Genomic DNA, 576,716 nt, shown 5'->3' on the forward strand with positions numbered 1-576,716 from the left:
AATGATAAATGTATACATATAAAAGAATTAAAAGCCATAATATTGAAACAGAAAAACTAAATCTTCTTTTTCAGAAATGACATGCTAGAACACTCTGAACTTCCTTGGATGGTTAATTTTTCTGTGCTTCAGGTTTCACTTGGTGCAGCCTTTTTCCTTGCTGGTCTACTGATATCTCCGGTGGTTCAAGCCTAGGCTTCTACCTCATCATGCTGTTCATCTCTCCTGTTGAACAGGGCAGCACGGCCATGACTGTGCTGTTTCAAGAGGGACTTCCTCGAGCAACATCCATCACTGTGGAAGATCAAGCAGAACAGGAGAGGAGGGGATGGCAGTGTCCCAGGGACCTGCCCCAAAGGATATATCTTCCTGCTGGTGTATGCCCGGTGGGTAGATGCTCTCCTCCAGCCCCAGCATGAAGGAGAAAAGGAGGAGCAGGCATGGTGAAGGTCAAGACACAGACCCACTGACCATTACCTTGGGCAGAGGATCACAGGTGCTGCATAGGCACCCTGCCCCTCCCATGGATCAGAAGGAGAAATTCTCCCCTTCAGCACTGGGGGAAAGCCCTGGGGCTAACAGAATGCCCCACAACCCTGCCATGATGGGGGTCTTGCAAGTGTAATCCACCATCTGTATCTGAATACAGACAGGTGGAATGATTTTCCCCAATCACACAGGTAATGGCCACGAGAGCTGGGCTTAAAACTTTGTCCATCAACTTCCAGTATGAAGCAACAAAACCCACATTCTTCCTAGTGCAGGCTATGAGGCAGTGCCCATGGTGTGGCACTCTATAGGTAACACCCATTGTGCTGAAAGACATATACTGTATAGCTTGCATAAACCCAACCAATTAGTTTGGAGGCCTTGCCTTTCTTTGCCTGCGATGCCAGCAGGATAAGATGCTGAAATGTTGCTGGCTGGCTGGCAGTCCTGCAAACCAAGCTTTTGAGGAGAAAGTCTGCGAAGCTTTACAGAAAAGCACCTTAAGCTTCAGGTGCAGCAGCACTAGCAGCCAGGGCTGTGACACACCAGGTTGTGCTCTGCGTGTATGTGCTGGTGGGCTAACACCAGCATGAAGCAAATGTCTTTTGAATGAGTTGGTGCCAGAGGGGACATGCACAGCATCCCGAGGCAGTCTCAGCAAGACATCCGACTGATTAGATATTGAGGTCAGGCGCTGAGATACCAAGGTCGTGCCATGTCCTGCTTTCCTCATCCAGCTGGGCCCTGATAAAACAGCAGCTGGAAAGACCACCAATCAGATAAGGTGGCAATTTTCGACAGTCTCAAATTATTGTTGCAGCAAGGGAGGTCCAGATAAGATCAATCAGACACTGGAACGATTTAGCCATTCCTGATTTTTTTATTCCTTTTTTTCCTCTTTTTTCTTTCTGAAGACATAGCCTGTCTTGTGAATGTGAATGCAGGGAGCACTTGCGGAGTCCCTCACCGTCCTCGGAACAAAATGCGAGTGTTGATTTATGGGCTGGATTACTGGGAAATGGTAATTCTTTGCTCTTTATGATGTTTTGTCGGAAGGTGCAGCACCTTCCAGTCAGAGCAGCGGGACTGCAACGAGGATTTTACAAAAGGGGCTAGAGAAGGGGGGGTTGGTGAGTACGGCAGCTCCTCTAACACAGCAGTTAATAAGACACCAGCACATTAATCATGTGACAGGTATTGAATATAACAGGGCAAGGCAATAGTTTTTAAAAACAGCGAGTTAAGTTACTACCTGGTAGAAAAAGGCTGACTGAACGCCACTGGTTTTATGCCACTATTTGCAATTAAAGTTATTTTTTATCCCCCTTTTTTTTTCCTGTTTGAGAGTTTTTAAATCCCTTTGTGTACCTGTAAGAAAATCAGAGGCAAACCATGCAGGGCTGTAACAGAAGGCTGCGCAGTCCCTTTCCTCTTGACCCACAATGCTCCAGCCTGTACCTCAGGCGTTTGCACAGGACCTCACTGTGGTCCCTCTCCTGTGCCATGATCCCAAACACTAGACGCAGCTGAATGACTCCTGAGGGTCATGGCACAGAAGAGAGACTCCGATGCTGTGATACAGCCAGGATATATTGCTGATCAGAGACCTGATTCTCAGCTGTAGCCTAGGGATGTGGCTTCCCTCTTTCATGTGACTCTCCGGGCAGCTTTATCATACCAGAACATGTACACCTCTGCCTTTTTTTTCACCACCCACCTGATTAGAAGTGGCAAAGTCAAAGGGGAGGAAAAGTTGGGGTAATCCTGATGCCCAGCTACAGATGAGCCCATACCTCCTTGGTGTCCTTTATTTAAAAGAGCTCCATTCACTTTAATCCTGCAGTTACTGATGTTATAGTGCAACTTTTTTTTCATTGCTGAAACCTGTTCATTATCAGAAACAGTATAAAACAAAGGAAGAGAACATTACTAAATGATCCATTCCCACAATTTCACAGGCTTCCTGCATGTGCACATGCCCTTCATTTTGAGCCTTTGTCAAACACCACTTGCCATGACAAGCTGAAAGCATTGGGCAAGACCAAAGCAGGCAGAGTAGTCATGTATGACTAGGTAAAGTTTTGTCTTGCTTCCCATATGATCAATAAAGATTTCCAGGACCATGTCTCTTGGCCATTGCTGTATGATGAAACAGGCCCTTAAAGTAGGATGAAGTCACCATTGAAAAAGAATCATAAGAATTACCTTCCCAGAGGACATCAAAAGTCCATCTTGCTCATTAATTGGTCCCTGACAATGATCAAAGCCTGATGTTTCAAGGGAAGACATAAAAAATAATTGTAATAAACAGAGAAAAAAATGCACCTTGCTCTGATGTGGTGCTATGAGAAAAAAAATGTTGTCTTGACTCTGGACTAATCATCAGCAAATGCCAAGCAACAAAAGGTGAACAGCGTAATTACGTCGCTCTGCTGCTGAGAATCATAAAATGGAGTTTCATGGCTGATGTTGACAGTGACTACAGTAAGTACAGCTTCAGGGGGTGGCTATGTTTGCAAGGTGCAGCCCATAAATCTGGGGGTAGATCATACAGTTAAAACACCTGACTTGCCTGATAATCCCCAGTTCCAAGGGGGCTTGTGGTCTGGTCTGAGGAGCTTCTTTTATTCCAGTGGATATGATGACTGTGGCAACTCAGTACAGCCTTTTCTGAGCTGATGTATGTGAGCATTGCTCCACTGCAGGCAAGGAAAACAATAGTGATTCTCAGCAGCTGAAGACCTGACCCACACTTTTCAGATGTTGTTCAGTTTTGTTTTGCCTTTTAAAGGTTGCATGTTGCATTTGGAGGTCTTTGTGTTTGGTTTTATGGACTCAAGAATACATTTGACAATAGCAGTGCTGAATAATGGCTGCATGGATTTCACGATGCTAATGAGATTAATTTTTTTTAATTCCTTTTTTTGGTTTTTTTTTTGCTTTTTATGTATTTTTTGTGTTAAAGGGTTGAGCTAAGACCAGGAAACATGTGCCTGGGAAATAATTTCTCTAGCAAGTTCTGATATATTTTTCTAAAAAATAATTTTAAATTTATTTTTATGTTCTCCCAGCTGTTTCCTCTCTGCAGCTTCCCTTCACATCATGGCATCAGAATATACTGCAGTTTACAAGGTAACTGAGGGACATGCCTGAGCTAGTTTTAACTGAGTGGTAGTTTGAAATAACACTGCTGCAGATATATTTCTTCTGGTATCTAAGCCAGTTTAAAGCAGTTGGCTATCTCCACTTCACACTGCTGCCTGGGATGTAGATATACGCTTCCAAACCTTAGTCAATTAACAGAAAATATTGACAAACACTCTCACACTTTAATATTTGTTTCTCAGTGAAAAATCTTTCCCTAAGTACATCATGGTGTAATTCCACTTGTAGCCGACTAAATGCAAATATAACACTTGCAGTCATTTTTCTGCCACCCACCTCTGTCTCTGCAGATCTCTATGGGCAAATCCAGGGACACTCCAGTTCACTAGAGCAGTGGGGTCGGCTGAAGCTCCTGTTGCTGCTGCTGCTGGCCTGGCCACCCATTCCTAGCCAAAGGAAAATCTTGGCCCCATTGAACTCACTGACAAAACTCTTGTTGATTATTTGTGGGATGAAAATATGTATTGCAGCAGTGACTCAGAGCACACAAAGAATGAGACTGCCTGTTTTCTCTCCCAGAAACAACCAGACTTGGCAGCCGGACTGTCACTTTGAGTGTTAGTGTTAAACACATCACCTCTTTCTGTCACCTTCTCACTCTTGCCTAACATCGCTCTTTTTCTCACTGTGTTGTTCTGATCATATGATATAATTATCGACATTAAGAAAGGTTTTGTTTCTTTTTTCCACACTCGGCATTTGGATTATATTTGCTTTTGGGTGTTTTTTTCCCAGCACAATACAGAAACACAAGGAAGCATGAAGATATCTTATAATTGCCAGAGCACAGATAACTTGTGAAGGGTTTAAGTCCACCTAACTCCCACCCAGACTGGCTCCATCTCACCTAGAAGCCCTGTTGGCAGTCCAGCCCACTGACTTCCCAGGAGTCCTTTCCCTGCAGACACTTGCAAGTGTTAGATAATTTTCTAATTAGCCTGAATGCGCTCCGATAGCTCTGTTTTAGTTGCATCTCCATGCTTGAAAGTAGATGCGCTGGTGCCACAGGCACTTTTCTCTGAGCCAGATCTGTGGTGCGGTAGAAGCAGAGGTGGACAGGCAGCTCACCTCCACCTCCTCCCTCAAGGGTGTCTGCGAAGTTTCCTGAGGGACCGTGCTGTGACACCATGTAGGAAGGACGAGACCCACTGCTTCAGGACTGATCCAAAGGGCAGCAGGCACATAACAACTCCTACTCTTTCAGTCTCTTCTCTGTGGCAGAGGAATATCTGTGGCTTAAACATCAGGAATATCTAGAGCCCTATATGGTCAGTGAAGGCTGAAGGGTGATTACGTTATACGGGTAGATCATGCTTGGGAGACCTGTGAAGGTGACTACTTATTTGCACTTTCTAGAAAATGTAGAAATCATCTGGCGCCAGAAACCTAAAATTTTCTGAGGCAGCACCTAAACAGGACACACAAAAGTAGATTGACTGGGTTCCACTTCTGGTTAGCAGGCTAAAAAATGGTCTATAAAGAAATCTAAAAAATAAAATAAAATAAAATTTAAAGAAAAACAAAAGGAGAAAATGAAATCTTTCAAGAACAAAGCCACTTTGTCTTTTGTCATTCTCAGCTCTTTGAAAATAGCTCGAACTTTCTTTTGGTAATTGCTATGCAAACATTTTTGATGTCTGTGCAAAAACATCTGGAAGCTAACAGTGGCATCTGGACGTAAATATTAAAAGATCAACAAAAACCTGATGTGAATTAGCCATGTGGATAGCCATAAAAACCACACCACAAAAACCTGCTCCAAGTCTTTGGCTGCAAAAGTGGATGCCTTCTCACTTGTTTTTAGCGTGTTTATGAACTGACATACAAAAAGTGAGCCATCATGACTCATGGTTGGGTTTTCTTTAATTTTGACCACTCTGAATTGGAATTTAAATTCCCTGGTGTGACTGAATGGGTAGGAAAAGTCCCCCACTCCCTCCTAAGCCCTCTGACAACATTTTGGTGTTTTATGTGAAAGTTTTGGTTCTGGTTGTGAAACGGGTGCTGGCAAGGCTCCTTCTTCTGCTGGACACAAGCTGGACTCCCACTGAATACATACTGTGGGAATGCATTGCTGTGGGCAGAGCTACCTGAGAGTAATTGCCCTGGATAGTCACTGTCCTGTGTTATGAGTACAGTGGTTTTGGTGTGCTCAGGGCTTGCTCTAAGAATCCTGCTAGGGAGATGTGCTGTGGGAAAGAAACGTGACTCTAAGGTCCATCTCACACAGGGCAGCTGAAGGAAACAGCTACCCCCATCCAACTCTCACAATGTCAAAAAGCCAGATAAAATGGTAATTCCATTACTATTTTTCAGCTTATGGAGTTTAGTCTCATGACTTTTGAGCCCCTCAGGTTGGCACTGTTGCAAGTCGCTTATTCAAAAGTGGAAAGGACATGAAGACACCTAAATCTCTTTGCTTTTTAATGAGTCTGCGGTGCAGATAATCAAAGGTTTTAGAAGCTGACAGGAGTCAGGCGTGTAAATGGGTTTGATAACCCAGGTCTTATTACCTTGCTTTTCTCTTGGTAAAAACAGAAATAATAGCTTTTCCTCTCCAGAACTGAATACATGAAAGATTTAGCACTGTTAATATAACAGAGATCCTTTACATTTTCCAAAGAGGACTGGAAAATGCCAAGTTCAGTGGATATGGATCTACTAAGCAATGCTGGATCTTCTCAGTGCCATCGCTCGCTCTTATTTCATCTTTTTCTCATTCTTACTGTTTTCTTCCAGGTCTTTTAGCTTTGTTTGTTCTTTCACTGCAGGCTTCAGTGCTATTCACCTCGTTCTCAGGAGAGGTCAACTGCAAGTCACATATATCCCACTACCTGAGCTGGACTGCTTATGAAGTGGACTTGTTTTTATAAAGGTATTTCTGTTTCTTTATTTTCTGAAGACATACATTGTATTTCAGGATGGAAACAGAAACACTGTAGCTGGCCATTGCCCTCTGCAGTTGCTAACCCACTGGGATATTCTGGATAGGACCAACTGCAAGGAGAACAAATTGCTCTAAAAGACTCTTAAGAATGGAAACACACAGATGTTTGTATTTGATTTCTGACCTAATGTTTGGTGAGGACTCTATAATTTAAATAAAAGAGCTCATTTTTTCCCCAATTTAATGTCTTTTTAACAGTGTGGGAGTTATAAAACATTATAATAATTTTACCACTTTCATATTTAAAAATATGCCCTCTAAGCATTTACATTCAAGATTTGTTTTTCTTCAGATGTGTAAATAACGCATAGCAATTTGCATCTCATGCATAAATCTTTCTCCTGTTGAATGCAAATTAAAGAGTAATAATAATCCAGCCCCCAACCCCTTTCATTTGCCTTTTTTCCCACCTCCTCATATTTATTGCAAGTTAGCTGGCTAATTCTTCCATGGAGAATTTTGGGGGTTTGTGTGTGTTTAAAAAATTATCTGACTGAAATTTTCTTCCACTGAGTAATAAGAAGCCTAGAGCTGATTAATAGTGTTTCCTTTTCCAGTCCTAATGAACGTTTTTCAGGTTTTATGCATCCCAGATGAACCTATTTTAAATACTGTGTGTATATGAGTGCATAGCTGTGGCTCTTCCTTGGGATTTATCCAAAATGAATTTAGTTTCTCGGTACCTTGTAGGACAGTATTGATACTGGTTTAATCAATTTCAATTTGCTGTTAAACCAGAAACAAAGCATTTATCAGGACGAGCCATGAAGGGCTGAATGGACATTTTATGTTGCTGAGGATTTTTGTGAAATTTGCTCCAGGAAGTTGCTCGAGCTCTGAATTTACAAGAAGCTCTTCTCTGACTTGCACTTACCACCTTGTCTGGATATACCCTTAGGGTGGTTTTACTGTACAGGTTTCCTGCAGTGGCAGTTTCTGTGCCTACTGATCGGTACCGCAGGTCCCAGCCCACTGAAAATACCTTCTCTGGAGTCTTGCTGCCTTCATAAAAATGCAACCAAAATATCTCATTGAATCATCTTCCTCAACTCAGACCAGCTCTGCTATTTATGTCTGTAGAGTCACTTCTGCCTCCCTGGCTGCTTCACACTGAGAGCCGGAGCCCGGCCTGGCAGACGTGCCATGGTGCCAGCAGCAGCAGGAGCTCTCCGGGCGGGTGAGAGCCTTCTGCTTGCGTGGCGAGCCCCAGCCCCGGGTGCTGCAAACTCCCCAGCTCCTGGAGGCAAGTGGTGTTTTAGAGATCAGCTCTAGATGCTGTGGCAAGCAGTGGGTGAGCATTTCCTCCGCTGCCGGCTGATCACAGTGATGCTAATTTTAAAGCAGTGAGGAAGAGCAGGGAGGTGATAGCAGGATGGTCCCAGCTGTTCATCCCAGGGAGGCGAGCGGCACTTTTATTCTGAGAAGGAAGGCAGGGACTCCTGTTCCACTGCGCAGGCTGGGGGAGTGGGTATAGGAAAGGAAAACTTTCCCTAGATTCTTGTTTCATTTCAGAAAAGTGTTTTCAAAGATTCATCATCTCTTCCCCTCCTGCAGGTTATATTTAGTTTTAAGCTCTCTTGGCTGATGCATTGATAGCTCCTTACCATTTTCACTGCAATTAATCAGAGCAGAGTTGATTATGCTTTTGTCTCTGATTGTGTAAATCAGGATCCTTCTGTCTAAAATGAGTAGACCTTTGCTGCCTGGGCACCCTACTACTCGGCCCATCCCATCCAATCCCAGCCCATCCCATCCCTCTAGCACAGCCAGGCATGGCCAGATTCACGTGGGGGCCATCGCTCCTGAGCTGAAATCATGCGGAGGATGGCTGAGGCGAAGGACAAGGCAAGCATTGTGGCTTTGGTGTAAGAGCTTGTGAGATGGATTTTAGAGAGCCTGTTTCCTGCTTTCGCACTGTGGTATGAGGGCGCAGAAGAGAGGGGCTGGAGGGCTCTGCCTTGCCTGCTCTGCAGCCACTCTCATCACTTTCAGTACACTTCTTCAAAAGCTGCTTGAACACAGCATATGGTAGCACTCATGCAATATGAACTGAGAAGAAAGGGTAGTTTTAGCTAGAAAAAAATATTTATGGTAAAGAAGTGAGAGTCCCAATGCAGCCCAGGTCCCAGCAGCCGCTTCTAACAGCCCACGGGCTGCTTTCATCCCCATTTCACAAGGAGCAGCAAGCATGGGAGCTTGGGGAGAAATTATAAGGGCTTTGTCCCTTGCCTTGGGCCTGTCTGGGTCACCCTGAGACAGCCAGGCTCTCACTGAGATCAGTGGTCATTTTGGGAGAGCATGAACACAGGAACAGCTGCGAGGATGGATGACACCTTCTGTGTATTTAGAGAGGTTAATCTAAAGAACAAACTGTAATTGCAAGAGTCCCCAGCATGGCCAGGCTATAGGTATTAGCTTTGCTGGCTCTTCAGCACTTGCTTTTTTCCTTGATACTTCACAGCCTGTGAATCTGTCTAGAAGATATCTGCCATTTTGGAGTAAGGTGTGCCTGTGAATCTCTAAGCTCTTTAAAAATACGTATTTAAACTCAGCACTCATGTAGGAGTGACTGCTTCACAGGTTTGTAGTCTGAGGAGCAGAGAGGTTAAAGTTATTTGCCCAAAGACTTAAGATGCAGAGCTAAGCAGGCAGCAGGGTTGAGGCGTTGCAGTCCTTAATACACCACTCTAAGCACTTGTCCATAATCCCTCCTTTTCAGTTAGCAGCAAATGATAATTTATAACATTGCCTCTTAGAAAAGCAAGTGCAGTATTGCTCTCCAAAGCAACCCAGGTCAGAAATCTTCCAGTTAAACTAGCTAAACCTGCAGAAAATATTTCTGAAGGACAGACACACTGTGCATCTTTTTCTTCCACCTGCCTAAACACTGGGCTGTGTGATTATGTCCTGGTTTTAAACAGGACTGATGAGTTGCAACTCCAATTCAGCTTGCAGGGTGTAACATTTAATTTTGCTGTACCTTTGGTTAGAAGATCACATTCTTAATAACCCTTACTTGTCAAGCAACAGCTCTGTAGGCAGAGATGAAAGTAGCTGGAGAGAACACGTTTCCTTTACTCATATAAGAAAAGATGACAGGTAACATGATCTTGACCTCTGAAAGTCAGGGATAGCTCTGAGGGTGGGTGACTTGAGACTTATGCTGATCATATAATAACAACACATGCTGGTGCCGTAACACAGACATGGATTAACTCTTCGGAGGGAGACATGTTTTCCCAGTTGGCACTAAACTGCACGGGGTTCTAACCCCTGCAAAGCTAGAATTAACTGGATAAGGGTATCCTGTACTGTCTGTCATTTTAACTAGTTTTTTTAATAGGAAAAAAAGCAAGCTGATTCTTAGTATGTTGCATCGCTAAATTTTTTGGTGGAGAAAAAGCAATTCCTTGAGTGAATTACATCTTCAGACGATGTCACAAGGACCATCACTTCAGGGTTTTACTGCTCTCTAAGTAATGTACTGTCTGCCCTTTCCCAAGAATCTAGCTTTATACGCAGGGGAGCAAAAAAATATCATCTGCAGAACATGATAAACTCACACAAGTAAATGTGGCCATAAACTAGAAGTTAGCTAGTGCATTTGCAGATGTCCATTCTAATCCAGATGCAGATACTGTACCTCAGAGGTCTCGCAGACATAGCGCAGAAGCTGCTTTGCCATATTGTATGGAGAATTGACGAAGTCACATAGTGCTGTTTTTTCCATCTTTTTTTTTCCCCAGCTGCTAAATTACATTATAACGCACTAAACAGACACTCAATATTTTCCTTATATAAATTTATCATGTAGCAATTACTGCAGTTAAACTCGGTGCGGGTATGTGATCGTAAATGGGAGGTGGCAATCAGCGTAATTAGAAATGGAAAAGATGTGCCTGCAAAACAACCTCTGCATTACAATATTGCCCACACTATAAACACCCTACCACGTGGTGTGTCCCTTCTCAGTTACACAGTGTAAGTCCTGTGTTGATTCAGGCTTGAATTACACAGTAAATCTTGTTTGTGGATTTATAGACTGTCCCTTTGAAGGCAGAATTGTGCCAGCCTATTTATTTAAAGTCCTTTTTTTCATTGCAGCAGCATGCTTTTGAGATGTAATACTTTATGCGCAAAACCCCTGAGTGACAGCAGCTCTGCAAGTTTGTGATACTTATAATACATTACATATTATCAATAAAATGTTGCAAGACATGTCATAGATCTTATTAACATAACTTTAAATTATGGGTACAAGTTTGACCTATCTGTTGATGGATTAGAAGCAAAGCTTGGATTGTTAAACAGAAGTAAAAGGCTCAGGGCATCATTAAACAAACTGTTTCAAGTAAAATGTCTGTATTTCACCGTTAAAAAGTCAAAGCATACCTGAAAAGTTAGCTCTCCCCAAGGCAACTTATAAAGCTTAAAGAAAACCAGAAATAGCTTTCAAGTCTTTTTTTTTTTAATTACATTTGCCATTGCCTTGATATTAATTATTATCCAAATTCCTCCCAGAGACCTTGACTCCCCTAAAATAGTTTGCTCTGTGACTCTCCCCATCTCCCAAAGCAAACTGGGGAGAATAAGCTCTGAACTGCCAGGAGATCTAGACAGCAACCAAACCTTTGGTACTGGTGATACACAGATTGCCTGCCCGTTGTGTCCCATTTCTGAGTTGAGACTCATTTTGTCAAGACCAGAGAGTGCAGTGAAAAGAGGGGTCCAAACAGAGATTTAGAAGTGACTCCTCAGACATGTAAGAGCCTGTGCTGGCAGGTTCATCTGCAGAATTTGGACATTAGGTCACAAACGGCTCTGTAACAGATTTTCTGAGAAATTTCTAGGATGTTTGTGCATGCTTATGTAGCTTTACCAGTTTTAATTTATGGAGTGGCTTTTGGTTTTTTAATTGTAAATCCTTTGCCACCTCTCTCTGTGTTGTTCTCTTTGTTTTGGTGCTGTTGCTCTCACTTTGGCAACAGGGTAAAATTTAAGGCAAGTCATTTGATTGATGTGCCTGAAATTATGTAGAAGGAGGAGGATAGGGCCGAGAGCGGCTCACAGAAGTCCTGTTTCCTAGCCCTCCACTCTGACCTAGAAATATTCTTTTTCTTCTGAGTGTTGTTAGGAGTGGTCTTCTATAGGAGGATAAATAAAGCTCTTTCCCCCCCATGCTTAAACTGCTTAAAACACTGGATTTTATTTTTAGGATGTGAACTTCTGGCTTGGGGGGGGTGAGTGGGTCGTGTTTCCTTAGTCTGGAAACGATGGGTGCTGGAAGGCAAGAAGCCCAGAAATGACTGCATTTTTGCATTATGTCTATAATATCATTTCTGGATCGAATACAAAACCATGACTGAGAGAGACCTCTTCCATTGGCTTGGGAGGGAATGGAGAGAGACATTTAAAAGAAACGTGTCCAGCTGGTGAGTAAGCTGGCACGCACCACTGAGTCGTTAGTAATGTTTATTCTATTAGAATGGACAGTCTTTTGCTGTTGAAGAAAAAGCTAACTCAGTCCATTACACATTAAATTAGGAGAACATACACATGCACCGTAATCACAACTCTCTCTCCCTAAGCACTGATCAGTAATAATTACCTTTCGGGTAGGGGGCGGAAGGAGATAACCTAAATACTTTCAGGTTAATTATTACTCTCCTGTGCTTAGAAAAATCCTAGCATTTTAACAACAGCAACCTTTCTGTGCCTGAGGTCCTTTGAGACCTGAAATTGGCAACAACAAAAGAGCATATATATTTGGACAACAGCACTATAAGTCATTCTGCTGCTTTGGTGTGTTTGGTTTTTTATCTTAATCTCTCTCAGAGTGATGTAGAAAGTTTTGTTTGACAAGTGTAAAAATGTTAGTTTTCACTCCTACAGTTTCCTATACTGAATAAATAAAGGCACAAATAAGAGCAGCTTGATCTCTGCACTGGACTTCCCTGTCTCTTTCTGTTAACCTTAAAGTTCACTGTGCTGAAAACTAATAGTGTCTAGTTGTCAAGAAGCCAGAATAATGACATTTTGTGCCATTATTCTAATGTGGTTTTCACTGTGCATTTTCTTTAATTATTTGCATGAGTAATATCATTATGCATTCATGCCAATACAATTCTGATAATTAATTTACATGATGGCAATTTCTTAATGATTTTGATGTCAAAGTTAATAGCAACATCTGATAGTTGATCTGTTGGTGCTGACATAAATTTAACTTTTAATGTATTAATGCCAAAACCAACAGCAGCATCAAATTACATTGGAGAAAAATAAACATCCACTGCGTACAAACTTCAGTAGAAGAGTCTTGATCCTTACCCGAGATTTATAGGTTCAAAATAAAACCAAGGCCCCTAGACATGATACATGTCAGACTTTTACTTTATCTTGCTTTATTTATTTATTTACAACTGTAATATTCTTGATGTTGGATATTTAAGAGAACAAGTTATATGATATCATATAAAAGATGATGTTCCCTTGCCTCCAGCTTGGTGCATATATTCCGTATTTTAAAAAGAAAAAAAACACATTAATTAAACCTTTATCTTTCTGGTTCTTTAAGCATGAACTCTAAACTGTTCTGCAGTGGGGGAATTTAGGACTGGTGTCTGAACGTGGATTTGTATCTTGGTTTGTGATTTCAGTTTGTACTGTGTCGTATTCATATCAGCAAAATAAACTTTATGGGAGGCAAATATTGTTAATATCAACAAAACAAGAAACAGAGCAATGCATTATAAGTTTTGAGATAATTATTTTTAGTACATTTTTACTATATGGAACTGATGCATAGATGAAGAGATAATCGCATGTGCAACTGTATATATGTACCTATCTTTTTATATAGACTCATGTAAGTGTTACAAGACAATTAACATAGAATAAAACCACATTCTTCAGTCTGTGTCCTGGTGCTCTGAAGATCTCTTTAGACATTTGTAGGCATTTTTATTTACTAGTTACATATTTTAGTACACCTCAGCATTGAAAAAATGTATATGAAACAAATTACGATAACCGTAAAATGGTGATGGTTGTTTTCCCTTTAATTTTTAATCAAAAGCAAAGCCTCATTCCACGGCACAGTTGCTAACATAATATTTATTTCCACCTGCTTCCGCCAGTTAAAGGTATAGATAAAATATTAAACACCATTACAAATAAAATTGATCCTGCCATGTATTTCAACCTTTTCCCCAATTGGCTTTTACTCAATGATATCCACTGAGGGAGTGCAAATTTCATTTTAGATCATGAGGAGATAATTATACAGCCTTAATTAGACCTTCTATTGCTGGACTATAAAGATCTGATAGCGCAGACCCAGATCATTTGCCTCCAAAATGCACTGCCTTTCCTTCTTCAGTGTTCACAAGCAGGCTGTCTGTCCCTACCTGCTGAACAAGAAGCCTGTTTGTCTGATTGCTTTTAGCTGGTCTTATCCCTGCTCTCAAAAACACAAGGACATGTACACGTTTGAAGCCAACCCCCAAAACTCAGATCTATCAGTGCGGACCTTTTGCTGTGCCCATCCTAGAGAGATGAATGTTGCTCCATCTGGAGGCAACTTTTGTTGAACGATTTTAAGAGTTCCGCTGGCAACAGTGAAGGTGCAAAGAGATGGCAGAAGGAGGCTGAGGTAGGTGGTTTGCTTTTTAAATAGCTGCTTAAAACAGCTTACAATGAAAGGCTAACTTTGGCCCTAATGCACAGCCGTCCCAAGGCATGTAAAGCATGCAGCTGCATGGAAGACCTTTGACATAAGCACAGCTCAACTCTGTGAGCTGGTGGCACCATAGCTGCTGCTCCTCTCTTCCTGCACCGCTTCCTGCCTGCCCCTGCAAACCAGTGCCCAAAAGGCAATGCCTGACATCTGGCACAGAGAAGGACCCGATGGCAGTGGCTTAGGTCCTAAGGAGGTGGGAAAGGGAAGGAATAGGAGAGGAGGCAGGCAAGGGCAGATGTGGAAGCAGGAGGTGCCTCTGTTAGGAAGAAATTAGTCCATGTGAGAGGCTGTCCAGTAATAAGAGCAGATAGTCTACTGGGAGGGTGACATGAGCAAATCCAAGTGGCTATGTGTGCTACTTGCACCTTTGCAAGCATACAGGAGATCTTTGCCCATGCATGTGCCATCTGTGGATGCACACCGTCTGTACACCCATGGGCCTTGTGCTGAAGTCCTCCCTTCCTCCTCTTCTGCCCTTTGCTTCTGAAGAGCGTGCTGGGAGGTAATAGTCTGGTGCTTGATTCCTAACATGTATTTCTGGGGAACTGTACTTTTGAAGAAGCCTGTGGGATGAGAAGAACTTTGCTCAGAATTTTAAGCTGTCCCATGCAATATACTCCGAATATAGGTGCAAACTCCGGCAAATGCAGTGCTCTGGTGGGGTACAGAAGACAATGGATGAGAAGAGATGTCTGAGAGCTCTTTCACTCCAAGCAGCCTTTGTTAGGACACACATATCCTGTAGCACATCCAGGTGTTTCTACATAAGCTGAGCCCACCTTAAACTTCTGTTCTTAAAAGGGCATTGGTCTGAAGCAGATACTAGACATACAAGTAAGGACAGTGAGAGAGAAGGCTGGAAAAGAGTCTGATATACAGAATGAAGATTTTTTTGTTGCATAGCTTTTGTCAAGTGCACTTCCTCCTCACACATTTGTCAGTGGTGAAGATCTGGAGATGTTCTCCACTACCAGAATAATTTCATTTCAGAGCCTTTCTTTTGGGGTGGAGAAAAGAAAAGGGAGATTTCTTTCTGTGTAAATTTACCCTGTATTGGTTAAAGAATATTTTAATAATAGATTTTTTAAATAATAGCATTTCACATTATGAGACTTTGAGAAATGGGTGGAATACTAATTGACTGTCCTTTTCCTTGGTCTGCAGAAGGCAAGGTTTTTCGGTGCTCAAGTTTCCTTTGGAAGCAGGTTGGTCAAGACTTGGTTTTAATAGCTGCTTGTGCTGGTTTTGGCTGAGGTAGAGATCATTTTCTTCACAGTAGCTAGCATGGGGCTATGGTTTGCATTTGTGATGAAAACAGTGTTGATAATGCAGGAATGCTTTCATTACTGCTGAGCAGTGCTTACGCAGAGTCAAGGCCTTTTCTGCTTCTCACCTCACGCCACCAGCAAGTGGCTGGGGGTGCACACAAAGCTGGGAGGGGACACAGCTGGGACAGCTGACCCCAACTGACCAAAGGGATATTCCACACCATAGGACATCTGGCTCAGCATATAAAGCTGAGGGAAGAAGAAAGGAGGGATGTTCAGAGTTACAGCATTTGTCTTCCCAAGTAACCATTACGCGTGATGGAGCCCTGCTTTCCTGGAGATGGCTGAACACCTGCCTGCCCATGGGCAGCAGTGAATGAATTCCTTGTTTTGCTTTTCTTGCGTGTGTGGTTTTGGCTTTACCTATTAAACTGTATTTATCTCAACCCATGAGTTTTCTCACCTTTACCCTTCCGATTCTCTCCGTTGTCCCACTAGTGGGGAGTGAGCAAGCAGTTGAGTGGCGCTTAGTTTCTGGCTGGCGTTAAACTGTGACACCGCTCAAAAAGGAACGCCAGTGTAAACGTTATCTTTATTCCAGGTGAGTAAAAAATCTCTTAAAACCATTTCTGAGAAGGGTTAGCTTTGTGGGATGATTGTTGGAAGGTGTAAGAAATATGACTGTGATTGTGGTTTGCTGAGAGTCACTGAGTGACTCTCCCCCACAACCCAAATGGCTTTCTTGTGTATGGCATTTCAGAAAACTCTTTTTTTTTTGCCTCTGAGCATGTGGAATGCCTGTGCAGAAAATATTGTTTTGGTGCAGGGCTTGTCATGAATTGGACATAACATGTCTGAAATGTAGTGTAGGAGTTCAAAAGGGAAGTTTAAAAAATTCAGAGCTGTCTGATAACTGGGAACATTACTAATGAAAACATGCTTGAGATTAATGTTGAAACTAAATGTCCCATATAAGAGAATGATATTAATTTCTTCCCTCCCCAAAATTCATATTGAAGTTTCCATAGCCTTAAATCTGGCCCAGATAACTTAACCTTTGAGTCAAAAACTTCTCCCTCTGCCTCACATAAACACCCACACTCAGGAAACTCGTATTATCTTCCATTTCTTCAGTCCTTTAATTATTTGCTACACCCAGTTATTGTGGGCTATCTTAAACTGGCTCCCCAGTGACTCAAACATTTGTTAACTGCTCAGGTGCTGGGAGTTTGGCATGTGCACAAACATCTGGGGCCTGGGACACTGCAATAGAAGTTGTTCAGGACACAGATGGTGGTCTTTCTGCACCCTGAAGGATGGCAGAGGCAGCAGGGATACCACCTGTGGACTGGGGTGTGGTTGGGATGTCCCTGCCACGCCGAGGTCTCTGGCTGCTTTGGCCATGGGACTATTGGCAGCTGCTCTAACATGGGCCTGGCACCTAGGTGATTTTGGGACAATGAGTCCCACTGAAGACAGCAGATTCCTTGTCCATCTCCTCCTGGCCATGTCAGCCAGCTGTGTCTCCCAAAGCAGGGGGCCCTCCACCTGTCCCCACCACCATGGAGATGTGAAGTGCTCCACAAGAGGGTGGGACGCATCTTGTTGTCTTTTGAGTCATGAAGCCTGAGGGAGATAGCAGCAACAGTCCACTATTCACTTTCTTTAATCAGTTGCGAGCTCAGAGGTGTGACTATGGATATGATCTAACTGCTTTGGTCCTTAGCACAGAATTTGATTTCTGCAAAGGCAGTAATTAGTCTGTAGGCAGCCTAGCTACTAAGCACAATGTTCATTGTTTCTCTCCTTGACAGCTAGCTCAGGCTGGTTATTAACACAAAAAGAAAGCTTTCACTTTGAAAGTCTTTTTGTTCCCTCCATCCTGCACCCTCCACCACTACATTCCATTTGCAGAAACCACGCTGAACCGCATTACACTGTGCCTGGGGTTGAAGAGCCTCTTTAAGGTGCCATTTGATATACTGGTCTGGAAGTCTCAGACTGGACTAAGACCAGAAGAAGCAAGCAGCGTTTTTTGGTGGAGGTAGCTTCTCAGTTCCCATTGCATGCACTGCTGCAGAGTGAGCTGGGAAAAAGTTTTGCAGGAGAAGCTCCACATCATGTTATTTGGCAGCTTTGTAACAACAGGAAAATTATTTCCTCTGGTACTTGTTGAACTGGGATTGATTATGCTGACTGAATTCTGTAACCATTTGGACGTCTTAAGTCTGCAGTCCTCAGAGGGATTTCACTGTAACTGGACAGTCACTAATGTCTATGTATTCCACTGTCTTTGTCACCCAAAGCTTTCAGTCATACAGTTTACTGACTAGTTGTACCAAGCAATGTGTTTTTAATGCAATGTGTTTTTACAGTCTGTAGTACTGGAATACATAAAGCCTTAAAAATATGCTATGTTTGACTCCTAAATCATATGATTTTACAAGGGGTTGTGTATATTTTTGCATACACTTTAGACTTACACACATACAGTATTTCCAATTGTTTACATATGTTAGAATCTCTTGCATTTAAATAGCTCATTATGCAAATATTTACAAAATACATGGATATTTATCTTTACTGTACCCTCTATTCAATCGCTGAGATGAGATTTAATGTCTAAACATTGTCTGCAGAGTCGCATGTACAGTAATGAATTATGAGTAATTATGTACTGTATACAATTATACAACAAAAATTACAGATTCAAAAAATATTAACATTGCAAAGCCAAGCACTTAAGTTTATGAAGCATCAGAGGTAAGGTGCAATCCTAATTCAACCCCCAATTATGCATGAGTGCCTTATAACATGGCCTTTACTAGCCACACTCTGGTTGTCCCCTGTCATCAGCTGTGATTGGTGCGTGACCGTGTTGCAGGCCAAGGCTCCATGCTCCGGCCAAGCCTTGGGATCAGACCAAGGCCAAATTCACAATGTTTCCCAGTCAAGAACTTTTCCCTGGACTTGGTCACCTAAGCAACTGACCTGGCTCAGCAAGTATGTTTCTGATTTTCCCACCACAAGAGCTTGCAGCAAGAGAACGCCCTGCACTAATTCACCTCTCAATCTAGAGCTATGCACTGAGCAGGACTAATTTTGCATTTGAGACATTTGAAAGAGCACTGTGTTCTCGTATAATCAAAGACTGAGCCTGGAGTACATTTTGTTGAAAGGTTTTTTTGACCAGAATATCTTCCACCAGGAAATGTTGCTTTGTCAGAACTGAAATGTTTCATAGGAACATTTTGTTTGTGATGATATTTTTGACACTGAAATATGTGAGCAATTCAAAATCTGAAGAAGGTGTTTCTCACTGCCAGTTTTTTCACTGTAGGCCTGATTTCTTTTCTTTTGGTTTCAGAGCGTATATTACTTATATTTACTATTCAAGCATTAAATATTATCAAATTACCTGCACAATGGCCTTGAAATGTTTCAACCCTATTAATTCTGACATTGTCCAATTCTATTATTAGAAGAATTCAGAAATTTGGGGTTTTATTAAGTATGTTTTAATGGCCTTTGTGCATGTAAGCTTTCCTATATTTTAAGTAAGCAAGCAAATCCCAGAAACTTAATGTCAGCAGAACTTATAACTGCTATCAGGATGACACCCAATCTAAGAAAAAAAATAGTTCAAGTGGATAAAGTTTGCCCAAGTTATAAGCAGCCAAAATAAATTTACAGAATAAGTTGAGTGATCTCAATAATAGATAGCATCCTTAGTTCCACCTATTACATTACAAACAATTTGTCCTTGCAATCTTTTTTTCTCTGAAAACAGTTACTGTATTTAATTTTTAAAATAAAATAAATTATAGAGAATTTGTAACGCAAAAAGGGGGTATTTGAAGCCAGTTTTTTTAGTGTTAGCTGAATCAGTGATGAGTATGATGTACACGACTGTCTACAGGCAAGAATTATTTCTTAAGTGAATTTACAGCAATATGCTTAACCTGGGTAGTAAGAAATCCACCTCCATATAGGACACTGCAACAAGGACTTGTTTGGCTGTAGGCTTGACTGCTTTTTCTGTGAAATATTAATTGAATGGGTAAAAGAGATCACCCTGGCTTTCCACGGACCCTTAGCCTGAGGTGGCCATAACCCCTTCCAAGCTTTTTTACAGTCACTTCTCTACTAGCTGCTTGTTGTGGATCGTAATGAGAGATCAGTTTCTGATCTTCCAAGGACTGAGATTCTTAAACAACTTTCCTACAGACATATTGAGGGGGAAGAAAGCCAAGAGCAATTATGAGGTGAATCTCAATATATTTATGAAAGGGACCATAGACCAGTTATCTCTGCAATAGCAGCCAACTGTGGTTGGTGGTTCAGGAGATTCCTTTGCTTGCCCAAACAGACTTGTCCAATCTCAAAAGGACTAATGTCTTTTTGAAAGATTCAGGTTCTTTCTGGAGGCCAGCAAAACCTAGCTGAGACAAGGGTTCTTGCTGCTAAGGTGCAGGCCCAGAGGTCAGACATGCCAGACTTCACTCAAACATCCTTGGGGTCCTGTGTCTTGCTGGTTTCTTCTCCTATCCTACCTCAGTCTCAGAGTGTGATCTTGGGAGAGTCAAGCCATGTACACATCACATTTTCTTATCTAAAACAATGGGAGAAGCATTCCATAAAGCACTGTTACAAAGACAGTGATGGAAAATGACTCCAAGATGCTTGAATAAAGTGTGGTAGATGTGCAAATCATTATTCCAGTAAGCCTGCAACACAGAGTCCAGCACTTAGAAGGATCAACCCAAGCATTTCTGCAGCCTCAGCTTGCTCTGCTCTAAACTTAAGACTCCCATTCTGCTCCCCTGGCCCCCTCTCCCATCACTGCCCCACACAATCTCTGTTTCAGGTGGGAAGCAGAATGCTTTTTAAAACAAAGAGAAAAAAAGAAGGCAAAAGGAAAGACACACCTGTGCATTTCACATGTGATTTCCACCTACCCCTGCCATACAGCTACAAAAATGTTGTGTTTATTTATATATAAATAAATACACTTTTTTATCACTGCAACTTGCAAATAGGAAATGAAGTCACAATCCTCGAAATTATAATGGCAGGCACACAAAGACACAGTTGCTGGCACGGAATTCAATTAACAGATAGCAATCACCCTTGGGTGACTGTGTGAGGTGGAAATATACAGGCATGCTAATAAGTAATATCTTAAAGCCAAGGCGTTTATCAGCCAGCAGCCAGACATGGGCATAAGTGTGGGCAGACAGCACTGCTCTGGGATATTTAATAAAACCGGCTCTCTTCATTTGAGGATTTGTGTTTAATCATTTGGTAACATTTTAGAAACATCCAGGCTGGGAAGCTTCTCAAATAGAACTGCTTAGGTCAGAAAACGTAGAGAGTTATTTACTGATACTAAAATAGCCAAAGGAACAGAATGGATTCTAGGTAATATTAACAAAATTCTTTGTTGCCATCTTTTTGACCTTTTCAGTTTCTGGGGTATGCCTGCTACGTGAATCACAACCTTATCTAGGGAAACATGCAGAAGGCGTTCATTAATACTGGGAAAGCAAATGATTGAACTGCTGTTTAAAATAAAATTTTTAACTCTTTTTCTCTTGGTTGAAAGCCTAAAGCTAAAGTAGTTTTCTTCTAGGCTCCTTGAACTTTAATTTGCATTGCATTTTGGGCTTTCAAAGGCTTCAGGCAGGCCAAGATTTGTCATCCACTGAAAGATGTTCAATTCAAACTTTCTCAACAGGGCTCTCTTTGTGCTACAGCAGTCGGGTGAATTTGCAGGACCGTTTTGCATGTCTAAATTCCACTGCTTGGAGGAAAGGCAAATCCAGAAGCAAAGTCATGGGTTTCTTTAAAGGAAAGCAGTTCAACTTAGCAAGATATTTGTTAGGAGCTTCATGCAGAAGAAATGTAAAGCATGGTGTTAGTACGTTCTTGGGTAACTCTCTAGGGTTAAAGCATTCATCAAAAGAAGGCAGGAGAAATGGAGGCCAGCCAGCCTAGTCATGGGACATGCAGGAAGCAGCATATGTCAGCCATTATCAAGGAAGGCTGGAGGCTTTTGGCTAGGAAGCAGATGGTGTTGCCAGGAGATGCTCTTACTGCTTTTGGTTTTGCCTCTGCTCTGAGTAAGCAGTCCTGCCTTTTGTGGTCATCAGCTCTGCTGGTGGCAGCGGGAAGTCTGCAGTGCTTGCACTCCTGCCCTGAGAACGGGCACCACCCCTCTGAGCAGGCTGCCTTGGGATACCAGATTGTCCCTCTCATTGGCATGGCTGTCTGCTTTGGTTCGAACATTTCTGATGTCCATACAAACTCCAGTAGACACCAGTAACTATATAGCAGCTAACATGGTGGGGTGATTGCCCGATTTGCAGTCTTGGCAAATTTCCTTTGTCAAAGGAATTGTCAAAGACACAGGTGGGCTGAAACAAATGTTAAAGATGGGCTGTGAACACGCTAAAAGCACCCTCTAGCAAGTAATCTCAGTACATGCTCCTTTTCCTGGGGGATTCATGTGATCTACAAATCAGTGGCCAGAGCCTCCTTTGCCAGCCATTTCCCACACTGCTGGCATGTATCCCAGCCTGGGCTGTGCTCAGGAAGCTGTAAAGTGGCTCTGAATAGCTGCTGTGAAGCTGTCCCTGTGCTGCTCCTGTCACAAAGAGTTTTCAGTACCCGCCTTGCTAATGGATGGGTTTCTCCTATACAGAGTGCTGAACAATGTGGTGATACATTCCAGTTTTATTAGTGTGAGTTTAGTGTGGCCGCATTATTCATAATGGCAACACCACAAGAGAACTGCACAGTTCATCCCAAATGGGAGACCGTAAATCCTGTAAACCACGCAGCACCATCACATAGTGTGTTTTTACCACTTATTTTGCAGGAAAGCTATTTGTATTCTCTCTGTATGTAAACCCAAGCTGTCTTAATATTGCAAGCCCAAACTGTGTTGGAGGAGGTAATAACAACAAAAAATTGCAACCAGTACATTTCAGAAAAGTCAGTCATAACTCCATGATACCACGGCTTGGTACCCGTTGCCAAGTAAGAGGGGAGCGAGGGCTGTGGCAGTGTGGCACGTCCGCTCCTGCGCACTGCTGGAGGGGCTCAGCCCTTGCCCATCTGCGAGTTATGGCAGTGGAGCCCTGCAGTTGCTTCAGGACCCAACACTGATCTCCTTTGCTGTGAGGCATGCATGTGCGGAACTGCGTATGCGTGGGACAAGGAGAGACTTTGTGTTTCTGCTTGCTTGGTATCCTTTCAGAGACAGCAGCTGCAATAGCTGGGTGTGTGAAGTATGCTCAGTGGAGATATGTTAGTGGGCAGAGTGTAGGTAAGTTGGTCAGAAGTTCAAGACAATTGTAATTTACTGTGAGGAGGACACATCACCTGCCTGACATAAATCAGGCTTTGCAGGTGTCAGGAAGCAGTTGAAGCTCTATGTCGATTTGCTGCCATGCTTTCCTGTGGAGACTGTCACCAAGGGAGCCAGGCTGGGTTGCAATGAGAGCAAGCAGCTGCTCCGAAGGAGCTGGGCTAAAGCAACTGCCTCACTTCACGTAGGCACCAGGTGACTGCTACAGAGAGGAAGCTGACTTCTGCGTGCTTCTGCACTCGACCTAGTGACCCAGAAATGAAGAGCTACACAAGCTATTACCAGCTACTGCCTCTTGTAAAACTCCTGTCCCTGCTCCAGCAGACTCTGCAGGGCCTGGAAGCCGGGCAGTGGCTACCCCATCATCACCCACAGCCTGAGCCCATTTTCTGTGATACTGCACAGCACTCATTAAAGGAAATGTTCATTAGAAGAAGTATGTACATTCTAGCTAGTGTTATTAGTTAACTCTGACCCAATGGCTCAGGGGAATCGCAGAGAGGCCTCTTTCAACTTTTTCTGAATTGGTGGAGACACCCCCTCCCCCCGTGCCTTTCTCTCCTGCATCCACACCCTTTTGGGTATGGTCATTAAAGTAATTAACTCTGGACTGAGAGAGGAACTTCTGATTTCCCAGGTCTTACAGCTGAAGCAAACTCCCTGCGCTCCTCCAGTTACTTCGTTTGCTGTTGGTATTGACGCTGGAAACGCTGACAGCAGCTACTAAAGGTTAAGCACGTTTGTAGAAAATCAATAGCATGATGCCCCCTTCTCTCTCTCCCCATAGCTTCTGAGAGGGAAAATGGCCCCTAGGTACATGAAGAATATAAGTTAATATTTCTCCAACTCAGAACACACGCATTTATGCAAGAATCTTAAAGGATATCTTTTACGATCCTAGTACAGCAATGCTCCTCTTCGTTCAGTGCTTGCAAGAGCGACTGAGCTTCTGCAGCATTGGTTATTATGCAGGGCATGTGTTTTAAAACGTTAAGTACCTTGACTGTCTCTCACATAGCTAGTGCTGTCAGCAGTTTGCACAGTGCTTTTATGTGTCTTTTTCCTCCCTGAGATACCTGTGTTCAGTTCAGAACTTATTCTGCTTCTGAAGCAATTCATTAAACGTCTTCAGTGCACCACTTCTGTGAAGAGGTCAATTTGTTCCTTCTGCCTAGCGATGCAAAACTCTGGGCTTTGGTTGGTAAATACAAGTATTAGATGCATTTCTCGCTGTTTAACTTATGCTTTCCTTCAATCTATCCTCTCTAGTGATCCCTTCCTTTAACATAGGCATTTATTATTCATGAAGTGTGGAGACTGATGCTACCGTATCAGTCTAGGTCGGGTGCAGGTGGGCAGTCTGGCATGCACACACTCCTCTGTTCACTGTCTTCTGGAGGAGACATTTTTCAAAGGAGAGAAAGTATCTGTTTCTTTGTCTTATGTTCTTTTGCCTTTCTTACAAGGTGCCAATGTGGACATGGGTTGGTACACACTCATGTGGTAAAGTTCCTGGAGTACAACTAGGCTGAAGGTGATTCTTAATGTAGCTCATGCACAGGCTGCTGGATACCTTTGGGGGGTCTCTGGATTTTAGTCTTTGCTGAGGTGGCCTCTCTGATGGATAAAAACAGAACTCTGCGAAGGAGTCCTGTCCCCCAAACCAATATTGTAAGGTTTTTGCCTTGCCTTACCAAGTCTTCAGGGAGGTCTTATCTATAAATCCGCATCCTCCCACCCTCCCAAGTCCAAATGACTCTCTGTGTCCAATACAATAGCTGTTGCTGGGATTTTGTTTTGTTTTTTAATCTGGATATTTCTAGTATGTTAATTGATCACATCTGCACATACTAGATACAATAAGGTTATTATTAAAAAACAATTTTTAGGATGGATGGAGGGGAACCAAAATTAAACTTTGGCTTGATCTTGCAAGGCTCCTAGATAAACAGGGTTTTCCCCTTTTTTTCTACAATTCTTACCATTTTTTTGGGGTTACATTTATTTTGCCATTGCAGCTAGGAATATGGCTCATGGAATATAGCCCACTGGTTCTGGAGGGAGGACATTTGCTGAAATAAAAATGGGTACTTCATAGTTATCGAGAGAACCTTGGTCAATATTCAATGAGTAGGCCTAGGACAGCAGATTCTGCACTAAATGGAATCATTCCTATTGGAATATCAAATATATCCATTAAACTATCATCCAAAGGCAAGTATAGACATATGGAGTTTGCATTTTCTCTGAATGCTGATTTCTTTGGTTAAATTCTTATATTGCTTATTGCAGTAGTTACAGCTTTTTTGACAAGATTTTTATTTAATGTAAGTGAATTCAAGTAATTGAATATAATTTTCTGGGCTGTATTTTGCATAAGACATCATTTCTGTTAGGAAAACTGTGGGGGGTTTTTTACTTTTTTTCCTCTTTTAATTTTTTTTTTTAGACAAAGTCAGACTGTGAGTTTAAGAAGAAAAACTGATTACAGAAAGTACCTGGATAGCATAAATTAGTGGGTGCTTCAGAAATAACAGACTCTTAGAGCTACTAGCTTATGAAAACTGCATTTATATTCCTCCTAATATAATAGTATTTTTCTTCTTCCTTTCTTCCTTTCTTCCTTCCTTTCTTTCTTTCTTTCTTTCTTTCTTTCTTTCTTTCTTTCTTTCTTTCTTTCTTTCTTTCTTTCTTTCTTTCTTTCTTTCTTTCTTTCTTTCTTTCTTTCTTTCTTTCTTTCTTTCTTTCTTTCTTCCTTTCTTTCTTTCTTTCTTCCTTTCTTTCTTTCTTTCTTTCTTCCTTTCTTCCTTTCTTTCTTCCTTCCTTTCTTCCTTCCTTTCTTCCTTCCTTTCTTTCTTTCTTCCTTTCTTTCTTCCTTTCTTCCTTTCTTTCTTTCTTTCTTTCTTCCTTTCTTTCTTTCTTTCTTTCTTTCTTTCTTCCTTCCTTCCTTTCTTCCTTCCTTCCTTCCTTTCTCCCTTTCTTCCTTCCTTCCTTCCTTCCTTCCTTCCTTCCTTCCTTCCTTCCTTCCTTCCTTCCTTCCTTCCTTCCTTCCTTCCTTCCTTCCTTCCTTCCTTCCTTCCTTCCTTCCTTCCTTCCTTTCTTTCTTCCTTCCTTCCTTCCTTCCTTCCTTCCTTCCTTCCTTTCTTCCTTTCTTCCTTCCTTTCTTCCTTTCTTCCTTTTTCCCTTTCTTCCTTTCTTCCTTCCTTTCTTCCTTCCTTTCTTTATCCCTTTCTGTCTTTCTGTCTTTCTGTCTATCTTTCTCCCTTTCTGTCTTCCTTTCTGTCTTTCTTTCTGTCTTTCTGTCTTTCTTTCTCCCTTTCTCTCTTTCTCTCTTTCTCTCTCTCTCTCGTTCTCTCTCTCTTTCTCTCTTTCTTTCCTGTTGGAAAAGATTTCAAAAGCTCGTAAAATGTCTCCAGCCCATACAATATATCATGTCATATTAATTTATGGTAGTCAATGAACAGTCGGAAATGGTGGAGGAGAGAGATGGAGAGCCTATAATATTGTGCTTTATTCAGAACTGTATATCAGAGGCCTTTTTTTTTTCCTTTACACACAACTCAGGCACAGCATCTCCTCTTCCTTGCTTCAGGAGAAAAAAGAAAGAAAGAAAAAAATCCACATATTTGTATTATATTATGTTCTCCAAGTAGCAAATTCCCTCTGCCAACTATCTGTGGGTGTGCAGCCCTTCCTAGGGAACATGCTGTATCTTCTGTGTTCCTGTGTTTGCGATATCACAGTGTTCTTGCTCTGCAAAGCCTTGAATGGGGCCATTATGAGGGGCTGCTAGATAATTAAGATTCTGAGAGGGGTAGGCTGCTAAAAGCGTGTTTAGTGAGGAAATTACAAGGCCAATAAAAAAATGTCTTTGCAAGTTCCGATTGTATTCTTTTCTTCTGTGGGTCTAATTTTTCAAGGTCTGGCTGGATCATGTTGAGGTTTTCTTTCATCCCTTTTTTTTCTCTCCACAACAGGAGCTGAGGCTGGAATCTAAGTCCAAGTTAATGAAGCTGCCTCAAAGTTGAGGAGGGAGAGAATAAACCACAGCTCTGAGGCACAGACCACTGGAGATTCCTCTTTCAAACCCTGCCTCTGCCGCTCACTGGAGTTATTTGATTTGGGAACAAGATAAGAATTCACAACATCTGATTTGTAGAAATAACCTGGAGGAAGGAAAAACAGTCAGAAATACTAATTTCAGATACCATTTTCATCTCTCAGTTTCCTAATAGTCTTCCGCAGCTCTAATAGCATTAACCAAGTATAAAGCACAGACTTTGGGGAAGTTGTGCACTGACTGACAAATGCATCTCCAAACAGCCCGCAGTTCAGCACTTCTTATTCTGTCAATACTCCGTGACCAGGGAAGGTTTGGAGCATAATTCTCTCCCAGTTATTCATCTGCTCCCTTTCTTGTTTTTTTCTTCTTTCCCCTCCCCCCCCGCCCCCAATAAGAAATACACCTGGCAATTCATTGCTGATTTCCCAGGAGTGTTATTCATGTCAGTTTATTTATGTATTTATTATTCATGTGCAAGCTATTGAAGTTCCTGTGGTAACCTGCAAATCAAACGGATAGAGGCAGAGGGCTGGCTGTCACACCAAGTGCTGCAGAGCAGGCATTGTGGCTGCTATTGCATCAAAGTGCAGGGGTGTGAGGAACAATTCAGCCTGCCTGATGCTGGGGACCACCCACGCCTTGGCTAGAGTTCGTTGAGAGTAGTCAGAATCCTGAAATGAAGCAAATCTTTGCTCTAAATGCTTAACTGTGGCAGTGGAGCAGCTTCCACTATTGACGGCACAGGTGTCTTCTTTCCTCAGTGTTGGTAATGTATCATTGGCAGGCAACAGGAGTAAATTTATGGCTAACTCTTTCACGTGCTCAAAATTTGGCCTTCAGATTTGTCTTGATTAAAGTCAGGGTGGTATGTGGGATGTTGGGCCACTGTGCCATTTATCAATTGCTTCCCACTGGGGGCAGTGGTACAACCAGGGGTTTCGGTGCAGCCCTTGATGGAGATCCTCTGCGGCTGAGGGGGACCAGGAGGCAGTGGCTCTCAGCACCAGACAATGCAAGGAAGGTTTGTGGGGTGGGTATGTGTCCTGTGGGTAACAGCGTGGTGGGAGGCGGTGGCTTCCCAAACCAGACACATTATGGGTATTATCTATAGGCACTGTACTCACGCTCTTTCTCTGAAACACAAGACACCGTTACCCCCAATGCACGTGCTGCCTGTTGCCAGACAGTCAAAATTTGGGCTTCAAATTTTGTGCTGATTACAGTTATTTATTAGGATTGCATTTTAATAATTTTCTCCAGAATCTCGTTCTGCATGCCTTTGCAAGAATTTAATTGTCTTCAACAGGCCATTTAATACAACTGTGTTTTAGCATGTTAGCGTAATAATTTATTACATTAAAGTGTCAGAACTGCAGCTAGGAGAAATCTATATTAAGGCTGATATTAAAAGGACAAATTCAACTTAGAATGTGGTCATCATCTCTAATATAGCACTTGTTTCTAAGCTCCCTTCTTCCTATTCCTGACATTTTCACCAGTATTTCTGATAATTTATGCACATCCATGTTACACAGTCTTTTGTTACTGTGTGAAAAAACTACACAAATAAGGTTCATTGATTACACAGAGGAAGAAGAAAAATTCCTGTGAAATGCTTAAAGAAATCAAATCAAGAGAGGTGTCATTTTTCTTTATTGACATAGTTTTGTTCCTTTTCATAACAAAGGATAAAATTCAAAATGTGATTTTGAAATTATTGTATTCCTTTGCATCGTATATTTGTTTCCATACGGTAGGAATCTCACTGGGAATATGCTGATTTACACTAGCAGAAGTCCTAGTTGCTTATTTGAATGCCATCTTGCTACGTTATCTTGGTAGAGACATAATGTTCCTGTGTTTTTCATGTAACCTTGTCTCATCTGCAAAGCTCAAATGTCATTGCTACTCCAGGAAAGGTTACTGGTTTGAGCTTTAAATGGATTCTTGATTTTGAATAGGACCCATTTTTTCATGTGTGGAAAACAGGGCTTAGTTCCAAACACCTCTGAAACTTGAGAAGATTCAAACTTGGATCTAGACTGAATTGTGCAACTTAAATCTATTCCTAATGTATAGACAACTCAGTGTGCAAAAAGTGCATGTGCACAGGCACATGTGTGTATGCACACACATAGACACAACATGTATAGTGGTACATACCCAGACAAATATATGTGTCTTGCTTCAGGGTTGTACTTGGAAATAATAAGTGGCTTATTTATCTTCCACCGGAATTCCATCAGTACTGACTATATCTCCTAAAAAAGAATTCAGGTTAGAAAAGTTTTAAAATAATTTCTTGAGTAGCTAAAAAATGTACTGATGAAAAAAAAAATCAAATAAATCAATTGAGTTTTTTTTGGGGAAATATCTCTCATTGCCCATAAGCTAGATTGTAGACATGTCTAAACTGCTTCTATATAACTAGGGTATTTTTAAATATACATTAGTTCCTTATCATTGTTCTGTACTGATGTCAATATAGGACATTGATTTGAGGACAACCATAATAAAAAGAAGGACCCTTTTTATGTGGTTAATGCAACGTAAATAATTTAAATGTTGGAAGTGTAAGCAGTGATTGTCAGGAGGAGGGAAAGGATGTAATGTGGGCTGGATGGCAGAGCAGGGAATCAAAATGTGGAAATGAAGTAGACGTAGAAACATTCTGGTTGTTTTGGAGAAAATCACTGTCTGATTTTTGGTTTTGCAGAAACAAAGACAGGGTGGCCTGGATTTGAATCCTGTTTTACCAGCAAATCCAGCGTTCAGGATCGTTTGCATAACCAATTCCAGCTTTGGCTCACGTCTGTTCTGAATAAGCAGTTAAGCAGTTTGGGTATTTTTCAGTTCCCTGTGGGCTGGCAGAGAAAAGATATGCAGCACAGAGGACTGAAGGAGATAATTTGTTTAACTTCTGCTAGACTGTATGGATGCATCTCCCTGAAGGTAGCAATGTTCAGCCACCCGCATTCCCAGTACTGACTGGTGTGCCAGGCAGAAAGTGCTGCTCTCTCAGAGGGAAGATGTTCAGCTTTCAGTGCTTTGAACACCTATTTACAAAGTTTTTAAGTAACTTAGGAACAGATTAGAGCTGTCTTCTAAAATCTGGGAGCACTCTGCACGTGGTGCAGGTTCCAGCTTGGTGAGGGGGCTTCCAGCCGACACAGGAGAAACAGTGAAACCGGGAAAGCAGCCAAGCATTATATGCCTCCCCAAACCCTCATCTATGAGCTGGCACTAAACCTCTGCTGTACTGCAGAGTCTTCCTATGAGAGTACCCAAACATATAGTTAGCACCCAAAATCACAGGAGCTAGTGCAAGTGATTTTCATCAGCAGATTTGTGGCTGTAGGGGCTTTTTAGATTTTTTTTTCCAGTCTGGATGTAACATTAGAGCAGGACACAAGCCTTTAAAATGGAGAAAAGCTACCTTCAAATTAATTTTCTCTCACCCCCACAGACACATGCAAGCTTAAAAGAAAATTGACTGTGCTGTTGAGGAAGTGCAAGGCATAGTGTTCATAGTTTTAAAAAGGCAGATATTTGGTTAACTCCAGCACTCCAAAGACCCAGACAAGACTGCATCCCCCTGGTGCATAGTGCCCTGCAAACACAAGGTATGAGACAGCTTCTGCCCCCAGGAATTTGCCTTCGCCGTTCAAAACCTGCACAGAGGGAGGATATTGTGCCCAAGGCAATGCAAGACGATAACTGGAAAGCTGAGAGCAGAACCCAGACCTCTGGCCCGGCGCCTTGCATGATGAGCTTCGCTCTGGATTGCTTGCTGTTTTCCCACAGCAGCACTCTGCTGCACTAATTGGGATTAGGTCCCCATTGCACTTAATGTTTCCTGAGCACAGAGGAGGAAGCAAACCCAGTCATAAAATGCTCAACAGTTATAGCTGCTTAATTGGTGGGGTTATTTTAAATCCAGTCAGATAAATTGCTGCGGACACCCTTTATTATAGCCTAGGCAATTTTATTTCAAGTCAGCTTTAATCAATTAGGAATTGATTTTAGCTAAGTCGGTATAAGAACATCTCATCTGGTTTAACAAAATTGGTTTTAGAGCAGTGATATGGGTGCAGATTGAACATGGGCCCAAGGAAGGCTTTCTCTTTTTTTGTCCCAGTGATCAGGTAGAGGATGTCCTACTAAAATCCTAGATCCTGTGCAGCCAAAGCAGATCCTATCCTAATCTTAAGCCCTGCTGAAATAAAATATACAGAAAGGGTGATAAGAGAGGTTACCTGAATGAAGGAGTCTCTCCCCAGCAACTTGTACACATACTCACAAGCACACGCTCACCGCTGCACTGGTCAGTGGAGGACTTTTGGGAACTGCAAGCTAAGAGTTTGCTAACTCTGCCCTGCCCAGGCTGCAGCTCCCCAGGCCTCCTGGGAGACCTCCCCAGGCAGCAAAACATCTTGGTCTTACTCCATGTGTTTTTAATGCATTTGTTTTCTGCCAGGTTAGTGTTTTAAAGAGGTTTGCAAAGATGGCTGAGTGGAGGGTATGGCAAGGAAAGTGGCTGGGAGTTTTGCTGGGAGTAGGGTGGGGTAGAAGGAGGAAGCAGGAGCTCCACTTCTTGGCAGAGGTGAGGCACTATCCTGTGAAAATGGAAACGCCAGGAGAACTGAGAATTATCAATGGAGAATTTTGAGATGTGACCGATTTCTAATGCTGCCTCACCTCAGGACTATGAAATATTTGCAAGGTTATATTATTCTTTTGATGCTTTTCCCCCAAAAGATTATTCTGATATTTTAACCATACTGTAAAAATTGGTACTATGTTTAAAAAAAAAATCCATCCTGTTATCCTCAACTTGCTGCTGTTGTTTTTATCATGATCATTATGAGTTCTCATATGGGAACTCTTTATCACAGAATGTTGAAATCTTTCATTTCTGTTCTCATAAATAGTAAGAACAAAGCTACTGCAATCAAGGACCCACTAATTCTGGTACTATCAGAAGAAAAAAGCGGGATTTCTACCTAGGACTTGTTTACTTTATGCCAGAGCTGTTCCCAAGCTGGATTTCTTCTTTAGGTACAAGTAGTGTTAATGAGGTGTTAATGTGTATGTAAGCCATACAGTCATAGAGTTGCCTTTGATCAGTAGCTGTTATTTCCTTTTTTTTTCTTCCTTTTTTTTTTTTTTTTTTTAACCTCGAAAAGCTGTTTGCACCATGAGAGCCTGTTGACTTAACAGAAATTTCTCCAGGAGCTGAAAGAACTTCTGAGAACAATGCGCAGTAAAGCTCCCACTGACTGCAGTGGGGTCAGTATTGTTCCTTTGATTACAATTGTTTGAAGAGTAAAAACATATTCCCAAGGGCTTGCCTACATGCAGTTTTTGTACTGCTTTAAATATAGGCTTGAAACTACTATACTGAAAAGAGTATATAGACCTTAGTACAATGCAGTTGTGTTATTATCAGGACGTTTGTGCCAATCTTGAATGATCCCACAAATGCAGAGGAGCTCATAGTGCCTCCCTCTCTGTGTCAATACCATAACTTCAATGTTTTCTTAAAAATGCACCCTTAAGGAGTTAACTTGGCGGAGAGACTGGGTGTATTAGGCTTGAGTTTCTTGGCTTATAATTATTAACACGCATGAAAAATGAAAGCAAGGCATTTAAAGGGGGAAAGCTCCAGAAAGTAGAAACCCCATGCTTTCATCTTATTGATGTGGGCTTCCTTATCCTGTCACCTTTGTTATCGCTTTTATTCACTCTTGCTGACTTAAAGCATCATTGCCTTGTGTTTATCTGAGTCTCATGTGTTTATCTGAGTGTCATGAAAAAACAAAAAAACTGGTGGGAGTGTGTGTGCATGTGTGTGGGACTTTCATAAACTGAACATATAAAGTATTCATAATGTGGAGTTGAAAAGGTGTTCAGTTCAGGGCTCATGTCTCCTTCCCCAGACTCAGGCATCTTCTTAAGACTCTGATGCCTGGAACAATCATGTTTTTGAATGGACGATTGTGTGGGTTTCTGTGTGTGCTGCTCTCAGGGGATCCTGTTAGCTACAGTCATGCCTTACAAACTGACAAGAACAGGCTCCACCATCCCAGGCGCTGCACAACCAAGCCAGTAGACAGGTCCTGCCCTTTGTACCATAGCCTGTGCCCTGTGTCTGCCCTGGCCACATGGCAGCAGGGAGATGCACAGCGGGAGGCAACGGTGCCATCGCAGCAGCCAGTGTGCTGGTGCTGAGGCTTGGGGGGGGGCTGGACGTGGGAGGTTTCCTGAGAAGTGAAGCTGAAATGGAAAAGGGGGGAAAATGAAGTGAGAAAGAGAAGCCAGGAAAGATGGATGCTCAGAAGAAAACAGTGCAGGAAGGCTGGAGGAAGCAGCCCACCAGCTCACATTGACAACTCAGACCAAACTTTATAAAAAGCTCCAGGAGCAGCTGGAGGGTCCCAGTGCTGATGGCTTTGTAGCTTTCTCTCCTGGCTGGGGTCTTGTTCTCAGTGCAGTTTTTCTCCATAAGCTACATGGCAGGACGAGGAATCAGGCTTGAATCACAGAGAAGTGATTTAAATGAGCCAAGTTGGGCTCCTGTTCCAAATCCTACTTTAGATGATGCCTGTCTCTCCTTAGTAACTATAGAAAGCCCTGGATAGATTATCCTTGCCAGACTTAAATCAATCTTTGGAAGTACTCCTCTTCCTCCTCTCTCCTAATACACCCGAGAATGAGGTGGGAGGGAAGAAGAGGTGGCTCATTGCATAAAGTTATGTCCAAGGGTTGTGGAGATGTAGAACAGCTGGGACACTGGGTCCCAGTCTACCCAGCTCCACGGGTCCAGAGTTTCTGCCTTATCTGCGTCTCATTATTCCAGTTCTGCCTGTTTCTTTTTGTGTTTGGAAGAACACACAAACTCCCAAAATAGGAGAGGGAAAGTTTAAACTTCCAAAGAAGAGGCATAGCAAACTATAACCTCTGTGTATAATTCTTGTTTATAAACCTGAGCAGAGTGTCTGGGTTTGCTAACCATGCCTGAGCAAGCCTGCTGCAGCAGAGGCGGATGTCTCACAAGGTAAAATGGGTGGCCCTGGAAGCATTTGCTGTTTGCAGTGAGCCGCTCTGGCAACAGTTACTATAAATTTCCTCATCGTCTATTTCTTCCTCCCTGATCCCAGGTTTATGTTTTGTTGTTCCAGTTGGGGTTTAATGTGCTTTCCAGTTTCCTTTATTTTTCTCTTTCAGCGTGTTTTGATTTTTTCATATTGAAGTCACTGCTGACAAAAGGTGCCAGCCTATTTAACAGCTGCCTGGAGATAAGTGCTCAGTGGATGCAGACGGCAGGCGCAGCATGGGTGGCAGTGTCGGAGGCCAGATGAGACATCGCTTGGGCAGGCAGCACCGTGTCTCCTCGGCCTCCGTGTTCATTTGCCTTTTCAGCTGGCGTGCTGAGAGCACGTCATGGACGATGCTGATTTTTGGAATGGGGGCTTAGTGCTTTGGATGTGAAAGCAAACCTCATGTTTTCACACCTGAAAGCTTTTCAAGGAGATATCCGAGATGTTTCCTTTTATGCGCATGCATTGAACTTTCTTTGCCTGGCTTCAGACTTTTTTTTTTTAACACATATGGTGATTGCTTCCAAAGTGTGCTTATAGAAACGACAGACATTTGCATTCCTAGTTTAGGAGAAGACAGGGACTTGACAGATATTTGATTTGAGTTGGCTTGTTATTTCTAGTTCTGGCTTATTGCAACCACAGTGCCTACTGCTGTATCTCTATTGATTGCAGACAGACATCCTGAGGGATAACTCTGTCTTCCCTTTCATTTAAAAAGGAAAAAAAGGCATGTCTCCAGCCTTGCTACTTGTGAAGACAGATACAAATATGTAATGCAGACTGTTTGGTGAGATTGAAAGGGTGTCACTGTGAGCTCTAAAAAGTCATCATTCATTCACCCCGTCTTCTCTATCCTTCTCTGAGGTGCTCTTGGCGACCCTCAGCACTGGTGCTCAGAGCTGTGCTGGGAGGGCTGTGAAAAATAAGTGCTTGACATTGCTTGGGTTAGACTAGTGAGAAAGTGCTGAAGTGAAACCATGAAGGATAACTGATCTGAATTCAAAGCTTTGCCAATTCCAAACTGCGCCCAACACCCCGCCCCCTTCCCACCGTCTTATTTGTGTCCAGCCAGGCAAACTCTACCTGAGCCCTGGTTTTAATATGTTTAGGGAAGTTTCCTTAGGCCTTTGCAAGAGGGGAAATGGCTTGGAGGGTTGGTTTACATTTGCATCTCTAGAGTACCAGAGGCCCTGAGAGTTTCTCCGGCAGCCCAAATGTTGTTCCTAGCAGAGAAAGGCCCTGATCATGTCCATTGTCTGAGTAGAGCAGGGGGAAAGGACAAATATGAATATCCACTGGTACTGAAGAGTTTGTCTCTGTCATTACAAAAACTGAACTGAAGACTCCAGTTCTTCAGCATTGCTTTCTCTTGACTGACATACTTGGGCTGCTGTTCTGACTTTTCTTTAAGACTCTGCAGGGTCTTACTGCCCTGAAAATGAAGGCAGCTTGTACAGGTAAAAGTGGGCTAAATTAAAATCCTCTAGCATGGGTACCAGTGGCGGTGCAACTCCTGTAGCAGAACACTGAGCACAGGTTAGTAGCCCAGTTTAGCTCTGGCTTCTCTATCGCACATTGCCTGAGTGCCTGTGGGGTCTCTGCTAGCAATACCCATGGCTCCTCATTTAAAGCCAGCTTGGCCAAGTTCTCAAAATCATTGAGGATTCCCACAAATGCAGGTCTTTGCCTCGTAGGATGAGAAGACAGTAAGTCTTTAGCTTTGTACCTCATTTCTGCAGCTCCAAGAAGTGAAAATTGAAGGTAGGAGAGATGGGAAACATCATGCTTCAAGCCTGAAAAATCTGCAGTTGCCAGAGTACAAATCTCTTTGAAGCAACATGCTTACTATGTTTCATTTAGTGAATTGATCTGATGGCTTATGTTTCTGTGAAGCCACTGCCTCACTTGCTCATTTAGTTTTCCTTCCTCCCTCCAAGCCCCAGAACATAGACTTTTCTAAGCAAACTACATCATCTTTTGGAAGGAGACCTCTGGCCATTCCTGCCAAATGAGAGAAAATCAAAATCCTTGCTAAGCAGCAGTAAAAGAGCAATGTTGCTGCCTGGAATTGCATCAGGAGCTCTTTGCTTATTAGGCTCTGTAACTGCTACAGCAGGGAAACAAGTAGCTGAGCCTGTTTAAAAGCCTATGGATTCTTTCTTGCATTAAGTTAATTAGTGAGAAATGAAACAAGCAGCTAATGTGAAAGAAAAGGATTAGGTATCTTGTATCTTAGTAGCTCAGTGGAATTGCAAGGAAAAGGGATCCTACTTGTCACTGATAAGAAATAAGTATTTTATCCTTGCTTCAATTTTGAGCAAAATTCATTGTGAGTTTTACCTGCTGATGGACAGAGAACATTCAGCTGCTGAGGCAAATGTGATAACAGCTAATCCAGAGAAACTTGTGTGACCCGTTAGTGCTTGGACATAGTCCTATCTGAATCACTTATTTCTGGCTGAGAAGCACCGTCTCCCAATTCCCTTCTGTGCTCATTTCAGTGGGATGCTACAGGGAGTAGGAAACTCACAAATGAACACGCTCCTCCCCAGCATTTAGCAGCACCAGGAAAATAAGGCAAACAGATGGGAGCCAATGTGTCATCCAAATGAAATCTCACCCTTTGTGAAAATGTCCCAGCTGAAGAGGAGATAGGATTCTTATTGGTGTCCTTTGCCATAGATAGCAAATGTGACTTTTTTGGCTCAAAGGTAGCTAACAAGTGCTTTGCTTCTTTCTTCCTTTGGGTGCTTGTCATCTTGGCCAGGTGGTGTCTGAAGCTTGGGATGTGCAGAAGTATGAGACTTTCCAAAGAAAGCTCCAGATGCCCTTGGCAAACTTTTGTTTCCCCAAAATCCTCCTTTCCTGCTGTGTCTGTGGATGGGGCTGAATTTTTCCCAGAAAGATTAGCAGTTACCTAACAGGCTCTTGAGCTGTATTTGACACGGATTTCCATCTGGAGTTGCAGTGGCAGGTTTTCCTTGCCTTGCTGACAGCTTCATGTTGTCATGACCAAAACTTGCTTTTAATGGGTATTGGGATGCCTCTCCCTTTCATGTGTTTCAATTGTGACACTTGGAAATATTACTCAGGAAATCTCTCACCATCTGGGCCTCCAGAAGCCTCAACACGCTCTCTTGACTCTCTCAGCAGTGAGACCATCTCTTTCCCTGCAGCTGTCCCCTTCAGACTCTCTTCCTCGGCCTGTCAGCAGCTTCTCCGACAGCAACCAGCTTGTGAATCCTGGCCAGCCCTTTTTCCCAGCCTATAAACATGGCAGAAGCTTTCTCCACCTGCAGTCAATATTCTGTTTCCATCCCTTACCATGAAGGGAAGACTGCTCCTGAAGCATTTGAGTAGGTACAGATTTACCTGGTTATCACCACAGCCTGCTTCTTGGTAACAAGCCATCACTTATCTGCAAAAATTGCAAGCCAAGCACTTCTTCAGCCTGAGTTTTGAAGGGTAGCTTAGGGTTGCCTCCTTCCCTTCTCAGCTACAGTGCAGGTTCACTGAGCCCATGCAGAAGGCTCTTACTCTCAGCTTCAGTATCACCTCTGCTTTGCCGTGCGTCTCCATCAGCAGTACACAGCCCGTTGAATAGCCCTCTTCCTCTGCTTCATGCTCCGTGGGGTTAAGAGCAAGTAAGGGTGACTAGGAGGAGGTTTGCCTACCAGCTCTGAAAGTGCAAGGTTGTTCTCTACACATGGCTGGTGGTGGAGCTGTGGCCATCCCACAAGGTACATGTACACACTCATGCACTACTGTTAGCCTCAGCAGGCTGCTAGGACCTTCACTCATTGTGGTAGCTCCCTGGTCTAGCTAAGCTCTGATGGGCTTGTTATCCACTGCTAAATAAAGCTGGGGGTTGTCTGGCAGCCTTTATCCTGGGCTCCTGAGATCTGGACCCAAGGTCCAAAGCAGAGCAAGCTAAGAGACTAAAAGTGGGTAGTTGGGTATGTGCAATTTTAAGTTTTATGCATACTTATATATACAATACTTTAAATATATATATGTATAGTTACTGAGGAGAAATGTGAGTATATCATGCAGAAGTCATCCAAATTATAACACCACAGTAGAAAGCTGGATCAGCTCTACTGAAGCCAATGGAAAAAGGAATCAGATTAATGTCCCATTTTACTTTGGTAAAGAAGGATATTTACACAAAGAAAAGCATTTCAAAATGGTCAAGATTTCTTTTAAGTCTGTGAAATGTTGCTGTTTAAATATACGTGATGAAAAATTTCCTTTTCTAGCTGACAAGAAACACTGCTAGAGAGCTTAGTAGCATGAGTGGCCTTTTCCAAATTAATTTTATACTTTATCTAGAGTAAGTACTGTACTACTCGAAGACAGAGAGAATATGGAATGAACATTGAGTTCTTCTCTCTAAGTTTCACAGTTAAGTATCATACAGTGAATGAGTGGACAAACTGGGAGTCCTAAATACTGCTAGCAATTCCATCTAGCTAGTCAGTTTATGTAAAATCATTGACCTTGATCCGAGGATAGACCTCTTTAACACAATCAATACAGGTGCAATCAGATAAGAACATTCTACTGTTTTATTAAAGTGCATCTAATTCAAAACTCAATAACTCTCACAAATCCTTAATCAGAGAAGACATCCTGGGAGGTATTTAGGTGAGTGATCTTATAACTCTTGCTCCCTCCTTGTTAGGATGGCATTTTACAAATAGACATGTCTGTTTCCTCTTTACGCTCCCTGCCATAATTCTTTCACTGTACAGTTGTGTTGATTATCATGCATTTATCAAGCCTTTTTTTCCCTTCATTTATTTAGAGAGATTGAGTCAAATGACAGCTTCTGCCTGCCTGGTCCCCCAGCATCACTGTGGCCAAGCATATGAATGTAAATGTGGCTCCCTTGCTGATACACTGGGTCCTCCGTTCTAGTCCATGGCTTAGATGTTTTACTCTATAGGAGGTGCAGTGTTAATGCATGCTGTCTAACTCAGGGTGGCCTGGGATAATGAACAAAAACAGTCCATGTGAAGCATTATGTGAAAGCTTAAGTAGAATGAAAGCCAAAGGCGATGACTGTATTTTTAGAAATGATTTTAAATCAAAATGATACATACTGAATAAGACAAAATAAGCACATGGTAGAGAGCTCTGAGAGTACTGCTTACAGCGAGGTAATTATTATTCTTTCCAGGTGATCCTCAGCACGTTCCTCAATAATGTAAAATAAATTGTAATTTGGAGCAGTTGAGCTGAAGGCTGATTTTTTTTAGTCATTTAAGTTCAAATATGGCAGACTAAAGGCATTAGGACTTTAGCGTAAGTACGAATGGCTGCACATGCTTAGCTAGACCCCTGGTTCCTTGTATTATACAAAACAGCACTTAGCCAGTCTATATAATAAAATAATAAAAAATCAGCTGGGCTTGTGACTACATACAGCAGGTTATATATACATGTATATATTATACATATATATATGTAACCATATACAGACAGTCTCAAGCGGCTGCAGTACTGCAACAGTCTCCTTAACATATGTGTCCACTGACAAGAGAGGAGGTCTGGATAGCGACTTCTCACAGGCAGGAGTCTTCCAGTTGTGATTCTGCTCCTCTTACTCCCTCAGACTTAAACCTAGTTATTTGGAAGTTTCATAATTTCTTAAATTATGAAAAATTATTGTGCAAATATTTTGGATCTTCCTCAACCTTTTTTCTTGCTCTGTTTCAATGAAGGTAATGCCTACAAACGACATGATCTATCATGTTCCAATTCCCACATGCACAAAATCACCAACATCTGAGGTAACTTCTCAGATGACCTGCAAAGTACTTTCCAGGAGCTGAATTCTGGGTCTCCTATACCAAGAGGGCCTATCCACTGGACACAGTAATATCTCCACTGTTAGAAACAGGACTGTATGTTTTCTGTGAAGGGTGGTGAGCTGTGATCAGCTAAAGAAGTCTCATGTCTCAGTTCTGTGCATCCTGAGCTCCATCCAGGATGCTGGACTGGGAGCTGTTGCGTTTGGCAGCTAAGCTATTTCTTTATGGTGCGGCCAAGCCTGTAGCAAGCACATTGAGTCAAAGCCAATGTGTTCAGAGACAGCAGTGCTGCACTGTCCACCACACAGCACACTTCTGAATCCATCTAACCTTTAAAGCATCTGATACAGTTTCAGACACAGAATTCATGAGGGCTGTGAGCACAACCTGTGTGCAGGAAACACAAGGTGGACCAGAGGAAAAGAAGCACCTGTGCTACACTGAAGTGAAAAGATGAGCGTGTGGCCAAAACCTGACTAATGAAATCATTGGTTCTTAGTAAGATTGTGAAGCAACTTTTAAAAATGGGATTATTTTCAAGAAAAAAGACAAGATGCTTCAAGGAAAAAAGAAATCACATAAACTGGATGTAACAGTGAGAATGAGTAATAACCACTGAGCCAGATTTGAAGAAATATGGTGCTTTGTCATCCAGACCAGCCCTGGCTACATCTCTCTAGAGGGGAGATAAATATGTGATACTTCAGTCAAGCAGAGACTGTTGACCTCAACAGAAGGGTTACTGCTTGAAAGTTGATGGACTGAGCTAGTTAGTTGTGGTGTGCTGCTCAAGGTTTCCTGTCTGGGAAAACCTCAGCTATCAGGTCTCTCTAACAGCAAGTGTGGCCTCGGCCTGCTTCTTCCATTGTAAGGAGACAGGTTGAGGGCAAGAGTGGGGAAGGACAGAGGGCCAGGGAACCCTCCTGAAACCAGTTGGGTGATGCTCCTACAGCTACTGAGGGAAGCAGAAGAAAAGGGTTGATCCTTCTTGCCCAGCCAACACCGCAGTAGTTGCCATCATAGATATTCTGGTCTTCCTTTCTATTCACACCAAGAGCCTGAATTTCCAGGGCTCTGCTGTAGGCAAAGCAGGGCTCACAGCTACTTTGCTGTTTCTGGCTGCCTGCTAACCTAGATGGCTGCTTGTTTAGCTTGTGCCTCATCTCTGCAATCTCCATTGTTCTCCATGCAGTGAAGATGATGCAGCTATTCCTGAGGCACTGCAACCCCTCCCTGACACAGCATGATGCTGTGTTGTCTTAGCTTGGGTCCTGAGGTCAGTGAAGTATTAGCACTGTGCTGTTCAAGACTTAGCCACTCTATCATTAACGTATCTTCTCCAAAAGGCCAAGCTGATTTATCAGATTCCACATGATGACTGGAATTAAAGGGCTGACGAAAGTGTTATTTCTTTAGTTTTGTGGGGTTTTTTTGAGCTTGTGTTTTTGATTTGATTTTTTTTTTTTAATAACCGAGCAGAATTGATTAAACTCAAATATCTCTTCAAAACACATTTTCAAAAGAAGATGTGCTGGATAGTGGAATGGCTAAATGTAAAGGCATGCTAAGTACCTTGGCTTTTGCCACAAAAGGCATTGCTGATTCAAGCCATTACATAAAAGCAAGGACTTTCACTGCTTCTGCAGCACTGCAATCTCTCAGTAGTTACTATATCTGGCCTTTTCACTCTTTTTCTGCAAGGCAAAATAATACCCTCTTTTTATTTTGTCATCAGAAGTGATATCCTTTCATCTCTGAAAGGTGTTTCTTGTATTTTTCCGCTTTGATAAATGCAGCCCCCATCATCAGTGGAACAGAAATAAAATAAAAATTATCTCTGCAGACCTCTGTGTGCTGGGTCCACAGTTCAAATGCAGCCTCGTTATGGGGGGCTGGGGAGGGGGAGAAGCTGATGTACGGATGTACAAAACACTTCAGATTAAGACTTTAAAAGGAAAATATTATTTCTTAATGTGAACAGGAGAAAGAGCAGTGAAAGAGAGGGAAAAACAGTCCAGATGCTCCATTATGTCCACAATGACATGTAACAATTCCATATTAATCAAATAAAGCCATGGACTGTGAGTAAGTTTTGTGCTTTTGCCAGATGGGTTTGGCTCTGAAGGATTCCCACACCCAGTGGAAAATAAGGATACAAGAGATCTAATTAAAAATGGGAGCTTGAGATGCACAACAAGACTTTAAACTCTTCTTGTATTTAATAGAATTTGTTGTGGTGCTAAAATAGTATTCCCCCCTGTCATTCTGATATGAAAAACATTAGTGAATATTTGATTTTACTGTGGTACAAGTTATGGTAATAATGAGTCTTTGAGAGAATAAAACCTGCTCAAACTGGTAGAGTCTTATTTAAAACATGCATGTTAAAAATAAAGCAGATACACAAAATGTTGTCTGCTACTTCATCAACAGACTGTTATTTTATGAGATGCTTGCCCTTCCAGTGCAGTTCTTGTCACTTAACATTTGCCTGTCTCAACCCCACTCTTACTGCAAACTTCATTCTTTATGTCATTTGGTCATTGGGAATGTATGAACAGCCAGGTTTCAGCTTCTACTCAGCAATTCAAAACTTCAAGGTCAGATGTCAGTGGGCAGAAAATCCTCTCTATCTTTGCAACTGATTTTCAGAATTAGACATTATGGCGCAAATGACTGATCATGCCCAGACAAATGATGTGAATAGCCAAGCAACCATTTGTGTTGGATTTGTTAAATTTATTTATTTTAATTTGCACTTAATTTCACAATTATGGTTGAAATCCAGGCAAGAACGCAAGGAAGACACCTCAGAGATGGATGGACCAAGAAGGATTTTTTTTTTTTTAATAATTAGCTTAGCAATACACCCATTGCTGAAGTGGATGGTGTCACCATACAGACGCCTCCTGCTACCTTTTGCTTTTAGCGTTGCACTGATTTTAGAAAAGTTGATGAGAAAACAGCTTCAGCTTGCTAATTGAGGATGAGAAGAAGAGTGACTAGCTTCCAAAATCCAGCTTTGGCAAGGAAACTCTCCATGACCTTGACCAAATATCCTTCAACTCCTCTTTCACTTCTTTCTTGGTAAAATGAAAAGATCTCTGGGCTTGCAAGATTTATTAACAAGGAAGTTTCAATGAAGATAGGAGGCACTTCGGTGTACACTGAGATCAGTAGAAAGACTTTCAGTCATTCTAGTAGATCAGGTCACATTGTCAGTGAGAGAAGGTGTAAAATAAGTTTCCTTGTCCGAACAAGCCTGGTGGATTACTTGGGAGATTCTCTGGGAAGGCAGAGAGATGGTTGTCCTGTCACATCTTCTAAGCAGCAATGGCTTTGCAGCTTTCGTGAGAAGAGGCTGTAGGAGGAATGTACCAAATAGGTATGCTTTAGTCCTGCCTTGGCACTCTCTTTTCATCAGACATTGCCCACTTTCCAGATTATGTCTGTAATTATGACTTGAGGGAGGTGTATGTGGCAGGGGTTGGGGGAGAGCTACTTTTTGCCCTCATCAAGTCCTCTTCATCATAATTCCCACTGTGATAGACTTTATCAGAGGACACCTTGAGAAAACTCCAGGGTGAACTTGGCTCAGCCTTTGCAAATTTCTGAGTGCACCTCCAGCATTACCTCTATTTGTCTTTTGCTGGTTATGAATGAAGATTCCCTGGAGGTTGTAGCTCAAAAAAAAAAAAAAAAGGGTGATCCATGTGTTTTTCATCAGCAGGAGAGGATGATTTCAGTTTTCTGTCTTTAAAAATCAGAAGAGTGTGTGTGTCTTCTACGGCTTGGGTCACGTTGTTAAACAGAAATGTAAGTATTACAGCAGGGATACAATTTTCCTGCAGATGTTATTAAGATGAATTTTACTCTATTTTGTGAGCCAGTGACTGTTCTCAATATTTGTGAGTTAATGACAAATGAATGTGAATGATGAATGTCAGATGAAGCATCTTTTTGTTATAGCTGGGTTGGCTTAGTTTTATAAAAGCATCTAAAAAATAAAAATCAAGCATGGTATACGTATGCATTTCTTTCCTAGGGATGCATCATATAAGCCCTTTGCACTCTATGAGTGATTAAATGAAAAAGGGTTGGGCCAGGGAAGATGTGAAATGGATTTTTGTCACTGAACAAGCCTATTAATATCACACTGTTTCACAAAGCCAGCAGTGTGATGTTTAAACAGAATTTGTTTGGGAGCATGTTTCACTGTGGGTCAGGCTTGACCACATATGCAGCACATAAACATAGCCTAAAGAAAATAATAAATGTGAACTGTCAGGAGATCTTATGAAGAATTTGCAGAAGATCTAGTTGTTAAATAGGATGGAGAAAGGAAATATCTCGCAATCAAAGGTTCCACTATCTTCATGGTTAGCCGCTGTCCCAGCCAAAAATGTAGGTCACATTTAATATAATCTCACTGTATAATGTAATCAGACTGTCTGAGGGATATCTTATGCTACTCTGATAGTCAACAATCAAGTGTGGTCAAGGACAGTCAAATTGTTTTATTGCACGTAACTTGGCAAAGGATAAGGAAAAACGTGTATGAATTTAATGGCCCAAGGCTTTTATTACTTACCCAATAGGTGATTTTTAAAATGTACTTCCTTGCCTTCATGTCAAATGCAAAGTGAAATGGATGGCTTTAAAAATCATTAGTTGGAGAGAGGGAGACAAAGAACAGCATTCCTCTGATGTCTAAATTGGTCTAAAGAGGACCTGAAGGCCAGCAGAGAAGGCCCTAGAAGACTCAGGAGAGCTGTAAAGGGTGACACTACAGGACACATGACAATTCATGTACAACAGTCCTGAGATTAGAGGACAGGCCCATGGAAGGGTTAGTAACCACACAACTGGAGCACAGACTCCTGCCCTGCAACACTGTGCTGTTTAATGGGACTTCAAGATGAAACCTGCTTAGATAACCATGACATAGAGGTAATTTAGATATGCTGCCCATCTCATTTAATCTTCCTTCAATGGAGATAAATCCACAGGAATAAGCCTGGGAAACAGGGGATTTGCATGATTGATGAATGAGAATGAGAACAAATGTTTGATTTGGGAGAGAAATAACAGATTTGGGGAAATGCATTCCCATTTTATGGAATGGAAGTTTTTTCCAAAATTATCACCAGATTATCAAAAAGGATGCAAGAAGCAAGTCAGAATTAATTTTCCTTTCAATTACAAAGCCCAGGATACAATGTTAGTAAAGTGAAACTTTAATAAGTGATTTAATCTTTATTAGAGTTCTGCTAGCACAATAGAAATAATGTTGAGATTAGATAGAATGTAGAATTATTATATATTGACCAATATCCTGCACTTTGAAAGCATTTATAAATGTTCTACTTCATGTATGTGAGGTAGCCATGCTGGGAGTGGCTAGAACAATCCTTTTGACAACCCACAGCAACGTTGACAGGTTGGAGATTATTTTGTTGATTTGAGATGGTAAGAAGTGTGAATGGCCGGAGTAGAGCCACCCAAAGTATGATTTAAACAGGAGGTCATACCTGGTATGATACAACTCATTCATTAGTGCCACACAGTCTCTGTCAACTGTGAACAACCAAAACTTGATTTTAATTTCTACTGCAAAAAGCCACAGAGCTGATGCCCAGCTTCAGACAAGATTTGCCATTGACTCAGTGTTGGTTGAAAAGGCAGAGATCCACCAGCTGGAACAAGAACTGCAGACACAACCTGGCTTTTCCAAAAACAGTATGGCCTAACACAAACTCCAACCCTATGCATCCTGTAAAACTTCACAAAATCATGTTGAAGAGCAGAAAGGCTTTAATGCAGGTTTTTGTGGAAGTGACCACTGACTTCAGAATGTACATAGACATACAAGGTAGGTTGGCTGACTTCTGGCAGGAGATCCGCCCTGAAGGCATGCTGGAGATATTTGGCTGGAAACAGACAGGAACACTGAACACTAATTTGTACTCCAATTATTTTTTTTCTGGATTATCTCTGACTTTTATCATGAGCTTGACATCTTTCATATGGTATTCATAAATTTACACTGCATAGTTAAAAGTTCTTTGAGGAGTTTAAGTTTAAAGCAGGATTGAAATATTTTAAAGGACTTTATAACGACACATTAGAAGCATAGCAAATCCCTTGATAGCCTAAATGGATGGAAACATTCTAGAGTACAAATGAGTTAGAGATTAATTCATGGCACCTTGTACAGGCATGGGGAATTCTGTGTTGGAAACGGCCCTGAAAGCACAAGCAATCTGCTGGATGAGAGGAACATTCTCTCTCAGCCTCTCCTCACTCCCCAGAATGAATGTTTAGAGAAGGGAATCTTTCCTGTTTCACTGTCCTCCCCATTGCAGCCTCGTTACTGTCAAAGAGGTTGCAGAAGGTGAAGGACACCCCTCTGTGTGCTGCAAGCTTTGGAGAATGTATCATGTGTCATAAAAAGAGCTCAGAACGCAGGAAAGAGACAGGTTCACATTTAAAAGATTTTAGAGTAAAATGCAACTGGCCATAGAAAGAGGGTTTAGGACTCCTGTTGCTGCTCCTCAAGCAGTGCCGAGGGCAGGAGGGCAGTTATGGTCAGAACCTAGAGGTTTAGTGATTTCTCTCTCCTGCTCTTTCACTCTTACGCTTTTTCCATGCTTTGATGTGGACTTTCCTCGCAGGATGCCATCTTTCAAGAAATATCTGCTCCTTTGTGGGCTCTCTATGGGCTGCAGTTCCTTCAGGAATATCTGCTCCACCCTGGAGCTCCTCCTCTGACCTTGGTGTCCCTCTGCTCTTTCTCATTCCTTTTTGTTCCCCCATCCTCTCTCTCTGGTGCTCGCTCTCTATGATACCTTATTTAAGAGACACCACCTGATGGGCCCATCTGTGTCCTGCAGTGGGTCTTTTGGAGCCAGTTGGTGTTGGCTGTGTCTGGCACAGCTCCTGGTCTTTTCTCCCAGAATACACCCCTGTAGCCTTGCCGCTGCCAACAACTTGCTGTGGGCGCCCAGTACAACTCTGCCATTAGTAAAATGAGGTGAACCTTTGTCTGTGGTTTGACCAGCAAGCTTTGGAAAAATGGACATTTTTGCTCACTGCGCTGTGACTATTCAAGCCTTCTTTATGATAAATTGGAGAGGTTTTAGGTACTATTAACTATGTCTACCTTTTTTTTACTGTCCTGAACAATTCAAAGCATGCAGCGACTCATCCATTCTGCACCCTGGATCCACTTGTGTTCCAGGAGAGCTTTTGTTTGTCCTAGAGCTATTGGGATTTGGTCAGAGGGCACCGAACTGGACTTCTTGACACTCCTATCTGAAAGCACTCTCTGCTTTTCCTACTAAAAAAAGTACAGAGCTTGTTCTTGAAAACAGTGTTGCACAAGTACCCTTGGGTGAATGTTACAGCTTCTTCATGAATATCACCTTCTGAGCGTTAACTACCTACCTAGACTGCACTGGTCCCATGCTAATGGTGGGAGAACAACCAGCAGGCAGCTAGTGAAAGAGATGCTGTGAGGTGAGCATAGGAGCTCCTGCCTTAGCATTTTCATATTAATTAAAGATGCAAGATTAAAGATGCAAGTGTGTCAATCATCTTCTCCATAAAGGTCTGAAAAGGCTGTCAGAGTTAAGTATTTTTAGCTCTTTAGCAGTTTATCTCTTTCATTTTTAGGGGTAACACTAGTTACAAAAGCCTCACTAGGGAATTTCAAATTGGGAATTTCAAATTGGGAATTTCAAATGAACTCAGTAAGGCATTGAGGAGATATTTTTCCATAGGAACCTGAAAAGTTGCTTAAAGGATGTTGTTGAAAACAAGGGAAAGCCTCTTGCTTAAATGTATCTTTGTTAATGATATACAAATATAAGTGGTCTTGGCCTGCCACGAAGCAGCTTGGGAGTGAGCTCTACCCCAGTCAGCATGGCAGCAGCCCCTCTCTGCTGGGGACAGAGATGATTTCAGAGATGACAGCATTTCAGAGATGGAGGATTAGAAGAGCCAGGTGTTCCTGTGGAATCCTCTGCTTATGGAGAGGTTGAGTTAAAGGGCCACACTGCAAGGCCTTAGTCTTCCTGGGCAGGCCATCCCTTACCAAGGGCTCACGCAACTTGGACAGAGATCTTACAGGGTGTCCCAAGACAAGCCAGGATGCCATTGGCCTTCTTGGCCACCTGTGCACACTGCTGTCTCATGTTCAGCTGGCTGTCAACTAACACACCCAGGTCCTTTTCTGCTGGGCAGCTCTCCAGCCACTCCTCCCCAAGCCTGTAGCGTTGCATGGGGCTGCTGTGGCGCAAGTGCAGGACTCGGCACTTGGCCTTGTTGAACGTCATACAGTTAACCTTGGCCCATCGATCCAGCCTGTCCAGATCCCTCTGCAGAGCCTTCTACCCTTGAGCAGATCAACAGTCCTGCCCAACTCGGTGTCATCTGCAAACTTACCAAGGGTACAATCAATCCCCTCATCCAGATCATTGGTAAAGATATTAAACAAGACTGGCCCCAGCATTGAGCCCTGGGGAACACCACATGTGACTGGCTGCCAACTGGATTTAGCTTCATTCACCACAACAATCTGGGCTTGGCCATCCAGCCAGTTTTTTACCCAGTGAAGGGTACACCTCTCTAAGCCATGAGTGTTGAAGCTATACTTACAATGAAGCTCATTATTGTTGCATGATGATCATGCAGCAGACCCTGAGTGTACCAGTGAACCAAGTGCTCCAAGTCAGAGCACTTGGGACAGAGAGGACCCAGCACCCTGGATTCCACTCAGGGTCACTGCATTCCTATGTGGCACTTTGCCCTATTTCTTCCTGTACTTCCTGTCAGGGGAATGCTTTTTGCAGGGCTCCATCTGCTTCCTTTCCATCACTGAGTTACTGCTGAAATTTTCTTCTTTTACACTTTCTGTAAATGTGCAAAAGAGAAACAAAGGAAGGATGAAAAGGTATATTGAAATTATAGTGAGCACATTTCTTTTGAAACTCTATAAAAATGAGTACATATAATTTTGCAATTATATGTGAAATAAATGCATTAGTTAAGAAGTTAGGCTTTCAAGAGTGCTAATTACTAAACAAATGCATTTTACAGTGTTTTAATGAGCACTTTTTCATATCATATTAATATCCATTAGCTATATTCATACTAGTAATGCTAATAATGTGCAAAGCCATTAGTTGGCTACAATGTCAATAACGGATGATACTGATTCCAAGCCTTCACTGGTGTAAAAGGGTCATACTTTTTTTTGGTAAAGTGGGAAAGTTAACCTGAATTTTCCTCTGGCTGTTGTGAATGAAGATGTTTGCAATGGTTCCACAGATGAATGTGGGGTCAGTTATTGAGGGTTTATGAACCAAAACAGGCATACTGCTCCACCTCTGTCTTCCAGAACACAGAACTTGTCTTCAAAGCCAATTACCCTGCCTCCTGAGGAGGGTTCTGCTCATTTCTGTTCATGGACTCCATCTTAGCTGCCTTGTAGACTCCTTCATTAGTAGTTTCTCATTAACAAGTTTCAGCAACAGTTCTTAACCAAGATGTTTTTAAAAGTTAATTCTGGAATATTTATTTTGGTGTGTTATCTGAATGGATTTTCAGACAGATTGTCCTGTTATTCCTCCTTTGAAAACATTCTGTTTTCATGTTAATTTTGCCAAATACATCTATAAGATGTAATCGTTGTTTGGGTGGTGAATTGAACCAGGAATGGTTATGTGGAGAAATTCTACTTGAAGTTGCACTACATTTGCAGCCACATTTTACTGCTTGCTTTAGGAAAACATCTATACGCTTATTTGCAAGTAAAATATTTTATTATACTAATATCAGGAATATTTTATGCTACTAGTAAAATGTGTGCATTGTTTTAGAGACTGTTCCTGGAGTGTAAAACTAACCATATATCTTGTAAATCAACAGAGAGAAGCAGCCTTAGTGGTTGTCTCAGATATTAAGCATACAGATTTTAATAATAGTGTGTTCCTGTTTAATTTTTAATTTATTTAACCACAACATCTATTCTAACTTAAGGCCTACAAAGTGCAAATATTGAAAACTTCTTTAATACAGAATACATGCATTTGACTCCCTGCTTAGTATCTTTCAACTGCTTTACTTTCTTTTGCAGGGTGTTAACTTTTGGGAATAAACTGCTCTAAAAATAAACTCTTAATACATGTGTTCATGAAATGGATCGAGCTCATTGTGGGGCTGATTGACTTTAATTGGATGCAAGGTTGATGCATCCAGAAGAAATTGTTCCATGTAAACTCATCTGTCTCTGGTACTACCTCTTTAATCTCTTTACCAGATTTGATTTTTCCCTAACAAACCAACATATACCTATTGAACAGGTAAGATTATTCTTTCAGTGAAAGATCCAGATGGGAAGAGCAGAGTGAATGTGGACAGGACAGATTAAAATCTCTCAACTCAGTGTGAGCACCAGCAGGAATGGGTTTGGGGCAAAAGTCCTGTGTCTTCTTATTCCTACAACAGGGGAAAGTCACAGCCAACAAGAAAATGGAGTGGAAGATAACAGCCCATGCTGCATCCCCTTCCCATGATCCTGGTGCTCCTTCTCTTTGTCCCCCTTCAGGCTGTGACAGGAGGACTGACTGACGGTGGGACTTTCACTGAGAGGGAGGATTTGGGGCCAGAAGGGCCGTTAAGGAAGATAAAAGCATTATGCAGCACAGTTAGGGAGTTGAAGCTCACTACAGCTCTGTGGAGACTCAAGGCATGATTCCTTGCCAAAGTGAACTAAATCAGAAGTAACTCCATTAAAGTAGGCAAATTAAAACCTGTGTGAAGGAGATCAGAAGTGGGACCCATGTGGGAAAACACAAAGCACTTCAGATAATTGTGTGGAGAGCAGGGAGCAGAAAAAAGTAATATCCCATCTGACAGAAATCTTGATAATGTGGAAAAATAGGTGAAAGCCAGGAATGTAAACATCCTGTCTTGAAAAAAAGTCAATCTCTTGACATTTATGAAAGACTCAATCTAATGAAATTAAATACTAAAGAAAACCTAACATTTCTGAACAGTGCTTGTGGGGACTTCCCGGGGAAGGAAGAGGACTCATAAAAGCGACCCTCCCCGTGGTGCTGGGAGGGAAGGGACTGCAGGCTTGGGAAGCTAAACTGGAGGAATCAGATATAAGGACAATAATAACCTTTTATTTTGCCCTGTGATGTCAGTGACTTGGACTCAGAGGAAGGAATTTATTTCCAAAAATTTTTCCTACAGATAAAGGAACATGGGTATTAATCTCCTGCAGATCAAGGGAACACTTTGGAAACAGAAGGCAAGTCTCCTGGAGTTCAGATTCTAGAAACAAATTCTTCTTTTGAAATAAAGACCCTCAAGCTGGGCCTAATCCATGGTACTGACATTTGGGGACCAACTGTAATCTGTTTAGGCCCATATCCTGTGTTTGCAAGTACCAGAATCAAATGCTGACAGTACTCAGTAGTGCATAATTAAATTCTCACTCCCCATTGAAGTAATTGGCAAAACTTCCACTGACTTCAGTAGTGCTGGATTAAGCTTTCACTGAACGTCATGAGAATTTGAAAAGCAAAATTGATCCAGATTTTGCAAATGGTCCCTTGTCTTTATTGTGGATCAAACCAAAACCATAACCTAAAAAAAAAAAAAAGAAGGCAAAAAAAGCTTTAACATGAATGAAATAAAGATAAGGTTTCACATTGTGTGCCTTGAATACTTTTCCAGAAGATACATAAAACTGAGTCTGTTGGGGGACTACAGCAATAATAAGAATTGTGTAAATACCATGTAACAAAAAATATTCCTTGGTTAATCTTTTTTTTTTTTTTTTGGCACAGTCTTTCTGGCAGAAACGTATACATTTGTTTTGTTGTTGTAGCTCAAGAGCTCCCAGTGAGTAATTCCTGCTCTGCAGATGGTATATGATGTAGATGATTCTATAAGTCAAATTTCAAGCTGTAGCACTGTGGTTTTGCTGTAGTCTGATGGCAGGAATTCTGAGAAGCCAGTTTTCAGTGTTAATTTTCAAACAAATCTAGTTGTTTTTTAGGCATATCCCTCACTATTAATTCACAATTCGAAAACAGCAAGAAACAAGAGTTCCTGACTGTAGAGGAAGTTCTTATCTTCCAAGCCCCATCTACACCATGTGGGACAAGGTTGCAGAAGTCTGTGAAACTGGTTGCATTGCAGATATTTATTTTTTTGGTGGGGGAAGGGGGGAGGGGGGGATGCAAAAAAAGTATCATTTTATCTTACTATAAATAACATACGAAAACAAAATCACTGGAACAGACTACCCTTATGTAGAAATAGCAAACATATTCAGGCCATTAATACACCACAGCTAGAGATGTGAGGAATGGAAGGTGACCTGAGTTTCCCTCGATGGTTTAGGGGATTATTCTGGTGCTCACTGGATGGATGTTTGTCAATAACTGCTATTCTCAAACCTCACTGCTTTTTCATAGCAGTGACCTCTTGTCCTTGCTGCAGTTCCCTTAGGATCAGAAGGAAATTCCCTTCTTCCTACTCGGAAAGGTGCTTCTCTTCAGAGAAGCAACAGCTAGGAGAAACAGTTCACCCAACTGACAGAAGTCGCTCTTGCTCTGGTGTTGTACTGCCCTGTGAGGGGATTAGGGTTTTCACTCTTACCAGTTGAACTATATTGGTAACACTCCAACCTTCGGTCTGGTCTTTGAGTTGTCAACATTTTTCTTTGGCTTTACTAGTGACATAATGGGCTAAGTAGGGCTCAAGCAGATACTGCATTTCTACAGGGGCACCAGAATAGGACTGCAACTGCTGTTATCACTCACTAGCATGCCAGACCTGGACTGCCCTTCTCTGGCTATACGCTTTCTCTCCTGTCCCCCGCTGCCCCAGTATTCCCAGCTGCCCTTCCCTTGGACAAAAGGAGTTGTCTGATTCTGTTTCAGCTACGCCTTAGTCTCCTTTTGCCTTCTGCCCCTACATGCCATGGTCCAAGGGTTCCCGGTACACAACTACAGTGTGTGAATATGATTATGCTTTTCTGACACTTCTCATAAAACAATATCAGCTGTATGTTGTTTCTCAGTGATTTTTGATTACACCTGAAGATTTGAAAACATGTATGCAGTCAAAATGTTTTTACTTTGTGTGTTTTGCTTTCTGAGACATTTTAGCCTTGCTTTTATTCCTATCACATTTCCACAGTTTTCTGACAGGTCTTTTTTCTTTTCAAAGAGTGTGGGAATTTTACCTATCAGAATGCACAGGAGAAGAAAACCTATCTTTTCAAATATTTATGGGAATAAAATAATAATGCTATTATCTACACTCTTGATTACCAGGATTATCTCATTGTATATATACAGATCCTCCAGATAGGCAGATTATGTGATCAGAAGGTTCTTAGTGGGCCCCAGGCTCAGAGCGCACATTAAAGCGGATCAAGCCTGCTTTAATTCATGTGCTGCTTTGCTAATGCTCCTGTTCTTTCTCAGGAGAATTTCTGAAATATGTTATTGATTTGGGGCCCAGTGCAGTCCCTGCTGAGGTGGATGGACAGCCATTGACTTTGATGGACAATAAAATGGGGTTGGCTTGAAGCAACAAGGTGTAAAGAAACCACATATTTCACTCTTCCAGGGCTAGAGGCATCTCAGTGTCACATATGCTGATGGACCTTGAGTATCTCGCTCTTATTTTTCTAACATTGTTAACAAATGCCTCTAGAGTCTAGTAAGCATGTCTTTTTCTAGCTATACACAAATCTGAGGTGTTAAAGGGAGCACAGGAGAGGGCCAGCTGTGTCCCTTAGAGAATACAAAGGAAGTGGAATGGATGCTTTGGCTGACTGGCTGAACAGTTTTCAGGCAGGCAATGGGGCTTGCTTATAAAGTGGGTTTCCAAGAGACTGACGTCTCTTCATGGCTCAGCTAGCATGTAGTAGTTTGAGCAGTGAATAGAGGAAGCCACTTTCCAAATATGCTTTGGCCATCAGCATTTTTTTTAAGAGACATGATTGCTTTTTGACTAGGATATGTGCTCTGAATGGCTTAAACATTTTGAGAAACTTCCTTTATAGAGTTTGAAAACACAATAATTACAGAGATGAAAGACTCCTTTGGAATTAATGATGGGGACAGAACTGAAGTGACACCCAAGCTGAAATGCCACTATCTTAAAATTTTATTTTCTACATACTGTGTTTCTGAATATGCCTGCTGCTCCCAGTCTTTGGTCACGCTGGCAAATAACAGAGCTAGAAGATGCCAAGAAATATGGAGTTCAGCAGTAGAGAAAGTTATGGGGTACACATGAGACATTGAGTCTGAGAAAAGTAAAGGTAGGAGAGAAGTGGAAAGGTCTTTTTACTTAAGAATATAAAGGAATATGAAAATCGCAGGCGACAAAAGAGAGGTAGATTAGAATAGGTGAATAGATAAGGTACCTCAGAAGAAGCAATGGGGGTAGATGCAACACTTGAAGAAATGAGGTCCTGTGGGAGGGGGAAAAAATTTGCTGCACATCATAAACAGAGGTAAAAGACTTGAGTTTAAAATTCAAGGAAATAGTTGAAAAAGGGCTTTAGAAAGTCGTGGCATCCAGGAATAAATTACAGTCGGGTGAGTTCAGTAGCAGCATTTTGAAAAGACTGGGCCTTAGTGATTTCATTGGATAATATTCCTTTCCTTGCTCCTCTTGTTTCACAGGGAGAAGTGTAATCTATCATTTATTTATATTTAAGATGTAACTATCCCACGTGTGAGATGAAAATCAGAGCTGATCATGTTTGGCTCTGGAGTCCACCACAGGTATAGTGTCCCGTGAGTCATCCTCCACTTGTCAGGCCTCTAATATTATACTCTGACAACATTATGCCATGGCAGTCTAATCTTCCCTGGGACACAGCAACCTGCCTCGTTGTGATGCCAAGCGGCCCAGATTAATTTGATCTTCCCTGAACACTAGCATTCAGTGTAGGGACAGTGCTATGAAGCAGAGGTGCACCTGTGTGACTACATCCACAGAGCAAAAACAGAGCCTTCCAAAATAGCTTGCATATGTCCTTTTGGTAGTCTGCTTAATGTCCTGGCCCAAATAAAAGGAATGTACCTTCCAAAAATATTGTCTTGGAGGCAGATAGTAGTGTGGTCTCCCAAGGGCAAAGCTGAGAAGCAAAAGAGAGTACTGTTGAGCAAGGCCCTTCTTTTTGTTTTTAATTTAAGGAAAGCCATTTTTGTTAAACTTGGACTGCATGGCTTTCAAATGCAAATCCTCTAGGCTACTTTAGGCGAACTTGATATCATCTTTGAGTCGGACTAGTCTCTTAAAATGCAGCAGGACCAAAAAAGGACTTGTGATTAAGGAGACTGCACATCCTTGGTGTCTTGGAAGTGTGCCAGGGTATGAGATGATATTTCAGTCCTTTGCATTCCTAAGAATGTCCTTTTGTCCCATGAAAGGCTGACATCTTCCTGTGTCATAACGAAATGATGATCCAGGGAGGGAGGTGTCTGTCTAATGAATCAGTCTAGAGACCAACAAACAGGCTCCTGGTAGGCTGATTGACCGTTGCTTTTCTGGGCTCTGAAATGAAGGAGTGTCAGGCTCTGATGCTAATTTCTGTCCTCTGGCTGCCCCCTGTTGGCTGATCCACCAAGTCTGCAACGGACCTGACGTCTCCCATGTCTTACAGCACTTGCAAGGGTTGGACACAAAGGAAAAAGGTGTTCAAGGAAAGTCACCACTAAATGACAAAATTGTCTTTTTCTCTCTCCCTTAATGTGAAACAAAGTGTCGGGTTTTTTTTTCCTCTTGCCAAACTCTGTATGATTTAAGTTTAAAAGAGTAATGGCCACACAGTTAAACTTCTGGGATGCTGTCCTGGAAGCTGGCAGCTACTTTCATTTCTGGTTAGATTTACTTTCATTTCTTGTTCGTATTTTCTTTGAGTGGCTTTCTTGCACACAAAACCTCCTGTGCCAAAATCATTGCTAACTTTATAAACTGAAAATGTCTACATCTGCTAAAAATCACCCTTGTATGAAGCAACCACATCCAAAATTCCAGACAGGCAAACTATTCTGAGTTTAGGTTAAGCATGTAGAAATATGAATGCCAGAAGGGCTGCCCTCAGCTATTCAAGTACAAGTTGCATTGCAGCGGGTGGGAACTCCAGCTACCTTACTGAAGGCAGAATTGAAGCATTTCTGCTGTACAGCCATTGGGAAAGATATGTCATATTTCTGCCACAGTAACTTACCTCTCCATAGATCCTGCTTTAGAAGGACATAAGAACTCTTCTCCTAGACTAGAGGGCCATCTAGCTCAATATACTCAGGCTGACAGGGTTACTAGAAGACGCTTAGGAAAAGTATATAAGCACAGGGCACATACAGCATGATCTTTCCTTTGGTGCATCCTTTTACCACCCAGAAGCCATTTTTGAGACTTGTTATGCAGAGGTTGCATAAGGGCTGTCACATTTATAGCCACTGATGGACTAATTCATTGTCTAAAAGTTGCTGTGTTACTAATGCATATTCATATGTAGCCCTGCTAAGTTTGTGAAGTCCGTGCAGCTGTAGATGCTTGTCTCTACCATTTTTTGACTAATACATCATAAGCAATGCAGTGAACTGATTTTCTATTCTGGAGCAATTTCCAGTTCTGTTTTCACAACTAGGATCCTCACGTGCTCCCCCTCTTCCTCAGCATGGTGTGTGGGCAATTCACACCCAGAAAATGCTGGCTGATGTACCTCTCAAGGCAGCTGTGTGCAGCTGTCTTTTTCAAGAGATGCTGGGTGGTCAGTCAATTGACAGGCTGTCCAGAAAGTTTCTAGCTGTTGTGGTTTAACCCCAGCCAGCAACTACGCCCCAACCAGCCACTTGCTTACTCCCCCCTCAGTGGGAAGGGGAAGAGAATCAGAAGAGTAAAAGTGAGAAAACTAGTGGGTTGACATTTTAATAGGTAAAGCAAAAGCTGTACATGCAAGCAAAGCAAAACAAGGAATTCATTCACTGCTGCCCATGGGCAGGCAGGTGTTCAGCCATCTCCAGGAAAGCAGGGCTCCATCACACGTAACGGTTACTTGGGAAGACAAATGCTGTCACTCTGAACATCCCTCCTTTCTTCTTCCCTCAGCTTTATATGCTGAGCCAGATGTCATATGGTGTGAAATATCCCTTTGGTCAGTTGGGGTCAGCTGTCCCAGCTGTGTCCCCTCCCAGCTTTGTGTGCACCCCCAGCCACTTGCTGGTGGGGTGAGGTGAGAAGCAGAAAAGGCCTTGACTCTGCATAAGCACTGCTCAGCAGTAACAAAAACATCTCCGTATCATCAACACTGTTTCCAGCGCAAATCTAAACCATAGCCCCATACTAGCTACTATGAAGAAACTTTATCCCAGAGAAAACCAGCACACTAGCTATGGGCAGAAATAACATTCCACAAGTCTATGAAGCAGGGAAATACATGGAATGACTGTCCTGTTTTGGCCTTTCAAGCACTCAGCAGGGGCAGGAAGAACCCTCCTCATAGCTCCATGCTGCAGGATTACAGACATCAAGGTGGCTATAGCGATGACCACAGTAACACAGAAGTTAACCCTACCAGCCTTATCTTGTATGATCACATTACAAAGTCTGGAAGTTAGAACTATTTTTCAAGCTCACTTAGATTCCTGGGGACAGTAGCAATGCAAGTTGCAAAACTTCCCCAGGCCTCCAATTTAATGTGCTCATAAGGTAAAATGGAACTGAGAGTAAAAAAGTCCAGAGACAAGGCAACAGTGAGGGTGGAGGGTGCAGGGAGGTAAGAAGGAAAGTCGTGCTACACAGGGGGAAGAGCCAAGTAAAAACCTCCAGCTACTCAAGCTGTCAGAAAGAGCGTGTCCTTCCAACAGAAGATGTATAGGAAGCCAAGAGGAATGGGATAAGCCAACAGTGCTACATTTTCCTGTGGGAAGCACAGCTCTGCTTTGTAGGCATTCTAGGAGTCCCCTCTGTGGCTATGCCCATGCATTCTGCACTTCACCCCAAGACAGCTGAAGGCCAGATAATCTGATCTACTAATCAGTAGCGATGTGAGGACTTCTCAGCAACTGTTGACTGCAAAAGACAAAGATCATGGTGTAAGGCGGAATTACTGTTTTGAGACAGGGAATGGATAGAAATATGATTTGAGGTCTACGTCCAGCAAAATGGCAAAAATCATGCATGCTGTCTACAAGCATGGATTCTTTCTGTCCAACATGTGCCAGTTTGCTGCATTCGCAGATGGCGTATCAAGGGAGCCCCAATGGCCAGTTACAGCAATTCCTGCACTAATGTGAACAGAGCTTTTGATTTCATGGTTCGAAATAAAATGACCCAAATATAATTACACAAGCTTATTAATTTATTTGTTATGGGTCGGTAACCCTTCATAGTCTATAGCACCAGTTACAAGAAGGGCCAGGGGGATTAAAGCTTGAATTTAGCACAGATTCCTATATGGAAATTGGAAGAAACGAAGCACTAAATTGCATGTTTTATGATGATATCTTATTAAGAAACAATTAATGCCCAACTTTGAAAGCACCAAATTCATTCCAAATGGGAGCAATATAAAAAGAACAGCCTCATGAAGGTTTGAACTGAATGATGTATACACTGGTTATGCCCATCTCTCCAGTCCTGAAAACAAGGATAGATCTTGAAAGTTACCAGTGCAGGATAGTTATTTGTGGCCAATATGACACGGGCCTTCTTTCTGCACAGGGAATTTCTACAGTGGTGCTGGCAGCATTACTGGCAGATTTAGTAAAGACAGGGAACTGTATAAAGCCCATGTTCCTCCTGATGACATCTGATGGTTTGTCCTCAGGGCTCTGGGAGCATTTCAGATTTCAGTATACAGAGGTATTAAAATGATTCTTCCACAAACTTATAAAGAGGTTGTTAGATCAGACTTCTTCCATTCCCAATGCATTAGGCTGTTAGGATACATGAGGTGTGTACATTGAGTTAATGACTATGGTCTAAACACACTTCGCTGTATTTTGGGGCTTAAACAAAACAAAGAGGCTGTCCCACCCACCTTCAAAGAGAACACAGCTGAAGGGAGTTGGGCATTTGGTCTGTCTGATCAGGTGCTGCCGACACATGTGGAGTCTTTGTTGACACTCTCAGGGAAGTATTTCTGTGTGCCAGAGTGGAGAAGCCACTTGATCAATGCATTGATGTGACAGTATCCTCTTCTGCATGCAAAATGTGGCACTGTAGGCATTGGTCTAGCTATCAGTTAGACCTAGAGGTAGTGAGGACCTTCACATAGAGCACCTCACAAGAGGACAAATATTGACCATTGTGGACTTGATTTGAACCAGAGCAAGGGAACTTCACTCTGACTCAAACTCCTCGAACTATCTCTTATGGGCTTTTATCTTACATGGTGATGCAAAACATTTCCTTGTGTTTCTTCCTAGAAAACTGTCTTGATGTGTGTGATTCAAAATCAAGGGAAAAAATGTTCAACTGTTAAAAACTAAACCTCATTCATTTTTTTCCCCTGATATTTTTTCTACTCAGTTCATGAGGAGGATACATACAATGACTATGTCAACAGTGTTGACATTGGAGTTAATGACAGTGTTAATGGTGGAGTCCCTGCATACAGCTTCAGTTCAAAAGGCGCTTTATGCCTGAGTGACAGTCTGGTGGCCTCCATAACACAGGCCTGCTCATAAGCTTCATATGAGATAACAAGGCTAAATGCCTTTCTTCAGAAGTAGGAGCTATGAGGTTGAACCTTTTTAGGTGAAAAGGATCTCAACCTGGATCTCAACCTGGATCTCATTTCCTGGTTGTGTCCTAAGGTGATGGGAAGGGAATACGCCTGAGGTAGGACAATGTTTCAATTCCTTTTCCAGAGATTGTACTAGATTCTTTTGTTGAGGTACGTATAGCCAGTGGGAGATGGCAATTTTCAAACCACAGTGCGAACACAATTATTTGTAGAATTTTTCCTGCCATATGCTGTCATTAAGAAAAACCTGGATAGTGGTGATGTCCTTTGATGGAGAAAAGCCTTGCTGTTAAATTAAATGACTGTTCCTTTTTTTAGAGGATCTGGACTATTACACATGGCTGTAATGTTCTCTCTAAATTGGAGTAAAAATGGTGCATTTGTCTAGTGCAATAAAACTGAATCCTGCAGGTGATTATTTTATTGGAATTCATAGAAGCTGATTATAGAAATATAAGAAGCAATCAGGGCATCACTTCAGAAGGAAAAACTGACCCTAACCTTCTCTCAACACTGAAATGAAACCCCAAGTTATCTCACACAATTTTACAGAAGGAGTCTTATCAGGTCTCTACTCATGCTTGACATTTTGCCAAGTTCTTTCTATCCTGGTACTTTTCTCACAGGATACAATGAAATTTAGCCTTCCTATGTTGCAGGGAGCCTTCTCTAAAACCCCAACCTATGATTTCAGGACCTGTGCTCCTCATTCTGAAGATCCTGTTGCTGAATCCAGATCTTTCATCAGTCTCTAGCTGGGGTCTGCCTGCCATTGTATCCAAATTCCACCTTCCAGGGCAGCTAGGGTGCTGAGGATACTTCAGTATCACAAGACGCAGTGAGTAATAGGTTTGTTGAAGGTGGTGAAAAAAGCATCTAGAGAAATGTGAAGACTGGTTTAGACTTCAGTGAATTCTGTGTAATATAGAATCATAGAATAGAATATTTTAGGTTGGAAAAGGCCCTTAAGATCAAGTCCAACTCTAAGCCTGGCACTGCCAAGTCCACCACTAAACCATGTCCCTCAGAGGACATACAGCATTCATTAGTAGTCGTTTACCTTACTTGTGTAGGTAGCATAGATAAACTAGCTTTACACTACCGAGCTCAGGTGCTGCTCAGTGCAGCTGCAGCAAGACACAGCAAGGCTTGGATTGCTCCTTAGACTGGAGGTGCTGAAGTTGCTCACACTCTGTTCCATGCTATATCAGATTCAACCATTAGGGATAGATAAGCTGCCTGGTTTAAAGCTAGTTTAGCTCTGCCTGCATGATCTCTGCCTTCATTGCTGCCAGTCTGTTACATTAACACACCCAATGGCTGCAAAGAAAGAGTGGGAACAGGGACAGTAGTTGTCACTTAAGAGGAAGAGAGCCTTCAGGCTTTGGTTAAGCATTGAGCTAAGGAATTGACGTAGGCCAAGAGCTTTAATTTTCCCCTGACTCTTGAGATATTCAGTGGTATTGCTCAGCTTGTATGAAAGAAGCTGAAGGAAACCTCTTAGCAAAGAGTGAAAAAACTGACCCTGCTAGAGGCAGGGGTTGGGTTGGCAATGGTTAGGTCAAAACCTCACTTTCAGGACAACACTTAGGAGAAACCTACTCACCATGGCTGCACTACAAGGCTGGTCATTTAAAAAGTGAAGTTCTTATGTGATAGCCTTTCCACATTTTTTTCCCTGCAGTCTGCATTTGGCTGCCAAAGTACAGCTGATGTGCCAGTGCTGCTGATCCTACAGTGCCACAGTCGTAACCCTTCCTTCTATTGCATTACACAACTCCTCATCAAGACCTCATGGCTGTGGTGTCAGGACTGAATTGAAACATCATAAAGAAGTATTTGGGAAACTGGAGACAAGGTTATTCTGAATGCAATGCAGAATTGCAGGTGAAACATGCCTGTGACTACTTGTAGGTACCCAGGGCACAATTCAGGTGAAGAGAAAGACTAGCCAAGAGATCTAGGATCAGGCAGATGCTATACAGTAAGCTTGGTTTCTTTGAAATGTACGTAGGGGTGCAGATTTCGGGTATGCTTTTGTGAGTAGTATTGCTTGAATTCTACAAGAAAACAAAAACATGCTGCCAAAAAACCAGAGTGCTGAGCCCTGAGAAGTGGAAGAAGCAAAACCAGTCTACCTATTTCAAACCTTATTTGAAACACCTTAAAAGGTGTATGATGTCAGGTGAAGGTTATAAATAAAAGTTACTTCAAAAAATTCTAGGAAGATAGTTAGTGGCTAATTTAGTTTGTTTAATTTTGCTATAAAATACCAGAATACGAAGTGGAGCAGGACAAACAGCTGTCCACCTAATGGTTATCACTGCGCCTTCACCTAGAAAATTCCAGGGACTGAGTTTATTTCTGTCTCTGGTCCACTCCTGTTAAGCTGGGTATGTGGTGTCTCCTACACCTGTGTTTTTGTGTTTTATTCCTGAAACACTTGATTCAGCAGCAGATTACTTCCATTTCATGCTAGGGTAATTCCACTGATTTCAGATAAATACAGTGAAGTTATTCTGGAATGATAGGGCAGTGATTTCAAAAACTTATCTTGTAATAGTCCTTATGGCCCCTTTTTGATTTATAAGTGGTGCATTTCAGTGGTTATGGCTCTTAAGAATTAAGATGGCCAAATCAACAGATTGGCAACAATGCTTTTGTCACCCTTTTGCGTCTGTGCATGTGTATGTGTGAGAGAGGTGGTCCCTCCTGTTGCATTATCTTTTTCCAGCCTGTCTGGGTTCCAGCTGGTCCCACTGCTCACTAGTCCAGCAGCAGTGTTAGTTCACTGCACGTAAGATAAGCCATTTCATTCATGGCTTTGAGCCAGAGCTGCTGGCTGCCAAGGAAGGAAAGGACCTGACACTGCCTCCCATTGCTGCAAATGAGGATAACTCTATTGATTTTCGTGGCATTAGGCAGCTTCAGAGCCAGAGCGGAGCCTGGCCTGCCGGGATTGGTTCCTGTGTAGGGAAGGACAACTTTATTCTCCCGGCATCCCCTGAGCGTATAATGGAGTCACACAAAGAAATGCTGGAGAAAGGAGGAGGTGATGTGTCAGCATTAAAGAAGGGAAAGCACAGACATGGAGATATGGGAATTTCAGGGTATTGGAGAACTCATCAGGAGTGGTGATGCATTTTGAATTACATTTACTATCTTTTCCTTGATGTGCCTGAAAGGAAAAATAGAACAGTGTTTCCCTTCTACCCCAAACTAAGGCTCATGGCCAAGTTTTTAAACATGCGTATTAAAAGTAACCATTTAGGAAATCCGTAGCATAGGCCAGCCCGCCCTCACCAAACCAAATTTCCTCAAATAGAAAAAAAAAATAAATCTGTGGGGACAATATTTCATTTATTAGGTTCACAGGGAAAATAAGGAATAAGAACTGTAAGGATGAAGTTGGGAGCCAAGGCTGAGGCTAAATACATGAAAGAATCCCATCAATTCCAGAGGGAATGTGCAAATTCCTCTAATAGGCCTGTGTCATCATTACTGGAAGCTGTTTAACACAACCAACATTGTGAATGTTTGGCTGTACAACTGTGCCTCTGTTAGAGGTTAATAGTGGTTTCAGTGGGTCAAACGCTTGACATAATTGCTGCCTGGGTTCAGGGTGCTTTGGAGGGCTTTTTCAGATCCTTTATGCAACTTCTCCTATGCCACAGTGATGAGTGGCTACTTGACTTTCTCAACATTGCCAGTGCTTTGCTGCCACCAGCCTCTACTCCATTGAGCCTAAGGGATTTAAAGTGGAGTCTTTTCCAGATCTCTCCTAAATGCTTTTCTGCTCCTGCCACTTCTTAATAGACCATCACTGGTTTACCTGCCTCTCATAATACAAACCTCCCTTCCCAGTGCATAGATTCCTTGAGTCTCAGGCGAGCGCATGTTCTGACGCATTAAAATGCAAACCCCAGTATGGGACTCTTGAGGGTCGAGTGCCATCCTGCTGTCATTGCCTTCCTTGGGCTTTCACACTAATAACTATGACAGTTTTTCTGGTGCTGTAAGATGTAAATTTGGGCATACAACATTGTATTCACTGTTTGGATTTTGTTTTCTCCTCTCTCACCTGTGGCCTTTTTCCACAAGTTATTGTTTGTTATATAAGAGATTCTGCCTCATATTTTGCCTGATTACATTACTGTCCTAGTTAAGAGGCAATGTTAATTGTATTAAGATAGAGCTGCATTTTTTTCTTAATACTATACACATTGCTTAAGTGTATTTGGCTTGCCTCTAAGCAGAAGTTGGGTTTGTGTGTTCCTGAAGGAATAAATAAAAGTGGGGTTTTTTGGTTGGTTGGTTGATTCATTTGGGTTTTGTTTGTTTTTGTTTTTTTTTAAGTAAGGAGAAAGGAGAAAATGTCTTCTACATTGGGCAGGCTGGCTTGGAGAGTGTTAAGTTACCTGTACAAGCAATGTTTCTTTATTCAAATTCATAATTAATGCTACAGACAAGAGACATCCATCTGTCTTTCTTGTCCGTCTATCCATCTATTCTTTGCCACAATTATTTATATTGCACTGTTTGAGAATGTTACTATGAACATTTAAGTGCCATGATTTTTTCACTCTATTGACAGGGTTTGGCAGTCAAAGGGGGCTGGTAGTGTGAACTGCTGTGTAGAGCCTTTGCTGTGTAGAAACTTTGGGTCCTTTGCAGCACCCAGGAAGGTCCCAGACATCTGATATTTCATGGTACTGGTTACTGAAAACAGTTCCAAATTTACTTTCTGAGGTAATCTATTGATAATCTTTTCCCAGAGATTTTTGTTTCTGTGTGTTTTCGTGAATTTGCAGCTGTTTAGTATGCCAGAGAGTAAAAGATAATACCTGCCAGGTCTTCCCTCCCACCCTTCTGTCCCCCTCTTGGAATAGATTCTTTCCAGTCTCTACTTCTCCTGCTCCTTCTTGCTGTTTTTTGCAGGAGTAGAAAGGACATGGAGGGAAACAGAAGAGTGACTGTACTTTCTGAGAAAAGAGGGAACCTCCAGTTCTTAAATAGAACAATGGAATAAATTGGTTTCTCCTCTGCATATGTAAAGGGAGTTTTAGACCTCATACATCCCCCATGGAACTACTTTTTATGACCTCTGATTCTTTCTCTGGGAAGATGCCTTGAGGATAAATATGGTGCTGCCACAGGAGTAAGTTGGTTTTGTTTCTAAGCTTCATTTTCTGTTAGAGTCCAGCCTGGCACTTGAAACATAAACGATGCACGATGCAGAGGTGCTGATCGTCAAAAGCTCCTCCTGGCTTCATTTGCAGTTCTGATGCTCCAGGGACCAAACTCACCGAGACAGGCACCTAAGTAAATCCTGAAGTGTGTCACTGAAAGCACACACGTTTGAAACCTCAGCTCCTGGTGATTCCAAGTCCTCAGTAAACCTTCTCCACATAACCTAGAATTAAAGCAATTCCAATACTAGAAAATTAGGCCAAATGCTGTCTCTAGATGCTGCTAGACCACTGCTAGACCACTGCAAAAAATCCATTCTCAGCACTGAAACAAGAAGAAAGGGTTTGTCTCATATTCTTTAGTGTTTAAACTTTCTATTACTTTCATTAAAAAAAACCACGAAGGAATATGCAAATAAATAATGTTGAATGTTGGTACAAATTGAAATATAAAATGCTTCTATTATACAATAAAGCAGTGATAAAACTGACAAAATAACAATCAGATATCAAAGACAAAAAAAGAGCAAACATGAAAAATATAAAACTGGATTTGGTGAAATGTTATGGTAATCTCAAAATAAATAGTATCACAAATGTTACATTAACACATTGGATCACTTCTTCTGTTCTTATGTGAAATTATTACCCTTAGAATTCTGTTGACATCCTGCCAGAATTAACCATGTGTATAGGAGGCCAGAAATCTGATGTATGTTGTGAGAAGGGATTTTATAAAAGATGTCTCCAGCTGTAAAGTAAAAACAAAAACAGAGAAACAACCAAAGCAGCCAGCAGCTGAAATACTGTTACTTGCCCTCTATTAACTGATTCTGCATGAGGTTTTGACCATGCAGTTTCCACCTTTAGAGTATGTCTACTGGAACTTTTTTTTTTCGCAATGATTTCAGATTGGCCAGTCCAGTCCTGCTACTGTCTTGGGTGCCCCTGCACTGCGCTCCATTGTGTAGCACAGACTGCACCATGTGCTTGGTAGCTTGCTTCAACATCGAATTAGAGTAAGTTGCTCTTCTCAGTTTTCTCTTAGCTTAGGGTGAGTGTTGAAAAGAGAAATGAGCATTGGGTCCCCTGAGTGTTGTAAATTGCCTTCTGTGTGCAAGCTTCCCCAGGAAGAAAAGCCCTTGAAACCTGACTCTTCCAACCAAAAGTAGCTGTTGGGCCCATGCTTTGACATCTTCATGCCCTCATGAGGGACTGAAAGACCTGCTACGTTTCAGCTTGGGCTTCTTTTCTTAGGCCATTACATTGCAAACAAGGATTTCCTTTCCCTTAATCCCCACTCTTTCAGTGAGCTACCAAGTCAAGATCCTTCTTGCCTGTTCTTTTAATGAATCTTTATTTTTGAGCAAGGCTTTGAGTTTTAAGTAAGTAAATTAAGTTACATTCTGCACAGTGACACAACTTGAGATTGGGCAAGGATGGGCAGTGCTCCTCTCCTGCCCACATGGTTGAAGCTAGGCTAAAGCCTGGTGGTCAGGGAACTCTCCAGCAAAGTGCAGAGTGAAACCTCATCTTCCAGCCTCTCATCCAGCGTGCAAATGGTAGTTTTTACTGTTGGAGATGCTCTATTTCCAGATGAATTTAGTGTTGTCAGGGTTTCTAACAGACAGAGCATAAATAACTTACCACCCAGCTACAGTGCACCTGAGAAGTAGGCCCCTGGCTGTTCCTGTCTGCACACCCTGCCCTGGGCATGAGCAAGACCTCCAAAGTAGGGGCCCTGGGAGTCTGCTCCATGGAGTGACGGTGCTGACTGGTTAGGGTATTTCCAGAGTCAGAGAAGCAGCCTCACTCTGTGACACCCTGGAGCAAGGGAGGAAGTCTGGTGTTTGCTTTACTCCAAAGAAGAAGAAAAACCCTTGAAAAAGCAGAATTGACCTGGCTTCTCCCTGTCTATTCATATAATATGAAACTAGATATTGTCTGTCAGTACTTGTATTGTAGATCTCTCAAGCAGAGCCAGATACCTTTTGCATGCTAGGCAGACACTCTGAGTTTATGTGGATAAAAGCTCCCTAAGGGGGCTACCATGGCCCAGATCCGATAAAATATTCAGGTTTCTCACTTCCCACTTAAATCAATAATCAGCTATTAACTGCCACGCATTTCAGGAGTACTCCTAGTGCCGTGGAAAGATCAAAGAGGAGCAAGACCTTAACCTGACAGTGGGATATTTGTACAAGGAATGAGGTATTCCAGAGAGCAAGATATATACAAAGAAGCAAAATAGGCATACTGAAAGCAAAAATTCATAAACTAGATTTTGGAGTTAATGTAGGAATTCTGTGTATCCGCAATATTGTCTGAATGGACAATGGTTTGAAGAGGAACGAAAAGAGAAATCAGAAATACTAGTTCTGTTTTAGTTCTGTTATATCCTTCTTGCATGACCACAGACAAGCGATCTGAATATGGATTATCAAAAGAGTTCAACTCACATTTAAGCACCAGCACAGCAGCAGCAATGGTGGTAATAACAACAGTAAAATCTGCAGCTCAGGCTGCCTTGAGAAACAGCATAAAATACCATAAAAATGGATGTGGCTGGGATTACCCAAGTATACTTTGGAGAGGGAGGAAAGAAAGTGTTCTGAGGCAGGATCTTAGAGATGTGAAGTCTCTCAAAAATGAGAAGTTGCTAGAGAAAAAGAAGACTGAGGAGGTGAGAGACCTAAAAGCCAAGGGAGAATAAGATTTTAGCTATGTTGAAGACACCTGAGAGATCGAGAAGGGTGAAAACTTTGACAGTGATGAGATCACTAAGGTCCTTCATATTTTTTTTCTGTGGATTGCTAAGAGAGGTATTGGAAAAAGTCTAGGGTAGAAATGGAGGAAAGTACTTCAGGGGTTGACTGCAAGCAGCATATTCAATCAAGCTGAAGGTGAAAAGGAGGAGAAGCAGAGTCGAGATTATTATTTTTCTTTTTTTTTTTCTAAGATAAGACTTACTGTGAAAGAAGAGCCAGAGGACACTAACATGCTGAAGAGTAAGCTATAGGAAGATCATATAAAGGTTCATGTCATGAAACGAAGCTTCTGGGGCAGGTGGTGTGGTCAGAGAAGGAGAGGAGACAAGAAACATTTGCAGATGAAAGTTATGGGTGAGGAAGATGGAAGAGAAAGCCAATAAAGAGGAAGAAAAAATGCAAATGATACATTGATAATTTTCTTTAGAGAGCAACTGGCAAGATCAGGTATGGAGCTAGAAATGAAATCTGGGAGTGGAAAGGTAGCAAAATACCAGAGTCTTTTCCTTCCCTACTTTCCCTTGGTCCCAGTATGCCACTTGGCACATTGAATCCTCTTCTCCTGCTACTCATAAAATGTCTCCCGACTGTGGCAGTTGCTGTAGCAGCATGAAGTATTTGAGGAAGACCATGCTAGGCAATATGGAAATGACAACTACCAGTGGATCTTGAACACACTGGTCTCCATTTTGTAACACACTTGCACTGCTCCTGCAAACACATCAGAGTGTTTGGCTGAGCGCTGTATTTAGCTAGAGGAAGAAGAGTGAGTGGTCTTCCATGGGCAGGAGAAGTTACAAAGGAACTACGAGCGTAATCAAAACACGAGGAAACAACAAAGAAGCTGGAAATCAAGAAGGTTATCAATATTGAAGATGAAGTCTCAGATGAAAAAATGTGATGAAAAGAAGCAAGAGAATCCAGAGCTAAAATTAGAGAGGAAGGCTGATAGAGAGGAGCTGGAGGGGTAAGAAATGGCAACACGGACAGAGGGGAAAAGAAGTATCATCTACAGTACTGTGCAGAAGATAAAAAAATGGGAAAGGGAAGGAGAAAGGGCTTAGGGGAGAAGCCCAAATTTTCCTCCACAACCAAAGCCAGGAAGGAAAGGTGAGAGGAGGAAAGCCCTCTGTAGGTGAAGGCAGCTGCAGACAACAGAGACCTAGTCTTTGCGAGAGTGAGACCTTCACAGCTTCTGCTGGAAAACTGGAAAAGCCACTTCCTCAGCTCACAGAGGGCAAAGGAAGGGAGTGAGACAGGATAAACTTATCAGTGTCTGTGAGGACCTTAGATACAAGGTGATAGGAATGTTTTATAAGGAAAGAAGGTAGATTATATTCCTAAAGATTTTCTTTCCAGAATCTAATTAACCATATTCACAGCAAAGCTGTGAGAGATCGAAGCACAGAAGGGAAGGTTTCAGGAGAGACTACTTTAAAATATACCTGCCAGGAGCCAGCTCTTAGAAAATCATTTTAATTTCCCCTGATCTTGTCTGGATAGAGTTCAAAAGCCTTTAAATCTTGTTTTGGCCTTCTGCCTTCAGAGCTGTTTATTTCCTATGATTTTTATCCAACTCAAACTTTGGGGGCTATTTCACTGAGCTGGTTCAAATTCAGCTGATACATCCCTTCTTTCATAGAGTAATATCTTAAATGGCTGTAACTTCCTAATGGTATGAGCTTTTCTGTGGTAAGTGAAAGAAAACAGTGATGCTGGTTGCTTACTAAGAGCCTGGTGCCAGACAAGACAGTACAACCTTTAGACAATCTTCAAGCAGAGCTGAGAGAAGACAGGACTTTCTGTCCTGCAAGATTTTGTACCAGTTCCACATGTATTTTAATCTAAAATCAGGACTAAAAAAAAAAAAGACACTTAGCAGTAAGGTTCTTCAAAAATATAAAACATTTGTAGTAATTTGAATTTTCAAAATGTTTGCCTCTACTTAGTCACACATTTATCTTCACAACTGCTTGAATGCCCATGGAAGAGTTTTTTCTAGGTGTTGTGTTGGGGAGTTGTTGGTACATCATAGTAGTTATGATGAGGCCCAAGGCTATTCGAGCAGACAAGGGCTTGTTAAACACAGCAAAACATGTTTCTGTAGGGGTTTGTGGAAGCAACCTTTTTTTGTAGGGGATCTTTCCTGGGCAGCTTTAGCTCAGAGACATTTCTACCTAGGAAAGAGTACCCCTTCCCACACAGGCTCTCCTTGCTTCACCCAGTGCTGGATGGTGTAGGAGGGCCTTGCACTGGGGCATTTGGGGCTCTGCAGCGCTTGTGAGCACCTGACTGATTAGATTTGCTTAAAATCAGAATAGGAATTAGAGGTGACCAGGAAAATAGAGTTGTGCCCTTTTGGAGTCTTTTTTTGCAGTGTATAAAGAAACCCTTGAAAGTATTTTAACTTTTCAACTCTTTAGATTGACAAATCCTTCTTCTATTGGTCATTCACGCCTGTTGTGGGCAAGAAAAGAACTAACAAAATGGTGAAGTCAGAAGACCCAAGTTGAGGGAAGATGAGGAAAGAAAGCACCACAGGCAGGTAGTTTAAAATTCTGGTGTTTTTCTTAAACCTATTAATCTTCAGTGGATCAACAATTTAGTTTAATGGCACCAGTGTCAAGGAGTTACCATCTCAGTCCCTGCAGTTGTGGAGACACAGGGACCACAGACACTCTCAGTGGGCATGTCTACATGATCGATGATATTGAAACACCTATATCAATTATAAATCCTGCTGGTTTTATTTTGGCTGAAGTCTGTGTAAAGGAACTTTCCTGTTGACACTGTGCAAGTTTATTGAAGCCAGTGAATTGATTTATAATGAACTGCAACATTCATATTAACGTTATTCACACCAGCCTGCACTACTCGAGGAAGCAAAAAATGGCTAAGAGAGGGTTTCACAGTCAGCATAAGTTCATTGGAGGTTGTCCTGCAATCAGAAAACAGGCTTGCCCTCTGCAAGCAAGGGCACAACATGCGTCCAGGGCCTAGTGTCCCTTTGGTGGCAGCTTAATCTCAGACTGGCCTAAACCAGTCATGAAACCCCAGCCTTATATGCTTTCCTTGGTCTTTGGATTTTACTGCACGGGCAAGATCTGAGACCTGAGGTCCCTTGCTAAAGCCAAGCAGAACAAGATATGGTATTGCCAGTCTTTTGAAGAACGAGGAGGAAGAACTGCCTCAGGGAAATAAATGTCCCCTTGCTTTATCTCATATGACTGGTTAGAAATATCCTTAGTGGATTGTCTTTATGACAGGAACTTTCAGAAGCACCTCAGGAACACAGGTCTCCTCATCAGGTCGAAAAGTGAGTTTCATACCATGAGGCTGGCTGCAGGTGGTTCAGTGAGTGTCGACAGTTTTGAAGAAGGCAGGGTTTGTGTTTGCCCTCGTAAGCTCTGGCAAAAAGGTTTAGTTTGGTTTTGTTTTACCCAGATGACAACTAATGTGGTGAAGGTACCTCACTGCTAAATCCTGTCTGGAGACAGGGAGCCTGTGTTCAGTATGAGGTAGAAAGTGTCCTTTCCTTTTTAAGCATAAAAAGCTGTGTCTCTTACTGTATGCAAGAGTTATTCCACAATAAAAACACAGTGAAGACAAGGTTCTTAAGTTTTACCAGAGGAAAAACTCACTGAAGTTAGTCTCACATGGGGGCTGATCTCAGTGAATTAACCTTATGGCAAAACTGAAGTATATTGCCCGTGCTGTGTTTTCACCTCTGGCTACACAAGCATATTGCATGTCTGGGGGCAGGTAATAGAAAGCATCAATATAAAGACAGTTTAGGTGAAGCCAGCAGTCTCTCCTCACCTATTTTACGGCAGAATAAGGCTGTCTTGGTCTCTGCTGGTATTTTTTTCAGCAGGATTGCCAATTTGTGTTAATTATCCTTCAGCAAAAGCTACTTTTTTTGCCTATAAAGATAGTCTTGGTGAAACAGGGTTGCAGCTCAGGCAGAGGGAAGGAAATCCTCCGCGGGGGGTTGCTGCTAAGACACACTTGTGTGTGCAGTACCTACATTTACATTCTTAGACACATTAACGTCAAAAACCCCAGCACACTGGGAACTTAGTGTGGGCTAAGCTGTAATGCTCGCTCTCTGCGCAATGCTGTTATCCTATAATTTTGCCTCAGGCCAGGCTTAGCCAAGCCTGCATACATTTATCCATATGAATAGCAAGTATTTCATGGAAAGCAGGAAGCAAACCAGGTGGGCTTGCTGGCCAGGGGATTCATGGTTGTATTTACAAGGAGTGAGTGCATATCGAGTGCCTTGCTCCATATTCCCCTGTTACTTAGCCGTCCAGCTGTTTTATCTAAAGACAATTTCCAGTGCTTGTTGCTTGAAGCCTGCATGTTGCTGACATGGAGAGGCCTGGTGGGCCACACCAGTTCGGAGTATGTCAGCTTAGCTGTTGTTCGCCTGCCACCATGGGTAAATGCACTTAGCAACCTTCTCCCTCTTTCACCCCTCTGCTAATTTTTTTTTCCCTTTTTGGTCAAGGACAGAGGAGCCTTTGAAAGCTTTTGATAAACTTATGTAATTGGGTATGTTTTCCAAAGCACTGCTCTGTTCTTTCCGAGGGCTTAGCTAAGAACATTATTCCGATTCTTCTCTAGGCCTTCAAAAGTGCCGATCCTTTCAAACATGTGCAGTGTGAAGGATTACAAATTTGTTTTTCAAAGGACCCCAAATCCCTGCTGCTTTCATCAGTTCCCCTTCTTGTGCCCCCAGTTTTCCTTTCCCCCCGACAGCCTCGCAGCCCCAGGTCCAAGCTGCAGGATGCTGACACTCCTTCTGTCCCTCCACCTCTCACTTTTTCATGTTCTTTTCAGCGTCCCCCCATACCCCCCCCCCCCAATATTTTTTATATGCAAACAAAAGCGCAGAGGAACATTGCTATGGCAGCAATGACACGGCGGATCCTCCCCTCCGTGTGGATGCAAACTCTAAACTTTTAAAATGATGGTCTGAAAAGAACAGGAAGGGGACAGCTTGAGGCAGAGAAAGAGAGCAAGGGAGAGTGTAAAAGCAATGAAAAGTGGGACAAAACCATTGGAAATGCATTCAGGCTGACATCACCACCCTTTCCCACAGTGGTCATTCACTTAGGAGGCTCCAGTGTCCATTCACTGTCTTAAAGCTAGCTTTCTAGAGCCCTGGGAGACCATCTTTCCCGGCCTGAATGCCTTTTTTGTTGTGAAACAGTGAACTGTTTCTGAAACCCTGCATAAAGGGCTGAGTAATTCACTGCAGTTGCCAGGAAGTCTGAGCCACTTGTGAGCTAACAATAGTTAACTTTATCTGCCGGCCTGAGCCCCCCTTCCAGCTGTAGGTCCTGAATTCTAATAAGGGCTTTACTCATGCCTCTGAGGTTATGGTAATATTTTATACATCTTTTTTCATTAAGACACAGTCATAGCTACTGTTGAGGCACCGGAGGCAAGTGCTGTCGATTGACGAGGGCGGGTGGGGAAAGGGGGGAAAAGAAGGAAAATAGCTTTTTATATCAGGCAGACACTTTGGCCATTTTATACTAGAAATATAAATTTCATTTGGGGGAAACCAGGGAATGTAATTTTTAAAAAATCACATTAGAAACCCCACAGTCAAGCAAGACTTTATGATTGTTTTCCATGTGTGAAACAGCCTCAGCTTTTCATATTTTGGGGTGGTTGTTTTTTATTTTTTGCTCTCCTTCTCTGCCTCTGCACTGCAGGCATGATGGTGACAAGGAAGTGGGTGAATCATGAGGGAAATAGATGAATTTGTTTGGGCTTCCCTTTTAACCTGGATTTGGATGTTGATGCTCAGAAAAATTCTGCACAGTGACAGCACAGTTGTGTATAAGTGGTGACACAAAACAGTGATTCGTACTGTGGTCCTGCAACACTGATAACCACAGTGTGCTTTTGAATGATGTGCATCATCTATTTTTTTCTTTATCTTCTGAACTAGTTGCTTTCCTGAGAACTAATGAAATCAAGTTCAGTGCAAAAAAGTTCTAAATTATCCCTTTGGCCTCCAATGTTTCAGAAAAGAAAAAAAGATATTGCTTATTCTTCACTTTTAAGCAAATGATCACTCAGAGTGGTGTTTATTTCAAAGCATCACTGTGAACATTCCTCTTCAAGGTAAAAGACGGCACAGCTTGAACAACTCTTCCGTGTCTTTGGTGTACCTGTCTTGCTCCCTGTGCCTTGAGAAATAGCATTAGAAATGCCTGGATGAAAATAAAAGCACAGCTTTCAAAGTTCCACTCAATACTTTATTAATGTTTATAAAAAGTCATTGAAAGATGCATACAGGTTTTATAAAACTAAACCACAGAGATGTACTTGATGCATTCCCCTAGCACAGCGATATTGTTTTCTTGATCTGTACTCATGGCACCAACTGATGCCAGTGGGAGCTGCATATGTTGTGGATGAGGTCACTACAGGGTTGCTGCATAGTAAATAAGTTGCTTGGCTTTTTGGGTAAGTTCAAGTATTGAATTGCTTTCATATCTTCTCTCCAAGTGACCTTTACCAGGGGGGAATACCATGCTCTGATGGAGTGACAGATTTGAACTGGCCCTTTTCCTGTCTAACAGCAGTGACTTCTGAACTTCGCTGTGGGTTTGTCTTGACAAGAATGAAAAGCTGCTTTCAGTGGGTGGAAGCTCACAAGCTATGCATTGTGTGTGCACACACATGGGCGCACATACATCCCCCCTCCCCAAATACTTTCTTTTCTCCTAATCCAGATGAACTGTGAAAGCAGAGTCAGACATCAGATGGCAGAGCCCACAGGTAGCAGGCAGAGGGGGGACGTGGGAGAGATGTTTTACAAAAGACATTTATTAGTCATGAACTAAGTGTAAAGTCATCGAAGCTAGCCTGGTGGCCCTGACTGAAAGCTCTGATCTGCTGGTAGTGCGACTTTCAGAGCTCTCTCAGCATGGACCGCTGCTGCTCTTGAGCTGAAACTCGTGAGCTGAAGCTGACTGTGTTGTATTTTGACAATCCATTTAGATAGAATGAATTTATTTGCTAACCCTGTGGGGGGAGGGAGTATACGTAAGAGAGACTAAGAGCATACAATGGAGAGCAAAGGAATCTAGCTTTCTAATTTACAGTGACCTTCAGAGTTCACTGTAAAGCTTTACCACCCCCAAATGAACATTTCGTCTCATTCTGAAGATAAGTTTTTATGAATGTAAAAAACCTGACCACTTTTTACATGCCCATATGCAGACCAAGCTGTTTTGAAAGCCATGACCTGTGATGTGGACTTAAAATCTGTCCCTTATTATATTATTTCGCTACACGTGTCTGTATGATGTAACCAGTCTTTAACCATGTCCTCCCTCTCAGAGTACTGTAAATACTCCAAGCAACTGTATGCCTCAACTAGGTGGAATGTGATTTCATTCTCTTACTCCATTGGGCTGTCTACCCACTTAAATGTGCAATACTGAGGAATCGCCATCAAATTTAGGTGTGATAGGATGCCATACAAAAAAAAAAAAAAACCCCGAAAACAAACCTCAAACCCAAAGGGATAAAAAAATCCAGTAGCATTCCTGTATTTCAAACAGATAGGCAGGATTTATTCTGGAAAAAAGACAGTGACTGAGATTTTTTTCTTTTTTAGATGACCAGGTCAAACATTTTACACCCTGTGTTCTGAAACCTCAAAACCCCAGCTGTGGAGTTACCTGGGATGGAGACCCTCTCCATGGCTTTTATGTTTTATTTGTGCTTTCAACTGCCAGAAAGCAGTCTCTTTGATCTTAGTGGCCTACTCAGCTCATTTTGGCTCCTAATGCTTTGTCCTCTGCTTTTATTTACTTCCTTTTCTTCTGTTTCTAAACCTGGCCTCTCTTTCCTTCTGTTCTGGCAGACCTGACTCTCACTCCCTGAATTTTCAATATTTAGTGGGATTCTTTCTCCTCTTCTGCCACCTGGGCTGTGTCTCACTTGTTCACTCCCCCTTCAAAGGCTTCTTTGTTTCCAACCCTCTCCTGTTGGACTTAGCTTTCTTTTTTATTAGAAAGTTCTGGCTCAGAAAGCCTCAGCATCCTGTCAAGGACCATGTTAGCTCCTGGTAAGTGTGCCCTAAAGCCCTAGAGCTGCTCAGAGCTACCTTGGGATCCAAAACTCTGTGAAGAATAAATAGCTAACAGCACACAGCTTGCTCAGACAGTGCTCTGCTCATCTTCTGACAGCCTCTGTCCTGGAAGCAGCGAGGTAAGAGATGCTCCATATTCATAATGCAGGTTTGACTTGCCACGAGGCTCCTGAATGAGAAGATCCAACGGCTTTCCACCCACCTGTGTCACGGGGACAGCATGAAACCACAGAAGATGAGCTAAAAAAGCAGACTGTAACTTTGCTGGCCCAGTTCTTCCACTGGACAGGAATGGCTACCCAGGCTTTTTTGCATCTGGCTTGAGAGAGTTCTCTGCCAAACCAGAAATAACTGTGGACCCTTAGCAATCATATCTGGCACTGAGTGCCACAGCATTCCTCTTCGCTCTCTTCCTCAGGCAAGGGCTGAGGAAAGGCAAGTGTTTTGAAAGCTGTAGGAGAGTTGTGTATGTGTATAAAGGGATGTTTCATCCCTATGCCAGATCTCAGCTAGGATCTCTATTATAAGATAAAGCTGAGGCAGGAGAAAAGGCCTTTCCTCTTTTTAACATCTTTAGAGAGTAAATATTCTAAAATAAAACTCCAGAAGAGACAGCAAACCTAATGCAAGTCTCTCTTATACCCAGCATCAGCATACCAAAGTCAGCGGCATGAACCCAGTGTTTGGAGTTTGCCTGTTCATTAGCTGGATTGCTCCTTTTTGACGGTGCACTGGTTTAGCACTGATGTAACACCTTCACAGTCAAACTCTGTGAGCCCAGTTTGAAAGACTGTAAGCATTTCCTTCCGGTGGCCAGGCAAGCAAAGCGAAATGAAAGCTGCTGGTGGGTGAAAGGAATGAAAAAACAGGATAAGAGAGTGTGATATTTCTCAGACCCACACTGAGAACGCTGCAGGAATCCTAAAGAACACATCCAAGCTGAAAGGGGAGAGGAACGTTTTTTGGCTGGAGTTGGTGCGAACAGTTACTGTGCAAGCACCGAGGGTAGGCCTGCCTCTTTTCTTTAATGGCTCAGGGAGTGGATTTAGCTGCAGGGTAACAGGAGGCAACTACTTCTTCTATTTTTTAATGCTTGCCTGTCTCTGTAATACAACCAGAAAACTTCATTTCTGCACTGGGAAATGCCACTTAAGAATTGAGACATCAGTCCTTCATTCAGGAAACTGATGTCTGTCCAGATATTCTCTCAAGTCATCTTTGCCAGAGAAGTCTAATTTCAACTGCATCTGTGTCTTTATCTTTTCTGAAGCAGGAAATATTAATCACTAAATCTGATTGGTCTCACTGCTGCTTACCCCAGGGCAGCTTTTTTTAGCTTATGAAAACTGGTGTCAGTTGACATTGTCATCGACATGGCTTGATGAGGAAGAGCCAAAGCTGAGCTATTTCCATTTTAACTAGACAATAAAGCAGAGAAGCTGATAAACGCTGAGGTAGGGTAGATTTCAGCAGGGAAGTTTTATGAAATGCAGTTTTCTCATTGGCCTCATACCCATCCTATTACTGGAAATGAAGCTGCCTATGCTCATCCTTTTAATGTTTTTATTAAGAGATCTCATCAAAAGACCGGAGAAGACTGTGCAGCCAACTGAGAAAATTAAGGGGGAAAAGTCTTATTGTTATATAAATGTCCCTTCCTCCCACTTTTGTAGAGCTGTTCTTGATCTTTTCAAAGCAGTCTCCCTTCAAGAAAAGAAGATGCTGTTAGCTCGAATCATACAAAGGAGAAATTATAACAGTTAGTCTTTTATGTTAATATTTTAGTCCATTAATGCCATTATTATTTATCTAGCACAAACTGAATGCTAAGGGTTTTTCAGACAGCAAACTCCGTGTCCCAGTGTATGGTGTACGGGTGATCCATGTGAGAGAATGTGTGAGTTGGCATCTAATTACGTGCTGGCCTGCACCTGAGGAGATGGCACTGGGATCCCAGCTCTGCAGCACAGGGGTAAGCCAGACTAAACACACTTTTCAAAACTGCTTGGCTCTGAGCTTTGAGGTATGAGGCCTATCCCTCAGCACGTTACTTTTCCTGCTGGTAAAAGAGAAGCCACTATGCCTTGTTGTTGCTGTGTCTTTAGATTTCAGGTGTCAGGAAATGCAACTTCCCATGTACATAAGGATTACTGATAAGAACTACTTAGCATACTGTGACATGCTCTCATTAGAGGCCTCCATGCACTGCTACAGCATGATACCCCACTAGACGCATTTCTTCCTCTGCCAGAGCACTTTTTGATTTTCTGTGTTCAGTTCCACAAACAAGCAGTGAAGTTACACCTGTATTTTTAACAAGTTTGCTCTATACCTCCTTTTAAAGCTCCTTTTTTTTCCTTTGAAGGATGAATATTTTAAATTAAACAGAGAGAAAAGGCAGGGGGAAAACTGAAGGATAAGGGCATGGCTTACAATGCTTAGGAAGAAGTTTATTGTAATTTCTTCCAATTTTTTCCCCTCCTGTGCTTCCTTGGAGAAAAGTTTGAGTGGAATGTCAGGCAATGTTGATTCCTGATTTCTCTGGATACCACTGTAGAGGAAAATTCACTACATTTAATTGCCTAAGCAGGCAATACTTTCTGCTTTCAATAGATAGGATTTTCTAAGCTGATGCACTCACCTGCCCTCTAACAAAGTTTCTGAAAACTGGAGATAAGAGGTTGGTCTGGTCTAGATGGTCTCCTCCATTTTGGGTGGAAGGGCTGAGGTTACGCTCCTCTGTAGGGTCACTGCCACATGTCCATGCTTCAGAGAGACCACTCCGGTGAGGAAAAGAAGCAGCAGGTTAAAGGCAGGGTAGAAAGGGCAAAGTAGCTGTATTTCTTCTGATCCTCCCCACCTGTCCCCCTGCACATGCCAAAGCAAAGATGACACAGGCAGGGGAGAAGGGGGGACACTTTCATTTTGTAGGAGCATCAGGGCTGGTCTGAATGAGCTGGAAATAGCCCTTCCATGTGCCCTGGGGCCTCCCTCGGCTCCACAGACAGCAAAATGCTCAACAGCTATGTGCCTGAGTTTGGGTTTCATACAGCCATTTCTGAAACCACATGTCTGCATGACACTGTGCTTTAAAATACAACATTAAAGACCTTGAGACCCAAGGTCCTCTGTAGGGGGACCATGGGCAGTCATCTCTCACCCCCATGCCAACCCCCCTGGGATTAGTCGCTCACATACCAGCGGATATAGGGTTGGGGCTCAGTGGCCCTGGACATACCACCTCTATATGCATCTAGAGATATAGACATATAAACATATAGCCTCTGCCAGAGCTGAATGCCTCTGAAGCCCCTGGGTGTTTAGTGCCATTTAGAGTGTGGTTTAGCTCAAACAAAGAAAAGGTCCAGCAAAGATGTTTTGTTTGGGACCCCCGCCTGCAACTGTACCACATTATAGTTTTGGTCCAAGTATAACTCTACTATATCTCTGGCTGCAAACCTACTCCTCCTTTATACATAGGTTGAAGCCTGTGCTCACACACAGGCAAATGCAGAGAGGTCTCTGGGGAAGGCAGGCAGTCAAGTGGGGAATCCTGCACACTGGGAACCCACACTGAGCCCAGCTGATGAATAAATAAAGGAGTGCTGGCTTTTGACGGTGCCAATTTCTTAACCTTTGGGATCATTAATGACTTCTCCCTCCCACTGGAAAAAAAGCCAGCAGTTCCTGCAGTTTTTCTGAGACACAAGCAAAGCATTTAGCACCACAAATAAGCTCATAATTTGACAGGCAAAATGCCAGGAAAAGTGAAAGCAGATTTCTCCCTCCAAGGCCCTGAATATCCTAGTGATCTTTTACTTGTTTTTCAAACGCTATTTCCTTTTTGTTTAATCACAGGTTCGGGTCAAGACACTCTTCAAAATATCATGCCCTGTCCATGTGCATTTTCTTAACCTTATGGATGCTCACAGCTTCCTGCTTTGCCAGCCAAAGCAAACGCCACACAGAAATGCCTACGCACGTCCAGAACAGTCACTGGGCAGCTCTCATTTTTAATCTACCTACAGATGGATGTACCATCCATCTATGTATTTTTTTCCTTATGTACAAAGCCAGCATCCACAGAGTTGGCATAACAAGTATTCGAGAAGCTGTATTTGCTGTGAAACTCATCAAAAGGAATTAGCTACAGTATGTGAACAATAACTTTAGATGGCAGGGCTACAAAAATTGCTGAGGCTGATAAAGGCCATAGGCAGGCAGAATATTCAAGCTCCTTGAAAATGAAATAATGCTGTGTCTTCCCCAAGAGAGTTCCAGCCAAGGAGCCCAACGGGTTTTCACAAGGGCGGGGGAAGCCTGGTCTGCCTGGCCCGAGGTCCTTGTTGGAGAGGAGCCTTTGGATGCTCTCTTGGGACTGGTCTGAGAGGATGGACTGTTCTCCTTCCCTCACCTGCTCTCTGAAGGACCAGGCTTCCCCGTCACAGGTGGCCATCCAGCCCTGCAGAAACATCATTCCTCTGCACAGTGTGTGTTCCAGCACTCTCCTTATCTAGCGAGGTGGTTCAGGGAAGACAGTAACATAGCATGGGACTTTGCTGCTTTTCTCTGGGACTGCTGCTGCTTCAGAGGAAGGTGATAGTTGCAGCATTTGCACCAAGGAACATGAAGCTATATTCCTGAGTCACTGTGAGAGCGGTTCAAGCGCTGAAGCAGGTGCCCAGCAAGGTTGTGGACTCTTCATCCTTGGAGACAGCCAAAACTCAACCACACAGGCCTAAGCAACCTGCTCTAAGTTTAAAGTTAGCCATGCTTTGAGAGGGGGGTTGGATGGGAGACCTCCAGGAGCCTGTCCAGCCTAAAGTGTGCCACGATTCTATGACAGGGAAGGACAAGATGAGCCTCTTTGCCCTTCTCTTCCCAATATATACCTTTTGGATTGGCATTCAGCTGCTTTTCTGCTGGGAAGACAAGGTTTGAAGGTAACCCATCACACCATATACACACCCAATTTTGAGAAGCTCAAATCCCGGTGGCAATTTTATCCATCTTTTTAAAAATTAAATGACGTTGAAGATCGTGCAGTACAGTGGCAGCAGAGTATGACCATGCCCTGGTAGCCTGCACACTGATGTTTTATAGCCAGAGGACACGCTCTTCCCCAGTCCCCTTGAGGAAAGGAAAAGAACATTTCTGTGGGCAGTCTCTGTGAGGAACCTGTCACCACAGTGAAATGCCAGTTGTGATTATACTATGTAAACCTCCTGAAATCCACGTGTCAAGTGGCAAAAAATATTAACCCCTACTAATCACATTAAAGGGAGAAAAATGAATATTTAATTTTGCTTAGTACTCACCAGGGACAGAATGGACTCCAGCCTTGTTCATTAATATTTAATAAAAACTTTATTAATTTTCTTAAATAAAGGGTTTAATGTTGGATTTACACCTACTTCTTGGATGCCAGCGGAACTCATCTTCTTTGTTATCAGCTTTTGCATTTGCTCTTGAGATCTTTTTTGGAAAAAAAAAAAAAATATCTGTTTTTTCTTCCTCTTCTTGACAATGAATCCTAGAGAAGTTAGCCAGAGTGCAGGACAAAGACATCGCTACAGTCTAAATAGATCGCTGTGAGAGCCGTATGCTGGTCGAGTTGCAAATAGACACGGACCTGCTTCTCTCGCAGCCCACAGCAGGCTGCGAAGGGGTTCAGCCCCCCAGGAGCACCCCGAGCTGCCCCACTCAGTGCAGGGAGGGCGCTAGCAGCACCGCACCGTAATTAAGTCGTTAATCAGTCGTGCCGTGATGAGATGCCTGGCTGAGGCGGCTGCTGCAGGAGTGCTCTGGGGCTCCGGGAGCACACACAAAACCGAGCCCTGCCGCCAGGCGGGCAACGGCCTCACGAAGAGGGCACCCACCCCGCGGCGGAGCCAGGCCGCTTCGTGCACCCCGGGGGCCGACCTGGGGGCCTGGCTGCGCACCCCACCGCTCCCTACGCGGCGCCGAAGGGGAAGGGTGCGGGGACACCCCGCCACGGGCAGCGCCTCTGGCAGGCGTGAGGCGGCCCCAGCGCCTCCCCCGCCCCGGCCGCCGGCCCGCGGCGAGCCGCGCTTAGGCGAGGAGTGCGTTAATTTGCGGCCTGCGCTTAGTCCTCCACATGGCTTTTGCTTAATTTAATGGCAAACCGGATTTGTTTCCTGGCCGGTTCTCGGCATTTATTTACTCTGGTGCAGGAGCACCCGGACCGAAAGGGGAGGGGTCCTTGCCCCCCTCCCCCCCCATCCCGCCGGTGCTGCCCGCCGATCACCGGCGGCTGCGGGGTCTGTCCCAAACAGGACCGGTTTCCTGTCCCTCCAAAAGATTTTGCTGAAGTGAAAGAAAGGATCTCTTGGTGGGAGACCGAGGGTTGAGGGTAGGAGGGACATTTTTGGGGGATCGATGCAATTTTTGCATTGCAGAAAGAATTTGTAAACAGTCTCTTGCTGTTCTGGATTTCCTTTTCTCCCTTCCCTGAAGCTGTGAAATTTCCTGAGTTAAGGAAAACACAGGTCCTTACTCAGGTTTTTAGGTCAGCAAGAAATTCGAGATCATCTGAGGTGAAATTGCTGTGACTTTTCCCTGGTTTTGTTTGTGACACACACCACGTACGAGGGATGCATCGCATGCACCTTCGGAACGGAAAGATGAAGTCGAGGGAATGGTTCCGGATTTGTCTGCATGTGACAGTGGTTAATTTGGCCAAAAGCCTGTGGCAAGGGCAATCACAAATGATTTCCAAAGTTGATTGTATTATTCCATCACACAGAAAAAGGAAACTTTTCTTTCACAAGATATGATTAATTCCCATTGATTTAGTCACTGCTGGTGTGTGTGTCACGCGGGAACAGAGCAGCGGGAGGAGGGAAGACCCAATAGCAGAAAACCAAGCATTATCTCTAATCCTAAATTTTCCTCAGTGGAAGTCACTGAAAGGCCTCAGCTACAGGATAATGTTCATACACCTATTTTTTTCAGCCATAAACAGTGAAACATTTTATGAACAGAGTGGGGAATACAGATAGTCAAGTCAGGACTCCAAGATTACTTCACTGCTTACAGTAAAGCACTGCAAGCCTGGATTTCAGAGGTTGCTAGTGTCATGCTGCAGGGTCTCAACAAAGCAGACAAATCTCTGTGAAAATGGGAAACACCTTCCCTGTGACAGAAGTGCCACTGCCTACACAGCTATTGGCAGTTTGCAAAGCCTGTGTAATCGGTCATGGGGATAAAGGACTGAAATATTTCTAGATGCAGCATTTTTTTGCTGATTTCAGGATCACCCTGCAAAGCAATATGACCATTCTCACAAATTCAGCTCTTGTATGTTCCCTGTTTCTTCTTGAGAACTGCCTCTTTTCTCCAAGAAAGAACAGCGTCTGTCAAGGACACCTAATCCCTATGCCTTGCTTGCAGGAGGTTCGTTCATGTGACAAGAAAGACCACAGCTTAGCTGAGCAAAAGTGGGCTGATGTTCCAATTTTGTTCTTCTACTTTCCTTTTGTTTTACAATCTATTTAGGATTAGAAACTTCCTTAGGAGATGTAATTCTCCTGAAATGAAGTTTCTTCAAAAAAGCAGAGACAAGGGAAAATCCTAAAAAGTTTGAGGTTTCTTGTTTCAGCAGTCTTTAATGGAATAGCGCTTCAAGAAGGCCCACAAAAAACGTTTTGGTTTGACATTTTCCAAATGAAACTTTTTGACCTTTTGTTTCAAAACAGCATTTTTAATTTTAAAAGTGACCTAAACTAAAAAGAAACAAAGTTCAACGAGATAACTAAACACCTGGAGAATGAAGTGTACATTTCCTTTCGGGTTGAAAGGTTTAGTCTGAATTATCCCACGAAGAAATGCAAAATCATGACCTGCAATCAGAATGATAGTTCCCTGATTTGTCAACATAGGACAAGAATAACAAAAACATCTCTTACATGCCTTGGCTTTAAGCTGAACATGTGGTTGGACAAAGGGAACATCTTTTTATTTGATTTGCAGCAACAGCAAAACCTTGAATGACAAAAGAGCTGCCTAAGATGCTTCTAATTTCTCTGGTGAGTTGGAGTAGGTCAGCTGCAAAAACACAGCAACAGCATGCCCAGCCCCATGCTTTTTGGTGATGTGAGACCTACAGCTGCAGATAGTAAAGCAAATAGTGAAAAAAATTAGGTTGACAGTCAGCCCTGAAATGGGCCAGCTGCAACTAAATTTCAGAGCTGAGAGGCATGACCAGCTCCTTTGAACTGTTATAATCCCTCACCTAAACACAGCCCTGAGACCTTTAATTTTGTCCCTGAAGCCCCACAGCACTGACCTGACACCCCAAACAGCTTTCTTGGAGCTCTTAGCACATCCCCCTCGATGCTGTGGCCACTGCCCAAGTGCATCGAGCCTGGAGGCTAAAAATTACCCCCAGTTAAGAATGCTACCACATAGCAGGAGCATTTCTTTCTCCCTACGAAATCCCTCAGTCTGGATTGTGTTACCATCCCGCCTCAGCTAGCACATGCCGTCTGGGATTAACTGGCCTGTGAAACCGAGACCTGCCGGGGGCCAGTGCAAACCAGATTCTGCCCCCGCACCGGAGCCCCCCTTGAGGGCAGGTGAGAGACCCAGCTGTGCTTTTCTCAGGTGCCTCCTCATGGGTTTGCTCCCTCAGAGGGGTCAGCATCTGTTTTACTTTGCCTCTTCAGGGATAGTCCAGACTTGGCAAGAGGACCACCCCTTCCCAGTCCTCAGAGGGACTTTGCCTTTGTGCTCTGTTTTGAGCAAAGACACATTTGAGCTCTGTCGTAGTCCTCCTGCGTAGTGCTGTTGCTCAAACCCAACTTTCACGTGTGGGTTTTCATAATTCGTTGCATTGGGAAGCCTTTCAAATCTTTGAGGAGATGGGAAGGGGCTTGATGAGGCCCCTGCCAGCAGTACCTGGATAGAGCAGGGGACGAGTGTGTAACTCTATGTAGACTATACCATCAAGATACTTCAGCTGTCATTCCTTATGCTGTAAATCTAGTGGAATCTTACCAGCATGAGCAGAGCTTCTTTTTTTATCTGTGCATGAGGTCAACATTTGGCTTAAAGTCTGTGCTTGTCATTGTGTGTGTATATATATGTGTGTGTGTAAAAATAGCTATATAGATACATATAAATTAATGAAGTTCAGCAACTCTGTGAAATTAAGAATGCAAATGTTACTGTAGTGGCTTGAAAAAATAAGTGACACAATGCTTAGCCCTTTCGTGCTACCCTTTCGTGTTACAACAACTTCTGCAAATAGGGTGTCAGGAAGGGACTGCAAGACCAAGAAATTTGTCATGAGGCATGGAGCCCTTCACCCTTGGTTCTCTGGTTCAGATGTGACTCCATGCAACAGTGCCCAAAGCTTGTAGCCAGCAACAGCAGTTTGATATTTGTGTCGTTTCTGCCTCCGTTCCAGTGGGCAGAGACCTCTCAGAAACTGCTGGCCTCTCTGGTCTGAGCTGAGGTTCCCATTGGAAAAATGGCTGGGAATAGAACAGGTAAAAGACTATTTCTTTCATTGTCCTTGTTCAGGACCACAGTAGACTGGCATGGCACCAAGGGCGTAGCTGCACTTCCCCTGCCCTATGCAACGAGGGATTCGGGACCCTGGATAAACTTACAGGGTGTTTCATAGGCGCTATTGCTGGGTGTATAAAAGAGCAGTTTATTACAGCAGGAGCTCTGCTGATAGCATGGTGCCCGCAGCGCACGCAGAAGGATGGCTGGGTTATTAAGGGATGTAAAAAGAGCCTTTTAGAAGTGTCACTCCCACACACCAGGGTACAGCAGGGGGTGCACAGTGGCGGTCTGTGTGTCACTCACAGCGGGGATTGCTAGCACAATGGCTTCTGTTTTTGCTGCCTGTTCAGTATTATTTGTTTTATGTTGATACTGTCAATGCACTTAAAGAGATTATATATTTTTCCCATGGCATAAACAAAATGACTTGCATTTTGCAAGGAGAGTAATGGTAATGAGAAGTCAGGCTTCAAGGGGGAATGATGGTAAGGTTGACGGCAAGGAGAAATAAATCTCGTATGCTCAACTTGGTCTGAGCTGACTGCCGTTTCCTTAAATAAATTAATAAAGTCAAGTCCCTGCATTCTTACCTTATGAGGAGGGGGAGAAGAGGGAATGGGCTGCGACCTCACAGCATGCAGCGTTTTTAGTAGCTGATCTCTTACCATTAGCTCGAATCCAGCTTCAAACAAGACACGGGTTTGGTGATTCTACTCAGGCCGATGTCAAACCTTTGCCCTCCTTTTTCCATCCCCTGCCTTGAAGCAGCCCAGAGCTAGACATGATCACAGAGATGATGTAAGAACTCCTCTGAAGCCAGCTTGGCTTAAAAGGTCATTTTGGGAGCAGCTCTGGCCCTTCTCCTCCTATCCCATGTCACCCCTCCCACCCCCCGCTCAAGTGCATAGCCATGAACTAGATTGAAATGGAAAGGGGGAATCATGCTATTAATAACTCAGAATTGCTGCTCCCTGAAAGGTGCTGAGCATTCTTTTGTCCTTTGTTCCCAGGGGACAACTTACTGTACTTTACAGCCAGTTGTTGTTTGAGGTTGTTTTTTTCCCACCCAAATACAGAACAGTGGCAGCTGAGCTGCTGCATGAGAGTAACATTAAAATGTGTAATGCACCATAAATAAACAGAAATAGACAGCCAGGAAGCTGTGGTAATCACTGCTTTGATGTAGCATGAATTATGATGTGTATGTATATGTGAGTGAGTGTGAGTGGAGGGGGTTTAAGGGCTTCATGTTTCTGGCTGTGCTTGTTTTGACTCAGCTGCTGTTGCTCCGGGAAGAGAGCGAACCCAGCCTGCCGTTTACATATCTCCACCTTCACACTGACAGCTGTTGTCCCTTGACTTGGAGGAAAGGGATCTCAGCCTCCACCGCCTGTTCCCTTGGAATCCCTCCCTCCTCCTCCTCCTCCTGTCCCCTCTGCCCACATAGCAAGGCAGAAGGGGGAATCCTGGCCGTCTCCCAGGGACCTGGTCACTCCTCCTGCCACCTAGGGAGGATTCTGTAACAGCCTGGGCATTCACCATCGCCTTCCAGAAGTAGCTGGTTTATGTTTCTTGGGGCTGTTGGTATTTTAACTTGCTGACTTCCCACTGCTCCCAGGGTAGTGAAAGCAGCAATGGACATGTTAGAGTGGGCAGATGAGCTTATTAACAACTTGGCATCATGCTTCCCTCAAGGTACTAAACGCTAAAAAGGTGGCTGTTGAATCCTAGTGCTCTGAGATCAGTAAGATACCCACAATAGATGGAAAGAGAGGAAAGCCAGCAGAAAAAAACTGTAGCACAGGTGTCTCCTCGTTGATTATCTCCTATCAGCGTCCCAGGGACTCCTTTAGCTGGCACAGCAAGCTGCTTGTTTGGAATAATCTCCTGCCCATCCCTGCTACAGCAGCAAGACAGCTTATTAAAACAGCCTTGCTCTCTTTTTGTGCTCTTTGCATTATGTTTTACCTGGAGCCAATGTTCTCCCTCTGAAAAACTTGTTTGGTCTGAAGAGCCACAAATGAGTCTAACAGTGCTTAAGTGCTGCTTGGGTTCAATGAATTCTCTGACCTTATGATAATTTAGGTGTCACAGGGCACCAATAAATGCCAAATACTGTCTTGCAGCCTGTAAATAGCTGCATAGCCACTGCAGAGTGCTGCGGTGTTGAGCCTGCCTGCGGGGCCCATTAATGAACCACGAGCAGCAGGGTCCCTCCAGACCTGCATCCATACACGCCCTCTTGTGGGTCCCCATCCGGAGAGGGACCGCTGCCCTCAGCTGTGCATTCTCCCACCCGCCTGGTTCAGCTCCGGGCTCTGCTCTCAACCCCGGAGTGAAAACACCAACTAAAAGGTTCATTCTTCTCCTACAAGAAGTGCCATTTCCTAGCTGGGGGGAGGCAGAGAAAGCACAGGGCTTGGCTCTGCTGACAAGAAGTTGTCTCAAATGGGGAAAAGGTTTAAGAAACCAGAACTAGGAGCACTTAAGCATTTACAAAATTTTCAGTCAAGTCAGTCAAGTGTGACCAGCTTAGATAGTCATAATTAACTGCCGAGAATGGGTAGAGATTTCTTGAAACTATGATATATTGACACAACCAAAGGCCAAGCACAAACTGTGCAAGTGAAGGAGTGATTTTAGCTAGACAGTTTCAATGGGAATTTGGTGCCTAAATATCTCCGAGCATCTGGAGCTATATTTTTCTCATTGTTGGCAGTTAACACAGTTACTCTTTATTTCATTGTCATTTTAGCAAAGAGAGTAGGTTGTGTATTGAAGTCTTTCTACATATAGGGACTGCAATGCATAAAAGCAGCAGGCAGCCCTGCTATTTTTCTCCAAGGAATAAAAATGCACCTTGGTGGAGCTGAGTTAAGGCTGTAACAAATCTCTTCCCGACTCAGCAAGGTTCTAAGGATGTGCTTAACCTGATTCACAAGCTTTAAAAGTTTGTGAAACAGGCGAAGCCTTGCTGCTGCGCAGCATAGCTGCACACTAATGGATGCATTAGCAAACGCTGTCACAGTGCACATATATTGCCACACATGGTAATTACTCAAATTGCAAGACAATTATCATTCCAATACTAAAATTGCTGACTTGCACTTGCTTCACAAATGCTAGAAACACCTTCCCCATTCAGCCCTACCAGGCCTAATTCTGTATTATGTTGTAGCTCCATTGGCCTCCGGCAGCACAAAAGGCCTAAAGAGGCCAGGAATAGCCTCTGGGGAGCAATCTCCAGAATAAGATGTTCATCCCAGCCCATCTGTTGGCATACCACAGCGCCTCAACACTAGCTCACTCCAACTGTCTCATAATCCTCTGCCCAGGGCCCTTGTTGGGAAGGGGCCATGTGTTTGACATGTGCAAGCAGAAAGCACTGCCTAGCAGTTACTCAAAAGCAACTTATGGTCCTAGGGGCTAAATTAAACTCAGTTTAGGAGACAACAATAATTTGTGAAGTACCTCTTCCCTTCCCCACCTCCCAGCCCACAATACCATCTCTTCCTCCTCTCCTGCTTGCTGGCTAACCCCTGGCAGACCCTTGTTAGCCCTTCTTCCTGCAGAGGTTGAGCTGTAGCAGAGGGGACAGTACAAGACCTGGCAGGGAGGCAGCAATGGTGTATTTTGGAGTTGGTGATGAGCAGGAAAGGGAAGAAAAAAGCAGGCTGTGGCTACTTCATCTCAGTGAGCAGCTCCCTATGAGGAGTGGCAGCTCCCTGTGAAGAGTGGCAGAATAAACCCCAGGAAGCCCGTGGTGTGCCAGGCCCTGTTTCTGCAGAAAGCAAAATGATGTGGGATGACTCTGCCTTCATCCCAAGGTGCCAGCTCATGGTGAACAGGCAGAGGGTCTCAGGCAAGAGGTGGGACTCGTCTTGTGGAGCTACATCCTCTCCTTGCCTTTTGCTCGGAACAGAAATACTCTCTTATCTGCTTTTTCAAGGTCTCTGTGGCTCTGTCCTCCAGTGGGAATGAAGCTGATGGGTCTCCCTGTCACAGAGCCACAATGGTCCAGGGCTTTCTGATCCTGCCACCGAAGTGCAGAGCAGAAGGTTGCCCCACTGTTCACCTGCCAAGCACCAACAATTCAGATACTGGGCACCCTCTTCTTCACTTCCTTCATTTGGATGTTGCTCTCAGCATAAATCACATTCTGTTGCGCACAATACTTTCAAAACTGTTACACTACTGCAAAAATGGTATAAACATGAGAAACATCAACTGCCCTTGCTTGAGATTACCTTTTGCTCTTTGTAAAGACCAGACTTGATAAAATAACAATCAAAATGGCTTCTCCCAAGTCATGTCTCATTTTTTTTGTTAGCTTTGGAGTCTCAAGTCATCCAATAAGACCATGAGGGGTTTTAACACTCCTTCGTGATCAGAGGAAAAAATAAGTGTTAAACTTTTAATCTTCAAACGAACACAGGGTATTCTGCAATGCAAGAGTTGTTTGACAATGCAAGTCTGACTGTAACAATTTATTCTGCTAATTTCTGCAAGTATGTAAAGCATACTTACACCAGCCCAAATGTTGGTGGCCACACTTTTAAGAATTTTTTGTTTCCTTTGCATTGCAGAAAAAAAATATTTCATTTTAAATAAAATAATAAAAAATTACTGACACTTCAGTTCTCCCCAACTAAAGTTAACAGGTTTGTCATTGTCTTAAATGAAGTCAGAATCACATCATTGCAGTCCTGTTTAGTGTCAAAATTGTCAGGCTTCCAGTTTCCTCTAAGCTTGTTAATGGCTTTTTTATTATATTTAAAGCACATAAATTATTTGTATAGTTATTTATTCTACTTTGCAATTAATTTCATTGGAACATATTTTATCTTACACAGGGGTTTTGTTTTACATGCTGAGGCTATTACATTTTCATTTTTATAGTATTTGAGAGCTTTGCATTTGTCCAAAAGATGTGAATACGCTAGTGAATGACTGGATGAAAATTCAGTGTTCTGCTTTCAGACAGTTTATGGCATTGAGTCAGTGTCTTTATGAAGTAGAGGTTTACGTTTTAAGGGTGGTTTTTTTTTTTTTTGGTAAAGCTTCTGACACATTATTGCTAGGATTTCAGGTAAATCCCGTATTATAGCACTCCAAATTTTTAGTTCATATTTGCTTTTTCTTTTATTTTCAAGGAATAACAAGAATTAAATATGTATCTAAAACCATGGTACATCATAAAACACATCACATTTGCTCGAAGATACTACTAGCATGAAAATATTTGTAGCTATAAATCCAGCTCCAAGAAAAATGACTATGTTTCTCTGCATTCAACCAGCTGTTCATTAAATGGAAAGATACTTTCTCTAAACTGTCGAAGTTTTAAGGTCATGTATCTCCTTTTAATGGCTCAGACTCTGAAGGAGCATTCTTCCAGTTGTTAAACTGGCTCTCAGCATAAAGCCTTTTCTACTTTTTATGTGCATGAGGATGAAATTTGTATTCACATGGAGAGCTAAAACAAGACTTATATCCTTTTTACCCTGAAGATGTGTTCTCCTACCTTTAAGATTCGTATGCTCTTGAGGTGTGGAAGTGTGTGTGAGCTACCGAAATCACCAAAGCAACCAAAACTGCAGATTTTTGGTATCGCTCTATCCTTTGTATTTTACAGTCTTCATTGGACCTCGACAGAAGCTTGGCCATGTTTACTGTGAATACCTGAAATGGGAAAGCTCGAAAACATGGAAAATAAGATGTGCTACTATTTGAGTAACTGTAATATATGGACAGAAATAGAGCATCACAAGGAAGGTCAGTATGGGGGAGCTCTACTAGAGATCCCATGGGATGGAGGGATTGACCTTAGTATTACGCCAGTACCAATGGCATTGCACTCCTGTTCAAAGGCTCCGCTGTGCAAAGAGGTGTACTACCTCCACTTAATCAAAGACAGCTCACCTGCTAGAACTGAAAGTTGAAAGTGTGGATTTCTAAGCTTTCATTATTTGTGTCCCTTTTAAAATATCCTCACTTTCACTGATATCAGCCTGCTAAGAGTAAGCTTGCTTTCCCTTAGCCCTTATTTGTCACCCCTTAACAGGTAGCCACCTATGGATGTTCATGAGCCTGTAAAACATGGTCTGAAAGCCCAAGCCAAAACCAAAGTGGAGAGAGTACAAGACAGCAAAGTATGGACACGTGACCTGGTTTGATAAAGCCTCTGGAGAGTCTAGAAGACAGCTCAGAGCTGAAGCCAGATTTTTCAAGTGTCAGTCTATGGTTTCACGTTAAATCCAATTTTCCTCTCTGTTTCCAATAAATGTCTATGTAGATAGCAACACCTGGATACGTTGTTCAGGATCAGTGGAGGGATTTAGCAAACAGTAGTCAGCTTGAAAAGAAACCCTCCACAAAAACAAAGTTATGTGCAACTCAGGTGTGGACTAGTTTTGATAATTCCTATATACCTTTCACTCTCTGGTCAATGGACTAAAAATTAATGACATGCAGCAGGTCATGCTGAATTCTGTTAATCTGAGAGTAGTTATATGATCATGAAGAGATATCAACAGTGCCTAAAGCATTTATACTAATGCAGGTGACACAGGTGCGAAAACACTCCTAGTTCTGGCTGTCAGTGTCCTAGCTATAATCAATCTAGTGCCTGGGTTTAAATTTCATAAACTATGTGGGAGTTTTAATGATATTTTTATAACAAATATGATTCAGTGAAAATTTACCCCCAAAAGTGAGATTAGTGTTTATTCAGGAACACATTTCTATTTAGTAGGTTTTAAATGAACACATAAATTAATAGATAAGCTTATTAACAACTCTGAAATATAATTAGTTTGTTGATGTAAATTGTTACTCAGCAGGAAATTCAGGTCTGCGAAATAGCTGCACAGTTTTAGTTGCCAACAGTCACAGTGCCTTAAACAAGTTATTTCCACAAGTTCCATGAAGCTGCTTATAGATGCTTTTATCTAATTTCATTATTTTATATTACTCCAGTGGTAAAATTTGTTCTTCTTTCATAAAACATCTTCTCTCAGACACCAGATATCTGGGAAAATCTGAAAACAGAAACTCCTCAAAAGCACCCACTCATCAGCCCAGCATCATGGGGTTAAAATTCAGAGATGACGATAAACTTTGTTGAAAAATTCTTGACTCCAAGCTTTGGCAGACAGAAAGAGGAATTTCTATATAATATAGCAAGTTTAGCCATGTGACAGCAACCGATGTCTGAATTGTGTAGCAAATGGGTGCTCTCTGAGTTATAGAAATTAAAGGTCAGTCATTCAAACACTAGTTATTTTATTTGACTTACATGATTAGTGGCCATTACCACACATTTCACCTCACTGGTAAATGTTTATTTACTTTTGCTTCATGTCCCCAGAGCCGCACAAAACAGTCTCAACACGCTGATGTGTCTAGCAGCAAAAACCACCTACAATGTAATCAGAGGTGTCACTGCAGCAAGGGCAGAGACACTCTGGTGCTGTTAGCCTGGGTACCACTAGAAGGGTGCTCTGCAGTATGATCCTTAGTGCATAACAGCTGCCTCAGTGTGTACTCATCATTTCTAGGCAGATCTGTGCAATTTATCCTGAACTCCCAGTGCCATAGCATGCTGCTGCCGCTGCCCAAGCTGGTTTGCAAATATACCTGTTCCTGCTGAAATCATGACTCTTGCCTTTGTGAACATGCCCACGGAAACAGGGATGCACCAACCCTCCCTTTTTAAAATTCTCATGCAAGATTTGCAAAGTTGTGTGGTGGAGACTGCTGGTGAAGAAAGTTCTCTGTCAAAAACAAGAGCGAAAATAGATGCAGAAGCACAAGTGCAGGAACTGCAGCCTCACCTGTGCTCTGGGGAGCGCAGCAACTTCCCGGCTGTCCATGCTAGCTCGTTCTGTGACTCATCTACTGGCAGCATGGTTGTGCAGATCCTTGTTTGTGAAGACAGTTCAATTGCCTTAAATGAGACTGCTTGCATACAGGGTGGGATTTTCATGACATAGAGAACTAAACTTCAGGAATTGAACGGGATCTGAAGTTGTGTGACATAGATACAGTCAAATGTCCAATGGATAAAATGGTAGGAACTCAAGTGCTACACTTGGCTGGTGAGAACTTTCTATGAGGACAGAAGGGCAAGGCATGCAAATAGCTTGTTCTTTATAGCAACAATTATTTATTATTCATTCTTTTTATTTTATTCCCAGTAGAAGATAAGGTGAAATAAATGATTCAGCTCATCTTCCCTTATCACTGCAATCCTTTACTGGGCTCACTAGTGACATAATTTATGCTTGTTTCTCCATTTACTACAATTGCTCTGTATCAGAATTTAGGCCATACCTTGCCAACTAATTCTGATAGCTAGAAATAATACAAGGAGGATGCTTTTGAAGTAATTATTACAGGGAAAAGGAACAACTTCTATCACTGTGATGGTGTTTGCAAAGGGATCTAAATTTTCTTTCAAACAATACCCTAACTGCTTAAATCCTCTTGCCTCTGTGAATATTCATGGGTACAAGAATCAGGGTTACCTTTCCTGTCACCCCAAAAGACAAACATATTGATAAGGCAATATGAAATAGAAAATCAGTTTTGTCTTGAGAATTTCTCCCCTTAGTCAAACACATGCAGAGAAGCAGCTGTGAAAATAACTAATAATAAGCTTAATAAGCTTAACTTAATAAGCTTCAATGCCAGGGTTATATCTGTGTCTGGTATTAGAGGGATGGTGTTTGAGGGTGACAGGTGAACATGCCTGTCTCTTCTGGCCTTAAAAATCTATGAAATCAGGTCTCTCAGCTCTGGAAAAGTGCAGCTTTTAATTTTGAGGCAGCCAGAGCTACAGAAAAGCATGTCAGACTAAGTCCTTTCAGGGCAACTTGAAGGGCCTCAAGGGAACTGTGGTAACACCACAGTAGTTCAGTCAATGGCAGTATTGCTAACATGACACTTGCAGAGTTCAAAGTGGCCTGTGAAGGCAAACAAGGAGAAGCAATCCTAGGTATTTTGTGAAAATTTCCTTCCCTAAGCTGTGGGCAAGAGTCCTATGGACTGGTTAACTGGTCGGGCTGCAAAGCTTCAAGGTGAGCAGCTGCCCTTGGGCACATTTGTGTGTGATCTTAATTTGCATCTGAATTTGTTGCACAGAAAAATTTGGAGATGCATCCAAAGCTCAGCCTCCCAGCCCAAGCATGGCACCAAGGACACAACGAGGAGGGGGAGCGGCATGGGCGGTACGGCCAGCCACGCGGTGGGGAGGAGAGGCTGTGTGGCTCCTGTCCCAGGCTTTGCACTGACAGCAAGGACCTCCTGACAGAAGCGGTGTCTGGCCACCTCCTTCCTCCTGCAGGCCACAGATTGGCAGGCATTATCACCAAGCAACAGGAGATGGCCTGGGCCAGCTGAGATTTGGCCAGTTCAGGTGACACACCACTCCTCACCTGCAGAGCTCATTATCCTCACAGCTCTTTCTGGATCTAGGAAATAAACAAGAGTATTTGTTAAATGCATTGGCTTATGAAGGGTGACTTACCTACCTTTAAGAGTTAGCATACTTCATTTGTTGCCCATCACAGGTAATTGTAGATAAATAAGGATATGAGGTCTATCACTGTTCCAGATACTCGGTAATGCCACTATCCTTGTGTCTTAGCTTAATTTTTTTATATATTGGTGACTTCTGATTAACAGCAACCTACGAAATTTTTAACCCTTTTTTTTTTTTTTAGCAGCTGCATAGTCAAAGACACAGGAAAGCGATTTTATTTCCAGGGAAAGTACACAGCAAATTTCAAATCTTAATTCTCCTCCAGTAGCAGTAAGGTCTCTGGAGCCTGAGGTACAAATCCTGGAGTCAATAAAAAGCTAGTGCTTGGAGCAACTAATCCAAACCCCCCAAACGGAGAAAAAAAATTTCTATTTTCTAGTGAAGAAATGGATAGGTACAGTGTCAAGCTATAAATACTTACATAATCCAAGCAGGACTGAAAGCATGAAAAAAGTTAATGATGATCATTTTTAAGTTATAAAAATGGAAAAGTACATGAAAGTGAAGAGAAATAGCTAAAAGGGCTGGACAAAAGATTTAACTGCTTTGGAGTAGTATGCTTTATTAGAATCTGAGAGTCAGTATATCACACATATTTTAAAAATAAAGCCCCAAAAAGATTTTGGAAAAAGCCAGCATGTTTAAACAACAGAATAGAGAAGGCTATTAGAAGTAAAATACTCATCCATATCAATATGGAAATCCTGTCCAAATAAGGAAAATAAAAGACAAGTTAAACTCATCCTGTTGAATGTAGAACTCCAATGAGGCAAGACAAAAAAAAAAAGACTTTGAAGAGCAACTTCCCACAGGCATAAAAGTGACTAGTAAGAACTTTCTCAGAAACAGGAAGCCTGTTGGAAAGTCAATAGGTTGAGAGATGATTAAGGAGGAAATGGGATACTCCAGGAAGCTAGGGCCGTGGTGAGAAAGCGAAAAGAATGATTTGCATCAATGTTCTCTTCAGAAGAGGTCGTGGAGGTTTCCACACCTGAACCGTTCTTTACAGGGACAAGCCTGAAGAACAGCCTCAAATCGAACTGTCAACAGAAAAGATTTTCAGAGCAATTCAATAAAATGAACAGTAGCAAATCTCAAGGACCAGGTAGCATTCAACCAACCATTCTAAAGAAGCTAAAATATGAGACTGCTAAACTACTAATTTCTTAAATCAGTCTTGAAAGGAGAGCAATAGAAAGTGGTAAATGTGATGCTATTAAAAAAAAAAAGAGTTTAAAGAGCAGAGCTGAAAAACTACTGACCAGTAAAATTGATTTCTGTACCAGACAAATTGGTACAGATCATAGAAAATAGAATTGGTAAACACATCATTTTCTAGAGAGAAAACATGCCTCACAAATCCATTAGCATCCTTTGAAGGAGTTAATGAGAATCAGGCTAAGGGCATGCTGCCTGATATGTAGTGGACTTGGGTTTTAAAAAGCGATTCACATCACCAAAGAGTCTTAAAGAAATGAAACCGTCATGGGATAAAAGGGAGGTCCCCTCACATGGTTTAATACCTAGTAGAAGAAAAGAAACAAAGATTAGGGATAAACTCACGTCCTTACACAGTGGAGGAGTGGGGCCCGGTTGAATCCCACACAGCCCCTGCTGTGACCCATGCTGTTCTGAATTAGACTTGATACAGAAATGGAGATGGAGGCAGGCTATGCTCTAACTCCGTAGCTTTCAGCAGTTTTCTTTGATCAAGACAACAATTTCATTTGAGTACAAATTGAACAGCTCGGTGCCTAGGCCTTTATGACCAGGAGATCATTGCCCAGTTGAGATATTGTGGGTTGGCAAGTGGGCTTGCAAAGAAAGGAAGAAACTCTTTCTTTCTTAGGTTAGAAGCTGTAATAACAGCAGGCATCAGGGAATATGTCACGTATGCCTCAGACTTGACAGAGCTGGCAGATATTCCTCGTGTGTATGTCAAGCAAATTAAATGCTAATATTGACCCACCACCAGCAGAGACATTTATTGTCTGAGGATGAGAGAAAAGAAACGATCTGCCAATCTGTAGGCCAAGACGTCTGAATTATGGTATTACAACAAGGAGCAACTTTTTATCATTGAAACCTCAGATGTTCCCAAATTGTCACACTTAAGCAGTTTTATTATCCTCTTGTATGAGTCGAAGCTCTCTTCATGTTGAATTTGGCAATCCAAGAAATCTAGGTAACTTTTTACTGTAGGTATATGGAGATAATCTAGTGTCAAAAGCTAATAACATCTGGTCACAAGTAGAAATGGTTTTCTCTGGTTTTCTTAAAGAGTGAGCCTTTTCAGACACTCCAAACCTCAAACCATGAGAGTCTTAGGGCAAAGACAACCTTTTTATTGGCAGGTACCCATCTATGTTCTTTCCTTGATATTAAATATCTGTAACATTTCTCCTCTAGAGAAGTTATGGTCCCATTAAATGAGATGTTGTTTCAAAACATATCTTTCAATAAGCTGCACTATAACAGTTCCATACAATGATCATAACTCTGCACTAAGGATCGGTTCACAAAGTGTATTGATGATACTTAGGGTTACATTTCTAAGTCTTTTGCTTGGATAACAGCTGTTTTGGAGCATGGTAGTTAGCATGATTATGTAATTTTTACGTCCAAGTGGATATGTAACAGCCTAACAGCAAGTCTCTTGTGTAAGAAATGCCTGTATCTCACTTCCATTGGAGATGTGAGTAAAGAACAGGTAAATAAACCTTTGTATGATTTGGTATAGGTTGCATACATATATACTGTCATTCCTTCATACACACTGCTCATCTTGGGGGTGGGGTGGGGTGTAGAGTATATGGCAGGCACTGCATACCTGCATTGGGTAGTCTGCCTGGGAAAACTCCTGTATGGGGAAATAATGATTTACAGAAGTGAAGTTAGTGAAACTCCTAAGAAACCGCAGCACAAAACTGTCATAATAGCTATAAAAACTACTTTCCCACTCTTACCATGATGGTGAAGTTAACGAAGTTGATGAAATTAATGATTGTCCGGTTGTGCTGTTCAGCATTGCCTCGTGCTTTGTGTAGTAACAGGCACTGCCATCAAATTGCTCCAAACTCTGGTTAGAGCAAATCAGTTCACATCAGTTGACATGAACAGTACTATGACAGCTTACACCATCTGAAATGTGGAGTTAACATGCAAGGCAATGCCAATCTGATCTGACAGCGGTTTATAGTGACGGTGAGCAGCTGTCAACAAGGACACGAGCATGGAGACAGAAAGCCTGGAACATCCACCATGATTCTTCTTTTACTTATCATTATTTTTCACAGATTCAGTGAAATTGCTTGGATTTGCAAGGATACCAGGAGACAATTAGGTCAAGTGCTACAATTTTGTCCCAGAAGTACATCCATTGAAATCGATAGAATGATACCCACTTCTTTCAGGGCTAAATTAAGTCCATTTTTGTTTCTGATGCATTTTGCATAAAATGAATTAATCAGTTGATGGGTTCAGAACAGGAAGAGAAAGAAAGAAAAAAAAAATCTCTTTCATGATGTTCCTGAGTTGTAGCTTGCTTGAGGCCGAGAGAAACTACTGGGAAGCCCCTCTGTATCTTTGCCTGCTTCCTATAGTCTTCTGCAGGCACCTGTTGTCAGTCACTGTTGATAGCATAATGCTGGAGTAGCTGTACTTTGGGTTGTGCTGTTAAGGCCATTCCCATACGTATGATGAAAGGGCAACCCCCTCACTTTTCTGCATTGAAACTAGGGTACAAAACCCATGTAGTTCCATCCAATTCTGCATATATTTCAGGGAGATTAGGGAACTACAAAATTGACTAAAGCAGACAGCTGCCTGAATTGACATTGTATCACCGAGTTTTTCACCAGTCTTCTTCTCTTAATATATTTGTTAATTCCTGTCCCAGCAAGACTGCAAATGAAGCTCAGCCCACCAGTGGAAAATAAGAATGAACATTGACTTAGTAGAAGATAGACTGTATCTAGGGAACAGAACATTTCTTCTGCTTGGACAATGCCCTTACCATCTGTGGGATGAGGTGAAGAGATAATAAGTACAAATCTTTGTTAATGTAACCATAAAGTTTTACAGTTAAAATTGAAAAGGTCAAGCAGTGCAAAAATCAAGGTTTTTCTAGCAATCTTTAACTTGGCTGCATTCCACAGCTGGAATATTTTCTTTTCTTTTTTTCTTTGTTAAATGTGTCATGTAATATATTCCTCTTTGACGCTAAATGTGTATGATAAGCATACAGGGCATGAATTGTGGTAGAGATAACTGTTGCCATGGGAACTTTAACTTTCACATTTGCCAAGTTTGAATCTGTAACAGTGCAATCATAAGATTGCAATGGGGGGTGTCACATCCCTCTGACCCATCCCTTTGTAGGAATGCCTTCCTACATACCTCCATGCCAGCTCCATGCTCTCACCATCTGACCACCAGCAGGTCCCTACGCCTGGATGGGGAAACACTGGACAGTTCTACCAGGGTGATTTTTCAGAAAGGCCATTGAAGTCCCTCCTGACCCTTCACACTTCCATGTGAGCCTATATGGGCTTGCAGGCAGGATCAGATCTGTCCTGTGCTGCCTTGTTCAACAAGTTCCGTAAGACAAGTGTTTAGCAACCCTTACCAGTTCTTTGACAATTCCAGATGCATTTTCCCATAGTTACTCACAGCTGCAGAGCTGCAGAGCTACAAAGCATCATATTTTATGTTGTAAAGAGCCAAGATGTTTATTGTATGGTAACTTCTACTGGACCCAACCAGAACAAGGAACCCCACTCCAGGGGCATCAATAAAGTTTTTTGTTCTCTGAGCATTAACACCTGCAGTTTCCTAGAGGAATACACTGCACAGAAGCATTCTTCTTTAGGCCCTTTTCCTAACCTAGTCCTAAAATGGAAATTGCTGCCTTGCTGAAATCCTGATGTATTAGTGTTAGTTTACTCCCAAACAGACCTTAAAACCTGAAATATCAGAAGCACGAAATAGAACTGCAGAGTGAAACATCTGCTTGGAGATAACAAAACTGCTCATTTCATCAGCATCTGAAGAGTCTCATTACCTTGTGGGAATTTCACCTGGTACCCTGTATTTTTTACTTTCCTGTTGCCCAGAATCTTTGGCTGAAATATAGCTCCTGAGGGATCTCAGTTTGTGGTGGGGAGAAGCCCAAACTCAGTGTCCATTGCTTACTTCTGTAAGCCTTCTCTGAAGGAAGACCCAAGCAGAAGTGATATAGGAATACAGTTCACTGGGAAATGCTCAGCCACTGTTGAGACATTTTGATGTAGGCTGGTGAGGTAGCCTGGATGCCTCCACAACCTCTGTGGGTATAAACCCACTTTGTTCTCACCAGTTTTCTGTCCAGTGATTTTTCATAGCATTAAAATCAGAAGAAAGAAAGAGAGAAAGAAAGGAAGAGAGAAAGAAGGGGAGAGAGAAAGAAGGGGAGAAAGAAAGAAGGGGAGAAAGAAAGAGAGAAAGAGAGAGAGAAAGAAAGAGAGAAAGAGAGAGAAAGAGAGAGAGAAAGAGAGAGAGAAAGAGAGAAAAGAGAGAGAGAAAAGAGAGAGAAAGAGAAAAAAGAGAGAGAGAAAGAGAAAAAAGAGAGAGAGAAAGAGAAAAAAGAGAGAGAGAAAGAGAAGGAAGGAAGGAAGGAAGGAAGGAAGGAAGGAAGGAAGGAAGGAAGGAAGGAAGGAAGGAAGGAAGGAAGGAAGGAAGGAAGGAAGGAAGGAAGGAAGGAAGGAAGGAAGGAAGGAAGGAAGGAAGATTAGTTCTGTATCTCCTCCAAAGCACACACAATCCTAAAAGGAAAGTGACAGCAGGAGTTGAAAGGTAGCTCCCTAAGCAGCAACCTTGTGTGCTATCACTTGATGAACAAAGTGTTTATTCTTTCTCTTTCTTGGGATGATCACCCATGCCAAATATTCTGGCATGTTCCTGAGCCTGCTGTCCAAATGATATTCACTTACTAACAGGAATGTTTGTCTCTGGGTAATGCTGTAAGTTATACCACTGGGGTTTGCAGGGCATGAGAATTTTCAGTGCTGGAAAGTGCATAAAAGGCCACCTCCTTTCTCTGTGGGCAAACAGAGACTCTGCATTCTCTCCATGTAGGCTTTTCTTTGTCTTTAGTCCAGAGATTGTCTTAGATCCAAGTCAACCAAACAAAAGCTGATTATCTCACCTTTAAATAGAGGGATTACAGCAGAGAAGTTGAAGCTGAGTAACTGATCTCCCACTTGAGCAGCTGAGGGGGATAACCCTTCAGATGAAACAAATTTGAAGGAAGAAGGGGAAAAAAATTGCCTAGCTGAAGATTAATGCAAAGCCACAGCTCCAAGTGTCACAGCTGACATTTGACTCATCATTCATAGTTACTTGTATCTATATATAAAGGGAACACAAATAAATAGCAATTTTAATTCCCTCTGCAGTAGCAAACCAGCTTTTCCTCTAAAAAAGATCACCATAAGGGAAACTTTCTTGAGAAGAATTAAAAAGAAGAAAAATACTGGTGTCAGTACTGACATCTCTGTCTTTTCTCTTCCCACAGACTTACAACAAATTTTTTTTGTTTTCTGTTAGTGACATATATTTCTCTCCTACTTATGGTGGATACCTTGGAACTAAACAGGCTGCAATTTAATTCCTGGAAATACCCTCCCTAGAACAACTCTCTTCTAAGAATACTGTAGAACAGGTCCCAAATTAGTACAAAGAAATGCTCAGCAGGATTCAGATGTTACATGTGTGCAAGGACAATTTTAAGCAACCCTTTAATCTCCCCAGTCCCTGTCTGCTTATGCTGGTTCCCCTGGGACAAGCTAAAGTATCTTGAAAAATATCATTCCTCTTCACTCGTGAAGCACAAGGCAAGAGCACTGATGGCAGCCTGGGCTTGCTGAGGGAGATTTGGTGCCTCCTGGGACTCCCTGAGGGACAGGAACACATAGCCCTTCCCTCTATCTGACCACATCCTCCCCACAGCCTCTTCTGGGGGAGTTCACGAGTTATCTCAGCATTAATGCGCTCACGAAGGACTTTCCTATGCTAGTACAGTCTTCCTTAACCACTATGTTGCTTTGGGCTATCAGAGAGATGGCAGCTAGTCTTTTTCTTCAGAGTAGACTAACAGTGAAATCAGTTTCCTGGCATGACCACACTAGCACTGTTTTGACTCTGAAATGTATGTATTGGTAAAGTTCCTACAGATTAAGAGTCCTGGCAGTAAGAGAAACCAGACACTGCAGGAGCTTGTTTCTGTTCTCTATCTAACCCATAGTATTTAATGCTTGGAAATGTAACTGCTGAAGACAACATTTTCACCAGAGCAACACATGGGGAAATGGGCCTGATTCTGCTTTAAGCTGGCACAATTTCAAGGAGATAATCCTGATTTATACGCAGGTAACTGAGAGGAAAATCAGATCCATTATATCTGTAAGAGCACTTGTATTATAAAAGGGCTAGAGTTTTAAACTGTCATTTCAGCCAAGACAAATAGATTTTCTTGTCACCCGTCCTCACAGCCCATGACAGCTCAGAGCTCTTGTAGATGGATTTTTGAGCTGGAGGAGGGTAGGAACAAGCTATGAAAACACCACAGAGTGTCTTTTTGGCATTTTACTTTTTCCTCTGGTCTCCCTTATATCATCATAATCTAGATAAGAAACAGCAGTGCACAGTATGAGTAGCATTTTGATGTCATGCAGGCCACTGAAGAAGTGGAAGATACAGCTTAGTTCAAGTGCCAGACGTACATTGGCAAGATTAATTTACAGGAAAGTCAGAAGTCTGAGTAGCTTTGAATTATGCTTCTCCATAGTACAAAATAATAAAAAAAAAACCACACCAAAAAACCCCAAAAACCTGCACTATGAAAATTGATGTGGCATAGTGCAGAGGTGAAAGCAGCAACCAGTTTCATTTTACTTTAAGGATTTCATTGAAGTCTAGTATTAAGCCAAGCTAGAACGAATACCTAACACTGATGTTAGAAGAGAAAGATATTTATCTTCCCAAGTCAGGCCACATTCTCCTTTTCTTAATTGCTCTGGGGAAATACAGGTTTACACCTGAACCAATAAAAGCAGGATGAACGCCTTTTCAGCATGCAAGAAGAGAAGAGACACAGATCACTCTGCAAAGCAGAAGGAGAGATTGCAAAGTAATTTTCACCACCAAAACACATTTTCCCCTCCAGTATGAAGCAGTGGGGAACAGCAATCAAAATTGATTGTTCCAGTTAAAATTCTGCATCACGATGTTACCGAAAAAGTAGCATGATGAGCTCAGCTTTTCTGACAACGTGTCACAGTAAATATAGACAGGAGCCTGTTAAGATTAAAGAGTTCTTTAGCACATCATACATTTTCTTGATTCACTGTGCATCATTAAACTTTCTTTTTTTATGATGCTTTGTTTATTTCATGGACAAGCCATTAAATTCAAATTACATCTTGAAGGAAATTTACTTCATTTTGGTCCTACTGTGAAAACCTCTCATTATCTGTATTTGTATTTCTAACGTGGGTGAATGGGTCAGATCTTAATAGCAGGTCAGACAGGTGAGGTAGTCGTAGACATATCAATAGCACTACACTTTTTTGCTTTAGTGGTTCCACTTCTACCTTTTCTGTGCAGAACCTCCAAATATTTACATAGATATGTAAATCAGGGTGATAAAAATGATAGAAACCCATATTTTTTTCCCTCCAGCTCCTGAGCCATAATTTTAATGTTTTATAGCTGATTACGGTGATGTTAAATAGTCAGTAAAACAAGTATATCTGCATCCTACAGTGTATAAACAGCATTTCGGATTACTGTCTCGAATATTTAAAAGTTTCCAGTGGCATGTTATTTAAAATTTTACCCTCCTTAGAAATCCCTTTCCTTCTTTGGCTGCTCAATGGTAATGGATTTTATGAGTAAAGCACTAGAGCTGTGTAATCAAATTCATTATACTGAAGTAGAAAGGCTTTATTTGCCATTAATTTGCAAAGAAATTGTGTCACTAAGTCTCTCTCTTCCTTCATTGAAAGATAAGCATTTTGTAGCATTTAATAAAGTGCAAAGGTGAGCGCCCAACTGAGGGTCTTGTGCAATTCCTGAAAGTCTTCTAAACATGATCACAGTTTCTCTGATCAGTTTCTGACTTATGCACTCTGAGAATTCTCCTTCTTCCCCTTCTGCCCTTGGGTTAGGATTTGCCTTATGCAAATAGCACAGCAGATATGCCTAGCTCAGAAATGAAAGCAGTTAGTTTGTTTGTTTGTTTGTTGTTTTCTGTAGGTTTTTTTGTTTTGTTTTGTTTTTTTGACAATAGTGTTTCTAGCTGGAGCTTATTCAAACCCTTACTGGGTTTTGAGAAACCAGTGACAAAAATGCTTTCTAATTCATGGCCACCCTTTGCTACCTTCCAAAACATTTGTGCTTGTAAGCTGTGCTGTTGCTGGCTACATTACTGTTTACTACATACGGCTGCCATTATGGTAGGTGCTGATCTTCTTCAACATGGACAGAAGGAATCTGGCATCTTGGAAGAGGTGCACAGCACCTTGCAGGATCATATCTAAGCCCTAGGAACAGTCTTGCTCCTGCTTACGCACAGACCATTGATGCTAAGTGACCTTCATGATAATGCTAGGATTTCACTTTAACTTGCCTGTAATTTTTATTTATTTTAATGTTTTGCTGTTTGCTGAAAGCCCAGTGAGATTCTGCATTATAAAGATAAACGTGTCTCTGCCATTATACTGCATTATTGTGTCAGGAAGAAAGAGCAGAGCAAAGTTGCCTTCCAAGATACGCGAAACTGTTAAACAGGACTGCAGGTGGACTAATGGATGTCAACTCAGCTTCAGCAAGTCAGGGCCTCTGGGAGAGACCCAGGGTTGTCTGTACTTCTCATGCAAAGATGTTCTGGAGATCACCTGCAGGAGACCTACTAGTCATTCAGGAAGAAAAAGTAAACAGCATTCACTACCTTAACTAGTAGATTCTTCTAGAGGAATAGTGGAAATACATGAGTAACTGTCAGAAGCCCAGGAGGTTGATAAGCATAGTAGTTCTTGACATAGTTACTGATTTTCGTTCTGGTAAAGAAAGCCATGGATATATTCTAACCATCTTAAAACAATAGACATATTATAGTCACAGATGCCAGTTTCCCCCTTACCTATGGAACAGTACCTCTCCTTGGAATCGGTAGCATATTAACAGCAAGAGTACAATTATTGTCCTTGGCTTTAACCAGTATAAAAAGAGGATTCTGCACTGAATTTCAATCCTTCCCCTCACATTCCATTTATAAGAGATAATTTCAACCTGGGAGCTAATAGTAAGCCAGTCTTTCACACTACAGAAGGTCAAGAGCATATAGCCTGAGGAGCATGTCTCATACCTACTGCATGTAGGCCAAGACAACACTACAGAAAGGCATCTTAAATCTCTGCAGTTAGGCAGTTTCTCATTTTCCTATGTTCTGAGACTCCACCTACATGAATTATGAGATTCTTGCTCCATTGATTCAGTGAGATCTTCATCAGTGCCTTTCCTTGTAACATCCTCATCTGCTCCAGAGGCCAGCTCTTCCACATCTACTGACAGACCAGGATTCTCCCTTAACACAAGTTGAGGCATTTGCACCAACCCTGATGTGCTTGTAAGGAGCTTGACAGTGACATCCCCATCAGAACTAGATCCTGTAGAAACTATTCTTCTGACAGAGTTTCGCATGCCGGAAATCTTGTTATGTGGCCAATAAAGAAGAAGTTTGGTTCTGTTGGGCTTATCCTTGTAATAAATAAGCTACCTCAGTGGGATTCTTGCCTCCATTCAGCTTCCCAAACCACAGAGGCAAAATGATAACAAACCTGCAGATCTGTATAAGTTTTGTTCAACACTGACTAAGTAAGAGCTCTGGGCACTTCTCAGAACTGTGTAGGAAAAACATTTCTCATTTGGGGAAAGACAGATTTACAATATATATACAAAGATTGTTTTTCTCAGGACTCAGGAAGACTTTTCACTGTTGATCACAGTTGATAAATTGGAAGTGTTCATCTAAAACAATTCACTGGGAGGAAGATGGCGTTGTAGTGTTATGCTCCACTAAGTCTTCTGTGTAAAGGGCTGTCTATATTTTTCAGTGACCTGCCATAGCATCCTATAGGTCATTTGCATAGTACAACGTTTCCCTGAATGTTGTTACTTAAGCTATATTCAGCATCAACAGCGCACATACTTCTTCAGTAAAGAAACCAGGCCATACAAGGGTGTATTTTATGGTCACTGCATATACGCTGTCAGGCCTTGGAAGTACCTCCATTTCAGAACTTGTAGAAGATTCTCCTGAATAAAGCCTGCACAGTGTGCATTTACAGGCACTTTGACAACTACCTTCTGTGAAAATCAATGGGTTTGACATCTGAATGTCTTTAAAATTCTAATCCTTGACATCTACTGCTCTGAAGATATGAAATGTTCTTCAGGGAAGAAGAGTGGGCTCTACATCCTCCAGAGACATGACCATAACTTGTGAAGTTTGTCCAGTCCTTTGAGAGTCTTGGCAACTCCTCAGATGTAGCTCTGTGTCAAGGTAAGCATGTGCTCAGGCACACTTGGAAAGAGGGTCTGTGTTTTAGTGTTTTGATAATTTTAAATTATGGTGTTCTGAGTGAAGAACAGCTGAAACACAGGCAGAACAATAAACCTTATGGTAGTGTATTTGACTTCCTGGTAACAAGATCCTCTCTGGTCTGTTGGTATCTACACAATGCAGATAACCTCCAGGTACCTGGCAGTCTTCTTAGCAAATATGTTGTAATCAGTACTGAAGAATTAGATTAGTTTGTAAACCATGCAGTTATTTATTTCGTCTGTGTTTTAATAAGATTGCACCTGTTTCTTTATTCCCACCAGGTTTTATTTTTATCATTGCCACAATGAATTTCATACTGTAGTGCTGACTGGACAGTTAGTTCGGTATTGGCGTGTCAGTACCAGCTGGGCTGCTTTGCTGGTTGCATCTCATTCATCAGGCCTCATCCTTGTATCTGGTCAAGGACTAGTAGGGGACAGAGTGAATTCTAATGGAGACAGTCAGGGAATAGGCTTCTTGTTGTTCTCTCCAATAATTTAGCTGACCTCCAGTCTCAGTAATGGTATTACTTTCTTTCTTTTCTTCCTCTGCTTCTCCTCTATCACTAGCAGACCTGATTCCCCTCTCTGGCACATCAGGCGTGTTCCACCAGTTGCCACAAAGTGCCATGGGCACTGATGTGGGGTATTACATCAGTCAGCCCTCCTGTACCCCGTGAGATTCATTGGGCTGTTCCTTTTCTTCATAGAATCCTAATTTGTGTTCTTTCATAAAGCCACCTTATAACATACCCATTTCAGTAAAATCACCAGATCTCAAAGACTCAGAGAAGCTTGTTAGAAAAATCATCAGGGCTTGTTTCTTGCGGCTGGATTTTCCAAATATGCTTAATTTCCTTTTCCAGCACCCAGAAAGCACATCTTACTTTACTACTAACTGTTAGTCATAAATGAGCTTTGGTTAATTCATTGGGCTTTTTGCAAAATGTTATATTTATACTAGACTGTTTGATGATATTTATACTATAGCATAAATATTTTTGCAAGTGTACTATAAAACAGATTGCACCTCCCCCTCACTGTGACTTCAGAGAAAGTTTTCTGTATTTTTCTGAATGTAGTGGTGCCTTTCTATTGTTTCTGAGGCCACTGGTTCCAGACATAATTACTCATAGACATACACACATACTTGCAGACACAGTCATGTAGATAGATGATCATATATATAGACAGCTTTCGAAGAGTGCAGTCTGCATTTGGGAGCCTGGATTAAAGGGCCTTTCATGGAAGTTCAAAACCTAAACAAAACATAAGGATTAATTAATTAAACTAACAATGAATAGAAAACCCTCAGGAATTGGTGAAATTTCAGAAAAATGGTCCTTATCCAAGTCAAAATTAGAAATATATATGTTTTCTATTATGGAATGTCTCTCATTCAGAAAAAGAATACTGATGCAAATGTCATGATTTTGAAAGTATACATTTTGATTTAGAGTTACTAAAATTTTTTTAGAGAAAATTAGCCAAAAAGTCAACACTCTCCCAGAAATTATTCAAAACTGAAGAACACAATATTTCATTTAGTGAGGTTGAGACCTGACACTGGGGATGTGGTGCTACTTGCTGGTTTAGGTTTCTATGTTAGGAATTAGGATTTCCAGATGAAGGGAGACCAGAACAGGGATGCTGGTTCCTCACCACAGACTGGCACCTGCCTGTGATGGACATTGATGGCTTGATGAAAGTGCAGAAAGACTGTAAGGAGCACATGATGAAAGCTCTAGCTGACCCCATCTTAAAATGCCCTACCTGTGCCTTTTTCCCTCATGACTCATATTCTTGCTTGTGCTGGAATTCAGCCCAAGAGCGAGGACTTAGGATACCACCCTGCCTACCGTGTAAGGTCCACTCCCAACACACAGATTCAGTCTCACCCAGGCTCTTTTCCAGGGAGAAATCAAAGTCCTTCTCTTTTTCCGGTCATACTCTAGCTCTAGATTACATCATTGGTGCTGTGGTAAGAGCACGAATTACTCCAACCCTTGTAGTTTGTCAGGGACACACTGGCAGGGAGGTGTCTCTGCTGCCTCAACCTGGCCTGTAACAAACCTTTGAGACAGAAGCATCCCCCCATATGGGCACCTCAGAGCATGTAAAGGAAGTTAGACAGACCAGGAGCTTTCAGCTTAAGTTGCATCTAATGGTCTCAAGCGTCCACAATGTCAAAAAAGTCCTAGAAGCCCGTAAGACTGCATTCCTGTTTGCAGCCTCAGAGACTTTAGGTTCTACTGTCCACAGCAAGTAAGAGTTAAGCAGCCTGGAGCCCATCACTTATCTCAAAATTAATTCAGCTGGTTTGTTCATAAATACTGGCATGTGGTTGAAAACCTACTGAGGTATCTAGACAAGAGTAAGCAGTATTATGTGGAAGGGTCAGTCTGAAGGGAGATGACTAAAGCACAATAGCAGGAATGTTTTAGGGCAAATCTTACACCCTAATCCTCTAAAGAATTGGGCTGTAATTTATTACTCTCTTTTATGTGACAGTAGAGAGGATAAATGAAATGCATTAACAAAATTTGCAGGTGGAAATAAATTGAGAGGCACCAGAGAGGAGAGAAAAATACTACAGAAGGACTTAGAGACTAGAAACATGATCAGGAGACAAAAATCAGATTCATCTTATGAAAATATAAGCTAGTAGACATGAGCAAAATCAAGCAATGCACAGATACCGTAAAGCAAAGAGATAGCTGAAAGCTTTTCATTGGCCTTTGTTGCTTCTTCTGTAAAGCCTTAAAGTGTCTTTTTTTTTCCTTTTTCTAGGGGTTCTTGTCAAACCAGACCCAGATGTCCTGGCTGGCCTACTTAATACTGCTGCTAGAATAAGCATGTGCCCTAGGAATAACTTCCCATGCAATATCTATTTAAAAGGATGTGCCAGCCACACTAGATGGGCACATTTGATGGATGCAATTAGTGTGTCATTCTTTTACAGTGGTTTGAGGTATATAAATGGTTGTTAGGCATCAGAAAAAATATTCTCTGTTAAGGCAACTATGGAATGATAAAACTTTTTCAGAGTTTGATTCAAAGACAACCAAAGTCAACAGGACTTTCAGTGTTATTTGAGAGATTTGGATCTGACTCTCCAGGCTTTTCCCCTCTGTCTGTTTGGCCATGAATTAACAAAACTGTGTGTCATTTGCATTGGGAAGGCTATTCTCACAGCTAGAAATATTTTCTATTAAAAAAGATGGATCTTGGAAGAGGAGGAGAAGCTGGTCTAGAGGACAAAGCAAATTCTGCACTTTTTGTGGAGTTTTCAGCAGTACAGTGCTCATTTTCCTTTTGCTAGAGTGCCAAGTGTGTGGTCTATTACACAAAGCAGGACACAGCCTTTTGCTCTCCTTTCCCTGTACTATATGGTATTTCCTTATTTTCTTGGGAGACCTGATGGTATATGAAAAGCAAAGTCCAGACCATTTCTTTAGTGTACAAGGCAAGTGTGTGAGTAACCTGGCAGTGCTAGATTTGGAGATACCTGTGGAATGTCTTGAATTCATATGAAGGAGGATCAAGCTGAAGTGATCCAATGCTAATTGCTGTGATAGTAGGCAAGACTTACCTTGAAATTTCTCTGTAATGCCATTTTGTTCCATCAACCAAAATAAAGCTATCATGAACTCTTACAGCCATCTGTGGTATATTTTGTGATGACTGTGCAGCATTGGTATGTAGCCCCAGAATGTGAGAAGTATAATAATGAATAGGCCTGATTCCACACTACTGAAGTACCTAGGAGGATTTCCATCAGCTTTAATGAGAGCTGAAACGTGCCTTAGCTGAGCTATATAGGGAAAGAGAAGCTTTCTAAATTACATATTTCTTTAGCTTTGCAAAAGGTTCTTTGGTGGTCATTATCTGTTCTGGGTGGAATGCACATTTCCAGCCACAAACAAAAGGACTGCTCATCCCACCTGACAAAGCAAGTTGGCAAGATAAGGAGACAATAAAATAAACTCCAGCCTCTCCAGCTCTCAGGCTATTTGTTCTGTAAAAGCCAGAAAAAGACATGGTTTGTGATATGGCCAAAGGCTTAATAACTTAAAACTCCTGCAGTCCCAAAGACCTTGAATAAATGCCAAGCTCAGGGATGCCTACTCCTTCAGCAGTTCCCTGCTTTTATAGCAAAGGAGCTCCAGCCCAAAGGGATCAGTTAATCATAGCTGGGGGCACGGGATTCCTCAGGCTGTTGAAACCAGGGATAAAAGCAACGGTAGACTCCACAGCAGATTATCAGGCAGAATTATGGCAGCCATATCTCCAGACAACAGAGGTGCAGATAGTAATAGGAAAGTCTAACAGAAAAATGAAGAACTGTGTCTCCTCCTTACACAGAAACTAAAATAGATTTCTTGGGCAATGTCCAGGAGGAAAAGCCCAGACTCTCAACACACACCTAAATTCTCCATCTACCTCACCAACGGCAGTTGTACTCCCTCAGCAAGCAGCAGGGACGGAAACTCTGGCAGGACTTCCTGCCTCTTCTCAGCCCACCAAGGTTGCCTCTGTCTCTTCCAGACTCATTTGCAGATAGCCAGCTCCCCTGCAAGCCTCAAGTGTGTCTAGACATTGGCTAATCCTTTTCCTTGTGCCAACGGGGTGACATCAGCATACTGAATAAGTATCACTACAAATCTCTGCACGAGCCAGGTCTCCCGGCACGCATATCCTGTGCCTTTCCCATACTACTTTGCTAGAATCACTGCAGAGAGAGGAATGCTGCCAACGGCTGCTTGTTAGGGTCACTCTGGAGGATGAAGGTGACATCTTCAGAGAGCAACTCTGGGCATCAATGGTGGACTCTCCAAATAAGTAATCAAACCTCATGGTCATTGTTATCCTCCTGGAGGAGCCACTGTGAATTCTTTTTCTTTGTCTGTACTTAGCAGGAGTTCATCCAGCTGTTCCAAATGTATTTATATCACTGTATTAATTTCCTATTGAGGCCTATAACCTTTGGTCATGTTCAGGTAAACCTAAGGATTCAGGAAGCTGCTACTTGCCACAATGGTAACTTCAGTGATCTCCTGCCACCTGACTGATTGTTTACCACTGCACAAGGCTGTCAGCATCAAACAGTCGGTCTGCTGAGTGTTGGCTTCTTAAAAGCTATTCTAAGTTTAATGACATTCTTAGTCTCTATTATGTATAAAAGAAACAAGAGAGCTTGTCAGAATAAAGCCATTTAGTGCATACTCAGAAATACCTTTAATTGTTGCATGGCACTTAAATACTTACAAAATCTTGAGATCGATAGATTGATCTCACTGAGTCATCTGTCTCCCACCTATTCAAATGTTCATGCTTAGCGTTGTAATTATCTCAGCACCTTTAAATTGGCTCTTAGGAGTATCAGAATACCAAAATGATGGTGGCACTCCTTTTTCTAAAGGAGGCTGTTCTGGCCTTCTTTGCTGTGGCAGAGCACAGGAAGAATGCTGCAGAGGGGGAATATCTGGGGACAAGGCCATCAGCTTTCACAGGAATGGAGTGGCTTTCTGCCCTGTTGCTGAACTGATAAAAATCCCCTTATTTTCCAGGAGACAATGTTCATGCGTGACTTGCAGTACTTGTATGTTACACAAGAAAACAGAACTTGTCACTGTCTGCTCAGCGCATTGATCTGTCTAGCAGTCTAATATCCTGACTGCAAAAGTTGCCAATATTCAAATCTTCAGAAGATGAAAGATCCCCACATAGCACCTCACCTATTGTTCAGCGGTGCATAAGGGGAGAAAATCTCCTTGTTGATCACCTACCGTGATCAATTCATGCTTTGGTGCGTGAGATTTAATTGCCTTTAACATTGTCTTTAGTTTGAAAAGGTATTATTTGTAGAAATGATCTCTTAACTTTGACTTACTCCACAATGAGGGGTAGCAGATGCTACAACCAGAAACAACCTTTCAAGGACCAACCTCTGAGATGAGTTAGGTAGGTTTAAATCTATACAATTTTAGTCCAGTAAATAATAGCTGACTTTTAAATCCATATAATAATAAAACCAGATTTTTTTATCATCCTTTGCATTGTTATACCAATAAAAAGCCACCCATACAGATGACTGAACACTGCAGTTTTCAGTATTAACAAGTTTTTTCCCCCTTCTTTCTTCCTAGCAGGTTCTCAACCCTGATTATCAGAGACATCCAAAGCAATATATTTTAACAAACAAAATTAGGCAGATGTATCATCCACTGTGGGATTTGAACCCATTGTCCCTGGGGAGAAAGCTGCAATTTAATAGATGAAGATGTCAAACCATGTTATAGGAGCTTTTGCGACTGCATATTTATCACAGTGTCATAGGGGTCCCTGGCAAACTGAAAGATTTCACTGTTTATTCACAGTGAAGACACTTAATTAATGACTAGGCCTAATCAGCCTGTTTTATTATTTACAGGGATTCCAACATGGCTTAGCTCAACTGATATGCAAACAAACCATCCTCAGCCTGCTCTAATTAATAATTCTGAACCAGACTCACAGAGTGGCACTGTCAAGTAGCTTTTTGGTGATTTACAACACCTCCTCTGCTACTTTCACATTGCTTGCATGCAAATGAGCTGCCACCCCTACAAATCCTTCATTTTAAAATACAATGTGCTGTCTTGGTGACTACAGGAATGCCCTTATCTTTGCACATGACTTAATGGAGACAAATGTCTGACTTGGACAGGTTTGTGGAAACCTTCATGGACACACACCTACACAGGATGTCATTTCAGAAATGTTTAGGAGGTAGGGAAGAAAAATCCTCTATTGCCTCTGGCACAGTTGCTGCAGCTGAATTCTTTCACCAAGTTGTCAGCCCCAAGGTCTCCAAAAAGGGATGGACTACTCATTGTCTTGCACTTGCTAAATTCTTTTCCATTGTGGCTAAATAGATGAAAGGCAAGGAAAATGTGTCAGAATGAGTGGAAAGTTGTTATGAAATCAGTTGATTCCAACTTCACACATAGGCACTGGGTGATCTCACTGGGTGATTAGATGCCATACTAGTCTGAGGATGGAAAGAAGCAGATTTTCTTCTACAAAAGGTTAGGAATAAAATCACCATAAAAATATAAATAGGAATTAATGGGAATTATTTACATTATTTACATCTACAAACGGTTGAAGAATGTTTCACATTTTCAGGTGAATTTCATATTCACAGTAGAGAAACTGAGGAAAAGAGAAGATGATTGATTCAGTCAGGAAGACATGCTGCCAGCTGGGGATGGCACTGGTGAATTCACACCAGCAGACTTCATTTTCTCTGAAAGAGACTTCTGAATACAGAGGAAAAACATTATTAGCAGAGCAATATAAGCCGGATGAAAATAGCTCATGAGTGTGAGTCATCCCACTTGTGACTGCTTCTTATTCCATTGTGAGCCATGCTTAAGAAACGCTGTAAAGCAACACATCAGCAAGAGAAAACATCTCCCTCAAACCTATTAGCTTGAATGCAAAGCCAGTGCTACTTAGGTATCTACAGGAGCACCTGTCATGTTTGTTCAACTCAGGGAGCACCTGTGGTTTTGGGGATGAAAGGTGGAAGATCTGTACCAGAAAGCATCTATGCACATACACATGGTTAACAGTGTACAAGTTCCCAGGCAAAGCTGGCTTTAGCATAAGGTGAGGGGGGTTAAACTGCTAACACAAAATAAACTGTCTATTACACAGTATGCAGCTTCCCAGCCCTGGAAGGCAGGAAGCTCTGCATCTCATGGAGGGCAGATGTTCCTCCAGGTCCTGTATTGCACCAGGCACCTCATCCTTCACAAAGATGGTACTGAAAGGAACTAATTATTAAAGGCTTACTGTCAAATTGAACTGAAGCTCCCTATGCTGGTGCCACCAAGGTGTTTCCTATTCAGTAATCTCATTAATGAGATGGATAATGGAATGAATTGAATTTATTAAACATGGAGATGACACCAGCCTGGGAGAGGCTGCAACACTTTGGAATACAGGATGAAAGCTCAAGATTATCATGACAAATTGGAGAAGTGGTCTGAGGAAGAAAAAAAAATCAATTAATTCAGTAAAAGTAAGTGTGGAGTGCTAAATTTACAAGTATTGTACAGAAATAATGAACCACACAGATACAAGGTAGGAAACTAATTTATCTGCAGTCATTCTACAGAAGAGGATCTGGGCCTTATAGTAGACTGGAAACTGAATACGAGGCAACATAACTGAAAAGAAAAGAAAAAGGAAAGCATCATACTAGGAAGTAAAAGCTCAAGCACTGGAAGAAAAACCAATGAAGTAGATCTGTCATTTTAGTCGGTTCTGGTAAAACTTTAGCTTAGGTAATCTTTCTGTCTTCAGCACCACACTTTGACTGGTGAAAGTCTAAAGAAGACTAGTGATCTGGAAAGGAAGGTTCTTGAGGGAAGACTAGAAAAAAATATCCCAAACTAGGCTGCATAATTCTGAAAAGACTTGAAGAGACAGATCGTGGTTATCTCCAGAAGTTTACTGAAAGGGGTAGAAGAGTTTGTTTCTGTGTTCACTGGCAATAAAACAAAGAGCCATGGGTTTACTCCTAAGTGAAGCAAATTTTAAGCCAGGCATCAAAAAATCTTTTGACCTGGAGAGATAGTTTAACACTGGAGTGGATTTCCTGGAGAGGCTTGAAAAAGTATATAAGAAGGCACAGGGGCATAGTATCTATTACATATGGTTTAGGCCTAGGTAACCCTGCGGTGGGCCAAGGGAATGAAATAGTAGACATCGTGACATCCCTTGCTTCCTTGCATCTAGTACAGGTTATGACAGAAAGTGGATTATACAAGAAACAGAGAGCTATTGCCGACCATCATGTGAGCCCTTAGGGGTAAGGAGTCATAAAGACTTTCACAGGCAAGGCTGACCACAGCCAGCACATGTGAGAATTGCTATGGGTCCCTTAACCATGTGTCTTTCTTCAAGTGGATTTTGAGCTAAGAAAGTGTCCCAAAATCACAAATTACTTTTCAAGTGTAAAAAAAATCTATGTCTTAGATGACACTTGTTTTCTTATAAAAGAATTTGTTGATATTAAACATCTCCAAAAGCTCTTTTTCCATGTGTGATCAAGTACAGAACATGCACATTGTTTTTAGGAATACAATCTCAACTTCTTATTTTTTATGGTATGGCATAAGCTGTAGCATTAATGCAGAGAGGTTTCGGAAAGCTCTCTGAAATTGGGTCTGGTTTAATCCACTTTGAGTCATAACCTCTACTAGATGCAAAGAAAACAATGGACCAGATGAGGTGGATGCCCACCAACAGAGCAACTAGATTTATAGCTATAATTAGCAGCAGAGATATCAAAGGGAATAATAAACCGTTACAAGCCTGGGCACTAGAAACAAAAAAGAAGTCAAATTGCTAGGAAGAGGGATCTCAAGAGGTGTCTGCAAAGAGATGGTGGGCTGGGGTGGCCTAAGAAACGCAGAGACAGAGGAGGCAAATATGCAAGCTGCCTTCCAGGCCAGGCAAAGAGTGGTCCAGCTAGCTTAGCACAAACAAGCTGTCAGATTCAGAGGGAGATGATTGGTTAGGCTTTGTTTTGCCTTTCTAACCTGAAAGTACTAATGATTCCAGACCTTTTGTCCAGAAAATGAAGCTTTATTTTGGAAAGACAGTCATGTGTCACTGCAAACTTTTTTGTCTGGTACAGTAAGGGTGGTATTCTAGGACATCTGAGATTGACAGAAATACCCTACAAGAGCCAAGGAACAACAGTGAAAAATATTTGTAAGTTAAAGATACTGAATTATATACAAAAATTACAAGTCTGCAATGACATGAGAAAACAGAGCGAAGAAAAAAGACAAAGTATAAGGAAACTAACTATACACACAAAGTTATTTTTATTCAGTGGCTCAGCAACACCTGTTTTAATAGAGTGTGTGAAAAGGATTGGGTTCTCTGGGATTTTAAAGAGCTTTTTCTATCACAGTCAACTTATGGACAGTTTCCTCAGATTTAGAGAGGAACCAGGGCATTGCTGGATAAAGCAGACAGGCAAATGGACAATTTATCAAAATGTTATGCACTCAACTAGATAAAAATTATTAATTCGTAACCAGGCTATTAAGAACTGTCAAGCCTCAAGTCAGGTTGACATTGCTCAAGTTTGAGAATTCAATTTGTAGTCTGCAACATTAAATTAAAAAGTCACCCTTTGCGTCAGTCTTCACTAATGTTTGTAGATGTAACAGGGGCTTCTGACATCAGTGAGCCTGCTTCTCGGTTACTGCTTTCCTTGGCTTACAACAAGGTTGAGAAGGAAGCAGAAATACAAAGATGTCTCTTCTTGAGGTTTTTGGTATTCTGAGACACTGCAGAGGGCTGCCTAACTCCTGGTCAGACTTGGGGTCTGCCACACTCACAGCACGATCCCTGGGCACCACTCTGTTCCTCTGCTAAGACAAGCCCTGAGAGGGTGACATGGGCACTTCTCTGCTGCCAGGGATCTCCCATGGCCAGGATGGTAGAAATAAAAAGCCAAAATTTTCCTTCTGTTTGTTGTGAAGAGGTAAATAGCCACAGGTCCTTCTCCAAATCCAGTGACAAGAGACAGTTCCACAGATATGTACACTGGGTAAGGGGGAGCGTAAAGGGGGAAAGAGGGAGCTTTTCTCCTGTGTGCCTCCCCCAGACTGGTGAGTTGTCTTTAGTAAAGGTTTGGGTAGTTGATAGACTCATCAGCTCCTCTTGCATGGCAAACAACTGGTTTATCCATAAGTGTACAGAGTATGTGGAGGATTGCAATATCAACATCACTCTTGCATTTGTGAGATCTAGAATTTGGTTGTAAACATGTTTACGGTATTTGCTGGGTGTTAATGACAAGATTTACATAAAAAAAACCAACTTTTATTTTTGTATACAAAACCAACAAACAGGATGATAACAAACACTTATTTACACTGTGTAAAATGTGGCATGGAAGCTCCAGTTTGTGCTAGCTTTCACAGGGACTCTGGGAGCATTCAGTACTTCATGGAAAGGGAAAACTCTTCAGTGTGTGCAGGAATGACTCTTACCTTGTAAATAATGGGTCTATCCCCACCAGTACTTTATAAAACTTTCTGAAACCTTGTTTTACCATTCTGCCCTAATAGTGCTGTGTAGTAGCAGCACAAGTTATTAACTGTTACTTATTGCTTACTGCAACAAGATTCCATAGAGATTTTTTTTAAATGCTAAAAGGCATTAGAGTTTTCTTGTGTTTGCCCATGCTCTTGGTGGAAAACGTTATAACAACCTTTTCAAGGTAATTTTTCTGTTTTTCAATGTATAACAATTGAATATTTGTAACTTTTTAATATTATCTAAGTAATGAGCACCTCACATTTTTCTTGTTTTATACAGTAGTCTTGCCTTAAAGTTTCAGTGTCTTATATGCACAAGCATGTGTGCACATATACAGAAGCACATCTACTACAAAAATATTATGCTGAGAACTTCACCAGCTAAAAAGCATTTGAGCTGCCAGGGGTATGTGTGTTAAAGAGTTACACTCTCATCATAGATGCCAAGATGACTGTCTTGGAGACTGCCATCTCTTACTTACCTAAAGGACAGTAAGAGCAGTGGAGAGCAACACCTCTATACACAGGCTTCTCTGCAGCCCTGAAGGATTACTACTGCATTAACTAGGGCAGCTTGGTTTCCATGGCTCTTTTGATCTATTGTATCTTAGCTGAATTCACCCAGATGATGGCATCTGCCACAGCAGCTAGCCACTGTACTCCCAAATTTTCTCCGTGAAGACCGCATGAAAACTCTTGGAAAAAAACATAAATGCGTTTTTCACGGGATCCAGCATCTAAGGGTGAAAGAAAGAGGCCACAAGGAGTCACAGCCATCATTTGGCAGTTTGCAGGGATGGGGACAGTGTGAGTCCTTGGGGGCACAGCATTCAGGTGCTGCTACAAGGTCAGCCATGGTCACACTATTGCAGCTGGTGGGAGAGCATGCTGCAGTCTCTTAGCTGTGCCGTGCAGTCACTTATACCTCCTGGTAGCCCTGGGGCAATGATGCTTCGTGGGCTCCAGAGTGAAAAGTATGTTCTCCTACAGACAGCTTGCAGAGACCTTGATGATAACACTATATCAGCAACACACTGATTTAGAACTTACTGTATAATTTTACCCTTGAAAATCCAGCATCTGATTCCTGAATTCTTTTTCAGGTAAACCTTCCATTAATTTCTGTTAGACATTATTCTGAGTGATGTTCATGAGATACCTCACCCTTTCTGGAAACATCATATCTCTATTACATCTGGTGCCAAGAACTCTGTGAGGAAAGAAGCTTTAAGAGGTGGGTCCCCTGCTAGGGGACACTGGTGCGACTCCATTCATTTCAATAAAGCTCTTCCAGTTAGAACCAGCAGACTTGGTGCATGTTGGAGGAAGTAGTGAGGAAGAGGACAATTATTATTCCTAGTTCCTATATGGTTTCCTACATGCATATCCAAGATAAGAACAGCTCTGTGTCACAATGCCCTCCTAAAAAAAATTTAATTTAATATTTAAAATACCACCATCACTTTTTTCTACCAGGCTATTACATATCTGATATGATTTACAGATACATAAATGTATGCATATAGTAAATTAAAAAGGACAGTAGCCATTAAAAATGTATTATTTAGTTATGGACAAAGATAACTTCGATTACATCCAGGGCAAAATCATATTTAATATCATGTTAGTTAAAATATGTAATGCAGTTTCCCAAAATAAACAGACCCTCCAGCTACAGGAAATTCTGAATTCAGACTTTCTCTCAACCTTTAGAAATCAGTTTCTCTTTTATACATAAAATTCAATATTAGTATGAAAAGAAAAATTACATAGCAACCACAACTGAGACTGCATCAATCCTGTATTCTACTTTTATGTGCAATGCATGCTTATAGTTACATGATTACGCTTAATTCATTCCTGAAGAAATACAGTCTTAACAATTATAATTGTGTGTGAAATCACAAGACTAATTTCAGAATTCCTTTCATAAAGATTGAAAAACACAATGATAATTTACATTTGTTCTTTTAAATGTAATAAAAACTTTATTTTTGACAAGATGGATGATATTTTAAAAAACATTCCTCATCTATCCATAAAGAACTCTCTACCTCTGAGGCTCAGGATGGATATTATTATGAATTTAAACAGGAGCCAAATCATGGCAAGAAATTGCATCTTTGGAAATCCCAACCCCAAATAATCTTCTTGCTATGTTTTTTTTTGTTTGTTTGTTGTTTTTTTTTTTGTGAAACATCTGACAATGACAGTAAATAAATACTAAATACCTATTTCTGAATCGTATTCTATTGGGATTAAGTTATAAACCTTACACAGGCAACCTGGGTGATATACCTTTAGCAGATATCGCTCAATGTTTGACTGTCCTTTTGAGGGATTAGCTAAGGGATGGAAAGGACTGAGAAGCAAAGCTTGGGCAGGAGGCAGAAGCTCCGAGGAGCCATGCTTAGCTGTAGGGCAGCCTCTGCACAAATCAGTCCATCAGTAATGGTCTATGGGCCAGTAGCCAGATAAGTCCTTGTCTCCTCCCTGGAGTGAGAAATGGCTATCAGACCTGAGCAGCTACGATGGATGATTGGAAAAGTACTTAGCGAGATGCACTATTCATCAGAAAAACCACTGTCCAGGACTACTATATCCAGATATTGGGGGCACTACTACCTGCAGACTGGAAATTGCTTGAAGAATTAAGGGATCAACCAAGTGTAAGTTGGAGGGTGATCTGTCACATCAAACTGCAGCAATAAAACAGTTTTGGAGACTCTACGCTCTTAAACTAGGAATCAAATGGAAGCCAGTGTAGAAAAAAGAAAACCCACAAAAAGCTATACCTACTTTCAAACAGTTCTGGTTTCTTTTAATCCCTGTGAGAGAATCTATTCACCATTTTGCCCATATTGAATTGAATCATCAGCACATGGTAGGAAATGCAGAAAAATTTGTTATAAAACTCTGATTTCAAGCACATTCAGGCTCAGGAGTTATGACTGCTTCAGAAATAAAGGTTTAGAGAATGATGAAACATTTGGATATGTGTACAATCTATTGACAGAAGCAAAAATTAGCTTATTTTAACATTTTTTCCTGAGGACTGGAAATTGAAAGTAATATTTTATAGAAAGAACTTAATTAAATTAAAACAAACATGGAGTGGAGTAACAGGTAATTGTACAAAACCCAGGCTTTAACCATGCCCCTTATTGCTCATTTCCTCAAAAGGAGGGATAAGTACATTATTCCACATTAACTCATTATGTTTTCAACCTCCCTCTGTTCTTCTGCATGTGAGTGTCATTAGTTATGTTCTCTTATGCTGCTAGACACTGAAATACACTGCGGGTGGGGGTGCAGGCAGAAGGTTGTTAATTGCCTGCCTGATATTCTGGCTGTCCTGTTAGGAACTGAGAGTAAGTTGCTAGAAGGGAGCCAGTCACGGACACATAAAGAGAGGCTGTGGGTTTTTGTAAATCTCACCTGTGATAAGAATCCGTCAGAAGAGAGAGAGAGAAAGAGAGAGAGAGAGATCCTCCTCCCTTGGACAAGTGCCTTTTAGAAGTTGACTAAGGAGTTGAGAGGCCCATGATCTTCCCCCCATGAAAATGCTGCTATGTGGCATATATGACATGGGCTGTGCTTGTAGCACTCTGAAGCTGTTGCTTGCAGATTAGACTTAAACTGCTAGCCCCAAGGCAAAGAGCAGATGAAATGTTTTCACTGGTTGGCCTTGTATATAACTGAGCCTTTTCTTTTCCTTGGTTGTCAGAATGGCAATATTTCACATGATCTTGTTGAGACCTTGAAGTGCACAGGCGTATGAATCCCAGGTGGTAAAACACCTAAATATGGATACCATTTGGGCACCAGTCTAGTTTGCGATTTTAAGAGTTTTCTCCAAATAACCAAGAGAGAAATGTGATTTTGCCCCTCCTTTAATAAAGCCAAGAGAATAAGATGCAAGGTCATTTTTTTCCTTAGCAAAGAAAAAAAAAAAGATTAAAAAAGTGGGAAACTGTGAAAAATTACACAGTTGATGGTGAAATTGCTATTGTGCTGGCTCCCAGTCGAAGTAAGGTTCAGTGTTGGCTTTATCAAGATGAGCAAGATGAGTTCCCTGGAGAGTGGAAGAGAAATAATAGGCCAGGCCATCTATATATCTAGCTTTGGACATAACAGAAGAGCATCAGCAAATTCTGCTTACACAGATCTCATGGGAGTGCTTTGAGTTTAGGATTATTCCTTTTGGGACATGTCTTTAGAATATGACAGTTATGTCTCTTTGTCTGATGGAAAAAATAGGTTGACACTATAGAGAGCACTTGGCTGTGCATATTGCTGATGATGGCATTTTGAATACATCTTGAAGCATGGAGGGTGTACTCTGAGGCACATCTCCCTCCCTTTAAAAGACTGGATCAGGCACAGGCCTTACAGGGGGAAGACATATATCTGGGATATGATCTGGGGAAGAGCTTGATGGAGATTTTGGCTGAAGAAGAGCTGTTCCTACTACCAGAAACCATGGATAGTCCATGGATAGTCTAGACAGGACTAAAGGCTGAACAAGGCTAGGACGTGCCATCTGTGGGAGATGGGTATGATACCCAAAAACAGCCATGAAAAGGTGAGACCTAAGCTGAGGTGCTAGAGGTGGTTTTGAATGAGATTTGTTATCTACACTGGCATCAAAACAACATAGAACTAAATTTGAGGGTCATAGAGAAAACATGATGGAGTTAGTGAGTTGATAAAGGTGGAGGAGGAAAATACTGTGAAAGGAAAGATCTCATTTCTCCCTACAGAGCACCACTAGTTTTATTAAGTCTATGAATGTCAGCCATTATTTATTTATGCATATAATTTGCTAAAGGGTAAATCCAGACAAGGCAAGGACTTCATGTTACCATTAGTGGTATGTTAATTGAAATATTTTGTTTTGCTTCTGATTGCTGTCTGGATTATGTGACAGAGAGATGTATGCTTGTGCCGGGATGTTTGATGGGCTATTGAATTAGCTCAGCATTACAAGACAGCAGCATCCCAGCCTTCTTAAATCTTTCCCCCTCCTTCAGTACTTCCTGTTAAATTTGTCTGAATCTGCTCTTGCTCAAGGTATTGACACAGAAAATCAAGTTTTGCCAAGGTTATTTCCTTACACCTAATAAATTCTAAACACTCTAAAATTCTTGATCTTTAGGTGAATATTCTTCTGGTTTAAAGAGAAAGAAAGCATTTTAAGAGCAAGATATTTCCTCCTTGTTTTGTGTGTTATTTACTTCCTTGCCAGAGTAAATCTTTTCTCTACCAGCTCTCTTCCACATAGACATCATCAAAACTGTTGAAGACAATGAATCTTAAAGGACTCAGTACTTCCTGGTATATTTGGCATTTGCATGTATAAGTAGAGAGGTCTGGGAATTTCTCAAGGAAAGGAATTTTCTTTGAAAGTGCCCGTTCACAGGGAGAGGACACCCAAGTACTAGAAAGCGAGTCCTGCCTGCCCCAGAGTCATTACTACCATACCTGACCTCTTTGGGAAGGAGTTTGTTCCCATTTCAAGTCTCATCTTGCCCAGTTCAGTTGTAGCCCAGATGATTGTACGATGAGGTCAGTTAAGATATGGCAGGTCTCCAGTTTTGAGATCTTTGGCTGGCAAAACAAGAATTTTCATCCGGTCTAGATTACAGTCCAAATAAATGGGCCTTGAAACCTACCACTGCTCTGGGTGCTCAGCAAAAGTTGTTACAAGTTCTGCAACCTTCATCCACAGTCAACATCACACATTGGCATCCATGGTCCCTTTAATACTGATTTTTTTTCTCTACTTTCTTAAGGGATCACTGGAAAACACTTCTCTTCCTTCCACTCCCATTCCTGCAATCTTGCAAGATGACACTCTACTGAACAATCAGATGAGCTGCTGGTATAAGCATAGTCATATTCACCTTTAATAAAGTTATGATGATCCTACTGGGGATCTGACTTCCAAGTGCATTTGGATGCTAGCATTTTCTACTGGAAACAGGAACTTGTGTCAACCCTAACAGTTATTAGACTGTCCTTGACCTGGAGCTTGCTTTTTGGAAGTGACGGACTCTCAGGTCTCTCATCAGTACTCAAAATATTGGATTTTGCTGATGGGAAAACTGTGGTAAGAAAGGGAATTAGGTGTAGGGGGAGTGCACAGATAAAGACATGTGCCTGTGAGCAAGGCCTGAGGCATGTAGACACCTTGACTGATATCCTGCCTCAAATTAAATCAATGATAAAGCTAACTTTGTTTTCAGCAGGATATGGTTTTCATCTCTATGTGTTATATATAGTCCATCTCAGTCTTCACTACACATTTTATTGCTGGTTTTATACTGAGAGAATATGTGGCCAAGCTCTATATCCATGGTTTTCAGCCTAGCTGCACAGACTGTAGAAAAATATTTTTTGTAAAAATATCAAGGAATATGAGGAGTCAACATATCACAGGAAAGAGATGATAAAATTGCATATTTAATATTACAGTTTAGTTAGCCAATCAGATTAACATTTCTACCATGTTCTTACCTATAAAAGACCCCACACAACTCTGTTTAATACAGATCAAAAGATCATATTCTGCAACAAATATTAATGCATGCACTGGTATCAATGAATAGGATTATGAGAGGATTGTGATTCTGAAGATCCTGTGCATATCAGTGAGATTGTTTCTTCAGCAGTGAACATTGCCAGATGGAGTATGAGAAGATTTAGACACAGGGAATTTCAGAACTTCCTCAACACACTAAAAGCAACGATTAGAACTAGTTTTGGGTCTTGATCCCATACAGTTTAGTAAATCTTTGAGAGATACTGTTAACCCTGGGCCCTAAGACATTTCTTATGACATTTTCATTGTAAGCAATGAAGTGTTACAGAGTGTGACCAGCCACCCAGATCCAATGCTGCAGATCAAAGAACTGGGCTAAAGAAACTTGGGAAACAAGGAAGGACCCTACTTTTAAGGGAGCTCCTTTCTTTAAGTGCAGTGTTCATGGGCTGCTTGTTTTTATATTCCTGATGAGAAGTGTAAAGCACAGCAGAGAAGGCCATCGGTAGAGGAGTTGGCCCCTTCACAGTCAGCTGTGATTTTCCTCAAAAGGTCTTACCCAGCAGCTAGATTTGAACAGTTCAATGTCTACACAGGTCAGCAAGTGGTGGGTCTGGTTGGGGAAGGCAATAAGCAACAACATGTGTAAAGAAGGAAAATCTGAATTATTATTAATCTACTTTGGGTAGGAGGGAGTGGAACAGAGAGCAAAGGAATCTATCATAGGTAGATGACACTAGAAAACTCTGTGGTCTGGTAGGGTCCTCAGACTATCACCCACTATTGGTTCTTCATGTTGGCAGAGGAGTAGCAAAGAGAACTCCAAAGGCAATCAAAAGGGATTTCAGAGCCTTGGGGTGGTTGGTTGAAGGATCAGGTGCTCAGGTACTATTTTCTATGATCTTTTCAGTAGCAGAAAAAACATATTGAATGGAACAGGCAGACCCAGCTGATCAACACGTGGCTCCAACTTTGTGTGTTTTGATCATGGGATGGTCTGTTCATCACCAGATCTACTGATATTCGATGAGATGAACCTTTCTCATAAGGGGAAAGGGTTTTTGCTCAGGAGCTAGCAGGGCTGATTGATTGAGCTTTAAACTAGTTTGGAAAGGGGAAAGGGACAGTACCAGGTTAGTCAGAGACAAGCAATGGGATGGCATGCCAAACTTTAAGGACCTGCATGCTAGTGAGATTCTTCAGACAGCTGCATGTGGTGATGAGCACAATGAACTACACTTGAAGTGTTTCTACACAAATGAGTGCAGCATGAGGATCAAGCAAGAGGAGTTAGAAGCCTCGGCCAGTACCAGAGATAGCACATCACTGGCATAAGTGAAACCTGGTGGGGTGAGACTAGTGTGCCATGATGGAAGGTTACAGGCCCTTCAGGAGGGATAGGCAGGGCAGGTGAGGTGCGGGGGGTGGCATTGCACATAGTGTTGGAGCTGGAATACATGGAGCTTGCAGTTGGTGATGGCACAGTTGAGAGCCTCTGGGTAAGGATTAAGGGGCAGACAAATAAAATGGATGTTGTTGGGGGAGTCTAATATAGGCCACCCATCCAGGATGATGACACTGATGAGTTATTCTTAAGGAACTAAGGGATGCCTCTAAGTCACCTGCCCTTGTCCTTATGGGGGACTTCAACTCACCAGATGTCAACTGGGCATACCACACAGGTGGTACAAACAGGTCAGAAAGATTTCTAAACCATCTGGATAACTTCTTGGTACAGGTACTAAGGGAACCAACCAGGAAAGGTGCCTTTCTTGAATTGTTGCTTATTAACAGAGACCACAAAGCAGTAAAATTTAAAATCTATGGTAACAAGAGGAAAACTGCCAGGAGGACCTCAACTCTGGATATGAGGACACCCGACTCAACCCTGAGGTTGCTCAGGGAACTACTTAGTAAGGTCCCCTGGGGAAAAGCTTTTGAAGGTGCTGGGGTCCATCAGTGCTGGTCACTTTTTAAGAACCACCTCCTAAGAATACCGGAGCAGGCAATTTCAAAATGTAGGAAGTCAAGTAGGCAAGGTAGAAGACTGGCTTCAGTAAGCAGGGATCTTCTTCTAGAAATAGGGCAAATAAAAAAGTATATGGCCAGTGGAAGCAAGGTCAAGTGACATGGGAGGACTACAGAGATGCTGTTTGCCACTGTAGGGAGGAAATTCATGTGACCAAAGCTCAATTAGAGTTGAAGCTGGCCATTACTCTGAGGCACAACATAAAGGGCTTTTAAAAAATATGTTCATGGCAAAAGGCAGACCAGCAATAATATTACTTGATGAACATGGTCACCTCACAAACAGGCACATAGACAAGACAGAGATGTTTAATGCTTTCTTCATGAGGGCAATGTCCTGCTTAACAAACTTAATTTCTTTCTATGACAAGGTTACCCACCTAGATGACCAAGGGAAGCCAGTCTATGTAATCTTTTTGGATTTCAGTAAAGCTTTCAATACTGTCTCTCACAGTAGCCTCCTGGACAAAATGTCCAGCATACAGCTGGATAATCACATAATGCAATGGGTGAGCAATTGGCTGATGGGTTGGGCTCAAAGGGTCATAGTAAATGGGGTTACATCAGGCTGGTGTCCAGTCATTAGTGGGGTTCTGCAGGGTTCCATCTTAGGGCCAGTACTCTTTAATGTCTTCATAAATGACTTGGATGCAGGACTTGAAGGAGTACTAATTGAGTTTGCTGATGACACAAAACTGGGAGGAGCTGTTGACACTCTCGAGGGCAGAGAGGCCCTGCAGAGAGATCTAGACAAATTAGAGAGCTGGGCAATGACCAGCCATATGATGTTTAACAAGGTCAAGTGCCAGATTTTGCAGCTGAGGCATGGCAACCCTGGATGTACATACCGACTGGGGAATGAGATGCTGAAAAGCAGCCCTGTGGAGAGGGATCTGGGTTTTGGTCAACAGCAAGTTGAACCATGAGCCAAGAGTGTGCCCTGGCAGCCAAGAGGACCAACCATGTCCTGGTGTGCATCAAGTACTGCATTGCAGCTGGTCAAGGGAGGTGATTGTCCTGCTCTACTCTGTGCTGGTGAGGCCTCACCTCGAGTACTTTGTGCAATTTTGGGTGCCACAGTACATTAAGGATATAAAGCTACCAAAGAGTGTAGAGAGGAGGGCCAAGATATTGATGAAGGGTTTAGAGGGGAAACCATACAAGGAGCAGCTAAAGTCACTTGGTTTATTCAGCCCGGAGAAGAAGACACTGAGGGGAGACCTCATCGTGGTCTGCAAGAGGAGGAGGAGGGGTAGGCGCTGATCTTTTCTCTCTAGCGACCAGTGATAGGACCCGAGGGAACGGCAGGGAGATGTTCCAGAGGAGGTTTAGGTTGGATATTAGGAAAAGGTTCTTCACCCAGAGGGTGGTGGAGCACTGGAACAGGCTCCTCAAGGAGGCAGTCATGGCACCAAGCCTGATAGTATTCAAGAAGCACTTGGACAGTGCCCTCAGACACATGGTGTGAATTTTGGGGTTGTCCTATGCAGGGACAGGAGTCGGATTCGATGATCCTTGTGGGTCCCTTCCAACACAGGACATTCTATGATTCCATGGTTTCTCAATGTTGTTCTGTTTCTCTTCTCTTTTTTTGTTCTTTCCCAAACAATGTGCTGTTTGAATAAGCCTGTTTAATTCAGTGCCTATGAGCAGGGAATATATTGCTTGCTAACTGTTCTGACAGCTTGATTTGGTTTCTTTCTGGTTTTGGATGGTATCTCAAGATGATGTTAAAAGTGGATGCAGAATCTGGTTCTTGTTGCTGGCAGTTGAGGCTTGGCAAAAGGGTTACCCGATGAAGTAGTATACGTTAAATGAAGCTGTCTCTGATGTGCCCCAACCAGCTATACTGAATGTCCCATTAGAAATTAATCCAGTATCTTTAATTCTATGGAATCTGTTACAAACACATCCTAATACTCAGGAAAGCATTCACCTACTCTAACGAAGTCACCTCTGGGCTGAAACTAAAGAGCTGTAACCATTTGAAACTGCAGGAGGAGGTAACATAGCAGCAGTACACAGCTGATTCCTCTCATTTTCTACACAATACCATGCCAAAATTTCTACAGCTAAGCAAATAATATCAGTCAACATTGTATGGCATCTCCTTCACGTGGGTGGCAACAAGTAGCATAGCATAAGGGTTATTATAAATATTATGAATCTATTTTAAAAAGAAGTCTCTTGCATTAATGTTCTGAAGCATATCAAGTTAATACGACTATTACATTTTCAAATACCTTTCCAGCATTATGAAAAAGAACCAAGAAATTAATTTTTCTAATTTTGTAGCATTTATCATACACTGACGTCTGCAGGCAGTTTACTAGAAATAGCCCTGTAAATACTGACAGGTCTGAGTGAAGACTTTGTGGAAGTAGAGTTTGCAATTACAGCCCTGTGAAAACCCTGTGTTGGTTTCACACTCGTTTTCTAGAGTGGTCCCACTGGGCTCAGTTTGCAGGGGTTTGCATCTTCGTCTGCAGGCTTCAAGCAGCCTCAGTAAAAATCCATTTAAATAAATGCATGTTTTTCTTAACCTGCTATTGCTAACACATATCCCAAAAAGCCCAATTCTACATTTTACTTACAAGGACATCTTAGCTTTTATCCTAGAGGCCTTTTAATCCCTTCTCCCCAGCTCTTGTCACAGTTGAGATTTTCCCACAACTGACTGTCGGTCCCATCCCCGCTGTGGGTGGGAAGGACTGCTAGGCTTTACCTGCAGTCCCAGAGCTACCTCATTTGGTTCTCCTTTCTCTGTAGGAAAAGCAGGGGTGGATCCTGCTACAGAACTACCCAAGTTATCACTCTTTAAAATCTCCCTCTGAGGCGGGCATATTACTTGGGGGTATTTCTCTGGTTCTCCACTATCCTTGAATCAGATAAAATGGCCAGTGAATCTCCACTTTTCTGTTTAAAATCTATAACTTAAAGTGTCCCAAACACTGATGTTTATGTAAAGTGAAAGCAAAGGGGAAGTCAGTGATAAATAATGGTAGCAGTATAAATCAAATCACAGCACTGGCTTTCATGTACTTTATGTATATAAATGCCAGGTTGGGGTAAGGAAGGAAAAATGGTATTATGGTAGAACTGTTTCAGAACATCTTTCTTGGTTAACACTCATGTAAGTACCGTTTAGGTAAAATAGCCATTTGCCCTCTAAAAGCAAGTGCTCTCATTTAATACATTTATCAGCAATACTGAAGCGCAGTGTGTTCGCTGGAAGCCATGAAAACAGCCCCAGTTCTGAAATGAATGGCTTCTTTTGTCTCCTTTAGAAGCAGAAGAATTTCCTTATCCAGTGAAAGAAAGAAGTCTTTTCAGAGAACGAGACTTTGTGCCAGGTTCTCCACCAGGCATCCTGGGGTGTTTTGAATGAACTGGAGAGGCCACGTTGCGTCGGTAAGCCTAGCAGGTGGCGAGGGCCAAGGAGGCAGAGCACCTCTCCTCAGATCCGGGGTCTGGCATCCACACTGCCATGCCAGACAAACACACCATGTGCAACAGGTTGTCACCTCAGGGGATGCAACATCATCTTTTCTTCCCCATTCCTCCATCCACTTTCACCACCGGCTCTAAACATCTCTGACAGTCCTGGTTTAACATCTCTGTCCTACTAAAGTCCTGCTCTGCAGGCAAAAGAAGCAAACCTGAACTTTCTCCTGAGTCCAACAACACTGCTTATTAATCAACCAGACAGTTCACATCTGAGAGACATAAGGGCATTCCCCTTGGGAGGTGGAGGGGATGAGAACATGCTGCTTCCTGTGAGCTCTCTTCCACCATCTGCCTCTGTGAAATCTAGAAAATGGAAAATCAGGAATCAAATTCAGCACAGATGTATAACACGTGAAGGTCTGTTGACTTCAGGGTGTATTTGCATTGCATTTAGCCTCAGGAATTTAAACCACAGACAGTCTTTCCTCCCCATTACCACTCTGATGTAGATGTCAGTAGACACACACCATGCCACCTAATTCAGATTTCAGCTTGATCGTCAGTGGGGTTGCATTATGTTTTGTCATTTGTTATTTGGTTGTTTGCTTCTGCAAGGATATAGTTTACATGGTACACATGAGACAGGCAACCATTACATAAACTGTGCTATTTTACCAGATTAAAATTCCCAGCCTACTGTGTGACTTGGGAGGGTCACTAAGCGCTAAGCGACCAGAAAATGCTCTTGATGGTACTTTGGGCTGTAGGTGGGAGAAGCTGAAGGGACTGAAACAACACAAAAAGTTCATTAATATATAACTTCTGTAAAATGTGTTTGGAAGAGTATTTCTAAATGACTTCTTACTCCATGCTTGAAAGGACCAGAAAACATCACCTATGGCAATGTCATGCTGTCGTGGTTGGTATATCTCTGGATTTGATGTATAGAGTGTAACAGGTCTTTGTTAACTAGTGCTAGTTTGGAAGAAGAAGGAGGGAGACTGCAGTACCTTTCTTCTCTCAGGCTGTCTATTCAAGGAGTAAGAAGCATCCAGCAGACAGTCCTTTCTTAGACAGTACTGAAGGAATGGCTCCAGGGCTGTGCTCATTTAGTCCACCACATCTGAATCTGCACTCATTTACCTAGTGCAAAATGTTCATCTTTTGCCTCCCTTTCTCTCATACAGAGATATATTTTTAAAACAAATAACGGAGCAAATAAGACATTCTTCTACATACACCTGCCCTGAAAAAGACAAAAATCCCAAACAGGATGTGGAAATGTTGTTCGATGCACTTCTGGAAGAAGCTCAGGTATAACAGTGCTGAGTATGGTACAAGTACTTGAATAAATTGTGCCATGAAGACTAAATCTAAGCAAATGCGAAAGGGGTTTTTTTTGAAACATCCTAAACATGCTGGGTTTTCTTTGGTTAGCACCCACTGAATTAAAATATATGGAAACTAACTGGGTAGCACCCACTTTCTATTCTAGATTAAGCGCCCTGCAATGAAAGAAAGTGCTTTTTCCACATCACCAATCCTTCAGTGAAAACAAAGATAGAACTCAATATTCCTGGTAGATCTTGGATAAAATGAAGGCAAAAAAGAAAACCTTTCATACTGTTTTTATGGGCTGGAGAGAAACAGGACTGCGTATCTTGTCTTTTTTCAACTCCTAATGGCACAGCATGACCTCTGGCAAAGTCTGCTGAAGTCAATGGACTTGCACCAGGGATCGTTCTGGCTCATGCTCTGTAACTGCTAGTAAATAAAAAGGCCAGATCTGTATTTCTTCACTGTTTTATGTTAAACACCTTCTTGCCTATGACAATAGGAGAGGGAAGTAATCTTCCTCATGTATTTTCACATAGCTTCTTATGAGCAGAGAAGTGTTGGGGTTTGGCAGATGTTCAGCCTGGTCTCTCAGAACAGGTGTGGTACAGGGCTGCAAGTGACCTCCACCAGGCAGAGCAAATCTCCTCAGCTGTTTCTCACCCAGGAGTAGATGGGAGCCAGGAATCAGACTACCTGTTTCACGATCTGCAGATGGGGCGCATGATCACACAGTGCACCCTTTTCAGTGCATGTGACAATTTAGCTCATACTGAATATACACCAGGACTACACACTGACTCTTGTTCTAAAGTAAGGATTCACAGGAGCACAAGATTAATGGACATCATCTACTTGCCTAGGACATGTTGTGCTCCTATCTCTGAAACATTTTTTTAAATATAATTTCTTGACTGACTGGCAAGAAATGTGGCACCTGATCTTTAAGAAAAGGATCAAGAAGCAACAAAAGGAGTTTAACTTCCCAAGTTTGTGTAATAGGAATCCTATGGGCTTTTGAGGGGAAAGTGTGCCATTACAGTTCTAGAAACATTGGGAGTGGCACTTTGCCTAAAATAACTGTAAGAGGCAGCAGAACAAGAGTGAACTTTCAGCACCTGAGATTTATGTGTCAAAAATGCCTCAGCCCTTGTACATGTTTTATGAGCATTAAAATAGAGAGTACAGTCCCTATGTCTCAGATGGTGAACAAGCAATACTTCTATAAGATTTAGCCTTTTGCAGTCAATTCTTGAAATTCCTTAAACCCCTGAAATTATGAGTGATTGCTCTGGGGTGTGTGTGAAGTCTATATCTGGACTTCAGGCTGAGTTACAGTTGTTGGCTGTAATTGCAGTGGAATTTTTGGTGCCAGAGAGATCCTAGGAGACCATGGGGGAAAAGGAGAGAAAAGAAAAAGGCTGTTGTATTTTGCAGCTCAGTTGTTTAATAAACATGCTTTTCCAATAAATAAGTCTGGGAATCTCTTCTGCTATACTGTGCCAGTGTGGGTAGGCTGCATTTACACATAGAGGTTTGGCAGCATGGATGCTTGACTCACCAAATATACAGTATAAACTCTGCAATCTGCTGAACATGCCAAGCTGAGAGGCAGATTTTGTCAGCTTTGCTCCTGGTGAGTAGGACTGTGCTCTGCAGGCAGCACCTGACTACTTGAGAAGGAAACTACTACACAACAGAGGAAGGCTGTTGACCAAAATAAGCATGGGGGTTTTTTAAGCTGCTAATGTGGGCAGAGTTTCCTTAGAAGGAGAAGGTTTTTCAATGGTCTTTGAAGACTCTTTCATTTTAATTTGTTTCCCACGTCTATCTCATGCTAAGCAATCTCCTGCTTGCTGCTAATCTTTTGCAGCCATATTCTTAAACACCCCATATACAACACTTGTCACAAGCTGCTATGGCTATAACAGAACACATGACCATGCAAAGATTCATTTTCAGAGTAGGATGGTACTCCAGGAGCTGTTCTTTCAGCTGCATGTGTGGGCTCAACCAGACAATATGCAGGCTAAAAGAGGAGGGAGGGCTCAATTAACTGTCTCCAGAGAGCCAAATGTACTCCATTGCACCCATTTATGGCAAGTTTCTCTGCAGTTAAACAGGAAATCTTTTCCACAGTTTTATTCAAGCTCTTCAGCAGAATTTTATGGAGAATTAGATCTATGGTTCAGCATTTTAAATAGCAATTTAAGTTCTAATTTTAAGAATAAAATGTTGGTTTTTAGTTCTATGAAGATCTATAGTACCTTTCCTTAGGACTCCTTATTCCTGGAAAACGTGAAGGTCTGTTAACTGAAGGTATGAAGAATCCTGGCTAAAAAAATGCTTGTGTTGCTGGTTCACCTGAAGGACAGAGGTGGAGGGGGGTGACTTCATCGCAACTGTCAGTGATCCTTGCTTAGGATGTTAGGATTACTATATGGGCATATTTCAGAAAGGATGGAAAGACAGTTAATGAAAAGCATTGATTTTTCCATAATGGGTTATATAAAAGGGAACCAAGTTCAGGCTTCACCTCCCTGGGTCTCAGGTGGAGGAGGGAAGACATCCTCCTTGCCTACTTCATTTCTCCTCATTCCCCATGAGCCCAAAGTCCAGTTAGGGTCAGTTTTGCAGCAAATGGTGTCGACTGAGTAGTGAGTGCTTACTTTTTGCTTGATCTGCACATCAGGTTTCTTAATCTATGCTGTTTCAGACACTAACAGTTTCTCAAGTGTCTTTGCAAACATGTTGGCATGCCCTTTTGTTTGTATGAGGTGATCAGCAAAGGAGATACTTCAATTAATGATCATCCACTCACTATTGTATGTGGGGCACACACATGTTTGGGCCCTTTCCTGACTGTGATTCTTGCTGTGGAAGAAAGGGAGGCTTTTCTTACATGTAGAAGTGGAAGTTATTCTTAGATTTAAGGGCCTAGTAGATCCTTTATATTCAAAGAGCAAACACAGCTACTACCATTATGAATCACTATTCCTGATGAGTCTAATTCTTTTTACTGCCATTATAGCAGATGCTCACATATCTATCCTCAGTGGCCAAATCAATCTTCCCAAACTCCTCATAAATATTCCAGCAAGAATACTAGATATTATAACAGCATCTCCTGGCCTTGGCAGGAGAAGATAGAGCTTCTCCTTCAAGTCGGCTTTTCAGACAGCTTACTTGCAAAGCCTAGGGGGACACCAGATATGGATCCATTGCTGAACATTGCTGTTATACAGGCAGATATTCACAGTGACAGTGTATTTCCCTGTTAACAGCCTTCAGTACAATACTTTTCTCTCTGTGGTTATATCTCTTCTTTCAGCTTCATCCATCTTCAAGTGTGTGAGCTCTGTTGTAGTCAATTATAAACTTTGGGGACTTTTAACTTGGGGAATTTCTCAAATGCAAAGCAAGTGAACAAACACACATCCCCTGACAGACCCTGGAAAATAGAAAGCCTAGTGAAATAAGACATAGGGGTTGCTCAAAACAGTAGATCTTTAAAAGAAGTCAGATTCATAATCTCCCAAACTAGGTGGATTACTGCAAATAGGTTTCTCCTTACATGCTAATTTCTTTCTCCCTGTCAACTATCTCATCTCTTCAGCTGCTAACCATCACCAGTGTGTCTGCTAGCACGGCCATTCCTGTTTTCTTTTCTCTTCCTGGAAATCCTGTTCTCTATGGTCTTGTTCTGTACATAATAAGTCACAGAGAAATAGAAAAGATTTTTTTCATATAAATCTGTGGGTTTCTGGCCTTAGCTTCTATCCTTCCTGTAACTCTGCTGGATGCCTGTTTGATCTCATGTTTCCTCTGCTCTTGTATTGGCTCTTTTCCATAGCCATGAGAAACAAGAGGTCTTACAGGAACTAAGGGTTGAGACTCATCTAGGAAAGAACCTATGGATAGCAGGCAGGTACATGAAAATAGACAGTTCCAGCCCCAGAAGGTTGTCAGCCTGTGTTGGTGAGGCTGGCAAAGGGTGGGACAGGAAAAACCATTGAGTCATTTGGCTAGGGCAAGGCAGCTGACAAGTGGCTGAGTTGAGCCCTATTCGTAAGTTCGTTTATTGTTTCCTATGTACTAGACATAACTGCCTCTGAAATGCTTGGGGATAAAATAGATGGATGAAATGTTGCCATTCAGATCAATTTTTGCTTTGTATCTTCCATGTTCTTGTGTTTTTAAGTGTTTTTCAAGGCTGCCTGAAGCCTTGGATTGGGTGCTTTTTGGCATGGAGTTTGAATAAGATTGAAATCTAGTTAAATAAATATAATGAGATTCTGAACCAGTTGACCTATTCTTAAGATTTGCTCATGTTTCGCTATAATTCCATTTATAGAATACTTATAAGGATTAGCACACAACAGCCCAAGAGAAGCATATATGTTGTGAGATAGCAGTATGCTTTAGGTTCCATAGTTGCTGCTGGGAGATTTTGTCCCTTGATATCTTTCTGTTTTGCTGTGTTTGCTTTTCAGCCAAAATGGGGCCTTTGCTGGTGCCAATACTGTTTTCAGAATGTAATCGTACCTAGTGTCATCCTACAGCATGAAACCACAACAGGGGGTGTTTACAAAGGTATGACACTATGTGCAGCAAAAAGCATTTGTTTCCTCTCTTTATATATCTACCTTTAATAGGAAGAAACATAACTGGAAAGCAGAGCATGGATTCAAAGGAGATCGACTACTGCCCCCTGTTTAACTCAGTGTGTACCAAAGACTATATATTTGGAAAGTTCATCCAGTTTAGAATGTGGCACAGGTGGACAACTATGAGCACATAATGTATACCCAGTAGACCTCATAAAGGCCACTCTAAGCCTCAGTGACCTCAATCAAAACTCCCTCGATAGGCTTCTTATGAGGCATAAAGAGTCTGTTGTCTAAGAATTAGATCCACAAAAGGCAGCATACTGAGGGGGGAGCAGGACTTGTACCAAGGAAAGCCAGAAATGAGGTGGAGGAGGTAACAGTGGTGCCCTTCTCATAAAATTGCTCTAACCACCAGCACATCCTGAGCTAGGTGTACTTTCATTTTTGTGTGTTTCCTGACTTGGGCCATGCACACAAGAGTGATAGAGGCAGGCCTCTGCCTGCCTGCACGTATGCATGCACCACTGCATAACCTGACAAAACTAAGGCAAACAAGCTCATAACTGTATATTGGGGCTAGTGTAACTTTGTTGTAAAGATTCGAGAAACCTTCCATGATTCCTCTAGTCAGCTTAGCTGAGGTTTTAAGGATTTTGCATTTAGACTGAGCCACACACTACTCTGTGTTGGGCTCCTAAGTCTTATTCAAATCTCTTTATGAATGCAGAACAAAGGGTTTCCCTGATATACAACATAAACCTACCTCCTTTCAAAAGGACCTATACATAGCATCAGTATGGGTCAGTCAACATGGCTGAGACATTTCAGTTGGCGTCAGTCAACAGTCACAGGATAAAGCCACCTCAGCTCAAGCAGTGTGGCAGAACATCCATTTCAAGGAAGGCATCTCTCAGTCATAGACAGGATAGGATTACAAATCAATGTTTTTCTATTAATTTCTTAAGCAGGAGAGCTGAATTAAGACTACAGATCCTGGAAATCAGTCTGTGGAAAACCTTTTCAGTTACCGTCAGTGTTATAAAATGGTGTAGATTATGGAATATAATATAATTCAAACAAGCAAATATTCCATGGTCTAGTTGTAATTTATGTTTCTGAAGAAGCCCAAATGAAGCAAATGTACTTCACCAGGTATGTAACCAGTTTCACTGTATATATGCAAGTAGGACCCCTTCCTTATTACTGTGGCAACCTTCTAATATCCTAAAGCTTAGAGGCTAATTACAGCTGTCTAAAAAAGCAGTTAACCATCCCTTCTTCAGTGAGTTTATGATATATTTCCTTGGCAGGATATTATAGATATTATACACAAATAATAGACATAGTAGAATTTGCCAACACCTCACAAATAATTTCCATAGGAAATCCACAGCAATACAGTTGATATATATTTATATTTACACATGAGATGGCATACACTATTCAGTATTCTTGTTAAAATTCCTCCTTATTTCTTTATATTTTTCGTAGCCTTCATTAAAATCTGCATTCATAAAAAGGAGCAAAAACCAGTCTTAAAATAGCATAAATCAACAACATGCTACTCATAAATTTCAAAACATTCTTACCATCCAAAGCCTGTTTAAATGGGGTCATTTTGAGTCTTTACTGTCTCAGCCTGTTGGCCTGTTGCTGATCATAATCCTCTGTCCTGGTATTCATTTTCCAAGAGTGATGCTCCTGTTCTGTAAATCAGAGAGTTTGGACCCTACGTGGGCATACTGCCAAATCTTGTGGGGCAAGATCTCTCTTTCTTTGTAGAAGCACAGCTCCTGGTACTCCTCTGTAAAGTTACAGAGGTTAGTGGAAAAACCCTAGGCCCCCATGGCTCCCTGGCACCACAGTAAGGCCGACAGCCCACAAAAGAAATTTTCCATTCCAGCATACCAATGAGGCAGATATATTCATCAAATGTCCTACCCAAAGAAATAGTTAAATAAATAAAAAAAAAAAGTAGTAAAAATAACAATACATCTACATTTTTAAGCCAGGAGCTTGTGTGTGGTTTCAAAATTTTTTCATTCAGTTATTCATACCAAAAGATCTCCTCCTAATAATGTTTAGAGAACAGGTAAAGGCAAGCAGGAGGCTGTAAGTAATGGATTGCTAGGAAAGCTGTCTTAAAAACAAGTACACCTGTGAGGAACAATTGGCAGACTGTTGGGACTTTTATGGATAATTACATTACACAGGCTCTCATAATGTCAGATGTAATATAATAAATAGGCTGCTCACTTTGGTGCTCCCTATAGTCAGCTAGAGCTATCTGGAAGACAACTCTTCATTTTTCTGGTTTGTGTGAAAATTATGTCTTTTTGTCAGGAGCTCTTTAGTTTGCAGAACACCACACAGCTCAGCAGTTGCTCATCAGAATTGTAATTAAATTATATCAAACTGGCAGTGTTGAAACACCAGTGCCCGTGTTCTCTCACTCAGCTCTAACTCCTGAGCTCCTCCAAAGCACTGAGCTTGCCATGGTGATGCCTGCTGAGGATGACAGCGATGATGGGAGGTGTGTGAGGACAGGCCCTACCCTTGGAGGTGTTAAATACACCAGTCATTGTCTCTCATCCTGAGGTTTCCCTCTGTATTTGGAGGTGCTTTGCACTTTGCAGAGGGTATTCGGGCTCTGGTAAAACTGGCTACCTAACTTGTTACTTTCCTATAGAATCAATGAAATGCTGGTGGGATTTTTTTTTTAAGCTGTGCAGAGATACTGGTCACAGAAAAAAAACATTGGGAAATACTACAGAGCCTATCTGCATTTTGCCCTGCCCTGTGCACATCATACAGCTCAGGAAATCATCAAGGGAAAAGAAGAGGCAGCTTTTGAGCTGCTGTGAACTAAGAATTGTGTTGAAAAGGCAAATCTCAGGCCTATGCTTCTTACTTTACCCTCCCCTGCATGCCCCAGTGGTGGACATTCACGATAAAAAGGCATTTCTGGTCAGCCCTGTGCTCAACTGGGTTCTCCTTCTCATTGGGGTGCTAAAGACAGGCTCCTGGAGAGGTGCATATCCCTGCAGGAAGGAAAGCGCAGCATCCAGCTTCAGCTGGAGGTCAGCCAGTGTGTGCTGATGCTTGAAGTACTGCCCAGACATGGACACACAAAAGACAGAATCTGGGAGCAGAGGCTGGGGTAGATTTCCTCTACAACACTCCTTGCTCACATAAGATAGTGCCAGCAAAGTGATAAGCACCACCTGCATGGTCTTTTTCTCCCAGCTTCTCCAACACAGTCAAAGTGATCATGCTACCATGAAGTGGAGGATCAGCTCTTTCCTACTGAGTGTCTCTATCTCTTTAAAATGGTGGTGCTGACTCCGATGGATTAGAAATAAGCTGGACGCTTAAGCATGGAGTACTTCACTGCATTTATGGATACAGCTTGAAGCAAGTGAATTTTTCAAGCAGTGGGCTGAGGAGAGTTCTGGTGAGGTTTTATTGTTTGGGTTGGTTTTTTGTTTGTGTGTTTTTTATTCTGCCCACCCACACCCCCACACACCTACAAGCCAAGTGCCAGTGAATGGGGTAGGTCTGCAAAAGGAGAAAGCTCCCCAGTTTGCCCAGTATTTACCAGGAACAGAATCTTCCCCTAGGCATTTCTGATAGTCATTTGAGGAAGAGAGTAAAATAAATGTAGCCATCTTTCAGAGTCTGCTTGAGGAGCCGATCTTGTTATGTTGTAATGACATTTGCATTTAATAAAGATATAGAGTATACTGAAGAGAGTAAATCTTCACCCTTATCTTAGAGACATTTAGAATGAAGATTTCATTTAATTGTGGCTCACTGCTGAGCACAATTTACCAAAATGGCAGTAAACTGCTATTGAACTGTAACATCTAAAGATGTCTAAGTGCTTGGATAATTTGTGGGTTTTTCCCTCTTTGGAAGATAGTAATAAAATGGCTAAAAATAGGAAGGAAAGATAGCAGACAGGCCTTCAAAGCAACAAAAAATTGATCACATACTCAGGGGCTCTAATACAAGCATCACCCCCATAAGTGGTACATCTGGACGCCCTTACCTTTGGTCACAGAGCATTGTAACAGAACAACCATTACAAATAAATAAAATAATGGGCTTGAATTCCAGAGAGATGCAATCCAGCATTACTGGTGCTTTTGTAAATTTGCGATCCCTTTAAGAAATCTCCAATAGGTAAGTTACAGGCTTAGCTTTCCTTGACCGGGTTTCACACACCCCTTAAAAGTAACATGTGACCCCCTCCTCTCCCTCCCCACCCTGTTACATAGCCAGAGGTAAAAAACAATGGCTGTACCTGCACAGGATTTGTGTCCACAGCTGAACACTTTTATTGTCCCCTTAGTGCAACTCTGAGGGTCTTGATTCTGCACTGGTGGCCCTGGGAGCATCCCTTGATCCCTGCCCATTAGTGGAGTCCCTGGGGAATCAGACCAAGACCGCTGACTGGCCTGTGATGATTATTTGGCTGTAATAACTGAGCCCTGTGGGACTGACAGAATAATTTTCATGTCCTAAGTGTCCCCAGTGGAGCATTTAGTTCAATGTGTCTCAGAAAAGATGTAAGTTGATGCAGCTGACAGGGTTCTGTTTAAGTATAAAATGCAGAAGAGGCACTCCACATCTTGGCCTGGCAGAGCGGGCCTCAGCCTTGAGGTGCAATGATGAGGAGGCATGGTGTTTGAGTGACTGAAAAGCATTGGCCTCCTCAGTAACAGAAGCGGTACAATTGATAGCTCCAAGACGAGACTGGGAGAAGATACAAACAGGCAACCAGGAGAGGAGTTCAGGAACAGCACAGGCAGCAGGAAAGAAGTGGAAAAAATAAAAAAGAAGATGCTGGGAAGGAAAAAAAGAGTCTTGAGTTTTATCCAGGCTTTTCCTTGTTATAACAACATTGTTAGTTTGGGTTTGGTTTTTTGATTTGTTTGGTGTGGGGTTATTTTTTTGTGTTGTTTTTTTATTATTATTATTATTCTTTTAACAGTATAATCTAGACATCATGATGCAAGATGTGATCTTTGTGTCCACTGGGCATGGCAAGCCTTAGTCACAGCCGCATCAGATTTTGTTAGACTTAGCAATAGGCTCCTCTTCCTTGGAGTGGGTAAATGAAAGATTCCCAGCAGTCACCACTCCACAGGGATGCAGCACAGGAAGCAGAGATTTGATAGACTGCAATGTTACGCCATCAGTGCTGAGCTACCTGCTTACAGTGACTAAGTAAATTGGCACCTGGGTAACATTTTTCAAGGGTATTATGTTTAAGCACAATCCCAGGGCTGTGGATCTTTCCTTATTCTTATTAATAGAAAGCATAATCTACCTTTAGGAGATAAAAAATAAGTAAAGTTCATAGCTATTATTAGCTTCAGATACATTCAGTGTGAATATTGCTCACTGGAAGTTATCTCACATTCATGTAAATTACATCGACCAGAAAATACTAATTCTCTCCCCAAGATAACAAATATATATGTAAAATATTCTAATCTAGTGACACTAGTGTATCTAGGGAGGGTTATTACAGTATGAAATTTAGATGAATCACAGAAGTTGAATGTTGGATGAACTTTCCAGGTAGCGATGTCTTCAGCTGTGTGCCCAGGCAAAGGAACAGCACATTGCAGAAATGAAGAATTTGCTCTGTAATAAGAATCCCTCTTTCAGCTGTCATCCAAAGGCAGGACTGTCCATTTTCCTCTGGATTTGCCAGTGGGATCAAGGAAACACAATAATTTCCTCCTTTTTTTTTTTTTTCCATTAAGATTTCATTTTTTATATTTGTTTTACTGTACATTTTGAGTTGTTCATCTTTGCCACTTGTGTTAGCATGGAATAAATAAATAAAGCCAATGAGCTGAATGAGTTGTCTGAAGAATAGTGTGAAATTTACTTGAAAAATCATTCAGCAGTTGTTTGAGACAACAAAGAAAACTGGGAAAAGTCAGCTGCTTATTTATAGAGACGGTGTCAACAGCTTTCACATTGGTTTGTGGCTCTTCTCCTGTTCCACACATAAGCAAGCAGGAGAACTTGCAATTTTGGCCAGGCAGCTGTGCAGCCATCCATTATGCTGAGACTGTGTTGACCCCAGGAAGACTGCTTTAGAGTTTAGGGGAAAGTTTACAAATGCATTTTCTTAGTTTAATGTGCTACTTTCTAAATGAAATTTTCACTTAATTTAACCCTGGGTCTGAGAGTTCAGAGCTCATGCCCGCTGGCCATGTTGTAAAGTGAAATAATGCCCAGACAAACTGCTGGGACAATGAGGCAAAGTTGTTCTCCTCCGTTTCTTTGTGTGCAACTCATATTTCTAGTGCAGATGAAAGGTGCTGGGCTGGCATCCTTGGAGAATAAAATCCTTCACTAGTTTGTGTTAGTTCATGCAAGATTTCACACTGGATTCACCAATAAGCCACATTTCTGGCCAGAAGGGGGTACCCCAGAGGTGCCAGAGTAATTCCATCATCTGCAGCTTACTCAGTCCTTGGCTGCCTGGAAACTCCCAGACTTGTTACTTAATGTCATTTCTGGTCATGCTTTTCTAAGTATAGACAGCAGCTCTCCAGGACTGCACTGAACCCATCAGGTGTCTCACACAGACCCCAAACAGCTGTCAAATGTGACAGTGTTCAGTCACTGCTGAGCTTGACCACATCTGAGACAATAAACTTGAGAGATAAGGCTCAGTATGGGTTTGCAGCCCTGGTGCACGGGAGACAAAAATATTGAGACCAATAGAAGAAAGCTGCTTTTAGCTAATAATGAAAGGCATGTGTTATGAAAAGTGTCTGAAAATGTTGATTCTGTTTCTAAATGCTTGTTTAGTTAACAAATGTAGCTGTTACCATTTCTTATTTGATATTCACAAATGTATGATGTTCTGAGATTGGTCTTGTATCAAAAGATACAGATATTTGAACTTCCGTATCAGAAAAATGGCAAAGAACATGACTGAAGTCTTGGCCTGTTGAGATCAACGGAGTTCTGCCATTGACATTCAACTGAGGCAATTTTCTTCCCTGGGCACATTGTGAATTGAGAATAAGGCATTAATGCTCTGATTTAATTTTTTTTAGTCCTCTATGGTTCAGAAAATATTCTTATCACTCTGGGCCTTTAACCAAAAGGAAGCAGTTTGTGACCAACTGAAGCATGTTCCTCCAAGATTTACATAAAGAATAAACTAGCAAAACCAGTATTTATCAATGAATAATTTTGTCCAGAAAAAAAGGTGAAACAGAAAAACAGAACTCCCATCATTTAAAGGATGTATTGGAAATCTCCCCAAATTTCTTTAAATGCTAGAACAAAACTTGCTTTAAAAGCAAGAATGTTTGCTGGGTTATTTATATGTTATTTCTGAAAAAGCTGACTCCATAGAGCAGACATACATAAATAAAAATAACTTTTTAGTTCTATACTTTTTTTGCTTTATTTTACTTTTGTCTTGAATCGTCAGTTTATCCTGCAAACTTTTTTGGTGTCATTAGTAGTGGAGAACAATTAAACCATGGTTATTGGATGGTCCTTCTTTTAAGATAACTTTTTTCAAATATGTTGTATTGTATGAGGTTTTTTCCCAATCTCAGAGCCCAATCTTCCCAGGTGCGATTTACTTTGAAAAAGCCTCTAATCCTTCCTTGTCTCATTCTTCTGGCTGTGTTAATGTTTTGACTACAGAGGGATAGTGTTTTCTTCTTTCACATTTTTCTTGACTGACCCATGAAAATGATGTCTAATTAGAAGCATTAAAAGAAATCTGTCTGTTATCCTTGCCTTTGAAAATTAGTCTCTTTGTTCTTATGGCTGACATTTTGGTTGCAAGTCCATGATCTGTTATGTGTGTTTATTTTAAAGATTCAATTACCTTCCCTTATTCCCCTGCAGTTCCCAGAGTCTGCAGTTGGAGCACCATGCACAGATGTAGGGCCCTGGCCAAATATCAGTGATATCATGGGAACTATGAACAGTGTACATATGTGTACTCAGGCACACGTTGCCAAAGGAATGGTAACTTATTCTAGGGGCTTGGGCCAAGGAAGAAAGCAGAGGGTGCTGGGGAATGATAGCAGGAGCCAGCAGGGTATCTAGAAATGTCTGGGAATGAAACGTCTGTGGAAATTTTTTTTTTCTGTGCTCTATTAGACACCAGTTAATAGTTACACTCCTTCCTCAAGGTGGCCAGCATGGAAAGATCAGTCTTCAGTAAGTATTTTTACCAACAATAACACCTCAGACTTGTGGCCAGGAACCCAAGGCCCATGATAAATTGCTGTAGAGTAGTGAGTGAGTAACTGCTTATCGGCTGAGTTGCAGCAACCATTCACCTCCATGCTCATGGCCTGTGAGAAAGTGCAGTGCAGCAGAAACAGGTTAGAGGTTTGTTGTAGAAACAGTTGTGTGATTTTTATATGTAACCACTGCCCTCGTCTCACCTGACTGCTACCAAGTCTCTGCTAGATGTTACTGCTCCCAGGGCAGCACTTAGTGTGTTGCTTTTGTGAGCACTCCTCATCTACTCCACTGCAAAGTCAAACGGTTTGCCTTATACTGTCAGTGACAGCATTCACTAGAGGAAAACTGCTCATATAACCTATTCTCACTTTGCTGAGGGATAGAGGTGGTGAACTCGAGCCACAATGCAATAATGCTATCTATCTTCAACTGATTTTTAATTATATGTCCACTGCCAGTGCCTTTACATTAATTTAGTTGAATCAGTGCAAAACACTACATAAGACGTTTATTACTTTTAGGACAAGCTAAAGGCAAAATTATCTAAACCAAGAGTGCTACAATGGCTTGCACACTAATTTAACTAAAATGTATTTTAAATTTGTTGGTTTTGTACATGATGAGGTGAGTTGAAGAAAAGTAAGGGAAATAAGGGAAGCAATGGAGAATTGTTTAGATTTGCCATTCTGACTTTAAAGGTACATCTCTGTTGCACCACACAGCATGATACAGTGCTAACAAAAGTAGTCCTAGGATACCAGAGCCATTGCAGCTAATGAAACAGCACAGCCAGACACAGAAGGCAGCACTTAGCCCTCCAAGGGAAATGAGATGCACTAATACCTGTACATTTCTAAACAGGAACAAACAGGCAAAGTAGAGTGGACAATTTCACACTGGGCTGCAGTATGTATAAATTCAAGCCATTTTCCAATCATAGAATCATAGAATCGTTAAGGTTGGAAAAGACCCTTAAGATCATCGAGTCCAACCGCTGATCTATCGCTGCCAAGTACACCACTAAACTATATCCTCAAGCACCACATCTACCCCTCTTTTAAATACCTCCAGGGATGGAGACTCAACCACTTCCCTGGGCAGCCTGTTCCAATGTTTGACAACCCTTTTGGTGAAGAATTTTTTCCTAATATCCAACCTAAATGCATAGAAGTTTTTGGGCACCTCAAAATGCTATTGTATTTATGAAGATTATAGCTGTTCAAAAGTCTGGCCTTCTCAGTGCAGTTAGCAAAACCCACAAAGCTGGTATTACTTACAGGAACTACACAAACACATGTAATATATCTGGATTTGCCCCTCTGAGTAATCTTCAAATCACCACCAGCTGATAGTTCAAAAAGGATGTTACCAAGTCACATTTACTTACAGATAATTTAATTTTAGTAGAACCTATACATTTCAATTAGTCTGCTTTTATTGCAGATAGGCATTTGATACCTGTCTGTCTTGAAAGGCATCTGTACTATTGGTCTCAAGAAACCCTTTGATGTCAGTAAGATTCAAGACCAGTAGAGACCCAACACCTGAAATTCATAGGCAGTGATGCCCAACAATTTTGATACCTATTGGTAGGCATTGATGCCTTTCAAACTTGATAGGCTTCTATACCTGTTAGTCTTGAGCCTTTTTTTGGTATTGGTAGACATTGAGACCTATCAATAGCAAGACCTTTGGATATCAGTAAGGGTCAGTGCCTATACATTTTTAGGCACAGATACCGATACAGATATCGATAGCTGTCGCTGGATAGATGTAGATCAGAAAGCATAGGTAACTTCTGATCCTAATAGGTGACTATACCTATTGGTCTCAGGACAAGTTTTGATACCAGTAGATGCCAAGACCTATAGATATTGAGACCTTTTGATATCTATAAGTACTATTGTCTATCAATTTCAAGATCTATCTGTAAGCATTGATATCAATACCTAGTGATATGCATTGATACCTTTTCATCTCAATAGGCATCTACATCTATCAGTCTCTTGATGTCAGTGGACATCATGATCTATCAGTAGTGACACCTTTCAATATCTGTGGGCATCAATGCCTATCAGTTTGGACACCTATTAATAGACATTGATATCCATAGGTACTGGCCAATAGTGGTAGGCATAGATAACTTTCTATCTCAACTGGTATCTAATCTCATCAGTCTTGAGACCGATTTTTATATTTTTAGCACCACCATATTTCAACAGTGAGACTTTTCAGTATCATTAGTCATTGATGCAACAGGCATCTATACCTATTGATCTAGAGACGGCTTTTGACATGAGTAAGCACTGAGTTCTATAGATAGCAAGGCTTTTTGATATTCATAGGCATCAATACCTTTCAATCTCAACAAGAATGGAAGCACTTTGGTCTAAGGAAACTTTTCAATATTGGTAGGAATCAAGACCTATAGATAGTGAGCCCTTTTAAGGTAGATAGGCATCAAGGTCTACTGATCATGACACCTCTCTAAAGGTGTTTATATCAATAGGTTATTACCACATCTATGACTATCAATAGGCATTGATACCTTCTCATCTGAATAGGCATTTATATCCTTCAGTCTCAAGAGAATTTTTTATAACAGTACAAATCAAGACCTAGAGATAGCAGGAACTTTTGATATTGGTAGGCTTCAATACCTATCAAATGCTGACTTCATATTAGTTGAAGGACATTATATTTTCTAAAAAATTTAATGATCATCTTCTAATGTACTAAAAGCTAAAAGTAATACTCCATGCTCCCCAGCTAAATAAGGTTGCAAATTAGTATTTCCCTAAAACTTCAGGGTTTAATAAGAGATTATGTGAAATAATGGAAGTTATTCTTAAAATAAGAAAATTACAGAATATGCTCCAGTTAATGATCAGTATTTCATGAAAAATTATTATCTAAGTGCACATGAATTCCCTGATAAGTATCATTGTAAAAGATCAAATAATATAATGCATAAGAGTAATTGTAATGTAATTAACCACTGATCACTCTGTTCCTTTTCCTCTGTTATGCATGTGTATAGGTAGACAGAACAATTAACAAGTTCACATTGATTTGTACAGCTCTGGTTCAAAGCAGAGGAAAATCCCAGATGGGCAGCAAAATTAAAATTGCACTGTGGCAAAAAAAAAAAAAAAAAGAATTAACTTTGTTTCAGTTTTTTGCCCTACTTTTGCTGAAAGCCTGTAAATTAGCTGCTACTTAGGGTTCTAATACAGAGCAAAGCATTTGTTATCCACTTAACAGGGCTCATCTCTGCTATAGAAAATATCAATGTTAGTGCACTTCCACTAAAAAGCACTCAAGTATTAAAAAAAAAAAAAGAAACAATTAGCTTTGATCTAAAATCCAGCACTTATATATACAAGAAATATAACTTGAAGCTTACTAATGCATTTTCTGTGCCCCTTTTATTTGTATTGAAATAAAAATAAAGTTATTTCATAGCAAATGCATGTATTAGTTTCTCTTATAGCTGTGTTCTCTCCAGGAGGACCTTCATTTCTTGCTATTTTTGTCATGTTTGTTAAGGTTTGCGTTTGCTGGGCTCCACTGACAATGTTTCAGTGAAATAATATTGAAATAGCACAACCTAGCACTGTCTGTGAATCACTGCCTTTAACTCAGTAGTTGTTCTGTAGGCAGTGATATTGTTCTTTCATACATCATTACAACTTGTTATTGAGATGCTGAACAAACTAGAAAGTCTGTACTTCCTAGATGTACAAGAAGGTAACAGAATTAAGTTGGATCCTAAAAAATTGGGAGCAATCACAATTGGCAGTGCTCTTCAGGGGCTCAGCTCCTTCAGGCACCAGTCAGCTCACAACCCACCTGTTGGTGTGCAAATGAATTATTAATTTAAACAATTGTTCAGGGTTCAAATAAAGACTGATTTTTTCAAGGAGCTGTCTTGCTTTTTGGTTTTTTGTGGTTTTTTTTTTTTTTAGTTCATGTTGGGTTTTGAATGGCAAAACCACAAATGATTGAAGAGAGAGGGCTGAAATAATCTCTTACTCTGAATCCTAAATCTCGAGCTGAGTTTGTACTTGGGTAGATTTTCTTCACCATTTCTTTTTATTTCACTCTATAGATCCTTTTAATTAAATTGGGTGCTTGCTAGAGCTGCTTAGCTTGAAGGTTTTGACCCCTAATATGTTACAGAAAATGTAACTTCCGCCTTATTGTCTCCTCTGCGGGCCTGAGTGCTGACTGGGAGAGATCATGTGTGGTGACCCTGATTTATGGACTGTAAAGGCACACTTTGCTCCTGCATCTTGGCTGCGGCAGCTCACCAGAGGCACACCAGCAGGCAGCAATGCTGGGCACTGTATCCACATAGGCTGTACAGAAATTTCCAGGGCACTTCCATGAATGTGGCCAGTCATCAGGTGTCAGCCTTGAGTCACCATGAACTCATCAATTCAGATCAGGACAAGGTCTGTAATCATCTTATCATCCTCTCACAAAACCGCTTCCGTGGGATCCCCTTTATGTCGGGTTACTGTGGGGGGAATGTGCATGCTAGTACCTAACTATGTTTCCAAAAAGAGGACTTGTTCTCTGTGGTCACAAGAAGATTATCAGGCCTGCCCTCTGCAAACACAGTTAACAGATCTGCTTACATGCTTAAATCAGGTGTGGTTTGGGGTTTTTTCCCCCCACTCCCGTATGCCCACTGTGAATTGCACATCATCCTCATTCACAGTCTGCACAAACAGTATCAAGTACTTGTACATCACTTTGAATCCTGAGTGGCCCACTCCTCTGAGGATGTTACCTAATCCTCTGAGCTGTCCCATATTACTCATTTTGTCACTTGCTAATTTTGGCTCACTATCTGAATGCTCCAAGAGCATGGGTAGCCAGGCTGTATGAATATTCTTTATTTAATTTGAACTACTAAAACATTATCTATTTTTTCTCTCTGGATACATTACATGACAAAGCATAAACAAATAATAGGTAATGAATTGAGTATGGTATCTGAACGCCCTCTGCAAGGTTGTCTCACCATGTAAAGAATGCCTCTCCACTTCATTTGCCCAATGCATTTACAGTTGCTCTCAGTTATTTGTTAGAAGCTGGGGCAAAGTCTGTACAGCAGAAAGGTATACAGACTCCAGCACTTTGGGATGACTGAAGGAGAAACTGTTGGCTTCAATGGCCTGTTACTGAATGTGCATGTCTAGCAAGCCCCTTCAATTTTAAAGAAGGTCATAAATAATGCAGATCTCTCAGGTGGATCTTCTCTGCCTTGCTTGCCATTTCAGAGTGAGACACACATATGTAATAAAGAGTGTATTATGAAAAGCCATTCTCTAGTTGACAGAAACATGGGTAGCTGTAGTGTGTTCAGCATCAGAAAGCCAAGTCCAAGTCCTTCTGTTCAGACATGTATGCAGACACCACTCAGTCTGGACCTGTTTTCTTAGGCTGCTCGTACAGACACATCCAAATTAATGCATGGCAAGTCTAACACTGCATGTGGGCATGAACCTCCTAACTGGAGAAGTTGCCCGTGCCTTCTGGAGGTGTCACAGGTTACACACATCCCACTTCACCTGGCATATGAGAGTTTGATGGCTCTGAGCTCAGCAGGACACAACCCTCAAGGAAGAGGAACAACTGCTTGAGCTCATCTTATAGGATCTCCCAAGAAGAAAGCCAGTAGGCAGTGATTCCCTGTCCTTCAGCCTGTTTGCAAGGGAATCAAAATCCAGGACTAATACTGAAGAATCCACATGGCTGTGGATGCATGACCTTTGCGTGTTGCTCCAATGAGATACTCGCAGAGTCTTAAGATGCCAGATACCACTGTGAATTATGGTTATTTAACTGGTGCACCAGAGAAGCAGCTACTGTCCTCTGTCAAACTTGGGAAGCAGTGGGTGTTAGGTGCTGTACAAACACCTCAGGAAACAAAGTCCCTGCAACAACTATCTCATTCAGTGAGGACAAGTCATGTTATGCCCGCAGCTGAAAGTTACAGCAGCAGTTTCCAGCTTTTAGTACTTCAAAATTTTTATTGCTAGTTAAATAAAAGCAAACTGAAGTTTTTATCTAAATGAAGCCTATAATTTTGTGGGACCCAGTGGCTACATTTTTCACATGGTTGTACGAAGGGAATGAAATCTCTGGACAGCACTTATTATCCATTCTCCTAGGCATTCATCCCATATTCTGATAAAGATCAGCCTTGGGCTTTCTGGTTATTGATCTCAGCCAAACGGCAAACCTCTCAGCTCCAGCAAGTGTTTCTGCTAATATATTTTCCTTCCAACATTAATACTCTTTCTAATTTCAACCTCAAGGAGCAGCAATAAATTGCAGACTGTGGCTTTAGCTTGTAAAAGCAGAGTGGACTGTATGAATATGTGTTGGACAGCTTGTCAGCCTGTTGGAAAATCCAATTAATTCTGAGGTTATTATGCTTTTCTTCACTACAGCTATTCTAATTGGGGGGGAATAAGGTTGAATGTCCACCCCTGTGTTCGAAAAACTCTAAATCTCAATTAATTAGCTGAGATCCCATCAAACTTGCCTATAGTATCTGCTAAAATGCACTGGGGAGTTTGAACTTGTTATCTAAATTTATAGGCAGAAAATGGTCAGTATTCCTCCTTTAGTCAATGAAAGCTACCTTTAGATACATCTGTGAATCTTAAGTGCCTTGACTGGGCCAAGTGCTGGCTTCCTCGTTGGATGGGACTGTTACAAAAATGTGTTTCTTCTGGTGGGCTATTTCCCCACAGGCAGGGTGCCCTACCCGCATGAACTGTTTGTGCTGCTGGTGTTACAGGTCTGTCTGGGAAGGCAGCACAACTGGGAGTGTTGGCCCAACCTCCACACACAACCCTGCAAGGAGAAAAGGGACTCTACCCTGCAAAGAGAAGGTGCAGCCTTGCATCCATGGCAGGGCAGAGATGATGTTGGCCAGAGACCAGGATAGCAAATCAAGATGTTATTGTTGGTTTTCTCCTTGTGCGGTGTGCCCATGTGGTCCCTTCCTTGAGGTCCTGTCCAGATACACAGGGCTTTACTCTTGTCTCAAGTCTTAAGCAAATCAGTTGAGAGCACATGAAGATAGGTTAGAAAAGGAAAGAGCACTGGGCCCACAGTTCAGTGAGTCTGATGTAAAAAAAGTACAAGCTCTTTTTCTGTTTCTCATGTACAGCTTTCTGAATTACTTCTTAAATATCTGGAGAATGTGTAGCACTTCCTACAAGCAAATTTAAGGAGCAAATCACACCTTTCTGGTGTACATAGTTTATTATGTGCACTAGTATTATAAAATATCAGTTAATTACTGTGAATTATTTGCTTATTTTTGCTCCTTGGAATTTATGGGACAGCGATCAAGTCTAAACAAATCTTTTCGATCTTTTAATGGAGTTTGTAAATGCAAGAGTAAGAAAGCCCCATCTGTGTTTCTACATATTTGAACATTATTAGAGCTGAGTTTTTCTTTAAGCCATTGTAGAAAAAAAAGGAAATTTCATTTCCATAAGCTACAGAGCAAGTATCGAGCCTAGCATTAAATGTAGTTACACAGCTCTGTGAATGATAATAACCTTTTGTTTCATTATAGAACTGACATTAGTTCTTCTAGAGGATACTAACAGAAATGTTTCGGAAGCAGTTAGTGTTAAACAAATGGTCTGGCTCTTGGGTGACATTAGCTAATCAGATATAAACAAGGGCTTGAAAAATAGGGTAAAACCAACTTAATTAATAAACTGAATATAAGTCAAATGGCTTTTGCTTGCCCTTTATGTTCTGGAGGAGTTTTCTCAGAAACAAGCTAACTAGATGAAGAAAGAAGACAATGATATTTGTCTGGATCTGTTTATATTCACCTGAATCTGTACACACCATATTTAATTTTTTTTTTAATTACACAGTTCAAATCCAAAATCTTGAAGCAATTGAAAGGCTGGAGCTATCTTCTGGCCATGGGCTACCAAGTTAGATCAGGGCCATACAGACACCCTTGAATTAGCTACCTTACAATTGAAGGGCCAAGACCAGACCAGGCCTGGACAACCTATGGTGTGGAAGAGGAGAAGCAATGGGCACAAACTGAAGCACAGGAAGTTCTGTCTGAACATCCTAAAACACTTTTTTTACTGTGAGGGTGACCAAGCTCTGGAATAGGATGCCCAGGGAGGTTGTAGGGTCACCCTCCTTGGGGATATTCAAAAGGTATCTGGACACAGTCCTGGATAACTGGCTCTAGGTGGCCCTGCTTGAGCAAGGGGGTTGGACCAGATGACATCCACAGGCCCCTTCCAACCTCAACCAGTCTGTCATTCTGTGAAGGAGGGCAAGAACTCAGGGAAAGAGCCTGGCTTGGCTGCTGCTACCTTGGAGCTAGAGATATAAAACACCATGGCTTGGCAGGGAGACTCTGCCAAGAGTTGCTGTGCTGTTTCCACAGCCCAGAGTCCAACCTTTTCCTCAGCAGGAGAAGCCAGCCTGTCTACCAATGGCTCTGTCACGGGAGACGTTGGCAGAGTCAAAATTTGTCAGCATCGGCAAAATCCCAGCAGTCTGCCACCCATAGCAGCTGCCTACCCTGCCCATGGCTTAAGATAGTCCAATCTCCAGCTCGTCCATGTTATGTTCTTATGCATCCAAATGCTGTTTCTTCTTGACTGCTTGCCTTTTCACAACCCGCAGAAGCCCTCCTTCAACTGCAAATATTTTAGTAGCCTCAGAGTGTACCACCTTAAAGATCTTCAAAATCCATTACTGAATAATGTTTTTTTAACAGAAGCATAACTAGAAACATATTATTATGAGGAGTGGCACTTTTTAAAAACTAGAGTAACTAGAGTGAATGCTTATCCTGACAAGGTTCAAAGGGTTACTAAAGCTTTTCTGTAACCTGTAATTGGGTATCATATTTTCCACAAACTCATTTTACTGTATCTGTGAAAAATGATTTTGCAGCAGATAACATGAGTCCCCTTCATGCTGAGTCCATGCATAATATAATGACCTCAGTCACAGCACAAGGTGCTGCAACCAACTGAATTTGCTGCTGACAATTCGTGGCAAGCTGAGTTCAGATTTGTTGTGCAACGCAAGGAATTGATAAAAAGTGATCATTGGTCAGATGTGACCTCAAATTGATCTTATTAATGTTCACATTTGAGAAATTTTTCCACGTAAGTATTTACAATTCTAAGGAGAAAAAGAGTATAATCTGTGAAGTGCTGCCAAATTGCTCAGTAGGCTGCAGTAGGCTGTTAGTGATTAAATGACAGCTCCAGCCCAACCTCTTCATCACTTAGACTGTGTGCAGCTCGGAAGCCAGTCCTGCTTAGGCTGGATTCCTGACAGTCCTGTCTGTTGATGATAACCATGAAGAGAAATATCCTTAAGCTGGCCACGTCAAAAAACTTCATAGGCTGTAGGTGGCATCTGATCTATGAACTTAATCAGCTTGGGACTCCAGTGTAGGCATCTACTTCAGGGATGTTTCCATGTTGCTGTCAGCATGCCTGTCATGCAGCAAAAGGATGTGAGTGCATCCCAGGAGCAGGAAAAGAGCTAAACAAATCTTGCTCTGCTTGCACTGAGCTCTGGTTTCCAAGTTCATTCATGTCTCTCATGTTTGGTCCCACAGATTCCTGCAGTTTCACAATGATCTCCCATGAAAGCACTCATGCAAACTTTATAAATCCTGGCCTTAGATACTGTAGACACTAAATACTTACCTGGGTTCAAAGAGAAACTAGCAAATTAGTGGGGTCTCTAAATTTGTACAAACCACAGACACATCAGGAAGTCTGGGTGATGCATACGTAACAATGGTGGGTGGAAAAGTAAACAAAGAAGATTTAGGTATGAATGTCCTGCTCTTCGGCTCTTCCCTAAACATCTGCTGTTGGCTATGTCAAAGACACAGTGGTAGTTTAGCTGACTCTTTGGTCCGACCCAGTATATCTGTGACCATGCTAAAGAGCTTTGTTTACCCAAGGGAAAGACAGACATTCCTTGCTTATGCACTCTGAATTGTTCCCTAGCGAATACACAGTAGACCTGGGTGCCTGTGTTAGATGACTGAAGTTTGAAAGTGTGCCTCTGCTGCAGGAGGCTTGGGAAATGAAGAGACATCATAGCAGAGGAATGGATCTGCTCAGTTTGGCCTGGCAGTCTGAAGGTCTGCAGGAAATTATTTGTCCTGGATTTTAGTTGGTGGCGTGAGATGTTCCTTCACTTTGTAAGCTGCCTCATCCTCTCTGCTTTGGACTGGCTGCCAAGGAGTATGAGATGGGGCCTGAGCCCCGGGTCTGTTTCTGTGACTCAAAGCTGCAGGAACACCATTCATCAGAGCGTCACCCAGCCCAGGGGCTGAGACATCTCTTGCCTCTAGCAGGTGTGTCAGCTCACACACCCAAGTCAGGAATATGTCCCCCAGTGATGTGAACTGGTGGAGTTTTAAATAAAAATTTTGTCTCCCTTCTTTAAAACTTGAGCATTGAGGCAAATTTTTCCAGCACTGAAAGTTCAGATTTAGATATCTAAGTTTGAATGTTTGTGACTTGGTCCTTTACAGGAAGTATCTGTAAGTAAATTAATTCAATTTTTATAAAAAAGTTAACATCCCAATGCAACGAATATTAAAGATTTAACGAAGATGACTTAGATGACATTATTCTGGGAATAAAATTCAGCTTAACTGTGATTTGTGGATTTAAATAGAAAGACCTTTAAATCCTGGGTAATCTGATATAAACTTGTATTGCCATTCCCAATGTCAAAGCAGGCTCCAAACATCTCTGATGTAGTTTCAAACATTGCTAGCTCTTTGTTTCCTTAAGTAATGGTTTATTTTTTAATTTGCTTTCCCTTTGATTGTTTTAACCCTCAGAGTTCATATTTTCATGCTCTTATCTGATAACAAGAAAGTGAAAGAAGAAAAGGACAAACTCTCATATTGGCAGCTGAGGTTTTCTGGGGAAAAAAGGAAAACAAAAAAGAAAAACATAGCTAGAGACTTACATACTCCTCCTCCAAACTGGAGAATATGGTGAGATTTGTCACAAGCACTGAAAAGGATAATATATTAATGGAAATCTGACAGTATTGTTCTCCTCTGAAATGTAAAACTTCATTTTTCTGGTGCTAGCATAAGTTCTCTTAGGGGATGTGAGTTTTGCTGTTACACTAAGGAAACTATTCACAAAGTAGTCACCAGACTAAAAAGAGAAAGAAAGAAAGAAAGGAAGAAAAGAAAGAAAGGAAGAAAAGAAAGAAAGGAAGGAAGAAAAGAAAGAAAGAAAGGAAGAAAGGAAGAAAGGAAGAAAGAAAGGAAGAAAGGAAGAAAGAAAGGAAGAAAGAAAGAAAGGAAGAAAGAAAGGAAGAAAGGAAGAAAGAAAGGAAGAAAGGAAGAAAGGAAGAAAGAAAGGAAGAAAGAAAGGAAGAAAGGAAGAAAGAAAGGAAGAAAGAAAGGAAGAAAGAAAGGAAGAAAGGAAGAAAGAAAGGAAGAAAGAAAGAAAGGAAGAAAGAAAGAAAGGAAGAAAGAAAGAAAGGAAGAAAGAAAGAAAGAAAGAAAGAAAGGAAGAAAGAAAGAAAGAAAGGAAGAAAGAAAGAAAGAAAGAAAAAAGAAAGAAAGAAAGAAAGAAAGAAAGAAAGAAAGAAAGAAAGAAAGAAAGAAAGAAAGAAAGAAAGAAAGAAAGAAAGAAAGAAAGAAAGAAAGAAAGAAAGAAAGAAAGAAAGGAAGAAAGGAAGAAAGAAAGGAAGGAAGGAAGGAAGGAAGGAAGGAAGGAAGGAAGGAAGGAAGGAAGGAAGGAAGAAAGAAAGGAAGAAAGGAAGAAAGGAAGAAAGGAAGGAAGAAAGGAAGAAAGGAAGAAAGGAAGGAAGAAAGGAAGAAAGAAAGGAAGAAAGAAAGAAAGAAAGGAAGAAAGAAAGAAAGAAAGAAAGAAAGAAAGAAAGAAAGAAAGAAAGAAAGAAAGAAAGAAAGAAAGAAAGAAAGAAAGAAAGAAAGAAAGAAAGAAAGAAAGAAAGAAAGAAAGAAAGAAAGAAAGAAAGAAAGAAAGGAAGAAAGGAAGAAAGAAAGGAAGAAAGAAAGAAAGAAAGGGAGGGAGGAAGGAAGGAAGGAAGGAAGGAAGGAAGGAAGGAAGGAAGGAAGGAAGGAAGGAAGGAAGGAAGGGAGGGAGGGAGGGAGGGAAACTTTGCTGTTTCTATCTTAGACACAGAGACCAGAGGACAAACCAGTTCCTGGTCCTGACAGGCCACAAATAACATAGGAGGAGAGCAAGAAATATGAAAGCAAGCTCTCCTGGAAACAGCTATGATCAGTCTGCAGGCAAGAGACTTTTTCTGCACTGTCTTTTCCTCTGGATGCATCGAGCTAACCAGTCACCTAGAGAGCAAGATAACATGTTACCCCGATAAGCTCTGAGCTGTGTTATTGGAAGCACCCTGTGCTTTATACCCATACTTATTTAGTTAGTTTTTTTAGTTACCCATAGAGTAATGCTTATTGTTAAGTGACCTGCAGAGTATTTAAACATGACAGCACAGCCTCAGCACTCCTGCTACCTTTGTCTTGGTTGGAAAATAAGAATAACGAATCATTTTAACATAGTTAAAGGGATGAGGAAGATGAAGGTGTCTCTTTTTTTTTTGTGGTCTGCTGGAGGCAACCCTGCCACAACCTTGACTCCGCAGCAGAGAAGATGGCCTGATTTCAGCACAGAGTGGGTGGTTTCTCTGCTGAGACTGCTGCTGTGGCTGGTCCAGCAATTAATGTCACTAAGGTCACCAAGCAGACATGAGGTGGTAACGACTTGCAGTTGCCACTGACCTGACTGGAACTGAGCCAGAGACCTAGAAACTGAAAGTTTTGCAGGCTGCTACCAGTCCCCTTAGCTATCTTTTACTTAACATATTTCTGGAACAACAGAAGAGTAAAAAAAAATCAAAAGCAAGCAGATGTTGCAGGGATGATAAAGAAAGAGGCAAGAGCAATGGGAAATTGGGTTGGCAGGCAAATGATGCGGAGAGATACAGGCCTAGAAAGGAGTAGTTTCAGATGTCTGTCTGTCACTGGTTATCGGTTGCGCACCCATCCTGTATGTTTTTAATATCGAAAGATCATGCGCAGTATCTGGTTTTCAAATATATAGGATTTTGTTCTGCAGCTGATTCCATAATCTGCAAAGCAAAAGAGGATTTTTGTTGGCAATTAGTAGCGCTGTGGTGAGTCACTCCTCTACTGGTGTTTCACTCCCTCCCTCTCTCCCGTAAATGCTTCTAAGAATAGCTGCTATAGAAATATCTTTCATCTAGGGGAATAGCAAATTCTAGCCCTGAAAGTTAGGGTCCCCTAAAAGTCCTGGTTATGATTAGCAGACTAGTAGGCTAGAAAGGATAAAAGCCTGTCAGTACCTCACAAATGTGTTCCTTACTGGTTTATTTTTCACTATAATTTATGCTTCAAAAGTGCAACAAAATTTCAATACATTCATGAAAAGGAGGGAAAAGGAGGTTAGATTCCTTAAGATCCTTTAACACGTTGCTGAGGTCATATGTTGACACCATTTTGCTTATAAGCAAATTATTCTCTCACAAGAAAGAAAAGATCTGAACCACATTATGTCCTGATCCCCATGGGTTTTTCTGAAAGGCAGTACATGGGCCAGAAAGAGGGGCAGAAGCTGTGCCTATGACAGTAGGCACATGTTGCTTCCGTGGTGCTGAATTTTGCAGTAAGCTTTGGTGCTGTAATAGCTCAAGTCATAGAATCATAGAATCACAGAATCTTTTAGGTTGGAAAAGACCTTTGAGATCATCAAATCCAACCATTAACCTAGAACTGCCAAGTTCACCATTAAACCATGTCCCTAAGTACCACATCTAGGGATGGAGACTCAACCACCTCCCTGGACAGCCTGTTCCAACTTGACAACCCTTTTGATGATGGAAGTTTTCCTAATATCCAATCTAAACCTCCCTTGGCACAACTTGAGGCCATTTGCTCTCATCTTATTGCTTGTTACTTGGAAGAAGAGACCAACACCCACCTCGCTACAATCTCTTTTCAGGTAGTTGCAGAGATTGATAAGGTCTCCCCTCAGCCTCCTTTTCTCCAGGCTAAGCAACCCCAGTTCCCTCAGCCACTCCTCAGAAGACTTGTGCTCTAGACCCTTCACCAGCTTTGTTGCCCTTCTTTGGACACGCTCCAGCACCTCAATGTCTTTCTTGCAGCGAGGGGCCCAAAACTGAATATAACTGTATTTGAGGCATGGCCTCACCAGTACCGAGTAGAGGGGCATGATCACTTCCCTACTCCTGCTGGCCACACCAGTTCTGATACAAGCCAGGATGCTGTTGGCCTTCTTGGCCAGCTGGGCACACTGGCTCATGTTTAGCTGGCTGTCAACCAACACCCCCAGGTCCTTTTCTGCTGGGCAGCTTTCCAGCCACTCTTCCCCAAGACTGTAGCGTTGTGTGGGGTTGTTGTGGCGCAAGTGCAGGACTCGGCACTTGGCCTTTTTGAACCCCATACAATTGACTTCAGCCCATCCATCCACCCTGCCCAGATCCCTCTGAAGAGCCTTCCTACCCTTGAGCAGATCAACAGTCCTGCCCAACTTGGTGTCATCTGCAAACTTACTGTGGGTACACTTAATCCCCTTGTCCAGATCATCGGTAAAGATATTAAACAGAACTGGTCCCAGTACTGAGCCCTGGGGAACACCGCTTGTGACCAGCCAACAAATGGATTTAACTCCATTCATCACAACTCCTTGGGCACAGCCATCCAGACAGTTTTTTACCCAGTGAAGAGTATGCCCATCCAAGCCATGAGCATCCAGGTTCTCCAGGAGAATGCTATGGGAAATGGTGTCAAAGGTTTTACTGAAGTCTAGGTAGACAACACCCACACATTTTCCCTTATCAACTAAGTGGGTCACCTTGTCATAGAAGGAGATCAGGTTAGTCAGTCAGGACCTGCATTTCATAAACCCATGTTGACAGGCCCTGAACACCTTGTTGTCCTCTACGTGCCATGTGATGGCACTCAGGATGTTCTGCTCCATAACCTTCCCTGGCACTGAGGTCAGACTGACAGGTCTGTAGTTCCTCAGATCCTCCTTCTGGCCCTTCTTGTAGATGGGCATCACATTTGTTAACTTCTGGTTGACTGGGACCTCCCTGGTTAGCCAGGACTGCTGATAAGGATTGAAAGTGGCTTGGTGAGCACTTCTGCCAGCAACCTCAATACCCTTGGGTGGACCCCATCTGTCCCCATAGACTTGTGTGTGTCTAAGTGGTGTAGCAGGTCACTAACCACTTGGATTATGGGGGCTTCATTCTGCTCCCTGTCCCTGTCTTCCAGCTTAGGGAGCTGGGTACCCAGAGAACACCTGGTCTCACTATAAATAGTAATAGTAATTACTATTACTGTATTATATATATTATTATAATAAATATATAGTTATCTATATAATACCATAATAAATTAATATTAATAGTAAATAGTAAAGTAATAGTAATTAATAGACTGAGCAAAGAAGGCATTAGGTACCTCAGCTTTTTCCTCATCCTTTGTCACTATGTTTCCCCCCACATCTAGTAAAGGATGGAGACTCTCTTTAGCCTTCCTCTTGTAGCTAATGTATTTATAGAAACATTTTTTACTGTCTTTTACAGCAGTAGGCAGATTAAGCTCTAGATGGGCTTTGGCCCTTCTAATTTTCTCCCTGCATAACCTCATGACATCCTTGTAGTCCTCCTGATTTTCCTGCCCCTTCTTCCAAAGGTCATAAGTTCTCTTTTTTTTCCTGAGTTCCAGCCAAATCTCTCTGTTCAGCCAGACACTTATGCATGTGGTGACCTTGGCCGCCACTGCTCCTGGCCCCACCCAGGTCTTGTTAGCTGCTATTGGGTGAGCTGTGGGCTCCTGCTGGCTCTCTCAGCTCCTCCTGAGGTTCCCCAGGTTCCAGAAATCCCCTGAGCACTCTGCTCAGGAGCACTCCACTGCAGATCCTACCAGCACTGGACCTGCTCACCTGCAAAACTGGCTGACAAATTTTGCCTGAAGATCTCAGCAGACAAGCCCATTGTAACTTTTTTTGGTATGATATCAATGAGAGGAGGGCAGAAAATGTGCTTTGTGCAACAGAAAGTGTAGCTTTCAGTTGACTGAGCTTGTGGTGTCAGCCCATCTGGACCAATAGTTTTGCATCGTCCTGTGCAGCTCAGTGGTCTTGTCAGTCTCTTTATATAACTGGGATAATTTGCCACAGTGATGTTTAGCAAATGGTTAATCTTCAGGATTTAGAAACAATGACTTTTTAGCTGGCACTTTTATTAGCTTGCTTACCCCCTTAAGCAGGTTTGAAGGTAGCTAATAGGCCTTGATTCTTTATTTAGCTAACCAAGAACTTCAGAGTTCTCTACTCTTCCTCTGGGCTTTCACAACTGAAAGCCCAGGTTATGCCCTCACATGCTCTGGGATCTCAGTTCTGCTGTGTGCGAGGTCAGCTCTGCCTTCTTTTGCAAGTAGCTCCTCAGAAGCCAGACACAGTGAAGAAATAGCCCTATCCTCTTTTGAAAACAAGAAAGCTGTGTAGGTTATAAAAAAAGAAACTATTTGAGCCAAAAGATCTGATGCCAGGAAAAAAGCCTCTGTCCTTGTTTCAGCTGGGATGAAGTTAATTTTCTTCCTAGTAGCTGATATAGTGCTGTGTTTTTGGTTTAGTATGAGAATAATGTTGATAACACACTGACATTTTAGTGTGTTGTTTTTTTAGTTTAGTTTTTGCTAAAGTAGTTCTTAGACTAGTCAAGGACTTTTCAGCTTCCCATGTTCTGCCAGGTGCACAAGAAGCCAGGAGGGGAGTGGGCACAGACAAAACAGCTGACCTGAACTGGCCAAGGGGATATTCCATATCAGAAGACATCATGCCTAGTATGTTAACTGGGGGGAGTTGGCTGGAAGGTGGTGATTGCTGCTCAAGGGCAGGCTGTGCATTTGTTGGTGGATGGTGAGCGGTGCATCACTTGTTTTTTCTGGTTTGTTTTTTTTTTCCCCTCTCTCTCTCATTGTTTTCCTTTTCATTACATCATCATCATCATCATTATTGTTATTATTATTAATTATTATTATTACGTTATTAAACTTTTCTTATTTCAACCCACAAGTTTTCTTACTTTTGCTCTTTAAATTCTCTTCCCTGTCCCACCGTGCTGGGGAGAGTGAGCAAGCAGCAATGTGGTGCTTCGTTGCCAACTGGGGTTAAACCATGACAGCCTCTTAGACCAGAAGAGGTAGAGGAGGGGCAAATGAACAAACATGGGTAAACACATCAAAGAATATGGGCTGGCCCATGCTATTTTCCCTGCTGCCTATGCTCTACAAGATGTATGTCATATTCCCAGGAACATGGGCTCAGGAGATTGTAGGAAGGTTTCAACCAGGAAAAATAATCACAGCAAAGAGAAACATGTAGTTCTGGGCTATTTTACTGTCTTAGGCTCTTCTCTGAATGTACTCTGAATGGTTGTCCTGCTTATAGTAGCAGCACTGGCTGTCACAAATTTTTCAGTTCACCATCCTGTGGCTTGCTGTTCTCCTCAGGCATGCTTCAGCCACAGAATGGCACCATCCTGGGCAAACTGAGAACTGAGTTTAATTTCTAACATCATGATGTATTCATTATAGTATTGGACAGTGGTACAGACCGACAAGCCTGACACTTGCACCTTGTAGTGCCTTTTGAAGGCAGGTTTACTGCTTTCTATGCTCCCTCATCTCGGCAGCCCCGTTCACTGGATTATACGCACAGCCAGGCTAGCTGATGTGAATCATCAGCCAGTTTGGTGCTTTGCCTCTTGTTTCCTAAATCACAATACTAGCCACTATGACAAATTCTGATACTGTGTCTTCTTACAAACCAAACATTATTCTGTCCTGGCAGCTTCCTTGGTAAAATTTCCTGATATGGGAATGCATGTAAATTTGGTTAGGAAGGACTAGGAGGACTGCAGGCAGTAGGTGGTGATTTCCTCTACGAAATTGAAGGACTGGTCATGGCAAGGGAAGACAAAGGCAGCAGACGTGTTTTGATCCTGAAGAAAACTATGGCAAGGTGAACAGCATTTGTTTGAGGTGCCAATAGCATCTATCCCAACCAGGGTATATTGGGTTACAGCTAGGGAGGGGAGGGAAGTACAGTCAAAGTCATTCATGCCATCATATTTTGTATACGGGCTGTATAAAGGGCTGTATAAAGTAGGGTTAATAGGACCTTTAAGTGCTGTATCACTGCTACCATTTCATCACAGTGCTGCATCCAAAAACTGGAAATTAAGACCTGTCTCTGTATTACCCCTGGGGTCAGCACTGACATATTTGTTCTCTTTTAATTAGTCACGACCAGCTCCAGGTTGGGTCAGGGGAGGCTGGAAGTGGGAATCTCAGAGTAAGCAGTTAAATCCTGTCTCACTGCACAGGGTTAAACAGAAAGATATCTCTGACACTCTGAGCTCTGACATTCTGTGGACTGTAATAAGCATTAATTCCCAGTATAGCATTTACTACAAAGGGGTACGGACACCATTAACTCTCAAAGACAGAAGGGCAGTCTGGAAGTGACAGCAGAACATGTGTATACATTTATTTTTGGTTACAGAAAAGGTGGGCCAGGCAGGGCGTGTATAAGCTGCCCCTTTCTGTTCCCACTATGCTGGCAGGAGGTTATCTTTGCTGCTCTGACTCCAGAAGTCAGGCACATTTCCACTCTCAGGTCTCTACTGGTACATGTGTCCTGAGGCCCCTCTCAGTCAATGCCAGCCAGATGTGCCACATGGTTACCCCATATCACCATGCCCGCAGAAAGAGGAGGAACTGCAGTATCAACAGGCCAACAAGGGGAGCAGCCTTTTCAGTTGGCACAGTAGGTGTTCAAAAGGTCATTTTACCTACATTATTCTATTCATTATGTCATCCCCAATGCTGGTGTCATATGTGTGGGCTTCACCCTCCTCTGGTGGAGGGGTAAGGGCAGGGGAGCACATAAAAGCTTAGATACTGAAATCCTCCGTGAATCTCTGTTATGTGTGGCAGAGAGGGGACCACGAGGAAATTGCCCTCTGTGCCTTCCTTTGCACAGAAGTAAATTTCAAAAAGAAAAATGAAGCACTATGGTGATTTGCAAGGATAAATAGGATATGGCTTTGGTTAGTGTCCTCAAATAAATTACTAGAATAGTGATTTTGCTCCAATTGGTTGAAGAAGATTATTAACTGTTGCAGTTATCTGAAAAGAACTAGCAAAGATTTCTTCAGGTCTTTATATAAATATGCTTTGACAGCGTTTGTGTCCATTTTATGTTTGCTTCCTATGAATATTCTAGCAGAAATGTTTCCTGGCAAGAATGTTCTTCAAAACAGAGATATTTTAAGTATTTACTGATAGCAGATTTGGAATCCCTGAAAATCGCACCAAGCACCTCATTCTCAGACTTAATTATCCAGCAGAGGCACAGAAATACCAGGTGACTAACACATTAAATACAAACCAGTCTGATTTTGATTTTTACTTTTTAAAACCTACAAAATCTTCTCACAAACAACCTACAGTTTTTTGGAAATTATCCTCAGAGTGAGTTAAAATGAAGAATAAGCTAGGTAACATCATAGACTATTCAAGGAGGTTCATGAACAGAAAAGAAATGGACTAAATGCCCAAGTAAACTATTTAAATTTTTATTGCTGGAAACTTAGTCATTCACATCCCAATATGATCGGCTTTTCAAAATTATTCTTTGTAGTGTTTACCAGAGAGGTTTTCACTTAAAACAGACCGATGGTATAAATGAATGCAGAAAAAAATATTAGCCCCCTACCACCATTTTGGTGATGCTACTTTTTCATGGTTTTCAACAGTGACTTTTAGGCTAAACTTGTTCTATGGTTGTATTATAATTAAACCACCGTATCACTGTTATTCTGCATGGGGCACTGAACAGTGTACTCTTTCTGCTATGCATGTCCCGATCCTACCAGCTGTCCCACCATGGTCTTTCATTATCCTTCTAATATTTAGATCTACAATCAGTTGTGCTCTTTCCTTTGTTATGTCCTTGCCCCTTGCTGTAATATGTAAACATTACAATGGGTCTTCTCTGACCTTATGTGGCTTTAGTGTAGTTCTGTCATTATCTCTCTCTTGTAACTGACTGCTGATCTCACACAGCAATGCTTCCTTCCATATACTGTTGGTCATATTAGCCTCTTCTCCCTCCCTTCCTGCCTCCTTTTTCTTTCTAAACTTTTTGCTGATTTTCTTCTTCCTTTCTCACATATTAAAACAAGCCTATAGGAATCTCTCTGATTCTCTCATCTTTGTTTCTTATTTTACAATTCTTCTTGTCAAATTGGGCAGCCTTGACAACTGCAGAAAAGTAACTTCAGGTTAAGGCCGACTACTGAAAAGAGGCATCTGCATAATAACACATCATGCCATTTGCCCCATAGAGGCTCTTTTGGACCCTCTACAATGCAGAACTCTTTTGGACCCTCTCCAGTATGCAGAACAAACAAGACACATGAGAAATAGGATTTTGAAAAGCAGGAGATTTGCATCCAAGCAAAGTAATTGAAGATGCCAATTTCAATAAATATATAAAGATTTGAAAACAGTATTAACTATATCTTCACACAACCACATTCCATAAATGCGGACACTCACACACTTTATCGTACATATTGCACGCTACTTTTCTGGCAAATAGGCTGGAATTTAAAATAAGTGAGTTGATAGTTTATTTTAGGCTATATACATGCATATAGGAGGCTGGCTATTGAAAGAGTGCTCTTATCCAGCCACTCTGTAAATGCACTGATTAGCTGTGTATGATGCAGACAGCGACAGCATTGAACACTATCAATTTGAAGAAGTAGCCTACCTCAGGGCAAAAATTGTGGGAGTGAGCTAATACAACTTTGGGATGGATAGCACAAGTTTGATGGTATGACTTCTGTTCGGAAGATGATTCTGACTACTGAAGATGTTTGTGCTTTTCTGCAGGTTGAAAAAAGGACAAAAACTTTAAACAATATGTCAAGTCCAATTCCTGTTTGGCCTCCTCTCTAAAAAAGAAAACCAATTCAGTTGCACATGGTATTGCACGCTTCATTGTGAATTTACCCCCTCCCCATATTCCTGTGTTCGTTTCTGTCTGATTTGGGCTGGAGGTGGAGGGGTTAGAGAAATAACCTGCAAAAAAAAGCCAACACTGTGCTGTCCCACAGAAGTCAATTTTGTGCCCTGTCTGCACAGGAAGAGCCCTTGAAGGGTAGAAAATCAGAAGTTTCTCCTGGTTTCCTTGTCTTCTCCAAAGTGGCTTCTTGCCTTACTGGTTTTTGGCCACAAAATTAATTAATTCAGAGCCTGGCCTCCTGCCATATTGCAGGTAGGAAGAAGAGCTCAAATACTTCCTGATTGTCCTCTATTTAGCTCTGGTTCTCTTGCTGGAAGGCTTTTATTTCCATAGCTAATGTTACATTTGGCTCAATTCTGCCCTGCATGCTACTCCAAGGCTTCCACAGTCCACTGGACATATCAAGCTCGATCCTGTGCCATTGAAGTCAATAGGAGTTTTGCCATCAAATGAGCTAGAAGCAGGAGGCAATACATAATTAGTTAACACTGCTTGATGCAACTTGCTCTGTAACAGCCACTGAATTATTATTCTCTGCTAATCTGTATCTGACTACACGCTCTTGGCCAGTATATTCCTGAGCACTCGCCTCTTCCCAAATAGGTTAATAAAATCACAGTTTCTGCTCTTTTATGTTAGAAAGAGGGGACGGGATGAATAAACCTCATAAAATATAAGCTAAATAAATGGCCAAAAGAGCCAAAACCATGGATGGCTAATGCTGGGTGTCTACCACAGAGTCAGTAGCATCAGGGCTATCCACAAGCCTGAGTTTATCATGAGCAGCAGTGGTAACAGCTCAAAACTCCTTCAGCACCCCTGCTACTGCAGGACTGTCTGATCACCTCCTGTCTGCATCGTGTCTGATTAACAGAAGCTGCCTCAGCCCTGTGCTCGTGAAAGACTGTCCGAACTATCATTTAAACCAAATGGGTGCTCATTACTTTCAGATTCCTCTCTTGGTGCAGCACAGCATGATGCTGGGACTATGTATTATTTGGTTTTAATCAACATTGCCAACGTTTGGAGAGAAGGAAAGAGAGCAAGGTTTCCACTGCAGCCTTTAATGTAGCTCTAGTGAGATGTTGTTATATATTGGGCTGTGTCTCAGTATATGGGCTTATTTGACAGGCCCTGTCATCATCTGCCTCCAAGATTATCATTCATGCTGCTGGAAAGACAACTTTATTGGACTAAATATTGGCTTGAGTCTGTGTGGCCCACACAGGTAAAGACTCCCTGGGCCTCATCGGTGTGTCTGAGTCATGTGCGTGGGTGTAACAACTGCACTGGTTATTATTAATCTCTCTGAAACCTTTTTACAGTGATTAAGGGAGTACTGGATGAAAGCAGTCTGCTTTGTAGGCACTCGCCAAGGAAGACCCACTAAGCAGATTTTGTTGGATCCTTCAGCCAAACTGCTCTTTTCTTGGCAACTGAAATACGCATCAGCATAGATATAATGTCAATATCCAGCGCTTTTTTAATGTACTTTATTCATGTTCTTTGGACACTACACAAACCACTAAAATCAAAGTACAGTACTTAACATAGCCAGTCACTTTTTCAGTGTGCTAGTGTATATAAATAAATCTGAGCAGGAGACAAGAGGTCACATTTAAAAGACAGAAAGAAGGGAAAAGCATGTGTGTTCTTGCCTGCAATCCCCTTTGCTTGAAGAAGGAACTTCAGCAAGGGACTGTGGTATGAGACGAATGGCAGGTGTATGTCAGCAGGTGCTGGGCCCCCCAGACTGTGACCAAAACAGCTCAGCAAATTGCCAGGGAGCTGCTTTGCTTTTTCTCCAAGCTGACTGCTAAGGGCTGGGCATTTTGGGAGCAGAAGAGCCAAGCTCTTGCTGAGTTAACTGTGAAGATGAGATCGTGTGGCAATGGCCTGCAGCTACATGGAAGGTCAGGTAACCCCCACTTTGGGTGAAAATAATGATCACAGAGAAGGTTTTAGCCTCTGTATGTCACCAAACAAGGCTGGTAGCTAGTTTCCATGGCTGAGTCATGGGGAGGGGGAATTGTATTCTCTAGAGAAGGGCTCTAGTAGGTTTCATCTGACACCAAATATTATATTTTCTTTGAGCTGTGGTATCTTTCACTTCTGTTTACTCCTGTATATATATTTAGAAAAAAGCTCCCCCTTTTTCTTTCTCCCCATCCCCATTTCTGGCAATTGATCAAAGCCTGGGTTTACTATTCTACTATGTGCTTCATGACATCTTGTCCTCATACACCAGAAAGTGACTGTCTCTAAAGCAACTTTATGAGGCCAAGTAAAGCAGAGTAAAATAGCAGCAAACTGAAGTTTTTCCAGCTTAGTCTGCCCCAGGAGGGCTAGGCTAGGGAAAAACAAGGCACTGTGAAGGAAGGAAAGAATAAGAATAAAAACGAAAGCAGGCAGTCTCAGGAAGGTTAAAAAAAACCAAACAAAACAAAAACTTAACTTGAGGCAGAATGTCAAATAGATATTTGTAGTTCAGAGTACACCAGTCTGACTATACTCAACTTTGACCACGTAAACCACTTTTTATATCACCAGCTTTTGTCATTAAGTAATTAATGTTACAGTGATGTGTCATTTTCTCCTGTGTCACTGCTCTCGCTACACATCATATGGTTATCATTTCAGCTTCAGTTGCATTAAAGTACTTATCAGGAGACACTTCCTTTCTGACAATCTATTCTGTGTTCGTGGGTTTTTTCCCCCATTTCCAAAGAGCAACAGATGCAATATGCCCAGGAGGCCTTTGAAACTAATTTCTTCCATCTATAAGGTCAACAAGCTTATTCTTAAGAAAACAGAAAAAAACAGACACACAGGACACTCTCTGCTAGCTTTATTTTGTGCCCCATGAAAACATGTTATGTCCTTCTGCCTTTGCATACATAACCATAAAATGACACTGAGTAAATGAGTTTATTTACACACAGAGGGGTATTTCGCTGTATAAAACTGTGCATCCTCGAATGATTTTCAAAAAGGGCTACGTAGTCAAAGTATTACGCTGCCTCTACATCAGGCAGATGATCTATCCTTGCTTTACCATGCTTGAGATGGTGCCAGTTATCCCATTTTATTTTCATCTGTTCTGTTAATCTGCATCAACAGGCTGCCTAATCATCACCTTGCCCCTCTCTAGTGCCCAGAGAGTGATGTACAGTCATAACTGCAGCTCTGGTCCTTGCAATAGGAAGGAAGACAATGGTGAGCAAATGTCCTTTCTTTCCCTTAGGACCTCCACAAGGGCTGGAAAAAGTAAGGTCTTTTACTGGGGCTTTGAACTGATTATATTTAGATGAGAGGCAATTTATAAACTTCAAATACTATTAAAGAAATAGGATGGTGAAGACTTGGCTGAAAGGAAAAAAAAAGCCAGTGTATGTGTGAATGAAATTGTAACACCCAACACCACCAGTCTTTGCTGGGTTGGCCTGTGTTAATGGTGGTGGAGGAGGGGAAGTGTTAATGACTCCTTGACCTCCCCAGTAAATCCACACTTGAAAGGGAGGGGATCAAAATGTCTTTAAAATAACGTGCTGGAAATATTAAGAGAGCTTAACATTTTCCTTATGCTGATGTCAGATGATTTTCCCAGCCCCTACGTTGATTGCGCGTACTCCAGCAGGTCAAAACAGAAGCACAGGAGTGCTGGTATGTTAAGGTAAGATTGCTTGTAAAAAAATTTAGGTGTCTTGACTTGGCATGGCTTCAGCTTGCTGTCTTTGTCCAGGGACTGCTATGACATGCCTGAAACACCTCCACAGATCATTGTCATCCATTTCTCCTCTTTGACCCCTTCTCCATTTTGTGAGTGTGGGAGTGCAAACATGTGAGCAACCCAGTGGAGGAAGCCCCTTTCTGCTTTGCAGTTGTGCTGGGCTCAATCATCTCTTCTTCCTGCAAATGGAGTAAGACTTCATCCAAATTCCTGGCTTTGCTTAGCAGCGTGAAAAAAAATGTAAAGAGAAAATACAAGCATAGCTGTAACCCACCTGGTGGAAGGAGAGGAATATGAAACTCTACTAAGTAGTTAAAAAAAATTAAAAAGATCAGTGTGGTAAAAGTAGGTGAGATAATAATCAGGATGCTAGAGTGAGATGTGTTAACAATTACAGGGACATATTTAATAAGATCCAACAAAAATAAAATCTAAAAGAGAAATTCAAATTATCTAAACCCAGAATCTTCCAGAAAGAAAATATTTTTGCATGTTATTAACAAATCTCTATGTGACACCCATAAAACCTTATCTGATATTACAATAAATATGAAGAGGAGATAGAATTACCCCAAAACATCAGCAATCTGCCTCTGTTCAGTCTTCCAGTAATGCAGTTATGAGTTCTGTGACTAACATGAATCAGTGAAAATTTTTACAGCCACCCTGTCTGCACAAGACAAAACTGCAATGAAATTGCCTTCATATTCCAGAACAACACAAAATTTAACTTGTAGCCATCAGCGAGCTGCCTGCAGAGCCACATTTGTACTGGGGAAAAAAGTAAAGAACCAAACCAGGCTCACATTTTTTGTTCACGTCCTTTAAATTCTTTTGAAATTATACCCACAGGACTTTGGAAACGTCCTTTCCTATTCTATGTCACTTAATAAATATAAATGTATATATAATTATTATTATACTGTAATTATTATGTAATTACAATTGACTGATAATTTTTACTGATTCCTTGAGCAACCCCTCCACTGCCATCCACTGAGTCTTAAACCAGCAGATGCTTCCTCCCCAAACCGGAGGCAGCTGCAAATCTCAGTTACTCTAAAGGTAGCGTCAACTACTCCAAAGCCTTATGAAGAATTCATAGCACCTGTTGGTCCTTTCAGCTGTATATGATGATTACATCAGCTTGTGAGGGTTATGGCTTACTGGCTGGTACATACTTAGAGGCAGTTTTGCCATCCATAGTCACCTCAAATAGCATCTCACTGTGTGGCAGCAAAGCAATGACCTGTAGGCTCTGGAGCAGTGTTTGCAGAAACCTGGCATGTTTTCATCCTTGTGGGGGGCCTGAGCATGCAGTCACTATCGCTGCTAACCAGCACATGTAGAGGAGCATGCTTTTTGTTCGAAGTCTGGTTGCAGAATCTGGCCAGGAAAGCCTGTGGGCTTCATTGTGAAAAGGACTGTGCAGTGTGCCAACAGCTTTAGGAGACAAAACAAAAATGGGTTATATTTTATGCTGCTAACTTCTGAATATGCTTTAAAAGCTGTTTACTTAAATTAGTCTCACTTCCTATTTCTAGTAGGGTCAAAAATATTTTCAATATGAGAGTAATCTTCCAAACAGAAAGGTTTATATATCCCTATCTATAAGGTATTTGTATTTCTGAACAAAGCACTATAATATACAACATACCATAAACAGTACATGTATCTCATTAAGGCTGCAGGACAACAGGCTTCTGAATTCTTCAAAGCAATCTAGAGCTCATTTTTAGGATACTAAATATTTTCCTGTTTGGAAACTCAGTGTGTTTTGCGGTATGTACAAGGGAGATGGGGGATGGAAATGGCTTAACTAGCCACATTTTTGACAAATAACCTTTGTCAACCATAGGGGGAAGAAAAACCAAGGATCCAACACCCTAAAAATCTAGCACTATTGTAAACTGTATTTTTAGCAAAAATGAAAATGTAATTATGTCTCTCTCTTCTGACAACCATCAATCTTCAATATTAGTCATCCTCTAAAAGGTCACACAGGATTGGTTTACCTGAAAATCCTTTGAAGACCCTCTCTACTGTCCTCCCACATGAGAAAACTTGCCCCTCTCTGCAACGCAAATGCATTGCAGAGCAGCCTGCACTTGTAAGGAAATAGGTATTACTTCAGTTTCTTTGTGTACTAACATATTTGTTTAGTGATATTCCTCACTTTACCTAAGGACACATACATCTCACCTCCACAAGATATCAGATTACAGCAGGGCCTCACACATAATTTAAACAAAACAAGAAACCCTCTTTGACTGAACAAGATGGAGCCCCATTTAGATGGCACCCAAATGTCCGAAGGTTTGAGAATTGGCTCCCACAGACCATAGGAAGTTGGAAAAAGTGTCTTAGGGCCAGCCACAGCCATCACTGAAAGGACGGTGACAGCCCTGGAGCACTGGGCTGTGTGTAGCCCAAAAGGCTCCAGCTCCATTGCCTCCCATGCTGCCTGGTGAGGAGTGGGCAAGACCACCTTGTATGTGCAGCAAAACATGATGGAGTTGGTATTTTGACTGCTGTGAGGACACACAAAGTATGAAGAGTCTCTTTCTGCCCAGTACAATAGTGCCCAAGCTGTCCTCCACCTTGTGCTCTTCCAAAGCACAGTAGCTATGAAAAAATGTGGAGGATCTTGCAGGAGGGTAAACACTTATCACTGCTGCTAGTCTGAATTGTGAAAGCAGGCAGGAGTCTTTGTTTTCAACCTGAGAGAGATGCAGCTCTGCCATGGAAAAGAATTACAGGAAGACCCTTCCAGCTACAAAATTGTTAAAACTCCATAGGACTTCCAACTGTTCTTTTTTTTTTCTTTTTCAGGTCTGAATTTCCAGGTTTGTTCCTAGATCATCACTATAATCCTATGTAATGCAATCTGTTCATGTCTTTTGGTTTCTTGCTGTGTTTCATTTGCAGCTGTATGGTGTACATAGCAATTAGCTGTGGATGTACTTTTATCTGGTCTCTAGTCTTTAACATGCTTTATTGTAACACATATTCTCCATACGCCATAGAAATTCAGTCAAAGTCCTAATCTCATTACACAAAAAATAACTTGAGCTGTGAAGCCTGACACTGATATTAAAATGCTTGATGGAATTTCTGTGCACTTGCACTTTCATGTGAGTGTGTGTGCATGCGTGCACATGTGTGTGTGCGTGCCTGTGGGAGGAGAAGAGGGGGAAAACTATTTCAAATCCACCTGAGCAACTCAGGAGGTCATACTCATTAGCGCATTTGGCAAATATACTAAAATGGACTGAAGAAATAAATTTCATTTGTATTTACAAGCTTCAAATGTTTATCCTTTTCTGAAGGTGAGTTTTCATAATAAGCATGCATATTCTTCCACAGCAATGTAAGCAGACATCAGCAGAACCCCAGACTTGTGTTAATTTTTGTGATATATTTTTGTGCCTTGTAAACAACTACTTATTGCTAAGTTTATACCAAGAATGTGGGGATGAGGAACTGTGACTGGTCAAAAATTTCAAAAATTAGGAAAAAGTAAAGCTAGAATCTTAATAATGAAGAATATGGTCAACAGAATGACTTTCATGGACAAGGTTTTAGAGCAAAATATAATATTCAAACAGACACACTCAGTTATTTGGATGAACTCCTGATCCCACCAAAGTAAGCAGCAAAACTAATTTCTTAATGTGTCATGTGAAAGAAAAATAATTTCAGTACAGCTTCCTTGTATTGGGATAAGAAATGATTAAAAAAATAAGGGTTTCAGTAAAAACATTGCGTTTTGGCAAAATTAAAACCTTCTACTTATAACAAACTGAAAATACATATAATTTTGCTGGAACCCTAGCTTTTTTGTATGTGTGATAGAGATAAATGTAATCAAAGTGAGGCAATCTCGGTAAAAATGAATCAAAAAGACATTTTACATCAAGCTCCCTTTCCATTGTCTCCCTTGATGATAATTTTGCAGTATCTCCACTTTCTGCCAATGTATGGCTGTGACTTCTTTTGAGGAACTTCAGCATTTGGAAAGGTTGAGGTTCCAGCATTGTCTTTGCCACAACAAACCATGTACTTCATGACCTATGCACGTTACTAACAAGTCAGGAAGAAGATGAGGCCATGGAGGTGACTCCCTTGGTTCCTCATGAATGTGGTGTTGAACGGAGGTGCCACAGCCAGAGGAACTCCTCCCTGACAGCCTCTGGGAGAGCAGCTCGTCATATTCATGGTTTGATAGGCATTCCGATGCCATTCTCACCTCCCCATGTAGATGCCACACAAGCATTACTGGATTTAAATTTCACAACAACTTTGCAAAAGGAAAATGACTGTGCCACCTTTGCATTATAAAGGGCAAACTAATACACAGGATGGGCTGCTGGTACGATTTATTTGGCTAAACGTAGCTATCTATAACATAGATGCCCTCTAGGAGATATTTACCTCATCCTAAGATAGCAATAAAGTAAGTCTGATGCACTGCACTCTTGGCATGTCCATTTCTCTTCATTTCTAGCTTCTGGAGGGAGACAGAGTGACCATCTCTGTACAGTATAGTCATCTGGGGTGAGGTGACATCATTTCCACTCTATATGCCAAAATCTTATAGAAAGTTTGCACTCCAAGTGAGACTCACATGCAGGTGTTTCCAGTCCCAGACACAAGTTAACCAAAACCCCATGTTCATCCAGGACTGCTTGGCAAGGGCATGAACGGGCCTCTGTGGGTGCAGTGTGATGTGTTAGGAAGGACAATGATGGGAAGAAGGGAAAGGGGAGGATGTTATTTCAACAGTAGGACTTCCCTCAGAGGCTCTTGGAAGCCTTCACCCAGGGGAAATGAACATCATCTCCTTCAGCCTCACACACAGCAGAATTCAACATGTGCAACCTGGAAACCACGGTGACTTTCTACAAAGGAAAAGCAGAGCCTTGAAAACCTCCTGGCTGTTATTGCAGAAGTTTGTTTCAAAAATGGAAAGCCAAAGAAAATCAGGAAGCTAATCTTTAAAGGCCTTTGGGCCTCTCTCCTGTCTCTGTAGCCCTTTTAACAAAATGGGTGTAGAGAGTTTGTGTCAGGGAGTTTGCACTGGGCACAGCTCTGCTACACCTAGAAGCACGGCCAGGCAGGAAAAATGTGCCTTGGGCGGTCAACCAATGTGTAAAACAAGGCACAAGCTGGGACTGTTATGGCAGATGATCCATGTACCCAAAGTCCTTTCTCTAAATTTGTTTCCTGGGACTCAGCTGAGCCGTTAGCGGGAGAATGCAGTGCTGGTCCCTCCACCAGGAATGTCCGACGCCAGTGGTCCCCAGGTGCCTTCAGGAACATGAACGTTATTGTAAGCACAGAGAGGACAGACTGAGTTTTAGGAGTCAGATTTTTATTATTTTGTGCCTATAAGAAAGGATGTTTGTCATAGTCAAGCAAGGCAGCCACAAAAAGTTGCTTAGTTATATGTCAAGATTACAAGCTACAGGCACAAAAATGCAAATCCTAGCTCTGCCTTTGTCACTAGCCCCCGTCCGTCTTCCTTCTGGTATTTTTTATTTGGATCATCATTAATTTTCTCTTTTCAGTCACTTTACCTTGTTTTCCACTCTTTGTCTTCCTGTCTTCCCTGTTTCCAGAAGAACATACAATTTTACAGATGGAGAAAACAAATTTTCAGTTGCAGACAACAGCAGGAAAATCCTGCATGGGCTCATCTTTCCCCTTCCCAACCTATCAGAGCTGACAGGAAGCATGAATCATCTGGCACCTCTGCATGACTTTGTCAAACTTACCTGGATTTGAGGCATGGTGTAGAGTTCATGTCTCGTTCTCCTGGTATTTCCTTGGCAAGTCAATGGGCAATGAGGCAGAAGGCATTTAGACCAGCTTGGTCTCCATTTCACAGCCAGAGTGACAGGCCATACATCTCAGGAGACACCAGCCTTGCCCTGTCTGGGGTCCCAGTAACGTTCATCACTCCCACTTGGGAGCAAGAGGAGGGTTGAGGAGGCACCAGGGGCCACCTCTGAACCTTAGGTCCCTCCAGGACTCTAATCCCTCTGGTTTTTTCAGGGTTTTCCTGACATAATATCTGTCTGCCCTTTTTTTTCTTCTCTACCCCTTTTCTTTCTCTCCTTATGCACCTTTCTAACACCCCCTTCCCAGTAAAATGCTGCACAGAGAGGCAGAACAGCCTCGCACTGGCCTTTCAATATGTTTAAACACTAGCAATTCACTGAGCTGGAAAATTGTAAATCTGCAATTTTATTGAAAAAGGTGGTCACCCTGTTCTTTGGAGCCATGTTCAGAGACAGTGGGATAATTAATGGACCTTTATGTGACACAGAGGCAAAGAATGGTAAATTTTAATAAAACTGGTAAGATTATTTTTTTCATTTCTAAGAAACAGACTTCCCATGTTTAGTTTTGCTTATTGTAACAAGAAAAGAAAGGCTGTTAAAACCTTCCTGTGCAGGTGAAAACATTGTCACACAACCCTTTTTTTCCTCTGAATTATCTTGGAAGGGGACAGCAACTAGCACTGAGGGATTAGTAATGTCTGCTAACAGTGTGTATGTGGTCCCTACCCTGCACCGTGTCTAGACACCCTCCTAGCATTTCGTGTAACAGCATTTCAAACCAAAACAAAGACAAACCAGAGCTGTCAGCACAGCTCATCTTAGTTATAAAGTGCATCCTTTCCCAGTGCTGCTGGGAAAGTTAAGCAAGACACACAACCCAAGTAAAAAAGCTTTCTTAAGTAGGCAGTATAAAAGGGGAGGCAAAAGGCCACCAAAGTGAAAATAAAGGTGAAAGGTTTCAAAGGTAGGACAGGAGTCTGACAGATAGAGGGGGAGTATAAATGAATTGAAATAGAGCTTGTCATCATCCTTTTTACAAAACGTGGGTGGACTGGTGAAGCTGTACTGAACTATGGATAATGTTGTGAATTTTGTGTGCAAAGAGCTACTGGACAGGTGACATAACCCCAGCCTGGAGGAGAAAAAGGCCACAGAGCTGCATGACCTAGCCACAAAAGTACAGAAGAGGTAGTGAGAGAAGCGCCAGCTTCTTTAGGGAAACCCTTTAGAATTAAGGATGTGGTATGAACTTAGAGTGGAGTACCTCCTCCTGAATAACTCCTCCTGAATAACTAAATATGCATGTCTCTTTTTTTTGGAATAAGAATACTTTTTCTGAATTAGCAAAGCCACTTTAGCAGGAACACATCTTCCAGAATAAGTCGTTAAGCAGCTAAGCCCTGTGAGAAAAGAAGTACTCTACAGAGACGATGGGGAATACAGCAGCTGTAGAGCAAGCTTGTGCTTACTGATGGTCACTTGCCTTTGTTAGATAATTAAGATTTCCTAACATCCAAATGAAATGGTTGGCTGGGGCCTGAACCTTCAGTGCTCTAGGGAGGAGCTCTGCCAAGTAAAGAAAACTGAAATACCAGGTTACAAACGGACTTCTTCCACCCTTTCTGTTATCCTTATTCTGCTAGCTCTGTCATTCAGTCTCTCTAATGCATCCATCATTCAGGAGCTGAGTCTTGTACTTAGTCCCTCATTTACACAGCAAGCCCTGCAAACATCGGGCATAGCTGAAAGGGCATCAACTAGTGATATCTGTCAAGAGTAACTATTAGTTCAACCCCATGATATTTAAAAATAAAGTAGAAGAGCATATCAATTTGTTTCCCTACTTATGTTAAGCTGCATCATTTATGAATATAGCCTGTGTACTAGAAGAAGAACATCTGCTGTGAGCTTGGAAAACAAATTATTATTGCCCGTTAATATCTTTACACAAATATTTGGGGAATTTGTATAATAATGTTGCACTTTGTAAAGGATTCTCTCTGCTGTTAGCCCCACAGCCTCTTCAGGTTCTTATTTTCTGTGCTCTCAGCAGTTGTACACAGTTATAACAAATCAGGCCTGATAAACCACAGGCACTTGTTTCCGTAGCTGGGTGCAGCACTCGGTGAGACGAGCCACTCATGCATATGGCCTGTAATAAGCTGAGCTCCAGCGAATTGGAACCTCCTGCTTCAACAGCTATTTGGCCATTTGTTTTCTTGCTGCAGCTCTTTGATTATTTCCCTCCCTTTGACAGAATGATGAAAGGAGCCACAGGGCCTATGTGCCACCTCCACCAAATGTTGCCCATATTCCAGTAATCAGGCACAAAATGAGGGAGACAGGCAGGCATAAGGTACTCACTGGCTCTGGAGGTCCTGAGGATTGAAAGGCACATATTCTGCTGAAAGAGAGATTAACATATGTGCAGTTAAAACTTCCCAAACCAGCTATGGAGCCTTGTGGTGACCTTTCAGATGAGGTTGTCCATGCAGCGACTGGCAGTCTCAGTTTTCTCTCTTGCACCAAAACTGGGATAATTGTTTTTTACAGTAAATCTCCTCAGTAATTACAGTGTTTTGTTTAGATGCATATCAGCTTAAAGGTATTTGAATACTTTAATCCATGTCAGTGAAAAATATCACTTAAAACAAACGAGTGATATGCCTAGTGCAATGCCAGAATTGGAAATAAGGCTGAAAACCTTCAAACAAATGAATGAACAAACATAGGGCTTTGTGCAATGTAAACATCCAAGGAAGAAACAAGCAAGAAGAAAAAGCTTCATCCCTGGCCTAAAGAATGGCAAGTCATACCTTTCCTGAGGAGAATTCAAGGGGACTTCCAGCAAACCAGGCCTTTTTCCTCCTCTCAAGCCTATATCTTGAGCACACAAGCTGATCAAACTTTTATTGCTACTGAAGATACAGGACAACAGCTAGGGTGCCTTGTGAGCCCCAAGATAGCATAGAGCGAGCTGTACATTCGTCCTAATTAGAACCAACCGAAAAGTTTTACATCAAACTGTTTCTCAACAGAGAGTGGAGCTTTCAGTGGCAGTGAATTTTTCATGAAATGGTACTGCTTTCCACAGAACATTTCAATTTTTCATTGAAAACCTGAGCAGGCAAACCAAGAAACTAGATTAAATACTTCAATTCTGAAGGGCCATCACAGCACTCTAGAGGTCTCAAGTCCTTCCCATTCCTGTCCTTTGTGAGGGACTTTGCCAACCAGCCAAACTACATTTCCCAGCAACACTCTGGCCAGGCAGCAGCGCTGATGCACACCTTCCTGTTCACAAGACAATACCGTTCATTATGGAAGATGCAATGAACTCAAGGAGTCACCCCTTTAGGTTTATTTGTTGGGACTTGCAATCCTATACCACCTAACTCAGTCATTGTTGAAGCGATAGGGAGGGAAAAAGCATGAGTAAAGGGCAGTGTGGAAGAGAAACGAGCATGGATCCTTTCAGCCTACTCAACTGCAGCAGCTATTTTGCGTAGGAAATGAAGTGGTACTAGAGGACCCTCCAAAAATGAACAGGATGGTTGCTGAAGTATGAAAAACTAATTGAGTAGAAAAAGAGGCCACTCAGTCTTGCTCAATGACAGCCATAAGATGTGTCAAACAGCTTTCATACAGAGATCAGCTCAGCATACAGTGTGAAAGCCAAGGTGCAAGAGAAGTGAATGTGTTGGGTGAAGGAGAATTTACACCCAAATAGCACAAAGAGAATCACAAGAAAAAAGTACAGAGAATATTCAGGAAAACAGTCTTTGACATCCTCAAGCCAAAAATGCACACTGACAAAATAAGTAACTAAAAGTCAATTGGTGACTGTACTTACTTTCCAGAGAGGATTGCTTTTGATTTCTCCAACCAGAGTCTCAGCTGGTGTACCTTAGATAGCTGATTTCAGAAAATCCATGTTAATTTACCTGTTGTGGCTCTTGCCCTTAGAGAACTGGCATATTATCTAAGGTGAAGAATATGTTTTGGCTATGCTTAAACTTCTGTTCAAGCAGAAAATACCATGAGCTGGAGGCTTCAAAACTGACAATGCTTCCTCCCAGCTATTCAAAAAACAGAGGTAAAAAGTCACTTTCACTTCTGAGATCAAAAAATTCTGGCATTTAGTTCTGAAACAAAAAGGGAGTCTTCTGAAGCAAGGTGAAGAGTAGGGATGTTAATGCAGGGAAGTTCTTAAGTATATCTGCAGAGAGGATCAGAAATAAACATGCAAAAGGAATTTGACACATTTCTCGAAGGGAGAAGTTATGAATGATTTGGTATGTTTGAAACTTGGTGAGATGACTTTCAGAACCAAAAGATCAAGAGATGCTTGGTCAAGGGAATCTAGGAGTGGCAGAGAGAAGCAGAGGTGAGGGAATATAAGCCCATGGTGAAAAATCTTTCTTGCTGTCTTTCAGGCCCTTTTTCATTCTGTTTAGAGCTGTGGTGGGGAGGAAAGGGCAAAGATATGTGAGCACCTGTCTTTAAAAGCTGGGTAACATCTACTGACCCTCAGAAAAAAGTTTGATTTGGGCTCTGTTTGAGGAACAAACTATGATCAATTCTCATCTGAGTGATTCTCATTTACTCATCCTTCTGTACAAGGGAAAATAGTTGGTGAGTTGATCAGAAAAGGAAATGCCAGACAAGTTACCCCATTATATCAGAAAGCTGATCTATGGGAAGAATTAGCCTCTTGATTCTCTGAGTCACATAGAAAACTGTAGAAAGATAAAGAAAATTATCAGGAGCTGATGAGGAATGTTTTGACTGTGTCAAGTGGTCTTCAGGGCAGGGTGTTCAGCAGTACTTCTAGTGCTGCTCAAAAACATTCTGGTGTGTGGCTTCCCTTGGGTACACCATTACTGGGCAAGCATGTATGTGGATAACATGGGTGACTCAGTCATTGATAGAAACCCAGTGATCATACATGGAGTAGCACAGTTAGAGATCCGTGACTACCCTGCCTTTATCCATACCTGTTCCCTCAGTACTTGCGATGCAGAAACTAGCTGTAACAGCAAAGAAGTGCCTAGCATGGCTGGAAGGGCACGCACCATCCCCATGTACTATTGAGATCGTTTATAAGGCTGATGCCTCTGGTTGGTGCTGCCTGCCTGGCTGCCACCTGTCGGCTCCATCCCGATGCGAGGGTTCACTGGCTCAGCTGCTGCAGCTGCCTGCAGCCACTGCTGTGCTCATCTTTGATCAGCTGAACTTAAAATACAAGTTCTTATTAAGGCAGGCAGTGACTTTTCTTTCGCCAAGGTGCAGATGCTGGCAACTGTTTTAAAATTCCTTGTTGAATATTCCTCTGTGCGTGTGTGTATGTGCGCTCTGTTATTTGCAAAAGCTGCTTAGAAGCATTAAAGCAAAATGCCTTTGTCAGCTTTGTCTTTTTCTATTTGACAAATGCTGATGTCATTTTACTTTTGTTTGTGAAGCTCAGCTTGCTTGCTGCTGAGTCACAGAAGAAGGCAACAGATAATAAATATAGCCCCTTATCAGCCCAGAAAGCTGTGGACCACTGGAATGACAATCAGAAAGGCAGTCTTTTTTAACCAGTAATAGCAGAACAGAAGGATCCTGTTTCCTGTGCAGATTTCCCTGTCACTCACAAGCTTTGACTGATGTGGGCTGCATCCTCCAAAACAGAAATGTAAATATCAAGAGTCAGTAGCAGATACTGCCGTATCTATGGGAATAGGAGCAGAGGAAGCACAGCATCCCCCATATAGGCTCCCTAAAGAAGCTGTCTGCAGCTAAAAATTATAAAATGCAAACCAGGAAGGAGGAGTATCCACCTTTCACATCCACGTTCTGCTTTCCAGAGGATTTATCCCTCACCCAGCAGCCCTCAGTCTTTCAGCTAACTTGACTGAGGCATGAAATACTGAAACCATTTTTCAGATTTTTAAGTTTTAGGAAAATTCTACTATTGCTAAGACCATCACGTTACAGATTCACTGGAGGATGCTGGCATCACAAGAGATGATTGTGTATCCACACGGTGCTGGAGTCACTGCTACTTGATTCTCTGAGACTGAGAGGACAGGTCCACATAGTGTGTGATGATACAATTCTTAGAAAATTGTCAGGCTATAGAGTCCACTGATGCATACCACCATCTTTTCAACCACAGAGTCAAGTGAAGTGATAACTACAATGGGAACTTTGAGCTAATGAATGAAAAAACCTGAGATTAGGACCCTACCACTGTGTCATGGTGGAGATTACAAGGTTGCCCAGATGGTGGCTTGGGAGATGGAGTGAGACAACAAGATGTATTTCTTCTTCCATTTGAATGAAGGGCTTTCTGGGACCTCTACGGTGAGATAACTATATGGCTAACCCATGGATGTGGAGGTATCTATCAGCCTTATTCAGGACAGCATATAGACCCTTTGATGTTCTTCACCAACACAGCCCAAAATATATTAGTCAACTCTACCACTTAAGAACAGCCACCACAGAGTCCTGCCTGTTTTCCTGGGAGTACTGTGGGTAATCACCAGAAGGATCATGGCATGCCTCTGGAAAAGGCTGGTCACAACAGGGCAACCACTGGATCAAAGTATAAAATAAGCTAGATGAGGTCCCTGGCATTAAACTCTCACTACAAACACAAGTCTCTGCATGGGTGTTGTGGCTTGAAAAGATTCTCTGTTTCTCATGGCCAGGTTTATTTCGCTATAAAGGATTCAGTCAAGCAGGCAGCAGGGTAATGCACAGAGACTTCCCTCAGGGCACAAAGAACAAGGAAGTATCATTTCCAAAACTATGAATGGCAAGTCACAGCTGTTGAAGGTTGCAGTGCTAATGTAGACTCTCCTACATGCACAGCTAGCAATGTAGTGTGTTTGGGAGGCTTCCACCACCTGCTATTCTCAGCTTTCTCCTTTCCTCTCTTTTCAAAGTTGCATGACATACAATACAGTGCTGCTACTTCCAAAGTCTAGTCCCCCATGGTAGCCCAGAAGGTCATTCTGTTGTTCCCCATTTTATTTGCATCACACTAATTACTCAGGCATTAATTGAAGGAACTTTGAATATTTATTAAAACTACATCAAAGGCGCAGCACTGTTTTCCCTTCTTATATGACCTGCAAGGAAACAGAAAAAAAAACTCAGATAATTCCATTCAAGTTCAAGTTATTTAGTCCCTTAGCTTTCATCTGAGTATTTTTTCTAAGGTGTTATAGGCTGGATTTTGTTGTTGTTCCTGCCATGGCTAATTTAGTTCTCTGCATGTGTTTCAAGCATTTTGCTAAGGAGCCACATTGTTTGTAATGACAGTGATGGTGAAGGAACATCAGCCTCTCTCTGAGGTCCTACACTGGCTGAGGGGAAGGCTCCCAGACTTGTAATCTCCTTGTCAGGCCAAAAGGTACACTATAGCCCATTTATTTTGGAGACAAATGCCAGCAGGATTGAAATCTGCAAGTTTGCCTGCTCAACGTGAGCAGCAAAGAGAGGCTGATCCCCTGCCAAGCAAAAAAGCTGAAGCAATGAGAACATTAGCCTGCTGAGCCACAGCGCTAGACTTGATTGCAGACTTAATAAGGATAAAACATATTTTATTCACCACAAAGTGATAGCTTCAAACAGATATTCAAAATATATGGATGAAATAATTTCTCCTACTCAGTCTAAAAAAGATGTCATTGCCTCAGTGCTAGTGGAGCATACTATGTTACATACCTACCTTTTTCATGAGTTCGACATTAATGCAACAATAAGCACAGGATTGACAGCTGGTTGATTTATTTATTTATTTATGACTATTCCATGCATTGAATAGAAATTCATTAGCATCAGCTGGCCTTAGGGCTTTCTAACTGTTTATTCGTCCTAAAAATATGTCCTAAAAATTCTTAAAAAAAAAAAAAAAAGGTGTGGTTTTGCTGTTCAGTGTGAGCTATGATTTCCTTTGTTATGGGTTATGGCAGCAAATTTAAATAGAAGCCCTTCTGAACTCAAAAGGAAACTGAAATGACAGCAGTTGAGAGTTTTTCTGGTTTTAGGTGCATCAGTGACCTCAGCCCAAGGTGTCTGGGGCTCAGTGTTTTGCTCGGTGGTTAAAACCCTTTAGATTTCATGGCACAAACCCAGAGATTTAGCTGAAATGCTTACTACTGTCTGTCTCCACCTTCCACAGTGCCTGCTGTTGTGGTATTCTACAAGACACAAGGTGTTTTGTTTCCCTCCTACCCCAACCACACATAAAAGTATTTTAGCTGTTCCAGCATGTCCATTGTGTGAGAGCACTGTCCTTTTCTCTTGAGCTTCAGCCTGGGTCATAAGCAGGATTCATTTCATGTTACTGCAGCTGAGGAAAAAGTAATGAGGTATCATCCATGATATTTGTTTTTGCTCCTTCGGGAGGACAGATATTTCTGTTTTAAGCTGTCTTCCAAATAGCTGGGATTCATTAACCTCTGGAGCTGCCTTTTGTGCTGGTGCCTCACTGTAGAGGAGCCTGAGAGATTAGTGTAGACCAGACATCTAACTTTTTGACAGCTGTGACTAGTGGAGATGGATCCCACTGTAGATAACATCCTTTATTAGGCCGGGCTAGTTCCAAGTCACTTCAGCACACTGTTCTTGCTCATTCTGGTGTTTGTTCTGGACACCAGTCACAGCCAAGTCCCTCAGAAGAAACTCAGCTGCCAGAACTTCAAAGCCATGTCTTCACCCTCAGAAAATTGCACTTGTGTGTATTTCACTGTTATACTTTTCTTACTCCTCATAAAAAAACCCTATATGTTGTCAGGGTTAATTCTGCATGTGGCACGTTCTCTCTGCAGTTCTATATTGCGTTTTCATAGTTAGGCTTTGCTGCCTGCACTAAATGAAAACTGTTAAAACCATAAAGTGCTTCAAAACAAGGTGTCAAAGAGAAAGCTCTCTTCTAAGTATCCCCCTTGCTGCTGGCAACCATTACAGTTACAAAGCAGATCACTTAAACCTTGGCTAGCTGTCTCCCACATTTCTAAAGCACCTCCTTATGGAGCTTTTTCTTTAGCTGTCCTATTTTTTTAATTTCAAGTATTTTCTTCACATTAGTCCTGTTAATATATCTTGTTAAGAAATCGTTCAGGGCCAAGGCATCTGACAGAGGTCTGCTGTGTCAGGGACTGTGTCCTAACTGATCCACACTGGATTACAAGAGTTGCATGAGCTTCTGTGACACAGAACAGTCACCAGCAGCCACCAGCAGCCAAGGTTTAATCTCTGGCTTGTTAGTCATAGGTACACCAAGGACTGCAGCATATATTTTTCGAAGCTGATGTTACCAAGTAGCAGAAGGTATGTTCCCTGAACCAAGACTTTCAGTTTCATTTGGGTATATTATGTGCTTATTAAATCTTTTGGTGTGGATGTCACATCACAGCGGGTAACTAGAAGACGAGATGGATGTTGAGACTCAGCTATTTGAAATAGCACCCACACCCCTGTACAGGGCTGAGCTGCTCTGTCTGCATTGCAGTCCTTGGTCCTGTGTTTATCTGGACCGGGGAACTTATTGCAGGATGTTGTGGCTCCCTCTCCACTTCTATCCAATTGGGGTGGGGTTTTGTTGGTTTTGTTTTGTTTTGTTTTGTTTTTAAAGAGGCAGCAGGAGGGTGGCAAGTACTCAGGTCTTGTCATGACATTCAGGGACGGAGCAATCAGGCTACAACCCAAGAATGGGGTGTTTGGGTGAAAAGTTATCATCTGTCCTATGGTGTAGACAACATAATTGCTGGGAGTAAATACACAGACCGTTACCGAATTAGTCTTGTGGCTCTTTGTAATACAAATCTTTTGAGTTTATGATACGTGTTATATGATGTAAATCCAGAATGTTTTTGTTGACCTCAGTTCTGAGGTCACTGTCAGATGCTGATTTTAAATACAATTGTAGCTTTTTGACAACTTTGGAATAAATCCTATGCTGTTGAACCAATGGATTTACACAGAATAGTGTAAATTATTTTGTTTTACTGCCAATGAATGATGTGCAGCAAACCTTAGTTGTTATTCTAATCAGGTTACTGTACACTTGGTGTATATATCCAATCCTCCATTTACAGCACAGCATACGTCATTGCTACAATTGTTCTTATGTGTGCATATTTATATTTATAAATATATATGCACCCAAACTATATATCCATGTATATTTATATATACAAACACAAAAACTGTCTTTTATACACACAGGTATATATATAAATATATACACACAAGCATATATATGTAAAAATCTGTGCTCTCTTGTGACCTACAATAAAAAATTACAAGTTGGATGGAGGATAAATGCAATTTTCTTTTTTTTCATTTTTTCTAGAATGGGTTACACATCCTGTGAATGGAGCTAAAGTGAAGCATAATTTGCAGCACAGAAAGGAAATGGTTTCGATGTTTATGAATCACTACTGTCAAATTTGTACAAGTAAAATACAGTACACTGGATATATATACACACAGCAGCCCCCGTCATGTTTAAAACATTCTAGAGGGCTTAACAAGTGGTAACCTAAGATAAAGCTACTGTTGGGTCAAAGAATGAATTAAACAACTGTTGCCTTTAGTCTTGACACGAAAGCATTTACAGAGCCAATGTTCTAAATCTTTGCTGGCAGAATATTCAGAGGTGGAAAACCAAAGAGCACTTAAGATGCACAGACTCTTTCAGCTATGGATTTATGATGATATTCCTGTAGAGCATTTGTAGAACACAAAACCTGACTTGGGCATTAAGGATGGAATACCACAGCTGGATGTGTAGGGTCTGGAGATTAGATGAGCACCTGGAATACCTTTAAGAGATAACAAAAGCCTGAAAATAGATCCCTTTCTGGGGGACCAACAGCAATAACAGTGACTTGGTGACCTCTCACTCCCCCTTGCTGCTGTCCTAAATTCATACAGCTCCAAGTTTTTTTGCTTGCATTTTGCAAATACACTTAATGATTATGCAACTGCCAGGCTGAAGGCTCCTAAGTGGGTATCACTGTCACAGTGGCAACAGACATAATTTATCTAAGAAACTGTTTCACTTCTGTACAGAATAAAACAGTATGAAGCAGGGGAGAGGGGATTTCACCCTCTGTGGCTGGTCACTGAATTTGGCTGAGCAGTTTTGTTGTGTTGCTTTCATGATGTGTCAGTGTCAGCCAAGATCAGAGCTTTGGTAAGATCTGGGTGGATACTCCTTCCCATACAGCATAGAAAAGCTGATGATGGTTATGACTTGCAGTTGTTCCTCAATTAATCCTAATTCAGTCCAGCTCTCTGGTGTGGACCATACTCCATCATAGTCTTGGTTTATTATATTGCATTGGAGTGAAACATTTGTCCCTTCCTGAACCCCAAAATGCACTTTTCAATAAATTGCATTCACTTTTGAAAACTTCTGGTTGTTTTTTAAAAAAGCTTCTTGGAAAACCAAGGGGCTAACAACAAAGATGAAACTCAGGATATTTAGAAGTAGCCTTTTTTCGTTACAACTTTTTCATGTAAAGTGGAGTAGACAGAGCCATAGACTAAATTGTCCTTGACCCAAATTTTATTTTGTCATATGTCCCACCATATTGAAACAATGTGTGTTCAGAAGAATTCCAATTAAGAGTAAAGTGCCAGAAACTGGAAGATTTTAAGTGCTATCAAAATCTCCCTTGCTGCCTACACTCCACCAGTGTCTTGCATTTTGTTTTCCTTTCTAGAAGCTCTACAGATGCCCAGGATTCTGTTTGCCTGACTACATAAAAGCACCCTCTGTCTGAGCACCCTCAATCTAATAACAGTCTAAAAACTATGCAGACAAATACTTGTCACAGAGTACACCTCAACCACAGGGACAGGATCAGACACCATACAAAAGGGACAAGCACCTGTACTTCCAATGACAGCCTGCTGGTTAGAAAGTGGCAGACACGGGGTCTGTGCCCTCTGCAGCCTGCCAGGGTTCAAACAGGTCTCCCTTTCAAAGGGGTCCTAACCTTGGCAAGACAGGCTAGCCTAAGCAGAGGCTCTCTCCACTGGGCTTACTGCATCAGCACAGGAAAAAGAATACAGAAATTGTGGGATGAGAGACAAATGAAATGCAAGGAGGACTCAGACAGTTAGTGCACTCACCTGCACCCCTGCAGATGTCGGGAATTCAAGCCCTCAGACACCAAGGATGACGACACACCTGTTACCTCCAAACAAAAATTGAATTTCGCAAATCCATTCCATTGAGTAGTCCCCATTTATATCCCCGGATCTATGTAAGGTTCAGTGGCCCTTTACTCAATGCGCCAAGTCATTTTACATTTGTGAATGGCTTTTAGACTGACGGTGAGGGGGCTGCACTGCGCACCTCATGCCAAGGAGCTCTGGCCTTCTACGACAAAGTGACTTGCCTGGTTGGCATGGGGCGGGCAGTGGACGTTGTCTACCTGCACTTCTCCAAGGCCTTTGATATGGTCCCCCACAGCCTCCTCCTGGAGAAATTAATGCATTATGGCCTAGACAAGTGGTATGTGCAGTGGGTGGGGAACTGGCTGACAGGCCACACCCAAAGGGTGGTGGTAAATAGCTCCTTTTCCAAGTGGCAACCTGTCACTATTGGAGTCCCCCAGGGATTGATATTGGGCACAATGTTATAAGTGATCTGGATAACAGGATCAAGTGTAGCCTGATGAATTTTGCAGAAGACACCAAATTGAGTGGGGAAGTAGACACTCCAGAAGGGAGAGCTGCTCTGCAGGGAGATCTGGATAGGCTGGAGGAGTGGGCCAACAAGAACCTTATGAAATTCAACAAGGACAAGTGTGAGGTCTTGCACCTGGGAAAACATAAACCAGGAGTGCAGCACAGGCTGGGATCCACCTGGCTGGAGAGCAGCTCTGTGGAAAGGGACCTGGGGGTCCTGGTGGACAGGAAGCTCAACACGAGCGAACAGTGTGCTGCTGTGGCCAAGAAGGCCAACAGGATGCTGGGTTGCATCAAAAAGGGCATCACCAGCAGAGGTAAAGAAGTCATTATCCCACTCTACTCAGTGCTTGTCAGGCCACACCTGGAGTACTGTGTACAGTTCTGGTCCCGCTATACAAAAAGGATGTGGACAGGCTGGAAGGGGTCCAGAGAAGGGCCACCAAGATGATCAAAGGACTGGGAAGCCTGCCATATGAGGATAGGCTGGGAGAACTAGGTTTGTTCAGCCTTGAGAAAAGGAGGCTTAGAGGACATCTCATCACCATGTACCAGTACTTAAGGGGTAGCTACAAAGAAGACTGAGACTCCCTTTTTACAAGGAGACACATGGAGAGGACAAGGGGGAATGGACACAAGTTGCTCTTGGGGAGATTCCGACTGGACACCAGGGGGAAATTTTTCACAGTGAGGACAGTCACCCATTGGAATAATCTCCCCGGGGAAGTGGTTGACTTGGCCACATTGGACACTTTCAAGAGATGGCTGGACAAGGAGCTGGGCCATCTTTCCGAGACTGTGCTCTTCCTAGAAAGCTTGGACTAGATGATCCCTGAGGTCCCTTCCAACCTGTGATTCTGTGATTCACCTCTTGGCTGTGTGAGAGAACACCCTTCTGCAGTCACAGTGCTGAACGTCTCTGTATGTAAAAACTGCTTAAAAGGCTGCTGCTAATACGTACTAGAGGTTAACTCCAGAAGTCAGGAAAACTGATGTTTTGTCTGAAAAAAAACACAATATATGTTTGTACTGGAAGCTGTAAACAAGGAGGCATGTTGCCTCAAGCTAGCAGAATTTTTTAAAAATCCTGACACTTGTCTTTAGGTTATTTATAGGCTGAAGAAGATTCATTGTTTGTGAAACAACAGGCAGCCCTTGTGCTACATCTATTGACACAATGAAACCTTCTTGGATTGAAATTTGCTTTGATACCCTGTAGAGATTTCCTCCTAAATTCTGACTTTCTTAAGTACACTGTGCTCAAGCTTGCCCCTTCTGTTGCATGCTCTCTTGCTGCGTCTCATACGTTGCATACAACAGTTCCCAGTGAACTGAACCCCATGTGGTGGGAGAGAATTAGCATGGGTGTATGGTATCTTTAAAGAACAAATTACTAAAACATTGATTCTTATTAACTCAAATAAAAGCAAATTTCATGAAGGCATTAGAAAAGAGTGAAATAACTGTTATGTACACAAAGTTGGTGTGTCCTCTATAGAACACAGCATGAGATAAAGATGCTACTTTTATAATATTATCAGAAAGCAGGAAACAAAGCAAGAAAGAGTACTGAAAGACTAATTCCTCCCCCAGGAAAACAAGAGAAAACGCTCTGTCCTAAAAGTAATCTGTACTCATTGCCGTCCTTTATCCTTTGTGGCAATAGAGAGCAGACAGCAAAAGCATAGTGGGCCAAATTCTATTGCTTTTAACTCCTCTGAAGTCCAAGGTAGCACACCAGAGATTAATGCAGCCCGTATCAGACTCGAAACCAGTTTTGCCTTTTATTATTGATATTTATTGAATTGCAGTAGCCCCTAGAGGCTCTCAGTAGGACTGCCGTCACATTGTGCTCCAAGAGCTAACAGGGAAGGACAATGATGGGACGCTTGCGCACTCACTTTGATTTCACTGGGGTCTGGCACAAGCTCAGAAGTCTTCTGTACTTCCTTTCCAGAGGTTAGCTTCATGTCCTCTTTTTGTATGTATCACTGAGATCCTCTGATAGAATACCCCCAGAATCGGTCAAATTACTACCACACACAGCTTGCTGTTGTCTCACCCTCACCTTTTGCAAGCAATAACTCATTTGCCAGAGAGAAACAATGTCCCTGCCATGTTGTAGATGGGCTCCACAACAGAGACCTTTTATTAGCAAGTCCCAAGAGCTCCAGAGGAAAAACAAAACAAAAAAAAAACCAAACAAAAAGTTATCAGTACAGCTGTCAGAAAAGCACTGGGATAGTCAAATAGGAGTTTCAGTCATTCTCCCTGGGCTGGAAAGAATGTTTTCTTGTCGTGTGGAGATGTTAAGAGAAAAGTAATTAAAAACTAAGAAAAAAAAAAGGGACACCTGTAGGAGTACCCCCTCTAAAACATATGCTTTAAATTGCTAAAGACTGCTTTTTCTTTATTTGGGGAAAACTTGCCCTTTTTTTTAAAAAAAAAAAATTATTTTCTTCTTTTCTCTAGCCAAAATCTTCAAGCTATAACATTGCCAGAGAAAAGTAGCTTCGCTACTAAATAGGCTTTATACAATATGAAGATATCACTATATACTGCTGGGACAGGCAAAGGATAGAAGTAGATATGACAGTAATGTTGGACCCCTGTCCATTAAACATACAGTAAAACAGCCTCTGGTACAGCTGGCACTGGGTAATAGGCAGTTTAACTTGCTCAGCACACTGCTGAGTCTTAAATCCACTTTGTGCACTACTGTAGAGTGGTCTGAATATGTCTCTTCCACCCATAGCATCCTGACGCATTTTGTGTAAGTAACATTTTCTTTTTGTACTGGATTTCATTTAAGAATCTGAATTGTTTTGCAAACTTTATAAAGCTCATTAAGGTCTTACAAAATCAGTAAACGTATTTTAAATTATTTACAATGCAATCATTGAAGGCATCATTACTTGTATTACTGAGATTCATCTCAGAGGTGGATGTGCTGTAGTATGTTTGAAATCCAGAGAAGCTTTGACATTACAGAGCAACATTACTCAATTGCTTGGGAAAGGGTGTGCACGACAAAGTCACATGTATCAAAAGGACAGCAAAGAAGGCTCTTGTTTTCAGATTATAATCTTCAAAACTAAACATGACCTATAATAACAAGTCTTTCTGACTAACCCAATTTGTCTGAAAAAATCAAGGGATCTTGGCAAGAATTTTAATTTTCTCCATAATCCAAAGTCTGAGCCTTTTAGCACATGGCTGTGTCCTGATCCAAAGGGATTAGGGCTTCCTAGTCACCTGCCAACATCAGTTCTGCAGAGTTTTCCTCAGTGACTTCTTCTATTACATGTCTTTGCCTATCAGTACCTACTGAAGCTGGATGGAGCTCACGCCTCCAGATATTCTGTTACGGCAATTCAGTGCCAATTCCTCTGCTGGCTGTGACATGAGGTCCTCAGAGGGAGATGTAGAAGGCAAGTCTTTGTATCTGTTTTTCTCAGTAGCAAGCCAAGACTGGTTTCTGCCCCTCAAAGATAAGTAGTGAAAGGAGACGGTGTGACAAATAGGAATGGCAAGGAAAAGTCATCCAAGCACATCCATGGGAAGGTTGTAGTTAATGAGAAAGTGTGAAGAAAAGGACATAAAGAGTACATTCTGACTGAGCAGTCTTTGTTAGTGCGTCACTGCCACAGGCCCAATATAGACACCTAGGAGATTAAGGAGACAGGATATAAAGCAATCATAACGAAATTTTCTGTAGCTGTCTTTTCCTTTCAGTTAAAGAAACCAAAATGATCTTACTATTCACCAATTTAGCTTTCTAATAGAGGCTGTGGCCTGCCTTGAGAGGGCAGGGATGCCAGAGGTCCCCTGGGGACTCCTCCCCAGGTAACTGCATAGCTCCCAGCACCAAATTCAGCCCAGCAGTGACAGAGAGACAGGAATCCCCGCCTGTCTGCTGGGGACCCAGACCATCCTGCTCGATGCGGAAGGGAGCACACACACTGCCTGGCAAGGATGCTCCCTGCGTATGTGTTGCACAAAGCCCATTGCATGCTCAATGATCAAATTTCATACCTTGAACCACTGAGGTCAGCCAAGCATTTATTCTTTCTGGGAATATGATTATTCAGCTTTTCCTCGGGTCTGACTTAAAGACCACCTACACAATGGTAGGATCTGAAGGCAGCAAATGCTCATAGGTTTCACTTATATATAAACTGTAACAGAATCAAAAATAATGCAGACGGGAAGCTGTGCAAGTAATAATTTATCCCATCAATGTATGCAATGGGTAGCATTGATAGCATGCCTAATATTTTTGTTAATTCAGAAAAGATGCTCTGGAGTGCTATTACTAATGATAGTGCTGCATTGTTATGTAGATGAAGTTTCAGGCCAAAAAGATGAGTGGTGCAGTTCATACTACATTTGTGTGGAACAAAGACAAATCTAGCCTCCCTTTTAGCCCATCCATAGGGCTGGGGTTTTTTTTATCCTTTACATCCAGGATGATTAGTGCTACCCTTCTGCCTGGGATGACCAAGGTAAGTTTAACAACAGCAGTCATAATATACTTAGGGATGTAGGGACAACATTAGGATCCAAACTCTCAAGTGCTTCCCACGAAAGGAGATCTGTCTTGACGTAGTTTTTACACATAAACTGAGCAAAATCTAAATATTAAAATTCCACCCCCACCACTATCCTAATTCCTCCACTGGGCTTCATAAATATAGTTCTTTCAAAGAGATGCTGTCAATGGGAGCAGAAACCATTTTCTTCAATATGTGCTTAGAACTAGCCAAGAACTAACTAAAAGAAATTCTCCCAGCAGCTGGTGAGCACTTGGGATCTGCACAGTTTCCAGCTCAGAGGGAATTCACAGGGTTCCAAAACTGCCAGAATTGATTTGGTGGGCCACTGCAACTTGAAGTTGAGAGCAGCACACAGTATGTATTAATAAATATGTGTTTTCCTTGGGAGTTTAAATTTTCCTTCATCTCAGGCTGTGTAGCTGTTTTGCACAATGCAATTAGCAGAATTTGTTGCCGCAATACGAGCTTGCAGTAGCGGTTCAATCAGGACATGTGAGCCACAATCGAATCTAATTAATTTTTTCCTAACTCTATGGACTCCTCAATGCCAGTGTGAGTAAAGGATTGTAAAAATCTGATTTTTTTTGTCACTAAAGTAAAAGCTCTGCCTATGAATACATAAACAAAGCACCCCTGTTGTAAAAGCAGCAGCCATTTTACATTGTCCCTTCTAGAAAAGAATTTGACTTCCCAGAGTGAAAGAATGCAACACAGGAGGATCATAGATTTTATTCTGGCTAGAATCTTCAGTGATAAAGTAGTGGGTGTAATCCTTAGAGGTTCTACCATTTTAATCACAGCAGTAGAGTGGTACAACTCTGTGTGTAGGCAAGTGATAAAATAAATTTTGAGAGCCTGTTCTGAGCTACGGCATTCCTGTGTTCTCATTTTATACTCTTTTCATAACCTCCATGAATTAGGATGAGTTACAACTTAATGTTAACTTGGATGAAGGCAAAATTTGCAAGTGGCACATGTAGAGAGGGGTTTGTATATTTTGGGAGGGTGCTCTGTAGCTCAGATCCATTCCTTCACTTCTGACTTGTAAATAGCAAAACTATTTGCTATTCAGTTTTAAAAGACAGCAAAATGTGTTGGCCTGTCACACTCTGTAAGTCAGCTGTCAATAGGCACTTCTGAAACAACCCATATTCCCTTCATGGCTAGCAAATAATGCCTACCAAAACCTAAATGCTTGCCTTTTATGTTCTTCGGGAAACAAGAAAACAAGAACAAAAAATTTTAACATTTGCGTCTTCCATGGAGATGCCTTTATGTGCTGGCACTTACAGACTTTTGGAATATTACCTTATTCTGGCTCCATTCACTATGTCACCATTAGCTTTGTGTTCTGGATAGCATGGTTACATTATTGTGAATGATACAGTTAAAATATTAATGTTGCCTTGGTTGCTAATCCAGTGACGACTGCTTGTTACCTTGGATTGTGTGGCTGGTTACAGTTCACTGCCTTTTGTCCCTGTCTTCCTAGGGTACTATCTCTAACCAATTACCAAGTCTGATGCTTTCTTATTATTCTTGTTAGTTATTAAGCAACTCTCTTATCTTTTCCTTTGGCATCACAGTGACAGTGCTAATAAAAACTGGGTTGGACCAGGAATATGGAAGCAATATTTTAATCCATAGAGCAAGCCCGGCTCAGCCTGCACTACAGAAGGCTTCCTTGCTTTGCCATGTCAGACCTTGGCTGAGATGCTGAAGTGGACTAATTAATGCTGTTTCTGTTGCTGTCACCTGCACCCAGGGAGGTAAACCCATACCACATGGCTGAAGTCATGTTATCAACTTTTCCTTCTTCACCCTGGATTTGAACCAGCAGCCCATGACTGACTCTACAGCCTGCACAAATTCCTAGAGCTATCTACTGCCTTTGCCATGAACTGTTTCAGCAGTGTCCAAAATAAGTCAATAAACCAGTGGACAGAGCCAGCTGGGAAATGAAATTTCTGATTGCAGGCTATTCTTCATTTTAACAATTCTACTTCCCAGTTAGAATAAAAGCTATTCCTAAAATAACCATTTTCTGCAAGTGGCAATTCTTAAAAAAAAAATCAGTAAAGGACCATTTTAAAATATTTTGCTCTGAATCATTTCACTTTGGTTTTATATGACATTCAGTGTTGTAATAGTACATCTTTAATATGCCTAATACCATACACAGATAATATATAGCAATCATTTACAATACTTTAAACAACCCATCAAAATGAAATGCTCCAGCATTATATTTTGAATTTCCCCTATAAAAAGACAAAAATTGAACTTCTGCAAAATACTAGGATTTATGTGAAACCACATTTTTAATGGAGAGTTGGTTTTCACCTGCTGCTACCAACAGCTACAGGCAATACCACGATACATTTATTTGGCTTATCAGAATGCGCTTGGACATTGTTTTTTCTTTAATATCACTCTTAACACTCACAGGTTAACCATACATACCTAGAACAGCAAAGGCTACTTACTTTCTGGTTCTGGAGCTTCTCTACTTTCTGTGTTATCCTCAGGCTTAATTTGGCTGGTTTCTCGTCGTGTTGGATGTCATGGTCCATGCCTCCTTTCCAAACATGGGGAGGCAGAAGTGCAGATGTGCCCATGTCAGTGGGCTGGCAGGGACCCTCCTGCCCCAGAGCACTGGACTGGCAGAGGGACACCAGTGCCACCCTGGAGTCCAAGAGAGCATACAGTGGGGACGTCACCCACAGCGATCTGCTCTTTGCAAGGAAGTGCTTGTGCTAAAACGGTTGCTTGTGTTTTGTGGCCCCATATAATGCCTGCTTGCTCGCTCCTTTCATGTGCCAAAAACTCATGGTCTAAGTGGAAGAGGCTTACTCTGAAGTAGTTTTTCTATATATGTACATACATAGGTATATCTTTAGTAATCTGCACCTATATATATATGTATTGATAAAAAATCCTCATTGTACTGAGATGGTTTCGCCCATCTTTGATATCGAGGGAAACTGCATTTTAGTGAAACCCCAGATTGGCTTATTTGCTTTCTTAGCTCATGATGTTATTCCTTGGCATCCTTGGGAAACAAAAATAGGCAGCCTTTGTCAAACTTAGGACAGCTGCAGTGCCGGGAAGGAGGATAATCCCCATCTACCAGAGCAAAGAGCACATGGCTGGCCACCAACTAACATCTCTGCTGCCTTAGAAAGCCACCCCAAAGCACCCATGCCATCCCAGCACAGGCATCAGTCTTCTCTTCGCCAGGCTACTTGCAATCTCCCTCTGGTGCAGGTTGGTCTCCTGTCTGGTCTTGGCAGGAACCTCAGCAGGGGAAGCTTTTGTACCAAATGTGTCAGGCAAGCCAGGCTGCTTTACTTCAGAGTTTGAGCTAACATGAAAATCAGCAAAAGGCAGCAGACAGATTTATTGCCTCCAGCTACTAAGATACTATCAAAGATCCACTGCTTGACATCTGTGTCCATAGGAAGTCCTTTGCTCTAGATGTTGAAGCAGATGCCAGGCTTTCTTGGATCTTTGGCAAGAGAGAAGACCTTTAAACTTGACTGCCTTCTATGTCTTAGGTGCACACTTTATCACCTTGTCTCTGCAACAATTTACCCCTTTATAAGGGTGGTAGCACCAGTAAGTCAAGTAGCTCTTTGCTTTGGCTTTCTCTGTGGAATTACTATAATGGGAAGCCCACTACTTTCTGCAATCTTGGCAGAGCAGCTTTTGATGCTGGGAAGGAGTAAGGAGAGCATTTACTTGCAGAGACTCAGGAGCAGGGATTCATCTCAGAGGGAATATTTTTTTTGCCTACACCACAGATAATAGCCATGCTGAAATAGATGGCTTACAAGGTACAGCTGAATTAACCATGAACTAAGTTTTCCTCAGTGACAAGCAAGAGCAAATGGTATTCAATATATCTTAGTCAATGTTAAATGTTACCTTGTAGTAAACATTTCATTCCCATCTACACTTACAGACCAGTGCTAGGTCCGGGGAGCCATTCTGATCTCTGTGGCAAAAGACATAAAGAACTTCTCACTGGTGTCAACAAAAACACTGAGCTGCGGCTCCTCGCTAGCCCATGCTATGCCAGGTCAACTCAGGAGAGGCCACACAAGAGGTCTCCATTGGGGTCAGAAGAGGGAGGAACATTTCTTTGTCTTGCTGCTTTTTGAAAGAAGAACAGGCTGAACTTTACGACAGAAGAAAATGTTCCTATCAAAAAAAAGAACTCACTATAACATGACATTCAACTATATTTAGGCCAAATTTTACAAGAAATCTGAAGCAAAATTGAAACACTGAATGCCATTTCAAATGGAAATTTTAATTTCATTTTTAGTCATGAAAACATTTTACTCATAAAAACTCATGATTCATAGAATCATGCTGTCTGCTTATAGTGTTGTGTCTTCCTTCCTTAAATCTGAATCTCTTGCCTGAGTTCAGGGAAATTTGACAAAGATACATAGACCTCAGAAATAGTGAAGGCACCGCAGATTTCTTGACTACCTTCAGAACAGCATTTGAGTGGCTGTGCAGAAAGAGTGAGACCCTGTCAGTGGCTCTAGGAAGAAGAGGCAGCAATGTGAGTTCACCCAGTACATATCGAAGAGTTCACACAAGAAACAGACATTATAAAACTTGTAGATTTTCCATCATTGTTCTAAACAACCACAAATTCAAATCCATAGGACAACAGCCACACTAAACATACAGCTTACAGAACTGATTTCCCCTGTTTCATTATACTTTTTTCTTTCTATCCCTGAATGTATTACAAAAATGAAAGGCATGTAATATTGCCTTTTCTCCAATTTCCTTTCTTTCTCCACTCATTGTTTTTCAAAACTCACCCCAGGGACAAGTTTCCAAATGGAGAAAGGGAGCACGAAAGTCTGTAACTGATGCCTGCTAACTTTTCCAAAAGCAAGGAAAGTTTGTGAAAGTGGACTTAGTAAAAAGCAAGATTTGACTTACAGGAAATGTTTTTTTAGAGTAAGAAAAAGGTAAAATTTCTAGGAGAAAGAGGAAAATAAAAACCCTTCATTTCCACAAAAAAATGATAGTGCAAAAAAATTAAAAAGGTCCATACAAGTTCCCTGAAGTGAAAACTGACAATTTCTGTTTTGATATTTTTAAGCACCAAAACTGAAAGGTCCAAGAACTTGGTCATTAAGTAAAGGCCTCATTTCCCATACAAATACAGAAACATCCCCTATAGTATTTCCTGTGATAGGCTGCTCTATTAACACGTATGCTTATCAGTGACACCTGAAATATGTGACTCCAGCTTTCAATCCCTGAAGGCTGTTTGTTACAAGTATGCATGTTGATAACAGCTAACATGTATTTATATCTTAATTTTCAGTGCCCAAAAGACACCTAAGTCTTTCCCTATAAACAACATTTAAATGCATTTATTGGATGCTAGCAGCTGTTTTGCCATTAACTTCTCTTGGGCCAAGAAGGCAATGAAGATTTTAATTACACAGGTCATTTGTGGAAAGCCTTCCTAGATCCCAGTGAGATACATCTTGGTTATTGGAAATTTTGTGTTTTCACATGTCTGAATATGAGCCAAATTTTTTTTCCCTGCTATAAGGATAGCTTATTCACTTTTTGACCAAGGTAAGGACTGGGGTATTTAAATAAAAGTATACCTAATTCCTGTTTTTCTGTTCTTCTGAGTGTCATTTTTTCTTCCTTTTTCTCCTTCCCTTTGGGAAGAAGAATATTGTCTTAATGATAACCTCCATTTTCTGAGACCAGCTAATCTGGGTAGCTTGGTGAATTTATTTTCTAGGAAATGATGAAGTGCAGAGCACAAATGGAATTGCTTTAACAGCTAGCAGCACGGGATCTTCGTGAAATTTCCCCAAATGTCTCAGCTGTTCTTACTGTATGCCAAATCACAGTTTCAGATGGCTGAAATAAATTCATCTCTTCAGATTTTGATTTGGATGCTATAGAACTCTGTCCTTCCTGAAAAGGAAGGATCCCTCCATAGTCTTATACAAATTCCAGAGAATTTGGATTTACAGACTAAGCTGTACAAAGTTTCATAAAAACAGAGGACTTGAACCTCTCTGCACTCCTCCTTTGGGATAATTCAACACCCCAGACCACAGAGGCACTGGGACCTCCCAGTTCCCTCTCACAGTCTGAAACTCCAGACTGGTGATGGGCAACATTAATCCTCACACCACTGAGTGATTACAGTTGCTGACATTCAGGAAGCCTGCAGGATAAAGCATGCCCTATCTTTACTAGCTGGCAGATGATGGCTAGGCATTAGGGACCTCCCGGAGCCCAGGACTATACCAATCTCCTACAGACCAGTGAGGAGGAGTGGTAGCCCAGGGGCATGCCTAGGCCCAACTGAGCACCAGGCAAGAGCTGTAATTGCAGATGAGTATTGTGGATGCCCCAGTAGTGTGTAATTTTTGATTCAGGGAGTGCCACCAGTGGCTGTCCATGCAGACCCCTCTGTCGCAAGCTCAGATGCATGTCCCTTAAATGATGGGCATGTACCAGTACAATGGCAGCACATACAAACAGCCCACACCAAGCTCCAGCAAGTCTATGAAGTTTTGCTCAGCCCTGTTGAGCACTCTGCTGGCTATGAAGCATGTGAGTTTCACAGATATTCTAGGTTTTGTGGTTGGTTTGCTTTTTTTTCCTTTTTTTTTGCATGTCCATGTGTTCACCAGCTCCATTTCAAGAAGATCATCATGGAGCCGTCAAATAGCAGTGACTTTTAATTGCTACCTGTCCATATTGGATTTGAACTGGTGACCCAGAGATTAAAGGAACCATTCCTGGTCCCATTACCCATCTCCTGAGTCCACCAGTCCCTGAAGAATGTGATTCATTAACTGAACTTCTCTTTTGCTGACTGTATTTTTCCAGCACCTCATAACCCACATAAAATTACAATATTTTTCCCATTCTCACTGTATGTATGTCAGATACTTACATACCTCCAGTTATTTTGCTAGCTAGCCTCATAGGAGTTGTATAAATGGCATTATCAAAATTGCATCTCCCTGATTCATTATTTCCAATTTTATAAAATAGCTGAGTTAGTGAAGACACTATCAAAGGGGTTTTTAAATAAACATGCTTAATCTTCTGGAGATTAAAAGAGATAGTATGGGTGACATATAATGATTATTTTACCCCAAAGCCATCAGAAATACAACGTACAAGAAAAACACATCAAACAAATAGGCACAATAGAGAGCATTTCAATGAGAAGATAATCACACTGCAGGATTTGCTTCAACTCCATGGCCTAAATATTGCCCTATATGAAAAATAAAATGGAAGAGGAATATTTTTTAAAAAAAGATTTATAACCCACAGTCAGCTTAAAAAAAATGAACTACAACTAATGTCTAAACTAATTTATTTTTAAATTAATTCCTAGGACTTAAATTCATCCAACAAACAAAAATTAAAATAATTTAAGAAGCTAGGAAGAAAAAAGCAAGGTGATCAATTTATAGGAGGATGCAAATTTTTATTGAAAAGAGTAAAATGATTAGGCAATGTGTCTAACCAGATATCAAGAAAATTACACTGACTGTCTGATTATCTTAATATTTTTCACAGAAAATGAAATGGTGTGGTGTGTAGAAGAAACACATATGCAACTCTGTAGAAAAGGAATTCATTTAATAACTCACAAATCCTTCTGCTATTCATCCTGCTTGCAAAGGGATGGCTGATGCAGAATAATGCTCAATTTTCATATACCATGATGGGCTATTAGATGTACAGATACTATTAGGTTCTGTCCAGATCCTGTGTTGGTGTAACTGGCACGAATCAACTGAAGTTAATTGAGCTATGCAGATTTACCCAGGTAGCGGGGAGAAAAATCACATATTCATTTACAGCATGCCTGAGAAACCCAGAGAAGGGTATTTTAAGGCATATTGTGTTCTTTGAAGTTAGGAACCTGATTAACTCTTTCCAGCAGATGCAGCCTCTTTGTGACTAATGGCTTTTCCACTGACTAAATATTTGGACTCATACTCAGCAGGGCCCAGCCTTCCTGACAGATTTTCACTGAGACAAAATCTCATTTCTACTGTGTAATTATTCTGTTAATTAAGTTTTCACACATTTCAGTCATGTGTACTGTGGCATTTCATCTGCCCCCGAATTATTCTACAAACACAAAGAGCCAAAGTAGATCAAAAAGTCAGAGATGGTACCTGGCTATATACTTTCACTAAAAATTTTGGGTCATAACTCCTGTCAGCTGATTGCCCACATAGCCACATGACTAACACATAGCCTAACTTAGTAAGACCCAATTTTTTCCAAACAGCCAAAGAAAATGGTGCAAAAGAGCCACAGATCACTCACAGCACTTGGGAAGGGAAGAACTTTGCTCGACCCCCTCTGAAAGACTGGGCTGAAATCCACTCTCCCTCCCTCGCCATGGATTTTTCGTCAATAAATTTTTTCTAAGATAGCTTCAAGCACTCCAAACACAAACCCCTCCCTCTAATATTGTTTTCTTACCTGGGGTTACAAGAAAAACCTCACCTCAGGTAAGGAGCCCCACCATAGATATTTCAGTCACCACCTACGAACAGTACATGTGTTCACACCAGTATCAGGAGAGGAGAACTAAGTGGTGACCTCCCTTTTGCTTGAAGCTACAGACAAAAGATTTTTACACTGTTTGAATTCTTCAAGCCCAGGTCGTATGACAAGTACATTTCATATCAAGCAGTGGGCAGGCTTGCAGCCACTGATGGAGAGGCAGTGGTTACAGAGACCATTGTAAGCTGGTCTAATGCCTCGGATCTGTTCAACAGCTCTCCGCTAATTCAGATGCCAGATTCATCTCTGCTGGGCTATGAGGGTGTCCCCTGTAGACAACAGCACATATTGACACTGAGCGAATGTTGGATCATGGTCCCAAACATCCAGAATTCCTAATGTGCATTTAGGCTTAAATACAGGGAGGACACAGAACCTTATGGCTTTTGAACACTACTTGTTTTAATTCCAAATATGTTTAGCAAACAAAAAGTTGTTCAGAGTTGAAAAATGCTCCTTGCAATCAATAGTTGGACTGTACTTACAGTGTACTGGGTGTTTGATGTAATCAGGCCAGACAATTCGTGATGGCTAGTGCCTTATTCTCCTAGTAACCAGAGAAAATAGTCATATAAAGTAGAGGGAGGAATCTTGCCCTTAGGTTTAGTGTCAAAATATAATTTTCCTGTTGTTCTGTATCAGTACAGTACCAACAGTACTTCTCAGAAGTAGTAAAGTACATCAGATTCTTGTTGGCATGAAAAAAAAAAAAGAATACCAGCTGTTCAATATTCAAACACAACAGTCACATATTTGCATTGACATGAATGAGAAAGGTTTCTCAGTCATTTCAATGGGACCTTGGATGAAAGAAACAGATCTAAAGGTTTCTTCTACTGCTTTTTTTTTTTAACAGTGCCTGCAAGGTACTTTTCTGCCTTCTCTTTCGTTTTTTTTTTTTTTTAGCATTTCAATATGTATTTCAGAATTTTTTCTTTTATGTTTAACACATTTTTTTTAAAAGAGAGCATAATCAGTTTCTAAGGATGCTACTTAGAGGTACAGTGCTACAAAAAGGCAGACACAGACTGGGAGGAAAGCTTTCAAAACCCACAGGAAGTGACAGGAATGGAAAGCTGATCTTTCCATGGCAGGTCTAGTCAACCCCTGGCACCTTCCAGGTCATACCCAGCTGGTGTATATTGTAGCCTTTCACAGGTGCCAGATAGTGCTCTGGATTAGGATAGATCTCTATTACCAGTGCTGAAGACAAGTTGTACGGTATTACTGTCGTGCATCAAAATGAGAGCCCTGAGTTCTGCTTTTCCCTCGAGAAAGCACTTGAGTTCATTTATCCCACCTTTTAATCAGGCATCACTTCTCTTTTGACTAAAGCTTAACTTAAAGGAAAATCTGAGTACAAGCTGAGGATTAGAATCCTACCTCACTTCAGTCAAAGAAGAGTGGTTTTATTCTTGATTTCAGGCAAGCAGCAGTTTGATCTTAATAATATTGTGCTATAACCTCCCCTTAAATTAGGACACTAAGAGTCCTTCTACTTTTGTTTCTGCAGGTCTTCAGTAGGTGGTTGCGTTTGGAATATGATTAGCAATCTGTACAGAAACATGAAGCTAAGAATAAAAGGCAATTAGGGTTACATTCAGGTGAGCACGCCACTCTAAAATAGTAAGATTTCAAATAATTATGCAGTTCAAAGGACAATACATACTAGTGCCTCCCTTGAGAATCTTCAGTTCATCTCCTGGTCCTTATTTCTAATTAATCCTTAAATCCTTTTGTAGGTTAATACAATTAACAATAGGGATAAACCCTCTGTAGTGGTTAGTCAATTGGATTTGCAGAACATGCTTTTCTTTGCTATGACCAGCAGGGGTCTGAGGAAACCCTGATGCCTTCTTAAACCTTACTTAATTCTAGCATTAGCCAATGACATGCACACTCAAACACCTGCTTTATCCGCACTGAGGGTACCAGAGAGGGAAAATCAGTTTAGTTCAATATTTCTTCAGAAGACTACTACACAAACCAATCATGTCTGCCTCTCCTGCCACACACACACACTTGCTGTCTTCGTATTGTACTGTGACTATCCAAAATGAATACTGCCAGCTTGTCCTTGAAGGCATAGAATATTCTTGCAGAAACTCAGTGTTAGATTTAAAGCCAAAAATGAGTATATAAAAATAACATTTTTCCCTACGGGAATGTAAAGAGGGAAAGGTTCTGTAGGGTGAGACTGCATTTGGCATAAGACTTGATCTCTCTTTTCCTCTTGTCTCACCCTTATTTTACTAGCCTGCTGCCGTTTCTAGCTTTTCCAGCTGCATGTGAATCAGAAGTACATGGGTGCTGCTCTTCCTGCCTCTGTTTCTTTCCTTATATGTTCATTAGCTTGCTGAGCTTCATATTACAGTCATCATAGTCAAATATGCAATTTAGATTTTTCTTCTAATCACCCACAAATGTATAGTCAGGACCTGGTGTACTTCTTTTCCTGATCACAGATAAACTGTATATACAATATTGGCTCCCCTGCTCCCTTTCACCTCTCCGTTTTTAGTGCCTTCTCCTTCCATGCTCATTGGGTTTTCCTGTCCTTGGCTGTCACATCAAAGGTCTCGCTGGGGAATCTCAAAGGGCAACCCTAACTGGCAAAGGTCCTCTGGTTTCCAATGGTCTGTTGACCTCAGCACCACAGCTTGATCATTTAGCTTTCCACCCACTATAAGATGTTCAAAGCTTCTTAGATCATGTCCTTCTCCTCTAGATAACTGCTTGCAGGTGAGTATTTACTTTCTGTTGAATATCTCTCCATCAACAAAAACAGAAAGATAAGCATTGATGGAATACCTCTGCGAGACTCACGTTTCCCATAAAGAGACTGGTATCCTGGTCGCATCCTGCAGATACCCTATGAGCACTTAAAAAGCCTTAGCGCTTGCACTCAGCACTAGATGTTATTGTCTTCCTTTCTGCAGAATCTTAGAAGGTTTCCAAATCGATGTTTTTGTTTTCCAGGCCCATGGAGAGTCCATTATTTTTTTTAGTTTGGGAAAAAAAAAAGGTTAAAATGAGACCAGCTGTTCTTAGTGAAGAATTGGTTATGGAATATAAATACTGAAAACTGAGAAATATAAGAGCCATTTTAAAAAGTTTTTCTTATTAAATCTGTATCTCCACTGTCCTCTATTGCTGTGTGTCCATGATTTCTGTGTTTCCTTTCTCTATTTTCAAAAACATCTTTAGTGCAGTGAAGGACTTACAAAGTAAAAACCTTCATCTGTGTGGTTATACATTCAAAATATGTGAATGAAGAGTAGAAGCCTGAAATGAAAGGGATTATTAATAACATTTTTATTCATACAGCAGTAAGAAAAGGCTTCATTTGTTCATCCCTTGATCGCCTTTTTCTTTTCAATTACCTTTTCTAAAAGGAAGTTTAATGTCATCTCTGGATTCCAGCAGGTCTCCAGTTATAAAGAAAACAAGACAAAACACTTTCGACTTTGGGTAGGTTTTCCTGTGACTTTTCCTCCATCATTCTATTGTTAATCATTCTATTTGTTAATGAAGTACCTGATATCTTCTAACCTGAATCAAGAAAAGATAATTTTTGTGGGGGCCAGCAGTGCCCATGCCTCCTAGACCTGGTTCCAATCCCCAAAACCGGTCACCTAATACCAGGACCTCCCTCCAGTCCAGGACCTCAGCTGGACCTTGCACTGGGGCTCACTGGAGCAGGAGAAGCCACCTTCTTCTGGTGCTCTGCTAGAGTCCTACTCTCAGGCATGCCCAACTGCATAACTTGCCACAGCTGTAGGGTTGCGCCACAGCTGCCATTACCACACCACCAGAGAGGTGGTGGTGCAGCAGGAGGGCACACGGGAGCTCAGTGTGAGGTTGTGGGGCAGACGTGATCCTACTGTAGGGTGTCCTTCTCCCCCATTCTCTGTTGTGCTGCTCCTCCTGCCTCTGCCTCCATCCATGGTTTATACTCCAAAGTCCCCAGCAGTGTTCCCTGTAGAGTACTCCAAGACCTCACATTCCCACAATATTGATTGTGCCCCACCTTCTTCTGAGCTGGGGCAAAACAGTCTAGATTTTGTGAGGCTATCACAGCAAGATGAGGGCTTCTAAACTGAGTCAAGCCTAAACTGAAATAGGCATACAACCTCCTACCAGAATCCAGAAGAAGAGTATAAAAGAAAGGAACATGTGCCACTTACAGAAGTCGTCTTTCCAAACAACCTGTGTGCAGGACACCCCTATAAATATGGTTCAGAAGGATGTAAAATCTTTGCAATAATGTAGGTCATGTACTTCAGGACCCATTGAGAACACACGGAACCCCAAAATCTAAAATAAATGTCCTGTTTTCAGCTGGGATAGAGTTAATTTCCTTCCTAGTAGCTGCTACAGTGCTGTGTATTCGATTTAGAATAAGAATAAAGTTGATAACACACTGATATTTTACTTGTTGTTAAGCAGCGCTTACACTAAGTCAGGGAATTTTCAGCTTCTCATACAGCCTTGCCAGAGAAAAGGCTGGAGGTGCACAAGAAGCTGTGAGGGGGCTCTGCCAGGACAGGTGACCTAAGCTGACCGAAGAGATATTCCATGTCATATGATGTCATGCTGAACAAAAAACTGGGGACAGTTAGCCAGGGGGACATGGCTACTGCTGGGGAACTGGCTGAGCATTGGTCAGCAGGTGGTGAGCAACTGCATTGTGCATAATTTGTTATGCATATTCTTTTATAATAATTACTATTATTTTCTCTTCCTTTTCTGTCCTATTAAATTGTCTTTATCTTAACCAACAAGTTTTACCTTTCTTACAGATCCTCTCCCCCGTCCCACTGTGGGGGAGTAAGCGAACAGCTGTGTGGTGTTTAGCTGCCTGCCAGGTTAAACCATTACAATAAATGATTATTAAATCTTTCCATGATCCTTGGGCCTTGGCTATTGTTGGAAAGGAGACTTAAGTAGAAAGAGAAGAATGCCTCCAGATAGTTTTGTACAGATGGTAAATGATCCTTAACCCATCATTTTGAACTGAATGTGCAGCCCATGGCAGAACTTTCTGGCTGTGTACAAAGAAAGGCTTCTCCTTCTACTGTAACGTTGGAGGAGATCATCAACATGAATTAATGTATCTTTGCATATTTTTTGTCTAGCTTTACTGTTTTTATGGAACTGACAGTAGTTCCAGTTTACACATATATTACAGGAGATCACCTATATTTTAGCTCAGGGACAATGTTTCTGGCAGTTGGGTTTGTTGAATGCTAATTAACACTAGCCTCCAGCCCAAAACACTTCTTAAAAAAAAAAAAAAAAGTAAATAATATGGTGTTTGACTGGTATAAGAGGAAATAGGACTACTTTTCATATCAGGTTTATTGGTAAAATAATTGTCAAATGGAAGCTTCTTAAATGTACTTTCAGGAAAGCAAACATAAAAGAAAAATAGGCAGCTATAAACACGTAGAAAGCAGGAATCATTTGGGTGGTGCTGTAAACTCTCCAAATACAATTTACCTTTCCCTTACCAAGAGGCTGTAAATGATCTCCTGACTAAGTGGGATGAGTCAAGATAACTTTGAGCGACTCTGCACCAGGAAAAGAAATGTTTTTTTTGCTCTGTAAAGTATATTATTTCCTGGTTTCTACATAATAAATGGAAGAATAGTCCATTTAGAGAAAAGCCATATGCAATCAAATGTTTTTAGCACATCTCTGTATCTTGCTGTACTTGAACCAAACCACAACTTTGTATGCTTGGTTGGCTTGCCAGTGTTGCACTTTCTCACCTCTCCCAGAAATCTGGTTCATCAGTCTTTAAAATGTCCTGAGGCTCAGCATAATGGGATAGAAGAAGGGACAGAAAACCACCTGGTTTGTGGTGGGTTATTCTGTTTCCCCTCTGATTATGCTTTGTCAGTTTGCAAAGAGGGTCTGTTATGGAGAGCTTTTGATAACTTCCTCCTTTACAGAGACAGTGTAACATTTTTTGGCTATGGACTCTTTGCAGTAGACATGGTGCCCTGAATCAGGGAAATGAGTGCTTAAGCAGCTATTTTTATGGCTCTGTAATTCTATCTCACTTCTTTTTTTCTGTGATTTTTCTTAAGTCCAATACTTTAACAAGTAACCCACCACCTCCTTGCAAGTCAGAGCCATTATTTTTTAACAAAGCCAACTGATTGCTGCCAGCCTTCTATTTACTGGCTATTTCACGTATTTATCCCAGTCAACTGCTATTGATAGCTTATAACATTGTCTGTAAAGAAAGGTATAGCTGCACATTGAGCAGGTCTGCCTCATTGCATATTCTCCCTTGCTCTCTAGCCCAGTGTGCTGTAGGAAGCCCATACTCAACCTTTTGTTCTAATTGAGATCTGACATGCCCAGGATAAGAAAGAATACCCTCCCTGTCTTCAAGCCATGGGCTGGGCTGGGCTGGGCTAGATCACCTTCAGTCTGTCCTTTTGTGTACAGACCAGGAAAGCAAACACAGGATGGCAGAAAGGAGTGCTGCTGTCCCTTGCTGTGGTTGCTCATTTCCAACTGTTCCCATGTGTTGGCACAAGTGCTTAACCCGCCACATAGAAACATGAACCAATGAGTGAATCTGGTTAGAACCTGATCCAATATAAAGAGAAGAAAACTAGTTTTAACCTGGATAGATTTTCTGACCTTACCTTGAATGTGGCTGCACTGGGGAAGATTTAATGCAGGCTATTGCTAATGAGCACTGGCTGAACAGAATAATTGATTGTGGTGGGTAGACCCTGGCTGGATGCCAGGTGCCCACCAAAGCTGCTCTGTCACTCCCCTCCTCAGCTGGACAGGAGAGAGAAAATATAATGAAAGGGTCATGGGTCAAGATAAGGACAGGGAGAGATCACTCACCAATTACTATCATAGGCAAAACAGTCTTGGCTTGGGGAAATTAGCTTAAATATTACCAACCAAGTCAAAATAGGGTAATGAGAAATAAAACCAAATCTTAAAAACACCTTCCCACTACCACTCCCTTCCTCCCGAGCTTAACTTTACTCCCAGTTTCTCTACCTCCTCCCCTCCAGTGGCACAGGGGGACGGGGAATGGGGGTTGTGGTCAGTTCATCTCACATTTCTGCTGCTCCTTCCTCCTCAGGGGGAGGACTCCTCACACTGTTCCCCTGCTCCAGCATGGGGTCCCTCCCATGGGAGACAGTTCTCCATAAACTTCTCCAACATGAGTTCTTCCCATGAGCTGCAATTCTTCATGAACTGTTCCAGCATGGGTCCGCTGCAGGGTCACAAGTCCTGCTAGCAAACCTGCTCCAGTATGGGCTCCTCTCTGCACAGGTCCACAGGTCCTGCGAGGAACCTGCTCCAACACTGGCTTCCAATGAGGTCACAGCCTCCTTCAGGCATCCACCTGCTCCTGTGTGGGGTCCTCCACAGGCTGCAGGTGGATATCTGCTCCACTGTTAACCCCCATGGGTTGCAGGGGGACAGCCTGCCCCACCATGGTCTTCACCATGGGCTGCAGGGGAATCTTTGCTCCAGCACCTGGAGCACCTCCTCCCCCTCCTTCATTAACCCTGGTATCTGCAGAGTTGTTGTTCTCACATATTCTCACGCCTCCCTCTGGCTGCAATTGCTGGTCCTCCTTCTTAAATATGTTATCCCAGAGGCGACCACCATCGCCGATGGGTTTGGCCTTGGCCAGCAGCGGGTCCGTCTTAGAGCCAGCTGGCACTGGCTTTATCAGACACAGACAAAGCCTCTAGAAAATTGTCACAGAATCCACCCCTCTAGCCCCCCTGCTACCAATACCTTGCCACACAAACCCAATACCTTGATGCATACACAAATTCTGTGCTTGAAAGTAGCTTTTCATTTTGGCAGCAAGCTTGTTTGAATACTATTTATAAGAGATCTGGTCTTGTGGTTAAGTGCCAGCAGGAATGAAAACTAAACCTTGGGAGTAAAAATTGCCTCAAGAAGCCAATCAGAGCATGGCAATACCATCAAACAATCTCTGCACCTTTGTGTTTCCTGACATTGGGTGTCATTGGAGTTCTGTGTTCTCTTTGCTTTGAGGAAGCAGAGATAAATGACACTGAAGCATCAAATTAATTGCTTTGCAGTCAACAGTCCCTCTGCCAGACGTATTGGATTAATCATTAACTGACCATCATTTCTAAGATTTTGCTCTCTAAATTATGTTCAATTAATTGCAATTATGTTTAATTTGAACCTAAACCCCTTCTCCTTAAGACATTATCTACTATATGAAAAGCCATTTTGACACTAATCTTTCCACATTTCTTTTTTTTTATGCAGTAGTCCTCCATGATCCAAGCAAGAGTGCATCATTATACTAATCTCAGATGCACAAATCTGAATCTATATTGAAAGAGCAGGTAAGATTAGTGTGTCTCATTACCACACACAACCCTTCCGCAACTGTGTTTTACACTTGGGCAGTTAAAATGGCAACCTTTTTGACAGGGAAAGAAAACTGTTTAAATAGCAGTCAAAGCATTTGACATAATTAACGTAGTTTGAACATCTTGGCAAGGTCATTAAAAACTGAATTAGTTGTTGAGTGATAGCACAAATGTGGTACTCTAAAGGACTTCACATTTCTGGAGCTTATCTCATGCTCTGCTGAAACTCATTAATGTATCTATACTGAAAGATGTGACTTTAGAGAAACTGAAATTAAGATTTTGCGTGCCTATTTACATGCAGATTATTGCAAAGAAATTGAATTACCAGTTGTTCCAAGAAATTAAATTTGGCCAGGTGTTCATGTGCAAGTTACGTAACTATACCTGTGGTGTGTTCTGTACAAAACCAAGGCAATTTGATATCAGATTTTTCCAGACAACTCAGATTATTATCTCTAATCCCAGGGTAAGTATTAAGAACCTGTAATAGACCTTGTTGGCTAGAAATCAGGCACAACAGTATTTACATTTTAAATGCCAGATTCTTACAACCTCTCTGCATTCTGGATGGGGGACTGGAAACTTCAGACTAAACAAAATGGGATCTTCTCTTGTTGTGGCACTGTGCACCAGCAGCAGAGAGGGACATGCCATTTGCAGCCTGTTCCTGGAGCACAGCCTGTAGTTTTCTTCCTCAAAACCCATTCAGGGCTCTGTGTTTCCTTTAAAGGCCTGGTAAAAGGAAAAATATGAATTAGGTAACAGTGGTGGTGATGACAGTGGTGCATATTATTCACTTTACTTTTAATATAAAATACAGAAACATCCTATAGAGTAAGCACTGGTACCCAAGACTCTCCCCTTTTACTGTTGTCCCCATTTTCTCACCTCTAGCATTATATCCCTCTTTTTCCTTTCCTTTCTCCCCACCTCTTTTTCACTCTCAGTAAATTTGCTTGATTCCTCCATTTCTAAGTAAAATAATTTCAACATGACAGGCAGACAGTACCTCTCACACCTACATGGCATTTAGGACACCTTCTTTGGAGGTGGGAAATGTAGTTTTGAACATCCTCTAATCAAGGAGTGATTCAAAGCCAATTTCCCAGTTCCATGAGACACTGCCTTCTCATCATTGAAATGAAGCTGCATTTTGCATTTTGGGGGAGTCCAGTACTCCTGGTATATGCTGGATGATTTATGAGAATCTCTATTGGTCAGAACCACTGAGGGGAAGTTTGGAGTTTTCCTGTAACTATCCCTATTTTCTTTCCACCTCTCAGAGACCTTGCCCTACCAAGGAAAATACAATGCAGCTGTCCTTTGAAAAGCCACTCGTTCATGAACAATTTTTAGTTACCACTGCATAGGACCAAAAGTCATCTGTAAAGATGGGGAACTCATTGCCAAAGGCAATGATGATAGCTTTTTTTCTGAGCAGTGTACAACCAAATGGCAGTAAAAATGAAGTGGTATTGTGCATTGTCTTTCACAGTGGGACAAATGGAGACGTGGATAGATGAAATAGCTTGAGTACACTCACAGAGGAAGTATAAGATGAATCTGGAAAATTAAGCCAACACTGAAGTCCCTGGCAGTACCTTAGCCCCTAGCCATTGCCTCATCTGTTGGACTGACCTTTTATGAACCAAAGAAAATCTTTACATTTTCTGATGCTGAGGCAAAGAGTGTAAAATGTAGGCACAGAGCAATCCTGCCTCTAGAATCCCCTCCTGGTTTCAGACAGAGTTGTGGTGCTGAAGGATGAACTGCAACATAGTAGTCAAATTTTGATCTCTCCCTATCTCAGAGGTAGGAAAGTTAGTCCAAACTAGACTTCATCTGACTAAGAAGACCCCGTATGGGTGGCTGGTGCTCTGAGGGGGAGCGACATGTGCACCTGGGAAGTGACATGAAATAGTGGCCCTGGGACTCTGTCTCTCTCTCTCCTCCATACTGGCACTTGCCATGCCATTAGTGATGAATGAACTGGAAATACTGCTCACCACATGACACCTTTTCCCTTCTTTTCCTTGTTCCTTCAGTTTTCCCATTTCTTTGGAGCACAGAAGGGTCCTCAGAGTGATGGTGGTATACATGAAATGATATAAACTTTGTAATCCATAACAAGGAGATATATACACACACACATATATATGTTCCTAATATCAGTGTGTGTTTATTTATTCTTCTCCATATTTCATTTGCAGTGTACAGATTTCTAAATCTATTCTCAAATATTTTTTGACTAGGTCTCTGAATGTCCCCTTAAATTCAAATGTCAGTGTATTTGTCCAGGCCTACTTGCAGAACCAGCCAGCTGAGAAATGGAGCATGAATTCATTAGCAAATCATACCCACCAGAACTGACCTTACAACCTGCATAAATCAAGAAGAAAGACTTAGCTTGGCTGACTTCTGTGAAAAAATGGAGGCTAACCGGCACAGTCAGAGGGGGCAGGATTCACAAAGAACAAAATGTAACTATCAATCTTGTAACATCAAATCAAAAACAATGGAAAGACAAAAATATAGAACTCAGTCTCTGAGACTATTTCAGTAAATATGACAGTTGCTTACTAGTTTGTTTTTTTTTTTTTTAAAAATAAGCACAGGTAGTCTTTATCAGTGTGGGACTGGAGAGTCACATAATGACAGCCTATGCATTTTCACTCTAGGGAAGAAAGCATTTTACAGCATAAAAGGAATTGCTGTAGTGACCCAGGGGAGCTGCCAATGTTTCTTGGATGAGGACAATTAACCGAAACAATATTGTTAATTTTGCCAGAGGTTTTAAATGATCTAGAAAGCAGAATACAAACTTTGCCTTAGTAGACTCAACTCAGGCTCTGCAACAGAAGGGAATTTCAGTAAAACCCTGCAGTAGCCAGGGCTGCAAATGAGAAACCAACACACCTGCAGGAATAGATACACACCGATCTTGACAGCACAACTGGACCTCTGTTAGCTGGCTTCAGAAGGGAAGAGCCCAGACCAGCACAGGCCAGTGCTGTGATGTGCCCTGTTTGGCACCTCTGTCACTACTAGAATTGTGGAGAGCCAGCAACAGCAGTAACCACCTGCACACAGCACCTTTCCCCCCTGGAAGGATCTGCTGACATACACATCTGCCTCAAAACGGGCATTACCCTAAGTAAATATTAGCTCCACACCACAGATTAAGAAGTAGAAGTCCATGGTTTATCCCTCCTTACACAACAAGCCACTGGTACAACTAGTCTACAACAACAGTCCCTGCTGAATCTTGATTCCCACACAAATGAACTTAAAACGATTTTAGAAATTAGCAGCTTTGTGAGCCCCTCAGCCTCAGAAGTGGTGAAGCAGGAGAACACCCATGGCTGCCTGCAGTGAAAAGACCCACAACATTCAGGCTGGTGGCACTCCAACCTGTGCCATAGAGGCTGAGGCGTGCACACATCCTAGCTGGTTATAACAGTAGTGTTTAGGCAAGTCCTTGTGCCAGGGAATTGCTGCCTGCCATTGTCACGTGCCAATGGAGAATGAGGCTGTGATGGGTGCACGTGCCCCATGTGAGGGCATGGTGGCCTGCTAGCACACTGTAGAGCTACAGCAGCAGAACGCCACTTGCACAGAGCCTTGTTTCTTTGTCAGGAGCGCTTTTTCTTTTCTCCTTTTGAACTAGATGACAGGGACCAATTAAAGTAATGAGCCTCACAAAGTATTTCCCTTGGCTAACAGCAGCCTGTATTAATGTTTGCAGAAGTGCAGCATTTGGGCCATAAGCTTTCTTGTTAGATGTTAACATTTTGCAAGATGTTTCAACATCCTGTGAAGTTCTCCATCTCTTAGACTGGTGCCTTTGTCAGGTATAATGACCCCTCTCCTGTTTCCCATTAACGATTGTATCCCAGCACCCCTGTAGTGAGCACCCAAGCAACACAGCTGTTACTGCCCAAGGCCCAGTTTCTCCTAGAACCACAGGGGTACGAATCCCACCCAGGCAAAATCTCTTCTGTGAACAGAGCCTAATTTTGCAATTGTCTAATTTAATGTTTTTGTTTATGGAATAGGGATTTGTCGGTTTGTTTTGTGTGTGTGGTTTGTTTGGTTTTTTTTAATGTGGGGGAGACTTAAGCTGAAATATATAACTTCAAGTTTCATCTCCCTCAACCTGCTAAATCAGTTTTGGAAAGTAAGCCACAGGTTTAATTTTTTTGAAATAGCTTGTTTTCATAACTGTTGTAATAAATGATTATGAAGAAGATTTCTCTGTTGAACTTGACAAGCTTCTGCTTACAAAAAAAAAAAAAAAGGAAAAGGTAACTATTGACTTTGGCTTGGATTCTTCCAGCTTGTTCTAATTACCACTCTTATTATATTCTTGTAAAATGCCAGACTTTCAAATGTGCTGTAAATGTAAACAGTGAAAAGAAATTAAATGTGGAGATAGTGCCAAACAACCCAAAGAGAGTTTATTAACTTATTCAGTTCCTGCTTCAGTGCTCAATCAAGCAGGTGCCATGTCACGATGGATGCAGGCCCTGGAATTTGGATCTAGACCTGAATTTGCTTGCCTTCCAAATCAGGGTCTTTCCAGCCTGTGGCTGCCCTCCAAGTCCATCGTTGAAGCTAAAACTAAAGCACTATTCCACATTCTAGACTCAATTTTCGTAACTTGTGGGTAATCATTTCAAATTTCAGTGCCCAACATTAAACACTTGGGGTGATAAATGAGCATCAGTGAGGCTGGAAGACTGTAACAGACTAGCTACCTCAGGCTCCAAATGTAGACGTGTGCCAGAACTTTCCTGTATGACTTGGGCCTCTACTTCATTATTCAACAATGTGTTGTGGTCAGCATCACTTCTAGTGAAAACTGCCTGGACGTCTCGGCGGGAAGTTAGTACAACAACAATCCAAGGTTCCCCCTCTACCACCAGCTCTTGTTTGAGGACCACATGAGAACCAGGATGCACAAAGGAGCAGACATACAGGCAGAGCACTGCATTTAGTTGGAAGGAAAGGACAGAGAGCTTTAATTATAATCCAGCACCATGTGGAAGAAAACTGAGCTGAAGAAAGAAAAGGCCAGAACTCAGCATATCCTCAAATATGGGCACACCTGCAAACTTCCAAAAAGGTTAATATCACACTGAAGGTGGTATAAACCCGGACTTTTTCTCTTTTGATGAGGCACGTAGCTTGTGCTATATTTCAACAGCAAAGTGACTAGAATCAACATACTTCTTCAGAGCAGGAACTTCCAACTCTTTGGAAGAAAACAGTTGACTGAAATCAGGTTTCAGACTGCATGGAAGCAAAAGCATTGCGAATAAGGCTATGTCACTTTAGCAAATTCAAAAGCCATACCAATCACTCCAACTTTTCATCTTACCTTAAGGTGCGTAAATATTCCTCTATTAATCATCATCATCTCCTCCTTGTTTCACTAGTCCTCAGTTTTAAACGGAGACTGCTAAGCACTTTGAGGGATTGCTGCCAGTAAAATATTATACTGGAATAGTCCCCAGTCCTCCTCCACCTAGCAAAAGGGCCTTAGGACTTATATAGAAAGTCCTCAGCTCTTGACCAAATAGATCAATGGGAAGTCATTAACAGCATCCAAAACATAGAACTGGAGTTCTAGCAAGCCAGATGACCTTCATATCTGAAAATGATATGTCAATATCACAGTGAAACCTTGCATTTATATGTCACTTCATCTCCAAACACACCAGACCATATGAAATGATTTAATTTCACAGTATCTGCACCAGGTCGTCTTGGCATTATTATCCCTGTTTTAAAGATGAAGATATTTACCAAGATCCTGGACCTGTAAGGAGTTGCCCAGATTATACTACCCTAACACCAATGGCAAGAGTGTATGTCATTTGGGCAGTGCCCAGAATACAAATTTTAACTCCAGAAAGCAGCTGCATTCAGGAAAGCAATTAGACATGTCCTTAAACTTGAGCATGTGCTTTTCTGTTCCAGGAATAGAATACAAGGCTCCTGATTACCAGTCTTTTGCTCAAAGCATTTATTTCTGTCATTAAGAATAATGTTAAAAACTTGAAGGAAATAGTTCTTTCAGATCAAGGTAGATGGCAATTTCATCTTGGATTCTGCTGTTGCTATTGAAGTCAGTGAGAGTTTTCCATTAATTTCAGTATGATAAGATCAAGCTCTTAATGCACACACTAACTTTTAATTGACTAAGGTAAAAGAATTAGGCTATTGTTTGCTTTGCACTTGCCTGAGATTTTTTGCAAAACAATACCTTTCATTTTACTTCAGTGACTGCCAGGTGTTCTGAACAGTCTGTGCTTTTCCATCTTAAAGCTAAATATAATGCCAATTACAAAAAAACTCTCCAAAGACACTTGCCAGGTTCGAGATTCCTTTTAACAGACATTTGGTAACAGTTGAGAGTTGCTCACAACACTATGAAACCATCTATAGGCAATGATTGCTTTTATTGAAGAAAATAAAATGACCACAATTATATTAAATTGCATTCACTTATACTTGGAACTTGAAATTGGAGCTGTGCTGAAAGGAACAGATAGTCCACAGATGCTAATGTAATATACACTAATACTGAAACTAAAAGCCACAAATTACGCCAGTCATCTTCACTTACATAAGTAACCATTGGTCACAATCATTTGTTAATGATCGTACCAAGGCAAGACAGCTGCATGGCAAATGCTATATTATTGCCGTAAGCCTGTCCAAATCCCAGTTTAGGTAAACTAACGATACTCCACCGAGTTAAACTTCCCCTTTGTTTTGATCTGATGAGCTGTTTTCTTCACTTGAGTTTATATGCTGTTATGGCATGTTGCTAAGCATTATTAAATACTTTGAGATGCCATCCTCACATTGTCATAGCAGGTGAGGTCCTCCTTAGTGTAAAATAACACCACGCTGCTGCTGTCTAGGGAGCTACATTGAGTAGATTCAGGCTGAAAATTTGACCCACTGGGTTTAGATATACAAAAGGCTTCATTGATATAATGGAATAACAAGGAGAGTAAACAAATGACAAAAAAATCCAAACTATGTTCTCATAGTAACTGTTGCTCAACCTCACTAAAAAGCAGATGCATTTCTGGCGTGTTTAAGAAAGTAAGAATTAAGATCTTGATTGTAATGCCAGTGTTTGGGGTTTAGTTGCTAGTCATACAAGAAATTACAACTTTAGTAGCATCTTGCCAGAGAAACCTTTATCAAACAAGAATGATATACATGATATATACCTGAGCTGTTGACCTCAGAGCTTGCTAGCACATGAAGTCCCTAAAGGATGGAGCAATTCTGAAGCAAGCTTACACAAGACCGCACAACTCTGCAGGGCATGGAGCAGTCTCCACATGACCCAAAGGAATGCTAAAGGCACTGATCACCCTGCAGGTGTATTCTAAATTAGAGCATAATGAAACTGTTTACAGGAGTCTTTAATTCAAGTAAATCACTGTCCTGCAATCCAGTCTAAACTTTTCCACAACCTGTGTATCTCTACACACATACACTTGTATGCACCTGTCAGCAAATTAAGTCACTGACCTACAGTGTTTATCCTTCTGTACTGAAGAAGTCATTACATAACCATTTTATATGACACAAGGTTTGCTTTTTTCTCATTATATTTCCTCCCTGCTTAACTTAGCTCTTTCAAAGGTTAATTTTTTCAAAAATATGCATTTCCTAGCACATTCCTATACAAAAAAACCCCCACAAACAAACGCCCAAAACAAACAAACAAAACACCAAAATAAACTATGTTAGAAACAGTTAAGTTTGAAACCATGGTAGGAAAGACCAGAAAGCAACAAGCAAACCCCCTCAATTTCCTAATAATATGCAATAGAGTCTGCATATTAAGAGAGGATTTTCCACTCTTTTCTCATACAGTTGCCCAATATCCTGCCCTGCCGAATTCTCCTTCTATGCTCCCACTACTGTCAATGGGGAGAAAGAGGCAAAAGAGCAGAGGATCCACTGCACCTATTTTAGAAATATGTACCAGGGAGAAAGGATTAATTGATTTTTAAAGGTCCTTGGCTCTCTCTACTGGTCACAGAGGGAGCTAAGATAATTTACTTGGACTGGATAGTGAACTGTTACTAAGTTTGTAAGGGTACAGCCCATCCCTGAAAGATTGACTAAAAGGGTCACTGTTTAGATAAGCTTAAGTGTCTTCAAAAAGGCAATAGATAGATATACTACATGCAACTGCACACACTCAGTACCATCTATCTTTGTACATTTGCTTGGGAAGCGAAGACCAGTAAGATTTCTTGGTCAAGGTCACATTTAGTATCTCAGCAGTGAGGCTGGGTCCTTCAGAAGATTAGAAGGTTAAAAAGAGCCTGTTGGCATTGTTTCCTGAGAAAAGGATGCACAAAGGAGCAAATCCCAGTACATGGCCACACCTTAAAATAAGACTTGTTGGAAGGCTTTGCCTGCATAATAGATAGACTGTGCTATCAAAGGCGAAAACTGCATTTCTGGTTCCCTTTCAACACTTTTTTTTTTTGGGGGGGGGCAAGAAAGGGAGCCTTCAGAATACATTGGTTGTGAAAATCCAGTTAAGTTATTTTCTTATTATTCTATTTGCTTTATAACTCACTGGTTTGTGATATGCACACCTAGTCACTGCTTGGAAAGACCAGATATTATGTGAGTTCACTCTCTGAAGGAAGCAATGGCTTGTATAGGCCTGTTTTCTCTTATTTCCTACAGAATCCCTCAAATCCCCCTCTTCAAAGGTATCATTTGTTATTGATCTCTGCTGCAGCAGAAAGCATATCCTAACACACACACTCTCAAAGAAAAGCTGAAATTTAGAGCAGGCTAGAAAATTAGAATCTTCTTTTGCAAAACAGGCTGAGATTTTGCCATTTGAATTTGTTCTGTACCCAGTAAAAAAAGAGAGGAGAAATCATACCACCAGCCAATGTTTACAACCTGCATCTGAGATGCAGAAGAGCCAACCTCAAGTCTCTAGCTGGTCTGCCCACAGCAGCTTCCTGAACCTCTCTCTTGCATGCTGGCTGGAAGCTCTAACTCCCACACTACGGATTCAACCACTCTCAATGCTTCCCATTACAGATTTTCCACTTTGTATAAAAAATTAACTACTTCTTGGCCCAGAAACAGGGTCACGCAATGCTTGGATTTGGTCTTTGATCTCCCACATGACAGGTAAGAGGCTGAATCACCTGGCTGTATGTAGTGAAAATTCCAGAAGAGATTAAGAGAAAGGCTGACTACAGACTGCTGGATGAAGACACTATTTGGCATTAGGAAGATGCATGTAGAAAACTGTCTTTTGGTTTAGGATTTTAAGGCCAGTTTATTATATTTCAGAACCTAAACAGTGGAATCCTGGTAATGTTGGAGCGAGTCCCTATCTCTACCTGGACCAGCTATAGCATCCAGGACCCTACTGAAAAATGTCCTGTTTTGCTGAATCAGTGTTTTTCAATGAGTGTTCAATGGCTGAAGGGAACATGATGGCAAAATTTTGTGAGCCACCATAGTGCAGTTTTGCAGCCTCATCTGGTAAATCATATATTTATGTATATGATGCCTAGAGCAGTGCAGTACCCAATAGCACGTGGTAAAAATGACGTCAGTCCCAGGATTTACATCTAAGTCACTCTCCCTCGTCAAATCTTATGCAAATGGTTTGAGAGAGCCCAGACATTGGGAAAGGAGCTACGCAGTTTACCCAGATGTCCCAAGACAAAAAAAGAAGAGAAACAATAATTATCTGCTACTGCAGTCTGTTGTGGAAGGAATTTCTTGAGGTGAGGTGGGCTGAAGCCAGGCGAGGGCAGGCAAGAATACCCACAGTAACTTGAAATCCTGACAAAGTGCCTTAGGGAACTTTTGTACCTTGATGAGCAGCAAGCATTTTAGAAGGCTTTGCGTTTGTTGTTTGTCTTGTTCAAGATCCCTTTGGATTCTGGTGGCCGCGTTTTTATTAAAAACTACCCCTATTGTTGTGAGGGCTCCTGAGCTGATGGCCTCGGGTTGAATGCATGCCTTTACAAGTGGCTTGAAATCATTCACTGTCACACTGAGTCTTCTGTTTCATTTTCTGCTTACTGAGCACAGAGCGGAGATGGATGCTTTCACCGGGTCTGTCACCTGCAAAGCCTTGGAGGGAGTGCCCAGAAATAAACACGGTGATTTTTCTTTCTGCCCTACTGATCCCAGCGGAAGGCAACTTTTTCCTAATCCTCCTAGAATATTCTGTGGTTAAAGGAAAAATATCATCTCACCTATCTTTTTGCACATTAACCCCACATGCATACTTTCTGCTGATCCCCAGTATGGAGGTGGCTCTTTCACTTGAAGGTAGCCAGAGGCACATTGTGCCATTTCCCAGGTGACTCTAGCATCTGCCCCCATGTGTGCTTCTAGAAGAGTTCAGATCCGTCCCTCTGACAATGGGAATAGAGATTCACTCAGTGTTACCTTTGCATTAACCTCCCCAGTTCCTCAATTCATTATCTCACATTTTTCTTTACTTGACATTTTTTCCTTTGAATTCATGTGATACCAGCAATCAAAGCTGGCTCCCCTTTTCTTCCTCCCCATGACATCCTATCAAGAAATGACCCTGGAGGTGTACAGCTCTCAGAGAACATACCCATCAGGCACCTCTATGAAACAAGAAAAGCCAAGCAATTTCTCTAGTAGACATTCATCAGATGGTATTAAGTTAAAAATGAAGAGAGAATAGCAATTTTGATTTTCTCTGGGTATGTAGAGATCTGGAGCTCTATTAAGAAAAGAAAAGTGAGACCTCAAAGATGGAAAAAATGGGAGAACACAGATGAATCCTCTGAGAAATCCCAAGTGAATAACCTGTTGCTCTGAATAAGGCCAGGTCAGAAGAGAGCCACTCTTTATGCTGACATGATCCTTACCAAGAGCGACACTGGAGTCCTCGGTACTGAATCCATGGTACCAGGAGTGGTGCTACCTCTATGTTGTGCCCTCACTGCAGAACAGTGACTTACAAAACATTTTTGATTTCATTAAGCATAAAGTGTAGCCAGAAGGGGCAAGTTCACCCCAGTCTTAGGACTGCCTTGTTCCATGTATTCCAGTCCACAGAAATTTTAAATGTTCCCTCCATAACACTTCTTCTTGTAAAAAATTTTTGTTAATTTTTGTTTTACAGAAACTGCATGGACCATGAGATCAGAACTCCAGAATAGGTCAAATTCTTCCAAACTCTCTGACCAAAACCCCCCTTTGATTCTGACATTAACAAAAAAGAAAATAGTTTACTTTCTAATTTATTGTTCCTTATTCTTCTTCTGTATACCAACTCCTTGTGTGGCAGCCACTACTGATTGTGATGCAGGGTTTGTTGGTTTAGGGTTTTCTTTTTGGTGATGTATGATTTTTTATTAAGATTAAGATGAAAACCAAGAAGTACTTTCACATTAATCATCAGGTAGCTTCCCAGTCTCTTCCCATCTCAGTCACAATGTAGAAGCAAAAACATAACAATCTTATGTCCATTCACATGAACTGCCAGGTCCCCTCGATATTTTAGCACTGTTTCTCAAGCTGTTCTTAGTCACAGTAACTGTATAATTGATCATCTCTGACAGTTAAGGTTTTGACCTTTTTTCATAAAACAAAGCGTTCATCTTCCAGTTGCCAGGCAAAAAAGACATCAAATTTAAGTAAGATATTAAGCAATTGGATAATATCTCACAATATTTTTGGAAAATTTTTAAATTTTAATTTTAAAATAAGTTTTTAATTTTAAAGGAAAAATTATCTCAAAACTAGTTTCAAAGAACATCAGGGACAAGTGCAAATGCTCATATTTTTAGAAAGCACCTTTGCTGAAGTTCTGGAAATCTTGAGAGAAGGGTAGTGATTGGTATGCAGATGAGGGATGAGAATCATAGAACCACAGAATCATTTAGGTTGGAAAAGTCCTTTGAGATCATCAGGTCCAACTGTTAACCCAGCACTGCCAAGTCCATCACTAAACCATGTCCCTAAGCACCATATCTACACAACTTTTAAATGCCTCCAGGAATGATGACTCAACTACTTCCCTGGGCAGCCTGTTCCAGTGTTTGATAATCCTTTTGGTGAAGAAATTTTTCCTAATATCCAATCTAAACCTACCCTTGGCACAACTTGAGGTCATTTGTTCTCATCCTATCACTAGTAACTTAGAAGAGACCAACACCCACCTCACTACAACCTCCTTTCAGGTAGTTGTAGTGAGCAATAAGGTCTCTCCTCAGCCTCCTTTTCTCCAGGCTAAGCAAACCCAGTTCCCTCAGCCGCTCCTCACCAGACTTGTTCTCTGGAGCCTTCTCCAGCTTTGTTGCCCCTCTTTGGACACACTCCAGCACCTCACTGTCTTTCTTGTAGTGAGGGGCCCAAAACTGAACACAGTATTTGTGGCATAGCCTCACCAGTGCCGAGTACAGGGGGACAATCACTGCCTTACTCCTGCTGGCCATGGAATGCAGAAGGCCAAAATTATGTTCCCTGCAACTACAAAGTGGGAAAAAGATATGAGAGAGTGAAAAGCTGTTGCAGTAGGTGCCTTTTAGGGCAGTTGGTACAAAGAGCAAGAGAATAGTCAAGATGAAGTGATGAGCATTTAGAAATCAATTTCATCATAAAGGTACTTGCTATAGTTTCAATATTTTAGCTTCTATGTAGTCACCCTTTCCATCTGCTTGTTTCAGTGACAAAAGAAAGGAGCTCCTGCTTCAGTACATACTGTAGCCCTACTTCAGCTGTGGAAGAGCAACGAGAGTCTAGCCTGCTTCATGCATCATTGACAAAGTTGTCAGCTGAGTCCCCGGCTGCAGGTTCTTTATTGGTAGTGATAATGCGAGAAGCAGAAGGGAACACAGCTTGACTTGCAGGGCCCAGGCTGAAATCCCATTTAGAAAAAGAATCCCTTTACGCATAAACTGAGCAAATCTGATAATGAGTCATCAATAGAAAACAAATGGGGAACCCGCGCAGCCATAAGGGGGCCCATCTGATTCCACAGGATCTGCAGTAATGAGTAAAGGGACGAAGGGAAAGTTCAGTGGGATGAAATTTGGTGGGATTGTACAGCACGTATGTACCTCCTATACAGTAAAATATCCCAGAAAACTGTAGAAAAATAATCAATTATTAGGGTGCAGTTGGTATGAGGAAAATAGTAGACACAGCTGAGATGTAATCCTGCCTTGCTACTCACCTCAAAAGGTCAGTTGTCAAGGATGCTGACTGTCTTCAAGGTGAGGAAGAGACATGGGAGCTTCACTACCTGATCTATGCATGGGGAATTTTTAAATGGGGGGAAAAACTATACATTCATCTGCAGCAAAAAGCATCCGTTACCAGGAGTCTCGCAGAGAGAAAATCTGAACAACAACAACAATTTATTTAGCTACAAATAATATACAACTACAAAAATGTTGAATTTTGAACATTTTTAGTTGAAAAGGAGCTCTGCCAGCATCCATGGCTCAGAAGCTCAAAGCCACCACTGAACAAGAAGCCTTAGGAAGTAAGGATGGAGCAGAAATTCTAAGGGATTCGGTCCCCATTACAGAGCGAAGATCTAGAAGTCAGGAGTTCCACCTACCTGTTATTCTTTTGGGTCCAACTCTCCATAAGGCTCAGGAGGGGTAGAGGTTTTTGCTGTGGGAAAAGGAGTCAAGCTCCAGGTAATAACCACATTTTCTGGTGCAAAATGGCATGTGCAGCCATAATCAAAAAAGATGAGATTTTGATTCAGTTTTCATTTACTTTTCAGCTTAAGGATGGTAGTTTCAAATCAGTAGTGCCATTTTACTGCATCCAACTTTTCTACCTGGAGTAGAAAGTGCTACTGCACTGTTGAGTCTAAGTTTGTTTAGCTGCTTCTCAGATTGCATCTCAACGTGGTTAGCAGCCCTCCGTCTTCAATCCACTGTTGCAATGCTTGACATGACAAGTGCTCCATGGACACCTAACTTCAATAGCAGGGAAAAACAGTCTAAAACCTAGCTATAGTTACTTTCCAGATAAACATGATTTATTCAGTTATTGTGTTTTACTGGCTAACGTTTGAATAGGCAGAACTCTGCACAGTAGAGAATTTCCATTCTAAAGCTCTGTCCTGTAGTGTACTTTTGTAGGGGAATAGACAGGGATCGGCGACCGGAAGATCACGGGCTGTGACGGAAAGATAGACTCCTCCCCATAGGAGTGGCAGGAACAGGAAGCGCAAGAGCTATATAAGCGTGTGACGCAGTTAAATAAACGGACACTTTGTATCCATCATATTGATGTCTGTGCATCACTGTCCCCAGGGTGGGTAGAGCCCTGTGTCCCAGAGATATGTGGCCCAAGATAAGTTCTCCCACAGAAGCGTACAGCAACATACTTTGTAGTTATAATCCCTACAGAATTAATTAATTAAAGCAGGAGAGATACAGGTTAAAGTCTTTTTTGTCCTACTACACCAAGATGTTATACATGCAGACCCTTTCCCTCCTACATCTCAGGACACCCAAATCAGGATGAATGATGACCTCATGCTCCTCAGCACTAAGCAGAAGTCCCAGTTAGCTATCCTAGGGATATATACTGGACCTTTCTCTCAGAGGTCTGTAGTCATTATGGAGAAATTGTTGCTGGCTATATAAAATACTATAACTCCTGTATAATGACTTACAGTGTCTAAGAAATAGGACCCAGGAGGGCATGCTTCTGGTGTGTCTACACTAGTGTTTGGAGCAAGGTGCACTTTTGAAGTGAAACTCCAGGCCACCCCCACTCAGTATGTTTTGCTTCACATTGCAGAGCTGTCCTGCCTCTGAATCCCCTGCAGAGGAAACTACATCAGGAGACATGCTCCGGGAGCTCATCAAATGTGCTCCAGCTGCTGATCAGTATTCAGTTCATGGGACCAGACTAGAGTTACCACAAAACACACCTCTGAAAATGTGGGTTGTGCAGAGGTCACACCACCAACTATTCGTCTTTCTGAACCTACTTCTGGTGGGTCATGATACTTGGTAATACAGGCACAATTGTTCTCCCCACTGAGCCCACAGGCATATCTGGAAAGTAAGCTTAAGGAGGACTGTAGCATGTCCTGAGGATAGGTGTCATCAAGTATGGGTGTCATATGTGTCACCTCCTACTGGCAAGTAGGCAGCAAGCCTTTTCCCACAAGGTTTCAGATAACAGCCAGGGTAGGAACAAAGCCCTTTGTCTTTACTACAGTTATTACCAAGGATGCTGGTAGAGACCACAAATGCCTTCATTTGCAGTGTAAACATGCCAAGAGCTTTTACACAGACAATTTGCTCCATATGTCTGCTCCAAGTTTTTTCCAGACTTCCTGAAGCCAATACAGAGGGGAATTCCTCTCTGCTTTAGAGTAACTTCCTTACTGCAAGGCTAGGTCCATGCCAGAGTTTCATGTACTGAACTAGGTGGTTGGGGAAATGGACTTTATGCTCATTGCTTTCTGTATTTTGGGCAAGTTGCAAAAATTCTATGCATCTCTTTTTCAGCTCCTTAAAATAAAAGTAATCATTCTTCTAAACCTCTGTAAAGGAACAAAAAGCTGCTATAGTAGTGTTTAAGTGCACCGGTGTCCCAAAGGTTTGCAATTTCCCAAAGAAAAAGTTAGCTCAACAGATTTTGGACCTTCCTAGTTCTGCCCAAAAACTGCTTCAAGAAAATTACCTGGCAACAATAAATCCATATTTTCAGTACTGAAAAATTTGTCCTGGCTGGAAGAAAAAAGTACAAAATCATGCCAAAGTGAAAAATATTTCAGGCTCTTAAATAAAAGAACCTTTTCAGTTTTCCCATGGAGAGGTACTTTTTTCTATTTAATCCCAGCCAGTTTGCCCATTTCTCAGTCAGCACAGACACACGTGAGATCAATTCACATCTGTGCAGGATCTTTCTACCTACTGTGTTTAATTTTTCTGCCCAAAGCCATAATTTAAATAAATAAATAAAAACCTTTCTTCCTTCATCTGTGTTCCAAGCTACAACAGTTTTCATTAAAAACAGCAAAGGTTTTTCTGGGTAGGTTGCACCTTTAAACCTAGAAATTAATTACTGATAGGCACTCCTGCTGTCAAGCCACCCTGCATTTCCCTAGCTGAAGCTGAAATAACACAAAATCTATTCAGAGGCCATTATAAAGCCATGTTTTGAACTCCTCACTAGTGTATGTTGTTTATCTTTTTCAGCTTTAACCAAGTTCTTTATCATGTTGAATGTTTCTCTAAGTCACCTTGAAATCTTCCCTTTTGCAGAGAAAAATCCGTCAGCATTTGCTTTTCCTCTCTTCATTTCCCCTGAACAAATATTCCTCATTTATCTCAAACTGCATTTTTCCAATCAGTCCCACAAAAAGTCACTCAAAAAGGTATAGCGCAGATGTTCTACAACGTGCTTTTTATTAAAAGATTTTTTTACTTCCTTCTCTGATTCTGAAGCTTCCCAGAGCTATTTTGAGGGCTGGCGTTTTGTTGCTGTTGTAAGGATATTTTTATTTTAATTGTGCCATAAATTTTTAAGTAGGTTCTTGAATGAACTCGTGGAAAGTTCACCCAGTGACTGGCCCTAAGCATTTGTCATTCATTGCATTTCACTGCCATAATCTTCTCAAAACCTTCTGAGTTAGTTAAAACTTAAGGCTCCTTTCACACATGGCTGTCTCTAAATAAATTATGCCTTTTGAATTGCAAGGTGTTCCTGCCCTACAGTCATGCAAATTGTTTCTACCACTATAACTGCAATTGGTACTTAGGAAGATACTCCATAATTACTGGATGTGTACTGTAGATGTCCTTTTGTAGGCAGTGACCAAATGACTCTGTCAGCCAGTAAAAATCTGACTCATACCCGGAAACTTTCAGAGATTTCTGTGGGGAGTTTTGCTAATTTCCATTCTCTCTCTTCTCTCAGAGGGGAAATTTGTGTACCATAATTATAGTCATTACAACACACTGGATCTGGAACTCTGAGCAGAAGCAGGGCCTTCTTGCACCTGTATTCTTCCTGTTTGATTCTTATAGGAAAAGCGCATGAACATGCTCATGTACATATGTGTGCACACACATGCATAGACGCCCTACAATAGCTACCATTTCAAAAAGTAACATTTATATACTAACTGCAACAGCCTACTACTTATAGTGTAGAGAATTGTTGTGTTATTTCTAACATCAGAAGACTTCTTATGACCATTTTCAGAGATGCATGTACAAAACAAACTGGTTATAGTTATAAATGATTATGTACAAATAAGACGACTATTTTGAGTTTAGGTCATTCAATTTCAGGAGTTTGAAACTGTGTTAGCAACATTTTACAAGTAAGAAACACAGACAAGATGTAGGCGATGCTAAAAAGTTTTGCAGGCATCTCATTTAGGAGCATGAAGCTACTCTTTCCTGCAGTTTCCCTAGAAGAGGCTGGATAGATCTTTAAAATGGATAACAGCAATGGAGTCTGGTGCTCTGTCAGGGCAGCTTAGTTTCTGTGCTCACTCAGACATTTAACGTCTCTAAGGATGTCTCTAATCTGCCACACTGTGCCTATGGAGAGAGTGGTACCCATCACTAGGAACTGGAGGGAGACCTTTGCCTCTTTGCACACTGCTCAACAATCACATATAAACAAGCTGCAAGCTAAGAATAGCTCCCATCACTGCTGACTTGCTGTGCACTTTCTTGAAGATCAGCTTGGAAGGTACTATTAATCTTCACATAATTTCCTGTTTTAGAAATGGGAAGCTGCACTGAAAATCCTGATCATATAATTTTTCATCATTGTGGCTCTCTTCCATCCCTTCCATTGAAACACAACTAGCTCTTAGCACTTTATTTTTTTCCTGCTTTGGGGCTTCTCTAGTGTGGGCACCCACTTCAACTGTGTTGAAAGGTTTTAATATTCTTTAAAGTTAAAAAAAAAAACCAAACCAAACTCTGTATTGCTTCTTTTCTCAGTTACTGGCTTTTAAGTAGATAATCTCATCTTATAAGGTGCTTGCTTGGATAAATGTCCATTAATACGTCTAAAATGGCTTGTGATTTTGTAAGTTGCAATTAAAACAAATGGCAGCAGGAAGCAATCCTTTAAATAACTACAGAAATGTGCTCCCCTCTTTAGAGTGCTCATAGTTATTATCATGAACAACGTCCAAGCCATTAAACCTCTTGTGAGATCAAAGCTCTCACCTTCCAAGCTTCTTTTATTGCCAAAGACCTTTCTGATATACATGTCCTAACTGCTCTGGGGAGATATAGAAGAGCCTTAGCATAACCTAATTTCTTCATCTAACTTCTTTGTCCTGAATTTCAAGCAAGCTGTCTGCACCAGGGACAGAGCTAAGTTATACACCTGCTTTCACCTTGCAAATCTTATGATATCTTAGTAGAGAAAAGCAGACTTTGGTTTTATACCACTTTTCTTACTCAAGGCATCTTAAATGTTCTTTACAACAAGAAGTTGAATAGCGATGACCCAGAATCCATGGCAGCAGATGAGTTAGAAATTCAGTCTCCAGGTGATGTCTGGTATCAATGGCTGTCTGAGATCACTGGACTCTGGATCTAGGCTTTTTACTAGAAGAGATATTTGCCATAATGGTACATTTCCAATATTATTCTTGTCACAGTGTTTTTAACATCGAGTGAGTTGCTTACAAGAGCGACTCAGAAATGAATTAAATTTAATTACACATTGAGATGATGACTCCCTCATTCCTTATGGTTTTTGTTACTAGCACCTGACACTGAATCTGAATCCTAGTATAAGAAATGAAGTCACAAAACTTCTGGTTGGGAAGAAAGAGGAAAGCACTAACTCACATAACCATTTAGGCCACTGTTCTCATTCTTGTCTTACATGTTCAGCTCATCAAGCCCTTTATCAGACATGCATAAATCAATAGATTTTGTTATGACATGGCACAGCATCTAATCATGTCTGGCATTCCAGCCATAACAACCTTATCTTTGAAAATAGACCCTAACCTTCAGTTAGATCATGATCACAACTACCATGGTTTGGTATAACAAAATAGTTTTGCTTCCCCTTACCGACTTTTCTTTGGTTTACCTTCTAACAATTTCCTACAATGCTAACTGTTGAATACATTACCAATACCTCTAAATTACCTTGAGAGTTCTCTTTTTTCCATCTTAGATATTTATACACTGAATTAAAATCACAGTAGGACATCTATGTCTTTGCTTCTACTTGCCAAGGTTTAAGTTGTCTCTCTCATGCATTGATAGATGCACGTAGCATAATGCAAGCAGGATATTAAAAAGCTAATTCTTTTTCTTTCCCCTCTTTAAATATCTTGCCTTTTCTTTAAGGATCAACTAATTCAAGTAGCTCTTTTGTATTCCTTTATTAGCTTACAGCATGCTTTGTTAAGCATGACATGGCAAGACTATTTAAAAATGAACAAGAGTGACCATGATGAACGTATTTTTAAAAAAACTAATCCACCATTTGTCTGATTTCCCCTTTCAGGTTATGGCTTTTTTTTTTTTTTTTAAAGCAGGCAAACAGAAAAATGACTTAGGAGATTTCTGGAAAAACAATGATTAAAATGGCAAGAACTCAGCATGTGCCTATAAAAATGCCTAGAAAGGTTTGGCTGATTTGTATATCCTGAAGTAAAGTGTATTTCAAGTGACTGTGTGCTATAGGGAGAATTCAGACTCATTTAGGCACTACATGGATTTCCACTAAAGAGAGTCTGCTAAACCTCTTACCCTCCTCCTCTCCCAGCAGGAGCATGAGGGACATAAAAATAGTGGTGGTCCACCATTACCATCCATACTGGGTAACTAATGTTGCATCTGTGCATTCTGAGAGCAAAGCACCATCAGTTCAAAATGGTATCAGAATACTAAGCTCACATCTGGGACTACCCAAAATGATGGGAAATGCTGGATCAGTTTCCATAGGCTTTATTCCCTGGGGTTTCCCTTCATGCCAACAATTCTTCTCTGGTGTAAAAGTGCAATGGCTCCACTGGATTTGAGTTGAGATGCACAGATATTCATCAGCAAAGGATCTGACGTGATGAAGTTAAATGTGGGAATAAATGGAGGAACTGAAGAACAGATAACAGTGCTGATGTTGGAGGCCATCTAGTCCGACATTCCTGCTCAAGGGAGGTCAGCTAGGGCAGGTTGCCCAGGACCATGTCCAGTCAGGTTTTGAAAATCTCCAAGGATAGAGACAACTGCTCTAGGCAACCTGTTTCAGTAAGACACTTCAGTAGGATGTCACCCTGTACATTTGCAGGCATGAGCAAATAAAAAGATAAAGCACCAGAAGTATTTCCAAGCATGTACATGCATTCCTCTCTCTGGTAAACTGTCCTCACCCAGGCTATGAAAATCTCAATTTTAATAGTTAGAGATTATATGGGAATGCCATCAGCAAATTTGTTCCTGATCGACAGATCATTTGCAAAGATTTTGTTCCACTGACTCCCCATTCACAGTTCATGCTCTGATGCTTTGTCACACAACTCAGCCTCATTGTTTCTGGATGATTTACATAATTCTTCATCCCAGCACAAAATCTAAATAGGAAATTTTACACTACGTGAAGTATTCTCTCAGTAAATGTGCAATTCAGCCTGATGTTTGCCTTACATAGTAATAGAAGACCTCAAGCACTCAGATGATTGTGAAAAGCAGACACAAATGGCTTGCAAACAAAACCATTAAATCTGAATTCACGCTCAAATGTGAACCAATATTCACAGAAAAGCTGATCCTAACATTCACTGAGCACTCACTAATCAATGTTTGGGAAGTATATTTGCTTATGGCCCTCCCTGGTCTGTGCGTGATTTTGAAAAACACATTGTTTTTCTTCCAGTTCTGCTTCTTGTAATTTATGCAGATGACCTTATTAACAACTGCTGTAGGTTTGCCCTGAGTTGCTCCTGCCCCCTTTTCCACTCAGAGAGCTTAGCTCCGCAGTTGCCTGACTTCCCAACGCTCTTGGAAGATGTTCAGGAATTTCACTGAACAAATTCTCCATTATTTTGAGGAACTAAGATACGTCCTGTGAGCATTCGTGTCTGTTCTGGGTGCATAATATAGACACGGCTTTTAGTCTTCTAGGACATGGGTTTGTTTCAAAGCATGAGGCAGTGAAAACTGTGTTGGCACATGGAGCATTTGTGTCCTGGCAGCTGACCTGAACCTCTAGCACATGGCTGCCCACAGCTGTATTAAGCAGGACCCAGCACCCAGGGCTCTGGATAATGCTGCCTCATGGACAAAGTGGACTTTGGACAAAGTGTTTCCTGGTCGAGTTGCCCTTTTCTGTCAGCAGCAGCTTTTTAAAATTTAATTCTGATTTGCCCTTTCAATGAGCCTATTGCTCTATTTTGCTCTTTATCTTCCTAACGTTAGTAGTTTTCATGTCTTTTTATGGAATTGTCAAGCTCTTCTAATCAAATAAACTTTTTTTTGTCTAAATAAATTGAACTCTGAATTGTTCCTAAGACCCTTTATTAGGCTGCTTACCGCATTTTAGGCCAGTGCAGCTTGTTTGATTCCTCACATTTGGTATCTGCTGTGTTCTTCTTGGATCTCCAGCCACAAAACAGGCCTGAGGTACCTATCCTGCACAAGGCTGAATCCCTCCTGCAGAGTACAGAGAGCCCTTGCTACATGGAGAGCATCTCTGCAACCTGTAGAACTGAACCATGGCTCCACCAGTTCTGAGGTCATGAGCTCTCATTCTCTATTTTAATCCTTTCCTTACTTTATGCTCATGAACTACACAACCTTTCTGATTTTCTACCACACTTTTAATGGGGCTCACTACACTAATTTTCACTTTGTTGTTTTCTCCTCCATAGTTAGAAGAACCTCCCACCCCCCCTTCTGTTTGCAGCTTACTCAGGAAAAAAAAAACAACAAATGAACAACGAAGAGTGAAAGAAATAAGAATTCTAAATGACACTTTAGATGGAGAAATTAATAAATAAACAAATCAAGAAATGTGTAGACCTGCATTCCTATGTAACATTGACCCAAATTACAAAGTGATGAATTAAGTGATGAGCTCTTGTACTCTAATTAGCATTAATAGAATCTGCTGGATGTTCAACTCCATGCAAACTTAAGCTTAGCTTCACATATCTATTTTTGAAAAACTTGGCCAAACACTCCAATAAGAGAGAGAAACAAAGTGAACTGAAAAATGTACTGTGAGTGACTGTAACATTCCATATTAATAGCAGCTGCTTCACAACAGGTAGGAAGATTCCTCTGTATTTAAGGGCATATGAAGAAAAAAGAGACAGAAGGACACTTCCTTCATTATTGTGTTACTCAGAGTACAAGTTTCAGAGGGCATTTTTAGAAGGCTTCTACAATATTACATGGCATTACTGGCAACGTTGACTGACGTCTTTTAGAGTTAACACAGCAAAATGGGAACTGACACTTTTTTTCTGATTTCTTCTCTTAAAAAATAATAATCCTATAGCTCAACAGCACTTCCAGAGAAACAGTGAATAAACCAGACAGATTTGATATTGGCTTCAAATTCAGAGATGACGTTCAAGTGCTGTCCTGAACTATCTAAATATTTTGACAGCAAGACTGGACTGGAAATATCATTAGGTCAGCATGGCTTGTACAATTTCACATTTTTCCCTTTCTGGTCATTTTGCAAATAAGTTGTTTTCCTTCACAGCTTATTGAAATCAGTGAGTTTTACACCTTCCTTGAGCTTAGGAACAGCCCTAGAGCAAGCTTTCTCTTTGATATTTTGACACTTGCATTTCTGTTCCTAATGGAAACTAGGAATTATAAATGTGCCTTTACAGAGGTACCCATAGAGGTAACTTGCATTTTGGAGATTCAGGAATGCTGTGCTCTGGAAGGTGATTGCATCTGGGCCCGGGAGCACATCCCTCATTGAGACCGCACAGTTAAAGCAATGAAAAAAGGAGATCCCATTTCACGTTCCTGCTAGTACCTGTAAAATCTACCTAGCCAAGTTCAGCTGTAGAAGCACGTGGATGGTCTAATTGTAATTTACAACTCCATCCTGGGGGGACTGAACCATGCAGTGACTCAGTCTGTGCACAGGTGGGACTTCTGTCCTGCAACAGCTGCTGCAAAAATACACTTACTTTCGGTAATAACCTCTTCCCTTTTTCTGAGCCCCCCAAAAGAGTGAAGAAATTGCATCTCAGACACTGATCTTGTTATGTGAACAAGTCCTGAGTCTCCCATATCGCAAATGAAGTCTCACAAACTCCACAGCCAGCTGGAGCTAAATTCTCTGGCCAGGTAAGCCTGTTATGCTTCCTCATTGCAGTGCGATGTATTTTGCTTCACAGTCCTTCTGTGACTGCAGGCACCGGGCAGGCACTCCGGCATCAGCTGATTCCTGATCCCAGGTGGGTTTTCCTTGCAAATGGAAAAGACCAATTAGCTTTTCTTTGCTTATTTTTTCAGTGAAATCTTACTTCATCTGATTAATCCATCACCAGAGAGCATATGAAAGCTGTTGTGCAAGGAAGAATGGAAGGCAAGGAGCAATTAATATGTAGAAAAGTTGAAGGAGAAGGAGATTTTTTTAAACTCGTTTCAAAATACGAGGGGAAAAAGACTGAAGGGAAAGGATGGTAAATACGAAGCACATAAAAAGCCATGTTGAGGCAGGCAAAGTATGACTTACTTCTGGAATTCGCTGCTGCCGTAAGTCCACATCTAACTTTTAAAGATTAGTATTTTGAATCTGAGAATTTCTTTGGAGTGAATCACATTAGCTTTTATGAAAGTTCACACTAGGGAAAGAAAAAAAATAAACAGTGATCTATCTTGAATCATGAATATGAGCTTAAAGAATTTCTACAAAGTCAATTTTTCAGGCCCATTGTGTAGACCTATTTCAGTTCCCGGATCATTTAGCAGATAAAGAAGTTCTGACCTTCTTTCTTGTCAGTTTAGCTGCTGGAAGTGTGTGCTTAATTCACATGCTAAAAATCCTAAGGACATTTTTATTGAGTATAATAATACAGCAATGCAGCCACAGTATCTGGTTTTTATACTGAAGGAGAATGTCTGCCTTAATTAATTTTCTCACAACATTACCAGATATCAAACTTTATTAAACTACTTGTGTTATCACTCAAATACACTTTAAGTTATACAATTTTAAAGACTCTAATTTATAATACTTTATTTTTATTTATTTATTTTTATTTAGTCAGAGACATGGAGGAGGCTTATACTATAAAATTTCAGAGCTAGTTTCTACTGGGGAAAAAAATCCTAGTGTAAAAAACCTAGTGTTTTTGATTTTGCCTTTTTTTTTCTTTGCCACCCCCTTCATATACTACTGTCTTTAAAACAGCAGATGACCTTCCCTTCCTTTTACAGTCAGAGTGGTTTTTACACCATCTTGATCTCATCCCGGTTGCCTCGTGTGTGAATACATGGTAAAAACAGGTTACACACCTCTCCGTGGTACCAGAAGAGAGACCAAAGCCTGAACAGGCATAGTGACTAGTCTCCAAAACAGCTGCTTCTTTAGGTCCAGAGGGAGAAAAGCAGGCCAGAAAAGCTTCCATTGCTGCTGTCTATGCTGTTTGCTTTTGTACTGTTAATCTACGGTAGCTTTTTTGAGGTTCAGTATTTATTTCCTTTGTCAATTTCTATCTTTATTTGAAAGAAAAGGTAAACTGTCTTTTTTAAAGCAAAATATGTTTAGTGAGATTTGCCATGCTTTGTGAAAAACGCACATGCTGTGTGTTAAAAAGAATCAAACAAAATGCAAGGCAAAAGCCTTCTTGGTAAGAGACTAGAATGATACATAAAATAAAACAATGGAGGCAATTAGTCTACTTTAACTCTTGTATTAAAATTACTCTTTTTCCCACTTTCTTTAAATTCTTCTGGAAGAGACTAGTTTTCCAAGAGGAACATATCTCAATCTAAAGAACATTGTTCTGTAGTATTTTAGTGTATTTTGGGCCATGTCACTGACTTCCATGGCTCAAAAATTATGATAGAAAAAAATTCCAAAATTTAACAAAGTCCAGACACCAAAACTTCAATGTTCAGAGGGGTGTCCTGATTGTTTTCTTGTGCCCCTGCTCTCTATTTATAAGTAGGAAGCTGCAGATTTTGTACTCTAACTTGTTTGTGCAAGCCACCAACAATGACAGATGTTTTTTAAGCTGCATTTAGCAAGACAGCATAGATAGAAACTAGTCCTTTTTATTATTGCTTTTGATGCACACAAATCCATTAAGAGGAATTTTAGCAATTGTTCTATTATTGCACGTCCCCTCTCCCCTTCAGATGAATTATTCATACTTTGTTGTCATAGCAATACTTTCCCTCTCTGAAATGTTTAATAACTAGTCTTGACTCCCAACTAGACAATGAATCAAGGTGTAACAAAAGCTTTATTAACTAATGTGCTTTGAGTCAAAGGCATTGTTTATCTTCCACGTAGACTTGCCTTGAGCTGTTGTCAGCCCAGTCTGGTAATATTAATGATGACAACAAAGATGTCTGTAAGAAATACCCTTTACATAAGCTAGTTTCTTAGGTAGCGTCCATCTTTGCAGACTGATAAGTCTTTACTTTTCTGTTAGCCAGACTCTTTTCAAAGCAGCGTTAGGTATCCACTGCTCTCCGCAGAGGACGCCCTGTCGTGACAGACGTGGACACGGGGGTTAGTGGGACATTAAGAATCACAGAAAGTGTCAGGTTTTAACAGGGAGAAGGGTGACATTGGCATTTTTCACTGTTTTAAGCCTGTGTCTACATTATGGACATGTGCTGGTTTACTTTTTAACCATGTCCTACAATGCAGGCCAAGTAGATGTTGATCTATCTTGTCTGTTTGCTCCAACCACTGTGGTAATCAGCATGACCAATATTTTACACCTGAGTGCTGTATTAGAGATCATCATAACCTTTCTACCTACCACTCACCTGAGGAGGAAAAATCTGAGTGCAAAATGTATTCAGTGAATATGCATATTTGAACTTTTTCTACCATTTTTACAACAGTGCCTTTGGGGAATGTTACCCAGAGAAGATAAACATCCCCTTTAATTTTTACTTTCCCTAGCAGAAAGATATCTAGCGACGATGTCACCTCATACAACTGAAGACCTAAAGTCACATTAATGAAGACATTTTCTCTTCCTTTGATGAATGCTGGAGAGCCAGCACAGGTGACAACCAGCAGCAGAGCGCTACTTTCCGGGAAGCTCAGCTTCAGTGCTTCCTAGCTTCCAAGCCTAGCCTCATTCCACCCCAACACATTTTATTCCCTGCACACTTTTTTTTGAGGTCAGTGATAAGACACCTCAAAACCAATTTTGAGTTCTCTTTGTGCATTCTACAGTCATTTCATTCAGTCTATTATTCCCTGTTCATGGGAATAGCAAAGGCTTATATTTTAAGACACCAGCCGCCTTCAGGCATTGGGATGAATTGCCTTATTTTTGCCTAGCCTGCTGAGGTGACAAAAACCAATGTCCTAGGCCAACAAAGATTTGCTTCCAGGGAGGAATGTGGAACCAGTTGTGTTCCCCAGGAGTTCTGCTATGCTGGCACAACTCCCATGAGACAAAAGATGTCATTCAAGGAAGTGGTACCAGGAGACAAAAGATGACCTCCTTTCTCTTCACTTCTACTTATGGTGTGTGTAGAGGAGAAAAGGAGTGACTTTGCCAATACAGATATCAGAAGAACTGCTGTGGAGACCAGTTGTTATCCCAAGAGATGGGCATGGAGGTGTAGCACCTTTTCAAATTCTTCTTAACTTTGAAATTTTCTTTTGGCTCTCGTTCTTATTTTACTATTTTACCCTGCATTTTGCTCCTTCTGATTATAGTTTTGGCAGTGTCTACATCTGAATTATTCCCTTTAGTCAGGGAAGGTCCAACAAGCTTATCCTGAGCAGTCTCTACCCCTGTAAAACTTTTTTGCTTTTCTGTCCATATGGGGAGTGGTATATTCAGCATCACTTATTCGTCCTCAGTTTGGTACATATATTTGATCTAACAAATGCTTCATCTATTCAATGCCCTATTGAAAAGGTTCACAGAGTCCTTTCCAGCATTCTGAGATGCAAATATTAAATATAAAGCAGAATATGCATGACTGGGTTTGAGAATATTTTGTGACACTAGTGTTCTTTAGGGGGGGCCTATGCTAAAAAATACATTATTTCAGCATATTGTCATAAATCATCATTTGCTGTTGTACATCTATTTTACTTCATAAATGTGTAATGAATGGTCTCTGGGTTAGACTAAATTTGAATTTTTTAGCACATTAAAATCAAAACAAGTGATGTAAAAAAAGCAAAATATGTAAAAATAATTCCTCTGGCTCAGAGAAAATAATGAAAAAGTTGCAGATATTTAACAGAAATACCTGGATGATTTAATAGACATTTCAGGATTGTGAAGGAATCATTTTCCATGCAAAATAGAACAAATAATACTAGTATGCAATATGTGGCTGTGCATCAATTTGAATAAAAATCATGTTCTTTTTAAAATCACATAAAAATACAGGCCTTGTCCAACAAAGTGTACTTGCTTTTGAGACCCCTAGATGAATTCAGTTAGTCTCACTGAATCACCTGTCATCACCAGAACACATGCTTAAGTTTGGATGGCCTACACTTACCTGAAGAGCCAATCTCATCCTTCCAGCCCTGTGCCCTAAGTTGTTTTTTGATTCTTGGTCTTCTTCCAGGCCTCTCTGGCTTCTTTTTTTCTGTTAGGCTTGCTATTTTTCCTTATTCCCACACCCCGCCCCCCCAGACCACTTATTGAATAAAGTACCAGAATGGTTTTACAATTCAACCCTTGCTCCTGTGCCCCGGCACTCCACCATTGCAACACCTTGGTACACTGAGTGGTTATGAGATTTTTGTGATCCAGTGAATTAAAAGGAAATTTCTCTTTCTTTGAAGTCAGGCTTCCTGTTGCTTCTGTGGACCCCACTATATCTTGTAGGATCGCTTTTGTGAGAAAGGACTATAAGTAATCTCCTTTGCAGTGCATCAGATGCAATCCATCAATACCTTGGCCCTTGTTAATCCTCCCAGACAGCTCCAAAGCTGTAGGATTGAGCTAAGAGCTGAAGTCTGGAAACCTGGAAACAAGATAGTCAATAGTCTTATCTCATTCTTGTGCTGCCTGTATGGATGTGAACATGGATCTACAGTACAGAACAGCCCTTCTGTGGTCTGAAATGCTCTCACCTCTCAACACACACTTCAAAATATCTTTTATCCCATTTTTGTTTCCAGGAAGCAACAAAGAAGCTCCCTAAAACAATTCTGGACTTCACAGCCTTCTAAATGAGTAAAAGAAACAAGGTACATTTCCATCAGAAATGTGTGATCTGTAAGGCAGACATACACATTTACACCATATTTGATCAATATCAAGCCTGACTGCCAAAGCCAAAGGAGCCCCAGGGCTGTGACCCAGGTATCTTCCTTTGCCGTGCTGGATCTTCTGAGTGCAGCTTCTCACATGTGACAAAACCCTTCCCCCTTCTTCTCCCCGGTACGTGGAGGTGCCTAAAGCAACACCCAGTGATGCAATTTTCAAGGTCCAGTTGTTAACACCACAGCAATGAGACTCCAGGGCTTAAATTCAGGAAACAATGTCATCCCTTCAAGCTGCATTTACATTATTTCTCCATTATTGCCTCAGACACAAAGCTTTCACTTAAAAGCCGCTAAACATTTCCTAACGTTCCTTAACCTTATGAAGTTCAACAAGGACAGGTGTAAGGTCTTGCACCTGGGAAAACATAAACCAGGAGTGCAGCACAGGCTGGGATCCACCTGGCTGGAGAGCAGCTCTGTGGAAAGGGACCTGGGGGTCCTGGTGGACAGGAAGCTCAACATGAGCGAACAGTGCACTGCTGCAGCCAGGAAGGCCAACAGGATGTGTGTTGCATCAAAAAGGGCATCACCAGCAGAGGTAAAGAAGTCATTATCCCACTCTACTCAGTGCTTGTCAGGCCACACCTGGAGTACTGTGTACAGTTCTGGTCCCGCTATACAAAAAGGATGTGGACAGGCTGGAAGGGGTCCAGAGAAGGGCCACCAAGATGATCAAAGGACTGGGAAGCCTGCCATATGAGGATAGGCTGGGAGAACTAGGTTTGTTCAGCCTTGAGAAAAGGAGGCTTAGAGGACATCTCATCACCATGTACCAGTACTTAAGGGGTAGCTACAAAGAAGACTGAGACTCCCTTTTTACATGGAGACACATGGAGAGGACAAGGGGGAATGGACACAAGTTGCTCTTGGGAAGATTCCAATTGGACACGAGAATTACATTTTTCACAGTGAGGACAGTCACCCATTGGAATAATCTCCCCAGGGGAGTGGTTGACTCGGCCACATTGGACACTTTCAAGAGTTGTCTGGACAGGGTGCTGGGCCATCTTTCCGAGACTGTGCTCTTCCTAGAAAGCTTGGACTAGATGATCCCTGAGGTCCCTTCCAACCTGTGATTCTGTGTAACTAAGGGACAGCGTAGTTCAGGGCCTTAAAAATTCCTCCAAAGTATGCACTATTTGTAAAAGTAATATGAAGAAAAGCACCTCAGTCTCTGCATTGTGTGCCTCTGTTCTTCAGGCAGGCTTATCCTTTCCCAGCCTGGAGGAGAGGCCCCCATCTGTAGGAGCCTGTTATCTATGTGTGCTGGTTTTGGCTGGGTTAGAGTTATTTTTTTCCATAGTAGTTAGTATGGGGCTATGGTTTGCATTTGTGCTGGAAACAGTGCTGATAATACAGGGATGTTTTCACTATTGCTGAGCAGTGCTTACAGAGTTAAGGTCTTTTCCGTTCCTCACCCCACCCCACCAGTGAGTAGGCTGGGGGTGCACAAGAAGTTGGGAGGGGACACGGCTGGGACAGCTGACCCCAATTGACCAAAGGGATATTCCACACCATATGACATCTGGCTTAGCACATAAATCTGGGGGAAGAATGAGGAAGGGGAGACATTTGGAGTGATGGCATTTGTCTTCCCAAGTAACCATTATGTGTGATGGAGCCCTGCTTTCCTGGAGATGGCTGTAGTGAATGAATTCCCTGTTTGGCTTTTCTTGCATCTATGGCTTTTTCTTTACCTGTTAAACTGTCTTTATTTTAACCTACTAGTTTTCTTACTTTTACTCTTCCGATTCTCTCCTCCATCCCTCTAGGGAAGGAGTGAGAGTCTATGAGGTGCTTAGCTGCTGGCTGGGGTTAAACCATGACACTATGGAACATCCTGCTGAAAGAGACCCTCTTGGTTTTGGAAATTAATGCATCTGTTTCAAAATGGAAATCCTGTACACAGTTTTTCAGGACTTTTTCTCAAAATGTACTCATTACTTCACAGAATCACAGAAGAGTTTGGGTTGGCAGGGAGCAGAGACATCTTCAACTACATTAGGTTGCTCAGAGCCCCATCCAACCTTGAATGTTTCCAGGGATGGGGCCTCCACAACCTCTCTGGACAACATCTTCCTGTGTTTCACCACCCTCATTGTAAAATAATTCTTATTTATATCCAGTCTAAATCTACCCTCCTTTGGTTTAAAACCATTCCCCTTTGTCCTGTCACAACAGGCCTTGCTAAAGAGGTTGCCGCCATCCTTGCTATAGTCCCCCTTTAAGTACTGGAAGGCCACAATAAGGTGTCCCCACAGCCTTCTCTTCTCCAGGCTGAACAACCCCAAATCTCTCAGCCTGTCCTCGTAGGAGAGGCGCTCTAGCCCTCGGATCACTTTTGTGGCCCTCTCTGGACCCGCTCCTACAGCTCCATGTCCTTCTTGTGCTGAGGGCTCCAGAGCCGGATGCAGTACTCCAGGTGGGGTCTCACCAGGACGGAGTAGAGAGGCAGAATCACCTCCCTTGGCCTGCTGGCCATGCTGTTTTAGATGCAGCCCAAGATACAGTTCACTTTCTGGGCTGCGAGCACACACTGTTGGGTCATGTCCAGCTTTTCATTCACTGGTACTCCCAAGTCCTTCTCCACAGGGCTGCTCTCAATCCTTTCATCCCTGAAACCATATTTCTGTTTTTGAGAGGGGGAGAGAGAGAGAATAGTAACAATTTGATTTTGTTGCCATTCCATACGTATACCTGACGTGCCTTAAAACTACCATCTCTGGAAGAGCCAGAACACAGCCACAGCCTGCAAAAGCTGTGTGGCCAATTGCCAACATTAGTGACTATAACTCATGAAGCAACGCTTTGCCATGGGCAATCAAAGAGTCAACTGCAGGAAAACAACATCATCACTGGTTATACTGCTACAATGCGGTGGGTTTGCAGCCATCAGCTCCCCTGTACTTTTGGAGGACTCAAGCCCCAAAAGAGATTGCCAGCAGCAGCAGAGGACAGAAGGAACACCAAAGCTGCTGCCAACCAAAGTGCACTTTAGCCCAGGGGCAGATAAGCTCTCCAGCTGCAATCACCACTTGGACCCATCTACATACCTGTCCCTCCCACAGAGTTTAGATGTAGACTTTCTCCCTACTTCCAGTAAAGGAAAAGGCTGCAGGCAGAAATGAACTCATAAACATAAGCTTTAGTTCTCAAGTCTCTCCTGAACTGACTGTTCTTATGGTTTCTGCCTGCAGGATCTCTGCTGTCCCTTCTTCTCTCTTTCTCTTGCCTCAACGAAAAGCTCAGTATTTTATGCTTCCGAGTTAATGAGCCAGCCTGCCTGACCTGACTGTCAGGATGAATCAGCAGGCTAGTTCTGCACCTCCATGCCATACCGACACTCTCTCTCAAGCGGATTTAGCATCATCTAATAATATTTTTTCCTGTATTAGTCCAGTGGCAATTCTCTCATACCTTAGAAGCATGAGTTGATCATTAACATTATTTCACTTAAGGTGGGTCTCATAGTTCAGCTTCAGCCTGGATACAAGATAGATTTTGTTCTTTGTAATTATCTGCATCAACAGCTACTGGTCGGTGGGTAACAGCTTCTGTCCTTTTGCATAACTGTAAAGAGGATTCCAGAGTGGAAGCCTATGTTCAAATCAGATTCCTAACTTAAATTTCGTATACTTTTATTAGCAAACATATATAAAATTAAAACTTAAATAATATCATCTCATGTCTATACCTGCATTTATTATAATTAATGAAATTATTTGTATTAAATAAACATTAATATCTCCATCGTACATGTAAACTGCTGAAGGCAAATCCCTGGACAAGGTAATCCAGGATTTAGGAAGTTCTAGATCTAAATCTGCAACAGTACTGAATAGTCAAAAAGCTATAGCCTCTTCTGCAACTGCAGGGATGATATTTTCTGCATTTCTGTTTGTTTAGTTACTTGAATTCAGTGACTGATTTATTCATAGCTGAGAAATTTTTGGCTGCTGAAAAAGTGGGTAGCTTATTATCCCCTTCCAATCCATAAATATAAATGAGGTGTAACAGGACGAGATCTGGTAGTTCTAAAATCATGACAGACATGACGATCAGAAACCATTAGTAGAATTTGTTAACCACAGACAATACTTCCTTTGTTTAATGAATCAATTAGTTTTAAAACCCATTTCAATAAATGAATGTTTTCCCTAAGTAACCAGCTACTTAAGGTGGTTTAATTTAACTAAAACAAACAACTTTATAATGTTAGCTTTGTGCTTTAAATTGAGTTGCAAATTCCATCCAAATTCACCTTGACAAAAGACACAAATAGTAGCATAATCATAATAGGGTAAATAGTAAATGTATCTTTTGCCATTTTTCTAAATTACTTTAAAATCATAATCTGACTAAAGGTATATCAGGCTATACTCTGGCTAAATGCATAAAATATATTCACCTTCTAAGTCCCTTATTTAATGTACAAGTTGTATTTAGGTGAAAATCAGCATATTCCTATGGTTACTAATCAGGTTGGTCCAATATTCCTTTAGGAAGGTGACTAATAAATAAAATACAAACCACGATTAAAATTGATTATTTAAAACTAAGTTTCCTCTTTGCTGGTTTAAATGATGATTAAAATTGGTAATAGAAATCAGTCCACAGTGATCAACTCCTGCTTTTTATTAGAAACACAGCTTTAATTGTTTTTTTTTTTTGTAGCAGAATATATCACAAATGAAGATAAAATCACTTTTTGTGATCATTTATCTACGTGGAAATTTCCTAAGCACAAAGGACCCTTTTGCTGTGCTGGGGAAATTCTGTGAACTGGAAGTCAGTAGGTAAGCACCTGTTAGGAGTGTCACCAATCCAACATGATCTCATTCTGCTGTAGTCTGCTAGCTTAATTTTAAGCCAGTTTTAAGACCATTTAGATGTACGTAATTCTTTAATTACCAATGAGAGCATTTTGTATCATTAGCATAATATCCAGCAGTATTATTCAAATTTCCTTCATCAATATGGATACTTACACATACCATAGCATATGAAAAGCTGCCAACTTCACTTGAGCCACTAAATTGTTCTGCCCATCATTCAATTTTCTTAGCATAAATTCACAACATAGAGGCATTTTAAAGGAGCAAGTCATAGTAACTGCATAGTACCGTTTGAACAACAAATCTCCTCAGCTGTTCCCTGGTCACCTCTGTGTGGGCATCTCTTCAGCATCTGTTCTCCTCTTCCCCCTTGCTCTTGTGACGTGAAAGACAGTAAAAGTCTTGTCAGTTAAGGGCTGAAGTGACAGCCCTCCTATAAACCCATCTAATAAGAATAACAGGGTTACAGAAATTCATACTTACCATCACAGTCTTGCCAAGAGACAAATTATATGGGATGAGTGGCCTGTTAAAATTTCAGCTTCCTGCCTCAATGGCACTGTTACACGCAGTGCTTTATAAGGCAGGGATTGTTCATATGGAAGACATAACTGCAAATACAACATGTTAAAAGGGGAAAATTCAACATACTCCACAGGGTCAGAATAAAACCTATTGGCAAGGCAATCACTACAGCCCTGCAGTGCAAGGACTGGAAGACCTGTTAAACAGGGAAGGTACATGCAATATGCATAGGTCCAAATTGTGCCTGGTCATTTGCTCTGCCTTTTCCTGGCAGAATGTGGGCAGCTGCAGGGAACACAGGGCCTGGAGGCGGGAGAACTTTATTATGGGAAACTTTTTACATCTCTGTCCAAAATGGGCCTCACACGGGGGTCCTCAGTGCCACTGCATTCAGGTGCTGCAGAAAAAATTTATATCTGTAACTGCTCCATGGGCATATTTCTCTTTTCCTGTAGCTAGCCAGCCTTGGAGAGACACTTGCATTTTGTCTTTTCTTAAACAGGAGTGAAAGAGAATGCCTCAATTTTGGGGAAGACATCTGAGAACACAATATCAAAGTGCCCCAGTATTTTTCCCATTGCTCCCAGCAAATGATCAGAACAGCCTTGCTTCAACCACTGAAGAAAACCAGTGAAGCAAAATCAGAGTATTAGTCATGAACTCCCTCTCCATCATGGCCTTCTGTAGCCAAACTGCACTTAAACTCTGCCTTCATTACATCCATCCATGTTTTAGGTAGAGGCACATCTCCTACATTGTAGGAGACAGTTCCTCTCCAACAAGAACTTAAATGCAATTCACTGAAGCAGAAAAGAGGAAATTACATCCTGGATATTACCTGCTTTAAATTTTCAGGAAAAAGTATTAACATTTAACTAATCTTGCCCTCTAGGCCATACACAACTTCACTCAAAGCCAAACAAACAAGGGGCTGCCCCACAACTTGCATCTGAATTCAAGGAAAGAGTAGTGCATGATCTCTGCAGCTCTCTGCTGGTGATATTTAATTCTTAGAGTTAAGGAAAGGGACAGTTTTGTCCACATAAACTTACAGCCCAGTCTGGGTCATACATTAAAAGGCAGCCCCAAATGTCCTTGATGATGCTATTTGGATGGACCTAATGAAAACAGTAACGGCTTTTGCTGTGATATATCTGTCTCAGTAGGGAAGAAACAGAAATGTTACTGAATATAAAGGATTTTGATGTGATGTGGTCCTACATGTGTCATACCATACCTAAGAAAAAGTTCAGAATTGGAACTATTTTATGCAAACTAGTTCATCTCCAGAAAATTCTGCTTTTGTCTTCTGTCTCCTCTATCTTCCTATCCTTGGTCCTATATTTAACAGAAATCTCAATGAAAACTGGAATATTCTTTCCATATGAAATTCCAGTATTTCGATACCTGATTTATGTATAAATACCTCATGAGGGGACAGGAAGGAATAAAGAAGAGGGAGACAGTGACGCCCAGCAAGAGGACAAGAGGCAATTGGCACAAACTTACAGACATGAAATTCGACTTAAATATAAAAAAAAATATTTTGCTGTGAGGGTGGTCAAACACTGACTGGCACAGGTTCCCAGAGGGATTGTGGAGTCTTCATCCTTAGATATGATGAACACTCAACTGAATGTTACCTTGAGCAACCTGCTCTAGCTTGGACCCTGCTTCTGACCAGAGACTTCGAAGGGTCACTTCCAACCTCACCTGCTCCATGATTTGAAAAAGTCAACAAGTTTTCAAGATAACACAGCAAAATATCCCACTGCGAGATTCACAATTAGAATAATTATGTCAGTGATTCTTCTCGTATGGAAGAATTCCAATTTGTTGATTCTGATAACTTTATTTTTAGATCTGTTTGGTATTAAATTCCAATTGCCTCCTTTATCCATGATTATTTTGGGGTAAATTATTCCCCATTGTTACCTTCCTTTACGAGTCCATAATTTACTCTGGTATGTGTCCTGCCAACACATAGCACAGCTAAACTGTGGGAGAAGACCATAAGGGATAAAGTACCCAAACTGCAATTTCAAGAACTTGGCAATGACTCAAGAGTAAATATTTTTGTTTGGTTCAAGAAACTGAAATATTTTAAATTCATCATGCAAAATAACCAAAACTATATAATTTCAGTAATCCTGATAGGAAAAAAAAGTATCTTTGGAAGCATAATTTTATTCACTTTAGTATGTAGAAACTATATTTCCCACAGAAAGAAAACCACATAGATACAAACTACCAATAAACCCTAGGTTAACAAATCGTAATTGGAGACTCTGTATGGTGCTTCACAATTATCTTTTAAATTCTATTTCTTACTCTGCAGTAGAAAAGGAGCCACTCCAAACTTGGTAACTCCTACAGCGGGCTATGGAGAAAGATATGGGGAGCAAGGAGTCAATATCCCAGTCCTACTGTCACCCCAAAGTGTCTGGTTACTGCTGTATGTAGCAGAAATTAAGAGCTAATAATGAGCTGCATGCATCTATCCCATCTAGCAGCCTAGATGCAAAATACTTTTTCCTGTACACACTGACATAAAACCTAAGGATCAGTGGAGGATACACATCCCAGTGAAAAATTACAACTCAGATGGCTTCACAGCCAGATAAGTTGTCACAGCCTCCCTTCCCTCTGCCACTGCTCCCTGCCCGCTCTGCCACTGCTCAGGATGATGCTACGCCTTGTGCTGCAGTAGCACGGGGGAGATGACCCAGTCAAAAGCAGCCCTGCAAAACAAAGAGAAGATCATTTTTCAAGCTGTTCCGTGCTCATTCACAAGGAAGTCAGCAGGACCTCATGGCCAGGGAGCACGAGGAGCAATGACAGCCTCAAATAGATCAGCCTAAGTGGCCACTGAGCGAGTCTCTGGCTCACAAAACTGTGTGTGTATGTGTGTGTGTAAGGGAGACCTTTATCTTTTCAAAGCAAAGAGCTGTTAATTAACTGGGCAAGTACTGGCACTTGGTCTAACGGAGAGAACTGGCACCTCTCAGGAAATGAAATAATGTTTTGTTCGGTCAAGAGAGAAATTGTGGAGAGGAAGATTAAATCTGTAAGTACCTCCTGAAGGACTTTGGATGGACTATAAAAGCTAGCATCCCCAAGGGGTTCTGTCCACAGCATGCAACCTGAGGTGTTAAACACATAAGTCCAGGATCCCTAATGAGGTGTGCATGAGCAAAAGCTACAGCAGGTTAGCCAGACTGAGGCACAGACCCTCCTGGATGAATCTCAGGGGAGACAAATTACATATAGCTCCTCTGCCCCCATCTGTTATAACTGTGCTGCTTACCTTGGATGTGCACTGTCACTGCATTTTCCTTTCACCTTGCCCAGGTTGCTCATGATCTCAGGGCTCCTGCACAGCAAGGTGTTCCTCACCCAAAGGCATGACCAAGCTGCAAATTGTGATGCAAAACACCCATAGAGCATCCCCACTCCCAGCCTCTTCCCTGAAGTGAGTGAAGGGCAGCAGAGCAGCTGCTGCTGTAGTCCTGACAGCACAGTGTGTGTCTGTGGGCATTTTTCACATCCTTGATGCACAGTCCCTTTTTCAAATGGCAGAATCCTTTATCCTCTGTCTTCATACAGCATATAGAGTTTTTTGGAAATAGAAAAAAAAATCTCTAAGTACCTCAGAGAGACAAAAAATACTCAGCAATTGATCTGTTGTGACATTTATGTACACAAGTAAAGATCCGTCGCCATATATTAAACATAATATACAATGTAGATATGTTTTATTCCCCTGCTGTTCTTGAGGAATGAAAGTGCTTCTGAGGACAGGTGTGAGAAATGAAAAGTGCTTGGATTGTGTAGGGAAAGATGGTTCTGAATAACATTAAATTTTTAATAACTTGCGAGTTGTGTCATCAGCAGAGCAGCAGTAGATGTGAGAAAACAGAAGTAAGAACCACATGGAAATCTCTCCACACATATCGCTCCTGTTAACTTTCATTTTTCCCCAACCAATCTTTTTGAAGGATGCTGCTGACTCCAAGTCTTCTGCTATTGTGAGTCATGTTGTGCTGATCACCTGTCGGAGCCTGGGAGATCTCTAGGCAAGAGGCATATGCAGTCTGGGAATAAGATCTGTTTGAAGGCAAAAGCCAGCCTCTCTTATAATTATTTTTCCTCCAGCAAAGCAAGCAGAAGTAGTGGTGATTTCCCCTTGACAGAGCTAGCTAATTCAAAACACACCTCCCTTTTTTCCCTGCTTAGTAATAAAGAAATACAGTATTGGTCTGCTTCCTAGTAGAAATTAAAACAAAAATAGATTTAGGCATCGATTGTTCTTGTATAACCAGCTGCTACAGTTATCTTCTCTCATCCTGTTAATCTAAAGAGAAAAACACAGAACCACCTATTACACACTACTGATAAAATCTGCACAACGTGGGATGCAATATTCAGCTCGCACAGCTGGAGTTCACTTGACCAGTTGTGCGCTGAAGATCACACAAGTTGACAATTGTTTAAACACACCTTCTTGCTCAGCTGGTCAATTATTCGCAGGTACAGTGGAGGAGGAAAAGAGCTTCTGTTAGTGTGAAATGTGCATCTACATTTATCAATGACTTGCTGTGAGATCTTTGGCTGTCGCTTCCCTTCTCTGTGCCTCTGGTTTTCCTCCCACTCCTTGCTCTTTGCTAGCCCAGGTTCACATGGTCTGAGTGGTCGCCTTTTGCTGCATAACATGGAGCATGAGACCCTCAGTCTCAGTGAAGGCCTCGAGGTGCTGCTGTTCACAATTAAGTAATAGCTGGGTTTTTTTTCCCTGCTGTATGCTACAACATCATCCTTTCCTTGGAGTCAAGGTGCTAAGCTGGAGCTCAAGGTAAATTAAACAGTTCCTGCACTGCTATGGTCTCCTCTGCACAACCTGGGGCAGCCCACTGAAGGTCCAGCCCAAGAAAACAGAGAATCTCAGCATCTTTATGTACTCAGTAACTCTTGAAAACCAGAACAAGAACCATAATCTGTCTTTCTGCTCATGGCCCAACCCTAAATCTCATTCAAAAGACAGACATTGTCTGCTGCCTTGCTTAACATGGTTTTTATAAGTTCATTAGGGTTGCAGTGCTCATCTTCTTCAGTGATGACAACCAAAAGTTTAGAGGCCAACAGGAACAGAGTTTGCCAAAATACCAATTTATGGTTTTTTTTGAAGGTCTGTTTTGACACACAAAAACCCTATTAAGTCACAATAATAATTTATTGCAGTCTCACGCCTCTGCAGGAGGTCCTGTCACATTGATAGGACTAACATCTCACATGCTTTATATTCGTTTGAAGGGTTTGCCAAGCTTTCTTTCTGTTTTATTTATTATTTAGGGAATACTGTAAGCCTAAAAGATGCTTCATGAAATACAGTAGAAGACAAGGTCTCTGGCACCAAAAGTCCTGTGATCTACTTCAAATACAAAATGTGTAACATAAGCTTAGATGCAAGTGTGTGTTAAGGTGTCAGTGTTGTGGGAAAAACAATGTACAGGTTTTCATTAAAAGACAAAAAAGATTTAAACTCTCAGAAGACCTCCACTGATCTTTCTCCTTTGAAATCTTGCAATGATACATAGTCACAATTCTGTTTTTAAACTAAAGCAGTAACGAAAGCTGGCAGCATAGTACATTTTTGCAACTTTACACTAACAGGCTGAGGGTTGAGCCTATTAAAAAGAAGAAAAATCTGTACTGAGGCAACAGATTTCATATTTAAGTGTAGTATGACTACAGAAACAAATAAAAAAGCCTTTCTATCCCACATTCATACCATACGCACAATTTCTAGAGGAAACAAAGGTCCTGGAAGTTTAATTGCCTTTGTTCACTTGAAAGAGTAATCTCGTGATAGTAAGGTGTGGAAACTGCTATTCTGCCTCCCCAAAGCTCATTTATTTTCTTTTTTACTCTCTGTAAACTCATAATAGACTCATAATAGATATTAATCTTAGCTGTTGTTACAAGAGGTTAGGATTTGTGGGTATGTGTGTGCTGCTTCTGTTCTTTGGACTTTTTTTCACATCATACCTCAGTTTACGCTGAATTTTAATTGTGAATGTAATTCACACCTTTGACCCTTAAAGACTATAATTATGTGTTTTATATTACAATAAAATACAATAAAATATAACAAATATATAATATTTATTATAGATGATATGTATGCCCATATATTATACACAGTCTCATCACAACCAATGCGAGCACTGTCACATCCTGCAGAACACAGAGGAAAGGGGAAGAGTTTGGACAGAGAAACTGTTCTGATGCACTCAGCCTGAATCAGAAAAAATGCACTGTTAAATAGTCTGATATTATATTGAAACAATATTGAATTAAAAATAGGAACAGTGCAAACCCCTTCCCAAGACTGAAAAACACATATGGCAAGAATACTAATAAATGACTTGCCAACACACGTTTATCTGCTGTAAGTGAAAAAACCAGACATTAGAGAGAGTACCAATTTCTTCACTTCTCAGATATATTGCTGCGAACCTTATTTATTTGCATTTGGATCAAAAAGAGATTGCTTGGGAAAAAAACTGCATTGTGACCACTCTTCTGAAGCAGATTTTCCTGGATTTCATATGAAGTAGCAGGCGGTTAGGAATTAAGTTGCTGTGAGCTCTAAAGGTCACAGGCACTTAAGTACTTCAAAGTAATGATGGGCATTGTTACAGACCAGTGTATTTAAAGAACCCCACCTTTCCCTGCATTAGGAACAACTGTTTTCTCTTTATGCTCACTAGCAGTGCATCTTCAGTGTTTTTGCCCTGGAAATATTGTTTGTTTATTTGCATGGACACCAGGGACCAGCTTCTGCTCATTAGAGTAGCAGAGGTTCAGTGTAATTCCATTAAAGTTAATAAAGTAAATATAGCTTCCTACTGATACAATGCCCACCCTCTGAATAAAAACCTGTCTGCAGAATGTTATCTTTTCTTTAAATTTTAATACACAGAAACATATATAATGAAAAAAATCTCAGCCATAAAAGAGAACTAAACACTTTAGAGTCAGTTTTGTTTTGCATCTAGCAATTACTTTTGCTGATTGCCAGTGCAATCATGCAGTTACATGAATGTAGAAAGATTTAATTCTGTTCTTGCACAACTTTGGGCAGCTTATGTGTAAATGAACCTACCCACACGTGCTATCCCCACACATTTGTTGTCACTAAACCTAAATAGTGGTTTGCTATGCCGAAGTGAGTATAGGATACAGTCTAAAAGAGGATGGGCAGCAAAGAGAGGCACACCTTTTTTCTGTGCCTTTGCCACATTAGGGGGGAAAAAAACCAAACCACCCAAAACCAAACCAGACCAAACCGCCAAAAGAAAAAACCCCAGATTTCATTACTAAAAACTGAAACTAAAAACGTGCAATTAAATGCATAGAACAGATTCCAGTGAAAATTAAAGGCATGTGAAAGGTGAGATCTTTGCAGTGTCCTGCATTAATTAAAAAAAATGTTAAGAAAACATAAGTATGTAGCTAACAAAGCTGAGTAATTCTTTATTCTCTAAACAAAGTAAAACCTTGAATATATGTACTGTAGGTGCATTGCAAAGTATTACTGCATGACAGAATATGTGTCAATTATGCTACTTTAATGCAACCTGAAGATTGTGATGCAAACCAACATAGAATGTCTTTACATGATATAGCTGGACTTCCAACCCTTTTGTGACATTAATTAGGCTGAACACAACATTGGAAACAAGGAGGGGAAGGGCATTATTTTATGTTAACATGCTTTCATGTTAAACTTACTGCAATCACCTGTGTAAACAGAAGCATAATGTCCCCTTCAGTATTTGTTCACCTTTGTTAAAAAGGTGGGCAGTGTCAGAAAAACAGTAAGCTGTGGGGTAGCTGCATTGGCTGTGCATCTAACCTTGCCCTGCTGCTGAATTGGTTTGTTTTTACAGATGATGTTAACCATGGGTTACCCATATGTGTGAGAACACAGTGTTGGGTATTTGAATAGATTAAGGTGGTGAGGATGTTTCTTAACATGATATCCAGCTGCCCTGTTTCAAGTACAGGATCTACAATTAAGATATCACAGAATTTTCTTTTAGTTCTTTTAACTGCATTATACTGCTATGAAGTTAAATGTTACATAGCTACATAAATACAGTTGGACACAATGACCTTAAACATCTCTTCCAACATAATGGATCCTGTAAGTCTATGATTGTACCTAATATTTTGAACAAGATAAATAAAATAAATAAAATAATAATAAATAAATATAAATAAACCACTAATTTTCTTTGTATAGATCTTTGTATAGATCAAGGTAAATGCTAACATGTGTTCTTGGATGTCTGGCATAGAAATAATCTTAATGCAGCTATTTGAACTTTTCTCATTTGCCACTACACATGTACCATTTGCTGTGTGCAGAATTAGGGCCATTTACACAGGAAGTCAAACTATCTGTTTACCTTGAACCAGCTGCCTGATCAAAAGAAAACTTAGGCACCAATCCTGCGCAACAAAATTTGGATTAAAAAGATCTAATTCTCAGGTACTATGTTAGATGCACACCCCAGGAGTTGGGACCAGTCCTAAGAGAGAATATAAGGTATCACTCTTTTGATCTTGTACAGTATTAAGAGTAATAATTTATTCCCGATATGTGTTTTCTGCCTCCCTGCTAAATTGTTATAATCAGTTTCTCACTCTCTAATCCTTAATTTTCTTAATAACCTCTTGTGAGAAACTCTGCCTTGTCTTAATGCCATCTTTTTCATCTGCACAATTATTATTAAATTATCAGATTTAATCACATATTACTCACATTAGGCAGATTTGGATATCATTTATGGGGATCCCAATCAAATGTAAAAACCCTGCTGAAATCAATGGGGTTAGGATTATTGTAAGTGATAACAGATAAGGCCACAGGCAGCGCTGACTTGGTGTAGAACAACAGTGGGCACTGGCTGGTATTAGCTTTCCCGATGCCTTGAGCTTCTGACCTTGTTCATCCCACTGCATTTTGACTAGTTGGCCATTTTGGGGTTTCTGCTGCAATTAATGAGGTTGTTACATAGCAGGAGGTTATGGGAAACTGAAGAATTTTGAGAATTTCAGACTTCAGAAAAATCATCTTTCAAATTTAACTGACAGCTTGACCTTCTGGGAAAAAGTTAGCAACCAGAAACAGTCAGGTTGAGACATGACCTACACAACTCATTTGCTTTGTGACCTCCTTGAGCTTTATTGCTAGAATTACAGGAAAAGAGTTTTCATAAAATTATGCTGCTCATAACAAATGGTTTTAAAGACACAGAAACCATGCTGAGAAAATTCCACTCTCAGGTCAATAAGTGTAACGAGAAAATGAAACTAGGAAAAAGTTTCTAATATTAGTTGTAAGATCTAAGAACTGACATTTCCCCTCCCTTTATTTCCTCCTAGAAGACAGAACAATGGTGAAAATAATGATTTTGTTAACTTCTTAATCTTTCTTCTACAACTGAAGAACGAACTGCATTCTCCGTATCAAGCTTTTGCATCTTAAAGAACAGCATATAGATTTTTAAAAGGAGTCGTATAAAGACCAAGTCTAGAATTATTTATCACAATATAATTTCCCCTTTTAAAATAACATCAGTCATGAACTATTAAATGTAATGTATTTCATCTGGTGTTTTCATCTTCTATCATGGTAGTATCATCCACCAGTGTGCTAATCAAAAATTAAGGACAAAGCAGTCTCAGAGACTCATAGTAGCATTTTATCCATGCAGAGATTCCTGCGGCGATTAGGAGAGCAAAACATAAAATAACATTTCTACTGGGCAAGTCTGAATTTTTATTAGATTTTATCATTTCTGTGTACCTTTTAGGGCAGTTACAGTGCTAACAGAAATGCAGTGCACAAAACTTCATGTAACTAGTGAAGATGTCCGCAACAGTTTTGAGCAAATCTGTACACAGAGTGCTTGTTCACTGTCCTTGATGTGCCAAATCTAATCTAAGGCCTGTATTTTGCTCAATTTCTAGTTAGCTTTGATGTATCACAGCAGACCAGCAGGTATCACTAAAACACAAAACACCACAAATTATGTTCTTAGTTCTGCTTCCTAAAACAGAAGAACCCAAGATGAGATAAGATTTTTATTCTAAATTTATACACACTCATCATAGTGCAGTAATCTGTGGTTAAAGATTTAATCTATGTATTTCATCTTGGCTTTTATACAATAACATGCCTACTAAGAACAAAGCCTTTACCTCTCGGACAGATTAAGAAATGGACCAAAGGGTGGCTGAGCTCTGCAATTATATCACTACATCAATACCAAGAGGGAAATCAATTGGCTTCAATGAAATAAAAATAAATATTTAGTTAACCATCTCACTAAGGTTATGACTCTTAAGTATTTTCCTATCCTTGAAGATGTCACTTTTTCCTAGACCTAAAAGAAGGCTTTTCTGTATATTATTTCCAACACAGGCAAGTCATGAGCTACTGGAAACATCTTCCATTACATTCTCATGAAATAGTCATCTCAGTTTCCAAGCCAAATAATTTTAGACAAGTTCAGTTACATTAGCTTAAATATGCTAAGGCATATGAACAGTTTTTTTAAGACTCAGTTTGGAAAGACTTCAGATTGGAAGACCTCCTTAAAACACAAATTAAAAATTTGATAAAACTGTCACAGTTCGTCTTCCTGAAACAAGCACTTTCTCTGCTGCTCAGTAAACTGCTGGCTTTTTATAATATGTTATTCAAAAGTCAACATCGCTTCCAGTTCTCACAGACATCAGACATTCCATCATATTGATTAAACACATGAAGAATCTAGAAATATTATTTGCCAACATTGCCCTTCCCATCCTTCAGCAAGCTCTATAGATCGACTGTCCGTGTGGTTATTCTGCACAACTGCAACCCCCAATTCATTCCTGTTGACATGGATTTCCTAACTGACTGTAACAGAGTCTTAGTTTGAGGTGCAGGTATAGGATATACATTTGGTATATGAGGTACATTTGGAGTGAGGGTGAATGCACAAAGATTACCCAACCCCTAGCCCCTCAAGGTGTGCCATATATAGTATTGTAAAATGATTTGGACTGAGAGAGCAAAAAGAAAAAGGAAAATAGCATTGCTTGAGCTTCTCAATATTTATATCAAAACCAAACAGGCTATCATATACGAAGAGAAATTATGTGTGTGTGCATGTGTCAAAAAGTCTTTGAAGTGTTTCTAACAAACCCTTGTGAAGGAGATCAATACCGAGCATCAAGGATGGAGCTTTCAGTTCTACTAGCACTTTAAACTGATAATCCATTTGGAGGAAAACCATGTCTAAACTTCTATTCTAGTTATGTAGCCCTCCTCTCCTGCTGTGTAGGGCTCAGGTGCCAGCTGCCCTTACTCCAAACTGGCAGACACAGTTCAAACCTAGAAAAATATCTTGTCTGTTCTGAATTGGATTCCTGGGAATTTGTATTCTAAAAGTTGGGTTTTTCGGTATGGCTTCGTACATAGCCTTACAGCCAGCACACCTCAGGGTTTAGGTATTTCACTTAATAACTTCCTTTATAAAGAATTTTTCCTCCAGCCCCTGGCCTAAATCTCCCATGTTTTAGAAACTGCCAGAAGCCAAAGTAGCAGACAACTTTCATGTTTGTATATGGTAAGAAATCTAGTTTGTGAGACCCTAGTGTTCTTTTGCTGTTTCTGCTTACTGTTGCTGTTTAATGAGCAAAACAATGACCCACCCAGCCATCTGGCAGAACTTTTCCATTTCTTCGAGATTACTACATTTTGTTTCTCTTTCCTGCCTCCTTTTCCCTGAAAGTCACAGGGTTTTGCTGAACTTCAATCTCTTGCAAGTGTCTGCTTCTAAACAGTCTGGCAGCATTTGTCCCTTTTCCCATCCTCCTGTGGAACCGTCCATGCACCCATATCTTGCTCCTGTTGCTGCCTTCATCCTCGCTGCTTCTGCATGACCTACCTCTGTTCCTATCACAGATGACTTCTTTAACAAAACATATTACATTATTCAACACCTTCTCCACAAAAAACCTGTAAGCAGACTGGCTGGGAATTCTTCTGTCATGACTTTCCACCCCAAACACACACACAAATGGAAATTATAGCTCTTTGAAAATTGCAGCCCCTGGGTTTTAGGATAAGCCAAACAGAACAAAACGTTTTGCTTCAGTTTTCACAAAGGAAAATTGAAACAAAATTTGTGATCTTTCTAAAATTGAAACATTTCTGTTTTTCCAGCCAAAGTTAACTGTTTTGTTTGGCATGAGTTCAGTGCTGATCTGCCTGCCTGTGGAGTTACAGCTCCTCCCAGGAGCAGCAGGCTGGTTGTCTGTTGCACATATTCCTTGTCTTAGGTAGGGCTTCCTGTTTGGGCTATTACTTCTAAGATAAACAGTACTGTCCCATCTGCCTTCTGCACTAATTCAAATATTTTAATTATAAAACTATTTAAACCAGCTTTAAAGATATTCAGTGCAGCAAAAGACTGAAAATCATTCTTATCATAGGAGGTCAAAAGGCAGCTTTAGCAGTAGTGAGATTTACTAGCTCCACTGCTAGCAAAAGCAGTAGAGAGGCCTGTTTTTAGGTTGTTATGCCAGCACAGTATTTTCCCTACAAACAGTTAGGAATAAAGTAGATACTTTTTTGCAAGGGTAAAAAGCCCTTACCTTAAAAAATTTGGTATAAATATCCTGCCTGAGGAACAGACTTTGAACACTTTCTTGGCCAATTAGTTGGTCTTGCCAGCTCACAAAACAAGCTCTGAACAAAGAGGGATCAAAGACCTGCTTAATGGCATTATTATCGTTATTTACTAAAAGGATTCCTTAACTGCTGAGTTACACAAATGTCTGTTTATCTTTTAATATTGACTGTCACAATTTTCCTAGTCTTCATTGTGAAAGTGATTCTAGATGAGTCCATGGTGGAATCAAGTATCTATTGTTCCATAGAAGTACCCCCTTTGAATATATGCATTTCTGCAAGCATCACAACAAAATCTTGGGTTTTTAGGATACCTTTAGCTCAGCACAGTGCCCAGGGTACTCCTCCTCACCACTCTCCTCTGTGTTTGAGGATCAAGATGTGCACAAATACCTGAACCCCTCAAAAGAAATTCTACAAACCAAGGCCCCCATGCTGTCCACCTCAACAGGAAAGGAGGAAGCAGTCTTACAAAGTCCTGGACATGTTGGTCCTTTCCAACATAGCAGCTGTAGATAAATTTAAAGACATTTAAAGCTAAAGCAGAACTGGAATACTTCCTCTGAGTCCACCTACAGAGAAGCTGTGGCAGCTCTTAGTGTGTAGAAACACAGGGCATGATCTGGATGCCCAGCTGATGCAAGTGTGCTGAGCCTGCCAAGACTAAGTGCTTTAGAGAATTTCTTGGTCAGACATTGCTTCCCACTATTCCATACAATGATTCAGGGTAAGGTTTTATATTAGAGTAGAAAGACTTTGGAAAATTTATTAGGTAAATTATTTGTAAAGATATCATCAGTCTGGTGAGTTTACCACACCCTAGAAAGAACCACAATATGCTTAATTGCAAATGAATGAAAACAAAGAAAAGAATGTTTTCCTGAAGAATATTTATTCATTAGTATTCCAGAGGTCTACCTCTCCTTCTCTGAATGGAGATAGGTCTAGCTGGGTAGTATTCAATACTTTGGTATGTCTTGTAGGAACCATTCCTTTTTCCAGGAAGTCTGAGCAGCCAGTCTGACTCTATGTTTGAAAGCAGCTTCAAATACAAGTTCTGCAAGGTAACTAATCACTAGTCAGTGAGCATCAGACAAAAGCATCAACTGGATGCACTGAGGACCACCTTTCCAGAAAGCAATGTGTCATTCTGTGCTGCAGTCAAGCACAAAAAATTAGACAACATAAGTACAGTATCATGGCACTTCTGTATGTTCTTTTAAATCATAGGGTAAACTTTTGCTTCTCTTTCAGATAATCTAACACCAGAAATTAATTTTAGCTTAAGGAATTGTGTGTACAGGAAGAATCAGGCCTTCTCCCTACCACTTTGCATAACATATTTCTTACAAAAGGACATATACACTGAGTGTTAGTAATTGCCAGTTACATATAAACTGTGTACAAGACAGTTGGTATTTGAAGGGTCAGGACTTCCCTACAGTACAGAGGAGATCCATCATATTCCCAGGGCTAAACAAGATCCTTCAACCTTAGCCAGGCAACTAGAGTGAGTGGTAGCTAGAAATGGAAGGACCTGGATGACCTCTCACTGTTTTTTCCTCCACTTGCTTGAGACTCTCTAGTTTCCATTTCTACAACCATGGGAAGATTGCTCTGATCTCATGCTGGCCATGTAAAAGGAGGATTGGGCACTCTTTACTTCTACCTGTTGTATCATGTATCTACATAAGGCAAGAACAGAGCACAGGTGGAAGTAAGGTACATCGTCAAGAGACATTTACATGTATGGTCAACACTGAAAAGTGTTCAGATGTTAATTTGATTTGGAGTCTGTTTAAACCTCACTATGTCTCTGTCTTAACGTATGCTTATCATGGAGAAACTGTCATGATTTCACCGCCCAGTTCCATTGCACTCCCTCACAAAAATCTGTTTTCAAGCAAACACTTTAAGGAGATAGTAAAGGTGTACATGTACATATATTTATGCAGATGGCAAAAGCATTTGCGAGAACTTTAAAAACATCTTAATTCCTGAATGTCTTCTGAATCAGTAGGAATTAAGCAGTCAGGAGCTTAAAAAAATTCCACCTTCCTGCTTCTTTCCACACTTAAGAGCACAAAAATTTGAAGCCAGGCAAAATATATTCTGTTGATTTTTTCAGGAGTAGTATAAAAAACTGGATGACTGAATGGTCACAGATAAACACTAACTGGCTAGGGCAGTCACTCACTCAGTGGAAACCCTGGATTCAACTTTCACAGCCTACTGAAGCTGTTTGGGCCTTCATCTTCCACCTTCTAAGAGGGCATTTTGTCTGATAAGCTATGGCATATGTTATTGTTTTGTATACGTATGTGTCAATGTGAGAAAGGATGACACTCTTTCTTAGCTTAATATGCTTATTACATAGGTAAAAGCAGTGAGTTTAGAGCGTTCCTCTTTTTCAAGTAGAGGAATAAAATGAGACTCAGCAAGGCAAAATGAGAGAAGGGCTTTCTCTCCTGGATGCCCCATGCCCTGTCCCAGGAAACACAGTCTCAAAGCCTGCAGAAAAAAGGGAAGAGTGGATCAAGGCACCTTACATCAATTGTGAGCAATTTCTTAGTGTAAAAGGTTAATGACAACTACCTGATTCAAGTCCTTTGCTGCCTTTCTTACCTGAATACAAAAATATAATAAACACTACAGTTCAGGGGAAATCAGGGACTTTGACACTGAAGGAAAGTTAGTAACATTTTGTCCTAGTGAGAAAACCTGAAAATTTTTCTATTTGATTTAATCATAACCAATTGCCTTTGGTGTTTTTTTTAATTTGGCAGCTGAACTAAGAAATCAATTATTGTTTCATGCATTGTGCAGTACAGTCCACTGCTGCACCGTTCTAAATATCTTTTAAGTTATGGCCCTTAGTTCCCAAGGTAGATTTCCAGAAACAGGAGGTTGTATTTTCCTTTCTAGGTCAATAAAAACCCAAGGGAAAAAAAGAATGTTTTATGTGACACAAATTCCTAGACTGAAATCCCTAGACCTTTCCATTAATTTATCAACGAAGCAGAATTTATGAGGTATCTAAATTGGAAATGAGATGTGTATCTTAATGGTCTGTTCCCCTGTAAGCAAATGAATAAATAAATAAATCACACTACTGTGTGGACAAAATGCCAAGTTACTTGCATCTTTCTATTCAAGCTTTAAACACTTACAAATCATTATGTGAACGCAATGAAAAGAAGGATGATAGAAAATGTGTCATATGCCCATGATGCAGCACACAAGAAAAAATCCATTTGTTGATAAGATGGAAAGTAATAAAGATCATTAAAAGCATAAAACATTTTCACTAACAAAACACAGATTTTAGAATACCCCATACTTCTGTGGTTTAAGATATAGGGAATATTACTCAGTAGGTGTAGAATGCTGCATGTCTCACACATTGAAAAACAGTGTAACTCATTATTACCATGCGGCTTTCAGGTCAAAACAACTTAGTGTATTAAGATTTTTATTAAAATAATTAATGAATGAATGTTAGAATTGAAACCCCAGGTTTACAATGATGTGCATGATGACCTAAACAAAATAAATTATTGCAGAGATTTGTAGCAGAAAAATGATTTCACACCTACTTCCCTGTAACTCATAAAAATAAAAATATCACCTACGTTTATAAAAGAGCTGCTCTTCCAAAATACTTGCTACATTTTTTTTTATATACTGGCTTTCAAGGAACTTAATCTTTAATACTGTTGCTGATCAAATGTAAATATATTTCTATAATTAGGCTGCTTGGAACCTGCTCAAAATTGACCTCTGACCTCCGCTTTTAAAAACTGGACATGCTTGATTACTCCATACTAACACAGAGCATGTTCAATTAATGCTTACATTATAAGGATTGTGCTGACAACACAAATGGAAATTAAACCTTTTCACTACCCATCTGCATCTGAACATTCATAAATTGAAATAAGTGTAGAAGAGCTGCACTCAATCAATTTCAGCTCAAGTCCCTGATCTGATTATGTTATGCATGTCAATATACATTCTCTTAATTAAATGTGGTTCAGTGAACACTAGTAGTAAGAAAAAGGAAGATTATCATCCACTTATTGCTACCTAAGATATTAGCAGGAAAACAATAGGAAGTGAATTAATGGAGAAAAACATCAACTAAAGACAAAGCTGTTGTGTTATTTTATCATAACGTTCTCCTATGCTGAGAATCCAAGCAGGTAACAGAAAGAGTCACTATTTTACCCTTGACGGCCAACTGTGGAGCTTAACAACTACACAAAAAGGCATAGCGTCTCTGAGGAAAACCAAACGCTACACTTAACTGTGTATCACCAATCATCTGCCTTTGCAGACAACAGGAAGGCCCCTGCTGGTAAACTGCAGTTTAAGAATGAGAGAGTAGCGTTGAGCCCAAGGCTTCCTACCACCCTCAGCTCTCTCCATTTCACATTTCTGCACAACACAGCAGGCTTTGTGTTTTGGTTTGGTTTTATATTTTCACTTTCCTTCTTCTCAATTCTCTGCAGTTTCCTGGTCCCTTTCCACCTCTTCCCTAACCTGCCTGCCATGGTGATACCCACTGAAGCCATTGCACAGCAGTTGCTGCCACACACAGCACATAAATGGTTTCCACAGGGGAATACTTTCGTCAGTATGATTTGGTAACAGAGGGTCCACACAAAAACTGCAAGGCTGCAAAGAGCTGATAATGATGTTCAAGGGCATTAATTAAGTTTCTGGCAAAGGTAGCTTTTTACTCAGGGTAATGCAGATCCTTGGAGTAAAAGAGGTGACGGACTGGAAGAGTAACTGAGCCCTGGCATAGACACCAATTCAGAAGGGGGAAAAATATCTACAGTTGGCTTGTGTTATTTCTGTGGTATCTTTTTCTTCCCTCTCAGAGTCAGGCTATGAATTACACAGCACTTATGATTCAGAAGGAATAAAAAATCCTCTGGTGTGCTAATGAGCATGTGTTGTATTGTACAGATGGGAGTTAGATGAACCCAAATATCTATTCCCACCATAGCTGGATGCACGTGCTAAACAGGCTCTCATTTTGGCCCATTGTGATGATTCTGGACCTGGGAATAATATTTAGAAAAAGACCATTTAAGTTCACCTTCATGCACAAAAGCAAATTAAAACAAATCAAACATGTTGAAACAAGCTATTTGGAGCAGACTACACTGGAACACAACTCTGACTCCATCACGTTGTGGCAACTGCAGTCAGGCTTGGAAAGATATATATGATGTTGGCTCTCCATCTTGCCTTCCAGAAACCCTGCCAAATCCTACTAGCACTCTCTGCCCCCATCTCCCTCTGGGGTCCTCCAATCTAACAGGCCTGAAGTCCGGTTTCAATTGCATCTGTTGATGCATATAAATTTTTGCCTTATTTAGCTCTTTTTTATTTTCCCATTTGTGAATGGTCTTCAGTCAGACTACAATTGTTTCTTATTTATTTGCACAGTAATTTCTGAAAACCCTTATAGGCCTGAAATTTTTCACACATGTATAGTATGATTTTCACCGAACAGCAAGAAAATTGAACACTATTTGCTTCTGAATGAAACTCAGAAAGATGGTCCCAGTCCCAACGGGAAACAGCTGCAAAAAAGCAGCACATGGCCAAGAAAACACAATATTATCTGTGAAAGAATAGCCACATGCAGTAGAAAATAAATGAGTAAAGCTTAGGGTGTACTTATTTTCAATATAGAAATATGTGAAGTAAAAGCATAAACAAATAAATGGGAAAATAAAAAATTCATTAAACTACCATGGGAAAACATTTTGCCTTTGGTGTTTAACAACGACGGGTAATTTTTACTCCTATTGTGGAAGATAGGGACCAATCCATGAAGGAGGAGGAAGTAAGTTTCTATTTTAATCAGTGCATATTTCTCAAAGTAAAAATCTTTACTGAAATATATCAAGACAGCAAAATAGCAGACATGCAAACTGAGATCTGAAAGACTTTATTTTGGCTAATTTGGCTACTATAAATGGAACAAACTTTGAGTCCTCAACCTTGTTTCTTTGAAGCAGACGAACAGGGAGGAATGCTTGTCTAACGCACCAGTAACATCCACATCTCTACCCCAGCCCTTTCCCTGAATTGGGGAATACATTAATGAAAAATTATCTAAACCTTCAGCAGCATGGCCTTTGCACAGGAAAGCCACACACCACTGAGGACTTGACAATGACCTATTTTTCCAGCCGCCCAACTCTATATTATGGTATGGTCTTTGTTTTAATTTTTTGTTTTCAAGGGCTTGCTGGGTGGAGGGTTAGGGAGGGACAGAAAGGTCCTAGAGGAGACGTTCAAGGCAGTTTTGTTATTTACTAGCTCTGCTGTGTCTATATGTTCTCACATTCCAGTTTGTCTCAGTGAAGGTGGAGTAGAAAAGCAGCTACACAGATACCTGCCCACTGTCTAGTCAGTAGCTTTTGGTCTTGCCAGGGGCAGGAGAATCATCAGCAAATATTAAATACAGACCTCATAACCAGCACAAGCTAGGAAAAAGCCATATATTCAATCTTCAGTACTCAAACAAGCAACTGATATAGATAACTGTCTCTCATTCCTGAGGCTACAAAATCATGTTTAACATCCTGTTGGTTCATATGACTTCAGCTGGGAGCCATCTAGGTTTCCCACCACATTCATCATGCTAAATCCAGAGCAACTACTTCTCAATCTTCTAATATGATTTTTCACATAAGATAAACCTCTTGCAAAGCAGTCAATTAAGGGTGATAAGATACTTCAGCCTCTGCTGATGTTGCCAAACACGATGCTAATTAAAGCTGTTTCTGGTGAAAGCATTTTCTTAGTTTGTTCTTTCCTTCGGTCAGTGTCAACATTTAGTCACATAAAGACCAGACTAAATGCAAACAATCTTAATCCAATGCTAACACTGAGGCCCTCTTTCCCATCAGCTTTTCAGGGGCTCTGAATGGCAGGCAAATTCCTAGAATTTTAATAGCTGTCATGGTGGTACCTCTTCCAAAAATTTCCCTCCCTTCCTCTGAGAGCTCTGCAGGCACAGTACTGCAAATAAAATCAATGACTACTCTGATAACTGTAAAGCTGTCAGTCTAGCACAAGAAGGGCCCTTCTTCCTTATTTTTAAAACCAGGAAACCATGCTTTTCCATTGACCTTCCCAGGATAATCCAAATTCCCCCTTTGCAAGAACATCTGGAGGAAATTAAATGCACTAACACAAATCCTTCTAAATGGTTTGAGTTGATGCTTCCATAAAAGTCCTATTTCATTTATGTTCATATATTTTCCCCTGTCTTTCCACTCTCTCACCTATTCAGGGACAGTAAAAGATATTACTCACATCTGTGAAAAGATACTTAAGAGCTAAAAAAGTAGAGCAAATCCACCCAGTCTGGCCTATACTGGTGAAGCAAAAATCTTGAACAAAACAGCACACATGACCTATGTAAACTGTTAAATTTTAAAGCCTAAGGTTGGCTCTGTGATACACAGTCACATAAAGACCTTTCCATCTTTTCACACTGCCCTTACACCTCAACCCTCACAGGCTGAGTTGTTTACCTCAGCCTTGGTCAAGTAATTTCTCTCTTCCACCATGAATTTTCTCTCCCAGCTCATCACATGTACCAGTGAGCTTGCTCAAGACTTTCTATTGATTCTGTCTCCCTTCATCCTTTTGCCTCTCTGCCTGCCTCACCCCATTAGTCCAACACCCCCAGCACCTTTGCTCTCTCAGTCCAAATGTATTAAAAGGTTTGAAATTTAACTTAAGAGCCATCAAATGTTAGATGCATACTGTTTCTCCATCTACACCCTGCTCAAGTCTTTACTTAGGATATCAAATAAAACATAATCTTCTATAAAGAAAATTCATATAATTGTCTAAAAGGAGTAACTCATGAAGTTCCATTTTTTTGTGTGTGTGTAGTGCATTACAAAAATTATGCAAAATATTGCAATTATGCAACATGCTCTGCCTTTTACTGTTTAGGAAACTTGCTGTTGTCAGGAAACCCCTGAGATAAGAAACTCAATAGCCTCACTAGAACAGTAAAGGAAGTATCTATATTTCTCCTCCTCCCTCAGCCATATGGCCCCCACAGTGGCATCAAGAAGCTCTACCTGCAATGAATATCACCAGTGCTATATTGTGACAGATCAAGGACATCTCAGTATTATAAATTTCTTATTTACTGGTTGATAGTGAAGCAGATGCCTGCAACTGATGGTTCCATATTTTGTCTTTAAGGGCTACTGAATTCATATCCAGAGAAAAGCAGCCTTGCTATTGTATTTTCATAAGGATGCCGTGACATCTGGAATACAAGTCAGTTAATTTTACTGTTGGTTAGCACTCCCCTATGGCAATCTACCCAAAAAACAGATCAATTACAATTATACACTTGTGCTGAAATTCTATTAGAGGGATGTGTGACCCGATACTTAAAATCAACCAAAACCCACATTTCTAGTGATGAAGCTGTAGGTCTCAGAATTCACATGGAAAAGATAGCTTTCTTAGTTCCCTCTTGATATTATCTCCCTCTTTTGCGTCATTATCAAAGATAAGGTTTATCAGTTCAGCCTGAAACTTCCACTTGCAAGACCCAGGTCATGATTAAGTCCACGTTCAGTTACATGGCCTTCCAGTTTCCATGCTGCAGGTCTAATTGTTAATTGCTTGCCTGTGGATGTGTGGTGGTACATGTTCACTTGCAAAATTTCCGTCATAGATTTCTAAGAGTGAGTTGGAGAGGAGTCAAATATTCAGCACCCTTTGAAGGTTCCTCCAGTCTTTTCTCTGAAATGTACTGGTACCCCTCGGTTTTGAGTAGAGAATTTTCCATTTGGGAAAAAGGTAGCAATAGTGTCTAGGCAGGACAGCACTGAACAGATTTCCTTGATGATGTCAAAACTAGTTGTTCATTGAATAAGGCCAAGTGGTATTTTTCCAAAATGGAAATTTAATTTCAAATTTTTTTTCTGCTAAAATTTCTGTCAGTTTTAAAGTGGTGCAGTATTTCGATTTGGATCTTCAAATTTATTTAATAATTAAGTATTTTTAAACTACTGTAGGATGATACATCAGTATCTATAAAGTCATCTTTATAACGCATTATAAAGATGCAATATATTTTTCATTCAAATGATTTTTTAAGCTTTTTTCTTTTTCCATATTCAAATATTAATAGTTTTACTGAACTGCCACTGTGATTTAAAAATAGTTGAACTTACATACACTTAAAATGTGTTAAAATCATTACGTCATGCTAGTCAGTACAAATGGAAATATTTTATCTTGTCTGCAACAAAATTTGGAAGGTTTTACATATTACAAAACAATTTGATACTTTCATACAAAGTGATATACATTCAATATATTGCCACACCAAAAAAAAGTAGAGCAGTGTTTTACCTAGAGTTTCAAAACAATTACACATATACTTCAAGTCTGCTTCTCAGACCATCAAAATGTCTGTTTGCTTCTATTTTAACTCTGAGTTTAAACATGTCTAGCAAAAACGCTCATTAAGAAGCTGTAGGCTAACATGCTTCTGGTGAAAGTTCCTTCCTACCCTTTAATGGTCAGGAAGATCTAGTTAACTATTAAGCAGGGAACTTGATTTTTTAAATGCATTAGCTATAACAATTCTGTAAAATGTTGGTATTCAAAATCCCTCTTGTGTATTGTCCACAGCACTGTCGTATCACCATGAGTTTTACAATCTTAGAAAGAGCTTTTCTGTATCCCCTTTATGAAAATAGACACCTACTGAAGCACAGTGACTCTACCCCAGAGTTTTCTACCCAAGTTCTGTTAGAATTTGCATTTTAAGCATGTGTTTTTGTAGGCTGATGGGTCTAATAGAAGGACAGGATTTGGTAATGAGAGGTCAGCAGCCATAGGTAAGACAGTATGATCCTGTGATGGGAAACTAATGACCACATTTTTTCAGACACACAATTATAGATAGAAAGTATTTTGGAGGGAAAAGTCAATATCACCATTACATGGTCTGTAAATAACAAATATGACAAAACCGTATAATCCTGTAATCCTTTGAATATCAGGGTGCAGACCTGCTCTTTCCAAAGCCAGCAAGGACTTAAGTTCAACTTCCAAAGACTTTAAAGAAGTTCTATCTCAAGGCAGGGGAACAGCTTATGCAACAACTGCCACCATTTGAACAAAGACCTTGTAAGATTTCAGTGCACTTAAACCTGAACTAAATTTAAATTGAAAATTAACCATTATCTCTTCTGCCTCCTCTCCTGAAAATAAGCAGTTGAATAATCTTTGTTCACTTTGTAACACAAGCTGAACTGGAGGCTGACAGAAATATACTGGGTTTGGGTAGTGTTACTGGAAAAAGAAAAGATTTCAAACTTGAAAGAGATAATTTGGCCAAACACCAGGTACATAACTTAAAACTTCTGAAAACATTCTTCACCTCGGGTACTTCAGCTGAAAGGAAACTTTATGAATATTACATCAGAACGTAATTATTAAAATGTAGGGTGGGACCATGCACACATGCAGAGAATGTATGGATAAAATTCGAGAGACTATTCATAATAAGTGTGGAAAGTTTATGTTCAGAAAGAGTTTAGAAGTATTTCCTTACTCTCCTGCAGAAGAGCTTTCGTCACACTGTGATTTTTTTAATAAGCCTGCATAAAATATATAGTACATCTTGATGAGAAAAATCTAAGCCAGATAAAAACTGAGTGGACTTACTCCTTGCATATTCTTGGTTGTCCCAGTCAGAACCATCCATCACACTCCAAGAACTTCCTAACAGCTCTGCCTTCTAGAATATGTTACAGATTTGGGGGCTTTTTTTTTTAATTGCCCCAAGACCAGTTTATTATCACTAATTAATAATTTTCTGTGTGCTGAGATTGCAATATCATATCAAGTTAAGTCTCAGCACTTAACAGAGTGAAGCTTGGACAAACCGTAAGGTATTATATGATAAAATGCTCCAGTTCAACCCTCAGCTCCAAAGCTTGAACAAATAAACAAAGCAAATAAAAAGTAATCTTCTTGCTCCCCTGTGCACTCAGTGGAAATAAACTATCAAACTTTTGCACCCCACTGCTCCAAGATGCATTAAAACTCTTTCTCAGTTGAAAGCAAAATGTGTCAACCACCACTGCTATTCCGGCTCAATTTAAGAGGAAAGAAATCTATTTTTGTAAAAGCTGTCAGTGAAAAAACTTTCATCTAAACATTCATTCATGCTCAAGAGTGGTCCTGTATTTCATGCTTAATGGGCCAAATTTAGAGAGAACACTGATGTTGATAGCCAGCATTGACCCATGCTGTGTTTTGACAAAAGGCACACTTATGTGGCACTGTTTTTCTGCTAACATAAGAATGCAACTTAATTTACAGCATCTTCCAAGCAGGTTTGGTTTTCTGTTCTGCAGCTGTAGGGTGCAAGTACATGGTACTTGTCATATCAAATCAGATCAACGAAGCCAGTGAGTTGAGGGCTTTCGTAGGCCACTACTGGAGATTTCTGAAAGAGGTACAGACTCCCAGCACTTGAAAACAAAACATCCACAGTAGGCATGGGGATGGAAGTGGGGGAAGTCATGAGCTGAATCTCCTCTGCAGTTATCAGCTTACCCTGAAATGAGAAGTTTCCTTATTGCTCCTGCAGCACGTGGCACTTACCAGGACTACTGCAGAAGCCTCACACAGTTCCTCATATGATAACTGTAATTACTTGTGATGGCTGCATCCCAATCAGTTAGAAGCAAGAGGCACGCAATGGTCATGCATTAATATTTGAAGAAAAGCTATAAGTGAAGAGAAATGAATGGATGAAGGGAGAATGTGACCTTTAAAAGGTTAAAGAGAATATCACATTGCCTCTATCAGTGTGTGCTGAGACAAAACCTGTTCCTTTTCAGAAGTCTCTCTTTCCTTCTTTTATAGTAAAACACTGAAGGTGAGCATTTATGAGCAATACTTGGTGCAAAACCAGAATATTAATTCTGAACAATAAACTTGAATGTAAAACCATGCCTAGGAGCACTGTAAATACTTATACATTCTCATCTAACCTTTTCCTACAAACCTTTGTACTAGCAGGGAGTGACTATTATGATTTTACCCTAATGCCAGTCTAAATGTTTACATGATAAGAATGCTACAACACAGAACTTTTTTCCCAGATATCAGCTTTTATTATGAGGCTAAACTAGTGAGCCAAAATAAGGACCAGACCAACAAAATACCCTTCTTGAGACTATAATCGGAAGTTTATTTTGCATTCATATCCATTCTTGTTGCCATTTAACTCAGAAAAAAAAGGGGTGGGGGACCTCATTTGTACCATGTATTTCTTTTACTTCAATCTTTCTGAAAATAAGGTTTTGAAATTCTTCTGATTTTGTTTATAATGTGACCATGACAAGGCATGCTGTACTATCAGATGTGTTTCATTGATTGACATTTTAAATTAAATGTGACAAATTTACAATTATCTGAGAATGGTACATGCCGACTGCTAGGGAATGAACTTCATTTACCATTAAATCTGTCTACTTCTAACGTTCAGGAAGGAAGGATGTGCTGGGTGTCACTATCTGCGAACAAGCATGTTTCAGACTCCCATTATCATTAAACCACGCTTAAGCTGGGCTTGTAGTTATTGGTATTTCCCAGCACAGCAACTTCAAAATGACACACAGTGAGATGCCCCTTAGCATCAAAGTGGACCATAATCACAACAAACAATGATAAGAGTTCCTGTCTAAAGTTTACTCAATTCTGTAAAAAAAAAAATCTAATATTCTGCTTATTTTTCCTTTCTATTTTCACACTTTTGTGCACTTCCTTATTTGGTTTCTAACTTTTAATTAATTTATTTTTACACCCTGCCTCTCTTCTTTCTTCCTTCTCATACTCAAAAGACAATAATCCTGCATCCAAGTCCCGTGCACATGAGCAGACACTTTCCCTAGAGATACCAATGACACTGGCCTGCAAACTCTTGTTGGAGGCAGAAAACATTGCTTGAAAGAGCTCCTTCTTGTCACCAGCTGCACGGGGGACAACATCCTAAGGAGCTACTTGTTATCAGAAGTGCACTGTCTCCACAACCTATATTCAGCCTACCTGTTTCTTTTAGTGTCCGCCAAAATACCCACTTCTAATGTAAACCTAGCGTCCACTCATGAAACTTCAGAGGGATATCCCTCAGCTTTCCCACAGAATGTCTCCAATCTTTGGGGTGAACCCCCCATCAAGGGTGTGCCAAGGTGAATTAGCTGACCAGAGCACACCAGCAACATGGCATGATATACTGAAGACACAGGCTACCTAATTTACAGCTAGCTTTTTCTATCATATGGGATACAGAGATCCCCAGGTATCTGCAAAAGCACCTCCCCTAACTTACTTTTCTCTCTCTCTATTTCTTTAAATACTTAGGCATTGTACTCTAGGTCATAAAGTTCTCTGGGGCACGAACTGGGATTGTCTGCTCTGCAGTTCTCCCAGGTGACATAATAAGGCAGACAGTAATTTAATTAACTATGAGCATGTGCACAGTAATATCAGAAGGCAGATCCAGGCACATACAAGTTGCACGCTTCCTTACCCATCTGATCATATTTTATCATCACACTGGCCTAATTCCATATTTTAACCCCAACTCTATTTAAAGTCAAAAAGTGTTATTCTGAGGTGTTGAGCTGTACAAATTTTGGACCTGAGGAATAATTAGGGCACTTTCCACACTTGTAATGTCAGGTGGTCTTCTGTATCATGCCTTATATGCTCTTACTCTTATTTTTTTGAGTATACCTGGCCAACTCGCTCCTCCCCTTTGAGTAGTTAAGAGGGATTAACTGAAATTTGCATCCATGGGAAATGCAGACTACAGAGGCTTGTGTGTCCCCGCTCACCCTCCTGGACTCTCTGACAGCCCCAGGCACAGCAACTTCATGGAAATAGACAAGGTGCCTGCAGAGTGATTGCACTGCTTTGTACAGTGTGACGAAGCTCAGGAGGTACCTTAATGCCATGCTGGAGATGCAGTACAGATGATTCTGGTTAGGAAGTGTGGTGAAGATGAGAAAGCTTGAGCTTATTTAAGACAACAGTGGAACCAACAGTAAATATAACAGTGGACATAGCCAAAAATAAGACCACCAATGCATCTGAGGCTGGCATTTGGGAACATTTGCATTAACAAGCTTCCTGTCTGGGTACAAACTTTCACATATATCCAAAATATGGATTACCAACTGATGCAGCTCCCTGTTCCTCATTTTAACTACTGCAACTCAAACCCTCAGTTATAAAATACACATTCTACCAGGAACTTCCACCACAACCCCAGTTTCCATTAACTCTTAAACTGTAACCCACACATTCGCTATTAAAATGGTGCGAAGCTCTGCTTTCACATAGGTGGTCCAGCTCTTGCTCTAAGCCGCATTTTTCTAAACAGCCTTAAGCTCTGTCATAAGCTCGCACAACCAAGTGTGGAAAAAAAGCTACCACAAAACAAAAGTATGATGGAAGCAAGTGACAAGGTACCTGGGCAGTGCAGGCAGTAAAAGCTGTGAAAGGGTGCTAGCACTGGCCTCATCCTGTGCTAGCCGAGCGGCAATTCAACACAGGCGTCATGTATTCCCTAGGGTTGCTAGTACGTGCACTGTGCTCGCCACAATCTCTCCCTCAGTTTTGCTGTGCAGAGATGCTTTCTTCCTGAAGGAAAATGGAGCCTAAGAGTGTTTTGGATGAGCACAGAACATGGACACGACATGTATAAAATATGACCTGCTCAGTAAAATTGCAAAGAAAGAAAAAGGCAGTTTAAAAAAAAGCTTCTGAAATAAAATTTAAAAAACCAAACCAACCAACCCTCAAAGGGCTATCGAACAGCGAGAATTGTAAACCTCCTTCTAAACATTAACTTTTGAGGTTTCTGTTTTATTTATAGTTGAAATTTATCCCAATTTTTGACACAAAGTATACTACATCAGAACTTAGAACCATTAATTGAGAACTAAAGTGATGAAACAGTTTAGAAAAACATAAATTCAGCAGTGCTATGGCCAACAAATCAGAAACAGGCACCCAGTGCAGTTCTCCTTATGTCATCCAAGCATTAAATGTTGCCAATAAATGAGTTTAGGTTGCATGGAATATATAACCCCGAACGACGGTACAATAAAAATAAATGAGTGTTCAGAATTTTATATGGATTTCAAGAAAGCATTTGATACTGTATCAGCACAACAGGAAAGATAGAGGGGATAAAGAGAGAGAAATATTATATTGACTTAAATGCTAAGAAGCATATCAGTGGAAGATGGTATAGTTAAATTACATACGCTGCTTATTATATTGTATATTATGGTCTCCAATGAACAACCAACACTAGTATACAAGAAAGATTTTTCTTCAGGAAAAATAAACTCCTGTCTTCTCATTCTGTGAAAATAAGTCCCCTCTTTCAGAAGTGATGTATCACCAATTACTTTAACTCTTAAGTGCCTCAAAATATTTAATGTCTTCATCTTCACATGTGCCTCTTCACAATTCATGTATTAGTAAATGTGTTTCTTAAAGACTAATGAGTTCTTTTTATGCCTGTTTTGGTTCAAGGAAACAGTAGGAGCCTAGATCTCACTGACTCCAAAGAGATTTAGGATCCTATCTGCATCAGCCAGGCCATATTCTTAAGAAAGAGGTGAGAAAGAAAAGCTTTACTGCTAGTTAAGCTTTCACAAAGATAATTATATGCACATACCGGTTTGATTTCGTTTTCTTGTCTTATTTCTAGAACTGATGTTGCTCCACAGCAACAGACTTTTTGTTCCAGAACTTAGTATCCACAGAAAGATGAGACATCTTAAGCTTTAATAAATAATAATAATAATAATGAATACCAGAGAGTAAGAGGGAGAACACCCTAAAAGTAAGCTCTGCTAACAGTGTATATAGACTGAAATTATCACATACCATCAGTGCAGCTCACGAGGACTCATGCAACCCATCTTTCCCACTCCCAAAGTCACTGCCTAATTAATTCTTACCATGCTTCATCATATTCATAGACAGCTATGACAAGAATCAGTAGCAAAGAAGTTTGTTCATTCAGCTTGGCTGACTCTCTTAACTCATTTAAATTAATTGTGTTGAATGAACATGCTTTATTTAACAGGTTAATCCTTACAGCAAGTTCCATCCATATTTGTGGTAGGGGGAAACTTAAATTTAGTATAAAAATTTAGGATATAAAATGGAAAATTAGACAAAATAAAGAGAATAAACTTTGTCAAGTAATCCCACAGCTCTTCTTCAGTTTCAAAAAATAGAGATGGAGAACTGAATCAGCAAGTACAGTCAGAAGACCTGATTAGAGAATTAATCTTTACAGTGATAATTCATGAGGTTTGAGTGAAGCAGAGATGACCCAGACTGACATTCAGCAGTAGGGTGTTGGCTGGATCACCTGCACCTTATCACCTGAACCTCCAGGACAGTATTAAGGGAGAATCTTTCCAATTTGGAAAGAAACTAGCAAAACCTAACAAAAGAACGCTGTCTGCTTAGCCTCTTTATGCCACTGGTAATGGTGATGAAAGATGCAAAGAGAGAGTGACAGCCCCTGAATAAGTCTGTAATTACTTCCATTTAAAGATGTTACAGCTTCCAAGGCACAGTGCAAAGGAGTGACATTGCATATGTCTAGCACAACAAGCGCAACATTAGCCAGGCAGAGGAACTTAAGCACTGAAAATGTCAATTTTCAGACTGAAAAGGGTTACAGACTTTAATGCCAGTGATTTATTCAGATAACACCCATGAACATTAAAAGGGCACGAGTTATGCTCATAAATCCCATGTGTCAAGCACGACAAGACTTCCTCAGAGTCTGCTGAATAGAGAGATCTATCAGAAGCAGATGGGAAACAAAATTTTGCTGAGAAACAGAAGATTCTGCTCTCATCAACAGAACCTACAAATTATGCTATGAGCCCTATCAAAGTAAGAAAGACTATGGACTAAACCTTAGTGAAAAATATCTGTCAGCAGGTGTGCATCTGAGCTGCTAATAGCTGGTTCATGTTCCTCATCGTCTGTGCTCTGTGGCTTTGTCTGTACTTAAATTTATGAAGCTTGCTGCCTGTCACTAAAATAATGATATACATCTGCAAGACAGGGTTACATTAGGATGCATGATGGCACAGTGCAGAGGGTTACATAGCATAGGTGAAGATGAACCTTGAATGTTAAAACCAAACCAAAAAAAAACCCCCAAACCACAGGAAAGGTATTGATCAGGTCTAATTTGTGCACTCATTTGTGAACAACCTTTGCTCAGCATTACTGGTACTGAGTTCAGAGCCCACCTCCACCTCTGAGATAAACAGAGAATTCTCAGGGAAGGGCAATTCCCTAAGATCACTCTTTCAAAAGTAAGGAAACCAACTCTACCACACAGACTCTGTGTGCACTCCCCTCACATGAACCTCACCCAGCCCAGGATATAATCAAGTCTTGAATATTATAGATGCTAAGGGCTCTGTGCTATAATCACTACTAGAAACTCTCAACTCCTTTGTCAATTGCAAAAAACCACCTTCCTCCAGACTGTGCTACACAGACCAACTTCCAAGTTCTCCAAGGACTTTCTGTCTGGAATGGATCAACGAGGAAGCAAAGGGTTGGAAAACTACCTTTGAGCAATCGACCAGCTACAAAATACTGCCTCTGTGAAAGGTACAGCAACTGAAATTTCTTAACATCTTTTATGAGACCCTGCTGTTTACTGCTGACTGGTTTGCCAAATTTTACCTGTACTTGCAGAAAACTGAACTGTTCGAAGGAAATATCACCTCCACGTTAATGTATGCAGAGAGACTGCTTTACTCATGTTGCAACCACTTTTGCAATTGGTGAAGCCAGGATCTGAAGTGGCTATGTTTCAAGGCCCTGCTCTTGAAAGTCAGCTGGGATTGGGTTCCCTCTGTCAGCACTGAGCCTTTTCCCATTCTTATGGGAAGTCAGTCAAATTCAGCTATATACACGTTTTAAAAGCTACAGTTGGCATAGTAGAAGCTTGTCATTTAGAAACAACACCTTTCTTCCCCATATAAGAAAAAAAAACCAAACACAATATCCTTACCCGCAAGGTATGTTCTATCTTAGATCGAATTGAGTTTTTCCTGCAATGTCAAACATCGGAACCAAGAGAATTTCTCCTTCCACCACCACCAGGAACTGGACAGGAGAACTTCCAATGCTACCGATAAAGGTGGGGAGGAGATGGGACTTGGGCCATGCCAGAGAAATCTCAGGGCTGGCTGAATAAGGCAGAAAGATTAGAAGAAAGGACATAGGCTTCACATATTTCAGACAAAGCGTGGCTTGGGATCTAGCTGACACCACCTGAGTGAGGCAACCAGGAAATGGGAGCCAGCACTGCAGGGGAAGCATACTGAATAGGATACTGGCTTGGAAGACCAGGCCTGGATGAGCCAAGTGTTAGGTACTAAGAAAGAGCTGGATGAGGAGAAAAGTCTTCAGGAAGAGCAAACAAATTCTGGAGGCTGCACCAAACAAAATAACCTGCGAAAAGGGAAAGGAGTAACTAAAGAATGGATGCAGACAACCTGAGGTGAAGGAGTAGGTAAATTTTCTGACCAAAAGGATGGATACAGGTAGGGAGGAAGTATCTGCTGGGAAAGGAAACAGGGCAGATGAGACTGGGTGTTGAGGGGGTCAAGCAGGTCATAGGAGGATCTGTGTCCATTAAAGGACACTTCTCTCCAGAGTGTGGAAGGCAGCCAATGAGTCAAGCCTTCCCTCTCCTTCTGAAACCAGCTACTGTGCCTGCATGGCTCACCCACAGAACTGTTTCAGTCAGCAGGAGTCTTGGCCATCATTACCCCTGGTGCTGAGTCAAAAGAATAGTGAGCAGATGGGGCTTTTTTTCAGATATTTTTACCATTAATTCTAGAAGATATACACACCACACTGTTAACGGAATGATAAAATCTAAATGCAAATGCTCAAAAATCAGAAAATCCCACACTTAAATTTGCTTTTGCTGAACTCAGTGCATGGGGAGTGTATGCAATTTGCTACAATTTTTAACTATGGAATCATAGGCAAACTGTCCCCATGTATTTGTCACCATTCCACATAGGAATGGCCATAATTTGCAGTTTTCAGAAAAGCCCTAGGAATGAGGAAGCAGCAAGAGAAGTAAACTGTTTTCCAGAGTACACATCCTTTAACTCTATATTTTCCTTTATTCAACTTTTTCTACTGAAGCCAAAAGAAAATGAAGACATATTTGTAAAGGAGCACATTAACAACAGAGAGCCATTCACTGGACCTACGCTGAGGTTGTTTTTTACCAGCTGACCAGACTGCTTTCCTATCCATCTGTATCTATGGTCTGCCTCAAAATTGTTATACCAAACCTGATTTAAAAAACTGAAAGAAAGAGCATGCACTTTACTGGAAAATGCACCCTCAGCTCTCCCACTGCATGGGGCAACATTCAGGTCAATGACCCTGCTTTGCTAACTTATGAAGTAGAGTTAATAGGTTCCCACCTCACAGAAGAACAGTGTGGTCACACTTACAGCCACTTGGGAAGAGCCTGGAGAGAAAGTGCTGTTGCAATACAGAGAGCATGATTTGTATGTGAAACTGATATCTTTTGCTAGGCTGACTTAACTGGAAAAGAAAACCAACAAAGTTTGGACACACTAGGCCTTCCATCACAGCTACGGCAGCACTACCACTGCTATGAAAACACAGTATTATAAAGCAAAGCTCTTAGTTCAGACTACGAAAAGTCCAAGATAAAGAAAGAAAATGTGGACAGCATCCAATAACTTGCTCAATCAGGCCAAACCCCTAATGCCTATTTTCATCTACTGATATGAAAGTTTCTGGGTTAGTTTTCTTTACAAAAGAAGGGTAGCTGCCATTACAAGAATTTTAGAACCTCTCAGGTTTTTTATGTTCACCAATTTTTTTCATCGCACATCATTTCTTCAGTAATACAACATGATCTCCACCCTTTGGAGGAGCTGGTGTTATATCACTGATAGACGCAGCACATTGATTCTGGACTGCCGGGAATTATTGGCTGGCAGAGTGGGTAACAATAAGTAGTAACTTCTACAGATAGAGTGGTCTCTTCTGTACAGAGAATGGGTCCCTTCAGTTAAAAACAAAATAAGTATATTCTAAGCATTTCTCCCTCTTCATGTTTTTCCCAATTTCCAGGACTTTTGAAGTGGAACCCTATAATTTGTCTTCCATACACAATATTAGCAGAAAACTACCACAGATGTTTTGCTGGTCTGTGTTTATATGCCTGATCTTTAGTTCAAAGCTCTGCTTTTCACAACACTCAGACAGATTCAGAATTGATTAGTGCAATGTAATGTCTTCCAAATTCCACCTACATGTAAGAAATACCATACAAGCTACACAGTATTAGGATGAATAAAGTACAGTAATCCAGGTTGCAACCGGAAGAATTCACAGTATCGCAGTCAGCACACATTGCTGTAAAGCCCCGTTATTTGCTGGTTTACAAATAGTGCAGATGGCAACACAAGCTTTAACTTTGGCAAGCATATATGAGATTAGATATTCTTTTTCCCATAATCTTTGTTAAGCTTACTACCTAATAGAAATAAAGCTAGCAGAAGGCTTTGGGAGAGCATGCAAATCAAGTCTTACAGGTAATGAGAAATAAGGAGCTTTAAGATATAGTTTAATGCTATTCTCAGTAGACTACTCCTCATGCCAAATTCCATCTCAAATATTTATGGCGCTTCCAAAGGGAGTGTTGTCATTCTGAAGAGTATGTAATCTGGATGTACCGATAGTGGACACAGATCATCCAATCTTAATGACGTTTGTATCAAGACACTGAGACTGTCAGTCATGAATATCCCATTGCAAATAAAATTTAATAACAATAAATTGCAGTGTCATTAACTGTATAAGAAAGATTATTAATTGCATCTCATTAGTGACTACAATATTTTACTGGTGAGTACAAACACTATCATGGGAAGCTTTTAAATTGATTTTTTTTTCTTTTAAGTTGCTGGAATGTGATTAAGGATCTAAACTGTAGAAGATGTTTTGACCTTTGTGGAGCTTAAATGAGAAGCTGCTTCAGGAAAAGTAAAAATGAATCAGAATTAAATTCAGTAATGGCGAGCCAATGTACATCATGGGAAGGATAAAACAGGGGATGGTGTTAAGCAAAATTATGGTTAATAATAAGAGAATCTGAGCTAAAATTCAGAAAATATAACAAAAATTATGAAGGATATCAGAAATACACTTCATAACGAGCTCACAATGAGATGTAGCTAAACAGGTTGTAATGGCTTTTCTGGCACAAAAGAAGAGGGACGATACTTGTAGGGAATTCATAATGCCTCATTTCTTGAAACTGATAAGGCGCATTCAAAACCAAATTGGAGGTATTTAAGTAAGACAGTGATGTTATATATTGGGAATTGGAGGCAAAGGTTTCTAAGCTGATGTAAGGCACAGACTGTTAGACTAGATGAGTGGGTAAAAAAGATTTTAAATTACTCTTTTTTCATTCTACTTATTCTTTTTTTACCACCATTTTCCCCCCACACTTTCCACAACTATCAAACATCTCTGAGCAAGTATAAAGGCCCTAAACTAATGTAGTGATGTGTACCTTACATCACTTTACATGTCTTAGTTTGACAATTAAATGAGGGAATGTGAGGAGGAAATAAGAAATAGCCCTGGCAGGGTGCAGTTTCATGACATAGCTAAATTATCCTAATGGCATTCTTTGCCATTTTAGCTACCAAAACTGTCACACCAGTAAGGTGAGTGCCAGAGCCATTGCAAATAAGGAGGATAGAGGAGGGACAAAGCCCTTTCCACCAGCAGTTCATTACAGGATTAATGTAGCTGTAATATAAAATGCATTGGTTTCTGGTAGAGTGCATGTGTGTTGCGGTGTCTCTGTGTGTTATATTTTTATTCCTCCTTCAGATCAGCTCTCTGACGTGGTACTTCACATGGACATATTAGCACTATTATCAATGTGAGTGGGAGAACCAGGAAGAGTTGTGGGGGGAAGAGGAAGTAAGAAGCTTTGATCTGGGTGCTTCAAAACTGCCTCAAGTTCAGGAGATACCAAAGTCAGACACAGAGCAGGGAGTCTTAACAGATTCTTGCAAGATATGGTTGAGAAAAACAGCTAGGTATTTGACAGGTAGTTATACACCAGGGTTGCCACAATTGATCAGGTCGTTACTCCATTTGACTTTTGGACTTCACAGTAGCTGAGTTTCCAAAGACAAATAACCCATAATAGACTGACTACTATTAGGAAATAGTATGTGCATATATATGTTTAAGCATAAGAAAATTCCCGCTCCCTCAATGAGCATTGCCTTTATGCAATGAAGCTTGAAGTTTGAGTCATTGTCTTAGCTTGCATACCTGCAAAAATTATTCATGATCCTTACATTACCAAATGCATCTACAAGCTTTGTCTGGCTGACCTCCTAAGGCTCTGATTTCCATGAGGTAATGGCTACGCATTAGGCAAAAAAAAGTGTTTTCTTTTATTAGCTCTAGATTTACAACCCTTTGATTTTATTGCCTGTCTGTTTTTTCCCCATGTCTTTAAGCAGGTGAAAATGAGGGTTTGATCTGTTTTCATTACGTTCATCATACTGCAAGAAAATGGGAGAACAATTATAAAAAAGCAAACATAATTGTGTGAAAAAAAACAGGGAAGAGCACTTTCATCCTCTGCTTAGGCAAAGACAGTTTCCCCATCTTTCAATCTAATATTAGATACCTCAATGGCAGCTTGAGTTTTAATTAATTATTAACTTTCTCAGGGCCTGCAATGCCATAGCTTGAGCACATAGACTTGGAAAAGCCTCCCTGAATCCACTCAACCAAACAATCCCACTTAGATCTTTCAAATCCCATTGAAGAAGCTCTGTTGAAAACATTTGCTTGATCTGTCCATTTGTAGATATCTTTCACTAAATGTATTCCCTCTCATATCATGTGTCTTCACTTGATATTATATCCATAACATACATATGGAATTATACTGTCTCACGGGCATGCACACGCTTATATTCTCTTTTTTTTTTTGCTAAATTGCCTGAGAATTGCAATTCTTCTGCCAAATAAACAACCTCATTGATCTATGTAGGTAAAGAGATCCTGAATCGATCAACTATTGGGCTACCAGACATTATAAACAAAGCAAAACAAGTCTTAATTCTGCCAGACTAAACAGAATTCATCCTAGAAAAAAATAATTTAGTCATCACAGACACATAATGTATTTCAATTTTACTCAACAGAATTAGCATCCTCCTCATTTTAGTTGACACAGGAAAAATAAATTATTTGATGGAGCAGATCCAAGTGTATCTGTACCCACTGTTCTTTAATTTGAAGCAATTTTTTGATACAATAAGAACTCCAGTCACACTTTATTCCAATTCTGCAACATTAAGTAATGGATTTATTTCAGCTTGGTTTAAGCAAGAACATTATGTTGCTATCGGCAAAGCCTTTTTTTTTCTTTCACATCTCAAAAGCAGAATTTTTAACAGCCTAGGAAGCCTACTGCAGATGAGTCAGGAGCCTCTGCTTATATCCATAATCTGAATTCCTTCTCTTTTCCACTCTTAAGATTGAAAACAAGGACAATAACCACCATCCTTTGAAGTCCTTCATTCAATAACTTGAAGCAATAGCTGGGATTAACAGTCTCCAAATATTGTTTGCTTTCCTATCACCTGGCTATAGAAACAGCTACATAAGAACAAATGTTATTTTCGCCATCATTGGTGAAATGTACAGTAATAGAACAGTTTACATTGAGCTCAGGGCAGAACAACTGCTGAGAAGGAACAAGTCAGACCTAGGTCATATTCTGGCTTAATTACGAAAGCAGGACAGAAAGGACAGAGCCAAAGTTCAGGGTTCTGCTGGAGCCAGACACCTCCAGAGTGTGTTGAAACCTGTGTTAAACACAGTCATGCTGTTATGGGCTTTTTGGTCCTCTGTCTCTGAGTAGCTTCACTAGTGCAGCTACAACTCAGTGTGCTGAGTTTTGTATGGGAAATTCTATAACTCTGCATTATTTTACGAAAGTTCCTCTTATGCAAACAGACATTAGGATCTGTTCAAATGTTGATGCTCATGTGTTCGCTTGCTTCTTGTGGATCTTGCTGATATCTATGTTTTTATTTCCTTATTTATCTGAAAAAGTCAATTCAATTATTAAAACAAAACAAAACATTTTTAAACTCAAAATTAGGATTACTGGTAAAGCTTTGCACTCTTCCAGCCTATGTTTTTCAGTAGACCAAAAACCTCAGAAAACATGGAAATACATAATTAATTACAGTCCCATGTAAATGTCGCTCTGACCCCTTCAGCTGGCATTAGCCACTGAAAAATCCTCTTCACTGAAAAACAGGGAGGCAAGAATTCTCATTTTATTCACCTTTCTCTTTCATGTCATCCGACACCTTGGTAGGTGCATAAAAGAGATAGATATGTATCTTGAGGGGACCAGACTATTTCCTTTTCTTACTGAGTTCTGTCAGTTCTGGAAGCAGAAATCCACAGGGAGGGGCACTGCCAGCAGTGAGGGAGAACATGGATTTCCCAGAACATATGTAAAATTCCGATGTTAGATGGAAGTCCACAGGAGAGGGCAAAGAAGTTGCCTGTAGGTGAACCTCAGTATATCTGACTGAGCAGGTGTTGATAGATCCCATCACACACATGTGAATTTTACCATAACAGAGGGGAGAATGCAGACTGCTCTAGAAAAGCTCTATGCGCCTTTAACAGTGGGCATCCTGCACCATCTGCAAAAGCATCACATAAACAAACACGTTGTTCCTTCACAAGTACCTCACTTTCTCAGGGTAGCAATAAGATTATATCATCAAGTACCTCAATGCAAGAGTTACAAAGTTATGAGATATCTAACTTTGAATACTCTGTGACAAGCTATATATGTATGTATTTGCTATAGACCAACGCAAATGGCAATAAGTCTGTTTATGATGTAAATCTACTACCTCCAATCTGGCACGCCCCATATAGTTATCCAATAAGCAAGCAGTGAAACACGCCGTGTACCTGCATATTGGTGCACAGTCATTCTGATTGGTCACATATGGTCACCTCCAGGTCCCCACCCAAAAGCTGGATCGTGCTTGGCATCCAGTGACAAGCTAGAGACAGAAAGTCCTACAGGGAAGATGTAGATGTCTGGAAAACCCTGACATTGGCAAGGAGAGGAGTAAGGCCCACCAAGGTCCCAGATCACCCACGGAACAGAGAACAAAGTTCAGGTCCTCTGAATAGACAGGGTTTTCCCCAAAGCCTTTCAACATATATGTCTATTTCTACATGCAGACAGAAGCTGCTAAATGAAGCCCCACCCTCTGTTCAGAACAGAGGATAATTTCTGAGTTTGAAGAGATAGAGGCTGCAGCTGCAGTTGTTAGTGCCCGTGGACGGGCGCTGCTCTGCTCACTGGTCTTGGGCACAGATGCTTCCTCTGAACAAGTCTGCCTCTCTGCAAACAGCTTTACACTTCCCCATTGCTTTCAGCTGGCCTCACTCTGCAACAAAGCTAGATACTTCGTATTCTCACACTAGTGCTTCAATTCCCACACACCTGCTTTAGGGGGAAAAATATTTTCTCTCTTATTTAGTGGTAAAGAGACAAATCTCTGACTACACCTGTTTGTCTTTGTTAAATAAGGGAAGTCCTGCCTGCAGAATATCCAGCTTAAGCATTTTTACCAACTTGAAATATTTTGCCTCGTTAGAAAAGTATTTATTGCTGCTTCTAAATGACCTATTACTAAAGATTACCCATCTCCTGTATTTTCCCCTCAAAGATTTTTATGTGACAGGTCCTGAAATAAAATACATTGTTCTCATTCTTGCCTTATTATTACTTAATCTATCAAGGACTTCTGAATGCTTGAAGCTCCTACAAATCCATAGACCTATAAGATGGCAAACAAAATAAAATATTCTGAAGAGGTAGTTTTCCCTTGCATGCTTTGGAGGCAAAATAGGAGGGCAGCAGGACCTCAGAGGGCTTTAAAAGCTGAGTAGATACAAGTTTAAGGAGGAATAGAGGAAACAGTATAGAGCTGGATGCACAGCTTCATAACAAGAAAGAATTTTGAGAAAACAGGGATGGGTAAGATAGTCTAGGATTCTTTTTTTATATATATTATTATATGGATGCTGATGGCTTAGTTTGGATAGGGAACTTATAATTGTATTTCTCTAGCAGCTTTGGTTTTTCTCATGGTTTAACTCAGGCCAGCACTAAGCCCCACTCAGCCACTTGTTCACTCCCCACTGGTGGGATGAGGAAGAGAATCAGAAGAGTAAAAGTGAGAAAAAGTCTGGGTTGAGGTAAAGACAATTCAATAGGTAACAAAAAAGCCACGCACAGAAGCAAAGCAAAACAAGGAATTCATTCACTGCTTCCCATGGGCAGGCAGGTGATCAGCCATCTCCAGGAAAGCAGGGCTCCATCACACATAATGGTTACTTGGGAAGACAAATGCCATCACTCCAAACGTCCCCACTTCCTCATTCTTCCCCCAGCTTTATGTGCTGAGCCAGATGTCATATGGTGTGGAATATCCCTTTGGTCAGTTGGGGTCAGCTGTCCCATCTGTGACCCCTCCTAACTTGTTGTGCACCTCCAGCCACTCACTGGTAGGGTGGGGTGAGAAGCAGAAAAGACCTTGACACTATGTAAGCCCTGCTCAGCAGTAATTAATACATCCCTGTATTATCAACACTGTTTCCAGCACAAATGCAAACCTAAATCATAGACCCACACTAGCTACTATTAAGAAAATTAACTCTATCCCAGCCAAAACCAGCACAGTATTTCACTGTTTTTTTCTGCTTAAGTGATGACTCTGCAGGCAGGCTTCCTGCATACCTACTCCAGGAGGTCCCACACCTAACAGGTACTTCTGCAGCCAGCACTAGCAATGTGCCACAAAGCTCTTTCTTTTCCTTTCTGAGAGTAAGACTACAATTTACCGTGGCATTGCTCTCCAGCAGCTCCAGATAGATAATGGATTTATCTTGGCCACTTCTGCTACCACTGAAGTTTACCAGTGTCTGGCCAACATCTAGCTTCCTTTACAAATTTTGTTACTGTTCGTATTGTCCTTGACAACGCCAACTTTGGATTCAATTCAGCCCTTTTTTTTTTTCTATGACAGACAAGCTAAACTTCTTTGGCTATTTCACGTATCATCCTTCTTTGGCACCTCTGGAGCTTACATTTTCTTTCATTTTACATAAGACTATTTAAAAGAAGCTTTTTCATTTTGAAAACTTTGATGGTCAAACACAAAAAGAACAGAATTAATCTGTATCTTCATGACCTACAGATTATTATTTGCATTCATGTATGTTTAAATGGAAAGTCAGCATGTTGTTAGGTATCCAAACAGTACCAGATGCTAAATAAGGAGGAGGTGGCATTTAAAAGCTTGTGGGGAAAAAAAATAATATCTGAAACTGAGAAGACTGAGTCCCAGTGAAAGTGAGGTACAACAAAGTCTAGACCAAGTCACCTGAGGCCTCACATAATAGTGAAAAGAGAAGCCCAGACCAGGAAAATGTAACTATCCCCAAAAAACTGCCAGCACTTGAAGCCTTAAGAAATGACCTGTTTTGGAGAAGGTACCCTAAACACCTGATTCACCTCAGTATGCCACTTCTCCCAACAGCTGCAGATCTCTGTATGGACTTACTATCAAAACACAGAAACTAGAATATCACTCATTTCCCTTAAAAGATAAATTTTATACTGCAGAAAATTGTCAGTTGCTGGGGCCTCATTATCGTTCTTAAAATGTAATTGTTACTCTATGTGGAAGAAGTGTGTTCATCAGAATTTCATAACAAGGACTTTTGTGTGGAGAGATTTCTTAAGCCACTGAGAAAGTATTGGTTCAAGTGGGAAGAACAGAGATGGAGCTAAAACCCTTACAAAGTTGCAAAGACTAAACACAAAAGCCTATATCAACCCTCTGTCAATCAATACAGAGATCCTGGATGTTAATCAAGTGTTCAGAATATCCTGTAGCAAATCACTAACTGAGATTACAGGACACAGAATCTGATAGGTAAAGAACATACATTTGTTGATGTGTTGGCTTTGGAGTGTGGTGGTGGGAGGTTTGGAACAGATAACGCTTGTGTGGTGTGTTTAATGTGTTTGTCACTTCACTTTTGACAAGTTTCCTGGAGAAAAAAGAGGCTTTAATCTAAGACCTCCTGCAATTCAGACATATCATTTCAGAAAGAACAGAGTGTATTAGACTTATGGCTCAGCTAGCTGATTCACCTATTGAACTAGACTGCAAACCTCAGTGTAAATGTCACATCTGTCTAAATTTGGGTGAGTTAATTAGGTGTCACAGAACTAAGTGAAACTATTCATGACACTGGGTGTCACTGCAAGCATCCTGTCCCATGGCTTCCAGAAATCAATGCCAAGTTCAACAGATACTTATCTAGTATCATCAGCAAATAATTATATTATAGGCCATTCTGTAAAAAAAGTACATACATGCAAGCTATGGAAGTGCTACTTAACAGCGCAGAATGCACACTTGTTACGTGCCAAGTCACTTGTCTCCTTTAATGGCAGTCCGAGGCTCCAGCTGTGGAAATAAGTAGTTCTGCAGCATTTCCCTTGCCTCTCACACATGTGCTGTAGTCCTGCCCCATGGAAATACTTTAGACGAGAATACGTAGGCTTGTGACAAAGAGACCCAAAACTTGTTATCAGAACTGTATTTCTTATGGCAGTACAGATCACTCAGTACTTAGAACAAGGAAGGAGTCTTCCTGCATGCTGTCTACACTGAATTTGCTAGTTGAAAGCTATAATCTTGTAAACTAAGCAAGTTCAATCTTTGTGGGCTTTAACTGCAGTAGAAATTTGGAAGTGGGTACCTACAATTAGAATTGATCAGGAATCTCATGGCAAAAATGGTTTCCATCATAAATACATGTCCACATCTCAGTTTTTAGAAGCTTCTGTGAAAACTCTGGGATGCTTCCATCAGAGACCTTCCATGCATGGGGTCCCTGATTCTTTTAGCCTCATTACTCCAGTACAACACTTTTCTGCCAGGAAAAATGGCTGTAAGTGGGATCTTGTGTGTTTTGATAAAAATAAATAAAATAATACACTCCCCACACTCAGCTGATCTAATGGATCTAGCACTGCATCAGTGTATATGGAGACTGGGTAAGTCATTCAGAAATTACAGATAGCCAGGACACTGGATGTCCTGGTGAAGGCCAGAATAAGTAAAATGTTAGATGAGGAAATACCCCTCACTGTCAGGGGGAATGACCAGAAAATCATCCCACAAAGAAACCCTAAATACATTTGGTCAGGTCACCAACATAATCGACTGAACTTATACCTGGCCATAAATAGGTAGAGAGGCAAACCTTCCCATCTTACATATCGGCAGAATGAGGAAACCAAATACCTATTCCAAAATGAAAGAAAGTTTCAGAGAAACCTGCCCAGCACTGACGAGAGATGAATCATGACAAACTACTGTACCTGTTGTTGAAGAGATGAATACATCATTCCTGTCTGAACACAGACTGGCCTAGTTTTTGCCAAGTTATAACTAATTATCCTTAAACTAAACCTGAAACCCAGTACAGCTTCTCTCCATAGTTGCATTCTTTCTCTTGGCAGAATAAATCATAAGCTAGAATTGCCATCAGAGCATTTATTCATTGGATTCATTTGGTGAAGTTTCTTGATACACATTGGGATAAACCAAACCTCAGTAAACCTTCACATAAATCCAGTGTTGTTCTTCCTAACAGTGATTCTACCTACAGTATTTTCTTGATGATTATTATTAATCTTGATGCTAGGGGCAGCTTGTTCCCCCCCCCCCTTCCTAGTGCATGTTATTTTTGGCCTAGATACAGAAGGCATCACTCTCCAAAAAGATTCAACAAATATCAACACTTTCAGCATTCTTTGGAAGAGGAATTTTGGGGGATTTTTTGTCCTGTATGTAAGAGCTGATCATGCAGTTAATTGGAGAACCAATTAATTTCTGGGGATGGTTTCCTCAAGAATTTATAACTTTAAAAAAATACTTTCAATATATAATAACATTATAACTTTCCAAAATGGAGAACATTAGAAATGTGAAAGTTCTTATTTCCTAATGATAAATTATGTAATTTGGCATACACAGAATAACTCCCATGCAAAGATCCCAGAATTTCAAAAATATTAGTTGAAGGGGCATAAGATAGGTGCATGATCAGTGAATTCCACCATGTCATGGCACACACTGGTCAGCTGAAGCACACAGCATCTACATGAATCATCCTGCCTAAGGTTAATCAGGAGGTAAATGGGAGAGGGTAGGAGAGAGAATAACACTAGTCTCAAGTCTTTGTTTGTTGTTCTAGCCACATCCAACATACTCCTGCCATGAGGAACAGTAGGCAGGTTAATGGCTTCAGCTGCGACAGCAGCCACTGCTTTCCTTTGACAAAGGCACTGATTTTATCAATATCTTGGGTCCCATTTTCCTTAGGCAAATAACTGAGGTTATTATTCACCAGCTATGAAGTAAGACACTCCCTGCTTGTAATTTCTTCTGCAGTGATAGCAGAGAGGTCACCCATTATACCTGGCAATGTGACAATCATAAAAGGCTACTCAAAAAAGCAATTAAATGTTCTGAATAAAATTACCATTTATATTCACAGCAATGAATTTTGGCAACAAACATACCATGTTTACATCTACAAAGGCTTCAAATTATCCCTTTACAAACAGGGCATTTCAAAAATCTTGCTACCCGTTCCTAAAGAGGATCAGGAAACAACGGAAGAGATTTTAAATTTTCACCTCTCCATTTTAAGACAGTATCTGACACTTGATTGATAGCCATAGAATTCAAGAGCTACAGTTTGGGAGCCTGCTGATTAAAAGCTCATATCACCTTGAGCTTGGAGGTGAAAAGCAGGGAGAGTGAAAATCCTCTAGCTGCGTGAACAAAAGCTGGGCATGAAAAAAATGAAAAATGTAGAAAGGAATCATATTTGACTACTAAATGCTATTGAATTCTTATTCATAATTACCATGGTTCCTTGACACCTGAGATAGAAAACACAGGTCCTCTGTGCTAGGTACTGTACACAGAGTGAGAGAGTACCAATGGTGCATATACACAAAGCAGCAGAGAGGAGAAGCAGAAATCAAGAAGATTTGAAGCACAAGGATTAAGATTCTGATTCTTCCCTCCTAATTTGAAGCACTTAACTACTGTACCTAAATTAGGAAGCTAGTAATCTATGCATTCTCTACACCAGTGATGAAAGTGAGAGGGGATGAAGCAGTGCCTGGGTTTTTCTCTGCTAGTTATTCACTAGGTTCACGACTGATGCAGTTTGCTACTGATGCCTGTGTATCACGTTTTTTCAGAAGTCATCCCACTGAGTTGAGGTAGAAATTTAGTTCAGATCTCCTCAGCCAGGAGGCCCATAGTCATAGAGAATTTTTCTAGTAACATGTTAGAATGGAAGAGTTGAAATGCTAGTGATGTAGCTCCACGAATTAATACCTACCCCAGAAAGAGAATACTTTTTTCTAAATTGGTGTAAGGCAAACTGAAGTGATAAGACAAATGGAAAAGAGCCACTCCTACAGAAGCAGAAAAATATCCGCATTATGATTACAGAGATTTTGATTCACATTGCAGCTTGAACTAGCAATAACTGCCCAGAACAGATGAGTTGTGGTCTATGGCCTTTTCTACAGAAACATCCTTCTTTTTAAGGAAGTTACAAGACAGATATCAAATGTTGAAACATGCTTCCACACGAAAGCAAAGCTAAGGACTCATTGATTCAGATGGTAACCAAGCCCAGGCATGGGTGCCTCAGTTTCTGATGGTCTCAGTCTCTTATACTGCTAGCAGAATGAATGTTGTATCCCTTTGAAAGGAAAAGAAACATCTGGACTTTGTTTTAACCACCCAAATCTGGATGGAGATACCCTGGGAACACAGAATTGCTGTTAAAGCAGAAAATCCCTCTCAATGTTGCCTTTGAACAAAGCCTAGCTCAGGGGGCTTTAGAAGTGTCTGCCTGCCAGAGTGAAGTAAGTTTGTATTCCAGCATGTACGGTCATAAAAACCTATCATGCAAACTTCATCTGAGCTAAAGTTCCCCACAAATTCACACTGTATATTTTGACTGTATCATGCACTGTCCAAAATCTGAAGAGACAGAAATATTTCTCAAACAGGAGGGCTTGGAAACACTGGCACTTTCTGAACATAACCATCACTTCTTCATTCAATGTTAATTCTCTCTTGCTCTCTTTAGCAACTTTGCATTTAGTTTTGTGTTACCAGTTGCTGGGGCAGCCCATAGCTCACCAACCAAATCAGTGGTTGGTTTCAGTTCCCCACCCCACTCTGAGATAGAGCCCTGCCCATCCCTAATTACTGAGGAAAGGGGACAGAAGGTCTACACAAGCTCCTCAAAACACATAAATGCTAGGTGAAGCCACCAAGCTCACTTCAGCAACCATCTGGAGAAAAAACCATTCCCACTGTGAACCAGCTGAGACAAGGGAAGGCTCAGGGTGAAGGAGAGGCAGAAAGCCATCTCTTGCCTGTGAATAGCCTTGGAGGATATTAACCTGTCTGTCAGAAGCAAAAGACACATCGCTACTGTTCTAGCCTACATGAAGGAGTCATTCTTCATTGCCTCAGCTCTTCACAGCCTGGACTGTTTTGGGCAGAGCAGGAGATATAAGCAGGAGGGGAAAATAAAATAAAATAAAATCTCCATGTTTGCCTGTGTAATTCTCACAAAGCTAGAGATTAAATAATCGAACAGCAAATCACCGTTCCAGCCCATGCCTCCAATCAAAAAACCAAACTGACTACTTGTCAGCAGTGACAACAGACATTTGGGAAGGCAGGGGAGGCTCCAAGCAGGGAGAGTGCTCTGGGGAGAGGGAAGGGCACCTGCTCTAACCCAAGGAAAAGTGGGAAGTCCATTTCCTCCACTGTACAAAACAGGACAGAAGATCTCAGTGTCCCAAGAGTTTTAAGGGCTCATTAGTTAAAAATTAGTTAAAAATCATTAGCTAAAAATATAAACATCCAGTCTGAATTCCAGAGCAAAAATTGTATTATGCATAGTACTTTATATGTTAACTATTGAAGATTTCATTTAAAATACTTTTCCAACAATGAGATCACTGAATAATACCAAAATACAGTGTATGTTTATGATCTTTTAAGATTGCAATTTGTTTTGATTACATCAAACAGCATCTGCTCTGTTTTCTTTTTACCCAAAGCACCAAGAATATGCATAATCACAATATCACTATGTATTTTGGAATTTGCAAGTCTTTCTGCACATTTCATTAGAGGGGAAGTCTTCCAAGACAAACTTGAAATACATAACGCAACATGAGGGAAAAAAAACAACTGTCAGGAATACTGCATATCTGCATTTCTTTTAGTAGAGGTATTCATGTTCAAGCAAAATGTCTCTATTGCACCTCAGACTCTGCCTCAATGGTAGAAAAGTCATAATCTTATGTTTATGCCACGCATTGGTGTAGACAGGCAAAGGCTATGATTTCCTAGGGGCAACATTTTTTATTGCAACTGGCACGTTGTTTATAGTTGTCATTTTGAGCTGCTTTTTTGTTGTTCTTCTTCGGGTCTTTTATTAACATACTGCCAGATACTGCTCTATGACGGCCCATGCTGAGTTAGTGATAATGGTGTCTGCAGTGGCAGGTTTACCTTGGCAGATTATGGGTATAAAATGGTATAAAATGGGCAGGGGGCAAATATTTACAAATATTTACAAATTATTTACAAAATATTTACAAATTTCAAATTGCTATCTGCACCCTTAATGACTTGCGCAATGAAAAAGATTGCTATGTCACCATATCCACACCGCATGATGTATGGTAATAGTTGAAGAAGATGGGCTGGGAGAGAGACAGCCCTCATTAAAAACAAATAGCTGTGATTGACATGAAAAACTAAGACGGCAAAAAGAAGGTAAATACATTTGGATTTAATTGGCTTTTTGGAGGACTTACTGGACCAAGAAGCCTTGCTAGCCTTACATAGACTTTACTGTAGAAATAAGTATCAGTCCAAGCCCAATAGCTGTTATTCCTGAAGGTACTCCAACTCTTCCCCTGGCTACATTAATTGAAAAACACTACTTAAAATCTAAAAAGACTACCATGGCTTGTCTGTCTTACACTTGATTAACCTCTAACATGTTGATAAAAAATGCTATGCAACAACTTTCTGTTGAATGTAACCTACTGCATCTGACGTGTATCCTTGCTGCATTTTCCTGTTTCTGACTTTCTGTCCATTTCCCTCCAGACCCCACTCCTCGGACCACAGAGCAGCCCATATTCTGATTTCTCTAGAGTGGCTTCCAGTATCATTTGTTCTGCTAACAGAAGAGAGGAATAAAGACCAAACCATCTTTTCTTCTATTGTTCTAGAACATCTTTCCCCATCCTTTTTTCCAGAATGCTCTTGTCCTCCTCCCTTTCCCTTCTTTTCTGTACTTCCTCAACTTATGATCAATCTTTTCTCAGGCTCAGAGTCACAGATGTGGTGAACTCCCACCAAATTTGCCATCATTTGCACAAAGCCTCCATCACAATCTGGGACTCCTGCTGCCAGGCTAGAGACTAATATGGGGCAAAAGCACTAACCTTTCTCCCACCGAGACCAGACATTTCAGCAGACACCTGTTAAGCAGGAGTCTAAACCCATTAGCCAAGGACCTTCATGAAACACAGCATCATGAACCATGGCATCACCACAGTACATATCTGACACTGACAGAGGCTGCTATCTTCCCCAGCCTAAGTTGAGAGAATAAAAAAATGTGTCAGTCATGGTAAAAGCAGTAAGAAGAGAAGTTTATAAATACTTTTCTTTTTTAATTATTTCAGCTGTTTTGCAAATGGAGTTACACTTTCTTTATTACTCCTTTTCTGTACTCTCCTGTGGAACCAGCTGCTGAGAGACCCATCAGCATCTACACATATTCTGAACACCTCCAGGGATGGTGACTCCACCACCCCTCTGGGCAGCCTATTCCAATGCCTGACCAATATTTCAGTAAATAAATTTTTCCTAATAACCAGTCTAAAACTACCCTGACACAACTTGAGGCCATTTCCTCCCAGCCTATTGCTAGATACTTGGGAGAAGAGACCAACACCCACCTCACTACAACCTCCTTTCAGGTAGTTACAGTGAGCAATAAGGTCTCCCCTCAGCCTCCTTTTCTCCAGGCTAAGCAACCCCAGTTCCCTCAGCCACTCCTCAGAAGAACTGTGCTATGGATCCTTCACCAGCTTTGTTGCCCTTCTCTGGACATGCTCCAGCACCTCACTGTCTTTCTTGTAGTGAGGGGCCCAAAACTGAGCACAGTATTCAAGGTGCAGGACCCGGCACTTGGCCTTGTTGAACCTCATACAATTGACCTTGGCCCATCAATCCAGCCTGTCCAGATCCCGCTGCCAGAGTCTTCCTACCCTTGAGCAGATCAACAGTCCCACCCAACTGGGTGTCATTTGCAAACTTACTGAGGGTACAATCAATCCCCTCATCCAGATAATTGATAAAGGTATTAAACAAGATTGGCCCCAAAACTTAGAGTTCTTTTCTAACCTTAATGATTCTATGATTCTATGATCCATGCTAAAGACTCCCTTCATCCAGCCTTTCTGCCTCTTCTGAAGTTTCAATATTATTCTTGCCAGAAGCCCAGTACAAGAAAGAGCATGCACCCCATACCAGCCTAATCATTCCCTCTGGTGAGTAAGAATTTTTCCACTGACTAGAGTGGAAGACTGTATTCTTACTGAGAGCATATTTTGTGCTAGAACAGCACAAGGTCACTTTGGCAGCAAGGTGGTGATGATGATTAAATACATAGCTGCTACGTATCACACTTGCATCAATAGATGTCTAAGCACCTCGGTAAAAAGGTAAGCATCACATTAGGTCACTTTTTCACATGGCACACAAAAGGAAAGAGCTGCTCTGACAAAACCAGAAGGATAGTAGTAGAACTGAGGATAGAAAACAGATATCCTAAATACCAAACCTGTTTGTTATCCACCCAGCAATGCTTTCTTCCTACAGTGTTTTCCTACGCACATTTCCAAGAATTTTTGATACCATAAGGCTTTTGCAGGTTAACTTTATAATTACAGATGCAAAACAAACTGTTTGAAAGGTGCTGCGGTGCTGCCTGAAATACCATCATTTACTTCAGTATTGTTTACCAGCACCATTTTTCATAATCTTTCAAAATGTTAAAAAAAGGGGTAACAGTTTAAGCATCTGGTTTGTCATAAAATGGAACATGTTTACCTAAAAATGAAAGATTTACAAATGTTTTTAATGTTTCTATGGAAACCAGAAAATCACAAACCACTTGTGTCAGAGCTGTTAACATACGAATGACACATATTTTCTCCATATATATGTAAAAACATACTCCCAGCAGAAAAAGCAAGTTTTCATTTTAAATAAAATGGAAGTGACGGCAAAATCTTTTGAAATCCAGGACCATTGCTTAGTCATGGACCAACAGCAACACGGAAGGGTCAGCATCATAGGACACTGACAAAATCCCTCATAATTTGAATCTTTAGTTTCTCTCTCAGTGGTCTATTTCTTACATTTGCTGTCTAACAAGCTGTCACATCAATGGCACTTCAACATGTAAAAGTACTCATTACAAACTACCTCACCTTCACCATCCCAAACAAAAGCACAAAACAATTATTTTTGCTGTTTTTTTCCCCTTCTCTCTTTTTAAGTACTCTCATATGAGGTCAACAGATACTTAAAAATGAGGGGCACTTGCTCTGGAAAAAGTACTGTCTTTATGAAGAGGTTATTTAGTTCATTTGTTGTGGCAAATAAGGTTAAATTTTTACATGCAAAAAATATCATCACAATGGAGAAGCCAAGGCATACATAAAATTGCACATGTACAACTATACTCTAGCCTGAGTCCCATGTACTTCTGGGCATCTTGGTGAGACTTCTGCATCGGGTACGCAGTTATACCCTAGAGCCAGAGAGAGAGACCTGGGCATCTCTACAATTCACATTTAGATGGAAAGAATCAGCCTTTGGTCATGATCACATATCTCTACTTACTGTAAAGGGAGGGGGAGCAACCACAATACTATTTCAGAGACTCCCTCAAAGTAAGGAAGATGGATGTAGTCCTCTACGCAGGTCAACACTTTTGCTAACAAAAATCTCCTGCAAGAGTTGTCAGACCTGGAATAAGCTTGCCCCAAAATGAAAAAAAAAAATCCAGTGTACATAATCTAGTTTGGAAACCTACAGTTGGCACTCTAAGAATAGTCTCTGAACTTGGAAATTATTTATTTTCACCTATAGACCTTTGGATCTCATATTGAGAAACACCTGAGCTCACCAGAGTGCCAGGTGAGACTAACAGGTGAGCTACATTTGTTGCAGACTAAAGAATTAGTTTGTAAACTTTTAGGTAAGTAAGTACAGATGGCAACTTCAATTTAATCCAGTATATTCCTAGGTGTCTAAAACTATTTATGAAAACTTGACCTCAAGAATTACAACTCCTTATTTCGCTTTGCCTTGATTTCCTGATCTCTAATACAAAACTTATGAGACTTATGTTTTTGATATATATGTAAGAAAGAACAATCCATAAGCAGTAGCATCACCATTAAAGAGACCTTCAGCATCTGAGACATGCTTCAGATGATTTCAGACAAAACCATCCATACAAAACCATGCCATAAGTATTTACATGCTTCGTGGGGGGGTGGGGTGGGGAAGGTGCTTAGCCTGTGAAAAGTATGATGAAAAGAAGAGCAAAATTTGGATGATATGCTAAACTAAGTCACTTGTATACTTTATTATTTCACAGAGTGTTACCAGAAATACCTCTTCTCACCACAGTCCCCTTGAAACTGTTACATCTGTGAGTTTAAAATAGCATTAGCTTTTCTTTATTTTTCTTAATATCAGGGACCATTATGGCCTGTATTAACAACTGGTATGAAGGATGGAATTCCTCTCACCTGATCTCAGATATCTCACAGTTTAACAGCTTGTTAAAGCTGGAAATACAAGCTCCCTTTAATGTCAACAGAGGGAAAGAATCCTGCGTAAATAAATTAAAACCAAGTGGACTTAAGAGCACACATCCTTTAGATGAGACTAGGTGGCTAGACTAGACACCTAAGTTTTAGATGGATAAAGTTAAGTGAAATGAATTCTTTTCCATCCTTCTACCTCAAACAGATATCTTGTCTTACAAGAGGCTGAAGATCATTATATATGCAGTTTCTGCAAATCCTGTGTTACTTTCACTGGTATAGTAGGTAGCAGTGTTGGTTTAGGTATTGCAGTCTTTACGGAACTGCTGGAGTAAACCCAGGGATTAGGGTCCACTGGCTGATGAGGACAATGCAAACAATGTGCTGTTCTTCTGCAGAACTAGAATTTGTGGTTCCACGATCATGCTAATCCTGCTAACAATGGCCTCTGAAAGTCTAGCTCAACTAGAAATATTTCACAACTATCCCATAATACTTATCTGAGCACATTTTTCTGAGACAGATTGGGCAGCATAAACTAATACGAATTAATGCAAATAGTATTCCTGAAGAAAACAGAGGCAGTAGTAATGTGAACAAATGCTTGCTAAAATAAGTCATCTACAATGTGACACATGAAGGTTGCCACCTGTCAGTCAGAGCTCTTGAAAAAGGCAAGGCTGAGCATTTAGTCTTCCTTCAGTTTCCATGTTTATTTTAAGGCCGTTAAATGACCACTGAAGAGAAATTAAATTAAACATAGAATTTTCTTTTAAACACAGCAAATACCATGCTTCAGAAAAGAAATATGCTATCTGTAGCTTCATTCAGCACTAACTTTCCTATACCCATACACATATAACATGTTTATAAATTAATATATTGACATCTTGCTCCCTGGCATTTAGAATTCATGTTTTATTAGTCAGCACCCAAATACAATATATCAGGACTCCCAATGGACCTCTGCTATACTGGAAACAATAAATATGAAAAATTAATATTGAAAAACTAAGGATGTGATGATGATGTAGCTCAAAATTGGGATATTGAAGTACAAAACTTCATTTGAATACAGTTTCAACTAGCCAAAAATAAGGCAAAATTGATGTCTAATCAACCCAGCTTTCAGATGTAGTAATAACATACTAAAATACTTACTGTTATTTCTGTGCATATTCATGAGCATTGCCACCAGTACAAGCCTGCCCATCATAATGTACACAGGAGAATTAATCATATTGCCACTAAAAACACTGCTTCAGGATAAAAGTGAAAATGGAAGTTAAACTGTTCCCCCCAAAAAACCAAAATTTATTTAGTTACTTTCACATGTGTGCAGATATTTTCTGTGTTTATTTTCTCCTTTCATTAAGGATGTTGTCCTTTATTATTAATTAAATGGAAAATATCCATAGCCAGTGATTGAATTACCCCAAAGTACCTGCTTAAAATGATTGATATTGATCAAACTAAAGGGTAGAAAGTACCGCTAGTTGTCTTAATGTAAGTGATTTGGCTCAAGAAACGTTTTGATCAAATTAAGTGGAGGATCTAATTAACCTGTGATTAAATTAAGTGGAGGGCAAGCCGTATAGGCATAAATCCCATACACATTGAGATGAAACTAATAGTAATGCACATATTTACAGAGGCTGCCAGGGGAAAGCATGCAATAAATTCAGCAAAGAAAAAAGGTCACTGAAAGAAAGGGAAAATAAAGCATGAACGGATTAGAATACAGAAGGAAGATAAATACAGCCACAGGTAATGATTACCATTGGAAGAGCGTTAGCCAAGGCTGGGAGATTAAAGACTCCGGAGTACGAAAAAAATTCTTCAAGATTAAAAATCTAATGCAATGTAAAACACTGTGATCCAGATTGAAATAGAATTCCAGAAGCTACAAAACAGGCTCTTAGACAAGGTCAAATTATAGATGTCTGTGGCTTGTACCTCACAGGCAGCACATGATCAGATCAACAGCAGGGACAATTTGTCATCTCACAACACAGGCAGACAAACCCAATGACTTTCCTGCACGTGGCAGATCCTCGCTGTTTGGGAATTGAGTTCTTTCTGGCTTTACACTCACTGAAGAGGCATTTGCAACAGTACAAACAGTCAGATACCCTTCCTTGCATGACCCACTTTCTTATAAGAGACCACTGCCTTATTTCTTTCTGAGGGCTCTGAATAGAATCGACACAACCTATTCCCAAAGAGGTCTGCATATTTTCCACCCACTGACAAAATCCTGATACAGCAAGGCTGGAACAATAGAAGTACGGGCTCTTCATGACTCCACACCACCCAATGTTGGAACAAAATTATTTGTCTCCAAAACAACTGGTTTCAAATTATCCTGCCATTTAAAGGAATGAGGGAATTTTAAGCTGGATGACAAATCAGGAGGAAATCCCAACACCTGTTTATATGTTGTTATCTCATACAGACTTGTTTTTTTCTGAAGTTTTAAAGAAAGAATTGTTGACATTGTTCAGCTCCAAAAAATAAGGTCTATGTTCATCTTTTGCCCTAATTAGACTATAATAATACATCAGTCTTGATCCCCATCAGCTGGCATTTTGAAACCCCGCTATTACTCCCTGTATGCAATCTGGGGGCATGTATGCAAACTTTCTTTAAACATTTTTGATACATTTCTCAGATTGAAACAATGGGGAAAAATAATTGGCTGTAAATTATTGGAGAACAATAAATTACACATATGGAACTTAATGGAACTATAGAATTCATATATTTCTGCCAGATACTTATAACAGCAAATGATTACTTAAAAGCACCATTACGGAAATGATACTTCCATTCTGCCAAGGCACTGGTAGTTTTTCAGACAGTACTCTCTACTAATTATCTTGCTGTGCTCAGACAAACATTGCCCAGAATTTGGAGTCTCCCCTGAAGTGCAAGGCAATCATCTAGAAGATACAAAACCCATAGTATTTCAGGGCTCAGTGATTATGCATAAGACACCTATGTGTCTTCCTGAAACCTGACTGCTCTGAGACCCTAGGCAGCTATCTTAAGCTCCAGTTTTACATAGCAACTCTACTTCCACATCCACTGGCAATTTTTCACAGCCTCAGTCATCTTTATCAGGAGTTTTGGAGGTTTACAATAACTACAGCAGTCAGGGGACTTAGCAGGGTACTCAGAGTCTTCAGCTCACAGATTTAAGGCATCTCTGTGAAAGAACCTTAAATACGGAAGTACTTTAAAAACTTCTGGCCTTCATCATCTGGATACACCAAAAGAAAAAAAAAAAGGCATCTTTGGCTAAAAATATCCAAGTTAATGTTAAACTAAAGTGACTTCAGATATCCAAAGCAGTGTAAGCTATTTTACTGCCACACTTTATTCAGGATAATTAATGCTGCTGAAAACTGCAGATACAGTTTAGCTACATGGCAATACATCATGCATCGTACATGTTTTCTTTGGTTCTTGGCTTCCTCATCCATTAATTGGGTAGTGACTACTATAATCTTAATTTCTGAGGCGATGTCTTTAGATAAGGACTGTCACTTAGTGGAAATCATTTTAATTGTTTAAGCATAGTATTTCTTTATGTGATTTGCAGAAAGCTTAATTAAGCTTTCTTCTCTTTTTTTAAAAAAAAGTTCTAGTTTAGAGTACAAGTTCAGAGACACCTTATTTTACACAAAAAAAAATTTCTTTCTCCCCCATTCTTCTTTGTGCCTCTAGGAATGCTCAAGTCGTGACTGGAAGCAGAAGGGCCACAATACTTTTTAACACCACATGTATTTCGGACACATGCAGACAGTAATTTAAAAAAATCCCTTAGAAAAAGAAAAGCCTTCAGAAGACTGAGCCTTTTTCAGATGGTTTTCAGACCACTTTTGTTGAGCCACATAGATCAGAAAGTTCTGCTGAGCTCTAAAAAACTCCATGAACTTGTGTGCTTACATTGAGTCTGATGCTGACTTTGGAAAGCATTCTCAACTGCTATCATTCTTTTTTCTTCTCCTCCCTCTCCTGTCTGCTAGAACAGAGATCTAACTATACTGAAATTATGGACATTAAAATTATGCTTCTCTGAGTGATGATAGAATAGATAATAGAGTTGTAAAATTCATGGATGTCAGCAGCTTGGAGGGGGTACAATTATTCTGGAGTACTTGTAGGGCAGGAGGAGAGTTCAGAATGATTTTGACACATTGGGGAAAGGCTGCGGAATCAACAAGATGAAATTCAAATCAATATGAGCACAAAGTACTACATTTAGAAAGAAAAAAACAAGGCGCACATAAAAATATGAACCAATTGGCCAGGTGGTAAGAAAGCAGAAAGCTAGAAGGCTTGGGAACACTATAAAATGTGCATCAATCGTCACTGTATCACAGCCTTGTAAAGAAGGCACATCCATTGAAAACCAGGCTGTCATAGAGAAGACCCAGGAAATACACTTTTTTTCAGCTCCTCTCAATGCTCACTAGGTTCAGCTGAGTTTAGCATAACCAGTCTGAGAAGCACAGTTTCCAAATATTGAGCCTAAGAAAGACCAACAAGAGATTTGAAAAATGTGCCCAGAAAAGTAAAATAATTGGGCTTGTTTTATTTAGAAAAAGAGAAGGCACAAAGGAATTAATAACAATCATCCAATAATGAAAAATTTGTGCAAAAAAGGGGACATCAGAGTTAGAAAGAGGTCCTCCTTAAGAAAAGGATCTCCACATTTAATGAAGACTGAAGAGGACATGTCTAGGTTACTGTACAGTCAGGGAACTTTGGACTGGATATTGAAATATACAGCAGCAACTCCTCTGGGGACGTTGAAGAATTTCCTTCACTGGGGGGTACTTAAAAATAGCCTGGACAACAATCTACCAGGCAAAAGTAGACTAGACCCCTCCTCACTTTGTGAGGAAGAACATAATGACCCTTTCTACATGCTATAAAGGGTGATACCTCCATTAGTTGTGTTGCTTCATTTGAATGACCTAATGAAACTATTTTGTTCATGAGAACTGCAAAATGCTATTTTACAAAATAGCATTTCGGATACCTCAGTACTTGATCCACCCACCTCAAGATTTCTCCAGGAATGCAGCTTTTAGTAGTCTACTACACAGTACTTTCTGAGAAACAGAAAGTGTTCATAAAGCAGAAAATCCAGCTAGTCAGAGTCATCATGAAGTCTGAAAACATGACACATTTTTAATACTCCAATAATCCATTAATATGGGGTTTTGATTGGTTATATAGTGTGCATAGTGGCAATTTCTTCTTTAAGCTAGCAGGCAATAAAGGTCCCAAGCAACAGTCTTTTTTTTTTTTCTTTTTCAGTCAAAGAGATTTACTCCTACACAAAATAACCTCTGTTTTGCAATCAATAGCAGCACTGAACAACTGGATTGGAAATCATAGTGCATAATCAACTCCAAGACTCAAATGGCAGAATCCCTATTGTTCTTTTCTTAGCAGACAAATCGAGATCTCTGTTATCTTTTAAGTATCAACAACTGTGCAGTGAAGATATTAATTTTCCATTAATAGGCATGGAATTATACATCTGGCTGCTGTCAGCTGTTTTATGTTACTGGAACAATAAATTAACCTTACACCATGCTGGCAACTCTGCAAAATTATATATTATACCAAAAGCATCCTTTTCCCAACTCAGATGATTGCAATAACTTTGTATCATAAAACCTTATAAAGCAGTTTAATCTTCTTTTATGCATGAAGTAACTTAATCTTTTTATATAGTACCAGTTCATTTTCTGTACATCTAATAGTAACACTAGCATAATACAAGGTGTAATAATATTTTTCACTTAACCTCTTCTGGGTTGTGGAACTTGTTGCAGCATCTTCAGTTTCCTATGACGGTTCTATCAGTTTCTTCTCTATAATCTGTTATACCCCAGGCAAAATAGGCTGGTGCCCTGCCAACAATCAGGAAAATCTGAAGGGTCCCAAAAAGATCTCTGGTTTTCCACTTCATTGCACATAATCATGGTTTCCATGACCTTCGTGGCACTTTACCACATGCCCTGAAACAAGGGGGAGAACTAGGTAACAAACCTAAGGAAATGGCTAAAACTAAACACATTATTTATCTGGGTTCTCACGACAGCCAGAGATTAATGGACAAATGACTCCAGACAATTTCTCTTCTATTTAACTTTTCAGACAGTTTTTTGTTCAGACCTTTGTATCTTAACTCATTGCTCCTCAGAAGGTACCTACTTTTCCGACTAATTTCCAACTAAGGGACATGTAGAAATATTCTTGCAATTGCTTTGAGTTTATTCTCATGAACAAAAGCAACATGTTAATAGTTAAACTAGGACAATAAACATTGCATTGACTTCTTCAGTGCAGAGCAGTCCTTTGAATTTTCCTTATGCATTTATTAACTCCTGTGTCTTATGCTATTATCCCTACCTGTGGAGAATAATCAGCCCTTTATCCTGGTACTTAATGTTATATACACTTAACACTGTTAGACTTCAGTGCAAGTGGTTTGATGTTTATTCCATAAGCAATTTTAACTTACCTTCCAGGCCCATTTTTTTTTCCAAGTATGCATAAACAACTGTGTATACTAGCAGGATGGCTATACCTGCGGCATTCTAATTCTGCATATGTAGTACCAGTTTCTTAGGAGGCAGAAGGAATTTTTTTGTTGTTTCTTTTTACATGTTTTTAAAGAAGGGGCTAGACGCATCAACACAAAGGCATATTTGGGGGAAGCAATCATTCACTTAAGATGTTCCTAAACTGTAGGTCACTTTGAGAATAGTCTGTAATGTAACACCCACACAGAAGGTTTAACTTGGGGAAAATAGCAAGGAATTAATGCTGAGTTCCAGTCTGTGAATTCTTCTTCCCTCTAGCATCCCTTCCTGATCATATCCCAACCACAAACTGTATCATGGCTTGCAGAGTGGTCAGTTTCCAAACAACATGCTGATATAACTCATTTTTATTCCTTATCCTGCCACAGAGATTGGGAATCAAACAAAACTTCAACTACAAAAATAATTCCTCTTTTCACTCATCCTGAACATAACTTGACTTCCTGTGCCTAGAAGTAATCGAGCTAAATATTCTTTCTGTATTAATTCATAAAGAACCTCAGCACATTTCTACTTTAAATTGAAAGTGATGGTCCCAAGACTACCACCCTCTGCTACTGCCCTCATGAATGTTGATCTCAACCTGCATATATGGCCTTGCTCTGTTTTGGACAGAATATTTCTGGCCAAAGAAATCCTGCATTTCTTCTCTTTTATCAGAAATAACTTGCTCACTCACTGGAAGTCTGGGCACTGGGAAGATCGCTGGAAAACCACTCTCCTCAGGCCCACTTCCAGGGTCCTAGATCCTTCCGTCAGGCAGAAGAAGCAGATGCATGGAAAAAACTATGGTCAAGGCAGAGGTCCAGTGGGTCTGGAGTTTTTGTGCCTGCCTTTCAGAGTCTTCCACCAAACACAAGGAAGTAATGATTTGCCTTTCTTTTGGATTGTCAGATGTGGGTAGGTTTTCATAAGAACAACATCTGAGTCTCAGGCAAGATAATACTTCTGACACTGAGTGGGGATGTAGTTCAGCTTCTCAAATGATTGCAAGACTGTTTCCCATTACCCCATAACAGAACAATACATTTTCTTTAAAGCTTACATTCTAAAACCAAACACGTATTGAACCTTCCTCTCATTCCTTTTTTAATTTTTTTTTTTTTTTTAGGATTTCTAAAATATTTGGTGGAAGAAATAGCCAGGCAAATTCCAGGCCTACTAGTAAAATCTTGTCAAAACTTTGAACAATGGACAAAAGGATTCCAGAATAAAAATCCTTACTGCAAGTTCTACAAACAATATGTACACATGCTTTGACATCTAAATATTACTTTTGTCCAAAGATATCCTGTTAAATGAATTGTGTAGTTGAGAGACCTAAGAAGCAATTGTTGTCTTAATAACATTTACTAAGAAACAGTAATCCACTTGATACGAGTAATTACAATCAAACCATTTCAGTACAAATTGATATACTTGCTATTATACTATTTTACAAAAAATCATTCTGACCCTCCTGTTTCAGTTCCTGGGCTATATATTCCCTTGGTTTCTGAGGTAGAAGTCAATAGAAATTGCACATGAAGAACTAGGACAGCATACTGGCCTCTAAGGAGTTTGGATGCCCCAGGCAACCTGGAAATCATCCATACTTCCTTGCTTTCAGTCTCTCACACAGCAGAGATACTAAATGTTACACAGCTTTTAATATGCTGGTTCACACACATCTCTAAAGAATATAGATATAATGGCAATTGCCTAAGAAAACAAAGGAAACAAAAATACACCCAAACTCATAAAAAATGATGACAGAAATCCTCAAATATTTGTTTTACTTTCTAAGCCTGCACCTCAAGCAGAATTGTGTCAGATGCCAAGCAGTATGGGAGAAAGACCACACATTCTTTGTTTTAAGATCAAGTTCTTTAAAAAGATTGCCTTTTACTTGCATCTAAGTGAAGGGCAAGGTGGACCTCCAAACAATGAGACATCTCTTCTCATTATTACATCTCTCATGGTGTAACCTCGGGCACCCTGATTTAGCAAGCTGAACACTTCACTTAATGCCTATTTACCTGGAAAAGTGCCATACAGAAATACCCAAGCTGGTATTTGAAGGAGTTGGCTTGTGTACTAGAAACCATGTTAAACAGAATGAGCACACTGGGTCATATCAAAGGTTCATTTAGGCCACTAGCCTTTTTCCAGTGGTGGCCAGCAGCATAAGCCCAGGAAACAGCACAGGCATGCAACTATTTCAGCTCCAGAGTAGACTCTCACCCATCAGTGATCTGGGGGTCAGGGCTTTCAGTCCTCTGTAGTCTTTCTTCCCAGGAGTTTCTGCAGCTGTTTTTCAAGCTAGCACAAAGCCAAGAGCACAGGGATGTTGTCACGGGTGGAGCACTGCACTAATTGTCATTCCTTCATGTAGATATAAGTAAATTATCCTACGAGCACATGCATAGAGAGACCTAAGGTAGGAGGTAGTTGGATATGAAATTCCTATGCACTCAGATGACTGTTAGCATACCCAATTTTCTGAAAGGAAATGTTTATATATATCATTATGAAAGACAAAGCAAAAGGGTAAGGAGGGCAAAGAACTCTGGTCTGCAAGAGAAAGACAAATTTGAGTCTTAAAAGGTGGGTTTATCTGTTTTGTTTGTAGAGTCATAGCTATGGTCACAAACACATTTCACCATTTCTACATTCCAAAGTTGAAGTATAGCAACATCAAATTAGAGCCAAATAAATTAAAAATGGTTTCATTTAAACATAATTATATCATTAAATGTAATTTTTGTATTACACAAAAGGTTAATATCATAGCAACTTATTGAAAGAATTTCTGTGAACCTCATCAAGGAAGTTAATAATTTAGATACCATATGAAGTACAAGAAAAATCCCTGTGATACATTTGTCTGTATAAAGCAGCAGTTTTCAAGGTTATTCCTTTCATATGTCTTAATGAAGGTGAATGCTGCTAACAGGAAAACTAAATATACTTTGAGATTTATTAGTTCGGTAATTGCATTTCTGGTGCTAATTAAAAGCAAAGCCAGGAAGAATATTTCAGAAGGGGATTAAAAAAGTGACTTTTTCTGAATACACACATACACATGATATACAGTACACATACAGTACCACTCTCTAGAGCTTCCCCATCCAATATCTGAAAAGATATACGTGTAGAACTCCCTCAAGGGACCTATTTCTGACCAGAAATGCTGCTATTCCCCTGTCTGGTGGGACCATAGAACACCAATCAATTCACTACACAATGCAATATTCTGGATGGGGCAAAGAAGCAATGAAGAGGGAGAAAAAGCTAAAGGGAATTCTTGATTTTGACTCATACGAAGTACATCAAAGTTAAAATTCAAAGATAGCTATTTGCAAGCATAAAAAGGGGGGCAAGTTCTACAAGTGTGAAATACTTCCAGAGTTGTGCAGGAAGAGGAAGGTCAGGAAACACCATGAAGGCACTCACAAAAAGAGAAGGTAGAAAGTCTGGATATCAGGGAAAAAAAATGAAGAGGAAACTCAGGGAGAAAGGTCATAAGACCTTTCTGTAATTCTATAGGAAGCTTAAATCACATTCTCTAGATAGGTGTGATTCATGTAGATTATTAATCTCTGAGTGGAGGGAGAAGAACTAGTGTAGTGGCTTGGATACGTTTCCTTGGTCAGTAAGCAGTGGTATCCATTTACTATCATGATGTAGTTTGAAAGTGTACCTGAGACTCCTATTTTCTGTCAAAGGGAGTTTATCATTGTTTCAAATGTTGACAAAGAGGATGAGAAAAAGATATAAGGATATGGGGATTCTAGGAAACATACTAATGTAGAATCTTATTTAGAGGAACATTTTAATTTAAGTCTCTTTCACAATCATTCCTTACATTGTGGCAACAAACTCTATACCTTTTCATCTCCTTTCCCTTTTCTTTCCTTGTTGCTGGCTGCAATCACCTCCAGGACAAATGGAGTTGTTATAACAGGCTTTTCATCCTTACTGGTATTATTTTTATATTTTAAAGAAATAGTTTTGAACCAGGAGTAATAACAAATGAAAGAAAGAGCAAAGTTGAATACAGGGAGAAAATAGCCAGGTAGCAAAGAACGCCAAACGGGAGGGTAAAGATGACCTTATTTGTGCAAAAAGCATTATGGATTACTTTTATTCCTTTTTAGCCACAGATTCAAAAAATTAATGTTTTTAATTTTCTTTTCTCACTTCAGACTTTTAGTGTCTATATAAGCACAGGGAATATTGCAAATCTAAGTGGGATATCTTGCTTTTTTAAAAACAATCAAACAAAAAACCCCAAAACCAAACCTTTTTCCATTATCCTAATGGAAAAATAAATAACCATTTCCTGTCTTTGATATACTAGTTTTTAAACAAGATGTACAACTGCCTTTGGTTGAAATACCAGCATAAGCAAGAATGTAAAGCTACAAAACACCAAGGCCAAGAACAAACCTCATATACAAAAACAATGCAGTAGGAGATATTGCTGAAAATCCTCATTCTAATTTCTCTTGATCTTTACCACTTTTTAAAAACACATACTAAATTCTCTTCCACTTTTACACCTGTGTAGTCACTCTAAAGATAACAAGGCCAGCCAGGCAGAGGGATAATATCTGATACATAACTGAAGTCAACAGCACTCTTTATGTAAGTGTGGAAAGCTGGATCAGAGCTCAGTTGCACGTGATGGAACAGTAAATGTAAGGGAGCTTTTTCATATCAATTTACTACACAGTCTGAGGAGTATGATGTTACATCGTGTTGGTTATGTTGTTGGGGCAAATGAGAAATGAAATACAACCTACTTAAAAGAAATAGTCATTCCAATGGAACTTTTTGTTGTAATTACAACTCCTCTATCTGTTATTTACACCTGAAACTGTGAAGAAAAGCAAAGAAAGAGAGAGGGTCCATTTACCAAAAGAATAGGCCAACATAATATGGAACATCATCTTTGTTTTCCCTTCGTACAGGAGGCAACTTAAGTTAAAATACATAGCTACTTATTGCAGAAGGCATCATTAAGAGAAAGTGGAAGTTGTCTAGTGCTGCTCATCCCATTCTGGCTCAACTTAGGCCTCTTAAATAGAGAATTAAAATAAAGCTTTCCACATCACAACATTATTCTATTATTTTCACATTGCAGTGTTCATGGCATTAATTCCTTCCTTGCTGGCTAGAACACGCTTTGACTTTTCTTAGAGTCATAGTTTTAGTATTAAAGACTACCAAAAATTTAGTTTTGAAAACAACACAAGTTTTTCTACAAGCAGCAAAGATGCTTTAGTCTCACAGAGGATGACTGACTTCTGTTAAGAGACTTTACAAATTCCCCACGGACCATGACAGTTCTGACTTGACAGCAATATGTACTGGTCAATGTGCATTTATTCTGGGGTCTACAATTTATTTCTTTAGAAAAAAAAAATTGCTTGGGGGAAACATCTGAACTGTTGGGAATGATCCCCTGCTTTCTGGATTCAAAGTTTTTTGGTTAGGGTTTTACTTTATTCATTTACATAATGGCAGCAACATCTGCAGCTGGTTCTTGCATACATGAAAAGACATTAAAATTAAAAGTGTGTCCTAATGAAGAGATAGGATAAGCTTATTTTTCTCATTTTAGCATCGAATTCATACTTAGGCTGTACATTCTCCTCACAGAAATATTTTCAGCTGCAGGAAGAATAACAGCAGGGATGGGATTTTTTTTTTTTTTGTTAAAAATCAGTCCCAGTCTCTGATGGTATTCCTTGTTTCTGAAAATTGAGGGATTTGCAGAAGGATTTTTACAGAATCTGTATGAAAAGCAAAACCAGCCTCTCTCTTCCCATCTCAAAATCTTGCCTTAATAGTTTAACACTGTTTCTTTTTCAGTTATTTACAATGAAGGAGAGGGGTAGAGAAGAAATTGTCTGAAAATGGCATCTTGTGGCACTTTACAGGAGATGGTAGGTACATGTCAGGAAGCTGGTACTCAGCCCAGTGGAAACCAGTCCTTGGCAGGGATGTTCTGTACTTTCATGTCAGCTACAGCACAGTGACAGAGGATTTGCCACACTAGATCAAGCCACTGGCCCATCAAGCCCCAGCCTCTGGCAGCAGCCAGCACATGGTGCATCAGGGAGGAGGCATGCAACACAAATACCCAGGAGCATGGGGTGGTCTAAGGAGTCATCACCAGGCTGCCTTCTCCTCCACCACTGCTTCCTCCCTATCTTTTTGAAAAATTCACTAAATGTCACCACTGCATTTGCAGTATGTTTTCTGTGTGGCTTTCTTCTGCGTTTTCACTCTGTTAAATACTAGGTATTGGTCCATAATACTCTCTTTGGGCTTTTTAAAAATATCTGTTTTCTCAAGTACCAGGGAAGTTTAAACTGCCAGACTTTCTACAGGAGTTATCAGCAAAAGGAACATCAGGGTTGTTTTATGATGTCAGCTCATTCACTATATGATGATAATGTATTTAAAGAGAAACTTGAGACCGGTCCAGAGAAAAAAGGTAGAGCTATGATCTTGACAACAGTGCTGGAAGTGGGGAAACACCATTGAAAACTAAGGGTGCAGCAGTAACCTGGCTGAAAGAACTTTTCTAGAGCCAAGACATTTCATAATCTGTATTACATTTTTGTACACAATCAATGCTGTCAGTTTATTTGCCTGGGATTTTTGTGAATTCATGATTAAAACCCACTCAGCATTACAGCTGTTTCACAACTTGGTCTGAATAAAAAGGTGCTTTGAAGTACTGTGCATGAGGCATCATTTTTTTTTGCACTGTAAAACACCTGGTTTAGACTAAAGAAGGGATGAACAGTAAATTTCAATGGAGTGCAGCAATTTCTTCCCCTTCTGTCTGTTCACGCCATACAGCATGATGACAGAGGAAATGACAACTGAGTCACTAAAACAACATTATTGGAATTGACAGAGACTGAGACAGTCATATTTGACTCTAAAAGATGTAGCCTAGGTGTATCTGGCTCGGTTGGAGTTGATGAATTTACATTCCTGCAGGACCACATCTGGTTACATTCTAATTTAAATTCCAATGAGGGTATTGATTCTGTATAAGAACTCAGGTGAAATTGGGTGGTCTTTATAAAGTAAATTGCTACCTGAACCATGCTAAAAGTGACTGCTCATCCCACAAATAATTTTGTATGCAGTCGCTTATAGAGTATGGCTATAGCTGTTTCAGATATTGCTGGCTCTCTGGAGATTAAATGCTGTGCTGTATTAATTCCAGAGATTTATAACTCATGACAATTTTATGGCCTATCTAAAATAGTTGCCCTCTGTAAAAAAAGCATCCTGTACTTAGAACAGTGTGAATGGTATGAGCTTCTTTGCAGAGGTTTTACAGATCATGTGCCTCAGTATCAGCTGACAACTCAGAGGCAAATTTCAGAGCCTCTATGGACAGGGGAAAGAATAATTAGCGAATCACAACCTTGCAATAACCTGTACAAAGAGGCTTCTTCTGTCCCATTGTATAATGGCAGATCAACAGTGCATTCCAAACAACATAGAAAAAGTCATCTTAATATTTGCTGCCTCTGCAATTTTTCCTTTCATTATGATTACAAAATTCCTGTTAAAAATTAAATGAGTAAGCTACTAACAAACGGTACTTTGAACAGGTGAAAGTGATTGAGACAGTGTAAGAACTGTGTAGAGGCACAGTTCTTTCCTCAAACACTGCTTATTTTAGTGCTTGCTGTTCAATGCATTTTTCCCATGATGTAACATTGATGGGAGCCTACACAAAGCTACTTTTCTTGAGGAGAGTATTATGGCAGAAAGCTCCATAACGAGGGGAGGAAGGAGGAATGTACCTATTCACACTCTCCCATTTTTGAGCATTGAAGCTTTGTGTCTATGCACTTGGTTCACATTGCAGAAGATCATTCTCCCAGGAACTGCTATTTGTAGTAGCACCCTCACAGCACATACAGAAACCCGGGGACCATATTAAAAAACTAAGGGGCAGGGGACAGTGTCTGAACAAAGGCGATCACGAAGAACTAGATGCTGCAGGGTTTCTCTTATTTGAACAACACCACCACAAAAAATCGTGCTTAAAAACAAGGCCAGGGGGCACAGGTTGGAGAGGTTAGGGAAAAAAAATAGAAGTTTTAAGCTGAATGAATATATTGGAATTTACAGAAGATGCATTTCAGGCTTTTCTTAGTTAATATCGAGGAATATTGGCAGGTTCTATGCATCAAGGAAATGTCTTTATTAAGTGGCTTCTTCACGCATCTTTGAAAGTCTAGTTCGAAGTGCAACCTGGCATGATGTATATTGCTGGACAGGCAGATTCACAACCCATTGACATCCAGGTGCAAAGGTCCAAGATAAAACCTGTAACTCTTAACCAAGGTTGGAATTAAACTCTAGATAAAAGTAGAAAAATGACAGAAGACAAACTCAGCAGCAGAGAGCAGGTTTGCAGGTGTTCCTACTGCTTTGTTTCCCTATGGACACTGACTATTTGCAGAGCTCGAAGTTTATAATGAAGCAAAGCAATTGCAGTGAATTACTGTGAAGCAAACCAATTACATTAACTGGAGAGAGGAATTGGCACTAAGCTTATACCTAGCTGAGCTGGAAAACACAGCCACAGAATGGTACAGTAAGGTAACTTTGGCTTTGCCCTTTCTGAGTAGAAATGCCATAGTGCATGTTATTATTCATTGATATCAATGAGTTCGGGAATATTTGAAAACTGTATTCTGCAGGAGCAACATACTTTTAACATGGAATGTACAATGTTTATGGTACCACTGTAAATCAGTTCTTTGATGAAAGATCTGGCAAAAATGGTGAAGACAAGGGTTTGACAGAAGTGCTTTCTTTTTAACTTCTCATCAGATAAAACTCAGTGAATACCTCAAAATTTTATTACACTCTTTATGGACTTGTTAGGATGCATAGAAAGCATGCTGAGAGCAAGACTGCTGGCATCTCCTCCATCTCTACAGATGGTATCAGCAGTCTCTGGGAGCAAACAGCGGAGTTTAAAATCAAAGATAGTAAAGCAGCCAATAAAAAATGTTGATGCACAGAGTTTTGGGGGGGTTTGTGTGTTTCTTTGTTTTTTAATTATTTGATGTTACCTGTTTTGCTTTTGATCATTTGAACTTCCAAGCCTCTTAAAAAAGTCAGTGAACCAGAACCAAGCTCCAAGTATCAGATCAGCCATGGCAACGTCTTTGCACTTCAGCTATTTCCCACAGGGAATGCCCTTCTAGCAACACAGCATTTTTACTAAAATACTGTCACCTGCCACAGGAAGCACACATGGGTCTCAAAAATTACAAGGTACTAAAGAAGCTGTGTCTTTACCTTAATGAATTAAATGACATGGAGCCTTAAGCACAACATAAGGTTTACTGGGACTCTAGAGCCCATAGAACTGGAGACATTTCCCCTCCACATAAAAATTCTGACATAATCTACATCTCCCTTAGCACTCCAATGACAGAAAAAAGCAGGCCAGTAGAAGCACTGAGCACAGCTAGGTCCTGCAGTGGTCAATAGAAACATTAGAGTATGTTAGTTGCTGGAGCATTATTGTTTGCTTGGCTGAGAAATAGCATCATATTTTGAAAGAGCTTTTGTTCAGTTGTCAGGTCAATTGTGGCAGCTTTAGAAAGGATCACTTAGAAATACATATATCTCCAAATCAAATAATATGTATTTTCCTGAGAACTTAAAAAAAACCCAAAACAACAACAGCAAAAGAAGAAAATTTTCCATTCAACTTTACAAAGTTCTTCAGAAGACACAAAGAGATTGCCAGTCTGACTCCTCCTTGAAAATTAAGGACTTATGGATCCCAAGTACAGATACCTTTGAAAGCCTTTCTTTGATGTCCCTTTCCTTTTCTGAAAAGTTGCCTAGGGGCTTTCCAAGCAGCCTTCAAAAGTAACGTAGTTTTTTAATGCAAGACAAAGAGTTGTTTTTGTTAATAGACAACTGGATTGGCACATGCCCTTATGCTCACCCCTGTGCACAGGTGATCAAGCAGATGCAAAGTTCTCACCTCCCTTGTAGGAAGGCTGCAGTGACTCTCCCTGGGGTTTGGCAGGTGGTATGGAGGCAGCCCTGTCAAAGCCGCTGTTCTCAGAAATATGCAAGCAGGCACACACCTGGGGAATGACCAAAGACTCAGTTTCATTCATGTCTATGTAGGAACTGATGAAAACACACCCACATCCACTTTTCAGTCCAATCACAAGCACCTCCTTATTTGGGGGAGACTATGTTATAGTTTAATCTGTATTCTAGGGAGTACCTTAGGGGCATAGGTTTGGCATTAGACAACTGCAGAAAACTGAGAAAGTCAGCAAAACGCATGCCATACAAAAAGCTTAGTCACTCAAGGCAAATTCCACAGGAGTTTGAGGACAACGAACTTAATTAAAAATTAAGTGAATCAAGGCCACCGCATTTCTTGGATTACAATGATCCTTTAGAGTTTAACAGGCATTTGTTTCTGATTCTAGTCAACTTTCCTATAGTTTCATGAAGAAAAATCACAAAAAAACTTGCAAACAACTGGCTTGTTTTTCTATATACATTAAAAAAACTCACAACAGAGAGGTTATTACTAGCCATGTAGCATTCGCCAAAATCATACAGATGTAGAAATACACAGAAAACAGTAGTTCAGAGCACCATGGAAAATCACAACCAAAACAAACTGAGGAGAGACTTTTTAGGCTATTCCCTATTTGCCCAGCCAGTAAAGAAAAAAGAAGCTCCAAGTGACAAGGCAGAACTCCTCAGAATGGCCTAATATCACCTCAGCAACACTCAGGCACAATTATTTGATAGGCAAAAGGGAAAAAACAGGACTTGATGCTCAGCCAAAAACATTTCTTGAAAAAAACCACAAAGAAACCACACACACACAAAAAAAACCCACAAAAAAAACCCACAAAAACAAAAAAAACAAGTGGCATATAAAATCTGCAGGCACTTTGACTATACTGATTAGGGTAGGAAAATAAGATGTGACAGAAACAGAAAACAATCTGGAACATTATCCTAAGGAAGAAGAGGAGGTATTTAACAAGGGTCCTGCAAGCCAGGTGTCTCAAAGTGTTCCCCCAAGGTGATGAAGAGGCCCTTTGAGATGACACCTTTGTGAAAAAAAGAAAATAACACTGCAACTGTTTGGTGCAGCCCCTCCTCTGGGCAGTCTGAGAGAGTTTTCAGCAGGGTTGTTGTGGTTCAGCCTCAGCTGGCAACTGAACACCACGCAGCCGCTCGCTGCAGTGAAGAAACAAATATATTTCAGCAATGGAGATTATGCCTGAGGACTTGACAGGAACTCTCCAAGGGATGCCAAGTCCCCAAGTCTCAATTTGCTGTTCTTCTAAGCAACAGTGGGCGTCCTCCATGAGCACTGTGGAAACCCTTCTTTCCAGAAAGCAGCACAAACAGTAGCAAGTGGTTCAGTTATGAGATATTCCATGAAGAATCACAATGCAGTAGGTTACTTTAAAAATTGACTTCTCCTAGCTACTCTAGCTGAAATAACCCATGCACCACATATGGACTGAGGGCAGAAGTATATTGAGGATGCAGAGATACCTGAGCCACTGTTAAATGAACTAACTTAGGAACGAAAAGTGGTTTACCCTCAGCAGTGTTCTAGCTTATCCTGATGATGCACTTAATAATGTAATGCCATCAACAAGATTCAGTCCTTGTAATGTGCAACAGAATCAAAGTGGCTGAAAAAAAGTCAAACCAAAACAAAAAAAAACCCACCACGATACCTAACATTTGAATTTATCTAATCATCTCAGCTGTCTTTGGAAGGAGGTGAAATGTCTTTGGGTCAGGCAGCAGAAGAAAGGGTAATGACTGATATTTAATAAATGGGTTCGATTAATTGCTTATACTCCGTAAGTCTTTGCCTACCAAAATTCTGGGTTAACATCCTTGAACAGAGATGACTAAATAAGACACATATCCAACTCATGTCCTGCTGAAATATTTGGCCTGTTGAATAATATGAACCATCACCAATCACAACCTGTGTTAATGTGCTGAGCGAAGAAACGGAGGGTTACATGAGATAACACGCCCACTGTTTAGCCTTGCCTGTTCCTGGTAGCTTCTTGAAGACATGGTGTAGGCAGCTGTCAACAGTAAGCATACTGTGAGTTATGGTTAAATCTACCACCAAACATGAACCAGGACTCTAATTTCGGCAATAAAATTAAACACACAGCTGTGTGAATCTTGAAACTGTTCTCCATTCTAAGCAGGGAGACAAGGAATAGGTCTTCCTGGGGAGATGGGGTAGATCAAGTATCTTATTCTTCAGCTACTCAGTTAATTTTTCCGCAGAGCATTCCAAAAACATATACTGCTTCATGGGTTCAGCTAGCTGATTGACAAGTTTTTGGAGGATGCTCCATTGTGCAAGGCAGACATGCCCTTAATCTCAATAGAGACAATAAGCAAGGAAGAATACCTGGTTATACTTGACAGCCTCACAGTGTTTTGGATTTTTTACTAGATTTGAGAAACAGAAGAAGCCAGAATCCCTATAAAGTATGTTTTCAGAAAAAGCATACACAGAGCATGCAAACAAAGAAAAAAATCCACTTATTGAAAAGACACCAGACTAAGATATTCAATTCAACATTATAGGTAATCAAAACCCAGAGTTATTGTCCCCAAGCACTTTCCTGTATTACCCCTTCGTTTTCATCTAGGGTCACAATGTTTCATTTTCAACCCAGCACTATGTATGCTTAAACTACCCCTGTGGAATAATATATGTATTCTACTTCCTATGCTTATACTGTCTTCCCAACTGGATTGCGTTTCCCATGAAGTGCTGGCTGTGGGGCGCCTACAATACATTTCAGCAGAAGGAGCTTCATAAAGGATGCAATCTGGTTGAATGAGGAAAAAAGAACAGAAAAGAGTATGCCATGATGGCTGAGCTGCCAAGATGTCTGTTAAGCACCTTAACAAAAAGATAATTGCTTGCAGTCATCTCTGACTTCAAAGGATTGGATGATGATTACCCCTGAAAGAAAAATTAACCTGCTAACATAGGCACACCGCTAACATTTGCACTGGAAAATATCACCAAATACCCTGAAATAAGCTGGTAATTAACCAGGGAGATGACCGCTGCAAGCATGTCTCAAGAGTATGGTAATTACGTCTTAACATAAAAGCTGGCACTAAAATCAAAATACCAGCTCTGACAATGTACCAGCTGCCCACACAGATGATTTAGTCAACACAGGAGGACTATGGCCCCAGTGTGCCTCTGGCCACCTTCAGGTCAAAGCCAAAATCTCCTCAGCAAGGAAAACATGAATGGGGCAGACTAACCTCTTACAAGTAGCGTGAAGCCCACAGAATTTGGATAGTACAGAGCAGATCCCCAAATTAACATAAATCCCCATGGTTGACAATTATTGGGAAGAAATTGTTGATTGATTCATCAGACAAAAAAAGAAGTGAAATGAACTAAACCACTGCTGAATGTCTACCTACAGTATTTGCTCTGCTTATTACCCCTATTTATTTAGAAACCAGTCCAGAAATATATAGCTAAAGACCAAAATGCAGCTACATCCTATTTTGCCAAAGTTTTCACTTCTTGTTTAATACACCAATATATTCTTCTAATCCATTACTTGGTCTAAATTTCCTTACAATTTAAAAAAATCCAGCAACACTTGTGGTATGGAAATCATGATGGGATGCTCTCAGGCAAAAGGGAATTAATTGTAATTGTCGACTTTTCTGAGCACGCTTAACAAAGTAGCAACCACATGCTGCCTTATTCCATGAATCCAGGAGATTGTTTGAGCAGGCAGTGTTATATTACTCCAGGGTGGGAATGAAATCATGTGGGAGCAGCAAGCACAGCTCATGGAGAAAAATTACCATTTTATATTTATTACTTTGGCTGGCTTAAGTGCCGCAGGAATAGACTCTCTAATGCATTTGAGTGCAATTCCCCAACAATTTGACTCTGTTGCTTTCTAAACTATTTTTAGGGAAAGTCTCAGAAGGCTGTTAAAGGCACACGCCATCTGATTTTCAAAGGTTATTTTGGTGGTTTATCAAAAGGATATAAATAACATGATACATCTCTCCAGATTAGATTGATACTTTGAATTCAGCTAGGAGATCAGAACTTTAGGAGAAAAATGCCCATTTTTAACTGGCACATCATTTTTGTTCCATAAGCTTAAGTACACTGCTTCAGCAGGCTTATCATCATTTTGGCTTTCTACTGGTAACTGTACAGTGCGGATTTCATCATGCTCTTAAAGCCAGGTATTATTCTAATGAAGCTACAGGCTTGAATGTACATAAATGCATAATTATACTATGCACAAGTTAATGCAAAAAAGCATAAAGATGTTCTGATGTTCTGTTTTAGAGAAGATGCGTGTTAAGGAAAAAGTAGACAGGCATAAGGTCGTGTCTCTAAAAGGATAGCTAATCAAAAAACACATTCTTTTTACAGAACAGCAAGATAATTTCAGGTTCACTTCCCTGCCGTACACCTTCATGCAGCCATAGAATACATCCACTTTTCAACATCCAGTTCTCCTTCATCTTGCATACTAGAAATCTGGTTTTCCAGCATAAAAATGTTCCTTTCAGCTGCTAGGACCATTCTAGAGACTAATTTTTGGTTTGGCCTTGCAACACAGGACAACTAGTACCTTGAGGAAGCATGTGCATTCTTCCTGTGTATGTAGTATTAGCCATATACTGAATGAACCAGATGCTAAAACTGAAACCTCAGCCTGTTTACTGATTTACGGCATTACAGTAATAGCTCAGAGGTGCTTTCTGTTTATTTTAATAGACTTTTCTATTAGTCACTGAATCTTGGGCTGGAAACATTCCAAGGCAGTCAGAGGATGCTCCAAGTCTGAAACCTCTGAACAAAGTCTTTTTCCTAGCTGCCATTTCAGTGAATACTAGCAAGAATCTTCCAACCCACCCAGCTGGCTGCCAAAACAACTGCTATGCTATACTTTATAAAATATTTATAGTGCTTCTTAAAGGACACAACAGGCTCTCATAACAACTCAAAATCCTTTCTGTGAGGACCTTGCTCACTCTCTGCTGGAAATGCCCAGGGCATCCTTTGTCTGCCCTGTAATGCTGCAGCAATCATAGGTGTGGGAGGAGCCAATACTTCTCTTTTTTTGCCATTGTACTATTTATACTAGCATTAGGAAAGAAAGTAAGAAAAGCATTGACATTTAGCTGTCGTCATCCCAGGAAATTCTAACCCACAATGGTGACTGTAATCCAAAGTACAACATTAGCCCATGCTAATTCATCACAAGCCAGCAGCTTCAAACTCTGTTTCCTTTCTGAAAGATGGACGCAATGAGCAGCCAGACCACCAGGTTCACAGATGAGGACAGCCATGCCAAATTGGCAAGGTCATTGGGCCTTGCAGCATCCGATGGGAGCCGTGTGATCGCGGCTGAACTGCAGAGGCCTTAGGATGGCAGCTTTTTCCCACAGAACAAGACTTTAAGATGGCTTTCCCCTCTCCTACCTCTCAGATAAATCTGTGAATTGATGCAGGGATTAGAAAAAAAGTAAGCAATTTCTCCTCCAGTCCCACACAGCACCGTCTGTGCTTGAATAATGGTGCTGGAGTTTTTGCATGGCAGGCAGTTGGCAGTGAATCTCACCAAGCAAATTGGTGTAGACCTAATGACTTCAGTGAGTTACATTGATTCAAGTTAACTGTAACTGTAATACACCAAATTACACAATAAAATCAGAAAACCTTTTATTCTAGTATTTTTGTTACTACAGTCAAAGCTCCCGTTTTGTGAGATCTACTAACCCCCTTTTATTTTTTTTTTCAATTTTTGCGCATAAAGATACACATAAACTATCCTATAACAAGATTAAACTACATGTTAAATGTTTCCCCTTTTATTTTTTTTTTCAATTTTTGCGCATAAAGATACACATAAACTATCCTATAACAAGATTAAACTACATGTTAAATGTTTTCCAAGGAACACTGCACAGATCACTGGACAATCTGCCTCAGTGCTTTACAGCAGGCCAAATCCTTCTCCCACTGCTTTTATTCATTGTCCCATTTTCTGTAATCTGATTACTCTTTAAGGAATGGACAGGAGGTCTTCGATCCCCCTCTCAAATCTAAAAAGTACAGTGTCTTCAGCACTAGTGTCTTCAAAGCTGCATGGATTTAGCAAGAGTAGGGGAAAAGAAAAAAAAGGACCTTCCAGATCTTGTTCTTCACCCCACTAAGAGTTACAATTATATAGCAACAATTCCAACACTTGCAACATCATGGAATTTGTTTGTTTGTTTATTTTTTAAGCGATATGATATACAGCTGACCATAACGGAGAGTCATAGTAAATAATTGGAAAGAAATTCAAGCAAATACATCTGTTTCTCACAGACAAAAAACCCCAAGCAGTACACATTAAAGCAGTAATGTCACCCCCCCGAAAATCACATCTAGAAGGTTGTTAGAAGTCAGAAATAACTCAGATGAGTCAGAAAAGTCTTCCTTCCTTCCTCCCTCCCTTCCTTCCTTTCCTTCCTCCCCCAGACCCAACCATATTGAAGTAAACATGAAGCCACATCATGGAAACAACAACTTGCAAATGAGAAAAACAAAGGATAATGCAGAGATCAATGCAAAGATCAACAGGTGACTTTGCTTCTAGAAAACCTCTCTACTTCCAAACTCCAGAAACTGCATGCAATGAACTACAGCCACTTGCCTTTTAGGGATAAAAATAAGTCAAAGGAAAAACGGCAACAATGACAGTATATGAAGATAAATAATGAGTCTTACCACAGCACTGCCTGGGCTAGGAAGAGGGGAAGGACACTCACATCAGATACCTACACCGCATTGGAAAATGACACTTCAGACACATTTCTATAGCTGTTTTGTTCTCATTATTTCTCACTTAATATCTGTAACTCTGGAAAAATAGAAGAAAGAACCAAAGATTTAGGGAAGTAGGGATTGAGAAGCAAGACATCAATAGTTTCTTACAGAGATGAAAGAAAGGACAGACCAGCAAGATCAGACCTAACCAAGAAAGAAATCATATATGGCAGCTCAGTAATGGTCAAATACCTGTCTCTGGTACAGTGTTTTACCCATACAACACAGAGTCCTTGGTTTAAGATAAGGTAGAAACGACTCCACGTTTGCTCATCTGCAGGTAACAGTGAAGAATTAACTTTAAATAGCCACCCCATAGACTTTTTCCCTAGCCACAGAAATGCACAATCTCCATTCAGTGACACTGGCTTTTATCTCTCATTTTCTGCTGGTTACCTAATTAAGTGCTGGCTTCTGAAACTTCTTGCATCCACTGTATTCTGTAGCAGAGCAGGTACTATATTTGTCAAACTTGTGAGAGATCTTTGAAAGTATTAACTTTGCTATTTGCCCAGGATTTTTTTTAAACTCTCTTCTTCCTGCAGAACAAAAGAAGGTGAGTGAGACAGACAACAATTCAGAACCCCTTTCTAAACTGAGTCAGAGAAAAAGGTTTTGGTATCAGATAATAGAGAAAAAAGTGTGAGACACAAGCTTAATTTATATATTAAGTTTCATCTACAAGATATTTTTTGCTAGTTGGTATTATGTGACTAAATTTCAAGAAGCAGCTTTTCCCCCCCAACTTCTTCTATTTTTATAGCATGATCTTTTTGTTTTTTGTTTTAAATCCACACCTAGTTCAAACACAGCTTTCTGTGAGAAAGGCTGAGTTCACCTTTAGATTATAAAATTAAGCACTTAATACTTCCTCCCTCAAACAATATATAATTCTGAGCACTTTTCTTTGGTGAAGCACGTACTTTTTAAAAAATTAAGAGACTTTTGTGGGTTTAAGCAGAGGGACTAAGAAGCTTCATGTTTAAAAGAATGTTTCATGTGAAAGCGGAAACAAAGGTGGAAATAAAGCTCAACTTTCAGTCTTCAGTTATGGTGGTCTTCTGTGAGTCTGCAGGAAGTCTGATGGGTAACATGCTTAACTGAGGATCAGATGATTGCAGGGTTAATTATCCCTGTCTTGTGAGCATTTGTAGCTTCCCTTTGGAATTTATTTATGTAGACCAAAACTTTTGAAACAAAATCAAAAGAACAGGGTTTATATTGCCATGAGCTGGTTATGCATTTAGCATATCTGGCTATAATTTGTCACTGTTTTTATGTACCCCTCCAACAACCAATAACTCTTTTCTGAGTGTAAACGAGGAAGTTATAGAAAAACAAAGTAGAAACACTGCTTTGAGTCATTAAAAAGAAAAATCACATCAATTCCCTACATTTTTGATCATATATTTAAGCTCCATTCTGGTCTCAAGTTACTAAATAGTTTCGCTTGTCTGTTGGAGACATAAAGTTAGACCTGTAATGAAAGCGTTAACCAAATGGATAACAGACTGGCAATGAGAGGATGCCGGGTCTGTTCTTATGTGGCTACAACACTACATCGCCAGGGAACGTTGTTATTCCTACAACAGCAAGTTCCAAAGCTCTGCTTGACTGCTTTATGTTCAGTCCAGTCCACTCTGAAATGAAGGTTTTCTCAGTGTGCATGGCTTTGAGAACTTGTTTCCTATGATTGTAGACCCTAAAAAAGATCTTGCCACAGTTATCTCTCTTTGATAAGTGAGATTTCAAGCTTTAGGTGTTAAATAAAGAATTCAGATAAGGTTGTTTCTGTCCCCACACCCTCCCCACCTGTCCAGCCTCTGTTATGCAGCTTACCTGAGGAATTAAAAAGCAGCCTCTAAACACAGCAAAAGGATAGCCAGAAGTCCCTGTTGTGTTTGATTCATTACCCACTTAACGAGTGCTCTGGTGAAACTTCAATTCATTTCATTAGGACTATTTCTTATTTTCTTACAGCACAATCTGTTTTACAGCTCAGCCAGCACCCTGAGGCAAACCCTGGCAGTCCAACCTCCCAGCCCATGCAATGGGATATAGGTACAAGGAGGAGGAGACATACTGCAGACTCTGTCAGTCAGCCCAAGAAATGTATGAAACAGCCCACTGCTCAGACCCAGGTACAAGAAACATCCTGTACACCTACGCAATGATTCAGACTTGTCAGGTGCTTGCAGTTGGACAGCAGCTCAGGAGCACTGCTCTGTCAGTGTGTCATGATTTAACCCCAGCCGGCAACTAAGCCCCACTCAGCCACTTGCTCACTCCTCACTGGTGGGATAAGGGAAGAGAATCAGAAGAGTAAAAGTGAGAAAAAGTCTGGGTTGAGGTAAAGACAATTCAATAGGTAACAAAAAAGCCACGCACAGAAGCAAAGCAAAACAAGGAATTCATTCACTGCTTCCCATGGGCAGGCAGGTGATCAGCCATCTCCAGGAAAGCAGGGCTCCATCACGCGTAGTGGTTACTTTGGAAGAAAAATGCCATCAGCCTGAACATCCCCCTTCCCTTCTTCTCCCCCCAGCTTTATATGCTGATCATGACATCATATGGTGTCGGACACCCCTGGGGTCAGTTGGGGTCAGCTGTCCCATCTGTGTCCCCCCCTAACTTGTTGTGCACCCCCAGCCTACTCGCTGGTGGGGTGGGGTGAGGAGCAGAAAAGGCCTTGACTCTGTGTAAGCACTGCTCAGTAATAGTGAATACATCCCTGTATTATCAACACTGTTTCCAGCATGCCGTGGTTCAGCCTCAGCTGGCAACTGAACACCACGCAGCCGCTCGCTCACTCCCCCCCCACCCCTGTGGGATGGGGAAGAGAATTGGACGAGCAAAAGAACTTGTGGGTTGAGATAAGCACAGTTTAATGATTACAATAAAATGATAATAATAGTAACAATGATTATGATAATAATGACAATAATGTTAATATAATAAAATGGAAAAGGAAGGGAAAGGGAAAAAAAAAGGAAAAAAAACCCAGAAACACAAACGATACAACCGCTCACCACCCGCCGACCAATGCTGCCCGTCCCCGAGCCGCGATTGCTTCCTCCCTCCTCCGGCCAGCTCCTCCCAGTTAACATACTGGGCATGATGTTACATGATATGGAATGTCCCTTTGGCCAGTTTGAATCCACTCTCTCAGCTGTGCCCCCTCCACTCCCAGCTTCTTGGGCACCCAGCAGAGCATGGGAAGCTGGAAATGTCCTTGACTAGTACAAGCACTACCCAGCAACAGCCCAAAACATCTGTGTGTTATCTCAACATGTTGGTTTTTTTTCCCGTGCTAATTTCAAAGCACAGCACTATACCAGGTAGAGTGAAGAAAATTAACTCTATCCCAGCTAAAATCATGACACAGCACAAATGCAAACAATTGCCCCATACTAGCTACTACGGAAAAAATAATCCCACCCAAAACAATGACACAGTGCCAGCAAACCAAAGCTCAAGAGACAGCAAGTGAAACCTGCTGCATGGGGAAGGACAGAGCAGCAGTGCTACTTTTGTTGGCTATCGGTGGTCAGAGGGTGATGGACATGCCATTGCCCAAGCGTCCCTGACTCAACACAGACGAACAACCACCTTAGGTGTCTCACAGATCAATCAAGAATACAACCTGCTTTACAAGTGCCACTGTACATGCTGCTTTGCTCCAAACACAGGCAGGCTGGTTTCTATGGGAAAATATTTTAACTGCACAAGGAGTAAGTATTTTGTAAAACTGCCAGTGGATGCAGCCAGCATCATTAATATGATCACACAAAATGCTGATGGTAAGAATTTTAAAAAATTGTAGTCCAAATGAATTGGAAAATTAAAAATGTATGCCCCGGAATTCCAAAGAGATACCCAATTTTATATACAAAAAGTAACCATATTATAAAAAAATGGATGAGATGATTGAATTTTCAAGAGGTTCTTATAAAACCAACAAGAAATAGCTACAGCAAAGGCTGGCCAATTTGTGGTGTTTGGGGGATTTACTTATATCCCTTTGCAGACCACTTCTGACTTTGATTGGATTTTTCAGGTTATTAGCAGATATATCCTTCCCAAGGAAAATCACTGCTTTATTGAATGGGCCTGAAATTAAAACTCAAATCCAGGGGTGCGTAGGCCCATGCAGAAGGTGATCAAGTAGAGTGGCGTGTCCTGGTTTCGGCTAGGATAGGGTTAATTTTCTTTCTAGTAGCTGGTGCAGTGCTGTGTTTTGGCTTGAGTGTGAGAATAATGTTGATAACACACTGATATTTTAGTTGTTGCTAAGTAGTGCCTACACTAGTCAAGGACTTTTCCAGCTTCCCAAGCTCTGCCGGATACAGAAGATGATGAGAGGGAGCACAGCCAAGACAGCTGATCCAAATTGGCCAAAGGGATATTCCGTACCGTGTGACGTCATGCTCAGTGTATTAACTGGCGGGAGTTGGCCGGGGGTAGCAGCAACCACAGCTCTGGAACTGGTGGTGTGGGTCACTGTGTGGTGGGCGGTTGCATCACTTGTTTAGTTTTAGGTTTTTTCCCCTGGGTTTTGCCCCTCTCTTGTTTTACTTTTCATTATTACTACTAGTACTAGTACTACTACTACTACTATTAGTATTTTTTCTAAATTATTAAACTGTTCTTATCTCAGCCCATGAGTTTTCTTGCTTTTGCCCTTCTAATTCTCTCCCCCATCCCACTGGGGTGGGGGAAGTGAGCAAGCAGCTGTGTGGTGCTTAGTTGCTGGCTGGGGCTAAACCATGACAGGGGGAAGTGTCTATCTCCATCCCCAAGCAGCATCCAGGGGGTTACATCCCAGCCCTTTGGACAGAAATCAAAATCAGCGGCAGCCTGTGCTCATGTATTGTCAACTGGCAGGGATTCCTAGGCAGGGACCGACCTTGTCCGGACACCCCTCTCTTTGGGGTCTGAGTAGGGGGAGAAACAGAGGGTGGGATGGCTGACGAGGTAGAGCAGGGGCAGCAGCCATACCCACCGGCCTCAGCTTGCTGCCTCCTGGTGATCAGTCCCCCAGGTAAAACACCAGAAAGGATGCAGCAGCCCCAGTTCTGCACACAGCTGCCTGAGCAGTCCCAGCGGGTGGCCCACACGGGTACTGACAGCCATCTATCTGCAGGCTGGGCTGAAGCTGAAATCCTAAAAGGCCAGGACACGGGAAAGCTATATTTTAAACAACTTGGTTAACATGATTATACTGTACATATACATGCGTGCTTTTTTCAGGGTAAACTTTTTACCTATTTAATGATTTGGATCATAGAAAATCAGGACCAGATACTGATAGCCATTACCCACACAACCAGTTTCAGATCACCTTTGCTCAACCTCTTGCGCTTTATATGATGAACTGACCTATTCAAATGAAGTAGGGCTGTTGTTCCAGGAGCAGGACTTAATGCACAGTGTGAAAAAGGATGGAAGATTTTAGAAAGAAATTAACTGCTATAAATGGTATAAGTTATTTTGAACTCGCCATTGCCTAAATGAAAGGCTAAACAGTGCAATGTTTGAGAGCACACAGTTATATAATTTTAAAGTTTGTGGCCTAGTAAAAAGAAAGATCAAATAAGTCTTTCAAAGCTGTGAATGCTCTCCAGTGGATGACTTTTCTGGGGTCTGCTCCGAGAGGAGTTGAGTTACAATGAGGTAAATGAGGATGCTCAACGCTGCAGAATCAAGTGCTGGATCCAGTCCTGTCTCCAGCAAACATTTTAATGGCAGCAGGATTGAGCCACAGAGTGGAGAACTAAGAATACTTTCATTAGATAAATGCTAATGGCCCTGGCAGTACACATAATGCTGAACAAGGATGGGAAGAGTCAGGCTTATCACTGAGTAGCAGCCATCAGTGCAGCCTGGCTTGCAGGAAGGGAACAAACTGCCTGCAACCTCCAGGTGATGGTCTGCCTACTGCAAGAAACCTCTCCTGATCTGTCCTCAGAAAAGCAATTCCAACTCACTCAGCCTTTGGGATGCTTGCACCACTGAGCCCTGGATTAACGAAAAGGGGTGGTAATAAAGTAAATAAAATGAGATACTTCCCACAGAGGATTGAGTCACAAAGGAAAATGAAAATTAAAAGTTATAGAATCAGGAGGGTTTATGGGCTTATGGGTTTTTTTTTGTTTGGTTGGTTGTTTTTTGTTGTTGGTTTGGTTTGTTTTGTTTGTTTTTTTTAGTTTTGTGTCATTTTTAAGGAGAAAACAGGAAATAAAGCAGGGTGAGGGAAGCAAAGACATTTCCCATCATGAATGCTTGAATGCTGTATGCATGATCTCATTGGTAATGGGTCAATGCCTCCTACTCTGCCTTGGGCAAGATGGCTGTGATATATATAATGCTTTTAGTGGCTGTTGACATTGTAGAAAGCTTTTATTTCTCTCTCCTTTTTTTTTTTTTAAACTGCATCTGTGTCTCCATCTTAAGCCTATAAAAATTAAGAACTTCATAACAATCAGTTGTTTGTGCTAGTAATTGCATATTACACCATTTACCACACACAGATAATCAACATTTGTCACACTGTTAATAAAAGGAGCTGAATATTTAAGCACAAATAAGGACATTCATGACACATTGTCATCAGTAGTGCTGATGTCAGGCACCAGTTCCAGTGCATCCTCAAGGTGCCAGGAGCCATCAACTCACACCCAAATCACCTGAAATCAACAGAAATGCTCCCTTCCAGACAAGGGAGAAAATAATCAGTGGTGTAACAACTAAGAGGTTGTATTTGCTTTCATTCATCAAACATTTTGGGGGGGGGGCAGAATCAGATCTTTTCCTATCACTCTCCCTTTAGCACAATTGCTATTTCAGGTAATCAGTGTCCTCAGAGAAGTACACAACCCCAAGAGGGCTCAGCTCAGTATCCTAATGCCTCTAAAGAGAAGGCGATGGGCAGCAGTCAGATAGGATTTTTTGCTCTGAGATTGGTGTAGAAATGACACAGCAAAAGAAAGCAGTAAAATTGTGAAATACAGCTGTATTATACTAATGGCAAAAAGCAAGTGAATTTTCTAGAGGACTAGTGACACTTCAGCTTTCTATAGGACATTGCAACAGAGAAATTTCATGTATAGTAGATGAAGGATGATTCTTCTGTTTCACCTGCTTTCTTTAGTTAAACAATAACCCAGATAGGGATAGACTATTCATATAAATAGATTATAGCACAAAAACAGAAGAAATAATATCTAAGAATTTAGTATCCCATCTTTCTCTGGACTCAGTATGGTGCCCGTCAGTAAACAAGGAGAGATTAGAGGACCAAAAGCCATCATTGCTTGCTTTTATCGTGTTTATTACCTACTGCTATTAACTTGCAGTTCTTAAAACTGACACAGGAAACCACTTAAAATTATCCAGAAGATGTGTTTCACTGCACTATCCTGTCCCCTTCCCAAAGGAAAAAATGGGTTATAATATACAGGCAGTGAAAAATTTCAAAGGCTAGATTATTGCTCAGGCTATTGAGCTTCTAAGGAAAACCGTCAATGCTAGAAAATTCAGCAAGAATGTGCTGTAGAAAACACATGCAGAATCTCTAATACTAATTATTTTTCCTCATTCATGGTACATTAGTACTTTTTACTGTGTTCTTTCTTCTCTGTATGTATGTGTGTGTCCATACTATGAAAGAGAGACATGAAGGTATAATTCTCATATCTTGCCAAAGGGGCACAGTAAAACTCAGCTGCTGACAGAATATTTGCTGCAGGATACTGGGTTTTTTTCATTAAAAGTACCACTACAAACAGTGACCAAGAAGGGGGTCAGACTACTCAGATTCCATCCCCCGCCCTGCCCCAATGTTTTTAGTAAAAGCTCAATTTTTATAGTTCTTTTTGTAATAACCAACTTCTAATCAAAGAAGGAGGACATTTTCCACACTGAAAAATTACTGACAAGAAAGATAGAAAAGCAGAAGACCCCATTAAGTTAACAGGATCCACTTATGCAGATCCAAGCTTTCTGGAGAGCACTTAGTACTCCAGAGAAAGACCTGAAGGAGCTGTCCTCACCCCATTTCTCCCAGGAAAGAGACAATAAAATCTGTAAGATACATGAGGGACAGCCTTTCTGGTCCATATCCACCTCACTCAAGCATGAGCTGTTAGCCTCAATACAAAAGAAACTGAATATAATTCTTTGGCCTGCACTTCAAAGCTTACACTAGGTGATATAGTGACAATTTTAGACCTTAAAAAAAAAAAAAGCCTTGCCATATTATTTTTTGTATCCTTCTATGTTCCCTCCTTTTTATTCTGTTTCTCTCCCCCAGACAACTTCCTGTATCTGTCCATAATTTCACAAAGGGACTAACCGGAAGTTCTGCAAACCTGTGGAGTGTACATATATGTGTGTGTACCTACACATCTCCCCCAACCAGGGCCAGAAGAAGGGATGTGCTAAAGGCATAGATTAACCATCCCGACAAAGACAAGCATTGGATGAAACTCAGTATCTTTTGGATACGCAATGAATACAGGGATGGTAGAGTTAAAAATAGAACCTGTGCTACTACAGAAAATATGAACCTGTGTATTATACCTTTCACAGTTATCTGTTGCACTGTCTCATACATTTTTTCTCCTCCTTTCCCCTCCTTTCATGTTCAAAGCTGCTCATTTCAAAATGCCAGGGAGGCAAATAAAAATCAAAATACTTCTAAGACACTGAAAAAACCTCTCAGTTCTCACTGGGTGGCATTTGCCTTCAGAGATGCATTACTAACATGTGATCCTTGACCACTCAGCAATAAGGTGCAACAGATGATGACCACATCCTAAAACGTGTGCCCTGCTCATAAGCCAAGTGAATAGGTAAGGCAATAACTGATTAAGAACAATAAAAAATTGCAAACTTTGGCTCATCTCTGTCCTGCACACCCTATAAAGTTGCAGCTTAAAAATAAGGAGACACCTTGATAATTTATAACAGAAAATACCTCCCTCAGGCATTGTGATTTTGTTTGGCTCATTCCTGAATTCTATTTTTCAAGCTCTTGACACCATGTCTTAATCACAGATGGTAACAACACAGCAACATCTGTAAGAAATGCCAGCAAGATATTTCCTAGTCAAGCATGAGGAAAAATGGTGCAATAAGGGCAAAGGAGTAGCTGGAAATGCTAAGCATTTAGATCCAAGACAGAAAACCAAGGCCAAGAGCCTGGCCTCCACATGCTCTAGAAAAGAGCAACTATAATATTAATAATTAAAATTGAATTAAAAGTAGTGTAAGTTAAGGCCAAGGGAGTATTCTTACTTTATAAATTTTTTATTGTTTTTGATCAGTTAGAGCCACAGAATGCTGTGAATACAGAAATATGCACATAAATGAAATAGTATGTACTAAGATGTGCTAAACGATGACATTTTTTTTAAACCATAAAAATTGTATAATTAATGTAATAATAGATTAAGGACACAAATAAGTAATGAGAATTATGTTTAAATAACTGCTGTGCAGACAAAGGTCCAGGAGAATTAAAAATACAACCTTGAAGCCAGATTCTCCTTTTGTCATCGCCACAGCCATCGCAGCAGAGTTATACTGCTGTGACTACCACAGCCATGCATCCTTAGCCTCTGAATTATTATAGTACAGTAAGCACTCAGTCTGACTTGAATTACCCAGTATTTCTGAAAGCCTCAAAGGGAACCTTTATTCCATAAGAGTAAGGGAAGCAATCATCCTTAGATTTGGAAAATGTGTTGGTTATACATTAGTCTCCAAAGGTTAATGGCAAGTAACAAGCCTAGGCCTGAGGAAGGAGCAGTGAAGGGCTGTACCTCATGTATCTCCCTCCCTCACTCCATCTGGGATGCCTGGGTACCCTTGAATTCCCATGGCAAGGTTCATCACAGCAAGCTTCAGGAAGGCAGGGAGAGAGGCAGACCTGGCGGGGCTCAGGAGGAGCAGTCCCAGTGCTCGAAGGGTTTGGTCTCCGACCTGAGCTCAGCTGCTGCAAAGCCTGGGCTGTTGCATCTGGGATGGGAAGGGGTGGCTTGGCTCTCCAGGAGGAAGGTCTAATGATTAGGACAAAGGAAGCTCTGCACTCCCAAGTCCTCCGTGGTGATTCAGAGAAGAGACTTCAATCACTGTGCCCACTCTCGCCTCTACAGCCCTGGTGTTAGGTGGGTGTGGGAACCCCCAGAGGGCATCACTCCACTCCCAGAAGCCTCACCACTACATGTCCAGCATAGTGCCAACCAAGCCATGTCTGCTATGGCCCACCCATAACCAGTATTTAAAAAGTTCAGTATGCACCCAGCTCTTTGAAGATGAAAAGCAGCATCTAATCATTACAATGGTATTCAACGTATAGATTGCATAATAATAGAGGGTGCATGAGGGCTTTTCAAATGTAGATTATTAGTATTTGGGACATTAAGCAAACAAGATCTTGTAAAGATGTTATTACCTCTAATACAGCTGTTACCCACCACATCCCCAGTCTGACAACTGGATCTGAGAAGGTCCAGGTACTGAGGAGCCTTCACAAATACCGTGGGCTTTGTGCAAGGAGAATAGTCTGCCTAGAGATGCCACCACAGCAATAGCAGATTAAAGATGAGGTCTGAAGTCCGGTTGCTAAAATACTTAAGAAGCATTGCTGGCAATGTTTTTATGAGAGTATGATGCCCTATAAACTAATAATAGAAATATTTTAAGTATTAATATGAGAAAAATATTAAGCCAACACGATGAACCCTGCAAAAGATCCACTGATCAGAACAGTAACACCGTTCCAGACCAGATTTAAGGACCAGCTGCTGTGTGTAGATGTCAGAAGTCCGGGTGTGACTGACTGCACTCTTTTCCAACCATATATGCCAGCAGAAAACTTGGACCTCAATGACTACCTTAAAATAATCACTTTCCCTTCCCCCACCCCTCTCTGACCACCAGAAAGTTACACTGGGATCCATTCTTCCTGTTTCCATCTTCCATTCCTACCCCTCAACCCCTACATTTTTTCCTGCTTGCAGGAAGGTGAAAGAGCCAGCAAGACTATGAGAGAAGGAAGGAAGCAGTAGTACTGAAAAGAATTATTCCTTTAAAATGAACCTTGCTCATGTGAAGCATGATTTCACAGACACCAGAAGGTGTCATGAGTTTCTGTTCCTCTAAGCAGTTGCTGCACATATAGTTGCCTTGCGAAAGCGATTCCGTGGTGACAAAAGCAGTGACAGTCCACTGGGAAAACAATCCAAACTTCTTACCTAGCTGGCCATATTCTTCCTGAGAAATAAAGTTTCTCTCCAAGGGCTCTCACACATACCTAAGAGGATTCTCCCTGGAAACTTGTCATTATGTGGGTGAGATTGTGCTCTTTCATAAACTAATGTTCTAATTTACCATCGTTCATAAAGTGAATACATCTGATTTCCAGTGCCTCAAAAAAATCACATTAAGACACGGACTTAACTCCAACATCATTAACCTTTATGGCTACCAATAAAGTTTTAAAATAAAAATATTCATTATAAGTATGTTGATGGCTTCTTCTCACAGAGCTTAGGAGTCATGCTACAATCATTTTTGTTTTTTTCTTGTGACACCTCAATGTTAGACATTGCAAATAAAGTGTGTGCTGTGGACCTGAGATAGCTGCATGCCCTTGACTGTGTTCTTTTGAGGAGAAGACAAGCGATAGAGTTCAGGAGACATGTTTGTGTTACCTGAAAACATGTCCTTATTTTACATGTATGATCTGTTTAAAAAAAGTCACAGCAAAACAACATTAACATGAAAGAACTGAAGGGTTGCACAGGGGCTTGGGGTAACTTCAGCCTTCCAAACAAAAATAAAAGGGAAAGAAAAACAAAACTGCATGTGCAGATCTATTCTGAACAGTAATGGTAAGGAACAAAATTTTGACATGTACAAAAGCTGGATTTATTATCCCCTGGAGAGAACATGAGTGGAGAAGCTGACATTGGTTGCATAGTGACATTTCAGGATGGAAGGAAGGCATATAGCCAATTAAGTCTAGCATTTGTACCCTGTAGTGTTTTTCCCCTCAAGTGCTTATCTAACACTCTTTAGAATATGTTCACAGCTGCAGCTTCTATTTCTGCCGTTAGTAAACTTTTCTACTCTTGCTTTAAAGGAACATTCCCTAAACTTCCTTCCTGGTTCATTCTTTCTGTGATTTGGCAGGATCTGGGACCTCAGATGAAACACAAACATTTTATCCTACTTCCTATCTTGAGCCCTCTTCTATCTAATTTAAAATTCCCTTTTTCTATTTTAAAATGAACTCACTGTCAGCCCAATCAGTGCTTATTTATTTATTTCCCTTGGATTTCAATCTTGCATTGACTAGCCATATTGTTTCTAGTGTTACCCTAGATGAAAATAAAAGAATACCAAATGCAGTGTTGGTGTCTCTCATATTACATTTGCTACCTTTCTTTCACTGTATCTGTAGCCATTTACCCCAGCCTTGAAAGCAAGGTGTTTCCATAGGATTTAATTCTTACCTGATGCTGGTGTGCTTTTTTTGCCTGATAACTGTACCACCAAAGCATCCTCAATATGTTTAGCATACTAGGATATTGTAAGGGTGTGTATTGGCTGGACTTTACAGATTCAGAACCTGAAACAACACAAGGATCAAGTCCAATTTCCCCATGGTAACAGTGAAGTTACAAACCACCATCTGACCTGCAGAGATTCGTAGCCCCTATGTTGCAACTTCACTTGAAATCATGTGCAGCTGCTCCAGAGATGAGGCATCAGCAGTAAGGCGACTTAGCCCAAAGGACTACACTTCTTCTCATCAAGGAGTTTAGAGTAAGCGAGAAATAGAATGGATTCCCAACTATCATTCTATAACATACAGAGGAACTCTGCTTCTCCCTCTGTAAACACAATAGTAGCTTTGGCTGGAAAACAAAAAGTGTTTGGTTTGGGTTTTTTTTTTAACCCCTCAAAGCAGAAAAGCTCTGGATATTGACTTAAACTACATCAAAATAAAACCAAAGTACTGAAAGGATTTTCAGGCCCAGAGAAGGTTTTACAAGTTGGAGGTTTTGTTGTTCTTTTAAAAATTTGTCTCCAAAGTTTTTGCTTCAATGAGTCAATATCCTCCAACAAAAAGTGGTGTTCAAGCTGATATGGGCTAAGTAACAAGGTATGCAGTAATGTAAACAACTGACTCCATTTTAGAAAATTATTATCTACCCAGCAGGATATCTGAAAAGAGAAAGAGCACATTTTTCTCACATAACTCTACACCCATGTTATTTGAACAAAAACTGAATCCAGATTTTATCATTGTAACAAGAGCAGTGGAATCAGAGCCCACACTGACCTCTTTCAGGGACTTAACTGTAGAAAACAGGCTGATAATTAGGAACGTTGGAGCAATACAAGGATGTTGTACATAGCTATGGCCACTCAACAACTAAGGTAGGGTTTCGTCGTTATTGCTGTTTGGGGCTTTTTAAGCCAGATATAAGAAATGATGAGATAAAACCCTAGGTACTCATCTGCTAACAGTTAAAATCGTGTGTGTAACAGAGTAAGAAGATTAGATAAATACTTTTATAAGATCATTGTGAAAGTGTGCAATAGACCTTACAATGTATGCTGATATTCTGAGGTACTTTACAGAATATTTTGAGGATGTTCTTACAAATTGCAGTGGCTCTTGTATATGAAGCTGTGTCATCTGCAAGAGCCTATTTCAGAAGATTATGTGCAAATTTGTTCCTACTTGTCGCTGATGGTAAATTGCTGCTGTTAAAGACATTCCTAGGTAAGAATCAGATGGTGATTTTGTCCTGGTATAGGCTGTGATCTCTCATTTGGGAACTGTACGGACAACTGTATTGAGGCTAATACAGCAGATCCATATGTGTTTAGAATCTCTGGTGTAGAATACACTCTATCCACAGTCTCAGGACACATACACTACTATTGATATCATTTCTAGGAAACATCCCCTAAATTTGTTCCAGAGCTAAAGCACTTATGATGCCAAGCACAAAATGCAGTACATGAGCAGTTTCCTCCCTTCTGCACAGGGCATGCTGGCACTGTCAGGCATGCCACTTCCCTATTTTTAACTTCAGCATGTTCATTGTTTTCTTCAGTCCTGCTTTCTTGCTCCAGCTGCAGAGCAAGTGAGCTGGAGGCGATCTTATCCTTCCCAAATTTCCTCTCCCCTGTCCCATACAACTCTCTTTTGTCATGTGGAAAACGCTCCCAAGAGCAAAATTCCCAAGTAAACCAATCACTTTGCCACCTATCTGAAAACCAAGGTGGAAAACAAAAGTGTTTCCTTAATTTTAGTGACAACTCTAAGGGTACAAGTAGTATCACAAAGAAAAAGTCATTTGTTAATGACCCTTAATTGCTCATCCTTGTTTGCTCTCCTGTGTTACGCCTTTCAAAATTTCAGTTCAAGTTGAAGACTAAAACTAACAGAAAGAGCACAATTAATCTGACAAAACAGAACACATATTGATATGTGAGGGACTGAAAGAGTTAATGTCTCAAACGTTGTAAGGTGGGATATAGTAAACTGCAGGTGGGAATTGATGGACACAGGGCATGGGAGGGCGCACCAGAGGAAGCCCAGTCCCAGGTCCTACTATGCCTCACATAGCAACTTGTAGAGGTCATACGAAGTTTATCTAAGGAAGGGGCTTATGACTGCACAAAAGACCACTCATGATCACCCCTCACAATGGTGCCTGTGCAGAAGATCACAAAACTTCTGGAATAAGGATCATATAAGCTCACAGGAGGCATAACTGAAGGTGGGGCTTAGACTATAAAAGGCACTACAACAAAGAGACTGGTGCGAAACTACCACTGGAGAATCATCCTGTCTGTCATTCTTGGCGCTGGATACAAGGGTGGTGATATCAACATATCTCTCTCTCTTTTTTCCTCTCTCTCTCCCCCTCCTCCTTTCTTTGCCTCCTCTTCTTCTTTTACAAATATTCTTAATAAGAACCCCCACTGTCAATGCTTTTAGACGTTTTCAAGTTCAAGTTGCCTTTTCAAGTTACTTCTGCATTGAAATAAAATGTTTAATTGATCGTTTGGTCTTGTTTCACCTTAATTTAGACCATGGGGATCCTTAGAACCTTGTTGCTCTCCCTCCTCCTCTCAGGTTGGGATGCAACATGATACTGTAAAACCAGGCCTATTTCTTGCAAAAACAAGTTAATATTGGAGTAAAATATTAGCACTTGCACTACAAGGAGCTCCTGCCTCTCTTGCCTGAGAGGCTAAGAGTAGATAATTTCTTTCACCGATACAACTGATTAAACACCCATTGAGGTAAAGAACAAGGAGGTTTATAGGACATGCCTCTAGTTTGGGCCATAATTATAGGAATGCCTCTTATGGCTTCACCTGTACCACACTGTAGTGTATCACACTGTAGAAAATGTACCTAAGCCTCACTAGTACAGTTTTGGAGTTTATAATGGCTTCATGGCATTAAAGCACCCACTAGTTCAGTCATTTGTTCAGCATCCTGATATTTCCCCTACAAAATACTTTGAACAAACCCGAACATAACTTAACCTAACAACAGTACTGTTATATTCTGTCTCCATTTGTTTATCGTTTCTTTCCTGGAGAACCGTTTTGATTAAAATCTATAACTAAAGAACCTTGTGAGCTCACCTAGAGGAGCCAGACCATGGCTTTTCAAACTCAAACCTCTATTCTAAAAGCCAGACGCTCTTTACATTTAAGTCAACAACAGAAGTTTAGCCTACTCTAAAAGGAAGGAAATTAGGCAAAATAGAGATATTTCCTTTAGTATTAAAGCAGTCACAGTACAGAGGAACTGTTTCTGCCAAATCTACAGAAGAATACACAAGCTGTTGGATGTCCATTCTTCATTGTTCTTGGGAAACAAGGATAAATGGTGAAAGATGATGGAGCAATTATTGAACTGGCCCCAAGATGACCTTGTCTTGATACTACTTTCCCTGAATTGCTGCTGACCAATGTTTTAGCTGCAGTTTGCCTGTTCTCACAAGCAAGCCACAGTACAGCAAAACACTTCTTATGAAGCCTACAAAAACAGGTGTGGAGAGAAAAGGGATCCACTGACCTCGATGATACAGCAAATTGTTCAGTTCTCTACTTTTCTTCAGCCCACATCTGAGAAGTTAGAAGAGGACTGCTGATGTAAAAAGATATGCCAGACGGCAAAGGGAAATGGGATGTCCAAAACTGGAAAATTGAATTGTGAGGTGGGCCAAATGAATCAGAAAATTACCTCTTTCTAAAAAGCCTATCCAAAAATACTGCAGTTTTTCATTTTAGCTGACATTCACCTCCTTCATTTAGGGCATTGCTTTACTACTGAGGGTAAAACAAAGGTTTCCCTTAGTCACAGAATCACAGGCTGAATTCAGAAGAGACCTCTGAGGTCATCTGGTCCAACATCCCTACTCAGGCAGGGTCCCCTAAAGCAGGTTGCCTAGGACCATATCCAGATACTATATATGCATGTATCTATATATACACATATGGTATAGAGAAAAAGGTAGGTAGTTTACAAAAGGGATAAGTAGTTTACATATAAATTATATAGAGAGATACTCTACATAGGGATTATATAGAGATACCAATTACATACTAAAATACCTATACACAATATAGACATAAATATGTAATAAAAATATTATATATAAATTTATAAAGATATTACATAGAGGTATACAATAAAGTACAGACACTAGCAGGACTCAAGAATCCTAAAGGGCTGTGTGGACTCATCCTGTAGTCACTAAAGGAAAGGCTCTGGCCTCTTTGCTAAAAGCCCATGATTTGCACCTGCAGCCCCAGCAGGGAGCTACATGCTCTGTTTAACCCAATCACTCTACATCTAGAGCTCATCATATAGCACCTATAAATGCTAAACACTCAGAGCCTTGATGAAGGCACTATTTTTTCACTCTCGTACAACGAAAGTCACAATAAGCTGTGTGCACACACAGGTGATATCACAACCCTGATCTTTTTGTAAACACAAAGATGTCCCCAAAGCCAGAAGCGGGACATCACTCAGAATTTTAACTTAATAGGTTGTGCTTCATGGCTAATTAATTTTATTATTAATCCATAAGAAGGTATTCATAACCTGTACATATATGTGTGAGCTAATATTATAACTGCTTACACAAGTTTGTCCATGTAGGTGGTTTTTTTTTGTTTTGACACAAGAAGCTTATTGAATAGTCTTGTCTTACCGTGATGGGTCTTTTGGGGATTTGCCTCGAAGTGCCCTCCTGAAAACTGACTCTCTTCAGCTCAGTTCAAGACCATCACTCTGTGTGCCTTCCCTGCTCATCTGAAGAGAATTACTTGTCTATCTATTTATATGATCTTGCCAGCTTCTCCACAAGAACACCCACTTCTTAAGGACCTGCAGACTTCTGAACTGCACTCTTTTGTAGTTCCATCCTGTTGAGTCTTCATTGCTTTTCAAAGCTTATCATTCCTCCGTTGCCCCGACCTCTTCCCTCCCTCCCTCCCACTCTGTTTTTTTTGCAGTAAGATACAGTTTCCCATAACATTTTTACAAACAGTTCATTTGAATTACAGCAGATCATTTCTTAAGAATCGAAGGAATAAATACTGCAGGGGTGAAATATTAATGTCTCCTCTTTCTGGTTTTCTTTGCTTTTGGCTTTTAATCTTATTAAAGGTCTAGTCCTTCTTGCAATGGATGCCTGGTTCTCCTGTTAATCACTGCTTCTTTGGCTACCCTCCCACACTGAACTTCAGGATATCCCCACAATCCACTTTTACCTCTAACCTTATTGACCATGCAACCACCAGGACAACAGGTCCAGGACTTGGGAGAATAGATGCAAAGATATTATAAGACATTTTCAGGAGGCAGAGGTAAGGTGCCAGGTTCAAAGAGGCATCTTTTGATCCTCTTAAACACAGAAAAAATATTTCCTCTCTTTTGGACACTATCATTGGTCCTTTCCAAATATTAATGGAAAAAATGAGGGAAGAACTCTACAAACAGATCACTGAGGATTTCTTCCTCAAATTCCTCAACAGGATGGGATCATAGAGACATCTAGAAACTTGATCCATGACTATGTCAGTTGAAAAATCAGATTTCTTTGCCCTGGGCAAACTGGGGTCTACTAAAACATGAGATTTCTCTGCCTCTCTTCCCTACATATCAGCAAGGGCCATTTGACAATCAAACTACATATTAACAGCATTCTATGAATTGATACAAATCTTACTAAAAATGCAACTGGGTTTTTCACTAGTACTTAGATATAGCAACACTAATACTGGCATCAGTTGTGATTTTCTTGTTGTCAGTTTTTGGTATAAGGCCAATAAATATAGCTACTTATTGTATTGCTTTTAATCTGGAGTTGCTTTGCAAACCGCAGCACAGAGCAAGCATTAAGGTGCTAAAATTAGTTTGCACTGCAGTAGTAACAAATTAAAAATGGCACACTGTTACACCAAGCAGTGTACTGTTCTGCCAATTGATTTATGAGGTTAGGAGTAAAAGAATTTATCACCTGACATTATCTCTGCCCAGATTTAATGCCTGCTCTGTCATCGATGCACAAAAAAAAAAAAAAAGAAGAAAAAAAGAAGAGTAGAGAAAAGTTTTTTCCAAAGACAAGGGCTGTTTACAAAGGAGTGTTTATTTCTAAGACACCTTAATAAAACAATAGCCTCTGTGGCCTAAATCCCACAGCATAGTGAGAAATCTATATGGTGGTGGATTTTGACTCCAAACATATGCTTTTCAATTCTTTGCCAAATGACAAGAATACTGTCATGTCACCTCCATGCATGAGGAACATATTAAGCTCTGGACTGTCTGGCATCTTTGGTCCCCCTTTCTCTCTCCTGGTAGCGCAAATTTAATGGCAGACTGAGATCCTTTGTTGAAGTTCAGAATGACATGTTCACCATTAACTCAAAGTCTCCTTTCAAAAATAAGCACTGACAAAGGACAGAGAACTAGTTTAGTTCCAATATAAAAAGTCATAGGAAAAGAGAGAAAGGGAAAAAGTAGTTCTTGATTTACAGTGAGGCTTCATCTTGGATTTTTTTTTTTTTCATTTTTGAAAAAAGTGATCAGACTATCCGCAGTGCTTTAATATAAGAACCGGTGCCAGGTTGCACCTCAGGGGTGACTGCACTTCAGTGACAGATGAATATGTCCCTCTCTACTGTACGCCTAATAATTTGAATACTTCCTGGACTAGAAGAGATGTTGTAAACAAAAGGATTTATTATAACGGCATTCATCTGAAGAGAAACAGGAATAAGTATGCAGTCAGGAGACTGTAAGAAGTTCATCAGCATTGCTAGCTTCTACTTTCACTGTAATCCTCGATATAGAAGAATGATTCGGGTGTATTCTACTTCCACTATGCACAGGCACTCAAAATCACAAAAGTTCTAACTTGCAGTCTTATGACAGACAATTCATGCCCTGTTTTCTGCTCAGTGTCCATTAAATTCATTGCTGGAAAAATATCAGGTGATTCACATTTTAAAAGTGATAATGAGGAATTCCAGAGACTTTCTTAAATCCTACTGAAAATGTTCAACATCGTTAAGTCCTAGGAAAAAAGTTTTGACATCACCTCATTTATAATTACATTAAATACAAATGAGTACAATAGAAGTTGTAAATCTAACGTCAAAAGTCAGCAAAAATCTTTAAATTTTTAAACTCTACGTATATCTTTAGGACCCACTCACTTCAAAACCTAGTTAAGGTCACATAAATTGCTGTGGTCAGGCTGGGGGAACTTAAGTCTATTTTGTGTGTTTTGATGAGTTGTATGCTGCTACACTTCATAGAAGACCTGATCTTTGCTACTGGCCAGTTCATTCTTAATTAAGACACAGTCTTCCTCTCTGAACACACTCAGACTTTGGAAAAGATCAGCTTTGGCATTAGCTCATTTCTAATTACAAATCATACAGTCTTAATGGAATACAGCCAAGTGCAGAAGCCCCCAGCTGTCTGTCACTGTACAACCACTCATCTGAAATGAATAATTTGAATATATTTTTAATTAAAAACTCTTCAAAAAATGTTTAGGGACCTGCATATGGAGACTTTTCTTTTTGATTTCCTAATTTTAGGCAGCATCAAAGCAAATAAAGGCATCACCTGAAACTGCATTTTAGAGATGCTGAAATATGAATGGTAATGTGGTAGAGAAGAATAATTTGTTAGGGATTTGACCAGAGGTCAGAGGGGGGAGACACATTTCAATCCACTTACTAGGGCCTTAGCTCAAACTTAATTTTACTGCTAAGTACAAACATTCCATAATAACGTGGAGACCTCTAATTTCTCTCACATAGTCACTGTACTTGAGGAACACATTACAGTTGGTATTTTGCTCCCATATGTACTAGAAAATGGGACTAAAAGAGTTTCATAGACCTTATGGCAGTTAAGGAAAATGAAAACCTCTGTATATGTGCCCGTTAGTTTCCATTTAATAAGGTGGGGTGTCTTTTTTTTTCCCTTTCCAAAGTGGTTGGTGTTCAGCAATCTAGACTTTGTATCAGATTTTGCAACCAAGCCCAAGCATATTTTATACCCATAGAAACCTAGTAATTTTAACAGAGGTTTGTCTTACACGTAGCACAGACACTGACCTTCTTCCACATCTCACCAAATCTTTTGCTTTTATTGCTGAAAAAGATAGATTATTATGTACATTTCTCAATACCATACTAGCTTTTTCTCTTCCAATATGCAACAAGAGAGTCAAGATTCATCTTTAGTTCTCAGAGAAAAATGTAAGCAGTGCCCCATACTACTGAAATGGTCCCTGCACTGATCTCTCAAGTCATGCCAGCTTCCTTAGCTCCTGACCCAGGACAGTATGTTGGGTCATACCCAATATCTGCAGAGTCTCACCATCTTCATCTGGGCTGCTCAGTCTTTTATACAATTTTGCATTAAGAAATCCTCTTTCAAAAGCTCTTCATCTAGAGCCTTTAAACATGAGGGTGTTCAACTACATGCAGCAACATGGTGTAATACAGGGCCTGGGAAAACACTCCAAACATGTAGATCAGCTTCCGGGGGTTGCAGGCTGGACAAACGTGGCTGTGCTTAATTTCAGGCTTGTGCTGCAAGCAGGGTTGAAAGTCTGGGAAAGTGAACCAAGGCAGTCCCATCGTCATTTTTTTTGCCCATCAAACACATGACCACCTTTCTCCTTGTAACTAGCTATTACACTACCAAGAGGGAACAACACCCCATAGGCCCCTTCTGGAGTATTAGTTGAATACTGACACAGGAACAGTTATAATGGCCAGCTAATAAATGAATCACTAACAAGTACTGCAATAAACGCATGCTGTTTGCACATAAACATGAGTACGTAAGCATATTAACGGGTGCCCATGCATCTCAAACACATGTACACATGTAAGTAATTGAGACATCATTACTACGTACACAAGGGGCATAAGTAAACTGAACTCCCACACCCCTTTTGATATAGAAAATCGGTGTTTTGTAGTAATTAGTGGTTAATTTGTATCGACATGGGTGCACTTGGAAAGTTACTGTGGTTCTGTGATGTGCTCTAACTCACTCTGTTTCAGGAAGGGTAAGGGCCACTGAGCCTGTGCTATTGATTATTTCTGTAAGAAGAAAGAGGTATCAAAGAGCAAGTTAATCTCCAAGCCTAGTTTTTCATTTCACTAGTGAAAATTTTTTTCTGGCCTTTGTTATTTTGTATCCCACACCTTTTGTTATTTCTAGGCTTCTCTAGGAAGCTGCAGCAGGAGAAGAGGTCACAGTACTAAAAATACTACTGCTTTTGAATAATTTATTTCTAATTTCTGCATTTTAGAACATCTCTCTGTGCTGTGGATCCCACTTTCCCCTCCCCCATTCACAAATTATATTGTATTACTCTGCTGCATTCTAAGAAATATCTTTCAGCAGCCAGCTTCCATGATGCTAAAGCCCCAGCAGAATGCAAAGGTATACAACAGGGCAACCACATGGATCTTGGGGAGGAGAGGGAGGAGGGGTAATACCACTAGACACAGAGATTAACCAAACAAAAAGATATACAGGATAAAAGCTGGCAATACAACCAAAACTTTGTTCTATTTGAGTTACTTGTTCATTTCAAGCCCCCAGTGCTCATAGCTTAAAAGTGCTACCATGCACATATTGATGATCAAACAATGAAATTATTTCAGACAACTCCTTGCACTGGCCACTATTTTGGAGCCTTTTTTCCCAGGAGTGACTGAGAACTGAGACTCCCTCTCCACTGTTAAGAGTTGTCGCTTTCAGATGAGATGTGAGGTTACACAGGTGGTGCCCAGTTCTGACTCTTCCTGCACTACTTATATTTCAAACCTAAACAAGAAAATTCTTACCTAGGCTGCTGTTCTGTCACCTATTCCAAAGTGATTTTGGATCCCATCAAAATATGAAATCTTTTAGTGGCTATTGGAAAAACACTGTTGTAGCCAAGAGCAAGTGTTAAAATGCAGTAGCCATTCTTATGTCTTGGTTTGAGAAGGCAGGCACACATTGTGAATAGTCTTTCTAAAAACAGAGAAATCGCACCAAATAATTTTGTGGTGGTACAGAGGAGAAACTCAGTAATAAGTGCCCTTGTATTTAACCCTCTTGCAGTCATATCTGAAACAATGGTTATTCTCCAAGACCTTACTGCCCAGGGAGTATCTGGGAGAACAAACCTTACAAAATGAAAGGTGACCAAAAGCCATAACAGGAAGATATAAGGAAAGAAAAAGTCAAAACGGCATCCCAGTGGAAAAATAAGCATGGTAGATTTGAAAGTCCAACACACATAAAAAAAAAAAAACCCAAAAGTTATTTTTTTGAATGCTTGCTTATATGTTTTAAGAAAGGAATACAAGTGATGGATAACTGTGTGACTACACCAAGTGTTTTCAGGAGAGCATTTTCAGGAAAAGGTTCAACAGGTATTTTATTACCTAGATTACTGAGAAACAGCTGATATAATTTTTCAATCTAAGGTAGCACTTAGGCTTGGGGCCAGCAGGTAGCCATAGCATGAGTCCCCAAGAACTCCACTGAGCCCCATGAAGGCAGTTAGAGTTCTTACATATCTATTTATCTATACAGACATTAAAGTTTGTCTTGTAGTTGTTTCTCAAATCCATTCAGCTATGTGTTGATCAGAGACACGTAACGTAACTGCAGGATGGCCTTGTAGTAGGATGTCTGAGCAATACTGAAGTTTTCTTCTGTGGCCAAGTTTTTCTTCTTCTTCCAGGTATTTTATCATCTAGCAGCATCCTCCCTTATTCAACATAGCACAAGTAATAAAATGAACAATGTCCTTCAGGGCTGAGGCTTCTGTGCTATCACTAATTACCTTACAAGGTTTCCCACACTAAGAGAGGTAGAACTGGGAGTTAGCAGCTTGGAGATTAAATTTATATTACGCATGTGGATGTAATGTATTTAATATGTACTTCCCAATACATTCACAGGAAAGTTCCAAAGAGATTCACACCACTACCGATGATTGCTTTGTCACGGCTAAGGCAACAAAAGGAACAAAAGGAGTGTTTTAAATAGGAATTCTCCTCCTAGGAAATTGTATACCCAACAACAGATAGTGGCTCAAAAGCTCAGACCGCCTCTAAGTTCATCAAAGTAGCTTTTTCCTGTTGATGGGCAGAGGGGAAGGGGGAGGAAGAAGGAGAAGAGATCAAAACCTAAAATGGCATAGATCAAAGAAGCAACACTGAGTATGTGTCATGAGACAAGAGTACTCAAAAGGATTAGCTGTGGGTTTCATTACTAAGGAAGATAAGCCACACTAAGCAACAGAGTAGATATCAAGCCCTTGTTTTTGGTACCTAATTCCCATACAAAAGGTTCTGAAAGTTGGGATAGTCCTAAATACTGACATTCCTTCCCCATTCCTTGGGGAATCACTTGGCACTTGCACCCTCCTCAGAATCCCACTGAAGAGCCAAGACCAAGATTGTGCCAGCCCACAGACATATACCAATGAAGATCTTTGCACAAATTCTTTGTTAAAAGTGAGCTGCCTTGACAAAAATATCTCAGCCTCTTTAGATTGCTTTGCTCCTGACACCAAAATCCAAGAACAGTTCAGGAAAATTCTCTGTCATAACTTCCCTGGTACAGCAGTATTGGTTCCAGGATACCAAAGATCTTATTGCTCCTGCTACTGCCTATCCTAATAGTAACAATAGAATTATCCCAAAAAGTGGGTTCTTTCACCTGGTGTGCAAAATACCAAACTACACACAGTATGAAGGTATTTTACTTAATTCATTTTTGCACAAAGATTGATGCTAGGTGGTATCCCACAAAGCTAGCACACTGCACTAAGAAATTACAAGGCATTTATACAGTTAAATGTGTCAGTCACAGCTAATATTCATATGCCTCAGCTAATAATTGGTTAATTTCTTTCTTGCTTCGACTTAAAGGTACAGCTCACTTTTAATTTACCACACATGCTCAGAGAGTAAGGGGCTTATTTGAGGGGGGAAGGTCCTGGTCCTGGATTTTTAGTATTATAATGAGGATAGTTCACCTAAAGGGCACTTTGTTTTAGTTTTTATCAACATCCCAATTGGTTGTTCTCCTTGACTACACACTTTATCACCCTGTCCTTAGTGTCTTCTGAGATGGGATATTTGCTTTGATCAGTCTCTCAGCTCTCCTCAAGGATATAGTAGTAAAACAAGTGCTTCCCTATCTTTCAATTCCTGTCTCTGGCCATCAAACTTTGTTTTGCCAAGCTCACATAGTTCATTGTTATGGCATAGCAGAAAATTCCAAAAATTTCATTTTCTTCAGGATATCAGAATCAGAGACCCTTCTTATAGGCAGTCCCTACATTTGATCAGGATAAACTCTCACTTGGCAGCACTTCCCTTCTTCCAATGTCAATTAATAAAAATTTAAATAATTTGAGAAACACAATTCTGAATCAATTTCTTTTGTCTAAATTACCAACCTCCCAAAGGCCTACCTTTCCATGGCACTGAATCTCCAGTGAATATAAACCCGTGTCAAAAGATACTATTTCATTAGCGTGTTGTTATGCCTCTGGCCCTTTCTCCCTTCCTCTAGCAATATGTCATTAATAAAACATGTTTGCCAAGCTTAGAACAGTCAAATAACATGATTTGCTGTAGAGATGCACTACTCACCTTCCCTCCCCCCGCCCCGTTTAATTAATGCTCAAGGTTAACAAAACATGGGATATAAATAATGGGAATAATCGGTGAACATTCAGGCCTTTAGAAGGATAGAGCAATCCTATGTACTTCTGTTGATCCAAAGCAGGAACAGCTTACAGAGTCTGAGGATGCTGACCAAATTCAGTAGCATCACTTGCAGAGTAAAGGGCTGCCGTGCAAGAGTAAGGGTACTACACAGGCTGAGCATAGCTGAAATATTCCATACAGTGTTTAATTAGCCTGGGTTGGTGGATACTCCTGCTGATAAGCTGTCGCAGTCAGAAGATCCTTGAGCAGAAAACACAGGTATGGAAGCAACCGCATTTCATAGGAAATGAATTCCAATTTTTTCTGGCTGAAATTTCTCACCATGGCAGAGAACTAATTAAGTCCTGAATACTTCTGACTGTGGTGAATGATGTTAATTTTTCTCTAAGACAAATTGTAGGGTGCTCAGAGGTGCACAAAGCCATGCTGAAAAGTACTTGTGTGAGCAGGTCATTCAAGGTCTTAAACCCTGCTACACATGCAGCTCCAAAAGTTCTTTTTAGTGGTGGAATTGTGGTTATGCAGTTAAGCAAGGAAAAAAAGTGTGAAAACATAATCTTAGGTTTCCATCCATTATTCACAATAAGCCTGCAAAACATCTCTGAATACCAAAATGAACTTTTCCATTAAAATCTTTTCCAGCATTAGCTGAAGTAGCACAGTGGCAGGCCCTCAATGATTCCTCTCGAGTACCTGGGACCAGGCTCTACTAATCCATAACGTTTCATTTTTCTAACTCTGTCACAGCATCCAATTTGTATGTCTAGAAATTGAAAACTTCAAGCTGTTCTGGTCTCTGTTACAGTTTACAAGAAGCCCTGGGGAAGTCAGGTCTTCAGACAATGCAGCATAGCTTCCTCCATCATTTGTAAAAAATTGTAACGACAAGGGTTGCAAGGAAAAACACCAAAATGTTATGAAATATGTGGCAAAAATATGGTTATAGGTAACTTCACCCAGCTTCCTATTGCTTAACTTTTCTGCCACAGTTCTCAGTGACAGTAGCCTTTAATAGTTCTGCAGAATCCACATTTTGGTCAATATGGAGACTGGCTGAGCAGTCATTCATTACTGTGGTGTATCCTCACAGTGTGTAGTCTGTGACTTATGACTCAGACTCTGTTCCTGAAACAGAATGATTAACTTTTCCTTGGCTTTTCTATGGTAGTCCCCATGACAGTGCCTGAAAAGCAGTGCCCTTGTGGCCAAGAAGGTCAATGGTATCCTGGGCTACATTAAAATGATTGTGGCCAGCAGCTTGACAGAGGTTATCCTCCCCCTCTACTCTTCCCTGGTGAGACCACATTTGGAGTACTGTGTCCAGTTTTGGGCCCCCCAGTTTAAGAAGGACATGGAAATGCTTGAGCAAGTCCAGTGGAGAGCTACCAAGATGATCAGGGGACTGGAGCATCTCCCTTATGAGGAAACATTGAAAGACTTGAGTTTGTTCAGCCTGGACAAGAGAAGACTGAGTGGGGATCTTATCAATACTTATAAATATCTAAAGGGTGGGTGTCAGGAGGATGGGACCAGGCTCTTTCCAATAGTGCCCAATGACAGGACAAGGGGCAATGGGCAAAGGTTGGAACACAGGAAGTTCCACGTAAACATGAGAAGAAACTTCTTTCCTGTAAGGGTGCCAGAGCAGTGGCACAGGCTGCCCAGGGAGGCTGGGGAGTCTCCTTCCCTGGAGACATTCAAAACCCGCCGGGATGCGCTCCTGCACCCCCTGCGGTAGGTGCCCCTGCTCAAGCAGGGGGGTTGGACAAGATGATCTCCAGAGGTCCCTTCCAACCCGTACCGTTCTGTGATTCTGTAACATTCATAGCCTGCAAGCAAGGCAGAAGCATTTGCTGCATTCTGCAGATAAGCAACACGGGCACAGATTTATTATAACCAAAAGTTCTCTGACTTTAGACTTCACTTTTGGGCATGGGCTTTTTTAGCTGGTGTGTCCAGTGCTGCACACCATCACTTAAATTCATAGCACAGCTCCAAGAAATTCAGTTACAGCTGAAAGAGCTCCCATCTTAGACACTGTATATGGCATGCAGGAAACAGTGGCAGGAAATTCCTTGCTGGTTGTGGCAAAAATGATTTGAAATCTCTCCCCTAACATCGCATAGGATTTCTATGGCAAGAAGAGGAAGAAAATACTTCTCTATAGGTTGATATTCAAGGCTACGACCCAGCAAATTATAATTACTCCCCTTGCAGCTGCTTATCTGAGTCACTATGCACATTTAAAAGAATACAGACATCATGGCGAGGAACTTATAGGGAATAATCTCACTTGTTGCACCTTCCTTACTTCTCTTTTAGGTAGGTCTATCTTGCACAGAAGTCAGAAATCCTGAGAAAAGGGTAGTATGTGATCACATAAGTAGGCTGTAATATTAAGCATGTGTGTAGTGGAACACACCAAAGTTGTACTAACAAATTTATTCTGACATTTCCTAGCTTTTGCGCATTTGGAGGGTTTTTTTCAACTTCACTATCTTTTCACATGGGTATATTTGTTTATTTGCTTGGTGTTGTGTGTGTGGTTGCCATTGTTTGTAAGAGGGCACACTAAGAAAAAGAGAATTTATCCCATGACATCAGACTCATCATCTGTAGGGTTGTAACCTTCACATCAGCCACACAAACCTCTACTGTTTAAGATGAAAGGCTGATAGCAGGAATAGCCTGTCATTGTTAACACAGATCAGGTTTAGAGGTCAACAAGATTAGCACTATTTTTCTGACTGCTCTGAATATTGTTGAAGAGAGTCTACATATTTCAATGAAAACAGTCTTGACTAAAAATTTTTTTCCCCAGTGCTATCCAAGGTTCATTTGGAGCAATTTCATACTTCAGTTTTGTAGGCATTCCTTTGCTAAAAGTCACCTTCAGGTGATCTCAAGGAACTGTGGCCCTTCCCACAAAGGCACATGAACCTGCCTGCGTAACCCTCTCTGTTTTCCCATGTAGATGGATGTGCTACTTGCCCCACTTTGCCTCCCCTTCATATCTATCTGCTCCTCTCATAACAAAAAGATAAAGGGAGATAGAAGAGAGACTTTGGAGTTCCCACAAGACCTACAGAGAGGTCAGGTACAGTTGGATGAGAGGGACCCAAGGTACCTTTTTGTAACAAAGTATTCCACCGTTTGCAGATTTTAGTTTTCTGCATATAGAGCATATTTTAATTAAATTGGCTTTTTAGTAGGATTTGCTGCAACAAAACCCACACAAGACTATCCTTTTCCACAGAAGACCAAGAAAAAGAATGTTTGGGCATAGTGGAAAGGGGAACTGAAATTCAGCCAACGTTAAGCAGCCAACATTTTTTGTTGGACTGGAAGGTTTCCTCATTCCTGTGTTCACATCTTTTCTGGAGGACCATTTTCTTAAAGAAAAAAAAAAAAGCAAAACAAAACACAAACCCAAACAAAAATAATACGAAACTCACAAAACAGTAACTCCCCTCCCCCAACAGCAATGTTCTCATTGGTTATTGAGCAAAGCCCAGCCCAACTCTGTCTATCTGCCTATGTTACTGACACAGATTCATGACTGGACAGATTATTGTACTTTAATAATATCCAAACTGTAATCCAAACCATGTCAGTGTTTCAACATCGCAGCACAAAGTTATGCAGGTGCTTTAATTTTCTTTCTCAGAAGTTAAAGGTCAAGTCAATAAAAGGTTAAGCTGACTAGTATGAATTATTATAATATTATTCTTAAGCTGTCACAAGACCAAAAATTGGTGTCATCATTCATTTACTAGAACTAAAGACACTAACAGTATTATTCTAATAAGAGAGAAAAAAGTATATCAAGTTCCTGTCATTCTTATTTTATTAAATTTGGAAGCTTTGAACTCAAATAAGTACAAGAAAATAACCCAATCAAATCAAAACCCAAAACATTCTGTTCCTACATAGAAAAGACCGTTTGATTAGTGACATATTGCAAAGCTATTGTAGTTTTTCAGAGTTTAAAAATACAGCATTGAAATAGACTGCACTTTGCAATAAATTTATCTTCGTGATCTTTGAAGTTATGAGAGTGTGATACCTTTCTCTTTCATTTAACTCCTGAGCACATTTTCTCAGTTGGAATTTTTTAACTCATTACAGGCTGATTCTCCAGCATCATACATTTGCAGAGCTGTAAAATTACAATAGAAAAAAAAGTGGATTTTAAGTAGTAGTACACCGTTTTTAGGTGGTGCTATTTCTTTCCTGTTCATTTTGCTTACTGCTTTTAACAAAATTCCTTATTCCCCAGGTGTGGATGATCCTGCTTGGTTCAAGACAGCATGCATCCCAGCTAAGTTCTCACTCCTTCATTGAAGAATCTGAGTTTTGCTTTCTGTATTGTTCACTTTGCTTAGCTAAAGGTCACACAGAACTGGCTTACCAACACTTAAAAGGATTTCCCAAGAGAGCGATATGGGCCAACACTGCCAGAGAAGACTAGGTTTTATAGTGTCAAAAGCTTTCTTTTGATACTGTAACTTAAAATAGTCCCTCACACGGCACCGGTCACGAACAAAAAGGGAGAGTATGGGTGTCTTTAGTAGGATATGTATATATGCATAGTTATATCACTTAGGCACACAGCTTATTGAGCAGTAGATGAAATAAGGGAAGAAAGTATGAATTCATGGGATGCTGGAAATTATTTTTTTTTTTAAAAAAAAGCAGTTTTGCAAGTCTGAAGCTGAAACTATACCTCTGGAAGGCAATGGCACAAAAGACTCAGAATAGTGCACAGCAGCTCTCTAGATCTAAAAGGGTCTTCAGTAAAATACTTTTGGTGTAGATTATATAATATGTATCATGAGATTTTTGAATAAGCAAATATGAAATAGTGAGACATGAAAGACCAAAAATGGATTGTAGTGAATACTAAAATGTAACAGGGAAATGTGCTCCATGCAACAAAACAAGGTCATACAGGAAAATAGCATAGATGAGCTAAGTCAGCCTTAGGAAAATTATTCAAATTTGGTGCTACTACCATGTAATATTTTGAAGTCTGTATTGTTTTCTTACAGACTTGACAAGCATCTAGCTCTTTCGGGCAAAAATTCCAATCCACCACCCAAACATTGAAAGAAAAACAAGCAGAGGAGAGACAGTTTGGTTTGGCAGGCTTGTGGGTGATATACAGACTGTGACGTAGCATCACTCTTCATCAGGAGTATCACATCTAAGATAGCAGTGTCAAGTTCCAGGGTTTGATTTCATGTTTGCCAGATGTAAAATGGAAGTAAAATGGTGCAAAAGCTACTCACTCACAAAAATCTCTGATGTAGCCAAGAAATCTCTCTCTATTTCATTAAAATCTGGTTATTAGTTTTAGCTATCCACTCAGAAAAAGAGTTGCTTTTACACATTTACATAGTACTTGATTTTAATTTCAAAATATTTAACTATTTCCTTAATGTAGATAAAAAGGACTAAAAGAATAAAACCTAAAAATAATTTTATTAAAGCAAAACTTTTTCCTGTTTTTTTTTTTTTTTTGACAGGAACAAAATATGTTGTTCTGTTTCTTTAAGAAAAAAAATATTTCTTAACAAATCCACAAAAAACGTAGTCATTACCACTGGTATGGTGATCTGTCTAGCTCTGACTTGTTCCAGACCTGGACATGTGCGTCCAAACTTTTTGAGATTGTAGAACTTCATGCTTTATTTTACAAAATTTCAGTCTAGCCTGAACCCAAACATGGGGTGACCATTTCCATTTCTGACTAGAACAGGAGAGTTTTTCCAGTGGTGGTAGTCGAGAAACCATAACCACCAGACATAATTGACCCTGCACAAGCTAAAAATGGAAGATTCAAACAAAAACTCATACCTGAAGGACCTAATAGGTCAATGAGAACAACGAAATAAGTACTGCATTAAATTTACGTTAGCTGGATTTTAGTATAGCATTTGATACATGGATTCTGCTTTACAAACAATTCAAATTGGCTTGGATATGAGCAGAGTTACATGGACAATAAACTGGTTGAAAAAATTTGTAAACAAAGAGTAGTGACAAATGTTACCATATGAAGTTGGAAAACCATATAGTCTAGTGATAGAGACTAATGTTCAGTAAAACCTCCCAATTTTCGTCTATGTTCAGATCATGGACAGTAACTACTTTTTTTAGAGGTATACATATATATACACACACACACACAAGAAATATTGTACTCACCCACAGACAAAATAATGAACTGAGAGATCTTGTAAATTCTAGTGAAGAGAGAGCAACGCTACAAGGGGATCGAAGTCTAAAAACAGATGGTACATCTTAGGAAACAAGAAGCTAATGCTTAATATTCATTAGTAAGAAATGTAGAATACTTTGTCTTCTGGACCTTTGTAAGAATAACAGTGAACACTACCTTAGAAACAAATTTTCAATGCTGTATACTAGCAAGAAAAGCAACACAATCTGGGGGATGCGCATACTGAGGTGATACACAACACAGCAAAGCAGGGAAGACCGGCCAAGATGCTGCTGGAATATTGCATTGAATTCTGTGCTCCTCAGTATCTAACACTGACAAATTAGTAGTAATTCAGAAAGGAGAGAAAACCCTGCTGCCTAATGGTAGTAATATCTAGGCCACAATTCCACTGAAGTCAATGACAGGCACCTACACACCTTTGAGGATCAGGCCCTCAATCTTATGTAGAAGGATTTGCTTATGAAGAAAGATTAAAAGGTCTAAATATGAACAGCTCAGCTAAGCTCTGACTAAAAGGAGACGTGATAACTGCCTATAAATATTTGAAGGGTATAAACATCAAGAAGGGTGATGAATTATTTAGATTGGTACAAGGGATATAATGAGGAATAATGGGATGAAATTAAGAAAGTGAAAATTTAGGCTGCTCCCTGACAGCAAGGTATATTTCATCTGTGAAATAATTTACACTGAACATCATGAAAAACTTCTTCAGTGTAAGATGCATTAACCTGTTATAGTCTCCCAACAGTAACAGCAGAAGTCCCATCTTTTGGGGGCTGCTAAAATGAGATGATAGAACCATATAATATCTCAGGTTGGAAGGGACCCATAAGGATCATCAAGTCCAACTCCCAGTGGAGGCAATTTGAATGCTTTCCACAACCAGGAAGAAACAGCTACCTTAGGAAAGGCTACCAGAGTAATTTGGGAAATTATTTTTGAGCCTTCCACAATTCAGAAAATAACAGTATTTAGAAAAGACAAGTACAGTCTTCTATCAACCTGAAGGTTTCTTCCTGACTTTATATTGGCTCTGTGTACAACCTGAAGAATATTGTCTTCTCTCTAGATCACAAGAAATTAATCAGCAAATTCTCAGTATGAGCTTGGTTCTCATGGCATTGTGGATCTGAAACAAAGTATGAGAAAATGAATAGAGGACTATTTTGCATTGGCTCGGAGACTCTCTGGATGACTTATCTATATATAAATATAAATATAAGTATATAAATCTATTCTCCTGTGTCTCCAACTTCTGAGACACTTCTTAACTTTTGTATCCAAGAATACTACAGCATTTCTTCGTAACTGGGGAAGAGAGATACCAGTCTTGGGAAGTGGATACAATTTGCTTTAGAAGGAAGGCATGGTGCTCACCTTTAGTTATAACTGTTATCCAGCAAGTACAAGGTAGAACAGTAAGTGTCCTGAGAGGAATACACCAGCTTTTGCAATCAGTATTAGGACAGATTAACAGCTAAGAAGGTGCTGGTGGGTGGGAGAGAAGGACTTACTAGAAAACGAACTTGTACATCACAGAAATACCATTTAGGAGGCAATCTCAGGCCTCTAAGGTTGGTATGCAAAATTTTGCAGTTTCATCAGTTGGCTTGTGTCTGTTCAAGCATGATATGCCATAAGTGAAAGCCATCTAGTTAGAGCATGACCGTGTCCATTCACAAAATAATGTGGTGCTGTGGAAAAGGAGGAGTGCACTACCCCAAGGAATTTCATTGCTACTGCACCAAAAAAGCTTCAAAATCTAAATACAGCTTGCTTTCGCCTCTGCTAGAAGTGCTCAGCTAATACTGCAGCTTATAATGTTCCCATTTCCGCTGTCTCTATGATAGATTTGCCATCATGGAATCACTATTTGTTAAATCAAACTTTGGAAGGAATTCAGCAAATAAGCTCTCAGGCAGAGAATAATTTAACATTAGGCCGTTTAAAAAAAGCAACAATACAAGAAGGCTGAATATCTCAGCAACACATGGGGGAAAAGTTATAAAGTGATTCTAGGTGGAGAGAGATGGGAAGAACATTTAGTTATTTGAATTCCATGGTAGGAGAAAAATGGTTCCACTTTTAAATAATTCCATTACTTTTTATAGCCAGTTAAAACGGAAGGCAGTAATATTCAGCATACCTCAAGAATTCATCTCTAAGAAATGGATCCTGAAGATTTTAGAGTGTTCTTCATAGGCTGCATCTTGTACTACACAAGACAGGGAGCCAAGCAGAAGCATATCTCCCATCAACACAAACACTTAGGTTAGCTCTCTGCTGTACAAAAAAATTACATCTAAATCCCATTTTTACATGTGTGCATTTGTGTGTGAACCCATTTTTAACTGCTTCTCTAAATGCAGCATTTTCAAGACAACAAAGAAACTTTAAGATTGGCATGAATTTCTAGCAACTAAAATGGTCACAGACAAGTTTTTCCCAGATTAGAGACCAGCAGCAGACCTTAAAGGACACAAACCCCATGCTGGAACATTGCTAACTCAGTGCGCCACATGTTAAGTCACAAATGTGCCTTTCTCTGTCAAACTAAGTGTTGACCAGGCTGAATATTTTCCATTTTATGATGTCTGACAAACACAAAACAGTAGTGTTACAGTTTAAGGACAATAACCAGTGCTCCTGACCAGACCACCAGCAGCAGTTTGGCTTTCACTTGTACCCTTAGGTCAGGTAGCCAAATTTTTTGTACTTTCACTCTTACTCTAAAGAGGCTGTGGACCACAGTTGTTTTTAAAATACAGGTTTTTCTTTCATATAATTGTAGATAAGCACGATGAGTGAGAAAACAGATATTAACTCAGTAACACTTCATTAAGTCTGTACATTGCAGGAAGAAGAGAATAAAAAACCTACTGAAGGTTGTCTTTTTATAATGGGTGCACTTAGGGTAGTTTTTGTTCATTCTACAGTAATAACTTCTATCTAGTGCACTGAGACAGTATTTCTGTAATCGGCTACATGTGCATTTAAATATTGGAATCAGCTACACTTATATGAACAAATCTTGTCTCAATTCATATTTATGCAGTCCAAGAGAAGTCAATGAGCCAAATTCCACTCTCGTTTGTACCAGCATTAGTCCAGAGGACATAACTGGTCTCAATACCTTTGCTCCAGAGCATGGAACATGCCTTAACGTAACTTTGTAGCATATAAATCAGGAAGGGACATTTTGCCTGCAGTAAACAGTGAAACAGACACTTCAACTTTATGACACTTTTGCACTTTTACTTTCCGACTCCAAAATTTGAGAGACAGTGAACAACAATGCTCAGTAGATTTTCTTGATTTTCAACCTGTATTTTGTATTAAAACCCACGAAAACAAAACAACTACCATCACCTTGCAGGCCAGGCCAGAGAACAGCTAATGCTTTATTCTAAGTGTAGATCACAGAAAGTAGGGCTGGAAGGGACTTCAGGATACCATCCAGTCCACCGCTGTTCCAAGGCAGAGTCTACTGTATATAAACCAGTCCTGACAGATGTTTAACACAAGCTAAGAAACATCAACATGACAATTGAAATTACACAACCTTGTTATATAAAATCCATTTCAGTGTTTAACTGTCCTTCCTGCTACAAATCACTTAAGCCCAAATCCATAAAAGGATTCTATATTTAGAAGTTAGGCTAAAGGGGGATTTACAAGTCCAGAACTGACATCCTCAGACCACCTGCCTAGCTGTCACCAACTTTAGACGTATATCCTTTTTCCACATCAAAGTTTTCCAGACACCTAAGACTTGCATTTGTTCATGTGAAGGAGGATCCCACTGTTGACAAGGCCGAGTGACTCAGCATCTGATTTATGCTTGCCCCATGCTGGAGTCAATCAACAGCAAAGGAAGATGGAGGATGGAGGGACTCAGTCTAGAATGCACGGTCTTGGTAACAGAGTCATATCAGTCTTTGCAACTTACAGCTCCAGCTGCCACCTTCATTCGAAACGAAAAGGATAGAAGAAGGAGGAAGAAGAGGCACAGCACTCAGGCACCTCTTTTCTTTCTATTTCAAACAATAGCTGAAGCACTTCAAATCAGGGTTTTGGAGATGCATCTGCCACTTCCCCCTTCCAATTAAAAAAGCACTCACCCACTAAGGTAGTGAATCCCAATGCTGCTTCATCTACTTCCACTTAACAGACTGGACAATGACCATAATCAGTTACCTAAAACCCAATACCTGCAGCTAATTTTATAATCACTGATAAAAAGTGCTTTTGAGGGATCATTATAGAGGCTTTGTGTGTCACAAGGGGACTAGAAACTGTCCTTGGGGCCCTAGTCTTGGGAAGCATCTCACCTTTGTGACCTGCAACAATATCCATGGAACAAGGTGGTGACTCTCTGAAAGAAAGAGCACTTTGAAAGAGAAGAGCTCTTCTCTAGACCACAGAATCTGAAGATATTGTCAGCAAATTACAATGACCCAGAATAATTTACAGTCTAAGGATTAAGACACTCTTAAGAGAGCAGGTCATGAGTTCAAGACCCCATGGCACAGCATGGCTCTAAACTTCCCCACCCAGACTGATGAGTGATCTTATCTTCAAGTACAAAGCAAAGGACCCCACATTCCTTTTAGCCTCGGGGGGGTGGGGTGGGTGGTGGGGGTGGGGTGGTGTGTCTGTTGTTGGGGTTTTTTCTTGAGTGACTTTTGTGCTATTATGTTTTTTATTTTTCTTTTAAAGGGGATAGGCACTTACTCTCAGGACCAATTCTAGACAATGAGTTCAAAAATGGTAAAGTAGTTCCTTGAAAGTAAGAGATGGCAACTTGAATTTTTCTTCCACTTCCCAGAGTTGTACAAAAAACCCGTTGTCTCCAGTGGATAGCCTCAGTCAATGCATTTTGGCAGGTTTGAGGCAGCTTGGTGATAACTGTTTGATCCTGAGGCTAATGCTCAAACCAGTCTGGAGGTTGCTGGATTTTGTCAGTCCGTATTCCGGAGACATCTAGATTTCCCTATGTGTTGCATAGGGAAAGCTTGATGTCTCTTGGTGAGGTTGTAGATTCCCCTGCAGCAGCCAAACACTTAAAACATTGGTGTTAGAGCACATAGATCTGTAGCAGATTTCTGATTCTGTGCATTAGCCCAGTCTGTGCGCTGTATGCTATGTAGTAATGAAAGTTTCAGAAATAAAACCTGACCAAGAAAAACTATGGACCACTTAATTATTAACAAAGATTAATCATCAGATTGATTTCAGAACTGAAATAAAATGCTAATGTTTAAAAATACATACATTGTTCCAGGAATTTGTTATTGGGAATGTTTCAACACAGAACACTGATTTCATCCATAGATCCACTATGAGCATTAAAGACCTAAGCACCATGTAAGGAATTAGCACTATAAACAGAAAATTCATAACAGGTACATAATAGGCACTTCTGCAAAACATTATGCGCCTTTATCATACCCACAGATGACACATTTACAATAATATGTACAGATAACTGCAGGTTTCACAGAGAGTCCACTGTGTGTGCTTTTTTCAGGTTCAGCTTCCTAGGAAGTTTGTAGTTTCACCCACAAATAAAGCCATGGCCGCCTCCTGTGTTTTAGAGGCCATAAAGATTATTTTTTAAAGTGTTTGTCTTAAATACATTTCTACTGATTTCAAGCTCTGTAACTTTTCCCTGAGCAAAATTAAATATCAGATGAGTCACTCCCTTCTACTAGATATCAAGTTTTAAATTGACAAAAAATGTATTTCCTTTTTACTTTGTGTAAACAATATTATATCTGACTTGTCTACATCAGTTCAGCACTAACTGTGCAAAGTCAACACTTCATCACTCCAGACCAAGCCAAATATTTCCCTAGTTTCCCACCTCTTCTGTAGAAAATTATCAGTCTAGAAAAGGGGGAAGAAAAAAAAAAAAAAAAAAAAGGAAAAAGCCTTTGCCATATTGCTACAATGCATTAAAAATAAGATTAGTGCCTAAAGCTCACAAGCAACTTTAGTCCAAAAAAATCAAAATAATAAGCTTTTCTTGTGGTTGTGGGTAAAACTTGAGTCAGTCAGTGGGCAGCAAGATGATCAACGTGTCTTGAGACAACAGAAAGCGTTCCCTTCCTTCTTATTCATTTTTTCTTAAGTTACAGTAATGCACCAGCTTGGGAGCATCACCACAGCAACTAAGTGGTAAAAGAAAATTAACTGAAAAAAACCCTGCCAACTGCAAAGGGCAATCACTGATATGACTGATATGACAGGTTAGGTGCCTGTCACCTGCACAGCACTGGGCTGAGCTCAGGCTCATCTAAGGAAGTAAAAAATCAAATTCAACTTCCTTATCCATAAACTTTTATCAATTCACAAAAAAAAAAAAAAACCAAAACAAAACAAACCCCACACTTGCTGTCTCACAAAGCTTTTAAGGCGAGGCGCTGAGAGGTTTTGGACTCTCCCAAATCACGACAGCTGCTGTTTTCCAGGAAGAAGACAGCAGTGAAGCACTCTCTTATACCCACCCAACACTGGCAGCAGCTGAAGGGGTTGAAGGGCTGCCAACATTAAGGATAAATCCTAGAGGTGCACCTGACCCATGGAAGTGCCTCATCCCTGGGAAAAACAAAGGTGTGAGCAAAACACTGACCCCCAGCAGAGGGAGTTACAGCAGCCTGGCCTCAGCTCTGCCCTAGGCTCAGGAGAGAATTTACTCAGCTCAAAGGCCCCAGCCTTGCCGTCTTTCCTCTCCTCTGTGGAAGATAAAAGAAATTGCTAATTACCTGCAAAAGACAGAGTGAGACACAAGAGCTCGAAACTACCTTTTAAACACAGACTTAAGGAAAGGGCAAGCTATTAGTAACACAGCTTGAAGACCTATGTAGCAAATTAGACAATTACACATCTTTCCTGGACAATTGCTCCCAATTTCTGCGGAGTCTAAGTTTGCCAATTAAAAACAAACCAACAACAACAAAAAAAAAACCTTCTACCTTCATCACTGGCAAGAAAACCACCCTGGCATGAAAACAAAGCATTCCTGTTTTCCAGCATTTCTGGCAGGGAAGCTCCAGAACTTCTGCTGGTGTGTAGAGGTTTCTCAAGCCACCATGCAGAGAGCGCTCTGGGTTTTACCACTTGCTGCCAGCGTTTCCAGAACACCAAAGAGCAAGGAAAGCAATTGGGTTCAACCAGGGCTGCCACTGTGGCTTGCTGAGCAGAAGCAAGAGTGCTGGAACAAAGAGACACAGGTAAAAATGGGGAGGAGGTAAAACAGGAGCAGGCCCCATCACATTAGAGCACAAGATGACAACTACTCACAGCTACCCTCTCAGTAGCAGATGTCTTTGAAGCAGGTTGGGTGCAGAGACAGGAAGATACCCTGTGTGTATTCACCAAGATAGGGATTTGGGGATAGGGAGTGTAATGTGCAGCACCAAGAAGCACATCACCATTATAAAGACCTCAGTGTCCTTCTTTTTTCCCAGCAGCATGTAGTAAAGGGAGTGATTTCTCACCTAAACAGATTTTGACTAGTGCCAACATCATTATTTCCTAATGGTTCAGAACTATGAAATATGTGGCATGTTTCCAAGACATTCGCATGAGAGTTAAGAGCCACAGAGGGAAGGAGAATTTCAGAAAAATGCAGAAAGGAAGAATACAAAATGTACAAAAGGGGAGAGCAAATGCAACATGAAGGGGAGAGAGAAAAGAGTACAGAAGGTCACGTATGGGTGAGAAAGAGGAAACAGGTCCAGAAGCTAATTATGGTAAAGGTGAAGGAGCAACATTAGGATCAGGAAACCCATAAATGTACTTACCAGACAAAGAATAAAGAAAATGGAGTCATGCCAAGAAAATTAAAAGGCTTTAAAAAACAACTGAGAGTGAGGGGCCTGCCAAGCTACATTCATCAAATATTAGGCACATTCCACCAATATTTGTCAAATTTATTCAACAAATACTATTTGCTGCCATAGCTGGCCAAGTACTCTCCAGCAAACATATTGTTCAACAGATATCAAGTAAATTAATTCAATAACCTATCCAGCTACTATTTTTCTAGTTATATCATCCATTCCAAAAACAAATTTAACAACAGTGCTTCTTACTTTTTGGAATGAGTGTTATTTGCAGCAAGGAGAGTTTATCCCTTTGTAGCTAATGTACATATGGGCCCTATCTACAGGGATAAGTACAGGAGGCTGGCAGCACTACAATTAACTACCATAGCCAGCAAACAGTATATAACCTGTTTTTTCTTTCTTTGTGTTATACAGGCATAGGTAATTTTCCTCTAGTGTAGTAGGACTAGTCCTTCGCCTAGTAAGTGTCAACTTTTGACACTCAGATTACAATAATGAAACTCCTTTGGTGCTAAATTCAAAGTTACAGTTACCAGCAGGTAATTTACCTCTCATCTGTTTAAATACACCAGTGCTTTGTCAGCTTAGCCTTGTCCCTGTTATTGGAAGGGCATGTGATGAGGTAATTTTCTCCTCAGTATGTATTCCAATCAATTTTCAGTACTGTTAAAAGGCAACATCTTTTCTCCCTCATATCATGTTTTTCATCCCAAAATATATGATGAATGAAGGACTATTTTAAAAACTGAAAAGAGACATTAAAATGAAGTTTAAATACAAGGTAAACTGTCAAACATAAGAAAAACATCACATTTAGTGCTGTACAGGTGACCTTAATTTAGATCCCTGGTGTACATATGTCACAATACAACCTTTAATAACACAATTGCATAGGAAATGTCCACATGACCCTTCCTTCAATCAGTGCACAAGCTGGATGGTGCTCTGGGACTGATTTAGCTATTCAATATTTCTTTTTATCCTCATCATTCAATGTGTAGTCTCACCTTATTTACTGCATAACATCCATACCCTGCTCTGAATACCTAATTATTAATTTCCTCATGGGCACTCATCACTACAGTATCTGATGTCTCACAAATAATAATGAATTTATCTTATAATCCTGTAAGAAAAGCTAATAATACTTTCCTTGCTTTGTAGCTGAAGAAAGGGGAACAAAGACCACAGGAATTACCTGCAACCACAGAGAGAAGTCAGGAGTAGAGACAAGTTTAGAGCTGTAGGTCCCCAAACTCCCAAAGCCAGCCCTCACTCTGCCAGACTACATCATCTTGCTGGCAGAGGTGCCAAGGACTCACAGATTCCATTTATCTCAGTCACAGCTGCCTGTGCTTGGCACCCATCCAGAGCAGGTACCCATGGCTGTGGCCAGTCTGGGAAACACGCTGCCTAACTATGAGCTCCTGCAGCGCTTCCCACAGCTCCGAGTGTCTCACTTAAAAGCATCCGCCTGACTCCAGCTTTCTTAATTTGTTGCGTTAGATGGAATTACAGTCCAAAACTACTGAGAGAAAAACAGGGAGCAATCTATCACTAACCAGTAATAAATATCAGGAGCCTTCTGTTTGTGATAGAGGTTCACTGAAATGTCTGATTCTGGATCCAGATCCTTGGTGCCTCCCTGCTTCCCATAATGAAAGTCACTATGCTAATTCTCCACCTCCTGCCTGGCAGAATTAGAAATGGATTTCCATAGCTTCTTCACAACTGGTACCTCCAGGTGAATACAGCTGGGAGTAAGGAGAAAATGCTGTACATATATTTGGGGAATTGAGGAGGTGGGTAGGGAAAGCCTCAATTTACATGTGTAAATTGAGAGTTGACGTTATCTTCATGGTTAGATTTTTTCTTTTTTAATATCAGAAAGCTGCTGTTAGGAAAACAGAACAAAACACCTAAGTATTACAGCTTCCAATGATCAACCCAATGTCATAGACCACTTCTGTATTTTTAAAGATTTTTTTGTTTTCACCTCAAATTCCATTGTGAAGCCCTATAGAACATATCTATGTATATAAAAGAACAGATATCCATGCACATTTAACCCTAACTGTGAGCAGTTCAGACTCATTTTAAACTTTGCAGGGCAGATTCTCAGCATAAACCTCTTTTGCCTTCCCTAATTCAGCATCATGAAGTAAAAACAAAGGAAGTTTAACTACCCAAATGAGGTCCTTAAAGTTGCAAAAAGCATTTCTGTCACTCAGAGCGTGTTTCTTTTTCATGGGAGAAAAAGACAAGAAAGCTGGGATATTTATTGACTCTAGTGACCTTGCCAGCTACCAAGGTGACTTTTCACAGAGGACAATTTGTCCAAATGACAAATAACGTATTCCTGACCACCTCAGACAGATCCCAATTACCAGATCACCTGAAGAGGACTAAAAAGACTCTCTTGAATCTTGCACCAAGCACACACAGACACTTCTGCAAAGAGACAATACATGCGTTTCATAAAGGCAATGCATTAAACACAGTAAAGATCACCAGGGAAACACCCCCCAACATACAGAGCTAAAGCTATGGATTCTTTCTCTAGCAAAAGTCTAGCTGATTTCTACACTCTCAAGTTTACTGACTCTCACAGGGCAGAATGAAATCTCAAGAATTAGTTCCTCTGACAAACAGCTCAGCTTTCCATCAATCTGTCACGAAGTGCAATCTCTGCTCTAAAAAGCCAAAATGCTCCATGATGGAGAGAGAGGAGGAGGAGATGCATTACCCAAGTAGCGATGGCTAGAGACATTTTTCTAGCAGAGATCCAGAGAAGGTATTATGTCTTCACAGTGTGCTGAAAAACATTGCTTTCAGCAACCACACAGAGGCTTCCACAGTATTTTTCTCTACCCCAGGGAAATTCTGCATGTGCATAACCATATACTTTCCTTGTACAGGCATGCCCATGAGGAGCACTGCTGGCATTACTAATGGGTCTCCTTCCCCTCTGTGCCCTAACAGGCACATTTTAGCTGCCCTCCCACAGTAGCACATGTGGGAGTGTCACTTGATAGTCCTCTGAACCAGCGCTCAGCACCCCAGGCAGCAGGGCCAAATTATGCTCAGACGCACATGTGAACTGCAAGAGAAGGTCCTACAACAGCAGAACTGGGCTTCAAAACTGGATCAAAGCACACGACTGTCAGCACCAAAACTTTCAGCAGTTCTAGCATGCACTGGATCAGACCTGGAGCATTTTCTCCCTCCCTTTCACCCAGAGCATTCCAAGGCCTGTCCTTAGAGTCCTTCAATTCCTTAACTTGCAGCTGTAGGGTTTTTTACAGCAGTGTCGGCTATGAAGTTTTAGAGACCTAAATCTTTTGTTTCCTCTAGGAATATGTTTTCTACCTAAACAGCCTGGGTGAAGTATTAAATTTCTCTCTCGTTTCCCCACTCATCTCCATCTACTAGATTTAATGTATTTCCAGGTCAGTTTTCATATAGCTCTAACAATTTCTACTCCACTTGCTTAGGAAATTCAGCAAATACTAGTCAGCCAGCTTGCTCATATTGCTTTATAGTTTGCTCTGGTCATTCATTCTCAGCTGAAGTGTGCGTTCAAGATAACCACAAGGTAGTTGTTCTGTTTTAAAGCCCAGAATCACTCACAAAAACCACTGGACCCGCTAGACTGTCCTTTCAAATCAAGTATTCTGCAGCAGGGCTCCACCAGCAGTGCTCTGTCCTCTTCTACTCCCACTTCCAGGGAGGCAGGCACCCCTATAGGTCCAGGATTTTTTTTTTTTTTTTTTAATTAAGACAAAACAACCTCACCTATATGACAACACTTTATTTGAAATAACCTCTTTCATTGCCAAATACATAGGTAGCTCCTCACCCATCCACTCCCCCACCCCCACTCTCCCAGCTGATGAGGTGGAGGGCACCCAGGCTTCTCTCTCCCACAAGCAGGGTGCTAGCAACTCCTATGTCCCTCCCTGCTATCTTGAGGCAGGGCATTCAGTCTCCTTTTTCCTTACCATCAGAAGCAAGATGTCAAGCAGGCAACCTCCTTTCAACTTTCACACTGCCACACACACCCCCCAAAAAAAAAAAAAATATTACTTGTTAACCATGGTTTTGTATGGAGTGGAGAAAACGGTATCAGTTACGGGTGACCCAAGCACATCAACCATCAGATTTCATTATACTGAAATGCCATATCGGCTTGTTACTTGGTTTTTCTCACAGAACAGAATAAAAATTTGTTAGGAATTGCCCATGTTAAAATGTTAGATTTTATTTTTTTCCTTTCAGTAAATAGACAACTATTTCTCTCCTTGGAAAGTTTCTAATTAAAAGTTAGGTTCCTCTCTCTTTCCCTTTTGGAAGGACCATAAATTATAAATAACTTACTAGTCTTTCACTGTCTCTAATGCACAAAACCTAATATACTTTCTCCAGGTTTTCCAACTTTGCTGTCAGAAGGACTTTTTATATTGGGTTGAGATGAGACAGGCTGCTCAAGAAATCTGATGAAGCCCCAAGACTGAAAATGTTGTGTCCCTTACCTACAGGAAGTACATTATGAAGGCAGCTACAATGCAGTCAAAGTCACTACACAGTATGGGCTCCTTCAAACGACTTTCCCCATGATATGGTGCAGTTTCTGTGAGCACAAGGTAATGTAGTGTTCATGCTAGCTTAGTCATAGGCCTCTCTGAAGCAGATACTGTCAATCATTTCAGACTGTGTTGAATTGAATGTAACATTTTCAATATTGTGCTTCCATTTTCCAGTGAAGGTAAAACTGAGACAGTCAATGCATTTTACTGAGTAGTACATTAGATTCCCCTTGTAGTATGCTATGGATATGAAAGAGGTGGCTAACTGCATTAAGAATCTCTTTCTGTATTGTATTAAGCATCCTATCACCAGGGATTGTAATGAAAGGGCTCAGCCCCTTATTTTAAAAAGGGGGAAAGGGGAGAAAAGAAAAAAGAAAAGGGTTTGGATCCTGAAACTGCTGTTGCCACCGTAAGAAATCTTACCAGTACCTGCTGGAATGAGGATGCTGCTTACAGCAGGCTGTCTCAGACCTACACCATGCCTGCATCAGAACAAGTTGGTAGGGGTAAGTAAATGAGCTACAGCCTTTAACTCTGGACTCAAACCAAGAAGCAGTGACTGGAGGTAAACATGTATTGACAGAAATGACCAGTCGGTGGACGTGCAGTGAAGAAAAGCACTCATAACTGCAGATGGTTCATCTTACACCTCCTCACTATACAATGTTAAACTGGCAGTACCACTAGAACAATCTCTCTGCATTTGGCAGTGATCAGAACAACCAGCAGCACAGGCAGAGGGGTCTTGGGGAGCACATCCCCTCCAATGTTCCAGCCTCCTTAGAACTCCTCACATCCATCCATGCCCCCACAGACCAGTTCCAAGCCTTTTCCCTGACACTGTGCTGAAGGGGCGCTCCATGCTGCCCTGCCTGTCTCCTCTGGGCTCATATCTGGGGCATTCAACTTCTCCTGTGTCCTCCATCAGCCCTTGATGGTAAGGGGTGGGTTTGCTCTCTCCTCCCTTGTACCAACACCCCTAAGTTCCCCTGCCCACACACCTTCCTTCAGCACTCTTCACACTCAGACATGTGAATATTTCCCTACACACCATGACAGGGGATCCACAAACTTTTTAACCAAAGTCAAGGACTTGGAACCCATCATTTGGGACAAAGGAGATTCCCTTTCCCTCTGTTTTACATCCTCCATTCCCTTCCTCCTCATGCTGTCCTTCCCCTGCGACCCTTGCAAGCCTGCCCATGTAGCAGGTTCTCCCCACCCACATCCTCCACATCAGGCCTCCCCATTTACCCCTCTTCCTTGAGAAGTGGTTCAAAAAATCATGACATATGATAAAATACTGACTTTGCTGGGCTGGGGAGGGGTTAACACTCAACAAATTTTATATGGTGCTTAAAATTATGTTAAGAATTATCTGTAGAGTAGTTACAACAGCTATAATAGTTGCACATTGTCAGCCCTCAGATCCCCATCAGAGACAGGACCTAAAGCCTTGATTTGGCAATTATCACTACTTTCATTTAGCAGATGGCAAAACTTGAGTTACAACTTGCCTGAATTTGAGTGGTTTTTAAAGAGGCAGAAAAAAGACAAGCCAGATTTCTTTTTTAATTCACAGTTTGTGTTTTTTACCTTCTCTTCTTATAAGCACCAGTTGACCCCAAGATAAGATGTGAACTCTGTCATAGAAGTGAACATATTACTATCAGAAAAATCTGAGGAAGAGCTGCACTTCCAATTATGTCGGCTTCTGCCCCATCAGCACCTGGAGACCAGATGTTCCCAGCCTTCAGATGCACTCCTTACTTTGCTTTAGGTAAAAGTCAGGTTTTTTCAGCTCCCCAGTCTAAAACTGTTCAAGTTAACTGATTGTTTTACCTGAAGCTGCCCTTAAACTCAAACTGCTTTGCCATAGCTGGTAGGAAAGCCCTCTTGCACCATCCCGACTAGGTGACCCCAGAATACAAAAGCCTCTTACGGTCAAAGACTCCAAGTTATCTTTTTGGCACTATCCTTTTTCTACACTGAGCTGCCTTTGGCTTTACTTTTGTTTTTAGTGGCTGCCTAGCACCACACACCAACCTTTGAAGTGACCTGATCTTGAACTCACTCTAAAGGTTTTTACCTCTGTTTGTCTCCCTTTCTTCTCTCCTCTTCATGACAAGGTTTTTTAGGGGGACAAGAAGACAATTGTCCTGACAAAACATCAGTTCCCAACCATGGGAAGCTGCAAGGACCTCTGACTCTTCTCTCAAAGATCTGCTGTTTGTACACTTTACTCTTCTATTCAGCCCATTGACTTACCTATCTTATCTTCAATCTATAATTAGCAGAGATTAAGGGAGCTTATTTTTTTAGAAAAGGAAATAAACAAAAGGGATCAGGGATGAGTTGAAGGGTAGGTGAAAAAAAGTAAAGAATCGGCACAGTCTTCCTTCTGAGAAGGTCATTCTGAGGAGGAGAAAGAGCAAAATCAATGAATTTTGGCTCATCAGTGATGGGAGTCAATCCATCAGGCAAACCAATGACAGTCAGTCAGGCTCTCACAGGCACCACCTGTCCCTGCCAGAAAAATGTCACATTTCTGAATTCATTTCCATAGCAAGATAGCACTCCTAGGGCAGCATGTAACAGTATCACAGCTGTGAGAGCGACCTACTGAACAGGGAGAGAAGAGGCAACTCTTCTTCCCCACTAAGGCAACCAGTATTTCAAAGGAACATAGGTACGGACCACATCCAGAGCCACACTTTTCTGAGCATTTTCTTTCTTTAGGCCAGGGTCCCTAAATCAAGATTCACTAAAAGAATACCTCAATTTCCCATTTTTGTGTCACTATCCAGAGCAAAATGTTGCGCCTGTATCTCTATCACTCAGAGTTTAACTTCCCCAGCTGCATCAAATCCCTCACAGATGAAAGTGACAGTGTTGACCTTAACAAGCTACCTCAAAGTAAAAATTTAGCCCATATTCACTATAATTCTAGCTGTGATTTTTTATAGCAGAGTCTTGTCATGATAGGGATGAGTTGGATGAATCCCTTCAGTTTGTTCAGAGAGCACACTTACAGTGATTGTCATTTATGGCTGAACATAGTGGTGGCAAACTTCCCTGAAGTTTTCTGCTCTTCCACATTGAAACAAGAGCTTATCTTTCTGGCATGACAAGGGGAAGAATGCTGTATTCTTCTCTTCCTTTCTACTTTCCATCAGTCATTGGAGTATCATCACGATCATTTTCAGTACAAGGCAGTGTCACCAGAATCTCCAGAGGTGACAAACTCCTAGCATGGAAATACTTTAAGGAACTTTATTTTAATTTTTCTTAATTGGCAGAGCAACAGGCTGGACTGAGGTATAGGAGAGCAGATACATCAGTTGCACCATGAACTTTAATTTTCTTCATTTAGTCATACATCAGGTCACTAGAGACAGTTTGCAAGTTTAAGATGATGTCAAGCTGGGGGCAGGAGGTCACAATCCTTTACTTACAACTTAGGAGGCATGAGTTTAAAATGAAACTCATGCCAAAGCAAAGTGCTTAGCCCAAATTCTCAAAATATTTCACACCTCTCTACTTCTTTATAGGTACAATTCCACCATTTAGGTTCTTCTGGCATCCTCAGAAATCATCATTTACCAGCTAGCTAACACCACAGGTTGTCTAGTTCTAGCAGCCCTCAAGTTCACAGGCATGAGTTAGTGGGGAAAAAAAAACCAAACCAAAAACAAAAACAAAAACACCCAACCAAAAAGCGGTGGGGCAATGATGCCAGCCAACTCCTAAGTGCAGAAGGCTATACCAGTGGAGGAGGATTTAAGTGAAGATACTTAGCACTAAATCTTTCAAAACAGACACACGCATTCCTCCTGTTGAATCTGCTGTACAGCGTCCAGACAGGGACAGATGAACTGATAAGACCGTAACACCCTAAATGGCCCCAGTTAGCTTTGTCAGAGCTGGTTTGACTGGTGTTGCACCCTGCTTGCAGTAGACATGCACAGTGACAACCTAGCTGAAGTTTTGCCCCCAAAGTTCCTCAAGCAGGACCAACATGCTGGGGAGGGAACCCTGCCTGCACAAGAGCTCCAGGATCACCAAAAAATTCAGATACATTCCCAGGGGGAGAAACACCGAGCTGAACGGTGTGCTTACACCCAGTGGTGTAACCACTCTGAAACACAGGATCACACGATGAGGACACATGCTCAGAAGTGCGTGGTTCACCATGAAACTTAATGCTGAGCCTTCAGATTCTTAATTCTTACATATATAGAAAAAGCTAGATAGATAATTACAACAGAACTCTTATTTCATGACAAGTTCTATCTTATCTCAGCTCAGTGTCCTCATTTCAGAAATCTGTACAAAACCACATAGACAGCTCATGGTTTTTGCAAACATTTTAATGCTTTGGTAAAAGCCCTTTGATGACAAATATTGCTAACTGCCTTCACAGAATTAGCTACGCAAACAAATCGTCACACTGTTTATAGTGTGCAATAGTGTTTAGCTGATTCTTCATCTTTAAACTTATATTGCTAACCTACTCATAATATACTTATATGCAATTTCAGGGTTTTTGTGGGTTTGGGTGTTTTTTTTTTTTAATCTTCTTTAAAATTAATATATATTAATTTGGAATTCACAGTCACTGTATGTATTAACCCAGTTGATGGAATAATTGTAAGGTACTTTGTCTTAATTATAGCACCATGATATAAAGCAGTTAAATATCCATATAATTTTACATTGTTGCCCTGAAGGCCCTTACTTGAAGTCAACCTTTTTTTTTCCCCCTATTTTTTTAAGCAAGACTTAATTTGTAAGTGTTAAGAAAGTAGGGAAAATTACTTCACCCAAGTTCCTTTATATTTTTTCTCCTACTTTTATTCTCACTTTTGAAGATTAATATAAATGAGTGTAGAAAAGTGTCTTTCTAGTTAATTATGCTTTAGGGAACTTTATTCTCTCCTCCCTCCCCCAAATTCTATTTTAAGGCCCAGTCTCATTCTCTCATTCATTAAGAAACATTAGGAAACAGCCAACTGTATCATATAGCAGCTGATTCTTCCTTTCATGCATGTCCCCAGCTCACCCTCTTTGCGTTGTGTAACTCAAAGACCATTCAAGTTGTAATAAGTCCTTTGAAAACAAAACTGAGGGGTATCTTGTTTGTTTTTCCTTGATTATGAGGTAAAATTATAGCATGATACCTACTATCTTTACGTTCTCATGTGAAAAAGCAAAAAACCAACCACATCTCCAGTGATAGCCATGTGCTGCTCTTCCCCATCCACCCTAGTCCAGAAATTGTTTATTCTGAAACAAGAGTCCAGCTTGACACAGGTAAATGACCAAGCTCCAGTTTTCAAATGAACCATTGGGCTCACAGTATTTTATACAGATTCAGGAGAGAGTCCCCAGTGAGATAGTATCATCAGTCCCAAGCATTTAACAGATCAGAATTTATACCCCGTTATTCTTCAAGCACCTTCACAATCCTTGTGTGGCTGCACTCCTCCATTGTTTGACAAAAACACAGGTTTGGATGGGAAGAAGCCCCCATCTTACCAGAAAGCACTTCTGTCACTGTAGGAGGACAAATGCTGACAAAGTCAAGAGCAAAGAAACCACAAAGAATATTAAAAGACCATGCTATGATTCTAAAATACAATATCATAGTAGGTCAAAGGAGTTTCTATCACAACACCACTGAAGAGCAGAGTTAGACAGACAGGGGGCAATTGTTTCTGGCCATTGCTTCCTCATGTTGGAATACTTTGGGCCGGTTAATACAGTGGCCAAAAATCCCATCAGCCAACAGCAGCAGAAGCAGTGACAACTTCACACTTTTTTCTACAACACAAAGCCACAACAATGTGCCGATGGCACAAAGAGTGGATCAGCATTAGCATGGCATGGAGGCAGAAACAGGCAGCAGCAATGGGAACACCATTAGCCAGCATTGCAGCAGATGCAGTAGGTTAGTCTTTGTTCTGTCTGCTAGCATAGCTGAGTGAAACTCCTCCATTCTCTGAGATAAGTTTAAAATAAAATAATGTGGTTTTTTAGAAAGGTTCATAGACTTCACAATACTTTATGTTTTTAATTTGCAAAATGCATTCATGGGTTTCAGGTTTTGAGCTTTTCTTCACTTCACTCCTCTGTATTTTACCTCTAAAAAAAGGGTAAGAAATGAAGGTTCAGAAATCTAAGATCTAACATTTTCTCTGATGAAAGAACAACAGATATTTTATTGTTGTTATTGTTGTTTTTAGAAATGTACTATTTACCCAAGGAAGAGTATAAGATTAAAAAAACTCACAACAAAACAAAACAACACAGAAGGGATTTTTTTGGGGGGGTAAACACATCATTCTTTGTGGCTAAGTATAAAAAAATTGGTTAGGCCATTGGCCAGGTGTGTCAGGAATAAAAATTTGCTCTGGAAAATGGCTAATGCTGTTAATACAGCAATAAAATTTTGTTTTCTCTGAGCACTGAGCCAGTAGAACAAAGCTGTCTCCAGAGTCATGACCACATCCTGTCCATTTTCTCCACTACAGACTTTCTGCCTGCAACCTCTTTGTGCTCTCTCCACACATGTTTAAAATTATTGTGGAAAACCAAAGAAACCACATATACACACATTTCCATGCTTAGCTTTACAGTCTTCTGTCAGTTTATAATAAAGTGGCATTTCTCTGTGATATGGGATGACATGAAAGGCAGAAGGGCAATTTACTAAAACAAATAGTCCAGCAATTGATCTGCAGCAGCTGTTAAACTCCTAAGCCAAGAAGAGCCTCAATGAGTTATAAGCCCATCAAACACCTCAGACGCAAGCCACTGCTTCCATCTGCAAATGCAGAACTGTCAAGCTAAGACACAAGTCTTGCTAAGTTAATGGCAAAACTCCCAGTAACCTCATTATGGGATCCCAAACAGAAATCTGACCTCTTGAGACTCAAAGACACAAGGCTGAAGAACCCCCAAGTAAGGGGTTCATCCCTCCCTTTGGGGGTCCATACTTTGGGGTAAGGACCCCCAAGTCTTTACGGGCATGAACAGAGGAAGAACGGCCACTACCAGAGGGAGGATATTGGACTTCAGTCTCATCTGCTAAGTCAAACCCTCCTAATCTTGGGCTCCAGCTGTATCTCCAATCACAGATAAAGCACTCTGCACAGTGATACTGTCTAGCAGCAATGAGTGACTTCATAGCACTGATGCACTCAAAGGAATAATATAGTTTAAAGGAAGATCTCATCCATGTTGAAATTCTCAAGACCAGTGGGTTTTCATTCCTAAGATTCTGACCCAGCTGTTTGAAATAGAAAGGTTTTGGTTGGCTGTTTATTTAATCAGCATAGCTACATACCTATTTCTTAAAAACATTGCATCTGTCCAGCCAAGACCTTAATTTTTTAAAAAAAAATTCTTCAGAAGTTGAATATTTTTGTATACCTGTAATGGAATTCAGCTTTCTCAGGAGGTAGCTCAGCATTTTCTTTTTTCTTTTAATGGGTTATTAAGCTCATTAACATTCCAAGTGACTATTTTAAAGAACTATTAGTCTACATTAGGAGAGGTTTATTAAAACCAAGGTTTGCTTTATTTCCTTTAATTCTCTAAGGTGAACTCGAATACCAAGAAATAGAAGGCACTTGCATCAGACTGCTTCAGTGGAGCAAGGAAAGAGGGAGGAGGGAAGAAGTTTCAAAACTTTCTTTCTAGACTCCTATGTATTTCTTCAACTTAGACAACTCTGCAGAGGGAATACCCTGTTATTTTTCTTCCCACCAGCGACAGTTAAAATGAGTCATAGTACCTGCCTACTCCAAGGCAGCACTTTTGTCTCTTGCCTACCACCATTTTTAGAGATTTATTTAATGCTACATTAGCCTACCTGTTGCCCACATAAAGAGGCAGAAACTAGTTACAATGAGCAATAATTTTAATACTGAGCAGAGGAAAAGAGATGAAAATTCTTAGACATAGTACAGAATTCTGCTACTATATTCTTTCAACTAGCCATTCCCTTGCCATCCTAAACATTCAAGAAATAAATAAGCAAATGACTGTATTTACCTGCAGGTTCTGGCCCCATATGTTTTAGACGCTGTATAAACTATACTAAGAGAGATTTAAATCCCAAAGAGTTTTTTTTAAAAATTGCAACTCATTGTATATCATAGAGGTACTCTCTCATTCTCCTGAGGATTTTTGAGTAGGATGCCAGCCAGTAAGATAGTAGGATCTTGCCTATGTGAGATATACAGGGCTACTTGCAACCAAAGGGAAAACCCAAGTACCTTCAGATATCAAGTAGAAGCATCCAAGACAGATTACATTAATTACTCTCTGGAAACACTCCTTTTTCCTAGTTTACTGTAGAGACCTTCCAGCCAAGACATCGTTCTTTGGTCATCTAAAAGGCTGTGACTGGGTGTAGGACTCATGGAAGGTATCTGCTCTACTGGTTTAAATAGCCCATCTTCATCCTTCTGAGGTATATAACATTGTTCAACTAAAGAATTATAGTCTGTTACAAACTTAATAAATGCTTCAGTACAGCAGTTCCCTGCCATATTTTACAGACCTTCTTAAGCAAGCCAGTAAATGCCTACAGCTCAGCTCTTGGCCTGTCACCTGGATTACAAAGCCAGGATTGTTTTATTGCAGTGAAAATCATCGTTTAGATAACGAAGATCTGTGTGCAAGTTCTTTCTCTAATGACTAAAAAGTATAATTCCATTAAAAACAAGAAGTTAGTAGTCCATACACTTCTGATATTCTGCTATATGTGTGCTTTTCATTCATTTCAAAGAAAAAACTTGTCTTCCTCCAAGTATCAGAGCAGACATAAGAATTCTTTTCTCTTTGCATCCTTCCCTTCTCAAGTAAATCCTCAATTTACTGCTTCTCCTCATAGAAGTGGAAGTGAGAAGCACAGCTGAGCACAGGAAGAAGTTTAACCAGGAAACTAGAGAAATCAGTCTCTGGATGGATATGGTTTCCATATGTTTATAAAACCAACTCTTCCCAGAAGGAGCAACTTTATACATAACACGTGGGGAGCCCATTACTGTCACAGAGGATACATGGGGAAATTCTCATGCTGGAATAGGAACATCATTGCTTCCCACAATTAATCAAGAGCTTCAGGAAAGTGTTGAAATGGGCTCTCTTGGGTCCTATTTCAGCATAGTACTAAAATACAATAACTTAACCTTTTGGATTGCTGTATTTGGGCTTCTAGATCAGTATCAGGCTCTACTGCAAATATTTGAAGTGATTTGCAATGAGAGCACCTTGCTTCTTTGTGATGCATGCTTTGAATCACGTTATCTTCCTTATATCTCTTCCAGAACTTAGCTTCGCAAATAGCATCAAGAATGAAGAAGCTGCAAAAGCATTAGAGTTCAAGGTGATCTGGCCAGTGTGGATAATGTGATTTGGAAACAGAGAATATCATTCAGCCAAAACAAGTATTACACAAAGCAGTGTATGCGATGGAGAATGACCGTGTCTGTGCATCAGCTATCTAGAAAGGGATCTGAGTGTGCCACTAGCTGAACTGGACAACACTTGTTCTGTTCCTGAAAAAAAGAATGCATTCAGCTGGACTTGCAAACAGAAATACAGCCTGAAAAACAGAAAACCATCCTTTTGCTCAGTGCTAAAAAGGCATTTTCTGTGTTTGGGTATCATATTTCAAGAAGGTGAAGACAGTTCACATAAGAAGCAAAAAATGATCAGTAAACTGCAAAGCCTGCCCTCTAAGAAAAGTCCACAAGAGCTGGAGCTATCCAGTGTAAGGAAGAGAGGGCTGATTCAGGTAGATTAAAGATTGCTGCAAAAAAGAAGAAAATAAATTATTTTCTAATTTCTATTGTTACTGAACAGTAATAGTTTTGATCAAACTGAATAACTGTCAAATTCGGGACAACTTTCCAGCAGTAGGGAGAGGAAAACCATTGAAGAGGTTGTCTGGGGACATTGGCAGAACCACCACTGGAGGGGTTTTTGACAACATCCTTAAAGAAGATTCAGGCATAGCTGATCTGCCTCAGGAGCAGAAGCACGAAGTGGAAATTTTTCAAGGTCTTTTTAAGGTTGTCACCTTCTAAATACTAACCACATAGACACATGAGTAGGAACAGCTGTAATTCAGCAATTAATTTGCTAAGGCTGGTACCAGATCAATATCACCCATAGTTTGCAGTAAGCTGTTCAAAGCCCAGGCAAAACTATGCATTGTTAAAGCTCCTGTCACTGGGCCCAGTTTCCCCAGGCTAGCCCATGTACTGCCTGGACCATGGCTATTGAAGGTTCAGGGCAGATGGATGTTAGAAGTGATTTGCACTGGGGTCTCACAGGCCTGCATTTTCTAATCTTGGACAGGCCTGTTTGTAAGATAATAATTATTCATAACCACCCAGGCACACTACATATATAAATCAGGCATAGGACAAATATCATCGCAAGCACCACACAGGAACTAAGCCAGGTTGTTCTGTTTTTCTAAAACAATCTTATAAACCTAAGGAGTGCAAAGGAACAAGCACCCCAGATGGGAGTTTAACAAATGAACAGGATCAAGCTTTCAAACTGTAAATAGCATTGAAGGATTTCTTTGCCATTGATGCAGGCTTCTAGTGGACAGACTGCTGCCACTTTGAAAAGAATAAGTAACGATTATTAGTTGATCATGGAGTGCCAACACTTTACTAGGTGTTTCCTTGTTTTTCGTTTTGCAGCATACATGGCTTTGGAAGCAATGCTGAAGCAAGGAGCTATTCAGGACAGGAGGACAGTTGTGTCTCAGAAACAAGGCTTACAATCTCATGAGGGAAAACTTACTTGGGCTGTTTTGTTTTGTTTCAGGAGAGAGCACTACTTTGGGGGAAAATGCAGGGGTCAGCAAACCTGAATTGTGGGATTTCCCCCTCCCAGGTCAGTAAGGATTTCTATTTCATGTGGGGCTGCAGTACTGTTAGAAGAAGAAGTGGTTGACTCTGTCCAGGTTATCAAACACAAAGGGCAGACATTAAGATCAGTGGCTAATAGCCAGTTGTCTTCAGCAAGATGGCCAACCTGAAAGGTGAATGGCTTTACCAAGAACAGTACGGACAGTTCCCCTAGGGCTTTCTCCCTCCTTCTCTCTTGCATGAGAAAGTAACACCTTGATGACAGGGGAAGGAATAGGATTTTTCAGATGCTCCACATAGGGGGTGAAAATGAAGGTACTAGTTTAGCACATGAACAAAATTTATAACAATTTACAGAATACCTCTGTTGAAGGGTTTTAGGGGTTGAGATCCAGTACCACTGATGGAGCAACGCGTCAAGTCAAATGGTTAAAGAATAGCAACAACAAAAATAACAAACAAAACAGCCATCTTAAAGTCATCTAGTGCTATCCAACCTCCATTTTCAATCAGGAGGAACAAGTCCAGCTCATGTTGCAACTAACTCTTCTCTTATACACAATGGAGAAGAGAAAATTCTAGGTCAGGAGCCCAGCACTGTGTCCTGGGGGGTCCCCACAAGAACAAGGTGCAAGACCTCACCTTTTACTGTAGCAAACTCAGGATTTTTAATACAAAGAGCTATAAAATGCCAATAGTTTAAAAATAAAGAAATAAACAAACCAAACCAAACAAAAAACCACCTCCACATTAATAAATAAATCTAGAAAAAAGCAGAAAGAACTTAAAACCAGGAATTTTGAAGCTGGAAATGTAAGTGCTCTCTCTGCTCTCTGCTAACCTACACTTTTGCCTGAGTCAGATTGTAAGTGTTGGCTTTCATCTGGCTTGAAATTCATGGCTACTCAAAGCCTTTCTACTTAAGATTAATGTTCAAAGGTGATACTTTGCACAGATTCATCCTTGATACTGGTGGTTGTTCATGGCATTTATCTGATGGTCCACATTTAGTCTTCATCATTCTTTTTATTGAAGAAATCTATTCTTATTAATATTTTGAATGTTTTTTAGTGGGAGTTAATGAAGTGTGGGAAGGTCCTTCAGGGACCATACTCTTCTGTCACACTGGAAGTGACACTAAGTGATGTCATAAACAGTAGCATGTTAGGAGTTTTCAGGTTTTAGCTGGGAACATCAGTGTGGAACTAAAAAGTTCCTTCCCTGTGTGCAATATGGAAAATAACCAAGCAAATATGAAAAAAATTAATCAATTATGCACACAAAGATAAGGAGCTTCATGAGACAACTACTAAAAGTGATCTTGTAGTCCAGGACAAATGTTCCATGAAAATGGTATTACAACTACTGCCTATTCTCAAATTTAAAAAATAAAATGGCCTATAGAGGAAGAATTGAGGTTGGATGTACAGTTTACAGTTTCTAGCCAATATATAACAAGTCACCAAGTAAAGGAACAGTCAAATCAATTACCGTCTTTTTTTTCCAAGTATCAGTTGCTTTAAGAAGAAATCACTCTTTTTCCTGCAGAGAGCTACTTCTGAAAACACCTGTTCTACACAAAAAGGTCAAATTAACTTACAAAGACTATTCTGATCTCCCAAAGCTAAATAATACTTCATCACCCACTGTAATTCCAGATTATCTTAATTTTATATGTCCTTGTTTTATTCTGTAATGAAAATGTAATTTTATCTCCTTGTTTAGTACTGTAATGAAAATACAATATTTAATGTATAAGCTTAGGATTTTAAATATATTGTTTATTAAATGTATAAATAAGGGAATAGTCACTGAGAGTACATTATTTATGCCAGAATTCTCTGGTTCTCTCAGAATGTCATTGGTGAAGAATAACAGCTTTAGGGGGAAACAGAAAAATTGCTCTAATGGTGTTACAGGGTTGGCTAAGTGTTTCAGCTGTACTGTGTCCAAATTAAAATGTTTTTTCTCAGTCACTAATGACACATTTTTGGAATTAACAGCTACATCCTATGTTAATCTAGTGTCCTAGTTACGGAAACAAGAGTTAACAAATTATGGTGATCCATCAAGCCTATACAGAAGAGAAACAAGCAAGAGAGGGTTCTTTACAAGACAGAGGTCATGGAGGGAATCAGTCCTAGAGCTACAGTCTACTGAAAGCCTTGGTAGAAAAGGCACACATTTTTGGCTTTACCTAGGAACTATTGTGACCTGCGAAGCTCAGAGAAACTCATGCAAGTCCAGGTCCCACCACTGCAGAATGACATTTTGCTGCCTGAAGGGGAACAGCAAGCAAGAAACTTGGGATATGAAAATTTGTACCAAACAGGGCTTAATATTTACGGAATACAATAAAAAAGCTAGGTGAACTGCAAGTAGAAAAAATATGGTATTCTAAAAATAAGGTTTGGTCCAATTTCAGTTCATTCACAAATAAAGATCTGCTGGTGATAGTGATGACATTACAACACAAAACGACTTTTGAGAACACAGCTTAATGTTAGAAAAGGCACAGAGCTGATAAAGATCGTATATCACACAGACACTGCTGTTATCACCGAAGTACCACAGATGACTGGTGCTAGGACGAAGCCATTCATTATAGCTGGTATTAAAGTGCAGTTGAAAGTCTCCCCACCTAAGATAAGAACTGAGACAATTTCAGCAGCTAAAAGTACTTCTAATTTGAGAAGAGTTTGGCTGGTTGGAAGTTTATTTCCTTTGGTTTGTTTTCCAAGCTACCCAGTTCTGAAGTGGTGCTTCATCATATTTGTCGCCATCCATATTCAGATATGGCAACCTACCAACTTGACACAGCAATGGAGGAAATCATTCATTTAGCTGCAATGAGTACCATTCTCTTTATGTTCATTTTAGGAATTTGTAAAATGCATTAGGTATGAGGTATACGGGAAATATGACAAAAACATCGTTGGACCAACTTCTCAGAGTCCTGGCAGAATGCCAGAGGCATTCCACACTTAAATTTGCAGGAGTTGTGAGGTTATAGTAATCTATATGGTGCTATCCTTTACTACACTCCCAAATAAAAATAAAATATAATAAATGAAAAATAAAGAACTTATTCTTACATGATTCTTATGGTACCTGCTGGTTTGGGGAGGGGGGAAGGAAAAAAAAAGAAACAACACAACAACATGTCTAGGCACAATTTTCTGAGTGAAACAAATTGTATCCCACCAATACATAGCCCAGCTGAGGGGCTGAATGGCCCTAAGCATAGCTTGTTTCCTTTCTGCCCAGTCTGGGTTCTGCCTCTCCAGCGTGCAGGACACTAGCTGCCATACCCATGCCCAAGGACACATCAGCCAGTTGTCACAACACTTTAGTTTCTCTTTTTACTTCAAAATTTACGATCTTGTCTCTCTCAGTGCAATAAGCAGAAAATTAGACTGTTGGACTATTCTCAGTACAAGAGACAGCAAATAAGAGTTTGAGCTAATACAATACCTGAAGACACAAACACTGAACAGAACAAACTTTTTTAAAAAAGTGAAGTATTTGGGGAAGAATAATCTGAAACAACTATTAGAAACAGCAAAGCCTCGATTTGAGGGGCTACTATAATAGAATTATAGTCATCTTCCAGCGTAAGAAGCCTAAGTTTGTCTCCTGAAAAATGGAGCAGAGAGAGCTGAGGGAAAAGATCACAGATGCATTCTTCAGTAATTATGCTCCCTCTTACCAAAGGTTTAAAAGACCAGAAGTAGTCACTTTAAAGTCAAGGCACTGATGTACAGAACACAGTATGGGAAGCATATTAAGATGACTACTACACAGTCTGTTCTGCAAATATGTTAATGGGGACAGCACCAATTATCGATTTTCTTTTATTCCTTGAAGTCCTCAGAAAGATGAAGGCAAAGGAATGATGAAAATGTGAACACGGCTAGAAATACAAACTGCCAGTAATGCCACGGTATGACATTTGTTCAGTACCTTGGCAAAATTAGTAGAGAGAAACAGAATAAGATTAAGTCAAAAGAGCTTCCAGGTGACTTTGCTAGAAGCAGCATTATTTTCATCAGTTTCCCTGATATTTTTTCCTCTATATTCAGATATGCATAGACAGTTATGAACATTATATATAATTAAATAGATGAATTTACGGACTATTCACGCCCCTGACTAAAAACTAAAGTCCTTTGCCAATAATAAAAATCTTCTAGCATACCATCTTCTGCAGTCAAAAAATTCCACTAACACCTTTCTGAGAAGCAGTGGCAGGAATATCCTGTTAGAGCAGACAGGCCTTATTTTTCAGGAATCAGATCTGCTAAACATTTTCTCTCTCTGGAAAGCTAGCAGCATGAGTTTCCTACTTTTTCTTTTCTCCTAAATTTAGAAAAACTGTCCTACCATCTAATTAACTGTTCCACCTTGCCCTCTGTATAAAGGGGGCTTATAAGATAGTCAGAGACTTTTTACCAAAGTCTGTAGGAATAGGACAAGGGGCAATAGTTTTAAACTGAAATAAGGTAGATTTAGATTGGATGTAAGGAAGAATTTTTTTATTATGAGGGTGGTGAGACAGTGGAATTGGTTGCGCAGAGAAATTGTGGATGTCCCATCACTGGAAGTGTTGGGGTTTGAGCAACCTGATCTAGTGAAAGATGTGCCTTGGACTAGGTCTTTAAAGGTCTCTTCCAACCCAAACCTTTCTATAATTCTGTGATAATTACTTCTGAGACTACACATAGTTTTAAATATATAATGTATAATGTTGCTAACATGTTAAGTCTTGAATGGGAACATTTGTACACAAAAAATTATTAAAGATAATAATCATTTGCAATAAAATATTTTGAAATAAGATAAACAACAGGACTTAGATTTATACACTTAATTCAGATTAGTCTTTAGGAAACCTGTTGAGCCTATTAATCAGCAGCAAATTTTATTGCCATAGGTTGAGTATGCAGTGCTCCTGAGAATTTTTAACCAAGTAATCCATGCTGTGATGTGAGCTGTTCAGAAAAGCACACATTCTGAACCAAGCATTCAGTTTCTGTGTTAAAGTCTTTCATTCTTAAAGCCTCACTTATAAGGAGTGGTGATTGCTTAAGTACGTATACGTCAGTGACTATGATGGTAAAATCCACTTGCTGCTCACAATTTCTTTTCACAAGATGTTCAAGCCTTAGGAGTCCAGCACAGAGCACTTACCAGGGCACATGTGCCTTGGCTGACACTCAGACAGCTCCAAGGAAAAATATCTTTGGAGTCTCCTGAGCATTAAGGGGGACAGGGTGGGGCAGAAAGGAGAAAAGCCATAAGAGGCCTAAAACCTCAACCACAGAACCTCTGTCTAATCTGCCCCTCCTGTATTTAGGGTAAAGTCTGCCACAAGAACTCAAGAAGAAAAAGAAAAAAGCCTAATAGTTTGTAAGCATTGAAATTAGAGTTTAAGACAAAGGTATCTTTCTATTAAAATACTTCTGTGTTGAAGATATAGTTAATTATCACATATTAAGGCCTAAAATAGAATAACGAAAACAGACATTTTAACTATGAAAGTATCTTTCCAGCTTTATGATAGAGGTGCTTGATAACACTTCCACTACAGAGGCTGCAGTAAAGGTCCTTTACCCCAAAGGCATCTTTCCATCCATAACAATGAAAAAAAAAATCTCTGCTTTCAGTGCACAAACTTAGCTGTGAACAATTTATTTCTAAACTTTTTTTACAGATGGAACTAAAATATTGATCTGTCTCCATTTTTGGAGCTTGTTTCTAACATTCTTATTATCTGTAGGTTAAAAATATCTTTCATTCCAAACTAAAAAAAAGTTTTTATATCACATAAATCTGATCTGAATATTTCTACTCTTGCTTCTCTTCTTCTTGCAGAATTATAGTTTCAGAAAGAACTTTAATGATGAAGTTTACTGGGACTTCAAATAAGGGAAAAAAGGAATGATATCTATGAAAATGGTCATTTCCTTCCATTAAAAGTAAAGCTGTACTTCACAACGTCTTTATTGTTAATGAGCTTTTATGATTACAGCCAACTAAAGTTTATATAGCACTGTTTTTCTATAGTTTTAAAGTACACCAAGGATAGATATTTCATCTGTCATTCACTACTATTATCCACATATAGCAGACTACACAAAAACCCCATCTCCTAATGTTTATGCTTATTCAACAAAATCAAACACATTTTGAATTTTTTGCGTGCACTTCTTTTAATGTAGGACTCTGGGAAGAGAAAACTCATGAATCTTTCTTGGTATATGTAAACCTATTTTGAGAGCTTATTCAAGTCTTCGAGGCTGCAGACTTGGGCAATTCTCTCAGATAAACATCTTGCTTTGCAGAATCCCTATATCTCCAGCTAAAGGAAATATGGTTTGGAAACTTAGCGTTTTGTCTCTCTCCTACCTGGAAATAATAATAATTAAAAAATATCTGTGGGGAGGAGGAAGATAATTGACCACCTGAGCTTCAAGGATCTTTCAAGAATTTAGTCCAAAACTTAGAGTAAGATTTCACATATCAAGAAAAGGACACACATCCCAGATCGCAAAAATGGACAATCCACATGTATGAGGAAGATATGTCTTGCTGGCCACATGAAAAGGAAATGGATTTTGTAACGGTGAAGGAAGGATCTGGATGGATTAATGAAACCCAGCCTTCCTCACACGGAAATTTAATCTAAACTAGGCATTAAAAAGTAGGTACATTTTCATAGCCGTACTCATGAACATACGTGCCCCTGCACACATAGCATGTGTGATCAAGGACATGCTTCACTTGTCATAGATTTCCCTGTAAATTATCACATTCCAACCACCTCAAGCACAAATCATGCAATCAACGGGTCTTACCTTCTGTCCTGAATTCAACAAGAACTACCTTTCCTCTTGCTTCCGCTCTCTGGCAGGAAATAAACCACAAAACAGACATAGAACAGCTCTTTCAATCATTCTCTTTCATATTTGATGTGTACAAGAAGCCACTAGGAGAATTACTGAGCAATAGTATCTGCACTGTACTCAAATATGGATGGATACCTACTTGTATCCCATATTGGATCTGTCTGGCTCATAGCCAGGCACAGACTCTCTAATGCTAAGTTTCTACCTGAAGATGTTGATTCAGTGAAGTCTAAGCTTCCCTGAATACCACAACTGTTAAAATTGCCAATGCAACAAACATTCTGCTTGTAAAGCATCCTGATAACATGGGTTGCTCAACAGTCAGGCTCTTCAGCCTGCAAGTTCTGTAGCTGTCAAGGTGTCAAACTAGCTACTCAGTACAACAAATTGGGTTTAGGTTTGTTTTGGTTTGGTTTTTTCCTCCCCCCTTGGCCTGCATCAGGGGGAAAAAAGTGAATCTGGAGTTTCCTAAACAGAAGTACCAATCACATGTTTCTTCAGCCCTTTTTTTGGATCATCATCTCCCTTCAGTGCCATCTCCTTTCTGATATTTCAGGTCCTCTATACCCAACCTTCTGGCTGGCTATCTTGATGGTCCCTCAACTGCTTGGGAGAGGACGGTGTCTCACGTCTAATGCTGAGTTAAAATGGACTGAAACGCACACTCTAACCTCAGTATTTCTTTTTAGAGGTGAAAGCAACTTCCTTTATCTGCAACTCTTGCACTCCACATTGGCTTTCTCTTCTACGGTAAATTGTGGTACCTTAAGAAGTGGCCCCACTAGGGTAGAAATACCTTTTCCAGGGATTAATGACAGCTTTCCAACTGCTTCTCTACTGCCCTCAGAATTTTTCATTATCTCTATTACTTTCATGAAATAGAAAGGGCAGAGTGTTTCCTTTGCCAAGACATATGCCTTTCCTCTTATTAATTGATAGGAAGAGAGAGAGAAGACCAAACAGATCCTCAGAGGGACAGCTGCCACCACATCCATTTCTTATAGGGCCGTATTAGTACTTTTATTTCCTTTAGGTTCATGTTTGTTCTGCTCATGATCCTCTTTTTTTATAGAGGATCCAAACACAAACACATTTAGAACAACAAGGCTTTCACAGCATTTTTATTCAGTTTAATGGGAGAACTGACCACACACAGAAAAAGGTTGAAAGTTTAGTGTTATTCACATTTGAGATTTTGGAGAAGTTCCAGATCTTATTTTCAGTTTTTTCTAGGTTTTTTTTGTTCCTCCTTCCCATTAAGTTTTGGGGTTTTTTGTCCTCTTGACATTCAAATGCAAGAGATAATGTGCTAATTAGAGAGAGAACAGCTACCGAGTTTCACTCTCATTCTTACAAGGATTATACAAAGATTTCCAGCCAGCTTCCTTTCATTTGCCTACAAGTTGCACGTAACCCAAGAACATAATCTATTCTTGACTGGGTCCCTCCATGCCATATTATTACCTGAAATGTTGATTTGTACTAGAAATGGGGCAATTTCTTTCAATTCACAAAACGATGCGAATGTGCTTTTCATTGTATCATCTTTGCTTGAATGACACTTGTGTTTCTCCAGGGAAGTCAATCTGTTGTGAAGGTCACTGAGTGCTGTGCTGAGGGCAACATCCTTTGCCTGCGAGGCAGCGTGAACAGCCTGAGCCAGTCCATGAAATTCACCACACACAAGCAAACAGACAATGAAATGAAGGGCATTCAGTTGAAACCACAGACCAGATGCTTCCATGGTATACTTTCATTATGGTTCACTTAATTCTGTCAAAGCCTTTACGATGGCAGGGAAAGAGACATGCGAGTGCATATGCTCCCATGTACTTTTTTTTTTTTCTTTTTCCCAAGGCTGTGAGAACACTTTTATTGGCAAACCCAAAAATCTCCAATCAGCCCTGGAATTTCATGTTTTCTGAATCTCAGAAGGCAGCCCATTTTTGCAAGGTACTTTGAGCACACTAAATAAACTCTCTAGCTTACAAGAGTCAAGAGAGTTTTCTAAACAGAGGCTTTACTGGTTTGTCTTCTCCTGCAGATATTCAGAAATTAACTATTGCAATTTACAGGCAATACCACGCTGTAAGCTGAAATAGTTTTCAAATACATCCATGCCCTAAAAACAAACAGAGGAAGGGAGGCATTTGCTTTTGTTGGGGAAATATTCTTTCATACCAACTATGTCCTACTGATTACACTGTCTCTCCAAAAGAAAAAGGTTTCTGTAGAAAAAGACTTTGTAGCTCCTTACTGTTAGAAGAACAGTTAATCCTCATTCTAAGGAAGCATTCTGTGACTTATTAAACAAGTTTCTGGTGCGTCATTATCATTTACAGAGCAATTAAAACTACATTGCTTTATAGCAGGCTGTTTTGTCTGTAGCGATAACAGGAGGGAGAAAAAGTTGTTTCTCATATTAATACCGCATCATTATTGCTCCACTTCTTCCTGTGTAAAGCTGAGAACATTCTGCAACAACCTTCTCCAGCCCCCCCCAAAGACACAGCAGAATCCATGTTAGTTAGAAACTCTGACCCCAGAAACTGGGAATTGTTAACATGAAACCAAACCTTGTAACTGCATGTAGCAACGCAGACACCCGAGCAATGGTTAAGAAAGCTCCATATTATGTGTTACTTCTCCTTGTTGCACAACACTGCTGTGCTATTTGCATTGCTGGGATTTTACCACAAAGCATAGCCACTTCCCCTTCCTTTGGAGAGGCAAAAAGCAGGTAGAGGATTTGTACTGAATTTAAACTACTGCAGGCAGTGGTTTATAGTTTCAGGTTTATAGATTCAAAGATGTTAAAAACAGAATAAAACTTAAAATTATGTTCTCTGGTCACCTTCATATCTAACAACAATAGTCTGTCCACATATCCCAAAGACCAGTAGACTCTGTTTAGTTAAAATATATCTTCCAGATAGTTTTGGTGTGAAGGCAGAGCCAGACAGTCCTTTTTCACTCATGGAAGTTTTTTTCCCAGTGATCAGTTTATCTTACTGATTTTCTATTTTAAATTTGCTGGCTTTAAACTTTCAAGCCACCAGTTCTGTCTTTGCTTTTCCCCTCACTAGGTTAAATATGTTTCAGAACCCATTTTTCCCTTCTGTTTTTATGCACTACACTGCAAAAGTTCCCAAGACAATTTTCTGATAAACCAAAGTCTTTCATCTCTCTCCCCCAGTGTGCATTTCTGACGGCTCTCCAATTCAGTAGCAGTTTCCTGTTTACTTTCTAGACCACCAACTAAAGTGCTGAACAGTCAGGTCTGGACTGAGTACTGCCATTTGCACAGCCTCAGTTGAAAAAGACTCTACTCAGTGGCAGTCCCCCTTGTTGGGGATTTTGATATCTGTCAGTTTACCAGTTTGCAAGTCACTTAGAGCTGCATTTCTATAGTACTGTATAATTTGCCATGTAGTACCAAGTCAATCCACTTACCTCCCACTAATCCCCACTCCTAGCTATAGCAGTCAAGTTTCATAACTTGATTTTGATAGGTCTGTCGTTTCCTGACAAGATCAGCTCTCCGGCATAATTTTTGAGTTTCCCAATTCTAGAACAGAAGAAATTCCCTCTACATGAACTCCCAACTCTGTATGTCAGCTTACAGAACATATATTCCAGCATTTAATTCTTCATTAAAGGGATCCCACTTCAGTTGTTTCATTCCTTTGTCCCAGACTGAAGTCAGGCTAAACACTTTATACTTATCCATGTTACCTTGCTTGACCTTTAAGAACAGCCAGAATGACCTTATCTTTTGCAGATGAGCAGAGCTTATTTCATATGCCAATTTTTTGCTCCATGTGCGGAAAAAAGAAACCACAACCAACCAAAAAACAAACCCAACCCAGACCTCTTGCAACTCTGTTTTCACAGAGAAACCATTGACCTCAGGCTGCCAAGATCCACGTGCTTGGCTGTTTGACTGTATCATTCAGGATCTAGTGCCTGAGGAGAACACTCAAAGCAGCAGTACAGAACAGCATATACCTTCTCTGGCAGTGGTGTACCCAGCACCAATTCCAACAGCAGAAATAGTAATTATCTGTGGGATGATAAATACAGAAGGCAGAAAAAATTTCCTCACTTGAACAGCAACAACTATCAGCAGCAGCAGCCTCACCTCTTCAAGCCTTGACTTTCCCATCCTGAGAGAGCAGAGACAATAAGGAAGAGCCACAGCAGTTCAGCAAAATGTGAAAACAAGCAGGTAACCTGCAGCCCAAACTCCAACAATTTTATTTATGCATCACTTACACGCAAATACCCTTTGGGAACACAGTACTATCAAGAGGCAGGGAGTGGGCAGCAGCATTTTCTCTGAGCACAGCACCAGTTCTCAGCCTTCAGATCTGCTGCAGAAGACCTGGGCAAGGGGCTGAGAACCAGAGAGAAGGGGACCCAGGGGTGGGCTTTACATTATAAAGAAAAACTTTTCAAGCCACATTGGACTTTGGAGTGCTTAAGGAACAGTAAAGGGCTGGCAACATCCTCCCATTCACTCCTCAGCAGCTATCTTTTCTGCGACTAGGCACCTCTCACTAACTACAGACTGACCAAAAATAGAGACACAGTGAAAGCTTTCAGAAACCAGGCTTAAAAACCTCCACAAACAAGAGGTTCCCCCATCCACCCAAGCTGTCTTATATTGGAGGAAAGAATATACTCCCCTGTCGTAAGGGTTGCATCTGAGAGGATGGAACAGAGTACGCTAAATGTGTAATTCTTCAGAAACATTCAATGGCATTAGTGAAAACATTACCCTACAGATAGAATAACTAGACCTAAATGAAGAAGCCAGAACCTAAACAAAGACTCTTTCTGGTGAACTAGATATCCCAGCAGCCAGATACCTCAAAATAAAGTGAAAACCGATGCCAATCTCTTTAAGAGAATTTTGTCATTTCAGGGATTTTTGTCCACTTATCCTCTGCAATATTCAGCCTGCCTTTTCCTTTGCCAAATTTCATTTAATTATATTTCTTGGACCATCCCAAACAACACTTCTGTTCCTGCTTAGTGTGGACGCCCTCCAGATATTTGTAGATGTTTTTTATTGCCCTAACCCTCCCTGTTAGCCCGTGCTTAGTTGGGAAACATCAGTTCTCATTTGGATCATCTCTGATGTCTACAATATCTGTTATTTTCCAATTTCCACATCCAACTAGCTCTCATTTTAGATAGCTACACAGTGTGCTCCCATCCAGAACACCAAGCACACATAACTATCTGTATTTCTAAACTCATTGTATCGTCAGGAAAAATTTGCCGTAATTAAGAGTCTAAAACAAACACATCCCACTGAGGCCCTTTAAAGTTTATGGCCCATCCAGCCTTGTGTCCCTCTCTGTGTAATTTGTTAAGTGCTGTGTTAGCAGGACCACATAAGCCTAGCTTTGGCATGGGTAGACACTCCCCACACCCTCCCAACTAATTTATAATCTACACAGTATTTTAAGTCTCAGACAGATGACTGTGAAATAACGATGCACATACTGATTATCTCTCCAGTCTAATAATCTGATTTGAGTTGGAACCTGCTGCAATGATGACATTTCACAGGGAAATGGTCGAATGCATTCTCTTCAATCTTTCTGTACATCAGACATCTCAGGAGAAAAGCTCTGCACAGACAGAAAGAGCTATGATCTTATTACATGGAATTAAAGGGAAAGCACTATGTAACACATGCTGTTTTCTAGCCTTTTATGCTTGAGGAATTATTTTTAATGTCCATGGCCAAATTACAATTTTGCTATAACTGAATTCAGTGAAACTTGGTGGGTTTTTCATTACCTGATTAGAAGATATGCTAAAGACAAGACCCACACCCACACCACACACACCCCCCCCCCCAACAAATTCAAGCTCTTCTTTTTCTTGCTGGCTGATGCAGAGGGAGGGCTTGGCTGGCAAAAAAATGCATTAAACAGAAACAAAAATCTGGGCCCAAGCCTAACCTTCTGTGATATGGAGTGGAACACCCAACAGATAGGCTAAACACTCCACACCTTGCGTATGCTCTTCTGCTGGTATAAATGAGAACAGGTTTTGTGCCCTGGACAAAGAAACCCAAGTTCAACCTGGGGTTTTTTAGCTTTTCTTAGAGCTTAGGGAGAGGAGAAGGAAAAAAAACAACAAAAAAACCCACCACCAAAACCCACCAAACCAAAAAAAACCCCAACAATAAACCAAAACAAGCAAAAACAACACCACAACCAAAAACCACTACTCATGTCATTTCAGAGGAAATGTGGCCTTGAGAAGGAAGGGGATATTTCTTCACTGTGGTTCTGCACAGCTGGTGGGATGCTGAGATGTGAGCATAAATGTTAAGGAGCACATTCAGCCTCTAAGCAACATGGCAACCAGGATCAGAATAAGAAACAGTCTTCTCAGCAACCCAGCTCCTTCTCAGTGAAAGAACTGGAGGCATCATTTGCCCTGTCTCCTCTCACTCATTCAAAATGCCTTATAAAGCATCACCACCTACTGACAAGCAGGGTGGCAATTATACAGACCAGGAATAACAAGGTGAGAACTGGTGTGTTTGCAGTCAGGTGACTGAGTCTGACCTCCACCTTAGAGTACCTTAAGACCTCCAATCCGCTATGGTTGCAAGTGAGTCAATCCAAGGTTTCTTGAGTAAACAACTTCAGAAATCCAGCAGGGTGAGGGTGGAGGGAGATCTGGGGGAAAAAAAAAAACCAACAAAATAGTTCTGCTTCTAGCCTTTTCTCCTCTTTTCCTCTCACTGGTAAAGGGTAGTCAGTGGGGCATCAGAGGTGACTTAGTCATCTCTCCTCAAAACCAGAAGGGGTTTCTGTCCCAAAAGGACAGAATCTTCCTGGGTGGTCGCTTGCACACACTAAAAAAAATACAAGTCACCAAAAAACCAAGCACAGAACTTTTACAGGGAGGTAAGGGAGCTCCTTGAAAAAGAAACCAAATATATGGGTTTAATATCTCAGAAGGAGTATAGTTTTAATGCCACTGCTAACCAAAATTATATTTTACTGTCTGTGTCTGGTTTTCCTAGAAATATAGCAGTTGAGAGAAAAGACAATACCTTGCCTTTAGATGAGCCTGTACTAGACAGAAGTAAAGGTTATGAGTGTGCTACCACTCCAACATGAGGGCACTAGTAGTAGTTTCCGCTATGAGGAACCATAGACACAGGGATCAAACAGATAGAAAGCAGAATATGTGGTTAAATAATGACTTCACCTATCTGTTTTAAGATGTGAAGGAGCAGAAGCACATATAGAGCACAAGGAATTTGACTCACAAGCGCTTCCTAACAACAATGGGAGTTATGCACCTAGTATGGAGAACACCCTAAAACAGCAAAACAAAATGAGCCCCTAACTGTCCAGATAACATTTTGCTGTGTGAATCTTAAACTATAAAAGTCTATATTATATCTACCCAAATAACATCTTGGGGGAGGAGGGGGGAGAAAAAAAAAAGAAGAAAGGGAACACATTAACTCTCTAATATGTCATATAAACTTCAGCACTGAAATTGTCATTTTTCTTTTAAGACTCTTGCAGGAAGAAAGCCATCTTCCACGGTCCCTCTGTCTCTATACTAAAAGAAGAGGTTGGGGCTTATATACCATTTTTTCAATGGCAGAACCTTGTCCAAGGAGACAATACTGTTAATACAGCCCAGAAAATTTTTGACAGTGGTGTGACTTTTGGAGACAAACACCTCAAAAATTTGACAAGGACTATTTCTAGAATCCAATGAATCTGGACCATTTCAGGGGGAAAGCATCTCAGAAGGGAGCTCATCAAGCAGAAGCACTCGGCCAGTAGTCACAGACTTAGCAATATCAGACTTTGTTCCTCAAGCCTGGTGAAATGCCTGCTTGCCAGGAGAACTTATTGTCACCGTGCAATGCCATTTTCTTAGTTAATTTGATTCATGTCATACTGCACAGGACATTTTAAAAGTGGTGTATTGCAGTAAGCATTAGAAATTAACAATTAATGGAAAGCCCAGTAACAGCATCCTGAGGTACTGGCTAGGTGCCCCACAATGGGAGGTGGGTTTTTTTCTAGTTATTTCTACTACAGGTCTCTGGAAGATTTAAACTTCTGGTATATCTTTACCGACAAACAAAAATTAAACTGTTTTCCATGTCCTTCACGGCAACTGTCCAAGTGATACTCCCACATATTTTCTTTTCAATTACACTGCCTTTCACATAATAGCAAATCAGAAAAAGCCCCAAATAGTTTTATTTTCTTCACTGCAAAACTCCATTTTCATTACTTCCCACAAAAGATTTTCCCAAAACACCCAGCATTTTTTAAATCAATCTAAAAAAGTTATTAATAAGATTTGCACATGGGCATCACCTTAAGTGACTTTGAAAATACCACTTTGGTTTTTTGTCTGCCATGAGAATGAACAGAAGTGCAGCCCTGCTGCATACAAGCCTCAGCAATTAAGCAAATGCTCCTTACTGCATTAGTACAATTCCTTTTTCCCAAAATGATCCAACTGATGACAGCAACACAAACATGGCATCAAACACTACTAGCAAAAAAAAAACCCTACAAATAAAACAAAATCCCCAACCAAACAAACGAGACAAAAAATATTTTCCAGAGGCAGTACTTTTAATATATTAAGAAAGCTATTTTCTAGCATTGATAAAGAAGATCCATCAGGTCTAATATTATACTTGATTAAGCAGGTAGAAGGAAGGCAAGCAAGGATGTTTTTAACCATAGCTTGCAATTCCCCCACCCCAGCTCTCCACCTGTCATTGAAGTTCATTATTGCAAGCACAGAAACACAGGTATGTGTATTGTAAATCTCAGAATTAAACCCATTATTGAAAAGGACAGAGGGGTTTGTTTAGGAATCAGGAACAGATTACTGAACACGTGACAAGTGCCAGTCTAAGCAAAGTGTTTAAGTCAGCAGCTCGCAGAAAATAATTATACTTCTATTTCAGTGAAGCACTTGAGCACGTGCCTATCTTTAAGTGGTGACATAAAAGCTTTGCTGAATAGAGATGAGCCTTCTTGTATCCTGAGGATGAGGTACACGCTTAGAGTCCTTGTCAGAATCCGCATCTACTTGAACAAATATAATCTCCTGGATTTCCTTTTATTGTTTGCACACAGAAAACCTGTAAGGACAAACGCTAAAAGCATACTGAGAGCCAATAAATCCACTCTCCCCACTATATCAGTGGGGCTTTTGCCTTTGGGATTAACTTTGTTTCCTCTCTGAGCCCATGTTACTGTGTACTACTCAAGAAATACAGACATGCACTTCAGGGTACTTCTTGGAATAGAAGTTAAGTGCCACAAGGTGTTTTAGAAATTGCCCACAGTGGGACACTGTACTGATGATATGGCCTGAAAATGAGGAAATTATGACTGCATTACCAGTGAAGGACCCATTTACAGAAATGAGAGTACCTCATGTACATTGACCCAGACTAGTTAGCATTAAAAATCAGTGAATTAAAACTGGAATGTTTTTTAAAAAGTCATTACTTAAAGGCAATCAGTAGGGATCAACTGGGTAAAGAACAATGGGGAGTACTGTTTCTCTCCAAGTCCATCTCACTGTGAAGGAAGAGCTCCCAAACTCTTACAGATTAATGACCACCATCTAAGATACTAGGTGGGATCTGCTACAGATCACCACTGCACGCTGGAGTACAGCACAACCTCTCCTGTGGCTTAATTACCTGTTGCAAGGAGAAAAACAAGCTGAACAATTAATCTCAAATAATGGAGGTCTGAGCTTATTAGTACTAAAATATTCTGCAGTTTATACTTGTTTTACATGAACAAATTGTGACTCACAAATATTCCACATCCAACACACGGTCATTCTACATCAGCCATCGCCTAGACAGATGAAGCACTCCCAAAACAAGAGAATGAACCATTGCTTAGATACAGTCAGATGTCACTATACTGTTGCATAGAAGTGTACAAGTGAAACTACTAATCTAAGCATAATGGCTGTAAACATATCTATTTGCCAAGCTGAAAAACAGAGTCTAGTCACCTTAGAGAAGGAAAAAAAATGCAAATTATAGTTAAGTACCATTTAAAACAACTAGATGTACCCAAAAGTCGCAATCCATCTGTTATGAATGAAAGTCACGTGGACTAAGAAAAGTCTCTTTTAGAGAAACAAGAAAAAAAATTCTGTCAATAACCACACATACTCACACAGAGAAGATGACAGCATTATAACAGTGAATATGAATTAAAAGCTAGAAAGACCAGAAATTTTATGCAACAAACAACAGACATAAAAGTAACTCTCTGACTAACACTCAAAGGTTTTTAAGCACAGCAAGATGTATCTCAGTAATAGTACATATGGATTACTAGCAAGTTATGTATGATAATATAAAAAAGGGCAGAGGTATTAAATATTTTTCTCCTGAATTTTTTGAAGGAAAAGTAGAAAGTATTTGCATCCTCTAAAGATAACAAAGTACTTCTGCATCATCTTCAGTTACCTTTGGAATGTAAATACCATTTTAAGATTTCAAAAATAAAGTCCTCAGGAAAACAAAACAAAAAATCCAAAAGACACCTGCAATCATACAAAAAGAGCTGGCTGAGAAGCAACCCGAACCACTAAAGTAGATTTTCAATAGCTTCTCAAGCCCTAAAAAAGTTCAAAAGTGCAAGAGAATAAAGTAGTGATGGAACGATACTTTACACAAAGGCAAATGGAATGACTGGTTTAACATCAGTAATCAGTAGACCTGGCACCAATCCCAACAAAATAATGAAATGACTAATTTATGGCACAGTTAGGCATTAAAAGAAATCGCAATGTAATCAAAGACAATGAACATGGGCTTATGAAAACTAAATCTTGTTTTCAAATGAGCTTTTGCTGACAGAAGGGTAAACTTGTTAATATAATAGATTTCTGTAAAGTATCAGATTTGACCTTAATTAATGAATTATAATTATGCAAGATCAGCATGGCATGAATTACACAGATTAAAACCTCCCAAAGTAATAGGCCTTAAAATATTGTTTTAAATGTGGAGCCACTGTTGAACAGTAGCATTTCTGGAGATGTGTTCTGAGACCTAAGTTGTTTCCTAAATATTAAATTGACAGCTCGGGGAAGGAGAGGAGCATCCCAGATTACAGCCAATAAATTTACAGATTATGCACCCCGAAAAAAGGGAGAGTGGACAGCAACTCCAAGCCATTTGGATCATCCAGGACAGTTTTCATACATTTCCCCTCCCATACCACCTAAACATTAGATTATTCATCTTCTAAGAATACATACTTCTGGGCCAGGTAATGGACATAGTCACACACCACCTCTATTCCCAGGTTAGTCATCCAGAGCCCTTTGCCACAGTTCAAGAGATCAAGGTATCCTAGGAAACATTTCCATGGAACTTGCTGTGAAAGAAGCTGCTTTAGCTAATCAGCTCTGAAATACAGAGGAAAGAGCCAAGTTCCACGTGGTGTTGTGATAAGTGTTATAAAAGAGTTCAGATTTGGCACCTATTTAGCAAAAAGAAAAAATGGCAAAATAAAAATTTTTTACAATATCTTAAAGAATGACTAAAGGTCTGGAAAACTTGCTTTATAATGAACAATCAAAGGAGCTCGGGCAATTTATCCTGAGAGACAATATTAAAGTTTGTTTTGACTGTATACCAACATATACACAGAACAGAAATTTGATAGAAGGCATTTCAACTTAGCAGACAAAGAAATTATGAGATCCATGGAATCGTGAAGCTTCATCTGGCTATATTCATTCTAGAATGAGGGATGTATTCAGGGAAAAAATGAGGATAACTGAACAGTTAGTGTAATTGGCACAGAAACAAAAAAAAAAACCCCAGAATATTACACTGCTCCTATAGCTATTCCTTTTCCTATTGACAGTTTATACAGTGTGAACAAGAAAAAAAGAAATCAAACTGTATTTGACAATATGCCATTCAGGCACATCAGCACAAGCATTATATTTTGTAGTGCATGTGTTGGAAACACGTAAAAGAAATTTTGCTGGTTTTTGTTTTAATGTAAAATGCCAATCAAAGTTTTCTAATACAATTTTTTCTAATGCATCACAATATCCAAGCAGCAGATTCAGGCCAAATTTTATCTAACAGCATCCTTTTACATTTGTACCACCCTGGTATCACTGATGTAAAACAGTGAAGTGATAAGCTGTTTCATACCCGCTGTTCTCTGTGCAGTCCAGCATTAACAAAAATACCTTGATCTCCATGGAGTGTTAAGATGTCACTGACTGCCTTGTCCCACTACTGCAATCTTAGCAAGATGATAACTGCATGACAAATAATCAAAACCTTAACTTTGCCACTAAAGTTACAGACATAACAATAGCACTTCCACAATGTATAAACTAATATAGCTATATCATTCCATGTGAAGACTATTCTGATTTTTTGCTATAAAAAGCTATAATTTTTATTTTATATATACACAGTATAATTCACAGTAATTTTGCTGGTATTTCTCAAGTCAGTGTAATTGAATAACTGTGTTAAAACTACTATGACTGGAATCTAAGCTAATTTGATGCAAATCTTCAGTAAAATCATAATGAATCATTGCTTACTTTGTATAAATCTTAATGCATTATGAAACATTATTTAAATGGGAGAAAAAATAAAATCTAAGACCTTTAACAAAAGTTTAAGCAATTGCTTTAACTCTGATTTACATTGCATTCCATAACTGGAGTGTAATGATGAGTCCAGCAGATTTGGTCTTTAATGAGTGCCCTGAGTAATGATGAACAGCTGGCCATCTTAAATCAGGATGCCTGCTGAGAGTGGGCAATTTGAAAAACCATAGGCCATCTATTGCCAACATTTCAGAAGCAGTGCCAAAAATATAAGAAATTAGGGAAAAAAAATGCCTTTGCTAGGATTTAACCCTCTGGCTATCCCAGGTGCCTGGAGAGAGTGACCGCATTCATTTAGTCAGCAAGGGAGCGACGCAGCACAAGAGTGAAATTTGACTGTGTTTTCATGGCTGCAGTCAGACAGTTTTGGTGAGGGAGATGAAAACCCATAAGCATTTGATCTCTCTTCCTAGGAAAAGGACTGAAACTTTTCATAGCTGTACTACACAGACCACTGAAAGCTACTACAAAACAGCAGCTGGCCCCAGGTGAGGGTAGCACAAGGGGATAACACCTTTCTTGAGAAAGCAGACCTCAGCAACGCATTGTAGTCATCAGTACTACATGTTATAACTTGCATTATAGAGCTAAGCAATGCATTAGAACAATTTAGTAATGAAAAACTTTTCCATTAAATAAGTCTACTGGCTACAGCACATGTTCTCTTAATAGCTGGGACAAAGTCTAGAATCCAAAATCCAGAAGGACCTAACAATAGCAGACTTGCCTTTTTTTTTTTTTTTTTAAAAAATGTTACTCCTTTTATAGTAGTTGGTCATGAAAATTGTAAAATATAAGATCCATCACAAATAGCCCAAGAACATCCCAAACTATGATTAACTATCACAGTAAACTGAGGGAGAACAAAACCAAGTTACCCTGTACCTGAAAGATTATCACCTCCCTCTCCTCACCATTTTCTTTCCTAAGCCATTACACATCCCATTAGTTTTGCTAACATTCATCTTCCATCCTGCTTTTATGCTGTCATCTCTTACAATAAATTCAACATTCTTTTTCTTAAATCAATACACCATCAGCTGCAAATCCTCAGTGATTCAGCCTTACTCTCTATTTACCCTAATAGCCATTCTCACCAGAGCTCTTTCTAAACACCAAGTGAACAGTCCAAATAGCATACATATGTCAGAAGAAAACAGTGGCTCCTATCTGAAATCTTCTTGATCAAACACAGACAACCTCATGTGTGCTGGACGCTTGTTCTAATAGCACTGTATGCATGCCAGGAGAGCCAAGAAAGAGCAGGTGAAGGGGAAGAAAACTTCATGATCACTGGATGAACTCCATTTGTGGACTCTGACCATGCTAGACCCAAATCTCAGATCCCACAGGATTACAAAAGTCCACTGGGCATTGGACTCTCCTCTTGTAGGCAAATTTCTGGGTCAATCTCATTCTAGCATGTTATGCTTAAACCCTCAAGCCAAGGCTAAGTTACTCAAAGTTTCTTGGCAGAAATGGCATGCTTTCTCCTGGTATATGTGTTATCTTTGATTTTCTAAGAGACAGTTAACAGCAAGGGGCACACCAACGCTGCAAAAGAATTTCTATCCCAGCAGTTTCTCACGCAAGATACTCTTCCCTGAGTAACCAGCAGATCAAAGCACATAAGACACCTTTGGAGACTGAAAACACTGACCCAGCTGATTCACAGGATTAATAGAAAGACTTGCTGCTTGCACAGACAAATGAGAAGGCATGGGAGACTAGAAAGAAGCTTTCACACTCCTCACATCTTTGGAGATACAAGTCTGCCACTAGACTCAGAGAGAAGTGCTGCTTGCAGCTGCCAAAAAGGAGAGGATTTAGAGTAGGCTGTGGTCATTTTCTTCTGTAAAGTTTTATAGACCATAAGATAGAGTTGTCTAAAGAGATTGGTGCAAAAAAGCTGTCAGGACTTATTGATTAGACTTCATCCTGCCAACCGTTAATTGCAAGCTATGCCTGACCCCATATGACTGCATAAAGGAAATAGAGGTGCACCAAGGGTGGCATTTGGCCTGAGGTACCTCATGGGCAACTAGAGCAGAAAAGCAACAATGTGAACATTAATGTACTTCTCCGTAAAAAGTTTTATTCTCCATATGCAGCTTTGCTTTTAATATCTCACATTGTGACATTATCCTTCATTTTTGCTCCTGCTTACTCCCTCTTTTAGCAAAGGTATGGAACTCCATACAGTACTTAAAACAATTACACTTTTGAATGAAGAATTTGAGCTATATGACAAAAAAAAATTGCATTGCTTTAAAACCATATATATTAAGAATGTGAACAAGAGGTTCTTGCAGTATTTCATAGGAAGACCTATACAATTCTTCTGCTGAGCTGTTTGTGTTTTGTATCCTCCAGTTGTATAGCTCATGCCCCATTCACCAGCAGTTCTTCTGTTCTTGTTTTCTTTAAGTTCCTGCCTCATGGTTAGGAATCAGTGCGACTGCATTGCTTGTATGGCATTTCTTGGAAGGAGACCGAACTGCTGCGCCAGAGGAACATGCAGTTTGAATGTGTCTTTTGGAGAAGCAATATGTCCTCTAAAGTGACTGAGAGTCAGATGAAAGAAAGAGTCAAAAGTATGGGACACAGCTGCTACAGCTGTGAATAACTACCCAATTTCACCTCATAAGCATTGCATGGGGAAAACTAGTTGTTGCAAGTACAGTGTCTTCAGTGTAATTTAGTCAGGAGTTGACACTTCATTTGATCCTCCATTTAATTTGATGAAGACCTCTGAAACTAAATCATCTGGTGCTTGAAGATACAACTTCCACTCCTAATTTTTTTTCTGCTTTAGTCAGGATAAATTGCTGCTGGATAAATTGATTCTTGGCTACAGAGAGTTGCTATTTAATTAATGGTGATGAGCATAAAGAAATGCTTATAAATAAATGAAGAAGGACATAAGCCACAAAAAAAAAGAGAGGCTGATTGAGGAAAACTTGTGCAACAGTTAAGGATAGCTACAAAGCTAAGAAAATAGTTTTATAAGTACTGCCATAATAGCACTGAGGGACTGTAATTTCTGTCCTCTTGCTAGTATACTACAAGGCTATCATTTACTTCCAAAGAGTACTTTTTAAGTAATAGTGTGCCCATTTCACAGGCAGGCAAGCACAGACCAAATAACTTTGTACATGACTTTGTACATGATTACGCGTTATACATCTGCACCACGTCTGGGAACAGAATCATTTCCTTGAGAGTCTCTGTTCAGGAGACCTGACACAGGACCAGTCTGTCTCCTCACAGGCCAGACAAGCTACAGCATAGACCCCATAAGCTGTATCAATAATACGAGAAACCACAGATTTCAATAAGGGGGGGAAACAAAAATAAAAGGATTAATTTAAACAGGAAGGCTGACATTATACAGTCCAATGCAGGGGACACTTCACCTTTACCTTTCAGCTCTACAGGGATTTTGCTTTTCATCCTCAGAGTTCAAATATTTGTCCCACACAGAGTTGGCAGAGTTCCACCTTGATTTTCTGCCAAACAATATGGAAAATATATTTGGCTAATGCAAAGAGCCCTTGGTAGACAACCAGAGAGATGTATATAGCAGACAATGGATAATGCCCTTGGTAGCCAAAGAAAACAGATGAAACACTCTGTAGCATATCTAATTCCAGGGCTCAAACGTTTGTAGTACCGCTTCGCAGCCCAACTCACTGTTTAGTAGAGCCAGATACATAATGTATGAGGTCCTGAATGATCCATAATCATGGCATATCTTCGTAAAGTAAGAATACAAGCCTGGTAGTTACTGATACACATCAAGCATGAGCAATACTGATATCCAACTTTCCCAGGGATGAAAAGCTTTTGATTCTGCCTTGTTCCCCCACCATCACCACTCCCCCATCATGGGACACTCTTTGAGGTTGTTGTTTTCTCCAGCCATATGGAGTCACTTGTATTCCCCTTCCATACTGCTCTTATTTCTTGCCTAATTTTATTTTTCAGGTTGGTGGCTGTACTGCAAGTTATCCAGTAATATTATTTTCATTAGTCTATCCCATGGTGGTATACTGAGGGTAGCTTGTGTCAGCAGCATATTTCTGTTGCTCAGGTAATTTTTTCCATTTTAAAATAAATCGGGGTACTGACAACTCTGTTTTGAAAGATGCAATGAGATATGACATCTATTATTCCCCCCCACCCCAGTCAGGATCTTTCCCAAAAAAGTTAACAGCAGCATTTCTACACCACCTTCCACTCCCTTGCAATGCCTTCCTTCACTTCTGTATTTCAACAAGTAAACATACAGGAGGAGAACACTAATAAGCACCTGAGGCAGAGAGGGGGTTAGTGAGACTTGTAGTCGAGGTTTCTCAGTAGATGTGAAGTCATATTACTAGAGGATGATGCAGATTATGACAGTAAAGTGAAGCACTGCACAGCAACATCTCTGACTTTCAGAGAATCCCATTCCAACCACTGCAAAATATGAATAAATAAATAATAATATAAAAAGTAGACTTAATGAGTTACTGCTGCATAAGAGGTATGCCCATTGTAATCTGTCATGGACAATTTCACAGTCAGGATTTGTGGTTCAAATATAACTTTTTAATTGTTCATGATGCAAAGCACTTCATGTTGACTACAACTCTGCTACAAATATCAACCACTTGACAGGGAAAGAAAGGAAAAGGGAGCCGAAAAGCAAAGACCTAAACCAGAGCATATTTCCATTGTCAGCCATGGAAAGAGGATTGTCTCATTAAGGCACAAAACAGAGGGAGAGAAATCTGAGACTTCCCTTTTGCCCCAGCTCATCATGCTGCATCATTGCTGATTATCAGAAGAAAAATGATGGAGAGGACATTCACCTTAAAAGGGTGGCAGCACCCAAGATTGGCACCAGCAGAAGTAGCCCTCACTTGAGTCAAATGATGGAAGGACAGATTTTTGTCCCTTCCCCATCACGGCTGTATGCCCTTCCCCATCACCATATACCTACAGTCACTTTATCTCAACCTAAGCATTAAGTATTTTTTAATAATTATTATGTGTCTTGTTTCCCCACACAGAACTTGAGATGTAGAAATACCACAGCCGAATACAGTATTTTCTATGGCTCATGAGAAGGGGGTATTTTCATTTTGAGGAGATTCTGTTATTATTTTGTTCACTTTGGTCACAGCGACCCCATGTAACACTACAGGCTTGGGGAAGAATGGCTAGAAAGCTGCCCAGTGGAGAAGGACCTAGGGGTATTGATTGACAGCCAGCTGAACATGAGCCAGCAGTGTGCCCAGGTGGCCAAGGAGGCCAACAGCATCCTGGCTTGCATCAGGAATAGTGTGGCCAGCAGGAGCAGAGCAGTGATCGTGTCCCTGTACTCGGCACTGGTGAGGCCGCACCTCAAGTACTGTGTGCAGTTTTGGGCCCCTCAGTACAGGAAGGACACTGAGGTGCTGGAGCGTGTCCAAAGGGCAATGAAGCTGGTGAAGGGTCTGGAGAACAAGTCTTATGAGGAGTAGCTGGGGGAACTGGGGTTGTTTAGTCTGGAGAAGAGGAGGCTGAGGAGAGAGCTTTTTTGCCCACTCCAACTACCTGAAAGGAGGTTGTAGAGAGGTGGGTGTTAGTCTCTTCTCCCAAGTTACTAGCAATAGGACGAGAGGAAATGGCCTCAAGCTGTCTCATGGGAGGTTTAGATTAGATATTATGAAAAAAATTCTTTACTGAAAGAGTGGGGCAGGTGTTGGAACAGGCTGCCCAGAAAGGTGGTGGGGTCACCATCCCTGGAGGTGTTCAAAATCCATATAGATATGGCACTTCAGGGCACGGTTTAGGAGACATGGTATTGTTGGGTTGATGGTTGGACTTGATGATCATATAGGTCTTTTCCAGCTTTAATGATTCTATGATTTTATGATTATTTTTATGTTCTGTGTTTTACAATACATGCAGCATTTGCCAGACTCTCAGCTACTGTAGTTATTATAAAGCCATACACGTTAAAAGAAATTAAGTAAAATTCAGGCATCACCTTGGTACCTAAGAATAATTTGGATGTGTACTAAGTGAAGTCACCCTCCTATCTGGCTCTACCCAAATCTCTCTTCCCCAAGAGAAGTTTGTTTTTTAATCTTTTTTTTGTACTTTTAATTAATGAAACAATACAAAAGTATTATTTCTGAAGCCATGTGTGTATTTTCACCTATATTAGCAAAGACAACACTCAGTTTGGAAGTTAATACTTTTCTATCATCTGAAAAGGGCTTTTCATCAGTACACCTACAAATACACACTTCCTGTAAATAATAAATCAAAGCGCTCTTACCCTCAGTTGTTTCAAAGATCATTTTAGATAAAAAGCTGTGTCAGAGCATGAGCAACACCCTTGAACTGGTTAAAAATACACTGTTAAACAGAGGCTGGGAAGGACTTTGGAAAGCAACAAGGGAGAAGGAAAAGAGCACCAGCTAACTCAGGTGAGAGATGAGGATGAATTCAGCAGAATAGTACAGAAGCAGGAAAAAAAATACTCATTTTTGTCTGCAGGTACCCATGGGTGCTCAGTGCTTCATGTGCAGCTCTGTGACTGACCCATTACAGCACAGCAACCTTTTGCTGACTGACATACAGGCAGCCTCACCTCACTGGCCTCCCGAAGGTGGCGAAGGGAAGCATATCTCTGCACAAGTCTACTTAAAGACTAGACTACTAACCTCCCTTCCTCTTAAGTGAATTTTGCCCCAAAAAGACTTCAGTGTAGGTTTTTAAAGAATTACACGGCTATAGTACAAGCTGAACATGAGATACACTAGTTATTATATGCTAAACAAATATCTATACTACTTTTTAAAAAAACTATTTTTTTTTTCAAGTGGAAAATCAAAGGGTAGACTCAAGTCCATACCAAGAAGATTACAGCAGTGTCAGGAGTCTATGTCCAGTTCTTCAATGTCCATGTTCCAACCACCAGTCTAAATTATTTCTCACATGGACAGTTGGACCAAAGAGTAACGTAAAAAGGAGGGTAAAAAACTAACTAGGCACAGATGTCATCAACAGACAGCCTATCACTTGCTGAATTACCACAGAGCTTGTTATTGTTGCTACATTACATTTAGTTTTTTCAATAATTTAACAGCAGCTCAAACAGGGTTGCCAGCTACAGACAAAAGATGGTGGATTGAACAGGAGGCAAGTGTAGTCAGATAGACCAGCTCATAGATAGAGTTTAATAACATCATTAGTAGAAAATATATTACTATTATTATTATCATTTTAAAAAGCCCAAACCAAAGCCCCAAAACATCACCACCATGGTATCCTGATGCAGTTTTGATAATCCTTGATTCACACAAAACCACTCATAAAACTGGTAGAGATCCACTGCTACACAGAGAACCAAAAATAAACACCAACAGCAACAAACTCAAGATCATAGTAGGTGATTATATGTATACAATCACTGCCAAAATAACATGTTAAAAAAATGCAAAAATGTAATTGCAATGGTTTACCATTGTACAAGCTAACCTTTATTCACAGAAGCAGAAATTATGTAAGATTAAGATTAATTTAGCCACTTAATTCCAGACAAGTAAAACAGGGTAGGATGATTCTAGCAGGATTTGTTCACTATTCATGAGCAGCTTCTAATCTGGATTTAGAATTTAGCATGTAGAAGTGCCACTTTTCACAGTAAACTGCAGATTTAATAGTATTACACTTTCTTAATTCTGCAGACAGAGCTTTGATAAGACTTTCCAACTCATACATTTAAATTAACTCCTTGCTCCCCAACTGAGCAGTAATGGTAAAGCAAAAAAAAGTCCTTTGAGAAATAGATGACCTTCCTATCCATCCTGAGGCAGATAACAGCAAATTTTCATTTTTCTATAGATTCTTTGTGTCAGAATATACTCTCCTCTTATTTGTAACTGGTAATACTTAGATTTCACATATCACCCCCCTCATTTAACTATTTTTTCTCCAAATTACATTCTCCTACTGCCTTAGTCTAGCTTTATTTAGAATCCTTCATCCTTCAATTCAACCATCAACTCCCCACCACCACCACACCTGCCCAAAAAACTAACTAAATTGACCTAGGTGTAATGAAGGACAAGTTGGACATGAATCAGCAATGTGCCCTTGCAGTAAAGAAGGCCAACAATATCCTGAGCTCCATTAGGGAAATATTACCAGCAGGTAATGGGTCCAGTTCTGGGCTACCCAGTCCAAGAGAGCTGGACATACTGCAATGAGTCCAGTGAATGGCCATGAAGGTGGTTAAAGGCTTGGAGCTCCTGATATATGAGGAGGACTGTTCAGCCTGGAAAAGAAAAGGCTCAGGGGGCATCTGGTCAATGTATAATAAATACTTGATGGGGGAGAAAGAAGACAGAGCCAGACTCTTCTCAGTAGTTCTCAGTGAGAGAAAAAGCAGCAATGGGCATAAACTGAAATACCAGACATCCTGTTTAAACTTAAGAAAACACTTTTTGGTTTTTGGTTTGTTTTTTTTTTTTTTATTCTGAGGGTGATCAAACACTGGAACAAGTTGCAGAAAAAGGTTGGAGAATGTCCATCCTTGCAGATATTCAAAACCAGACTGGACACAGCCCTAAGAAATCTCCTGTAATTAAATGTCTCTTAGCCAGTGGGGGAGGGGGAAATGGACTATGGACCAGATGATTTCCAGAAGCACCTTCCCACCTCAGCGATTCTGTAGTTCACCCTAGGAAGAACCACAAGATAGGCAGACAAGGGATAGTCTGCAGGCATCCAGTTGCTGAATATCAAAACAGAAGCTCAGTTCTTCCTAATCCTGCTCACCATTACAAAAGTCTTTGACCAAAAGTGATCAGATTTGCAGTTTCTTGCAGCAGGCAGATCTTGCAGTTGTAGAAGCATCCAAAAATTTTGCTGACAAGACGAAGGCCCTCCAACTCAGCAGTCAATTCAGTGAAGTGTTCACAGCTGCTTCCAACCATGCTGAACAAAACAAATTTTCCGTCAGTCTCCTGTGACTGTAAACAGCACTCTAACATGGCTTTAAACTCAGCAGAACTGCATGATCAAGCAACAAATTTTCATTGTGCTTCTAGCCTGCTTGACTGTTTATCCATTCATCTCAGAATACATTGCACTTAGGTTAACATTAGGAGTTTTTCAGATATGCTTTCCTCTCAGCTCTATGAGCCATCAGCATATTAGCAAGGTTGCTCTGAAGGTAATGCTTTTTCAAGTTATATTCTAACAGATACAAACAGCCCACACACCCACTTCTGCTCTAGACCTCAGTTTAAGAGACAACTCAAATATAATTATGCAGACTGACTCAAAGAGCTACAGAATGGTTACCAACATGCTAGCTTGGTATTATATCATTATTTCTGTACTGTTGCAAGCACTGGTTAAGATTGTCTATGTTGACTTGCTCTGCAAGAATCTTGCTTTCAACTCCAGTGTTTGAACATTTTCTTGCAAAAGAGTTAAAGAAACAAAGGTGAATGTACTGTCACTCAAACATATAGCAAGGACTCACGTTAAAAGTTTTAAGAAATTGAGATAATTCATACTGGTTCAACTTCTGCCTGTGCAAATGGGAAGAGTTCATTACTAAATAAAAAGCTTTTAGACTTAATAAATTCCTAGTATTTTTGTCTAATTGAGAATTAAATCAATATTTCCTACTGATTTCCAGAAAACCCTGGTGTCTCTTTTTCCTAACAGGCCAGGACCATAACTTTTAAGATTTGCTTACATGTCTCCTTTCACCTCCATTTTTTAACTTAAAGATTTTTTCAATTTAAGAGTGAGTAGCAGAATTTGAAGAAATCTTCTGAAGACTGCTGCAGGGGAAAGAAAAAAAAAAAAACCAACAAAAACCCAAGGAGCACTTTTCTTAACGGCAGTTCAGAATGGAAAGAGCCACGCATGGAGAAGCATGCTGGGCTGGCAGCTTCAAGAGAGCTTTTTCTTTCAGTTGCATGACACTTGTTGCCTGCCACCAAGGAACCCCCTGAGGGAACTAATGTAAGAATGTCCAGCACGCATTCTTTTTAACCCCAAAAGTACGAAACTGGCTTTGGAAGAGAGAGTGGACCAATCTGTAGAAAACAAATACTGCAAACATTATCTTGGAGGGCATGACTGTAAAGTCAAAAACAGAGAGCACTTCAGATGAAAGCAGTCAACCATCACATTCACCATTTTGTTTTTAACACTGGAATGTCAGAACTGCAAGTATTTTAAACTAAATAAAGATTAAGAAAATCACTCTTGGCTTATCCTTCAGGAGATAACCTATTCCTACAATACCTCTATAAAGAATGATTTTACTGTAAATGTATGAAAGCGCTATTCCTGTCTGAGGAAATGAATGGTGAAATATGCAGCCCATTAATATAATCAGAATCAGTGGGGAGATCACTAGACTTCACAGCTCTTCACTAGAAGAGGAAGGATCCATACACATATTGTTCTTATGCAAGAGATAAGATTTCTCTACTCTTAATTTGTGGTTCTGCAGAACCTGCCAAATATCAATACATATCTCCTTGAGGGCTTTGGACCATTAAGTCTTATCACCCACAAGTCAAAGGGATACCAGCTGGCTGCATTACCAGTTGGCTCTGAGTGGTTCCTCAGAGCACGCGTGCCAGACAACTCCCTCATGAAGGAGACCTAGTCACACATATTAACGTAACTGACAACTTTTCCTGGTACTTTTGTGTTTCTCCCATCTTACCCCTTGTTAAGCTTGGGATGCTCAGGGGAAAGGGAAGAACACAACTAAGGAAGTCTCCATATGAAAAATAATCCACACCCCAGCACCCCCATCTTATCCTCTTCATTAAAATAAAACTACTAACTTTTGTACAACTACCACCAAAAACTAACACACACCTGGACACAGAGCGCTTGAGACAAATAATGCCCAGATCTTTGACAGGTAATAACCCAATTCTCAGAGATACTGAGCACATTAGGAGTCCAGCCAAACTCAGTATGGTGCTGTGTCTCCAAATCAGGGATCGAACATTAGCAAAGCGCACACCTCAGGGTGGAAGACATTTTTCCCAGTGGTTCAGCTTTGTTCACTGTAACATTTTGCCAGGGGATGCTGCGTGCCGAGAGGAAAATGGCCTCTTCTGTGTTGAATGAATACAAGAAAAGCTGCCAAACCTTTACAAAATTGTACCTGTCCTAGAAACTCTTAATAGAACATCAGAAGCAGCAGTTCTGTGTTTATTTCACAGTAGCAGTGCAGAACTGTGCAGGACGCACCTCATCAGGGACATTACCTGGATGAAAAACCCCTTCAGTTCACCAGCTAGATGGAACGTTTTAGGATATATACGTGTTACAAAAGTTAATGGATTAAGTCTGGCCTGGAGTAGAGGGGAGAAAAGACAAGGCAGTGGGGGGGGAGGGGGGAAGAGACCTCCAGGTATGAAACCGGGAGTTACACCTTACTGGTAAGTCATAACAAGTATTATTACCAGGTGCCGGTCTCCTTTTCTTTTGTTGCCTAGATTCCTTGAACAGGGGAAGCCAAGATACCTAACAACAAGTTGTGTATTCCTGTAGAAATTTAAGTTTCAGCTCCTCATTACATGGCATGACAGCACACACAACATGCTTTCCAGGAGAAATCAGTCCTTCAGAGCTTGTTTCTGCTACAAATTGTGCTACATCGCCCCCACCCCCAACAGCACGTATCACCTCATCAGCTCTGCAGAGCTGTTTGGCTGTCTCCCCACTGCATTTCAGTGCAGGAAATGTTCAGCTGTGCATGGGAGAAGGCTCTGAGACAGTAGAGCTCAGATAGTTTCAGGTTCTCTGGAGCAAGATAAGGCATAGAAATAAATGGCGATATCAGAATATGTCAGAGCCAGGCTACTGGCTCAAAAAAAAAAAAAATGCAGGTAAGAAAGGAAATTAAAAGTGAGAGACAAACACCAGCAAAACTGCCCCACAACTACAGGCAGAATCATTACTCTCTTGCAAGCTCATTAAGAGCATTTATACTCCTAAATGTTATCTGTAGACCTAATATTTTGATGCTAACTGCAGGACACTTTTCTGTATGACTATTACAGTGCTGACTAGACTTGCCAACCTACAGTCCATGGGCAGTCATTTTAAAAAAAGCCATTCCTCTGATGCATTGGAAAGTTTCCATCTCTTTGAACTTCTCTGGTCCAATATTGTTGCTCTTTCCCCAGTGCCACATCTCCTACCAATTACTGGTGTGCTGTGGAATACCATTTATTAAACATAATTTTCTTGGCAGAGCACATCTTCTGAGTGATCGATCATAAGAGTCTAGGAAATAGAGTTCTAAGTACTACATCAGCTTCCTGCCTCTCCTTTGAAAGGCATCCCATAGTCATTAAAAAACCCACCCTTGGCATTAAAATTATTTATTTTAATCTAAACAGAATTGCTTTAATTAAAGACACTTATTCCTCTTGAAAGTGACAAAGCACTCCCCTGAAGCCCTCTATCACTCTATTTATCAAATTATTTCAGTAGGAGCAGCAAACCACTTCCCAGACCTCTTTGCTATGGAGCTTCAGTTTTGGTCCAAAAACAGGGAGAAGAAAAATCCACAATAAGAAAATATAAACAGAACCAACTAATCTCAGATAACACTACAGCTATGTCAATGGACTTCTATTACCACTTATCAGCTCCCGAGTTTGTAACTGGATACTAAAAAGCTGTAAAGTTTGCATAAAAAGAAATCAAGTCTATGTTTCAACACTGACAAATCTAATTACATCTGTAGCTAGAGTTTTGTTCAGGCAAATGAACGGTTTGGTCCACCTTTGTGATTATTCTGGAGCATTTGTAGTGACTAAAAGTCAATAATGTCCAGGGTTTGCTGTACAGAGGCTATAAAAACAGAGCAGAGGCACCCTGCTCAGGGAATGCTGCATAACAAAACGTTGCTGGAGAAGCATCAGACAAGCATTTTAAGGACCTGCTGAGAAAGTGTGACTAGCAATAGATGCACATGACTGCAAAGCCAGTTCATGTTGAGCCAGAACCAATAAGAAAACATATACTTCAAATCAGCAGTACTAACATTCAATCCTCTTCTCAGACACCCCAGAAGATATTGGGAGGAACTTTACTGGAGTTAGAGGAATTATACCTGCATAAGTCTAGTACTGTATGTTGAAAGCCATTGGGACTGTTTGAAGAGCAAAGAGTGGAGGAAATAGACGTATATACATGCTTGCACTTTTCTTTTGACAACAAAATTTTCTAAAAAGCAAAAAAAAAATCTATTTCAGAAAGATCAAAATATTCAGTAGATTCCCTTTTCCTGTGACCTCCAGCACATTTGGAGGTGGGGAGAGTTGTCATATTGTCACAAGAAAACACTGATTTACATTAGCATTAAACCAGAATGTAAGTAGAGGTACTCATAAACATCCAGAAATAATCCCTTCCTCTTCCTTCCAAACTCAACTTTTCCAGTCTAATTTACAGACAAGTATCTGAAATGCATCCAAACTATTATCAAATCAGCCTGCTAGGTGACTGACATTCACCCTTCAGTGAAAGTCTCTTGGAAAAGAGATTCATGAAAATTCTACCCTAGATGTCTGAGCTTTTTAATGACTAATAGAACAGTGTCTTTCCAGGCTCACCTTTCATTTGTTATTTACTCAGCAGTATTTACACACTGTTAAGGCAGGCTAAGCCATACAGGGAATAGACATACACAAATATAAAGAGAATTATAATGTCCTGGTTGCAAGATAGCTGTGATAGAAAAATATACTGGCTGTGCAAGAAAACCTAGGGATGAGTCACCACTCTGAAATGTTCAGACAGTTCTTAAAATGGCTGTAATTATCCTTCCTACTCAACTATGGGATACATCTTTTATTGCCTTTGAACCATTTACTGCCATGCACTTCACCTCCAAGAATTCATACCGGAGAACACTGTCACAAGTAATCATTCCTGCAGTACGCATCTTGGAAGATATAAGGGTGCCCACTGATCCTGATCTTAAACTACACGGGCAGGTTTTGTTCCCCAGTTTTTTTAAGGCACAATAGTAGACGCAAAACCCCACCCACACAGAAAGAAAATTACTACAAAAAAAAGCCAAAAAATGTAAGTTAGAGTACCTCAGCTGTATCTCCTAGTGGGCAGTATCAATACATGAGTCCCTGATGAAGCTGTTTGTCCTGCAGGAAACAAATCTCCTTTAGACATTTTCATTGATCAAATTATTTACTTGCACTTATCAGTATTCAGGTGTGCTTAATATTTTTTATTCTTAGAGGGCCAATTAAACCTGTACAAAGTCTCTAGTTACTCCATCTCAGGGCTATGTCTTCCTTCAGACAAAACGTGACAATTTAGCAAACAAAATTGCATTAGCCTGAAGAGAAGTTCATATCTTTCTGCATGTAAAAGATTTACCTTTCCAGTACCTTATTCTCTGCTGAGGGAACAGTCTAGCTTGGCAAGACCATGTCCTATGCCCCAAATGAGATACAGAGGGAGGATTACAGCCACATGCAAAATTGATACTCCATTTCCCTAGCTTCTACTTCTGCCTCTTTTTAAATGCCATCAGCTCCCTGACTGAGTTCTTCACTGGCCTACAGAAAAAAGTAACAAGTAACATGCTATAGGCAACAACGTATTCTTCCTATGTTCTTGACCTGCAGAAGCTGAGACATCCTTACAGCAGGGAGAAATAACAGAGGGGGCTGAGGCTGAATCAGAAGTTAATCGTTATTGGACAAGTAAAGCCGCCTCATCCCTACTATGTTAGCGAAATTGTTCGAATACTTAAAATATGCAACAAATTCCCTTCAGAAAGCTCTCAAAATTAGTTTCCTAATGAGGTCAGAAGGACAGGCTACAAAATTTCCACCTCGGATTAGGACAAGCTGTTTCTTAGTTGCTGAACAAAATACAGACACCTTTCCTGCTTTAAACTTTCCTCTGCACCTTTGTCAGCTCACATATTTTCAATAGGAAATTTTAGTTACAAGCACCAACAAACTATTTCCTCATATCTCTCTTCCTAGTGATACATTCTGGGTCTTGTCTTCCTCCCCACAAGAGGAAGCTCAGCCACTTTCTCTTGCAAATGGAGGGTGACTGGCTGTAGCAGCACCCCCTGAGGCGGTCCCATGGATTAATTTTTGGGTTGGGAAAAGTCTTCCAAGAGATACAGAAGACATGACAAGGAGATTGCCCTTGCAGTTTCCCCAAGAAAACAACAGATACTAGGCCTTCCTCTGGAAACATACCAACAGAAAAAGGAAGAGAGAAAAGGGAACTTGCGTGTGGAGTTAATAAAGGTTGTCTGCTTCAGGGAATGGACTGCAGTGTGTTTGGAGATGCTAGAAATACTGATAAATCATGCCTGGTCATCTAAATAACATGCCACTTTATTTTCGGTCACCCTCTATAACTTACTGTAGGGTACCCCACACAGAGACATATCTCCAGATATATGATTACAAAACAACAACAAAAAAGTAATATCCTGGATTACTATACATCAATTCAGTTGTCATTTTGCAAAATTTATTCATCATCCTTTGGAAAAAGTGACCTGTTCTTTAGGGAAAGGGGCAAGGAGGAAAGGAGTGGAGGGACAGATATTTTCCTATATGAAGAATGCCATCTACACATATTAATCACCGATTTCATTTTACTGTGTCAGCTCTGCAGCTAATAAAATGCTATCATTCCAGTCTATTAAAAACATTCACTGTCTGTTTCCATGTTTCTTTTCCACTTTAAATTAAGTACTTCAACAGCCCTCACCACAAGCAAGATCTGTTGATACATCTCAGCACAAGTTAGTGACTTGGCAAACCAAACACACAACCTTCTCCATCCAATCAGTTCTTTAGACTCTTCTACAACTATGAGAATTCAATTAGCCAAATTCCTAACTGGTGCAGACTGCTTTTCCTGCTAGCCATGACCCTTTACATCATTGTTAGCAGCCTTCCATGATTAATTAGGCTGATGGCAGCAGTCTAAACATCTTTTTCTATAGACTCCCAAAACATAGCACTCATTAGAGAGGCAGTGGTGAAAAAAACCTTCCATTATGCAGTTTATTTTGTACCTCAGTTTACCGCAGCTTTCTGAAAAAGGCACTTCAGTTCTTCCCTTCCCACAATTTGGAGGTACAAGGCAGGTGGCCAAAGATAGAACATGCTGCTACGAATCACTCTCACTTTAGACTGTGTTTTGCTTGCCAAAACTGAGGCTGAGATACAAGGAAGGAAGGAAGGGAAAAAAATGCCTAACGAATAAAGCAACTGGATTTGCGTTAAAGCAACATGTACTACTATACACGAACAGCGACCTATGCCTCGACAAAAACTTAACACATTTTATTGAAAACATATAAAATTCAAAATAACACAGAGAAGGGCCGTAGCTTTTGTCCACTAAGCTTGTAGCATTTGTCACTTTGTGGAGATAAGGAACTATGGCCTGAAAGTATCAGGAATTTAGAACCCTTTCAAGCAGTAAGGATGGAAATAGGAGACAGACTTTTAACCATTTTGAAGCAACCACAGTAAGAATTCAAGGTTTGGCCTAGGAGTACTTTACAGATTTCCATATTGAGAAACAACTGTAAGAGAGCGTTAAGATGGGTGGAAAGAAGGCTATGTTATATTCCACACGTTATATTTTCACAAAACCCTACCTGGAAAACAGAGTTACAGCCAGTCTCATCTAAGGAGAAAAAATAATCTTTTGTAGTGCTTTATGCATTACAAGTTTCCCCAAATGTAACAAAAACTCTAAAAAGTTATAAGCATAGAACTTGCAGTTTCAAAAGTTCAGAGTCACTGTTGACACAGGCCAAGAGTTGACCACATTTGTTATATTTAAAGACACTGCATTTTAAAGATTTCTTAATTTAAAAAATAAAAATAAAATACATTTTAAAATTAATTTTTCTGAATTCATTAGGGGTTAAAAAAAAATCGAGCTCTGCAAACATTTGAAACCAGAATTATGATGAATATTTTAATTAATATTACATGTCCAGTTTCTTTAAATTTCCTATAAACCATACTAAAATTCCTCCTGTCTAAGTCAGTTTTTCAAAATTAATTAAAAAAAATCATGGAGTAACATCAGCTTATAAAGACGACTACAGTTTCACCAGCGGAAATTAAATGGACAACTTACTACATAAAATGAGACTCTAGTAGTTGCTTTATCTGAACAGCACAACAGACAACAACTGTACCATGAGCAGATAATCAAGACCATTAATGGGTCTTAGCCATGGTAGTCTGTAGAAATAAAAGAAATAAAAATAATTTTAAAACAACAGAAAAAAACATTAGAATTAAGATAGATCCCAGGAAATAATGAAGAGCTACTTTGACTGAGGTATGATAAATAATAGCTATTTAGTTCAAAGATCTAAGAACCTGTTTTGGCCACAATTCATACCTGGGTAGCGCTTCAAAACCTTACTTTTCAAGTAGACTTTTCCATGGGCATTTAAGGAATGACAAAATATGTTAAGTGAAAGAGTAGTTAATAATATTACCTAGTTTCTTGTGAGTTTGCATTAAAAGTATACAAGTAATTAATTGTCAGTTTAAAATATTGGTTTTTTTTTAAAATATAGCCATTTTTACTGAAATGTACATATAGTATTGGTCAAGATTAAAATTTAACCCACAAGGGAACTTTATCTCTTTCAGGTATACTCTTCTACAGCTGAGCTATTTTTGGTCTGTGGCTTGCTCTTTTCTTGTAAAAAAAAAAAAAAAAAAAAAGAAAAAGTATTAAAAAGTCATCAGTAACTGCTTTCTAGTTTATATGGAACAAAGACCCCAATTTCAGTCCTCTAAGATCTAGATGCCAGGTGGGAAAATGCCAAATAAAACAAAAAAACCCTAATGAAAGTCCAAGAGGAACCTGTTCTCAGATATACTTCACTTATCAAAAGCTATCAATTATTGGTCAACAACCTTTCCCCAGAGGCCGAGAGCAAAAACAAACAAACAAAAAATTTATCTTTACATGATTCCTTTTGATCCAAAAATCCAACACTTTAGACTATTGCATAGTCAGTGCAATAAGCAAATATTTAGAGGTTTAGGGGTTTTTATTGGCAGTAATGTAAAAATTCCTTTGCGTAGTATAGAGGTTACAACATGCAGTTATTTTGTATTTGTAAGTCGATGTCCTTAATGCCTGTTAGCACATGCTTTCTTACTAGCTCAAACTTTGCAAGAAATGGACACAAGCCTGTACTAGATAGCAGCTTTTGTGTCTGCCTGGGGGAGCAGGAAAAAACTGGGAGATGCTGGTCTCCATTCTGGAGATGATGCACGTGGACAAGAAAAATTCTAGGAACAGTACTCATAGATTCATCTCTGCCAGCTTCTATCCTCTCCTCACCCCCCAAAGCACTCTTATAGAAATTCATGGACTTGTTGAGACTCAGAGATAGAAGGGCCTCAGTCATCTACTTGACCATCACCAGCTCCAGCGTATTGTCACGTTACCTCCCCCCTTATGAATTATGAATTTGTAAACAAACACATACAGATATTAATCTGACATACTGGCAAGACACATACAGCTCAATTAGCCAAACTTAAGTTAAAGAAAAAGATCTGTGCCAGCCAAGCAGCTTTTTCTAAGGGAACATCAGAAAATACTGATTCACAGAATTTAAAAAGTTTAAAAAACATCCAGTCTCAGAACCATTCCAATGAAACTTATCAAAACATTTTCTTTTAAGATATAAAAATACTTGAAATAACTTGGAATCAGTCACAATAACTTCTAAACAGACTAATTCCATGAGACTAAAACTAAATGTTATGAAAAATAATCTTATTTCTACATTTATTCCCAGTACCTGATTGAGGACACTACTTTAAAATGTCCCAGAAGATGGAAGTCATACTTTTAATTTATATCTGTCTAGTAGCCTACATTGCCGAACGATAATCCCCTAAAAGAGAACAGTGATTTTTAAACAGAGGTATTTGGAACAGCAATGGCAAGAAGGCAACCTCATCTGAGCTCTTTTAAAAGTTTTTCAATGCTTTGGATGAGTTTCACAGCATACGGTACAAACAGTAAATTATAGTGTTCACGTTCTGATATAGCACACCCTCAAGTTTCAAGATTTCAAGATGAGTTCGCTTCTATCTTGTATTCATTGCAACAGACTTGTAGTACAGCTAAATACAAGTATAAGCCATTCTTCGATGTATTTCATTATAAAGGGGACATGAGATCCAGGTGATGTGCCCCACCACATAATAAACTGAAAAGAGAGAACCTGACGCACTATTCCCACACCTTAGCTGTGGGTGAGATCAAGTGGCCAATAAGATGTCAAACTTTTCAGGACTATGATGCCTATTACTTTAATTCTATAAAGGGCTTTCTTTTGTTTTTGCGAACAAAATAATTTTGTTCTTGTTTATTTTGGTCTTGCTTCTGTTGGAGTCACAGGAAATAGTAGTCAGAAAAATCTGGTTTTAAAGCCCTGTGCTTCTGGTGAAATAGAACAGGGACAGAAAACAACATAAGGTGAAAATAATCTGGAAGTTAGATACATACCACAGTTGCAGCAAGAGTCACAGAAGTTCAATTTCAATTATCACTAGAGATCATCGTCACTTACCAGATTTCTACAGATAATGTGCAACATTAAGGTAGTAAAAAATCTGGTATACGGTTGCAGCAACTATGTAAACCATCTGCTGCTTAAAAAGTCAGCTGAGAGAATGACTATGGACATATGGGGATACCAGCAGTGAATCACCCCTTTCAGGGAAAGCAAGCTCTGGTCAAATCAAGCTCTGACAGCAAAGCAAGGATGGAGAAGGGTCCATAAGGTAACAACTGCTGCTGGTTTGCAGTGTCCTGAGGGCTCATCCCAGAACTGCTACCACCTCTAGGGTCAGCCTGTCACCTGGGACATCACTTGCTCTAGTTCGTCATAACCTAAATGCTGTCCATCAATGGAGGATCAGAGGGAAAAATGCAGGCACCAGGGACACTGGCAAAGGCACTTGAGCTCAGACTTGCAATGGGAAGAATGAAATTATTTAAAAGCCCCAAAACCGGAAGAGGGACTTTTATTCAGATTTTTAAAGTTCAGATTCTGTTTCCAAAGTGAACAGAGTGCTAGATCAAGTCCTTTAATTTAAATTTGCCCTTTTGGCTTTATCTGACAATGGCCAGCAGAACTTCCACTGCTTTCTGTGTTCTCACAGAAAGCACTGGAATGGAGTCAACCAAACAAGCCACTTAGGCTGATATTTTGTCTCCGGGTGGTAAAAGTAGTTCTCAGAGAAGTGTATGACATTGCACACCTTTCCATATGGAGACAGAAATTATTTTTTGCTGCACTTATTTAGCAACCTTATCGTAAACTTGTAGGTTGAGGCAACAAGAGCTCAACAGTTACAGGATCTGTGGCTAGAGAGGGGTTGCTGTTCGGTTTTAGTAACAAAAACAGAAGACACACAGAACAGGTTGCCCCAAAGTGGAACCTAAAGAATGTTTCCTACACACTAACCCAATTTTCATCTGTTAAACGTTGATTGAGCTCACATCTAGAAAAATTCCACCCACCCGTGCCCAACCACCCCCCTGAAGGGACAGGAATTTCTGATGTCTTATTCTTTTCACAGGCATTTTGCCTAGCCCCAGTCTCGGAGGAAACATCTTACACTAACACAACCACACAAACCAAAAAACCCTGAAACAAACCATCAAAACCCCTCACCCTGATCCCCAAATACCACAACCTTAAATTAAAATACTCTGCAGAACTTCCATCGCCAAGGCATCCCACAGAAATATGTTCACTTGACATTTGAAGAGGAATCCATCTCCTTTCAACCATTTCATATTTTTCACCTTTTCATCAGGAGTCCTCATTCTTTGTTACCAGAAAAAGCAAATACTGTTTGTGGAAAACAAAAATACTACCCCCGCTTCTTTGCTTCTTTTGTACCTTCACTTCCCCTTTTTAATTTGTTAAAGGAAAGCCTCATTAGAGGAAAATTTTATGTTCGTAAGGAACCAGATGCAAACCAGGTAGCAGGAACTTCAGAGTTCAGGCCATCCACTCCTAACCTGTGATATGATGAGATGCCTGGTGAGAGTCTGCTGCTTCCTGGCAAAGCAGTATATTTGCACTCAATCAGAACAGCCCCAAGTAGTAGCAACTGGAAGAAAAGTTGTGTTTTCTAGCTGAACGTCCTGCCTTTGCTCTCCAAGGACATCTAAAATATGGTAAATACAGGAGAACCACAGAATTACAAGATGGCTGAGGTTGGAAGAGACCTCTGGAGGTCATCTGGTCAAACCCCTCCTGCTCGAGCAGGGCCACCTACAGTCAGTTGCCCAGGACTGCATCTAGACATTTTTTTTTAATATCTCCAAGGATGGAGACCCCACATCTCTAGACAACCTCTTCCACTGCTCAATCACCCTCACAGTAAAAAAGCATTTCCTGATGTTCAGAGACAGCCTCCTGTGTTTCAGTTTGTGCCCATTGCCTCTTGCCCTGTCACTAGGCATCTTTGCAAAAAGCCTGGCTCCATCTTCTTTGCACTCTCCCTTCAGGTATTTATATGCTTTGATCAGATCCTCCTAAGCCTTCTCTTCTCAAGGCTAAACATTCCCAGCTCTCTCACCCTTTCCTCATAGGAGAGAAGCTGCAGTCTCTTCATCATCTTCATGGCCCTCCATTATGCAACAAATTTTTTTTTTTTTTTCTTTTCCATATTTGAAGTTAAGAAAAAAAAAAATAATTAGATCATACATAATGACTATTTGTCCTATGAAGTCACCACTCTTTCAGAATTTTTTCCTTTTAGCGACATGAAGGGCCAGTACACTGCATTTTTAATACAGTGGATTGTTTTGTGTTGTTTTAAAGTTGCTAACACATTTTAATAGCATGTCAAAATATTGACAATTTTATTTTGGGGAACTTCCAAGGACTTCGGTTTATCCACAGCTACATGCAAAGACAGAGACAGAGTGCCTGGTCGTAAAAGCCGGTGCCCATGCTTCACATTAGCCACAAGAGTAATCTCAGTGACTTCTGTGGGAGGTAGTTACTTATCCCCAAGTTAATGTCCAGTATTTGCTTTAGTACCATGTAGATTGACCTAAACTTGAGGACAGAACTGAAGACACCTGCGGATCCCCAAACCTGTTAGACAGGAACATCTCCAGTTCCCAGTGGGAATATCAACTAGTGAGACACGTGTTTTTAGCAAGGTTCTGACAGAGCCAGAAAAAAAAAAATCAAAATATAGAAAACACTTGAGGCTACTTTACATTATGCTGTTCTATTTTTCAGCACTCAGCCCATGGAAGCTATGTAAGCACAAGTGAAAGCATCACTTGCAGGCAGCTCTTGCTTTGTCCAAGAGGAACTTTCCTCTTCTCAACACTTCTTTACAGAATATGACTGAAAATTGTTATAGCAAGCAAGTATATAATTCAAACACCCATATGGCCTTTCACCAGGGCCACGGAGCTCCACTATACTGCTTTGTATCCATCTGTACCACATTTGCAGCTTGTCTGAAAAGAAGCTCTACTGCAGAAGTAAGAATTTGTTCACAGTAGAGTATGTTTCCCCTTCTCCTTCCTCCTGCTATTTTAACCCTCCTCCAGATGTTTTCTTTTTCCTTTATGCAAGGCAAGTGGAGTTAAATGAGAAGATCAAACTGAGGCAAGGAAGAGATGTCCATCTGAGACAAATTACTTTATGATGATCCAAATTTTTAGTTAGGCTCATTGTTGGAACAGCTGTGCTGCCTCTTTATCACTATATATAAGAATGGGCCTAGGTCTTCATATTTTAAGTTCTTGCTTTGCTTTCAGTTCTCATCCTCTTCGAGTTCCTTTGCTACTTTCCTCTTACGAGCTTTCTGGGAACCTGCTTTCAATTGCTCTATTCTGGTTTTACTTTTTTTTTTTTCTGGTGTGCAGGCCCTCAGTTTCTAGTGGCACAGGATCAGCAGCTCTACACTGGTGTCTCAATCCATGTAAAATATTCTGGCACTGAGACCCCCCAGAGCATTGATGCTGAAAGCTGGCTCAGACCCAAGTCTCGGCTCCAGTCAGCTAAGGAGCCACAAACGTCCAGGCTTCATTCAGTCTTTTCTAAAGCTTGTTCTTAACAACCCAAATATCAGTCCAGGGATTTTGACAGACCATGGTCTTCTGGAGGTTACTCAGAAGATGGGAGTGACCAAAGGGTCAGAAGGTTTGGAAAACTATGTTGAACACTGGGATACTGTTTGGAAGATCACTGTGGGTACCAGTCAGGTCACAGCATCTGATGAATGAGGTTAGTCAGCCTGTTATTTCCTCCATCTATAAAGAGCTTGTTTTCTTCTCTCCCTGGCCTCCCATGTGAACAAAATTTGTACAACATAGATTACTGCAGCTTCTCAAAGGTGCCAATAGAAAACCCTTTTTTATTATTATTAATTATCCTCGTAATCACTGGTATTTTAATAGAATTCTAAGCAGAGTGGATTATTTAAAATACCCACTCAGTTTTAATTACAGTACATTTTAGGAGATTATTTTGTAACAAAGATTGGTATCATTAGCTCTGAGACAGTACTAAGAAGTTGTAGCCACTGTGTCCTTCCAACAAACAAGCCATCCTTATTCAGATTAACATATTTGCCTGGTGATTGTGCTTAAGTCTCCTATCAGTCAGCAGTATGAGAAATAATGCTAGCAAGTACTTTGAGTCTTTGCCGCAAGGAAACATATTTTAAGCAGATAATATGAAAAATATACTCACAGATTAAAGACTTAAAATTTCCCGTACAGAGATTCATTCAGGCATCCATTGTGCAACTTTGAGCCTCCTAAAGGCCATGTTCACACTATTTAAGTTAAGGCTCCTAAGTGAGAAAACTAGTTTGACAGCAGCAGGTTTTGAACCGAAGTAAAGTCACCTTCAGGAGGCCAAACAGGGAACTGAGGTTCTGGAGAGACACAGTTAGACATGAGCATCCCCAGGTAGTTTTAAACCTGTGGACAGATTTTCCAAATAAGATTTTTGTCCACACTTCTGACAGTGGGAAGGCCATATTGTCATGCTCAAAACTTTGTTTATGGATAACAAGGAAACATACCCTATGTTTGAATCCAAGAATTTATTTTTAATGTAATTGAATTTTTAAGTCTGACCACTGTCAGTCCAGAACTGTTTGCTACAAAAAAGGAAAGGATAATACCACCATTAGAACACAGAAAAAAGCCTCAATAATAGTCTTAACACTGTTTTACACAAAATTCTTAGTCTGTACTCCATTTCCTGGTATTCTGCTAACCTTCCACTGCTCCTCTGAGTCTTAAAGGAGGTGTTTTCACCCTGGGGTTGGCAGAAGCAAGAAAGAAAGATGTTTTGGCAACCTATGAGCATCTGGAGTCTTTCACCAGGAGGAATATAATGTTTATGTTCGTGGTTTTTTTCCTTTGTTACTCTAGGATCCACCTGGGGTCGTTTTTATAGGCCTGTTAACACAGTTTTACTCCTTTGCTCCTTCTTCACCAGTCTGCAGCTCCACATCACATCTAACTTTACTATATATGGTGCTTTCATATATGTTAGATACACTTCTTTGTTCTCTTTGTTATCCCTAAAGCCAGTTTTGCCCAGTTGCAGGTCTGCATATTTTTTAATCCATGACTGGCAAGTTATTAATATCTGTTGGGTCTCCCTAGTCAACCCACTTCTCTTATTATCCCATGCTGGTATTTATCTACACCACATCCTGCATCTCCAATTGTCAAGGCCTCTTCTTTACACTACATCATTACATTAGAGTCAAATTTCTGCTTCTGCTTAGAATAACTGCTTGTTAATGCTATTTATATAGAAGGTTGTACAATACAGCAGTAACAAAAATTTAAAAAAGTAACCATAGACACTGGGTCAGTTAAAAAACCACCGTCAGAGCTAAACGAAGTAAAACAAAGCCTCAGGCAAGCCAGGAAAGTCAAGCAAGCCTGACAAAGGTCAGTCCTGAGGTCTCACAAATTCATTACAGCTTATGACTTGTACCAGCAATAGCAACGTTGTATTACAGCACCACATAGCTACAATACAAAAAAATTCAAAAGCCCGTCCCAATGTGCCACAACACCTGGTATGAATTTAACAGGTAGATTCTTTAATACAAACATGAAGAAGGAATGAATCTTACAGATTATTCCAGGGCCTGAATCATCCAGCAATTCTGCAGCCATGCTACAGAACGCACCATTCAAGGAAGGAAGGCAAAGGTGTCTCTTGTATCCATGGTCCTGTAATTATTCCCCATAATGCCAGCAACCCCACAAGTAAAAGACTCTTTTATATCCAACACTTTCTCACAGCCCTCAAAATTCACAACTCTTCAGTAACTCAATTTTACACACTGCCAGAAAAGTCTGCATAGACAAAATCTTGAGATATTTTGCAGCTTGTACACTTGAATCATTAACAATTCCACTATCCAAACTTTACCTGGAGTCCAGATCTCTTTATCTCATTGGCTGCAGCAAAGGCATATTAATGGCTACATTTCCATCCTAAAGATATAGGCTTGCTAAATTAACATGTTAATTTAAATCAAAAGGCAACCTCTGACCTGAGCAGGCTCAGCTGCAGCAACAGAGAAAGACGAGGATACACATCTGGGCAGAAATGCCCTTCCTACCAAAATCAGGTAGGCAGGATCCACAAGACTGAATTCACAGGCTCTTCTGTCAAAAATGAACTGGTACTGCCAGGACACATGAACAGCAAACATGGATTTCTGGAAAGCCTGATGGAGTGCAATATTGATAATTTAACTGACATTATACAAATTAAAAGATTAATATCGCTGCTGCCCTCCTATATCAGAAGGCTTCAAATATTAATGTCTTTTTCAAAAGTGATTTGATTGATATGATTTGTGTTAATGAAAGAAGAAATGAGTTAATCAAAACATTCACTTTTGGAAGAAAAAAAGTTTTCTGAGTGTTCAGATACTGAAGCCCAGCAAATATTTCCTCCATTACCCCATCTTTTTTATACAAAGACAAGCCCTACAGCAAAACAAGCCCTGCTAACCATGTGGAGGAGAGACTACGGATTATGAGATATGCTGGAACTCTGATAAGTGCTAATGTGGATTTCTTATCTGCAGAAGCCATATGACAAATCACCCTACAACAAAACCTCATTGTGAGTTATTCATTTTCTTCCGACCCAAATCATATATTGCTCTTTGACTGATATGCTAACGATACAGAGGGGTAAGGGAGGTGTACTTCCAACCTCAGGATTCCATTAACTAAGATACAAGAAGGGATTCCGAAACCAGATCTTTTTGCATCTATGGAGAATTTTTACCAAGGTCCCTAGAGGTCACATATGCAAAACCACTGAATTTGTCCACTGTGCCTCTAGCTCTCTTGAGGCTTTGCATTAGGCAGACAAATGGCTAATTCACTACAGCCAAATGTTGCACATTTCATGATTAAACACAAGCCTCCTCAGACTTGGCTTCATTTATTTCCTCTGCAATGAAACGTGCAGGTTTACATTTTTTCATTACTACATAAATACAAGCAGTTTATAAAATGCTGGAGGAATTATCAAAGCTATATCTTTCATTCTAACATGAAAATGTGTTTTGGTCACAATTTCCTACTGTCCGCTGGCATGGTTATTTAATGGCACTATTTAATTGTGTTTAAATAATTTTTATAATTACCAATGCTCCTTCCCTTAGGAATTCAATTAAATGTTACCCCAGATCTGTAGACGTTAATAGGACGAGTGAAATCTTGCTGTTCTACCTATTGTTATTAAGATTTATATAGTGTTAATTATCAGTAATCCCTTATTATTCAGTAATGTAATCTCAGCATTAGCATAGCTAACAAGAAGCACCTTGTAGTATAATATGTCATGACCGTAAATGTTTGCTTAATACCCAATGATATTAAATGCTTGGGACAGGTGGTGTTGTTTGGTTGGTTTTATTTAGGTTGGGGGTTGGGGGGTGGGGATTGTGGTTTGGTTTTTGTTTCTTTAAAGAAGAGCTGTCCATACCATAAAGACCTTGTGTATGACTTGATGACTATCAAGTCTGATTCCTTACACGCCCAAGACTGCACAACAAGAATAGGCCTTCTTCATTCACCACCCCACCTCAATCCCTGCTGTAACATTTTCACAGCCATCCAGAGGCATTGGCTATGTTCAGCTTTTTCATTTAAGAGTTCCCCTGTAAAACAGGGCTCTGCGGATGAGAAAAAAAATCATCAGTTTCTTGAGCTGAACCTCCATCATTTCACAAGCACATGCATACACAGTGGTCCTCCCTCTTCACTGTCCACTCTGACCTCTGCCCATCTGCTCTATTACCATCCAGCCTTGACAGATTCACACACATTCGGCCTGCTCTCACTTCAGTCAACAAAGGCAAGAAGAGTGCCAAATCTACCCGCTGATATAAATAGCGGATCTCACCATCCCTACTGTAAATGAAACTAAAGGCAAATTACCAAAATTGCTAATCTGTGTGCATAAATGCTTAGGAGGAAAATGTGTTTCTGATTTAAACCTTCCCAGGTATGCTGTGCTGGTTTGGCTGGGATAGGTTAATTTTCTTCATAGTACCTACTATGGGACTACGTCTTGGATTTGTGGTGGAAACACTGCTGAATGTTTCAATTACTGCTGAGCAGCGCTTACACACAGTCAAGGCCTTTCCTGCTTTTCACCCCACCCCACCAGCGAGTAGGCTGGGGGTGCACAAGAAGCTGGCAGGGGACATGGCTGGGACAGCTGCCCCCAACTGACCAAAGGGATATTCCATACCATAGAACATCATACTTAGCTTATAGAGGTGAGGGAATGAGAAGGAAGGGTGGACATTCAGAGTGATAGTGTCTGTCTTCCCAAGTAACCATTACCTGTAATGGAGCCCTGCTTTCCTGGAGATGGCTGAACACCTGCCTGACAATGGAAAGTAGTGAATGAATTCCTTTTTGCATTGTTTGCACATGTGGCTTTTGCTTTACCTATTGAACTGTTTTTATCTCAACCCATGGTTTTTCTCACTTTTACTCTTCTGAGTGATCCGGGGTGGCTGCGTGGTGCTTAGGGGCTGGCTGGGTTAAACCATGACACATACAGAGCACCTAACTCAAGTCAAACAACTCAGAGCACTTGGCTGTAGCATGTCATACTACCAAAAAGCAGGTAAGACAGACATAGGGAACGGACTAATATGTTTAAATTATTCTTTCAGTTTTCTAAATCAGCCTAATGTCTGAATGACTACAGCTGTTGAGGCCCTACCATCTTCTGCCATCATAGGCAGGAAAAATTGGTATTAAGTATGACTTCGAGCTGCCAGATGAATCACTACAACACCTTCCTTTTCCATTTTCACTAATGACTATTCCAAAAAACATAGAAGCAAGGAGATGCCTGATCTTAACGTGGCTTTGTACTTCATTTTGTCTTCTCCACCATAAGCGTCCAAGGGCCAAGGAAAGGGCCTGTATCGGTCTGGGTCTTGTGCCACCAACTTGCTCTCTGCTACATCCACTGCCATTTCAGCAAGCATACAGTACAAATACACTCAGAAATAAAATTATTATTTATCAATAAATACAACAGACATTTTTGGCTTATTTAAGACTAAATCTGACTTTATCTTTGTGTTTGTGTTATATCAATACCTAAAAAATCTTACATTTTATTAGAACTGTTCATTTTTTTTGGTATGTCACTCTTATGGGGACTAATAACAAGAAATAACCGTGGCAACAAAATAATAGATGGTACCTTTTGAATATCTTTAAATAATTTCTGAATAATTTCATGACACTTACTATAGGCAAAACATGTGTGTATTTTTCACAAAATACATGTTATATTATTGTCACTGCAAGAAATAGAGATAAATTATAGGTAATTTCTACTTTTAAAGTCCTGTTTCTATGGTAATATGAGCAACTGCCATTACTTCAGAGCTTGTTACCATGGTTATTTCAGGTAATTCCAGGGTTTTAATACCCTTAAACCTGAAGTGAGACTTTTTCCTCCTATTTTGCTGTTGAGCAAAATCACAGCTCAACTTTAGTAGGAACACATCTCTTTTTGTTAAAATAAATACATAGCATACATATGCACAGAGAAAAGTCAAACTTAATTACTTACCACATAACTCCTAGCTGACTTTCTTCTCCTGAAAGAACACTAGTCCTTTCCCACACATATTTCTACAGAAGAAAGAAGGTGCTTCCTCTAGGGTGTAAATCCTCTTAACTACCCTCAGCTGTGCAGACCGCTTCTCCTGGCCACCAAGCTCCCTGGTGAAGCTGCTGAAGTGGGATATAGTGGACTAGTGATCTTTTCCTCCAAATCCCAGCTTTGAGAGCTGACTGATGAGATGTCAGCTGGCCCCCACCTCCTCACCTGGGAGGGTTAGCAAGTGCTGCTTTTGAGTTCAGTCTATGCAGTATTAGAATCATAGAATCATTAAGGTTGGAAAAGACCTCTATGATCATCAAGTCAAACAGTCAACCCAACACTACCATGTCTCCTAAATCATGCCCTGAAGTGCCACATCTACACGTCTTTTAAATACCTCCAGGGATGGTGACTCCACCACCTCTATGGGCAGCCTCTTCCAATACCTGACCACTCTTCTCCCACACACAGAAGTTTTCCAGTCTTTGTGTAGAAAGGGAAGTTTACACAATCTGCCCCTTTTCCTTTACAAGTAGCCAATGGGAGTCATTTGCTGGAACAAGTTGTCACTTGCTTGAACAAGTTGTTACTTGCACTGGAGAGGGATTTCTGCTTACCACAACCTGCTATAGCTGGGATATGAGGTCAGGGCACTGGTCCAGTCTGAGTCACTGGGAGATCATATGATGCTGTTGAGTTGCCTCCAGTGTTGTCAGGATTTTGGCCTTGAGCATTTCTTTTGAAAACACAAAGGAGAGAAGCTTTGTGACCTTTTTTTTTTAGATAAACAAACAAACAAAAAACCAACCAAACAAAATAAACCCCAATAATTTTAAGCCACATAACTGTAGAGGAAAGAAAGTAACTGTGAAGTAAATGGACCCTAATGTCTTGGAATACAGAAAGCAAATATCAAGATCCCAAGTTGTTTCACTATTTTCAATTAATCTTATATTTTAACGTACCTAAAAATCCTCATACTTCAGGCTGGAAGTGATGTCTGTTATAGGACTCTGTTTTTTTTCCTGATACTAATTAAAAAGATTCATCATAGTGAGCTACAGTACTCCATTTAGATGTTTGTTCACAAAAAAGGTGTCATCAGTCCTTTTGCAAGGTTTACTCACCAACACTCAGAAGTCAGCTTCAGTTATACACAAATGGATTTTACCCAAATAATTAACAGATGCCTTCAGATCTGACCATTAATAACATCAAGACAGTGTGGTGTCTTAGAACAGGGGAAAGGAGTATGTGACCTCAGAAATCTGTCTTTCTGACACTGGGTGAATAGTGGAACCTAATATGGATGTTCCACATGAACTGCACTGATCAGTTCCAGCTATGTCTACCTACCTTATCAAATAACTTGGTATAATCCATGAATCAAAGTAATCCATGCTAAGATGTCTCATTAAAAGCAGTTTGGGGGTTTTACCTCATAATAACTTCAGTGTGTTCTCCTGGACAGAACACTCCCACCATGCATGTGATTTAATACGTATGCTCAGTAGGCATCTGATTTGTATTCCTTATCAGGGGTCATAGTGCATTTGCCATGCACCTGGAGCTCCTGGGGAATGAGAACAACCAAGGCATGTACATTGTTGTTCCAAATAAAATCAGTAATCTGGGCACAGCCTTTCTGTCTCCTTGGATATGAATATCATTTTAGACAGTAAGCAAGGAGTGGAGGGTTTGTTTAAGTTACACAAGTATGGTGGGCTGTTGTTAGAGACAAGGATCAATAAGTCAGCATATCACCTCTTTTCTTTCTCAGTTGTTTCAAGGACAATGATAAGTATATAGTGGCTGAAACTCTTCTATTTCCTCTTGGGAGTTTGCAAAGAGCATCTCTAACTCTGAGAGGAGGAACAGGTCCAGCTGAGGAAGTCATGTCCACATTACACTCAGAAACCTGAGTATGGGGAGCAGGTACATCTCAAGCTCCTCTGAAAACAAAAGTACTATCACTGTCTGCAAAACCATTTTATTTCCTAGTTAATACTGCAAATGCTGTGTTGCGTGGATTGACTAGCCCAGTTCTGCTACCACTGAGTCTCCATCACCATGGAAATATGCCTAAGTCCCGTATTTGGGAAGTATGGTTATTCCAAAAAGTTTTAGATTTCCTTCAGATTCCTTTATGGCCAGACATTATGCATACATGTTACACATTTTCTAGCTGATACATTGATGTCATCTAAGGTGTTGACATCTGTAGAGAGCAGTCCTGCAAACGGCACAGCAAGCTGTTCCACAAAATTCTGTATTCTGCCAGGCCAGCTGGCACAAAGGCACTAGTCTAACCAATTAAATTACTTAGGCATTTTCTAGTACCAATCCTTATATGCAGGCTTGCAACATAAAAAATTTAACATGGCTTTCTGGAGCTCTTTTGACTGCCTTATATTTTTGAGGCAGTCATGACTTATAAGATTCTGGTAAGTTGACGGGCTTGGTTTTGCTCCCCTAAAATGTGGGACCTCTCCTGGCCTGAGATTTATCCATCATTATTTACAAGATCAGCTTGAACTATATTTATAGTCATTATCCTTTTACAGTAGTGGCACATTTCTGGTTTGGCTATTCTGTTTCATTTTCCTTTTTTAAAAGCAACCTTGGAGTCTATTTTGACAAGCTCCTGTCATTTTCCTAGACCTCAGTCAGGGTGGGCCTAAGTATGAAGCTTTGAAAAAAGCCCAAGACACCTGTCTCCCTCCAGTGTGCACCAGCTGTGCTTCTCCTAAGGATTTTAATATTTCTAATTGTCTCCTTTGTTCCTGATAATGCTGTCTATATATCTCCTGATTTACCCACCAAAATAGTCTCTGACCTAGTCAGATCATGCATAATAAACTGGGGAAAAGCACTGATAAGTGTTTTATATATGATCCAAATCACTGATCCAGATTTTTAAGAAAGCATAAATGTTCCTCCTTTCCTGCTTCCTCTTCCTGCACTTCAGCCATTGCCAAATTCGACTTCCAGAAAAGAGACTGGAACAGACTAAACCATTCCATGTTTCAAAAAGCTAAATACAGTGTCAGTTCATTTGCATTGCAACAATTACCCATTTCCATTTGGAACCACTCTTTTTTTTTTTTTCACAAAAAATATTTTCATATCTTTCCCCAGCTTGGAAGGATTTTCCCAACCTGCCATCAGAGAACTCAAGGAACTCGTTCCATGACAAATACACACTTATTGTCTAAATTGGAGCTGTTTTCTTTCTTGCCAGAAAAACATGGGTTGGAGGTGAAGAGGAGAAGCAGGGGAGGTAGGAAGTGCATGTTCAAAGCAGCCTTGAGGATTTAAAAGCAAGCCTTCCATTGACTTTAACTGGTGACTAGCAAACAAGAGAGTTGAAATTTCTCAGGACTTGCTTTGGAAAGCTCAGCCAAGGAATACTTTTCAGAAGATCATCTTTTATAGAAGCTTACTCGATGACATGGAATTAATTCAAAGTGTTAAAAAGTAATCAGGACATTCAGGTGATTTTACATACACTACATCTATTGTTCCAGAAGATACTGCAGAAGAAACTGACTTCTATGGACCTTCACTATGGCCTCTAGAAAGTAGGAATAAAATGACACTGTTGTAACACCCCACTTGCAAAAGTAAGAAACAGGCTTATGGATGTGCCTCCCTGAGAAACATGGCACAGGCTGCGTTTCTTGAGAAAATGGTGTTCTAAAAGGATCTCAAGGTCCTTTGTAAAGGAGGGAGCCACTGGTAGGACTAGTCATCACAAACAGCAGAGACACAGGCTACCCAATTTCCTAATAGCATAGAACACACTTTAACTGGCATTTCAGGGAATATTTGGCTCAGGCAGTGAGGTTCTGCAAGAAAATCCCATTAAGCAAAGCAAGAGCAACTTGCATCATTGATTTCAAGAAGTAGCTCAATCTGTTATAAGCAATCTAACATAGTACTTTTGGTATCAGGAGAATGGTTTTGATAGTTCAGGAAGTCCGTCTGAGTTCCATGTTCATACTGTTACCACAGGGCTAGGAGAGGAAGGGATATCCCATCTGTAAGTCCCTTTCTTCCTTTGCACAGGCCTTGAGGGAAATCATCCAGCACATCCCTGAGCAGTGCCACTTCTAAGCTTCTCCATGGAGTGGGATGTGAAACATGTAGGTGGTGTGCTGCTACATTAGCTAAGCAGAGATGCGAGCAGGGCCAGAGGCTCACAGACCGCCCTGGGTGATTGGAATTGTGAGACCTACAGCTGTGACCTTGGCCATCTGGCATCTCCTATAGCACATCGGTAGGGGTTTGCCTCCCTGCCTCTGATCAGCAGTAAGTGGATCCCATTCAGTATGGGCCAGCATTTCAGGGGGAAGAGAAGTGCCTAAGCATTAAAACAGTCTCTGCTCAAGCTGGATCCCAGAAGACATAGGAACCTAACACCAACACAGGGAAAACCACAGGGTTTAGCACTTCAGAAACCTGTGCAATTGAGATGGGAAGTCTCAGATCATTGATTCTAGTCACCTATCATTTAATGCTCTGAACCCAGGTTTGATCCTTCTCTCCATCTCTCTCCTCCTCCCTGGAGTTTTCTCATCAACTGCTTGTCTTCAAAATCTCATTTCTCAGGCAAAAAGTGTACTGACTCGAAGTGGCGGAGGAAGGTCACGGTGGGTATTTCCCATACAAACTTTTCAGCCATAATTCCCTCCCACATAGAGGACAAAGCCTTATTTTTATTACAAATCAACCCCAAAGAATAACCACTATCTGAAAAAATGTTAACAATTAAACAATAATTCAGGGATTTTGAAATTAAGTACCCTGTGTGTGAACAGATTAAGAGAATACTGTCTATGTAATTCTAGAGAAAACCAATTAAGCTTACCATCTAATGAGCAATGATGCTCTCTCACATCTGCCAGAAAACGAATCAACATAATCTGTTGCAGGTGGTTGTGCTTTCTATTCATTATGCTATAGAAATGATTCAACACCATAAATTATGGAATCATAATCAGCAATTGGTAATATGGGGGAGCTTACCCTTTTCTTAGTTTATCGGCTTATAGCTACTACCACATCAAAAAGAAGCACTCAGGTTTGTGCCCATAATTAATATCTACTCACAGAACATCAACAGTGTAATTTTCACCAGCTTTTAGATTATCATACGGCATTTCCAGACCCCAGCCAAACCATAAGTAATGCCAGAAGTTCAAGAATCATAACTTTCTGCCATAGATTTTCCTTTCACGTAGATGATCAGTAAGTCATGGAATAGGGAGAAACATTTCCTACTTACATTGCAAGGGGGATAATGCTTTTCCTATAATATATCTTTTTTTTTTTCTTTTGGTAAAGTTGCTCTGATAACAATCTTACATGACCTTCCACTGACTTCTAAAAATTTTTTGTCTTCTGTAGTTTTGGTATACACTTGTGTATATAAATTCCTAGCCATTAATGAAATGTTATATAACCATAAGCAAAAGACTCCATATTTTAATAAGATTTGGCAAAATTACTACCTTCTGGCACAATGGACCATTCTAATATGAGTCCTATAAATGTGCAGAGTCCAACAGTAAATCCATGAACACCTGATGTAAAGACATCGAACTGAGGGGAATTAAATCAGAGAACTGTGGCCATAATCATTATCTATAGTTGCTGCTAAAACCAGCATAAACGTAACCCACCCTGCAGTCATTCCAAAGTTGATATGTGGCTCAAGTAGCTGGTGCTGGAATTTCCTTCATAAGAAAGGATAACTCCAACAGAAAAGAAATAAAACCGTTATTGCATTATATACTTCAACCTATTATGCTGCTGTACAAATGAAAATAATTTTTGTTTGATAAAAGAAATCAAATGTTTGCCAGAGTTTAGGGAAATAAGGTTTCAATTCTAACAGTCCAAATAGGAATTTGACACAGAATCCATGACGTGGTAGGTCTTTGACATCTAGAAGTTTGGAAACCAAGAATAGCAAGCAACATTTCAGAAATTAAATTCTTTTCAGTTCATGTTAAAGTTTCAAATGATAATTGTTAACATTGTTTTGAAATTTACTCCAAAAAAAGATATTTATTTTAAATCCTTAAATAAACTAAATATTAGGAGGACTTTTCCATTTATAATTTTGCTTGTTTGTTTGTTTTTTGTTGGTGGATTTGTTGTTTTTATTTGTTTTTCTTTGCTTGGGGAGGCCTTTTGTCTGCTTAACATAAAACATTTCTTAACTTAATTTGAAGGCAGATGGTCTCTTCAGTTTGGCTCTTGATTTTTCTTTTGAAGGCAGTGTACCTTAACTTCACAAAGCATCCTGAGGTCAGTAAATGCCTTCACAGCCATTCAGCAGAGGGCAACGAATGAAATTCAGAAGATAACTGTGTGCTCTTCACCCCTTCCACACACACTTGAATAGAACATTTTGCTGGAGGAATAAAGAAAGAATGTCCCTCTTCCCAGCTCACAGGTTTCCCTGTAACATTTTGACAGAGATCCTGACCGAGCCGGAGATACTCAGGGTTCTGAAGAGTGAAGTGAATAATTCAGCATTCAGCATGGCTTGTGCCAAGAGGCTGGTCGGAACCTCTTGCAACACACGAATAAAGTTACATGGAAAGAAGCAACTTTCTGATAAGCTACAATAACGTGAAAAAAACCCACTGAATCACAAAGGCTTAGAAGGGAAACTGTTTTGTGATCTTAACTAGACTGTGACAGATAGCAGTATAATACAGAAAATTAAAAAGTCATAGAGTGCTTTATTGTTTACTATTTCACTGGTTTCATTCATGAGGAAACCTTGCAAAAAAGAAACAAACACGACAATTCTTGTGGAATAATGTTGTTACCTGGCATCTGAAATAAATCCTCCTCTTCTTTTACATAGGAGTCTATTTCTTGTGAAAAAGACATTCAGACAGTGCTTATTACTGAATATAACCTGGAAACAATCAATAGAGCCTACAAAACACATTATAAAGATCTACAGGTTTACCAGGACACAGACAGGTCTTACTGAATCTGTAAAAGTGCCCACCTATTACAGAAAACTTTGCAATAGGTCTATTTTAGCATTAATCACCCTCAGAGATGAACCAGTGATTTTATAAAAATAAAGAAACAAGAAAGCACATCAATGTATGACTTGTATACTTACTGCAGTTAAAGTGCTCTAAGGTTATGTTTCCTAACAGATTGTATAGCATATCTATTTTTAATATTTCTAATAGATTCACAAACTGGAATCCCTGAGGAACAGGGGATTGATGTCCTTTTTCTCTCTTCAGTTTTCTCCCCTCAGCTGTAATAGTTTCTTCCTCTCACACATGGGAAGCCTCACACAAATTACAGGAATCTCAAGAATCACATTGTTTCTCATTATTTGACTGGAGATTAAGGTTTAAAATGCTCATACAAGTACATATACACTCTTCACATTTCCATTTTCTCCAAATCCACAGGAGAGCAGAGAATTAAACCCTCCAAATCATAGAATCATAGAATCATAGAATCATAGAATCATAGAATCATAGAATCATTAAGGTTGGAAAAAGCCCTTAAGATCATCGAGTCCAACCGCTAACCTATCACTGCCAAGTCCACCACTAAACCATAGCCTCAAGCACCACATCTACCTTTCTTTTAAATACCTCCAGGGATGGAGACTCAACCACCTCCCTGGGCAGCCTGTTCCAATGCCTGACAACCCTTTCAGTGAAGAATTTTTTCCTAATATCCAACCTAAACTTCCCCTGGGGCAGCTTGAGGCCATTTCCTCTCGTTCTATCGCTTGTTACTAGGGAGAAGAGACCAACCCCTGCCTCACTACAACCTCCTTTCAGGTGGTTGTAGAGAGCGATAAGGTCTCCCCTCAGCCTCCTCTTCTCCAGACTAAACAACCCCAGCTCCCTCAGCTGCTCCTCATAAGACTTGTTCTCCAGACCCTTCACCAGCTTGGTTGCCCTTCTCTGGACACACTCCAGCACCTCAATGTCCTTCTTGTAGTGAGGGGCCCAAAACTGAACACAGTACTCGAGGTACGGCCTCACCAGTGCCAAGTACAGGGACACGATCACCTCCCTGCTCCTGCTGGCCACACTATTCCTGATACAAGCCAGGATGCGGATGCCATTGGCCTTCTTGGACGCCTGAGCACACTGCTGGCTCATGTTCAGCCCAGCTGCCAACTGACACCCCCAGGTCCTTTTCCACCAGGCAGCTCTCCAGCCATTCTTCCCCAAGCCTGTAGTGTTGCATGAGGTTGTTGTGACCCAAGCACTGAGCCTTGTTGAATCTCATACCGTTGGCTCCAGCTCAACGATCCAGCATGTCCAGGTCCCTCTGTAGGGCCTTCCTACCCTCCAGCAGATCGACACTTCCACCCAGCTTGGCGTTGTCTGCAAACTTACTGAGGGTGCACTCAATCCCCTCATCCAGATCATCAATGAAGATATTGAACAGGACCAGCCCCAACACTGAGCCCTGGGGAACACCACTCGTGACTGGCCGCCAACTGGATTTGACTCCAGTCACCACAACTCTCTGGCTCGGCCATCCAGCCAGTTTTTAACCCAGCACAGAGTGCACTTGTCCAAGCCGTGAGCAGCCAGCTTCTCCAGGAGAATGCTGTGGGAGACAGTGTCAAAGGCCTTACTAAAGTCCAAGTAGACAATGTCCACAGCCTTCCCCTCATCCACTAAGCAGGTCACCTTATCATAGAAAGAGACCAGAATAGTGAGGCAGGACCTCCCTTTCATAAACCCATGCTGCCTGAGCCCAATCCCCTGGGTGTCCCGCATGTGCTGCGTAATGGCATTCAAGATGATCTGCTACATGAAATTCACATATGCTTGTGGTCTGCCTAAAGCAAGACACTACGGAGACACAGTATCTCCCTGATGTGGCCCTGCTGGTCCTCTGTTCTCATCTATTATTAGCTGTTTTCCTCTTAACTCTGTTTCTAGGAATAATATTAATGACAACTCCTCATCTAACTAAATAGGGAATGAGACTATGAACCAGTGTACAGTGAAATAAGATAACTTCTGCCTCGATCTAGGACCTTAGAGAGAGCATCAAGAGCAAAGCCCAGACATAGGTATACTAAAGAATGGTCATTTCACTGTAGATTGTCATTTGATTTAATTACCACTACAACTTAGAATCACAGAGTCATAGAATCATTTGGATTGGAAAAGACCTTTAAGATCTTTGAGTCCAACTGTAAATCTGACAAGCTCTTGGGTATCAGCTAGAGGTTGGTAGGACATTATACACCATGCCACATTTCTTTAAGTGCATCTTTAGTGAACAGTTAGCAACATGGTGCATTTGTGTACTTCTGGCGTTACCTCAACATTACCTCAACCTCGCCTACCTGGCATTACCTTCCCAAATTTGGCATCATCTCCCCTTTTTTTGTGGACTCTTTTTACCCCGTAGGAGACTTAAACTTTCCTCTAGGATCTTGCAAATGGATGAAGCCACAAGAACTTCATGACATGCATTTTCTGAATGAACATCTCCACTCTCACCTACCTTAAGAACCCTATCAAAAAGGGATTTATTGCACTGGCTCTGGCACACAGTTCTTCCTTGCTCCTATTATATGATTTTCATTCTTATATAGTGCTACAGTTTTGCTACAACAATCCCTTTGATTGTGCAGAAGCTTTACTACAAAAGTGCTATTAAAGATAGTGCGCTAACTTTCATATAAACTTTGCAGAGCCTCTGCCTTTGAAGAATTTTTATGAATACTGTACATATACTGCAGCTCTACCTATAATCCTTCCTACATAAAGCTGTCCCTCTCTATTCCACACATGCATGCTTCTAGTAATCTGTAACAACGATAAGCAATTATAATCACATATATAATGTGTTTTCAATTTAAATGCAACTGCAAAGCCAGCTATGGAAGGCTCACTCTATTTAGCCTGCAGTATTAGTGGCACAACACAGAAAAGACATTCCAGTGACACCATTAGAGTCCACTGTAAAAGCATCAGTAAGTTAAGGGTGAAGTTTTTCCATGAAGACTATATTACAGTAATGAATGAAAAAATGAAAGGTTTACCCGATGGTCCACTATGCCTTTTCTGGTCACTGTACTTGTGTTAGGATTGTACAAAACACTCAAGACTCCACAATGCAAACATATATCTCAGATCTAGTCTTTTTCTAAATGATGTCTAAATTAGCAGAGATTACATGTCTCTATAGCTGTGTCCTTACGACAAGAAGGCAGAAAAGGATCCAAATGGACTGAGAAACTCACAGGTCAGCAAACCGCTTTTACACCTTGTTTGTATGCTCTGCTAGTCTCATAATTTTCAGTCTTGTATTTAGGTCTAACCAGGCACATATATATTGTGCCAAGCTGTTCATTTGTAAGCCCTGTCCTGAACTCGTTGAAGCAAGAACACTGTGCACAAACCTTTTGTTCCTGGAAAAAAGGAGCTTTTCTGAAGAGGAAACACACCAAACAGAACAAACCCTTGTTAGCCCTGAGGTCAAGTTATCTCAATGAGTAGCAGTAAAGAGTAAAGGCTGTTTCTCTATCTTCTTTCCCCGATTGGCCATCTTCTTAAAACAGTCTCACCAAAGTAGCAGCTTTGTGACAGAGTTACATGCACCTGTATGGGAACACCAATTATTTTCAATACCATTTTCTGAAATATATGCCATGGGGGGAGAGAAGTTTATGTGTATTACTCCAAAAGATAACATTTCTTTTAACATTCCAGGAGCTGCAGCAATAGGCTCTGTGTGGAGTACTTAGTGTATCAAACAGCAGATTAATTGTCAGCTGCACCACACAATTTACTTTAAGTGAATGTATCAGTATGTAATTGTATGAATGCATATTGATAAATGACTGATTCTTTGTAGTGCTTCTGAATAGCAATGGCTGTCATAACAAACTGCTGCTGTTCAGGAACGGGTATCTAGAAAAAGCGGACACAGAGAACACTTGTGACTCTAGCCCAGTACTTTACACAATAGGAGCAAAACACTATTGTTTCCTTAACATTCATAGTTCTGCCATCCAACACTAGGAATTCATTTGCCATTCACATAGACATAATGAGCCTTTCCACAGGAATTTCAGTAGTATTTAAAACCAACACCCATTAGTGTCTGCTTATTGTAAAACATTTGTTTATGCACAGTTGTACTACTGAGATATAGCTGTGCTGCCCATGTACCATGTCACATTGCAACCTCATAACTCCACAGCAGCTGTGACTTCTCTGGAGGAAAAGTGATGCTTAAAGGGCCACTTTAAAATTCCTTGATTTTGCTAAGGAAAAAATGTGACCTAGTCTTCATTACTTCCAAATAAATGTCATATTTCAATTGAGGGAACGTTGGTGATAGTCTGTACCTTTTATGAAATTGAACAAGGATGATATTTCATTCCCCTCTATCCAGAAGAATGATGAGCTGGGTTTGACTTAGATGAGTTAAAAAGGTCATATCTTTGTTTTCTCGATACAATACAAATAGATGGTTATAAAAAAATGTAACATTTATCTCCCTTGTTGTCAGTCATAACTGACAATTAAATAATGCAAGGGGTTACCAAAGAAATAATAGAAACCCAAATCATTTGTGGAATTCCTGTAACAGCAGCTTTAATTGCATTAAAAATCAATTCCAATATTGAGAAGTGTGCTGTGTAATTTCATACTGGCACTGCTGGCTTCACCACTTCATAGGCTTAATACTGATTTAGATTAGCCATTATACCTGTGTACATTCACATCAGCCAGAGTATTCAGTCTCCTGCTTTCAATTTTGCTGAAGAACTGTTCTCCTACTTCCAACACATGCCTGCTTTAAATAGATGAAAGCCTCTTCCATGCGAGATATTGTGGTGATAGGGACGTTAAATGCAGTGGGTGACAAGGGGTCTGATTCTGACAGAAAACACAGGTGTCTGTGCAGTATTTGCACCCTTTTGGACACAAAAGGATGAGACAAAGCCTGGTAAGACCAAACTGTGCGGTCTATGCACAAGCACCCCATGTGGAAACTTTGGCCCACTGAGAATCATGAGCCTGTGGTAAGGACAGTGCTCATTTGAAACAATACCTTAAATGCGCACGTGTACTCACATATGAACTTTAACTGCACTCCTTATTTGAAGAAGATAAGCCACTTTCTGGGGCAGTTTCCCAACTAAAAATAGACACGTTAAATCAGCCTGTTGCCCTTTTCTCTTGTCATATCAGGCACACAGACAGAACCTTCATGCCATGTAAAATGTTGCCGATAGCTCAGTTTAAGTACAACCCCTGAAACCTTACCTTATCTTAGTACCAGTTCCTATCAACATCTACAGGAGTGTTACACTCTCTTGGGTCTCTCTATTGCTTTTCTTGAGCCCGCTGGCAACACTCATATCAGGCATCCCCTTCCTCCACTCCTTTACTCTTTTCCCAGTAATCCCACAGATAACTATGGTGGATGCACTTGCAAGGCTTCTGTATAAACCAGCTCCCATGCATGCTTGGTTAACGGCTTCCTAGTTTATTACTGGAATTAAAAGCCCAATTTCTTTCACCTAAAAGTGCCCTCTTCACATTCTCAGGTGAAAGAAAACTTTTTCCTCTGCAGATTCCTTCCTAATCAGAGTCCAGCATTTTCTCCCAAGTCTTCAGTCTTGTTTTCCCAGACTCCAGCTCTCTATCAGACTTTCTCTAACCTCATGAGTCATTCACTTCCCCCAAAATCATCCCTAATTGAGAATTTTCTGTTTTTTCCCTCCAGTCCCTCCTCAAGCAGAGGCACGTGCTTAAATATTTGAGGACAACATCCCTGATAAATGAAACCGTTGCAAGTCCCAAGATGATAACTCACATTTTCTGTACAACAGTAAATACTACTGCCTTTGAAATATAGATACATGCCCCCCAAAACACATTCTCTAAATCGCATAATATTTCCTCATAGAACTTGAAAGTAGCATATCAAAACTTTCTTGAACTGCTATTCATAAGTGTAAAGATGTTTTGAGAGATTTCTCGTAATTGTCCTTAAAATAAAAACTAGATATTCACTGACTTCAGCAAATACCTTGTACAACTGATGCATTCAGAGGAACAGAAATCTCGCACACCTGCAATAAATATTTGCTTACAAAAAGATATAAGCCAAACCCATGGAAGGATTACAGTGAAATCTGATTTTCCTTCCCTTTTTGAGCTCTCCTGTCATTTAATCATGAAGGAAAAAGAATAGGATACAATTTTAAAAGGTCAATTACTCATGAGCAAACAGTTGATGACAGACCACAGAAATAGCCTAGAAACACCCCATAGGATGAAATGTGCTTTATTGAGTTTCTGAGTGCTTCCAAGAAAAAACTGTGTTCAAAATATATTCTGATGATTTATAAGCAACAGGAGTTAAATTGGACAATTACATATTCACTACTAATTAACTCACTTGTTAATTGGTGTTTATTTGCTATTCCATATTCTTCAGACACTTGCAAATATGTGCATATGGCAAGGTTGTGACATCGTGAAACAAGCACGAATATAATTGTGATAGTTAAGTTCTTAAGACCCAGATAAGAGAAAAACTATGTTTTAAAGACACTACTTCACTTTTTCTCCAGCTCATTTTATGATCCTTTTCCTTCCCCTGCCAACACGCACACAATCTTCCTTTGTAGCACCATTAAAGCTCTTTGGGTACTTCACCTTCACACATTTGGATTTCTTTTTATGGTTAGTCTCATTCTTAAAATTATCTTGAACTTGGAATGCTTGATTTGAGACTAATTGAAGTGTCTCTGTAATATAAGCTTATTTTAAATAATTCATACATTCTCCTTAAACACTATTTTAACAGAGCTTTTGTCTAACAATGTGCATGCTTGTAAGTCTAAATATTTCCTTCAGTAAGACAGACAACACCATAACCTGCTATTTCTACTATTTTCTTATCAAAGTACCAGGAATAAGCCATTTTTCATTTAAATGTAATTTTTTCTAGAGAAATCAGAAAAAAAATGCTTTGACACTTTTTGGCCCCTCTGGAGCAGGGTAATGCAGCCAGAGAGTATTTGCCAGCTGGGTTTCCACCAGTTCTGCTTCTTGTGATTAGCTCGTTCAACTGATCTTCATTTCTTCTTTCCTGTCCCATCACAGCCACACAACAGCCTGAACAATCTTACCATAACTACCACCTGTCATACTTCTCCCAATTTCTATCTATCCAGCTGCAAATTTATATATACATGTGTAATTTAATTTCCCCTTCCAGCTAGCCCTTACTTCTGAGTACACTGTTGCTGCAGTATCATATCAAAGTTGGTTTATCATTAAAGCCTGCTACATAGTTGTATTTTTTCCCAGCAAAGCTGAATTCAGACATTTCAAAATCTTTTTTCTACTAAGCATGAGGCCATAGGTCAATCTTATATTTCAGACATCTCCAGCTCCTGTATTATTCTAGATAAAAAGAAAGGCCGGGGTAATTCCCTCATTGCTTTGGTGACAGTGGGGAATATTTGGACCCTGTTTGAAATGCCAAGATGGAAACTGCTCTCCAAACGTCATTGTCTCATCAAGATGAATGTAAGTTATCAGGCATTTTGAAAGAAAGTATTTACATAGAGGTGTGGGGTATATTTCCTCTTTCCTCTGGGTACTGAAATTCCTAGTGATGATGTGCTGGTCAGTCAGTAGTCACCCCCATTCTCTGCATCCTTAACTCAACCAGTACTGCCACTGACCTCAGGAAGACCCCCAGTTATGCTAGTACTCACAGGTAAAGAGTTTGATGTCTTCAAAAAAATGTTAGGGTGACAAGCATTAAAGCCTCTGAAATGATTTTGAGGAGGTGGGTTTCTTCTGTGAAGAACTGGAAAGAAACCACCCAAAATGTCTTAGTGATCTTGAAACCTGGGTTTCCCCAGTCTTATTTGAGGGCCAAATCTCTGGTTCTCTCCAACTAGAAAGTGTAGTAAATCCAGAATTAATTCTTTCCCAGCACAGTCATCACCAAAACTGGTAACTTCCTGTAAATAAATTCAGTTTTAATACATCTTTATCTTCTGACTAGAAGGATTTTTCCAAAAAAGTTTCCCACCCAATTCAGTTATTAACCTCATTCCATTGCTGGCAGTGGTCATTTGCTGGTCCCCTTGCTCTGACACCCACCAGATAACTCTATCCAAAAGCATTTGAAGACCTAAGTGCAACATTATATTTGTGAGTTCTGTTTCATTATTTAACCCTATCACATAGCAGTAATTTCTAGCATTTAAATATTTTCTAAATTAAGGATACTGTCTGCAGACTTATTTCTCGCAACCAATGCTAACACTAGAAAATAAGTAAATAGTAAATAAATAAATCTTACAATATTAAGGGAGAGAGAAGAAATATTTAAAGATTTATTCCAAAAAGCTTGAAATGACTTGGCCTGCAGGATCAGTTTTAATACGAAAAACATTTCTGCACAGATATATGCATATTTTTTTCCTATATGCAGAAAAGTAGCACAATCTTCAAGAGGTGTACAGCATCTGACTTTCAATATCTGCAGCCTCTTTTGCTTAAGAATAAAGTAACAGCTACTCAAAGCCCCGGGTAACTTTTTCAGTTAGCCATTTCACATGCAACTTTTGAGTAAAAAAAGAATTAAATGGGCCTAATCCAAAGCCTTTGAAGTAAATTTTTTTGAGTTGTAACAGACCTTAAATCATTTTGGTTTAGATCTAAACAAATTAAAATGTTTGTTTAGAGTACTTTTCGCATTTTCTTTTTTTTTTTCTTAAATAAACCACTTCAACGCCATTTCACAATACTGGAATTATTCTGAACAGGTAAGGAACACCTTTCCGTTATCAAAATCTACTTTTTTCCACTATTGTATAAGATATTTATATTTTTCATGAAGTACCAAAGAAGAAATAGAACTGAAAGGAAACTGCTGAAGATTTTTGAATTATAAAACCCAGGTTGGTCGACTTATGGTTTCCATGACTAATGCTGTTGTAAATCCCCAAAGTCTGGAGGTCCAACATATTGAAGGAAAAAGTTGGAAAAATTATAAGTAAGCATGAGATATTCAATAGTTAGAGCAGACAACTTAGCTTCAGGACTCATGAAGACTTTATTGCCATCAGTGATTCACTGTATGACAGGGAGCAATTAACATCTCTGCTGCAGCCTACTTCATTGGTAAAACAAACTGTAATGTTACCTGTGCTGGGAATTTGAGAAGGTGGGAGCTGCAGCTTAATTGTTTTTACAATCTACAAAAATACAACTGGTCTCTAAACATACAGTCCTTTTTCCCCCTCCCACAAATTAATGCATAACTAGAATTAAAAAAAATTGTCTCACCCGCCCTGCAAAACTTAGACTTCAAGATGCTAAAGAAAGACATAAAGGAGCTAGAGATCTTTATTGCGGCACTCTGAAGATCAGGACCAAGTAAGAAAAGGCTTACGGGGATGCTGTCATACCCACTCCACAGCTCCAGGCAGAGGAGGCTGAGGCAGCCAGCATGATAACCGCAACTCAAGTTTGACACCAGGTTTGTGCAGTACTTCAAGATCCACACTGGGGATCCACAATGATCCACAATGGGGACTTGTGTATCCTCGACACTTGCACTAAAAGTATCCGAGGTACCTCAGCTGTCCTGTCTTGGTAAATCCAGGTCCCTTTAGCTTTGAAATTATGTAGTGTGGCAGTTGCTATGGAAACTAGTTTTATTTTATCTTTTTTTAAATACTTTTGTCAATAAGCACACACAGTATATTGCATGTCTCAGCTGCCAGAATGACTTATGCCTTCTTTGCTTCAACATGAATACCTGTATTTATGCAGAAATGGAAAGGCTGGTTATGTCTTATATGACTGACTGTGCTCCTTTTGGCATAATATGCTCTTATGAATAGTCAGGTGAAAACAACCCACTTACCTTCACAATAATAAATTAGCCTATGTGACTCAGCGAGGAAATAAGGGCGTAAAGGGGAGTGAGAATTAAAGTTTTGTGCAGTTCTGCTGAAATTCAAGACACACAATCCCCACACACCCATGCCTATAAAAAGGAGGCTCTGGAGAGGTAGAGGTTCTATGGAAAAGAAAATTTTAAGACCTGACTGGCCTTTGCTTATGTAAAGAAATGAAGATTGAGCAGCTGCACTGACATTTCGTTTCTGGATAGCAGAGGATGGTAGTGACTCATTCCTCATTGCTATGCCAGCATACTTTTTCTACACCAGTTTTCATTAAGGTTAAAAACAAATGAGAAGGCAATCCATTTCGGCTGGCATCAATGTGTTGCTGACAAGTAGCATGAGTAAGTGACCTGCCATTGTGGCCCAAGCCAAAGTATTCTCATTTGGATAGCTCAGGAGCAAGTATTTCTCATGTGAGATTCAGAAAGGGCATGCTATATAGAAATGAAATTAGGTTTTACTCTTGCACTGCAAAAATCCAGAGAGCCTACATTCACAGCTATTCATGTTATATAAAAGGAAGCCTGAATTACCACACACAAAAGAATATAAATGGCAAATATAAAAAACTATATACAGTATATGATGAATCAAATATGGAGATAAAAACAGACACAGCATAATCAGTACCTGCCTCTGGTAATGATAAAATTTGATCAAGAAAGAATAGGTCTGTATGCAGAATATTAGTCAGAGCTCAAAGGGGAATATTAGTCAGAAACTAAAACTTCCTTAGCAAAGTATTTACGTACAGCACAGAAAAGCTATACAGGGCTAGCCAGGACATATTGTACTAAGCTCCTAGTCCTGCAGTTAGCACCTTTTCAGGTAACACCTTAAGTTAATGCTTGCTCAAGAAAGACATCAGTGCCCTCAAACATGCAGGTAACACTGATCCTTGTAACAGGCATTTTGGGCTTCATTCAAACTCCTGTCTACACCCTGGTTCAGAGTAGGCAGGCAGACACAAACCCTCTCCCAGACCTCACCCAACACCTAAGGAAAGCTCAGCTAAAGACCATCCATATGATAAGAGCTCTTCCTCATGCCTAGCATGCTACCCAAGAAGATGATACCCTGAGCTTCACACCTATCTTATCCTGAGCCCTGGCCTCTTGCCTGGAAAAAAACAGAGATATCCCATTCTCAGTGAAAGTCACCCAGACAAGCCACATCTGTTAAGTGCAAGAACAGCTCACCTGAAGGGAAAGACACCTTCCTGCACACAGTCTCACATAAATGAATGTAGCATCTGTGAGAGTCAGATCACTGACCAAGCAGGCTAGTGACAGCACCAATTCCTTTCTGTGGAGTAATTCCACATCCGTCAGCCAAGGAACATTAGCATTTGGCCTTCTAGTTGGTGAGGCTGGAGAGTTCTTCTACAGTCTTTTCCAGAAGTGGGATGTTGCTTCTGTTTCACCCCTTAGCAGCAGCAAAATCACACAACAGCAGAATTCAGAGCACTGTTGGTGTTTTACCTTTTTTTTTTTTTTAACAGTAAAAAAACACTGTCCCTTTCATTGCTTTTCACATGCTCCTAGGTCCTGATCTAGAAGGTTATCTCCAGCCACAGGAGTTTCTGTGCTTATTAAATCTGGCTTTGTTTTCTAATGAATGCACTTGTAATGCTGGGCCTTACAACCCAGGCATCTGTCCTTGAAGGAAAGAGACAAATAGAGATCAACGTTTTTATTTTTTTGTTTTTCCCACATAACGCTCTGAACAGTTTTTATCTAGTGACAACCTACAGTAAAACACCTGGTAGTTAAAAAGAACTAGACTTGAACTAGTTATGTATGAAAACCAAAGGCATCATTCTTGTGTTACTAACCTTGTGAGCCATATAACTCAAAAATGCAATATGAACAGAATGTCTTAAGAAAAGAACAGCTTTTCACTACTAAGTAAAACCTGTATGGTAAAATTACTCTACTTCAGAAAGGTTCAACTTAGTTAACTCATTAGTCCTAGTAAAAAACATATCCAGTAGCTCGAATTCTATTCTCAGCTATGCAGAGGCAAGTAAGCCTCCAATGACTTCTGTGGTGGTCTGTAGCAGAATTTGGCCAGTCACATAAAAGCTTCATTCTTCTGCACATATAGTATACATTGAGGAAGCAAATGGGAGCAAGCTGAAAAATGGGTAGGATTTGCTTTCCCATCCCAAAATCAGCTTGTTGGCTGCAGCCTGCACAATGGAATGACATGGAACAAATGGAGTAGGGCTGAAAATCCATTGCACTTAAGTGCTCACAAACAGGCATCTTTCACTGGAGTGCCAGTTCTCTAAGAAGTGGGGTTATTTATGTTCATTCCTGTACATCACCTTTAATGGATTTTGTTTTGTGTTAGGTTAGCCTAACACACCTCAAGCTTGAATCTCAGACTTCTGAGGAAGCAGAGTTGGAAGGTTCTTAACCATGAAAATCCTTGTGCATAAGCCCACAATTAGTGCATCCGCAGTGAAAACTAATTGCCTGTAACCATATCCCCAAATCACCGTGTTGTCCATCTGTTTCCTTTCTACCTTGTTGCAGAGCTGATAGACTTACAGATGGAGGGGAAAACAGTAATGGAGCCTCATCCTCTTCCCAAACACTTCAGCACAGTGCAGAGCAGAGAAAGTCGCATTTGGCGGTAAGAATCTAAACACTGTTCTCCACAAGCAACTGAGTCTGCATTTTTCCTGTTCAGAAGAGACCCAAACATGCCCCTTCTATGGCCATTGCTGTTCAAGGTGCAATTTCCGTTTCACTGTACTGGCAGCACTTGTCTTTACACACTTCATAAAAATAACAGCCAAGGAATCACAGCGAGGAAACCCTGTTGTACATGGGGCAGAGGGAGGGAGGCAGGAAGGTGAAGGCAAGGGTGAAGAGGAAAATTCAAAGAAAACAAGTTTCCCACTACTGGCAGGGCCAAGGACAGAGGAAATGACTGTTTTTCTCTCACATGTGTGTGAGGAACAGGGATCCTGTGGCAGTTAGTGGTCTTCTGAAGTTTTCAGGTGTGCTACAGAAAACTGATCTCTGGTATAAGACAGAATGACTGTTTCACAGCTGTTAGATTATTAAAGTGGACTGCAATCAGTGGGTCTCTTCCAGTCCTCAGTACTATGATCCACACGTGCTTAGCTCACCTTGAACTCTTCTCTGATGGATACCTAATTAATTTTTTACCTCTCTCAGGGGGAACATTTCTCCTCTTGCTCTTATCAGAGCTGGCATTTAAGGTTCCCTACTAAAACCCATAAAAGAAATTCACTGTCCAAAGGTTCTCTCCCAGCCACGAGCAGAGTGACACAGCTAAAAAAACCTGAAAAAATCATGCACAGACTGCAGACACTAGCAGGTACTCTAGTGGGACACACGTACCCCTACACAATCTATAAGGTCTATATTTGTATATGCACAGTCTTTCCCAATCTACTCTGATGGCATTTACCTTGTCCTATCAGAAAGCACCTTTCAGACCTGCTGGCTCAGAAGCAGCCACAGGATGCTCAGCAGATGCTCCATTTGATACACCAGATGCATGTCCTCAGACCTTACTCAACCATTTAGTTGGTCAAGATGACACACACTACAAATATGTGTAATCCAGTCAATCAGCATCTATCCTAGCAATCTGCATGCTGTAACCAAGTCCCTTTATCCTAATGCATTTCCCAAAAACAAGTGAGAAGTGTCTAACTGGAGTAATTCTGATTGGAAAATAAAACATCCTCTTTAGTACATGGATCCCCTGTGCTCTGCTCCCAGTATAGACTCCTTCACCACTGCTTTTTCTTCCCTTCACCCCAGACCCATGTCCATCACCAGCCAACTCACCTGCATCTCAGCCTGGCTTATGTGTGTGCCCTCCTCCATAAAACTTCCTCCTTCCAGGTAGGACAGGGCAGATAAGGTCACATCGTCTGGCCATAAAGGGAGTTTCTGATTGACACCTGCTGTGTCTTTATAGTGTCATGCATGAAAATGATGGCCAAAAGCAAGGAAGAGAAGTCTCAACACAGGGTTCATGTTGAGAAAGTCTGTCTGCCCACTCCACCATCATCACAGGCTAGGGTCAGACTAAGGTCCAGCAGGTCTCTAACTCAGGGCTCTCTGGCACCATGGTGCTTCTAAGACGGTGGGGTGAACCTGCCACTTCCATGCAGGCCTATCTGCAAAACAGGCCCTTCATGGCCTCTTCTGTTTAATCGCAGTATCCTGCAGTGGGACAAAAAGAGAAATCCAGAGCCCCATTTGAGCCACTACTGGAGCAGGATACTCTTCGTACAGAAAGTTCACAGTAAACTTGACCTTCTCTTGATCTCTTGTATTGGATGCCAGACACTGGTTCCCTTTCAGTGTTTCAACAATTTCTGGATGAGGACTAATTCTTAGGGACAGAGGAGAAGAGCTGAAAGGGAAGAGAGCATTATTCGTTTTGCTGGTACCAAGACCTCTCCCACCCTGCACCTTTGTTTGTCCCTACCCCTACTCTGTTCTTCCTTTCCTTCATCTTGCTTCTTTCAAGAGTAGACCAAGCCATCTTTGGGTCCTGCTGGTATGCTTGGATCCAGAAATCCAGAAGAAGGACAAAAGGAGGCACATTATACTTCATAAAGTCATTCAAGAGGCTAAAGCTGTGTATATGAGCTTCCCTGCCCTGTGTACAGGTGAATCTGGGAGATGAACAAGAGCTGGATTACAGTTATAAGCACAAGTGTCCCCTGTGATGATTAGGACAGCCTTAGTTAAGGTGTTCAGAAAGTGCCTAAAAGGTTTCCCTGAAGCAAATGCTTGAAGCATTGTCACCACGGCTGCCCCGAGGGGTGACCCAACAGAGAAATATAAACACATTGAAAGTCAATGGGGTATGGTTAGCTTGAGGCAAGCCTAATAGTATGAACCAACTTTGTTGGCATGTTATACTCTTCATTCTCACAGTCTTTCCAAAAGCCTTTTCTCAACCCATGCTTACAGCATGTCAGGCTGCTGACAGACGCTGCGACCTCTTCCCCATGAGATCCCTTAGGAAAATGAGTGACCGATCTCCACAGGCAATCTAATTTGTCCTGTATTTAAACTGGGGTGCCTAACCCAGGCTAAGGGCCCTTCTTTTTAACTCTCGGAAAAGAAGAGGAACTTAGTGACTCAAAACAGAGGCAACACTTCATTCAGTGCCATGTGGAAACGGCTGCTTGAAGAGAAAGAGCTCTGAGAGTTTTGCAGAAAGAAGTTGTAGCAACCCTAACACTGAATTCCCTAGCTAGAAGTGATACTGCTGTGAGATGTTACTTTAATGTACATTCTTTGTCCCTGCAACATTGCCTGCTTCATGTTTATAAATTAATAAGTAAGCTTGCACAGAACATGATTCACCTATGGACTAGAAACAGGTAAAATCCAGATACTAAAATTTAAATAACAGTCAAATTAGGGACTATAAATACTTTAGAAGAGTCTGAAGGCTTTCCTACGGACATTTTTGTTCGCTTATAAAAATAAATTTATTCAATACAAACCAGGAATTTACTAACAGTCTAAATCTACAATTTGCATTATGACAAATCAATAAAATATAAGCTATGCATGAGATAGCCATGCAATTTATGTTTTTAAATCAGTAACTTTATGATCATACGGAAAATAGGCAAAGATATACTACAGTGTTAATAAATCATATTCGCAGCAGCTGAACAACCTTTAATTTTGTGAAGCTTTGCTCTTGGGGAAAGTTCCAGGGAACTTAAATGTTTAAGAAAGAGGTGTTTAGCTAGCACCGCTGTTTCCCAAAATTGAGTGTTTTGGCATTAATTAGCTAAGGTAGGATTAATCTCATCTACCTTTAGAACCCCCGTGTTCACAACTAAAGTAGTCATGAAGAGAAATAGGTGTTTTTAAGACTCAGCTCACCCAATGAAATATAGTCTTTTGCTTTAAGATGAGAGGAATCAAGTACCAGAAGTACTTGTTTTTCTCTGCTGACCACAGAGAGAGCCTAGGATGTCTGATTTGGATATAAATATCTCCAATATAGAAATCAACATGTGGTCATATTAATCATATCTCCACTGACCAGCAATTAATATAATTGTAGAGAAATATATCTCAGATCTTTGCTTTCTTTTTTTTCCAGTTTCATATGAGAAACTACATTTCTTCTCCCATTTAGTCCCTCTGACTTATTTTATCTTCTGTGTTGTGAAATTTCTTGTCGTCCTCTTAACCGAACATGTCTTCTCGTTCTTTTCAAATCAGCTATTATCTCATAAAAGACCTTTAATATTTTTAGGGCAAACTATAGAAAGTAAGAGCACACCTATTAGTTCTTTTATCAAAAAAGAGAAAGATTCCCTGGAAGCATTCAACCTAATTCATAGATATTGTAAGATGATCAAATGCTCTGAATCAAAGTATCTAAACATCTTGACGAAGAGACAGAACACGGGAATGTTTGTACTTGACTGTACTTGTTATCAACTCTGAAATGAAAACAGACCTCATAAGTGCTTTCATGTTGAGAATAGTGACATGTTCATCCAAAGGTAAGGAGCACTAGAAGCTGGAAATTTGTTGGCAGCAGTCCAATTACACGTATTATTAGGAAAGTTGTCCAAGTCTTGGAAAGGAAGTGATAAAGGAATAGGTTCAAGTTACCATCTCTGAGATATTTCTTGTCACAGGAGTAAAAAAAGGTAGAAAATGTTTGAGAAGATTGTTAGGTGCACAGGAAGATAAAGCAGACAGACTGGATTTTGTGGAGTAGCACGATGCATTCCCCTGGAAGAAAAAGTTATACTAAGGAAATGGCCTGTATGGCATAGGAAAGGTAAATATTTTTCTTGTTAAACACTATCTGGACGATTCAAAAAGATTTGAAAAGACATGCAAGGAAAAGTATTCAGAAAATAATTCGTACAACTTAAATCCAATATATTCCAAACATTTTGAAGTAATGTGTCAAAGAAAATGAAAATAAATTAAAATTTCTCTTATACCATCACTAGAAATCCAGATAGTAAGACAAATAATTGAAAATTGTTGTTGATCAGAAGAAATTCAATACAATCGACATTACTGAAACCTGGTGGGACTATTTTCATGCCTAGAATGCTAAAATGACAGCCTATAACCTGTTTGGGAAAGGTTATATAAGAAAAAGTGGTTGGAAGGGTGCTCATTTTAGAAGGCAATTACTTGCTTTAGAGTTATTGATAACTCAGAACAGCAGAAACTTGGACATACATGGATCAATGAGTTCACTAACAAAACCCAAGAGGGGATTCTGATAGGCATTGTTGCAGACCACCAAATCAAACTACAGACCACGATCCTTAAATACTTGTCAGTGATGTGAGGAAAGTGATATCTTTTTGGAGACTTCAGTTTGGCAGGTGCACGCGGCAGGTTTCAATCAGCTAACAGTAAATCATCATTAGAGCTTCTGATAAAACACTTATCACTATTCTAAAACCAAAACATGCTCTGCCCAACATAACGCAACTATTTTCTAACAAAACAGATGACTGAATCATTAAACTGAAGTTGGCAGTTATCTAAAGATCAATTGTAGCAATCCAATTACGTTCAGCATGGGCAAAGAGAGGGAAGTCTCAAAGGGCTTTGTAGACAGACAGACAGGTAGACAAGCAGTACTTGCCCAGTGTTAATTTCCAAAAGCCAAGGAAAAGTATAAACAAAGCTAAAAGGGACCTCCACCAACACAAATGAAAATCTAAGCTCCTGAAAATAATCAGTCAAAAGCTTCACTTCCACAAGAAAGAAATATTGACCAAAAGCTTAGGATGCTACATGTATGAAAAGGTACCTAGAAAATAGATAGCAAATGACAACACACATGTAAATAAATATCAGTTGTTATAAATCAAGCTAGCAACTCCAGAAAGTAGATAAGGAAGAATAAAGAGGCAGCATTGAAACCATATCTGTCAACACTAACATAATCAGAAGTATTTTGTTCTAGGTTAGGGGATTAAGGGTCAGATCCAAAAGCACAGAGGAACAATGGTTGGAAGGCCCCAATACCAAATTGGAGCCCCCTGCCGTCTCCTTCTGAGGCTGTCCCCGGAGAAGTGCCTGCCCCTAACCAGTGCTGTCTGTCCCATCTCCTCCCTGAACACTGTTTCCAGACCTTCTCCTGGGAGAGGGAGCATTCCTGTGCATGTGGATGAGGTCTGAGTGCAGCAACTGGAGCAGCACCAGGGGCCAGAGGAGCCCACATGCCTGGGGCCAGCATCTGGGGAGTCTGAAGGGCATATGTGCCGTGCCCACACCAGTGCACCATCGCTACCGACCTCCAACTGGGCCAGCCAGTCAGCAGAACAGGAGGTGACCATAAACATGAGCTGGACATGGGAGAGACCACTGGGACTGCATGTTGGCTACTGGAGGGGCCAGGAAGTCCAAGCCAGCTGCTGTGGAGACTCCTCTGTGCAGAGGCAGCAGGGGCAGAGTGGGGATGGCAAGCAGAAACCAGAGGATGGTGTGAACAGCTACTGGACAGGCTGAGTGTCTGATACCAGCTGCTTGAGGGCTCTACATTGTACTAACGTCTGCATACATATGTAGGGATTTTTTTTTTCCAGTAAGGGGCCTTCATCCCAATCAGCCAGAGGGGAACAGGATGTGTGCATGTGCCCACTGGAAACGCACACTCAGTATCCCCCTGCAGCTGGCCCAGGGCACCTGGGTCTGTGGCAGCATAGCCTTTGTTGAGCAGATTTAGCAGCTCAGAAGGCAACAAGTCTGGGCTTGTTGAAAACAAAAAGAAGCACCACAAATAGATGGTAGTGTTTCCTAGGTGAAAATGGTAACATTGGCCATTAGAAAGCTGGAGCGTTCAAAACATTCCTGTTCTGTATTTGCAAAAAAGTTGACCGAAGCAGTAGTCTGCAAGATATTGGTCACCAAAAGGTGTGTTAAAGAGTACATACTAAAAAAACTGAATCAAAAGGAAAACAATAACTAGATTTTCCTGATTAAATATGTACAAGACTCATCAAAAGAGCCATCTATGCCATCTATGCCCTGTGTTTGGGTTTGTTGTGGTTTTTTTGTTTGCAGAGGGGGTTGTAGGGTTTTTGTTCTTCGCTAAAATAATCCGATTTCTGAATGCTCCCAATGCCACAAAGTAGGAAGCACATTGTTTATCAATGCTTAAATAAAAAACCATTCAGCAATGGTGAGTTGGGTAGACTGATTAACCAGATGTCAACCCCAAGCAAAATTACTGAAAAAAATTAAATAGGATTCAACTGATAGAGAATTAGTATAGAGAAATAAAGAATTAATGACAATAAAAATAACTTCATGAAAAATCATACCAAGGAAACCTGATTTCCTCCTTTGAGGAGATTTTGTTTGATCAAAAAAGGTAGGTTCAGAGGCCAAGATTCTTGGAATATTTTTGGTAGCATTTGTTGTACCGCTATAGAACATTCAGATTAAAATTGACACTGTAAAATGTGGCATGCGTTAGATGAGGTAAGTGCTAGGTTGGACCAAGAAGTACTTGTCAGATGGTGAATATTTGCTGATGGGAGTTTTTTCCAAGGGAGTCTTGCTATGACCAGCAATAGGTCTGATCCTATTCCACATTTTCACTAATGAACTGGAATAAAAATAAAATTAGTGACACTCAATTAAATCTTAATCTAAGACAAAGATTGGTGGAATGGGTAATAATAATCACAAGAGGACTTGGGATTACTCAAACAAAATGTGCTTAAATATATCCAAGCACAAAATAATGCAGCTAAAAGGAATAGTGCATGTGCCACCCACAGAGTGATGGGGATAAGCATCAGGGAAAGATGTCCCTCCAAAATGGCCTTTGCAGGGGTAGCTGATAAGCAATTCTATACATGCTCCTTGGGCAATTATAATCTCTGGACATGTAAGCAGCAGAAGTAGGACTGGTATTGGTATGCTGCCAACAGTTTTAGTGGCCAAATTTTGAGGACATTAGAAAACAGAAGAAGGTGAAGAAAAAGGTCGTAAAAAATTGACTTTGAGAACTGAAGAAAATGTGTTAAAGTGAAAAACTTTAACAGCTCAAGCTGTTTAGCTTTCCAGAGGGCAGGCTGAGAGTGGCTTGATTGCAGTGTCTAAATACTTTCAAAGGGAGAAAATAGGAAGTGCTAAAGGGTTCCTTAATCTAACAAAGACAGATATAACAAGAAGCAGTTAGAAATGAAGCCAAATATTAAATCATGCTCCAATTTGTAATCGCAAGAGCAATTAGACACTGGGAAAACATATAAAGGAAAGTCCATCTTCATCTCTTCATGTCTTCAGAGCATGAGTAGATGCTTTTGTGGAACCCATTGCTCTGACGGAGAAGTTATTTTTAAAATCAATGTGTTCAGCTAATAGCCAGCCTGGGAATTACAGCCATAGGAAATTTCTGCAGCTCTTTTAAAAAAGGCTAGCTCTCTGGCTTGGGCAGCAGCCTTTCCACCCTTCCTCTTATTCCCCTGCTTCTCCAATGGCAGATGCCCAGCTCTGCTTTGTTTCTGCAGCAGGGAGATTTCTGCCATCTGCTGCTGCCCATGGAGGGTGCCGGTTGATCAGCCACTGTACAGGGGGACCAGAGATCCTGTGCTGCTGTCAGGAGGAAGAAGAGGCTAGAAACCTGCTCTAGCCCCATGGCTACTAAGATCAGACCTCCTTCCTTTACCTCTAATAAGTTATTAAATTTTGAATTATAAGTACAGAAAGCTGCACATTTCATCAAGGTACAAAGTGGTTTATCTAGCATAATGTCATGGCTTTAGCTGGGATAGAGTTAATTTTCTTCACTGTAGCTGGTATAGTGCTGTGTTTTGGATTTAGTATGAGAAAAATGTTGCTAGCACACTAAAGTTTTAGTTGTTGCTAAGTAGTACTTATATTAGTCAAGGACTTTTCCAGCCACCCATATTCTTCTGGGTGCACAAGAAGCCCGGAGGGGAGAGGGTACAGCCAAGACAGCTGACCCAAACTGGCCAAAGGGATATTCCATATCACATGACATCATGCCCAGTATAATAACTGGGGGGAGTTGGCCAGGGGAAGTAGCAATTGCAGCTCAGGGACTGGCAGCATCAGTCAGTGGGTGGTGAGCAGTTACATCACTTGTTGTTTGGTTTCCCCCCCCACTCCCAAGGTTTCTCCTCTCTCTCTTGTTATTTTTCCTTTTCATGATATTAATTTTTATTATTAATAATATTACTGTTTTATTTTAATTATTAAACTGTTCTTATCTCAACCCATGAGTTTTCTTACTTTGGCCCTTCCGCTTCTCTCCCTCATCCCACTGGGGTGGGGGAAGTGAGCGAGCAGCTGTGTGGTGCTCAATTGCTGACTGGGGCTAAACCATGACAGTTAACTATTTTAGTTCATGTCTAGATTCATGTATAAAATCTAGCCTGATAAAACAGCCTTCCTAATACAGGAAAGGTGGACACATCCTTTATCAAAGGGGAAAAAAAAATCAAATAGTCTTTAAAAGGCTCTTGGAAAGAGGTTATCCAGATGCCTACAGCTAGGCAGGGGGGCCGACCACTGGAGACGTCTCCATCCCTCTCTATTGACTAGGCAGACTGTTTAGACTTGAACATTAGAAAAATGATTAATCAGGCACTCTAAAATGGGTAGGCACAAATTCGATCCAGATCAGGTACATGAAATCTCCTTTGTAGGTTGGATCATCTACCAAGCTCTTCTGCCCTTAAAGCCTAAGACTCTGAATACCATTCAAGCGAGGCAAGGCTTATAGGGAGAAGTATTGTATTTTACTAGACCAAGCGATGTATCACAGCTATATATCACCACTAAGACTACTACTGAAACGACTGAGAGCAGAAGCAGAGCTGGGACTTGGAAGAAAAGAAATAGTGTTTCGTCACAGAGATATCTGACAGGCTACGGGAAGGGAAAATAAAAGCCAGATGACACCAGAAAATTCAGAAGAGCAGTTGCACATTTTCAGGCAATTTGGTTTAAATCTTCACATTTCTTTAATCTTTCACAAAGCAGAGAACAGAAATTGGGAAGTCAGCTATCAGGTATGACCCCTGCTGCTCACCCAGGATAAGCTGCAGCCATGAGGGCAGAGCATGGGTGTATGCTCCCCTCCCAAGTCCCAGCATGAGTCCTTCCCTGGAACACCACCAGCAATGTGGGCAAGCAGTGCTGTGGCCTGAATGGTGCTTATAATAAAATCCCAGATTTACCTATGTAATAAATTGTTTCCCTTGAGGTGCACCTTACCCTTTTTAAGATATTGAGCATTTTTCATTGATGAAACCACCATTATCTTGAGATTTGTCCAAAAGTAATTTTTTTTCTGGAGACACCAGTCTGGATCTTTGATTTATAACCTGCATTGGTTGTTTGGTTTTGGTTTGGGGTTTTCTGAGGATGTGGAGGTGGGTATAGGGAGGAAGAAAAAGGCTTATTATGCCAAATTTGGGGATTTGGGTTTTGCTTTGAGGAGCGACATTGCAGACACTTCTTTTTTTTTAAGTATTCTTTTTTATATCAAAATGCTGTCAAATTCAGGTACATTTATACTTCCATCATAAACTAGCAGTTGTTTGCAGCTTTGTGGATGACTTTTTTTCCCCACAAACATTTTTGAGGAAGAAGAGGTTTTCAACCAAATACCCATAACATCATGAAAGCCAGGGCTTCCATGCATGAACAACAGGATTTGCTACCTACTAGCTGCCTTCCACAATTTAGACATGCTATCAAAACCCCACGTGACACAAAACAATATAGCTATTGAATAGCTCAATGGATCACAGACAATCTATAGTCTGACTATTTTTTAATCCAAACTATCCAATAAGCATTTATGAATAATGTACATGCTTCTGTGCTCAGAAATTGTTCACAAATGATTTGTGAACAGAAAAAAGAGCTAAATCTGCAATGCATATTTTTGTAATAACCCATTCAATCAGAATTACTTCAGGAAAGATTGTTCAGCATTAGCTAGTCATCATACCATGTACTTTTAGGGAACATATTAGATCTGTAAGTGGTCCATCAAAAAAATGATAATTCAGCACTATAAAGTAATTTGAGGACATTCTTTTAAATATATGGTGTTTAGGAGGATATCTAAACACCTTCACAATTCTAAAACATGCTTCATTGTCCAAAGAGTGCTGAGATTTAAGCTGGCTCATAAGTGTTAAGCAATCAATTCTTGTAGACACAGCTTCAAAAATGCTCCTATTTTGTCTGGTTGAATTACAAATGAGTTATTTCATTAGCAGAATTATTATTTTGGGATGAACTCCAGAACATTAAAGCTTTACATTTAACCTCCATTACAGTTCAGAATTGAATTAACCTCTCCTTCCCATATAAAAGTAGCTAATGCACTTTCCTTGTAAATGCAAATGTCGTTATACTGTGTTTTGCAGAAAGCACTTAGAAAGTTTCAGTGGAATTACGGTTCATAATATTTTGGTGCATTCAATTAAAATACTACATTTTAAGAAACTTAGTTTATTTTCTTTCTTAACATTGAATACTAACACTTGAAGTAACAAGTACTGCTGAGTTACATGCTAAAATATGAAATCAGTATCTCCAACACTGCTGTAACATACACAATGTGCAAATGCAAAGGCATATGTCGGAAGTTCTGTGTTCAATGTTGTTAAAAGAATCAATCAGGACTTCATTTTTCCTGAAATCTTAAAAATGTTTTTGAAGCCCCTGTGGGCTTGTTTATTCCTGTTATCCATTCAGAATTAGAAGAGAAATAAGAGTTATAAGGCACAAATTTGCATGTAGCCGGAAACAGGCTGAATTGAAACTGCAGAATTTGTGACTGGCTCTACCTCTGATGCCTATTATCTTCAAATCATAACTGAATATCCCAAAATACATGGCTTGTGTTTCTACTCACATTTCACTACGTTTTTCTAATGTTATATAATAGTTACAATTTAAAAAGATTCTTGTGATTGCAAGATTTGGCTTTGTTCTGAATGAGAATGGAAATTTTTTACATACACTGCAAAGAAAAATCTGGGAAAAAAACCCATATGTCAGTTAGTAATTTCACTGAACATTTTAGTATTAGCTTTTAGCTATTTCTTTAAAATATGAAACAAAAATATTCAGGATAAAGTGAAAAAATATTAATCCTCAAACAGGGTATTTCAGCATGAAATCTGTAAGATTTTTTTTTTTTTCAGTTTACTGGAAACACACCTGATTTTGCAGAGTGTTAGTTTTGATAAGCTGCATGCACGGACCTAACAATTCTAGGTTCAAAGCGCAACAGTGAACTTGACATTGTTCAAAGCATGATGAACTGGGCCATGAGATCTTCTGAGCTGAAAAGATCAAGCTGTTGAGGAAACGCAAAGAGGTTGGAACTTAATTGGTGATGATAATAGATATAAATTGATATAGTGGCTTTTACTGATGAAACATAGTTATTTCATAGTCATAGTCACTGTTAGTGCTATGATAAATGCTGAATAATATGATACATTTTTACATTTTACTTTTTTACTTTGTAGGACTCAAAATCCACCATATTACCAAACAAAATTTCTAAATGCTGTTGGGACTTCCCAGACAAAAAGAATTTTGTTTTCTAACCAGCTGTATTTTCTTGCATTCAGAAAGCACTGCAAGAAAGTCGTGCCCCAGGAGCTAAATGAAGAAGCTCTCAGAGACCGTCAGCTTACCTTGTCCAACAAGGAACTCAGAAAGGCCACATCCACAAAGAGCCCTGGTTTTAGCTGAAGATCTTCCTTCTCTTTTCAGTACATTTTCTGAAAACAGCCAAATTGGGAAAAACAACCAAATTGGAAAAAGAAAGTTTAAGTGTTAGAATAAAGAAAGTACCACTGAAGTGTGTTAAAAAGTAGCTAAGGAAGGTTAGAATACTATTCAAAAGTAGCTTGTGGTCAGTTGTCTAGGCTATGACTAATATCAGAAAGAAAACTGGTAAGGATGAAGAGTACAGGTAAAGCCATCATAAAGGAACATGGCAATTTATCAAGTACACAGATTTATTTTAAGGATATGATCTGAGAGACAGGACGATTCTTCCACCTGTCCAGTAGATAATTAAAGGAATATTTTCATAGTTTCTTTTATCCCTTCCAGGTTTATCCCCCACACTAAAATGCAGCTTCCACAGTTCTGAGAAGATATTTAAGAGGAGTCAGTCTGTGAAGTTTAATTGTTTGTTTTCTCCTGGGAGTCTTTTGCACTTGTTTTGAACCATTCATCGGAGGTGGCTTTCAGTTATGAGCCAAGATTCAGATCCTTGCATAGACAGACCCTACACTGTCCATAAATCCTGGAATTTTGCAACCCGCAGACAGACAGACTCTCTAAAAGCTTTTATGAGAAAATATGGTTTAGGATAGAGACAGCTGGTATTTAAATTATCCATGTGAGAGAAATTACTCTTATTCATTCACCAGATGCTTTATTCATATATAGATTTTTAAATTAATAATTCCATAATACTTACAGCTATATAATCCTAAAATACACAGTTTTGCTCAATGACCTTAACAAGCTTTGACATCTTTTCTTTATTTCTTGCAAATAGTGCAGCAGATTTTGCCAGCTGCCATTTTGATGAAACGTTGCAACAGATGAAGGAAAAAAAAAGTCACTGTCCACTGACAAGATGAGTAGAGTTCATCAAACAATTATTTCTGCCTGTACTCTAGGTGTAGGCTCCAGAATTACTCAGCTAGATAAAACATATCGGCTAGTCCCATGCAACATCTACCCCTGCTTCTACAAACTGTTCTGCGATATATTTTAAAACCCAATAACTAGGAGGCAAAGGTACCTGAAGAGATGGGGAAATATTTCTTATCTACTAGAATAAATTGGACAACAAGAGGTTTGGGGAAGAAAAATTGGAAAAACAGGGAATAATAAAAAAAATTTGTTGGAACATTCTGGAAGATAATTTGAGTTGACATGGTTGGCATTTATGGTAAATACTAGAGAGGCAGAAATGCAGCTGGTCTCTCTTGAGCACGGACTCCATGCAAAATAAACCTGTAATCTCAGGGAACATCATCATTCAGAAAATGTATATTCAGTCAAATGATGTTCTTCCTTGCAACCCTGAAAATATTTTTTCCTGTTCTCTTTTTTCCACTGGAATATTCGTTCATTTGTAATTCTGTCATCTTGATCATTATAGCTCCTTTCTTCCACGTGTCACTGCATTTTTTTCCTCCTCTTGAAAAGTGCTGCCACTTCTTCCTCACTTTAAATCCCTGCACTGGTTAAATTCCACTTTACACAGAGTCCAGAAGCCTTGTCTCAACTCTGGAGGCACTGCACAACACTTCCTACCACTTCAGCATTCCTCCTATGTCTTCTGCTACATACTCATGTTATTTTGCGTAAAGGCTATTCCTTAATCATTACCTGTGCTGACCAAAACCCAGAATGTCTTCATCTAAATCCTTCTTTAATGTACTTGTCTGTGAGAGGTTTACCAGAATTCATTACAATATTCAAACAAATGAACAAAAAAAACCCTGAAAAAACCCACATTAAAACGTGTTTGAAAGCTACTTCAACTCAGGACTTCATATGTAGGTTATAAATACTAAACGTCTGTTGCATTTAAATGGTAAGCTGCTCAGCAATTTCTTTTTGTCTAACAATGCCAAAAACAATAACAATGCATAAGCAAGCCTCATTTCTCTTCCAGTTCCTTAACATATAAAGATTTCTTCCTGGGCAAGGTTTTCAGAAGGACTGCCTCTTCAGACACAAGGCTCCAGCCACAGGCTTCCCAACTTGAAAGGCTTAGAAATACATGCCTGTCTACAATACAAGTCTTTCACTGCTCTTCCAAGGTATTCCATGGACAAAAGTGATAATAATAGGTTTTTCACCTGACAGATGTGACATAAGAATGATCCATGCTTGCTAAGTGCCAGCATTCAGCCAGAAAATACGTGTGAAACTTCAAGTCTATAAGCCTCTGTGATTCTTGCCCAAGCTAAATGAATACTTATCTTCCTCCAATGGCCTTTCAAATATTTGCAGCTAGAAATAAACCTCAGCATATTATCTAATTTCCAGTTCTGCAGCAAGACTTCAAGGATGAAAAGTAACCCTAGTTTTCTTCTTCATTCATTGTAAAGGAGTTGTCTAAGCTTCAAAAGCAGACCAAAAGCATCTCATGCCTGACCTATCACAGAAGTTGATCTGAACTATACTCAAGCAAATGATGTGGTCTCATTCAACAGGAGAGCAGGGCCAAACTGTAACCAGAGTGTTTCAGGACCCCGTCTGATGTGGTGGTCACTTCTGTACACAGAGCATGTCCACTGTATGCAGACCCTGCAGCCTCTGACAGCTGCTGGCCCTGCTGGGGGAAATGCAACAAGTTGATTTTGATGTGTGTTCTCCCTCCTCACTCTGCTTTTTCAATGAATTTTATTGATTTCTTATTCAGTATAGGCCCAAAGTACGATTTAATTGCATCAATCAATTTAAATGGAAATAATTTTCTTAAGTAAGAAGTGCAGAAAATATTTAGTAAGTACTTCTACTTTGTAATCCTTTTGATATATGCCAAGGATGCTAAAAGTTGTAGTGACAGAAGTCCACAGTAGAACAGCTTATGGCTACTTGTAAGCCCAGTGGAAATACAAGTTGAGAAATTGCACCTTGGACTACGACCATACAACTCACCCATCACAACCTGGGCTTTTACAGCAGCTTGAAAAACCTGCCTTTTTCAAGGTAACTTTCCCACATATGTTCTGAATGCCAGAACACAGTAAACATACATACTTCACAGCTCTAGGCAGCATGACCCAAAACAAAGGGCTAGTAATAAAAAAACTTCACATCCCACCCTCTGCCCCAATCACCTCTGATTTTTTCTCCAGTTTCCCCATCCTCAACAGATGTAATGTGCTTGTTTTGACTGGGGTAGCGTTAATTTTTTCCATAGTAGCTAATATGGGACTATGTTTTGGATTTGTGCTGGAAACAGTGCTGATAATATAGAGATGTTTTTGTTACTGCTGAGCAGCGCTTACACACAGTCAGGGCCATTTCTGCTTCTCACCCCACCCCACCAGCGAGTAGGCTGGGGGTGCACAAGAAGTTAGGAGGGGACACAGCTGGGACAGCTGACCCCAACTGACCAAAGGGATATTCCACACCATAGAACACCATGCTCAGCATATAAAGCTGGAGGAGGAAGAAGGAGGAGGAAGGGGGGATATTCGGAGTGATGGCATTTGTCTTTGCAAGTAACCGTTAGGTGTGATGGAGCCCTGCTTTCCTGGAGATGGCTGAACACCTGCCTGCCCATGGGAAGGAGTTAATTTATGTCCTTGTTTTGCTTTGTTTACATGCATGGCTTTTGCTTTACCTGTTGAACTGTCTTTATCTCAACCCACTAGTTTCTCAGTTTTATCCTTCTGATACCCTCCCCATCCCACCAAGGGGAGAGTGAGTGAGGGGCTGTGTGGTGCTTAGCTGCTGGCTGGGGTTAAACCATGACAAATGTTTACCCACCCAATGCACAGATGTCATGAAGATTAGTTAATATCTAACTACTTGAATATTTAAAGGGCTATTCTTAAAGTTCTAATATTATCACCAGTACATTTGCATATGATTTCATTTATGCTTCTGACATTTGCTTTCCAGATTTTATTCGAGCTTATAAACAATAAAATACTACTGCTGCCAGGCCCTATTAAACACTTCCATGAGATGACTCAGGCACTCTCAGACCCTTCAGGTTTGTTGAAGTCATAGCCACTTAACAAATTTACTGAACTGCTTTGGATCAGACTCTTCTGTAAAAGGAGAAATGACATTTTTATCTTACTTACTGTTCTTTCCGTAGCAAAGAATTAGTTCAATGTCACTATAACAGTAGCAACTTTAGTTCTTTGAATGAAGAAAGAAGGAAGTCTCAGATCTCTGCAGTGATCACTGCCCTGTTACTTTGGTTAAATGTATGCCTCCAGAGTACTACAACAGCTTTAGCAGCTGGGTGCAAAAAAGGTGATCTCTGATCTGATGCTCCTGAGTCAGGCTATTTTATGCACAGTGGAAATTGTCTGCAGATAATAAAAAGGAGAAATAATAGCTCTGCAGAGATGGTTCTCTTAGATGTTTTGGCAGACTGGTCTGTTCCATTCATATGCTTTGGAAAAACTTTGATTTTTTACATAAAATAGCCAAGTTTCATTAGTTCCCTGTGTGCAACCCAAAGCCAACTAGTTACAGTCATGGTCTCAGTTTTCAGGCTTTCCTTTGATGTGTGTGCACATGTCTATGCATACGAGTGTGTGTATCGGGAGTGACAGGGAGTTGATTGAAAGTCTGCCCATTTTACATTCCATTAGCTATCTATTGAAGATAATGTTTTAATAATAATATATCTTCCCATCTTAAATAAGATATATTAGCTTTGTCACACATCAGTTGTTCTCTTATACTGGCTAAAATCTCCTTGGTCTTTGAACTCAAAGCTCTCTCTCTCACCCTGTGGACACAATAAATTCATTCTTTCCGACCTCCTCATTTACATGCATTCACTCACACACACAAACATGCACACACCTCAGTGCTTTCAAATAGCTCTCATCCTAGGAAATCCTATGCTCTAAACATGTGCATCACACTAGAACAGTCACAGTACCTTTAGATTTTAGGAGGAGGTGTTTGGTCCAACAGTTGATCTTTGCAATGAGTAAACTATTGAAGCTGTGACATTTTCCCTTGCATATGAGCAAAAAGACTTCCTTACTTTTCCAGAATGGAGAGGAGTTGGGAACCAGTAAAAATGTTTGTGCCGACTGAGGGTGATTCTCTTTTTTCAACTTTCTACTTAAATGGGATGAATATCACTGAATCATAAACTAATGAGCTGCAGGTGGTTGTCCAGTCCACACACACACACACACTCACTCAACTTTTTTGCATAAATCTATATCCATGGCTTTTCCTGACAGTACTTTACATATGTATGAAAAGAGAGGACAGAAAGCTTGCCAAGATCGTGATCTGGAATACAATTTATGATTAATATGGGATACATAATAGGTTTTTTGTATAGTGCTGAAACATATAACCTAACAAAAAGCTAACCAATAAATGAAGACACATGCACAATATATCTAAATCCAAATGGGCTCTATACAATCTGTCAAAATTTTTGCCCTCAAGTACTAGAGACTGAGGTATCTGCATAATTTTCTAGTTCTGATGCTACTTGCTTACATACACATAGTTCAGATAGATACAATGCTGAGCCTCTGAAAAGAAAATGTCTGACACAAACTTTGTCTATATAAAGGGAAGCAAACCTTCCCTTTTCCATAAGGGAAATAAATTATATGTAATTATGTCTTCAACAACTACATGGGTGATTATCTGTTTCTCTGGAGCTTATCAACAAATTAAGACTCTTCTTTTTTATTAACTACTCTCCATATCACCAACTGTGCTACTCTGGCAGTCTTGTCAATAAACATTCTTATATCACAAAAGGGACTGAGGAGCAAAGAATAAATCTATCTATATAACTAAGCAACCTGATTTATATCAATGGTTTTTTACAGGATAAACTGTAAGAATGCCAGTAGAACATGCTCCAGAATATACTAGGTATTCATTCTTTCTATTATAAAAAACCGAAACACGTGGATTAGCAGCTATCCATTTATTCTGAAGGTTTGACATCTGCCAAAGCCCTTATTAGTCCTTCAGAGACGGCCAAACACTACATATTGGTGTTTGGATTAGGATGTCTTAACTAATAGCATAAAGGAGCTAACATAGTAAACTCAGGCAATCATAAGTATATGTGGACACCTATGGGAAGAAGAGCATCCACTAGCTATACTTCTATGGTAACCGCAACCCATCATGCTGCAAATTCATTTAAAGAACAACTTTGATGAGGAACACCCATTGACCTTCTAGATATTGACCTAGATGGTCACAAGTGCTGTATTAAAGAGCTGTTTCCCAGCCTTATTATGCCTACCATCAAGATCACTAACAGATGATTTCATCTAAGTTATGGTTCTTTTGCATTCAATGACTCAAAAAAAAAAAAGCTTGCTGACAGTATTTTTCTAAAAAACAACAAACAAAAAAAATCAAGTTATAAAAAGTGCTGAAGTAGTTTGCAATGAGTCAGCCTGGAAGCATCATTTTAGGACATCCACGCATTGAGTTGGCAATTATATGTCGATGAGTTCAATCAGAACAGCTGGAACGTTAAATATCAAACCTCACAACAAACTGCTGCAGACCACGAATTATTCAGTGAATCATTGTGAGTGGAAGTACCTCTGAGAAGCCATGATCTCTTGTGGATAATTCATGAACAGAAAAAGGCCAAATTCATAAAATTATTCATTATAAATTATTCACCCTCCTTTTTGGAGGTATGAAGTGTAAAATTAAGTGTTTAGTTTTGATTAAGTGAGGAACTGAACATCATAAATACAGCATTTGACTCAATAGATCCTAGGAAATTAACTGCTTTTGGAGGAAGGAGAATAAACTTTTCTTTCTATCGCTCTTGAAACTTGATTAGCTGTTTACACAGTGAATGTGTACACAGAGCCAGATCCCAAAAGATGCTGAGCTTGTACAACTCCCACCACCTTCAGCTGTGGTTACTCGGCACATTTCAAGTTCATCTGCAAAACACCATATGCAAAGTGCTAAATTTTGGTATTTTTTCTTGGAAAAGCTCATCAAATTAAAGACAGCACTGATGAATGGTAGCAAAAATTGTATCAGATATTTCACTAGCAACCTGTTACCTTCCCAATCTTCCCTTCTCAGGGTATCTTTGCCACAGATTAAGCTGGAAATACCAGGTTTGCAACTCTTCTCTCACATTTTTCTCTGCACGTGAAGAAACTTTTCCTTTTGAAGAGCTCCTTTTTTTTTTTCTCAGAGCTCAGAAATATTTCATTCCTCTTCTACCCATTGCCTCATACACAAAGACAAGTACAAAACAAGCAGCTTTAGTTAGACTAAAAAAGAACATCCAGGTTAGAGGAATCCTTGATTTTTTTTTTTTTTTTTTTTTGACATTTTTGAAATTGCATTCCCCAGTAAGGAAGTTTAAAAGATAAAAGAAAAATATGCAGAAAGTTCACTGAATATTTTCCTCTCCCTTGTTATTAATTACATAGTATTTGCTTTTTGTCTATTTGGGGTGGTTTTTGGTCAGGACCCAAAGTGGCATCATCAGGAATTACCTCCCATTTCTTCCTTTGCTTTTTCCTGCCTGCTGTTGCATTAGCTTCAGCTTTGTTACCACTGTCACCATTAAACACTCCCTCATACTGCTAAGTTACTGAGAGCACTGAAACTGCACACAGATTTTCCTTCTTAATCTCATTCAGATGTGGCAGGATTTGCAGCCATCTTACTTTTAATACATTTCAACGGTGAACCGCCTGTACAGTTTTCTCATATTAATACGGTTTTCTAGTTGCCACCCATATAAAGTCATGGCAAAGCAAGGAAGAAAGTAAAAGCTGATGTGAAAACATACCACACACCACTCTATTCTGAACAAAACTGAACACAGCAAAAATCAATGAGGTGTAAGGTCAAACGATGGCTGTACCTTAGACGCTGTGCCACATGTGGTTGCCTCTTCAAACCCACACATGAATCCTGGGGGATCTAAGCATACTGAGCGGAGAAACTGATGCAGAGATATACAACTGAATTTGCAACAAGCCACGTGGCTAGGACAATGCCAAGGTCAAGGGGAAATTTGCTACTGTTCATATCTAAACCGAACCAGTTTTCTCATCCTTTTGTGAAGTCAAATCACTCCTTTTCACACACCAGTTCTCCTAGGGACTCAGGCGATGGTGGGCAATGAAAAGGGCAGCCCACAGGGATTAAATTTAACCAACAGCCATCGCCAGTGAATGTTGCCCCTTTCATGAAAAGGAGAAACCTGCCATCCTTTCCAGCCTCAGAGAGACTTTTGCTCCCCCCCTCAAAGCACTTTTACAGTTCTCAACTCTCCCAAACTAAAAAGAAACTTTTCAAAGGTTATGACAGTTAGAGTTGAGATTGATGTGTCTTATCACCCTGGGCTCAGGAATATTAAAATGTGACAAAAATGAAGCATTTTCTTCCAAAATTATTTAAAAATATTACGTCTCCTAAAAGAAAGGCTGTGGACCCTCATTTGTTTCACTTATTCATCAATCTACAGCTTTCCCCAGGAGGGAAGAGTCATCTTTTTTTTAGCCTTTTGAGGAGGAATGAGCTGTAACTAGTTCGTTGCCAAATGTTTCACTCCACTGACAGGGTACATTTTTGTAGATTGGTTGTTTTTCCGACATCACGCACAAAATTTTAGCAATAAAAATTAATTCCTGTCTGCTAGGTTTGCAGAAATGCATTCCATAACCCAGCAGTTTAGGAAGTAAATTTAAAGCCTATCTCCTGTCAAAAGCAAGCAAGTTTTTACCCTTACCCTTTGAGTATGGCATCTCTCCAGCCTAGATACACATTTTGGAGCAATATTAATTTCTGTTTCTCTCAGTTGCAGCTGTGCAGGGGTAAAAATGTCATTTTTCTATCCTGGCAGGATAGAACATGTTTTTTAATTTGTCACCAGATTAAGTTAATGACCAAGTACTGAAATTATTCCTTGGAATGACCTAGAGTCCAGCTGAAGGCAGGAGATGCATGGTCTCCCGGTGCTGGACCTCCTCTCCTCATTTTTAGTAAAGCAACAGTCATATCTTTCAGGTATTCCAGAGAGAGGCTTACCTAACCCTGTGTTTTGCAGGTATTAGCACCATAGCCACGTTTCCATGTTACTTAAGGATAACTTTAATTAGTAAAATGTAAGCCTTTCTGAGGCTAGGGGGAAAAAAAAAAAGGATTTTTGCTCAGAATGCTGGTAGGAGCACTTTACCTTTCACCCAGCCCTACCAACATAATCCACATTTTATTTGTGAAGCATGTTGCTGTAGGCATATACAAACTGCACAGGAATATACTCCATGCAACAGGGCATCCCAGACAGGATAGCTGTAGGGGAGTGGTAGGACCACTGAGTGTTAGCACAGATGGCACTGCACATGGAAATTCAAAACCAGACCTGAAACGATGCATGTATACAACACCAACTGCACCTTCAGTCTGTTGCAAGGTAGGTAGCAAGGGTAATTGAACATCTGCTAGAGTTTGGTCCCATAGTTATTTCTAATTGGGTTCTTTCTCTCTCTACACCTGAATTGATAGCGGGTGTTTGGTGTAAGCACTGTTTTAAACATTTCTAGTGGTTCTGGCACATCCCTTTATGAGGCACCAGATGTGCAGGTACTGAAATAGCTGCTGCTGACTTCTACCTATAAGGAAACTTGAAGGCAAGTAATTAAAAAATAACATAAAAAATTGTTTGCATTGCGATCATTTAAAAAAGAAAAAGAAACATTACAAGCTGGGTTAACCAGGGGGAAGGGGGAGATTTCTATTTTGAAATGCAGTTTTGAGTTTCTCCAGGCTCAAAAGTCCATCTGGACATTGCTGCATACCTAGATACATCAACACATCATGTTACATTTCAGTTCCCATATTTTTTTGCTTTTAAATTGTCTTCCACAGTCTCCCCCCACTGCAACATTTTCCAAAAATTCCATATTACGTTTTGTGTCAGAAGAGCACCAGTGAAGAGCAGCACAAGGGTTGCTTAGTGCAGTGCTCAGGCCACCAGGAAGGCAATGACTGTCTGCTCCCCTCTTCTGCCTGTTATTTTCTTGGCTCCCTTATCAGCGTCTTCCCCGGATAGTTCTGCACAAGTCTAATTATAAGACTGAGGATAACAACCATCAGGAAAGCAATCCTTTATTTTTATACCTACTGCCAGTAGTCTGCTACTCACGTTGCTCTAGGAAAAGAGAAAAAAAATTGTTTACAAATGTATCATTATACAGCAGATCTTAAATTGCACAACTATTAGCTGTAAGTATTGACTATTGTCAGAGCTCTGCTGCTGCCCGCGAAAAGGTCAGGCCTTTTCATTTGTGTTCTTTTTATGTGAGGAATACCAAATAATAAAACACACAATTTATTGGGTTGCCGAGATATTTTTCTCCCCCCAGACCTGCAAAACAGTGACCAGGTTTGAATCTTCTTTCCCATGATTATAGGAACAAGGTGATTTCACTTTCTTTTCTTTCTTGAGGAAAAGAATTTAATTTCCCATAGCAGCACCCAAAATGAGCAGTCTTTATTTTCCAGGTAAGCATTATACAAACGGTTATATCTTTCTGAGCTGCCTGTGCTTCTATACCTAGGATGTCAATAGAGAGTGGGGTGCTTTTTCTCAGAGGACATGATAGAAATAATAACTCCTTACTGGTCTATCAAGCCAGCTAACAATGTTGTCAAAGCACTGAGTACCTAATTTTAAGGAATCATATCCAAATGTAGATGTCTGAATGAAAACAATTTGACCTTAGGATTCCTCAATTTCTAATAGTGCCCCATGTTCAGCACTTTAATAAACCATCCATTTTATTTAAACTTCCTAATTAACTACATGAAATTTTAATCTTAAGCCATATAAGTAATATAAATGGATCTGCCTAGCTCCATTTGTGCAGCCTCACAATTTTGCAATAGATGTCATGTGTTTTTCTGAAGCTTAATTCTGTGTTGTTACGCCAAGCACATCATCTTCTAAATAGCCAGAGAAGTTTGTAACGCTTTAGGGAGAATTATAAAGCACAAAACACAAAAGCCAGCAAGAGGCTCTCAGCTCATCATTTTTAATTCTTCTGCCACTTAGAAGGAAATATCACAGTGAGATAAAACCGCATGGAAGTATCTACTACCTTTGCAGTTAAACATATGGTGACAGAGAAATGTACAATTTATTTGGGCATTTGCAAACTGCATCAGCGACGGCATTATTTACTTATCCCAAGCCAAAGTTCACCGAAGCTCCATGGAAGCAAACTCCAGCTGCTGCTGCAGGAAGCCAGCAAGGCAAACATACGCCTTACTTGGCTGGGGCAAGACTCCCAAAGTAACCTGGGAGGCTGCAAAATCCCATCAAATACATTTGCACTGTTCCACGTAAATACAGAGGGAAACTAATAACTTGTAATAAAAAGTTTGGCAATTAAGGTCTATGCAGAACCTTTCTTCAAAGATAATAATAAAAAGGGAGAAGGTTATTAGGAAAAGATAGATAGGGACTCGTTGGAGAACTTTGGGGACTGGTTTAACTGGGCAAAGTATATGACATAACAAACAGGTGTTCTGCCTTTCAACACTTTTGAACACTTTATTTTGAATACTCTAGGGACAGGTTTCACCTAACCTATGGCTTTTTGTATGTTTAGGCCCTACCCAATGATTCTCTCCCCACTACTGGGCCCTCTCCTTTTTTCCCCCTTCAGGCTGCAAACATTTGTTAGCACCTCTCCACTCACCTGGCACCAGCAAACTGCCCAGCCTCTACTAATCCATTCAAATGCAAGAATCTCCATGAAAAATGTGCCAAGCACTTTACATGATAGTCCTGAGGAAGGATGAACTTTGAGGCTGTCATACCCCAAGCACATGTACTGTACTCACCACTGAAGACAGTACTCCAGACTGCAACATATCTCCAAGGTGCAATGCACATTGCCTTCCACCATCCCTGTACTAGGGCAGGAGCTCACACAAGGGGTGAGAGACAACAGCTGACCACCACCGTTTTAAATGGCTCCAGTCACTTTTACTAAGGGGCAATCATTAACAGTTTTGCTCCCTTATCTGCTAGACTGTTGCTGTATGCTACGCTGGAGGAGCACAAGGCTGCTGCTGAAAGGAGGAGCAATTTGGTATGCATGTGGGAAATAAAGGAATAAATGAAATCATACCCACCTACACCATGCCTCCAGCCCTGTTACTTATTTCATGTCTGTCTCCAAGTGTCAAATATTCCCATTTATTATTATATAACATCATCATCTAGGGACAGTTGAACTAATAAAGCACCAAAATAAAATTTGACCTAGAGGTTTTGGTGTGTACATCTTTGCTTACCTTGTTTCCAGGAACCTCCGGACACCTGTGAGGAATGACATAGGACTTACCTGATCCACCTTGGGGATGCAAAGGATGACTTGTAGCACCTCTCAACTTCCCTAGCCTTATTTTCTATGATTCTGTGGGAGTGATACATTCGTATGACAAATAACACCATTCCTGCTTCTAAGAGTTCATTCTTAAACAGAGTTTTGAATACGACATAAGACTGTGCTTCAGGATTTATATTAATCATATGTATTTTTTCCATAATATCTTGGAAAGAGTTTCATCTCCCTCTCTCTGAAACATCCCATATTGGCCAGGCCCAGGAAAGAGGATCAGGCAGACTGCACTTCTGATCTAGTACAACAATTCCAGTGTTGCATATCTGTACAGAAAACTGTGGGCATTGAATAGCTGCTTACACACAGAATAGCACTTAAATTTTCCCCCATTTTGAAAGGTGTCACTATCTTGAGTCACATTTTACATATTACCTATATGCAATAGCAATAAAACTAATCTTTCCCAACACGCATACATACATGCACATATATACACATATAATACACATACACACACCTATAACTATATTTATACTTACACATAAAATCTGTGTGCACAGCACAAAAGCACAATTATTTTGTTGTCAAATACAAACTAACATTGTTTCTGAATTAACTGAATTGAACTTCAAAGGCCTTGAACACAGATTTAATCATTATAGCTGGGGTTTGATGACAACAGCATCAAACATATCTCCCTTGGAAGATCAAACAATACTCTGCTCTTCTGGTTCAGTAGGCAAAGTTTCATTCAATGACATTTTCAATCTCAAAGAACGTGAAGAAACTGATATTCTGCACTTTAAGATGACCGGGAATCTTTTTTTCTCTTGCTTTTAACAGCTTTTGCAAATGTTTACATTTTACCCTGGAATAAATGTCAGTTTTAATTCCTTCAGCCCACTTAATCCCTTCTTTCTTTACCACTCCTTTCAAAGTACAGGCATCTGGAATCAAATAAATTCATATACTAATGTTTGGCAACCACCAAACACTGCTCACTTTTTGCTGTTCTGACCAACAGCTTTTGCATTTGCTGCAGTTAGAACAAGAAACAGCCACCTAGTGAAGTCCATATTGAACAGTGGAGGAGGAAAGAGCTCATCAGGTTTTTACTGGTTTGTATCTGTTGGAGGTATTATAGCTGTTTGTAGGAAAAAAAAAAAAGAGATAATTTAGGAGGGCTCAAACACACCCCAGTGAACAATAAAGCTGGCACCTTTAGCCACTTCATTCTTCAGCACTGAACAACTGTTGACCTGGTGCCTGCCAATTTACACAGGAAGACATCATATTTTCATTTTCATCTAAGTTTCAGGGTAGCTTCTGCATGTTCCCTGTTTTATATGTTCTCTCCTGAGAAATTTGTATTTTTCAAGTTTTTAATCAGAAACAAATTCAAGCTATTTTTTTAATAAACTAAGAAAAAGGAAAATATTTTATATATAGCTTCTTCACATAGATTTTTTTCAGAATGACACAGATTAAAACCAAGCAAAAACATCAGAAGTTGCCTTAGGAATCCTTGTGTAGGGGAAAAAAAAACCCACAACAAAAAAACAGAAAACAAAATACCTGCTCTAAGATACAGGGGTATATTTTTCTCCACTGCTTCAGCAGAAGTCAAGGGAGGAGGGAGGCAAGGCAGAATAGAAGCGATAAAGAGGAGATCTTCTTCGGTCTTGCCTGCTGCACATACAGCTCTGCATACATCAGAATCCCAAGCATACACTGAACACAGACCTATTCCCTGAGGAAACACTGGCAGCTGTTAGTTACATTGCCTAAAGGGTACCAGACAGCTCCCAGATATTACTCCGATGAGACTGATAAGCATCAAAATCAATATAGAACAGCAACAACACATGCAGGTGTGGAGTCAAAGCTCACGCGATGAAGGTAGAAGAGGCTCAATTTTAGTTATATATAAACCTTTTTCCCCATTGCTGTAAACATATACCTCACACTTCCAGAAACTATTGACAGAGCAGATATTGCCTCCTGCTCACCCATGTAATAACAAAAACAGTTGAGGCAGTCACAACTAGAGACAACATTAATGCCTACATCCTCACAGACTCTTCCTCATCTCAGATAAACATTGCCCTTTCCTGATTATTCATGGATTTACCTTATAACATACACACCTAATTGCTGATAGGAATTTCCATGGACAAAACTTTACTCCCTGAATTTTCTTCTTTGATTCAGGTATCTTCATTTTGCTGGGGCCAGAGTAGAGTTTGTACCGTTGGCTGATTGACAGGAATTGTAGGCATATTAATAATTGTAGATTAAGAATAAAAAGGAGCTTATCTAAGAGTAGTAAGTGCCAGAAAGTTAGTAAGGTAGTATGTGGCAAATAAAATATATCAACTGTGATTCGCTTATTGTCTCAACTGGAGTTTTATGGAGTTCTAACGCAATTATGTTGAGAAGAGTTTCACAGAAAACCTTAATTTTGAATTAAAACATCTAGGGAAGCAAATGCATTAGGGCTTGTATTTTATATTTCTTTAGCAGACTGAAAAATCCATATTACAGCATTTATTACATACTCAGAGTTATTTTATTACAGCTCTGTAGAAAATAGCTGTTTATCCTACTGCACCTCTGAACTCAGTAAGGCAGTCTTTATGAACAGAATACACAAAAATCTAGGGACTCCCACTCTTCTCTTGCGGAAAGTGTACGTCTCTCATGGCATTGGGAGTGGTGAGGGCCTCCCGTTTACTACTAACTTCTTGAGCGAAAGGTAATGAGAAAGTGTGTACAGATAACAGTTTCTGCTGTTAGAAATGTTTTTTTTTTTATTTTTTTTCTTATAGTCGATGTTCCCATGTCTGCACATAGGACCCTGTCACCTGACTTTCACAGAGAGCCGTTATCTCTGTGCAGAATGCCCCCGCTACAGTTACACATGTGTACACAGTTGTTCATGCACATTGAAGAACAGAGCTAGGAAAAAGCTCAGAACCACAAGAAAGAAACTGCATTTCTCTTTGGGAATCCTGAATTAATCTTTTCTCTTTTCTTGTCTTGTAAGTAAATGTAATGAAAACACTGGCTCAATACAGCATAACTCATTAATACTAGAACCTAATATGTTAAGCACTGTTAGAACATCTAGCCCATTATACAAGAATGAAAGCTAATCTAAATATGGAGTCTGAAACAAAAATCTATGACCTTTTTATTTTTTATTTGGTAGGTTTCTTGCTGACTTCATTTTGCTGCTCTGCTTTCCCTACATTTTGTAGAAGCCAAAAAAAAAAGTAAGAAAAGATTACAAAAGGCAGGACACAATAGAGTGATTATATAGTACCATCTAGAGCCTGCAACTGTTATAACACCTCTGAAAAGAAAGCCTTTTCTCGACTCCCACTAGGGTCTGTGTGCAAAAGGTAAAAAGAAATCCTGTATTTTTGCCAGGGCCACACAGGGGATATTCCAGCATGATGGAAACCGACCTAGAACTGAGCATTTTGCATCCTTTATGCAGGCATGCTGGTTTTAATACTCTGCTTTCATAGATGCCATTTGCAGGATGCTTTATTATCCTACAGCTGATCCTTCAGAGGAAAAATGGATCAAGGGATAAAATGGTATATTTGACTTAATCATTTTGGCATGTTGGGTTCTTTGGCCTGTCAGTGTCTCCTGAAAGCATATTTTTCACCAGTCACAGCAGACAGGCTCACAGCATGTAGCTCACATCTCAACAGCGTTTTCAACATGACTAACTGTTGACAATATTTGAACTTCTGAGCCCTGCCATCCTTGGGCACAGTCACAAGAAGAGCAGGCAAAAATACGTCAGTCTTCAAGGACACTAGGTCCCTCCCCCTCTTCACAAACTAAAGCATTCAGCCTCCCCTTTCAAATCCCCTCTCAAAAACACACCATGAATCCCATTTAATTAGAAATGCTCTCACACATTCATTATACCAGCTGGTTTCGACTCAGAAAGCATATTCTTCTGGTTCATTTCTATATGCAGCAACCTTTGTTCAAATACAAGACTGCACAAGCAGGTCCTGTGTTTTCTCTGTGCTTTCTTATGCCAGGGATTGAGCACAGTGGCAACTCTTAAATATTAGGAACAGGCCACTTAGACTTCCAGGGACACATGAAAGAGGAGTGGACAGACAGACAAATCCATGTCCACACATCTCCCCTCTCAGTTTCCCTTCTCCCTACCCCTTCTTACCCAGTAAGTCAGCCTTTCCCCTTGCCTCTATTCCATTTTCTACAGAGGCTTGCCTACAGCTCTCAGTGGTCCACAGTACAGCAGAATTAATGCAGTTGATACGTGATAGAAAGGGGAAATGTTGGCAATATATGATTACAGATTAAATGATGCAATTTCAGGGTCAACACTACAGAAGGCACTTATGAAAAGGCTGACAAGTAAAGATGAATGGCAAATGAATGAGGGCAGTTACAGTATTTAACGAACATTTGCCTTCTCTGAGATCTGTAGACTCTGCTACCATCTGCTGGTTTATGAAAAAGAGCCAGGGAATCTATTTTAGTGGCTTTATATACATAATCTTTCAGCTGTCTCTCATTATGAGAACAGTCCTCATTTTAGGTCACAGCCTACCTTCAGCCTCCACAGAGCTGTCAGTTAGGCTCACTTTTGTTTCCTGATGCATTTCCGACAGCAGGCATGAGGAAGAATGGCAAACAGTGCAAATATTATATTAAACCCAAGTAATACATCCAAGAGTAAGGCACATTTTCAGTATTCTGAAAAAAAAAAAAAAATCAATGCAATTAGTTCCAGTTTATTCTAGAGGGCAGAGGGTGAGGACAGATGGAAAGGTATTCAATTCTGGTTTTGAATGAACATACCCTTCATTATGCTTCCTTATACAAACAATATATAAATTGTCATACTCCACCGAAATCAATGGAGTAATGCAGTCTGCTATCTTTTGAGAATGTGATCCAGGGAGGATACATGCCAGGCCTAAATGTAACTTAATGCAAAGTTATGTCCAAGTCACATTAAATAGAGGAAGAGAAAAAACATGAATGGATTTCCAAATACAGTATTTTTATTCTACACACTTTTACCTTAGACACATGTAACAATACATAGACACTTATAAAACTCACAAAATAAATCGGATTTAAATCACAACCTCTTCTTCATCCATTTAACCTGCCAGGACTATCAGGAAAGGGTTGGCAGCAGTGGCAGCTTTTACAGAACAGTGGCCTTATAAACTTAATGCATAAAAATCAACCTAATTCTGTAGAGCTTAAGGCAAAAAGAGATCATGGTGGCCACTTCCATACTTACCACAGTCCACAGACTTTTACCCAGTGATGCCTCTTTTAGATCATCACTTCTAGATGGGTTGGGGTTTCAGAGTGGAGAGAAGCACATATATGTTCCTCAATTCAGAAGATTAACTACATGCTTAGGTCATTTATGCTTATTTAGCCTTATTTCTGGCATACGGTCAGGTCTACCTTGGTATGAGAACAAAACTGTAACAATTCATGGGAAGCTCAAGGAGCAGCAGCAAGACAAAGACGCCAGAGACCTCCAACAGCTATCTGGCTTCACGAAAAAGTCCATGCTATCTCATCCCTTTGAATAGCACTGTTTCCCTTCCTGGGACTAGCCAAGACTCCCCTAGCTCAGCTGGAGGATGCTGTGCTGCACTGATGTCAATGGCCATCCCCATTTCGTGGCAATGTCTAAAGACTGGACATTCATAGATTAGGAGGCTTTGGAGCAAGGAGCTCTGAAGAAGTTTTGAGAAGAAGCCCATGATTAATGGCCTGTAATGAGACTTCTGCATTTTCCCTCATAAAATTGGACTCACCACCAGCACCATGAAGTAACAGCAAGCAGCTTCCTTTAGGACCTCCATACTAATACAAACAAGGAAAAGGGATGTGCACATGCTGTTTTGCAAGGGTAAACATCACAGACAGCCTGTGTTCTCTACTTGCCATCTAGCAAAAAGGAAACTGAGGTTACTGGAGTCAATGAGAAAACATTGGCTGTATCTTTTAACACAGGTTACACCAGAACTCCTTTAAAAATAAAACCAGACACAACTGCAGTAGTATATAGTCTCTGGAGAAACAGAATTAAGGTGGCTGATATATGCTGCTTGGTTCAGAGGTGAGATGAGGCAACAGGTACCTTGCAGATGAATCACAGTAACGCCTTGGTGTAACCCCAAGGGACTTCGAGCAGTGTGTCTGGAGATGGGCTTTTCTTGGTATATTTGAGTCAGACCTTTTCTATTACTACAACATTTTTAATAACTCTGTACTTCTATAAATATTCAGCGATGAGCACAAAATAATGAAACCTTTAAAACCACACCTGCTAGTAAATTTAGATCTTTAATACTTCTTAATAATACGTCATCCTAATATTTGCTTTTGGGAAGGAAAGAAAGCAAGTATCTTATGAAGGTAAGCCTACATGAATTATAGACCATGCACTGCTTGTCATTAACAGGCACGGAGGAATATGGGAAAAGATCTGGTTTGACCAAAAAAAAACGAAAAAACCAAACACAACATAACAGAATGAATTATTGATACAATAAACTTACTGACTTGCTTCATACACTCAAGAAGCCAAGGGACAAATGAAAGAATCAGGCTCCAGACACATGGTTACCCATCCCTATTAGATTAATTCAGTCATCTACAGGATCTGCTATTTATATCAAAGAAACTGGAAAAAAATATTTACAATATGTTTGGTTATATTTATTAGAAAGCAAGAAAAGCACAAAGAAGATTTGCAATGACAGTTCCCTTTTTTGCTCTATAGCCAAGAATAGAATCTGGCTCTTATTTTTGAGACCCCAGAAGGGAATAATCTGCAACACTGGAAAAGGGCAATATTTTTCAGTTTCCAGAGAACTACAGACTGCTGCAAGGAAGGATTAGAAACAGCCACAAATGTAACCATTAACATAGGCTTCGGACAGGCACAGTAGGAGTTCTGCACACAATTCAGCCTTGCAGCCCAAGGGGTACACTGATAGTCTCTGCTCCTTGCAGGTCCCAGCTCCAAGCTCAACCTCCTTTCTATTGAACCAGCTTTGCTCAGGGGGGTTTGATTTGTATGTCCTCTAGGTCTAGAAGACTTACATCTATTTACAACACTACATTTGAAGAGCAGATGGCTTTGTGCATGTATTGGGGAGCTGCTACCTACAATATGGGTTTGTAGAAGTATATACCATGTAACAGGATATGCTGCACCTACTTGCCTTACTCTTAATGTAACCAAACTATTAGCAACTCCTAAAACACTATCTGTAAGGGAGGGATTTTTTTAACATTGATCAATCTCATTTGGAAATAAGACAGCAGAGGGAAATAAAATCCAGCTTCTAAGATGTTTTACCGGTGAGATCAGGACAAAAACACTGGTTTGAGATTCACACACAGCTAAGTGTTATACAGATTAGTACTCCCACTGGTTGATGTCAGAGTCCTTGCAAGATAACTATGCATTTCATCAGAGAGCCATTAAAATGAGCTAAATCTTACACAAATTGATGCAAGGTCAGCAATAAATTTCCTTTATTTTCAAACTAAAGAAAATTTAGGAGCCAGGTCATTCAGCTTTTGCCCACTGAAATTCTGTGATTAAAAAAAACCAAACAAACAAAGAAAAACAAACCAGAATTAGAGCACAATTTTTTCATTAATCTGTTATTTAGCTAGTCTGTCATTTTACTTAGGTAAACCACCACAGTAGAAATGAGTTCTGAATCACAGTTTATATATAGTTTAATTCTTCATGGGTCCATCTTTCCCAAAGGAATCAGCTAAAGTAAATCATAACTTCATCACGGGAACACACAGATGCACATAGCACTCCTGTAATAAATATTTAGATAGAAACCTGAAAGGAAAAAAAGAAAAAAAAGGTATTCTGTGACACTTAAAATTTCATTAGCCTACAAAGTCTTGCTTTCATATGGGTTATTGTGTTGTAATTACTATTTTTCACAGGAAAAAGGATGATGGAGTTGGAATGTGTACGATAAGAATGAAATTTAATATGAAAAGGTAATAGTGCTCTCTCACTCTCTCATTCTCTCTCACATTTTGTTCCTTCTCTAAATTAGCCAAATGTTCCTTAAATCACCTGAAAAATCCTAGAATCAAAATGTTTCCATGAAGTTACCATGAGATAATTTTCATTTACCATAAATCTCTGAATATCCATTAGTAGAAAGAGGTTTTCTCTTCAAAGTTGATGTTTTTTCCCCCCGGTATGAGTGCTCTGAGTGACACTGCTTCTACCAAAATAGCCACTTGGTTAAGGTACTTTCCAGAAACAGAGGCTCTGCCTGTTCTCTGCATGAGGCAGATGATTATTTTGTACATAAATGTGATACATCCCAGACACATTTCCCTTTATCTGAGTTACTCATTTTTCATTTCATAAAGAATTGCAGTGCTTCCCGATTCTGAATAAAGAGCTACATTTTGACATTTAGCTATTTTTTTTCTCCTTTTTAAATGGGGAAACATTTTTTTCCAACTCTCATGATAATCTCAATTAGTACCTTCTTCTGAAGCCCTTCTAGGCATAAAACCACCATTTACCAACAGTAAACGCTAAAAACCCCATGTTCACTGTTTTGGGGAAAAAGGGCTAAAAAGACTAACTTTTCGCTTGTAAATATGAGCAACAGCTTTGCATTCTCTGTAAAACCAGTAGTCAAATCTGGACCCAACTAAGTCAGCAGAAATCTTTCCCCTGACTTAATGAGGGCTAGGATTTCACTCTAAGACTAAAGCAAGTAAAAGAAAAGAGCAAAGCTTGCCTCTATAGCAAGAAAAGAGAGCAAAGAAAGAGGAAAATGGATTTTTTTTTTTTTTTTAAGAGTTAAAAGGTCATTCATCTTTACAAAAGCTAACGAAACAAATGTCATTAGATGTTGGAGATATAAAAGGTCAAATAAATATCCTGAACATGGAGCTAAAATGTTACAGAAAGACTAAAGGAAGAGGAGAAGCATATTTCTTCCTTTGAGGATAAAATGATTAAAGAATAAAAATAATTTTGGACAAAACAATCTTAAGAAAAAAGAAAAAAAAAGAAGTCCACATGGCAAACATTTGAAATAACAAGCCTGCAGTAGAAAAGAAATAATATCCCTTTATCAAATATCTAAGGAGCAAGCAGAAGCAAGAAGCCATAGTGATCACACTGTCCAGAATATTATTGAACTTGATTTTTGAAGCTTGAAATTTCATAGTAATCATGCCCAACAGAAAAAAAGAACATTCCATGACAGAATGATAGCTGTTATATTCAGACTGAATAATCATATCCAACCAACTAATGAAAAGCAAAAGGAAAAAAGCAGCAAGTCCAAAAAGAAAAAAAAACAAAAACAAAAACAAAAAACCCCAAGAAGATAAATATTAATTTATCAGTGGATCAGTTTAAACAAAGAAGGCATTTGACTACATTGATCCTTTGACTCAGGGTTAAATAACTTGAAAAGGTGATGTTCACCTTTAGGGAATTTCCTTTAACAATTACAGTTGTTTGAAGGGTAAACGGAACACCTGCCCACTGCAAAAGGCCGAACTAAAACAAGAGAGTCACTGACATTGCCACCAACTTCCAACAAGATCAAAGCTATCATCCAAAAAGACTTACTCAGGACAACATTTATGTCTAAGTGCTGCAGATCTGAGGTCTTATACACATTAAAATTCTTGGGGAAATTTTATTTATTTCTTATTCTGTATTTACTAAATTTTCATCACTAGAAATTGTCTACAATTTTAGATCCTTTATGATAAAATATACACATTACACTATTTTTCTTATTACTTGAGTAACTGTCAGTGTTCTCATTCCTTCCCTTTCTTAATTCTGACAAGGACTCTGAACAATAAGTTGATTATCATAATGCCAAATACAGTTTTTAGAGAAACATATGTTCCAGTGAATTCATAGTGTATTTTGTATATTTTCTAATTTGATTATATAAATCTGATCCAAGTCCAGGATGCACTTTCTCCTAATTTAACACTCTGTTTCAAAAGTATGACCCTTCTTTTCTGACTTGAAAAATATAATCTGCTCTCCAACAGGATGAACACTGGTAAACTGAAAAATATTATATTTCTACATTCGATCACAGCATAATCATGCACCTGTTTCCAGATGCTAAGTATTCCACACTTATGAAGAAGCAAAATGCAACTGTCTGCTGCTTTTAAATCTTGACATGTCAGAGAATTCCATGTAGAAGAGTTAAGTTTCATCAGCTGTACTGTACATATGAGAAAATTAAGCACAGAAATAGGAAGTAAACTACCCAACATCTATTGTTGTCTTGTGATTAGGACAGACATAGTTTCTATAAGCCAGTCTTAAGTGTCCTGATCTTCCTGTTTCTCCCTTTGTAAGGGATAGGGATGGACAGAGATTAATGTGTCATGGTCTGCCAAAAGTGAACAGAATTAGATACAGTCAGACAGCAGGAAAGATGAGAAGGGAGCCTCACATAAACACACCTCAAGGTGTGGGCAGAGTAACTGAGGGCTAAGCTAAGATAGGAATTTAATGTCTGCCTATGATTCTTCAGTAAACACTCGGCCATTGCTATACACATGGTAGCTCAGCCAGCCCTCTTCCACTGATGTTAAGACTACTATGAGTTATTTCTTTTTCACTGCAAGACATGTGCATGCAAGCAGTTCCTGGAAAATTACTGACAGGCTGTAAATACACACCTTTGATTATTCAGGAATAACTAGTTTGTCCATACCCCCTGAGGGCCAGATGGATTGGACAGAGGACAGGAGCACATGAAGAAAGGAGTTCCCTATTGCCAGATCCCAAATTACATGAGCAGTATGTGCAATGTTGTCGCATGCCTTTGAAACTGCTATAGTTACTTACACAGCCCTCCAGTTAATTTCATTAACCAAAGTTCAGCTTTGATTTTCCTTCATGCCTTCCTCTAGGACTGTAGAGAGGACTTGGTTTCCTTGGCTTTGGGCCTCCACCCTACCTCACTTCATGTTCCTTTTGGGTTTACCAACTCCAGCCTAGCTCCAACTGCTACTACGCCACTGAAGACACCTAGCTCCAGGAGCTATGCCTCAGAAATACACCACTCTGGAGCCCAGTGAAATCCAACAGAAAACCCAAATCAGTCTCCTATTTAAAGTTTTCCAGGTACGGTCCTGTGTCTTCAGCTATTTTGGACTAAGGTGTGACAGCCCTACAAACGACTACTTTCCCACTTGTCTGCAGATGTGACTACACCATCTCATCACAAGTAAATAGGGGAACCTTGTTTGCACCTCCTACTTTGTCGACTAAAACATTTCTGCATCATACTTCATGGTCTCCTGAACAGTGAAAAGCCATTCCTGTATCTTCTGACAGGTCTCAGAGTCAAATTGCCGAAGATCCACAATGGCGATGTACATTAGGTGCTCAATGTTATATACACTTAAATCAGCTCTACCCCATCATTTCCTTGTCACCTAACTCTGGTATTACCTTCCATCTATCCAGCAAGGCTAAACTTCGCACAGCTGGAAAACTCTCTTCTCTCCTGCACGTCCAAAATTAGCAATACACACAATTCAAGTATCTTCTGAATTCAGTGGTAGTTTCCTTAGTTGGTCCTTTCCCAGGTTGCTCTATCTTGGAAAACTTCTGCAAAAATAACAGTTACTCCAAAGAGAACTCTGTGTTGTTTTTTTTTTTTTTAAAAAAAGAAAAGATCCACAACCAAAAAACCACAACTCATATTTTTTGTTCAAATCAAGAAACTCTGCTTTATGTGGAACAGAAGTCTGAAATGCAATGAGGGCCCAAAGAGAGGCTTTCTCTGATCCCAAGCAAATCTATAAAGGTCAAAACTCCTTCTCAGCTGCCTTCTCTGCCCAAACTCGTATTTTGCCCTCTTTTGCAATTAAAACATCTACAGTATTCTCTACTGGGGAATAGCTGTCACCATATTAGGAAAGCATATTGCTTTCCTAATCATCCACAGAGTTAATACACCCATCCTGCCTGTCTCTGGCCTTGACTAATACAGGCTTGCCCTGCCTACTTCCATGCAGAATGATAATTTTCCTAAATCATAGTTTTAGCCATGTCATTATTCTCTTTTAATCCCATTATGGGGTCTGACTTCTCTATAGGATAAAAGACAAAATTACTTACCTCTATTGCACAGTTCTACAAAGGACTCACCTCAGCTATCACCTCTTATTAGCACCAAGTGGTTGAATAACCTGTTCACCCACACTTGCATCTCTTTCCAGCTTTTCCCACTTCATCAACTAGGTGATCTTCATAAAACATCCATGACCCATCTTTACTCTCTTTCTTCATACCCAACCACAAAATTCCAGTCTGTTGCAAAGCCTATTAAAAGCGTGACAATAATTAGGCTGTTAAAATACCAGAAGTTCCACTTACCATTCTAGCCAATATTTTCTCACTGTTTCATTTTTGCCCCTTGTCCTTCTGCTTTTATCACTTGTCTTGTACCTGTATTGTAACCCTTTTCTGTAGCACACTTTTATGCTCAATTTTTGTAGAACAGTAAGCACAATGAGACTTTAGTCCACAGCTTGTGTCTAATTACTACAGTAATGTTACTTCTAATATTAAATTGAGCTAAACTATACATTGTACAAAATTGCCATTTTCACATGCCGATTAGCATGCTGAGGTACATTCTGAGGCCACTGTACACATTTGCATTTCCTATCAAGACTGCTGTTTTATTTGTATTTTGCATACACAGCTAAAGCTACAGAAAGGACCTGTAGTTCTTTCCCAAAGGAAAATAAATATGCTCTCTCCACTGCTGCTGCTCCTTCTGATCAGAATATCCTTTACTAAAGTAAGGTAAATGGATAAGAATGAGACCAAATTTCAATTTTTCAATTTAAATTGTTCAGTTACTGCATATTTACACACAGATTTACTCACAATTCTTGTTGGAAAAAGTAAAATAAATAAAAAACAACTAACTGTCCCAACACAGGAGGCACACAAGATCCTTCCTATCTTATTTCCCTACGCTGTGGATACCACATTCCCCTCTGGAAAACTGGAAACAAAGCTCAGGCTCCACAGAACAGTAAAGCTTAATCCAGTAGACCAATAACCTCTCAAAATTAATTTTCCATTCACTACTGTTGATTTCTATGAAAGAGGATATTCCTACATATTTTGACCCAAGGATCTCTGAAATTTTTTTAAATGGACATGTTTGTAACATTTTTTCTACAACTGTTCTGGGGTGCTGCCTGCATATCTCTTAGCAGCCTAGTACTGCTCTAGTGAGCGTTTCAGATTCTGCTGGTGATCTAGGTGTATAATGATAACATATGCAATAAATAGGATATCTTTCGTTTCACCTGAGAAACAAACATTTTGGAGAACGTTTGTCTGAAAAGCTAAGTCCCCCCAAAATATCAATTTTTTTTTCAGGTAACAGGACAAGAAAGACTGCCAGATGTCTTTCTGACATCTGCAGTTTCTGACATGAACTGCAATGTCAGAAACCACATCTTTGGCACACTTACAGGAAACTGGAGCTCTGTTTACTGAGATTCCAATGTCTGCAGTGTATTTGAGAAGGAATTTTATTTTAGTCCTAGAGTCCTTTTAGACAAGAGCAACAAAATGGGGGGGGGGGGGGGGGAACACCAAAACAAAAAACCACACAAGAACACACACCAAAAAACGCCCAACAAATTCCAATTATGACTTGTCTTGAGGAGTATGTAAAAATATTTGTTCAGACATTTGGAAATTTTGAAGAACATTTTCCTCACTCTAGGAAAGACTGCACTCCACTGCTTGGCATTTTCAAATTAAGATATTTCCCCTATAACACTATACAAAGCAGTGAACAAATATTCTAACACATTATGGAAAATAGACTGGAAGTCCATTCTGAATCAGAGGCATCAACTGAAAAAAGATAGAAGAAAAAGAAAAAGGAAAAAAAGGGGAGAATAACCACATTTACCAAAAAGGAATTACATTTTTTGGTTTTGTTTTTTGTTTGTTCGTCTGTTCTTCTGTTGATCATTTTCTTTCTTTTACCAGCATAAACTAATAATCACCAATGTGTGGAAACAAGGAGTGAAACAAGGAAGGAAGGAAGGATTATGAAAATGAACAAACTAATGAGTAAAGCTTTTGACTTTCAAATTCTTCAGATGAAAACCTTCAATTGGGAAGCTGTTATTTATCTAGCAAGAATATTGTCAAACTAACAGCACAACATTTAAAGAAAGTTAGAAGGATCAAACTGAAACTCAAATTTAGAAACAACCAGTAAAACAATGATCCCTGAATTTGGAACCATGAATAAAATGTTTACAGTCTTTAGCATTAAACCTGCATAAATCCTGTTATTTTTAGCAAAAAACAAGTTTGAGTTATTCTCTTCTAAAATTATGTTATCAAAAGGCTAAGTAACGACAAAACCAGCCTCTAGCAGAATATTACACTGGATGAGATGAAGCAGGGATTAAAAATTAGTAGCTTCCTTGGTAGGAGCAAAATACCTGCAGCACCATGCAAGATACCAAAGAAAATATTGGTCAATACTTCAAAAATCAGGGTTTTTTTTGCCTGTATAAAGCAATATAGCTCCACTGACTTTAGTATACTGATTTACACCTACTGAGGATCCAGATCATAAAAATCTTCATACTAAAATGAAGTGGTTCTTACCATCAATTGGACAACAGTTTCAATAGCATCCATAAATTTAACATCTAGTAAAGACCCAACAAAACTCTGCAAATATCACCAGATACCACTGCTACATGTTGGCTATAAAATAGTAACTAGTATCCTAAACACAGCACTACATAAAATAATTTATAAAATATTTTAAATCCAGGAGAAGTTAACATTGTGACAGAAGATAAGAGCTGATAAGCATCACTATACCTAATGATTTTGACAAACCAAGGTTTATTGTACTGCCAACAAGATGCTCAGAGTGAATTTTGCTTTTGTGAAGAGCTGCAGCAAAAGCCCTGTAAACCACCAAAACTCTCAGACTAAGTTAGGAAATGACACAGAACCTGATTCTCCATACTAGGGTAAAATTTACATTCAAGAGGTTGTTTAGTTTGCATATTTTACAGTTATAACCAATGCCTATGCCTATTTACTAGAATAATTTCTGATCGATATCTCTTCTGTGTCACAGAATAGGATTAAATAAAAACAAAATAAACAAAATGAAACTGTACTTCAAAAAGCAAAGATTCACCAGACACCTCTTCAACCTAAAATTTATTTGAAATGCAGAGGAAAATCTGTTGCTTAAATTTAAAGATGGAAGATAGAGATTCTGCCACTCAGGAAAGGAGTGCCTGGACAACCAGGGCCTTGAGAGCTTCTTTAACAAGGGGGGTCACTTACTAATTTACTGTTATCTGTGGGGAAAAAAAAACCAAACTTTTAAAATTATCATGAGTTTAGAGTGTCACCGCCTCCTTGTCTGAAAAATGGGACCCACAAGTTTGGACAAAAAAAACCCCAGACAGACTCAGAATAACCAGTTCTGTCCAGAGCAGATGAACTGTCACAAGAAGAGTTAATTTTGCAGTACTTCAAATGTCAATCTGTAATAACCATCAGCAGATAGTGAATATTGGATCCTTTGGCCTCAGCAAAATAAATGTTTAGAAGGGAAGTCTTCAGAGAACCAGCACTCCAGCAGCATCTTTAAATTTCAATTTAGCAACCCAATTAATCAAAAATCTTGGAGATTTTAGAATTCAAAAGCAGCTTAACGATACATGATGACTTCTGAAAGAAGAAAAAGAAGTTTCTGTTTAAATTAATGGGTTATAACTTTCACCCCTGCCATCTTATTGAAAGAACTGTAGGTAAGTATCTGAATATGACCTGCTTCACCCCCTCAAATACTTGCAGAGATATTCACACTCAATATCTGTAAATTTGTCACTCTCAGCTTTTCATACTATGTGGGGTTTCTTTGCAAGTATTTTCACATAACACAACACCCAGAAGAGTGCTGTGTAGTCAATGTAATCAAAATAGGCTTCCTATTTCAGTGATGTGGGTGGAGCTCTGCTACAGAAGTGCCATTGACAGCTGAAAGGACTCTACATTATGGTCACCTCTAAGAGTTCGCACCAGTTTAGCCCAATTTAAATGAGGCAACACCAGCATAAAACTTGACTGATTCTCAAAATCAGTCTGCTCTCTCTGTAGAAGCTGGATGCTAACTGCTGGAGAGGAACCAGAAAGGTGGGCTGTACCCTCTACCTTTTGCATTGGCAACCATGGACAAAGCGCCAAGAGAAAGTCATGACACGTCGTGGCACTGGTTCCGAAGGGAGCCCAGAATCACATCTGTAGGGATGCAATCAGGAGGTAACAAGTCACCTGTGGGCTTCATCAATGTGCAATATCCTAAATGGGAGAAGAAAGTCTGCCTACAGCTTTCTGTGAACATTAAGGGAGAAACAGATGATATTGCTAAAAATGTTAACATGCTGATTAACTAGAAGTGATTACAATAGCACTAATTTTTCACAGAAGAAATACCTTGGATTCAAGAAATAGTCTTCTAACAACTAGAGTAGAGTTCTGCCCTTCTCTGGGAAGTTTTAGAATTAGTTCTTAAAACAGTTACATGCATACAGGTATACATAAGTATGTGAATGAAGAATTTACTAGCTTAAAATCTATTCTCCTAGGTTATTCACAGGAGATTGCTCCAAGGCTCTAGTGCTTGCCCCTAGCATCCCTAAATCTTGTGGAAATAACCAGATAAAACAGTTTTCAAGTAAATAATCCTAGATAATGGTGCTGCTCTGACTACATAGAGCTATATTATGTATATCTTGTGCTATTGTTTATATTCTCTTGTATGTCCGCGCAGAAATAAGGACCAGGCCTCTGCAGGAAGGGAGAGAAGAAAGAAGAGACAAACCACCAACACAGTCATATATTTAAAAAAATTTACTGCTATAGGGTGGTGCCACAGCTCTTAAAACATTATTCTTTGAAAATTTAATTGGTTAAATATTTATGAAAAATATCTGCTTCGGGGGGAGAGACACCTATCTACTTCTCAGATGTCAGCCTGTCTTCCTACAAGATGCTAATTCATAAAAGGGAGCCAAATGGCACAATTATTCTAATCCAATGAAAAACAAACCTCAAAAAAACCCAAAACAAAACAAACAAAAAAGGTAATCGTTCAATTAGTACAACAGGGTGGCGAAGAAATGTGAAAATAAACAAGTAATGTTTGAAATTACACGCAAAGCTATGCTGCTTCACAATCATACGGTCAATAATGTACTGAATGATTTTACTCTTAAAGAAACATAGCCATGCCCACTACCCACAATACAAACAGACCTCTAGTTCTGCAATATATATAATTTTAAACTTAAAACATGTGTAAGTAAATAGTTTTCCTATTGAAACTCTAAAATATTATCTTCAGTTAAGCAATTAACACAACTTTCATGGGTGAAATCTATACCATCATTACTTAATTGCCCAAAGGTGGTTTCAGACATGTTCAAATCACATTACCTGTAAGCATGCTAAAACACTTTGCAGTTTGTATAGTAGGAGATGTCAATCAGGCTTGACTTACTTAAAGCTCTTTGAAGAACTGGGGCACAAAAATGAAAGAGACAAGTGAACGTTTTTCTGTTTGGAAAGAAAAACACTGACAGTGCTGTGATTGTTAGATTGCTTTTCCACAATGCAGCCGTGCCTTGTATATAACTCCTGTGGACATCAGATGGTAATTATGAAGAAAAAAAAAAAAAAAACCAAAATCTTGATCCTCACTGGCAGCTAATGCCTTTTGCTAGAAGTTTTTCTCAAACAATATAAGAAAAAAATTAAAATTCCATATTTCCTAGATACTTTTGCTCTTAAATGGCATAAACTTGGCAGAGTTGATATGGGAATTACAGTTAAAATCCTTTGTGCAGATCTCAATAAAACTCCTGCACTATTACAAGATTTGCATTATCTGAACCACTTACATCAAAGTTATAGAATATAAATAAATACAACTAATTAAATACATATATGTGGATGAAGTAATTAATCTCATATGGAAACAAGAACTGGGCTTCAGATAGGACCCTCAAGTGGAAGCGCAGCAAAATGTGCACGTACAGACTGCCATCAGTAGATGAGAATTGTGTCTCTTCTCATCAATACATTGCTCTTTATAACAGTCAGTTTGAGTTGTTGAAGCAGAAAGTGCCCAAAACCTTATAGTAGGCTGAGGTAGGACGTTCTTCTCCCTTTAACTTATCCCTGACACTTCAGAAAGAGATGCAAGAAAATTAGTAATGGATGCCTTGGAAATCATTGTCAAGAATTTTTCTCATGGACAGGACATGCAAGAAGCTAGCTGGATTATACATACCTCAGTAACAATTTCTTCAGCATCTTTTACAGTATAACATTTACAGCTTGGCTAAGTAAATATGAAAAGATCCTGCTACCTCAGTGTAATGCACACAATTACAACAGTTAAAAAGTTAATGACGGTACCTGAAAACCATTCTATTTATCCAGGTCCTCACACTCTTGGTTTCACATCTCTTCCTTTCCAGTTTGTTTTATCTGGCTTGTCATCTCTAAATCCTTATGTGTGTTGAGATATAAATCACACAATGCACTAGGCAAGGCAACATTACTATGCAGCAAATCCCTTCACTCAAACAGAATAAAATTCAATCCTTTCTTGCCAGTGTTAGATGGGGTTTATTTACCCCACCCCACCACAGTGACTTCTGTGGTCATAGAATTGGCTCATTATATAAATGACTACAAAACATACATACCCAGCAATCCTCAGCGGAAACCAGAACTCATCAGTAACTGATGCATAGCTGAAAAAAGAGCTGAATTTGTCCCCACAGGCACTATTTGCGCATTCACGCACTTAATATTTCACATCACACCTGACTGTTTGGGTAAATAAAGTGACATTTTGATTATGGAACATATTAGAGACTGACAGTAGTTTTATTGATCTACCAAAACATTTGAAGGATTGATTACTACAGTTTCAAAGTCATTCATTTCAACAGAGGTGCAGGCACCAGACTGCTATAGTCCATGGTAAGTAGGCAAGCACAAGCCTGAATAATCTCAATTAGAAATGTAAGCCTAAGACTCACAAGTGAAGAAAACTTTATAATTTAAGGAGCCATTCCACAATGTTTCCCTACTGCAATGACGCAGCTCTCTTTATAGGGCCCGAGAAGATTCTTCCTTCATACTTTGCCTTGGTAATCTCAAGGGAAAAACAATGCATTTACACTGAAAATCACCCTTGAATGCAATAATATATGTCCGTAACAAAACTAAACCAATCCCATTACAATCAGGTGCATAACAATAATTATGCAATTTAGATAAGTCACTTCAGGTTGCCTTCATCAGTAATCCCCTCTCACACGCTACCCCTTAACTGCTAGTCCAACAAATGAGCCTTCCAGTTTTCACAGTGAAATGATGGCCATTTGCCTTCCAAATTGTGCTGCTATCCACGTAATTTAAAGCCTCCTAAGGTTCCCTAAAGACCCAAGAAGAGTGGGAGGCAGAAACAACACACACATCTTCAGTAGTGCAATTTTATTACTGTGATGCCTTCAAATTGTAATCTCACTGTTATCAGACCCCTTAGCATAATTACCTGCAAAGCCAAGGGTGGTGAGAAAGTACAGAACAGAAGGTAACAAAAAGCAAAATGCTTTGAGAGTTGTCATGGCCTTCATGTAACACAGAGATGAAGTTTTATAAGAACTGAAATGGGATGTTAAAAATAAAGAAAGGCTCAAGACAGGGACCTCTTATGAGATACACCAGGTAGCATCTCAGGATAGAAAAATTACATAAGACACAGCCAGCATGAAACAGACTCCAGAACAAAACCAGAAATACCGTGCTCATGTCACATGCTTCTACAAATACCTGCATCACAGAAGGGGACCTTGAGTTTTACCGCAAGTTTTGGTTCACACATGTTTTTACTCAGCTTCCTGAAGACAATGGTGAAGGAGCTCCCTCTTATTAATAGATAAATAAATAAATAGAATCAAGCTTAGACGAAACTGTTGCAAGAAGATAACTGTAGCAAGGACTATGCTTTACAACAGGGAAACTAATGGAGTAATAAGAGAGTGTAAAGAGATTAACTAATACCTTTTCCTACTGTGAGCTTCACTCTTCCTACAGGACAGGGGAAGAGAAAGGTCCCTCCAAGTTACAGTCCCTACTTGGACCTCCTATTCCTAGGACAATACTGCTTTCTGTCATCCCTTTCAGAGTGTCAAAAATAAACCTTAAAGCTGGCCTAGATCCAGCTCGGTATAAGGGTCCTATTTTGTCTTCCTTTTCCTTGCATTTATGGCAACACAGTAAGACCTTCACATATAGACCTCGTTCCAAAAATCTAAGTCCAACCTTTTTGTCAGGAGTTTGAGAGCTTTTGGGTGGTTTTAGTTCTGAAGCAAAAGAAAAGGGAGAAATCATGAATATAACACGTTTAGAAAAAAAAAGAAAAAAAAGTAGACAGAAATTTCTGTCAGCAGAAAATAGTTTTTCAGGGAGAATCAGAAATAAAACTTTAAAGACAAAAATACACAGCATTGTATTCTAAATGGCAATAAAAATTTCAAATGTGAAGATAAGATTATCAGTAAGCTACCACATGCAGACTTGTTCTCCAGGAGTCCCTAAAGCAGAGGAAATCAGGTTATTATGATGTTGCCATTGCTCTGTGTGATCCAGGAGCCAGCAAGTTAGAAACACCCCCTGAACGTCCCACAGCATTTATTTCTAGGGAAAAGAGCCATTCCCACAAACAAAGTCTTACTTATTGGGACTCTTCGTATGCAAAATTTACTCATCAGTATTCTAACTCAGTTTAAAAAATATCATTTACTTTAACAAACTGCACGAACATTTCTTTTCAGAAAATACACTGGCTTTATCCAGTACCAGAAGAAATAAAAGACCATAAGAAGGAAGGAAAAAAAACAGTGTTCCAAACACAAAGAGCTGAAAAGAGAGGTGAAGCAGCAGTGGGAGTTTTTAAATTATTATTATTATTATTATTTTATTTTTAATTGAACTATTTTAAAAGGCAGAAGACAAAATCCACAGTCCTAGATGCTAAACTCTTTCTCAGCTGAGGCATAAAATTACCAAAAACAATGAAGAGTTTGGCTGGTTTTAGTCCTTTGTTCAGCACTTGATGTTTTTTAGAGAGAATTCTATACTTTAATGAAAAGCTTTAAATATGCGCCCAAAATTCATTACCAATATTTGAGCTACATAGTACCAGATGTTTCCAACACTTAGGAAAGGTAAAGAAGGAAGCAGAATGACACATAAAGCAACTGAACAGAACATGTAAATTAGCTTCATTGTACCAAATGCGTTAGCGTACACAGTGCATGTGTTCCACCAGCAGTTCATTGGGCTAATTTGCTCATAGACTGCTGCATCATGCTCACAGAGAAACAAGTGCCAGGAATAATGCTTTTTGATGAAAAGTGCTTTGTATAACGTCCACTACGGAGTGACCATGTAAATCTACTGACCCTTTGGTTCACAGGAGTAGACAAAGGACTTCACCCACACCAATGAATCCCAAGTAGGGCAGCCTGTTATATTCTACTGCAGATTTGCTTACTGTGGCTGAACACGAGAGCACTGTATCCAGTACTAAAACAAAGATAGCTGTAATGAGTCAGTCCGGTCTTTCTGAAAAGAGGCACAACCTCTGACAAGGTCCCAAGCAAAGTACTTACTACTGGTTTCATGTTCTAACACCCTTTAAATTAGGCTGTAGGCACCCATCCTATATTGTAGAGATGAAGTAGAAAAATATATTCATTGTTATATTCAGTAAACAAGAATGATTAGCCCATTGTTCTGACTAAAGATGTCTCCAAAGGAGACAAGAATGCCTGAAATTACCACCAAGAAAGCAAGGAATGATCAAAGCTGACCATCCATACTGCAGAAGCAATGTTATCACTCTAGTCATGAGGCTGGAAGGGAACTTTCACGTTAAAAATCCACTGCAAATTCAATGAACTGTCCCACAAGCCCATTAGAATATTATTTGTAGTCCTTTCAGAAAAACTACTTGTGCATTAGGTCCAGGCCTATATAAACACAGTTAGTTACAATTTCAATTGATCTCACTTATTTTCTGCCTTTTCTTCTAGAGAACTTTGTCACATAACCTTTCTTTCCCCTCTGGCTGCTGTGCTTTTAACAAAATGAGTTCTTTGTGGTCTCCAGCAAGACTTCATTTTCATTGCTTTTAATAAACCACCCCATTCAAAACTTATTGGCATTCATACCTCCACTGTCAGACATACTGCAGGTGAATGCCCCCTTAGACAGCCAAGCTGCAAAGACAATACTGCCGAATACTGAAACTATTACCTGGACGCAGATATTTGGAGAGTCTGCAAATTCACTGTACCAGCAATCCAGGTTTTTATTACAGTGTCTCAGTATTTTTTAACACATGCTTCAGCAAATCATTATACCCAGCGTACAGTATAGTTTTCAGTGATTTAGAGCTGGTTTATCAGTTGAAGGTATCAAGATAAGGATTGCAAATGGGAAAAAACAATGTGTGGCGGAAGTGTTGCCTTTACTCGTGTTTTGTAGTGTAGTAGTAGTACTAGTCTTTACTAGTGTAAAGTGTTGTCTTTACTGCCACAAAAACAGCCCTCTAGCAGGCATGAAAAAAACACAATTAGGTTAGGACAGCCTAAAAGCTGGGCTAATTTGCACTGAGTTTGGAAAGAATGGCAAGGCTTGAAGCATGCAGAAGGTGGTATTTGTGTGCTTCCTATCACTGTGATGATCAGACTTCATCCAAATGAAGGAAATGGACCTTTTTGTTCTCCAGAGCTCCATTCCTTATCCACAAGCCAAGCCTTAGCATCCCCAAGGTACTCCAAAGGCATTTATTTTAATTTTTGCAACTTTGTGTTCCCCAAATTTAAGCCAAAACAGAACTAAGGATTCAACACAAGGTTTAACCATCCAGAACTAAGAACTGGGCACTGAGCCACTCTTTGGATGGGATTAGTAATAGAATTTACCCCTAGGCTGGTCATTAAATCATGGAAACTCCTTATTCTAACACCTAATGTCTAAAAGAGGAAGGCAGCTGAGAGGCCACCATCCAGAGCTTCTGTGAGAAATGGAGTACACAGTTTTAAGTGGGGGTGGCTGGAAGAGGAGAAAAGTAGACCATTAACATTTGCTAATCTAATTGAAATCCAAAAATGAGAACTATTTTTTCCTTTTATAGGACTTTAAATACTGCTCTAAACAATAGTAAAGATCTCCTAAATATAAGCTTCCTAAATGAGCTACATAATGTTCCATGCCATAATCACCACTGCAACAAGAAAACTGCTCAAATCATTTTTGAGCCAGATTTGTCAGTCGTGCTGGTCTGTGCACTGGGTAACAATGTTCTGTGCAATTAATACCAAACATTCCAAGGCAGCTCTGAGATGTGATGTTCTGTGTGCTTCTGTCATTCCAGAAGCTGCAAAGCTGTACTAGACTGTAATATAGAACACCGATGGGAAGAAGAGAGAAAGAAATGGGAGGGAAATAGAAAAAAAAAGGAAAAACAGTTTTGCAGCCAAACAGCGACCAGGAATAGTACGATAATTAGGGTGTGTTTTTTCAGAAGATTACAGCAGCTTGAATTGTTCCCCCCATTTTATGTTTAATTACAGTTTTTATTGCACTCATAAGAAATTCAGCTGCTGAAATAATACAAGGAGCCAAGAACAATTCACTTCTCCCCCTTTTTCAGGAACTTTTGGCTCAGCCATAATATACTCTCTTTGTAACACAAAGAGAAAAAAGCGCTATTGCACTTTTGTTTACGTTAGGGTCTTAGATGCCACCCATCATTATTCTCAACCTGCATGAAAATTCCTAGGATAAGAAATGAATGAGGGAGACACAGGGGCATACAGAGGGTAGAATTCTTTATCTCTGCATCTTGCTGTGCCTCTGCATTGCAAAATTACCACTTATATCAATAAAATACACATCAGGCTATAATGAATGTGTAGAGACCTCACAGAAGCAAAAATCACATCTCCAATACATACAAAATATCAGCCTCCTATATATGTTTCAAGTTGTACACCATATGCTGAGACTGCTGAAGAGACATTCACTCAGGGAAACACAGGGATGAGAAAGGAAGAGGTACATACAATGGCATTCCTAAAAAGCATTCCTATCCGCAAAATACTGATTAACATCAAATCTTAAAGCATAATATTTAGCGTAGTACAAAACTGCAGGTACTTAATATCTGTGACCATGTCACAAATTAAGCCTATAGAATGCCGGTGTATGGGAACATGTACAGGCTGCATGCACCTGTCACATGGTATTTTCAGGCTTTGATCTACAACCCTGGTCCATGTGGATAGTCATACTGCGATCAATAAAATATATATCAATAAAAGTTATTGGATTGGGCCAGTCATGCACTTTTCATGGTAGGAAAAATGATCAGAAAACCAGTCACTTGCTTTCAGACTGTGCAAACAAGTCTTTTCATTCAGGAGTTCTGGGGATAGGGTTGGAGAAGGGAAAAATGAACTCTCCTTTATACTGAAAGTTAAAACACAGCTTGAAGGAAAGAATGACACAATAATGCACTGCTACTTCATTTCTCATTGACTCAAGTCTTGTCTGCAGCTGTGTTCTTCAGAATGCTCCCCCCTAGCCTCAGCTCTCCCCCAAAAAATAAGTGACAATGCTATTTTCTACAGAAAAAGGTCAATTAAATACTCATAACATCTGCAGAGCCCAGCAGGAATTTCACCTATGATACCTTCACAAGCAACTATTCCACTTTAGCCTGATTTGTCAACAGCAAACTTTTACCAGAATTACACTCAGGACAAATGCCCCAAATGCCACACACTTAAAAAGAAAAAAAAAACAGCCCACCCAAACAAACAAAAAAACCCCACACACACAATCACACAATGAGCCCAAACAAACAAACAAGGCAAACTACAATTTTCCACTATGACTGAGGAAACTGACACTAAAAAGCAACCTTAGCAAAGAGCAACCTTAGCATAGTCTAGGCAGTGTGGGAGTTAAGGGAAAAAATACTTAAAGGCCTTATGGGTACGCTCAAGGAGAAATAGCTCGGGAAGTAATATTTAGGTATGAAAGTAAAAGTTCAGTTTGATCAAACAGGCCTTCACAAAAACGTTCAGCAGAAATCACTTTCAACTATCCCCTTGAACATGTGTAGCCTTCTGGTGAGATACAAGGTTAACCATGCAGCCAAGACTTGACTTTCTACCTTGGAAAGACCCAGGCAACTGACTGAATTTTCCAAAGGCTTAGATGATTAAGAAAGGGGCAAAAGACCTGCTGATCTTGGTGTTCTTATTCTTCAGAGAATTGTTAGAGCACTATTAATAATGTACAACTTTATCTTAAGACACTCCATCTCGAAAAGTGTTCTGCAGAACAAAACAGAGAACTTTTTCCTGCCCCATACCTAATGGCATCAGCATTTCCAGACTTTAGCATCTGTGTCTCTGCCTTTCTCACTTCCCTCTTAGCATCTGCAGGCACACTTTGCAATAATGGAGTTTATGAACCAGCAATCTCATCCCTAATCCCACCTGGCTGTGATATGGTTTGCAGAAGATCACATTTACAATAGCATCATATTTTAAAGCCCTTATCTTTCAGAGGCTGTTAAAGTCAAATAGGGGAAAAACATTAAAGAGGAAGAAAACTCAAGTGGCGCTGAGAAAAAAGTTCTGGATCTGAAGAAGAAAGCATAACTAATGGGCATATAAATTGGAGCCTTCACAGCAAGCCTAGTTCAGCCATTCAGAGAGTTGCATCGTCTGTGCCGTGCAGTCTGGTGACAAAATCAGAGCAGTCCTCCGGGCATAAAATCTTCCATTTCCCCTGTGATAATACCTCTGATCTTCCTGTTTATCATTTCAGATTTTATCTCCTCTCACTATGTTTGATTAATCTTGGATTTCTGGAGGAAAAGTAGCAGGAGGCGGGATACAGCCTCAGACTGAGGCAACAGCACATTTACTCAGCTGAACAACAAAACACAAGAGCATCAAAGCTGCAGCCAGATCCACCAGTGGGGTAAGCAAGCATCCCACTCCATGCTCCAGGGCACCTGTATACTCGGGGTATTGCATGAAACAGCCATAAACCCGACCCAAGGAATTCTCGTCGATGAACAGAAGAATACCAAGATTCACTTCTTCAGCATTATATTTACTCTTGCCTGTGAAGATGTTAAGTTTGACATATCATTTTTAACTTACAACATTATGCCTCCAGACTTAAAGCCCAGTTAAGCCTTGGTCACCATCACCTGTGTATGTGGGTCTCCTGGGCCTGTTGATTACGATTAGATTATTATGATTAGAGTTAGCCATCCCTATCTATCTCAAATCTTTTATCATTTATAATGACTGCTTATTAAAACAATAGATCTTTCAAAATACACTTATCATAAAAGATTAAGTGATAATTTCTCCACATTAGAATGTGCACAAGTAAGCTAGCGCGAAATGCCAAAATCTTCTTAACTATGTTCAGTCTTTGCATTTGACTAACAGACAGAGATTTCTCTTGGTAACTTGCCATTCAATTTCATTTTCCCAGACATTACTAGAAGCTGTTAAGCTTGAACTCTTGCTCATGTACTTAAACTTTCTGCAGTGTCATAATATCCAAACTTCTCAGATGAAATATCATTACCTTCTATGTCCCATATGAATTTTTAAAATCAATAATTAATACTATTAAGATGATGAGAAAAGCCAAGCTTCCCAGTATTCATTAACCTTGAACAAATCTAAGTTCCTTTAATTCTTTTAAACTGGGAGGAAGATGGAGTATCAACTCTATAAATATCCAGGAAGATTTTTCAACAGGCTTTCATTTATACTCACACAGAGCTACTGATTAATTTTTCAGCAGGGACACACAGCAGTTTCAGAAGGCCCAAGGAAAAGCTAATTCTCTCACAACTCCTAGGCTGTGTTATAGCATAAGGAGTCACAGCTCTCCCCTTTCTTTAGCTTCTCAAAACAGGTCTGGAGTTGTTCCAGTTGTTCCAAGATTCAGTCAGTCTTGTTCTCTCCACCTCTATGGAGATCACAGATCTGCACGATCGAATTTTCTCCCCTGCCAAAACCATATTCCACCAGGGCACGATACAAACTTAGGGCAACTAAAACTGGAAACAGTCTCTCTGTAGGAATTTGCAGTAAGGATGGCACAAAGCTTTTGGAATGGGGAATAGAAATTCATGTGCTAGAAATTAATTTGCATTCAGTGCTTCCAGGATGAAAAGAACAATAGAGGGAGCGTATCCTGGCATATGGGTGGTAAAAGCCTTCGTTCCTACTGCTGTTGCTAACCAAGTCTCTCATGTGTCCCAGGAGTCTGCCTTAAAAAGGAAATGTAACTCTGGGACAAAACTGGTGTTTGAACTTCCCTCTTCAGTATGAAAATTACATTTTTTAGAGCTGATACTCTCAAGAGAACATTTGAGTTGGTAAGAAAAAGTGGGGCATTGTGCACTGGTAGTACACTGAAAAATAAGATAGGCCAGTTTGGGATTAATAGGCCATTATGCAAGCCAGATAACCTTGAGTATAACATGGGATTGTTTCTTGAGTTTGTGGTGATTTTTATATATAAAGCTTCTCATCTTCATGAAGGATATAAGAAATTGTCATATACCCTATGTGTCCTTGAAACTGGCAGCAATAAAGAAGAGGCACTGAGCAGAAGCAGCATTTTCTTCTTAGAAGGAGGGTGTTAACTTGTACCAGATGTCTTTGGCCATTTGGGGTATGCAGTTTAATGACAGAAAGGCCATTTTGCTACCCGCTTTGTTGCTTATGCTTGTAAAAACACTTGCACTAATTTAGCCAAAGAGAATGTCTGTATTACAAAGCTGGAGATAAATTGTTTGGCTTCTTGTGCCATGAGACTTATAAATGAAGGGGGAGGATTTGGAGGGAGATGAAAAGAATAAAAAATACAGTCTGAGAGAGGGATTTTCTCCTAAAAAACAAAATTGGATATAATTAAACAAACACAACAACAACAACAAGACAGAAACCCAGGCTCTGAAACTGAATTTGGTTATGTTAGTTTTAACGTTAATTTACTCACAAATGAGCAATCACATCTAAAAGCACAGTTGAAGTAGATTTTGTAGGGGAATAATTTTTGTATGTTATGTTAGCTTTTCCAGTTCTTATCTAAAAATAAAGAACATATTTTTAACCAGCAGTCTTTTTTAACCAACATTCATATTACTCACTCCTAGGCACTTTGCAAGTACAGAAGGGCCTTGTAAAAGATACCCCTCATTCCAACACTAGACTTCTACTCCAGAGTGCCAAAGTAATTGTGATTGTTTCACTAGTCGTTCATTTTTGAAACAGCAAGTCTCCTGTCTGCTCTCCTCGTTCAACATCCTGGCATGATAATGGACAACAGGAGGTCACAACCACTCCCACTTCAACCATCCTTTCCTCAGCATCGCCAGTTTCCCCTTTCCAGCTTACAATAGAAAGGATATGAGAAGTCTGCAAGCTGTAATCATTTCATCTAGACAACAACTACTTTTGGCTGATCTTCTCGGTAAGGCAACACTGAAAAGAAACTGAAAAGAACAGCAAGGAGTATTGAAGCAGTTCCTGCAGACTCTTTATGTTTCAATCAGCTATCAAAGAGGTTTGTTATCTCTTCTTTGACAAGATACTACTCCATTGGAACAGTTTCTCAGCACTGAAGAACAACTTTTAAACACCTGAGCTTCAAACTTACAAGAATTTGAACAATTTAAACCAAAATTAGGGATGCAAGTAAATTATTAGAACAGGACAAACCTGCTTTTCTCATCAAAACCCTGCCAGCTGTGTACATCCAGTCAAGTCAGCCTGCTATGGGGTCAAAGTCCTTTCTTGCAAATCCTGCAACATCAGATCAGCTAATAGAAAGGTTAGGCGTAGTCTGTCCTTTGGAACAGCAGCATTGCTGTGCAAATTTCCATTGGTTATACTTGAAGAAATGCAGCTAAGTCTGTGGGGGTTGCACAGGTGCCATGAAGAACAAAATACAGTTAGAGTAGGATTGTATTACTCTTGAATAAAATACCCCAGCTCAATATTCAGAGCAAGGACTGAATTTAGACTGCTGGTGGATAAAAAATTTCAAGGCACCTAGTTTTTATCCAGTTTAGACTGTGCCCACAGCTTTTACAAACATAAGAGCAGTTAATGACAGAACATACCATCAGGGAACCTGGCTCTCTTCACATAGTCTAGATTGCATTGGTCTTAGGAAATTTCTACATTCTTTGCAAAATCAATCTTAATTTATAATCTCAATTTTTACTGGTGATTGTCTAAATCAGAAGAAACAGAAAAGAAAAGGCTCAGAGGATTAGTACTAGAAGGAAACAGCTCCTCTACTTTAGGCTATGGGTTCAAGTTCAGCCTGAATCAGTACTTAGAAATAACAGAAAACTAGGTTGATCCTAAGTGGGATGGGCTCAAGAGCAAAGTGGGAGCTACTTCTCTGCTTCTCCTCTCATAAGAGAAGTCTTCCAAAAGCACTTCTAATACCATCTGTCAAGAAGCTCTGGGATGGCTGCATTTTCGCTCCTATTCCCTGTCCCAGGCTTGTGCTGCAGCTGTCTGGAGGATATAAGGGAAATCAGTCTGATGCTTTTCCACCAGTATAAAACTCCCATTTTAAAAAGTAACAAAGTAAAAAAGTTTCATTTCTCTGCTGTTAAAGATTTCTTTCCGGGTAGGCTGTAGGTGCCAAGCAAAGGAAGATTTAGCTGAACTTGTAATATCTTCATGTGCCACATCTTCCAGGGAAGGAAGTCTTCCCTCCGGATGACAGCACTACCACACCAGTGTCACATGGCCCTTTCTGCTTGATCAAACCAAGCAACATTTATGCAACTGAAAAGAAACACCTGAACAGCTCAGGGAAAGATGCTTCCTTAATGTTAGTAGAAGCCAATTAGATACTGTGGGAACTGCTGTGTGCAAAAAATAACAGAGTACCAAAATATGCACTAAAAGAAGTAGTCTTGCACATGAAGACACATCATCTGGAGGCTTCTGGAGGCAGAGGCAACAGGGGAGTAACTCATACAATTACAATGAAGATTCTAGATACCAGAATAAAGTGCAGATAACCAAATGGGAAAACAGAATAGGGCGCACAGCAGCTGTAAGCTTCCCCTTCAAACTATGTGGCTCTCTTCACTCTGTACATTTCTGGAAAAACAAGAAAATATCTCCAGAAAGCAAAAGGCTTCATCAACATGAACTGATGGCTGTAAGCCACCCTGTTAGGAGAAATATGGACACTTTTCTATATCTGCCAGGCTTGTTTTGACCTTCACAAATGACATCTTCAGAAATCCCCGATACAATAAACCAACAATCACCTGTTAGAAGCATCAATTAATCAGGACAAAGTTACTGCCTGACCAAAAACTCTTAAGAAAGTGTCTTTCACTTCACAGAGAGGAGATTGTTAGGGTCGCTCTCTGGGGCTAGTTTAACCATTAGAAAATGTAGCCCTACATGCATACACACAAAATCATACCATTTCCACATACAGACTTAGGCTATTTGGAAGCTTCTTATTACATAGAATAAGGACAACAGCAAGTCCATAGCTGCTTGTCCTGGTTATGTGCACATTTTAAAGCCTGTCCATTTTTTCTTGTGTCATTTGGAAAAGATCTGCAGCCCCTTGCCTACGCCCAGGTTTTCCGTCTTGGCAGGTATCTTAATGCCCTCTCTAGGCTCTAGCTCATTGCCTTTGTGCTGGCAGTGGGCAATCGCTCTGTGAGACTTTTTTCCCTACTGTTTGTCAGTACACGCGCTCTGGGCTTCCTGCTGCCATCTGGCAATCAGTGTGAGATCACAGCTCCTGATCCCATGAGGAAGGCACCACAACACAAGGTCACAGATAAAACAATATCAGAACACACAAACCTTTGTGTCTCTGCACCACACACTGTTTGGCATTCCTGTGACCCATTTTTACCTTTTTGTAGCAATTCAATCCGTGATTTTGTTACAGTAGATAAGCATGAAATGAATTTTTCACAGTTGTTTACCAATACCACAAAACCATAAAGCTCAGGAATTCTTGTAGGCCCTAATGCTAGTCAGTTCATTTGTATTACATTTTTGGCAGGTGATTTAATCTAGCGTCGGAAGTGAATTGCATAGGATATTTTCCTGTATTCAGAAATCATATTGCTGATGCTTCCTTATTGCTTCTTCAGAGTCCAACAAGAGCATTTCTGCTCTGGTTTCTTCCACTTCTTAGAGGACATTACACTTCTCTCAGCCTTTGCACTACCCCATTTCTTATGTACCTCACACATTTTGCACAGAATAACAGGATCAATGAGTTTGGATGAGACCCCCTGGGCATTGTATCACATAGACAATCTATGAGTAACAACAAAACTGGTGAACTGATCTGCAAAGTAGAGACTGTGGTATCCTTAACTTGCACCAACCTGACAATCACTAGGGGAAGGAACAGCTCAGAGTCATTTAGGCTGTCTGGACCTGACTAGGTCGAGAGGCATTTAAGCAACCAGAAGACTGGGTTGAGCATTTTAAGTTACCGAAGACAAATGTGTACTTTAAGGTGTTCTGGAAACAAAACTTGTCACCCAGCTTCCCACATGTGTCACCTTAAATAATCTTTAATCAAAGCTAGAAAAACAGAAACCCACCAACATACAAATTAAGATTTTTCTGATTGGCTCCAGCCAGGTATTTTGTTGTTTTAAATGTGACTTTCTCATAAGCAATAACCCAATACACTCATGCAATTGCTACAGAATGGCAGAGATAAAAGTCTTTGTTTGCCATGTGCAGTATATTGAGAATTTTTCACAATATCCAGAACTCTTGCCTAAGAAAAAATTTTCTCATAGTAATTTTCAAGGAAACTCTGTGCAGCTTATTTCATAAACAAAATTGATCTGTCGACTTTTTATCTAGTGTAATGGAAAATTCAGATGAGAAAGCTAAGCCTTTTTAAACATGTCAAGTAACTTCTCCCCTAAATGTTGAATAGTCATGGAAGCTATTACTATACTGTATGGCTGAAATATTTTCTTGGTTGAATGGAGCTTTCTTAATAGTTTGTGGTCACACTCAATTTCTAGTTCACTGTCCCTCCAGGGGTATCAGGCCCTTCATGAAGGTAAACATGTGCAGTTCAGACACTCTTTAGAATATACATCTTTCCCTGTACTCTTCATTAGTGCTTATAAAAGACTTTATAAACATGTTGAGCCTCTCTGTAATTTCATGAAGGCACATACTCGCTCTCAGAGCTAAGAATATTTCCTCTCTATTTATTTTTAGTTTTTTAAAAGGACTGCCTCAAAACAAACTAATTAAAGATTGTATAACCAAAGAGACACATGTGAAATAAAAGCAGAAATGGAGTTGAAACTGTAAGATGCAAACCTAAGTAACCCCTTTGAACTGTGAAGACATTCAGGGTTCTAAATACGGTACTGATTTCTATGCAAGAAATTGCATATATCCAAAACTTGAAAGAAACCAGCAAATATCTGAACTTATTTCTCTGAATTATCCTCAATACTGAGATGGCTCTTTCTGTGTACATTTAATTCAAGTACTGCAACATTATTAGTGCAAACCATTATCCACACAGGCATATAGGATATCACTTGTGCAGTAGGAGTTATGGTTAAAAACAAAAGTCTGAGAAAGGGAAAAGGAAAATGTTTTTGCCAGCTAATTTTATTGTATGTTTTCATCACTACCACAGAGTGTGTTCTGTATATCATACAAGATGACTAAGCCAGAAGAACTCCCTGCAGCCAAGACCTGGCAAAGGGAATTTACACAGAGCCTCAAGAGTAATGGGGGTCAATCTATTTTATGTTTCCCTGGGAAAATAACCCAGATTTGCCACGTATATATTTTATTATGTTTAACATATTTTACTGCAAACAGAATCTTTGTAAATATATTTTCCTCGTTGCAGTATTCTGCTAAATTTAACTTTGACCCTAATCAAACCTGAGACAGGAACTGAAGAAGAGGTGTAGCATTTTATCACACAAATCAAGTGGTTGCTCAATCGAGTTTGGTGCTTAGCCACCAGGGACAGATATCAGGAATACCTTAACATGGCTTTCATCGCTGTGCTGAAACAGGTAGAAGGATTCTCTTGGTGGGCAGAGCACTTGTGAAAACTAGGTCAAAGGAGGAAAGTGAGATAAGTGAGAATAAATCAGAAAAGAAATATGTTTACAGACTGACAGTGTTCAACCCTGTAGCAACATTAAGCAACAAATACACCCAAAACACCCTTTTAGTCAGCAGTGTTATCTTCCCTCAGGCTAAAAGGCAAGGATTCTCACACATGTAAAGGCATTTAGCTGTCTAAATTCATTTTCACACTCAAAGGCTGCTGAGAGCTCAGATAAAATACCTTGTGAGGTCCACTGTAAGGCTCAAAATCTTACATCTCATTGGACACCAGAACTTGCCACAACAGCACTGTACCTATGCAGCTAGTACTCAGATACTCTACTTGTGTAATAAAGAGTATCCAGCAGCCACTTTTACGGAAAACAAATTTGCAGTTTAACTCACCGAAACTAGATTTACTTACTTACTCTTTGTAAGTGTCGTCCCATCATGGGCACTTTTTCACTTATCATTACTCCTGAAATATTTTATGCTCCTCTTGAGGAATGCCTTGTTGGAACCAAGAGATTAAGCAAAAGTCTCAGTTTTCATGTCCTGGAGGATCATAAAGGTACTCTAGTCACAGAGGAAACCTTGAAAGCATTCACTGAGCACATATTCCTCAGACTTGAACCCTTCCCCCCCCCCCTTTTTTTTAAATTTGCTTTTGTTTTTTAACAGTCATGTAGTTTGGCAAACATGATGCACTGTTTTTTCCAAGATTTAGCAGTTTTCCTAGATTATGTTTACCAGACCACATAATACAGCAGTAGAAGAGCAAAGTGCCCAGCTGACAGTCCCACACATAGCCTTCACCTGGACTTGCTAAGATATGTTCGCCAGAGATGCAGAAATATGTGGGCTCTTCTCTCTCTGCATCTGCAGTATAAAAATATTACAAACTAAAATTAAAAAAAGTTAATATAATTTAGTATAAACAATATACTGAGTGCCCAAATGCACCATATACAGATTGTCTTCCAGTAGCTTTGTATTATTTTTGTATTATTCATTTTTGCCTAAATGAATAGGCAATGTTACTGAACGAATAGAAAATACAGCCTTGTATTAGACAGTTTCATTCCCCAGAAAAGCACAGAGCATGAGAGTTTCCATTTAATTTCAGAATATAATCAAGCAATTAAGAAATTCAAAGAAAAAGGCTAGGGAAAAGGGGAATGAAGAGCTTTACTTTCATTGGTTTTTCAAAAATTAAAAGAAATTAATATAAAATTCACAATAACAGCTGCACTATGTCAGATCCTTCTGAAGAAAAATGGAAGCTGGAGTTAGTCATGTTCATTGTCAACACTGTTTCAAAAGAAAAAAAAATTACAAGCAAGAACGAACATCTGCAAAAGTGTTTGTTCTCCACAGTGAGAAATTATCCATCAATCTCCTTGTGATGTTTTCTGCTATGGTGCCAACTTGTTATCCTCCCATATTTCACTCAATGCTTTGGGGAAAAAAAAGAAAAAAAAAATAATCAATGCATATGCATCCTTGAATAATCTTCCCTCTAAAACAGAGAGGTTTCTATTTGAGTTATCTTCTGTAAACAGAGAAACTCACATGTTAACTTCATGCATGCAAGTTTATATGACAGACCAAGAGCCATTCACAGTGGATCCCAGCGCCAATTAAAATTGCAATGCTGGTAGCTACAAAACTACAGATGTAAGCATTAATTTGATCTGCTTACTGATATGAAACCCATTTTTACTTAACCATGAGCATAGAAATATTGATTCGTTGTTCATGAGTTATGCTTTCACCGTGAAATCTGAAGTCATAGTTTTCAGCCTGGAACAAATTAAGACATTAAATAGCAACAGCAGCTCTTCTTTGACTAGAAAAATTAAAAAAAAAAAAGAAAAACCTAGGCTATTACAAAGTGGGAAAGGTATCCCAGTATTAATCTTTATATTCAGTGTATTTTTATCGTATATATTTTCACTCTTAAGTCCCCCAAACTGCCAAATCTTCCTTATTATAAAACTTATTAAAGCCATTTCAAAAAATAGAGTTAAATATAAAGTATTTAATGTTAATAAACTTTTCTGCTTTAATGGTATGACCAGAGCGATGAGCAATAACATGAGGCCTTAATCCAAGAAATGAACAAAAAGGAACCAGAAATGAAATGAACAAGGAAAAAAAATGTAATGGGCAAGAATCAAAATATTCTGTTAGGTCTAATATCATAAAGTTTGGATTTTCTACCATGCCTCTTTAAAAATTAGATTTAGAATATATGAAAAATTAATTGTTCATTATTCATTGATTTTATTCTGATCAGAAGTGTCGGGTGGGGAGAAATTTAAAATAGAACACATTTCTGCAAACATGATGAAAACAGAATTAGAATACAGAGACTCTACACCACTAGTGGATCCAGGCAGCATAGCGACAGAGTAAGTGTGAGAAGGTAATTTTCAAATAAATTACCAAATAATAAGTCAATCAGTAGCAACACATGTTTCCTTGCTTCCATGCAGCACATAAATGACCATTTCTTGATGGCAGAAGCTGCCACCCTGCTCAGATAGACAGCAGACTAAAGGCTGTATGGACAAAGAAGCTAGAACTCTGTTCTTACCCTAGGAGGAATCCCTCACATGCCAGGATTAAAACATGGTGCCAAGACTCCAGCTTTTATTGCTTCTGTCTGTTTTTATCTGGGATTTTGTTTTTCTGGGGTTTTGGTTTTTGGGGTGGTGGGTTTTTTGGGGTTGTTTGTTTTGGGTGGGATATACTTTTTTCAGAAGAAACATATCTTTCTTAAAACCCAAAGATCCAGTCTTTGTAGCAGTTAAGAACTTTGTGCTTCAGATGCAGACCAAAGCAAAATAAATAAAGGGAACTAAAAAAAATTCTGTCCGTTTATACTCTGCTACATCTGATGCATCTTTCTTAGCATCCATTCATTTAGCATACCAATTTTTTGTAAACATTGTCTTGACCTGATTTAATACCTGCTTACTTTTTCCTCTTAGAAAGCCATGGAGTTGTGGTACTGGATCGAGGACAAAGGTAAGACAATAATAAAAATCAAAAGGTAAACTTGCAGCCTGTGCAGCTACACTACAGTAGTTTTAATCCAACTAACTCAGGTGCAGGGAACCACAGACATAGAGATTCAAGCAGCAGCTTTCTTCACCAGATTACCCGGCACATATATGCTAACCTGCCACTGCCTCATGTCACCAAAACTACCTCACTGTCAGTACCAACACCAAATAATGCAAAGGTAGACCTAGTATCAACGTGTGAATATTAGTTTGCAGCACACCTGACAGTCTCCTAGAAGAGATCAGTTCTGCTTGTGTCAGAGGACAAGCTCAAGATTTCTCCTGAAGACGGGCAGGCACCACAGTACTGGCACGATCCCATCAGTAAAGGAGGTATCTGAGACTGTCATTGTTCACAGAAAAGCTGCATTGACTTCAGGTTACTGCTAAGGGTGCTTCAGCAGCTGCAAAAGATGATGTGTCGTCATCAGAAACAATATTGAGGATCAGTGAAAAATTTGCATTAGCCCTTCCCTGTCTATTGCTGAAAGAACAAAGCTAAGAACAGAGTTATGTGCTAATATACCCCACTGATGGCCCATAACAGTTCTGGACAACTGATACACATAGATGGCACTTTTGAAGACACCCTGTAAAGAACTCTTTTTAGCGTCCCTGAAAGACACTGAAAATATTCCTTCTTCTGGATAGTTCCCAGGGATTCAACCCTTTCTTTCTCAGATCCTAGACTATGTCATGGTACAGTATCGTGACCAAAAGTTTCAAATCCAATGTTACTTCAGGACAGACCCCCTCACTGCAGATGTTACAACCACCCCTCTCCTTGCTTTAGAACAAAACAGCATTCAGCTCAGTGTAACACATACAGAGGCTTATAATTCAGTAAGGGTTCAGAATTAGGCAACCATCTCCCTCTTTTCAAGAGGCAGAAGCAATGACACAGTGACATGTTTTGTTGCAGCAGTGCCCTTAGAAGTCAGCATCTATCCCCAATTACCACATTCTGTCCAAGCAAACATAATAATAAATATAAAACGTTTTAAAAATCTGATAGTCACAGGAATTATGGAAAGTTAAAATGTTTGTGACTAAACAAGAGTGTCAAGACATGTTCCTTTTTGATGGCCAGCCAGCAAGGTAACCTTTAATTAATCTCTTTTAAATTAAAGTTTTTGTCTTGCAAATATATTTTTCTTTCTGAATGACCCAAAACTTAGACTTGAAACAATTGGTCCTCATCCAAATAAAAACTAGGACAATTAAAAAAACAAAAACATAAACACCCTATTTCTTAGTTAATTTTATCATTTGACTTTCACAAATGGTCCTTTGGATAACAATCATTTAATCCTTCTCAATCCCTCTTCTGTTAAAATCACTCTTCACAGATTATTGCTTTTTTCCTCTCTTTTTTAAATGGTGTATAAAATTATGCTGCCAGACCCAATGAGTTGACAGCGCAGGCTGCAGCCACAAGCCAGAGCTTGATTTCCATTCAGCTCTTCACCAGAAAAAGAGAACATTTAATGTTTGAACAGAAGTGGGAAAGACTCTAGTGAGGCTATATAAAATTTATATTTCTACCAGCTTCCACAAGGAAGCCCTTTGACCTGGAAGTAAGTCACAGGCAGGATAGCACAGTGCACTGCGACAAAGTAAACAGCTATTTGCAGCCCGAACCTTTACCCATTTGAAGTACTTGCACCCATTAGCTGTCTTGTGTGGCTTCCCTCTTTGGTTATCTCAAGTCATCTTCATCTTGCTGATCAGAAGACAAGGTCTCCACTTCCATGCTCTGAAAGTCATGTTCTTTTTAACAAGTCATATAAAAAGTGCAGTAGAGGGGTGAGGAAAAGAACAATGTTGCTCTATTTGTCTGTGTTTTGGGTTTTTTTTACTGATATTTTCCATGAATAAGAAAGGCCCTGAAATTATAAGACAATAAGGGGAAAGAAATCTATAATGTTTATCTTTGGATTTCAGAACCAGAGATTAGCTGAGCATCATTCACATTTCTGCAGTGAACCCATATTTACAGAGCAGGAATTTCAGTTCTTTATGCTTGGCTAATCTTTAGCCAAACTTGCAGTTAGGAAGGAAAAATAGGAATAGAAAAGAGAAAAAATAATAGAATAAGAGCATTGATTCCCAAGATGGAAACCATCACTTTTCATCTTCTTATCTGAATGCCATTTTAAAGTCTGCATAACAAAGTCTGACCTGCTGAGAATATTTTGCTCCTCAGGGAATTGCACAGGAATAGACACAAAAGGCATTAACACATCAGGGCTTATTTTCACACTCCCCATGCTACAGCAGCTGGTACAGAGAGACAGATAATATTTTGATGGAGAGATGTCTATAGAATCAAGAAAAAGCCCAGAAATTTGTGTGAAGGGCTCAAAAACATAGCAATGTAACAACCCCTAACCAGTATATGGTTCCTTAGAGATCATACATAGCTGACAAAAGTTATACCAGCTTTATCTAATCTGAGCTAAGGTTGAGGTAGAATCTGAGGATAAGGTGCTGGCTTTTTGGATGGGCACATTTTTGTTCTTAGCAAAAATCAGATGCATCAGAAAACATACCCTCTTTCAAAATCAATGAAGAAGTTATTTAAAAACAGCACCACCAAAATAAAGCATTAGGAAGTTTTGAAGTTTGTTTATGTTCATGCATCTTGTAGGCAAAAAAACCAAAACCCAAACAACCCAACACCTGCTTTCTGTAGATGAAAATATTGATTAAATAATCAGCAAAATCCAGTAATATAACTGATCGATGCAGTGCATGATCTTTTGCTGCACTACTACGTTAATAGAAACTTCAATATCGATATTTACAATGGTAATGTTGTTCCAAATTTCGGACTTTATTCTTTTGCAGAGTGTGGGCTCAAGGCTCTGGTGCAGTGTCCACCATTTCCACCAGCTTCCTGTGGGACATTGTGCAGATCGCTTTATTCTTCTAGGCTTTCTTAATCTATGAGAGTCATTATTTGTTTCTCTTGCCATCTATTGTTTCAATTGTCCAATTGGATCAGATTTCTCAGGGCCTTGCCCAGGGACGTGATCACCTCCAAGGATGGAGATTCCCTCACCTCTTCTGGCAACTTGTGTTTGATCACCCTCATCCTGAAAAAGTTTTTCCTAACACCCAGTCAGAATTTCCCATGTTCCAGCTGATGCACACTGTCTCTCATCCTTTTGTTGGGTGCCTCCAAGAAGAGTTGGATTCCATCTTATAAGCGTCCTGCAAGCAGCAAGATCTCCCTCAGTCCTCTCTTCTCCAGACTACAGTTCCTTCAGCCTTATTCATGTCTTGTGTTAGCACCCTGACTACCTTGGCAGCCCTTCTGCCTTTACAAACTGTGACGTGGTTCAATTTTCCTTGTGTATTCAGTCTTTCACAGCTTTGTCAAGGGTGTCCGTAGTGGGGCAACAAATAACATCTCTTGGAAGCGAAAAATTCTAACTGTCCTTACTCAAACACCAAGCCCAGAGCTCCAGGAGGAAACTGGTCCTAATGTCATAAGGTGTTCAGATAAATAGCCAGTAACTTGAATATTTTCTCTTCTATTAAAAAATCAGCTCTCTCTAAACAGGATTATAATTTTTAGTGTAGACATTTGATTTTTTTTAAATGAGAACTATCACGACAGAAATTTTCCTTTTCATCATGCAACAGAAATTAAATATTCACAAAAATGGCTGATTTCTTTCCTTTTGATCAATTCACCTTGAAGGATGTTCTACATTACTTGTCATTGGCAATGAGTGCATGATGGCCTAGAATATTGGCACGTTTGTCACAGAGGCTTTTCTGCACCCATGGACCCATGCCCAGTTTTAAATTGTCTAGCATCCCAATTACAAGGGTACCAAGTACTGCAATCAAGGAGATTCTACTATGCAGTTTAATCATTTAAAGCTGGGCTTGCTTCCATGACTGTAGTTAGTTTCCGTAAGTCCTGTGACAGCGCCAGAAATATATGTCATGGGATAAGGTCTGGATATGGAACCATTTTCTCAGGGACATTTCTTAAACCACTATTTCATGTTTTATTGCTAATGCCACATACTCACTCAGCCACAATTAACCCTGCAAACTCCCTCTCCAAGCAGGGACAGAAAGTAAGTTATCCGTTCTCATTAATTCACTAAGCATTATTTTATCTATGTTTCCCTCTGACCTCACCAAGGTGCTAAATGAGCAACTTCCCAGCTGCTTAATTATCTTCTGATCCGCTCTTTCCCCAAACAAATAAACTGAAGATCTCCACCTCTTCCTTGCAAACATGGAGTCTCCCATATCCCACTCAGTTCCCCTGCACTCTTTCAAGACCCATTCCACAGCCCAAATCTGAACTATGTCTCCAGCTAGCAGAGGCAAGTGCAAAACCCAGCAGCACAATTTCACCAAGCAGAGTCTCAAAGGAGGCTGGTTGCAGAAAACTGTCCTTTGACTAAGAGACTCCTATAGGGAGAAATGAGAAAGAAAAGCTGTAGCAGCATGCCATGGGAAAAGACCTTTTCTAGTTTTCAGTACAGGATAATTTGGCAGCCTTCCCTCACCCTGGGATAAGGGTTAGAAAATGCCTTTAGGATCAGCATAGGTTTTATGTAACAAGGTAATACAATAAAGTTCACACCTTGATTCTCACTCAGCGCTACAGTGCATAGTTTATTAGTCTAGATGCTCTAGAGATGCACTAATAATCTTTCAAAGACCTTAAGGCTGACTGTATCTCCTCTTCTGAAAAGCTGCAGGGTTTGCAGTCTCTGTGTGGGAAATCTTACTCAAAACAACATACCTGCAAGGATCAGGTAAATTGAGTAACAGTTATTCTGCAGGCATTTGCCAGTCCACACCATGTCAAAGCATCTCATGTGCTTGAACATAAATGACTGGCAATTACCTGGAGCCACAGCTCTACAAGGTGAGGATGGACACCTGTGCTCAAGTCCAGTCTGAATGAGGAGATACAAACACCTGCGCACAAGTAGATCAGAAACTCTTTTTATCTGTAGCTGCTACAGGATAGCACCGAGTGGAATATTTATGCCAAGCAATGCAATATCAAGAAACATCACAGGCACTGAGGCCAAACTATACCTGGAAGGAGGATGTCAACTTACTGCAGTTGGTGCAGCTGCCCCTTTGTAGCAGCAATGAATTCAAAAGAAAAACAATCTGTAGCATTTCCAGACATATTGCTGCTGTGCATGGAGCTCAGACACTTCCAGGAGCATCACTTAGACCCTTACTGCCCAGCAGCAGCTCCCTTAGTTCCTCACACCCTCTTGCTTTCTGTGCATTTTTTTCCCCTGAGCAGACAAGAAGCAGGGGCAGGTGTACCACTGTCAGTTCTGGTGCTAGCACCTGAGGCAGAAGTATCCAACAGGGTGTATTTGCTGTTCTCTCTTTCCTCACGCAGGCCAACGGGGTCATGGCCTCCTGCACCAACTCCATGACACTGCTATGACTGCTGAGAGAAAACAGGTTGAAAGAGGGATCTTGCTTGTCAGTTCCATTTCTCCTTTTGCACCATGTGACAAAGATGAAGTGTGATACTGCAATGTCACTGTTCCCTGCATATAATCTGGATGCTGACTTTTAAAGTAACATTTTTAAGGAAGGAGAAACCATGGAAATTCCACGCAGCCCTGAGACAACATTCAGAAAAGGAGAAGCCAAGTTTGTTGGTTTTTTTTTTTCTCTAGACAGCTGATTCACAGCCTCTTGCAATATTTCTCTGTGCTTTGGGGTAAGCTTCTAGGCTTAGCAGTACCTTGTCTCTGCTTGCAGTCACCCTTTCTCTTGCCATCTTTTTCATGTGCAATGACAACTTTTAATCCATCTACTATGGTCCTAGGAAAAGTGAAACAGTTGCTCCTGCACTTGGCATTTCCTGCAGGTAAAAGGAGTCAGAGCAAAGCTGGGAATGTGGGTCTTGAGTGACCAGCACTAGCACTAACTGCAGAGTAAAGAGAGAGCCATTAATAGGGAGAGCAGAAAGGAAACCAGGAACAACTGTGGTCCCAGTTCCATTTCCTGAAGTGCTCAATGGTACTACCATCACAAGTTGCCACAGAAGGGGCATCAAGACACATCTCTGTAAGATATGCCCTTGGCAGCAGCACTAGTTTTGAGAGCAGCAGAACTAACGAAGCCAAGTCTCCTATGTATGTGTGGCTCATGCCTGAATTTCACTTTTAAGTGAAAGCCCCAGTCAATGCATTCTTCATGGCTGGAGCATTTTTAAATGCTGACTTCATGTGGCTTCTGCTCTTCAAATGCTTAATTAGGGTCAGACCACTCCTCTTCTCTGTTGGGTCTCTTCTCTACCCAAATACTTATCTATTGGGTCTCTATTTCTACCCTGTACAAATACAGCTGGATTCAAATTCTTACAACAGAATCAATAGACGTTAAGAGGAGGATGTATAACAAACAAAATATGTCTTCATAAGGTCCATTTCCTCAGGAAACCAATGTCAACAAATTAAAAGGAAAAAGCTCTCTGTGCAGACTACAGACACTCCCATCTTAGAGTTAGTTAATGATCACTGGAGTTCCACAAAATCCCTTTCAGACATTCCTATGTATGATTTTCATTTTGCAGGTGGGAAACTGAGGCAGTATATATCTTCCCAAGGCCAGATAATACTGATTACTGTCATGGATAAAAGGTAGAAATTGCTTGCTCCAAACCTGTTGTAAAATAGATATCATGAGTTTTTTCTCTACTGTTCTGCCAATACCACTCAAGGCTACAAAACACTAACCATTGCAGAGGACCATTAACATCACCACTAATCAAAGTCACTTGGCATTTTCATACGCATTGAAGATTTTAGGAGGCTACATCTTCTGTTAGATCTAATGAGCAACAGAAGCCAGACAATAACTGAGTTTACTGAAGAAAATATTCTGAGGCTGTTTTCAGAGCTGATGTTCTACTCCTCTAACAGGGTCATCTAAAAAGGTGTTTCCAATACCGGTACGTTATCTCAATCTTTAAGTTTTCTCTAGACTTCACTGACTCCCTTTAAAAAAAAATAAAAATTTTAAACTCTCGTCTCCCTGACATCTCCATTTTAGCTTCTCCTTCACTGTGTTAAAGATCTTACAGGGTTCTCTGGCAGTACACGTATCATATATTCAACACTACTGCCTTCTGTAAGTTATACTATTTAGTATTACTAAACTGTGTACAGCTCACACCAAACAGAAACGCTCTGCAGGGTAGTACAGCAGCATGCTCCTGGCCTCCGCAAGATTTTCTTGTGTTTCTCATGACATATGTAAGTGAATACTGCGAGTGAGCAACATAGGACACACAAAGAATTCAGCCTGCATTTGCAGACACATATGCACGCGCAGAATACACATATTCAAGAAGTCATTCAGCAGGTCAGTCACATTTAAGATGTAAGTGGAAATAAAAAATAGAATCTGTTTCATTAAGGATCTGAAATTATTTTGCTGCATTGCAAAGCATTGCTTTTTGTCCCACTCATTGTTGTGGAAATTCTGCCTACAGAATTTTTACTGAAGAAAGTATCTTTTAAAACAGACAACTTAAAGCTTTGGAAGTCTGCTTCAGAGCTCCCCATGGCTTCATGCATTTATTCACTCAAGTGCTGCAGGCCAAATGCCTTGTCTCCTTCCAAAGGAATTCAACGGGAGCTTTGGTTTACATGACACAGACAATCAGCTCATCACATAATTCGTAATTCGCAGCAACAGTGTGGCCTGCAGGCCTTCCCTGTGCCAGTGAACAATGCAGCCATCAAGCTTACTAATCAGGCAAGCCTCCAGTGGGCTTCAAACTGTGCAGAACCCTAAGAGCACAAGCAGCACCTTCTGCATTGTCAGATCCCTCCCTTATAACACACAGTGACTGGAAAGGAGCAGGATCCACACAGAAGGGCCACAGCCCATAGGGTGTCTTAGACTTTCTGACCTGCTGTCTTGCTGGACATCAGCTACATAGCAAAGCCCTTCCACACCAAACATGTGAATCCCCTGGGACACCTTCATGACAAGTGAATAAGCAGGTATACCCACTCTAGCATTTCCACCTAAGTTGCAGGCATATAGAGGAGAGAGGCTAGTCAGATGCATTGCTGGTGTGCAATGGAAAGAGGTCTGGTGGGGGAGAAAAGAGCAATTTGACAGCACTGTGCACACCATTTAATTCTCCACTTCCCTGCCTCCAGCACCACTAATATCAGACAGGAAGGCAAAATCAGCCCTTCTAACCTGTAATCGCAACCACCTCCAGCATTTGGTCAGACCACACTCTGGGCTTCCTCCCTGCATGGTACCTCTTGTCTCCTTATGACCATTTGTCTCCTGACCTGCACTCCCACAAGCTACATCACCTATCTTATCCTGTAGCTTTCTATCTGTGCTGTGGCATAGTGTACAAGTGTGGCAAGGGAGACTGATAGTTTCCTTTAAGAAAAATCTGCATTACCACATTTTAATTACTTCAGGTGAGGTCAAAGGGAGATGTTTGACCTGCGGAGCAGAAGATATGTGGGTGCTCTGTGGTGCCTTTCTACTTGGGCAAGTATGTTGCACAGATTCAGACCAGTAGCTGTCTATTACCCCAGGTAGTATCTGAGGAGAGTTTCTAGCCATGGTGGTGTCCACCGAGGAGTACAAGATAGAGCCAGATGGACAGAAGGAGGAAAAGGAAGTAGGGATCTCTCACCTGTGGTGTCTTGTGTGATTTCTACTCACCACTTGTGACCACAGCTGTCTTTACTCTTGACAGCTTTCAAACAAGAAGGCTCTGCCAGGGCTACTCTGACAGTTTGCTTGCTGCCTCATAGCTGCAGATATATATTACAGAGCCAGGAAGCAGAGGAGCAGTTAGCCTAAGGGGAACAGATACAACAAAAGGCAGAAGAGGATGCAGTTGGTAAGCGGTAGGAAAAAAGAAACAAAGTGTCATAACCAAAATCATCAAGCAAAAGAGAAAAAGGGTGTTAACACAGCAGAAAGAGAAGATAGGCACTGAAAAAAACCTGTTCTTTAATTAACACAGTGCCTTGTTCAAATCAGGAAGGATACTCTGAGACCTAAGGCACTGAACTAAGAATCAAGATATGTGGGTTCAGCTTCCAACTCTGCCAGGATTCCCGTCTGATCTGACTGGAGCTGCCCATCTCCCTGCCTTCAGTTCTGCAGCTGCAGAATACCCTCCCCTCCATGGGGAGGGGCTCTTTTAATGAAGACCATTTTGCAGAACTGTCTCTGGACATGCGAGGGCTAACTCCCCCCAGTGGCAGCAGCTGTGCCACCGCTGCCGGAGAGGAGCAGCAGCAGGAGGCTGCAGGCCGTGCTCACCACTTGCTGCCAGCACTCACGCGCAGGCATGTTCTCCAGGCGAGCTGTGGGACAGCACAGCTGTAGCTTTCCAGTGGAAAACCACAGGCCAGCCACAAGCTCTGAGGTTAACTCCAGGGCCTGTTTTCTTGCTGTTTGGAAGGGCTTTGGACTTCTTTTGTCTAACCAGTAGCCCCCAGCCGCTCCGTTGGAGCGGGGCTGAGGTCTCCTATCCACTGTGTGGCAGCTAAAAAAATCTTTTAGATGCGATAGACCCCAGAAAGGTCTTGTCACTCGATAGCTGTTTGCTATAATCCAAGCTCAAGCTGTCTATGCACACAGTGTAGAAGCAAGACCTTCATGTGCCTTGGCCTTTCACCATCTTTCAGGTCCTCTTAGATAGCAGTTACTACACGTGCAAGTCATTTGTTATTTACAACTAACCAATAGCACAGCAAAGTGGCCAGCAAAGGATGTGTGCTTTCTGATCAAAGAAATAAATTGGTATGTGGGCATAGCTCAAAAGCTGACTTCTTATTTTAAAGCCTTTAGCACATGGGATTTTTTCCCCAGGCCATACTTATTAGTAAAAACTATGTAGGCATCACCACACAAAAAAAAGGTACCAAAGCCAAAATGTCATCTTGTTTCATCTTTGACAAGGAAAGTCACTTACCAGCAAGACAGAGCATGTTTTTTTCTGCGAGGCACAGATCTGTTCAACAGGCATAGCCTACCCAAAACAAACCTAGCTACCTTCCTCAGCCTGCCATCATTCATCCACTAACTGTCTTCATGGCCATCTATCTACCAGACTCCTTCCAATTTGTTAAAGTACCAGAGTGCCCAGAACTGGACATGCTATTCCAGATGCAGTCTCACAAGCTCTAAATAGCAGAGAATAATCACTTCCTTTGACTTGCTGGCTGTGCTCTAAAAAGATGTTACCTGCCTTTACTTTCAACCCAAAGAAGTCTAAAATCATGTTTCAAAACTTGCCAGTATCCACCAAATATTGCAGAAGAGGTAGCTGGGAGTAATACTACTATCTATTAAGGCTGCTTCCTATTTATTACATTATATCTTTTTTTTTTTTTTTTTCTTTCCCCAGTTGGTTACTGTTTGGCAGCACTTGGGATAGTTTCTCCCGTCAATATCTGTCTCAGGCTGAACTTTTGTGGAAAATTTCGGTCAAAATGTTTCAGCCATTTCTGAGCACATAAAGAGAAATACATTATGCCAACCAATCTGAAAAATTTTGACAAGCTCTGCTTTGGGTCAAAAAAATACTTTTCCCTACTTTTCCCTATCCTTGTGAAAGACTGCCAAAGTCTGGGTGAGTTACAAGTCTTCAAAATGTCACAGTTCATATACATTCAGATAAAACCCAGCAAGCAAAATCTCTGAGGGTTCTGTTTGAACTGGACACGCTTCATTTTCTTGCAAAGCTTAGCACTCCCCTGTCCTCACGAGTACAGACCAGCTGGATAAGGCTGCTATGGAGACCCAAGTAATAGCAGGTTCAGGTAAGGGTGGGTTTGAGGCATCTCTCTGACAGAGATGGGCTTTTGAGCAAATCACTTGGGGAGACCTCTCTTTCCAGGCTCAAAAAAAAAAAAAAAGAAAACCAAAATCAAACAAAAACCTGCCATGAACTCAACAGTTGTGTGAGACGAAGTTTGCAAGTTAGAGATGATAGGATGAAAGATAGTTAAGGAAAGTTAAATATAGTTAAGAAAAGTTTATTTTTATTAGACAAACCTATGAAATTCCTTAGTCACATTCTGACAGATGTAGCTTATTGTCAGACTTGGCTGGTAGCAAATTCTGCTGTATCTTTTTCGTAAACAACTATCTGTTCAGACTGCTTATAGCAGCAAGAGACAAGCTCGGCTTCTATTGGAAACATAAAATGTTTATCCACCACCTGCTAGGAAGGCTTTTGTAACTTGAAATTTGTCTTTTGAGCTCTCTGGAAAGCAAGTATGTATTCTAAATATATTTTCAAATAATGAAGCGGTTTTGATGTCTTAAAACATGTTTTCTTCAAAATAAATAACAGGCTTTATCACTTGAATTTACTTTTAAAAGCTTATAAAAAGGTTCAGGATGGAACACCCTAGAGAAAATAGGTTTCTCAATTCCCAGAGAGCCAGACTGTAAATCCCTTACCGCCAATGGCGAACAGCTACTCAACATGCATAACCCTGTGACCACCAGTGTGAGCCATTCTTCACTGACAGGAATTAAGCCTTCATACTGCTAGCTCAGTATGGCACCAAATAGTCATCATCAGAGGATGTTTTGCCAATGACATTTTTCAAAATGTATGGCAAACATCAATCTGGAAGGATCTCTCATAGTGAAAAAAGAAAAAATAATCACCAGAAGCCACCATTTACTAGAGCAAAAGTTAGGTGTTCTTTTGATGGAAAAGCATTTTTTCAATACCAGGCTGCACTGGGAATTTTGTTTTACAGAGATCTGGAACGAAACACTTCACGCCATACAGGCAACATAAAACCGTCAACAGGAAGAAGTGCTGGTCAGTCTTGACTTGGGCTGAAGGTGAGCCAGGCAGCATGGGAACCAGGCACACCAAGCCATTTGCTGCCAGACCCTGGCAGCTATCGTCATTTATAATGAGCACCTGGCAGCAGAGAATTTGAAAGATAAATAATAGCATACAGGTAAGCATTTATCAACGACAGCACCATTAAAACACTGGAAATTGACTTTTTTTTTTTTTAAGAGTTCTTCAGTGGCTCTAGCAGAATTCTCCCCTGCATACTGGCAGCACTATTAAAAAGAATAGATTTGTGGATTTTAGATCCAGAGGAGAACATTGCTAGCAATTTTGTCTGACCTAAATATACAAAATCACATCCAAATAAAATACTTTAAAAATAATGCCATTAAGGTCACATAATCCAGCATTCAAAAGTCTCAAAATGGCAGTATTAAGGTTGCCTGCATGACCTTAATTCAGCAACCCTTAATTCAGCCTCCCTCTGCGTCGCATTATGTGACTGCAGAGAATGGACAAGACTCTTTAAATAGGTAGCAAATCAGCTTCTCCTTTTACCTTTGCTTAACTTGTATCTCGGAGCAGCAGCTAACACATACCACACAAACCCAGCCCCAGAACTGCCTGTCATTTTACAGGTCGTTATAGGCCCAGAGCCACGCTCTCAGTGACCCCAGGCTGCAGCACTCACAGGGGATTCAGAGAGAGTATCTCAAGGCCAAGACTTGAAGAAATGGGAAAGACGCAGGCCAGATATCCAGCGCCCTTGTGAAACCTGACTGCCATTTTAAAAGGCTAAGTCTAAAACCTAGAACCTCTACATCATCACTTTTAACCTGTTGTACCTGCAACCCATTACTAGTAAAAAACCCACCTGCCTCTACATGTACACAAAAGAGCTTGTGCCCAGGCCACACAAAGTTTCTCAGCAGCAATCTCATAACTACTCTCCAAAAGAAATCCCATACTTACTCTTTTCTGACCTCTGTGGTCCACTGTGGTAATATACTCATAAATAAGTACAAAGGCCAGAGGGAGAGGAGGTGTGCCTGCCCTCTCCTTTATCACACTCTTAAGCATGCTGGTCAGAGCATCCTCATCAGGCTGAAGAGCCCTAGGTTTCAACACACCCTTTCCCTAAATGGGTTTCTGTATATCTTTGGGGAACATTTCCACTCCATAAAATCAACATTTTGTGAGCAGCCACACACACCAACAACAGGACTGCACACCACAATGGCTGGACACTTTGAAATCAAAGTGTTTTACATGTCAGCACAATTACTTTTTGTTTCCACAGCATCCAACTCAACACAGGCTAATATGTTCTTTCCTCAAGTACTTTCAGACACACAGTTCAGATGGAACAAGGCAAATACTAAACCAGATAAAGGAAGTCCACTTCTGGATCATCTGGCATGCCTCAATACATCCTAATCTGAACCCAGGACACGGAGAAGGAGATCACAGCTCGTAAGAAGGACCTAAGAGAACTCACCTGTCTAGAAGGCAAGTAGTGAACTTCTAGTACTTTAAGTCAGCTTTGATGATTCAAATATTTCACATATAAACGTAACTTGATACAGCCCTCCAAAGAATATGTCCCTACTGCACAGCACAATGCCGTGCATAGACACCTAATGTAACAAGCCTGCAATTTGCAAACAGTAAAACAAACAGCAAACACATGAGACGCCAGTTGCTGTTCTGGATGCAGCTGCTGGTGAAGCCAGCAGATCAAAGACCCTATGTTTCCTAAGCTTGGAAGCTGTCATAAAACAGCATCCTCTCCCTCTTTCCAGTGCCCATGGACCTAGACAAGGCAGAACAATTTGTTCAACCACAGGGAGGGCTGCACCAGCGTTTTCACAAAGCCACAAGATTTACTGCTCTGCAGCCTGGTTTCTGACTGTATATTCATGCAACCTAATCCTCCAGCTGCTGTGCTGAGGAGAACAGGATCTGTGAAGGCTTTGAAGACCCTGAGCAGGTAATTCCTGAGGTAATTCTGAAAGCAAAACAAAGTGACAGTCTGCTTCCTGATCCGTTTTTCTAGGAAAATTACGTTTTACGGCCAATTCTGTCCTTACACACTGACTATAAAATTAACTTATTAGCTGACTCAACTCCATTTTGTGTGAAGGATTGAGAAGAATTGCCTCCAGCCCTTGTCCCTTTAACTTTAACTATCAAGTGTGTACCAGATTAAATTCAGAATGAAGTAGCCGGGTCAGGCAATCTACTTAAAGTTTAATGGAAGTTAATGATTCATTGATCAAACTCATTTATGTCTAATTAAAGCTTTCCTGCATTATAAAAGACAAGGGGGAACTTTTATAATACACCTCGCTCCCCCCTGCACATGGCAGATTTGCTGCAGAACCGAATGGAAAATTCACAGCATCTGTCTTTCGTGAGTACATGGTTTGGCAACAACCCTGTGGATTTAAAGGTATAATTATTTTAGATGACTTCAACAAATGGATGGGGTTTACACAGTGCTGCCAAATACAATACCAATACCCAGCTGCACACAGCCAGATTGTAAACTAAGCTTGTATGCACCAGCACCAGCTCACAATGGTGAGGTTCAGGGACTGTAATAATAACCAGACCTGTGCATTTCTCTCAAGCATGAGCCTTGCTGGAATAAGGCAGCAGTGACGTTCAGCCTGAGATGTGGAGGACGGCTTCCCATCGCATGTGGATTCACTTCATGCGCTGCTTGTGCCTCAAATCTGGCAAAGCAGTCGAACCATCCAAAGCACAGCACAGATAACATTCAGCGTTCAAGCATAAAAGAGAGTGACAGGCAACCCACTGCAACACCAAGGATTTATTCCTTCCTCCAGTGACTGTCCCCTCTTATTAAGCACTTTCTAGGCATCGTCTTCTATATAAATATGCGATCACACTACAATGACCCTATTGAGGGGCTATCCACCAGAACATTACTTTTGGCACATTTCTTCAAGACAGTATAATTAAACAGCAATACCATGACCTACATACATATTTTTCATTCTGTTACATGGTTTTAAGTTTTATATAATTCATGTGAAGAGGAAAAAAAACAAAACAAAACCTTTTTACAATCTCAGGTTGGTGGGGTACAGGAAGAGCTTTTTCCTTTTTCCTCCTCCATAATTTGAAATGATTGGTCCCTCACATGTTAGATAGCATTATACAGTCTTTAAAATTATGCTTTTCAAACCTTTTTTTGATGTATAGATCCATAAAATGGCATAATGGCACAAATTAATATGGAGAATCAAAATTAAATGTACTGTAATAATTTGCCTTCTTTGGCAATCTACAGTCCTATCTCTCCTCAGGTGTCTACCAAAACCAGGACAAAACCAGCTGTCCTTGCATGTTGATGGATGGTTTAAATGGTTTTATGTTGGAGCAAGTAACAGGCTTTCACGTAATGGAAGGATACTGCCTTCTCCCCGCCCAACACGTTCTTCTAGTTGTATGGCATTTTGCAGATCTGTATGGATGTCTAATGATAACTTGTTGACCTATTCCTTCTGCTTCTTTCTCATTAAAGTCCCAGTGGAGTGCATATTTCACTGTCTTCAAAATTACATTTCTACTTTGCATTCCTGATTGTCCAATATAATTGCCCTTTAAGTAACAAGTATTTTTCACCCACTGCAAAGTTAGTGTGAATGGCTGCTTATATTTCAAATGGATACCACTTCCCAACAGATACTTGACTTATCCTCAGGAATCATTTTGAACCTGACCAGTCATATTTCATGGAGGTCTGGTAGAAGCAGCAGCAAACTTTGGTCTTTCATACTTCTTGGCTGTAACTCTTTCTTCCATTCTTTCCAGCCCTAGAACACCAGAAAAATGTGGTATCCAGCACTCTCTTAAGAAACAGGCCTTCAGTATCATCTCTTCTCACTTCCAGGATGATTTGCCTTATATTTACTTTGCTTTTTGCGGTTCTCTTTTCTAAAGCCTCAGCAGTTTTATCTCACAGTTTAACAGCAGCAAGTGGCTGTTGTATGGCAGTAAGACATGGCTTAATTTCTATTTTATGGTAAATTGTCCAGACCTCCTGTGAATACACTGAGGTCCATTATCTTAAATTGTACTCTTTGATACTCCATTTATGTCCAAACATTTTATTTCTTTATCCGCAACAGTTCCAAGTCCAAAAAGTCAGTCAGTTCCCAGAAGCCTACAGAGGAGCCTGTAATAGTGAGGTTGTTTGTATGGTTTGCAGCGGAAAGGTCTTTTCCTACTTTTTTCTAAGGGTGTTGGGAAAGGTTTGTATTTTCATTGTTTCTTTTTGCTACTTGGCCTACGTATAATTTAACTGCAATTAAATCAAATGTCAATAGTAATTTAATTTAATTGCCATTTAATTTAACTGCAATTGAAATTACTTCTAAGATCTCTGAAAGACTTGGTCAAGTTTGACTGGTATATGGCCCCTCCAGCAGGCTTTGATTCCAGAATGGTCATACATATCCTTGGGCAGGGAGGGGGAAGGAGTTCTCAGTTATCTAGGCATTATGAGCCAACTATCTTTATATATGCTACCATATACAGTCAAGTCATCTTTGTATTTCCAGCAACCTTGAAAGACAGGTGGGATTTATCCTAGCTGTCAGACTATTCTGGGAGGCTGATGCACATAAATACTTGTAAACCTTTATTTTGTAGATTGTCTGCCAATTCTTTTTGGTCTCTGCCTTGCAACTCACACATAACTCTTTAATAAACTGAAAAGCAGAAGAGAACTGCACAAAAAGTGGAAACAAGGACACATGACTAAGAATGAATGAGGGAGAAACACAGCCCATAAGAATAAAATCAGAAAGAGGAAGACAAAATGCATTACAACTAGCTGGGAGTATAAAAGGCTCCAAGAAAAAGTTCACTGATCACATCAGAAACACTTTTATCTTATTTATTTGATGCAAGGTAAAGAATAGAAAAATTTAGGTGCATGGCTTACTGTGGAAGAACAACAAATAATGTATGACATAGGTAAAACTGAAATACTGACCTTTCCATTCTCTTTTTAGAATGTTAAAATTGATATTAAAGGGGAGAGGAGCATGGACCAGAATAAGGAGAAGACATCTTAAAAGTATGAAGGCAAGATAGATATTTTCAATGCAGCTGGACCTGATGAAGTTCACCTTACAGCATTTCAGAAACCAGCTAAAGCCACCCCTAATAATTCAGAGGACAAAAACAGCTCTGAGAAATAGAGAAAAGCAACGTGGCACCAGCAGCAGCTATCTAAAAATAACATTCCAATATACGTAATTCAAGTTAGCTCCAGTGCTTAGAAAAATACCAGTATGGAATACTTAAATTATTGGAATGAGAAGATAATAAGCTTGTAAAAAGCAAAAATAAAAGAAGGATAGATTATATTATTCCAGTTTAATTCAGTATATTTGTTAGGATTATTGGCCTAGATAAGGAGAAAGGAAAAGATATGATATTTATGTTCTTTACTTAAACTTTTCCACACACCTGCATGATATTCTCACATCCGGAAAATCTGATTCAAATGAAATGTCAGTGGCATGAATACCTGATTCTAAAACATACTTAAGTACTAATTAGGAATTTTCAGTCTCAAGCTGGGCTTTGGAAGGATCTGCAGTGAATCCAGTGGTAGTATTTTCAATAATGACTCAAAATGAAATAAAAATATATTTAAAATATTTAGTGCATTCCTCTGCTGAAAAGGGTTGTAAGCACCTCAGAAGGCAAGTCAGAACCCAGAATGACTTTGAGAATCAGAGAAACAATGATAGGAAAATTTAGATTGGAAGGGACTTCAAGGATCAGACCAGGTTGCTCAGAAAGGTTTTCAAGACCTGGCTGGCTAAAGCCAAGTATGGAGACAGCAGAAACTGCAGCCACAACCCGCCATAGGCAATCTGTTGCACTGTTCTCACTGTGAAAATGTTTTCTCTTAAATTCAGTCTCAACCTTTCTAATTTCTACTTATGCCCATTGTCTGCCGTCCTCCCACCTCCATGAAGAGTCTGATTCTCATCATCTTGATGACCTCCTTGTTGCTGTTTGGGGGGAGCTGTCAGGTCCCCACAGTCCTCCTCTTCTCCCATTTAAATGTTCTTCTCTTCCCCCTCACTGCTCCCCCTCAATAAGAAAAAATGTAATAAAAATATAAGTGTCCAGATCCAGGAGGAAGCCACCAAATGCACAAATACAAAATGAGAAATTACTAGTGCACTTCAAATACTGACAGGCTGTTGCACTATATCAATATATGTGCCAAATGAAAGACATGAATTTGTTGTGCTTGGCACTTGTGAAGCTTTGGCTAGACTCACCCCTGAGTCCAGTTCTGGGAAACCAAATAGTAAGAGAGAGAGATTGAAGAGGCTATAGTGGAAATAACAGGATTCAGAAATTTGGATACACTCTGTTAGGAAAGACATTGGAGTGGGGGAAGAGAGAAAATACTGAAGAGGGACATGGGAACAGTTTCCAGTAACTCAGTAGGTAGAAGTCTTTTAGAATTAAAGAGAGGAAAAAAGAGCAACAAACCCCTGTGTTCACTGTGATCATGACAAATAGAAATATGTTCAGAGCCAAAAAACATTAGATCAGATAGTATGAAAGAACCTCTAACTACAATAATTAAGCCTGCAAAGCAAGGCCATGGAATCTACGTCACTGCAGCCTTTCAACCAAGGGTAGACAAATATTTCACGTTAGGCATTGTCAGCCCTATGTCAGGACAGAGAACAGCAGCAGATGACATCTCGTAGTGCTTCCTATTCAAAGAACAAAATTTTCTCAACAAGTTTGATTAATGCTCCAGATAGACTCATATTCTAAATAAAATATAAGCAAGAACACTACCTTATGAAACATTTGTGAGGTTTTGATGTTGTTAAAGGCAGCCAAAGAAACACTGGCTGAAAGCAGCATCTCATGTGATGCTTATGCAATGTGAGTACTCAGCAGTAATATTTTCCCTTAGAACTTCCTTGTAGTTCACAGCATCCTAATGGCGTTATTTTCTTGCTGATAGAACTTTAATTTGGCTTTGCTTGATTTTTTTCTTTTTGCCTTATCTTGTCTAACCTAGCTTGTTCATTGATATTCTACAATTTATATATCATTTACCTCCTTTTTTTGTAAAGCATTGCCTATTTTTTAATTTATTTTTTTACAGCTGGAGCTGCTTGAAGCTGTACAAAACATTATGTTTTCTTGTTTGTTCAGAGGGTTGGTTCTGTGGATTTTTGTCTTAAGTGCACTCAAGTAACAGTCATACAAAACAAAAAATCTTATTCTTTGCATCATACACTTCTTCTGTAAGAAAATTTTTCTTTTCTTTCCAAGGCTGCAAGATTTGGTAGATATTTTCTCTTATCACAGTCGCTTCATATGACTTTACGTATGAATTTGTATACTTACTTCTGTAGATGTCTACAGCTTGGCACAGATGATGCTCATTCTCAAAGGATTTCCATTTAAATTGTATATCTTCTGTCCCTGTGGGCCGGAATCCCTGCAACAAGGGCACGAAGACATTATCCAGGTTCCAAAGCAGCATACCTGTGGTAAAGGTCTTTACTGAAGACAAATTGGGGACTGAAAAAATTGCCAAGTAGGAGCAAGGAATGGAGAAACATTTGGGACAAGAACACCCTCGGCCCTACCAGCAGGTCCACCTGCAGTTACTCAAGCAATTGTCCACTCAATCTCCAGTGCCCAAAGTGCATTCTGCCAACCACCGCCACATTTAGTACTTGGAAACCTCTTCGTACAGCTTACTTTGGCTTCCAAAGGATTATACTGGCAGGGAATTTCTTATACTTAATTTCCTAACAGTCACAAATCATTCAACTTTTATAGATGGATTTTCATGTTATAATATTGGTGATGTCATTTTAGATGCTTTGTCACACTATCTGAAAACTTAACTTTTGCATATTTTTCCACTGCGCTTCCAGCAAGCAGAAACTGTTCTGGAGTACAGTTAAGATCCCACATGGGACCTCATCTGCTACCAGCACACTGAGGTACTCTAGGAGCATAAAACCCTCTCTATCCATTAAAGCAAGATGCAACTGCTTTTATCGAACCCTGTAAAAGTGAGCTCTTTCCCTACTGTGAGCTAAAGACTAATTGCAACACATGTAACACCCTTTCACATTTATCTGCTATATTCTTTTGGGGGAATGGGTGAAAAAAAAGGTAATCTTCATATATTTTGTTTGGTTTTGTAATAATCCCAGTTTCTGATAAACTGTATCTGCAGAAATTGGAAACAGTGTTCAATGTTTGACTATAAAATGATACAGTAGAAAAAATTGTGCATTTGGGGGCTTTATTCCTCATCCTAAGTGTACTATTCTCTCTCATCAGGCCATTCCTGAAAGGATTTATCTGAATGCTGAGGTATTATCTCAGTACAGTAATAGTTTTGACTGTCCTTGGATGACTTTTCTAGGGTCCTGTCCCCCATGCATGCTCCTTTTGAGTGACAGTGCTGTGCTTCCACTTTTCTATGGAGGAAAGGGCCCTGTAACCATATTTATCTGCATGATGAGCTTATCCCATTTTGATTAGCAGCCCCCCTTTGGAAGTCTTGCATAGTAATGGTATGCAGCAACTTCCTCAAAACAAAGTATCCACCAGAAAGTTTGTGGCACTCAAAAAAAGCTATTTAAAGACAAGATTTATATGGAAAATGTTAGGATTGTCCAGCTGAGCTTCCTCTCCCTAGTGGTTACTGTTAAGTTACTTAAGAGCACCATAAACATAACTAAAAGAATGAGCATTTTCTGGCTTAAGTAAATAAAAAGACATAGAAGTTTTCTCAAATAAATGAACTAGTAGTGAACTGGGGCGGGGGGGAAGCACCACTTATGCATTGTATAAAAGCACATGGCCAGGAAGGAAAAAGCAAAAAGGCAGAAGCACCGGTTCAGTAACTCATTTCAATGGTTCAGCAACTCATTTCTATGGTTCAGAGCAATCATGAGTACTTAGCAAAACAGCAAGACTTCCCTAATTGGAACCCTACTATATTAGATGATGTGTAACAAAAACATATCCCTTACCCTGCAGAGGTTTACCACCAACTATAAGATGGCAGAGACACACAAGCACATTGTCTGATTGAGAGAAAAGTAGAGTGACAATGAGACAGGGAAAGAGAGGTGCTCTTTCCTGCTAAAAAGAAGTTAAGTATCTACTATATTTTCTAGTGGAACAATAGGAAAAACAAAACAAAACAAAATGAACCATAACCTGTAGCATAGATCATGTTTGGACTATGGCTGAATATGAGCCAAATTGAATAACTGTCTTTTAATTAAGGTTTAGAGTACAATTCAGAGGCAATGCTGAGCAAAAAAATAGCATTGATCTTAACAAGGCAGTATTGAAATACAAAAATAATAACTATCCTTTAAAATATTTTTTATTTTTCTTTTTGGAAAAAATTTAAGCAGCTATGAAAAGTCATGAACTATCATACTTAATAGTAACCAGTGTATTATTTCATGAACGGTAGACCTAGCAAAGCCTGCCTTCGTACAAATTGTATCTTTCCTACCCAGGCCATCACTTCCTACCTCAATACCAAACCATACCCCCAGTCTCCCTACAAAGCTAAAGGGTCCACCTTCAGTTAAAAGGGTCCAGGGTCAGAAAAGCAGCCAAATTATATAATTTGATTTGCTAGAAGAAACAGCATATAACTGAGAAAGCTCCTAAACTTTCACACATTATTATCTTCCTCCTCACATGAATGCAGTAAATAAAATAGGTACCTTGACCGGCAAGGGAAAAAACCAAATGCACAGCCTGATGATCACTCAAAGCCTCAGCCTGAGTCCTGTTGGAATTGGCAAGACTGGGAGCCAGGAGCCATTCTCTCACAGGAATGCACCCATTCCTCCTGCAACATAGGAGTCCTTCCCAACCAGACTGCCCTTTTCTTTTTTTTAAATAAAAAAATAAATAAAAAATAAACACAAAAAAACCAAGAACAAGAACGCTGCCCTGTTGGCATACACACTTATCATAGGGCTAACCGGACTTGCCTATTCTTACCACTGTCAGACAAAAATTATGGTTTAAGTATATCACTGGTTTATTCCAGTATGATAACTCCTGTGGCTTTAGTACCTAAATTTTAAAGTAACACTGTTACACCTCTGTTCAAACCACCTCCCTTTGAAAGATATGGTGACTCAGAAGGTTTTAAGAAAACTTGATTACTCTTTTGGAAGATCAACACCATCTGCAGTTCCTAAAATTTCAGAAGTATTTTGGAAAGATTCAATAGGCTTCAAGCAAAGGTGTTGCCACAATGAATAACGACGAATTGTGTGTTGCAATTTTGAGTACATTAATATTGGCTACATGGCTGAAAAAAATGGATACTGAGTAATTAATAACCAGTTGTAGTTTCTTATTACATTGTAAAACCACAGATCATATTAATTTAAGATTAGGTGGCTAAAAACTACAGAAAAAGCACTAAGCCCTATACATTAATTATGATACAGCTGAGTTTGCCCTTTGCCTGTTGTGTCTACAGCCACATAAACAAAGGTTAAAAGGTCCAGTCTTCCTTCGCACAAAGCTTCTAGAGCTGGCAATTGGCTTTCAGCAGATATGTGAGCAACAGGTCAGGATGGTGGACGCTTCCACCCACACATAAGATCATAAATGGTCACACAGCCAATGAAAAGCAGATAACCATCAGCCTGCTGACTCCTTAATGTTGAGCACTCTTTGTAATCCCCTTTAAAGAGGTGGTATTTGTTGTTTTACCATAGGAAGGAAGAATAAAAGTTCTGTGCAAATTTCCAGCACAACAAAATCACAAAGATGGTCCAGACCTGATTTTATTGCAGCCAAGCATCTGACATGACCAGAAGTGTGTAGTATTTCAGTCAAATCAAAAACTCGTTCAAGTGACTGCAGCGTGATGGACTGTCATCATGAAGCTGTGGGTGTGGGAAGCAGAAAGTGTGTGGCATACTAAGACAGAAAGCATATGGACAGAAAACAGATTTCATGGAAAAGATTTGCCAAGGGAGATTAAGATAACTGCTTTTGACATTAAAAAGTATCATTTAAGTTGTAAGGCCCTACATGAATTCAGAATAAATTTCTCCTCTCTATAACGCAACAGGGAAAAAGCCTTTCTTCTGCAGTCTTAGAGTCATACCCATCTTGGGAGTGACATTCAGTTTTCCTAGATAAACATTATTGAACAATGTTGAATTTATATTTTTTTTTAGCTTTATTTTATTCAAGAAAGGTTTCCTAAAAAAGTCTGGAGGATTTTCGAATCTTCAAGACTAAGTATGAGCAATCTTGAAATTACCAGTACATCTACAGAGAGTTTATGCCAGCTGCTTTCAACTGGAGTGCAGATTGCAGTAAAATCTCCTACAGTGCTTTGAATCTTGAAAGCGAGCATAAAATAATCATTCTTACCTGTCCTTCCTGTTCCCAGAGAAAAGGCTGGGGACAAGGGGAATTAAGCAAAAAGAACTGCAGTAAGGAGGAGAAATAATATGCATGTAGCTATCAAAAGAAGAAGGGAGAAATCAAGAAGAGGTATTTGTTCAGTAAAAGAAAGGATTTCTATGTAAGAAGTACTGGGCAAAGTGACAAACAGCTGTAGCTGGAGTAGAAAAAAAGAAAAATATACTTAGTTACTAGCTTTATTATAAGATTCCGTTTCCAATCTGAAGAAAGTTCTTCAAGGAAATGCCTACATCATACATGACGATTCAGTGAAGAAGTGCCCTACATCACCTATGTATTCAAATGTGCTTTAGAAATACTAGTCTTTTAAGAAAGAAGATCACTCCTGATAGTATGGATTTATTTACACACACACATTTCTCATATAGGTCCATACAGGGCTCCAAGATCCTGAGCTACAGACCACAGTATCTGTGTTAGCTCATGCAGGAGGGTCAGCACAGACATGTCAGGCTAACTCATCCTGCTAGCACAACATTGCACTCAAACCTCAGGGGATCACAAAGGATAGCAAATAGAAAAGACCAACAAAACAAGCTTGCTCAGCTGCAGGAAGCATTTAGGATAGAATAGCAGGAATGTGGCGAGGGGAGGGGAGGGAGAAGCCTGAGGTACTGGGTCAAACAGGTGCCAGAATACAGCTTTCTATATATCGCAGAATCACAGTGTAAGAAACAGTCAGTGTCATTGATTGTTCGGAGTCAACACAAAACTTAACTTACATCGTGGAGAGCTCATTAGGTTACTACATTTCTGTTCTACTAGGAAGGATGAATCTATGTTACCAGTCATGGTTATAACTGAAGCATTATTCTTGTCACTCCCTTCAGACCTCAAGCACTATTTTTCCACATCAAAATGTTTTACTAGATGATGCATTACTGGAAAAGATGAAAGAATATAACTTGCGTTAAAGAAAACATTATTTTAATAAGCTTTTAATGATAATTAGTCAAAAGTACTTTTAAAAAACTGTCATAAAAGATCTGTATCTACTTATTCTCTGAGTAATTGGTGTTTTTGTTGCTGTTGTTAAAGAAATTGAAAAAAAATACCTATAACTCAATGCAAGTAGCAAAGTTTAGCAAATGTACATAGGGCACTCTCAATATCCAATCCCCAAATCTGTAAGTATACCCTTAATCACATAAACCAAATCTATTCAGAATAATAATTTACCTCACAAATATTCTGGATTATAATCACAGACTGTTCTTGTTATTTGAAGCCTTTTGACTATTATAATAATTCAGAAAACCTGGTGGTTTTCATATTAATTGAGAAACCTTAATTAAAGAGGAAAGGATAAGGGTAAAAAGGTAAAATTGATGGATTCTTTCCTTTGTTGTCTATCCATACATGTCAATTCATGACTTAGCGATCACATGGCATATACTCAGAATCAGTACAGCCTTAGTACTGTTCAGGAAGGACATGACCTGCAAATACTCTAGACACAGTTGTTCTAGGTCTCATAACATTAGCTAGAAATACTGAACTATAAAATGTGGAACTTTTATTGTACGTGTTCAAATAAAAATCAAAAAAATCCATGTTAAAGAAATCCAATAAAATTGCTTTTAGATTACTAACATGTTTCGCAGCACAACGAAAACAAAATGAAAAAATAGCCCAATTACCCTTGTGAATTATCATCTGCAGAAAATAGACAGCAAAGCCTCCACAATTAGCTGGATCTCTTAAAGGTGTCAAAAGAGCTTTTAAAGGTGGCAAGAGCTTGCTTTGTTTTTACAGTCCTACCTCAATCCCCCAAGCTTTGCAGTCTCCCTCCAGGCCTGTATCAATGAATGTTGTTGAAATTAGTCCTTTCAAAAGATAGGTTGAGCCATTTTCCCATTGACTTATATAAAGCCATTTTTCTGTTTTATTAGTCACGTTAGTATTCTATTGCCCTTTAAATGTCACAAGTTCAAGAGCATAGCTGTACATATCCTGGAAATATTCCTGTTTGATGTAATAAAACAGAAAGCTACGATTTCCTAGGACAGATAAGGTGACAAAAAAGGAGGGAAATGAACAGGGCATAACTGCACAGAGTAAAACAACAGGTAATAAACCAAGATTGTTTCCAAGTGAAGGAGGAGCAGGAGTGTTACTGGGAGCAGAGATTTAGAAAGCTTTGTTTGCATTGTCTCTATCCAAACACGTGAAACAGCTGATTAACTGCCACTGCCTCTCATTCACAAAAGGGAAGAAAGATGACAATGCACTCTCTTCAGGTGCGTTCCCTTACCTGTTAGGTACTGTGCTGGTTTTGGCTGGGATAGAGATACTTTTTTCCACAGTAGCTAGTACGGGGTTATGGTTTACATTTGTGCTGAAAACACTGTTGATAACAGAGGGATGTTTTCGTTATTACTGAGCAGCGCTTACACACAGTCAAGACCTTTTCTGCTACTCACCCCACCCCACCAGCGAGTGGCTGGGGATGCACAAGAATCTTGGAGGGGACACAACTGAGACAGCTGACCCCAATGACCAAAGGGATATTCCACACTGTATGACATCATGCTCTGCATATAAAGCTGGAGGAAGAAGGCAGGGGGGGAGCATGTTTGGAGAGATGGCATTTGTCTTCTCAAGTAACCGTTATGCTTGATGGAGCCCTGCTTTCCTGGAGATGGCTGAACACCTGCCTGCTATGGGCAGTAGTGAATGAACTCCCTGTTTTGCTTTGCTTGTGTGTGTGTGGCTTTTGTTTTACCTGTTAGACTGTCTTTACCTCAACACGTGAGTTTTCTCACTTTTAGCTTTCCAATTCCCTCCCCTTTCCCTCTAAGGGGGGAGTGAGTTGAGCGGCCGTGTGCTGCTTAGTTGCCACCTGGGGTTAAACCACGACAGGTAGCTTTGCAAAGACACATTGTACATTGTGACTACTCTCATTTATTAGGGGTGATTTATTTCAAAGAAGAAACCTGCAAAATTCCCTGGCTGCATGTTATCTAACCTAAAACATTGTCAGGGTTATCAAGGGCAAAGTGAAAATCACAAACTGGTTGGAAAGAGTTCTTGGAGAACAAATGAATTTTGAAGTCTGCGGGATCTGACCTAACATCATCTTCTGCCAATGGCACTAGAGGGGATTAAAAAAAAAAAAAAAGGAAAAATGTAGTAGTGTGCTAAGGAGAAGATATAAGACAGTGAAAAATAATACAGTGAAACCAAAGTAGTTATCCTTATATTGTGAACTTCTCATTTTGGAACTCCACTATATGTTATTGGAGCTGCATTATGAGTCCCCTGGTTTAAGCACTAAGGCAGACAAGCCTGCAGCTAACAGCAGTTTCGTGTTAGAACAGGGTACACAAGTCTTGAAAATATCACCTGAACCACCACGTCCAGTTACTCACAAAGGAAAGCAATGTACAATGAAAGTTTTTCCCAAAACTGCCATGAAAACATCTGGCCTACATGTTATCACAGCCCATGCTACACTACCCACCACCTCCCAGCAAATACAAGGCTCATTATCGTGGTTTCTGAATGCCTACTGCAGTGGGCACAGGAAGACACAACTCTCTGTTGCCAGGTGTCGTAAGTCCCCACAATTACAACTGACTTGGTAGGTGAAGTTCTCAGATTACCTTAAGAATGTATGCCCCATGGCACAAAGGAGGGCAAAGCCTTCCTCCCCGCTTTTCCCTCCACTCCAGAAATCCCTGCCAAGCTTATTAAGGACAAAGTCACGTGCCCCCACAAGGGGAGGACTTACACATCTATATAGCTGCTCACTGGGCACATTTTTAAACTTTGCGCATTCCAACCACTTCACCTTATCTGAACTGTGTCCACACTAACAAATGCGTGCCCTCCATCTCCCATTGCACAAATGAAAGTCTATTTACACTTTGTTGGTGTGCCACAGGGGCCAGTAGTTCCCTGGTGCCTGGGGCTCCCCATGGGGGTCCACTGGGACCAGACCCTCACCAAGCAGATGTAGGTCTCCTGGTGTCCTCAGTCTTGCCAAGACCCCTGCAAGCCAAAACATCAAAGGCAGCGCTGGTGCAGCTTCTGTGCCACTACCATGCAGCAGCTCCCTGCTCAGCCCCTTCAAGGACAGGGCATGCTTTGACCCCCAAACAGGGCTGTACACGCAGACCTTCTGCTGTGGGAACTTCACCTGGAAGATCTCCCAGAGGTGGGAGGCAGAGGGGATCAGGAGATGAGGAAAGCTGCCACAATACAGGCGTTCAGAGATCCTACACCTGTGGATATAGCTGCCTTCTCCAGTGCAACCTCTGTTGTCTCTGTTGTCAGGTTCATGGGGAAACAAGTAAGTGACTGACAACGTGAAGAGGCAGTTACAGCTCTGGACACACAGGGATGCCAGCAAAAGAGCTCAGTACGCCATGGTCCCAGGAACAAGGATGTCTACTCAAATGGAAGTGCAAACTTGCAGTACTTGCTTAGTATTCCTATCTGGTCTTCCAGCTGGCAGGTTGTCACCACACTCCTGAGGATACAGCAGGGTTCCAGTGAGGCAGAGCCAGGGACCTTGTCCAGGGGGCACTGCCCAGCTGCTGCAAGATGCCACGCTGCAAGGACTTTGTGCATGGCAAAGCTTCACATATGGCAACAGGCAAAGGAGAAACTCATCTGCCACTGCTCCTGAAGGACAGCCAACACCAGCTGCCCTTGTAAAAGGGACCTTGATGCACAAGACAATGAGTGCTGCTTAAGCAGAATGCTGTTGATAATAAAGTAAAGGCTGCAGATGGCTCCATAAGAATGCCAAGCCACTGGGATCTCTCTGTGCCTGGCAAAACCCATGTAGCAGTCCCCAGGAGGATAAGTAAGAGAAGCCCTCAGGGAAAGGGGTTTCTCTGACCCAGCAGGAGCTCAAACAATCGTGCCTAAATTTGGCCGTGGACACAACAGCCTCAATGCTGTATTTGGGTAGTACAAGTGAGCAGAGCATTTATTGTGTATCATCTTGTCACAGTACATGATGGAGTGGTTCAAGGCTGGGAAGCACAACTTCCAGTCATGTCTTCTGATTTAGACTCTCCTGATCCATTCCTGGTGTACAGACAGCACAGAGCACCTTAATGAGTCCAGTACAATCCCGAACAAAGCCCTGGGCTCAGTTCTTTTGCACATTCTTCCTATGTATGCTATGTATTCCTATGTACGCTTCAACTCCAACTCACCAGAAAATTGCACGCAAGTATCTTCTAAGAAATGATATCAATATTTTCATCCATGGCACCCCTTAGAAAGTTAGTTCTCTTTCCCTGAAGCTATGATGGTTCTTCCCTTACAGTCTGTCAGGTCTGCAACTAGAGTACTAAAAATGTGCTCCCAGGAACTGTTAAATCCACTCGTCAGATGCAGTACAGCAATTTTGGTCAAAGCTGACTGTGCTTCTGGAACTGACAGCCCACAAAATTCACCCTCTGTGATAGACACAGATTGCTTTCTTTGTGAGAGCAGCTTCTCACTCTGAACTAATGCACAAATCCCACACCTTTCATTGAAATTACTCCAGAAACTACATCCTAGAGTGTCTTCTTGCAAGTTCTGTTGGCATTTCTTCCCTCCCTCTGTTGTTTCAAAATCCAGAGAGAGGAATTTAGGCAGAACTACATCCAAGTATTCCTCCAAGCTATAGAAATCATGCATTATTTATGCTAGACAATTGTGCTAGACAATGTCTGCCATCTTGTTTCAGAAAACTATTGTTCCACTTATCCATTTCTGCATTCTCATGGGGATAGGAATAAGCATTTCTAACAAAGACTTTTATCTTCCTCATTTACAGTAGATGTGTTTCTTCTTTAGCTTGTTTAAAGATATATTTTAAGCTCATCTATACTGAAGTACACTAGAAAGGCCAACAACACAGCATATACTTTATTTTCCTGCATTTCCAAAAAGTTTCATAATACTGAGATCATTCATAATGTTTTAGTTTAGTCACATTTTCATGACTTTTTGATTTTGTTGGTCTGTCCTGATGAAGAAAAATGTGCAAAATGTGGAAGCCTGGTATTTGTATTCCATTGCAATAATGCAGAAGTGGCCCTACCAACTCAGAGTAGACATCCATCTGGTCCACAGTTCTGCAAGGAAATGAAGGTCATTTTTAGTCCTCTTTGTGCAATACCTATTCTGAGCTGTTACCAAGAAATAGAGAGCTTTCTCAGAGACCTCTAGGTTTCTGCGTGAATACCAACCCTTCAAAAAAAAATTCAAACTCCTAACTCGCTTCCTCTTACAGGCCAGAACATTACCTGGAAAAATTTCAGTGATTCAGGTCTGTCCCTCTACACATCTCTTAATCCCCCATCCTTCTCCAGACCTCCACCTTGCGGTAGCTCTCTATGCAAGGAGATCCTTGGAAAACAGACTAAATTAGGGAAAAAGTTTTCTCTGGTCCTCACCTCTCTCACACAGGAAGCAAAGGCTGAAAGAAAGGCTAGTGCTTTAACATAAGTCTCTGACTACCTACCAGAGCAAAGAGTACCAAAAAGCCTGGTAGAAACATAACGATTCAACTTGAACACAAGGATTATGTTATGTTGTCCAGGCTTATGCAATTGAAAGTCATCCCCGGCATTAAGTTCGTCTTTAAAACCTTCATTATTCCTCACTCAACAGAAAATTTGAAAAGCAGGAGTCCCATTTTCTTCTATCTTTGTGGTTCCCAAGGAGTTTAGAGGGTTTTAGGTGCCAATGGCTCATGATACAGCCTGAGGCTGGGATACAGCATTAGAAGCAGAAACCCATCATCTTTTGACAGCACAACTGGGACAGGCTTCTGTGAGGAGAAGCCAGCATTTTCATTGCCTTTACTCTACAACAACCACATTCAAACTTCCAAAAAAAGGAGATGCAAGAGATGGAAGAGCTTACATATGACCAAGGGAGGCCAATTAGGAAAAACAAAATTAAAAAGAAAGCCTGCTATTATCATCCCTAAAATTTTCCAGCTGGCCATTACGCTGAGTAGAAATGTCACAGCAAAATTTACTTTTCCTGTAGCTAAGCAGTAAAGATACTTGTGCATCACAACCCAGAGCTGAAGATACGATTTTCCTGGAATGGGATATTTTGCCGATCTGAATCTCTCCTCTGGGATCAGCAACATTTCTGTTAATAAAAGACAGCCCCAGTGTGAGGCTTATGGCAGCATTGGGGTACCCTGGGAGATGAGGGAAAAGGCAAGGGAAAAATTCTCAGCTATTAAAAGAGAGGCTTTAATCTGATTCTTCTGTGTTTATGAAAAGAGCAAGTGAAAGCTGACGCAACCCCTAAGAAGGCAAGCACTGTCATCACTGACCTTAGTGGGTGATTTGTGCATGCCCGTTGCAACACAGCCTCCTGTCCTGCTCTCTGGCAGGAGAAATACCATTCATCATCATCTGGTGGCTTTAGTGGAACGAGACAAATCTCCCTCCTCCTCCCCCCGCCTTGCTCAGAAGCCAGGAGGTGCAGCCTCAGGAGCTGGCTCTGACTGGTACTGTAACGTACTGGATATAACTAGGTCCTGTGTGCATCCCTGTCCTTGAATGGATGTAATGTCAGCTGTGATCATGTGCTTATTACGCCAAACATATCAGGGCTGGCCTGCAAAACAGGCTTTTGTTTTACTGACACCACGTGGACAGGCTGCTGCTGCTGCTTCGATAACAACAGCCTGCAACCGTGGAGCTGCAGTCCTCAGCCAGAGCCAGGACCCAGTCTCCTTGTTTTCACTGATCTGACATTGCAAAGTAACTAGGGACCCAGACAATGAAGACCTCTCTACCCCCTCCTACCCCCTGAAAAAAAAGTGCCCATACCTAGGCAAGGATCCTACAACACAGAGTAAGCAGCACACAAGCAGGGCTGCGGTGACTTTACAGCCAACAATTCCTTCCTTACATGATGGCTTGGGGGGGAGCTGTCTATCATCCAAACAGTATGTTACACAAATCCATCGTGCAACAGCCAGATCCTCAGCTGATTGTCAAGGTTGAGGGAATAGAAAGGACAAAGCTTACATCTACTGTGCCCTGAGCATAGAATAATGAAGAACCAAGTCTATAGAATCACATATGCTTGCTGTTGCTGCAGTTACAAGCTCTCCAAAATATTGTGATACGTTTGTCTCTTTGCAGAGACCACTTGGTAGGTTTGTCATAGCTCAGACATTGTTTAATGTCAGAAGCCTTGGGCATATGTAAGAATTCATTAATGCCTCATATGAAAGAATATAGAAGGTGAAAAAATATAGGTTTATTTTTGAAAACTGTTTTCTGGCTCTTAAAAAAAAAGAAAATAGGAAGATATTTTCTCAGACTTTACTGAACACAATATTGACTAAGAACAATGCCATGTATATATGCGGGGCAGAATATGACAGAGAAGGCAGAAAATAATGTTTACATTGTTATATAGAAGTTGTTCGCTTTCATCACTGACATAAAAAGGGCAAAGAATGAAGAAGGGTAGCTGAGAACTTGACATAAAATAGCTATTATTTTTTGAGTATTTGGAATCTCTAATTAAAGAGATTTCAACATGCACACTTGATGAGAGAGCTGTATAAAATTAATAGCAAGAGAAAATCCTCTGCATTTTGGTAATGGCACGAGACTGCTTGAAATGTGCATGTCAGTTGTAACTGATGTGCTCTTATTTCTTTTAATACAGCAAAATAAATCCCACACATTTGTAAAATCTACATTTCATAAAGTCCAAAAAAATCGAAATTAGCCCTTGCTGTCCTCCATCAGTTTTTTCCAATCCAATACTTCTCTCTTTATCCTCCTTTCTTTCAGAGATATGCTTCCCCGCCCCCAAAATCTAAATTGAGAGCTTAAAATACCTCATATATTTGGTTTTTTAAAAAACAATTGAAGTTTCAGGCAGTGAAGCCAAGGATATAAACACATCTGAAACTCATGACCAGTCTATTCTTTCAATATTAAAACCATATTTTTAAAGTCTTTCACATGACTAAGCTGCGAATCCAAAATCTTGTTATACACGGCCCTACACTTCAAGTAGCAGAAGGATGCTGAGTGACAGTTTCCGTACAAGAATTCCACAAATCACACTGTACAACACAGTTGTTATTCTTAGACAAACAGCAGGGCTTTTATTATAAAATACTTTAAAATGCATTGCAGTGATGAAGACACAAACTCCTGGTCCTCATTATACCTTATTACGCATTCAACTGATATAGAAATACACTTTCACAAATACTGGTGCTAAGTTTATTCAGAGGAATATTTTCACTTGTAGTCGCAAAAGCATCTTTCTCTTTCCACTCCTTCTATTTCTGGATGTGATCTTATCAGAAACTTCAGGGCAAACAGAAAGATGACCAGCACCAGCTCCAAACAAACCCCAGAATTTAAATATCAATAGATCCTTCTCCAGAACCTAGTTAATAGGCAGTACATGTCAATTCACTGAATTCAGTGGAAATAATGTCTTAGATAAGAAGAGTCCTTCCAACTACTAGGGCAGAGTTGTAAGCTAGTTCAAAGACAGAGCTCCTAAGCAGTTTCTTGCACCATGACGTTGAATGGAATTACACTCTTAAACCTGCACTTACGCTACATTGTGCCTCGTGTAAAAGTTGTAGTAATTTACTGTTGCACAAAAGGAATGTTAAATGTTCACAAAACAGCTCTGCAAGGGAGGTTCAAGGCAATACGATTTTGAATAAAGGATGACATCCAGGCCTAAATAATATCCAGCAATTAAACCAGGTGCAGGTTGTCCTGCAGATATAGAGAAGACTAGAATACACAGCTATAGCATGCATAGCACTGCTATAAATAAAAGAATTGAAACAGAACCTTCAAAGGCAATCCTCTCCACAAACCACTGTCTCCCTGGAAAAAGGACAAGATTAAAAAGGCAAAAAGAAAACACAACTCGTGACACAAATCAAGTTGCTTCACGAACTCAGATATTCTTAATAATATAGTTGTCCAAGAGCCTACCTAAATCAGAGCCAAATCACTAGCTGAAGATCTGGCCAAAAAATAAAAACAAATTAAAAAAAAATTTTAAAACCCACTAAAACAAAACAGAATATTGTATTTTGAACTAATAGCATGTGAATATTTGACACCAGCATGGCACACCAGCTTTTCATTTGTATTAATTACAGCATTGTTTGGTCCTCAAAGCATGATGGAGTACATTTTATTCTGCAAGCAGAGTGGCAGACCCAACATGAAATATTTCATCCTGATTTTCTCTAAGAGAAAAGTCAAGACTTTGTTGCATCAGAGTCTCTTACGTTGAAAATTCTGCTACTGTGATAAGTGCTATTTGGAAAAACTAAAAGAACAAGAAACAAACAAAAAAATCAAAATAAAACAAAAACCACCACCAAAAAACCCCAAACTTGACCAATGCTACAGTTAAACAAAGTACAGTCACTGAAGAGGATTTTTGTTGACAGAGTGTTAACTGAAATCTGACCTCAGATTTTGATCACCTGAAGGTAAGCTTAATATCTCATCCCACTAAAATGCACTCAACTTCTTTAAATCCTCTTACTTTGATTAGACTCTAATTCTGCAGAAAGTCCCTAAACCCAAGAAAGGAAAAGCAAAAGTGCACACATGAAAGGTGTTAAGAAACGAGATGTTCCAAGTGCAGATTGAAAGCCTAGCCTAAGAACAAGTAAAAACACCACTTTCAGTAGCTTCACCCAAGTAGCCCTATATTCAGGGAATGTTCCAGGTTTTCAGGAAAGATGCATTATATTGTGAAATGCTGTTCATTGTTCGATAAAGATGGTGCCCAAAGAACTAATTTGCAAAGATGTCAGACACTAGATATTTGGATCACCAGCTGGTAAACTCAGCCTCATTAGTATCCCTCTCTCCACTACTCCCAGTTCTGAGAAACTGGTCAAAGTGCATGCTCCAGAAATTGCATGAAGCCTTTAAGTCCTCAGGGACAATGCTTTATCCACCTGCAGCTGATTTAAGACCTATTTTTAGACAGATATTCTAACACACTTACCTCCAGAAGAGAAAGCACAACTTTTTGAGGTAACTAATGAGATTAAGGAGTGGTAAAGCTGAAAAACGTAACTTTTCCTGACCTTTCATGCAGGTCTGTCTTAATGGATTCACAGGCTGTGGCAGACTGGCTATAAACACTTAATCCCAGATTCCCTTACAATCACAAGGAGAAACATCTTCCCAGACTTTCTGAAGAATTTACTAACGGTACAAAGGAGAGGGTGGGAAAAAAAAAAAAGGGGGGGGGGGGTGGCGGGGAAATCATGCAATAGAGTGCTAAGCCATATAACTAAGTGATAAGGAGAGGTCTGGCTGGTTTAACGATAAACAGCTGTAAAAGCACCTAGGGGGAAGTCATCTGCAGGAGTCTGAGGAAGGGACAAAGTAAGTGTACAAAAAGAAAGACGGATAAAACTTAAAAAATAAAAAAGCTGGCATATAGAATAGTGAATTTCCATAAGAATTTACTAGGTGCAATTTTGGTTTCTCTGAGATTGTTTCTAGAGCAACTAAGGATCATGTTCATCATTACATATGAAATGAATTAATTTTAACAGTCTTATACCTGAAACAGAGTAACAGGTCCTTGCCCTTCTCTGTAATGGGCACCTGAGAAATAAATAGCTTTCTGTCCAGAAATAGCTCTCACACAGTTAATCTTGTAGTCCCACCCTCCTCATTTGCCTTTTTGACCCCCAGCCACCACTCAGTTCAAAGATTGCCCATCTAGCTGTCTGAAGAGGGATTGCAGGTACTTTTCTGTAGCAAAAGCTACTGTTCAAGATGAAAGGTTTTGGGGATCCTTTGGGAAGCGAAAAAATTGAATAAAACAGTGATTTAGAAAGTTAGAATTCTGGCATTGAGTCTGAATTAATAATATGGCCTTCAATAGTGTATGTTGCTGTAAAGAAAAGGAAATAAAATATAGTGGTGTATATTGCATTAGTGGTTTAACTATTTAATTTCATTAATTAAATTACCTGATACCTAATATGTCTTGTGCATGGTTATAATTGTCAAGTGAAATTAATTCACAGACTTCTTTAATCTCCAGGGTTTACTCCATGTCTGTGCTGATGCAATTATTTTCATAGTGTGCTCATTTTCCTCCTTGGCTAATGTTATATATGTTCCTTGAAGGCCACAGACAGCACCATCCTCTAGACAAAAAAAGAAAAGTGTGTGTGTGTATATATATATATATAAAAAAAAATAAAAAATCCTAAACATCCTAGCATCGTTGACAGAATGTCCACGTTCAGCTTAATGCTCATAAGCTTTCTTACAGCAGTAAAATATTTCTGGGCTCTGGCAGGGGTTATTTTTAACACAGAGCCAATTGTTAGCAAGAGTTCAATAAAACAGCCAAGCTTTCCATTTCCAAGACAGGATCATAAAATATGCCAACACAGAATAAGTAGAGATACAGAGCAGATCAAGGGCTAGGTTTCTCAGAGGGTACCATACAGCTTGGAGGAGATGTCAGCTAACCTTGGTTGAAGATATAGTCTAGAATTTAAAGATCAAAATTCTCTAACTTGGCAAATTTGCAGGCTCTGATCAGCAATGTTAACTGAAAGCTGTCAGCTGGTGATATGAAAGACAATGTTCAGCATTATATTTGTCAAAAGCATGCCTTTGGCTAAATCCTTGAGAAATTTTCCTACTAGTAATGATGCTATACAACTCTCTAGCTCTGTCTTATATTCCAGGGAAAATGATCTGCCTGAGTATCTAAGAAGACTTGACAAGCATATGGCTATAGAAATTGCTGAATGTCGAATCAGGTGCTTCCTGAACATTTCAAATAGCTATGCAGACCCCTACTTACTTCTGTGTTCACCCTAAAGCTGTACAACAACAGAAAAATCAAAACTTCTTATCTGTCAACAGATCTCCTGAACTTCCCCTTCCCATTACCAATACCACAGCAGCACAGCACTAAATGATTTATCTGCACCTGGGAAGACAGCAACCACACCTGACCCCGTGACTGAAAAACAGATTGCTAGTTATAGCAGCTGTACAAGAGGAGATTTATTGTTCCAGGGTGACATGCCTGAAAGTCCCACAGCAATGAAAATTTTCTGTTTTCCAACAGGGATCATCAGTGCATACAGGCTAGTGTCTGCAAACAGTAAGCTCAAAATCAGAGACCTCATTGCTATTTTGTTCGTCTGAGAGATTTACTCTTCTTTTCACTCTTCTGTCCAAAGCAATCCATTCTATCTGTGGTCAAGGATGAAGCTACAAACCCATGAAGATTACTTAGAACATCTCACATATGAAGTCTGGTTTGGTTAGAAAGTCACATGCAATAATTTTAGTAACAAGTGTATCTACCCTTGCTGAATCAAAGGTTATTCAATCAAACACAGATGCAGCATCATTTTGGCAAAGTCATGGATTCAGAGCATTAGATGCATATTTTAATAATAAAAAACTGTAATCGCCCAACAGGGTTGTCTCTTTTCATGTTTGTATCTTTTTATTCCTGTACTCAGTCCAGCTAGGATGGAGTTTACTTTCCCCATAGTAGCCCATACAGTGCTGCACTTTGCACTTGTGGGTAGAACAGTGTTGATAACACACCAGTGCTTTGGCTACCGCCGCGCAGCGCTCACACACCATGAGGGCTGCCTCTCCAATCCCACAAACACCTACAAATGCCAGTAGGCTGGGGCCAGGCAAGAGGTTGGGCAAGGACACAGCCAGGACAACTGACCCAAACCAACCAAAGGGATATTCCACACCATATGACATCATGCTCAGCAATAAAAGTAAAGAAAAAGAGGGAGGTGGGAGGTGCAGGGGGGAGCACTTTTTATTAAGGCTTTTGTCTCCCCAAGCAGCTGCTACACATACTGAGGCCTTGCTTCCCAGAAAGTGGCTGGACATTGCCTGCTGATGGGAATTAAAGAATAAATCTCCCTTTTCCTTTTTTGTTTTCTTTTTTTCCTTTTTTTCTTTTTTATCCATTAAACTGCCTTTTTCTCAATCCACAGTTTTTTTCATCTTATTTTCTCTCCCTGTCCTGCTGTGGAGGGGGAGCAAGTGAGTGACTTGGTGGGCACCTGCTAGCCAGCCAAGGTTAACTCACCACAGTCCTTTTTAGCATCCAATGGGCATGCCCAATTCCAAAGAGACAAATGCAACAAAAGGTCATAGTTTCATGTAATCTGGACACAAAATATATGTAGGTTGACTTTTCAGAAGAGTATGACTGCATAACATTTGTATTTTTATTTACAAAAGTATTTCAATTCCCCCGTTCTTGACTTTGCACTTCTCTTTTCTAACAGGAGTTCTGCTCTATACAGGCAAGACTCAGGAGCAAATTACTTTGTCAGGAAGAAACAGTAAGTTGTACAGAATTTAAATACAGTTGTATCCTGAAAAGTGACTTTAAAGTAACATGATGGAGCTCTGTGTATAACGTGTCCTCTTTATTGCATAACAGATTTCCTTAGCAGTTTACTTTATCAGACCTGATAAAGTATCTTTGGGCTGTCCTCTACTAGACCCCCACCCATTCTGTAAGGGATGCTCTGCCCCAGCCCTCAGCTACACCGCACAGCCCCGTGGTTTCCTCTGGGGATTGTATTTCTACCTTGATATTAGGGATATTTGGTGTGGATGCAGATCATTTTTGGGGGGTTACATTGGCTTTACAAAATTAGCAGTTAAACCAATATAGTTTTTCTATGAACTGTGGCTCCAGAGAATTTCCACACAATTTATATCTGCATGTTTTGTTGTTGTTGTTTTGTTTTTCCTTTTTTTGGCCAGGTGGGAGTGGGGGAGGATGTGTTTGTTGTTGGTTTTGGTTTGGGCTTCTGTGGGGGATTTTTTGAGTTTTTTTTTTTTTGGTTGGTTGGTTGTGTTTTTTTATTAAGTAGATACATTAACATGCTTCACTGTTTCAATAACAGAATGCAGTATTCATTGCTTTCAAGACTTGCACATCTCTGCTTGCAACACAACTTGACACTAAAAATCATTCCACAGTGGTGCCTGAGAATTAGAGAGCTATACCTAAGAATTTGTTATTTAAGTAGCTCTGATTAATTCTGTCACCTATGTTGGACAGTTATGCTTTTAGCTCACAGACAGGAAACCTCACTCAAGAACATTCAGGTCAGCATAATTTTAAGCATAAATCACTAGAATCAGTGGACCTAAGTGCTCCTCCATAGTATGGATATTTTTCCACACTGGTGTCTGCACATTTAAACACTAGCTGTAGTGCTGTTGAATAAGGGATATTATAAATAAAGACAGCAGTATGGAAGGAAATTGAGACAAAAGCAGAGATACAAGGTTAATGTTCATGGAAGAAACACTTTTTGCTTCAAACTGTAAACTCACAAAAAGAAGAACCAACAACGTTAGATTTCTCAAAGTATCATGCAGTAGTCAGCATTGAAAGTTAATCTGAAATTAACAACTTCCTCCTCAAAGACATTAAAACAATTTTCTTTCATATGTTCACTGCAGTCCTCAAGCTTATCCTGACTACCTTTACCAACCTACAAAAAGAACTGTAGTTGTTCTTTCACAATATATCGCTTATTCTTTGCACTTTTTCCTCTCAGACTTGCATGGCTTGCTGTAGCTTTTATAAAAAGGCAAGAGGCTGCAAAGCCTAGAAGAGCAGCTTTAAGAAACAAACAAACAAATGTGATAATTGCACAAAGCAATTCAAAATGGCATTTTATAAGAGAAGAAAAAAAGGGAATCTCTTGTCTCCTCAAAGGCTAATATTGGAGCATTACCTTTTCCGCTTGCTCAGCCTAAGCATGCCATCAAAATATTTTGTTTTTCTCTGTAGTTATTGGGTGGTATCAGAAAAGAATTTTAAATTTCAGTTGTTTGGATCCAAGATATTATAACACTGATAAAAGCAAATAGTTTGAACACCATAACGCTATTCTCAAAATAGGAAAAAGAAAATTCTAGATATACAAAGCATTCAACAACCAGTCATTAAATGGGGAAGTGGTGTTTTGAGCAAATGATGTCTGCAAAGCATTTGATTGTGCAGCACTATTCATTTGAGTCCTAATGTAACAAACCTGGAAGAATGAAACATGATTTCAGCTGAATACCCTCCTTCCTCCGCACTTCAATGATTGTGTCAGTATCTTTTCCTCTTGCCACCTCTGCGGTTGCCTAAACAGATTTAAGCAGATGTCATACAGTACATTTCCACACAGAACATCTGATTTTAAGGACTAGAATTTTTAAGCTAAGGAGCTTAATGGAATTTAAAACAACAAAGTTTCTATCTCATATTCACAGCTTATGCTATTCAGTTGGTAATGAAACATCAACATGAATTCACTTAGTTGTAGAGCAAAGAAGCCTTATAAATGAGAGGCAAAACCCTTTCTAGAGAGGTGAACTACAGATGAACTTAAGACTAACTCAACTTCATTAGCAGCAAAACATACAGGTGAGATACTCAAGGTTCAAGAGTAAACTCTCCATGCCGCTGGAAAGCTCATTAATTACTCTTTTTATTTCACATTTCTGCAATGTACACACCTGCTTTGCGAAGGTGGATTCATTTTGGCTACAACCAACATCTGTGCTCACATTGTTCTAATAGCCCTCTAATTCTTGCTTAGTAACACCAAGGAACTGTAAGTTCTAAATATGGAACAGACCATCTTGCAAACCCCTGTGTATGCACAGAAGCAGTTCTCCCACTACTAGATACCATTACTGGAGACTAGGAGACGAAGCAGGCACCTAAAGACAAGGCATTGAAATTCCTGCTTTTGGGATAAGATTGGGTTTCCAGAACAAAAAAGCAGGAAGTTGCAACCAGCACCCAATCTATGCTAATCCATCATTCTAAATGAACACCAAGCCAAAATAATTAATAAATAAGCTTATTCCCTTTGTAGCAAACCAGTAGGAAATTGGTACATCTGAACTCTTGATTACTTTCTAGAGTTTAGGTAATGAAGTCAGGAGTAGATGAATCCTTTTCTTCAATGAGGCACCTACAGTCTCCAGGACAAACAAGCAAAAAAGCAAAAAAAACACTACCACAAAGACAGGACTAACTTTTTAAGCCACAGGTACCGGAAGAAAAAGAAAGGATGCTGCCATTGCCCATCATTTATATAACAGCTTTTTCCCAGATGTTTTTGATCAAAAGACCATTGTCAACCTCTGAAATTTATCATCTCAGAAAAAATGGGAAGTTATCTGACCAGTAAGTGAGACGCTGTTAACACTCACCTAGTTCCCACTTCAAGGATCATTCTCTTTAGTATCCTGCAAATTTTTTTCATGGAAATTACAAAAACCATCCTGAGCTACAAACCAGAAATAAGGCCTTCCCAATCCTAGCCTACAAGCCTTACTTTAAGCATTTTCTTCTTTCTTCAGTACTGCACAAAAGACCCTGTACAGAATGCAGTTTGTACCTCTCATCTCCTGAACATCTAGACATACAATGACAGAGCCATAGCCCTGCTCCACAGCCCCCTCCTTCTGAGCAATTCAGTCCAGTTTCTTGTAGGAGAGGGAAAGTATTGCAAAATTTCCAGGTCTGGGTTTTTAACGTGAGCTGTGAAGAGGCAGAACTGAGGTCTTAGTATTGAGCAATTGGCTAGTGATTGTTAAAAAGTTGGTCAGTTCAGAATCAGCTTTAAAACACATTATAGTATTAACAGGTGAGACACCAAAACTTGAGTACATCTTATGCCACCAAGCGTGCCATCTCCACATCAGACTGATGAACACAGAGTATTGCCTGGCCCAGCTTATCAGGAGGGTGGAGCAAACCCTGTCTGGGACTGAGTGGCACAGGGCTGCCCTTTCTGCCTCAGCTGCAGCCACCACAATCTTTCCCTCTAAGGCTAAACCTACTCCCATAGGGTTGTGCATGGAAATTAAAAGGTCAGAACCAGGCAGGCATCAAGACTGAAGCAAGTGGAAGAGTGGTTTTCTTCCCAGGGCCACACAACCAAAGTGCCAAGTTAGAGGCCAATTTAATCTATTTCAATGTAGCTGAGCCCTCTAGTCAACAAGGTAATCCTCAATCTTTTGTCTCTTCCTTTGTGAAGCCTTTAATGTGTCCTGAATGCAACTGAGCATGGCCTTTAATCACAACCCTTTTAAATTCATTTCTACTGAAACCCAAAGCAGAATCTAAAGTTAATTTGTTACAATCAACCTTTGAAGAAGGTTCAAGACAATGTTGATTATACTACTGTATGAGTCTGCTACTGATTAGTAAATGGAAAACTCTTCACCAGAGAGCTGCTACTAAGCTTTCAGAGGTAGGGCACAGAGATTAAGTTTAATGTAATTATGGTTAATGCTATACCTTGACTGGAAAAATACTGTATACATCTAGTCACCTCTCTGGGTTTTTGTGGGGATTGAAGGTTTTTTTTAAATATATCTGTATTTAGAAGTCTTCTTTTCTTGAGGAGAACAGCTTTTTGAGATGACTACTAATTAATTAATTGGAATAATCAACCACTTAATCCAATTTAATATGTTATACTTGATTTTGAAAAAATGCAGAAAGCAAGCAAAAATGTGGGAAGGCAATTAGACTAACCTCTTAGGGTAAGTCTTTTCAAAGGTCCCTTGGCCTCAAGAGCACTGATTTCATGGGATATGTACAAACCTAAACATCTTTTAAAAAAAGAATACCAAAACAACCATTCTAGAGGCAAACTCAGAAGGTTCAGGTAAACATCAAAAAGGCAAACAGAAATGTTTTTCATTAACGAAATTGTGAATATGCAGTAACTACATTGCATTCAAGTTATTTTTGCTTTAGCATGAATGTGATAGAGCAGATATCAATGCTTTTCCAGACATCTCCTGCAGATTGCCATTGAAATAGCCTTAAAACATTTGGAGGTAGATAAAAGCCTTCCCTACAAATGTTTCATTCTACATTAACCATGAGACCAATGATTCCCATGGAGCAGCGCTAGTTAAAGTTATCCTGAAGGTTAGCTTGGGGAGGGTGGGGACGACACAAAACCCCATGGACATGGTATAATACTTGCCCTGACAGCTTGCACTCTGAAGCTCTGACTGGTGGAGGAAAAAGGAAACAGAAATCAAGCACAGAAACACCAACAACTCCCTGAGACGAGGCCTTCTGGGGAGAGAAATCTATATAGGGTGTGAGAACTGGTTGACTGAAGCAAGATTACAGGCCCTAAACAGGAGTAGCAATGCAGAGAACAATGTGAAGTGACCTCCATGAATCTGAGCTATTTTGCACATGAAAATGATCCAGAGCCTCAGAGAAGATTTACCCTTTGTCCCCATTAGGTGACCCAAGAGGACAGGACCTAGGCCCAGTACCCACCACATCAAGCAGTGCAGGACCCCCATGTAGAGGAAGCTGCTAGAATGAAAGCAGACATGAAGTCTCCTTGAATTCCCAGACAAGAAGTTCATGCAGGAGCCAGGCTGTGAAGCCGCTGAGAGTCAGCAGTGAAGTCTAGACCCACACTGAGACTGTGTACAGCAGTACACAAACACCAGATAACAAAGTAGGCATAACAAGTGACCAGCAAATAGAAAATGGGCCTGGGGAGGCTTGCACTGGTCTGCTTCTACCCATAAAGGGATCTGCAGAGTCTCTTCCCTGAAAGAAAGAAATCTGGAAACAGGAGGTATACAAATAGCTCTGGTTGTGTCTCTTTAGAATATGTCCTGTGCTAACCAAAGCTTAGGCAGCCCAGCCACTTGAAGCAGCTATCTCATCACATTGTGTCATTTCTGCTTCTGGTTGTGGCCAGAATGAGGATGTGCAGAGAAATGTGACAGAGGAAGTCAAACCAACAAGCACAATTATTCCTCTGTTCCTCCACAGATGTAAGGTGAGTCACTTCATAGGATCAGAGAGTCCAGTCATACTTGCTCCATCTGTACCAACTTCTGTTCCAGGCACTTCTTTCCCAGCATAAAGGTATAAATTTCTGAGCAACTTCTAACAAATTATGAAAGACAGGATCGCTTTCTAGAGCATTAACCCAATAGCGAAAAATATAAACTAACAGTAGGCATGCACAAACAGATGTATTGTGTTAATCACAAGCAGCTTGATAGCTATGAAGTACCAGAAAGATGCAATAAGGGGTCAAAAAAAGAATCCATAACATGAAGCTGTACTTTGCCTGCTTTTATAAAAACTGCCTCAGAGCACATAATGGACCCTTAGGAAACAGTGAACATCACTGTATATTTTGGAAATAGGATTCACACTCTTTCATAGAGCCCAACTGTCCATTTGTCATGCGGGTCCACTGCAACACTGAACCTGATGCTGGGCCAACCTGTAATATTCCTAACACCATAAATGGCTCCCAGACAGATTAACACAAAGCAGCAAAATTGCTTCAGTGGAACCACTCTGAACAATCACAGTAAAATCTCTATTCATACAAATCAGCAACTTGTTGATCAACAAGATACCTTGCCTTTAAGAACCACTTAGTAGTATCTCCACAGAGCTGACTGACATCAGGTATTGAGGCAAAATTCACTATGAGGTCTCAGGAATCTCTGTATAGGTTGCTTTGCAACTTCATGAGGCTCTGTGTGTCAGTAAGTAATAAAAAATATGGAAGCAGGAGGAGGGAAGTCACATTGACAGGTGAACCACTGGTGAAATGGTTGTTTACATGTCGTTTACCAAATGCATTGTCCCATCTTGCTAGCACTGCTAGGTTAAAATTCCTAGAGATACATGCAGTGCAATAAAAACACAGGTGTCAATACATAATCTTTGAACAATCCCAACTCCACAGCAACATCAGCAGAAGTTTTAATAATTATGAACTGTTTCAGTATATATATACACACTGTCACATCTGTAAATAAATATCATACCTGATACTTGTGTTTGCCTCAGAATACCAAGCAGCAGCCTTCCTCCCTATTTGCTCCTAAAGTTTTATGTCCTAAGAACAGATTATTTATTCCTATTTCTATTTCCTCCCTTTCCATGCAGCAAACTGTGCTCAGAAGGAAAGCCTGGCTGCATTTGCAATCCTCCATGTGTAAACTCTTGGATCACAATTTTTCTGACAACAGCTCCACAACATGGCGTGCCAGTCCTTTTGTACTCCTATTGTTTAGATTTGTCTGGATAAGCTGGAAGTTGCCATGTTCACATTTGACCCAAAATCTTTTTCCACTGTGCTATGGCAAGCCATCAGTAGAAACTCTGTTGTAGTAACACTGACACCAAAAGCATACACAAAAAGCTATTGCCACACTGCAAGAGGAATCATAAAGAGAAAAAGAAAAAAATTAAAGAGAAAGCATTGATGGTCCAAGCTAGCATGGGAAAGGAGTAACAAGTAATGAAAAGCAGTATCCTCCCAGTTCTTCTCCTTAAAGATAAGAATTCTCATTTAGAACAATAAAAATTAGTCATTGCATTGCTTAGGGATTGGAATGAGACTGTAGGTGAGAAGAAGCAGAAGAAACAGACAAGAAACAGAAGTGCGTGTGAGAAATAAAGCGGAAAAAGTAGCAGTAAGTTTTAAGCATTGTAAATTCAACTCAGGCAGTGGAAATACTTCAAGTTATAACAACTTTTTCCCTTATATTTAGTTCTGGAAACAACGTTTATGCCTATTTTATCTGGGTATAAATGCCAGAGATAGGAGTTCCTGGAGGAGAGAAGGAAACATTTTGTCATCTTCCACTTCCATGGGCCAAAAATGCAACATCTACACACATAAAAGTACACAAATTTTGATCTACCTGGGTATGATATTTCTGATATCAACAAGGAAAGCTGATCTTAACTATTAAACAGCTGTAGATGTCCATATTTCTTCCACTCACTTCAACAGCAATTGTATCATTGCCAGAAGTCTCCTTTGATGAATGATGGCATACTGCAGTATGGAAGGCAGTGTGGAAGGAACAGATCAATGTATTTGCATGGAGCTGTTTATTTGCTAGCTGTACCCATTGTGCTGAACAGGTTTCACAAGCTGATCTATTAAACCCAGACTACTTTCAAAAAATGAAGATAGTTTCAAAAGAAACTGAAAAATTCTTAAATATCTAGGAGACACCAACTGCTGATCACAAATAAATTTAATTTTCATGTAAAATAATATTTGTATCTCAACTTCTGATTATTGTACGACAGCAAAATGAAACACAAAGCTAGTAAAACATCTTAGCCATTATAAAAAGGATGAGATTGAAAAATTATGTTGGTCATTCAGATATTTTAAAATCAAGGTTCTGATTGCCAAGCTATTAAAGAAAAGCTGACCTCTTTCTGCTTAGCAACCTAAAAGCAGTCACTTTTCAGTAAGCATCATCATTGTCCCATACATTTTTTTTTTAAAACAGGTTTGAACTGTACAATCTGTGAAATTGTCATGCAGGGAATGAAAGTGCCTTTTGCTCTGGGTATTCACTTTTTGCACTGAAAGGCATTCAGTATTCGCCACTATCAGTTCCACCTTTTCACAGCATGAATGATGGCACCAGAAGTTGATACATCTTCTTACTCAGAAGTGAAATCTCTGTTGACTGTCAGTAAAAACTACTCTTTAAGCCCAAAAAGGTCTGGGGGAAAGTTAATATAGCACGGGAAAAGCACAGCAAAGGAGCACTTCCACCTTGGCTCCTCCCCTACATGAGGGGTCAGGAAGGGTCCAGTGAGACACGCTGGCCAAATTAAGCCAGCAGAAAGTACTGAAAAAAGTCACTACATACTATGTGCACTTGAGCAGAGCAATGGCCTATGAACTCAAACTAGTCCTTCAGAAAATAATTTTCATAGTGTATTTACAGCACAAATGTCATTTATCCTGGCTGAATTGTGCATATTTAGCGGCCTTTTTCTAAAGTGTCTGATGATTATCGTAGCATTATTCCAGTGAGCTGAATCATATGGCAAACATATGATATTTTTTAAATTGCATATTGAACTTCAGATGGAAAAAAATTAATTTTTTCTCACATGCTTGAAATAATTCAGAGTTGCTTTCCTGGACAGGAATGCCCATTGTCTGCCCTGCACACTTAACTTAGGTATTCACTTTATTTTTCAGGACTGGGCACTATGAAGGGAGAAATCAAGACAGGTTGTAGTAAAAGAGAAGGTAGTTATCCTGATGAAATATCTGAGGGAATCATAGCTGCAAGCAACTGTGACCTTTGACAATTTCTGTTTGGAGACAGCATTCAGAAAATAAAGACATATTATACACAGATCCTTCTCGAATCCAAACACTGACAACTCTGCTGCTGGTTTTGTTTATAGGTTCATAACATCAACACCTTGGACTTGTAGAGGCAATATTGTGGATTTTAATTGTAAGGAGAAGGCAGTATTCAGGAAAAGTTCATGTTGTGATGAGGGCAACCAGATTTGGACAGTGCTTTCTGCACCTATAAACTTTGCCATAAATTTTCACTTGCATAATTCATCCAGGTTTGGAAAACAGAATCCGTAGACAATGAAAAGAGTATGAATGAACTTATTTTCTCCTGATTTCTCAATTTCCTTATATAAAAAGGAAATATAAGGACAGGAGAAAGAAAAAAAGAAAAAACAACCCACACACAAACCAGAAGCAGGTAGGCCATTTCTCAGGAAACGAGTAAATGCTAGCAGACTTGAAAGATGACGTTGTTTCCATCAGGCCATTTTGCTGACACATTTTAGAAGGAGAATAGAAGGCCCAAGGAAACTGGTAGTCGATTACAGGTCTTCTGCTTTGTCTGAATGGAGCCTGAAGGTTTTGCAAATCTAGGAAGTTACTGTCAGTTCACTCTTTTCCACCTATTTTCCATTTGTGTGAAAAGAACAGATAGCCCAAATCAGCTCTGTAACAAACTAGTGCATGAATCACAGAAGCTACCATTACAAGCCACATTAATTGGCAGTTTAGCAATCCAGTTGTCCCTTGCCCAAATGGGAATAGTTAGATACTCTTCTAAACCTTAATAGCAGGCACCTTTGGGTAAAATACATAAGGCAGCCTAAAGAACTTTCCACTGCAGTGCATTATACTATGTCTGCTCATAGAATTCATAGACAAACTTTTAAAATATGGTATTTTTATTAACACAAAACCAGGTGTTACTCTCTCTACAACTGCCCTATACTGTAGAAACCATAAATGCCTAAAAGATGTGAACAGAAGATTTTTTTTTTAGAGCAAGCCCCAAAGCAGCATACAGTATGTGTTGGAGTCAGGAGGACCTTCTGCATGGACCATTCATAGAGAAACTGTTGTAAATTTCATCTAATCTACCCTAAGTCTGCTCAGGGACATCATAGAACCCTAGGAATGACTTAAAAGGCCCCTAAATATCTTTCCCTACGGACACTGTGTTTCCTCCTTGCAACTTGATCTCTAAGAGGAAAAGTATTCTTTCCTCTGGTGATCTTTACTTTTCCCTTCAATTAAAGAGCATGGAAAGAACAGCAAAAGCATTATTCTTACTGTAAAGATGCTTGATACATGGAATAGAGTTCAGAGACTGAAGTTTATTTCCTAGCCCTAGCAATCAGAGCAACAAAGGCTGCAAGAGTCAATAAAACCCAAGACCCAGGTCTAATTTCACTTACTCTGCTTTAACAAAGGTATAACTCTGTCTCCCTTTCTCCCAATTTACTTCACTGTTGAAGTAAAAATATCGACTGCAGTAAAAAATTAGAGAGAGAGACTATAAACAAAACTAGCCATTGTAAGGGAAAACAAATCGTTGAGAAATTACTTCTGATGTCATTTTAAATGACTGAGAAAGTCAAAGCTCTGCTGAAGTCAACTAAATAGTCAGATAATCCATAGCACAGAGACCCTAAGCATACGTGTTTGGTTAAGGACGGGGTAGTAAGTTTGTGTGATGCTTGTGGCTAAACAAAATATAAATAAGCTTTATTGCTCCTTTTTTAGTCTTTGAGAGGCAACAATTCAGTTTCAAAAGATTCAGAGAGCTTCTTACACTATTTCACATTGATACGCTTTCAAAGGACCTTGTGGAATAACTCCCACTGACAATGACAAACTGTACAAGAACTTCTCTAAAAAGTTATCCAGCAAAAATTTGGCTGGCTTGGGAGGTCTGGTTTAGGAGACATGCATCTCAATTGATATGTGAAGTCTACTGCAATGCTTATTACCTGCTAGGTCCATGGAGTGGAGGAAAATACACTGCCTTTCAAAGTTTTTGTACTCCAAAGAAAAACCAGCATAATTTCAGCTCAGGTAGAATCTCTGGTGTTAAAAAGCTTATTGCTTCACTGTTTCTGAATCACATTATTATGAAATGTCTTTCCACATATAAAATTTTGAAATCATTCATCAAATGCACAATAAGTGTCAGATTTAGTATCCAAGTGACTTAGTTATTCATCAGCGGAGCAGGCTTTTCCAATCAAAACCCTTTGTCCATCTCTTTCTATAATGAGCATAATGAGCTACTTTTCCTTCCAACTCATCCCACTCCCACTTCCTCCTAACCCTTGGCTGAGCTGCCTGCAATGCTAACGCGGAGAGCTCTGAAGATTATGACATCTGGGAAAACCTGAAAAGCAGAGGGAGATGGAAATATTTAACAACAGCAGCTGCATCCCATTCAGCTGGCTTGTCAAAGTACATCCTGATTGGAATAAATTACATCTCAGCCTCTGAACACTGGAGGGGAAGCAAGGTGTTTACAACTTAACACCTAGCTGGATCAATTCTAAACTGTGACATATGTCATACAAAGTTGCCTTGATGGAGCTGAGCACAGGTTTCTTTCCAAAGTTGAAATCAGTGCATTAGCATTAAAATGTTGATCTTAATTTTGAATGACAACATCGTCACATTAGCACATAATCAACACAACCTTGCAGAGAAATGCAAGATTGTGTTGCTGCAAGAGCAGGGACACATCTTGAGGAAACATGTTAATACTTTAAGACTGAAAAAAAGCCTACAGAAAATTATCAAATTCCCCAGATATGACAAGAGTTACATTTTACTCAGCTTCTATAAAAAGGTCACTCTTTAGGGGAATGGTTTTTGGAAAACAAACAAAAAGTTAAAATATAATTTCTGCAATTGGTAGTAAGAGCAGCTCAAAGCTAGGCTCTGGATCCAAGTATCTTCAGTTAAATCCAGCTGCAAGCTTTCAATGCAAGCTTCTCTTCCCTTCCCCCCAAAGTGACAAATGAATTTTGTGAATTGTCAAACCGAGACTAAGAGTAGACTGGAAGTTAAAGCCAGAGACTGTATGCTACACGAATTCACCATAACATAGCTCAATTTAGACTTCTTGCATCTTTGTTAACCATATGTTGGGCCTCTGCTGATCAGAAAAAAGGTAGAGCCCTCCTGAGTGTACACCTATGCCACATGAACAGAAGGACACATAGGACCCCAAGACACACAGGTCTTACACATCTCCAACTTTTGTTTTTAGGACTATATCAGAGTATTAATCATAACAAATTAGCAATGGTCAACAAAAAAAATCTCTGAACAAGTTGCCTCTGCTTTGTGCACAGGCCTCAATCATGATCAGCAAAAAATAATTAAAAAAAATCTTATGTTACCAGCATTACAAACGTACGTGCTTTTTTCCTTTGGTGCAATAAGGATTTAGACAGTACATACTACAGGCATTTTACAGTCACACTGACTGACTGCATCTGCTCCAAGAGAAAAATACCATTTCTAGTGACACAGAATTTAAAGGTTGTAAAGAAGAGGGAGGAATGTCATGGAGTCTTAGTTTCACTAGATTTATAGCACAACAGCACCAATTATATCATTAACCAAAGATGATGTACAAAACAGAGGATCAGGTCCTAACTCCGAGTTACTGGAACTTCTATACATTTAACAAACAACATGAGCCAACACTGAAAAATCATGTTCCTTCTTCCCTATGCCCTCATGAGATATTTATCTGATGATTTTTGGGCCCAAATCAAATTTGGTGGAGCATGTGTGCAAAAGTGACATTAAGCAAATGCAAATTAGTAGCACAAAAAAAAAATCTAAGGAGGTTTTCTTCGTTTAAGTTAGCTTTCTAATTGCAGAACTTTAATGCTAATGATTATTTGTTCCAGGGTGACAGCCTGCACACAGTCCAACTTCCTCAGTTTTGAAGGGCAGCTCATGGATGAGGCTGCCATCTTCCAACGATGCACACCCCAGCTGGCTGCTTTCCCCAATACCCTTCCCAACGGGTAGTTAAGATTACACAATAATGAGTGGTTTTGTGCTTACTCAGTGTCCAGGAGGCAGCCTCTGCTATGCAGGGATAGTTTTAACACCTGTGCTTTCAATCCCTATCTCAATTATTGCAGAAAGGAAAATTCCTCTCACTTTACCACATCAAGTGGTGGGTTATGGCAGTTACCCTTCTGTCTCCCCGTCTCCCAGTCTCACTCAGACCAGCTTCATAATCAACCTCCCACCCTCTTTCTGGACCCCAAGCATTACCACGAGTACAAATAGACCCCCCTGACCTAACCCTTTTACTTCACATTCATCATTGTGTTGCTTGCTTCGTTTACAGATAGGCAGCTGAATAAATGTATTGAGCTGTCTGCATTTAAGCAGAAAATGACACTGATTGTCACTAAATATAATGAGTGCTGTATGTATGTTTCATTGGAACCACAAGCTCAAATTAGCCTGTCAGAATTTGACTGTACCCTGATGCCAGCCTGTCAAGTGCCACACTTAGCTCAAGAGAATAAAGAAAAGGCTTGTCACAGCTATCAAGGCTTTCCACTTGCTCAAGTCCCATCCCTTTGCTCACCGCCTTTATTAAATCTAAATGCATTTTGTATTTGCAGATAGGTAGATGCTGTCTCTGAGCTCCCTTTTCCTCAACCCCCTCATCACCACCACTTTCTTACTAAAAATCCATCTGTGGAGAGGAAAAGGAAGTCATTTCTCTATAGTTCCCTAAAGTCTAGTTTTCTTACAGCAGAAGATTTACCTGTAGATAAAACCTTATCAGTGGGGCTCAACTTTGCTTTTCTTGCAGACCACTAAAAAGCATTAGAATAATATTGGATTTAGAGATGAACTGAAAGAGCAGAGATTTCAAGCAGAAAAGCTGTCTTTTAATTCTTTCTTTCACCACCAGCACGTACAGAGGCGCAGCATTTCTTGTCACAGATGTCTCAGAGACCAGCAGGAAAAAAAAAAGTGAAATCAAGCTCAGAATCTGTTGCCTCAAGGGCACAGCCATGCCTAACGCAAACTGCAAACTCACTAATCCCAAGCTTGTCCAAAACTGACTCAGAAGCTGGCAACTCCAAGCAGCAGTTGGATCTACAAAGCATACAGCCTGTTCAGACCGCTCCTTAGCAACAGCACTTGTGTCTTTTCCCAAGGACCCCCTCTCAGCTCCTTCCCAGCTCTGGCTCCATTCAGCTCTGACTGTACACCTCCTCTTTGTAATGCCAAAGACTTTATAACTGTACCAGCTCATTAGCAAAAGAAAAAAAAAAAAAAAGTGATGGAATGATATCTATCCCCTTAATCAGTATTTTAGTAGCTTTCATCCTCTGACCATGAGAATATTCATATTTGTATAAATGTTTAGAAAAATAATTAAAAAGTGATACGTGATCACTTCCACAGCAATGCTGCTGGTGTTTCACAAGATGAGGAACCGTGGTCACCGCTGATTATGGAGTCAAGGGCACCTTGTGAAGTGCTTTGGTAGCTGCCCTGAGCTGCCTAGTGTCTCCAAAGGCGTAAAGAGTTGATTCCCAAGTCCTGTTCTTTCTGTGCCAGTGGGATCATAAGCCAGCAATGCTAGTTCCTGTACTGTCCTTTCAGCTTGGCAGAAGGCACTTCCCAGCCCATTATATACCTCACAGAAAAGTTTTCCCAAGGATTATGCTGTATTTGGAATAGATTCCTTTAAAGAAAGACACACCCCAAATTTGTCAGCTCTGCTTGAGGCTACCTTCAGCAGAATCTAAGCATTAAAAAAAAAATTGATTTCATTAAGGAAATAAAATCCAACTTCTAGCTCCAAGACTGAAAAACATAGTACCTCACACCAAGATCCAAGACTGCTTACGAGAAGACACCTTGCCAGGTCTTAGCTCTCATGTCTAAGTTCCCGTGATGCCAGAGTACGGGTCTTTGCAAAATAATGTAACAGTTGTTCTGAGAATGGCAAATCATAAAGAGGTCACACTAACTTATACACTATATGAAATGCTGGTGCAGGACACTGCCTGCCAGCAGAGACCGACCTTCCACTTCAATGGCACAGCAACAAGCACGGTAACTGACTCATCTAACCTGAGACCCAAAACCTTTATCCAGTGCTCTTGGCCTCACACCTTGTGGCTTGGCTTCACCAGGGAGAAGTGCAACAAATACTCTGGTGAGTCCACAATCATTGACTATCCCAGCTTTCTGACGGCCCCTTTGCTGAATCACTGGCTCCACAGCAGCAGAAGGGAGCACAGAGAAGTGTTTCTGCTGCCGCAGTTTGGCAGCTCAGCATGCCAGCACAGGCCCACAGTCCTTGGCAAGTCCTCGCTGGCCTGGCAAGGGTAGATAGCAGAATGAAAGGTACTACAGATCACATATAGACCATAGACAGCTTTGGGTATCCAGGAAGAAAGCTGAGAAAGAACCAAGTCACCTCCTTAGCTATCCTCTGGTTCTGTGACCAGAAGTAGGTGGGAAAGCTGGCACTAAATGGCTCACTTTGCATTTCAAAGTGCCACCTGATCACACACACAAGCTTTACTCAGTCTAGCAAATTTCCATCTGCTCCATGTTCTGACACAAAATAGCGCCAAGATCAACCAAACACACATGTGGTAAAGAAGAGCTGGCCTCATACTGATGGCCTGTCTTGAGACATCATGTGCTAACCTTTCAAGTTAGACAGTTTTATCTTCTTACACTTTTAATTTTTTTGGTGGGGTGGTTGAGGTTATTGGGTGGGGGTTCTTTTTATTTTGTTTGGGGTTGTTTTGGGGGTGGTTTGTTTTTTGGTTTTTTTTTTTTGGACAAGCTTTCAATGCTGGACTAATATAAGTGAAGTCTACTCTTGTGGCTGTCCCCATTAAGCTCAACTCTCCTCACAGGGGATGCTTACACCTCATACCCTTTAACAAAATTCTCACTTGGATTCCATGCAATGAAATCAGGCTATTTACTTATTTATTAGAAAATTTTGGAAGTCGTTGTCAGTAATAGAATCATATAATGGTTTATGTTGGAAGGAACCTTTAAATGCCATCTAGTCCAACCCCCCTGTAGTGAGCAGGGACATCTTCAACTAGATCAGGTTGCTCAGAGCGCTGACCAACCTGACCTTGAATATTTACAGGGATGGGGCATCTACCACCTCTCTGGGCAACCCGTTCTGGTGTTTCACCACCCTCATTGTAAAAAATTATTTTCCTCATATTCAGTCTAAATCTACCCTCCTTTAGTTTAAAACCATTACCCCTTGTCCTGTCACAACAGGCCTTGCTAAAGAGGTTGCCCCCATCCTTGCTATAGTCCCCCTTTAAGTATTTGAAGGCCGCAATAAGGTCTCCCCACAGCCTTCTCTTCTCCAGGCTGAACAACCCCAACTCTCTCAGCCTGTCCTCATAGGAGAGGCGCTCTAGCCCTCGGATCACTTTTGTGGCCCTCCTCTGGACCCGCTCCTACAGCTCCATGTCCTTCTTGTACTGAGGGGTCCAGAGCTGGACACAGTACTCCAGGTGGGGTCTCACCAGGACGGAGTAGAGAGGCAGAATCATCTCCCTCAACCTGCTGGCCACGCTTCTTTTGATGCAGCTCAGGGTATAGTTGGCCTTCTGGGCTGCAAATGTGCATTGTTGGCTCGTGTCCAGCTTTTCATTCATCAGTAGGCCCAGGTCCTCTGCAGGGCTGCTCTCAATCTCTTCATCCCCCAGCCTTATTGATACCAGGGGTTGCCCTGTCCCAGGTGCAGGACCTCGCACTTGGCCTTGTTGAACCTCATGAGGTTCTCACAGGCCCACTTCTCCGGCTTGTCTAGGCCTCTCTGGGTGACATCCCATCCTTATGGTGCGTCAACTGCACCGCTCAGCTTGGTGTTATCTGCAAACTTGCTAAGGGTGCACTTGATCCCGCTGTCTATATCATTGATAAAGATGTTAAATAGTACTGGTCCCAGTACAGACTCCTAAGGGACACCATTTGTCACTGGTCTCCATCCGGATGTTGAACCATTGACCACTACCCTCTGGATGTGATCATCCAGCCAGTTCCTTATCCACCAAACAGTCCACCCATCAAATCTATACGTCTCCAGTTTAGAGAGAAGGATGCTGTTGGGGACCATGTCAAAGGCCTTACAGACGTCCAGACAGATGACATCCATAGCTCTTCCCTTGTCCACTGATGTAGTCACTCCATCATAGAAGGCCACTAGGTTGCTCAGGCAGGACTTGCCCTTGGTGAAGCCATGCTGGCTGCCTCAGATCACCTCCCTGTGCTCCATGTGCACAGCTTCTAGGAGGATCTGTTCCATGATCTTCCCCAGCACAGAGGTGAGGCTGACAGGCATTGACTTTTGAATTTCAGTTACGTGAGACTGCCATTTTGCAGCTATCACACAAGAAACTTTTATCCATAATCCTCTACCCAATGAATATTTTTCATAAATGTGATGCCTCAGAGGAGAATCCACCCCATCTGGCATGTGTGGATTATTTAATCAAAGGCTTCGCCTGAAGGAAAGGAACAAATGAATTGGTAAGGCACCTCTTCCACGCTTTCAAGGTGTCTGCAGGGCAGGAAAAGAGACAGTGAAGAAACAGAGAAGGGAAGGAAATAGTTTTCCAATAGTTTCAGAAAGGAATAAAATAGGGGTTTCCAGTATCTTAACACTGCTTTGAGGTATTTAGGCTCCTTGATGGTATCACTACTTAACATCCATGTCTATCAATGAAAGAATGCCTCAGTGTCTGCATGCCACTGAGGGAGAAGGAGGGTACATTAACTGGTAAAGCAGTAGTTATCCCCTGGCAGGACTTCTATTCTATTCAGATGTCATTGTTTTGCACTTCATGTATCTTTTCACCCAAAGATACAACATCGGGTCTTATTTTTGTAAGGACAAGACTCAAATGAGGCTATAAGAACATGTCATCTAGCTCAATATATATTTTGTCTATACATTGCCTAGCTTAGTACCAATATTTCTACACTTTAACCGATAACTGTTGCTCAGCTTAAAGGCTTCCCCTTCAGCTTGAATAGTTTAATATGCTGTCAAGTGCAGCATGTCTTTCAGGAACTAAAATTCAAGAGGGCATTGGAAAACTTGCTCCAGTGCACACTTTTAAATGCTAGTCAAGCCAAAACAATCTTCACTGCTTCTTTAGTTATGCATGAAGAATGCAGGTCTGAGGGCTGGAACCTTCTTTAACACATATAATACCTCCCAAACCCTGTTCTATATATTTTTAGTGATATTCAGTAGCTCACATTCATCTGTAGGAGAAAACATTTCTTATGACCATTCCTCATGAACCTTACTTCTGAGGTATCTCAGGATCCTCAGGTCTACACCAGGCAGCCTGTTTACTCCATTGTATACTTTGTTAAAGCTTCAACCAGGGTCTGCTAAACAAAAAACTTCAGCTGCACAGAGTAAGAAAAAAAGAGCATAACTAGTGCACTAACACTTAAATATTAATTAGACAGGACTAGAACATGGAAACATTTAAAATAGATGTTCTTGGTGATTATGTTAGATTTTATGCATACTAAATCATTTTGTAGCCTGATAAAATAGCTTCTTTCTGTGGCCTAGGATATGTATAATTAATATTTTTTTTCTAGCCAGAAGTGTTTAAGTATTAAAGAGTTTGACTAACATTTAGATGGCAAAAGTATGAAAGTCCTTTGGAAAAGCCTAACATTTTTGTGAAGAACATGACTGAGATAAGTAATTTTTATTAGAGGTTTTTTATGATAATTTATTTTAAAATAGCTCATACTGGTCTCTTTAGGACCTTCTGATACCTTGGGTAAGGAAAGGGCTTTTTATTCCCCTCCCCATAGCTCTTGAACATAAAAACACAAGTATTTTCTTGTTGCACTGATAAACTACTGCAAGGAAGGGCTAAATAAATATGAGAAATTAACTTACAAAATAACAGGAATTTTTATGTTTAGGTTGTCTTTGTAATTGATATCAGCCAAAATTGAGACTTTTAATAATAGTTAAAAATTTTCGCTACAGATTTCAATTTACAGACCTATATTCTGTATATTTTAGAAATATATCCCATATAAAAGAAATTAAACGTAAGTTTATTAAAAGAATAGACAAAGACCACATGAAATCACAAGGCCAGGAAGGGAACCTAGAGCAGTGCTGCCTGTTTTGACAGAAGGTACCAGACGATCCTGCACACTCAGCACACAAGGGAAGAAAAAATCTCTATAGGGCAAGTACTGAACACAGAGCTGAGTGACACTACTGCTTGCATCACTCAGCAAAAAGAAGCCTTCCATCTCTACAGCATTTTGGCACCCATCTATTTGAAACACCTATCACAGAATCATAGAATCGATTAGGTTGGCAAAGACCTTTAAGGTCATCGAGTCCAACCTTTAACCTATCACTGCCATGTCCACCACTAAACCATGTCCTAAAGTGCCCCATCTACACATATTTTAAATACCCCCAGGGATGGAGACTCAACCACTTCCCTGGGCAGCCTGTTCCAATGCTTGACAACCCTTTCAGTGAAGAAATTTGTCCTAATATCCAATTTAAACCTCCCCTGGTGCAACCTGAGGCCATTTTCTCTTGTCCTATCCTTGTTACTTGGGAAAAGAGACAGACACCCACCTCACTACAACAAGTAGTTGTAGAGGGTGATAAAATCTCCCCTGAACCTCTTTTTCTCCAGACTATATGAGACTGTGTACTCATATAATGAATTTTATAATATCACTGGTGTAGCATTGCCTTTTCTGGTTCTTAATATATGCTGAAAACATTGAGCAAAATGAAATTGCTAGATACATAACAACAAGGCAGTGGATGTATGTTCCCCAATAGCTGTGGTACATATTTCTCCTCTTGTCTTTGCACAGCAGCCTGCTGGTCACACATAACAGCCCATAGCATGGGCAGCCAAGCAAACAGAACATCAGCCTCCAAGCATTAGGGTCTGAACCCAAATGAAGGGATATGTGGGCAAGGGCCTGAAAACAAGAAGAAACCAGCACTCAGCATCATAGCTGCTGGCAACCCGTGGGCAGCCGAGCTCTCATCAAGGGTCTTGTAGGTATTAGGGGAATTTTAAGGAGAATTACAAGCAGGCATTTGAAAGAGAGCAGTGAGGTCACTTCACAGTGGTGGAGGAGAGCACTGGAATCGCTCACAAGCACCTGCCCGAGTGGGAGACAGCATGAAAGTTCTTGCCTGAGAACATAAAAAAATTAGGGTGAAAGCATCTGACACTTTTGTTTCCAGATGGTTACTGGCGGTAGGAGTCAAGCTCTCAGTGCTGGGACGAAGGATAGTTAGGTCTTAAGAGAAAAGCTATGGCTTATGTTTCACATGACAGAGAAGAGCAGGGTAGTAAAAAAATCATGTGCAATACAAATGGTGATTGCAGAAGCAGTACATAGTTGTATCCCAAATGGAAGGGAAAAAACCTGCATTCTTGGAAATAGTTTGAAATGGAAAAGGGAGACCAATTCAGGGGAAGAAAAAGAAGTATTTCTTTTCTGGGAAAAGAAGGCTCAAGTTAAATGACTCTCTACTCGGGAGTGCAGATTTCAGCATAAAAAGAGACAGAGAAACAAAACATAACTCTGCAGCAACTTTTTTATTCCAGGCTAAAAGCTGATTCTTCATTTTCCTTGCTCTTCAAAGTATTGTAGCACCATGATTTCATGGGAGTCCAGTAAGAACCAGCCTGAGCTTGAATAAATACAGCAGGAACACCACTGCTTTACAATAGGCTTTTCTGGAACTTTCCCCCCACACCCTCTGACGGCAAAAAAAAAGCCGCTAGCTGAATAATGTAATCAACAGCAATTCATTGCCTTGAAGTTTGGTAAATAGGCAGAAAATATGGACTATGGGGTAATGTACTTTAGAAAAAAATGATTGTACAAAAGCAGACTGGATTTTCTCGCGTTATTGAAAATCTTACATATCTTGTACTTTATGGATACACCATTCAAATGCTATATTTCAGAGGATATATCATGATAGGTATGGAGTTCAAAAATGTTAATGACGATTCTGGTCAAAGCATATGGATTTTGTTAAACAATTTTTTGAATAAATGTGAAATTGCTAACCAGGAAAGTTTAACTCCCATCCAAAAACCAATTAAGCACCATATTAACTGCAAGCAACTTGTTTCACTGAAAGCAGCGTATGTTCTAAGTGGGTAAAAGATCCTGCTGCCTTTGCTCTCCTGAAAAACAACAGAAATAACAACTCATAAGAGGATTTTTTTTTTCAGTGCCAGAGCACTTTTTTTACCACCCTACTATATATACCGTATCTGGCAATGTAGTGCTAACAGAAGGTGGCCTTGATGCCCTCCTGCCCAAGTTTCCCACTGGGAGAACCTTCCCAGGGGTGGCTGCCCTGTCCCACAGCTCCCTGCACCAACACAGCCACCTAAGAGAAGTTCTGGGGAGGAAGAAGTAAAATTTCCCCAAAAGAGTGGTGAGGAGCAGAAGCACAATAACTTCTAAGCAAAATGAAACTTACTTGATATGATCAGTCATACAGGCTGCTCCACTGTTTGGCTGACCCCAGATGTACTTCTGCCTAATAACAATTAGTGGACTAATGAATGCAGCCTATTTAGAAAAAGACTAGGATAGTAAACACATGGAAAAAAAAAGAGTCTACATGCTTTTAGAGTAACTAGCAAAACTATTTTATCCACAGAACTGTAAGGCATTAGTTACTGAATACACGCTAATAGATTTACAGGGAATTTCATCTGAAATATAGTTTATAAATACCATTCACCACTGATGATGTCTTACACTTCCATAACCACAACCCACATGAATCTCCGTTAATAGACATTTGCAAATCAACTCCCTCAACCTCTTAACTGAAAAGTGTCACACAGCAAAAAGACCTCCTTTCAAAGAAGCTGAAAGCATTCCTTGTCATAAGCAACAATAAGAAGGAACAACAACAAAACACCCAATTAACCCCAATGTTTCTATAGAACTGCCAGAAAGTTTTGGTGAGAACTCACTGGATTGTGTGACTCCAGGACAAAATTCACCTGCCACCACAGAAGGTTACACACACCCACACACGAAGACCACTAAAAACACAAACTGAACACAATTAACATAAAAAAAAAGTATTTAAATTTCTTCCCAGTAGCCATATTCTTCAGATGTAGAAGCAAGTAGTCAGCAAGTAAAATCCAAAAGCAGAGGAGGACAGTGCTGGATTGGAAAAGAGGAAAAAAATAAGAGAAATAATCTTAAGCTAGGGTAAAAAAAACCCAAACCAACCCTCATTTAGAGGGTTTACAGTGGAATTTCCCAACAGTAAAGCCAGAATATAATATGATTATTCACCAAAGGTCTTTTTTAAGTCTTCAGTTAGGCCCACTGAAGTAATAAAATAGAATAAATTTGAAGTAAAACTGCAGGGTTAGGGTTTTCTTTGGCATTTATTCTTCATGAACACCCAACAGTGAATAAAATTCAGACTCTCCTTATAAAAAAAAAAAACCAAGAAAACATTTAAAAATTAAAATGCTACCTTTAGAAATGCAGAGCTCAGGTCTGATGAGCTGAAGTACTCTTTTCCTTCTGAAAGGCACTTTGTATCACCTCTGGATATCCCAAGCTAATTACTGCCAAGTCAGAAGTATAAAAGAGATGACAAGGCAAATCACACAAGTGAGTTTTCCAGTGCAAGAGGAAGATTTCAAACTTGTTGAGCATGAAATAGAGGGGTTTTTTGTTTTGTGTGGTTTGTTTGGGGTTTTTTTTTTGGTAGGGGTTGGAAGGGACCTCTGGACATCATCTTGTCCAACCCCCCTGCTTGAGCAGGGACACCTATAGCAGGGGGCACAGGGGCATGTCCAGGTGGGTTTTGAATGTCTCCAGGGAAGGAGACTCCACAACCTCCCTGGGCAGCCTGTTCCATTGCTGGGCACCCAAGGATACTCACTGGGCTCTGAATCAGCATAGCATGTTTTTCTCACCAGAATTAGACCTCTTTTCTCTTTTATGCTCATAGCTAACCCAGACTGATTATATGGATGGAGTCTCACAGGGGAATGCACATTCCAGGGTAGGAATAGAGATTTATTTTACACTCCTCCAAACTGAGCTCATCTGCATTAAAATAGGTACTTGTATATGGGGATAAAGATGTCTGTGGGGGAAGTTACACCAGAACATCCAGATCACCAAGAACTCACGTCCTAGATGTGCTTGAGCTAATCCATATAGACAAGCACACAGAGATGACATCCCACATACTCTGTTGCACATTGAATGAGGCTACCTGTGTTTGAAAAAGTGTCTTATCGTTCCTCTTCTTGTTACTGGTTGCTTATATCTTTTTAAATAACAGCAATTTCCTACTTGGCAGCCTGTGGCCCTCTTGGACCAGTGTATGATTCCTAGAGTGTTGCCATCAACTGATCTAGATAGCCTTCTCAAGGCTGTGGGTCCGGTTAAACACAATAAGACAGTCTCTGTCCCAGCAATCCCACAGTTTGCAGCTCTTTGCATCATGCCTTGTCGTTCCATATAGTTTAGCAATTAGGAAGTTGGGAGCCTCACATTTAATGGGCTCCTCTGTATCCTCAGGCTTTGTAACCTGTAGCAAACAAGGGCTTGCAAACCTGACTAAATACCCCCTATACCTCAGACTTGTTGGATATACTATGTTTGTCCTAATCCCCAGGTAAACAGGGATATGGAAAATATCATGGGAAATGAACCCAGCCTGAATAGCGCTCATGAATGGCACCACAACAAATTTTTGCAGATTCTGGTTAATGCTGAACTGAAGAATCTTAACATCTCAGTTCAACTTCACAAACTGTGGGGCTTTCATCCCAAGGAAACTCAACTGAAATTAAGTACTGCTTGGCTTGTGGGTTTTTTGTTGTTTGCTCCCAAGGGAAAAAGTATTCTCCAAAACGGTTTCCCACAGAAAATTCAAAGCTTGAAAAACTTGCATTTGCCTATCCAAAAGAGCTATTTCAGTGGAGAGCTCCCAGCCAGCTCCAAAACTCAGGTATTATGGGGCAAGCCTATGTAGAGATATCAGTGATGCAGCCAACTATTAGCTAAGTTAGCTGCAGAATTTGATCTCTTACATATTTATCTTTAATAGAAAGAGACCCACTGACAGACTTAGTGGTTATTTATGTTTCAGATAACTCCCTGCCCTTGGTTTCGGGAAAACTTCGTTGTTCCCTTATGTCAGAGGAATGATTTCTTTAATCACAGAATCACAGGTTGGAAGGGACCTCAGGGATCATCTAGTCCAACCCTTCTAGGAAGAGCACAGCCTAGACAAGATGGCCCAGCACCCTGTCCAGAAGAATCTTAAAGGTGTCCAACATGGCCGAGTCAACCACTTCCCTGGGGAGATTATTCCAATGGGTGACTGTCCTCACTGTGAAAAATTTTCCTCTGGTGTCTAATCAGAATCTCCCCAAGAGCAACTTGTGTCCATTCCCCCTTGTCCTCTCCATGTGACTCCTTGTTAAAAGGGAGTCTCCGTCTTCTTTGTAGCTACCCCTTAAGTACTGGTACATGGTGATGAGATCCTCTATGAGGTTTCATACCTCAGATCAATATGAGACTGTCCAGAGCATTGATACAAATCATTACAAATGCTACTCTATTAAACAAGTCCCTCAAATACATTATTTCACCCCGAGCCTTGTCCTTGAGAAGTTGGTCTCCATAACCTGTCAGCTTACAACACTATAAAAAAGGTATGCAGCCACCTTCTCAGTGTGGGTAGTAGAGATAAAGAATTCTTGTTTTGTGAGAAATGCTGATGTTCCAGAGTAGGTCTTACCACAACTCAAAGCAAAATATAAGTGTTTCCTATTCTCAGCAATAAACCACATTTTGAATTTTCGGTATGTGATATTGCAAAACATTCTAAACAAATTACACATTTCATGATAAGTCAGCAGTAATGCACTACAGAATTTACTACAGCTATCAATGACTCAGGTTGATTTAATACAAAAGCTAAAATATTTTCCCTGCTAGTTAATAAGGATTGAACACCATCTTCTTCTGGATCAAGATCTCCTGCTTCCATTCTTGTGAAATATTTTGACAGAAGCAGTTGATTGTTTCATTACAAGTAGGAAAAAAAGGTGAAAAGGACGATATTCCATTCATTTCGATGGAGTGGTCTCCTTGATCGTCCAAGCTAGTATTTTAACATCTGAATTACACCTTCTGAGTTTTAGCTTTCAAGAAGGTCTTAAAATAAAATTAAAACCCAAACATATATTACTGAAATATCACTAACCACACAAACTTCCAAGAATAGAAAAACAAATTTTCTAGGACTTCATAGACCAGCCCAGGACTAATCCATACCCTCAAATAGGTGCAATATTGTTTTACATTGAGTTCGAGGGCAAAGGCCTACAAACCTTAGCAGGGAAACTTCCCATGAAACCAGGCCAGGAGTTTTCTTTCCAGTCATGACTATGAGGCAAGTCCCCTGATAAGACAGAGTCAACAGCAAACTCGACTCCTGCTTATGCAGGCACCAGACTCTGCATAATATTATAAGTGATTCTAGAGTAAAACTAAATAATATCTCTAGATATAGAAATATAGGGAGTGTCCTCTTCACTCGATTCCTCAGATGTCTTAAAGGTTTTGCCTACACACCCTGTGCAGAGATATCCAAGCCAGCTCAGAGCCTTCTAGCAGGACAGTTATATTTGCTTTATATTCAGCCTACACTTACCTTCACTTGCAAGAAAACAGCTACCTTGCTTGGGCAGAATGTAATTTAAAACAGCTGCCAAGGTCCAGATCCAAACAAAGCTTTAGCACCTCTAAGAGCATTAAAATGGTCATTCTCTGTTAAATCAAAGGTCCACCTAGTCCAGTACCTTGTCACTGACAGTGGCCATAAGCAGCCACCTTGGAAGTGGGACAAGAAAAGAGGAAGCACTTATGAATCACAGCATCTCTCGTGCCTTCTCACTGCTCATGGTAGGGGAGTTTCCCAGCCACATGTGGTGTCCATGTCACAGACATCCCTCAATGTATTTCTCTTCCAAGAACCTGCTCTTTCTCCTGACCTCCAGGATACTCCATCATTTAGCTTACCAATACCTCTTTGTTTCCTTAGGATTTATTGCTACAACTGGTTCCAGAGCCCAGATTCTTACTAATTTGCCTTGCATTGAAAGGACGGGGTTACTACCTCTCGTAATTGGAACTCATTCAATTAAAACTAAATAACTTGTTAATAAATATGCTGCTGCAAAATACAAGTGAATAAAGGCAGCTGCTTAATTACACAGATGGTAAGCCATAACACGGACATTTCTTTGACACACAGCACCCACCCCAGTACCTGTAGTTTTGGCTGTGAAGACATTTCTGCATTTATGAAAACAGATGAGTTAATAATTTTCAAGCTATAAAAGAAATGTTACATAAGAAGTGTTGCTTTGACTTCTTTTTTCTTTTTTTTTTTTCCTAAGAAGCAAAAGATAAATTTTAAAAAAGGGAAAAAACTGAGAAGCTTATATGGGAACAAATTTGACATTAAAAAATACTAATCTTTTGTTCAATACGCAAAAAGCAAACACGAAGAGTTCTCCAATCCTCAATATACTGGTTGACAGAAAGATCTGTAGCTCATAACACAACAAACCAAGTCAACAGTTTTTGCATAATATCCCCTTTTTCTCAGCAGCCATGTTGACACCAGGTTCTGCAAGAAACTTCATTCTTCATCTGGATGGGGGCTGGAGCTTTCCGCAGTTCCATGACATCCCCACCACAAAGATCCAGAGCCTCCAGGACCGGATATGGCTGGGGTGCATGCTCATATCCAGCCCCTGCAGCAGATCAGTGCTCAGATGTGCTCCAAACTTCTCTGCTGAAATCCACATACAACTCATCCAAGGAGAAGGAGAACGTCTTGGCTGCAGCGGCTAGTGTAGTAGAGGCAAGAGTTGTAAAATTTCCTGGGAAACTTTTTCCCACAGATAAAACTACTTTGTGATACTCTATAATTTTTAAGAGTTTAATGCAACTGAAGATATGAAGATTAAAACAACATCCTTCTGAATTCTTGCAGTCATTCACATAATCATTTCCAAAGGGGAAAACAGTACTGCCTTGAACTTCCACCTGTACAAAAATGCAATTAAATTACATTGGAGGGAATGGGCTCTGGCTCTCAAGCCAGGTATTTCAGCACATATGATAATGAAATATCGCCTTCTTGTTCTTACACTTAACTTGGTTTCCCAGATACATACACACAAGTATTGGAAGGGGAATTTTCACTAATTTTCACTCAGTTTTTCACTAATAGAAGTGTGCCTGTCTCCATAAGTCTCAGTCATGTGGATAGCTCTTATAAAAACCATTCATGTGAGGAAGGAGGTAAAGTATCAGCCCTGTTTAGTGCTTTACTTAATTAATTATACTTCATAAATAGCTGCAGTATGGGTGCTGGTCACATATTGAACTCAGCAGAGCCATGTTTTTGCCAGCAAAAAGAATAGACCAAAGAAATAATTAAGTGTGTAAGGTAAGATATTTTTCAAATATTCTGACTGTTCCTAACACTGGGCATGCAGATCCCCGGTGAATATTCAGTGTTTTTTCAGGTTTTACACATCCAACAGCATGGTCCTTCCCTGTAATTCAGCTTATCTGGCCCTTACAAAACCATTTGTAGGTGGTTTTCATACTTTCTGTCAGGGTCTCCTGCCATTGTTTATGTTTTCAGGTTTTACTGATTAAAAAGGGTTTCAATCATACCCATTTTCAGTCAAGTATGTCCATGCAGTAGTAAGAAGCCTTCCTAAGGGAGGTCAGCCTCTACCTGCAGGATTTTCCCTTTGAGGCTTTTGCGTCCCATTCTAAGTGACCTCACTTTCTCTTTCTCCCTCATCACTATATGAGTGTGATTTATTCCAACAACTTTAAAAACTGGGGCTTGGGACCTCTAATAGCAGGCTGCTCCACCTGTGACATGAAATAGAGACTCTTTGAAAACATTACTGCTATTTGAATTAGTCTTTCCTTTCATTTTGGGCTTCATTTTCAGCAAATGTAATCATCCACCCCAGGCTTTAGAACATTAACTTCTCTGACTTGCATTTTCAATATTAAAAATCCCCATCGAGTTTAAAGATGAGTACAGGAAAGAACTGAAAAAAGATTTTAATTGTGCTCATGCCCAGGTCAATAACAAGGACTGCTAAGAGCAGGGATACCAGGAGAGAACAGGAAAAATGGACATGGCTTGTGAATGGTACCTTAGACCAGCAGTCTGGGGTATAATAGTCCAAATACAATTTGGTAATTGCTCTGCCTGTGGAGCTTCATTTCTTTTTCATTTGGTTTTTGCCCCCATACTACCTTTAAACTAGCAACCGAAGAAACATCGCACAGCATTGCCACTCAGGAGCTAGGCCAATTCTACTACATGCTACTTATTTCAATGACATAGAAAGGCATAAGCTGTTTGCCCTGAGGCTGCTAAAGCACGCATGCATACACAAGTGATCGCCATTACAGTTCTGACACTTATCTTTATGCTAGACATGGTGAGGACACTGCAGTGACATTATTTATAAAAGAAATTTGCAAGTTTTTAATGGAATCCATGAGGCCTGTTTAAATATACACTAGAGAATAGGCTTTTACCAAGGGGCGGGGGGGATAAAATACATCAGAAAGCTGGAATTTCCAGCCTGCACCAAAAATGAAATTGTTTTCATGCAGATGTTGCCTGCTGGGTGTTTTAATTAAGTGCCTTAGGGGGTATCATCAGGAGATAACGGTGCTCCTTGGCCAGACTGCCTCAGTTCCCAGTGTGCCCTGCCATTTCCACACTTAACAAGTATATGACCTTCATGAAACAAGGGATCCTACTCCTGTTTGGGAATGTCCATACTGGAGAAAAGTGAATGAGAAATAAAATTACAGCTTCCCAGCACTTCATTGTTGGATAGCCAAATAGAAACACTCTAGCAGACAACATGCATTTTGGGAAGTATTTTCTTTTTTTCCAGAGAAAGTTTGAAGTCTTCTCCTGAGACTGGGCACTTTTCCACACACCAACAAGTAATTGAGTCAAAAACAATTTTTCAAAAATACCACAATTTACTGAGGTCTAATACACACACAAAATAAAATTTCTCTCTCGCAGAGAACATCCCTGGGGTTTATAACAACATAGGTGGACTGGGGGGAGGAGCGGAAGGAAATCAATCAGCTGGTTGTCAGGTCTCAGGAAAAAAAACCCTCAAGATTACCCCAATGCAGACTGCTGGCATAATACTTGGACACCACTGAAGTCCTACTTATAACATCAGCATCAGTTTTGAGTGTATAGTGGTCCTCTTTAGAAGGATGGAGATTATCCTCAACTGAGATAATAATATCAATCAAAATATCTGCACCTGTATTACCTCTCATCGCTACAGCACTATCACTTTGATTTTCCCCACTGCTCTGTGGCCTCATCATACAATTTTGTATCAGGTGGTAAAGATGTTTGTTGCAATTAACTACATTGGAGGCCTGCTTTCAAGTGTGTCAGAAACAGAATTCTGCCTAATTTCATATGCCACTGCAAATACGTCATCTGACTCTAGACGTAATAGCAGGCTTCGTTCAGCCATCTACATAAATCAAAAATGACAATTAGTTGAAAGCAGTACTTGAATGTTACAATAACAAAACATAATTTCATCCTAGTTCTAGGTTTCAGTTCCAGGGGAAGTTAGAATTTCAAGAGAGCATTTAATTTGCTTATCTTTTCTTACGGAAATGTAGGCGAGATGTAAACTAATTCCTTTTTTCTGACAATATTTTTCAGCTGCAGGTTTATTCTCTTTTTTTTTTTCCCTGTGGCCAGTAGTTTCCAGTGGACTCATCTTTCCATTCCTTTGTTTCACAAAGTCAGTCTGTGAGACTGCAGGTAAAAATTCTGTTTGGGGGATATTTTTATTATTTCTCAATAAATACTTTATGCGTCTCATTCCACATCCAGCAGTACTCTGGTCACAGGGGTTAATAACTAAAGTCCACAATTATGGATGGTGGCTGGCTGCTTAGGCTTTACAGCCTTAGAAGTTCTCCCTGTGGTTGCCCCAACATGACATAAATATGCTGTAAGTGCCCTTATATTCAAATATACTTTGACTTTGCAGGAAACAGGAACATTTGTTAAGATAACAGTGTGGATGTATTTCAAATAGTATAAGGTGTCTTTTAAGTTCACACAATTACAGTGAAACACAACACACGCACACTAAGAAATAAATTATTGTCTATATTTAACAATGGTAGTATGCTGTTTAATAATCCTTTGCCTGCTTGCACGTACACACTTCAGACAAATATGCAGAAAATAGCCCTTCCAAGACAAAGAAACTGCGCACTCTTTTTTTTCTCCTGGAAGGGCTAATCAGACTAATTTGCATGCACAATATCAAAAATCCATACCGCCATAGTACATAGCTTTCCTAAGTAAAAAATTATCTGCAGCAATAGGATAATTCTTACAGAAAATCCGTTTTCTTAGACCACAGACAGAGACATGCCTTTGCTAACCCAGCTGGAGCAGTTGCAGTAGCAATACCTCTGTTTGCAACTTCTGTGTGACCCAGTCTGGGTTTTTTGCAAGGTAAAAGAGTTTAAAATAGCAATGATGTAGCCTCCAAAATTATAAAATCGGAAGGAAATACAGTAGTTCTCTACATTTTTCAGTTGCAGAGATAGAAATAATCTACCAAGTTAATTGTGTCCGCACCATACTCAGCAATCTCACTATATCAAGGTGACCTTGGGCATCAAGTACCCAAATTGCTACTCTCCAGGCCTGGGCCATGCTAGTATTTTAGTTTTCTGAGTGATGAAACAGTTTAGCTTAACTCAGATTGCAAGGTTCGACCTAGTTGCATAGCCTGAAGTGCACAAAATAAACAAGATGATCTAGAGGTTCCTGTACCCTTACTTTTTAAAAATAGTTTTAAAGTGCATTTCATCACATTACTATTATCCAACCTCTATTTTGGCATGCCTCTCTCTTACTACTTTTCCTCCTCTTTTCTTACTATCCACAAGATTATAAGTAAAGAAATGCAAAGCTAAGGATTCCAGCTGTTTTGCTGAAACCTTGAAGCATAGTGCAGGACAGTGCACCCTGCCGCTGCCACCACTCTGCAGCCTCAGGGAATTATCAATATACACTTGATGCCAAAGGTGGCATTTAGGCAGGCTAGTAGGTGCCTACACAGAAGAGAGTAACAAAAAATTCTCAATAATCCACTTAGGTACCCAGGACTCTAGAAGTTTCTAGAAATTAAGCAAAAACTGAAGCTGTATTACCCTGCAAGCCAATGGCACTTTGCATAAAGCACATGCCTAGAATCATAGAATGTCCTGAGTTGGAAGGGACCCACAGGGATCATTGAGACCAGCTCCTGTCCCTGCACAGGACAATCCCAAATTTACCCCATATCTCTGAAGGTGTTGTCCAAGAGCTTCTTGAATATCACCAGGCTTGGCGCCATGACTGCCGCCCTGGGGAACCTGTTCCAGTGCTCCACCGCCCTCTGGGTGAAGAACATTTTCCTAATACCCAATCTAAACCTCCCCTGGCACATCTCCGTGCCGTTCCCTCGGGTCCCATCATTGATCATTAGAGAGAAGAGATCAGCGTCTGCCCCTCCTCCTCCCTTTTTGAGGAAGCTGCAGACCACGATGAGGCCTCCCTTCAGTGTCCTCTTCTCTAGGCTGAACAAACCAAGTGACTTCAGCTGCTCCTTGTATTGTTTCCCCTCTAAACCCTTCACCAACTTCGTGGCCCTCCTCTGGACACTCTCTAATAGCTCTATATCCTTAATGTACTGTGGCGCCCAAAACTGCACACAGTACTTGAGGTGAGGCCGCACCAGCACAGAGTAGAGCAGGACAATCACCTCCCTTGACCAGCTGCAATGCAGGGCTTGATGCACTCCAGGACTTGATGCACTCCAGGACTTGATTGGCCCATGTTCAGCTTGCCATCGACCAGAACCCCTAGGTCCCTCTCTGCAGAGCTGCTCTCCAGCCTCTTGTTCCCCAGTCTGGCTGTACAGCCAGGGTTGCTGTGCCCCAGGTGTACAATTCAGCACTTGCCCTTGTTAAACCTGATATGGTTGGTGATTGCCCAGCTCTCCTTTCTGTCCGGAACTGCTAATTGCTTACATCAAGAACTCACAAAACAGGTGTTTACACACCTTCACACATTTGGCTTCTGGTCTTCACACCCAAAAATATTTCAGTATTATACCCTAAGTAGAACAGCCCCAAAAAATAAAAGCAAAAAATAAATCCAAAACCCCACAAAGAAAAAAAAAAACAACCCACAACAACAACTATGAAAGCAACTGAGGCAGAATACCCTATAATCCAAAGCACTGACCTGTGGGGGAGGGGGGGAAGTTCAGGTGTCTTTATTACCTTGTTCAGAGCAGGGATCTGGGGTTCAAAAATAAAGCATACTAGTGGTTAGAAGGCCTGAATTTCCTCTCCTCAACTAAGCAATAACAACAAACATTTAGCAAGACTGACTGCAAAAACACAGGAAGAGGTGACAGCAATGCAGGGACTTTACTACATATCTTTGTTCCTTTGTTCTTACACTGAGACGACATGTAGGTATAGTTACAGATGGTAGCATTATATTTGTGCACATTTGCATGCTACAGAAATTGGATCTTAGCTTAAAACTTATAAAAACAACAGCTGCAGTTCTCCATCCAGTGGTAGTGTTAGCAGTAGTATAACCAGAAAGGTATTGTTCAATTACCACAAACTAAGCTTTAATTCCAAATTGCTAGGTAAACAAATGGCATAGTCATGGTTTACTGAAATTGTCATTGCTTTTTCATAAAAGCAGCCAGGAATTCCTTAATTTCACACACACAGGCAGAAAGCAATCCCTCAGCACAAACCTTTCTCCCAGAAGAGACCTCCTCTCTCATCTCTGCAGATGAAAGACTCGAATCAGTCATTTACAGGTCCTAGACAACTACCCAAAACTTTTTAAAAGAGATTATTCTTCCTAAAGGTCCAATTCCACTCAATGTTATTCATAACTTCACCTTGAAACACTAACATAAAAAAGTATTACCTACTCCCCTGAAACCAACAGACCAGAGCAGAAGTGGGAAGCTGCTTTAGGAGGCTCTGTGGGTGTTTGCCAGCCCGCAGGGCATCATTAGGCTGCCCAGAGAGGACTGTGGCAGCTCAGCAGCTGCCGAAAGCCAAAAGATACAAACAGCTCATGGCAGACAAGGAAGCACCAAGGAAATCGGTAAGCTAGATCAGACATGGCAGGCAGACACAGAAATCCTAAAAAACGCTGCCCCCCAGGAACACTACGAACAAGCCAAAAGCAATACACTGTGGCCAGTAAAGATTTCCCCTCCCGCACACGGTCCTGCCCCATAGCCAAAGGAAGCTAGGAGTTGCTGTCTTCTAAAACAAAATAACAAGAGGATACACAGGAAAGACCACTTCTTGGAACCCATACCCTTGCAGAACTCCTGTACAGAGCTACAATTCAGCCCACAGGTTTGAACCCCTGTGTATCAAACTGGGTACAGCACACATAACTATAAAATGGTGCAGCACCACTGCCCACATCATCACTGAAAAGATTCACAGAACGCACCACCAAAGGACTTCCAGTACTTAATAACAAATCCAAAAGAGAAAAAACAGGTTTGCCCGCTTTTTGCAAACAGCTTCTGACACCACTGTAAGATAAAGGCTTCTCAGCTACTGTTATACTTACACCACTTGCTGCCACTCTTCTTCCCATTACGCAGACTGAAGCACACCACACCTTATCCGCATGGGTTTCCCTTTTCTAACTTGTTTCTTCCCATCCCCATTACCTTTATACCATCTCTAATTAAAACATCAGTAATTCTTTGGCACCTGAATAATAGCTAGCTCACAAAGATTTCAGAACACTTTTGGATTCTTATCTAGATTTGAATTTGTCTCCCCTCTCCTATCTTCACTTAAGAAAGATAAGAGAGACAGGCTTATGCATGAACACTTTTTTTAAAACAGCAAACCATACAAGTGTACCTATTCCACATAAAAGCCTGCCTCTTCCAAAAAGCAGCTTTCTACCCAGAATTTATATTGCTTCAGCAAGCTATGGATGTTCTCATTAGTGCATCTTGCTCTTGACAACTGCACATTTTCCTCATTACATTCTTTGTGAGATTAACATACCTCCTGAACACAGTTGTTCTCCAGCTTGGTCCTGTCTCATAACAAGATCACATCTGTCAAACATTCTTCAAGGGAAAGAATTATTACAACCTTAAATATATACTATGCAGACCTAGTACTAGGAAACACTGACAGCACTCACACAACTCTTCCTCTATGTTACCGTCTTCCTCAGGTGCTGGTACCCTTTTATCTGACACAGCTGCAGCTTCTCTGAAGGAAAGTCTTTCGGAGCAGAGCCAGCCTGTGGGCCAGCTGGAGGCACAGCAGCCCCAGCAAGTAAGCAGGATAATGGACTACCTGTGTGACCCCTGACATAGGGAGGAGGGGCAGAGCAAGCAGAAGGTGTGTAAGGGTAGAAGCAAATGTCTGCATGGAGAAAGGATGGTTTGTGGGTATCACAGGGGCAGTAAAGCAAAGGTTTAAACTTTAAATAGTTGGAGGGGAGAAAAGTGGGAAGCCCAAGCTAAGAGAAAAGGAGAAGAGAGGAGGAGACTTAACTGACAGACCTCAAAGGTACTATTAAACTGTGTGATTTCAATCCACAGCTTCCTAAAAGCTGTATTACCTACTTTTATATACTCAACCATTCATAAAATATCACTAGCTGCTCCCTCAAACAGCCCTCTGGCACTACACCAGTCCTTTCCATACCCATCTGAAATGTCCAGACTGCTCTTAGCTGTTATCCCAGTGCCAGGATGTCCTGAACTGGCTCCCCTCCACAGGATCCTGAAGAACACACAGCAGTCTTTCCTGGTCCTGCCTAGTATTTCCTCGTCAAGACATTGACCCAAAATACCGTGCTTTTTGAAAACAAGTAAAGAGAAGGATGATGGTGATTTTAGACACTGAATCTGCTCCTAATTAGACAGATGACAGTAGAAATGAACAAGTGCATCACTTTGTTCACTTCATCAAACCACTGGTAGTAACTTAATAACTAGGTGTTCACTGCATACACAGGTAGCTTTATGTGTTCTGTTCTAAATTCGCTTAGGAAACTGAATAATTTCATCATATGATTGGGTTCTTTTTTTTTCATTAGCAGAACTAAATGTTAATTACAATATCTTACTGCTACTACCCACTTCTTTCAATTCTTTCATTTTGTTGGTTGGAAAAAATAAAACAGATTGAATACACCCACCGTTCTAGGTTAAATAATTTAATCACTTTGGATAATGGCTTAATTAACTAGAGAAACAACATAGAAGAAATGCATGCCATGCTTTGATTGTATGTCATGTCCAGATTTTGTAATGACTTGAGGTAAGTATCCCATTCCTGGCAGCTAATAATGAGGAATTACTTGCTCATTTTAAGCAATATTGTGCTGGAGTTGCAATCATATAGAGTAGGTCCCTAGCAGGGAACAGAGAGACATTGCAAAGATCTAAGGAGATGAGCTCATTTGCTTTAAGGTAGTAGAGAATAGTAAGCCTTTTTTACCTGCTGATGGTAATTTGCCATCCTGAAAGTTACCTTTATTTCCCTTGTGAGTGGGAAACAAAGGTTTCCTGAGATAAATGAGCCAAGCAAACCAAGGGAACTGCAGAACTGAAAAGCTGTCCACGACACTGTATAGTCATATATAAGGGCAAGCACTCTCTAACATGAAATTGATAAGAAAAACTCTTCCTGGATGATTACAAAATGGATCCTACTGAATGACCCATCGAAGGAGACTTTCTCCACTTTCTAATGAACCCTGCCCGCAAAGGTCTTCCTCACTCCAAAGCTCACTCCATGGGGTTTGTCCCTTTGGAAGCAGACGTTCTTCACTGTTTTCTATGTTTATCTGTTATAATGCACAGTCTGGCAATAACCACAGTCTTCTCTCTGCATTATTTGGCCCATGATACTAAACTTGTGAATGAAATCCTTGTACTTCTGGCATGGTGGTGAGAGTTTTGCCACTGAAAGAGTACTGCTTTTATTTAAGACAAACTTTCTCATAAGTATTCAGAAGCCTTGGTCCTTTTTATTATTTAAATTATGTTTCCCTTAGTGAAAGACACAGTCTTCTCCCCTCCATCAAACTGGATGACTGAAACCTCCTTAAAAGGTAATTCCCCTTTTGAAGACTGCAAGAAGAGATCAGCCAGATGCACTCCTAAGAATTCAAGTTGCATTTAAGACGACAATTCTGGCTAACAGTCAGGAAAGTGAAACACAAGATGAGGAAAGCTATAGAGGGTGAGAATCTACCTCATCCTCTATATTTTTAAGGTTTTAAGAACAGGTTAGACAGGTGTTGGGACTCAGTTAAGTTTCACGAGCACCCTTTAAGCTCTGCGTTTCCGTCATTCAGGCAACCAACTCACTATTTTGATTAAAATACTTTGCAAGTTTGAGCTTGCTGGATAAGGACAGTCTGATGTATCAGAATAGAATGGGGTAAGGAAAAAAATAAACATCTAAGCCTGTGTCATCTTCATCACAGTGCAAATAATGTTGGCTTTAAAGATCATTCTTTTTTCAATATAATTTCTCATTTTATGAATAGAACAGGAATAAAATAATATTTATGTGGCATTTATAATTGATTTTCAGAGTGTAGGAGAACAATATATCTGAGAAGAAAATAACAATAAATAGAGAAATATCTCTATTTAATAGACGTTCCAACAGTACCTCTTTACATCCAATTAGGAGGTCTGCTCTCCTGGGACTTAATGAGAGAGATGTTCTATTTTAAGCATCCTATGGAAACTTCTACACACACCTCGAGCATTCACTAGTAGAAATCATCAACCATATAGGCAAAAGGGGACCTAATTAAAGATAAGTGGTACAAGCCTATGCAAAGGAAAAAAAAGAATTATCAGGTTTCCACTTTGCAGTAAGCTGTTATCCTAGAAATAGCATCTGTATTACAAACACTACTA

This window comes from Phalacrocorax aristotelis, chromosome 3 (genome assembly GCF_949628215.1).
Source record: "Phalacrocorax aristotelis chromosome 3, bGulAri2.1, whole genome shotgun sequence".
NCBI classification, from domain to species: Eukaryota; Metazoa; Chordata; class Aves; order Suliformes; family Phalacrocoracidae; genus Phalacrocorax; species Phalacrocorax aristotelis.